Source organism: Lathamus discolor, chromosome 19 (genome assembly GCF_037157495.1).
Source record: "Lathamus discolor isolate bLatDis1 chromosome 19, bLatDis1.hap1, whole genome shotgun sequence".
Lineage (NCBI taxonomy): Eukaryota > Metazoa > Chordata > Aves > Psittaciformes > Psittacidae > Lathamus > Lathamus discolor.
This window is the reverse complement of record NC_088902.1, coordinates 1201472-1765984: the sequence shown is the minus strand read 5'-3', so window position 1 is coordinate 1765984 and position 564513 is coordinate 1201472. Positions and strand designations below refer to the sequence as shown.

The window sequence follows — 564513 nt, the reverse complement described above, 5'->3', positions numbered from 1 at the left end:
AGGTTGGACACAGGGGCTTGGAGCAAGCTGCTCCAGTGGAAGGGGTCCCTGCCCGTGGCAGGGGTTGGAGCTGGAGGAGCTTTAAGGTCCATTCCAACCCCAAGCAGTGTGTGACTCTGTGCTCCCTGTGCAGGATATGATCCTGTGTGTTCCTGGTGATTTCCTTAAACAGTGATTCTCAAAGTACAGCATTCTGAAAACTTCAGCACTTGCTTGAAAATCTGTCCCTGATTGTCACGAATGAGCAGTTGGACGCAGGGATCTGACCTTCTGTGGGTGTCTGAGTGGGTATGGGGGAGCTGGGTTTGCTCCCACTGACTGCATGCAAGGAAAGGTTGGAATGTGGCCCTTACAGGGGAATTCCCATCCTCACCCCCCTGAGACTGACTGTGTCGTGCATACGTTGGAGCCCAGACGGTGGCCATTAGGCTCTGAATGGAGCTGTGTGTGTATTTCTGTGCCTAGAGCGTTGCACAGGACTTGTACGCTCATGAATAACTAACTAATAAATAGCAGAGGCATATGGGAGAGCTGGAGCTTGATGTTGAAGGAAAAAAATTGAAATATCAGAAGATAAAGATGGCAATGGGCCCCCTGCAGGGAAGCCTCTTTGTCTAATGACCTTTCCAGGTTTATGATAGCAAATACAATACCCAAACCTCATAAATCATAGTTCAGGAAAACATCCGGAGGGCACGCTTTGACACTGTTTGCATATTCAAATGTTACCCCACTCCTGAAAGAAAGACAAAATGGGTTTTTTCTCTCAAAAATGTCAGCACAGGCTGGATTAGAAAAGATAATTCCGAAGTACTTCCAGAGAATAATTACCACTGTCACCTACTTGCAATGGAGTTAATGAATGGGAAGAGGGTTTTTTATTAGGGAAAAAATGACGATTATTAGAGTAATTAATCAGCTGCATGATGACAGCTTCCCTGAGAAAATAATCTCCAAAGGGCAAGTAGCTACAGTAGGGCATTTTGTTGATAAAGCACCAGAAGCACAAAACATTCTTCTACCATTAGATGTGAAAGTGCTTCTATGGGAGGAATTACATTATGTCCTGAGTACCTCTGGATCTGCTGCACTTTGTGAGCTGAAAGATTCATTATCTCATTGGTTAAATGTAAGAAAATTCCATAACCTTCTTGTCTCCCCAAAATAAATAACACTGCCTTTTTTTTCCACCTCCATTCTCTTATCAGTTGAAGCCTCAGCCCAGGAAAGCAATTAAGGATCTATTTATGGCTGCAGATCTGTGCCCCATAGTGCAAAGGGATTTCTCCACTCTGGGAAGTGAAGGTGTAAAGGGACAAACCTGTGGCCCCTCTGAGCTGGTGGGCCAAGGAAACAGAAACCAGCCATCGGCATAGGCAGGGCAGGAGCTTTCTGAGGACACAGATTTCCCAACGTTAGGAAGGCCAGAGCCCACTCTTCTTGGCTTCTCACTTTGAGACACGAAGGCAGAAAGCAGAAAATTAAAATGGAAAAAGTGGAGCAGAATTTGGCTAAACTGCTGCAGTTCAGCACAGGCACATTTTAGCCGCCAGCAGTTTGCATTCAGGCTTCAGTTACAGATGCTGAGCTCACATGCAGCAGCTTTAAGGTCCTGTCTCTCACAAGGACATGCACAGCAGTGACAGTGCCCAAAGCCATCCCCTCTCTCCTGTCCCCCCTCGCAGAAGTCTTGCCCTGGTGCCAGGAGCCAGAGGAGACTTTCTTTTCCTCCTCAGAGACAGATGGAAATAGAAAGGGGCCTCCAAGGCAGGAGGCCCATGCTCAGGACTCCTCATGCTTAGAGACTTTTCTTTGTACATCAGCATCTGAAGTAAATTCCCGGAGCAATGGTGCTGTGAGGGGTTTAGATGGGTACCTGCATTTCTGCGTGATAAGTGATGCTCTACCTCCTTTTCTATGGGCATAATTTCTGCAGGGCACAGTGTTAATGTCTAGGCATCTCATTTACCCCAGGTCACATCATGCCTTGAAGGATCAGCTTCTTCACCTAAGACTCTGCTGCTGGTTCTCCCGATCCCTGCTCTGTTAGATCCCCAGTCCCCCTCTTGGCTCCGCTGTGCTCCCTCCCCATTGCTTGCACCCATCAGTGCTCCCAGTCCCTGCAGGCAGCAAAGTTTGGAAGCCCCTAATGGAATCTGCACTTAGGTGGCTGAAGGTATTGCAAGGAACATGGTATGCAGTCAGTAGATAAAACTCAGTGCAGGGCTCACTTAAATTCCCCTTCACCCTGTGGCAACATCACTTCAGATTGTCAGGCTTCCCTGCTTGTTGGAGAAATAAGGATTTCTGAAGGACACGAAGCGGTGCCCTCTCTGCACAGGTACGTTGCACGTGCTGCCAGTGCAGTGCTGGGTTAGGTTTGACCTCTGCTGTTCTCCAGTCTCTCTTCTCTCCTAATAGATTTTAAGTGGTACCTTTTGGATGCAGTTGGCAGTGAAGTGAGGAAGAACACCCGCGACTCCGAGCGCGGCGATGCTGTTCAGGGGCTCTGTTTGCATCATGGATATTTCTTCTAACTAAAACAACTGTGTGTTCACAGCAGACTAACTACTGCAGAGGATAATGTATGAACAAATGCCAAAGGCAACAGCTCAGAGATATATTATTTACATATTTATTAGAAATTCAGTACTGCTTGTGAGAGCAAACCACTTCTGCCTTCAATTCCAGTAAGTAAACGACCCAATGGGCAAATAAAAGGGAAACATGCGCTGCCACAGTTTACACAAGCTAATACAGTAAAACAAAACATTCTGAACATGAAACTATTTTGCAAGATAGGATAAAACAAAATGCTACCTGTATTCTTCCTCTTGGTTAAGCACTTGGGAAATAATAATTGCAAAATGATTTAATTATAGGTGAGATCAGTTGACTCACAAGCTACCAGAAAGATAATGAATCCGTGTTTATCTAAACTACAGTGTGGTTCAGTTTAAGCTGCCCTGCAGCAATGAGCATCACTTCTGCTTTAACTGAACTTCTGCTGGCCTTTCCTTCACCCCTTTGGTTTTTTTTCCTTCTCTGGGTAGTTCAAGGGTGAAAAACTAACAATAGCTGCTAGCTGTGATCAGAGGAGGAGTCCTCTGACTGTGCGAGCAGCGACAAACCCGCGTGTGAGCCCTGCAGTAAGGCTGGGAAGGGAGGGTTTTATGCCCAGGTCTGTCATAGAATCTTGAAACCCCCCTCAAGAATCGTTTCCAAAGCAGTGAAGCTGCCTCTTGTGGCCTTTATTTCACAGCCCCTCTCAGTAGTTTTGACCTGTAGGTAGAGATTTTTTTTAATGTAGGTATAAATTTAGTGTAAAAAGAAATGGGAAATTTCATGGAAAATAGCCTCAAATTTTAGAATTTGAAAGCCTCAAGAAGGATTTTTAAGTTGTTAAAACTCCCTCTCTAAAATAAAAGCTGAGAAGCTGAAGTTACTCTGATTTCATCTTTTCCTGTAAGTGAGAAAAAGCCAATCCGTTGCCTCACCCTTAACCTGTTCAGGAAAGGGTTTGTATCTTGGATCTCTTGTTGAGAAAGAACATTTGATACTAACGGGATCCGGGACACAGTAAAAAGATGTGTAGGCTTTCAGTGTCATTTCCAAATGCTTGCTTGAAATAGTTCCAGGTAGATAGGGGTTATAAAATGATCAGGAAGAGGAACAAAGGTTTTGTAAAGGTTATAATAAATGTAAAAATGTTTGGAAGTGTTGGCAGTGCTAAACCCCATTATTTAAATTCATCAGATGTCACTTTGAAGGAAGCTTTCAGAAACAGGCTTTACATGTATTCTTTTCTAAGGGAAACTCATAAGTAATTGTCAAATAAAGAGCACCCCAGGCTGTAGCCCCTACTAAATGTCAACCCTTCCAGACTAATAATGCCCCGCGGCGTTTCAAAATGGAAAATGTAATGCAATAATAATATGGGACTCCCACCAGTATGGAAGCCCACAGCCCTGCTCCTGAAACGTGGCCGTGCAGCCAAGGACATCAGAGCTTCCAGGGAAAAAGCTCCCAGGCTTTTCTTCTGGCAGCTGGATTGGGGCAGAGAAGTCATTGAAGCTCATTTAAAAGAGGCACTCGGTGTCAGCAGAGGGTTCTGCTGGGACTGCAGCTAACAACCTTTCGGGTATTGGGAAAAATGATTAACAGATGTGTCTTCCCATTTCCCAATATATCTCTTTTGAATTGCAAAGTGGCCTCCTGCTTATTTTGAAGTACAATATGTCTAACCTTCTAGGCATAGCTTATTGCTAATTTCCTATGCCACTCTGAAGCTATGATTTATTTAACAAATTTCCACCCAGCAAATAAAACAACATTTGTTCTACCTGGGGGGGTAGTTTCCAAATATCACAGCACAGCCAGGCATGGCTGCAACAGTTGGCAAAAGAACAGTGGTCAAAATGATGAACAGTGTCTTATTTCAAGCAGGAAAAAGTAAAATCACCTCCTAGAATAAAGCACTGCATCTTCAGCTATGATTCTCCTGGGCAGATACAGCCATCCTGAAGCCATCACATTTTCAACTATATTAGTATCATTTACGTATATTGACTTAGAATATGATACCAGATGTTTTCTGTACCAAAATGCTCACAAGGAGTTAGCTGTGATGACAGCACTGAGAACAGGTTTGAGCTTCAAATTAGACAACCTCCTACCAGAACTGTACTTTCCCCACCTGACTTTGAAAAGTTCTGATTCTTTGGAAGGGTTATTTATTTACTCCCTCTCTCCAATGCAGAATACACATGCCCAGGTCCTTAGTTGTTTTGGACTTTCAGATTTTCCTCTTCTATACTGAATGCAGGGATGTCCATCGTCGCAGTGCTGGGACTGTGGCTGGACCCTCTGAGAGATGATGCTCTTTGTAATGGCAGGAGGTGTACGTAGTAGTGAGAGCGGTGGACTTCCTCCGTGGTGTTGTTATTACTACAGACAACTTAGTGAAATCTGCCATGTCATGGTTTGGTAATGAGAGATGTGAATTTATTGATTTGAGTGATATGACTGACTAACAAGTATAAATCAGGAACTAATTTAGACTCAGAGCCTGGCTTATATGAGTCAGTGTCAGGCAGCAGGTTGCCACCCAAGTGGTGCTTATCTCCACTATTTTACAGCTTTTTCCAAGCATGTTTAGAGTAGCAGCACACAGGGTGTGGGGCAGCCTGTGCAGCTCCAGACCCTCTTGTCTTCTCCCTTTGATAAGGAATAGAAATCTCCAGGGATGAAAGCAATGCAGAAGGGCAGAACATGACTTTCTTTTCCAGTTAAGTGCAATTGCTGCCTTTTGAGATGTCACAGTGGGTAATAAAATACATTCCCTATTTTCAGAGCTGAAGAAAGAAGCTTCCCCAAAATAAACAGAACTGAAAGGAATTTTCTTTGGGTTTTATTTACTTTGGATTATTAAAGTGACAAGTCTGTGCTCTCCATGCGGTGCAGGGGATTAGAAGGCTCCAAGGACGGCGCTCAGGCCCCAGTGGGTGCTTAACTTCCACAACAAACAAACACATTTCTCTCCCTCTGTATCTCTCGTGTTTGCTTTGCAGCAAGCAGACATGCCGGGCAGGCTGAAAGCGAGGAGTCATGGTAGTGATTTCTGAGTGACATCTGAAGAAGTGAAATACTGCTCCCTGCCCAGGGATTAAAAAGGAGCTGGGCAAGAAAATAGTCATTGCTCTTTACAGGATTGTGGGGGTTTTTTTTCTCTCTAAATAGTGTTTTAAATTTATAAAATATTCAGCTTAGGCAAATGTAATAGCCTTCACTAACTTGCAGGGGAAAGAGGCTGGTTGTTTACTCTCTCCTGTGTAAGTAACTGATACAAAAAGTAAGAAAACATATATCCTCCTCCTCTCTTCCTTCCATCCTCTTCGCAGGCAGCATAAAAGGCTTTTTAATAGGCTAGATTGAAGGAAGCTTGTGATGGGGGAACACGAGGCGTGCTTGAAATCCACCCCTTCAGTGGAGCTGCATCCGCATCTTAATGCCCTGGGCTGTCGCCTTGGTTGGACGCCCGCTGCTGACTTTGAGACCATGCTTGCTCCATCTTCCTTATGTGGCTGAAATGACTTTCCAGAGCTTCGTTTCTTTGCCCTTGCTTCATCATAAACTTTGTGCCTGATTTTGTGAAAAATGTAAGAGATGATGTGAGTCAGTTGTTCATGTCAGTGGGATGAGGCATTCGTTATTGTTTGATTGTGTGCAGAGAAGGATTACGCACCATATTTATAAGATGATGACAGTGTGATTAGTCAGCCTCAAGAGAATTAAATGCATGTTTCATGGGCTAAATCTTGTATCAGTTTTTACACAAAGTTTTCCTTGTATTGGGTCTTGGTGTGCAGGAGGGGTGCAGGGCAGAAGGGAGGTGCCAGAGGACATGGGTTTTGTCATCTTCCCATGGAGATGTCCTAGAAGAAGACAGTTCATGGCCTGCCATGCTTTGGGATCTAGACCTGTCTTTTGAAACCCACCCAGAGCTAAATAGCTGCTAAAAAGCTTCTTGATGTTGACATCTTTGTCTTGCTGTTGCTCTCTGCCTGCCTTAAACTTAAAGCAAACATCAGTGAGCTCTGCTCCCAGTGATTCCTTGAGAAGTAACTGGATTTTAAACCAAGTGATCCTGAACCATCAGCTCGGTGGCTGTTTGCAGAACTCTTGTCTGGTTTGTGACAGACACACAGTGACACACATCACAGCTTTCTGTTTATAAAATAGTCCGTAACGTTTGTGAAGAATTATTTGTTTTCCCAAGGACACCTTTCATTTCAGTCTCCAAGGGAGCTGGGAATAAACCGTTCCTTGCCATCAGCAGCTGACCTCTCTGCTTGTTTAAAAAGTGGGCGTCTTCCGAACAAAACCCCACCATTTGCTAAATGAAGCAAAACACCATAATAGGTTTAATGATGTAGCTTTATCTCCTAACAGTTGTTTTGAGATCACAACAAATCATTAAAATCATTAACTCTCCAAGCTAAATTAGATTACAGATCTTGGAGAATGTCTGGCCACTGCATTTGCAAAACAGAGCTTCTTCCTGCCTGTGCGAATCATTAATTCTGCTCAGATTCCTCTGCAAACAATGAACCGATTCAGCATATTCGAAGTCAGATTAAACAAAAAAAGCCATCATCTTTGCGCGTGTGCTTGTTTTGTTTCTCCTTCCAGACTATTTCCATCACCAGAAAATATTTCCCCGGTGTGGCCAGCAAAGGCTGTGTCTCTCTGTGGGGAACGTTGTCCCTGGTTCGGTGTCCAGTGCCACTCAGCTGCACGGATCTCTCTGAAAGCCAGGGAATTTGGTCCCAGAACTACACAGTGTAATTAAAGTACACTTAAAGCAACAACAGGCCTTGGATAGAAGCTTATTTATATTGCACCTATCAATGACAGTGTTGCTGTCATACAGCGTGGGTTTGAGTGGGAGATAAGTGGGCAGATATGGAGGGTTTGGCAGGTCCATGGCTGATGGCTCAGCACCATCCCTTCCTACAGGAAGCAAAAGAAACCCTGTTTTGGATGCTCTCCTGTCTTACAGGAATGTGAAGCTCCTTATAGTTTCCTTCTCCAGGACCTGTGCCCTTGCACTGCTGTTTGTAAAGGCTGCGTGTGCTCTGCCCTGGTGCTGTGGTGTTCCCAGGTTTGCTTATCTCTGCATCCAGCCATCACGGGAGCAGCATTCCTGGGATTTTCTTCTCGTGATTCATCTTTCTGTTTATTTAAGTTTTCTCTCTCCTCCCACTTCCACGATGGATTCAGCTGTAAAAGGCAATGTTTGCATTTCAGATGAAGGGATGGCTGGAAACTAGACACGTTTGTGCTACTGTGTTACTGCTCTTGGACAAGAAGCCAGGTGGTTGCTGCAAACATTAGGGCCCTGTCAGGCTCCATTCGTAGAGGGTATAATGAAAGGAGGCCTTAGCAGTGCCCAGAGTGGAGCAGGACGGAGGGTTTGGGACAAGGGGTAACGGGTTAAAACTTAAACAGGGGAAGTTTAGGTTGGATCTAAGGAGGAAATTCTTTCCTGTTAGGGTGCTGAGGCACTGGAATGGGTTGCCCAGGGAGGTTGTGAGTGCTCCATCCCTGGCAGTGTTCAAGGCCAGGTTGGACGAAGCCTTGTGTGGGATGGTTTAGTGTGAGGTGTCCCTGCCTGTGGCAGGGGGGTTGGAACTGGGTGATCTTGAGCTCCTTTCCAACCCAAACTGTTCTATGATGGTGGGAGCAGTGATGGCGTGAGCAGCAGCTGCAGGGGCACCACACTGAGAACCCCACCAGCTTGGCCACTTCAGCTCATCACCCAGCAGCCAAGTCGTGCTCAGAGCAAAACCTGGGGGCTCCAGAAAGTCGTAACAAAAAGCCTTTGGACTAGCTGAGAGGTTTGGAAAGGGATGAAATGGGAGTATAATTTTCCTCCATCTGCCTGCCCCACGAGGTGCTTGGCGGCTGCCGTGCCCGTCAGAACTGCGCGCTGGTTTCACGCCACCGCTCTCCCCACAGACCACGCATCCGTCGCCACCACCGCAGCCGTTGCTCTGGGTCCTTCGCCGGGCGCAGGGCTCGGCGGGGCCGCGGTGCTCCGGGGGCAGCGGTGAGGTGACGGGGAGGAGCGGGCCGTGCGCGCCCGGCGCCCGGCGCGGCTGCCCTGGGGGGATCTGTGCGTGCTCAGAGCGGCTCCCGCCAGCGCCAGGGACGTTGGTGCGAAAGGAGAGGGGCGGCTATGGGGGGTGAGGGGGGAGGTGGGGCGGTTGTGAGGCATGAGGGGACAGGAGAAGCGGCCATGAGAGGTGATGGGAGAGAAGGGGTGGCAATGAGGGAAGATCACGAGGGGAGAAGTGGGGTGGGCATGTGGAGAGATCATGAGGGGACAGGAGGGGCGGCCATGAGGGGAACTCGTGAGGGGACAAGATGGGTGGCCATGAGGGGTGATGGGAAATGATGTGGGGAGAGCACGGGTGGCCATGGGGGAAAATCATGAGGGGAGAGATGGGGCGGTTGTGAGGGGAGATCATGAGGTGAGAGCAGGGGCAGCCGTGGGACCTGAAGGGCGCCCATGAGAGGAGATCATGAGGAGAGATGAGCAGTGGCCATGGGCGGCAGTTACATAGTGTGGGACCACCATGAGGGGCAGATGAGGAGCGGCTGTGACTGAAGATCGTGAGAGGCAGCCATGAGGAGATCAGTTTGCCCTTAGTGACGTGGTTTAGTGGCGGGCTTGACGGTCCTGAGGTAACAGTTGGGCTCAATGGTCTTAAAGCTCTTTTCCAACCTAGATGATTGTATGGTTCCATCTGAATTTCAGAAGAGCCAAATGCTCTGGTGGTGCTTGTGCTGCTGTGATGGAACTGATGGCCCCTGACTACCATCCCCTGACCACAGGGGCTTCACTTTTGCCGTTGTGGAGCGTGTGCCTGCGTCTCCATTTGACCCATCTGAAGGGACAAGGAGCTTTGCTCACAGCATTGTTGTGCTGGAGATTACATGAGATCGTTGAAGAGCAGAGGACGAGGAGCTTCCCAGAGCCACCTCTTGGAGGTGGGCACCCTGAGGGGGAGTGCAGTCGCTGGTGTGTGAGGGAGCCGAGCTGCTGTTTAATCTGAGCAACCGCACTGTTTGTGACTGAGCTGACCGAGCTGTGCAGCTCCACTGCAGGAGGGTTTCTGTGTCTCTTTGTTTTGCATTGGAGCCAAATGCCAAAATACCAGGAGAAAGTTGCCTCCAGCATTTTTTCGGAGTTAGAGGGGGAGCATTCTAGCTCTTGACATCTTGGCAGGGGTTCTCATAGCCCATATGTCAGATTCAGAGAAACAGTTCACATTAATTTTAAATGGAAATCTTAGACCTTTGCTAGGCAACTACATCTCTCATTGCAATTCTACCCACAATTTACTCCAAATAGGCTTGACAATAGCACACTAAAATGCGAGTGCTTCAGAAAAACAGAATCACACCCATTTGAGCGAACAGCCATCCTCATTCTATTTGTCTTGTGGCAATTAAAATAAGCGTGAAATGTGCTTGGGCATGCTCTTGGTCTCATGCCCATTTTAAATATTAACTCCAAGTCTTTATTGCTATTATTTAGTAATAATGTTTATTATTGATAGGGCTGTAGTACCTGGGGGCCAATCTTTCATTATTCAGTATAAGCATACATCAGAAACCATTCTTTCCTCAAAGCATTGCTGATCTAATTGAAGGCTAACACAGGTTAATAGATGGCTTAAAAATGTTTATTTCATATATAAAATAGCCTAACACTGTGCTTCACTCCCTCCTGCTTTACATCTCTGTAAGAAAGCAGTAGCTCTCAGTTTCTCATTGAATGTGTCAGGCTCTTGCTTTTATTTCTTCTCTTGTCATGATTTCCATTTTGCTTGATAGGAAACCATGTTAGAAAAACCGAAGGGTAGGGGGCTTTGGAAAGCTCTGCTAACAGTGGTACATCTGGCTGCTGTGCCAGCTCCTGTTTTTCTCCTCCAGCATGTCTGAGGCACCTGCCAGTTGATCACCTTAATACGTAGTAACTCCTTTAAAATAAGGTGCTGGCTGCTCTGCTGCTTGCTTTCTGCTCAGACACTTCGCAAATCTGAAAGACTGTTACTGCACACAGCCAGCAGCTGACTAATTACAAGGCAAATATGTATGTTGCATTAAGTTGCCAAAGCACATGAAATTGTCTCCCCTAAGATTCAGCAAAATCTAAAGTTACTGTCTTTCCTTCTGTTACAGGTGCTGGTTTCTGTCATGAGATAGTAGCGGGGCAGTTCAGCTCGTATGTGCGAGTAAGTTAAAAGCATTTTACATCCTTTTACTGATGACATGTTTGCTTTCTGTGTTCAGACCCTTTTCTACCACCTGCCTATATTAAGCACATTGCACTGAGCTGATGATGTTCCTGTGTCACCTATATTTGCATGCCAGCAAAGCTCCCTTCCTGTAAGTCCTCACCCTCCTGTACATGTAGCAAGCACTGTTCCTTGTAGGAAGAACCAGGAAATCGGCCCTTTCATGGAAGCAGTCATTCTTTTTAATTGTGTTTGGCACCTGGTTACTGCAGCGATGGGTGGATTATAAATGCTTAGAAGATAATTAAATTTCACATTGAAAAGTATAGTTGGATGTAAAACCGCGATAGCAAGAGTAGTGTAAATGTGGAAATCAAAGTTTCCATATGTTCCTTTTTTCCACTATTGCCTCCACAAAACATAATGGCAGATCAGCATGTCACAACACAGAATCCAGCGTGTCTGTACCAGCGGGTACAGACCAGCAGTTTCCATTCACACAAGCCAGTGAGAAATACATTTTTCTCTCCTTGCTTCCTCCTGCCTTTGTGTGAGTTTGCACGTTCCCATCTCTCATCTGGTGCACGATGAGCAAAATCCTTCCTCCCTGCTCTGAGTTTCAGCCTGTTTGGGTGGAAGGATTTGGGGGAGCAGAGAAGTGGATTTTTGGTCTCACACCAGTGGTAGAAAATGGCTTATGTTTAAATTGTGCTTTAAAAGTTGTATGTGCTCTCATAGATATCTAAAGTGCCAATGGCTCTCTTGTCACATGTTCCCTGTCTTTGCTTCGAGTTGGCTTGTGCTCAGTAAAATAAAAAAGAATATGAAAATGGGGACAAAAACAGGAGGAAGATATGTGGAAGCCCAGCAGAAAGGAGGACAGGAGAGAGTGATGCTGAGAGCTCCTCAGAGGGACACGTGTAAAAGCAGTCGACAGAAATGCTTTCTTTTTAATACCAAAGTCATTAACGCTTTTAAAAAGTGGAAAGTAGTCATTATTTTAATACATGTGCACTTGCTGTGGACTCAGAGAGTCCTGCTAAATTTGGAGATGCAGCATGGCTATTCAGAGTAATTTAAACTTTTACAGGCTCTGTTTGAAATTCTGGGCTTTTTAAAGCATGTGGTAAAATTCCCTTTTGCTTCACTGAGGCCGGATATCACTGTGTCCTTTTATCCTTTTAGGACAATTTTAGCATAAAGGTTTGAGATAATTGTGAAATCATCCGCTGAGTTACTTTCTAGCATTTTTCCCTACAGCACAGCGTCCTGTAATGGGGTTGTGGTAGGGAACTTCTGTTTAAACAATGAAGACATTTTGCCACCCCTTGAGATGCATTTTTGCAATCCCAAGTATTTACTGCCAGTAATTTTAATCCATATTCATCCTGGTTCCCTAGGGATTTGCACTGATCTTGCAAAAATGTGGTGCACTTAACTGTTTTTAAATGACGTGACAAGAAAGAATCATAGGATCATGGAATGGTTTGGGTTGGAAGGGACCTTAAAGCTCATCCAGTCCCAACCACCAGCCACGGGCAGGGACACCTTCCACTAGAGCAGCTTGCTCCAAGCCCTATCCAACCTGGCCTTGAACACTGCCAGGGATGGGGCAGCCACAGCTTCTCTGGGCACCCTGTGCCAGCACCTCAGCACCGTCACAGGGAAGAACTTGTGCCTAAGAGCTCATCTCAATCTCCCCTCTGGCAGGCTCAAGCCATTCCCCTTGTCCTGTCCCTGCAGGCCCCTGTCCAAAGCCCCCCTTCCAGGTTTCCTGTAGCCCCTTTAGGCACTGGAGGTGCTCTAAGGTCTCCCCTTAAGGAGCCTTCTCCAGGCTGAACCAGCCCAGCTCTCTCAGCCTTGCTCCAGAGCAGAGGTGCTCCAGTCCGTGGAGCATTTCCGTGGCCTCCTTTGGACTTGGTCCAACAGCTCCACATTCTTATGTTTGAGGCCTGTCGTGGTTTAAACCAACCACAAAGCTCATTCACTCACTCCCCCTCTTTTTTTTTCTCCCTCTTTCTTTCCTTCCCCCCACCCCGACCCTCCCCAGTCCTGGGGAGGAGAATTGAAAGACTGTAAATCCCACAGGTTGAGATAAGAACAGCCCAGTAACTAAGGTATAACACAAATCACTACTGCTACCGCCAATTATAATAATGATAAGAGAAAATAACAAGAGAAGAGAATATGATACCACCACCAAACAAGGTCGACGCCCCCCGAAGAAAAACTGTGCCCTTCTGGGTAACTCCCAGTTACCTTCCTGGGTATGACGTACTGTGGTATGGAATACCTCTTTGGCTAGCTTGGGTCAGGTGTCCTGTCTCTGCTTCCTCCTGGCCTCCCCTCGTCGCCAGCAGAGCATGAGACTCACAGAGTCCTTGGCCAGAATAAACATTGCTTAGCAACGACTAAAAACAATTGGTGTTATCAGCTCTGTTCCCAGGCTGGAAGTCAAAACACAGAGTTTGCACCAGCTACTAAGAAGGAGAAAAATGGCTACTGGTAAACCCAGGACAGGCCTGAGAGCTAGATAGAGCAAATAAGGTCACTTAGTTTCTATTTCCATTTTCTTATTTTCACCAGCAAAATTTCCTCTCTACCCTTTGACTGTTCTAAGTAGTGTGGGTGGATGCTGCAGACTTACAGGGGCTTCGATTAGTACTCTACAACTGTGCAATCTGGTGTAGGGAAAAGTTGTCCTTTTGCCCCCAGCAAGTACTTGGACTCAGCAGCCTGAGCAGCAGAAACCCATCAGTGCATCTGTCAGGCTGACAAATGAAGTCTGCTTGTGATGGGGGCTGGTTATTGTAATAGATAGGAACGCCAGGTTATCTTTCTTAGCTACCTTGAATCATAAACTGGCATGAAATGAAGCTTACTGGAAAATGCAGATTTCCTGTCATTTGTGAAAATTAACTCCCCTAATTAACTTACACATATAAATGCACTTAGAATGAAGACATTAAGTTGATTATCTAGAAAATTGCTACCTTGGTAGACTCCCTAATGCCACCTCTAAGTATGCCAAGAATTAAATTGCTCTTGTGGCATTGTTATGTCACTGCAATTGAATGCTCACTGATGGAAGACACTGCTTCCCTTTTTTGGCTAAATTTAACCTTTAATTTCAGAGAGTGGCAGCATCTGAGCCCAACTCAGTTGCTCTAACCTTTCAGAGAAAGACTATCTCTTTGAAAATCTCTTCCCATGCTGCATTCTTTTTAAATTAAAAAACCCCAACAACTTAATACTGCCTCGTATTTTAGGTGTTTTGGAGATTAGATTTAGATTCTTGTCAAACACAGGCATGTTTGAGGTTATAACTTGGAGCAGCTCAGATGAGATATTTAAAACATGGACGACCAAGAGGATGTAAATATGCTGGAGACATTTCAAGCGTGAAGGTCTGGCTGTTGCTGCAGCCTGAGGAGCAGCTGCATCCCTCCAATGTGCATTCTTTGCTGGTGCTCTTGTATTAAAATGGAAACATTTTCAAAAAAGAAATGGACCATCTGTGCCAACAAGGTCCAAGCAGGAGCGCTTGGGAATAACACCTTCCAGAAGCAGTAATGTGCCATTTCTTGACATTGACAGTGCTCACAAGAAGCAGCGTAGGGCTGAGGTTACAGTTCTTAGCACCACTACAGAGCAAGGGCCGAACTTCTGCTGCCATTTATCAACAAATTGCAACCATACTTTGGCTTCAGTATGAAAATACTCATTTTTAGAGCAGTGACAGTAGAGAAATGATCGTAGTGACAGTTCCAAACTCATTCATAGACTTTCCTTGGTTTCAGATGGTTTTGACGGTTCATTCTGCATCTTGGGGGTAAGGCATATGTGTGTGCGCTGCAGAGAGTGAAACAGAACTCAGTCCTGATGGCATGGCACTACTCTTCCTAATTCCGGGACTGATGCTTTCCTGGAGTGCTTTGTCCATGCATGATTTCTGTGGCTGTGTCCTTTTCTTTGAAGAAAGAAAATCTTATGCTCTGTCTTTGGAAGGAAAAGAGAACCTTGTTGGAATGTTTTGAAGTGGTGTGCCATGTGAGATCATGTCAGCTGTAACACATTGTGATATCGAGGACCCTGAGACTGAGAACTTTCATAAATATATAACTTAGAATAGCCTGCTTTTTGATTTGGCTTCACAGTAAAGAAGCTACATGACACTGCCTGAACAATGGTGTTGAAAACCAAACACCCCTCATGCCTGAGAGAGTCATGATTTTCAGATTGGAATGAAATTATTGCAGTGTGGTATGTTGTTTATATGCTGTCAGCTTCAGATGGTACAAGCAAATACGTATATTTTATACAAATAGAACTTCATGAGAAGAAAAGCTTTATACCTTCATGGACCAAAGGAAAACCAGCAAAAAATTTACTCTCAAACCTCCTGGTCATGCTTTGCAAATGATACTGTGGCTCAAAGGCCAGAGCTGAACAGAACTAAATTAAAGAGAAAGCCAAATTTAGGCTTTAATTTACCCAAGCTTGATCTGTGATTATTGGAAAAGTGAGGAGAGAAGAAAGGGCTGTAGGAGAGGTCCAGTTCTGATCCTTTTAAAATGAAGACTTGATTAAGAGCACAATTTCTTTTGACTTTAATGAATACAGGGATTGCAAACTGTTTACAAAAGGGCTTTAACTTCATTTAGCTCCCACTTGAGAATGTCTGTCTGTCCCCATAAAAATAAAAGAATTCCAGATATATCTGATTTCTCAGCCAGAGCTGTCATCGCATAAAATGTCATCATGTGGCTCCAGTACAGAATAGATGAGGTCTCTTAATTTATTGGATACTCAAGCCTGTATTAATTGCTATCTGTTAAGAATTAACATATTTCAACCCATCCATTAACAAACTTCAAGATGTTTTATTATTATTATTATTTGGCAATTAGCTGCTGTAATTATCTTGCTAAACACTGTTTAAATGGGTTCACTGTATTCCAAGATTTGCTGCTTTTTGCATGTTCAGGAAGTCAAAATGAAGGATCCTTCACAAAACCTCTTCTTTCCTGTGGGTTGGCAGCTGTCCTGTGGTCAGAGGAGGGAAATTTCCTGTAGGTTGGTTTGTTCACTGGTACTGCAAGTAGCTGCCAATTGCAAACTGCTGGCATTTGCTGTTTGCTTTATTTTTCCCCCTTAAAAGGGAACCCAAACAGTTCCTGTGTGGTTTAGCATTACTGTTGATGCAAGATGCCTTTGTTTTAAACTCATTAAAAGAAGATCTGCTCTCAAAGAGTTCCTAATCTGTATAGACAAGACTGACAAAGAAAGTGTTACCTTCTTATGCCCCTCTTTGCACCAGGAAACAGAAAAATTAAGTGGCATGGGCGGGTTAGACCATGTGTGTGAAATCTCTGCAGGGAATGCTGGATGGGTGACTATGGAGAGGTATGTTAGGCCAGTGCCCTTCTTTGGGTCAATTTTCAGATGACCCTAAATGCAGCCAACAGAAACAAGTTCCTCTCCCAGCAGCAAACATCTGTGATCCACAGTCCCAGGCTCCAGACTCTCTTGCTAATTCTTCATATTCCTCAGCAGTTTATGCCTTCTCCCTATCACTTCTCTCTTCTCATGCTAGCAGAACATCTCTTCTTACATGTCCATAGCATCCAAAGCCAGGGATGCAGAGTGCTGTCCTGTAAACAAGCTAGAACTTAACATCTTAACCCTGTGTTTTATAATGCCAATACACCAAAAATGGATTTTCATTGCTTGAGAAGCGCAGCCCTAACAGTACTTCAGTGCTTTAATTTTAAACCCTTGTTTATTATTATTATTTTTTTGTTAATTTTCTCTTTTTTTGTCCTTGTGTGGAGTCTGAGCCATAATAAGTTGTTATTTGTCCGGGTATCAGAAGACTGGCTAAATACTGTCGGTTGCTTCAGGGCTGTGGAGTATTTCATCACAGACAGATAAGACCCAATGTCACAGTTCTTCAAATGTCAGAAAATTAATTATGGACTCTTTCCAGCCCCTTTACTTTCCTCCCCATTCAGCTTAATGTCATGTTTAGAGACTTAATGTAGAAAACTATCTCATTAGCTTCAAAGGACCAGTAAGAAAAATATTTCTCACTACACACCCAGGTCTCTACGTAGTTCACTGTTTGCCGAGTGTGAAATGGGCTGATACACAGAGAGAAAAGTCTCTTACTGCTTTCAGACCTAAACTTGTGTGTAATGTATTCCTTCAGTTCCCGTGAGATCAGACTGTGTCCTAGGCCCGCAATTCTTTTAAAGTATATTGGAAATACTCAATTTATAATTTGCTAGCCATAGTCATCAATAAAGCTGGCTCTGAAGGCTGCATCTGAGAAAACCATCCCTTATCTTCACTGTGCTTTGAAGGTGCTCTTGCTGCTTTCCAAAACCTGAGAAAAAGGAAGTCTGTGACCACTTTTAAAGTCTGTGACCACTTTTATATTAACATGTAGTTTTCCAAGAGATTTGCTTGTCGATTAGTCCGTACCCAGACTGAGTAGGAATTCCTTGTGAGAGGGGTAGGAAATCACATCCTTTTATCTCCTCAGCATGGTAAAGATATACCCTCACCTAAACACATGAATCTCCAGCTATTCCTCTGGATTTTTTTTTTTTTTGTTTTCTCTATTGGGTGAATTTCTGACTCGGTCTCGTCAGTACAGTTCCAAGTGCTGCAGCACATCTGCCTGCTCTCCATGTTTTCAATCCTCCCTGATACTCATTCTTTATCACTAAATATTCTGCTATCAAGACTACACGCACTTGATCTCACTCCAGGATTTAAGAGTGCTGGTACACAGAGTTCCTTTGTATGAGATGAGACACTTAACCTTTCCAAAGAGAAGAGCTGTTTTTAATCATTACTTCTGATTTGCACATACAGAGCATGAAGCCTAAAATCTATAAACATTTCAGGCTCTTTGTGGAGTGTCTTTTCCTCTCGAGCACTGCATTTACAGGCTATTTGTTTCCATTCAAAGTTTGAAACTGTGATTTTGCTGCAGCCCTTCGACAGCTGAACTGGAGCAGCAGAAGTGCTCAATCCATCATCAGAACTGTGAAACATGCCTCAAAATATATAAATAATGGCAAAACGGTTTTGTTTGGATAGGATGCATGGAGAAGGGGGGAGAGCAATTTGTTTAATGGATTTTATTGATTTAGAGATTAAAATACTCAGAGGGTTAGATACACCGAGACCCTGTTTTTCCACTGGAAAATCACAATCACTTACAGTGTCTTTGTGTAAATTCAGAAATTAAATGGAGCTAAATCTATGGCACTGTCAGCTGAAAATTGGTAGGTCCTTGGGGGATAGGTGGAGCATGGAGGGATTGTATCTTGTTGAGTAGTTTGTGAGCTCTGTTGGGTCTTACTGTCTTTTTGTTCCCTGTCATCTGTGCTCTGGGTGGGTTTTTAAAAAACAGATTTAGGTTGTTCAGCCTGGAGAAGAGAATCCTTCAGGGAGACCTTAGAGCAGCTCTCAGAGCCCAAAGGGGCTGCAAGAAACCTGAAGAGGGGCTTTTGATGAGGGCCTGGAGGGAGGGACAGCACAAGGGGGTGTGGCTTTAAACTGCCCGAGGGGAGACTGAGCTGAGCTCTTAGGCAGAAGCTCTTCCCTGTGAGGGTGCTGAGGCGCTGGCACAGGGTGCCCAGAGAAGCTGTGGCTGCCCCATCCCTGGCAGTGTTCAAGGCCAGGTTGGACACAGGGGCTTGGGGAATGCTGCTCTAGTGGGAGGTGTCCTGCCCATGGCAGCAGCTTGGAACTGGATGAGGTTTATGGTTCCCTCCAGCCCAAACCAGTCTGTGATTTTATGATTACCCAGTGCAGCATTAGTGTTTTGGTTACTCTGTCTTCTTAATAGCCTGTTTTTCATCCATGCTTAGGCCTCTGTGCTCAGCCTCTGGCTCGATCTCTCTTGGTTGTGGGGGGAGATGATGGCACAGGTGGGTTCAGTGGTGGGAGCCAGAGCTCCAAGGCTGCCAACCCAACCTGGCCTTTGGTGATGACATTGAGCAACACCTAAAGGGCCAGCTCAGGACAGAGCAGTATTTAATTTGCAGCAGTGGCTGGTGTATCCTGAGAATGCACTTTGCATTTAAATTGCCTGTTTGTGCCATGTGAGTGCTTGCATGTGCCAAGATGGAGCTGATGGACTTAACCAGTCAGTGCCTAAATACAAGATAAAACTCTGTTTCAATGCACACATAACAGCTCTCTGAAACAATTAAAGTATCATTCTAAGGCTTCTGTAAGTTGAAATCCCTTGTCCCAAACCTGCTCTACTCAGACTATAGAAAATACCTTATGATCCTGTTTTCCAAGAACTGGATCTCCTTTCAGTGTTTAATTTCTGAGAGCATGTGTGCCAGCATCTCCCTAAGTTGGAGATCAGATCTCCATCAGAACACAGCTCCCCCTTCAGATGCAGAGAGAAGTCTTGTTTATTTCAAAGGCAGGAACATCCAACTGTGAACAATCTTCTGAGTTAGTTTGGAAATCTGAGCCTAACTACAGGTATTGGGTATTTTGATGCAATTGCCTGAGCAATTCGTTCTTGTTTCAGATGAGGTGGTGGGAGGACTGAAAATTGCCCTCTACATGGGCCTCCAAATTTAGCTGTCACATCTAGTATTTGTGGATCAGACCCTTCTGTGCTTCTTTTTTTCTTCTGGAAAATTGGGATAATTATGCTAGTACTGTGACATTTATGGCTGAAAAGCAGCGCACATGTATAAAATGTGGAGAAGGGTTATTATGTATCTTATTTACACAGGAGAGGAGTCCCAAAAGAGAAGCAAAAACCACATGAATATGCGCCTGGATTTCTAATGAGCTGATTTCACTTATTGCATTCTAACTGAATATAAGTAACAAGATGAAATTCAGCAATAAGTTTGCTTTGCCTGAAAAAGTTAAGAATCCAAGGAACCAAAGCAATAGATTTATTTTCCTTTTTCAGAGCTCTTTGCACCAGTCGTCCCTTACTTCATGTGCGATCACACAGCCCCTTCCTCTGCCCTGCAGACAAAGTGATCCTGGAAGAGACAGTGTAGATAATAAATAAGAGGAAGAGCCGCATCTGTCTTCTTACTGATGTTGTATTCTCTGTGTGGTCAACAAAGGCTCCCACCATTTGTCCCACCTTCTTTGTTGTCTCCTTTTCAAATCGCATGTCCTCCTTCCCAGCCTCTGAGTCAGCATAGCTGCAAGGGTGATTAATCAGTTCTAGATTTTTTAAAGGAGAGGTGTCTTAGTATTTCAGTGGATCCCACCTCTGTTACACAAGAATATCCAAACTATTTTCAAGTAACTGAATGCTTGGAAAGTGCTAAAAAGCACTCCAGTGTCAGACAAGTTGCTTTCTACTTAGTCTTGCCCCTTTTTTGCTGGGATGGTCATGCATTTTTGTCATATGCAACTTCTTGCAAGGTGGGACTGTCTGGCAGTGTGGAGGACAACTTTATAGTTCATCTTCTGTAGGAGTAAAGTCTTACAGAAGTAAACCTGCATCTCCAAAGGGGTTGCATGCTCTTTTCTAAGTGGAGACACTTTAAGTTGATAAGAAAGATGAACTATAGATCTGCCTTTGCCATTGACTTAGACAAGTTGCATCCCCTCTGCCTATGTACTAAGCTGTGAAATTCAACTCTTTGGACTCCCAAAGTCTGAACTCTGTCATTGAGAACTCTTATCTGCCAGGTGAGAATTTGCCCCTAATCTTTTAGGGGAAGAACAAGGAAGAGGGTATCCGTGATTGCAGTTTGTCTTGTATCTCACTCAGGCATTGCTCAAACTGCAGCCACAGCTTATTTGCCTATATAAATATATAGGAACACAGCACAGGTCCTACAACTCAAGCTACCATCCCTGCAGTGTTCAAGGCCAAGTTGGACGGGGCTTGGAACAAGCTGGTTTAATGGAAGGTGTCCCTGCTAATGGCAGGGGGTTGGAACGGGATGAGCTTTAAGCTTCCTTCCAAAACAAACATTCTGTGATTCTATATAATGATCTGTAGTTATTCACTGCTCTGCAGTGCTCCTCCTGAAGCAAATCCATGTGATTTCAGTCTGATTGAGTCAATGAAAACACTCTTTTCATTGCCCTGCATCTCATGCAGCTCCATGCATGGTTGGGAGCTGAGAACAAAGCAAATCTCATCTATTGCTATACCAAAGTGGCAGAAAGAGACACTTGTGAGGAGGGAAATGATTTTTTAAAGTCCCAGGCAGCAGAGAGTGTGGCCTTGTCTCCAGTGCCATGTGCAAAGATTAAGCCTTGATAAGCTGTGGGACTTCCATTCTCCAAGCAGGTTCATAAATGGCAATGAATTCCAACTACTGTACTGCAACACCACATAAAGAGAGAAAGTGAAATATCTCAATACTGAAGACATAAATGACAGTCTCCTGTAACCTGATTAAGAAACAAGAGGTGCTTAATCCAGCTGCATCAGGTTATAAATAAGACTGGGACTGTGCCCCTGACAACCATTCAGGCATGAAGATGTTTCAGATCAAAACCTCTAGGTCTTCTGAGACGCATGTACTGAAACAATGATTACTGAATCCTCCAGATGTCTTTCTCCTACTTTTTAATGTACCTCCTCTACTTTTCATTCACTGAACTAGGCATGTACTTAAACAGCTAATTTACATAATGCATTAAACATTTAAGTTTTGCTCTAATGGTCTTTTGTTTTCCCAGCCAAAAACTGTTAAGAAATGATTGTTTTACCTCCACAGCAGTGAATACCAACTATCACTTCAAGTGATCTGTTGTGCACAACCTTGCAATTAGGTGAAAACTTGAACAATACATGTGAGAAAAAGAACTGGACCAGGCAGATTTAACATGTCTTATTTATACTTGACTAGAATAGCCAAAATCAGCGGAGTATCAATTTTGTTCAACAGATGTAAGCTAGAAGAACCTGCCTTGTTTCCATTCTTGTAGTTCGTTGTATTATGATCTACATTTTTGCATGTTATTAGTAATTCATAACCTGCTAGAGATGGGACAGTGAAACTGGCAGCACTGAGACTAAATTCCAGTTGCTCTGACAGGAGTCCAGTGCCTGCAAAGCTTTTCCCTGTTCATTTCCAAAATGAAAATCTATTTCCAAGGAAAACACCTTGAAACCAAAAATCATATCATAGACTGGTTTGGGTTGGAAGGGACCTTAAAGGTCATCCAGTTTCAACCCCCTGCCACAGGCAGGGACATCTGCTAGAGCAGGTTGCTCCAAGCCCCAGACAACCTGACTTTGAGCACTGCCAGGGATGAGGCAGCCATGGCTTCTCCAGGCACCCTGTGCCAACGCCTCAGCACCCTCACAGGAAAGAACTTCCGCATAAGTGCTCATCTCAATCTCCCGTCTGGCAGGTTAAAGCTATTCCCCTTGGCCTGTCCCTACAGGCCCTTGTCCAAAGCCTCCCTCCAGGTTTTCTGTAGCCCCTTTAGGCACTGGAGCTGCTCTAAGGTCTCCCCTTCAGGAGCCTTCTCTTCTCCAGGCTGCCCCAGCCCAGCTCTCTGAGCCTCGCTCCAGAGCAGAGCTGCTCCAGCCCTCTGATGTGGTAGCGGGTTTTTTTGCACTCTCTGTTCTCACACCAGCTCTGTTTTCCAGGTTGACACCCCTTGCTCCACAGCAGCCGATGCAGCAGCACCACTTCCTGCTCACCGTGGATGCCTGCAGACCTCAAGGAACAAAGGTATTTCCCGGGAGCTGGCAGGGTACAGATTTCCTTAATTAAAATGGAAAAAGCCATCATGAAAGTGGAGCAGAAGGTGTGAAGGAGGGTGGATGAATGGATAAATATGTCAGGACTCTCCTGAAGCAGTTATCCAGTTCTGAGCAGAAACTGCTGCTCAGTAGCTGGTGTTTGGGGCTGGCAAGTGAGGCTAATTCAGTGTAATGAGAGGTGAACGGTACTCAAGACGCTTCCACTGCCACTGGAGACCCCTTACAAACGATTTTGCTCTTTCAGTCATTAATTTTTTATGAAGTTTAATAGGCCTGCAGCCTAGAGACCTGCCTGGGTGTTGATTAGCTTCATATTTTCTCTCATTAATGTAGAATCTGATTAGCCCCTGTTACAAGCATTTCATCTGATTTGGCAAATGGCATTGTTCTGGTGTTAGGAACTACAAGTTTACTTCATTGGAGGAAATAAAGCCTTTGCCCACTTCGAGCTTGACATCTCCCACGTCCTCTTTAGATAGCACCTCTTGCCTGGGGGCTGTTGCTTGCTGTTAATCCCTCTAAATTGGAACCTTCTGGCCTGGTCTGCCGCAGGGGTATGAAGCCCAAACCCACCATTCATGCGCCCAAAATGTCTTTAAATCCCTTCAAAACTGCTAGTAAATGAAACTAAAAACAGTGTTGGTATAGACTAAATGTGGAAGGGCAGTTAAGGCTCACTGCGTAATAAGCTGGGACAACAGTTAAAGCAGCATTGCTCTTGGTGCGCTGTCTACAGCTTGGAGATTCGCTCACAATGTGAATAGTTTGCTGTGCAACAGAGTGTTTTTAAATCAAAGAGAAACTGAGCCAAAGCAGGAGGTTTGATGGGAAGTCTGGGCTAAGATCACACAGACAGGGCTTTGAACTTGGGGCTTGCCTGGAGGTGCTGTGATTGCTCTTCCAGTCACAGGGACAGGCACCTGAACCCAGCAGGTAGCTAAAGCTCCTTGTCTTCTTTTGTGGTGGCAGAGGGAGGTCTTGAGGTTAAAGGTAACCCTAAAGGGGGTGACAAGAAATCTGGAGAGGGACCTTTTACAAGGGCAGGTAGGGACAGGACAAGAGGGGATGGCTGTAAACTGACAGAGGAGAGATTCAGATGAGATCTTAGGCAGAATGGGTTGGAGCAACCTGGTCTAGTGGAAGGTGCCTCTGCCCATGGCGGGGGGTTGGAACTGAATGAGCTTTAAGTTCCCTTCCTGTCCAAACCAGTCCGTGATTCTCTGGTTCTCTGTAGCAAGCACAGCTTGTTGTGATCCTTTTATGAGTCATTGATGCTTCTAAAGCTGTTGGGAGAATGGCTTATAACCAGAACTCTTACAATCCCTTTTTCCGCCTTTGTGAGAGCAAAGGAGGACTATGGCAATTTCTATATAAATATGCAGGTGCACATGGCTTTTTTGCTCCAGCCCTGCTTTTGTTCTGCCTTTGTGAAAAGTAAAAAAAGTTCTATGAATGACCTGAGCAATTTCAGCTAATGGCAAGAGCTGAAAACCACCCATTGATAATCTCAGGTGAATAATATCTCAACAGACTAAAGGAGTCTTTTACCTGTCTGACGTTATTATAGATGTCGTTAGTTAACCAGGATAGTCAGGGGTTTCAGAACAAGCATTAAGTAAGATTGCTTGGGTCATTATTAATTATGCAGAGTCTCCATCTTCTCCTGTCAGAACACAGGAGTTAAATAAACACAAATGGATCAAACTGCTGTGCAATTGAAACTTTATGTTAATATAGCAAAATGCACGGCAGGAGGTGGCAGTTTCATTAATCTCTGGTGGATGGAAGTATGAGGGGACTTAAAGAAACGTTTGTTTCTTTTCACCAGGTAGTGAAATTGGAAGTGATATGTACACTTGTTTTAAAGGATGGTGCTTGGCTTGAAGAGTCTACACTCCAATTTGACAAATAATTTAAGAGAAATGACATGAGAGGGATAAGAGACCTTGTGTCACACTGCTGGGCAAGAGCGAGCAATCCACTTTCCATTGCTTTTGTTAAAAATTGGAGTTCAGACCTCATTTCACACAGGAATACAGATTTCTAGGAAATGAAAAGGCACTTGGTGAGAGGGACCCCCAAATTGCCCAGAGTTTAGTGGGAGAAAGTCACTCTGAGTGTAGTAGCCTTGTGTTCAAGTGTCTGCTCAGCCAGATTTAGAGCAAGGGTGTGTGCTTCAGGTTTTCTTATCCATCAAAGTGCCTTAAACACCAAATTGCTGACTCTTCGGAGAACGGCTGTTTCTGCCTGATGTGAAATTCTCTCCTGGTTATAGGATGGCAGAAAGTCAACAGTTTCCTGATGGCTAACTGTTCAGTGCATAGCACAAAAGGAACATAAATGAAGATAAATCAAGTCCAAGATAGCAGCAGTGGCTTTCCAAGCAGCTGCTCCCTGAACAGGCACATGAGAAACAAAGAGAAAGGACACTATTTCCTTACATCTATGAGCTGCTTTCTCTGCAGCCTTATATACGATGGTGAGCACTGTTCTACCCTATTTATCTACTTCAGCTTGTGGCAACACACACTTTGCCTCTGCTGCCAAGCAGGCTGGGTGTCAAATCAGTACAGATGTGCATAATTCAAGCTGGCACAGAAACTGATGGGTTTTGCATTGGACATGTTTATTTTCTTCTTGCAAGGCTTAAGCATGTCATTTGCTGTCACACATGCCCTTGTGAAATCTTGGCAAGAAATCAATTTGATTTTCAATGTCAAGCAGCTTTCTTTAATGTCTCTAGATAAGGTTTGTGTGTATTCTGTGCTGGAGGAGTTATGTATGTACCACCTGGGGTCAACAGCAGAAAGCTCTCTGTGAAATCCTCATGCACAAAATTTCAAACAAATCTCTGCAGAGATGTTGCTTCTTTTCCATCTCTTTCCCAAATGGACATTTTCACTCCCACCTCCCAAAATACATTAAAGGACTCAACAAAATACGTTAAGGACACTTCCATCCCTGGCAGTGTTCAAGGCCAGGTTGAAGTGACCACACCAAAAGAAATGCCCAAACAAAAGCAGATACAGAGAAATTGTGCAGTGTGAAGTCATCTGGCTGTCAATTGTAACTGTAGGAAAACTTGCAGAAGATCTCCCAAAACAAAAGACTTTCACATTCCAGTGTCATCACAGTAGCTGTGAATTTACAAATGCTATTCCCAGGATTCCTGTTGACATCCTGGTGTTTTCAGCTGCGTCTCTTCCGAGGACTTTAATCCCTGTTCAGCCCATGTTGTGTTGTGTGATCCTGCTAGATCTCACAAGCTGAGGAGTGCCAGGGGAGGTGACTATTTGCATTGAAGATCTCCGAGGTACTCTGTCATCGTTCTTACCATCTAGAAAATGAGTCCCCTCTGAGTTGGTGCTTTATTCTGTTCAAAGACATGCTCTGTGTTTTAATACAGACAAATTGCTGGGACGTGTATCCCATGACTTTATATAAGCAGCAGCTCATGGCTGTTCTGGAAGTCGGTTCTGTTGTCCTGAGTAGTCTCTAATAAGAGCAATTACATTTTATTTCCTTCGAAAATGTGCAGTAACTTGCCTCATGTGCTTGTGTCTTTCCACCTTATGTTGGTGCTAGGATTTTGCTTATTCTATTGCTTTCTCACTGGGGGGTGAAGTAATTCCTCTATGAATTTGTTATGCTTCAGGATTAATAGAGACTAACTGAATCCAGTGCAGAACAAATACAGAATTGTCTTTAGAAGAGTGTGAATCTGTTCCACCACATGATGTACCATTTTTTTCTCATTCTATTTCATTTTGCCCTTTCCTTCAACAAAGTAGTTCCAAGCTGTTGCTATTTATAAATTAACTGCACATATATTGGGTGTCAGACTGTAATGCTTGATAGAGGCTCCCCTGGGAGGCCCAGCACGGAGGTTACCCTTGTACATGGTCTCGCACCAGGAGAGGCTTGAGGCAGCACAGAAAAGCTGCCTGGGAAACTGTCTTAAGCATAAGCAGATGGCACCAAAATCTGATAGCACTTCCCGAGTGTGAAATTCATTAACTCCCCTCCCCACTCCCCGAATTAATATCTTTTAAGCCAAGTAGTATAGAATTTCTGGTCTAAGTTTTGTGTTTGAATAGTTTTGCTCTGGGGAGCTGCTTCTCAGCCTGAAAAGCAGCCTAATGAGTCTAATGACTGCAGAGACAACGTCTCCCTAAATAAGTTTTAAGCACTTGTAACTCTCACCAGCTCTTGCAGGGAAACCCCAGATCTACGGACTCACTAGGTCTTGGCAAGCAGCTGCAAACTAAGGGGGAGAAAAGACTTTGAAGTTCAAATGTGGTTCAGTTTTTCCCTAGGTCTGTCATTTCCGTATGTATTATAGGCAGTTCTGAATGTTTGTCTAAGTTACATCAGAGTATTTTATTCCTGATTGGTTTTGGTTTGACATGTGAGTGCATATGAAAGCTAATGCAATTTCTGTGTCCTAATCCTTTCATATCAAAGAGGTTTGAGGAGCCAGTGGCTCAGGATTGGGGCTTTGCTGGGTGTTCACAGGAGGAACTCAGGACAAGCACATAGCAGGTGGCTGTTGCATTTCCTGCCAAGTCATAGAATCACAGACTGGATTGGGTTGCAGGGACCTTAAAGCTCATCCTGTTCCAACCCCTGCCACAGGAACATCTTCCACTAGAGCAGCTTGCTCCAAGCCCCATCCCACCTGGCCTTGAACACTACCAGGGATGGGGCAGCCATAACTTCTCTGGGCACCCTGTGCCAGGGCATAACCACCTTTACAGGGAAGAGCTTCTTCCTGATGTCATCCCCCCTTTGTCCTATCCCTACCTGCCCTTGTAAAAAGGTCCCTTTCCAGGTCAGCAGCATCAGCCGTGCATGGCTCTGCGTGAGCAAATAAACTCCTCAACATCTGATGCCAATTCCCATTTGACAGGGCATGCTGCAGGAGCAAGGACACTTCTGTGCCAGCTCTGTGCTTTTGCTGTTTACTGCCTCCCTGCCAGTTCAGGTCCCCTGGACCAAGCCATGACGGGCAGGGTTAGAGCCAGGTTCTGACTGCAGGTTATCAAGCACCTCTGCTGTTCTCCAGAACCACCTGAGTGATTCCCACTGCTTGGTGCAAACCAGTTTGTATTACCCAGAAAATGCTTTTGTACTGTCTTGCTGATAGGAGATAGACAGGTTATCATAACCTTCATAAACGTGGAGTATTTTAAGCTAAGGGGAGCTGTTCAAGTAATATAAAAAAAAAAAAAAAGAGGCAACAAAATGTGATTTATAATACAGGAAGATTGTTGATGTATTCAACAGGAAAGCCAGCAAATTCATAGAATCATAGAATCATAGAACAGTTAGGGTTGGAAAGGACCTCAAGATCATCTAGTTCCAACCCCCCTGCCGCAGGCAGGGACACCTCACACTAAACCATCCCACCCAAGGCTTCATCCAACCTGGCCTTGAACACTGCCAGGGATGGAGCACTCACAACCCCCCTGGGCAACGCATTCCAGTGCCTCAGCACCCTAACAGGAAAGAATTTCCTCCTTAGATCCAATCTCAACTTCCCCTGTTTAAGTTTTAACCCGTTACCCCTTGTCCTGTCACTACAGTCCCTGACAAAGAGTCCCTCCCCAGCATCCCTATAGGCCCCCTTCAGGTACTGGAAGGCTGCTATGAGGTCTCCATGCAGCCTTCTGTTCTCCAGGCTGAACAGCCCCAACTTCCTCAGCCTGTCTTCATACGGGAGGTGCTCCAGCCCCTGCTCATCCTCGTGGCCTCCTCTGGACTTGTTCCAGCAGTTCCATGTCCTTTTTATGTTGAGGACACCAGAACTGCACACAATGCTCCAGGTGAGGTCTCACAAGAGCAGAGTAGAGGGGCAGGGTCACGTCTTTTGACCTGCTGGTCACGCTCCTTTGGATGCAGCCCAGGATACGGTTGGTTTCTGGGCTGCGAGCGCACACTGAAGCCGGCCCATGTTCATTTTCTCATCGACCAGCACCCCCAAGTCCTTCTCTTTAGGGTCGCTCTGAATCTCTTCTTTGCCCAATCTGTAGCCGTGCCTGGGATTGCTCCGACCCAGGTGTAGGACCTTGCACTTGTCGTGGTTGAACTTCATAAGGTTGGCATCAGCCCACCTCACAAGCGTGTCAAGGTCCCTCTGGATGGCATCCCTTCCCTCCAGCGGATCAACCGAGCCACACAGCTTGGTGTCATCGGCAAACTTGCTGAGGGCGCACTCAATCCCACTGTCCATGTCAGCGATGAAGATGTTAAACAAGACCGGTCCCAACACCGATCCCTGAGGAACACCACTCGTTACCGGTCTCCAGCTGGACATTGAGCCATTGACCACAACTCTTTGTGTGCAGCCATCCAGCCAGTTCTTTATCCACCAAGTGGTCCATCCATCAAATTGATCTCTCTCCAATTTAGAGAGAAGGATGTTGTGCGGGACAGTGTCAAACGCTTTGTCCAAGTCCAGGTAGATGACATCAACTGCTTTACCCTTGTCCATCAATTCTGTAGCCCCATCATAGAAGGCCACCAGATTGGTCAGGCAGGATTTCCCCTTAGTGAAGCCATGCTGGCTGTCACCAATCACCTTGTTGTTTTTCATGTAGCTTAGCTTCTTTCATCAGAAAAATAAGAACAGGAAAGTGGCTTTTGCTTGTTTCTGTTTCCCAGTGGGTAACCTCATTCTTGTTGAAGAATTCAAGGATTCTCTTTATTTCTACTTGTACTGCTCAAGTATTATAAATATCAACAGCAGCTGAAGAGGAATTACAGAATCCAAGAAAAACTTGCTCTAATAAGACACGACAAGCTTTCCTTCATGGTTATGACCAAATCCTAGAGATGTTTCTTTTGTCCCTTAGAGACAGATTTACTCATAGTCTGGGAAGATATGGGTAGCTAGAAAGCTTTGAGTAAAGATGTGTTAGATCAGTTTATTTCCCCATGGCACTGCCCTTGTTCCCCTTGAGCTCTAGCTGACATTAGCAGGTTTTTTGCAAGAATATGAATAGAATAAAATAATCAGGGTTTGCCTCCTGCTTTTTTATTCCATGCATTCAGACCCAAGTGAAAGTACACAGGAACAAATGAGATTCTCACTGCTGGCTTTAGTGGCTTTGGATCTTTCTTCATGTAGGAATTCCTGTATTCCTGACAGGTGCAGAAAAAGTACTGGAGCTTCTTGATTCTTGTTACAGCTAAACTTTGTGAGCAACTAAACTTTCAGATAATTAAATCTGTAATCCCCATCTTATATTGGGCTTTACAAGTCCTGTTTAACTGAGGTTGTGTGTCAGGTCACAGGTTTATGGTGAAGAGAAACTGCAGGGTGGGGGAACGTTTGTCCTCGTGTGCCACGGCTGTGCAGATCCTCGTTGTACCAATGCCATTCAATAATAACTGTAATGTGCAAGGCATCTGCTGGGGTTTCTGTGAGGGTGTACAGTTAATGAGTCTTGCATGGATTCAGTTGTTATTGAGCATTAATTACAGACAATTACACAAAGCCATTAAAAGGAGAAACAACAAATTGCAGAAGATCTTGGCTGTCAGTGTCCCATCAGCCATGGATTTGGCCTTTTCTGGACAGCCACATACTATCCTTACCTTTGCAGGGATCTGTGGGTGTTGGTGGCTCTCCTTTTGAATTAATAATACTTTCCAGTCTACAAAGATGCTTACCTGAAAAGGTTTGACTCAGCAGAATACTTGTCACCTCTCTTTATACAAGTGCTTCATTCATCTCCTGCCTAAACGCTTTGCTTCAGTTGCTGTGAAGAACCTAAAGTGTCTTCCTCGTCACAGGAGATACATCAAGCACCAGTAACTGAATTGCATGGGACAAAGCTATGCAGCAAACTGGCTTCGGAGGCAAAGCTGGGAAGGGAAACCAGTGGTGGTATCTCAGTCTTGCTAAATACTGGCAAAACTAGATGTCAAGTGTAGTCACAACATAAAAGCAGCAAATACTGTAGGCAAAAATAGAGCAGAATTAAGGGGGCTGTGCTAGGACATTGGTGCATGTCTTTACTGCTAAATACTCCATGTTGAGCATCTGGAGGCGAGCACCATGAGATGGCCTGGCCCTGGAGTGGACTCATCGATGCCCTGTGTCACCAATTCTGGTTGTACACTGAATTCTAGACTGGGAGAGTGCTGTCTTTCATCATGAGAGCAGAACCAGCATTCAGATTGTGACAAACCCTCTAACTCATTTTATTTTACAATTAATTTCCAGTCAGGGTGGTAATTTCTACTGCACTCTTAATGATCAGAAATATTTGGCAGATTAACATCGTTTAGCTTTCATCTTCTCAAGGGAGATAAGAGGAAGGATTAAAGGGAAGGAAATTCTTGCTAAATGCTGTTAAGACAGTGCGTACAGAGTCTAGAGACATGAAATCAAGTGAGTGAAAACAAAGGAAAAGTTCAGGAGCTCTTGCCACTGCCGGTGGGATTTACCCTTTATTTACTGCTGACAGTCCATCTGTCAGCTCCCAAGCAATACTGAAAGGAGACTACACCTGTCAACACGTCTGGGAGGCAGAGATGGAGCAGATGTTGGAATTTGCACCACTGAAGCTAAAATTTATCATATCTAGCATAAAGCCGCTAATGGAGGTGAAAATGGTCCCTCTTTAGTTCAGTGCTTGATCCTTTCCTTTTTTTCTCTCTTTTCTCTCTACTTCCCTGAGTGCATTTTCCCTGCCCAGCTTTGGCAGAAAGGAGTAAGTCACTGAAGAAATTTAATTTCACTAGTATTCAATCAAAGCAGAATAATGTGTTTAATATCTGTGCAGCATCAGGGAGGTGGAAGATTCATGCACTCAGAGGAGGCGAGGGAAAGAGATGCATTAATGGCAGTGCCTTGGTTCACTGCAGTATAAATTCACCCTCACACACATGAAATACATTAAGGAGAGCTACAATGCAAATCAACAGAGAGCAAGGAAGGCCCAAGTCAAAGGAAGAACAGTATCATGTGCTATTATGTTATTACCACTATATATTCTGATATGTGTTATTAATGACAAATAAATGCAAGCACTAAATAGGAGGGATTGGCTAATAACCTAGTTTTCCACTTAGCATATTCTATCTCCAGGGCACTTAACAGATATTAACAGGGTAATCCCCACAATTTCCTGAGGGGTGCCATGTATAAGTGCTGTTATTCCTGATCTGCTGCTGGGGAAACTGTGCTTGGTTTATGTGCCAGCCATGACATTAGGAGCCAGCCTACTTAGACCTACCTAGCCCATCAGGTTCCTCTCATCCCTCTCTCCCCAGACTGACTGCTGGGTTGGTATTTGTGCAGAGGAAGGATTGCAACAGAAGCTGTTAGAAGCCAAAACTGGGTGTGAAACTTCGTGCTCGCTGTACACATACACCACCATGATTGTTGTGACTCTCAAAGAGACGTGAGCAGAGCGTTTTAATGACAGATGTAAGTTGAATTTGCATGAACTCTTTGGGAATCCATAACATTTAAGAGCGGATGTCAATGGAATTGAGTGCAGCCATTGTGTAATAGCCCCTTACTGCTAGAAAAACTGCAAGCAAAGCCGAGGCATGTGGGTTTTGTTATAAAACAGAAGCTATTGATCCTGTAGCAGCATCTCGCTCCATAGGCACTATTCCTATTCCATCAAATGACTGATGTAGTTTTAATCACTTTGTCTGATAGCGTCTGGTGCAAGAAAAATGATATTCTTGATTTTACTCTTCCATATGGATTGCAGAGTCCTTACGGGCTTTCCAAGAGTCTCAGGCTAAACAACTGCCGAGTGGGAACCAGCTTATGTGTCACATGCTGTCTGCTGTTAAGTACAGGCACACACACATCACTCTCCTCCAGTTAAACTGAGTAGAAGGTATAAGGATATATAGCCATATTTAAAGTGGAATACTTCTGCTGTCACACAGAAATGTGTATTTATGCCTGAGTGTTCCTTTACTGGGGACATTCTCAAAAATCACTATGAATTTCAGCTTGTGGGCAAGTTACGTGCATTTAAAAGCTATCTATCACTGCAAACAGATTCAATAGTCATCATTGTAACTGCCTTTCACAAATTCCATTTTCACAACAGCAAATGATTTGTTCAATAGTAAAATTATTTTTATCAGTTGTAACCTGACATTTCAAGACAGTTACTGATTTGCCCTATCAATATGATCAGCAGCATTGAAGTTAACTGGGATTTACATTTCTAACTTAATTATGAGCTTACTCAATTTTATTCAAATCCTCAGTTAAGAAATAAATGACTTTGGATACCACCAAACAGCATCTCAGTGATGCTGCTGAGTTGTAGTCTGGTCCACAAGGAAGACTTGAGAAAACAAAGGGGTTGATGCTCCTGGGAGGTACCTGCTCTGGATGAGAGTAAATCACATGTGATGTGTCAGTTGCTTCGATACTTTTAAGGATTTTACCTCACATCTTTTCCCTCTGGGTCAGGGTGGGATCATTCCCTCTGGTGGCCTGTTCGTGACTTTAGTGAGTACAGTCTAAGCCAGGTCCTGATTGTGTGTGAATTCTTTTCACGTGTTTCACATCTTCTCTGTCCCACCTGCTGCAGCTCTGTCCTCCTCTACCATGTGGGAAAGCTACACTGACATGCCCCATTCATTTAAATCAAACTTCTTTTCTTCAGCAGTAACAGGATAATGGCCATTTTCTATTTCCCCCAAAGACAAGGAAGAGTATTAGACCTTTTTCCTAAGATAATCAGCAGTTATTACTTCATCACTGTTCTACCAGTAAAAATGATCTGATCCCTTGCCCTCATCACAGGTAGCTTCTGGTTCTGTTGGTTAGCCTTGTGCGTGGTACAGGAGATGAGCAGCCTTTTATCTGAGAATTCATTTGCACCATGAGCTGCAGAATTCTGTGATTCCTCCAGCTCTGGGACATCAGGTCAGAGCCCTCTGCTCCAGCAAACCCAGCTGTGTCACACAGCCCTTTTACATGGGAAAAGAGGTTGCTGGTATTACAGTGTCTATACGGTAATGGCTTAACCAAAAATAATGGGGTTTAGGGTAAGGGGGCATGGTTCTGGATGTGCTCAGTACTGGGGATGAAATAATGTCTAAAGAAAGCCAAAGGAAGAGCTTCTGATAATTTTAATAGATCTAGATATTAGGTAGAAGTTCTTCCCTGTGAGGGTGCTGAGGCGCTGGCACAGGGTGCCCAGAGAAGCTGTGGCTGCCCCATGTTCAAGGGGCACTGTGCTGCAGTGTTCAAGGCCAGGTTGGACAGGGCTTGGAGCAAGCTGCTCTAGTGGAAGGTGTCCCTGCCTGTGGCAGGGGTTAGGACTGGATGAGCTTTAAGGTCTCTTCCAACCCAAACCAGGCTGGGATTCTGTGATTCTGTGGCAGGCTTTTAATCTGTCATTAATTTCACACTTCAGCACATACGGATCTTTATGATCTGCACCCCCAAATCTCTAAGGAAAAGCCACAGCAGCATCATGCCACCCTGCAAAGCCCATCTGCCTTCCGGTTCTTGGGCCGTTGCTTTGTGCCAGGACTGGAATTCCTCCATGCTCAGTGCTCGTACATGAATGCCCATCACAGGGAGTTGTAGCGTGGCCTTTCTGCCGGTTTTGTTGGCTGCAGAACAAAAAACAGAAAGAAAGCAGAGCTCCAAATGTAGCACTTAACTAGTGCCATTCCCATTTGAGCACTGTGTGTGGATGGAAATGGTGTCATTTAACCATTTAAAAGGCAGTGTTGGTTCTTGGACTGTGCTGGGAAAAAGGAAGTGGGAATGATGATTGGAAAAGACAACCACAGCAAGTGAACTGTGACTGTAGCTTGCTTCTTGAATGGAAGTGTTTAGAAGGTGATGCTGGAACATGAAAATCAATTAACTCAAGGAGAAATCATGTTCTTCACCTCCTTCCATGTTTCCTGGCATCCTGGTAGGCTTAACATCTGGGTGTCCTCAAGACATTTGATGCATTTCATTCATCGTACATGACATTTGCATAATGTGAACATCATACTTTATGCAGATGCATCTTGAATATTTCACAAATTATGATTGCTATTTAAATTCCCCATAAATAAACCCCAGAGGGACTTGCCCACTTCTGTGTGTGTGAAAATGCAAGGTCCAAAGTGACTCGTTACTTGCACTGGCACACTATAAATTCCCTTCATATCACAAGAAAATACAGTGTCTTTCATTTTATTTTCCTTCTAAAGCCATTAAAATTCTATTAGCTGTTTGTGAATATTATTTCATGCCATCTGCATTTACTCCTAAGTTGTGATAGCGACAGCTGCAATAATTTGTATGCATTTTCTGTGTACAGTTAGTTATTGAGTAACAGAACCTTCCTCCTGCCTTGCTATAGAAGATAGAGCCAAATACAGAGATGGTTTGTTTGTAAATCCAAATCCCCAAAGTATTATTTTATTTATCAGGACAACAGAAGGGAAAATGGAGGCTGAGGCAAGGGAAAATGTTTAATGTTATGTGACAAAGAGTAGCATTTCTCTTTTCACTTATTCATTTGTCTCTCAGTCACAGTTTGGAGTTGAAATGAAAGTGGACAGTGTAAGAACAGACACGTTTTATTCTGTCATGTTTTCACTTGTGAAAGGCTGAAAGCTTCTATTGTGTAAAATAGATATATATTTAATTGACTACCATTTACATATTGTAGAGTTGCAGAGGAGGAACTTGGGCAACAAGATGCGATCCCCATGTCAGCATCTGCTGTGAAGTCACCTCAATTTCCATTAGCAGAGGATGTAGCCAGTAATCCTGAGCCAAATTAAATGTCTCAGGATTACAGAGCAATGAACTTGAAGAGCAACAGGTCAGCTGATAGAGCAGGGCCTCTGGTGTGGGTGGCTGAACAGCCAAATACTCTTTTACTTGATACTTCATGAGTATTCTTCATTGGTAGTTCCCCATTGTGCAGATGACAGTGTAAATCCATGCATCATTTTGGTCATACATGAGCAATGCTTTGGATCCTTCCTTAGGAATTGTGTGAAAAGTCATCCTAGCGTAAGTGTCTTCCAAGGACAGGTGTTTATGCCCAGGTCTGCTTGATTTTGTCAGCACAGAGGAAGAAGAATGCCAAAATATTTTTTCAGGTTGATGCATTGAGAAAAGTGTGTCCCTCTCTTTTATGCTCACATAAAGTTTGGCTTGAAAATACACAGGTGATAAATGCCTCAATATTTAACCATGATTTACCTGTAGTGAGAAAAGGAAAAATTATGCAAATAGGACCTGAATCAGAGCAATGAGCCCTTTATATTCTCCAGAAAATGTCAACATGTAATGTTTTATGAATTGCTCACTTTCCTTTGAAAATAAAACACTTCTCCTTTTAGATGTGCTAGATTATGCCTGAACATAAATTACAGAGGAATGGCAGCCAGATGAATATGGTCCCTGAATGGTATGAATTCAGAAAGAAATGTGATCTGTAGTTAGAAGAACCTCCTGGTTTTCTGACTCCCTCCAGATCCCAGTCCCTGACTCATCTCAGTCCTCCTTGGACAGGAGCTGTTCAGTCAGTGGCAAGCGTAGGACTAATGGAAGGAGAGAAAATAAAACTGCATGGATCTGTTTTCAAATGGTATTGCAGTCAAGAGAAAAGATCTGAAAACAGCAAAGTCCCCGGAATGAAAGTCCTATTTATTTGTGCATAGATAAAACCCATCTTTCCAAAGCTGAAAAACAATGTCATGCAGAATTTCCACTTCTCTCATCTCTAGTGTTTGTTCTGGTCCTCACGGTCCTCAGAAGGGGCTCAAACATCAGAGAAAACCAAATTTCAACACATCACTTAGAATAATCCTGAGTGAGTTATCAATTGAAACACCCAGTTCCTATTAGCACTTTTCATCAGCTCTTCTGGAAAGCTTTGATGGGGTTCTGGCCATTTTCACCAAGAAAAGCAAGTTTGTGTCACATACAGTGATTCACTGTTCCTCCTTCTGATAAACTGCTTGCTTCTTACATGGAGCATTAAGAATTCCTGTTTAAGGACAAGGGAAATGAAAGAAACCCCAGCAAAATCAGGACCTATCCTGCAAGAAGCTGCTCAGTCTCAGGCAGCTCAGTCTCCCTTTACACTACATTGTAAGATCTTTAAGGAAGACACAGAAATGAAGAACTCCAGGAGACAGCTTTCCCAAGCTATGGAGGCTGCCTGTAGACTGGGCAATAACCTCCAAAAGCAGCTCCCTTTTCTGTCATCCTTTTCTTAGGAAGAGCTATTGTAAGATGAGAATGGGGGGCAGTTTCATACCACTTCTCCATGATTCTCTCACTTGGCCAAAAGTTGCTCTTAGCCTTAACCCGTATTTAGAAGTTTGAAAGCCTCCTATTTGGCCTTCGCTATTACAGCTTTTAAAGGCTACTTAGAGATAAAAATCAATGGGAAATCAGCACAGCTGATGCTGAGTGACTCAAAAAATGAAGTTGTTGATTGCAACCCTGAGACCTCTGGTGCAAAAATAACTCTGTAGCTCCTTCAAGACGAGTCTTGGTAAATCAAGTGGCAAAGAGAGATTGAGACCACATAGCTGGAGTTATTAGTAAAAACACATTTTAATTTATTAGTGTAATGACATGGAAAGTCCTTTAAGGGAAAGAAAATACCTTCTGCAGGGTAGGTGCCTGCCTGCATACCATGCAGCTTGGCAAAATGAAATTATTCTCTAGAGCTGATAGCCCTCAGACAAGAAAAGAAATGTCTCTAAATCTTGGAAACTGCTGTTCTTCAGCTTTACGGGTTCATTAGTGGGGTGATGGGCCCTGGAAGAGAAATTGCCTTTTGTGTGATTGCCATTAGAAGGTTTGTTGACAATGAGCCTTCTGACCTCAGCAGGCAGTGAGGCATCACGCTGCACCCTGTGTGTACAGGGTAATTATGGCTCTGATACCTTTTGGTCTAAGCCAGAATAAGAAAAAGTAAGTCCATCTAGTAGCCTTGAAGGTCACCAGTTTTTGCTGCCTTTGTGAGATGTCTTAGAGAGATTTTGTCACTGAGATGAAACTTGAAAGATGATTCTGTTCCATCTGTAATAAGAATGAACATCACAGAGAGGCTGCTATTTTCCACTTTTGATTGCTCATATTAGGTGGGGTGAGCTCAGAGTCAAAGATCAGAGGCTGGAGAAGGGCTTCTGGCATGTGTGAGCAGGGGTAGGAGGGGGACACGAACTGAGGAGGAGCCTAAAACTGAAGAGGGATTTCTGCCCATTTTCCTGGGACATGGACAGCTCCCATTTTAACCATTTTCCCCTTTTGTCAGGAGAGGAGAACATGTTACTGGGAGGTTTGCACCATCCAGATGTGTCAATAAACCAGTCTTAAGAGCCAAAAGCTCTTATTCTGAGCTCTCAGAGCTATATGACTTGCTGCAATCTCTTCCTATTATATTGGCTTTCCTCCCTGCCACAAACTGTTTGGTTCACAGAACTAAAATTACTTGGAGATACTGCAGAGAAATGAGGGTCTAATGATCTTCAATTTATTCTTGGTCCCAGTGGCAGTTTAGCCTTTATGACACAGAATATTTTTAATTAGTTTTTGAGTTTCTTCTTTGGAAGACCACAGGCTCCAGATGGTGGGTGATCTCATCACCTCTCCCTCATAGGGGCTTTGGCCTCTTTTGCTTGCCTCCAGCTCTCCCGTGTTCCAGCGCAGGGTGAAACAGCAAATTGGGAGGAAGGGATTAATGAGAAATGAAAAGCATCCAGTGGCAGAAATGGTAACAGGCTCTAAGCTTTCCCAAAGGGCCTGGATTAGGAAGAGGGCACTGTTATCAAGGAAGAAGAACCCAAACCAAACAAAAAAAGCACCAACAAAACCCCAAAAGCCCTCATAAAAAATAGTTTCTCATCTACAGAAGAGGAGAAAGGCCGGGACTGAATTAATGTGGATCACACAAATACATCATTGCCCTGAGTAAGCACTGTCATCCACTCCTGTGAGCACCCTTTCCAAGGACAGATTCATGGTCCTCAGAGAAATTAGACTCAGTTGTGGATGGAATCTAATTTCATCCCTTGTCATTAATGACAGCTGCAGTCCAGATTTGCTGTCCTACACCCCCCCCCCCCCCCCAGCCTGTTGTTACAGGTGGGAGAACAATGCTGCTGAACAGCTGATCATTCTGGTGAATTCACTCTTGATTTTCCATGAAAAATCCATGCTGGGTCAGGCAGGTTTAGGTGTTACCCTTCTCATGTACCTGCCTGCCGAGGTGGCAGTATCTGCTCTGCAGTGCTCGACTTAACATGTGTCAGCATCAATAAGGAGATGATAACAATTATCAGTTAGTACCAGCTTGCACAGATACAATCGGAAGCGAGTTTGTCATTTCCTAACAAACTTGCCGAGATGTACACTAGTAAGAATATAGTGATGCTCCCATGGTAAAACAAGTATCATTATCTTCACTGTATCCTTTTTGCCTAGGGATAGTTTGTGTTCAAAAGTAAACCTCTCAGCAACAAAGACAAGGCCACAGTGCTTAGTTCTCAGAAACAATGGTTGGGTCATAGAATCATGGAATGGTTTGGGTCGGAAGGGACCTTAAAGCTTATCCAGTTCCAGCTCCCTGCCACGGGCAGGGACACGTTACACTAAAGCAGGTTGCTCCAAGCCCCATCCAGCCTGGCCTTGAACACTGCCAGGGGTGGGGCAGCCACAGCTTCTCTGGGCACCCTGTGCCAGGGCATAACCACCTTTACAAGGAGGAACTTGTGCCTAAGAGCTCATCTCAGTCTCCCCTCTGGCAGGTTAAAGCCATTCCCCTTGGCCTGTCCCTACAGGCCCTTGTTCAAAGCCCCTGTCCAGGTTTCTTGTAGCCCCTGTAGGCACTGTGAGCTGCTTTAGGGTCTCCCCAGGGACTTTATATAGTCAGAGTATTTATCTCCCTTAGAAACCTTCCTGCTGAAATACTTTGTCCATGTTGTCTCCTCCACATCACACCAGGCCGTGGGCTTCTCAGCATTGCAAACTAAACAAGCTCTGTCCTGGATCAGTATTTCAGTGTGAAACCAGCCAGGGAAAAGGAAGATATGAACAGTGTTCATGCTTCGGTAAATGGCCTTTTTCCACAGTCAGTAATGAGCCAGTATCTCAGCAGGACAGCATGTTATTTTTATCATGAAGGTCCCGTGCCCCTTTCCCTTAGATTATTGCTCTGATTCTTCAGTGCTAAAAGTCTCTCTCTGTGATTCAGCTATAGAAAGAGCTGGCAGTCGCAACAACCAAAGATCACCTATAACTGAAAGTACATTTTCAGTTAAACCTCAGATCCAATGTGCTAAGAGATCCTGAGAATCTAAACACTTATTTTGGTGCCAAAATGGAAACTGAGCTATTTAGAAGAGCTTATCTTTGAATTCTGAATGTTGAAAACTTGGCTTTCAGTATACCTCACATTCAGGCCTTTGGTATTTTGCTTCCACTGGAAACCAAATAAAGCACCAACACCTCCAGAAAGTCCCACGTTGCTTTAAGGCTGAAGCCTAATTTATAAATATTGATTGTGTGCTGGAGGCTCAATCTTGCAAGGTGCTGAGTACACACAGATCTTACCGATGCCCTTTGGACAGCCTCAGGGGAAAGACACTTGATAAATGCACACAATACACTTATTCTAGCAACTAGAAGTGCCAAGTATTGTTATTGTTATGGCCCTTCAAACACAAGTACAGATTTGTTTTGAAAGCACACATACAGTGGAAGCTGCAAGGTAGAGGTTTCGTACATTAATTATGCCTCAGCATGAGGGCTCTGACAGATTATGGGCAGACTAATTAAAAGTTTTTAATTAAAACACATGGTCCATGCAAAACTCAGACTGGACATGGAAGAGCTGGCTCTGAGAAGCTTGGAAATAGCTTCCTGAAGGTACCTAGAACTACACCAAGCCCAGTGTCTTCACTGTCTGCATCAGCAGACCATCAGATCAAGCTGACTGGCAGATCTTACACGTGTTAGCAGGATACTGAGTTCTCCCCCTCAGTCTCTACAGCAGAGATGATGCCTGCCCCCAGAAAGAAGTCGTCTTGTGATCTTGTTTGCTTCCATCTCAGAATCTGGATGGATTGAGCCCAGGGAGTGCTTAGGTCCTGCTCCTGCCACACTGAGCACTGGCTCTGCATGGAAGGGAGAAACGTGACGTGTCCCTAAAAGCCCACAAGGACAGTGACACCCTGAACCATAATGCTGTAGGTTTTTTTCTACAGAGATGTTATCTGAAAGGGTCTATTCATAATTCTGGAAAAGATTCTAAACTCAGAACTGGGAAACGCTTCACTTTTTGAAGCGAAGCTTCTGGTTTTCCCCTCTTCGTTCTGTACCAGAAAGCATAACATTTGGGTTGTAAAGACTTAAGTATCAATTTATGTTTTATCATGAAAATCTTGGCTTTCAGCTTCTTTCTATAGGTTCAACTAAATCTTTTCAACTGAGTTATGGTTTATATTTACATAAATTACCATATGAAACTTGTTAATATTTCCTGACTATCCTTTTTCCTTGCGCTATTAGACAGGGTTCTGCGCTTTTGTTTGGGCCTCAATGTCAGCAAATCAGAATTCATGACTCTGATCAGTTGGGAGCACTGCAAAGTAATTTATTCCCTGACATACAGTCTGGGTGTCAAATAATCCGTCCTGAGAAACGCTATCTGAAATCAGCAGAATTTTATCATGCAAATTACAGGAAGTGTTCTCGTTGGGAACAGCGGGAAGTTCCTGATTCACTCTCATTTACACATTGAATGAGCTCTCACTTGCTTCATGGAAGGCACTGTGCTGGGAACACCGGTCTCAGGTTTTTTATACAATCACTAAGAGCAGGAAAGGATAAGAAGAATTTCACCTATTGAGAACATTTCATTCTTGGATTTCATCTGTGGGATAATTCTTTGCTGGTATAGGTATTTTATCAATGAGTTAGGCAGCCAGTTCTGTACCTCTCCATTGAAGTCTGTCTTCACTGTGCATGCTTGATGGGCTGTGTACACATCACCTCTGGAGCCGGGAGGTTGGGGAAAGACAGAACAACGCCCTATCTGCAGGAGAGGTGCTGGGGACGCGGTCTGCGTGAGACACCAAGTCCTGCCACTGGCTCATGCAGAACGGAGGACCTCACACAGAAAGCAAGTGTTAAATGGTAAAGATACTATTTTTATCAACCCTGGTCCTTAAAATCAAAAGAGTTCCGTCTGCTCATGCCTTAGTTTGAGCTCCAGCCATGTTGCTGTCCTATCTCGTGGGCTCTGAGCATGGCACACAGCCACCCCCACTATTTCCCTTTGTCTCCACTCCTCCCTGTTACCTGTAGCCAGAGAACAGATTTCTAAAGGGAATATCCATACAAGCAAATGGAAGTGATGGAGCCCAGGCAGCCCTGAGCTGGCTCTCCAGGAGTCAGGACACACCACTGAAGATGGAGCAATGCTGCAGCTGAAGTTGCCTGTGCTTTGGCCTGGCATAAATCAGCTGTGCTCCCTGAAGAGTCTGCCTGTCCTTCCACAGCTCCGGAGGCAGCAGCCCGTGTCCTGTCTGCCCCATTCCTCATCCCGCCTTCCTGCTGCACTGCCACTTATTATGTGGTAACTAAAAATGGAGACCCAGAGACTTGAGTGTTATTGTGAGTCACTGGTTCAGCTGGGTCCTTTATTATTATTAATGATGAAATACTGAGGCTGGGCTGCTAATGAGTCTGAGCTCCCTCCTGTGTGTTTATTTTTCTTCCCCCTTCAAACTGTCATTTCAGAGTAAATTACTTTTCCCCGCATCTTTGTCAGGCAACACTGTACCAGTACATCCACCCCCAGCTCACCCTCTGCTCTAATTTCAGGCTTATTCAGTTTCTCTGAATGCAGTTTACTAAGCAAAGTACTACATATCCTCCCATCTGTCTTACTTAAGTGGCACGATGCGCCTCAACAGCAGATAGAGACATCATTTTTATTACGCTCAGTTCTGGTTCTTGTTTTTGCTCTGAATTATTTACTAAGCCATTACCAAGGTGGGGGGGGGGGGGGATCTATGGGGCTGGAGTCAAAAAAAGTAGCATTTTTAAAGTGTGTGGGGGGAGAAATAGCATATAATTTTTCAAGCATCACTCAAAAACTCTGCAGTGATTTTCTTGCCTTTGTTCATCTCGTGTTAAACATCGTTTGTGTCAGGTAAACAACCCACGTTAGATGGAATTTCACACCATTCAAAGCATCAGTGTCTCCAGCCTTAATGTGTATTATGTTCAAACATGCAACGTAATCCATCAAAAACCCCTGCAGACCTTGTGCTTTCTTCCAGATTTATCTGTTTGAAGCCTCCCTCTCTGTGTACACAAGTAGCCAACCTTCTGGCGGTGAGTTTTTTCCTTTATTTGGATGCAGCAGAGCAGATTCTCAGGCAGTTTGTGCTATCACAGCTCCTCTGGCTGCTTGCCCATGGATTTAGCCTGGCAGAGGGGACTTGCCTGTTGCTGGCTGGAGCCTGCAGTTGCAGGCTTAACTGGGGGTGGGTTGGGGTGTGTGTTACCTCAGGGTCTGTTCTAAACACAGCCTAACTGACCAAACCAGACTCAGCTCAGCTCTACTGTAGTGTTTTGCAGGGCAGGACAGCCAAGGCTGTCATTGCACTCCTACTAGTGGAAGGGGCTGTGGGGACAGGACAAGGGGGAATGGCTTTAATTGACAGAAGGGAGATAGAGATGAGACCTGGGGCAGAAGCTCTTCCCTGTGGGGGTGATGAGGCGCTGGATGAGCTTTAAGGTCCATTCCAACCCAGACCAGTCTGTAATTGTATGATTCTATTTTGCCAGGAGGAAAATACTCGTAAATGAAGCACAAGCTTTGCAGCAAGAGCAGGCAGCTCCTGGAGGAGCCTGACCTGGGGCCATCAGTGCTGCTGTTGTGCAGGTGTTGCCAGCTGTGACAAGGAGCAAACCAATGTGCGAAGGGAAAGCTTTTGTTTCATTTGCAGATGTTAATACAAGCAGATGGAGAAACAACAAGATCAAACCCACTCCAACAGGGAAGAAACTCTCTGTTTGATTTGAAACAGAAGAGCAGTTTTTCCTCTGAATAGAATAGAGAAATAAGTGGTGTTAGATTAACACAGATCTATTTACATTGAGTTAGAAAACATTACTTAACTATTAAGTTACAATTTAAAGAGTGGTGAAAAATATACCTGTCTTCACTGAGAAGGTTTTTGTTTCCAAGCAATCTCCAGTGAATTTGGAATCCCTTCACATACAGGGAGTCTTTCCCTGGTTTTGCTAGAAATCCCTATCCCTATTTCTGATAGAATTAGCTGGAAATATTGTGCCATGTTTAATTCTGTTTTCCCTTCAGACTTGTTTTTTGAACCCAGCCTTCCCATCTCCGTTCATTTTTAGCAGTGCACAGCTTCATCTGTCAGCACTGGGTGCTTACCATTGTAGTGTACAAACATGGCAATTTCTGCAAATCGGAAAGCAAAGCCATTAACATTTGAAGTGGAACGGAAATTTGGAGTTTTTGCTCATTAAAGGGTTTGGAAATGTAGGAAAAAACAACTTCTCTCTCCCTCAGTCCAAACCAAAGCTGCCAAATAATATCCTCTTATCAACAGCTATGGATGAATGGTGGCGTGTTTGCATGTTTGTGATAACGATAATGATCACTTTCTGTTTTATACACTGATCCTACGGACCAGGCTAATCTGCAGCGTCTTTTTCTAAGCACTTTGTGTAGAGGAAAGGATTCACAACCCAGTGAGAGGCACCGACCCTGCTGGAGGTTTTTGCATGATCAAGCACATCCTAATTGAGACACACTTCACTGGAAGATGTCCTAGAATTGCCCCTTGCAAAGAGTGTGCCTTATTACACGGCTCTCTCCACTCCTGTTTTGCAGAGGTGGATGCACATATGCTTAATTGGTCTCCAAATGTCAGGAGCAGTTTGCAGAAACCAGTTAGCCTTTCAGCAAAGCTGCAGCTTCCTGGGAAGGGAGAAAGAGTAGAAGGGATGTCGGGGGGAGGAAAGGCTTTGTTGGCCTTGCTGCTTGAGTGAAAGATCGTGCTTTGTGCTCAGAGGCCAGCTGTCTTCTCGCCTCCTTTCTCACAACTTTCTTCACACCTCTATGTGAGCTCTTGCCAGACTATCTCTGCAAGAGGGAGACGTGTTTGTCCTGGTGGTACATATGCTGCCGGCTCACGCGCATCCCTGGGAGCTGCCAGGCTGCACCGGCACAGGTTTGGGGCCTGGTTGGATGGGGCTTGGAGCAACCTCCTCTAGTGGAAGGTGTCCCTGCCCGCGGCAGGGGTTTGAAACCGGATGAGCTTTAAGCTCCCTTCCAACACAAACCATCCTGTGATTCTATCGGGATTCTGTGATGATTCTGTGATCCCCAGCTTGTACTGAGCCTGGTGCACAAGCCTGGCCTGCACACCCATTGGGAGTGCACAGGCTCACTGAACCTACGGATGGGACATGGAGTCCATTGTGGACCTGGGCAGGATCAATGGCTCTGCTCTGACACGCCAGTGTCAGAGCAGCAGATGTGCCCCATGTCAAACCAGTCTCAAGTCTGCATTTGAACTATCGATGATGATTTTTAATAACAAGTTAGACAAATATCTGTGAAGAATAGATTAGACCAGTCCTTGTCTGAGGGGGCAAAATATGGACCACGTTTTTAGTAACCCTAATTTCTACAAAACATTTCCTAATGAGGACTCCTGAAACAGGGCTTGTCCTCAGTGTGGCACAGGAGATGCTCCAGATGTGTCCTGAATCCATTGTACCTGCCCTTGATTAGGTCAGGGTAGATAATATGGGACTTGGGACCATGGTTTTAGCACATTTTAATTTCCAAGCTCAAAAACTTCAATTACATATTTTAATGTGTGTGATTTAGGAAAATATGGTCCATTCCATCTGCTTTGCATTAATTTGAATGACTGATTAAAAATACAGGTTGAAATATTACAGCTCCTAATAATTTCTCCACATGGCTGGCTCCTAATGGAGGGGGAGAAAATGAAGAATAAGGCTTTTCATCCATTTCCCCAGGCAAGCTTTGCCATAATCCTTTGATTTCTTTGAGAAATGTGTTTGTTTATAGGAATTTTATTTGTTTAGCAATTTCCTTCTTTTTTTTTTCTAAATCTTTGCAGTAATTATTTCATATTCTAAAAATATGTAAAGTAATTTCATTCTTTAGAAAAAAAAAATCTTTTCAGAGGTTTTAAAAGCTCTCCTTTTCCCAGTGAGTTTCAGCTACTTTCCAAGCACCTGAGCCTGGTATCCTCCTGAGCATTGGTACTTGTATTGCCCAGAAACCTCAGCTGACATTCAAGCCCCAGGATAACAGATCATTTTCTCTTATTGCGCCCAGTGCAATGTTTCTGCTTGACCTGCTTTTAGAGACCAGTTTGGCCACTGACTCCTTGGCCTCATCCTCTGAATTGAGACACTGATAATGGCAACGTCATTTGGAGTAGTGTCTGAATATCAGCTCTGGTTAACATCACAGGTTTAGCAGCAGATAAAGGGGTGACTCAGGTGAGAGTCTCTAATTGACTTGGTTTGTTTTTCAAATCTACAGGTGATTAAAATTCCTGTTAACAATTAATCATTATAATGTATGGAGCCTGCATGGGAATTGCTGTTGGGTCGTGCTCGCAGGTGTACTCCAGTCCCTGCAGTTGAGCTGTAAAGTCAGGGAGCTGGGGGCTTGTGGATGCTGTTGGTGGGGTGCTGTTTGTGTGAGTAGGTGATTTTCTGCTGAGTAGTGTAACTCAAGGAGAGGTTTCCTTGCAGAATAGATCCTGAAGTAATAGATCTGAAAAGTGGTGAGGAAGAGGTTGGTGACTGAGCAAGATGGCTTGAAATCTTGTGTTTTTTGCATATGTGTTAGCCAGCAATGATTCTTCTGGGATGGAGCTGCCAAGGACTGAACATGTATTCTGTGAGAAGAGCCTTCCATTCACTTCAACTGCATTACTGCAGGAGGTATGTAATTCTGCTTGTGTAATATTCTTTTTCTCTGTGTTGGAGAAAGTATTTGGGAAGTTCTATGGATTTTACCCTGGGCTAAAGTCAAATGTCTCTATGGAACATAATAATGTAGAATCTGAAACAAATTGGAGGGGTGTTGTGTCTCTAGGTGGCATAAAGTGGCTGCTCTGATGGATCACCCCATAAACTGCTTTGCCCTCATCAGAAGGTTCTCTGGGCTGTTGTAGCATTGCCTTAGGGAAGCATCCATTAATCTTGCTGAAACAGTGGAATTGTGTGGGTGACAAAGATGTTCAGAAATCATGATGCTGGATAAAAATGCAGTTGTCTTCCAGAACACATCATCAATTTGTCTTTGAGAGGTTAGCTATAAAGAGAGAACTAGAAAGAGGAAGGAGAAAAGAGCGTAACACCCAAAACCAGCTGGGTGAGTCCACCTGGAAATACAGATCTGGTCTCAGTAGGACCACCCAACCCTTTTTTTTTTTGGAGGTTAGAAAATATGTAGGGTCCATCCATTGTTACACTCCCAGTGCCAGAGTGAAGTGTGACTTTCTTTGTACTGGTACAGTTCCACAGGCCAATTTGACTCCTACAAAACCTAGTTGCCTCCTGAATTCTGTGTAGAAGTTGAAAGGGCAGAGGCAGCCTCTTGTCTCTTTTCTGCCACTGTTTTAGGAAATGTGTGCCTATGCAAATATTTCACAAGCAATTTGGGACCACTCAGGATGAATGATGCTTTGTAAAATATGATTATCTTTTGTAATACATCACCAACTCGTACTGCAGCATGATTTTTAACTTCCTCAGGTTCTATAGCGAAGAAAATAAGCAGAATACTGAGTAGGGGAGATAAGTTTCATTAACAGCAACACTGACATTGCATATATATCTTATAATTGCTATTCTAAAGGTGAAATCAATAGCTACACTTACCCAAGGACTGCAACATTGTTAAGAAATCCCACATACAAATTGTATTCAAGATGAATGTTTCTGCAGACTGGCAAGCTGCTGTTTGCATGAGTGAGCTGCCTGATCTGCTACGTATTACTCATAAATCTGGGAGGAAAAAAAGTTATGTTTAACTCCTTTCCTACGAAAACATGGGCATTAGATTAGTGAGAGAAGGCAAACATAACAGATGAAAGCTATTATTGCTGGCTTCAGTTCTGCTGATTTTATTCCTTGAATATTTCCAGTCTGCTAGCTTGGAGAATCCATCTATTTCTGACCTTAACCTTGCCACAGTATTTATTGTATTTGGGTAGGGAAAGGAAAAATGCATGAAACAAACAAGTCGGGGGTAGAAACAAGATATCTACATGCACATTCAGGAACCAGTGATCTCCTTCTCATTTTAGATGGCATATTCCAAATTTGTTAAGACACCAAAGCTCTGATGAGGTCAGTGTGAGCCTGTGACAAACGGCTCTGAGATGGTTTTGAATAAACCAGGATTTGTTGTTGCAATACCTGCACTGTGCCTGCAACCTAATAGGGAAATTCCTTGGAAGAAATGAAAACCTGTGACTCTGCAAAGTCTGATGGATGCAACCAGTGGACAAGACATCCTCAGTTCTGTTTCCTGAAAGAGGAATGGGCTTGTGGATGCAGAGTGAAGGCACGTTAAAAGAGCAGACCTGACTCATAGTGGCTGAGACATGGGGTAATACAGATATTCATCAAAGCTGTAGTCCTTGAACATCTATCACCCAGAACATAGTACGATCATTTAAAGTGTATGTGTAAAATGGGACTGAGTTACAATGGTGAGTGTAAATGCCAGCACAAGGTCAAGGCAATGCAAGTCTGTTGTGTCATTTGTTTTCAGGTGTGTTTAAAGTTGGGTAGCCATTTAGTCTCCCTCTAGAGAAAGCAGTGATGTGGTCTGTGATGTAAAAGGCTAAAAAAAAAAGCTGGCTTCTGTTTACATTCAGAGTCTGTAGAGGTAGTGCAGAAGCAGGTGGAGATCTGCTGACCCACCTGCATTAGAGGTAACCTCTTCTTGTCAAGCCCACACTGTTAATTGTCCGTCTGTGTATTTTTGTTGCTTAAAACCAACTATGTTGGCACTTGCATAAGTACTCTTACTGCAGTCAAAGACCTTGGGGCTTTTATTCCTATATATAATATTGCTGGTAAATGTCATCATTTCTTGCATTGTGCAAATGCTGCAGTATGTTATGTTCTGCTATTTCAAAAGCGAGGTTAGAATGACATGACAAATGGGATATGTTAAGTAACACTATTAAATGAAAACTAGAGTTACAATGGACAGGGAAACAACAACTGCAGATGAGGATGGAGAGGCAGAGAGGTGCTAGTAGTTGCATTTGCTTTCTGCAACAAGAATATTACATCTTCATTTTTTGCAATGAAGCCCTTGTGATAGGTCTGCGTGTCTCCATCTCGTGCTGTGATGCAGTGTGTTCCCTTAAGAAAAAGCAAATGAAGCTGCAGTTATTTTCTTGAAACACCCAGCTCAGGTCTCACAGCTTTAGTCTGCATTGGCACCAACTCTGGCTCCAGTGTCTAGTGATGGATGACTTCAGAACACCTTTTACTTGCTTCCTGCTTCTCTGAGAGCTGCTGGGTCAACTTAAGAGAAGAGTTCATAATGTTGACACCAAGTGAGGTTTGAGGTGGTCTGGACTTTTATGCCAGAGAGATGGCACTGGCCTGGATAGTGTTCATTTCTGAAGTGATATTTGCCTTTCCTGATAAGCAAAAAGGATTCTATCTTAGGGTGAAGTTGTGGTATCCAGGAACTCAAATTAGGCATCTCAATTAGTTGTTCAGGAAAAGAAAGTTCACATCTCTGCGGCCAGAATTCAGCCTAACCTCTTTGTGACTAAAGCTGTGTTTTCTGTGTCAGCAGTGAGCCTGATCAGAGCCTCACTGGAGGAGTATCTTGTATGCTCTGGCTGATGTTGAGAGCTTCTCATTACACTCAACCTGCCCATGGTTGAGTGATGTCCCAGAGTCATTTGTCACTTCCACTGAAAGGTTTAGGAGAAGATTTTTTTGAATGGAACTGAAATGTGAGATAAACCAACCCGGTTGCTGGAATTCCTTCATCTTTGGGGAAGGTAATCATGGAGGAGAAGATGGGGAGGTCTCAGAGGAGGCATAGGGCTTAGCAGACAGAATGTATTTGTACTGGAAAATGACAGCTGTTAATCTAAGAATTAAATCTGTGTTGGTGCTGGTGCTTCTATACACATTTCTCAGTGTCTTGAAAGGCTGATGATAGGGAAATACTGTCCATGGAGCTGTGGCTCCTTGTGTCTCAGTGTGCTATGAAGCTGATTTAGGCAGTCATTTAAGGCCCTTGCTCTCTTTCTTTAGCCACATCTGCCCAATTAAATTCCATGCGCTGACAGTGATGCTTTCAAAAGCTGCGAATCAATTCTTCAATCACTCCCCATTCTTAGCTGTGATTAAAAACATGTGTCCCCTAATTAAGCTAACGAGAAATTGTTAATTGGCACAAAACCCCCCTCGGAGTGTGCTCATTAATGTCACCATCACTTTGACAGGAGAAGGAATATAAATGAAGGGCAGGCAGTCTTAGCAGGATTTGGAATGGGACTTGTGGGTACAGGGTCTGTGTGCGGGGTGTCAGCTGTCACTCAAGGGCAGGAGGTGGTGGGACAGGGCAGCAGCAGCTAGACAGGGATGCTGAGGTGGTGGTCTCTGCTAGTGCTTTCTCTCACAACATTGTGCCTGATTTGAGTCATGAAAGGGGATGAAATAGTTAAGGATTGGCTTCCCATTATTCCCACTTCTACCTTTCTCTTTTCTGCTAATATTAGAAGCAATGCCTGCCAAGAGCAGCTCATGCTCAGAGAGGCACCCACTTGGCTTTTCCCGTGGAAAAGGTTAAGTTTTAGTTTCTCATCATTTGTGTTAGAGGCAGAGTACAAGATTTCTGTGGAGACCAAAGCACTGCATTGGTACCGGATCTGCGGACACCAGGGGATTCATATTCCCTCAGAAGCCTGCAGTTAGGGAGCTCACTGGAAGTTCAAGAGACTTTTTTCTTCATCGGTGGGCCTTGTCACCGGAGTCTGGAAACCCTGTGCAGATCTTTCTGACATAAAGGAAGCTTTTGAATATGGCAAGCTTAAAATAGTCAGCATCTCTCTGGCTTGGATTTTCAGAATCCTGTTAGAAATGTTGTGGATAGCAGCAAACCTGCTGTGAGGATGTGTGTGGCTTGAGCAAAGTGGAGAAGCAGGACTGCAAAGGGCTGCAAAGAGGTGAAAGCAAAGGCCAAAGAGCCACACATTGCCCCAGCTGCCTGGATCTGCTGCTTGTTGGTCAGTAAATTGCTCTGGTTTTAGTGCAGGAGTTGTAGGAATTGGCAGTGAGGAGTCAGCATTGACACCATATGAGGGCAGTGATAAATTCCCTCTTTGGGAAGGCAGGAAGATGCTGGCTTTGGTGGTGGTTTGTTGGGGGTGTTTTGTGTATGTGTTCATTATAGACTAAAGAGCAGCATGTGCATTATGGGAACAAGAAAGCACAAGATGGGAAAGGCATCAGAAATAAACATGTGGGCTGTGCCAGCAGAGAAACCCAGCCCCGAGTCAGAGCCTGTTCCTTCCTCTCACTTCTCATCTAAGCCAGGCTGTGGGATTAGTGCACAGCTGTCTGCATCTGCCTGGGTACACTTGGTTTATGATGATGCATTGCTTCAGGCGAGGTCTGAAGTCCCGTTTTCCTAATTCTCCTCAGATCCCAAAGGGACATTCAAAGAGTCAATGGCGATGTTTAGCTGCACAACTCAGCTCATCTCGGTGGCTGAAGGAATCTCAGTCCTGGCACAGCACTTGCTGCCATATGCAGCCGTGCCACTGATATTTTCCTTCATACTTTTTCTTCTCTGCATGTTCATTTGAGGTATTCCTGTTCCAAGCTCATGTTCTATCCAATATACTACCCAGGCTGTAGCGGCAGGAGTTGCCTGTGCTGTTTGAATGTTTGCTAATAATGCCTTTCCATCTGGATGCTCATCATATCCGCTAAGTGTATTTGTCATTTCTTCCATCCCATTTCCATTCTAACATAAATAACAGACATATTGGAACCCACACTGTCCTGCAAATTGGCAGTTGCTATTTTGACCACACTGACTTACTGAGATACAATAATGTATTCTCTTTTAAGGTCCTACCCTGCAATGGGTAAAGCCCAAACACCATGGCAAGTGTCTGTCAATGGTGGTGACATGTAAACACTTTACATCTTAGTCATGGGTCTGGTCTGTCAGTGGGGAGACGACACAAGGTGAAAGCACACTGCTTTTATCATTGCTTGTATCCTGGTGCTTCAGGTTGAAGCCTTGCTAAGAAAATCTATCACTTCTGTGTGATCGCCTATTTCTTTCCATGGCTTGATGCACAAACGTCAAAAGTAAAACCTTGCTGTACTCTGTTTTGAGGGATGTGAGGGACCATTTTGATTACTTCTGCATGGCTGAGCAGGGCCCAGATCCTTAGGTATGATTTGAGTAAACATACTCTTAGAGTTTGTGAGCTAACCCTATTTTTAGCACTTCTGCTCTCTCATTGTAAGTGTATGGAATCTTGCAAATATGGCGATATGAAAAATACTGTTATTCATGCATTTTTCTGTACATCTGATTCCCAGTGTCTGTACATGGGAGATGTATAGCCCTGGGAAAAAATCCATGGTTGGACTGTTAGAGATTATCAGAGCTCTATTGAGTCACTCGTGTGACATTGCTGTTCACCTGGTTTGCAAGCTCTTAGGGTCAGAACTGCAGCCTCACCTCCCAGTTTGTGTAGTTCATGTGGCTACTCCAGGTCATTCATAGTACAAGGGAAGCACTGGCAGAGGAGGTGGTATGAGGAGCGTTATCCCTCTTCATTGCAGTGAAGCGAGGAGGAAACTGGGCTATGGAACTGTCTCAGGTCTGAGCTTCACTGGATATTGATCTCTGCGGGGAATGGGAATTAATGTTTCAGATAGGTTTTCAATATATTACCTAAACTATAACTCTGGAAAGTGCTGATCTGAGAGACCACATCCTTGTTACACGCGCTGACTACACCCAGCTGGAAACATATCTCAAACCTTGCACAACTGACAGATTTGTCATCAGATCTAGTGTGTTCTGTCTAGGTTGATAAGGATGCCATTCGATGGATCACTCAAGGAGAGGTGTCTCAAAGAGACAGAGAAGAGCTCATATTTCTGCTCACTGAGGTGTTGCTGACACAATTTAGCATGTGGTATCCAGCTCATTTAGAATTCAGCGCCGACTTCATCCGCATCATAAAGTGAATCCTGTTTTACAATTCCCTTGAACATTCTCTAAATGATGGCATCTGAAAACAAGCAGCACAGTTTATATGCTGGAATTGTGCTTCTGAAATTAATTCTTATCAGTATAATCCAGGATCTCAGTCAGACACACTTGAACACAGTGACTGCAATGATTGAGAGCTGTAAATGAATCTTTTCTTTTATGAGGTTGCTGCTGCCTTGAGCCAAGACCCAGGTGTCTCTGCAGTTGAGGCCTGACCTACCACATCTCTGAAATCCCAAGACTACAGGATACAGGATGGATATAAACGCATGTAAGCATTATAAATAAAGTGGAAGGGAAGTTTGGATTGGGGGGAATGTGCATGTTTGTCCAGGGAGTATCTACTTGTAAAGAATCAAAGCTCGTCTTTGGAACAAATCAGTTCTACTGAAACAGGTCTATACTGGAATTCCTGCTTTAGAAAAGCTAAACCAAAGGTAGAAAAACTTATATTTTGCTGGGAACAGGAATTCTAAGTAGGCTTGTCCATGGCTCAGAGAATCTCTGTGTTGGGTGGTAGAAATTTTCTGTGTTTTATCTCTGATTGTTTTTCCTCCATGGTGAATTTTGTACCATTTCAGACCGCTCTCATGTGAAATGGGAGAACTGGGGTGTGTTACTGCCAAGATGTTTATGGCATAGGAAAAGGTATTCTGCCCAGTTCTTCTCAGGAGAGTTGTATCATGCATCATATGCTTTATCTTAGTGTTTCTTAGGGGATTTTTCTTACCAGTTGTTTGATTCTCCTATTGGGGATTTAACTTGCCCTGGCCCTTTGGAAGTCTGATTTCAGCTTTAGTGCCTGACTTGCCCTCCTAGTACTAATCTGTGCCTAATTATCTTCTACCTAATGCTGCCATTTCCCTGGCATGTGATCCTGGCCTAAAAAGCAGATTCCTCTGTGTGTGTGGAGATCTATGACATGTCCCATTTGTAAGTCAATTTAGAACTTCCCATATTTTAATAATTCAGAGCCAAAAGCGGTTTCAGTGTGACACAGTCTCGGTTGCAAGAACGCAAGCAGTTGGCCAGTGATTGCTCATCTGTGATTCAGTAAATGATGGATAACTGCAAGTTAATGGTGGGCCTCTGAACCAGGCATTTGTGAATGCAGCAAGTACATGTCTCCTTTAATGTATTCTTTATAAATTATTTGCTGGGACTTTCAGCTCTGCTATGCAGCAGCCAAGGAGGGATGTGAAAAGAAGTCCTTAAACAGAGAGAAATGAACCACAGAGATGCTGCAAGGGCTGGAACAGCTCTGCTCTGGAGCCAGGCTGAGAGAGCAGGGCTTGTTCAGCCTAGAGAAGAGAAGGCTCCTTAAGGGGAGACCTTAGAGCAGCTCCCAGTGCCTAAAGGCACAAGAAACCTCGAGAGGGGCTTTGGTCAAGGGCCTGTAGGGACAGGCCAAGGGGGATGGCTTGAACCTGCCCGAGGGGAGACTGAGCTGAGCTCTTAGGCAGAAGCTCTTCCCTGTGAGGGTGCTGAGGCGCTGGCACAGGGTGCCCAGAGAAGCTGTGGCTGCCCCATCCCTGGCAGTGCTCAAGGCCAGGTTGGACACAGGGGCTTGGAGCAAGCTGCTCCAGTGGAAGGTGTCCCTGCCTGTGGCAGGGAGCTGGAACTAGGTGAGTTTTAAGCCACAAAACCTTTCTGTTGCTCCACACCCCTCTCGAGTCTGTCTCACTGCTGACTCTAGATCTTTATTGGGTGCTCTCAAGTTGTCTTTGTGCAAGATGCTCCCTTTGATGGGGTGGGGATGATCCCATGGGACCTGGTCCCCACTGCTCAGTGCCATGTTTCTCTGCTCACAGCCCAAGCAGCTGGGAAACTGGTTCTGAAGTTTCAAAGAGAAAATGTTGGGATTTAGACTTCTGTGACCAATGGATTACATGTGATTATTCCAAAATCATATCTACATTTTCATCTTGCTTTGAAAACAAAACGAAAGAGGCAGCCCATTGAATAGTTATGAAGAGAGAAAAGTGTCACTCTTTAATGCAACTTTTTTGCATGTTGCTCTGTTCTTAGGAACTTAGGAAGTTGTGGTAGAAAGCCAGGAGGCTTTGATCAATGCAGTAAAAATCTCAGTGCTTAAAGTGTATCTGGATAAATAATAAATCATGTAATTGTGATTAGTTTTTGTATCACAAAGATAACTTTGGTACAAGCATGGAAATACTCTGAAGAGCAGAAAGTTCTGGGTGAGGGAGGGAATCATTACTCTTTGTATCTGGTACTAGCAATAAATGTGGCTGTGATGGGCAACTGATACTGCTAGGCCTAAAAAAGAAAAACCCGACCCAACCACAGAACTCAGTAACTGCCGTAACTGTATTCCACCTTCTAAAACACTGCTTGAAGGCCTTACCTTTGAGCTGTCTTAGGTCTTAAGGTCTTAGCTTGGCTGTCTCATAGCTGCGGGCCTTCCTGGGCAAGCTGGGACATGCTGCTCTCGGAACTGGGCAAAGGAATCCACAATAATGCTGCTGTTTATTATTAATTGTCGTTTTCCAAAAGGATGCAGGTTGTACATTACCATTTTCCATGCTTTTGATAGGAACTCAAGTCCTTCATTTGATCTTGCTGTTTTCCTCTTTGTTGTTTGCTACTCCAGTGCATTATCAGCAAAACCAGCTTATTTTTCATGAAGACTCAATACTTTGGTATGATTTGTTTGCAATCCACCTAAACCTTTCTGTTTGCCAAATACCCTATACTCTTAATCCAGGCATGAGCTGAGCATCCAAACGTGGGTTTTATGCAAAGTCTCTCTAATGCTAGGCAGCGGGCCTGTCCTGCAGGGATTCCTGTCTCTGTGCAGGCTGATTTTCATGCAAACTGAGTCTGTTGTGATTAAAGAAAAATAAAATTGGACATCACTTCTGTCCTCCCTCATCTGTACAGGCAAATTCCAGGCAACATTATCTTGCTGTTTCAAAAGATTTGAATGCTTGTTTCTTCTGTCTTGGTTCAAAACACTGAAATATAACAGGAAAAGCCCAATTCTGTTCAACTTCAGGGAGTTTTGTGGGGGAAAAAACCCCAAAAGCCTCAGCTGTCTTTTGAAAAAACCCTCCAGGCTTTTAGAAATACAGCCCAAGGGAGCTGGTAAAAGCAATCAGGTTGAAAAAGACCTTTAAGATCATCAAGTCCAGCTTTTATCCCAGCACGGCCAAGGCCACCATGAAACCATGTCATTAAGGGCCTTGTCTTCACTGCTGATTATCACTTAATATTGTGAGTGCCATTATCAGCATTAAACATTAAGGCTTTTGAATCTAATTCCACTTTTTCTTCTGAAATCCTCTTTTATCTCCATGCTTAACCCTTCTTGTGCACTTGCTTGGAACTTTCTCACTGTTATGCTGTTTTCTGTGAGTTCTAGGACACCTTCTCTTAGGTATCAGGAATATCTAGTATGTCATAATATCCCCTAATATAGAAATATCCTTATTTCCTAGCATCTCTTAGATTTTAGGAGGAAGCTCTTCCCTGTGAGGGTGCTGAGGCGCTGGCACAGGGTGCCCAGAGAAGCTGTGGCTGCCCCATGCCTGGCAGTGTTCAAGGCCAGGTTGGACACAGGGGCTTAGAGCAAGCTGCTCCAGTGGAAGGTGTCCCTGCCAGTGGCAGGGGGTTGGAACTGGATGAGCTTTAAGGTCCCTTCAACACAAACCAGTCTGGGATCCTGTGGTTTTCTCCAGGGTGCTGCCACCACTGGAATGCAGGTGCTGCTCAGTGAAACAAGCACTGCTGGTCTGAAGATCTCTCCCTATCTGGACTGGCTGAATATTCATTTAAAAAAGTGGATTTATTATTTTTCCTAAGGCTCGGTTGTCAGTACCTGCTGTGGCTGGTTAATGTCATAGCTGCTGGTCCTGGTCGTATAAATGGAAATGTTGAGCATATAGCAGCAGTCCAACCAACACTGTAGGCTGGTCTTAATTCATAAGCTGCCCTCATTTGTTCATACTGGGGATATAGGTTGACTTTTAAGAGTGTTACACATAGGAGAAATGAAGGAAAAATTAATCCCTCTAGCATGGAAAAAAAAGTGAATTGGTGCCTATTTGAAACACCTCATGTCTCATTTCTTTAACTTGTATTCTGGATAATGTGCTCAGAGGCTCTTCACACAAGGATCCCGGAGGTAAACAACCAGTACCTAATGTGATGATCAAAGTGCTTTAGTTAATTGTTTTTCATATTCAGTTTGCCAGTAGATACACACTGGAGAGTGTGTCCCTTCACTCAGGTGGCTTGGAAGAGAGCAAGCAGAGGGTGCATCAACCCACAAGTGGCACAACAGGCCCAGCTCAGGGGAAATGTTCCTGGGAGGAATTTCTAAGCGCAGATAGTGGATCTGTGGTTTTCAGCAAGGTAAATGAACAAATGTTGCCAATGTTCATGTATCACATACTGTCATTCTCTAATGACTTCGAACTTTCTGCGAACACTAGTGCATCTCCCTTTGTGTATTTACATACATATACACTCAGTCTTGAAATAAAATCTAATTTTGTAGATACTGGAGCTATCCATAAAGGTAGATGCATGTGCTAGGTTTTTTTTTTCTCTTTCCCTTTCATAGTCATAATGCGTTTTGTGATTTCTTTGCTTTACAGCATCCTTTAGAATGACACATTCTATCAATTCTCTGGGTAGTATTGATGTTTTGCCCTTTCAAACATGTCATTTGATTTTCTGATGTTCCTCTCATTTTCCATCCGTTTTCTTGTAGTGCTTTCATTTGGTGGCAGTTTCTCATTGGCTCCTCAAAGGTTTATTCCAGGAGTTGCCTTGAGCTTCTTTTCTTTTTTTTTTTCCTTTTGTTTTGAAGTGTTTGACATGCAACTCAATTCTTGCCAAGCACGAGTGGTGCCGGGCCTGTTCCCACTGCAGTCTGAGTGGAGGATTTCAGCATGCAGAGCATGTTTTCTTGCTCCAGGTTCACACTGGTTTCAATCAAAGAACAATTTTTAAAAGCAAATGAGAAGAAAAAAAGAAGCCCCATTGAGATGTTTGATATTGTGGCCATGGCTTGGAGACATTTCCCACAGAAATGGAATTCTAGGATACTGGAAAACTGTAAGGAAGCCTGTGATTCCCTACTCCTCTGGTTTTCCTGTTGTGGGGACGATATTTGTGCCATCCTGGTGCTGGGCTGGTGTTTGTATATTAGAGATGGGACTTCTGAAGTGTAAGTACTGAGCAGCTTCAGTCAGAAAATGAGCATGGTTCCATGTAAAGGCCATGTACTATGGAGTCAGGGATAAGCATGGACCTGTACCTGCCCCATTAATGACTGAGTGAAGGTTCTCTTCACACAAAACCAGACCGAGCATTTCCATATAATCGTAGAATCACAGAGTGCTTTGGGTTGGAAGGGACCTTAAAGACCATCCCATTCCTTGAGAAACAGTTTTCCAGCTGGCAAAAGTTTCAGCCAGAGACCTCAAACTTGCTCTGTTGCAAGGTCAGAAAAAGCCCATAAAAATTCTGAAATAAGTGGAAGATGCCTCCATGTGTGGAAATATCAGCATTTGGGTTCATCATGGCTGTCATATACCAGTGAATATAATAAATTTGAGCAGCATTTTCCTCTTGATCTTGTGAATGTAGCTTCCAACTGTTTGCTACTAAATAGCTCCTTTGGAATTAGATTCCAGCTTCTGTTCAGAGTGTCTGAATGTGAAAGCCTGTGTGGATGAGAGGCGTTCCAGTCTGACTTCAACAGCCTAAGCTGAGATTTCTCAGTAGTATAAGAAGATATTTAGATAAGTCCAAGATATAACCTCCATATTATCTCGAACAGTTTTTCCAGGTCTAGACCCATCAAGGATGACTTAAGGGATGAGTGATGTTCAGCTACATTAGCATAGCAGATGGAATATTATTCCAGCCTGGATGAGAGTCTACCTCCAGCCTCAGCAGATGTCAGTTTATATGAACGAGCAACAGCAACACACAATAGATTTTATTTTCCTTGTAACCTGTCTTCATTACAAAACATCTGCACACATTATATCCCATTCCAGATGTTTAAAATTAATGCTGTAGCAAACAGCTCACATTTTGCCTTTCACTGATAATTCTTTTTTCTTGTCAGCATAAAAATTAGGTCTGATAAAACTAAACCCCCTTCTGATGGTTTCAGTGGCATTGGGAGGAAGTCTATTACACTATCAATTCCAGTCCCATAGGGTGCTAAAAGGAGCAATAAGACAAGACAGCTTGTCACATATTTATGAGCTTATGAAGCTTTCGCTGTCCCTTCTGTTATCCCTTCCTTTGGCAGTGCAGGGAGACTCTGAACCTTGAATTAATGCAGAAAGGATGAAGATCTCCTTTCCGGTACATACGTCCTGGGTACTTGGCAGTTTGTAAATGTCACTATTGGAAATGGGGAAAAGAAGTTGTATAGTTGTAAGCTATCGAGGCTGTCATTGTCACAGGCTCCCTAGAAAATGTATTGAGCAGTAATGAATAACAGATAAAGGACATTAAGATTAAGGGAACGCGCATTTTATCTTCTCAAAAATCTTGGGATGCATTTCCGAAGGGTGCCTTGCAAAGTCTTTAGTACACACTAAGCAGTAAATCCAAAAGCTACAGAACTTCTAGTTGGCTAGAAAATAGCCTTTCATGTAAATATGCAGGCCCTGAGTAATGGCTGAGAAATTATTCAAAGAATAATTACAGCAATTGATCTTGAGATGTTTTGTGGCATCTTTCATTTTTCATTCTTCAAAGCTCTTTCTGTGGCACAGCATCTTATTGAAGCTGCTGAAAGCAAAGCAGCTTACTGGTCATTATTAAAGATGAAGAGTTCATTTAATTGTGAAGGGCATCTGGGGCAGGGGGAGGAACAAGCAGGTATATTCACATGGGTGTGTTCATACACACACATGCAGAGAGATTTATATATACAGACATTCCTGTATGTCTATAGGTGTATAAGGTGCATCTACAGCGTGTTTGAGATAGACAAAACTCCTATTGGTAAATGGTATTGAGCTGCTCAGGTGATCTTAGTGTATGAATTTAGTTCTGGTCCAGATAAATGTGGCTTTGCTTGACCCTAAGGGAGGAGATGCATCCCTTCCCCCAGGGGCTGCCTGGCAGAGCAGGCTTGTGTAGGCCAGCAAAAGAAATATATCTTTGTTTAATTTAGTGTGACTTGATTGTTGACTCAATTGCAGGTCAGCAGCGTACCCAGAATAGTCATATAAATCTTTTTCTCTGCCATGTGGGGGAGAAAACAGATGGACACTGGAGTATATTAATGTTCATTCTCCTTGGAAATCAATAGGAATCTATATTTTATAAATGGGTCTACTAAACACAAGAGAAAATTCATGAAGCAGAGGTAGAAAGAGGGAAAGAATGAAAAGGCAGCTAATTCCTTTCAAACAACTGATTATTATCAGCATCCTGGAGACATATGTCCATTGAAGGCCTGATAGAGCAGAAGGCAAAGCTGCTGCATTTACTTTCACTAGGCTGATTGCATTAGCTATGCAGACACATCAGGCCTCATCCTGTTATTCCTGGAGCACCCTCAGTTCTAAATGACACTTGTCACCTCTAGGTGCAAAGCTGCTGTTTCGTATTCAGCACCTACCAATAGCAATGGGAATCTTCTCTGACTTCAGTAAGAACTGGATCAGGTCTGTGATGTTAATTAAATGTAGCATAAACAGAGACACAGCAAAGGGAGCATGGGATAGGAAAGAACCAAAGCAAAGGAGAGGGAGGATGGTTTGCAGGTAGTCTTGATGGGAATGAGATTTAGTGGGAATAGGATTTGGGAGGCACAAATAAATGCTAGGGCTTAAGTGAAGCTCACAGGGAAGAGAGGAGGAAACTGCACGTATTCACAGAAGAAAAAGAATAATGATGAGAAAGAAGTAGAAGAATAAAAACTGAAAGGGAGGGAAATGCTAAGTTGAAACAAAAATCAAATCGGACAACAAATTGAGCTCAGAGAGAAGTGGAAACCCATCAGAAATAATGTTTACAAATGGAGCTGTTGCCCTGCCTGAAGTCAAGGATCTGTTTTACTTAGACTCAAGCACACTTTTCTACCTTCTTGAAGGGTTTGTCCTTTTCTCTGCTGTTGCAGCCTCTGTGGGTACTGGAGGACTCCCTCCTTTGTGTGGAGATCCCTTCAGAAAGCACTTGTGTGGAGCCTTGGTTTTTTTCCCCTCACTTCCCAAGGTGCACACTCAGCCAAATCTCTCCCTCCATCATTCATCCCCCATCCCATTTCTCAGGGAGGATAAAAAAAAATAAAATAGAAAGAATCATTGTGCATAAAACTGTAGCTCAATTTCCATAAGAAATAGAATTAGAGAACACTAGAAATGAGAAATATTAGCCTATAACACCACATGCTTCATCAAACCCCAGCCTTGCAACATGACAGCAGACATCAGTAATTGCCAAAGCACCAGCTTTATTTATAGATGTAGGGGAGAGAAATGCACTGCTACAAACTGCAAGTATGGATAAACTATCCAGCTCGTGGAGAGAGCCTCTGTCTTTCATTTTCAGTGGCAGAAGCTCCATAAGTTCATAGTCCTGTTGAGGCACCCAAGATTAGTAGAAAATAGTGCACTAACACTGTATGCAGATCTCATCTTCATGGTGCACTTTGCTACTGTTGAAGAGAAACAGTCCTTGGGTATCTGCATGGATCATGGAATGGTTTGGGTTGGAAGGGACCTTAACGTTCCTCCAGTTCCAGCCGCCTGCCATGGGTAGGGACACATTCCACTAGACCAGGTTGCTCCAAGCGCCATCCAGTCTGGTTATAGGTAGAGGCAATAGGAACAGAATCCAGGCCTTACTGGCTCTTCTTTTCGTATTTTTTGCTATTTAATGTTTCAGAAAGTCATTATGGGATTTTTTTGCTACTTGTTCTTATACCAAACCAGAGGAGTCTTCAATGTACTATGGAAAAGGTGGTTCTGGTGCAGGTGGATAGACGCTTCTTGTCTCCTGGTGCAGCTGGGTGACCCAGGACATTACAAAGACTGTAGTTGAATTAAATCACTTCGTTTCCATGAGGTGAGATCTGCCTGAGGCCTGAGCTGGTTTGGATTAAGATTTTAAGGGTCAAAGGAGTTGTATTGGGAACCCCATGTGCCGCTTTCGTGCTGCAGTCATGGCCAGGCAGGATCTTTTTCACCAGCTTTCTCAATGCAGCTCCATAAAATAAGACTCCACTCAATAGAACTATCACTTTAGAAAAGCTCATGTGTAAGTGTCAAGGCCTCTCTACAGGCTTGCTAAGACTCTGACAAGTTGCAGGCTAAGAACCTGTGCTCCTGGTGTCTAAATTGTTTGTCTGTGTGCAAACCCTGTAGTTCAGTCCTGCCTAAGCAGTCAGACGGATATGGGTAAGAACGCGAATGAGCTGCTGCTGTCTGTACCTAAAGAGTGACCTCATAGGCAGTGCAGTGCAGATATAGTGAGGTACCTTGGAGAACCTTGGTCTGCCATGTGCAGTGTGAGGTTTGGAGACATGAAACTAGATCTATTTTAAACTAAGGACAGGCAGGAACTCCTCAAGCTTTTCAGATGGTTTCTTGCATCTGGCAAGAGTCACTGGCTCTAAAACCCACTGTAAATCCACAATTTAACACAGCAATGGAAAACTCAGTTTGACCTTCTTAATGGCTACTGGGCTACAGATGTGTTTTGCCACCACAATGTAAATGATTTTATTTACAGCATGATAGGAACATTTGTTAAGCTGAATTCTGCAGTGTGTTTGTAATACTTGTGCTGTGGATTCCTAAAACAGTCTGTTACCACATGTATGATAATGGATAGGCTTAATCAGGGAGTGGAGTACATTTCCTCCCAGTGTAGCCTGTTAATAACCCCTGTTTAATTCCAAAGGCCAGGGTGGTCACAAATATGTGGAAAATCGACAGTACTCTCCTGCCTCTTCCACAGAGTTAGGAAGTTTGCTAAGATAAATGATCCCATTTTCTCCATGCATCAGTTTATTCATCTGTATAATGGCAGTATTAAATCCACTATAGAGGACAATGACAAAGATGAATAAGGCAAAATTCCTGCCTGTGCCTCAAAGGTGATAGAAGGGAGAAGCTGCTAATCCTTTGTGGAAATCCTGGGCAGCAGTGAGGAACAGGCATTCGTAGTGCCACAATACACCAACTTCTCCAGCTGGTGGAAAAGGAGCAGTAAAAGGGAGCCCAGTGCTGAGCTACTGGAGCACAGCAAAGTTTGGACACCTTGGTCTTTGTTAGAGGGTCTCATTGATAGGAACTGATTATCTCCGAGTTACCATTTACATCTCTGAAAGTGATCCAAGTCTTTAATCATTATCCTGAAATCACAGAGCAGCTCCAGACACACACCAGCCTCCTTGAAAGACTTGTCAAGCCAGAAACAGTAATTCACAAATTCACTAAAATTCCCTGCTCCAGCGAGCAGCGTGACAGCTCTGCCGACCGCAGGAACGTTTCTATTCAAACTGCTTTGGTGCTGAAGCTATAAATATCCCTGCAATATTTCCTGCTTCAGAACATAAAGACAGCTTTACAGTGCTGATAAAATAGAAATTACTTTCTCTCTGAGGTCTAGCTGGAATTTTAATGTCTGTTTTGCAATAAAGCAGCTCCTACACAATTCGATTTGAGGGAAAGAAAACAAACGGTCTAATTTAGTTACAGTAATGACTCCTCTTGCAGGGTTGGCCACAGCTGAATCTGGGGTTGCAGCACTGTTAGAGTTTGTAGTGGTGAGCACAGAGATGATTTTTATAGTAATATGCATTTTTTTCTTATGCTTTCAATACATATAGATAGCACTGCTTAATTACAGGTTTAGAAAAACAAGGACTGAGAAAGGAAAAGGTCATTAAAGTTTACAACCTCTAACAGTGTTTCTGTAAAAATGACTTGTCACAGCTGTAAAGCTGCTGACCAGAGATGACACAGAGTTAAAAAGGTTCTTCAATTGAAAAGCAAAATTGCAACTACTGGGCTCATCAACGTTGCCTTTAATTATTCCATAAATGTCACCCTGGCTCTTGTTAGCTCCTTCAAAGGAAAGGGAGAAAAAAACGAAGTCTCATTTTCTCCAGTATTCACCTTTGTGTTTGTAGGCTGCAGACAGCAGGGTGAGGAAGAGACCTGGAACAATGAGATGGGTAAGGAGTGAAAAATAATGATTTTTCATTTGCATCATGGCACAGGCAGATTCTCTTGAGCACAGGTGCTAAGAAATAATCTTAAACACTAAAGAGTGAGGCTTGATGATCTGGCACACTGTGGATGTTGCAGGGTGAGCCACAAAGCCCCAGGAACTCCCCAGGTTTGAACTGGATTAGCTTTAAGTTCCCTTCCAACCCAAACCAGTCTGTGTACCCGGGAGATGGCCTTGAGAAACCACTGCTGGTGCCTGGTACAGGACCAATCTGTCAACAGCTACTTCTGTGGTGGTCGCTGTGGGGTGTGAAGATTCATTTCCAGTTGTCCTATGTAGGCTGTCCATGAGGTGAGATCTGCCTGGTGGATGTTTCAAAAACCAGTGCCTTGAAGCATTCAGCCTTCTCCATAGCTGTCTGATAGGTGGGATCAGCTCACAGCTGGGGTCCTCCTCCTGCTCTCATCATCATCCTGGGGTTGCAAAGGGGTTTGAACTGTGAGGCTGAGGGTGTCTAAGTGTGGTGGATGTAAGATTGTGTCTTGACTTGAGCCCATCACCCAGCAGTGGCACTTCACAGATGTCTTTACCTCGCTATGCCTGGACACAACCCAAGTTGCATATATTGAGCTCTGTCTGTTTTTCACTTATATTGAGTGTAACTGGATGCTCTCACTGCAGGGACCCATCATGCAGAAGTCCCTTCCCACCCACTCCCTGCTTTGGCACAAATGATGCTGGAAAAGGTGCAGAGCAGTTGTAAGAAAGATGAAAATTTGGACGAAGCGGCAGAGGTGGGGCAGTGTGTCAAAGACAAGAAATACTGAGAAGAGAAGGTTTGTTTCTTCTTCCCTTCTCTGCTGGGTTTATTTGTTGACTGTTTAGACTGCAGGTTCTCTTTGCGTGCCTGTGAAATGCCTAGCATGCTTCCAGGGCTCCATAAATAAATAATAACTATTTAGAATCTTCTAAAAGATACATAAGTGTATTTCTTTTCATAAACATAAGCTAAAGTTACTGGAGAGCTCAATGTTTTTCTTTCACGGACAAACCAGCAGTAGGACCGTTGTGTGGGACTCCAGTGAAATGAATTGCAAGTGTTATACATTACTTCTTTCAAGGAATTAGAATCTATAGTGCTGCAGTGAATGCTGTTTTTTAGATATTTAAAATAAAAATAAATCCCTGTGTATTTTATCTCCTTTTGAAAGGAAATGTGTAACAATGGCTTTAGAGAGTGTTACATATATCAGGCAATCACTACAGGATTGCGTTTCTCATGCTTTTGTGGCAGGGAAAATAAGTCGGATGTTACAAAACCATCTTGAACTGAGTTCTGTTCCCAAAAGTCTCTACTGAAACTCAACACGTAATGGTTTGGAGGAAGAACGATGTAAATCGTGCACAATTCCAGGCAAAAGGCTTTTTTTGTGGAAGTGGACTTGCTGATTGCACTGCCTGATAGATAGAACGTAGGTAGGTGGGATTTGTTCTGGAATGCTTTAAACAAGCATTCTGCTTCTGAAAGAAGCATTTTTGTGTTGAAGGAATGTTGAGGAAAGTCTGGTGGAGATGTTCTTTTATAGAGGAAAAGCTTTTATTGTAGAATATTGATGAGTTTGTTAGATCTTTTTGGATTGGTCACCCTGCTTTGACTCTCATGGGCTGTAACCACTTCCTGTGGTCTCACCCATGTTCATTAAAACCGGATGTCTGTAAGGAGACTTAAATTTTCCTGGATGGGCATCATCCACTGGAAAGAGCTTAAAAAAATGTACGTAGAGAATGTTCCCAGTAAGAAGAATGACATAGAAATGTGTGATGGGAGAGGAGAAAGAAGGTTTTTGAAGCTTACCCCAAAATAATGCTGGAATCTGACCCCAGATTTGGGGTCCAAGCATGCCTAGAAGTTACAGTGAACCTGAAAAAAGGAGGACAAATACCATATACCTGTGTTTAAAATCCATTCTGGTCATACCCTGGCAAACAGATGTCTCATTCAGAAGCTGGACTTGCACGTTAGTTGAGGGTACTGTAGACTGCCCATGGAGAAGGACTGAATCCTGTTTTTTCTCCCAGTCCTACTCAATATGGATGTTCAAAGCTATCCAACCAGAATTGCATTTAGATTACATTACATTATACAGTAAGTGGCAAATCATCACTGCTGCCTTTGACATTCAGTGTAATAGCATTAACCATGATGAATTTCCTTTTACTATTCATGTGGCCTCCATACATTATTTCAGCTGGATTCCATTGTAACATAGCATTAATTAATGTCTGCTGCTTATCGAGTGTTACCCATTTCTACCTCCCATCCCACTCTTTAGTTCTTGAAGAATTGCACATAGAAATGCTGCACAGACTGTCACTGATGCCAGGCAAGCTTCAGAGGATGTAAAGTGTCAAGTTCCATATCTCATGCCAGTTGCCCCCCATGCACGAACTTATCTCATACAAATAGCTGCTTTTGAGGTTAACAATGAACTGATGTTTGCTACAGAGGCTGAGACTATTTTCAAGAGCAGTCACAAGCAGGAGAGTGACTCTGCAGGTGATACAGTGAGTTTCCTTATTAATTCCCTTTCTGTAACCTTCCAAGTGCATCTTTTGTGTTCCCCCCTTGGAGCTGCTGGATTACAGTGTATGGCTGAAATGAAACCCAAAGGCCAGCCCCAACAATCTCCCAGGCTTAGTTTTCAGGTGAGGGTACCCACACAGAAATACTGTAGGGGACCAGAAGGGCTTATGTGAGGTTCTGCAATGAGCAGGCACATCTCCCTGGTGAACTTGGAGGTGATTACCAAAGCACAAGCGATACATTCCCCCCCCCCCCCCCCCCCCGCAGTTTAAAGTAATGAAAATCAAAGGGCAGTTGATTGAAGTTCTACTTTCCCCTTGTAATGTCTGCACAAAGCCCTGTCCTCTTTGTAGTATGTTGAAGTTGGCTTCCTTTACTGTATTTAATTAGTTTGTGGTCCTTTGACCCATCCTACCACAAGATGTCATCCTTCTGACAGGTAGGGACACGGTTCTTGTCACCACGTCTGTCTTCTGCTCTGGGAATCCCAAATCAGGACTTGATGTTTCTGTCATGTTGTCCTGGCTTTGAAGGACCTCTACAGTCATTCTGGAGTGATTTATGGTGGCAGTTTTTCTCCAGAAAACAAGCCATTTCATCCCAATGACTGATTTCCTGCAAGGCTTGAGAACTCATGACACCCAAGGAGAGGGTTTTCTGTCCAGAGAAACGAACATCAGATTCCATACAGCAACCAGAGAGCAAGAGTTAAACCATGCAAATGACTCTAATAAGCATAATTTAAACCCATGGTTTTCTCTTTATGGCAGTTTCATATTCAATGTTTTATGTTCTAATTTTCCACCTTTTAGTCTTGCTTCTTTCTTTTTTGCTGCAAAGCCGTATCTCAAATGGGAGGGCAATTACTAGGCAAGCATGTAGTTCTTTAATTGAAACACTTATAGGTGTACACTTAAAAACTATAAAGACTTTTATGGAATAGCAATGCCTTAATAGGCTCTTGTGTATGTACATTGTAATCTAATTCTTTACTCTTTCAGCATTGCTAGGGGAAGCTCTTAATTTACGGTTACAATGAGCAATAAAGCAATAATAGTAATCTAAAGGTGCAATATCCCTTGTTTAGGGGGCATTTATGGTTATGTATTAAAACTATAAATATATCAAGATGCTGCAGAACTGATCTATATAAAATGAAAGATAAGATCTCTCCCCTTTAAAATGTGCTTATTTTTTTCCAGCAGAAAAGCAGCCAAATGCTTCTGGTTAATATCAAATCCCAGTGCTCAGTATGAATGGCAGCAGAGGCTACTTAACAGGGCCTGATGAGGATTTAACTGACCTCCTCCGATCTCTCCCAGTCTAATTTTACCATGTGTGCAAGGCTGGAAAGCAAGAGGAGTCTTACTTTAGTAATGAGCCTAATTCACAAGTGTTGATAGGTACCTAAATATCCTTCCAGAACTGGAATACCTCTAGCACATTCGTGACCGTTAACTGCTTGCTTTCTGTAATGATTCCTTTATTTTCCCTGTATCATGTCCAAAGTCGAAATCTGGTCTTCATTTGTTCTTATTTCTTTGGGATTAAAAGCCCTGTTGCTGCTGTGATTAAGTCAAGCCCATGCTCTATCCTGTGGATCTCAGCAGACTGCAGCCAAGTGGTTCTTACGCAGGAGGAAACAAGTTGTGGGATTCAGTTCAGTTGTTGCTGGAGAGCCTAGGGAAGCCCTGCAGTGAGTAAGTGGGAATCCCTGTGGTCAGTGTTAACTTGAATGATCGTTATAGGCGAGATGTTTTTCAGGTGAGTCCCATGCAGTTTATTTCCCTCATCCCATTGAAATCCTTGAGAACTGAGCATCGTACTCCCCTGCTGTTCTTTGTGTCTCCCTGACATGGGTCTGGGTATTGAACAGCTTACAAGCATCATCAGCTGTAGAGATTTTTTCCTGTGGGGATTTACCTGTACAGGTATTAAACCCCTGACCTGGTTTTGTGCTTTCCTGTGGTAGTGCTGAGAAGAGATGGGACGGCTCATGCACGTGCAGCCTCATGCAGGTGGCCTGCAGCAGGGCATCCCAGCATGGCAGTGTCTCTGGAGTTGGCTTGTTTCACCTGGAAGCCAGGAACATTTCCTAGGACACTGCTTGACAGACTCAGTAAAAACCACTTCTTTTTAAACAAGTCAGAATATGAAAGGGTGACAGGAAGGGATAATTACCTTGTCTGAGCCAGGTCTCTGGGTAGACACAGTGACATTTCAGAAATCCAAATGGCTTTGTTGTGTTATGATTGGGAAAAGAATGGAGGGCAGAGCCCCTGACATTACAGACGGCAAACAATTTCTCGGTGAAGGCAGCAGAGTCCCTCTCTCTGACAGACACAGAACCCTCCCCACTGCTTTGCTATGCGAGTCTCCATCGGGAGCAGGCGTGTCTGGTGGCTGTGCTGCTGCCTTCACCCTCAAATACCTTGCAATGGTTTAGGTTGGAAGGGACTTTTAAGCTCATCCAATTCCAGCCCCCTGCCATGGGCAGGGACACCTTCCAGTAGAGCACGTTGCTCCAAGGCCCATCCAAACTGGCCCTGAACGCTGCCAGGGATGGGGCAGCCACAGCTTCTCTGGGCACCCTGCGCCAGCGCCTCAGCACCCTCACAGGGAAGAATTTTTTCCTGATGTTTAGTAGTTGGTTCTGCTCTGAACATGCAGCTTGGTCACCTTGACAGGCAGGTCTGCAGCATGGTGGGTGGCTTGTTTTGAATAAGCATTTAGGAGTGCTGATGCTTATCTAAACCACAAAGCCCTGCTCTGCAGAGCTGGATGAAGGAGCAGCAGGGATGGATATTGCATGAAAATAGCATTAGGCAACAAAATGTTCTGGCTTCAGAGAAAAAGGGGAGAGGAGAACAGAGCAAATGCCACCAGCAGATGGACATTATAATGTTGTATGTCATTTGTTATGTGGCTAACATGAGTTTAACCTTTTTCAGCCCATTGAAAAGAGTCTGGTAACATTTCTCAAAGTGAATTATTTAGTTTCTCATCTGGAAGCTCAGTCTCAGCTTCTTCAGCAATTGACCTAATCTGTATTTTTAGATGTATGTGGGGTTTTCTTTTCCCAAAAGGGCATGGAGGGAGGATGTGTGTGCTTGTCCTTTGTTTCCACCGGCTTTAGATTGTTGACACTTGTGAGCCTATCTTTCAAACCTACATGACCTGGGAGAGATAGTAAAGTTACTTTGGTGAAAGCTTACATTTTGCTTTGGGGGTTGCATAGATATTCAGAGATTTACCAATGTTAACTGAGCATCTAATCAGGTACATGCTTGTCCAGAAGTGCTCAAGCTGAATTTATAAGCTGCAGTGCAAAGAGGTCCAAAGGAAATAATCCACTTTAACAAATACACAGATAATCTGCATCACTTTCTAGTAACTTCCCATCATGACAGTTGTTTTCCCATCTCACATGCTTTAATGACTATATCTGTGACCGTTTCAATTCCTCCTTGGAAAGGCTGGTGACAGAAAGGGCCTTATGCTACTTCCCAGACCATGCCTATCCAGACCCATCATTTTATCAGGAACCAGCTGCTTGGCACAAGCCTTGCCAACTCAGCAACTCTGTCTACTCTTCCCTTGAGGAAACCATTCACCTTATCACCAAAGAGAGACAGGGGAAAAAAATTCCATCTGTTCCAGCTCAGAGCTGGAAGCTTCATAATTGCAGAAGTACACAGCCTGCATATCAAATATTTTTGGTTTAGGAAGCACTTAGGGAGCATTCATTCTCCTTTTATTGTTGTTCTCTCGCTTGCAAGTGACTGTATTTCATCTCCTCTGGGATACAATGCAAGGATTTCTGAGCAAATTTGTGGTTTAATGATGCCAGGGGGTGTTTAGAACCACAAATGCATCCTGGAAAAGTGGAGTGCTGTCCTGTTGTGTGAAGTGTGGCAGAGGAGCACCGGGGACTGCAGTGCACTGGTGCCTGGCACCGCAGCAGTGATCTCTGTACCTCAACATTCATTTCTCTGGGACAGTTGAGGGGTGCAGAGTTAACCTGAGCTCATGTGTGTTTCAGACTAAGATCTGCTTAATAATGCATGTGGAAAGAAGTCTTGTCTTGGAAGCAAGTTTGTTTGTTAAATGTTGCGTTACAGAAAGAACCTAAAAGATAATATTATCAAATTATTCTTGTATTAAGCATCTCTTGATAGCAACACCTTTCCCAGGTTGTTCTGCATCTGTATCCTTTCCCAAATTTAAGATGGTCCTCCCTGAGAGCTCTGTTTGCTGCTGCCCCCTTGGTGCCTGCTCTGCAGGGTGGGTGCTGGCTCTGGCTCTGGGTGGGTAACACTGGCCCCATCATTGCCTGCTCACCTGGGAGGGCAAAACACTCCCCTATGGGCAACTCCGCCATGAGGCGTTCTTTTTCTTAGCACTATCCAACTCGGCTTTGAAAGCCCCAAGTGGGAATTGCACAGGGGCTTAGCTTTGTGCAGCCTTTCTTACGGTTTTGTGCTTGTTCAAAGCATAGATGCAATTTCTAAGGGTAACTGCTCAGGTTCAGTGTCATCTGTCTAGTTTCAAAACAAGATGCTCTCAGGTGATTAGGCCAAGACACTCATTAGTCTGAGCCATGGCAGGAGACCAATATATTCGTGAAGTGCCTTGAGGGTCTCCACCCTGTCTCTGAAACTTGGAGGATGCCTCGTCCCCAGGGACGGGCGCTTGCTTTGTCAGGAGGTGTGAGGCATATTCCATGGTTTGAGAAACGTGCCTCGCGGTGACAGGCTTCTGGAGATCAATCTGATTAGCTTATCAAAGGGAAGATTAGAAAGCAACCTGATGGTGCTGTTTAAATATGTTCACAGGGAGAAAGTACCAGGTACAAAGTATTCCTCAAGCTGGCGGAGAAGGGTATGACAGGAGCTGATGTCTGGCAGATTTAAAGAAATTATTCAAATGGTTAATCAAGGAACGGCAGCAGCCTTGTGCATGTTTTGGGGTGTCACAGTGAGGATAATTCCTCTTAAATATGGCTTACAAAGAATAAATTTTGCAGGAATCATTGCAAAAAGGCTTTGGGCCAAGTGCCTTTCGCCCCTCGGCTGCTGGCGTTGAGCTCTGCTGTATTCAGCCCTCAAATTGAATAGCGAGTGGCTCTGCGTTAGTTGTTTCTATTGCTGCCAAAAGGGAAAAAAAGTCCTAGAATAAACAGTGGGATGTTTGCAACCTTCTTACATTAGGCAGATTGAATAAACTGGCTCACAGTTGATTGTTTTTCTTCAGATCAGTCAGTGCCATTGCGTTTTTATTTATTTGATTTGATGTGTGTAGTTCTGGGGCTTTGTTTTGTCTGGGATTTTTTTTTTTTTGCAATCATGACTTGTGCTGAGAGAGAAAAGAATGCAAACAGCTTTACCTTTCCTAAACATCCCTGCAGAGTTTACAGAACGCTGGTTCTTGGGATAACAAAAATAACAGGATGAATAAGCGGTATGACTCAGGGAATACAAAGTCATTCATTATAAATAATGCTGAGCCTAATTCTCTTGTCTCTTAATGCCAAGTTAAATCGCGGCACCAGAAGCAGAAGTGCCTAGATGCAGTGCAGCTCCTGCTGGGACTGGGTACCTCCAGAGTCTGGGGGCTGCAATGAGGATCTGGGGACTTGGGGATTTAAGGATATGCACAGTAACCAGCCCTGTACAGTTCAGCACTTTCTAAGACTCCATCTTGTGCCCACTGGTGGCAAAAGCAAGCTTTTTCTGTTAACTTTAGCACTGCAGGATCTTTGGTTCCCCATCCAGGGATCCGGACTCAGTCAAACCTTGGATTTGCTAAAGAATACAAAAAGAGCAAAGCAAAATGCCTTGCAGCTTGCATGCAGGCTGCCTTTCTGAGTAAGTGTGCTGCAGCTGGGGTGTTGCTTGGACTCACATCTTTTTGTTCCTTTCCTCCCTCCCTTTCCACATTATTTGCTTTCAGCGTACACAAGAGGAGAACAGGGCAGGCAGCTCACAGCCATTGTAGAATACCCATGATGAGCCTGGTGCCATCTCAGTGACTTGTGTTCCCAAGGAACAGCTTCCTCCCAGTTTTCTTAGAAGACAGCATAGAATCATAGAATGGTTTGGGTTGGAAAGCACCTCAAGATCATCCAGTTCCAACCCCCCCACCATGGGCAGGGACACCTCACACTAAACCATCCCACCCACTTCATCCAACCTGGCCTTGAACACTGCCAGGGATGGAGCATTCACAACCCCCCTGGGCAGCCGATTCCAGTGCCTCACCACCCTCACAGGAAAGAATTTCCTCCTTAGATCCAATCTAAACTTCCCCTGTTTCAGTTTGAACCCGTTACCCCTTGTCCTGTCACTACAATCCCTGACGAAGAGTCCCTCCCCAGCATCCCTATAGGCCCCCTTCAGGTACTGGAAGGCTGCTATGAGGTCTCCACATAGCCTTCTGTTCTCCAGGCTGAACAGCCCCAACTTCCTCAGCCTGTCTTCATACGGGAGGTGCTCCAGCCCCTGATCATCCTCATGGCCCTCCTCTGGACTTGTTCCAGCAGTTCCATGTCCTTTTTATACGTTGGAGTTGTGTGGCATAGCTCAGAGGGAGGAATCGATAAAGAGGAGAAGCCTCTTTTGGTCATGCCTCACACATGCAAGCATGTTGTGTTTATTCCCTTTATGCAGGGGCCAAGACTACTCACTAGTTACGTATTCTCTGAACAGGTCAGTTGCCAAAGAAATTGATTTTGGGATATTCTTTACCAGAATATTACTTTAACTTCCTATCACCATTATTTGGCACATTTTGGTGTTTCAGTGAACATATGACACTGCATTAGCTAATGCAAACCCCTGTTTTCTTGAACGGGGTAAGTTATTTTTCCACTAGCTCCCGTAGATCCTATCTACATTGTAGCACACTGCTAAATATTTAAATGTATTGAGGTGAATGGTGGAGCCTGCTCCTCCTTTTTGTTCTTATGCAGGTGAGTTATGGCTATCTATGAATATAAAATGCTGCCACAACCATGGCAAAAAGGGAGACTGTTTCTGAACCTGCTGCCACAGTCTGGCCTTAAGTTCAGTCCATCTGAACCCTGTAATGTGTAATGAGCTGGTTTCCAACCCATGGCAAGTGGATAATCTGTTCCTCTCCAGAGTGTCTTTAAACATCACACTTTAATACCAGCATCTTCAAAGAATTTGACTTTCTTCTTTTTCCTGCCATAACACATTGTCTTAAAGCTGATCTCTTAATTGTATTGATTTTCTTTGTTGGGTTTTTTTTTAGTTCTCTGCGTCAAAGCACTTCTTTAATCAAAAGTAAATTATGTAAAGGCCATTAGGGTCAGCCCAGCAAGCAAAATGAAAACTGCAATACATCATTTATTTGTAAATGTCAGTGAAATCTGCAGATCGATATCCTAGAACCATGGAGTGGTTTGGATTGGAAGGGACCTTAAAGCTCATCCAGTTCCAACCCCCTGCCACAGGCAGGGACACCTCCCACTAGAGCAGCTTGCTCCAAGCCCCTTCCAACCTGTCCTTGGACACTGCCAGGGATGGGGCATCCCTGGAAGTCAAATCCTTTCTAATTGTGGAGGGTATTTTGTATTTTATATAAATCCTATGGCAGTAGCTGGGCACTGCGCTGGGAATCAGTGTCTATGCCCCATCCAGCCCTGGAGCTGAGCATGCCACATCCACCCCTTGGGAAAAGCCAAGTGCTCCGCTACGTATTGCGTTCTTTTCTTGGTGCTTTTCACGTATGTGCAAGTAGATGCCAAACGTTGAGTTTCCCAGAGTCCGGACCCTGGATACCAACAGCTTGTTCAGTGGGGCCTGCCAAGGCATGGGCTGGGAAGGGGCAAGTCATCTTTAGGGTTTTTAAGCTTCATCTAGTGGCAGAAAAACTTGGTGGTTTATGATGGTGCGAAACCTGGTAGGTCTGGAGCTGATCTCCCAGAGGCAAGCTCACTGCTCTGATGTCAACTGGAAACTTGACCTGAATTGCTCCTGAGTGCATCCGGACAGCAAGTAGAAAGCAGTCAGCCTTGGAAGGGTTAAACTTGATGTGCTGCTGTTCTGCCAGATAAAGAAGGAGGTGGTGTAATAAAGCGCTCAGGTTCTACTTGCCTTTGGGGGAATACTTGCTAGATGCTGGAGCAGAAGCTTTCTGTCGGTGTCAGAAGTATCTGTCCATCTTTTTATAGACTTATATTGGCCTGTACAGGTCATCTGGATGCCGCAAAAGGAAATGAAGGAGGATGTAAGAGCAGATAGGATCTGAGCTGCTGTCACTCTTAAATATTCTAAAGAAATGTTATGAAGGATGGGTTGAAAATTGAGATTTTGCTGGTGCTCTGTGGAAAATATGTTTATAAAGAATAACAGCGCTCTTCCCTGCTGAGGTGGTTGGCAGAGCCCTCCTGCCTGAACAGAAAGCCCATCTACACCAAGCTGCTGCATCCAGGGAGCAGGAAAATGGGCTGGATTCATTGTGAATACAATCTCATGAGTGCATTCCTGCTGCAGCCTGGCCACAGCCTTGCGCCTAGCCCCAGCTGTTGGGATGGGCAGTGGAGCAAAGGGACCTGCATGCATTTGGTTTTTGCACTGGACTGGGGCACATAACCTACCCTATATCCCACCTGAGACCTTGTGTGCTCTTGGCTGAGCCTCACCATTAACACAAGACCAATTGAGATACTACAGCCAGCGCATGTTTCCTTCTCTGTGTCCAGATGAAGGGTTTTTCTATAGCCCAGAGAGAGGGAGAGATTTCAGACGTCCCTGACTGTGTTCTCATAGTGCACCAAGGAAGGAGGGTACCAAGGAGGGTGTTAAGGCCTCTAAAATGTGGACCTCAAGGCACAAAGTGTCAGCAGGAAGAAATAGGCAGGGATGTTGCTGTGGTAAGACCAGAGGGTAATGCTGACTGCTTCAGTCATTCAGCAGGAGCTGCCAGTTATCCTGGTGCATGACATGGGATGAAAGGAGGAGTGGTCTCAGTGGGGTATGTAATAATGAGAGGCAGTGGTACGGTTTGGCAGCACAAAGTGGGGACAGGGCACTGCTGTTGGGTCTCAGGGGAGAGGTTATGGATGGGGGTAGTGCTGGTTCCACGTCCACCCATTCAGTAACTGTTGGTGCTGGTTAATGAAGGCAGACGCACAACGGCTGCTCTAATTACAATATGAAAATGGTGCAGAGCAGGAGGAGCCGGGGGGAGGTGCTGCTGCCGTGCCAGGCTGGCTCCTTCCTGCAGGGAGGACCCTCCATAGAGACAGCAGGGATGGGGAAACACGGGGGTGAAGTGCTGATGTCTGTGTCCAGGCTCTAATTTTTATGAGGGGCCTTTCCTGTGCTTGCACCCAGGCCTAAGCCTGGAGGTGTCCCATACGTCTTGAGAGCTTGTTGGCATGGAAAAGCCCAGTGTCAGGGTGGCACTGGCCAAAAAGCATGCGAGGTTGGTCAGAAACACAGCTTCCCACTGCAGGACCTTCTCTTCCAAGCACAAAATACTTCCATGAAACAGCTCTTGGGATTAGAGAGTACTGCCTCAAATCTTCACCATCAAATGCTTCTAGAAGTGGAGCCACTCAAGCCACGGGGGGGTCGAAGTGTTGACCAAATTACCTGTCAGAATGGGTGGAAAATGTTGCATGGGTATTTGGAGGGGGGAGAGCAGCTTTGCTTTACATGTAGGAAATCACAGTGGGTTTATTCTTTTACTCACCTTTGCAATCAACAGATTGAAATGAGTATGACAGCCAGGAACTGCAGCAGAAACCTTTGCAGTCCTGCTGTAAGAAGGTCTTGTTTCCAAAGAAAATTCTATTGCCTGGCTTTCTGAAATAGCAAAAGGAAAAGAGGGTTAAGAGCTATGAGACCGTGATGCCACTCAGGATAAAGCATCAAGAGCTTCTATGAAGTTATCATTAAAAAATAAAATAAAGATTTGAGAACAGCTTGGCCTGGAACAATATTTCAGGCATGGCTAGCTGTTAAAAATAAGCTAATTCTAAAGAGGCGCATTTAAATAAATATAATGCAAAGACATAATGGCACAGATAATAGTTTTCAATGGGGAATTCTAATGACTTTGAGGGCATTTTACAGGGCAATTAATACACATAAAAATGCTGCTCTATTCAACTGATGGAAAGGAAAATAAAGCAGGCAGAAAGAAAAAGGGAGATGGTTGTGACTGGTAAAAATAGGGTTTGATTTTCTTTTCAATAGGATCACTGCTTACAAACATAATAAAAGGAAAAATAAGCATGTCAGGTTCTATAATGTGGCTTGTAAAATCCCGAGTGATTAGTTTCTAAAGAGGGGCAATTAGGCTCCTTTTGCATACGCACGTGACTCCTGTGCAATGGGGCTTCCTCCGCTCCCTTCTCTCCCTCTTTAGCACCAGTCTAAAAATACATCTTCCCCATTGAACCTCCAGCATCATCCTGCTGGATTCAGAGAGGGGCACTGTGTACTCTCTGAAGGCCATGATGGGGGCTTCTTGCTATTGGAGGGGAGCAGAGACTGCCTCAGGCCGGGTCAGGATCAGACCCTGGGTTTTGAAGAAGGGTGTTTCACAGGGGCTGGGTGTTTGCTGGCAGATGGGAGCTGAGAGCTGCCAGGGAGAGGCTTTTCCTAAAAATGCCAGCTCCCTGTGAGGAAAGCAGCTTGGTGAAGTGCTCCTGGGGAACTCCCCTCCCTTTTCCATCTGTAATGTGAACTTTCACGTCACCATTGAGCACTTGGGTCCTCCTGTCCCGAGAGAGGGGGGGGAGGAGGACAGCAGTAAGTGCTGCTCCCAAATTTGTGTTTTCCCACATCTTCCAGCCCTGACTTTTCCGATGCTGCCCTATGCATGGGAGGAGGGAAGGGTGTCCCGGAGCATGGCAGCCCTGTGCCGCTGAGCCCCCTCTTCCCCTCCTGGTTATCCATCAGGAGCTGCTAACCTTGCAGGAGGGGTGGCTGTGGGACATGACAGCTTGCTCATGTCTGTCCTGGGGTGGACCAGAGGCTCACAGTGGTCCCTGTGGGCCCTGCAGTCCATAAAACTCACCCTGGTGCTCCCCTGCCATCTGCACCTTGGTGAGCTGCCCCTGTCCTTGAAAAAGAGCCTGTCCTGAGCTCGAGCTGTGATTTTTGGAATGTATAAATAAATATTACATATGCTGCCAGATGGTTCATTAGCCAGTTGTTATGGCAATCAGCATCCCAGCCAATTAACAGCCTTTCTCATGGCTTTAAAAATGTCAATGGTAGGAACGTTTAAATGCCCAAAGAACAAACAGATTTGCTGTTGCAATGCCCTGAAACAAAAGGGATTTTCTGCGAGTTTAGAGAGAAAGGAGGAGAAGAAATAAAGTCAGATTTTAAAATCCTTTGTGCTGAAGAAGTGAAAAGGTGCTGAGCCCTGTATCTTAAGGGGAGAGGTTGTTGGGCATCGGGTGTTCTGGGTGATCACTTGGGAACCTTGGGAGATACAGTTGGGGTGTGCCTGTGGGAGTGACATGGCAGGAATTGTTTTGGGAGAGTTCTGAGTTCAGCACCCATGGGCACTGGAATTCCTGAGTTTGTTTTCAGACTTGACTGGAATCATAGACTGTGGCAGCCCTGGAAGCTGCTGGCTACCTGTGCCTGCTGGGATGCTACAGCAGAGTTGAGCTCAGGTGCAAATTCAGGCCTCACAGGATGGTCTTTTAATTTGGCTCCGGGTGTCTGAGAGAGGTGGTGATAATACAGAGGAGTTTAAATTGCTCTTGTAGGCACAGCATGGTACTTTCTGACAGTGGAGGATGGGGCAGTCGGAGAGGGATGGAATGGAAGAAGTAAGTTACTCTTTGTGTTGTAACTCCTGGCACTTTCCTGGATTACATACAGTTCAAATAGCAAATAACCCTGGTTAGGCCTTAACAGATTCCTTCGAACAATGTTTTCTCTAGGTTGGTTGCACATCCATGTGCTGTCAGTGCTCTGCCTCTCCAGCCTGGGGCTCTGCAAGAATGAAGTGATTCCATGGGAAGGTGAGATCTTTTCCTCCCACGTTAGTGTTTGTAGCAGGATACTCCCTGGAGTGGGGATGGGGAGAAACCATTCCTTTCCCAAAGGCATCCTCTGCCTCTACCTTGCAAGCAGGTATCACAGAGTTGTCCATAGTCCCTGTGAATGAATTGATGAAGGTAAAGTTTGTCAAACCTCTTGTTCATAGGGGACCAGACAGGGCTTTTCCCCCCCTATGCCATATTATGGGGGCTTCTCCCTGCTTTGGAAGATAGCATGGAAAGGGAGCCTGGATTTGATGAGTCACAGGCTTAACGGGGTTGATTCTGACTTTCTAATCTATGCTGTCTTTTGCAGCCTTTCAGAGCAGGAAAAAATAACTCCCACAGACAATCAGAAGAGATTATTTTAATGAGAGCTCAAAAATGAGAAACAAATGGCTCAAATTGAGCCTTTAAACGTTTCTACATGTGTCTACAAGGAGCTGTGTGATGCTTGAATCAGCAGGTCTGCAGCAAGAGACGGCTCCTGTGAGGAGTTTAGGTTTCAAGCCTCTATTTTGTTTCCCAGTAGCTAAACTGAACATCCCAAGTGGAAGCTGCATGCTATCAGTAGCTCCATTTGCTGCTTGTAATTGTCTTTTATCTGCTGGAGTCGGCAGTGCCCAGCCTACATCTGTTCCTGATTCACTCAGTGTAAACGTCAGAGAGGGAAACAATCAGTTTTCCCATATGTGCCTGAACAGGCAGTAGGTGGGATGAAGCTAATGACCTTTCACAGCTCTTTCCTTTCTCTCTAGATTGTGTCCACCTTTTTGATGGCCACTGTTTGCTTATTAATTAGCTTTGATGGTTTTTCTCCCTATGAAGTAAATATAAAGTACATGTTCAGTTGCTCTAATCTAGATGAATATTTGACATGCTGAGAGACCTGGGCTTGTTCAGCCTGGAGAAGACTCTGAGGAGAACTTAGAGCAGCTCAAGTGCCTAAAGGGGCTGCAGGAAACCTGGAGAGGGGCTTGGGACAAGGGCCTGTAGGGACGGGTCAAGAGGAATGGCTTGAACCTGCCCGAGGGGAGACTGAGCTGAGCTCTTAGGCAGAAGCTCTTCCCTGTGAGGGTGCTGAGGCGCTGGCACAGGGTGCCCAGAGAAGCTGTGGCTGCCCCATCCCTGGCAGTGCTCAAGGCCAGGTTGGACACAGGGGCTTGGAGCAAGCTGCTCCAGTGGAAGGGGTCCCTGCCCATGGCAGGGGGTTGGAACTGGAGGAGCTTTAAGGTTCCTTCAACACAAACCAGGCTGGGATTCTATGATTAAGTCTGAACTGCAACAGACTTGCAAACAGAGATGGTTTCTTTGCTTCGGTAGGGAAAAGAACCCTTAACAGAGTCAGCACCCTCTGATTCTGTCCTACCTGTATACATCCCAAAAATGAACTCATCAGCTGAGGTAGAAGCTTCAGGAGTCATACTGGCATAACATTGTGTCTTTGTGTTATCCAGAGAACTCCCTATGACTGAATAAATATGTTTTCCCTTCCTTTTATTTCTTGCATCTCTTTCAGTCTGTGATGGCAGTTCCAAAAGCTTTAGAGCTGCTTCTAGATTGGTATAAAAATATCATGAATAATTGTTTAAACATCAGGAAGGTATTAGCTCAATTTTGCACTTCAATGCTACCAAGAGTGTCTAGGCCCATTGGGCATGAATTTAATTTTCTTACAGGCTGCAAAGGAAAAAAAAAATCAGCTTCTCTATCTTAGCATTAGCTGCCTCTCCCTGTGACAAGCCAAAGCATCACCTTCCAGGGCTCCAGGCTCCAAATAGCACTAAGATTTGAGGTCCTGAGCATATGGATGCCCTGAAGTCTCTGCCCAGGGCTGTCTCCCACCCTTGTTCGCCATGTTGGACATCAGCCCCCTGGTCCTGCCTGCAGCAGGAGCCCCAGGAAAAGCTTCAGTAAGAGAAACATGTGCATGCAGGCAGCAGGTTGGGGTGGGTGCTGACAGCAGTAATTCAGTGTGGTTACAGAGCAAAGGAATTTAGCCCATGCTAAATATCATCACACTGCCTATGGGAGAGGGAAAATCTCACCTCACTTCTTCAATACTAAAATATTAGGTCTAAATGCATAAAATCAGACTGTCAATTTTTAATAGTGCTTTAATGACACAGTTTGATGATATCTGTAATATAGACAAGAAATTATTTTAATGTGGCTTGTTTGGTAACTCATAGGTGGCTCAGAGACCTGGAAGTCTCAGCACGTGTACGAGTGATGTGGGACTCAGAAGGTGTCAGAACATCAGCTACTGTTTTTTTCCAAGGATAAGGGAATGTCAATAGTCCTTGTCACACAGGTGGGAAAAATTGCCTTTTAATGGTCAATCGGAATAACCAGTCTTTAAACTTTCATGAATATGATACATAGAATTTATAGCCTATGAATTATGCACATCCCTCCAATGGCTGGGAGGTGGGAAATGTTCCTGGTCATGCTGTACTGTTCGCCTCCACTCATGGCCCTTGTTTCTTTCTGATTCTTGTTCCAGCTCCTGTTTGTGATGCGGTACGTACACTGGTCACCTTTCACTGCCCTTGTGGCTGGCCAGGCTGTTTCAGGGACTTAGACCAGTCTTAGCTTCAATTCAGGACAGATCCTTGTTGGAGAGGGCCCCACCAGTGCTGGAGGCTCCTCAGACACCCCTTGCGTTTGATCTGTCTTCATGAAGATGTCTTTGTGTACCACTGGGGGCCTGTTGAAAGCACGAGCCCTTTAGGCTGCTGGTGACTGTGGTAACAGCAGTGTTTCTGTCAGTAAAGCCTGATGCATGCAGTAATAGTAATAAATACCTGCAACATTTTGCTTATTTTCTACATTTTACATGCTCTAAAAAGCATCCTTCCGTCAAAAAATATCTTTCTCTTTGTTTCTGCTCTGGGGAGACTGGTAAATGTCAGCTGGGAGGCAGACTGGGGGAGGACATACTGGTCATGGGAAACTGGAGTACTTGATAGACTTGATCCTGGAGGATGTGAGAGCTCTGCTGGGCAAGGTGGTCTGGATGCAGAGCCTCTGATTTGCAGCATAAAATCAGCAGGTGATGCACCAAGATGGGTTGGGACGGAACAATAGGAAATTCCATCTGTGCTGCTCTGACTGGCTGCACATCCCCATGACAGGGTTATGTACCAGCACCTCCTTGGCTGTTTAAGGTGAGAGAGCCAGGAAGGAGGAGGTTACTATTGCTTGCCCTATGGAAGGGATCCTGCAAGAAGCCCTGAAGGTAGAAAGTCCTTAAAGGCCCATAACTTTTGTCTTTTAAAAGTAGGACACTTTCTACACAGGTCTGTGTTATTCATAAAGCAACTCCCCAAACTATCATTTTATCTTCAAGCCAAATCATAATCCTCTTGCAGCTCCCTGGGGTTCTGCTGAAGGTATTTGATTTTTCCTGTGTCCCTTTCTTTGAAAACCCATTTCATTATCAGATGGTGTTAGGGGAACTGATGTGTAATGAGGAAGCTGGCACAAGTCCCAGAGCGATCAGAGGGGCTGAGACTCACTGAGGTTAAGCTACTGCTTAAAAAAAAAAAATGTAAGTAATTAAAATTAATTAAAAATAATTAAACAAACCTACAAGTGTGCTGCTTCACGTATTGCTGCCTTGCCTGCAGCCTGGGGTGAGCAGCTCCTGGCTTTGCTGGGTGAAGGTGGCTTTATCTGGGGAGCTTACGCTACTACGCAGGGATGGTTTGGCCAAACAGTAGATTGATGTGATGGTGGAGCTTTGGTTCTGTTTATGTGGTTCTGTTACATGGAATGAAGCTTTTATGCCTGATGCTGACCATGGACAGTGGTTTAGGCTTTGTGAACTTGAATTTGTAGCTGTAAAAGGCAGTTTGTCATTAGCTCTCACCTTTATGTGCAAATACAGTCCCTAAAGTGCAGAGCATTTGCTCTCACCAGTAACTGATGTTACTAGTGCTGCTACTTGCAGTACTGAAGTTGATGCTAACCTATGGGGTTGTTCACTTAGAGGTGGGATCTTATAACTGCCTGAAAAATTCTCTTATCCCATTTTACAGAAAGGATGAGTAAATTCCCTTTAAGGTCCCTTCCAACCCAAACCATTCTAGGAATCTATGATTCCAGATTCACTGCGAAAAGGGCTTCACAGCAACATTGTGAATGACCAGAAGGTGTTTCTTGCAAGAACCTCCAGCAAATTATCTCCTCTGGAGCCCTGCAGAAGCTGCAAAACCATTTGCATTTCAGAGGTCCTTGGTGAGAATAACTAATGCAATCCCCAGAAACGTTGTCACTTCTCTGCTGGCACGTGGGGGTGTGGAGAGCTGCTGCTGCTGTCACATTATTTGACAATTTGTGCACCAGGAGTGACCCGAAGTTGAAGCTGTCACGCATCATTATCATGCTTCAAGCTTGTTCCCTCACAGGCTCGGTTATCCCTGTCCTGCCCATCTCACAGAGCCAAGGCAGATGATTCAGCCCACTTTTGGCAGGGGAGAGGCCTTTTCCCGTTTCCATGGTGATCAAATTACCTCTTTCATTCCAGGTCAGGAGGTTAAAATCATTGATGAGGCCTCTCCAAGCAGTGGTTTGCACTGCATTGCTTGGCATTCCCTGCTCCCAGCAGGACGACTACCATTGAGGTACCCGGGAGAGCTGTTCATAGCAAAGCTAAATGGCTGCAAACGCAAGAGACCAGCATCATCCTCCCAGAGTTATCTGTAAGAACTGCTCAGCCCTCTTGGTAAGGGTGTAGCAATACAGGCCTTCCCCCATCAGTTGTCTGTGTGAGCACAAGGTGGGGTGCACAAGGAGAGCAGGAAATCCATGCATGGGACATCTCGTCTCATCTGCTGGTACCAGCTGCATTCAGAGTTGATGCTCCAGAGGAGTGTCCAGTATTATATCAACTCCATTTGTGTTATTTGCCTGGTCTGTCTCCTTCCCCTTTGAGTCTTAGGAACATGGATAAATGCTGTGAAAAAGCCTGTTGTAAATAATGGGAGTTTCTGCCTAGTCTAATCACTAAAATATTGTTTCTAGAAACACTCAGGGCTCACAAAGCTCCAGTGAAAGGGTTTTGGTGTTTGTATAAACCCTGCTTTTCAGGTGGCTGTAGCTTGGCTGCTTGGGGCACCCATCTGCTGTAGCATGGGTTACAGACAGTTGGGATGGAAATCAGGTTGGAGTGTTTCAGTTTTGCAGTTCTGGTTTTGCTGTTTCTTTAAAACACAAGTGGCTGTATATGGCTTTTGGGAGTTTTGTTTTTTCTTGCTAGTCTGTAGCTTAAGAAAGGAGGTACAGAGGGTCAATGGATGCATTTTTTGCAGTTCATCTATATCAATGTCTTCAATGTGGGCAAAATGGAACGCAGAAACAAATAACGTTTTGAGAGATTCGCACTATCTGCATTTAAAAGCGAAGCACCACACAGAAAGCACAATAACTCCATTTCAGAACTCACTCGCTATACAAAGCCAAACTGGGCGATGCTATGATAAATGATTTCCTCCTGCTGCCTGCATTTCTGACTCCTTATTTTCCTGGATTTCATATCTCGGCCTTTTCATATCACAGCAGACTGAGATTCTGTGCTTGTAGTGAGTCAGAGCAAATCCCATATTTGGTTCTCAAAATATTAGTTCAGTCCTTAAGCAATATTTGATTTATGGGATACTAAGAGAATATAAATAATTTGGTCTTGTTTTCACAGGATTAGTTGCCGGTTGCAAAGCAGAAATAAGGGATAAAAGGTCTGTGCTTGCTGTTGGGCATCAAAATCCTTTAATGATTTATTAATTTCAACATTTTTATTCCTCATACAGGCTGTTGTTCTATGTGTCTTTATTTCCTTATGCAGTCAAAGGTCAGTGTTTGAAAAACAGTGAGAAGGATGTTTAAAAGGGCCCAAGAAACCATCAGTGAGCTTTGGTCTTGGAAGTTGTTGGAAGCATTTGTGAGATCTCCAGCCTATAAATAAGCTCTTCTGCTTGTGTACCTGCTGCGAGGTTAAGGAGGTGACTTGAGTAGTTCCAAGTTCCTGCAGGCTGTGCTGGCCTTGCAGGACAATGAACCCTCTGTGTCTGTGCAAAAAGGACATGGTTTGAAGGCACCAGCAGCTTTATCTTCCCTAATATTTACTTCCTTTGAACTTGGACAAGAGCTCTAGACCCCACCTAGGGCTCTTTAGGAGTCATTTACCGGTTCTGCCTATCCCACTGCCTTTTTGTCCGTCCTTGTAAGGGGTTGCTCTGAATGGAGAACACAGTTTCTCTCCATCCATTCATGCTAGACTGTGCATCAGGCTTTTCCCCCAGTAGAGCAGGCTGCAGCATGAGCAGCTTTTCCTTCTAACTCATCTTATTGTCACTGCCCAGAGTGACTCTTTTTCCAGCCATTATTCTTGGCTGTTTCCTCTCCACTGCTTGAATTCACTGTTCCTTGTGGGCTGCATTGCATTGGGTTTCTCTCTGTCATAGCTCCATCACCTCCATAATGACAAGTGCCCCCCATCAGTTGCCACTGCAGGGATGAGGCTGTGCCATAGTTCGGGGTACTTGGGGTGCAGCAGGTAAATGCCAGGACTTGCCCAGCCTGCAATACCCTCAAGCAGGGAAGGAGAGCAGCTTGAAACAAGCTTCTTTTCTGAGCTGTTCTTGACAGGCTGTGTTTATACAGAGTCCTCAGCTTTAGCACCACTGAAACTGCTTCAGTGTTTCCATGATTCTTTGTTATTACAGCTTTAGAGTAAGTAATTACTTGAATCTCAGATTGTTATCCTCGGCTTGGCACAAGTTTAATAAGGTGCTGAGAGGGAGGCTCCCCCTTGTAGGTATGGGTAATAAGTCTGTCAGCAGGGGACAGAGTGGCCAATAAAGCCATCCTGGAGAGGTTATCAGGGCAGCGCACGTTTTCACCTTAACTAGACAGAGTGCATCTTGCAGGTCTGTAACCTTTTATATATGCAAGTGCTTTGGGGACTGAGGTGAGAGGCAGGAGAGGGAGCTCCCCTGCAGCAGTCCCAGCACCGTGAGTCTGTGGCCAGGCATATACATTTGAGCTGCATGGTTTGGGTGTATGTGCCCAGAAAGGGCCCTTTCAGATCTGAACTTCACTGTATATGAGACCTCTGTGAAGTGAAAGCTTCACTCAAAATGGGAACAACATTATAACCCAATCTCCCTGGTCCTCTTCTACTAAGCCCTTGAAGCCATATTAATCTACAGCTAAGACACCGCTGGGGTCTTAGTTCAGCTAGGAAAAGCTTCTTTGCTCCTAGTCAGGGATTTATAGCCCTTGGTTCTGGGGAATTGTGAAACACTCGTATTTGTGGGGGTGATGGCCTTGTCTCCTTGCAGCTACCAAGCCCCATGGCAGTGTCACTGATGTGTTATCAGCGTTTCTCCTCCATAGTATGTTACCTACCCACCTTGTTCTGAGCAAGATGCACATGGCTATGTGAGAGGATGGGGATTCAGCATCATTACTTTATCCAGATGTAATTCACTAAAAGTATCTTGGGTCAGGAGATCAGCTGAAAATCCGATTACCGTACAGTGAGCTTTGCATATAAGCGCGTGTAAAACTGGAGCTTGTGGCTAACTGCTTGCCTGGGCTGGGACTTAACCTTTAGACTTGTTGCTGCAAATGATGATGTGGGTCCTCTAAAAGGCAGTTGCAGGGGTATTCTGGACCTGAAATCAAGAGATGCCAGATGATTTCCTGCAAGGAAATGAGCAGTCACTGCTGTGAAAACTGTCCCTTGGCTTGCAGAGGTGCCAGGCTGGGAGCTGGTGACCCCAGGGCTCTCTCTGCTGTCTCTGAACTGTGCAGTCGCTCAATCAAAACAAAAATGAGCAAGTGGAATATGACTGACCATGTTATGTGTGGAGCAGAAACAACAGATAGGAAAATAGAGCATAGAATCCCAGACTGGTTTGGGTTGGAAGGGACATTAAAACTCATCCAGTTCCAACCCCCTGCCATGGGCAGGGACACCTTTCACTAGAGCAGCTTGCTCCAAGCCCTGTCCAGCTTGTCCTGGGTTAGTGGCCTAAAGTTATGAGACTACTGTGGATTTCTGTGTCTTTATTTCTCCTCTGGGTTAATGATGAAATTTCTCCCAGTGCATTTCCCAAAGCATCATCTTGAGTTGGCACTGCTGACTCAAGCATTGTGTGTGTTTTTGAAGGACACGTGCATATGTTAACACTCTCAAACAAATACACACAAAAACTCTTGCGCATTACTGAGTGCAGCAGATGTAACTGAGGAAAAAGAGCTCTTTACTGACGTGGAAATGCCTGTTTAAGCTATTAAAAAGAGCAATATTCAAATGAAAAAGCCTTCCTTTTTAATCATGGCAAAACTGTCCCTTGAAGTCAGTAGATTTAGAACAATTTTATAGCAGTGTTGTCTGGGAAAAAATGTCTTTGCCTATAAGAGTACAGGTTCTTTTAATGTGAGTTGTCATCTAAGTAATTCCATATCATCAAGCAAAAAAGATAATTTCTGAGGGGAAAAAAAATAGAGCAGCTTAAAGTCTCAGCTACAGTCACCCACAAAATTGCTCATGAATGTGCTATTAGTTTGAGCTGAAAGTTAATGGAGAAACTGGCTGGCCCCAGGGGACTAATAAATAGGATACTAAGTCTTTCTGCTCTAGGGCAGTGTTTCAAAATTGGTCCAAGTCCACAGTGATTTGAAAGAAGTTCCTGTTTGATGCTTATTTGTTGGTCTAAGTGAGATAATGGACTGCCGAGTTTCAGCCTGCTTCCCAGTGAAGACCAGATGCAGGAGTCTGATTTTTGTTACAGAAATGCCCAGAGACCACAAACTGTGTCTGGATTTGTAATACCTGTACATGGTTCAAATCTTTACCCTGGAGTGTGCACGAACTAAATACCCTAAACATGGTGCTGCACAGCAAGCAGTGGAGAGGCCCAGGCTGTGCTTCTACTGCTTACTGGAAGGGCTGTTCCATCTTCATCCCATCTTCATCCCTTTTGGCTGAAGCTTTGCCGTGTCAGTGGACTCATTTCCAAACCCTGCCTGGACCAAAGGCACAGTTGCCACGTTCCCACTGGTTCCTGCATGAATCGTTCATGTTCTCCATCTCCAAAAGGCAGATTGTGCTGTGAGGAGGAGAGTGTTCCAGGCAGTGTAAGAGCATTATTTTTAGATTGTCATGGATATAGCAAAACAATAGCAATGAAGCAGGCACTTGTCATCCCAATAATCTCATCACGTTGCAAATAACAAGTATAAATTGCTACTTATAAACTATTTCAGAAAAAGAAGAAAATGTTAAAGAGTTCTTATAAGCCACCCTCAGCTCTATGCTGGTATGAAATAGGTAGACAGAATTCTAGAATGGTTTGAGTTGGAAGGGTCCTTAAAGCTCCTCCAGTTCCAACCCCCAGCCACAGGCAGGGACCCCTTCCACTAGAGCAGGTTGCTCCAAGCCCCATCCCAACATCTTTCCAGTTGCTGTATGAAGTGGGCAGTTAAAGGACATGTGGTGTTGTTTCTGACCCAGGCCTTTTCCTCCCAAAGCCTCAGCCTGCAGGCAGCAGCAGGCATTGCTATGGGATGCTCAGCCATGTTCCTGCTACATTATTGTTTGGCAAATCCATATGCTCTAAATGCTGAACAGCTTTCTTCTCTTTCTTGTCTGCTTGTGACATATGCAAGACACAAAGTGCCTTACTGTGTGCTGAGGCTGTGGTTAGCTCCAAAGGATGTCACCATGGCTGGCCAAAGTACAGTGACAAAAGACAAACTTCATTTCTGATACCCATAACATCATGTTTGTGCTGGGTTTGCTCTCTCAGGACCAGTAAATAATATTGCAACAGATTTCTCTATTATTTACAGTGATGAAGCTTAATTGAGGTGGTGCTGAAATGCCACTACTCCTGAAGCTCTCTGGAAGCTGGAGTGGATGCTGATCGCCTCGCTCCAACATGAGGCAAGGGTGTGAGAAATGGCAAGGGGCAAAAATACCTGCAATCATCCTGCAAATTCACCCCCTGCTTCTAAAGAGGAAACTAGAAACTCCTCAAGAAGAGGCAGAGCTTGGTGGGTTTGGTGTCTGTGCTCTGCTCCTCCTCTCTGCAGTAATTTATCAATAATTCCATTGCTCAGAGGGCTTTTGAGTATTGGATGTGGAGCTTTAGCACGAGCAGGAAAAAAAAGGATTAGATTAGAGGATTAGACATTAGACGTTTATATGAATATGAATAGTCTTTGCAGCTACATCAGCTAGGAGAAAATTGCATGGAGCTGATAATTTTCATGCTTCAGGGCATAAGCTGATCATGAGAGCTGGTCACATTATTTGTTGTGAGTCATTTATTTGAGGAATTCAGCCCTTTTCTGTTTGGGTGAGGATCATGATTTTTATTAATACACTTCTTATTCAGGACTGCTTGACAGCACTTTGCATGGCTGGGACTGAGCTGTAAATGGTTTATCATGGATATTCAATCAGTCATTTCCTATCTAGGATTTATTCTCTGGGAGTGAAGGTGAGGAGAGAAACAAGACCATCCCGCGGGTAGCGCTGAGCTGTGAGATAGAGCTGAGTCTTCTCCCTGCTGCCTTACTGCTGCACAAGGCAACCTGTTTCTATCCATCAAGCATCTTTTCTTCTTGCAATTAATAGAAAGCTGGAAACCTGCTGCTGATTAGCATTAAGAAATTAGAAATACTGTTGTGATCTCAATAAATAGGTGCAGCCAAGCCAGAGTGAAGCCAGTAAATAAGCAAATGTTCATCACTTCTGGGGAAGTTCCAGGTTGAGAGTGGTTGGAGCATTTAAATAGCAGCATTTTCTTCTCATTCTTCTTGAAGGAACTTCTCTGGTAGGTGAACCCCAACCTGCTGGGAGCTGCATGGCTCCCGGCCTGGGGAAATCACCCTCTTGAGTGACAGGTCCCCAGATGGTGCCACTCGGTGCTGGAGCTGCTCCAAAGCTGCAGCTTTTGGAGCCCCCGGCACCGGATGCTGCCAGCTTTCAGAAGCACATGCATATGCATTTGCACTCCTCTTGTACCTTTCTCTGCCTTTCCATGAGATTATGCTCCTCTTGGCATGCTTTCTGACCTGCTGACATGGGAGGGATTAGAGTGAAATGGGGGGAAGATCAATACAAATTAAAAGCAAATTAAAAATGCACAAAGGGCCAAAGCACATCATTGAAAATCCATTATCTGATTTATAGTTTTGTGACCCATTTGCTGTATGACAGAAGTGATCACAAAGTCTGTTAGCTACTTTGGTCAGCTTGGAGAGGCTCAGACAGCCACAGAAAATCTCTTACTGAAAGTTGAATAAATCCCACATGGCCTATAACTCATGTGTTATCCCAGGGTGGTTCTTACACTTGTCCAGCAGTGGAGGGAAGGCTGTCACAGGGGAGTGTCAGTTAGCTCCTTGAGCCCATAATGGATGGCAAAGAAGGAGGAAAGAAAAGCTTTGAACCTGTCCTTGTACAGAATCTTTGTAGACACCAAGTTTTAGACAGTGGTGCTAACAGCAGTATTCCGGGCAAACTCCAGACACTCGTTAGCTGCTTAAACACCCTCCTGTTGTGTTCTGTGCAAGGACAGTAGGGATAAAGGCAAATCCAAGAGAAATGCTCAGCACCTCCTGCCCACCGGCACCACCTGCCTGAGCCTGAAAAGCCCATTGCCATGGTGGTGAAGTTATTCTCCCTGTGATTGATTTGCTGTGCAGGAGTGGGGAAGGGGAGGTGGGATTTAGTAACAAGAATGATTTATTCTGGTTTATGGTACCCGCTGGCCTGCAAACCTGCTCCTGTGTTGGGGTTTAGTTCCGTTTGACTATGTGCTAAGGATACCTGCTTTTCCTGGTGAGGACATGTCATCACTCTTGTACAAAATGCAGTGATGCTGGTCGTGGATGAGGCACAAATGCAAAAGGCATGTTGCCTGCAAGGGCTCCAGCACTGGGAGCAAAGAGCCAGGGGAGTTCTGGGGTGCAAGCCCCTGCGGACACTTGTACATGATGAGACTTCATGTAAGGTGGAGGCATCACCCGGAATCAGTCAGAGAGCGACAGGGAGGAAAAAAAGAGGAGAAGAAAACCCAATATTGGAGAAATCCACAGCAGCTGAGCAGGATTTGGGGTCTGGGATGAGCTGGGAGCATCGTGGCTGCAGGGGAGGTTCCCACATCTCTGGGACAGCTTCTGCAGCCTGCAGCTGACTCGGCAGTGCTGAGTTAATGGATTCAATGATTCTAAAGGTCTTTTCCAACCTAAAGGATTCTGTGATGTGGGGCATGTGAACACCTATGTACAGCTAAAAACTCCTCAGTGCACCTCTGCCTCATTCACATACTTCCTTGGTATGCTTCAGAAGCCCATGGGTGTTATTTTTCTTTTTGTCAAGCTGGTTCCACTTTAGCCCTTGATTAATAGCGCTGAAAAAAACCCCTCACACTGTGGTTGCAGGGAAGTTTGTGCAAGTGACAGTTTTCCCAACACGTCTGGGGAGATTCGCAAAACATTGTAGAGGAGAAACGTGCGTGTGTGACTTTGCAAGCAGACATGGTGTGCACGTCCCCTTTGTGAGGCCAGGCAGACACGCACCCAGGCACAACACGGCTTCTTGTCCTGGCAGCAGCTTGAAGGAAGGGCCCAGACACTATGAACTCACTTGGTTTACATGGGAATATCACGAGACATTCCCTGACCATTATAATGCTGTTATTAGTGATAATGTTGTCTTAGTGCAATGTCTTATCACTGTTTTAACAACCTGACATGTGAGTCACCTCATATTATCACTTCAATGAATACATTAAGCACTAAAGGCTTTTGAGAGCTGGATGCATCAGCAATGAGGGGGCAAACTTACACTGCTGCAGACTGAGGAGGGATTTTATCTTGTTTTGTTTAGAAACTGAGCAAGAAGCAGCCAGGCTTTGGGGCTGGTAGAGTTGGATGCAGGCAGAGAGCCATGGTTCTTGTGCAGGTGAAGCAGAGTGGCACCAGTTAACGTAAGGGGCACAGCCAGAGCGGTTCCTGGAGCACTTGGCATGTTGAGTGTCTGAGACAGAAACAGCAACTCAGATGCAGTGATTTTAGGTGTAAAGTAAGGCACATGGGAAATGGGGCCCTAATTGTGTGCAAGCAAATAGCAGCATGGACACTGATAAAATCCTTCCCTGTGAGGGTGCTGAGGCGCTGGCACAGGGTGTCCAGAGAAGCTGTGGCTGCCCCATCCCTGGCAGTGTTCAAGGTGGATGGGGCTTGGAGTAAGCTGCTCGAGTGGAAGGTGTCCCTGCCCATGGCAGGGCGTGGGGACTGGATGAGCTTTAAGGTCCCCTCCAACCCAAACCATTCTGTGATTCTACAGTTTAAGAATTATTGCTCAAAAATTACCTGTGAAGTGTTAGTGAGTAGAACTGTATGAATTATTGAGAAGGAAATAGAAACTGAAACAAACCAAAGAAACCTTATGCAGCTTGATAAATCTTTGGCATGCGCACAGCAACAGAACTTACCATTGTTGGGGTCTTCCTGCTGCAAAACAGCACCATGGAACTGGTGAAGGTACAAAGGGCAGTGCTAGGGATGTTGATGGACCGGATTCAGAGAAGACTGCAGGACCAGAACCCTTTCCTTGAGCAGAGGTGATGGATGAGAATTTTTAAACAGGGTGTCAGGAATGAGGATTCATTCATTCTCACATAGCAAATATTAGGAGACACCTGCCAAAATTATCTGTCAGTAGGTTTAACGCAGCAGAAGGAAGTAGTATCCATAATTAAGTTGTGGCACTCTGTGCCACCAGGTATCACAGATGCTAACGGGATAAATGGATTCAAAAAGGGATGAGGTAAATTCGTCGAGTCATTAATGAATACTTAGTTCTCAAATCCAGGTGGAAGTCCCTAAACAGTTGGAAACTGGGGGAATGTGCCAGGGATGGAGCATCTGCACAGAGTCAGAGTAGTTCTGATGGCTCCAGAATTTGACATCTTGGAGAGCAGCATGGGCCAGCCTGTATTTCCAGGGATAAACCCATTCCGATGGTATCACTGATGGAGAAGAAAGCCAGAGGAGACGAAAACAGGGTCCAAGAAACCTTAACATGGGGGAGCTCAGATGTGCTTGGCTGCCACGGCGCTGTGAACTCAATGGTTAACAAGAAGAAAAATGGTGTTTCCGCTGCTCCACAACCTGCGGCCGTCACATAAATTGAAACGGACAGAATTACCATTGGTACAAATTAAAAACAAATAAAAAGGGTACACAGAACTGATTCGCAGAGTTCAAACTCCATTACCAACTGATTTACTGTGCAGTGACCTGTGATTGTTTGAACTGAGGAAGTACTGCGCTCGGATCCTATCGGCCTCGTGGCTACGGCTCACACCAGTCAATAAGCTATTTAATTTAATGGGAAACGGTATTGATGGACTTGGAATGCAGCTCAAAAAAAAAAAAAAGAAAAAGGAGGGAGAAGAAAGATGCAGCTGCAAAGAGCAGATAAAGTCTTCAACTCGGGGGTTCACTCTTGGGGTGTTTTCCCTTTTGTTATCTCATTAATTAAAGTCTGGAGAAGTCTCAGCTGGATTTGGGAGTGTCAAAGCCTTGCAGGAAAGGTGCTGAAGGCATGATTGCTATGGGGACAGGGACAAGGGGAAGAGATAATGTGCAGTACAATGTAGTACCCTGACCTTTCTGAGTAGACAAATTCATGAAGAAACAAAGTTGTTCAAAAGGAAAATCTGTCAAACCAGTCAAAGGAGAGGAAGGTGCTGCTTGGGAGCCAAATGCCTTCAACAGACACTAGTTTTTTTGGTGTCTCTTAAGTGGCTTCTTGGTCTGAGGGTTCTGGTGGAGGGCCACTGTCACTGACTAGTGGCCTTGGCTACTTTGCATTTTTAGCAGTGTGTTCTCAAAAGACATGGGTTCCAGCATTTTCAGTGGCAAAACCTAGTGTGACTCTTGAGATCTGGCCATTGCTTGAGGGAAGAGCTCCAGGACAAGGGACTCAACAGGGCCACAGGGCATCATGGTCCTAGGCTCCATTCCTTGTTTTCCAAGACTGCTTCTGGTTACTCTCACATTTTGCTCCTGAAATGGGAATAACTCTGCATACAGGGCCTGCTGGCAGGTACTAAGCAACATGCAGCTGCAGGGTGTCCCAAGGAAAGGCTGCAATAATAAGGATTATTATTTTTATTACTCTTATTGCTATTATTATTATTACTCATTTAGCTCTTTAGAGTTGCTTTTCCTGAGCAGACACGTCTTCTCATTCCAACAGCTACTGTAATTTCTGTCAGTGAATGTGGGTGCACACATGCATGTTTGATCATGAATTAATCCTGTGGACCAAGGTGGTTTCTTTGTGTGGGTGCAGGAGCTCAGCAGGAGGAGCCCATCCTGGGGAGCAGGATGTGATTGAGCCTGTGCAATCCTGGAGGATGCAACCTATCAACCTGGTGACTCCCCTGCTGCAGTTTCTGTGGCAACACTCCAAGTTTCCGGGAGAAAAGTTGGATTTGCAATGTCACACTGCACATTCACACAGGCTCAGGCACGGGTATCTGTGGAGGCTTCCAATGAGGTGTCACAGCGGGGTCAGTCTGGTGCTGCTTTTGAGAAGGAGAATGTGACCATGGGTTGGGTTAGGGCTCAAGGAATGCCTGCAGGGCTTGCTTTGGCTGCTCCCTGTCTCCAAGTCTCCAGTATCTCTCAAGGCACTGAGATGGTCTGAAATTGGTTATTGAATAGATCCAAAGAGAGCAAAGTTTTCAGAAAGAGGAAGGTTACCAGAAAGAAATCAGAATGCTTGATCAAACTGTGATTTCATACTCAAATTGGCCAAGGAGCCTTTCCAATGGACAGCCCTCTTTTAGACTCCTACATCTCCCTAAACACAACGGCATGATTCAATTTCCAACTTCATTAAAGTTCACCGCCCCTTTGGAAATTAATTCACAGCTAACAAAGTGCTATGTCGATGCATAAACTTCACTTGATTGCTTCAAGTTTTCTGTAGTTAGTAGCCTGTAAAGAAAACACACATTTAAGGAAATTAGAGTAGCAAGATAAATGAGGTGGAACCATCAAGAAGAGCAGAAGCTGGAGATAATCCATGTTTTAAAGTATTGCAGTGGCTTTGCAGTGTTTGGAGGAGCAATATTATGTGTTTTTATGCTTTGAGCCCACAGCTTTTCTCTGCACTGGGACGTGAGCAACCTGAGTGGAAGAGCCACGCACTAGATATAATCTTCTATCAGAGTAAACCAAGTGGCTGCAGATGCGCTAATCCAAACTAATCCTGCTTTCTCTGGAATCACTCTTCAGTCCATAGCAAGGCTCTCCAGCACCTCTCACCCATAGCCACACGGATGTCACACCCCAGTAGGACAAACAGCAGCAAAAGTCAGGTCAGCTCGGTGCATCCTCCACATCATTCTGCGGACCAGGGGATGTTCTTGGCTTCAGCTAATGCAGCCCTTACGTTCCTGTCCTGCTGTCTTTAGCATAATGAGGATGTGTAGGCCACAAGGAAGATACTTTATAAAACAATTACATCAACAGTCTGGACCATATTGAGCATTTCCTCAAAGCAAACAAACAATTTGCAGATTGGACATGGCATGAATGCTAATCCCTGGAGATGGGAATTGGAGAGGGCTCTTCCCAGATGGCTTCTCTGCCACTGTGCTCGTTTGCTGTGTTTGTACATGTTCTCTTTGTGAAACAAAAAGAAGAGGAGGAGGAGGACTGGAGGCTGCGTTACTTTAACTCAGGGGAAGGTGATGAATGAGGGAGTTGTGCAGTTTGCTGTAAATAGCCTTGTTTTTGGAGAAGTTAGGTGTGCAGAAAGGCAGGCGTGGTGGTGCAGGGTGCCTGTGCCATGTTGCACGCTCAGAAAGGTGCTGGTATAAGAGGTGGAGGCCTCTTGATCCTCCTTCTCTAGTAGATGAATTCTGGAGAAGGACCATCAGAAACTACGCTTTCATGAGCCCAGGGTTTCTTACTCTGTACGGTGGCTAAGATTTCTTATGTGGGAAGCATTATTTTAAGCAAAAAAGGCAGATTGGGAATGCAGGCACAGAAAAGCATGTCAAATGAGAAAAACTTTGATCAAAATTCAAATCCAAGTCAGCCTCTAGCTATCTGCTGAACAGCATGCATCCTCCTGGATGGGTTTTTTTCCCCCTTTTTTAAGAACAGGAAGATGAAGAAAGCACTTGGTATGAGGGAGGTCAATAGACACACTGCATCTTAAATTCAGCTTAATCTCATTTTCTTTGGCCTCAGTGATTTGCTTCTCCAGGTTTGGTGGACCCTCAAGAAATGTTTTATCCTCTCCTTTCAGGTAATGTGGTGTTAAGAGGACTTTCGACCTTGTGGCCTAATTATGGAAGAATTCATTTCTGAGAGGGCTGCCTGGCCTGCTTTTATGCTGCTTCCCTTTTCTCTGCTCTCAAACCAGGCCCCTTGCAAGGCCTTCGTTATAAAAAGCTAAAATCACCCTTTAAGAGCTACTCCCTCTGGTGTTGTTTAATCCCAGGCATCCGCACTGCTGCTGCCAGGGGCTCAGCAGCGCCTGATGTCCCACAGGAGGTGAGCTGGGAATGGCTGCATCCACAGCATGCTTCTGGAATAAACCCACGTTGGAAATAACTCCAGAAGCTGCCTTGAATGTGCTGAAAACAAAGCAGTTCAACACAGACCATAGATTTCAAATGTAATCACCTTGATGGGGGAGATAAGCTTGTGTCTTACATTTTGACATTAAGTTACATTATGCTGTGACAATTATTCTATTTCAATGAAGGGGGGAAAAGAATGTTTAAAATATGCTAAAAAATCAGCCTGTTCTGACACCATCTACAGTTCTGCGGTATGTTAGAAACATATTGGTGTATAATCACAAGTGTGGCTGAATATATTTCATAAAAGCACGAAACCTAGCAAACTTTGTAAGACAGAGCAGTAAATATGTCCTCAGTACCACTCCTTATAATAGCAACAGCCTGTCTCTGGGAGAGCAACAGGAGCTGTACTCATCTTTATATTTCTTTCATTGCAAGAACAAGAGAGCATCCAGGGAAATTGTCAGACAGCAGATATAAAACAAGCAAGAAGAGGTCATTTGTCACTGGCACAGGGTGCCCAGAGAAGCTGTGGCTGCCCCATCCCTGGCAGTGTTCAAGGTGGATGGGGCTTGGAGCAAGCTGCTCTAGTGGAAGGGGTCCCTGTCTGTGGCAGGGATTGGAGCTGGATGAGCTTTAAGGTCCCCTCCAACCTAAACCACTCTGGGATTCTATGACAAAGAGCTTCTGTGCTGGGTCAGGTTATTGTAATAAAGACCCCAAAGCAGGAATTAGGCTGTATTTGAGTTTTGAGCTATTCCTTCAGCTGCTCAGTGCAGGAAGCAGTGAGGGGCTGTGGCCGGGGCTGCCTTGTGGTGCATGGCCCACCTGTGAGCTGGCACTGAACCATACTTGACATAGAGAGTACATAGGATTGTAACAGGGCACAGAGACTGTGTGGTGTAAGCTCTGCAAGCCCATTTGCTCAAAACATGCATTAAAATGACGTGTTGCAATTAATTTTAACGAAGCTTATGAGAATAGGCTTCAACGTTCATCTCAGACAGCCTGTCTCCAAAAAAAGTTCTTGCTGGCAAACTTGCTTATTTGAGACAAATGAAAAAAGGATGAAAGATGGGTGGAATTAGAAGTCACCCTTTTCTTTCTTTTTGAAAGAGAACGGCTGTGTGTTGGCAGTGATTTGGATTCTTCAACTTTAGTGAACTCCCAGAAATAAAACAAAATAAAAGGAAAACTTCTCCTGTCCTTAAAAAGCAGTAACTGATGAAATGTAAAGTTCTGCATAAAGATACTTTGTGCAGACTGGAAACAATTGCTAAAAAATTATCACAGATTTCACTTCTATTACATAGTTATTTTAGGAGGAAAACAAAAAGAAATAGGATTCCATGAAAAAGGAGAGGTCTTGGCTCAATTTCTCTCTTCAAAAACTTAATATCCTGTCCCAGGATTGGTAACAGGATTGGATGTGATTGTCCTTTCAATTTAATTTCTCCTGCAAATGGGGAAGGAAATGCTGCATCACAAACACAGAAACTCCCAAATCACTGACATTTCTCTTCAAATACCCCCAGAAATACTTTTGTCTGTAACAGTGTCATTCACCAAAGGCACATCCCTGGGATTTCCCAGAGAAGCTGGTGATTTGATTCCTTTTGCCCATTGGCAAATGAGGAGTTGAGGCTGTAAATGCTTTGCTCTAAGAACAGTGAATCAGTGTCAGGAGTGAAGCCTCAGACCTGAGCTCATGCTGTAACTGCAGGTTGCACTCCCACGTATAATATTGTCGAGGGCATAATTGAATTTGGCTTTTCCCTTGAGATCGTCTGCAGCCACAGATGTGCAGGAGAGCGATATGTCCCTTAAATAATCAGATTAAACAAGTCTTAATGCTTCATGGTAGCCCAAACGCTGCGTGGGACAGGGAGGATTTATTCTACCCTTTGCAGAGTGTGGTCTGAGTTGTCACATACAATAGAGGGATGTATGCGGGGGGCTTGTTTTTCTCTTTTAACACTGTGTATTCAACATTGTCGATAGCAAGATAGCACACTCCATCCGAAAGGGAACAGGCTGCTGCCTGATACAGTCTGGATACCAGCAAAGCCTTGTTGTGTGTTCAGATTAGGCCAGGTAGCCACTCAGGATACCTGTTTTTTTTCTTTATTGCCAGTGGGGAATGGAAAAGCGCAGGTAGATGTGTGTGTATACCCCTGGTGGGGTTTGCTGTTATCTTCTGCCCTCCCTCTTGTGATTTCCACAGCGTATAGAACAGGCGCTCCTCATGCTCAGGGATCTCATCGCCGCTGCAGCGTGCCCATGCACAACCCCAACCCTTCAGCACTTGCTCAGCTTCAGGGCAGCAGATATCTCTCTAATGATGCCAAAGACAGAATTCACACACTTTGAGGTAATGACGTGTATAAGTAGAGTACTGGAGAGGGGCTGTGTGCAGGACACAGGGACCAGAGACCCCTGATGCCAGCATCGATGCTGGCTTTTCCTGCGTGGTTCTAAAATGGCTGAAATCAAAACAGAAACAAGCTCCAGAGCAAGCTGCAGGAACTGCAGTTAACTCCTTTCCAAAGCCTTTCTATTAAAGGCTCATCAGCACAGCTGATAGAGAAACATTAAGAAGCACAGAGTGTCCAGAGGCTGCTGCCAATGAGAAATGTTCTCTCTGAAGTTGCGGTTTGAACATCAGGGACTCCTCCTGTGCTGCTCTTACTAACATCAGAACTCAAGGAGCCTTCTCCCGTCTCCAGGAAAACATCCAGCAAAGTACTGAGGCTGCAGACTCGCAGGCGAATCGATAGACTTTGGTTTTAGCAAAAATATGCTGTGATCAATATTTAAACAGGATCCAAATATACCTCTTTCTTTCCAGCTGCCTGCCAAAGATGTAACAGGGAGGAGGGGAGGGCAGCTCTTCTCCGAGTGTTATTAGTGATGATCTCCAGTCTGAATGGGCCTTTCCATGCCAGGGGCTGCTCAGCAGCAGGACCTTGGCACCATGAGCCTGTTCTGCTCGAGGCTGGAGCTGGGATCAAATTGATGCCTGAAAAACCCCTCTGTTGCAGGAGCATGGGAATCACGATGCGGCTCAGGGTAGTGGTGGGTGTCTCAGGCTCAGCAGCTGGTGGGGATCTGCTTCAAAGGTGAAGGCCAGTGGAAAGGATCTCCAGGAGAGATCTTCATTCCATCTGGAGGCCAGAAAATGCTGAGGGGAAACTTCCTTTTCCCCAGAAGATCCTAGGAGTGAGCATGTGCTTGATTGGAGTTCAGGGGCTGTGGAACAGCAGCCGTCAGACCCAGCTGTGGGTTATTTTATTCTCCCTGTGGGTACCAGCCAAGATGCTTACCAAAGATGTCACTTACTCCAATGTTTGATTTCTCCCTTTTGCTGGCTAAGGTCAAAAACAAACCAAAATACTTCCAGACAATGTGGGATTGTTTTTTATTCACTTATTTTTCTGCCACCTGGTTCTGGCAGGTTCAGCTTGTTTTTAACTTGGTGGGATATTGCTTCACTTCCCAGCTACCTTAAATCAGTTTCTCCGATTGTATCTTGGACAACTGAACAGAAACCTTAGGCTGGCAATTTCTTCTTGCTGACTTTGGTCATTTTTATCATGTTTCAGGCCTTTCTTTCTAAGGGGAAGTTCTGGCTGAATTGCTTTCAAAGCAATATTCATCCTTAACTTCATCATAAAGCATTAAGGAGAATTTAGGTAATCAAATCCAAATCCTCATCTCCTAAGAGATACATACAATCTATATTGTGTAATTACTTCTCTTTTCAGAGGGGCTGTCATCATTTGATTAGCTCAGATAAAGGCTGATCCTGTGATGCCAGCGGGTGAAGATGTCCTGCTCTGCACCATCCATCTTCAGGCACCCAACCAGTGCAAGGAGCAGGAGGGAAGGAGCACTTTGCCAGAAGGTACAACCTTATGTAATTGGATAATTCGATAGGGATGGGAAAAAAAGGGGTGAATATAAAGGGGAAAGATGTTGCACTAAAGCCCAATAGCTTGTCACAGAGCCTCCCAGGGGAAACAGAGACAGTTCTGTCAATCTTGAGTAATTTAATATGGGACTGATCAAAGCAGCAGATACTGAAGTGAGTGAACAATACTGTGTTTGCTAAGAAAGAACTGGTGACCCGTAGGTATTTCTCCAAGAGGAAGGGATGGGGCTGCACCACATGCTCTGCACCCAGCTCTGCTAAGGGCTTTGTGCACTGTCTTGGTCAAGTGCTCTGGGTCTGAACATTTGTCAGATAAGGACAGTAATACCTACAGCAAGGGTGGTGGTAATGAATGAATGTTTCATCTGTAGTGCTAAATAAATGTATAGTTTTATAACAGGTAAGATGGAAGTTTGATGTTAGCACTGCACCACAGGCTGTTTCAACCTCATATCCCTTCCTGGCTTATGAAGGCCAGTTAGCAGCGCTGCTAGGGCTTGAATTCTCAACCATTGGAGAGGTGGAGTAAATGTGGCTAAGTATTGGAATAAAACTTAATTGCATTATAACCTTGGAACAAGAAGAAAAGCATTCATTTGATTTAAGACACTGACACAGATGGTTATTTTTCATTATAATAATAATACAAATAATTCCCTTCCTCTACCCCACTTCTTTTATTTAGATTGGGAAGAAGCAGATTGGTCAAATTAAATCAGGGTAGCCTGAACATTTCATTACTATTTATTAAGATTTTAGGGCAAGAGACATTTAGAACAAAAGCTTGATTATGGGTTTAAACCTTCTTGCATAAAACCTGACCTTTTCCCATGGGGCTGCTCTCCAGTAGCTTCTGAACTCCTGATAGAGATCTACAGCTGCAACAGCGAAAGCTGGGTTTGGAGAGAAGGAACCCAGGCTGGGGCTTAACACGCCGATGGGAGCACACTCACTGCTGCAGCTTTGAAAGGACTTGTAGAGGTTTCCTTGAGTTTTATGGCTGGTGAAGGGGAAGACAATGGAAAAACTAGGCTGGGATAGGAATAAGTAGGCATGGGAATAATTTCCTGTGTCTGTCAGACAATTGTATGAGATTTTTAATAGCTTCTTTTAATAAACGATAGTGTGGAAGCTGCTCAGACAAGCTGCAGACCTGATACCATGCTGGGGAGAGCCACAAATGTGGCTTCTTGGTGTGACCATGTTGTCTTTATTATTATTGCTATCATGAGTAAGTAATGATAGTAAATAAAAGCAAGATGAGTGGAATGCAAATTAGAATCCTAGGATGGTTTGGGTCTTCATTAGAAAGAGCGATTAGTGCTGTGTCATCTGCATTTCCCCATGGTACAAGCAAAGTGAAACTCTTGACTTTAAAGTGCATATAGGTTGTTTATCTTGAACTTGTTCAGGCCTTTATTTTATGTCTCCAGGTTACTGGAGAACGGGGCAAGGAGGAGAGTTTGCCAGGCTGTGGGCATCTTAATGTCTTTGAATGCAGAATATAATGTTCTTATGCAGAAAATACTGAGGGATGAACTGGGAGAGGAAGTGATTAAATTCCTGCATATCTGCAAGTGAGAGGGATTCTTTGTGCCCATTTTCATTTCCAGGGCTTTTTGCTTGGCACAGCATCCTTGCTAGCCCTCCCTTGTGCCTATTTCTCCTGCAGATGGTAATGCCACAGGAGCCTTTCCCTCTGTTGTAAGAACCAGAAATGTGACTAGCCAATATGATACCATGAAATGAGCCCTCGCAGGTTATTCCTGACACTTCCTTGCCTTTCCTCACCCTGACTGTGACATTCGGTGTAGTTCGTATCACACGATTGATTTTATTTCTCTTTCACTTGGCCATCCTTGGGCTTCCAGTGCCTTCTATTTTTTCCTTTCCTCTATCAAAAAAGAAAGTGCAGTCTCAAAGGGGAAAGAAGATGGGTGGATAAACCCACTGCAGCTTACATTTCACTGCTTAAAGTAAAGCAGATATATAAGGGGAGGCAGTTATCTCCTGCGTGGATGTTGTCCTGAGACGGCTGCAGTTGTCTGTTTGACAATTGTAGCTGAGCTTGTCAGAGCACCGGGGGGGATGGTTTTTCCCTCTCCAATTTCCACGCTTAAATCCTTTCTTGCTTTGGTTGTGCCCACATGCAGTTGTACACCTGAATAGGTATGATACTTGCACTGAATCAATACTATGATTTATGCATGAAAGCCCAGAAACCCTGCAAAACAATTGCGCGAGTAATTTTTCATGAACCAGACTTAAAGCGCTTGCCAACAGGCTAAATTACCTTCTTGTTAAGTGTTGTATTTTGTTCTTCCCTCTTTCTTCTCCTCCGTGTATGCCTTAATATTGATAAGTGTTCTGTAGCATGAGAGAACATTTGCATTTTTTGCTAAACATCATGTGGTAGAATACATCAAAGGATCCTTTTGTTCTTTCCCGATTTGTATTCTCTCAGATTCAGGACTTGATTTCAGAGATAACTGCATGCGTTGTGGCTGGAGGTTCTGTACTCGAGCTTGTTAGTAAGGCTCAACCCTTAGTAGCCTCCAAGCAGTTCTCTTAAACACACAAAGTACCAAGGAAAGCCTTTCTCTGTGGTATTTGAGTAAGATGTTTGAGGTTCCCTTTGGATTCTATGCTGTACAGAGCTGACTCAGTGGCTTCCCTGCCTGTGGTTAGACTTCAAGTAGCTGCTGCAAATCAACTTAGTGATATTAGTAATTTCTCTCCTCCCTTGTGTGGCTGCTTACAGATCTCGACTGTTCTTTGGTTTTAAGAATTCAGTGCCTTTCAGTCCCACTGTCTTACCCATGATTTTGGTGCCTATCTTTGCTTGCCATTCTTGATTTTAGAGACAGAAAGCAGGAGTTCTGTGTGTGGATGCTCCATTGGATGTTAGACGTGCTGTGGCTGGGTTTCAGGTTCCGATCCTCTGGGGCTGCCTGGGGTTGCCCCACTTCATCTCAGGGGCTCCAACACCATCAGGAACACTGACATGGTGACATGGGGGCACAGGCACCCTCCCACTGATGGCAAGAGGCTGAGCCTGAGCGTGATGCTTCCTGTTGCTGATTCAGTGGTGACTTCTGCAGTGCAGGGGCTCCCGCGCTGTGCTCCTGAATGGGAGAGGGCTGGGAAATATGTAACAGGAAACATAATCCACCTTTTTTCTGCATTGTGCTTTGCAAAGCAGATGAAAGCAGGTTAAGATTAATGCTCTCCATATGAACTTCAGCCAAATGAGACAGTCGAATTCTTTGCCTGGTTGTCTCTGTCCAGCAGCTTTAATCGTAGAATCATGGAATGATTTGGGTTGGAAAGGACCTTAAGATCATCCAGTTCCAACCCCCTGCCACAGGCAGGAACACAGAATAAGACTTTAAGAATCTTGTCTGTCAGGAACAAATTGCCAACGCGACATCAAAGCTCCCCAGCTTAGTTAATGTTTATTTAAATGACCATTTTCTCCTGGCAGATAAAAGATTGAACTGTTATGTTGCCATTGCTGTGTTTTAAAGTCCTCAGATATGAAGGTGCCTGAAGCCAGCATTTGATTCTCATTATGTTATGACATTTTTTCCCCCTGCATAATTTGAATAACACTCTGTTTAACTCAGCAGCAGGAGGGATATGGGGGTTTCCTTTAGAAAGTGAAGCGAGTTCTATAAAACCCTCTAGTCTTCAACAAGACAAAAAACGAGATTCTGGTGTGGGGAGCAGAGTGCTCATTTTCCCTAAACACCTTTACCTGTTACTGGAAATTATCACCCAGGGTTTGTATTTACTGCAGTGATTAGTATAGCATAACCACTCAGACAGAGGCAAGTGCCCAGCACAAAAGGGGTTTGAATGGCATGCACACCTTTCCATTAGGGAAGAGATTGATAGCTACCTGCTCTCAGATTGCCACCTCTGAAGGGATCATTACCAGCAATTAGCCTTCCCTGCCTAGCACAGGCCACAGGGTTTCAGCTGGTTGTTTTTGATTCAAGCTTACATTTCACTGCTTAAAGTAAAGCAGATATTTAAGGGGAGGCAATCCCGTCCTGGCTTGATTTAAAGGCTTGAAGTAAATTCCTTTCAGGCATCCCTGTTCTGCGCTGCTCCTCATCCACTGACCTGCATTGAGAAGTATGCTGGGGCTCCCATTAGCTTCCATTAGCATTATTTTGCATCCGGCCTAAGCCAGCCCTGAATGTTGTGGGTTGAGTGTTCGGTAAACCCCAGCCTCCTCCTTCATCCCACATTTCAAAAGAGTGTCATCCTCACAAAGTTCAAATCTCATTGGGAGCCAGATGGATTTCATGTTCCTTAAGACAGCATCATCCTAAGAAACGGCGGTGTTCAAGGCCAAGTTGGATGGGGCTAGGATTAGCCTGCTCTAGTGGAAGGTGTCCCTGCCTGTGGCAGGAGTTGGAGCTGGATGAGCTTTAAGGTCCCTTCCAACCCAAACCACTCTGTGATTCTGTCATTACTTTTAAAATGAAATTTCTTGGGCACTATAGATTTTTTCTACCACCCTTCTCCTACCTTAACCATGAAGCATTCCTGCCTCCCTGATCATATGCAGGTTGAAACGAAAGTCAGATTTGATTCAAGTTGTCTTAAATCCTACTTTTTACTGCTCCTCTGGGTACGTTATTGAAACTCCAGACACTCTTCTCCATTTAAGGAGTTAATGAGAGTCATTTTAAACCCTTGTAATATATCTGCTATTCAGAAACATATTTCTAAGCTCTCTCAAACAGCTTTGCTCTGTAACACAATTTTAGGCAGCAGTTTAACGCACTGTTTTGCTAAATGACTGCAGTCCATATTCTGGCATCCTGTGTTCTGCTTTGCCTCTGTGTGAAAATGTGTACCTCAAAGTTCACGTGGTCCTTGAGAAGGTCCCTCCAGCCTTTGGCCACATCAGCGGTTGTTCGCTGGATCTGGTCGCCTTAAAACCAAGGTCAGTATACAGCGATTTATTTTGTGTAACCTCGTGTCTATCTGCTGCCTTGTGTTTTTTCCTGCCAAGGCCAAGTCTGTTCTGTTTTCTTCAGAACCCTGACACCCTTCACCACTAACGTTGATTCCAGATTAAGCCTGTTCCATATTTCATAACTCTCCCATTGCACTGCAGCCTTCCAGATGTTGCACCGGTTCCATGCTTGGCTGCAGGCGAGGAGCAGCTGGGCTAAGCTGCTGCTCCCATGGTGTTGTCCAGTTCCTTTCTTAATGTCAACATTATCCCAAAACCATGTAAGCGTATCGGTAGAAAAAACCCCCATCAAGTGTTACAGTAGTTTCTCGTTTGCTTTCACACCAAGCCTCGCCTCCAAAGTTGCACAGTACTCCCAGCAATCACAGAAGTCAGGGCAAGCTTTATTTAATTTAATTAATTAATCCATCACTATAAAAGTTTGAAGAGAAATGGAGGTATATATAAAAAAATATGGAAGCGAATAATTTATGAGTTATGGCATAAAACCAGCAGCAGTTCCTCTCCGAATACAATTTGCAGACAGGGTGTGGGGTAGCAGACACAAGAGCCCTAAAGCCATAAAATAAGGTTGCTCACTGGCAGAACCATGCTTCGCTCTGACAGCAGTTCACATTTTCTTTAGCACACAGAAATTAGTGTCACAGGGAGCTGCAGCCACCAAAAAGCTGGTCCAGAGCTGCCAGAGCATCCCTGCAGTGCAGAGTGGGCAGAGGCTGTCTCGGGGGCACGTGGTGAAAGAGCGATATGAAGTGATCACTCTGATGGGAGAGTTTTCTGTCCCTTCCACTGACACGTTGTGTTAGCTTAGGCAGTGGAATTATGTCTCTGTGTGTTTATGATTGTGACTTGCATGCCTGACCTCAGCTGGGCAAGTGTTGAGAGGAAATCAGCATTTTAAATCTTAAGTACAGGAGAAGCTTTCCAATGTTTAGTGATGGGGAGGTTGCAGTGCATATAGGCCGGGTCTCAAAAGGCTCAAATACTGCACCAGACACTCAGTTGTTTATCAGGACCCCATCTGAGCCTGACCATCAAGCTAAAATCTCACCTTCACCAGGGTTTTGATAAGATTTCCAGAACTTCCTCCTGGGGTCAGCCCCTACGTGTGCAGAAAGAGCCTTTCTCACCTTACTCGGGGTTTTCATTTCCATCTCATTCCATGAGCTCGGGAAGTGTTAGAAGCCGGACAGAGTGAGAATTATTTTTAGCCAAATTAAGCTGAGCCTTGCAGCAGTGCTGGGTTCAGAGCGTGGAGGTCCCTCATCTGTTTATGTGCCCTCCTAAGCCACTGGCTCAGAACAAAAGAGGTCAGGAGCCATCATTTCCTTGACCTCAGAATTGCTAAACTCTTCTCACTTCTGCCGCTCTCTTGCTGGCTCCAGAAAAAAATAGGAAGGTTTTGTACTAAATCCTTTGCAGGGCAAGAAAGAAATCTGTCCCCTGGGGAGAGCAGGCAGCAAAGGAGAAAATAAACTCTCAGATTAAATTTTAAAATCGCTTTATTAACACTTTTTTCTCTTTAAACCTTAGTTCCCCCGTGAACATCCACATTGTGAAACCTTCCTCTTCCTTAATAGCACTCTCATTTAAACCACGGTAAAAAGAGAAATGTTGAGGGAGGAATGAAAGTGTCTCTCATTCCCACTTAACCCCTTGCACAACTGCTATGGAAACGACAAACACCCGATTTTAGTGGTTGTTTTTCATCCTCATGGGCAGAGCTTCATTTGCAACTGCACATGCACTAAAATCACTGCGCTGCAGACACTGAAGAGAAACTTCTTTGCAAAGACACCAGCTTGGGCTCCCCGGGGGAACATGATGCTGAGCACAGTGAAACTCTGTCTGCTTGGCAGCCCCCCCAGCAGTAGCGACTGTCATGGGTGTGCCAGGCTGTCCTTGCAGCCTTTGGTAGCTTCCTGTGAAAGAGCAACAATGAACACAAAGGCATTCACAGGTACAGAGGAGCTAATTGCCTGTGGACCCATGTGAGTCCCAAGCTTTTAACCAGTGCAAATGAGCTCCCCGTTCTTTTCATCCTGGCAAGTCACTGGCAATAAATGCCTTCAGGTATTTACGTGGTGCTGATAGGTTGTTCTGGACTGGCTTTGCAGGCGGGGCAGACACGAGCAGATGGCAATTATCACAGCACAGAGCCCTTCCAATCGCCCTCTGCTCTGGGTACCCAAGCGGAAGCAAACCTCATCGTGTGATGTACAGTTCATCTCTGTTTGTAAGTGGACATTATAATTTTGTTTCTCTTCCTCTGTGCATGCACCCTGTAAGGAAAATCCACCTGTTCTTCCAGTGGCATTGGGGTGTCCACTTGGATTCATCCCCTTTTGCTGGGGAGAGCTTGAGCTCCGTTGGAGTCTGCTGGTGGGTGACAATCACATCCATCTTGGTGTCACTAAGGAATGCTGTTTGTTTGAGGTGAGAGGCATCCTTAGCTGTCCACAGCTATCAACAGCACTGATGGATGAATCCAACAGGCCTTGCTTGCAGTGTTGTCCAGTGGAACAGTTTTCTGAACACAATCACCTGACACTGGCCAATTCCTAAGCAACAGCTCTCTCCAGTCTTCAGAGCATCATGCAACGTGTATTTATTTATCCTTTCATTTCCATAGGCAGTGTGTACCCTACACACTTCATTGACAGTGATTAATGTCTTTCACAGTTTGATTCCACAGCAATTGCCTACGCCAAAAGGCTCAATGTATTTCCTTAAACAAATCAAGCTTAATAAATATTCATGTGCAGTGTCCTCGCTGTACATTAAGCCTAGATCTCTGTAGCTAATGATTTGAATGGCTGATAAAATTGTATTTAAATATTTTATGCAGAAAGAGAGCTGTCACTATGACAGCATGTACACAAGTCACTGAGTGCAGGTAAGCTCCAAATGGTCACGCATTGGCACTGAACTCACAAAATCCTCTCTTAACATCCCCAGCCCTCCCAGTGCTGTCCCTTCCTCCCTTCTTCTCTCCTTTCTCTCCATCAGTTGTTAAAGCTAGCAAAGAAACCTGCAGTGGAGTGAGAAGCTGACATGGCCACAGCTTTCTTAGGGCTCCTGCCCTCCTTTCCTGTCCCAGCCTCTCCTTTCAGCTCGTGGTGAGTCCTGGAATCAGTATTTTCTTATCAGAAGACTGGCATTAACATGGTGGAGGTTCTCTGTGACTTTGCCCTTTTTACCTTCCCTTCCATGATGTCTGGAAAACAACCGTTTGACAGGGCTGGGGGACTGGCTTGAATCACACTGACAGCTCTTCACTCACTGGCCAGAGCACCTTGCAGAGCTACTGCACGTGCAGTGGGGGTTTGTCCCTGGGCAGAGCTGGGGGGATGCTGAGTTGGTTTCCTTCCCAGTTACTTTAGGTTTTGAAGGTATCCTCTCCAGCAATGCACCAAGGCAATGCCCTGTGCCAGGGCCCTTAACTGGGGGATGCCTGGCCCAAACTGGGGATGTTGTAATGCAGTCTGCCTAGCCCTAAAGCAGATGTGTGGAGTACAGATCAAAGCAGTGCCATGTGCCAGGACTGGTCCTTGATCTACAGTCATGCTGCGCTTCTTTCTTACAGGTTTTCATGGCCAATGAATTTGCAATGAACCTGAGCAGAGGAGGAGAAACATTGGGTTTAATTCAGGATAGCCAAGTACCACTGTGGGAAGCACAGGCTACAATTGGCTGAGCTTTTCTCTGTGTTGGGAACCACCAGGCAGCTTTCAGTGTGAGCTTCAGGGAGATGCCAGCTGGGAGAGGTGAGGTAGGTGCATATTTCTTGGGATATATCACTTGGCAGGGAATTTCAAAGGCTTAAATCCTTCTTGGCTCTCAGAGTTACAGGCTTAGCTGCAGCTTTGTGACTACTCCTTGATATTGTAAAAACACACAACGAGCCTTTTAAATGAATCTAAGCACAGGCCACATCCATCAGTGTGTTGGAACAGGAAACGTATAGCAGTGTACTCATTGTTATCACTGAGATGTGCTTATCGAAGTAGCCCGCACTGTGCAATCCCTCCTTCCGTCCACCTTTAATTTCAGATCCATGTTGAGGATTTTCCCCTCTGCGATGTATTAATTTCAACTATTGACTCACTAGACTCTGTGATTGATAGAACTCAAACATTTTAGTCTTATTACATCCTCTATACTTTAATTAACTTCAGCACGTTCATCAACTTGAATGCTGAGATGTGGAGCAGCAAAGTAAATGAAAGGGAGATGGAAAAATAGCTCTGGATGTTATCTCCCCATGTGTAGAGCTCCTGCTCCCAAGCCACACACATTCAGAAGCTATGGTTTTGAACTGAAACCTGTGCGTGGGACATTTGATACCAGGTTGCTTCATTTAAATGGAGATGTTCAGACTGCACAGGAGTTTTATTAAGTTATGGGAAAGAATGACTGTTTAAAAGAGTGATGATTCAAAGAAAGGGTCCAAGCTGCAGGGATTTCAGTGCAGGGTTGTGTCTTCAGTGTGTAAACTCATTTGTACGCCTCATGTACTAAAATCTAGTATTGCTGAGCTCAACAACTAATGGGAAAAGCAGAATCAAGCTGATGTCCTCAGCAGCCAGTGTCTTACCTTTATAATCACCATCAAAATGAAATGCAGGTCACTCCTGCCTTGGAATAACATCTACTCAGGGGAAATAGGATTTAATATTCTGAGATTGCCTTGTGTCCTGGCAATCTTCCTCAATTCCATTATCATACCTTTGTGTATTCCTCCTAGCTGTATAAATATGCAATCAGCATTTAAAGTCTTGCTAAACTTTTAACTTTGATGATAAGGTTGTGATTCCGGTATCAAGATGAAGAGCTAAACACGTTGGGCTGGTACAGCAAATCCTTCCAGCAGGTGATTCATCTCTCTCTTTGGGGGATCCACTGGGTTCATTACTTTGCTGTACCTGGTTCGGTAGATGGCACATTTGATTAAATAAATTATGTATTTTCTAAATGAGTGGTTCATTTTTCTATTGGATAATTTACCCACTGCTGGGGAGCTGTGCTCACTTCATCATGCAGGGCATCTATTAGATTTTCAGTGATACACAAGTATGATACCTGCCTGAATGGCTCATATATCCATGATATTATCAAATTCTGCACTGAGAAGCACTTTATATGCAAAACGTGATGTGAAACATGTCCAATATGTTATGCAGATAGAACTGTACTTGCCTGAACTTGCAAAATGCGCAAACATGAAACTATTACTTGCAATTTCTTTCAATTTTAGCAGCCCTTGTATACATGCAGTACTTAGTAATGTCTTTACAGTACCCTCTGTTCCTCACGCACTGTGCACCAGGGAGATGCTTCACCCATTACTGAAACGCAACAGGGTGTGAGGCAGCAGATGATGGTGCACACACAGATCCTGCAGCCTCTGCAGGGGTGGGATGTGACAGCTGCTCCTACAAGGATCCCTTACCCAGCCCAGCAGTGCTGTTGCTGCCACACTTCCTTTCACAAAGCACATTCTTCATCCTGACACGTTGCACAGCTCCATAAAAACAAGTGAGTTGTGTGCAATCCAGTAGGGACTGGATCAGGCAGAAATTCATGGTGTGATGTTCCGTCGGACTCTTCCATTTGATTCCCAGACATAACTCTTCTTCCTCCAGATACGCCAACTCCTGATCCCAGCTGCTCATGGCATATCTTAACTCCGGCAGACATGCTGGTTGCTGGACTGCACCCACAGCCCTTCCTCCCCAGTGGCCAGGCATTTGGTAGGTACAGAACCCCCCCCAAAAGCAAAGTATAATGATAAAAAGGGGAAAATATTACAGAGGGGGCCAGAGGCAGAGTTCTGATTTCCTCCACTTGCCTGGCAGAGGCCAGTGTGTGTTTTGAATGAAGTTTACCATTCCCCAACCCATGGGACAGCTTCCCTGATGCCGCTGGATTCAGAGCCACCTAAAACTGTATCTGTCCTCCAAAATGGGACACAGTGCTCTTTGGTAGCACACAGCAATGCCAAACTCCAGTCAGGACAAGGGGTGAGCTATCCTCAGCCCTGTGGGTGTTTGAGATGGCAGTTGGATGGGCAGGGAGATTGCCTGCACTGGAATTTGGCCAGGACACGGGGATGAGCCAAAAAAGCATCTCTCTGGGACAACCGCTTCCAATTTGGTTTGCTCTGCTGTAGGCAGCTCTACCCAGCCCAGTAACAACATCTCTCCAACTTGCAGCTGTATAAATCATTCTGCCTTTAATTACTGCCATGTGGTATTACATACATACAGCATAGAGTAATCTCCAATAAATGGAACCTTGCCCTGAAATTAATACTTAATCTCCTGTTTTGCTGCTTTTTTTTTGCTTGCTGAATGCTGTGACCTTGTAGTTCATACTGTTCGTGGGGCTCTGCTCCATATTAGAAGCTGTTTGCAAGAGCAGAAATTGTGTGAGAAACCTGGAATTTTATAGCAGCAAGATTTAATTTAGATAGCAGGGGCTGATCATTGAGACGTCTTTTGTACCACACTAAACTTTCCACATTAACAACTAACAAGCAGGCAGCAGCCTTGGAGTAAAATGAACACATGGCACATCAGGAAGCTGCTCCAGCAGACACAGTGGCACCTGGATTGTGCTTCCCACCAGAGCCCCATGTATTCCTCACCCGAAGGGGACAGTTCCTATGGTCCCCATGGTCCTGGGAGACCCTCTGCCATGGGAAGTGGGGCTGCTGCCAGCACAGACAACACAGGACAGGGCCCAGGGCTCCATCCCACTGCTGCTGCCCAGTTTTCATGCAATTCCCACTGAGTCACTTAATCTCATGCCATCACCTTTAGCAAAGAGGGGAACCATCCTTCTCACTTCCGCAGCCTTTGACTGTCTGGCTTTTTTTAGCATGTTAATTTATGGGAACAAAGAGTGTCTTTCCCTATGTGTATTGAGAGCATCTGGCACCAATTATGAATCAGGCTTCTAAGAGCTTAAATACTATAAATGTGAACCAAAACTGCCAAAATCACTTGTTTTTTCTCTCTATGCAGCTGGGTGCATTTCTGCCATCTTGTTATCAGAAATGACCTTGGCTTTGACTTTGTGATTTACTTGCCATAAATTGAGTGGGTGCAAAAGTGAAGCTGACTCCTTTAATACTGCCATATGAAATGTTCAGCTCTGCTTAGAAAAGACTTGCCCACCCTTCTCCCACTCAATTTGCCTGGCAGCCTGAAGCTGCCAGTGTTCCAGACAGCTTTAACTTCAGACCTGTTGTAACTGTTCCCTGAGTTTAACCAAACTTCTTTTTCTTAATCTTGGTAATCAATAAAATGCAATTGATTTTTACAAGCATAAATCATAAGTGTCTCTTAGTTCTCAGAGAGTGCATTCAGTCTTGGTAATGAGACTGAGTGATCTACTCTTTGTTTTGCTATATGGGCTGTTTGTCATGTTGAAGAGGCTGCTGTGAGTGACTCCACTTTGAAGAGAGATTTATTTTTATTTTTATAAACCAATATTCCTTTTCTTGCAAAAAGATATCCCCTCCCCCCAGTCCTGGTGATATAATTTAATTTCCTGTTTAAGCACACAACTTTGGGGTACCTGTCCCTCCTCAGTGCAGTAGCACTGGCTGGGTCAGGGTTTCTCAGGGGCCCCCAACACAAGAGGGACATGGACCTGCTTGGGCACGTCCAAGGAGATGCTGCAAGGGCTGGAGCAGCTCTGCTCTGGAGCCAGGCTGAGAGAGCTGGGCTGGGGCAGCCTGGAGAAGAGAAGGCTCCTGAAGGGGAGACCTTAGAGCAGCTCCAGTACCTAAAGGGGCTGCAGGAAACCTGGAAGAGGGGCTTTGGGCAAGGGCCTGTAGGGACAGGCCAAGGGGAATGGCTTGAACCTGCCTGAGGGGAGACTGAGCTGAGCTCTTAGGCAGAAGCTCTTCCCTGTGAGGGTGCTGAGGCGCTGGCACAGGGTGCCCAGAGAAGCTGTGGCTGCCCCATCCCTGGCAGTGCTCAAGGCCAGGTTGGACACAGGGGCTTGGAGCAAGCTGCTCCAGTGGAAGGGGTCCCTGTCCATGGCAGGGGTTGGAGCTGGAGGAGCTTTAAGTTTTTACAGTTTATTTTGTGCAAATAAAACCCTGAGCCATGCTCTCAGATATAAACACCTGTGTTCTCCTTCCCAGCTGGCCAGAGATCTTCAGCCTTCACCTGGGAGCTGCCCATGGCAGGTAGAATTGAAGCTCAGCAGCTGCGCACAGGCAGAACCACGGATGGACAGCCTCCCCCCACGGCAAGGATTGCTGTTTGGAGGGGTGAGTGCCATCGACAGCTGCAGAGCTAGATGGGGATGGGAATTCAGGGATTTGGGGAGTGTGGGGTGAGGATGCAGGGGTGTGGGGCTGCTGTTTCCCAGTGCTGGAGCTGGTGGAGCCTCCAGAGAGGGTGTGTTTGCTGCTGGGCTGCAGGAAGCTGCTCCTCATTTACACCATGTTCAGTTGCTTTTACTGTTTGGCTTTACCCATGGAGAGCCCTGGGCTCAGCTGCGTTTTAAAGCTGCTGAGTGCCATCATTTCCTGGAGTACATGGGAGCCTTAAACTTCTAAAGCTGAAGTAGTGCATGTACCTCCCATTTCTGAGCTCTGCTCAGTGGAAAATTAGGTGGCTGCTCCTATTGCTCTATAAGCATCTAGTTTAGTGATCTGCTTTCTGTATGTTGTTGTCCTGCGGTAGGACTTTTGTCACAGTGAGAGCTGGAGAAACAGGCTCTTCTTTTGAAATTCATTTATGGAAAAAGTAATACCCACCTTGTCTGGGATCTTCTTGACAGTGACTTATAACTGATGCTTCAAAAACTATGCAAAAATCCCTGCAATGTCTCTAGCCTGTCAGCAATATATGCAAGAAAATTGCTTCCTGACCTCCATCATTTCATAACCTGAAGAATGAGTATCTACCAAACAACTGTATATGCTACAATTCCTGAAGCTGCTGATTCTCATCTTAATATTATGGACAGATTGGATGCCAAATAGTTATAGCTTAATTTAAATGTCCATTCTAATCTTTACTTTCTCCGTAGCTTTTATTGAAGTAACAATCTATTTGCAAAATGAAATGCTTAAAACAAAATATGAGGGTGTTTCTGTGGAGAAATGTAGAATTGTTTGCATTAGCTGGTCAGAAATTGGGAGCTGTTCTATTTGAGAAGTTAAAAGCTTTTCCTTCAGAACATAAATATAAAACCAGAGATCAGTTTGTCTTCATGTTTTGTTGATGGAAATTGATGGTCTTATGGCTTTGTGCTAATGAAGAGTGTGTTAGAGGTGTACATTTAATTTTAGCTGGCTGTTTTCTTGGGGTTTTATGGTTGTTTCCACCCCACACATCATATACAGAAACATCCCAGCTGCAGGTGCCAGGTTTGGGCAGTTGCTACCACTTTTTCTTCCACATTCCATTTACCCACCTTCCTGCCAGGTCTGTGCGGTTCATGGAGCCTGTTGGACCCTATTCCCATTGTTCCTGCTTCAGTAGCAAGGAATCTACAAATCAGTTCCTATGTCTGTTCTGATCAGTATTTATGTGCATTATTATTGTTTCCAGCATCTAGCAATAAGGACAAGAATCTTCAGCCAGTTCCCCCACAATCTCCCTTTTGGGTGGCATTTGAATTCACAGGCACCACCATATTTTGGGAAGGTTTACTTCCTATTAGGTAAGTATTGAGCAATCCATGGGACATCTGAATAAATCTGCCCAAAGGCCATCCATCTTTCCATTTTTCTAGTCAGGAATATTGTCATCTCCTTGGACAGATTATTAATGCTACACACAAGCATTGTAATAGAGATTGTGTTTTTTCATTCAGGGATTTTTGTCCTGATAAACAGACTGGCAGAGACAAGTTACCCCAGTCACTGCACGAATGCTTGCCTTTAAACTCAGCCAAATCCTTGAGAGCCCCTGGCCCTGAGCCAGGAGACCTCTGTCATCGCTCTTGGCTCCTCCTCTGCAATCCATCAGCAGTGACCCGTCACCCGGCAGCTACCAGAAGAAATCTGGCATCTGGTGCATGTTTTTATCCCAGCCTGGGTTCTGGTGTCTTTCCTTTATCTTCATGTCTGGCTCAAAGCTGCTGAAACAGAGAGATATCTTTCTGTTGAATTCAACAAGCTTTGGGTTATGCTTTTCTTCCCTTACACAGGTCGTCTTTCTGTTTATTTTTGATGTTCCTTTGTGTAAGGGAACAGAAATTAACCTTCTCTCTCTGTTTACTCTGTATCTTATCTATTCTACATGTTGTTTTTATGGATTATACATTTCTAGCTGTATATCTTAGAGATTCCTTGTCCTCAGCATTTCTCATATGATGAGATGGCTTGCAAGGGCTGTAATTTATGAGATGTGGAGCATTTCCCAGCTAGGTCAGCAGTTCAGTTAACCTGGTTCAGTGGTGAGGAAAAGTTATAAAAATCTGAGGTTTTGGGTTGACGTGAACCAGGGCTCTGAACTCCAAATAGCCACAGCGGGCTGTGATTTGAGTTGTAAAACAGAGGGGGTGTTATATAGTCTGTGAGCATCAGTGCCCATGAGCACAGAGTCCAGGACAGGACCTCCCCTCTGTCCAGAGGAGCTGTGGCTGCCCCATCCCTGGCAGAGTTCAAGGCCAAGTTCGACACAGGGGCTTGGAGCAAGCTGCTCCAGTGGAAGGGGTCCCTGCCCATGGCAGGGGCTGGAACTGGATGAGCTTTAAGCTCCCTTCCAACACAAACTAGGCTGGGATTCTGTGATTCTCCGCCCCTCCGCACTGGGCTCCCACATCTCTCCGAGCCCCAGGATATCTTGTGCAGTGCAGGGAGCAGTGGGCTGATTCTTTTTCAGCACCCTCAACAGCTGGGATAGAAGTAACGAAGAGAACATTTACACTCCAGCGGAGTATGGTGGCAGTCAGGGTGATCATGGATCCTTCAGTCACGCATGTGACCCAGAAGGCTGGGAGTAAAGCAGTTGTTTCTCATTCATCACAGGCAGAGCCAATCTTATCATCATGTAATTAGCACTTGCATCACCCAGTGTGGAGCAAGAGTGTGCACAGAGCTTGGGGCAGGGATGGGGTCCATCCAGCAGGACATCATTGCTCCCAGCTGCAGCCCTGTGCTCAAGTGGCCATCATCTGAAATGCACCCACCTCAGGGGCACAGCTCCTCCTTTACCATTCTGAGGCAGGAAAGCACCAGGCTTTTTAATGGTTCTGGAGCCTGACTGTACTCTTGCAGGAAGAAGGCTAAAAATAGACCATAAGGTGTGAGGAGAGGACAAAATGTGGGTGAAATGGTTAGGTCTGTAGTGGGTGACAAGTCAGGTAACTCACCCTGCCGCCACTGCCTTTCACCACTGCTGAAACCATCAGGAAACCCCAACTCTGTGGTGCTGTCATGCCTGCAGTAGGCTCCAGGTAAGAACGGAGCAGCTCTGGAGCCCATGTCCATGTGCACCGGCAGAGCTGGTGAGTACAAACAGGCTACCCAACTGAGTGTTCTGATGGGATATATAAGCTGCTGCTTTAAATTATTCATTTGTTTGCCATAGTGTGTTTGGTTTATATTTAGTTTGATGTGGTCTAGGGGTTGGAGTCATTTTCTAACTCACTGAATGATCTTTTTTTACTTGCTTAAGCACCTTCTGTGCCACATGAAAACAATTTTCAATCAAGAGTACAAAGCACCCACTTGCAGCCGATGGACTCTATTTCCTGTGAACATAATTTAGCAGCTTTGGCTATATTTCATTTAAATACATTTGCATGGTGAGGCCAAGGTAGTTTTTGACTTAGGGTGAACCAAGCTCCTTTCCATGCAAATACTTCCAGGAGGGAGTGACCCCTGCAGCATGCAGGTTAAATACACTTTTGCATAATGTGTGTGTGATGTGAAATGCTATTTCTGCCTCTCTTTTTCTTGCCTCAATTTTTTTTTTCTTAAGGAAAGTAATTAAAGGAAAGCATTTGAGTGTTGCGGAGGGGAATTCTGGTTTGGTTTTTGTTCATTTGGAGCTATGGAGCATGCCTGGGATTGCAGTGGGAATTGCCCTGCTGGCGGTGACAGCCGGTGTGCCTGGTCAGAGCCGCTTCCCTGGGTCAGCCTGGCAGAAGGAAATGCCATAATGCCTGTTTCCTCCCTGGATTCTCTTCCGCTGAGTGATTTATTAATTACAGTATGTCAGCTGGAGAATAAAACCTTGGCCTAGTTTTGTTTCGAGTGTCAGAGGATGAGAGCTTGCTTAGTAGCTGCAAGTGGAGGACGTAAAGACCTGGCTATAACGGGACAAATGAGGTTTTGGGGAGCAGTGTTCACTATCTCTCACATAAAGATTTCCATGCACCTTACGGAGGAGAGAAAGGACCATTTCACAGATGGGAAAATTGAGATACAAGGAAAAGCAGTGACTCAGTGAAGGTCATACACAAAGTGAGTCACTGTCTGTGATCCCCAGGGTATCTACTGGAATTTTGCTTCTCATGTTCATCTAGTTTTCCTTAACTTCAAGTAAATGGTGAAGGAGGATGACAGGTCCACAACCAGTGCTGTGCAGGAGGTTGGATGCAATAATTTCAGACTATTTTGGCTTCAAAAATCTACAAATTAATGAAATACCATCAAGGGTGAGATGAAGTTCAAGAGGTTCTTGATCAGCCCATCCTGTAATCAACTGACATTTAATTTCCAAAGTTGCATTTAGACACGTTCAGTGAAAATTGAATTTAAATGTGGTCAGAGAAATTCTTCAGGGCAGCAGTGGTTACACCCAGCCAGTGACATCAGAAGTGAGCAGTGGAATCAAACCAGTTTGTATTTATGGAGACCCCTGAGTGCCTGAAGCACTGGTTTACAATAAAACCACTACCAAAGCATGCGAGAGTGTACCTGCTCCTGGGATAATCAAAACTTGATCTTGGAGAGCCTGAGAGAAGAAGGGGATTTGGAAGGAAAAGCAGTTTGATCAGCAGTTACTTTTAGTAAGTAATCTGCTGAGCTCACTCGTGTCTGTGTTCCTCAGAAAAGCACTTAGAGGCAGTGGCTGTCTTTTAAACACGGCTTTGTGTGTTCAGCATCTTCTGCAAAAGAGGTTTGAGCTCTTGTCAGTAAACACTAAATAAATTATAACAGTAATTAAGAACCTGCCTTGTCCTTGCTCCACTCTTCCAGTGCTGAAAAAGGCTGTTTGTGGGCAGCAGAACTGTGGCTCTTGTGAGTTGGAGTATGGACCAGGTTCTGAACATGCTGATAGTGAAACCTCTGATCAGAAATACCCCAGCCCAGGTGGTTCTGTGAGTGCAGAGGAGGAAACGAATCCTTTCCTAATGCCTTTAATGCCAGCAGGATGGGTATCAGCTTCTGCTAGTTTTACCTGGTGAGAGAAACCCAAGCACCTGGAAACATCTTGGATGCAGCACTCAGCCTTTGGTGGGAATTTGAAGCTTTACCTACTAACCTGAAAATCCATTTTGCTTGCTATGAAAGCTTCAGGTTTCTGTTGTTTCTTCTAACATCACTCTGGATAATTCCTTCTAGCTGTCTTTATAAGCCTAAAAGGTATTCAGATTCACCAGAGTATTCATTGCTTAAAGGCAATTCCTTCTGCACTGGGAGAAGTAAATGGAGGCTTTCAGAAGCAGAAAATGAGCAGCCTGTGCTCTGAACTGGCGTTGCAAGTGCAGTTCCTCCTTGAAACCATGATGCGTTCCAGCCCTTTGGATTTCATAATCCATGGTCTTTCAGTGGGTCAACTGCATGACCCTTAAACTGGGGAGGGATCTAATACTCTGAGTTTAATCTGCCTAAAACTAGCCAGCTCTGAAATACTGAGTCAAAATTGAAATACAGCTAATCTAACACATAGTGATTTTTAGGTGTGTTTAAACTGAGCTTGTGTTGGAAGTGCAGGTTATCAAGAAATGTCTGGGGCAAAATTCACTTATTCTTTTGTTTGCTGGAAAATATGAGTGATAGGTCTGCTATAATATCAGTGCCATATTATTTCTGGTGGTTATATGTATATAATACGGTGGTATATATATAATCAGTGGTTATATACCCCAATTTGTCCCTTGTTCTAGTCTTACAATAAGGGACAAATGGGGAAATCATAGAATCCCAGCCTGGTTTGGGTTGGGAGGGACCTTAAAACTCATCCAGTTCCAACCCCTGCTGAGGGCCGGGACACCTTCCACTAGATCGTGTCTCCCAACTATAACCACTGATGCCTAATCAATAGCTGAGGATTTCCAAGTCTATGGGTAAAGTTTTGGGGAAGCTGCTTACTAAAAATCCAAGTGAAATTTGGTCTCTTAAGCTGCAGCTGTGAAAAATATATCCTTCCTGAAGCTGGGAGAGGCCCCATTTACCTCAAGTACTTGTAATGAGCTAAGCACTGAGATTTCCGATGTATCGCCTTTCTACAGCCCTAATCCCCCCATAAGGGACATCCTGTGTGGGCACAAGCTTAACGTGAGTCAAATACAAGGGAAGGAATTCCTGCCATCAGGAAACACTTCTGACAAGGGTTGCGTGATGTTTTTGGTTTTAGGCTTATTTGAGGTAAAATATTTGCGGTTGTCATGGGCAGTCTTCACAACAGCCAGGTCTGATAGCTCCAAAGGAGGTAGAGATAAATGACTTTAGCTCTGAAAATATGTGAAAAACCAGGGAATGCTGAATGTAGGCACAAACCTGAGCTCCAGCCCAACTAAAGGAAAGGCAAAGAACTGGCCTAAAGTTCATAGAAATCCCTGAAGTGTATTAAAATGCACAAGGATGTGCAGATTCACACCAGGAGGGATTTGATCCAGAGCATCCGTCTGACTGCTCCCCATACCCACCCCGCAATCCTGCCCAGATACAGTTTTATAAAGAACGCTTCTAATAAATTGGATTTCTGCATAGAAAGATAAAACCTTTGAGAATATTTTGCAGCATGTTCCTATGGAATGTAAAATCCCCTCAAATGGGAAACGGTGTAGCTATCATATTTAATTAATCTTCTTCCTCAAAGAGGTTCTTATCCTCCCACCTTTGTAATGCAGTTCAGGTCACTCCACTGGGATTTTCCCCCCATGTCTGGCATTAATGCCAACTCAATGCATCAGTTCAGATGAGGAGATGGAGGAGTTCAAACCAGAGGTGAACTGGGGTTATGCAATTTGGAAACGCAGGAGGTCTTTCGCTGAATGTAGATAGTGCCTCCTGCTTCAAAGCCAGGCAGGAGCCCCAGTCCACTCTTCCTGAAAAAGACCTTCCTTCATCATGCTAACCTTGTCAAAGCTCCCCCTGCTCCCCTGCAGGGCGTTTGTTTGTGATCTCCTGGATATGATACACGCAATACAGTGTACAAAAGCAGTGAAAATGATAAAATATTTTCTTGGCCTTATTTTATCTCTTTTCTCTCTTTTCTGTGCTCTGCATTTTCCTTCCTTTGGGACTCCCTCATCTTACCCCTGCATATCTCACATTATGCAGCACAGACAGATGTTTCCAATGGAGTGTGTTCACTCTATCGATGCATCCCTTTCTGAGGCATCACCCATTAAATAAGTGCATCCTAATACATGCTGCCTTGCCTAAACCTGAAATGCATTAGAGTGATGGGGATCAAATGCAAACTTTGGATTTGATTCAAATCTGCAATCCATGCTAAACTGACACTGTTCTAATCTCAGCTTTTAGTTAATGCATTGAGCAAGACAGAGTTCTGCTGTGGTGGCTGCTTTCATCTGTATAGCAGTGAGAACTTGCAGCACTCCAGGCACATCTCCTGACACTTAAGTTGTGTGCAGAAACCAAGGCTCTTCCTTATCTGTTCTGAGTTTTCCAGTCATTGGAAGAAGGTCTCAATTCAGTACTTTGCTAGTGCATATTCCAGTTCGCATAGCCGGTCTGATCCCTCCTTAGCCTGAAGCAGGGTTTATAGGTTACTATAGTTCGGCTCTTCCAAGCTCTCCCCTGCAGAAGCTGAAGATCATAAAACCATATTGAATCACAGACTTGCTTGGATTGGAAGGGACCTTAAAGCTCATCCAGTTCCAACCCCTGCCACGGGCAAGGATACCACCTTCCACTAGACCAGGTTGCTCCAAGCCACATCCAGCCTGGCCTTGAGATACCTATTGCCTTCTCCAGTAAGGGGCCCCCAAACCACTGTGTATAAGTCTTTAGTATTTATCATGTCCGTCTTGGTTCTCCAAAGCTCCAGGACTTCCAGAAGGCAGCAGGGGTGTGTTTGGGAGCTCCCCCTCTGTGGGTGCCACGGTTGGTTCATCCTCGCAGTGCCAGTGCTGATGTGACCGGGGCAGCACTTGCCATCCTGCAGCTTGCTCCCAAGAGCTCTTCTATTTCAGAAGCTGCCCTTGACAGATGCAAATCTAGATTTATTTGCTGAGCTTTCAATAAATTATCCTGGCATTGGCAAAGCAGCTGAACTGAGAACACTCGGGGAAATAAACAAATAGGCAATGCAGAATTTATGCCTCTACATAAACTGTCAAATCCCTGGATGATTTATGGCTGTCTGCATGTGGTTGTTAATTGTTAGCTGCTCTTAGACATTCCTTATGCTGATGGTGAAGCAGCAGAGCCCCTAAAGCAGGTTTGTACCTAATGATCAGTAGATTTTGCCAGCGTGAATGGGAAGTTTCTTTGGGATGGAGAAGTGAAAGCCAGCTGCAAACATGCAGTGAAGCCGCACATCATGACCTTACCTCCTCATGCTTCAGTTCCATGTAAGAGGAGGGCATTTCTGCTGTTCTCTGACTTAGTTCATCTTGTGGTCTTGACTTTAATGCATTCTTACCCCTTACCTCCCCTTCTCTTACATACCTGGGACAGGAGCGTGTGTACCCAAGACCTGCTGCAACACAAATATTAAGAGTTACCTTTAGAACAGCATGTGTGGAAACTGGGTAGCAATAGAGCAGTGATGTCCAAATGTGACCAAAGTTGTTTGGAAATAACTACTCATTTTCTTACTCTCTTTTGTGCAGTCGCTTGGCAAATGTTTAAGAGTCTGGCTCTTCCTGGCAGCGGTATTCATGCAGATCATCAACAAATCTGTTCCTAGGACACACAAAGGGTTAAAACCACAGACATCACCAGAAGCAGCTTTTTTTTCTGGGTGGGTGGGACAGGGAATGTTTAATTTAACAAACCTTCTGTATCCTAAAGATGACCGAGGCAGTGAAATTCCAGGAGGAACCCATGTGCTGCAGTAAGCAGGCATCTCATCCGTTTTGAAACTGGATTTTTATGTTTCCTTTCTGGAAATAAAGAATGCCCTTTCCCACCCTCAGTGCTGTCTCCTCCTGCAGAAACAAATGCCTCTTCAAAACCCTGGGAGCTTAGCAAACTAAGAAAATCAATGAGTTTCTTTTCCCCCACCAATATCTAAATAGACATTTTTATGTGGTTTTACATCACTAGCTGTTGAACAAAAGGTCACAACTCATTTGAAGTCAGGCTTTATAACCCAGATGGCTTTCAAATAGGAAAAAAAAAAACCCAACATTTCTTTGGCTTTGCTTTTATCAGAGAGAGAATAAAAAGATAAAAGAACCATACAAATGTGCATAAATAACACTGTGCTCCGGCATTGCAAGAGCTCTGTAGCAGAAGTCAAGCTGTTGACAAACACAGGGTACAACCAATGAACGGGTGTGACGTTTGGAAGCACAACCTTCCTGGTAGGCATTGGTCTATAAATCATGGGGATTTATGGACAAATAGTGAAAGAACAATAACCTCTCTCCCTTGGAATGTTCACCTCTTGGTTCGCATTGTAGCAGCGTGTTTCTGTCGGGAGCTGTTCTGTGGAAATGTATCCTGTCAAAAGCAATCTGCGACAAGTGCTCTCCAGATTTCAGCCAAAATTAAAGAGAATCAGGCTTATACTGTAGGAGGGAACAAAACTCAGTGCAGTTGAACTGCTTCTACTGCAGAGCAAACGCCTGCTATTAGAACTGCCCCAGCCAGAGTCCTGTGTTTGGGAATGAAACCTCTCATGTTATTCCTGGGTAAGTGATTGATCCTGGTTATGAGCTGGAAACCTCTCTGGAAGCCGTTACACTGGAGGGACTGATTTGTGCAAGTGGCTCTTTCCCCCGTTGCCACCTCAAGAAGTTCCCAGGCTTTTATACCTGGTACCAAGATTCAATATTCCTCTTCTGAAGCAAACCTAAGGTGCATCTCCAAAACAGTGTTTGGTGGTCAAACAAACAGCAAGGAGGGTGTTTGCTGATGTGTCTTCCTTTCAACGGAACAGGAAGAACTTGTGATTTGTGTTGAAGAGGGTTATCATAGAATCACAGATTGGTTTGGGTTGGAAGGGGCCTTAAAGCTCATCCAGTTCCAGCCCCCTGCTGGCAGTTTGTCCCTTCCAAGTGACAGTCAGACAGTAAAACCCCCTGGCTGGGCTCCTGCTGCCTGGAGTGGGATATTCATTCACCCCAAAGCAGAAACAGGCCTGGAGGGAGCCCTGAGAGAGCTGCCTGCTCATCCCAAGCAGGACCAAATCCCTGTAAACATTCCTGACTAATCTTTATCTAACCAATACTTACAGACCCCCAGGGATGGATATTTCAGAGGCTTCACAAACAGTCCCTTAATAACCTGCTATAAAGTGAAAAGCAAATTTAATGAGGATTCCAGCAGCTCCCAATTCAAACATCACTTCAGAAAGACAAAGAAGTTAAAGAATTGAGTCAATTTGTATCTTTTGGCAGGAAAGTGTAAATTACTAAAAGGCATATGGTAAAATACACTCTTAGTATGTAAGAAGGAAGGGAAACTGGTGCAGCAGCTGCATTTACCAACCGAAATGGGGAAAAATGAAAATGAAACTGTTGAAAAGTATCAAATCCAGCCAGTACCAGTGGTACTAAACTAAAGGAATAACCATCAAAGAGGCTACACAAAATAAACTATAGGATGTACTGGGATGGCACAGCCAGATCCGTGGGCCAAGTGGCATCCTCCTGTATGAGAAGGAGGAGGCCTCTGCAGCCATAGCAGAGCTACAGCTGCCATGCAAAGAGTTTCTTCCAAGAGAGAAAAATCAATGATTTTTTTCATTGCTTTTATTTAAATTAAAAAAATATCTACAATAAGTTATGACATTAAAGAGGTGACTGAAATAATTCTTTGGAAAAAAAATACCCATTTGAGACATCTTAATGTGGCCTAAATATAGTAGGCTCTGAGATGCACTGCTCCCTTACCAATAGAATCTGTGGTATCAGTCAGGCTCGTGATGGGCACGTGGCAGCTTTGGATGGGCTCCCTCCAAGATGATTGCTCTGTCTGCTGGAAAAAACGCAGTTTAATGTGACATCATCAATCTGAGAGCAAGAACGGGATAGATTTTCTGATTATGAGGGGAAGTGATGCATCAAGGGAGAGCAGAGCTTGGTCAGTGCTAATCATTTAAATTTAGGAAGACTGAGGACCATGACATTATTGGCTGGCAATAAAGAGCAGCTCTTTGATACCAGCCATTTGTATGTGTCCTTTCTTCTTCATGACTCTATTTATTATCCAAGCAATAGGAAAATAGGCTTGGGAAGCCTTTCGGTTCAGTCTTTTGGTCTTCAGTCCTGTCTAGCTGGTAACAGCACCATGATGTAACTCAGAAACTTGCCCAGGCCTGAATACAACATGCATTTTGCTCTTGAATCAATGTAAACTCACTGAAACCATGAGAGAAAGGGGAAAGTGTATCAGGTATAAAAGGAGATTTGGCACTAGATTTGCAGACCCCGTTACTGGTGTGTGGTTTAACTTCAGTGTGTTGTTATTCTCATAGAGACTCCAGGGCCAGTTTTGAGTCAGTTTCATCTGAATTGTGCGAAACAAGGGTTGCATCTTCTACAACAGTCATTTCATTGATTAGAAATGTGGTATTATTGACAGTGAAATGAAATAATGTGGAAATAGTCTGGTTTAAGCTTCAGCCAAGCTGGGAAGTAAAGGGAGGGACATCCATCATTACCCATAACAGCCTGGTTCACCTTTGTCTCCTTTTCTTCTTTGTACTATACTGGTTTTAAATATGGCTCACAGCCTGCAAGAGGGTTTTTGTGTTTCTACACCAGCTCTGTCCATGCAGGTGTCCTGAGTACTTCATGAGTAGCTGTGCCTAGGTAAGCTGCTGCTTTGCTTCTTGGAATTGCAAGACTTGGTTTCCCATGGCAGTAATCCCGTTATTAAATCACTGTTCGCCAGTTCAGAATGTCAGATCTTAGTGGAAGATGAGATTCTACTTTCATGAAGGAAAAAAAGAAGACAAGGTTGGACCTTTGAGAGTGATTTTTAATTATTTCCAGATCTTCTGGATCATTAGGAAGATGAAAGATGGCATCAGTTAAGATGCCGGGCACACTGATAGAGTGTAATTGATTTTTACATATATTTAACTGATGATTCATAAAATGTGATGTGGCTGAAGCAGCACAGCCTTAAGTGCAGCCTGAATATGAAAGGTCCAGGCTCATAATAGAGAGATTACTGGGTCTGCCACTCCTGAAGGTGAGGGCCTGAGGAAAGGATTCTTGACATTACCATCATTATCTGTATTTATTATTTGCAATATAAAGAGAGGCTGGATCCTGGTGCTGATTGTGCTGGGTGCTCGCAAGTAGAAGAGGAAAGGAAATACAGGAGTGCAGTTTTGCATCACTGACATCAGGATGCCTTCTGGCGTTGGGATTCTTGTCCTTGCTGCTTGCAGGGATGTGCTGGCCAGAATCCACTAGATCATTTCTTTCCTAACTTTCTATCCTTTACCTATAGGACGCTTGCCAACCCCACCATTCCTGGTATCTAACCTGTCAGCAGCCAAAACTGGGGGTGCTCCTAGAGTCTCCCCCACCCAAACGACCCTTTGGGGTGTCTGCAGCTCTGAGCAAGGGGCACCCACAGCCCCCTGCATCCCACAGAGCATCACTCCCAGGGTGCTGCTGCAGGCAGTAGTGGTGCAGAGGCATCAGTCCATTGGCTTTGCCATGAACGTCCCACACCCTCAGAGAGCCCATAGATCATGGGCAGGATGGCTCAGGGCAGAGCACAAGCTGAACCCACCTTAAGTAATCTGTATCACAGCTACTATTTGTCAGGCTGAGGACTCTGAGGATTAGATCTGACAGTCAGCCTAGAAAACCTGTGCAAACCTTCCTCATCTGCAAGATGTTGCAGGCTTTGATAGCTTCAATTTTTCATTTGGGGGATTTATATTGATTGCTTTAAGAATTACACACACACAAAGAGTACAGGAAAACCAGAGCAAACTTTTTCCCAAAGAGTTGTATCCCAAAGGACTGGGAAGGATTGATTTTTACACGTTCAGCTTTTAGGTTTATTCACAACTCAATCCAGACAATTTTCTTTCAAGGGAGTCCACTACAGTCCACTTAATTGTATTTTCTACCCAAGCAGTGGAAGAGATATGTTGGCTTTACTGTCCAGAGAAGACACAAATCTTTTCTTCCAGTTTTTTCCATGAGTTGATAGTATAGTGAGTGTATTTCTGACCCTAAAAGCAATAAAATAGCAAATTGTTGAGTCCAGCACCACAGGGAAAAGATTAATCCATGGAGGAATTTAAAGGCTTGGAAAGGAGTACCTGGCTGTGTTTCTAATTCTTTTATTGGATAGAAATTACTCTTAGTATAAGGTTCCAGTTTGGACAGGGCACTTTGCTGGCTCTGGTTCTGTGCTTCATGTAATAACTTGGAAAAATAATCCCAGTGTGGGCATTAAAAAAGCCCATTCTTTTATATATTTTCTTTGGCTCTGAGTTTTATAGTTGAATATATTGTACTTGACCAGCTTAGGTATTGCAGTGACATCTTGTAAATTGGGTTAGAAATACAGGTTTGTAATAACTTCTGTCCAAGTTTGCAGGTGTATTTAGGGCTCAGATGTTCTAGAATAATCAGTTAAACTATGCGGGTTTATTTGCAACCACACATCCCTTACCTTAGAAGGAAGACCATGAGATAGGTGTGAAAGTGCTGCTTGGTGGAATGGCAAGACAATTATCTGGGGAGATCTTGGAGCACCCTTCCAGTACCTGAAGGGATCAACAAGAAACCTGGAGAGGGGCTTTTGACACAGGGACAGGACAAGGGGGAATGGCTTTAACCTGCCAGAGGGGAGACTGAGATGAGCTCTTAGGCAGAAGTTCCTCCCTGTGAGGATGCTGAGGTCTTCCTAGCTAAGAAGTCTCATTTCATAATCCAGCTTCCCGAAAACACCCCCATGTACAGCCTGGTAAAGCCAAAAGTAAAGTTGCAGCCCACTTTGTTTCTTGCAGCAGAGGTTAAGCCCCTTGGGGAAGGAATGTGAGATGCCCTGAGCAAGCAGACGTTGACCCTTAAATGCAATGTTGCACGCATGAAGTTGTACTAACGGTTACTGCGAATAACTGTTTATTCCATTCCAGCAAAACAAGCAAATAAAGTGCCGATGGTGGTTAGAAACTTCATCCAGTGTAATATTCCTGTAATGGAATGCTTTTAGAGAGGAGCAATAAAAATAAATTGAAAACTGCTTTGCTGCTGGATACAGCTGGCATAAGCACCATCTGAGCAAACAGGATAACATGAAGCTTAACGCGGCATCTCTGGGTTTATTACTCAGAAGCGACAGGTCTTATAATAGTATAAATTAACTTTAAAAAGTGACTTTTTTAGAAGCCCTCTATGTTAATTCTGAGCTGTATAATTACAGGTCTTTTTATGATTTAGGTTAGAGACCAATTAGCTTGCTTCTGAGACTTCACAAAGACTGCTCTTCCCCTTCCAGGGTAGGTCTTGCTCTGCTCTGAATGTATACACATGAAGCAGTAAAGTGAAATTGTTCATAACCAAGGAAGAGGCTGTATCTGTTGGCTTGGCTTTGCTTTAAGTACATTTTCTGCTGTCGTAAGAAAGGCAAATTAGTGACAAGGCACTTGCTTCTGAAAACTGGAGTACATAAAATGGTTGTGTAGATCTTGGGAGTCATCAGTGGTTTTGCTGTCCCCCTCGGGCTGTCCCTGTGTCACTCCATCCTGTTCACAGGCTGATTGATTCTTTATCCCTCATGCAGCCTTATATGTCCTGTTCCCATCCCCATCTGGATACAAGCACCCATCCTGAGCCATCAGGACCTAACCAGAAACTTGCCTGTTCCCGACAGTGAAGGTCACTGAATGGATTGCCTCTGAAAGCTTGGAAGCAGGATGCTGTATAAAACCCACATACTGTCCTCTAGGAAAGAAATTCCGATTCATTCCCAGGTTCTGCGCATTAAAAAGTGTCTTGTAAGTGGTTCTGTAAGCAGTTGCTCAAATTCATGTATCTGCTTGCTCTTATTTTGCATCACTCAGCAACAGATCTGGATGTGGGTTGCAGAATGGTGTTACCCACCAGTTTCAGAGCCAGCTCAACTTACCTTTGTAAAGAATGACAGACATGGCTTACTGGAATGACTGTAGAAAGATAGAGAGGATTTCTAATTGCTAATCATATTACTTAATTTTTAAGCCAGGTCTTTAGCTGGTTTAAACAAGTGGTATTCTTTCCCTACTCACTTTTTTGCGTATCATGACTTGTAGCATAACATGGACCCGTCTTGGTGAATCCAGAATGGGATAGTGTATAGGAAGCGTATAGAAAGAGTAAGACCTCCCTGCTTGATGTTGCTGTTGCAAATAAGGTCTCTAGTCTTCAAATTTCTCTTTGGAAGGTCATAACTAGTAGTAGCTGTCAGATAGCCTGAGGCAACTGCAGCACTACCACCAGATTCTTGCCACTTCGTTTGCTAAGCAGCCACACTGCACCTTTATTTCCTTGCCTCATGCTTGATAGTACTTGATGATGATCTGAGTTTGTGTCATTCTTTGCATTCTAACTAAAGAAGACTTTTACATCTACATTAAGGGAGTTGCTCCATCACTGCAATGCAGGGTTCTCTGGGAAAGAATTCCCTGGCTGTTTAAAAGTACCTGCACACAACAGCTCAGGACATGAAGAGAAAAATCTGTTATTAATATATGACTAAGTAGCCCAAAGTTCCATAATGCCTTTCTCCTCCAGGTCACCAGTTCAAATCTAACACAAGCTGGAAGTTGAAGTTATTACAATTTGATGGCTTTTTGTTAGTCTGTGTAAAATTACAACTGCACATCTTGAACATTAACAGACTTTCTCCAGGACCTGTCTTAATGCCGTATGCTTGGCAGAACTCTCAGGCATGCAGAATGATGACCCTTTGGTGGTGAGCAAACACTTCACCCTTTGCTGGTGTTGCAGAACTGATATCGATTGTTTGCTGTTTCCAGAGGTGTGATGCTGATCTCTTTTTTGATGTCTCCTCCATAACTTATACAGTTTCTAAATATGAGCAGGCTATTCTGGATATAGTGACACAACATTTTATAGGGAAATGCAAGCTTACTCTGCTCTCCTTCCAGCGTTTTGATGTCAAGGCTGTATTGTCACATCTAACCTAAACTAATAACTCTGCTGAGTCTTAAGGCTCAGTGACGTGCTGATACACAGCTTCTAGTCATCTTGAAATGCAGATGGCTTTTGTCTGTCTAACTATTAGTCCTATCATAGTGGGAACATTTCCTTCTAACAGGACACCAGTGCTCATTCAAACCAGGTCCACCATGGGGGTGCTTCTCAGGAAACCAAATTCCTTCTCCCCATGAGCTCCTGGAGCCGGCAGCAGAACAAAGGCAGCATCACATCTTTGTGATGAGAATGGTCATGGGCCTTGTGCAGCTGCAGGCTGGCAGCAGGCAAGCACAGAGCCTGCCCCTTCCCTTTATTGCTTTTAATCGGGCGTGCAATGCTGGAGATTGGGTCTTTAATATGTGACAAACATCTGATCTGTCCCCCATTCCTCAGGCCTGTCTCGTTGCCTTTCTTGTTACAGTAGGATGATTACAGAGCACTTTGTCAATAATCCAGCAAACCTATCATACAGTCGATCAATGAGAGCTGGTTCTGTCCAAACTTGCCTTAGCTCTGTGTCTGAAGAGTGCCAACGGGAGGGATATTGCTTTGTCGCTTATCAGGAAGCATTGCCCTTACAGATATTCCTTTCTGTCTCTTTTGTCTCTATAAAACCTGTTGTTGCTAATGAGCATTTAGGAGCTCTGCATAAAAGGAAGTCCCCCAAATGCACTCCTGCTGTCATCCATTAAGTCGTATGTGATTTGGGCACTGGTACACAGGAGCTCCAGACAGGACCGTGTCCCATCATACAGCACAGGCTCAGCAAGAGCCTCTCCCCACAGAGTGAAGGTATCTGGGGCATGAATGGGCTGGGGGAGAAGATCCTTGTCTGTATCTTGTAGTAAGGAGGTAGGAGAAGCTGGATCAAGTGGGTGGCCCAAGATCCCTGATCCCTGGGAGCAGTACTGGGCAGTCACTGACCTTTAGACTGCACCATTCTTATGGATTCCTATGAGGAAGGATAGGAAGCTGTGGAATGGGTCCCCTCCTAAGAATCCTGCCATGGAATTTTCCTGCTTTGTCAGAAGCACTTGCCTGAAGCAGCTGAACTGGGAACGGAATTGTCTAAAAGTGAAATAACGAGACACTTCCAGAAGATAATTCAGTCCCGTCTGCCATGGGACATTTCTGGAAGTCCCGATCTTCCGGAAATGCCTATCTGCTGCCTGCTACCAGCTATTAGCCATGGGATTTCTAACCTGGAAACCTCAGTTAAGTGCTTGAAGTGAGGCAGAGCGACTCCAAGCCCTTATGTTCCCATTTTTTAATCCTTTTATGAATCTGTGATCTTGGTGGCAGGGAGTGAAGGCTCAGGGAAGCAAAGTTACAGCATTTCTGTTCACTGATAACACTGTGCCACTGTGTCCTCAGTGACTGTGCCTGTGACCTGTACTCACCCAGCGCCTCCGTGCTGCAGCCTTCCTATCTGCAGATCAGGAGGTGAAAGCTCTGATAGTATCTCCAGTGTGTGTGCTTGCTGGTTCACTAAATAGACATTTTAAAGAAAAGCATGGGTGAAAATTATAGAGAGAAAGTACTGTATTAGCTGGTAATCTGCAGAGGCTGTTGCAAAAGCTTTGTCTGACAAGGCTGTAAGAACTAAGTGGATGTTTCCCTAACCCAGAGGGCAGGAAGGAATTGGGTCCCAGTTGGTTATCTGACCAATTCTTGCTCTGGGTTTGCTGCTGAGGTTTTTTTCCATTGTTAATTGTATGAAGAAGGTGCCCAAAGGCTTGGCTGGTCATGCAAGTCCCTTTCTGCCTGTGACTCCTTTGTCCTCGCTGCCTTCCCCAATGGTGGTGGCAGGCAGTGACCTGCTGTGCCTGCTCTGCTTTCCTGTTCTGTGCATGCCAAAGTTTTGCTCCTAAGAAACCGAGCTGGCGGGTCTAAAGGTTTCCAGTGTAGAGTCAGTGGTGTCACTGCTGCTTTGGGGTCCAGAGAGAACTTGACTAAAGGAAGATATGCTGAATTTGATATCCAAGGATGCTGCCCAAGGACAAAGCAGTTTGACCTAAATTCTTCCACATAATGGCAGGGCTTGCAGTAATGAATTCTGTCTTATCTGTGTGGTGGGGTTATGATTTGCAGACGTCAAAATCTGTAATTCAGTGAATGCTGCTCTAAACTTGGGAGGGCGGCTAAATAAATAAATAACATTTGTCAATGCAGAATAATGTGCTTGCGCATGGTTAACAATAGCCAGGCGACTGTAGAGTACAGCAAAGAATAATGTCAGGTTTTGGAATCAGATAAATTGCAAATAACAATGCAGAAAGCAACTGAACCTTGAGGAATATCAGCAGCTGGGACAGATGAGGTGGCTGCAAAAAGCCGTTGCTTGGAAGAAAGAAATAGAGACCGGTAAGACATGGGGGAAAAAATACATGGGGAGGGAAGAGCAGGCCATAAAGCTGTGATCAAGTGCAGGAGACTTGATAAAAGGCCATAAAGCTGTGATCAAGTGCAGGAGACATGATAAAAGGCCATGGACATCCCTGGAAAAATATTAAGAAGCAGTAAAATGCAGCATCAATGGAGATAAGATGATAATTTGTTATTCTCAGCAGAGCTGTTTGTGCACCAGGGCTTTATCTAGACTCAAAAGCTCAGCTCAGTTCTACCTTGTGCTTTGTGCAGTGATTTACACCTTTGGAAACCAGGAGGAATACCCTCCAACCAGCAAGTAAGAGTGTATGCTTATGTGTGCGTAAGTTTTGGGAGGAGGATTGGTCAGGGAGGAGTTGTGCATTTGTGACTTCAGTGCAAATGAGAATCAGACCCCAGGAAAAATGGCTCTGCAGCTCAAGTGGAGATGTGAGAACCAAATGCCCTGTAATAGGTGGTCAAACATGGTAGCTTAAGACCTTAGAGAAGCCTTCTAGTAGTTATAGTGGCTGACAAGGGAGAGGGGCTCTGGACAAGGGAGGATGGCTTTAACCTGCCAGAGGGGAGATTGAGATGAGCTCTTAGGCAGAAGCAAGTGGGTGCAAATGGATGTGTGCCACAGGGCAGAGCCACCTCCTGGAGTGTAGGAGCCAGCCTGAGTTGAAGTAACATGGACTGGAGAGTCTGGGGCTGGAAGGGAAGGAAGCTCATGGAGCTACAGCTCAACTCCGTCTCTGCATCCTCTAAATGGCACAGGCATTGTTCAGCACTTTTAAAGATGCTGATAACAACAATACAGATCCCTGGTACTTATTAAGCTGATGGCTTTTAAACATTAAATCTCAGCTATAATTAAATCAACTGAAATTGTAGGTTTAAAAAAAAAAAGAAAAACAACCACCAAACCCCAGAACAATTGTAAGCACTCCCCAGTACCATTTAAAAGGTGACAGAACTGCCTGCAGGCCTAAATCAGCACTGCTGCAGATTGCAGCCAGGAATCATTGCTAGCTAATGACTGAGGCTGTAGTCTGGGAACTAGAGAGGAGAGGGGGAAGAGGGACAAGCTTTGTGGCTGGGGAGCATTTTGTGGTGGTGTTGCTGTTTTGTCTGGTGTAGCTATCCCCTGTGGAAGAAAGGCAGTGTCTCTTCGGAGCTTTAAGTACCTCCAAGACTTAAAGCTCCTCTCTGTCTCACAGGCAGCCTTTGGGAGGGGCTGAGAGAGCATGGAAACGGAGAGAAGCAAAGAACTGGGGTTTGGCCCAGCTGAACTGGAGTCTTGATGGGGTTTGGAGCGAGTGGGGCCGGGGTCTCTGGCTCCTTTGCGCACTGGCAGTGTCACACTGCCTTTCCGTGCATGCTCTGCCACAGAATGGGGCTGCTGCTGGATGTGGTCCTGGTAACAGCAGCGTGGGAAGGGATTTCCCACTCATCCCAGCGTGGTGAGGTTGCCCAAGTGTGGATTTCCAGAGGAGCTGGGGAAGGGAAGGCAGTGCTGAAGCCTTTGCTGGCCTTAATCTGAATGTAGCCAAGTGTCAGGCTCCTGAGCAGGCAGGCTGGGAACTCTCATGAGCACAAAAATCCATTTTTAAAGAGAAGAGCTGAAGGAAATGACAAAGTAAGTTACAGAGACTCTAACCCAGCTTGCTGTTCTGTGTTTAAATCCAGTGTTACAGCCTCGGGCATCCTGGAATAATTACTTTTGATGAGTGGCTATGATGTGCTCCGTTCAGGTCTAGGTGATGCTACACAAGGCACATCACAGCTTTTCAAGTTCTGTAATTCCAGTGGGGGCTGTGTCGTACCTGGAGAGGAGGAACCACCACTGATGGACTTTGGGAGGACAAACCCCTGAGCCCCCACCTCCTTGTCTCCCTGTGCTGTGTCTCTTCTCCCCATGTGAATGTTTACAGCGTGTCCTTTGGCAGACAGGCTGCTGCCCTTCACACTGGCAGCTCAACACAAGGCCTGAGGCAGTCAGACGGTCCCTCAGCCAGCCACAGGCCCCTTTGCTGCAAATTACCATACATGGGGATAAAACCCCAACAGTTTTCATCACTCCTGTGTAAAGAGCTTAGTGCTGATTGAGCTGGTTTCCACTCCAGCAGCAGCATTTACCTGCAAGGGGGAACAACTCTGGGGCAGGCCAAATAAGAATGTATTTCTTACAAGCAAAATTAAGATTTGGGATCAACGGGCCAGAGAAACACCCTCCTGTACAGGTTAGTCCTCATCCCAACAAACCCAGAGTGTCTCTGGTTCCTGTTTACATCCTTCCCTTGTCATTTGGGATTTGAGCCTGATAAAGTCCAGGATTCCCTTGGCTATGGGTGCTGGTGGTGCGGCTGCCCACAAGCTGCTGCCCTGTGAACAGGCAGAGGCTCAGGCTGAGCATCTCCCTAAACCTGAGTATCCATGGGGAAGGCACATGCACTGGGATATATGTGCTGCATCAGCCTCGTGCTTGTACCTCTTCACAGGGGTGAATTTAATCCTTGCAGCTTGCTTGGGTAGGTGAGAATAAAAGTGAATGTGAGTGTCAGGATCTGCTCTTCAGAGGTTCTGAGCTACAGCACATACTTTTGTCGGATCACCTTCACCAGCATCACCTCTGCAGAAATGGCTTCTGAAAGACATGTAACATTTCTGTTCTGGCTTTGAAGATCTGACTAAACTGTGTTCTGTTTTGAAGGAATTGAGAATATCCTCGTTAATTTAATAGCTGCCTTCCTCGGGTTGCAGGATTCATCCCTGTTAGGCACGTCATTCAGAAATTACGCATTGTGGGTGTAAAAACTGCTTCCAAGGCATCTGGTTTTGTGCTAATATCTCTAAGTGGCAAGTCTTCGATTTCCTTCATCCTTCGTTACTGGCTAGCCCCGAAAAACAATCCTTTCTTAATCAGGGCTTGTTTCTCCTGTTCATCACAATATATGAAGCAACAAGAAGGCATTTTCTTAAGTTGAGCTAACCGTCCGCTGCTGGCAGCCTAAAAGAACAGGTTGAATGTTCAAGTCATAGAGTTTTACATCAAATCTATCACTTTGACAAAGGGCATGGTTTTCCTTTATTCCCATACTCGGAATCTCTTTCCCAGGAACTGTGTTTGGACCAGTGAAAATGAATGTATATTTATTTCCCAGTGTGTGTTTGACAACACAGGCAAGAAGAGGATGGCTGTGTGATGGGAAAAGGGACAGGGAACACAAATTCCTGTCTCATGAAGTGACCTCAGGTGTCCAGACTCCACAGGCTTTCTCTTTTCCTGTTGGGCTTTCTCAGATTAACCTCTCTGCTCTCCTTCTGCTGAATAGGTTATTGCTGCTGGTGGAAAGCGGAGGGAGAAAATCCTCTCTTGAGGTAGTAGGTGAAAATGCACTGAAGTCGATAAATGTGACCCAAGAAATGCAAAGGGAAATATCTTGTTTTTCCTCTTTTGGAACAAGTTGCTTTTGTTCTTCAGGTCTGGGTGTCTTTGCGTTTCCATGTTGTAAGTACGCATAACCTGGCACTTCATTTGGCATGAGGAGGGCTGCAGCAAACATCTCTGCTGTCCTATCGCTGCTCTGAAATGGCTCATTTTGACTTTCTTCTCTGTAACCTGTGTCCTTACATCGGGATTTTATGCACTGATGAAAAGAATAATAGGTAAAAATAAGATTATTACATCTCTTCCCCACCCGTTGGTGGATTCTTCTGTGCTCCTCACTGGTTAATGCTGTAAAGTTTCTTTCCAGTGGTTGTAGGATTGCCTTTTATCTGCTTTTCCCTGGGGCTGTCCCTGTAACATCAAAAGTGCCAAATCTATTTTTATGAAATTGCCCTGTAAAAAAACCCCGCACAACAAAAACCACAACCAAAACCCCATAAACTTAAAAGACCAACAAGAAAAAAAGGTGATGAATTAGATCCTAAAGCACCAGAACAGCTCCTCAGGCTCCTTTCTGCTAGAATGGAGCTTCATTTCAGAATGTTTTGTTCCTTTGTCCCCTGATTTTCCATGGTCTGTTTTACTATCGCTTTTGTTACAGCATTCATCTAACACCATGTCAAGTGTGAGGCTCTTGAAGTGCACTTTGCAGAGGAGGTGGTGAGGAATTAGATATCTCTAGCCGTCCAGTGGATAGATGCATGTGAGAGTTTGGAGCCAGCCCTCCGTGGTCTCACTTAGCTTTGCTAACTGAAGTTGAAGAGTTGAAGTTGGCCAGTGCCCTCTTGCAGCCCTGGCGCCGGACCAGAAGTTGGGTGCTAGATGCAGCAACCCTGCTTTGGGGTTTCATCACCACCCAGTGCTGGGAAAGAAATCTGTGCTCTTGAGTTCTCTTGAGTTTCCCATAGTACCCAAAGCTTTACCCTGCATCCCCAGACAATAAGCTTTGTTCAGTTACAAATGAAAGCAAATATCATTTTAAAACAACTGGAGTAAAATAACCTGGTGGGTTCTTTAGAAATGGAAAAAGGGATGCTGGTGTTTGAAGCTGTATACAGATGCGGTCACTAAGCTGTCTGGTTTTATGTCACCTGTGGGATCATCAGCAGAAAGGCAAAGCTTTGGAACAAAGTTTTCAGGCCCTGATCAAATGGTTTAATCCCCTCCTCAAATCTGAGGGGTTTTAGATCTTCCCTGTGAGGGTGCTGAGGCGCTGGCGCAGGGTGCCCAGAGAAGCTGTGGCTGCCCCATCCCTGGCAGTGCTCAAGGCCAGGTTGGACACAGGGGCTTGGAGCAAGCTGCTCCAGTGGAAGGTGTCCCGGCCCATGGCAGGGGTTGGAGCTGGATGAGCTTTAAGCTCCCTTTGACCTAAACCAGTCTGGGATTCTGTGATACTCTTTCACCCGCCATCGTGGCATCTTAAATAGTACTCACACCCAAGAGATGCAGCTGCAATTCATCCAGGCTTCTGAGCAGGTTAGGTGCCAGGGGATGTAATAAATGCTACAAAGGAATGTGTGAATATTGAGAGTGGTTTTGCACTGCTCAGTTTTCTTTTGGACTGCACAGTTTATCTACTGCAGGTTTAAAGAGAAAATGAAAATCATCAAAACTTTTCACTTGCAGAAGGTAATAGTGTATGTGGTTTTCCATTTATCCACGTTTAGGAGGTGTTAAATGTACTGGAACACAGCAATAACAGCAGGCTGCAGCTGTATCCCAGCTTGGACTCGTTAAGGCAGTAGGTGCTAAAACTGGGTCTCCAGCTCTTTCCTGTGGGTCCTGCCCCGAGGGTGGTTTTGTCCAGGCAAAAGGCTACACTTTAGTTCTAAACTAATGCTCCTTGCTAGAGGTATCCAGCATGGAATGACTCCAAACCACAAAGCGGTTTCAGCCTTCCTGTGCTCTGATGCTGCCAAGTCCTGCTCGCTTTGGACCACCTTACTGTGAGCAAGGAGCATCTCTGTGGGGTTTCAAAGGGGCATTCAGAGCCTTGATTGGATCTTTGAGGCAGGTTATTAATTTTAGATGCATTAAACTTGGCACTGGCAACCCTATTGTACATCCCTGTTTGACATCCTTCTGCTGCCTTGGCTCTAGAAGAGCATTAGGGTATTTTTTTAACAAAATTATATATGCCAAAGGCTCAAGTCCTGAAGTTGTGTGGGACTGATTTGTAGCTTTGCTTGGCAATCCTGAAGCTGTTCAGTGTTACCTATCAGCTCTGTTTATGCGTTCTAAAACAGAAAGGGTGACAGTTTGCTAATCCAGTGTGCAGCTTGGTGAAAACTTTAAGCTTTCCTTGGAAACAGCAGCTTTTTGTTACACTTGGAGCTCCCAAGCTTCCAATCCCTGAAATTAGGATGGTTTCTTTTGAAAGCCGAGGAGCTTTAAATTCCACGTGTGCCTTACTCCTGGCTTTCCTTCCTCCTCGCTGCAGCACGTGACTGCAGCAGAGGTGACTTTGAGAGAGGCTTGCTGGGATGGAGAAGCACACAGGTTTTCCTCTCAGCAGGATGAAATCACTGCTTGCTCTCTGTATCAGCTAGCCCCTACGTAGGGCTCTCCAGCCTGGATGTCAGGATGTCAGGAACAGGGGAAGCAAAGGAAACAGGCTGCAGCACAGAGTTAGTTAGAGCTGAAAGCTGATGTTGACATTTGGCCTTGTTTAGGAGCTTCAGAGGAGGGATTCTGAAAAGAGATGGGGAAAGACACCTTCAGTTGTTTTTCAAGTAGGATAAAACCATCTTAAAGACACCATTAAGAGAAGAGCTGTTGAGGATAAAGGCCAATAAGGATGTGGCTGAATCTTTATTCAGCTAGAGAACTACTGAGCCAAAAGAACCAACAAAGTTGGGGTTGTATTTGAACTTTTCTGTTTCATCTGAAAGGGCTGGATTTGTGTTGGGTTTGGCTCCCATGTCACTGCTTTGGGAAAGAGGGAAGATTTGTTGTCACAGGGAGTAACCCAGCTGCTGAGAGAGAAATCGGAGTGTATATCAGCATGTCCATTTAATCAGATAATCAAATCCTGGCATCTACAACCCTCTTAACAATGGACACAAAAGTTCAGCCAGGCATATTAACCCCTTGATTAATAATCCTGACACTTAACTACTCTGCTGTTACCCATTAAGCTTCTGCCGACATTGATGGAGTACCAGGGCACGGAGTATGTGGTATGTACAGTGGAACTGGGTAGTGGTGGTAGGCAGCAGATGTGCTTTCTGGGGTGTTCACCTCTTTCAGCAGTGTCTCTGAAAGTCAGTTGTGTTCTGTGGTGGTTCTTCAGGGTCTGTTGCCTGACTCACATAGGTACAAACTGCCAGACAGTGGTTGCACCTACACTGGCTCCTCAATGCCCTTGCAGACAGCAGCAGAGTCTGCTCCATCCCCATATTATTGATGATCTGGACTCTCTGAGGGTGAAAGGAGAAGGTGCTCTGCCACCCGGATAAAATCTCTGCAGGGGGAATGGCGGAGGGCTGCGTGTTCAGAAGAGGTCACTGTGACAAGTGGAACCCTTGTGTCACCAGAGGGACACCAAAGAAATGAAATGGCCCATCCTAAAAATTTATGTCCTAGGCAGAAATACAATATACAAATTCCAGATGAACTGAAGCATGAGCAATGCATGTGGTGCATGACCCTTAATTGCTTTTGAATTTTCAGATGCTCTAGAGTGTAACGTGGTACCCTGAATGTGGCAAAAATCTGGTGTTTCATCTTGCAAATGATCCAAAACGTAGCCCGCCGCATTCTTTTGCATTCTTAGCAGATTGTACCATGTTCTTCTTTGAAAGAAGTAAAATCAAGTTGAGCCAAAGCTTAGAATTCAGCTGGCTAGTACTCAGCTGAAAACCTTGGGTGAGAGTCATAAGTAGAATAGGAATATTGGAATTTTGACTGAAGCACAGAAATGTGCAGGAGGGCTGGAAGAGCCCTGCAGGAGTCTGCTCGGGAGCACTGAATCATAGAATCCTGGCATGGTTTGGGTTGGAAGGGACCTTAAAACTCATCCAGTTCCAACCCCCTGCCATGGGCAGGAACACCTTCCGCTAGAGCAGGTTGCTCCGAGCTCAGTCTCTCAGTAGTATCTCAGAGCTGATAGCACCAAAAGCAGTAAGGTTGCTCATGAGTAAATTTTTACTTAACAGAGGAGGATGCTGTCAGTTAATATTTGGTATCATATGCTTGATAGAAGTGGGATTTAAGCAGCACTTAGACCCTGTGCAGTATCTTTTAGATAAGTCTTTTCCACTTCACATTCTATGATAGGTATATATTTTTCCTGAAACTATTATGCCGTTACTTTTCCAGACAAAGTACTGGAAGGTGTGGAGAGTGGTGGCTGGTGGGCAGAGCCGTATCCCTATCAGAGAGCAGGGAACATCAGTTCCTAATGCAGGACAAGGAAAACGCATTGCATGCTGGAATGAGGGTATGTTCCTCTGCTCTTAGGGGAATTGGCAGACATGGCTTCCCAGAAGAACGCTGAAATGCGAATGCAAATTCCTACCAAAACTGCATTTTCATGCTGTATCTTTCATCTTCTATAGAACTGTGTGTCTGACCCCTCTAAGAAACTGATGTTCTCTCTCATACACTAATAGCAGAGAAAGTCAAGGGAACAATAAAGGAAATCCTTTGTTGTCTCTAAGAAAAGCAGTTGAAAGCCTGAGAGAGTCACCAGTGCCCCTGTTCTCTAGGGCTTAAAACCAGTTTCTTGGCTCAGAAAAGTACCCAAAAACAATGTGTTTCCTCAGCCTGAATGCCCTCCCTCCACGTTAGGTAGGACCATAAATGCATTGACCTGATCACTGTGCTGGCTTTGGGCTTGGCCACAATGTCTAATTCACTAAATAACCTTGAGCATAAAAATGAGATTCTGCTCCAGAAAACTCTTTAATCTCCTTGTTTTTATGGCTCAGCAAAAGGTGTCAGAAGTTTGACACTCCGGATAACTGAGCTCCTGCATTTAGAGTGCAGCCTCCGAAGAGTGGCAACTTTGCTTTGAAATAGTCTTTCTAAACTTTGGTTGACAATTAGCATTTCAAACGGTTGCAAGTATGTAGCTGCCATCTCCTAATACACAGCTTGAATCAAATGCAATAATAGCACAGCACTAAAAACAACCATAAATTCCACCTGCTTTGGAAGTCTTCCTGCTAACTCTCGGATAGATGAAGGTCTTGAGCCATGTACCATTGGCCATCCTCAGCGTGGGGTGAGAAGAAGGAGACATTCACCTACCTGTGCAGACCAGCTCTCACTGCCTGGAACTGTTTTCCACCCTAGATAAGTGTTACAAGACACAGATTTATTTGCATGAGAAAAACATTAAGAAGTTTCCCACCACAAGATGACTTTGGTTACTTCTAGGTGTAGATGGTAAAACTCTGATGCTCTGTCTTGGAGAGCAGTAGTCTCCCTCCTGTGCATGCGTTGCAGGCCCTTGCTGAATTAGCTCAGGAGGGAGCTGATGGACAGGGCTGTCAGTAAAACACATCACTTCCGCAACTGTGGGCCCACCAAAGTCAGGGACGATGTCTGGTTTGGTCATGTTGAAAAGAGAGCTAAGTCATTGCCATGGATTTTATCAGCCATCTCTGACACTGTCAAGGGGATACTTAAGAGGCAATCCGACCAATGGGAATTCTTCATGTGCAGAGGAGAACAAGAGGCTAACATGGCCAACAAGATCCACTCAGTCCCACTTCCATGCTAGCCAGAGACTTAGGGGTTTCTCTTCAAGTGTGCTCACAAGCTAATCAATAAAACAGAGACAGAAGTGGCACCCGGATGCTGCTGTGCCTGTGCATCACCGGGATGGGATCCTGCTCTCCAGGATTGCGTAATGCTAGGCAGGAATGCTCTTATGAGGGGCACTTTTTCCCTCTCCTTTAAATGAATGCGAACAACAGGGGTTTCTTTACAGCTCATTCTCTAATAACTCAGGTTAGTCATAATGGAATCTGTTCTTAGGGTAGAATTAATATGAGATAGTAATGGTGATGAGGTAATTAGCAGCTACCAGGAGTATTTAACCTTCCTGGTGACAGCGTGTCTGACATCACCTGAGCTCGTGCAGGCTCTGTGAAAAGAATTAACAATTTTAAATTACTCCATTTAAGTTATTAATTACGAAATAGGAATGGGCTCAGGAAGAAGGGCAGCAGTGCCCTGCATCCTGGTGGGTTTTCCACCTCTGCATATCTTAAATCTATGTATTTTCTGTTTTCCATTTCATTATTAAATTGGAATAGGATGGCACGTATTGAAGGACATCTGCTCTGGTAACCATTGGCTACTCACTTTTGTTATCCCACCTCCCGTGAACCATCGGGATGACAAAATTCCTTTTCCACTCTTTTTACCTGGAAATTCAGTTCATACTGAAATGTTACAATGGCCAAATATTTTGATCATTTTTTTTCTTAGTGCCAACATTTTCCTTGGACCAGGATTCATTCTCCCTGGTAATGTTTTTAACCTCTTCAACACATGTCACTGCAAGAGGTTATTGAGCTGCAGCGATACCTGAATTGATTTCTTTGCGTTGTAATGTACCGTCTCCTGGAGCGTACACCTCAGCAGGATGCAGGAATGATGCAGCCATTCTCCTTCTCTTGAGAAACACGACAAACCAGAGCTCCCCCCCTGCAGCACTGCTGATGGAGAGAGGGAAAGAAGTGAATCTTACTGAGATGTTTCATAAGTAACTTGTCAGTGATATGGAACTGTTGGAGCAAGTCCTGATGAGGCTGGGAGGATGATGAGGGGCTGGAGCACCTCTCACATGAAGACAGGCTGAGAACATTGAGGCTGTTCAGCCTGGAGAAGAGAAGCTGAGTGGAGACCTCAGAGTAGCTTCCAGTGTCTGAAGGGGGCCTATGAGGATGCTGGAGAGGGGCTCTTCATCAGCGACTGTAGAAAAAGGACAAGGGGTGATGGGTTCAAACTGAAACAGGGGAGATTTAGGTTGGATATAAGGAAGAAATTCTTCCCTGTGAGGGTGCTGAGGCGGTGGCACAGGGTGCCCAGAGAAGCTGTGGCTGCCCCATCCCTGGTAGGGTTCAAGGCCAGGTGGGACAGGGCTTGGAGCAACCTGCTCTAGTGGAAGGTGTTCCAAAGGAAGTTTGCAAACATTTGCTTCCATAAGGCATTCTTATGGCTTGGGAGTTTGCTTTCATAAATTTTCCATCTAGTCATTTCATGGGTTGTGAACGTGCATGTGTGAGTGCATGAATCTGCCTGTGCACACCCACCCGTACCCACAGGGTTCTGTCTATCCCACCCAGGCTGACCCACTCTCCTTAATGCACTTGTAGAGCTCTTCTCCAAGTTCCTCACGCTGCATTACAGTTTCTCATCATTAGCAGCCAGTAATGTATTAACGCATTCCTCAGTGGGAAGTGTGCTTCTCACTATTACCTTGGACACTCATTTAGTTGAATTTGATAGTGACAACACATTGACATTGGTAAGGTTAATGACCCAATACTTTATTTCATTGAACAAGTTGAACAACATTTAGTACATTGTTCCACAATGTCCTAGAGAGCTGTCAGTGCTATTACTTTTATGGTACTATGGCATTTTTGCCCTTTAAGTAATTGGCACCGTGAAAATATTCTCTAGATCTTGTCACAATTGATTAGTATTGCATTGAATTATAAAAAAATTACTTTTATTTTCCTTTTGCAATCCCTTTTTGTGGAAGGAAGGCAAAAATTGATCCCTATGGATTAGAAAGGCTGACAGCCTAAAAGTAGAGCGGAGAGACAAAGTCCTAAGTGCTGCTTTGGCTTCCTGGGTCTGTAGCCTCACAAAGCTGTGCCCCTCACCTATCCTGACTTGCTGTGCTCATCCCCTCTGGATTTCACAGGAGATTGTTCTAGCTCTGCTTTTTTCTGGCCAAGGCAAATAAGGCACGGCCATTCTCAGTGAGTTCTGCTTTTCCCTGTGGCCTGGCATGGCTGCAGGGATGTTCACGGCTTCACCACATCTCACATTGCATCTGCAGGGGAGCAGCATTAATGGTGCTGCTGGTGGAAGGCTGGTCCCTGCAGCAAACTCTGAAGCACACTAGCATCCCCCAGGCTCCTCTGTAATGTTGTCTTTCACAGGACATGATTGTGCTCATACTTTTTAGAGGGAGGAGAAAACAAATATGGACTTAAATGGACTGGGTGATAGATTACAGTGTGGCTGACTTCTGTTTGAATCCACTGCTAGACATGGTGATGTGATCCCCTTGCACTGTATGTGCCAGGAGTCTTCATGGCTCAAAAGCAGAGAATACTGCATCTTCCGAAGAGGCTGGAGGATGAAAGGAAAGATGTGTAGGATGAATTCCCTGTTGACAGCCAGGTCTGAAATCACAGCTTCTAGAAAGAGAATTTGGTGGCAGTGGCCCAGAAGCCAACCAGTGTTTTCAGCAAGGGACTTGAAGGTGCAAAGTAGAACATAATTTTTGTGTTTGTATCAGCAACAACAAAAAAAATCTTGACTTTGGATTCATGTTGTCCTTCTGTCACCTTCCCCTCGCTTTTAAATTACCCTTGATTGTACAACATCTGCTCCCTTCATGCATGCATATGGCTGTCTCCTTAAATCTGCATTTCTGTGGAGGGGCTGCATACAAATACCCAGCTGAAAGTTTTCTTTCAAAGATCTGACTAACCAGCTTGCTCTGGAAAAGCAAACTTGGCATCAAGATAACTGTAAAAAGCTGACAGCGGGGGAAGGTGATACCTGTGCAGGGGAATGGTAATGACAAGTGTCAGACAGGGACGCTGGCGACGACCGAAGATGAAGCAATCGAAGGATCAAAACTGGCAACGACCAAAGATGAAGCAATCGAAGGATCAAACCCCGCATCTTCAGAGAGGAAGTTGTGTTTCATTCTTGTATTCAAAACAGAAAATCCTCACAGATGTGAATCCTGGAACATGAGAGGAATGTCAGTTTTTTAGGTATATGAGAAAAACTCCTACAATTGGCATTCTCGGAACGTCTCCTCACCAGACATTTGCTACCCAAAATAATTCCCAAAGACTTGCAATAGAGCTCTGGCTTGCAAGTGTATAGGATGGCAAGATAAAGGTTTATCTGCTGTAGGTTCTACCTGGTAAAAAGTTATCCCTCTTTTGATTTTGAATCTTAAAAAATAACCATATAAAAGTACAGAACTGTCCTCTGATCATCTCTGTCTGCTTACAATATGTTATGTAGCTTGTTCTTCTGGTTTTATGGGATATGTTAGCTGGCTTTTAGTTTTCTGGTAGAGGAAATACATCCATATGTGGATGGTAGAAGAAGGCTGAATTCCAAGGCCTTGGGCAACCTGGTCTAGTGGAAGGTGTCCCTGCCTGTGGCAGATGGTTGGGACTACATGATCTTAAGGTCCCTTCCAGCCCAAAGCATTCCATGATTCTATGACTTGCAGTATGCCTGTAGGCTACTTAATTAAATTCTCAGTGCCTTGACGTCTACTTGACAAGTAGTTCTGTTATCTCATGTTCAAGTTCTTACTTTAAGCAGTCACTGTGGCATCTGGCTGAGCTCTATCCCTTCTTCTCTGCTATGTGAGATTGGAACTGGCCAAGGGAGCTTCCAGGGTCCCCTGGGAAGAGTACAGGCAATACCTCTGTGACTGAAGATGCTCACCTGAGGATGGTCGTGTCCACACAGGCAGCACCACTGTAGGACAGTGACATCCAGCATCTCAAGATGAGGCAGAAGCATTTCCCTAACACTGCAAGGGAAAGGTCTCATTTGATGAACAAGTATATTTGGGTTTTTTTTCTGCTAACCTTCTTCTCTTCTGCCTTCCCTCCCTGCTGCCCACCCCCTAACCCTTTTACCTCCCTTCCCCAGCTGAGCCTTTCTGGAATATACGCTATATTTGTCTCCTGCTTCCCTGAACACCCATTATTATGTAGAATAATAATGCAGGAGCTCTGCTCGGCACCTCTGCTCAGTGGCTCCAAGTGGGTTGAATTGTAGCCAGCGGCAGGGGGTGATAAATGTAGCGTAAGATGCCTTTTCCACAGCAAACTGCAAATTGCCTCAGCAGCACAGCCCACAAAAGGTTCCTGCAGAGCAAATTTATCTCCCATTGTCGACCCAAGGAGGAAAGTGGAGAGGACCAAGCATCCTATTTTTAAAAAGTCACATTTGATCTTGTTCAGACTCAGAGTCCAGAGTATTTTAAAGGACTTTTCATGGAAACTGCAGACTTGAGAATGCAGCACAGATAAAGGGATTTATTTTTAACTGCAGCCTGGGTTCATGACCATGTAAGCATTTCAATTTTAAGCCACTCAGTTTGAATATTCACCAAAGTGAATGTTATGTCACCTAATAACTCATGGGTGGGAGGAGGGATGGTGGCTGGTGAAGGGAAGAATAAGACTGTTAGAGAGAAATTGCCCTCTAAAGATTACCCTGCACTTCCTAAGCAAAGGAGAAGGGGAGGATCGATACCAGGGGGGTTTATCTGCCCACTCCAGAGTTCACACTGTGCCTCCTCCCATATGGTTCACTCCTCAGACAGCAGCATGATGGACAGTCCTGAGGAGTGTGTGGTGATGGATATATAGTTGGAAACCCCCAGTGATGGATGACAGAGAAAGGGAGAGGGGGATGTTCGGTGATTGATCAATAGTGGCACAACCGCAGTATCCACAGTTAATGGTATGAGGTGTCTCTGATGTATAACTCTAAATACCTCTGTATTTGATACTCACTTGCCATCTTCCTGCTCTACTGTCCTCTAAATGTCAGTTAATGAATTAAATACTGATAACTGGTATTAGTTTGCTGAGCTTGGCTGTGGCCAGGGAGGAGGAGCCCTCCCCACCATTCCTGAGCATCCGCTGCTGCAGAGCTGGACTTGGGATGCGGTCCGGATGGTCCTCCACTCATCCGCACTGGGTGGTGGGATTTATGAGTGTGTTTCCAGGAGTAAATGCCTGAGTGCCTTTAATTGTATCCTTCATTAACATCCTAGAGTTATTGTTTGTATTACAGTTCTTGTTAGGATCCACCTCTGAGATCGAAGCTCCAGGCAAACAGAGAGCAGAGCAGCTCGCGAGCGTCCACAACTGGGTGACAAGGGTGGGAGGAGAAAACAAGGTGCTGGGAAGCAGGGAGAATGGCCTGGGCATAGCTGATGGGTGGAAGGAATAAACAAAACTTCAAGCCCAGTATCCACACGCTGCTGTGTGCCTTCCTTGTGTGCTAAATCCCATGGAAATGCATTTTGCTTGTGTTCACTTGGCTTCAAAATCAGGTTAACGGCTTCAAAATCTGATATATGCTTGCTGTGTGCTCTTCCAAAGCACATTAGTAAGTGCAAAGGAATTATTGTGGAATGAGGAGTGTGTAAATGGGAGTAGATTAGCTCTCTTTGCCTCAGCGTTCCTATTTGTGATATATTGCTAAGTAAATACTTTAATGCTGGTGTGAAGTCAGGCTTAATTTATTAATGTCATGCCTAATTAACCTGTCAAGATCCTTCCTCAGAAAGAGGATTATTAGGAACAATAATGTTACTATTCCACTGGTGTTGCTTTTAGCTGAACTCACATGAAGAGGTGATCAGAACCTGGGAGTCAAGAAGCGATGAACAGCACCAAGGGCAGCCTGACCTGTGTCCGGGTGCTAACAGCAGATTCCACGAGGCTCGTGCTCTGTCCTGCAGGCACATGGACAAAGGAATTGGTAAGAAAACATCTAAACCAGCTTGCATTATATATATATTCATTTTCCTTTAGCTTAGTTGAAAACAGATCAACCTATTTGCAATTCCAAGTTGAATTTGAGGGACTAGAATCTATTTTTGCCATGTTAACATAATGAAAACTAAATGTAAGTTTGCGGTTATTTTCCGAATGGCCTTTAAGCTTCAGGTTTATTTATACACTGTTTCCTAAGGACAGAAAAATATTCTCCCTTTGTCTTCATCTAAGATATCTTCACATCTTTTCCCATGCAAATAATTCATGTCACTGAGAAAAAAGTTGTCTGTGAATCACTGATGAGTCTTTGATGCTTAACGTGCTGTCCAGCGTATGCATAAAGTTCTCTTGGAATGGAGTTTAACAAGAGAATCTGATTTTCTTCCTCACATCTTTAAAGTTTCCCATTCAGATTTCTCTCTAACAAGCAAATGAATGTTCCAGCATCATTATGGTTTCTGTTGTAAAAATGGCAGCTTCCTCCATCCTGTGTTTTCACACAACAAGGAGCCCAGCAGCTGAGCCATGCTGTGATTGCTTCCAATATGGCCTGTAGCATGGTTTGAAACAGGAGTCTGGCAGGACTCTCAGGGAGGCAACTTCCCCGTGCTCAGGGAAAACATGGCAGAACCATTTGTTTAGGAGCAGGGTTCCTTTCTGAAAGTGTTTTCAATAGAAAGTTGTTGAGTCAGCTTTTATGTGCATTTGGTCAACGTTTCAGTGTGAAATCTTAGTGCACAGGGGTGTTCTTATATAGGCAGGCTAGAGAGCTGGGCTGGGTCAGACTGGAGAAGAGAAGGCTCTGGGTAGACCTTAGAGCAGCTCCAGTGCCTAAAGGGGCTGCAGGAAAGCTGGAGAGGGGCTTGGGACAAGGGCCTGTAGGGACAGGCCAAGGGGAATGGCTTGAACCTGCCCAAGGGGAGACTGAGATGAGCTCTTAGGCAGAAGCTCTTCCCTGTGAGGGTGCTGAGGCGCTGGCACAGGGTGCCCAGAGAAGCTGTGGCTGCCCCATCCCTGGCAGTGCTCAAGGCCAGGTTGGACACAGGGGCTTGGAGCAAGCTGCTCCAGTGGAAGGGGTCCCTGCCCGGGGCAGGGGTTGGAGCTGGGTGAACTTTAGGGTATCTTCTAACCCAGACAAGTCTGGAGTTGTGTGGTTCTCTTAGGAGCAGCCCAGAGCCACTGCTGCCCAGTGCTTGCTAAGGCTTCAAACCTGGCTCTTGCTGTGTGTTTGCAGAATGATTAAAATCGTGCTCCAATACAAATAATAATAAAATATACAATGCATCTCAAAGTGCCTGGGAGAGAGTGAATAATTAGCCATAGAATAGAATATGTAAACAGAAACTGCCTTAAAACCAGATGAAAATACATCGGGAACAAGCTACTGTTACATTTTCCACCCCCATCTGAATATGTCTGGGGATGCTTAAACTCTCCTCTGGAGGAAAAAACCTCTTCTCATTTCTCCTTTATTAATATGCTACTGTAGCAGTTTTGAGAAATTAAAAATAATTGATACATTTGAGAAGGCACAAGCAGTAACTATTTCATATTTTTAAAAGCTTTGCAAAATATCCAGGAAAAAGTGCTGTGCATGCATAATGCCAGAGCTAAAATCTGCTCAGAGTGATGCAGTCAAGCCCTCTTTTATGGGAATAACCGTACATGTGGTGTAGATGGAGGGTTTCTGCTGTAGCTGGGAAGAACCTGGGTGATCCCCGGGTTTAAGTACTTGAGCTCTTTTAGCTGGGCTGGGAAAGGTTTTCCCTTCAATCAGCAAAGGTGCTTGAGGGAGAGCTCCTGGTGTAGCACCCATTCTGCTGAACACATCCATGCTGCTGGCCTAACAGGCCCTCGTTCTGTAACAACAAATGCCTTAATTACAAGTGATTTGGTCGAAGTCTTGCTAGCTCTGCGTGCATTAAGTGGAACAGATTAAACCTGAGACGAGGCATTGTTGGGGGATTCTCTGGCAGCAGTTTTGTACCACGTTTTTTGATGCATATCTAACACATCAGTGCTCTCAGCTGTTTACAGTATCTGCATTAGGAGCAATCACACAGAGTGGACCTCCAAAGGAGGCTGGTTTTGTTAGGTAAAAGGGAATGAAGCACAGAAAATAGTATTAAAGATGAACAAACGCTTCCATTATTTCAGCAAATTAAATGCACTTTTCCAAGTGAAGAAGGCAAAAGTCAGTCATTATCTGTCTGTGATACAGCGCAGCAGATAATAAAGAGGGGTTTATGATCTCTGAAAGCAAATTAGAGGATATTTAAACAACACGTCTTTCTATGAAGCAGTGATAATTACAAAATCAGGTCAAAATACAGAACAATCTAACCCTGCCCCAAGCTAATGTTACTTGAATAAGCTGAAATCTCCTGTATTCTCTCGCAGAAGAAGGATTCATTTGGGATGCAGCTGTTCTCATTATTGTTTATCATCTGGACTCATAAACCCTTGTTAGTGTGTGTTGATACTTGTCATATCCAAAGCTCAGCATTGCTTTGTGCCTTGCTGATCAGCTGAGCAGGAGCAAGGCACAGCTTCTCCCCCCTGCCACCTTCACCTCCCGCACCATTTTGGGGTAGGGAACTATGATTCTGTGAGTCTGCGAAACTGGTCTTGCTCTGGCTTATGCAGCTACACGATTCCCACTACCAGTATCTATGCAGTCCTGAAGTTTAGGAGTCAAACAAATGCTTATTCAAATCCAGAGATGAATTAGCGTGATCTTCAGTGAACTTTGCATCCAACTGTTTGGTGCACTGGTGCGTCCATGTTGCTTTCCTTTTCCTTATTTAGGCATTTCCAATAGTACCTTTTCTTTAACGCACAGTTTAGGCTGGGCTTTGGAAAGAGTGTTTTGATAACTTGCTTTAACTCCTAGGACTCCAGGACGGATCATCCCAGGAGCTGCTGAGGATGTTGTGCAGCCTGGACCCAAACCTGCTCCCTCTGAAGCCAGTGGGATTTTTAACCCAGTGCTGGTAAGAATGTCAACGCAGAGCACATTCCGTGCTCATGAGTGACAGATGATACTGCATGGTTTTGACAGACAGAGAAATTAGGTTCTAAATCCTTTAGCTATCTTTTGCAAAGTTACCCATAGTCCATCTTGTAGTGATTTTAATGACTTCTCTGGGATGGGGACAGCTGCCAGCCTAGCAGGGGCACCATGTGTTGATGGTCACGTTGAACGTTGCGGGAAACATGTGTAATGATCAGCCCTGAAACCAGGACACCTTGTTAATAGAAGCCATAATATCAGACTAAAACAAGTGTTTTGGATTCAGGCCACCTCTTTGCTATCTCCCTGGCATATGAACTCTGAATTATCAAGCATCCAGCAAAATGCTCAGTTTCCTGCTGGTTTAGCCCGAAACAGAATTTTGCTGATAAAACCAGAGGATGAGCTGATTCCCCAGACCTTCCCCTTGTCTAATCCTCTGTGACCCACAGGATGAAAACTGAACTGATTAAAGCACTAGAAAACATACTGTGGGAATCCTGTTGGCGTTCACCCCTGAGGGAAGACTAGAACGGCCTAAAAGGTCTTTTCCCTGCTCTAATTTGGGTGATCTTTATGATTCACTTTGCTCTGCTGGGGGAATACAAAGGAAGAGGCAGAGCACCTGGACAAATTGTTGCTGGCCCTGGATACTAATAGAAAGAAAGATGTCAGAGTAGATGACAATGAGGTCGCGTGTGCCAAAGGAGGGCAGCTGATGAGATCACAGCACAGCCACCAGCTCTGCCTGGCCTCTCATTAGCAGCCAGAGAAGAGCGCGGCTGATGGGAGAGGCCAGGGGTAGCACCAGCAAACAGATCCACTGGCAGAGGAGAAAATCCCCCTCTCCCTCCCCAGGGAGCTGCTGCGCTGCTTTTCCTTCTTGCTGTGAAATGGGGAAATTGCCAACCCTCTCTCAGTCCAGGTTTGTGTGTTGTATCCCTTCCCAGAGAGTTCTCCCAGACATCTGTAAGGACTGGATATTAGGAACAATTCCTTCCCCAAAGGGTGCTCAGGCATTGGAACAGGCTGCCCAGGGCAGTGCTGGAGTCGCGGTCCCTGGTGGTGTTCACACACCATGTAGAAGAGGCCCGCGGTGACATGGGTTAGTGGTGGCCTCGGCAGTGCTGGGCAATGGTTGGACTTGATCACCTTAAAGGTCTTTTCCAACCTGGTTAAATCTATGATCCAAAACAAAAATACCTGTCCTGGGGAATGACGGGCATCCTTTCTGTCTCAGAGGCACCTTGGGCTGTGCCTCCCTTGGAAGAATACTTCAGCAGCAAATGCAGTTTAATGAATTGAACAAAATGAAGCACACTCCTCCTCATGGTTAAGATATTAATGTAGCAGTATCCTTGGAGGAACTACAGAGCAGTTTCTAAACAAGCAACCTTTCTGCTCAGCTTTGCTCCAGGCATCTCGGGATATGTCTGCAAACATTAAATTTCAGCCCTCTGCTGTCTGACAGTTTGGGACTGGAAACCGGTCCCGAGCAGACTCAGCAGCAGATCAGATGGGTGATAACTGTGTAATTTATGGAAGCCTTTGCCTGTGTTACAGAGAAAATAATTGCAGCAGCAGGCATAAAATAATGAGCTGTGGTTGTGCTGCATATTGTTTTCTCTTACTTTTATGGCACCTGACATCCAGTGCATGTGCTGGACAGCACAACATTATGGAGAGAGTCATTCCTATAGACTGGATGTGGGACATTCCGATTAGAGTTGAGCCGAGCTCGGAATTGGAAGTGTAATCCTCCGGCACATCACACTGACAGAGCAATTCCAAGGAAGCAGGGATTTAACTGACGTGTTGCCTGGCCAAGCTGGTCCTGAAACCAAACAGAAGCCCAGAAGTTCAGAGGGTTTGCCGAGATTGGGAATCTTTCCTAGGACAGGCAGTGGCCAGAGGCCTGGAGATGCATTGGGAGCACATTACTTGGGTATTAGAGTCACTCAGGATCATCTAAAGAACAGCATTAAAAACCATGGGAGTGTGAAGGCTGCACCCATGGTGCATGCTGTAGTAGTGTCAAGCAAATATAAGTGCTGTCAGGAACACGGGAAATGAATTCTTCCTTAGGACAAGGGGGTTTCCTTGCACGGAGTTTTCTGCTGCCCTTTTATCAGCTCTAGCCAGCTTGAGGAATCCAGCAAGAAACTGTATCTGCCTGGAAAATTCCTGAACACCTTGGTAGCTTTTAATTGAACGGCTTCTTTTCTAGGTCACAGCACAGCCATAGCAGGTACCGTTTTCTCCATTAAACAGTGTCACTTATTGTGATTAATTTTGTAGGTCTCATCAGGGTACTTATTTCATAGAATCCCAGACTGGTTTGGGTCGAAGGGACCTAAAAGCTCATCCAGTTCCAACCCCCTGCCCCAGGCAGGGACACCTTCCACTAGAGCAGCTTGCTTCTCTAAGCCATTTCCAACCTGGCCTTGAACACTGCCAGGGATGGGGCAGCCACAGCTTTTCTGGGCAATGTCCGAGAGTCTACAGCCTGGGCCCTGGTCATGTACTGCTGAAAGAGCAGCTTCAGTGTTGGAGGTATCAAGGAAGGGCCATACACTGACCCCTGGCAGAACTCAATCCCCAGCAGTCCATCCCTGAGATGAAAAAGAGCATCCAAAGTCACAGGGCTTTGCTACAACCTCCTGTTTCCTTCTGTGTCTCTTCAAGTTAATTAGTTATGCTCTTCTTCTACTTAATTAGCTCAAAGAAAAACAGCTCTTTGTACTTAGCCTTATAAATTACAGTCTTTTTCTGTCTGATATGTTATAAGGGGTGACACTTTCAGCATTTTCTTAGCAGGGTCACGTTTACAATTCTTAAAGGTTTGGAAGGAGTCTCACTTAGCCATGCTGTGGAGCATGGATGCTCGGAAAGGCGGTTCAAAGGTACCATGATTTCCTTTAAAAAATTATCAGAGGAACTGGGAGAAAAAACTTGTGAGGATCAAAGCAAATGAACTCCATTAAAAAAGACTAAGTAATGACAAAAAGTTACTGAAATAGCAAACCTGCATGAAAGTGGCAAAAAGAACTTCAGATGTTCATAAGGTACCACCTGAAAAACACGGGTGACTATTCAATCAGGAGGATGATAGTAGGTTGCTGCAGTCAGTTTTAAGGTTGCAAGAACATTGGAAAACCTCAGACTCATCTATTTAAAATCAAAAAGATTCCTGGCCTTTACCACCATGCTGGGGCCATGTAAGCCATAAGCTCTATGCATGGAATCTCCTCAGCATGGGGATGCACAACTCGCCCAAAGGAAGGTACAAACAGCAGCCCCATGTCAGCCAGCACATGATGCATTGTCCCCGTTTAACAGATTAAAATGCTGATGGCACCCATGACATAAGCTGCACTGGAACCAGAGCCTGGTGAGCTAAAACCTGCATGCCCAGCAGGAGGGGATGGGGGCACTGGAGGTGCTGGAACATCTCCTCGGGAGAGTTTTTGAGAGAAAAAAGTAATTAATTCATAGTGACTGCAAGAATAAATACACAGAGAAAGGAATTCGATGATTTTGGACAGAATACAACAATACGTTACCAGTATTAGTATTTGGAGGAGATGTCAGGAAGAGATCAATTGCACTGAAGACAAGAGTTTTAATTCCAGATTTACACCAGGGTAAGGCAGACTAAAACCAGCCCTGTGAGTGCATTACTGACTCAGTAGTCATCCATCTGCTTCCTGCAGTAAAGGCTGTGTGAACTGGGGTCTGCTGGGGCTGTTCCCTCCCCATGCAATACATCTCTGCTGCATGCAGAGCTGGGCTGTGCTTGCACTGTTTATACATCTGTCTTTCCACTCCAAATAGACCCGGTCCTGTGCATACACAAGACATATACTGTGAAAATACTCCCTTAACAATGTGTCATTGAGGCAGGGAGAGGATAAACACCAACACAGCTCTTGGCAAACTTGACATCAAAGTTCACGGGTGGGTTTTTTTTCCACCACTCCAGCCAGAAGTGATGTTAAGCAAGAGAGCTCCTGGAGCTGTGTTTATTGTTACAGAAAAGAGTTCATGTGCTTTATCATCTGTTTGGAACTTTTGAGCTCTTTCTAGGGCTGACGTTGATTTCCTCAATGGCATTCAGAGTGCATTTCTCAAGTACACCTTATCATAGAATCACAAACTGGTCTGGGATGGAAGGAACCTTAAAGCTCCTCCAGTTCCAAGCCCCGGCCATGGGCAGGGGCACCTGCCACTGGGGCAGCTTGCTCCAAGCCCCTGTGTCCAACCTGGCCTTGAGCACTGCCAGGGATGGGGCAGCCACAGCTTCTCTGCGCACCCTGTGCCAGCACCTCAGCACCCTCACAGGGAAGAGCTTCTGCCTAAGAGCTCATCTCAGTCTCCCCTCGGGCAGGTTCAAGCCATTCCCCTTGGCCTGTCCCTACAGGCCCTTGTCCAAATCCCCTCTCCAGGTTTCCTGCGGCCCCTTTAGGCACTGGAGCTGCTCTCAGGTCTCCCCTTCAGGAGCCTTCTCTTCTCCAGTCTGACCCAACACAGCTCTCTCAGCCTGTCCCCAGAGCAGAGGGGCTCCAGCCCTTGGAGCATCTTTGGGGCTTCCTCTGGACTTGCTTGATCAGGTCCACATCCTTGTTTTGGGGGCTCCAGAATATCCTTCTTGAAGGTTAACATGTAATATGAAGCTGGGGCTTGTGCTTTCAGTCCTTAGACCCAAGCCACAGAGCTCCCGGGGATGGAGTTGAGAGCAGAGCCATACATCAGGCTCTCTCCAGTGCTTCACCTTCCACTGGTGTTAACTGAAAAGGGGAAGAATCTGCCCAAGAGGGGGATAGCAGAGTTATGATGTGTCTTATTGATTTATCTACACAACACTAGGGAAAGAATACAGAAAGAGAGTTTGGATAATACAAAGATAGACATTTTCAGTACTGACTTGGGGTCACAGGAATTCTATAATCAGATCTCTAACTCACCCACCTCACTTAGATTTTGCAGCACTGGATAATATATGACATCAGTCAGAAACCTCAGTGGCAAGCAGGACAGTGTTTTGAAAGCTGTGTCCTTGCAATATTGTCCCTATCAGAAAAGTACGTTTATCTCCCTCTGGGCTCTGTGCTGCGTCCCCAATTGTTAGGAGAAGGAAAAAAAGCACAGCCAGATCGAGAAAAGCTGAAGTTTGCCATGAAAACTTCACCGAGCAACTCATCTCACCTTGATGTCTTCTGCAGGTACAGCTACATAATTCTAAGTGTCCGTGGTTAGTGCTCAGCTGCAGGACCAACATCTAGTTAGAGATTAGCTCAGAGAGAGGAGGAAAAACAATTCCAAAGCAGTCAAGATCTTAATCCCAGCAGTGAAAAGCTGGAAGAAGTTTCCAGCCAACCACATAGCTACAAAGTGTTAGTAGTGAGCATGGCTCTGATTTCACTTGTGGTAAAGCCTGCAGCCAACTGCTGGAGCCGAGGCATTAATCATGGAATCAACCAAGTTGGAAAAGATCTTTAAGATCATGAAATCCAACCATTATGATAGAGTAAGGGCTCTGTGGTTTACACGTGACCTGCTCATCCAACCCTTCCCAGCTTTCAGCACTCAGCTCCAGCCAAATTCTTAGCTTATGGAAAGAAAATGTTGGAAACCCCCCTAATTTTCCTGAAAGTGTGTCTGAAAGTTTAATTAAAGAAGCCCAAACTTTTCCTTGCCCATCTTGGATGGAGAACCCGATTGAGCATTGATCCCTGGCAGGGATTTGATCATTGTTTGGCAGCAGTTCCATGAGTGGTTTGTAGGTTGTATCCTGTCCATTAATTGTTTTGCAGGTTCTGCCACAGACATGGCTTTGACCTCCAGCTCTCACCCCAGGACACACCGTCTGCTGAGGGGTTTGAGGTGGTTCTCCCAGCCAGGATGAAGCAGCTCGTCCCAGTGCTTGGAGCAGGGCAGGACTCGCCCTCAGGGACACAGACTTTGTGCAGGTCCTTTAACACCAAAATTCTGGAATTAGGTAAAAACTCTCACCCTGGGATTTTTGGATACGAGCCTAAACTCCAAACCTCACATGGTTGCATTGTGCCTAATTACAGCCTGTCTAAAATGTTAATGGATCCCAGCAATGCAATATTCATACTAGAGGATTATTATATTGCACATACTTTGCAGTTAATGTAGTTGGGCAAAAAGGCCCAATAATAGGAAACCAGCCTGCTGTTGGGTTGAGTTTTCTTGGCTTATTGATTGAGTTTTTAAGTTTAATGCGAGGAGACGGTTTTATAGTACAAAGTGTATTTTAAGCATCTATTTATTAAAGCTGAATTGTGCTAGAACTCCTGTTCAAAAGTACACCTGACAGCTAAATGAATAGCAAATTATTTCCCGGCGTCTGTGCTATTGTCTGGTGTTTCTGTGCAGCTAGTTCCTGCATGTACCGCAGGTTAAAAGAATCCTCAACCTTCTATTTAATACAACAAACTTTGTCAGATGTTGTTATTATTTTTGCTGGATGTCATAGTCGAGTGTAATGTATGCATAAAAAACCTCCCTGACTCCTTGAGCAGTCTAAATCAGGTGGAAACAGGCTGCAGGAGTGAGGAGAAATGGAGCATGGGGGCTTTTATTTAATCTAGTTCAAACAGGCTGTAATTAGAGGCATTAAAATGCTGGTGAATCCAGTGAAACATTATTCGCCATCACTAAGGATTCTGGCTATTTCCTCTACAGAGTGGGGAGCAGGAGTTGGATGGCAGCGTGATGGGAGGATGCTCTGGGCAGAGCAGGGGCTTGGAATGCTGCACATTGTCCATGAAATGACAGATACCTTTGCCATGGTGTTAACAGCCTGAGCACCCCACAGAGAATTCTAGAATCTCAGGGACCTCAAAAATCATCTGATTCAACCTTTGGAGGCACAGCATCACCTAAAAGATGTCCAGCACCCTGTTCAACACTGGAGAATCCACCACTTCCCTGAAGGGAGACGGAGAAGAGATAGCACCCTAAGCTTTGCAAGGAAAGAGTTAAACGAGTTAAGGAGAGGTCCCCAGTTGTGTGTCCTTAGCAGTAATGAGCCCAGCTGGAACGAATCACCAGGTCCTTTACCACTTGGAGAGGTCCAGCAGGTGCCCAGGATTGGCAGTGGGCCTGGCTTTAAAGGCTTGTTGATAGCTGCAGCTCTAGTTTGAGGGTCTTCCTGCTTTGGAGTTTCTTGTTGGGATGATGTTCTTGGAAGAAGAAATACAGATTCACTTGAGGCTTATTCAGGAGCAGCTTGTAGTAGTGTTTTTCCTTTGGCCAAGAAAGGTAAGAGAAATACCAGTATGGAAAAAATAGATATATATATATATGCTGTGTATCAGGGCATGGGGGCAGGAGTTCATTGCGTGAGATACAGAAGTGCAATAAATCATTGCTATGTGTAGCCTAGAGTTGATTAAATCAGACGTTGGGTCCCTTGTTGAACCTGGAAAGTTGTGAGGTGACTTTGTGAGTTAATTGCTGTGGCTGTTGCTGGAGGGCTGGGAAGAAATGGGATTGAGGTTGCTGGTAAGGAGTCTGTGCTGATGGCTTTACCTTTTGTGCTGCTCTGCTCTAATAACAAATGCTTATGCTTTCTTATTGTTGGGGTTTGGTGGAGTTTGGGGTTCTTCTGTTGAGTTCCTTAGCTTGAATTACCCTGTTCTCTGTGAAACAGAGATTCAGAGGGGAGGTTTAAGGGGAGATTTATATTAGGTATATGGTTAAGATGGAAGGTGTTCAGAAGCAGCTGAACAGGGAATAGGAAAGGGCCTGGGAGTTCGATGCACGGTGGGTGGGTAAGCTGGTCATGAAGTTTGACCTGATTTATTTAATTTTCTGGGAATAATAATAATTCTTTCCTGAAGTGACAGTCTGCATGTCAAAGTTTCAGCTCAATTTGAAATAGCTGAATGATGGATTCCAAGGGGAAAATAATGCTGGTTGTGTGGTGTACGTGCTGACAGTTTCTAACCAAGGTGTTGCTCGCCACCTTAACGTGCCACAGAAGAAATTACAGGTTGGCAAAGAGAGCTGTATTTCACGTGATTATGGATTGCTTGTGTTACTATCCATTAGGAAATAAAAAGGAGAGAAGGCATTGGGTGGGGGGGGGGAGTGTTAGTTTTTTAAGTCTTGCACTGAAAGTGTTTCAGTCTGGAGTAACTGAGTTACTTGCAAAAACAGTGGTTTTAATGATGGTCTGGCCCCTAAGGGGGTAAAACATCTGCCCTGGCAGAATCCTGCAATCTAACCTTATAGTAGAGCTGCTTGGAAAATCACGTTTTCCCTGAATCTATAGCATTTTTAAGAAATAAATTAATTCTGCTCTAGTTTTCCTTGTGATAGGACCTTTAAAATCAGATGCACTGATTCACTCGCTATTCACTCTCCTTTGTGTCCTGGTGTAATTTATCATACGTGAGCAAAATGTCCTGTGTAAATCACAGCTGAATATCTGAAGAAGCTCGCTAAAAATTATGGGGACCATCAAAGTTTGTTTCACTGATAAAATGTCTGAGAGCTGTTTCTGATAGTACACTGGGTATCTTTTATTAAAGATTTAATTTCAGGAGCTTCATGTGTGATTGGATTTTGAAAGTCTCAGTAGGTAGCTTATGAGAAAAAGAACAATTGATGAAAATAGGTTGCTAAGATAACTGTCTGCAGCCTCTAATCTGTATGCTTGGTTGTCCCAGGACAGCAATCCCCACAGCCCTCCAGAGGCCTCTGATTTTATGCTATGCAGCAATAACATGGTCCATATACTGTGCAAAGGCTGCCTGTAACTTCTAGTCCCAGGTCTTGAAAACATTTATGTACATTATTTAACTCCACCTCTTAAAACGGGGCCCATTGGCAAGCCCCATAGGTAGATGAGCATGTTAAAGCTGTGTTTGGATGTATCAGTGCTGTGAGCTACGGGTCTGTAGCAGGGTGTCTCTGCCCAATGTCGTCGAGTGCTTGCAGCAGCAGCATCTGTGCAAAGAACAAGCCCAGGCACCAGCCTGGGACCACATCTGGCAGGAGCTTTCTCACCTTCTTGACAGTATTATGAGGCCTGAATTCAAAGCAGGGGCTCTTAGTTGGCACCAGGTTTAGTTTATTTGTTTAGGATGCTCAGTTTTGTGGTGTTCTTTGCATTTGTTTTCTTTTTAAGAGCTAAATAAAATTTGCCGAGTCCATATTCCACTCTCTGTTGATGCAAGTGTAAATCAGGAAACTAGCCTGCCCTACTGCATAAAAGGCTCAATACTCTTCTCTACAACTGCCCATTAAGCTTCACAAATGGATAAATAAGGAACTGAGATGTGTCATTTATTCATAGCACTTGGAAGGCGGGGAGGAATGCCATAAATCCATGGGCACCTTGGGCTTCACATCTGTCACTAAGCAACCTGGAGCATCACGGCTGGCGGTGGTGCTGAGCACACATCCCCTCGCCTTTCCCCCAGGCCTTTGTCTTCAGACCACGGGAGACTCACACTTTGCTGCCCACCACCAAGCCAGTGCCCCTGCCTGGACCCCAGGAGCTCAAGGGATGGTGGCTTTTTAGCTCTGCTCATTCTCACCTCTCGTTTTCTGCCATCTCACCTGCCCAGACCCTCTGCCTCCTGATTTCTTTCCATCTCACTGCTCTGAACTCTATAGACCTGGTTTCTTACTGTGCCAATACAGTTTGCAGGTAAGAAAAGCACCATAAATGTCACATAACCGTCTTGCCAAAAGAAGCAGGAAATAAGTTATTTAGCTGTCCCTGCACACATGTGTGCTGTGTGTGTGGAAGGGAGGGCTTTTGCAGATGCACTAGGAATAATAATTAAACTCACAGCTCATTAAAATGGAGTTACAGGAATGCTTCTGGCCTTCAGGATTATCTGACCATCCTCACATAGCATTAGGTGAAGCTGAAGGCTTGGGGAGAGAAGGGCATCGTCTGCAGTAACAGCAACATACCTCCCTGTCTCCGTATAATAGAAAGCTGGTGATTTGAAGGGGCTGATAGATGAGATGGGAGCACCTTGTTTGCACTGCAGCAGAGCCCAGTAGTGAAGGGACAAAGGCAAAGGTGTATTTCTCAAAGAAAATGATGCAAATGAGGCAAGAATCCCTCCAGTTAGTGAAGTTATTCCAGCAAGTGGCTATATAAATGTCTTTATATTGTTATTTCTGATATTAGTTTGTTGTTCCTCCATGAAAGCTGATTTATTTGAAATGTTATTACTTGAAACACCCTAATCTTTTTGTAATAATTCATATACTGGAGATTACAGTTTTGGAAGGCAGCCCAGCTCTGGCTGGAATCCTATTTATGGATTAAAGGATTTGAACAGCATTGCAAGCTAGATCTCCGAATAGCAGGATAATGTAAACCTGGTTCCATATAAAATGCTTTACCTCTGCAATAGTAACCCCATTAAAGGCAGATTGTTGGAGGACGTTGGACAAGAGGACTTTCATTACAGTGAAGCAGGATATCTTGCACCCCTGAAGAGCAAGGATTTTCGGGGCTGAGTCTTCCCCTGGTTAAGATGCTCTCAGCTGCATTTTGTCTCTCCTTTCTTGTGGAAGCCATCATGCCAACTAATTCTAGAGGGGTTATGGTAGGTTTGAACAGACCTTCTGATGCAAGAACCATTGTTTCTGGTGAGAACTGAGCCACCACAAACGAGGTGCCCCAGCAAAGAGCAACTCCTACCCCATAATGGGAGGGAGGCAGCTGGGAGCTGTGATGCCATGCGAACGGCAGCACAAGCGCCCACCCCAGGACTCATTAGTGTTATTGAAGGGACAGTCCCACCCCAGGAAACTGGGAGCTTTTGGAAGTGTTGTTATTAATTTACTATTTAATGTAATAGCATGTGGGGAACCCAGTCACAGGCTGGAGCACTGTTGAGGCAAGATTTGAAGCAGAGCACTGAAGTGGCTATCGGGGTACTTACAGGCTGCTTTTACCATAATCTATGTGCAATAGAACCTGGCACTCTGGGCCAAGTGGAACAGAAGGTGGGAGAGGGAGGCCAAGCTGTGTTAGATGCAGTTGGGAGGGATGAGGTAGCAGAGAGATGCATGGAAAGGGGTGATGCAAGAAAAACCTGCTGGTGTTCAGAAGGTGGAAATGTGCTTAATGCAATAATTAGGCCAGAAGATGATGAAAACCTGGAGAAGGCTGAACCCCAGGGAAGCCTGAATGATAGACATACTGTGCAAAAAGTCCTTCAAGATTTATTGGTGCTGTGGATGTAATGTCCTGGAGAGACTTCTGAGTTTAAGCTGATGCTCAGCTTTTCTTTATTGTATGTTCCCTGTAGAAGTGGAGGAAGGCATTTGGAAAGAGTGCCTAGGAGAAGATTAAGATCTTGCTTTTTCCATATGGGTGCAGTGCTAACACTGAGGAGGAGGTGGGGAGGAAGACTGCTGTGATCAGCTGCACAGCATTGCAGGGGGGATTAGAGCAGAAATACATGATGAGGATCACCTGCTCCAGGAGATGAGGCTTTCCTTTGGTGCAAATGCTGCTCTGCAAACACAGGTTGTAATAAACAGCTATAAATGAGGTGCTCAACACATGTGTGTGCAGGTATTGCTTGTATCCACCCACCCAAGTGTGGTCTGAAAGCAGCAGTTCTGTGGCACTGGGAATGGTTACAGCACTGCCCTGGGCAAAAATCATTCCACTGCTCCAGATCTCCACTTCCTTGTCTATGGAACAGGGTAATACTGTGTGCATCCCAGAGGATTTGAGCATTACTTGTTATTTCTATAGGGATTTGAAGGTTAATAGCTTTACACAAGCCTAATTAATTGCTAGTATTTAGTTTAATATTCTCTCAGGGTACTTTGTCCATACAAAGCTTGTTCTACCATCCTCCACGTAAGAACATCTTGAAGCAGCACAGTGCGGCTGTGGTATAGGAGTGTATCCAAAAATGAGAGGCTATGCAATAGGATGTACAGGTATGTCGGAATTTATAGTGATCTAATACATTGCTCGCTATATTGTGCGCTGCTTTTCAGACAACAGTAGCTGGTCACTATTCGGAATGTTCTGATACAGACAGTGGTAGAGCAGCTCTTCAGTGGAGACGAGGTCAGATGGGACTACAAAATAAATAAGGATAATAAACACTTCCTTCTATGATGTAGGTTGTCTTAACTCTCTTTGTATTTGTTGACTTGTGGTAAGTGAAGATAGGGTTTGGACTGATAAGCTCAAGTGTTAACTCTCATTTTGGCAAGAGTCAGATTTCATGTCTCTTTAGGCTGTTTTCAGAGAGCCCAAACACTTTTTGCAAGAAAACTCTTGTGTTAATGCTTCTGAAATAATTCATGGAGGCTTTTGATGTGGTCGTGTTCTGGCTGACAGCCCTGGTGTTTAATGGAGTCTGAGACCGGGCTTTGATGGACATTAGTACAAGTTTGAATGCTTTCCCATGTAAACAGAAGCAGCGTGATTCCTGCTGCAAATGGCTTCATTTAGGCCTGGGTAGGAAAAGCTGTAGTTTGCTAACCCTGCTTTCCTGGTGCTTCTTGTTCTCTGTGAATTGTGGCACCAAGTGATGCAGGAGCATCCTGAAACTGGGGCACACTCGCTGTGCCTACAGGGGGTTTTCACTAATACCACCAGTGGTGGAAAGCAGACCCAGCTTCTCTGCACACCCTGTGCCAGGACCTCAGCGCCCTCACAGGGGAGAGCTTCTGCCGAAGATCCTGCATTGTTCCCTCTGGGAAGGTTCTGGTCTTGCAGGGCAGTGCTGAGGCAGGAGCTCTGCTGCAGAGCCTTGCTTGCCAAAGAGGAGATCAAAGCTGTTCTCTGCAGTGTCTGGACAGGAACCGTGGCCTGATCCCGATTAAATAGAATGTGCTGTTAATAACAAACAAAGCAAGAAGATAAGAACTTCGCTGTTAGTGCTTAAAGCTCACTGTAACAAATGAAAACTGCTGTAATGTCACTTGAGGGGGGACATGTGGTGTGCCTGAGAAGAAAGATGGATCGCATACATTGTGTGCCTGACAGTAAAACTAATAGCTATTGGATGGGGTGTTAAGTATATCATAAAATCAGTGTTAGCCACATTCAAGAAGATGCATTCAGACTGTTTCTGCTGCCCGTACTGAGCGTGTGACAGTAGCCAAGGGAGCTGGGGACCACAGATGTCAACAGGGGTGAGGGAGGGCGCGGATGGGCTTGCTCCCCAAGGGCTCGCCTGCAGCACCCTGGGTGTATGGACACAGCACTCTCCAGAGGGCTGCCAGAGCAAGCCTTTGTTCCCCAGAGGTGCTGGATGCCCAGCCAGCACCCTCTGAATGCAGTTCCTCCATGCAGTGGCAGCAGGGGTACCTATGGTAAGGTGCCTGATGTGAAGCAGGACGTACACAGTACATAAGACAGGAGCTTCCAGTAGCTGCTGTATGAAGTGATTCTGGGAAGAGGTGATTAAGGCAGGAACAGTTAACTGAGGGTTATCTGCTGCTGGGTAAGCAGGAGCAGGGGGGAAGGAGCAGTGCTATGAACAGGGATTTCCTCAGCCATTCCCAGCCCTTCTGGGAAACTCGAAGGGCTCCAGCTTTGATTTCCTTCATTAGTTATTTCTGTGCCATCTCCTCTGAGCCTGGCTGCACGCTGTGGTCATGAGCATGGGGGAAGTTGGGGCAGCCCTGGCTGTGGAGGCCTGGAGCATGAAGTGTGGTGATCCCCTGGTTTGCTCCTCCTGGCCCATGTGTGTATTGTCTATACATCAAGAATTGAATATCCCCACCCTTCACAAGGGCAAAGAATACTGGTGTAAGAGAAGGCAAATCACTGGGGACAGACGTGGGCTTGGGTTGCTTGTGCAAAAACTTCCTGTTGGCTTTGCAATTAGCCAGGAATCCAAAGTCCTGTTTTCTCCTGTGTGTGGAAGGCTGATGTAATGTTTAGCTGCAATCCTCCGGGAGGAAGCATGGAGCTCCTGGAAGGTCACATAGCTGGATCTGTGCTCTGTGCATCTGTTCCTTGCCTCTCAGGGCAGTGGTGTTGCCAAGCGGCCAAGCTGTGTGCTGGGCAATGCAGCTGGGGATTTATCTCGGGGCTCATTTGGCAAAAAGATCTTTGGTGTGTGGGGTGACCCAAAGTCTCTTCCTAAGGCCAAAACCTATTCATTTGGTGTCTCGGGGATCTGTTGAAGGTCCATCTGCAGCACTCGGATGCTTCATGAGATCATTGCTGTAAGAGATGAGAGGGATTTGAAAATGCAGGGAGATGAGGAATGCTGTTTTTTCCCCAAATGTCACTTGAACATCAGCTAAAGTTGATAGAAGTTGCTGAAACCCTGACTGCAGGTCTCCTCATTAATAATGTACCAAAAACCCCAGTCCTTCCCTCTTTCAGGAAGACCAACTGCTGCTCTCCCTTACTCAGCATCCCCCTGAAAAGCGCAGGGTCTGCTCATGCGGCTGAGACAACCTTTTGCTGCTGAATTGAGTTCACCGAGTGGCCCAGGGAGGTGATAACAAAAGCCACAAGGGCTTCCAGTGGCACAATTTCCTGCAAATAATGGGCCTCAGCATTTCAGTTCTTGACTCCGTTTCTCTCCTTCAACTCCATGGCTGCCAGCAGGTCAGAGTGAGCAGAGCATGCTCCTTTGCTGTGATCTGGGGAAAGGAAAGGTGGCTTCTGCTTCCCTTGCAGCAGCTTGCTGGAGGAGTTCAGGTTTGTGGTGGGCAGTTACAGGCTGTACCAACACAGCGCTGCCAAGCCCAGCTCAGACGTGGTGTTGTCTTCTCAGGTCCCTGGGCACGGAGCTGGGCTCTGGCCAACCTTCCTTTGGGGACAGGCTGCTCCTGCTGGGACTGTGGGGACTACAGAAAGGCAAACGCATCCAAGCAGAGCCTGGTGTCTGAGTTCATTGTGCTGGGAGTCAGTGTGGGTGCTGTGCTTGATTCCATGCTGTAAGGAAATGCAAATACTAATTAATCCAATGTATCAGCAGCAAACTGCTGTGAAAGAAGCTGGGAACACATTGTCCATTCCTAGCCTGCAGCAGAACCTGTTTGTGCTGGTGCAGCCTCCCTGGCATTGCTGGAGCTCATCCTGCTCCATCCTAACACAAGAAAGACATGATTACCTGAAGCTTAACTCTATGATTTAACTCTTATATAAAAGTCTACCTGGCTCTATAAATTTTTTATGACAAATTAATTAAAAGCCCTGTTATGGAAGCTTTAGAAAAGAAGAAATAAATATTTCATATTTCTTTAAATATTCATATGCTGCATGTTTTTTAATCTTGAATAAATATTTGGGGATAATCAGTTGGGTTTTTTGTTGTGCTAAAAGTTTGCATTGTAAATGCAACCATGATTGATTAAAAGAAGAAACAGGCAATCTATTAATTCCATAATTACACATATGCTGCTCAGGACCTGGAAGAAATACCTGTATCTGTTTTTCATAACCAGGAGAGTTATCAAGATAATTTGCTTATTGAAAGCTTCAGTGAATGTAATTATGGCAAGATCTCTACCTTCATATCAGTGTAAGTACAGCTTTTGGGGGTTTTCCATAAATCCTCTTTTCAAATAGACAACATGAGAAGTAAGGAGTGATCCCTCACATTGCATTGGGAATACTTGCAAGATCTGGATGTAGTACTGATAAACTCTCAAGCTTCGTTTTGTTTAGATCATAGAATCCCAGCCTGGTTTGGGTTGGAAGAGGCCTTAAAGCCCATCCAGTTCCAACCCCTGCCACAGGCAGGGACCCCTTCCACTGGAGCAGCTTGCTCCAAGCCCCTGTGTCCAACCTGGCCTTGAGCACTGCCAGGGATGGGGCAGCCACAGCTTCTCTGGGCACCCTGTGCCAGCGCCTCAGCACCCTCACAGGGAACAGCTTCTGCCTAAGAGCTCAGCTCAGTCTCCCCTCGGGCAGGTTCAAGCCATTCCCCTTGGCCTGTCCCTACAGGCCCTTGTCCCAAGCCCCTCTCCAGGTTTCCTGCAGCCCCTTTAGGCACTGGAGCTGCTCTCAGGTCTCCCCTTCAGGAGCCTTCTCCAGGCTGGACCAGCCCAGCTCTCTGAGTCCGTTGTTTCAACTGAAATGCTGAACTTAATTTTCAAGTCCAAGGCTGGGTCACTGCAGGTATTTACATCTGCTTAAACATGGCACAAAGAAGGGTTCACTGAGCTCCTGTGCAATGCTTGTAGCCTTGCACTGCTCCGCTTTCAGTGCAGCCGTTTAGTTTTTGCCGTTGTCATGGAAAGGAGTAGCAGTAACTAACTCACTCATTTCCTAACCCTGTTCTCGGAGTTTGTAAAGACTATTTCTAATGCTTCTTGGACTTCTGCATTCTCTGAATGAATCACAGCAGCGCAAATGGTACTCGATGCGTGTTGTTCTTAATGAGCTGAGATGGAAGCAGCAGTGCTGCTGACCCTGCCGTCTGTGGCCTGATTTATAAGCTGCTTCAGACTCTTGACACTGAAGCTTAAGGAACCCTTAAGTCCCTTTTTCCTCTGCAAGACAAATAAAAGGCTGTTATTGCAAATTAGAATGTGAGCCAGAGCTGCTAAAGACACCAAAACCGAAGTGAACAAAGGGCAACTGAAAGGATTGTTTGGAGGGGTTTGTTGCTATTCTCAGAAGAAGGATTATCGTTGATTTTTAGGGTAAGTTCATCCTGGAGGCTGTTGCATTGCTTTAGCAAGGTGGAGCTGTTTAACATTTCAGGCTTATCCGCCAAAAACTAGTAATAGGAAGTTGTATGGAGAGGAATGTGCTGACAGCAGTGATGTTTGGATAGTAATTCATGTGTTGGAGGTGATGCTCTGGAAAGCTGCCTGGCTGGGTAATGCAGATTGGAGATGCTCTGGTGCTGATGGCTGTACAACTGATTGGCATTTCTGCTCCATCATGAGATCAGGCTGCAGATGAAATGGAGATGGCTGCAGAGGGCAGGGCTCGGAGGCAGCAGTGTGAGAGGAGACCTCTCGGTGGTTGGCCTGGTGTGATGGCAGCATCTCTTCCCTGTGTTTGCTTTCAGAAGGCAGCTTGGCCATGGTTTGGGCTGAGGGACGAGGTGATGTTCTCCAGCAGCAGTAGGGGTTATGGATTGTCCCAGCACCACTCGGTTGTTGGTGTTATCTAGACCTTGTTCTCCAAACCTGTTCCACTGGGTCTTTCTGTGGTAGAGCACATAATTGTTCGGAGTAAAATGGTGCTCCTGGACCTGTTGATCCCTTTTCTTCTGTTTGTGGTGGGGCTCCAAGTGACGTTACACTTCCTGATTCTGCGCATAGACCTTGTCCAAGATGCCCTTGGGTGGCCACGCTCTGTTTTAGGCACAGGTTGTGTTACAGCTCATCCAGCGGCACAAAAAATGCAGAAACTGCTCCCTTCTCCCACCACTGCAGCCTGTTTGTGTGCTTCTCCCCAGGCCTTAACACAGGGATTTCCTTTTGTCGTGAGTTTGGGTTGTTCTGAACGCTATCGAGGGGACCTAACACAAGAGACAAGATCTGTTGGTGATACTGTATTTAAAATTACTCTCTCATGGATTCTTTTCTTTAGAAATGGTTGAAATGACGGATAACTGTTGTCTTTTAGCTCTGTGAGCAGCACAAACTCCCCGTCAGTGTGTGTACAGCCAACTTAAATGCAAATTCCACACCGCCGGCAACTTTATTACACATGAAAACCAGGTTTCACTGAGCTCATAAGTTATCAGAGGGAGAACAATAGTCTATTACCAGTGCTGTGCAGAAACACAAGAGGAGGCAGCACTTGTCCTTGAGAGACCTGGCCGCCAGCCATGCTGCAAACCAGGCTCTTGGGTACCTACTGGCATTGTGTGGAGCTTCTTCATTAATAATTAAAACCCAAGCAATACCTGAGGAATAAGTAAGTGTCTATTGACACAAGTGCCGTGCTCTGCATCACTGCTTGTTGGCATTGTCACTGTTTAACCCCAGCCAGCTGCTGAGAAAGGGGCTGCTGGTTGTACCCTCTCCTGCATGAGCCACTGGATCCGCATGGGTTTAACAGTGAGGATGTGCTGCTTTAAGGGAGACCCTCCTGCAGCTTCTTCAGTGCTTTAAACCCAGGGTTATTGAATTCCATCCTTGCAGTCAGGCACCTTCCTGAGCCATTAGCAGGTCTGTGTTACAGCGGTCTTACTGACTTCATCAGGTTTGAGCTGAGATCATTCTCCAAGGGCAGTATCTTTAGGTGTGAATATCCCAGTTTGGTGTTAGAACCTCAGGGTCTACAAATCATCTGGGGATTAATGTTTTATTCCTTGCCACTCTTTGGAAAATGGTTGGGATCAGTTACAGCTGTGAATGTCTAATTACCCCTCCAGATGGCTTCTCCAGAGTCCCAGTCACTAGATTCTAGCATTTGGTTGTGTCCAGGAATTACAGGCACAAAAAGCAAATGGCCCTTTGAAGCCTGACTGAAAACTTGACTTAAGCCCCCGGAAATAATAAAAGGAAAGTAAAGAACCCAGTAAAGCTGCAGAAAAAGGATTAAGAGGGGAGAAAAGCCAATGGGGACAAGTAATTCTGGCTCTGTGTGACGGGGTGATATAATGTTTATGCTGTCACTGGAGCCAGGGACTGCTTCCAGGTCTATACACATCTACTTTTTCGATCTGCAGCCACTCGCCTCTATTTTTGTGCTATACTGGCATCATTTAAAGAGACGCTAAAGTTTAAGAGCAAAGATATATATTTTTTATCTATTTCCCAGAAGTATTTTGTGTGTCATAAAGAGCCTGAATATGTTCTGCTGCCTCTGAAGTCTTCACCGAGAAACCAGGCCAGCTCAAAACCAGCAGCAACAGCAAATCTGCCTTTGGTTTGGCTTTTTACAGACAATTTATTCCATTTGTCTGGTGGTGTCCCATAGGAGGGAGCCACTGGTGTAACCATCACTGCTCCTCATGAGCATCTCTGCCTCCAGTCCTCTCCTGTTGGAAGAGGACCATGTGTCCCAGAGGTTGCTGGTGTTGGTGGCAGCCAGCGCCCCTGCCTGGCTCTCCTTACACCAATCTGAATGCATTCCAATGTCAGATTGTATTAAAAGGGTTATAAATTCTTCTGGTAGGAGCCTGCATTTTAGGATTGATGAGTGTGATCAGCAAACTATTCAAATAAGTATGCTTATTATTAAAACCCTGCCAGCAACAGGATGACATGCAGAGAAACTAATGCAAAATAATTTCTCTTTCATTTCTGAGCCTTACCCTGGTTTTAATGCAGGCTTAAGAACATTCATTTTTAATTGTTTCTTTGGGTAGATCGCCTGCTTTTGTATTTGTGCGTCTCCACAAACTGGGATTTGTATGGGAAGTGGCCATACATGTACACATTGCACTAGCCAAAGGCATTTGAAAAGCTGCCAGGGCTAAGACTGGAAGGTTAACATGGAAAAAATGGAGCAGCTTTCCCATTACTAATATCTACATTTTTATGAGCTGCTTTGTAATATAATTCCCACCTACTGGGACAATTCCTGAGCTGTTTGTTCAATATTTATCTGGTTCTGAGTCAGACAAAACTCCCAGATCTCCAGGCGACATAAAATTACCACGGATGCTGTAACTCTGCAGCTGGGGACTGGGCTCTGCTGAGGCCAGGATAATCATGGAGATTTCACCTTATCTGTGCCACAGTTACTTGACACCAGTTGTACTACATGTGTGTCCTGATGTTAGAATAGGATTTAGCTCCTGCTTTTGTAAAGCCAACAAATAACTGACTGATGTGCTGAGCAAAGCATGGCGCAGCCCTCTTGGGTCAGGCTGGTCTGCAGGAGCAAAGCTGGAGTCTGAACACATGTGAACAGCAAGGAAAGGTTCAAATTGCTCGATTAAATGGAGTGCATGCATCTTGTGAACGTGTTTGGTGTGCAAGCAAAGTAAATGCACCCCCACTAGTATAAATGGGTCTGGGATGGAGACTGCTGTAGAGAAAAAGCCCCAGTAGACACATTAGCTTTCAGAACAAGTCTCTCTATGTATTTCTGGTACATGCTGAGTGTCCTTCAGTTTTGTTTCAACCTTTCAAGTTTATAGGCTCGCATTTCCTAAATGGCTTAAGGTGTTTTTTGTCTAATTGCCGTAACAGAAAACCCTCTGACCAGCAGCAATTAGCCAGGTACCAAACCAGGAGTCCCGAGTGCCCCATGCCAAACCCAGGGTTTCACTGCACGCTGGAGGATTTTGGTCTGGTTTTCAGCACAGAAACCCTAAGAACCATACAACAGAGGCCACTGCTTTCCCTGTGTAGGTAATTTTTGATGTGGTAATAATCTGTTTCCTAAAACTAGAGAATGGAGAACTGGGGAATAAAATGTACTATAATGTGTGAGCAAAGCTCCTTGGAGCATCCCAAGGAAGCTCTGGGTCTCACCCCACACAGCTGCATGTGGCTCCTGCCAGTGCACAAACCCAGGTGCTGTCTGATTGCTGCTTTAATTCAAGGGAGTTTTAAAGTGTGACATTTGAGAGGATGAAACCCTGTGGCACGGGTTAAGAGCCGTTGTTGCTGGAAGGATGATCCCTCAAACGCATTCTGAATGCGCCTTCCGTAAAATGATGGGTGGTTTTAATGAAACTCTCCCATTTATCCGCCAAACTCCTGCGGATCAAGACCTATGAATTATTAGTGTAATGAGATTAGGTATACATTTATGCTACATGGTCTTAAATTGTTTTAAATTCTAAAGATGAGATAGGGTCAAGCACGAAAGGGCAGTGAGGCAGAGCGCCGGTGGCTGACCGTGTGAGTGACTCGTCTTCCTATTAACATTGTCACATCACTGTTGGGTGCCTTTCCCACTTCCCTTTCTCCCTGGGAGTTGGCTGGGAAGCTTCATCTCCAGAATTGGCAAGGAGGAAAAAAACCTGTGTTTGTGTGGCTTCGGACTGTAGGAGGGAGATGGTGATAGGGAGAAATAAAAAGGATAGGGAAAAAGGTAAAATGAGGGGATGGAGTGGAGGAGGTGGTGGTGTTGCAGCTACAGAGTGAGCACAAGCACTTTGGGTATTTCCTCTTGTAAAGCCTGTTGTAACTTTGGAATATGGGCAGGCACATGTGTATCCCCACCACCCCTCCCACTCTTCTGGTTTGCTTCCTGGAGAAGCGGAGATGAACCCCCCTGAGGAGAGCTCAACACAAGAGCCATGAAAGCATCCATTTTTCTCTCATTACACACAGCCGTTTGTGCCGTGTGGTTCCCCTGGGGTTGTCCTCTGCAGGGACACGGGTGAGACGTTCCACAGCCGGCAGCTGGCTCCAAAACTGCTTTGCCAAAGAGAAGTAAACATGGAAAAAGGAAAAAATCAGTTATTTTAAAAGGAACAGAACATCCTGAGATGCTGGGGTTTGATCCTGTGAGATCAGTTCCCAGCAAAGCTGATGTGCTGAGCCCTACTTGTGCCCATCATTTGGTTGCAGACCAGTTCTGTCCAGGAATGGCACTGCTGGCTCTGGGGCACCCTGGGTCTACTTGATAACTGGGGTGGGAAGGGTGGTTGTGATGGGGAAATGATGAGAAGGGTGATGCTTCCCCATCAGTGACAAACTAGAGAGCGTGAGATGGCTTTGGGAACTCCTGGTTTCATGCCTGTTTATTGCGGGGCTCTGTGAAGGCGTTTGTGTTGTAATTGTACCCTTCCCAGTGATGGAAGCCTAAGGCTGGACAGCTTTCCAGTTTCTCCAGATCCCTGGGCTTCTCCTTGCAGACTTGTCTGTATGTGCAGACCCCCATGGTGATGGCTTGAGCAGTGGTTTGGGGGGGGGGAATGACAAGAGATATGCCAGTTCCAACAAACAGTTTGGGAACTAGAGGTGGTTTTCCTAAACACCTTTTATTAAAGCCAAATTGGGTCCTATTGTCCCTGCCTGTGGCAGGAGGTTGGAACTAAATGATCTTTAAGGTCCCTTCCTACCTAAAACCAGTCTGTGATTCTGTATTCAAAAGCAGGGAAAATAATAGCAGCATAGACTCTGAGGTGGTTGCTGTAACCCTTTGTATAAGGGGTAGCTGCAACAGGCTCCTACTGCTGCTGTTTTACCTACCTAACATTAACAACGTTTGTGATGCTGTTGTTTACTTGCTGTACAGTGGTGATTTCCCATCCTATTGCTTTGGTTTAGGTGAGTTGGGGAGAAAGTGGGAGAACTTTGTGTGCTTCCGTTTTCTTGTCCTCGGTTCTCTGAAGTTACTCACCTTGAGTGTGTGTACTTCTTCAGTTTCCGATTAAATATACATACTGTGGCATTCTTGGAGGGATGGGTAAGGGAGTGACAAGGAGGAAAAGCATTTTAAGATGAATTATAGATCAAGATTTCGATAAAAACAATGATGGCCATATGCTGTCTGGTTGCACAGGGCTGGATCTTGCTGTAGCCCTTGCAGGGTTAATGAAGACAACCTCTTGTCTGACAGCGAGTCCATTCACTGCCTGGCAAATCTGCATTGCCCAAGAGTCCACATCCTAAATCAGGGCAAGCGCAAAGAAAAATGGAAATGGCTTAAAATATAACAGCCTCTAGGATATTTTGGTAAATGATCATGATGTAAAACTGCATGGAGATGGATTGGTGATGGAATAGACAGTTATAAAGTTAAAGAAATGATGTCTCTGAAACTAATTCTAAATTAATGACACCTTGTAGATCTTTACTGCCTTCTGTCTGAGGAACTCAAGTTGACATATACCGACATTTATTAATTGGAATTCATTTTACAAGAGTACAAGCAGAGGATGAGAGTGGAGAAGTCGCTCTCAGCCCATCATAAGTCAGATGTCAGGGACGGAGGCAGCGATAAAACCCAAGAATGTGGATTCCCAGCTGTGCTTGGAGCCTGTGGTGATGCTGACCAGAAAGGCAGGAGAAATAAATTCTGCACAAAGGTGGAAACAACACTTAGGAATAGATTTATTTTCCTCAGAGTTGAAGTCATTGGGGCTCTTTGTGAGGGCTGAAGGAGGTAACAAATTTGTGCCACAAAGAGAAGCCCAATGTGAAACCCCCTCGGGGTGTAACCCTGTTGCTGAATTAATTGCAGGATGATGAGCTCTGTAGATACATGCTCTGCTCATTTATCTCGAGTTATCTCATATAGGCTATACCTGGTGGGTAACAGCCTTTAATCTTCCCTTTCTTCGAGCTTATTTGTACCTGTTTATGGGTTTAATTAAAACCCAAACATTTTAAAGTGATGAAGATGAGAAAAGATGTGTGAGAGCAGAGGAAGGCAGCAATAGGGAGGAAGGCTCTGCCCAGCTCCTGCCTGTGTTTCATTTAGCTTTGAGGAGCCATCAGGTAAAATTAATGTTTAATGACATAGACTGTACAGACTAATTCCTGTACTGGGACTGGACTCGATTCTTTCCTGATCGAAGTTAACAGGAAAGCATTTAAACTGAGGTTCCTGAGCTGAAAAGGTAGAATGTAAATCTAAACTTGCTACTGTTAAACAAGTCAGAAACAAGGTCATTTTTTCTTCCTGATGAAATGGTTTGTCTGCCAGAAGATGTCCTCTGGATTGACACACTACCCACAACTAAGTGTCTGCATGAAATTAATGAAATAGGGGGAAAATAATGTAATAGGACCCAAAACTGTAATTGTCTTCTGCGTTCTCTTGGGTATCAACTCTTACTGGTAAGGTTTTGTTCCAATCAAATGCTGTCTTGATGGAGAAACAGCTTTCCAGGGTGGAAAGTGAAAAACCTGTAAGAGCTGCAAGACTCATAGAAGCACGCTGTAAGTTCTTTAACCCCTTGCATCAAATCCCCCTTTTCCCTGCCAGCAGCAGCAGCAGCACATGCTGCAGCCTGGCCTGAGCATCCCTGGAGTGAAAATGTTTGGCTGCTCCTGGGTTTGCTCCTACAGGAACAGATCCTCTTTTGGCATAAATACTCCTGACTTTAGCTGGATTACCCACAGCCAGCGAGGGTCTCGTGGTTAATATTGCAGTGAGACCAATGTGTGTGTGATACCAGGTACCAGAGGCATTTGCAGAGGTTGGGTATATCGTAACCATGACCCACGGTGCGGCTGGTACACCAGCCTAGGGCAGGACCATGTGGCTGCAGCTTGCCAAGCTGCACTGCCAGTCGCCCCCACTATAATCCTCTGTTTGGGTGGTGAGTGTCTGTCTTTTGATACGATGTGATGCCAGCAAGGCAGGCGATGCTTGGGCTGAGCAATAATTTATACAGAACCAGAGCCAAAAAGATAAAGCCTTCTACCGGTGTTATCTTTGCTTTGCCATAGAGGATCACTGCCCTGGTGGAGAATAGTTCTCTGTCAGCTGCTGAAGTCCCAAGGAAATTCAGCTAAATAATGTAAATGGTGATGATCACCATTTTAACCATTTAAGTGCTCATTTCATTCTTCTTGGTGGGGGGGGTTGGAACTGGATGAGCTTTAAGGTCCCTTCCAACCCAAACTATTTGATTCTATGAAGAATATGATTTAGCATAAACCAAAATCTCTCTTATCCACCTGCTTTGTTCCCATGGGATAAAGCCTTGCCATACATTGATGGTATGGCAAGGACCGAACAGCAGCCTTGATTTTAAAATAAAAAGGAAAAAAAAATGGAATAGCCTTTAATATAGATTAACCAGATTCCATCCTTTTCTGCAGTAATGACTGATCTCAGTTACCCACTGACTCCTGATGTCTTTCCTGGCAAACTGGGGCAGCATTCAGCCAGGTGCCAAACTTCACTATTAAAATGCAACAGAATGAAACTGAAATATTAGTTTCCCTGTGCACATCCAGCCCCAGCCTGCCTTTGAAGAAAGTGAGCTGTATAAAAAATGGATGAAAAGGATCCTTGGAAAATTACAGCGTTTGCCTACAGCACAGTCTGATATTAGGGGACAGATCCACAAACGTATTCAGATACTTGAAAGGATTGGGTTTCCCACCCCCCTGTGTAAACCCAAGGAAACTTGATGTGCCCACCTAAAGAAGGCAAAAATGACCAGTCTCTGTTATTCCAGCCCCTTGGTTTTTGCCTTGGAATGAGCCTGAAGATCAGATCGGAGCCCGTTTTCACGTGTAACTGAATTGTGACTTCGCTCCAGCAGCAGATGGAGAGTCCTTGGGCTTCTGGAGCCTGGCTCCGGGGATGTGAATGCTGTGGGATTGGGTGACCTGCTGCTCTGTGTGGTGGGGGAGCCAGGCTGAGGAGGTTCTGAGCATCACACAGAGCCAGCAGGATTTCTGTTAACAGATACACTTCTTGGCTTAAAAATCCATCTTGTCAGATGCTCTCACCCAGTCAAGCGTTTGCATGTGTTTATCTTTGTGGCTTCATTGTGTGATGAGCTGGGAGCCCAAACCGGGGAGTATTTGTGGGCTTTTGGATTTTTCCCCTACTGCTCTGTAAATCGCCAGATGTGCTTTAATCTGCAGGTTGGTGTCACTTTAGCATAGAGAAATGGGTCGAAAGGGTAAAAGCACTGGGAGAGGGAAATCATAGAATCACAGAATGGTTTGGGTTGGCAGGGACCTTAAAGCTCCTCCAGCCCCACTCCTGCCCCGGGCAGGGACCCCTTCCACTGGAGCAGCTTGCTCCAAGCCCCTGTGTCCAACCTGGCCTTGAGCACTGCCAGGGATGGGGCAGCCACAGCTTCTCTGGGCACCCTGTGCCAGCGCCTCAGCACCCTCACAGAGAAGAGCTTCTGCCTAAGAGCTCAGCTCAGTCTCCCCTCGGGCAGGTTCAAGCCATTCCCCTTGGCCTGTCCCTACAGGCCCTTGTCCCAAGCCCGTCCCTTGGTTTCTTGTAGCCCCTTTAGGCACTGGAAGCAGCCTTCTGCTTCGCATGGTTTCGGGTACTGGCAGGCAGGAGCTCCCGCACCGGGTTGTACAAATCACTGCAAGGAGGCAGAGCAGCCAGCATCTGTCGCTGCAGTCGGTGTGGAGGATTGCTCGGTTCTTTGGGCCAAGGTTGCCTCCTGTGCTGGTTGTGTTAAACAGCACTTCTTCCTGACAAATATGAGAGCTGGAGCCTTTATTGTAGGCTGTAGCCAGAGTGTCTGGGCTGCGGGATGGGAGTGCTGCGAGTGGCACCTTGCTTTGCAGCCAGCTTTGCTGCGGTGGGCTGGAAGCCAGGTCCTGGGAAGATCCCAGACCCCTTTTTTGGAAGCCTGAGCAGAGCCAGCCCTTGCAGCTTGTTTTTCAAAGGATGAAGCTTTGCTTCTGCTATGTGCTGCTATGAGAACTCGTAGAAAAATAGTCTGTCCCTCTTCAGAGAGGAGCTACACGAGGGTCACTCACCTCATGAGGTTTAAAAGGGGATTCAGTTATCTATCCTTCTCTGACCTTAACATCTGAAGCAGCAGAGAATGCCTCCATTTGGGCGTGTGGGAATAAAACTGCATCAGTCTTCCTCCTGCAAGGTCCTCTGCCTTGCCCTTTGTATTGTCTGAGATCTTGTTCAAATCCTGGCTCTTTCACATATGATCAGCTTCTGCTGTGCTGGAGTCGGGCAGAAGTAAAAACAAACAGACCTCCATTCCCTGATACAACAGCCGTGCTGGTTGATACACAGTCCTCTAACCTCTTCCTGCAGAGGCTTTGAGCCCTTCCTCTCCCACTGCCACCCCCTTTAGCAGTGAGTCCCCAGCCCCTGCCATGGGGATGCTCCTCCATCACCTGCTTCCTCCTTCTGACTAGTTGGAAATTCATGGAGTAAAATCTCTGTGTGATCTTAAAAACTTCACGAGGAGTCTGGCTAACAGGTCATGAGCAGGAAATGCTGTGCTCAGGGTCTGATTTAATGCATAATATCTCATGTTGATGAGTCTGTTGTACGCGTGCTCCCCTCATACACCTCCCATACTAAGTCCATAGTAAGTCTTTAGCTTAATTTTACACACCTGGGGTAATATAAAGCTCCTGTGGCATGCTGGGAGGTTTGCTTACAGGCTCAGACTACTCTTAGAGATGATTGATGGTGTTCACGTAGCAGCACCCAGCTAACCTTTCCTGCCTGCTCTCAAAAGCAGGCAGTATTTTCTAGGCTGCTTTCCATTTTCCATATTAGCATACAGAAAGAGAGGGATCATGCTTAAATGAGTTTGTTTAGCTCTTTGTAACAGTTCTGAGCATCTCTCAAAAATCACCCCACCGCTATCTGCTCAGCGATTTGTTTTCAGGCTTTGATTTAAAGATCTCCCCATTTGGTAGGGGTCAGATTAGGTTGCTAGTGGTGTGTGTGTGTGTGTGTGCATAGCTTGCCATTTCCATCTTGGGAAGACACACACACGCACTGGGGACCCCGTTAGCTGGGAATTTGAACAGAAATGAGCTTTGCAGTGTCCAGGTCTTGTGCATGGTGATTTCTTTCCTAAAACACACCTTGGGTTCTGCCCCACTTGGGAGTGGTTTTACATGGTCTGAGATCCCTGAGGAGGTTCAGGCACCTTGCAGATGGGAAAATGGAGGGTTCTCCTTTGCTAACTCAGAATGGGGGCTGCAGAGACTCTGCAGACATTTAAATCTTAGGCAGAAGCTCTTCCCTGTGAGGGTGCTGAGGCGCTGGCACAGGGTGCCCAGAGAAGCTGTGGCTGCCCCATCCCTGGCAGTGCTCAAGGCCAGGTTGGGCACAGGGGCTTGGAGCAAGCTGCTCCAGTGGAAGGGGTCCCTGCCCATGGCAGGGGTTGGAGCTGGATGAGCTCTAAGCTCCCTTCCAACCCAAACCAGTCTGGGATTCAGTAATTTCATCCTTCCGCAGATTTAATGGATAAAAGGTGAATGCTGACAAACATCAGAAACTTGCTGTGTGCATTGCTGATATGACGGTTCATCCCTATAATCCTGTACAATGATTACTCCATCCATTCCATCATCCTGATGACTTCTCATCCAGTTTGTTCCTTTTCCAGCTCAGCATTTCTCGCTGCATATTCCTGCTGCAGCCATTCATATCTAAGAAATATAGTCAATGACTTGATTTCAATGCTGTAGGTGCTCCCTGTAGAAATCCCCTGCTCAGTCAATTAGTAGGACTGAATTTCCTATTACTTAACACCTATACTCCTAGAAAGCACAAGATTCCGGCATCTCCATCTGTATTTGCTGGGATTATTGCTCAAAGGTGGCTTACCTGCTAAGCCACTGCTGCAAAAGCTCTATTAACTGCTTTACTGGTTGTACGTGGGAGCTGGAAGGATTTCGGGACCACAGGTTGAATAAAGAAACCTGACACGGTTCTTGGAGCAATTAAACTTTGTAAAGTAAACTCTGTATTTCATTAAGGAAATGGATCTGTCAGCACTGGGAATACCATGGATGAATATTTCTTTGTAATGGAGAAGGGAGCGTGTTGACAGGATGAGTTATTAGACATATTTACAAACAGCTGTTAAAAAGCTGATGTCTTGGCTGTACCTTTTCCCTTTTTATGCAGGGTTTATACTGTTTGCACATTGAAAAGCCAGCTTCGATTGGCTTTCTTGCAAAGAGAGGTGAGCTCGATCGGTGTATTCGTGTTCCCCAAGACTGCGGTCACACCTGGGGGAGCAGTCTGTGTGTCTGCAGTTTGTTCATGGACTGAACCCAAGGACGGACAGCCAATACACAGCCTACACAGTGTTGAATTACAGCTATTGGGTATGCTTGATGCTGGGATGCTTGATGCTTGATGTCTTTCCCCAGTCACACCGATTTCTCATGGAATTCTGCACTTGGGCTGTCCGAGGAGGAGCTGAGGTCATTAGTGGGAGCTTGACACCAAGGGAGAGGGTTTGGATCTCAGTGACGTTGTAAAGAATCTCACATGGTTAAGTGGCTGATGCACCGCGCTTAAAGAGACAGATAGGCAAAGAAGGATTAAGACCAAGATATTGCCACTTGAGGTATTGTGAATGCTACTTCTAAACATGTCAGCTTGGAAGTTACAGGAAACGTGAATCCCGTGGCATTAGATCGCAAGTACAGAATATGCAATGAGATTATTGCCAAGACTTTCAGATTTTCCTCCTGTCTGCATCCCTCCTGCTGTCACTTCCCTGCCTCAATCTTTGTGCTTCTCTGTCAATGAAATAGCTACAGCAGCTCTCAGCTGGAGAGGCGCAACCAGGCCTTCTTTCTGCACCCAAAACACTTTGGGACTGTGGCATACATGGCACTACAGCGGGGAAGGCTTGACCTGAAAACAGCTGCGTCTGCTTCCCGCAGTGAGATTCCCCTGTATCCCCAGCCAGCCTCTAGCAGATCCTCTTTTTTTTTTTTCCTGTCTTTGACTAGACGCCATGTGGAAAGTTCCTTGTGTTGTTTCCATCTGACTGCAGCAGCATCTGCTGCTGATGATAATGCTGATAAAGAATTGGGAGAGGATCAGCCTTGGCCTGTACGCTGCCCCCTCAACGGCATCAGGCAATGGGTCCTGGCTGGTGGCAGTGCACTGGACCCACCTTGGGGTGCATCAGCCTCTCCGCTTTGACCCGAATTGCAATGCCCTCAGCCACGTGCTCAAGCCCATCTCTACTCAAAAAGGGGTGTAGCGTCTGCTGGAGATAACTGAACGTGCTTAAACATGAGCGCACACTTTAGCGTGCTTTCTCTTTAGGGATCTACCCCTGTTGTCCATCTAAATCTCTCCAAGTGATTTTCATCATCTCTGCTCCAAAGCCAGTTTCTCCAAGGGAGAGACTGTGGAGCTGGGGTTGGGTGGAGAAATGGAACGCTTGGGACTTTAGAGCTGCAGAGAACCACTTGGAACAAGCTTAATGTTTTAATGATTTATTTGTTGAGGTCAGTTTCTGTATTGTCTGAATCTGGGCTTCCCGTTTCCTTCCCTTGGCTCCAGCAGTTACCACTTTGCCATATAGGATTGACAGAAGAATATTGTTCCTGTAGCATGAGAGATGATAATGTAATAGAAGCTGTGCAAATTCTCTGTATTTATAGCCATAGTTTTGACACATGTATTTAAACAAATAGGCCTGGTCTAAAGCCAGCTCTGTTTTCCGGTGTCGTGATTCTCTTTGAGTATTTTGGGTCGCTTGAAGCTAAACCCATGAAACCAATACAGTGTTTTTTTAAAGAAGCCTTTAAAGTTAAGTAAAGAAATTGAAGTATATACTTACACAGATGTTAGATTTGGCATAGCATCCATATCTAATACACCTAGTTTCAAAGGAGGTCTACGAGTGCTCTCTCTAGGGTGTGAAGGTTGATGAGAAACCTATTTGTAAGGAAAATCAGCTTTGGAAATGGTTAAGAGCAAACTGCTGCTCTTTTCCAAGTCTCTACCAAGTGCTTCATTTGGTCCATAGGTTCATCAGATCATTGCTTCCAATAATATAATTTTGCTTATTTATTTCATATATGGTCAATATGATACGTAATAGAGAAACACGGAAGTGCCAACCAGATTGTTTCTGGCTGTACCAGAGTGGCGAGGGGGCACGCTCCAGCTTACACTATGTGCCTTGTGAAGCAGAAAAGCAATTCAGTCAGACTAAAGGCTACAGATGAGGCTGTATGTTCTCTGCAATAAATGCAAATGATTTGAATTCATTTCACTGGTAAGAGAAAAAGAAAGGGAAAAAATTAAAGCTAAAAGATATTGCAGATCAAGGAATTCAACTTTAAACAGACACAAAATTAACATGAAAGAAAACATGGCAATAAGAGAGGAGAAAAATAGATTTCACTAAAATAATCATCCTTAATGAAGAGCCCGAGATCTGTTTCTGAAGTACCTCTCTGTTTTAGTGGTTTTCCCCCCCTTTATTTCTTTTAGAGCATGTACAATAGCATTATGGCCTAGCTGCAATCAGTCTGCTGCGAACAGCTTGTATATATTTAGATGTTCACTGGCCCATGAGAGCAAATCGTCCTCCCTTACTGTCAAAGACTTTCTTTTCCAGTTCCTTTATTCGGTAACAAATGGTTCCTGTTTCCTTTGTTCCTCAGTGTTCAGCGCGTTCGGTTTTCCTGGCTGTGGTCTCGTATTTCTGTTTAGATTTGTTTAGCTATTTTTGTTTAGATATGTTTCTTTGTTTGCCAAGGGATGCTGGTGTCTCTTCTGCTATTCACTAAGAAATACCTTGTAATGAAATACAGCCCAGAGCTTACCAATGCAGAGTATAGACCCAGCTGGGATTCTGCCATGAAACATTGACTGCAGCATGCTGGGGTAATTCCTTCTAAAGCCTCGTTAATAGAAAGTAAATTCTTACTGTTCATGGCAAGTGCCATTAGCGCTAAGTGGGCAGCCAGTATCTCCCACATTGGAGTCCAATGCCATAGAAGAAATAACTGATAGAATAAGATACAGGAGAAGGCTCTGAGAAGACCTTAGAGCAGCTCCCAGTGCCTAAGGGGCTACAAGAAAGATGGAGAAGGGCTTGGACAAGGGCCTTGTAGGGACAGGCCAAGGGGAATGGCTTGAACCTGCCCGAGGGGAGGCTGAGATGAGCTCTTAGGCAGAAGCTCTTCCCTGTGAGGGTGCTGAGGCGCTGGCACAGGGTGCCCAGAGAAGCTGTGGCTGCCCCATCCCTGGCAGTGCTCAAGGCCAGGTTGGACACAGGGGCTTGGAGCAAGCTGCTCCAGTGGAAGGGGTCCCTGCCCGGTGCAGGGGTTGGAGCTGGAGGAGCTTTAAGGTCCCTTTCAGCTCAAGCCATTCTAGGATTCTATGATGCGGATTTATGGATGGTTTGCTCAAGTCTCTTCTTACTTAGTTTGAATTACTTCTAGGCTGAGGAGTTCTGTGAAGGAGTTCCGTTGTTCTCTGCATCCTTAGAGGCAAGAGTGGGAAGGCGCTCGCCATCATGGGAATCCTGCCAAGGGGTACAAGGTCTCCTGGCCCACCACCTGGATGGGCAGGCCCAAAGTATGGGCTCTGCTTGCATGGGAATTACCCCATCTGACAGGGAAATGAGCTCTAGGCTTGGTTTTGAGTGATCGTGAGTAACTTGAAGTGATTTGAGGCCTGAAGATGCCACAGGAGATGGAGCCCGAGGATGCTGCGGCGCCAGTGGTGCTGAGGAATTCGGAGATGTCGCTCAGATATTGACAAATCTGTGTATTTGGTTACCCCCTCCCCTTTCCCCTCTCCCCAAGCTAAACCTCTGGCCCAGGCAACGTCAGAAATCACAGAGCAGAAAAAATATAAGCATTTGTAATTAGAAACAGCGTTTTTCTTTTGTCTGGGCTGGGTATATTTAACTGGTCCAGTTCTGCTGCCAATACATATTTGCCAAGGAAAACTTTCTCATTTAAAACTTCCACTTATCCAAATAAAGAGAGAGTTGCTGGAAGTAGGTCTTGGCACAGTTTTGCAGCGATTTGAGTTGGGAAAAATACCACACTTGGGCTCCTTTTTTCCCTTTGATCTAGTCAGTTCCTATCAATTTGAAATTGTGAGTTGCTTTGCTTAAATAGATGACCAGCGGGTGCACAGCTTGCAGCCCACATGGCACTGTTCTTGGTATCAGTCATGGCATAAGAGTAACACAGGGGCTTGGGCAGGGGGGTTGTTCTTCTTTTATTCCCCAGTACATCATCACAGATCCCAAGCAGCAAAGGCATGCTGCCCACCATGCTGGCACAGGGGAGGTGCCATTGCCACTGCTTCGAGTGGCCTTTTGGGAGGAAAAAATGGTGGTTTGGGTCCTTTTTTAGTGCGAAGGGAACTTCTGAAAACCGACCCAGCTTGTGAAGACACCAGCAGCTCAACAGAGGCAGCCTGGAAGAGCTCTCAGGGCTCTTGCTGGAGGGAATCCCGTGTTTTCTTTGGTGTAAGCTGAAGAGGGCTTCCTGGGGTTGCCCCCATCAGGAGGCAGGCCTGTCTGCATTGGAGCAGAGCGTGGTTTCATCCCCTTCTCCCAGTGCTGAGTGCTCGGGCTCTGAAAGGCTTCATCTGAACCCCGGCAGCTCCCTTTAATTAACGCAATGCAAATGGGCTGCAAGGGAGAAGGTGCCAGTGAAAGCAAAAGAAGCTCATGAAAGGGAGTGCAGACAAGGAAAGGAAAAATTATTCATGTAGCCCAAAAGTTTACTTCTAAGAGGTCTTTTTTTTTGTTCAATTTCATATATTTTCCTTGATCATTTGAGAGAAAAGATCCGTCCATAGACAGATCTCCAAAGAGATGATTATTTTTTTCAGCATTGCCATTGCTTTAATCCATGGTCTGTTCAGACAGGGAATGTTTAATTGGTGCACTGGTGAAATAAAATGTTGAAGTGGATTGAATGGCAGACTTTTTCCCTCTGTTGTGACATTAATCCCTCAATATTCCAGGGCCCCTTGCTGGGTATTGAGGCAAAGAAAAGAACCAGAGGAGGTCCTTCTCTATACATCTGCCTGTGATGTGAAAACTCCCTGGATACACTTATCATACATGATCCAATACATCAATTAAACCGAAGACCTTTCTGCAATAATCACACGTGAAATAAATCATGCTGTCTGATACGTCTTTTGTGAGTGAGGGCAGCCTTCTCTGCAGAGGTGGTGTGCTGGGGGAAGGCAGGAGAGGGAAGCCCTGGTGCCTGCTCTCCGGCAGAACATCTCCCTGGAGGTATGAAGCTGTGATTTCCTCACCCAGGCGCTGCATGGTGCACGTGGGCACATGTGCGCCGAGAGAGCGAGAAGGAGATTCTGGAGAAGATGATGAGATGGAAAGGTGTCCTGCTGAAATGGGCCACCTTTATTGCCTTAATTAGGTAAATTAAGAGGTTGGTGCTCTTGAAGTTGTCTTTTGTTGTTGGTTTTCCCCTTTGGTGGTCTGTATTGATTGTGATTGGAGCAAGATGGACATAAGAGTGTTTAAAAGGAACGTGTGTGTAGATTGTGATTGGAGCAAGATGGACATAAGAGTGTTTAAAAGGAACGTGTGTGTAGATTGTGATTGGAGCAAGATGGACATAAGAGTGTTTAAAAGGAACGTGTGTGTACCTGTTCTGCCTTTCTCTGGCTTGGGCTGAACTCCCTGCAGAGGAGTTTCTATAAAGTTCTGGGTTTGCATTTGAGTGTGGCCATCTCCCTCCCTCTCCTGAAAAAACTCCTAAGAAGCACTGCAAAGGCTATGGAACGATAAGCAGGCTTCAAGCTCCACATTCCTCACTCACAAACTACAGCATTTGCAGCAGCAGATTAACACTCACAGATCCACGAATCAAAGGATTTCCAGTTCCACCCCCATCCCACCCGTTATGCAGGGGAAAATCTCCGTCTCCTCAGACAAGTGGGGGAAAAGAGATGAAAATAGGGCTTAAAATAATGTAGGTTTGCATTTAAGTTGGTTTGGCATTGTCAGTAATACACATCGCCTTCAGGAAAATCACAAAGATTACTGGAGAATAAAAGGCAGAGCCACAGCATGTTTGACAGTAGGCTCCATGGTTTATGTTCATTAGGACGGGAAGCCTGAAATACTCATTTCTTTATGATGAAGGAACTAAAGATTTCCAATGCACATGCTGCCGTGAGCATGCTTCGGAGATTTATTGCTAAAGCAGCATGTTAATCACAGCGACCACCTTTTAGGCTTCACAGGGAGAGTAACTAAGTTGTGGAGATGCTTCTCCCCCCCAAAGCACCCCTTCCCTGTACTGGGGAGGTGGGAACCCTGCAGACAAACTTCAGCAGGTCCTGAGGGAATTCAGATGTAGCTATTTAGAGCCAAAATCTTGGAAAACCTGCACTTTTTAAGGATTTCTGCGCATCTCCTAGCCATGGGTGCTGGGAATGTTGAAAGTAGCCCCAAGGGCTCAGTATCAATGGTCTGGGATGGAGATGGTGAGCAACAGGACCGTGTTGGTCACCGACATCTTGGAATAACACTGGTGGTGCCTGTGTGTACCTGGGATTCAGGGTGTAAGGACCTTTTCCCCTGATCTTAGAACAAACCCAGACAGGAAATCATCAGACGCTGCCTCAGGCACAGTGGGTTTGTTTGTAACTGTGTCATTAGTGAATAATTAATAAGGCAGATGAACCAGTGACAATAAAACCCGGGGTCTCTCGCGCTGCATCTGCTTCAGCCACTGAACACAAGCAAGTTGGAGACAGACCAGGCTGGTGCTGGTGAGCAGCTCTGAAGTGATCCCACAAGCAGGGAATTGTCACTTCCTTGCTGCAGAACGTGCCTCTGATCGATGGCAAAGCGTGTCAGAACAGGATTTGGCCCTTAGGAAATCATTAAGCTGTAAATTCTCGACGTGACAGGCTGGCGTAGTGCTGGTCTTCTGTTTCATGTCAAAGGCTGTGCAGAGTCTCCTTCGTTAGAGGGTCGATAATTGGCTCAATGGGCTGTAATCGCTCACCCCGTGCAGCCATGGTCTGGAGGTGGAGGTGCAGCCTGGCCTCACACAGCCCTGCCACGCTCCAGCAAAGCACATCCCAGCCTCGAGCATCGCTTGGCAGCTGGAGGGGCCACATCTGGATCATGGGTCAGCAGCTGGGGCAGGTATCGATCCTACAAGTGATGGATGGATGCCCAGTCCCGTGGCCTGTCTCAGGAGAAGGTTCTTGCTCCCTGTTCCTGGGTATCCAGTGGCTTTTCCGGCTCCGTTTATCCGTGTGATGGCGAGGGGCTTGCGCATCACTTTGGCGATGCTTTTGAAAGCCGTTGTGTTGCGGAGCGAGACCAGAGTGCCACAAAGAGCTGACAACCTCTTCAGACAACCCTGGTTTGAACAATTTGCTTAGCTAATGACTGCGATAGAAAACCTCTCCCTGTTTCTAGCAGTACATTCAAAGGGAGATGTGGAACGCAGGGATGCAGCGGGATGTTTCTCTTTAAAGAGAGATGGGAGTTGCGTTGTGCCTAGACCCTGGGTGGTCACGCTGTGGAGCCAAAGGAAGGGGTAGGAAAAAGCAATCCACTTGCCTTCTGCCTGTGGGCCAGTGTGAGCAATGTTTTCATGTTGCGATCTGTTGGGTTTGGCTAAATCACTATTGCTAGTATCTTCGCAGGGTTACTTTTGTGCTCTCCCCTGTATGATCTCCTTGATTTCAGCTGAGGCAGTTCTTAGCTGTAGGAAGACAATTAAAAATGGCATATTGTCTGCGCCTTCAATTTCTGGCACAACCTCAGCACAAACACTGTCGGCAGTTGCGGTTTTGACAGTAACAAGATGCTCTGGAACTCGGGATTCGGGGACTTTCTGTTCTCCTGCCCTTGCCCTTAGTGAAAACAGAGTTTGTTCTAGAAAGAAGAAATGGTTGTGAGTTAACTTCAGCTCAGTTCAAACCAGGGGATCCAGAGGCAGGAACCGAAGCTCGCATTCATGGGAAGATCTATGGGGGGGAAAGGAAAAGGTGCGTTAGGGAAAGGAAAATCCTTCTCATTTTTGAAGCGGGTGTTATAAACAGCAGCAAGAAGAAGCAAATGACTTGACAAGGTTCTTCTAAAGAGGAAGAATAGCAGAAAGTGCTGGGTGAATTCCCATTGATCTTTCACTCAGCTTCCCATATCCATGTGGGTTTGACTATTTGATATTTCCTTTCACTGTCATAGGTAATAACTGAGTGGAAACAATCATTTCTAAATAACTGCCTGTGATTCTTCTATTGTAGTGATTAGTGCTGAATAATTATTAGCTCTGCTGCATATTGCATGGATAGATATGATGCGAGGAACTAGAAGCTGTCAGCCGCTGGCACCTGCGCTCTAGAGATGCTGAGCGGTCCCTATGGATGGTGCCTATAGATGGAGCTCTTCCCCTCGCTCAGCTCAGCTGCTGCTCTGAGCCAGTCCTACCGGGCGATCAGAGGCCAGGGATGGGCTTTCCTAAACTCAGTGGCTTGTCCTAAATGGGCACAGAGAAAAAAACCCAGGATATTTTCCCACTTTAGAAAGCAGGGAAGAGCAGAGTCTGTTGTATCACCCTGGGAATGGCAAATGCAGAGCAAGTACTGATGTTAGGTCTTGCTGCATCTGTGGGCACCAAGAGAAGTGCCAGAGGCAATGTATGAAGCCGGGTTGTCCAGGACTTTGAGCGAATATGAAGCGCTGATGCTGGGAGGATAGAAAGGCTCGTTGCTTCTTATGGCTCAGACAGATTCATGACCCCTGCGCTCTGAAGCAAGGACGTTTATCAAAGATGAGGACAGAGAGAAATTGTGCATACACAGGCTAGAAACAGAGAGCGATCTTTCACCGGTGCTTTGCTTCACCAGCTGCTTAAAGACTGCTTTGTCATCTGCAGTCCAGATCCTGCCCTGCAGAACAGGAGTGCTCGGCAAAGAGTCCCGTGGCAGAGGAAATGGGGGTGAGAAGTTGAACGCCGAGAGTTTGAAGAGGCTTTAGAGCCCATCTTCCCTGCTTGGCCAGCCGGTGCTGAGCTCCTGGTTTGCTTCATGGTGAAGCCCAGAGCTCTCTGGGAGATAGGATGAGGGCAGTGCCAAGGGTCTGTTCGGCAAAGCTGTGGGTGTGTGTTGGTGACCCCATTGCCAAAGAACCCAGGTAGATGCTAGTTGTGCATCCCAGCGCCCTTCCTGCCCTGGCTTGGATACATACAGGGACTGTCAGACATGGACTGGTATTTGCACTCCTGGTTTAGTTTGTGGTTTTGTGCATAAATATGCATGTGTGCAGAGGTTGCGTGGAGCTTTGTGGGCATAGGATTGCGCTTACGTGTACGGGCATGTCTGTGCATTTGTCACTATGTGTATTTGATTGAACTAGTGGCAGGTTTGTCCTTCTGTTACGGCTCCAGACTTCGATTCCAGGATTATGCCCATCACCCTTTCCAGGAAAAGGTGACGGCAAATATCCACAGAAGGGGGGAGATTTAGATTGAGTATTAGGAAAAATGTATCTCCTTGGGAGGGTGCTGAGGCGCTGGCACAGGGTGCCCAGAGAAGCTGTGGCTGCCCCATCCCTGGCAGTGCTCAAGGCCAGGTTGGACACAGGGGCTTGGAGCAAGCTGCTCCAGTGGAAGGGGTCCCTGCCCGTGGCAGGGGTTGGGGCTGGATGGGCTTTGAGGTCCTTTCAGCCCAAACCAGTCTGGGACTGTGCGATTTCTCCCGGAGCTGTTTCAGCACGGAGCTTGCTGATATTTAAAGCATGGAGACAGCTCCTCAGCCCAGCAGCGCATCCATCACCTGTGCAAACCCAGATGAATCTCCACCTGTTCTGTTTCACTCCCCACATGCTGGAGCAGCCCTTTGCTCTCGTACCCTGTGCATGAGCTACTCCACAAGTCTCAGGGCTGCTCCCCAGCTGAGCAATCCTGTAATGAGCTTGTGCTGGACTCTCCATACAGGAATGTAATTGACCATTAATTAACAGAAGGCAGGATGCAAGAGGAGAGAAATGGTTGTTGGGATGCTCTGACTGCCTCATACGGACTTTGCAGAAGGAGAAACAGCATTAGTGGGATGTGCATTTTACCAAGGATGGTATTTGTAATCACTGTGAATGCTCGGCACAGTAAGTGTATTAGAGACAGCAAAAGAGAAAAGCTTGCTAAGGAGCCAGTGCTGCCATCCACTGAGTGTCTTCTGTTTTCCTTGCCTGAGCTGAACAGCTGCAACCTGTGTGTCTTCCCGGGATGTCAGAATCCCCGCTCTGGAGCTTCCAGAGAAGCTGAGGGGACGCTTTCCATGGGAGTGACTTGACTGGGATGCGGAGGGAGCTTTGCCTGTGCTCCGCAGATGGTTGCGCAGGCACTATTGGGAAAGAAACCCTTTCCTGAAGGACCATGAATGTGGTGAGGATGGGGAGGGAGACACGGGCACTGGTCTCCCTGGAGAGGGGGCAGCACAGGCACTGGTTTACAGCCCTCCTGAAGGGGAAAAGCACAAGATCCAGAGCACGGTGGGGTGCAGAGGCATTCCCTGCCCGACCCCACACAAGAGGCTTCTGAACCCTGTACCCAAGGCAGGCAGCAAACCCAACAGCAGCTGTGTCTTCCCCTCTGCAGGCCTGCTCTTGGGTCAGTTTAGTCAGTTGGGTTTATTGTGGCAGAGGCCCAGGATTCTGGCTGTAATTTTCCCTCTCAAATATTGCAATGTGGAGTAAAAAAATCCTTGATGACAGGAGATGAAGACAGCCATCCATCATGTTATCGATTCCCTCCGCCAGTTGGGCTCCTCAGAATTGCTCCTGTGCTGCAGTGTTGGGGCACGTTTAGCTGGACCGTGGTGCTGCTGGGGTTTTGGGGCCACACTGTCCTAGCGGATCTGGTTCTGCCTCCCTGTTCTCTGGCATTCCCAGGCCCTGGCAGGTAACCAGTGTGGCTCTGGGGTGGGCACCCTGATAGCTTCCAGGTATTTTTCCAACACTTGAGCGAGGCCAGGTAGGGGCTCTGTGCTGAGCTGCTCCATCCCAAGGAGGGATCCTCTGGATCTCAGCAGCGGGTGGTCACTGGGCTCCTTGTCCCAGCTGCCTGTGGCCACTGTGGTTGGTCTTGCACAGCTTTTGGCAAGCCAGGAGGTGTGAGCGTTGGTGGCTTCAGAGACCGCAGCGCACACACAACTTTTGCTCTGCTGTAGGCGATGTGACTTTGGTACAAAGCTGAGCTGTCAACTCGAATGGCGTTGACATAAATGGGGAAACTGAGGCACGGAGCGCTTAGGGGCCAGTGTCCGCACCAGAGCCTGCGGGGAAGGGATGTGCGGGGGGTGGGGGGAAGGAAGAGCTCCATTCCCCTCCCTCCCAGCGCTGATGAGAGGCTGCAACCCACCAAGTGCGGGAGCCTTTCGGAGGGCGCAGGTGCGGGAGCCGGTGACTCGCTCAGCGCGGCCGGGGGTGCGCAGCCGTCGAGGTGAGTGCGGCAGCCGCGCTCCCCGCTCGGCTCCGGGGCTTTGTTCCGTTGCGGTGCCGCGGCTTCCCGGTGCTTCCCCGCCGCCGAGGCTGCGGAAGGGTTAAACGTGGATCGGGGGCGGTGCGGCGGCGGCGGGAGCGCGGCGGGGAGCGGGGAGCGCGCCCGGGCTCGGCGGCGGGCGGATGCCGGCGCGGCGGAGGGGAGCCGGGGCTCGCCGCCGTGCTCGGGCAGGGGCTGCGGGGGCATGAGCGGGCGGCGGAGCTGAGCCGAGCCGAGCCGAGCCGGGCCGGGGGAGGCTGAGCGGCTGCGGGAAGGCGGCGGAGTAGCGGGCACCCGGCCCTGGATTTCCATGGTGTCGGGAGCCGGGTGGATTACCCCGCCGTGAGCCGGCACCCCGAGGAGGCGGGCGGCACCGGAGCTGCGAGGGCTGGTGAGTGAGTGGCCGGGGCTACGGAGCGTCCCCGGGGCTGCGGCTCCCTGGGGCATCCCCGCTGCCCGGTCCGGCAGGGAGGAGGAGGTCGGGGCTCGTTCTTCTCTCCCCAGCCCTGAAGCGACCGCGGGCTCTTCCCCGGGACTGCCCGAAGAGGGAGGTACCGGAGGCTGCAGCCCGCGGGCGGTGCGCGGCGGCACCGGCCCTGCCGCGGTACCGGGCGAGCCCGGGGAGGTTCTGCCGAGGGGAGGCTGGAAAAACGCCTCTGAGCTCCCCGCTCCCGGTCACCAGCCCCCCCCCCTCTTCCCCCGGTTCCGTTTTGCGCCCAGGCACAGGCTGTAGCGGGGATGGATGCGCTCGTTAATTCCGTTGTCATTCGTTACCGCTCAGTCACGGTCTGGAGCAGTCAATGCACCAGAATCAACTCATTTCCATAAAAAGTTACTGTTGACAAGGAGGGGCTGAAAACACCCGGAATGTTGGGGAATAAAATCCCCGTTAACACTTCCCTAAATCCTCGCAAGACCCTTTCTGAAAGGGGATGTGGGGAGGGAAGGGAATGCCCCTTCGGGGGAATCCTTACTTCAGTGTGATGGTGAGTTTCCCCAGCCCTGGAGCTGGTGGATGCTGTCGAGAGCTGAAGCTGCTCTGTGCGAGCACTGGAGGGGCCACACTGTGACCTCCGGTTGTGACCTCCGTGGATGTCCCCTCCTGTTGTGACCTCCGTGGCATTACGGGCTTTATCTCCCTTTAAGCTGTGGCCAACGCTTTCACCTTCCCGTAGGTGAAGTGAATGATGCTCAATTAATCTGTGCTCTGAGGGGTATCAGAAAGTCAATAGGTTAATATTAAATGAGGTGAATAGTAAGTGGTAGAGAAAAAAGGCTCTGTATATCGGTGACCGGCAGTTCAGGGGACTGGCTTGGCGGTGAAAGAATGCGAAGTTTGCCGAGTACCATGATGAGAAAACCTGCTGCTGACAGGGTTTCCCTGTTGTTTGCTGAGCACTTGATGCTTTGCTGGTGGCTTGAATGTGTTTAATAGATCGCAGCTGACTCGGGAGATGGTCTTGTCCCTCATTCTTTGGATGGCTTCATTGATACGGTGTCTAAAAGTTAAATCAAATGACCTACTTTAGAGCTGAAAGACAGATGCCTTGGAAGAAATCTGTGCTGTCTTCAGAGCAGCTGTTCAGCTTCTTTCCTTTAGCACAGAAGTGTCGGATCCTTTAAAACATGATGGGTTTTTGGTCTTTATTGCTGTCCTTTTGCCATTTGTTGTCACTTTGAGGATGCTCAAAGCTTAAAGTGATATTTTGGGGTGGTGCAGGGAACCGGTTAAAATAGCTTTGATTTAAAAAACTTGGCGCAGGTGATGACTAACGGGAACATACAACTGTTGTGAAATGGCTTATCTAGCAAACCAGTCATCTTCAACTCTTCTAACCATAGCCACAGTGCTTGTTGCAAGAAGATAAAATAACCCCATTTACTCTTCATTGACTTTATGGTGGTGTTTGATGTAATTAACTGTGGAGTTCCCCCCAGCTTATAACAAGTTTGTGTGGTGGAAACAGGTAACAGATGCTACATAAGATCTACACACCATCCACCAAGATGATAGAAACGGTGCTTCCCTATGCTCGTGCCACGCTGGGTCTTGGTCTTGGTGCTAACCCTGAGCTTCCTCTCCCTCTGAGCACAAGGGAACTTGAGCTGGATGCGAAAGGGAACACACGGATCCCGGCTGACTGCGCCTGCTTGGAGAAGAGGGGTCTGCTGCTGCCCTGTGCTCTTTAGCTCTCTTCAGCAAATTGCATTAGTATGTGACAAATTGGCTTGCAAAGCAGCTAAATGGAAATGACATTTGGAGCCGTTTGCTGGGCAGGCCGTGTGGTGTCTGGGGGAAACCTGTGATTTGTAGCATCTTCCCGAGATCTCCCCTTTAACTACCTCTGCAGGGCTTTCCAGAACTTACTCCAGGAACTCCTATTGCAGCTAAATGTGGGAGTCTCGAGCATGTCTTGGAATAGTTGCCCAAGAGCTAGGGCGAGATGTGGGTGCAGACTGTCTCATGGCGTAGGCAGCTCGTGTGAAGAACTGGAGTAGGAAAGGAAGCAAAAGGTAATATTCATGGGGCAGGAAGGCTTAAGGGGAGCTTATATGAAGACTTGAATTAGGAAAGAGAGCAAAAGCTAATACTTACAGGGCAAGAAGACTTAAGGTAAGAGCTTATATGAAGACCCGAAGTAGGAAAGAGAGCAAAAGCGAATATTCACGGGGCAAGAAGGCTTAAAGGGGAAGGCTGTGCTTGCCATTGGGCGCTAACCCAGCGCATCCCTGTGGGAGCTGCATCTTTGAAGCAGCTTTTGTTCAGCCGTGGTTGTTTCGGTGGCTCTCGGCGGAGCGGGCTGCGGGGTACCACACCAGGAACGTGTACACCTGCCTCCCTCACCCCTCTCCTCGGAGCAGCCACGCGTCTGTTTGAACACAGCAATGATCAAGCTGGTTTAATTGGCCCCTCTGCAGTTTGAACAATAAATATGCAACGTGGGGAGAGTGCCCCCCTCTCCTGCCCGGCGCTGAGGCTGTCATTTCTGACGGGGGAAGCGTGTGCGCTCTCCGCTCGCCTCGTCCCTGCACGCTCGGGCACCGCGCTCGCTCCCGCTCCGGCGTGCGAAAACTGCATCCCCCATCTGCGTTTGGCATCCTTAAAAAGGGAGGGGGTGAAGCAGTGCTGAACCTGAGCACGCAGTGCTCCTGAGACAGGCCCCTTCACATTTCTAAACACTCTTGATTATTCAGCTAATCTTTATTTCATGGGCCTGTTACAAGAAACACAAACGGGGGAGAAAGTAGAAGGCGGTGACACATTTAAAATACACAAGAAAAGTGCTGGCAGGAATATAATCGTTCTTATTCCAGCGATATGAAATATTTATGGGCCTAAGTTGTGGCAAGATTCTCTGCTCCCCCCCCCCTTTTCTCCTCCCACCTAACTCCAAGATGTTTATCCCAGTAAAATCGAAGCTGGGGGGCACCGGCTGTGCTGTGGCAGAGCCCCGGCCCCATGCACAGCCGGACCCAGTGTTGGTCTGTCCCTCCCTGGGCAGAGGAGCACAGAGCTGTGGCCAAGCTGCCCATCTCGCAGGGGGAGCAGAGCCTTGTGTTACAGTCTGTTAACTCAAAATAATCCAGAAGCATCCCCTCGGAGAGCCTGTGAAAAGCCCCCTTTGAGGTGCCCGTGTTTGGTAGGAGCCTGCGGCTCCCCCAGGGCATTCTGCTATTAATTCATTAGATCTGAGGGATTTTTTCCCTCTCTTCCCCCTCCCCTCTTTCTCTTCTCCCCCCCTTCCTCTCCCTGGCAATTCAAACAGTGATGAATGGACAAAAATCCCTCAAGGGAAACATTTTTTCACTTAGTTACAAAGATTTCATGGCTAATTAGAGTAAATGTGGTTTTTAGAGTGTTAATCTCTTAACCAGCTTGGCTAGGAGGCCACCGCCACAACAGCAAAGGGGAGGGCAAGGGGGAACCAAGGGGGAAAAGGTGCCACTGAGTTCTTCCTGGGGCTGAGCCACAAGCGCCGATGGCTGGATCTCATGTGTCTTGATCACCGAGAGCATCCCATGTGTGACCTCCTCAGCTCCGCTAATCGGGTGCCCACCTTCCTTCCCAGGGCACGGCTTGGCTGGGTGAGGCGTGAAGGTGGTTTGGTCTGGGGAGGCCACGGGCTCTTTTGTCTGCAGAAGTGGTGCAGAGAGAGCCTCTGGGATGAAAACCAAGCAGGAACTAAAGCAGAATTGAGGGCAGTGTTGCTGTCCTTGGGCAGCGGCGGCAGCTGCCCGGGGCTTGTGTTCATGTTCTTTCCTGCAGTGAAAGTACAAACATCTACTGGGTGGTTTAGTGATGGAGATGGGCTACGAGCGCGTCTGGTGGGTGCTTCTGGCTGTGTCCCCATGTGCCACCGCAACCAGAGTGGCCACGCCGCCTCCGGCCTGTGCTCTGCAGCGAGCACCCAGGCTTGCTGGTGCGGCCCAGGTCTGGGTGGCACCTCATGGCCAAAGGCAGATGTTTTGCTGATGGAAGTCATCCTCTCTTTGCTGCCGTGAAGGGGATTTACCCTTGATGTCTGCTGTCGTCTTCCTCTCTGCGCTGCCTCCCGGCATCTGCCTTTTCCAGCCTGGTTTTGACTTCATTCCGACCGGCCCTGGCCAAACGGGATGAGGAATTCATGAGCTGTAGCCCACCACCCAGCCTGGGCAGCGGGGCTGGCCGGTGGCTGATGCGGAGCTCCGGAGGAGATGGGAGTGGGATGTGGGCTTGAAATTCCTCCTTATCCCACTAGAGGGGATCCTCCGGATCAGTCTGGCGGAGCCCAACTGGAAACGAACGTAAACCCGGCAACTCTCAAAGCTGCCCTGAGAGGATGCAGCCTCTGGCTGCTGTGTGAGCCCCTCGGGGGGGCTTAGGGTCTGACCCCTGCTTTTGCATTTAGGGGTGGGGGCAGGAGGCTTTTGGTGCTTTTTGGACATTCCTGCTCCTTATCCAGGGAACTGTGGCTCCTGTGCCCACTGTGCCCTGAGCACAAGCACTGGGAGCTGCTCAGACTGGGGTGAGGCTCTAGTAGGACTTAACCAGAAAGCACAAGTTGACCAAACACACAAGCGCAGCACACGTCAGTGATGTCCCTGATCTGCTGCACGTTACCTGCTGGGGTTTGGCTCCCAGTTGTGATCCCTCTGTGTGTTTCAGAGGGGCTGAGTGATGCTGTCAGCCTCAGGCTGGATACGGGGCTGCGAGGTAGGGGGCTGCCAGGGACAGGGTGCTGGGAAAGAGGTGCCCTCCTCTCCGTTATCGGGTAGAGCCCATCTCATGTTTCTCACTGTAATCGCTGCTTCTGTTTGGGTGAATTCCAGCTGGGAGGTGGTGATGGGGAGGGGGGCAATGAAAAGCAAGATAAATGTATCGTATTATGAAAATTTAATCCTGCTTTGCCTGGGCTAAAATTGCGTTGAGAGCAGGAGATAAAAGGCATCAGAGTCACGTTATGAAAAAGTCCAGATCAGCTCCAAAGACAGAGTGATAGTGAGAGTGGGAGAGCCCTGCCAAGCCAGGGCCTCTGCTGTGCCAGGGCAGCAGCAAGTGCTGGACAGGGGACCAGCCCTGGCTCCGTGCTGGGAGGCACGCTCGAACCCATCTCTCCCCTTGGCAGAGGAGCTGGTGCTTCCAAGAAACAGAGGTCCCCTGGGGACGTTTTGGGAGCGAGCTGATGCATTTCCCTGCTGGCTCCGTGCACTGTGTGCCTTGCCTCCCGGGAGTTCCATAAATACCGTGGTGCGGAGGGATGGCCCCGTGGTGTGATGGGCTCCTGTCTGGAGGAGGATGTCCTGAAGTGCAGGAGACCTGGCTCCTGCCTACCCCAGCCATTCCCTCTGCCTCTCCAGTGGGGTGGTTGACAGCAATAGAGGGAAGAGCCCAGAGCCCATCCCCAGGCGTGTTCACGGCTCTCCGGAGCCGTCCATGTGTTGTGCTTGGTGTGGCAGCAGCTTCCCCGGCAGGATCGTCCCTCGCAGCCCTTTTCCTGCTCCAACACCACTTCCCCGCTTCGTAAAAGTGAAAGGTGCCGGCTGAGTAAATATTACCCTGACCTCTCACCTCGCCTCCTCCCGCTGCCGCCGCTCCTCTCGCAGGGCCCATTAACGGAGCCGCCGGCTGACCCGGGGCTGCGCTGCCCAGGACGGGGCTCGGGGCACGGCGGGGGCTCGGCACTGGAGCACGGGAGCCGGGCGGGCAGGGCAGTCTCCTTCCTGGCTGCTGCCGAGGCTGAGCCTCCTCCCGAGCGTGGTAAGTGGCTGTCGGAGCAGCGCGGGCTCTCCCGGTGGGTGCTGCTGGTTTGTAACGCCATAGCTGCGCTCGCAGTCCCGCGGGCGCTGGTGCTGCTGGGAGCAAAGGGAGGTGCTGGTTTAGGGTGCTGAAGCCTCTACGGGAACAATTACACCAGCCCGAATCGTTGCGAGCGGGAGGCTGTTCGGAGGAGTGGGAATAGGCAGAAGGAGCTGAGCACGGACCCAGACTCTGCTTCTCTGTGATGACTTGGAAGTGCTGAACAAGTGGCTTCCACCTTCCCTGACCTCAACTCAAGCACGGGGGTACCAGGATGTGGGGGATAGGAAGCCCTTGGGGTGCACGGGGGAATCTTACTCCATTTTCCCATTGAAGGGATGGTTGGGGGCAGTCCATGGAGAGGCCATTCCCTGCCTTACAGCAGGGAATGTTGAAGGAAACAGCTTAGTTTGCTTCCAGCTCCTGGCTGGCTCTTAACAGCAGTTTAAAACCAGGCAGTTTAGTTCCTGCAGCAGCTCGGTGTCAGGCTCTGGAGCCCCCTTTCCCTGTCCCATCTCTCGGGAAGCCGCGCGGCACTGGGGAAAACAGGAAACCTCTTGGGCAGCGCTGGGCTGCTGCTCGCTGCTCTGCCGCCCGTGACGCGCGCCGGGAAGGAAGCGCATCCACCGCGGCTGGGCCAGGAGCTGCCGTCAGACCCTGACTCAGCGTGGAATAAGTTCCTCGTGTTATTTCCAGGCTCGGGGAGCTTGGGGACCAACGCCTCCCGCAGAGATTGATGTCTGCTGTTTCCTCCCTGGCAGTTCCATGGCATCGGTAAGAGTGAGCTCGAAGCGGTCCCTCGTGCGCGGCGTGGAGGAAGCTGGGCACCCAGCAAGCCAAGGGCACTGTAGGTGTAGAGGAGTTGTCCTTGGTTTCCACTTCGGTTTGGTAACCTGGGAGTGAGCTTCCAAAAAGGGAGTTTGAGCTTTGAGGTTTTGAGATGAATTATACCCAAAGCAAGGCTTGGAGTTCTTTTTCTTTGCTTCCCAGTTGCTGGCGCTCTCAGAGTTTGTCTTGTCAAGGTTTTCTTTATAGCCCAAAGGGGCTGGTTTCACCTCCAGGAGCGGGAAGCTGAGGTTCTGGGCACTGGCTGTTGGAAAGGCAGGTGCTGGAATGAATGGCTGTGCAGGGTTGAAACCTGTCATAGCGCTGAAATGGGCGATTTCCCACTGTTCGGAGGCTACTGCAAAGGCAGCAGTGAGTGTGGCAGACCCCAGCGGGCTGGTGGCTTGCCCAGGTAGCCAAATCGGAGGGATTCACGTGTAGCCAGTTCATGTGAAGAGCTTTGTTCCCCGTGGCTGGACAGATTTATTGATGTCAGAGCAGAGCAATGGTAAGTTGGCTGCTTAACAGGGATGTTACAGTTCAACTCCATAAAACACACAGGCTGTCTCCTTTACTCATTCATTTGCCAAGTCCCCCAAAAGTGGCAGTGACAGGAGCGGAGGATGGAGCACTGCCCTCATGGTCATATTTCCTGCCTGTGCTGGTTTATGTCACAGCCTGTGATGTTATTTAAACAAAAAAAGCCTGTGAATTTCCTTTTGATTTTTAATGGAAGTGCGAAGAGGAGGGGTGGGGAGGAAGCAGGAGCATGCCTGAGGTTTCCGAACCGCCTGAATTATTCTTATGCTAAAGATATGTCATCTCATGGGTTTTAAATCTCCACTGAAGCTAAACCAGGGGAGCTCCTGCCCTTGGGGTGTCGAGAGGGGCTGAGCAGGGATGGGGTGCTGCTGCTCTGACTGTGGTATAGGAGCACACTTTGATCCTGGCAGCAAACCCCGACTTGGAGTAAGCTGTTGCTGGTTCTGTGTGATGCGAGGGATGCTGTGTGTGATTCTGCGTACTCTGAGCATCCTGGTTATCCCAGGCTTTGATGAGGAGTGACTGTGTGGATGTAATGGACACCTCCTTTATCAAAATCCACGTGGGCACAAGAGAGCGCTGGTTTATCAATGTACCTGTTCCACTGCTGGCACCTCAGCGTGTCTTCTGCTGTTTTCCTTTTATTAAGTGTCAGTGCTGAAGGTAGGGCACAAGTGAAAACAAGGATGCCTAAATCTCTTCTTTCATTCAGCCACTGACTCTGGGAGATGTAGGGCAGCCAGAAAGGCAGGACTGCCTGGAGAGGGCTGGTTTTTCTTCAGGGTTCTTCAAAATCACGTTGCTGTGTATTGAGTGCTTCCCAAAGATGCTGCTTATGGACTTGGGGGGGTGGAATGAGCTTTTCCCAGTTTGCCAACTGGGAGCAAGAGCTTCTCAAAGTCTACCCCGGATTGAGAAACGTTTCTGTGTTTGCCCTAAAGCTTCTAAAACTTGTGACCTTTGGTGTCTGCCCCTCTGTGTTTCCAAATCAATGTAACATGACGGAGGCATCATCCGTTGTGCTGTAGAAGCTGGAAGGGCCGGATGAAAAACGTCCACAGTAAGTAATGTGTTTGGCTGAGAGATGATGCAGCAGCAAAAGGTTCGCTGCAGGCTGGTTTTCCCCCAAGTTGTGAGGTTCTCTCTGCTGCTCGCAAGGAGTTAATCGCAGCAGCAGTGATGAGCCCTTCTCTCATCAGCGGGCTGTGGTGTCTTTGGCTCCAATGGCAGACGAGGAGCTTTATGGAGCAGGAATTGTGTTAAAAGCCCGTTTGGTGGTAACAAGTTTCAACTGCCTTTAAAATCTCATAGCAACCAAGGAGCACGGGCAAGCACGCCAGGGTTCACTGGAAGAAAGAGGCAGGAGCCCCTTTGCTTGTCCGCTGGGATATAATAAGGTGCTGGTACAAGTGCTTGTGCAACTTGGCTTTTCAAGGCATAAATTGTGTGACGGGGCAAATCTGTTCCATCGGTTCCACCAAATAAATTCTGTGACAGGGAAATGGCCACAACTTGGGAAGTGCTAGAACAGATTCTCGGGGAGAAACCAAAGCCAGAGGCTCTCTGAAGGACTTCCAAGGATGTTGTTTAACTTGCTCTGAAAAACAAGCCCAGGATACTGGGCCACCGGGAGATGCCACCTCGGGAGTGATGGGTTGGGTGGGATTGGACGGACTCTGCAGGTGGAGTTTGTCTCTTTGCAGTGTGAGTTCAGCACAATGGGGTTTTTTTAACCCTTCCTTTCCTTGCAGGCTTGTCCAAAATGTAGGTCCCATTCTTGATGTCAGTAAAGGTCCATTCTCCTTGGGTGTGAGTCCTGCTGGCACAGCGCTTTGGGCAGCTCACCTTCCCCACCAGCCCTGCTTTCGCACTGTCCTCTCCATGAGCTGCAAAGGCCCATTGAAAACCAAACCAGTTTGGCTTAATTTCCTTCTCCTTCCAAGACTGAAAGAAAGGGTTTTACCACAAACAGTGTAAATTTTAACGTGAGATAAAGCAAAATACTGACTCATTCGTTCGTCCCCGACAATTCCTGTTACGTTCTCTGCGAGTTTCCATTATCAACATGACACTCTGCCAGACTATCTGCTTTAGCCATCTTGTTACTGAAGAGGATATATTATTAATTTTCTTGTCATTTAGTTTTTCTCATACACGTGGTGTCATTTGGTTGAGAGTGTTGTGAATCTTAATGTAAGTCGGTTGGGCTTTGCTCCTGCCATCTAAAAAGACAATGGAAGCAGCGCCGAAACGATCCTGGGAAATGCAGTGCTTTGCTGCAGAGCTGCATGGGAACTCAAATTTGGGAGCTGCTTTGGACAAAGCATCTCAACCCCGTTGTGTCAGTGGAAGTTCAGCTGTAGCTCCTCTCCCTCCTAGAGCCTCCGTATGTTTTAGGGAATGAAGGGGATTTCAATACCAGTTCTTCAGCCGTCAGCCCCTCAGTGATGACTCTGGTTGGGGTGACGAGGAGGTGCTGGTCCATGGCTTGTGCAGTGCCCCAGTGCTGCTCCGGGTGGCAGGAGCAGCAGCAGGGATGGGACCCGGGCCAGGGTGATCTGGCTTCCACGGAGGAGTGTTGAATTAAAGAGTGTGTGAGGAGCTCTCCAAGCAGGCAGGCTTGCTGCATTCCTGTGAAATATGGCCTCACAAGGCCTTGAAGGATTTATTGTTTTCCAGGCACTGCTGGATCCAGTCCGATAGCCTGGATATAGGAAGGAAATGACTCAGTTGCTCTACAGACAAGTGCAGCTTTGAAATTCAAAGAGGCAGGAGACAGCTGAGAGGCTCCAACTCATTCCCATCGGGAGCCAGGTCCCTGTGTGTCTGTTAGTCCTTGTGCACAGCACTTGGGGTTTGCAGCGGGTGGGAGGGAGGAGGCTCTGCTGGGTCACACCATGACCCAGCCGATGCCTCCAAACCCTGCGGTGTGAGGAGAGCGGGTGATGGCGAGTGCAGCCAGGGGCCAGAGGAGGGGTGATGGCCACCGGCACCGGGGCCGTCTATGGTGCTGGGAGCAGCTGCTGTGACCATTGCCAATCGATTGCCGCGCCGGGGGCACAGAGCAGGGCTTCAGGAGCCTGCGTTCTCCGAGGCGTGTTTCCCACACAGATGCGCAGTGACCTTTGAACGCGTGGGGTTTGGGTGCTGCAGCTCTCCTGTCTCCTTTTATAGAGCCCCAGCCTGGTTTGGGTTGAAGGGACCTTAAAGCTCCTCCAGCTCCAACCCCTGCGCTGGGCAGGGACCCCTTCCACTGGAGCAGCTTGCTCCAAGCCCCTGTGTCCAACCTGGCCTTGAGCACTGCCAGGGATGGGGCAGCCACAGCTTCTCTGGGCACCCTGTGCCAGCGCCTCAGCACCCTCACAGGGAAGAGCTTCTGCCTAAGAACTCAGCTCAGTCTCCCCTCGGGCAGGTTCAAGCCATTCCCCTTGGCCTGTCCCTACAGGCCCTTGTCCCAAGCCCCTCTCCAGGTTCCCTGCAGCCCCTTTAGGCACTGGAGCTGCTCTCAGGTCTCCCCTTCAGGAGCCTTCTCTTCTCCAGGCTGCCCCAGCCCAGCTCTCTCAGCCTGGCTCCAGAGCGGAGCTGCTCCAGCCCTCAGGCCATCTTCATGGCCTCCTCTGGAATCACTCAAGCAGGTCCATGTCTTTCCTGGCCTGGGGGTCCCAGAGCTGCAGTTGCCTCTCACCCATGTTGTCTGGAGCTGGCCCTGGTGTTTGTCCTCTGGTCTGTGCTACACAGGGATTTGTGTAGCTCATGGTTCTGCAAGACAAGCTCAGGCTTCTGGGACCTCTCACCCATCAAGGTGTCCAGTCCCTCCTTAGCCTCATGCTGTAACTTCTGGTTGATGTCAGATGTGGACGTAAGCAGATGCTTTCTCCAGTCGATGATGAGCTTGGCTGGAAAGAGGAGTTTGTAAATGACAGGAAGATCCTTAGCAGCGAAATGAGAGTTAGTGTTCGAAATAAAGAAAACAAGACAGCTTGTTTCATCTAAACAGAAGGGTTATTAAACAGGCTTGAATTAATCAGTGATCTGCCAGAGCTCTGAAATTGAAAAGCAGGGCAGAGGAGCATGGAGCAGACGAGTGGGAAGAGAAGTCACTTTCTTGAGTAGACACTGATGTCTGAACGCTGTAGGAGAGGAGATGATGTTCAGCTGGTGGTGGGGATGTCTCCAGGCCCTTGGCTGGACCTGCTGGCACTGGGAGCCCTTTGGGCAGGTATGCACGGGACTCACTGGGATCCTGCAGCAAGCAGTCACTGTGTGGCTGTGAGCTCTGCAGTGGTCGCTGCTTGTCACGCTCGGTGGAGCGGACTGCGCGAGGAATGGAGATGCTTTACATTTCCCAGGGCTCAGGCACTTGGAAACACGTTCAAAAACTGCATCAAACACCCCAGTGATGCACTTAAAAGGGCAGGCGACCCTGTGTAAAGAGGCTTCGAGAGGTAAAGGCACTTCTTTCGTGTGGCCGATAATGCTGGTGTTGGTTGCAGTTCATAGCACATGCTTCCACTAAGACAGGCCTGACGAGGGCTGGTTAATGGTCCCTGAAGGGTTCTTCAGTGCTGTGTGGCTCTCTCCTACATCAACCTGTCTGCTTCAGTTTTGTTGCTAATTTAAGGGCTTTTGCAGTTGTGTTCTGCCTTTCTGAGTCCTTGCAATCCTGCAGTGGCACTGTGGTGGATGGTAATTTCTTCCACTTCTGCAATGGGAATGCCAGCATCATCCCTGGCAGCTGAAATCTGGAGAGAAGCAGTGAGCCAGCGGTGGTGGTCACACAGCAGGGATGAACCTCTCCCTTTGTGTGTTCCTTTGCTTTTCATCCTGATGGCTCCTGCCCTGGTTTGATGCTGTTACCACCCCTACCCTCACAGTGTGATGGGAAAGGTGCAGTGATGGACAGCACGATGCCCTGCAGTTCTGTAGGCTTGACGTGGTGGTTGAGGCTCATAATCCCACTCTGGAGCAGCACAGAGCATCGTAACCGGTAAACACAGGCAGTGGCCTGCTCTTCAGCATCCCAGCGCTGCGGGCTGAGTGAAATCTATAGCTGCACAGTCGGGGATTCAGCGTCTCAGAACCTCATTTTAACAAACGTACAATTTCCTGGTTTACTTGGGTAACAGCACTGTGGCTACTGTGTAAATACATCTGGCTGCCGTAGGGAGCGGCGGGGATAACGAACGCCCCTCGCTGCACAGGCCTGGCACAGCCAAAGGATTTCTGTTTCAGGATTTCTGCTTAATGGAGTGGCTGGGGACCCATTTAATTTGAAGCTGGGGTTCTTCACTTGCCTGTGGTGCACTTGGAGTGAGGCCAGAAGGAGCTGCTGCTTATTTCACTCCTCCAGTTCGGTGGCCGTGCTGTGATCCTCCCTCGTGCTGCACTGTAATATTCTCTTGTAATAAAGCGCAGATGGATGTCACCCAGGGAGAGGCTGGGCTGAGGCTGGGGAGATAAAACTCCTGCCTTTGCCACGGGGACCTTTTGACCAGCCTTGGGCAAATCACTTAATCGTTTAATCTGCTTGCGCCTGAGGTCACCATCCATTAAATTGTGTTTTGTTGGGAATCAAGTTCATGAATAATCAAAGGATGCTCAGGTGCACCAGGGAAGAGGGGCGGATAAACCTCAGTCCATCAGGACTTGGGTAAGAAATCAGTAAAAAGCACTTCTGAAGGGACATGCTGACCTAGATTGCCTGGAGGGGTTGTGCACTCTGGTCCTAGGGGTCCTTAAAGATAGTTTAGAGGAGAAACCTATTGAATGAAGATTATAGCTGGTCCTTCCAGCAAGGGACTGGATTAGAGAATCGCAGCTTCCTGCCCGTAAACTTCTGTGACTGAACGTTATCCAAAGCCAGTGACCTGTCTGCAGAGGTTTGCCTGAAAGTGAGACTTCTCCTGACTTGACCAAGCCACCTATTACACTTAAGCAGTGTTACGTTTTCCCTTGGTGTCATACTTCATCCAGGAAAATCGGGGTCTGCTCTGCTCCGTACTGCGGTCATGGCACTGTCCCCAGCCTTGGGCCCGTCCTCGGGGACTGCACGGTGAATAAAGTCCTCTTTTCCCAGCACCTCTCTCAGTGCAAGGTAATTTATAAGCTATTTGGCAGCAGTGTACTTGAAGCTCAATAGCTGCCAGCTGTGGTTTCTCAGATTGCAGGTGTCAAGTAGCAGCACAGGGGAAGAAAAAGGGGTCTAATTTCTGCCACCTAGGTGTCCTGGGTTCATTAGGAACTCTTTCTTTTGGGGTTGGTGGGTTCAATGTCTCCAGCTGCAGTACACAGCTGGATGTGAGCCACGGCTGCGGTCCTGCTTTAGGTTTGCCAGAGGAGCCAGTGATGACTTCGTCAGTGTTAAAGAAATGCCTCCTTGCTCTGTTTCAGCATCCTTGGCAGTTGCAGGTAGCTGTGGCTATGCCTGCTCGTCACCACTGTCATAGAATCACAGAATCAACCAGGTTCGTCTGGGGCAAAGCCAGGAGCAAGGTCAGGTCAGAGCGCTGCACCGTGCTCTCCAAAACGCAGTTGCAAAGATGGGGCTTGCAGCAGGGATTTCCTGTTTCTCTTTACCCCGGACCTGTTGGGATGTGTGTGCTCGAGAGGGAGGAGAGGTGGCTTATCCAGTATGCATTGTGTAACCAGTATCTGAAGTCTGGGCAAATTTTGTGCATAATTCAGGCAATCGTGTTTGTTATCAGGGAAATGCCTTTTCATGGCTGGGTTTTGTTCTTCCCCTCCTCTTCCTTGTCCCAGGCCTGGAGGAAGTAATAATCACAATGCTGTATTTTGCCCTCTTAACTCTTTCTCAGAAAGCTGACGAGGTTGTGAAATACCATCCCTGTGAATAAACAGCTCTGGGGAAGCGGGTTCCTGCCCGCGGCTGCCAGCACAGCCCTGCGGAGCCAGGGACAGAATCTCTCTCCAGATTAAGCAGCAGTCATGGGCCCGTTGTCCCACTCCCTGCAAGCTCAGTTGTTGCTCAGGAGGCTTCATTCTGTGAGGCAGATCCCCAAACCCATGTGGCCTTAGGACAAAAGAAGCCCAGTGGATATTATTGTCTTCTCTGCCCTCACCGTATCTCATGGTTGGTGACTCTGGTGGCCTCTGAGCTGGGAACAACGCAGGGACATCGCAGGAAAAGCACGTGGCACTGGGGTGCTGGGAGGGCAGAAGTGAAGATGCTCGGGTCAGTGCAGATGCATTTGCTGCGTCTCGGAGGTGCTGGGGCTGCAGGAAGTGCCACTTCCAAATGGGATGGAGTGTCCCAGGAGGGCAGAGGTGATGGATGAGGGATGTGAGGCTGTGTATAAATCACTGCTCACGAGACCAACTGTACCCCAAAAGAAAGGACCCCAGGGCAAGAAGCAAATGCAACTGCCACATGGGTGGCAATAATTGTCCCTTTGAACCATCGTCTTCCACAGGAGAGTCTCTTTTTGGTTTTGCTTTAATTTTCCTTCATTTGTGTGTGTGTGTATGTGCATAAAATGCCATTAATGACAAACCATGGTGCCTGGTTGTGAGTGACAGCTGAAATAAGAGAAATGACTAATCGGGCCTCCTGAAGCCCTGTCGCATGGAGATTAAATGAGCCTTTTTTTCATCCCCCCTCAATGAGAATCATGGGCATTTGAATAATAATATTATAGCCTCCATTAGGATGACAGTGGGGGAAAAAAATCAGCTCAGACCTGTGATTATTCCTTCAATCTAATAATTATTTAAATACCAGATAACTCCTTTCAGTTTAATTGAGGCCTTTCAGCTGCTTGGGTTTATATTGTGTCCCTGAATTTACTCTCTCTTTCACCTTGCGTTACTAATAGCTTTAGATTGCTTTGAAGGCCATATTTTAAACTGGCTTCCAAAAAAAAAAAAAAAAGAGGAAAAATTAATGGTCAAATAGTATTAAGGATCAGAGTTAAAATTGCCTAGTGTTTAACTCCCCAGCTGCACCCAGCTATCCCCAAACTCCTCTGCAGGGCACACAGTGGGTTTATGCTGATGGTTGATGTCTGTCATAGAATGAATCAAATGGTTTGGGTTGGAAGGGAGCTTAAAGCTCATCTAAGTTCCAACCCCTGCCCCGGGCAGGGACCCCTTCCACTGGAGCAGCTTGCTCCAAGCCCCTGTGTCCAACCTGGCCTTGAGCACTGCCAGGGATGGGGCAGCCACAGCTTCTCTGGGCACCCTGGGCCAGCGCCTCAGCACCCTCACAGGGAAGAGCTTCTGCCTAAGAGCTCAGCTCAGTCTCCCCTCGGGCAGGTTCAAGCCCTCAACCTGCTGCTCGTGCTGCTTAATCCGCATTCTTCACCCACATATTGCCCCAGCTCTGGGCTAGCGGGGACCTGGTAGGAGCAGCTCCTGCAGCGGGTGACATGGAGCCAGGGATGGATCATTTCCCCCTGGCTTGTTCATGTAGGATGTCAGCTCATGGCCATGCTCTGTCGTCTTCAGATGATGTTTGAAAGTGCAGATTCCTCTTCCTGGATGATCTCTCTTGCCTTTGGCAGTGACAGTTCACAAACACTCTGCAAAACCTTCTCTGTGAGGCACTGCATAGGAGCGGGGCTTCGCTGACAGCTCTGCTGCACAGCAGCCCCAGCCTGGCTCCGGCTTTTATACTGTTCCTGAATGAAAATGTTGCTGGGAGGGATATAAAACTGCTGTGGCCTACATGAAGAGCTTCTGTTGGCCCATATGTATATCACCTTTAATTATTTAAATGTATTAATTTCTAGCTTGCCCTGTTCTTTTCTCACTTTGTAATGGAACAACATTTTAAATATTGGAAAGCTGCCGAGCAGGAAAACTGGTGTGTGTGGAGCTGTACAGCAGAGCCTCCCTGTTCCCTGCGGAATCGCTTTCGCTTTCTGGGCTTCTCTGGAATCGGAGCCCTCTGCCCCAGAACCATCTCTTCTTAAGGAACGAGAAACGGTGGGATGCTCTCTTTTGGGACTGCTGTTATGAGGGATGCTTTGGCCTTGGAGGAGAGCCTGTTTGTGCTGCCCATGGCAGAGCCTGTCTTCTCTGTACCCTGTGCTGCTGCAGGCATCACCTCCATGCCCTCCCCAAGGCCAGGGCAGTTGGGTTTCATGTCTGAGCTTTGGGAACAACGGCGCTTGAGGTTTCTTATGTGTTGATGTGGAGGTGCTCTGCCATGACCTTGTGCGTTGATCTGAAGGTGAGACCAATTCAGATGTTCCATAGGACTCCTGTATCAGCAGCTCTAGTGCCAGCTTCCTGGGCCCCTCTTGAGCTCTCCCATGGTGCAGGGTTCCCTGTGTGGTACAAGATGTGGTACATCTCCCTGCCAGTGAGACGTGTGGCTCGTGCTGCCTTGCCGTGTTACCCAAGATGAAAGCTGCTGTCTGTGATCGGGTTGGTGGTGCCCACCATGGGTCACCAGCAGCCCTCGTGTGGGTGAGCCTTCCTCTGAGCACATCCTCAAGAACCATTTGATTTGTGTTCTGTAGGAAGATTCTGGACTCAGAGAATAATCTTGGGGTGTTCACTTGGGAATTCAATGGGAAGAGCTGGGGAGGTCACCCCGGCACGTTGGGGTCTGCAGCACAGGCAGCTGCTTTTGGCCACAACCATCCAAACAAGAAGAAGAATGCAGCAGGGTCTCTGTCCTCGCTGGCAGAAACTGCCTCAGCCCAAGGCAGAAATTAAGAGACTGGCAATAAGAAGCAATCAGCTGGGGAAATGTATCTACGAGCAGAATGAGAAACCCATTACCGCTCTCTTTCTCCTGTCTTGTCAGTGACACGGCGACGTGCAGCCCAGGGACAGAGCTCCTTTGTCACCTCTCAGAAACACCCGTCTCTGCTTCCCGGCGGTAACAAGCCTGAAGAGCGGCTGTTGGGTGACACTTGCTGATGAGCTCGGTGCAGGTTTGCAGTACTGCGGTTTGAAATACCAGAACGGAGATCGCCGTCAATTAAAGCAGGGGCTGCCCTGAGGACAGCAGAGCCTGGGCTGTGCTGGGGAGCAGCCTCCTGCATCTGCACGCAGGGCAGGGGAGGAGAGTCCAGGCGCATCAGCAGGGAGGGCAAATATCTCCCTGGTGTGTGCACTTGGGGTTTGTGTGGCCGTGGTGGGAGGTGATGGGGCTTTGATGCAGAGAACGCAGGTGAAATGGTGGCTCATCCTCAGCCTCTGTGGTGCTGTAAGGTGGTGGAGAGCACCATTCCCTGCAGCAGGCTGAAATGGTTCCTGGATCCAGGCTGGAGCAAGGAATGCGTCGTTTGAAACAAAGGAGAACTTGTGATGATTTTTTGAGTCCGTACACTCAAATGCATCTTTGGTGATGTGCAAGGCTGAAGTCAAGCTAAGGGTTCAAGACATGTCAGGTCTGGAGGTGATAACGAGGACGAGACGCAATTCAGCGTCTTGTCTGTGATGACACGGGAGGTGCAGAGCCCCAGTGCAGGGATGCTCTTGGGGACCTTATGTGGTGCCTGCCTCAAGGTGTTGTTCCATTGGCTCCTCTGAGCAGCTCTGCTGGGTCCTTGCTGCCTGGCAGAGTGCTTGACCGGCTTCAGTTCCAGCTGCCTTGTAGGAGCCTGAGGTGGAAAGCTCTGATGTGAACACGTCTCACTCAGCTGGAGCGTCTCTGAGGCGCGCACCCGCTTCCTAAGGAAATTCCAGCCTGGTGATTGATTCCTGACTCAGGCTGAGAGCACCCGTGTGAGCCGGGAGGATGGGACCCAGGCTCAGTGGGGCTCCAGCTGTCGCTGGGGTCTGAATGAGGTCTAGATGCTGTGGGAGCACCCACAAATACAACAGCTAAACCTGCCTGTGTTTTGTGCCTTATTTCCATGTAGATTTTGGCAAGAGGTCTCCACCTCGAGTCTTACATTGCCTTATCCTTATGGGTGAGGGCACATCACTCCAAGTATACTCCTGTTACCCACAGAGCTATCTCAAACAGCGTATGGACAATTTGGGTGATGTTGGGTCTTTTGGACCCCATGTCTAAGGAGTTGCTTTGTGTAGGTTTCGTTAGAGCAGGAAACGTGTCCAAGCCGCCCAGATGGGCAGCCAGGCTTTCCCTGCACACCATGCTGTTGGCAGTGTTGGGTTCCTGATCCAACCACATGCCTCCACCCCAATGGGAGCTGCTTTTCATCAGCAAAGTACCTCATGAAGCCTGAAAAGCACCTTCAGAGCTGCATCTGGCTCTGCGAAGGGGAGATGCTGGCAGCTTTGGTGCGTATGTGCTCAGCGAACTTGCCTGCGTGAGACTTCTTCATCAGGTTTCTGAATTAAATCATAGAGGATGCAAAGGTAGAAAACACCTCTTATTTCCTCCGCTGCTTCCAACAACATACCCTGCAGGAGACATCCTTTTAGCCAAGATTGCAGATTGATGGTTGGGTGTGAGAGCTGCAGGCTTTGTCTTGGGCTGAAGCTGATTATCCCCTCCCATGACTGAGCAGAGTACATTATAAACAGCTAAACCACACAACAAATTAATGGGCAGAGGCTGAACCAAGTGGCAAAGCATCAAGCCTGAGCTGTTTACCAGTAACTTAGGAGACCTGCTTAATTTTTTGTTGGGCTTAGAGACATCCTCACTTTATCTCAAGGACTGTGTAATTAGAAAGTCTCCTTTGACTTTTATCTGCAGGGCACACTGGATCTAATCCTCTGCTGTCTGTGTTTCTTTTCTTTCCTCAGAACCATGTGAGGGACATTGCTGGGGCACAGGACACACGCAGGGAACACGAAGTTTGCCTTTCCCAGGATGGATCAGAGGAAGAACTGGCCTCGGGTACTGGACTCTGATGGCTGGTCGGTGGCTTTGTTCTGTCTCTTCCTGGCATCTCTGTCCCGAAACGTGTCCAGCAATGCCTTGTTCAGCACTTTCCACTCTGAGAACCGGGACTGGACGTTCAACCACCTAACAGTCCACCAGGGCACTGGAGCAGTCTACGTTGGAGCTATCAACAGGGTTTACAAGCTTTCCGGTAACCTGACCATTTTAGTAGCTCATAAAACTGGTCCTGAGGAGGACAATAAATCCTGCTACCCACCCCTCATCGTCCAGCCATGCAGCGAGATCCTCACCCTCACCAACAACGTCAACAAGCTGCTCATCATTGACTACTCTGAGAACCGGCTGCTGGCTTGCGGCAGCCTCTACCAGGGGGTCTGCAAGCTGCTGCGCCTGGATGACCTCTTCATCTTGGTGGAACCCTCACACAAGAAGGAGCACTACCTCTCCAGCGTCAACAAGACAGGCACCATGTATGGTGTGATTGTGCGCTCGGAGGGTGAAGATGGGAAGCTCTTCATTGGCACGGCAGTGGATGGGAAGCAGGATTATTTCCCCACCCTCTCCAGCCGCAAACTTCCCCGGGACCCGGAGTCATCGGCAATGTTGGATTATGAGCTCCACAGTGACTTTGTCTCATCCCTGATCAAAATCCCTTCAGATACCTTGGCCCTTGTTTCGCACTTTGACATCTTCTACATCTATGGTTTTGCCAGTGGCAACTTTGTCTATTTTCTGACTGTCCAACCCGAGACCCCAGAGGGTGTCTCCATCAACTCTGCCAGCGACCTCTTTTACACATCTCGCATTGTCCGTCTCTGCAAAGACGACCCCAAGTTCCACTCCTATGTCTCTCTGCCCTTTGGCTGCACCAAGGGAGACATGGAGTACCGCCTCCTGCAAGCGGCATACCTCTCCAAGCCAGGGGATGTGCTGGCCAGGTCCCTCAACATCACGGCACAGGAGGATGTCCTCTTTGCTATTTTCTCCAAGGGCCAGAAGCAGTACCACCAGCCGCCCGACGACTCTGCGCTCTGCGTCTTCCCCATCCGCACCATCAACGCTCAGATCAAGGACCGCCTCCAGTCCTGCTACCAAGGGGAAGGCAACCTGGAGCTCAACTGGCTGCTGGGGAAGGATGTCCAGTGCACTAAAGCGGTAAGGGTGCTCTGGCTGTTGGCTGTGGTAGCCTTTGAGAACTGGTGTCAGTGGCCCTATGGAACATGAGCTTGCGGAACAGGATCACATGTAGGGACAGGACAAGGGGAAGTGGCTTTAAACTGACAGAGGGGAGGTTGAGGTGAGATCTTTGGAAGAAGCTCTTCCCTGTGAGCAGCCTGGTCTAGTGAAAGGGTCCCTGCCTGGAGGAGGGGTTTGGAACTGGATGTGCTTTAAGGTCCCTTCCAACCCAGACCATTCTGTGATTCTATGCCTCAGTTTCCCTTAACATAGAACAGACACAGTCCATGTTCTTATCGGAGAGTTATTGATGACAACGAAAAGAAGGGGTAGCACTAAGGCAGATGAATACAGGTGTGCAGCTTGCTGGAAGTGTTTGCTGTTCCCAACCCAGGGCTCTGGAAGCAAGAGGAAAGCTCTTGCCTGTCCCTGAGCAGGAGGGTGGTATCAGTAACCTAACGATAAATACAAATGGCAGCGACATCTTTTCTGTTTCTATTCAGCTGACTTCTTTAATCTTTATTCACTTGTAGATCGTTCCTGGGATGACTTGGGAATCCCTGGGGCCTTCTTTTGCCAAACGTAGTAAGCTTGGCTGCTGAGAAGAGATAAACATGGGTTAAATGAAATGAAAGAAGGAAGGTGAAGATTATCTTGAGTGCTGACTTGCACGGGGGAGAGTCATCCCGTCAGTTGCAACTAGATGTGCCTGAGCATTTGGCAGTTAATGTCCCCTGTGGAACATAGGTGGGCTGCAGTCAGTGTGATGGCAAGCGGCCACCCATGTCACCACCCTGCTGCCAGTGCCATGGAGGAATTCACTCGAGCAATCCCAGCTGATGTGGCTTAATAATACTTAGCTGTCAGCAGAATGACTTTTCCCTCACGTGTAGCAAGTGGTGTTCCAGGGAGAAGCCAGCATCCATATTCCCTGTGTCATAGAAGGGAAACTGAGGCACAGAGAGGTGGTTTGTAGGAGAGTGCACAGCGGGGCGGTGGAAGGAGCAGGAGTGCCTCTTCCCACTTAGTACTTGGGTGGTTGCTGGAGCCCGTTCCCCGGATGGTTCTCTACCTTTCCAGGGCAGGCAGGTTGGCACTCCCCACAGCCCCATGGTCCCATGGGGAAGGTTTATCTCTGTCCTGGAGCTGAGCCTTTTGTGCCAGAGAGAGTGGAAGTGTCTGTGGGACTCGGGGCTCCTCCACAGCCCTGTCCAGATGCATTTTGGAGCAGCTCCAGAGCGCCTTGGCCTTGGCCATTGGGGAAGGTAGCTGAAGCTGGCAGGGTCCCTGGGCAGGGGGTGGCATGTTGGTGGCTCCCACCCTGCTGTCAGTACCACTGACTCCCCTCTGCATGTGTGGGGCTGCCCTGTGCTCTGCGTTTCACTCACGGCCATCCCAAACCTTGTCTCTCCAGCCAGTCCCCATCGATGACAACTTCTGCGGGCTCGACATCAACCAGCCCCTGGGAGGCTCCACACCCGTGGATGGAGTCACGCTCTTCACTTCCAGCCGGGACCGGATGACTTCTGTTGCTTCCTATGTCTACAATGGCTACAGCGTGGTGTTCGTGGGGACTAAGACTGGCAAGCTGAAGAAGGTAAGCTTATTTCCATGACTTTGGAGGGCCAGGGGCCAGTTTTCATCTTTCTTAGGAGACTGATGTGTGTAATTGCTGCTGTGGCCTACAGATGTTTCCCAGTGTGAAACTGGGAGGCAGTCAGGAGCAAAAATCACAGGGTTTGGGTCACAGAGAGCCTTGCATTGGTGAAGCGAAGCTCAGTGAACTGTGGTGTGTGTCTGTGGGGCTATTGCAGAAATGATCAGGGCAATAATGGGCCAGTCTGATTAAAGTGAGGAGCTGGTTTGTAATTTCTGAGTGAAGCTCGGCAAGCTGTGTCCAAGGTCTCAGATCTTTCCTTCTTTTTGACACACTGATGGCAATCTTACAGTAGTTCCGAGCTGTTCCCCAGCAATCCTTGTGTAGAAGACCCTGGTGGTGACAGGATGTTTGGCCATGGAGAGATAGGAATGAGTTAACTTGGCTGCTTTTGGAAACCAAGCCTCAGGGCAAAGTCCTACTGCTTCTCTCTGCCTCTTACCTCCTACTCTTCCTTTGACAGTTGGATGATTGATCAGTCTTGGAAGATAACATTCCTCACCCTCTGCATCACAAAGCCGGGGTTAGTTGCCCAGGGCAAAGAGATGCTCCTGCTGGTTTCCTCCCCCAGCACAGGGGATGGGGGGGAACTGGTGAGTTTTAGGATTCTGAAATCCAGCTGGGATTGCCTCCTCTTGGAGTCCTCCAAACAGCTCTGCAGTGTGTACAGCGCAAAGGCTGGTCAGGCTCAGTCATGCATCTCCTGTGTGCTCCTCACCAGTCCTCCATCAGGAGTTCCATGTTTTAAATGAGGGTGGAATAGTGTTGGGGAGTGCAAGCAGAGGTGTGTAAGGCTGTCTGTGGGAGCTGCATCTCAGCAGTGGATGCAGAAGTCAGCTCCAGCAAAACCAGCCTTAGAGGTGTTGCTCTGGAAAGCTGAGGTCCTTCACATTACCCTGAAATAGAAATGACACCATTAAGTGAACCTGCTAAATGCAGACCCTGCTGCTTTGTACCAGGGAAAGAGTTAACAAATGTAATCCACAGCAGGCTGTTAATTTTTTGTGTCCTTAAGCAGCAGGGAATTTCTTCCTCATCTATCCAGGAAGATACAAGGACAGGCAGATACTACACTTGAATGTCTGCATCATTTTAATTACATCAGTTCATTAATATTCATCCAGCACTTTACAAGTGCTGAGCAGTAGTAAATGAGGTGCCTCCCTGGTGCCTCTCGAGTGTCAGTGGGACAATTTTGAACATGGGGGAGAGTGGGCTTGTAAAGCAGAGCCCCTCTCTCCTCCCTGCTTGTGTCCCCTGCTGTCACACATGGGAGCACTGGGATGCTTCTAGCTAAATGGATGGAAGAGGCATCCTTAGCATATTGCAAATGCATATTCAAGCCAGCTTCAAGCCAGACTTGCAGACAAGTGCTTGTGTTTGCAGCATTTTGGGGGGCATTGTGTAGGTACCTCATTTAGAGGCAGTTAAAGCAAACAGCCTGTGCCTCACACCAGCTATTTACTGTCTTGTGCCATGAATTATGTAGGGTTACAGCAGAAAGGTTTAATTCCTTGTGCTCTTCTGCATGAAGCACCTACCTTTTTGATGCAAAGTTAATCTGTTTGTGCCCATCCACCTCACTGTCCAGAGTTAGGGCTGCTGGGATCCTTTACCTATTTGAGACAGTGGTAACCAGGCACTAAGAAAACTGGTTCGTCTCTCAGCAGATTCATTCCAGGAGTTCACTACAGGCAGCCTTTCATGGTGTCTGCAAAAATCAGTTGTCTGCAGCCGATAAGGCCCATGCCTTGCGTTATTGTTGGCTGAAGTGCCATCCTCCAGTGCATGGGACTGAGGATGATGATGTTCTGTAATCTCGTGGTCCTGTCCTTGCCTTTATTAAATCTTTCCTTATCTGACACATGGGATTATCTTTTACGTGGCCTAAGAGAGACCACAGGAAGCAGCTTTGCATTGAACTATGGAGCACTTGGGACTCTCTCTGCAGACCCAGTGGGAAGTTAGCAGGTTTTCTCCAGTTCTTGTGCATGTTCCAAGACCAGACATGTCTTGAAGTCAGGAGTACTCAGGACTGTAAATGTTTCCATCTCTCTTTTTCCCCATATGTGAAGGGAGGATGGTAAAAATGTAGGTACCTCTAAGTGCCAGAGATTTACAGATAGGTTCCTTATCTCCTGCAGCTCACCACCTTGCTTGTCTACCTGCACAATTAATGTCTGAAAGCACCCTCACACCTATTCCCTCTCCCACAGCTGTTGATTTACTTTGGAAACAAGCTGGTGGCTCAGGCTGGGGTTTTAAAGAAGATGCTTTTGCGTAGCTGGAGGAAAGGAGTCAAGGAGCCAGCTCTGAAACCTTTCAAATTTGTGCTTCCCCAGTGAGAATTCATTACTAAAGCTCTGTTACCTCACTGATGTCCTCTTTCCCATTAGATCTTCACCTGACTGCCTCCTGCACGCTCGCTGGGAGAGCGGCTGCTGCTTCTTCAGCCTCTCAAGCAGCTGAGTGTTGAATGTCCCCCGTCCTCTGCCTGCCCAGACATCCCTTTCCGTACAGAGTTGTTTAGCTCTACCCCTTCCTTTTGTGGCTGCCCCATCCCTGGCAGTGTTCAAGGCCAGGTTGGGCACAGGGGCTTGGAGCAAGCTGCTCCAGTGGAAGGGGTCCCTGCCCGTGGCAGGGGTTGGGGCTCAATGAGCTTTACGGTCCTTTCCAACCGAAACCAGTCTGGGGTTCCTCTGTTTCCTGTGTGCATTTGAAGTCCCTTTCTGCTCCTTCCAGCTGCCAGCTCTGGCTCACGGGTAAAGGAATAAGTTCTCTGTTTGCTTGGGAGCAGTGTAGAGCCCTGTGGCACGGCTGGCAGCTTTCCCATGCTGAGCTCACCACTTGAGAGCCCCACAGGGCCCGGGTGATGTGGGCAGCCCAGGCAGGGCATCCATGGAGTCCATGCAGCCTGGCAGTGAGTTCAGTGTGCCGGAGGGGTGTTGATCTAGAGCTGCTGCCAGGTCAATAAGAGCAGATAGCTGACAATGAACTTGGCATCTTTCCTATGGGGAACCTGAGTGTTTGGTCCAGCTCTCCTTCCAGAGCACCTCAGCTTCATGGCTGGGGGAGAAAGGGAAAAGGGGATCACGTTAGAGTTGTAATCATTCCGAACTGTGGATTCCTGCAATAAACCAATTTTCATAGAGCGAAATTAGAAGAGACATTTATGCAACAGTTAACAGCAACTAACTGCTGGGGGGGGGGGATGTGTCGGCTTGCTTGTTCTGTTTATGGGCTTCATACAATTCCAGCAATATTGATGTGTGATGCCTTTGATTTTGACACTAATCATTGCTATGAATTAAATTTGCAGCCATATAATTAGGACTGCTATTAATAGGGCCTCAAGCTAAGTACTGCTGTGCTAGTTGTCTTTTTTCCTGATGGAAAACGGCATCCACGGAACTCAGCTAATGTGGTTTGCCTGGTAGATGCTGAGACTGATGTGAAAATTATACTTGCTATACTTAGAGGAGCTTCTCTGAAAGGCAGATGCATGGGCAGGGGCTGACTTGGAGGTTTCCCAAGATCCATATTGGAGTTGCCCTTGAACTTTTGCTGCTCTTAAGATATATAGACTTAAGTGGGAGAGAGACAGATTGCAGGAAGAAAAGAGTAACCCTCAGTTGGAAGGGCTGCTGTTGCAAGCCTTGTTTCCATTTCACCTTCCCTTCCTTGTGCAAATCTTCCCATTTATTTCCCCAAGCCAGTGCTGTTTCAAGTCTCTCTGTCCCTGTGCATGCCTGGTTTCATCTCATCAGGCTGAGCACATTGGCTGGGATAGCAGCATGGCTCACCACTAAAAATCAATCTTGTATTTCATCCCAAGAGGTCTGCTTCTTATTAGATCTAATAAATCAGTGAAGTGCCCTTCATTCAGCTTGTCAATGGAGGACGTTGTTTGTGATCAAGAATAAATAAATGTCTCTTCTATGTCTGACAGTGCATCGTCTATGTATTATTCTACCACCGTACTGTTCATGGCTGCTGTAGGAAAAATGCAGTTCCTGCAGTGGGAGCCTGTGGCCTTGCTATCCTGTGCTTGTGTTCACATGAGCTGGGTATGCTCCCGGATGTCTCCCAGGGATAATCAGTAATGGTGACGTTGTTCCTGGCTTTTCCCCAGAGCTGACTTGTTCCAGTGGCAGTAAGGTCTGGAGAGGGGCTTGGGACAAGGGCCTGTAGGGACAGGCCAAGGGGAATGGCTTGAACCTGCCCAAGGGGAGACTGAGATGAGCTCTTAGGCAGAAGCTCTTCCCTGTGAGGGTGCTGAGGCGCTGGCACAGGGTGCCCAGAGCAGCTGTGGCTGCCCCATCCCTGGCAGTGCTCAAGGCCAGGTTGGACACGGGCTTGGGGAAAGCTGCTCCAGTGGTTGGTGGTCTCTGCACCCAGGGGTTGCTCCTCCAAAGGAAGATGCTCTGCACTGTCTGTCTTCAGTGTAAACTTTGGTGCTACAGGCAGGAACCCAGGTTTGGTTATTTCAGATGCCCTGAGGTGAAGGATAGTGTGTGCATCTCAATTCGCACTGGATCCTCCTAAATAAATGGGTGTCAGGCATTGTTCTGAACTTCTGTAACACCCTGTCCCAAAGGCAGCTGCTCTGTATGTGGTTTGAATCAATTCTGGCATGCAAGGTCACCCATGGAGAGCTCCTTGGGGTCTGTGTTGGAGGAGAAGTGCTGCAGAAGAACATGAAGTGCTGCAGAAGAACATGAAGTGCTGTAACTGCTTTTCATGATTGGAAAGGCATGTTTACCTGTTGAGTTCTGGAGTGGGTGGTGTGTAATGTCTGACCTTGCTTTCAGTGAACGCAACCGCTGCTTTTTCCAGGGACGGTGATAACTGATGGGATGACGCACTCAGGGGAAAGGCGAACTTGAAGCGTGTTGTTCCATCTTGGTATGTGGTAGTTTTTATTCAGCTTGGCTGATTTAATTTCTTCCATTAGTGGGAATAAAATAGGTCTTTCACAATGAAATCTGTGTCTGAACCTGTCCTTATCTGACTTCATTCTGGGGATGGTTATCTCACCCTTTTAATTTATCCTTAATTATCACCCCCACGCACATTCCGTAGCACTTTAGGAGAAAATCAGTTGCATCAGTGTGTAGAGAAGCCAAAAAGGCAGTTCTTGAACAGATGAAAATGAACCATTTGCAGACACGCTGCAAAGGAGGTGCCTAGTTTTAGCTATAGGTTGTAAGGTCAGGTGCTTTGCTGGTTTGATGATCAATCCATCACCCCTCGGAGCACGGACCTCTGTGTCCCAGCAGAGGTGTGAGATGGCAGATGAGTCTCCTTTGACTGAAGAGGCTGTTTAATTGAAAGGTCTGAGAAACAAGTCTGTTTCTTGCCCTAGGATGTGAAATAAAGAGGTATTTATTTGGTACTCTGCTGCTGGTGATTTACTCTGGTGTGGTTGAAAAGCTGGGGTTTTCTCCCTCAACAAGGGTTTTCCAGCCTCAGACAGTAATTCTTCTTTGCTTCTATCTGTGTAAAGAGGTGCTGTCAAACTGTGACCCCAGAAACGTGTCCCTAAAATGTCCAATTGTTCCTGACATTTGTTGGAATCTTATTAATTGGAATTTGAAAGGGAATATGAAAAGTGATTGAAGCCAAGGGAGCTGCCAAGTTCCTCTAGACTCTGGTTTCAAGCAGTTCAGGAATGTCCCTGCCACCTTTTAAAGGCAGGGAAAATTGGCCTCCTCTTCTCCCACCCTTACTTCTCTAGTTCTGTTATCTATTGCCTGGCAGAGCAAGTGAAATAAGACAAAAAGAAGAGTTGGCATGTATGGTTATAGCTGCTGGAGAGCTGAGGGGCAGCTGCTCAGGAAAGGCTGTGGATGGGAATCAAGGCAGGTGGGCTCAGAGTCTGCTTTCATCTCTTTCTTGGCTTGTGAGATGGCAGCGACTCTGGTTCCTGCCCAGGTTCAGGCACCTTGAAAAAACAGCTTGAAATGTTTGAGTGCAACTGTTCTGTTTTGCCCATTTCTACCTCAAGTGGAGCCATCAAAGGCTGCAAGTGGCTGGACAGCCTTAGGCATGGAAACCAGCCAGCTCCAGAGATCAGAGAACAGTTTGGGTTGGAAGGGGGGACCTTTGAAGGACATCTAGTCCAACCCCTGCAATGCGCAGGGACATCTTCAACTACATCAGGTTGCTCAAAGCTCCATCCAACCGGACTTTGAGTGTTTCCAGGCATGAGATGCCCACCACCTTTTTGGGCACCCTGTGCCAGCGCCTCACCACCCTCACAGAGAAGATTTGCTTCCTAATATGTTATCTAAATCTAACCTCTTTTACTTTAAAACCATGACCCCTTGTCCTATCCCTACAGTCCCTGCGGCTTCATGTGCTGCTGGGCTTTCCCTGGGGCATCTGTTTCCTGCTCCTGCATCACTCTTAGCACTGACAAAGTCTTGGGAGGTTTGACATGAAGTTTCTCTTAATGCCTCCCTTTAGGTGCACGCAGCCTTAAATAGGAAACGCATTTCATGTCTCACCTTTCCCGGTGCTCTCGGGTTTTCAGACAGGCAGGAATAAAGCTGCGAGCTGCACTCGTGAGGGTAAAGGGAGTTTTGGGGTGCACCAGTCCATGTACTTTGGAGCTAATTACCAAAGTAGCTCTTGGGAAATAGCTCCTAAAAAGGCTGTTTTCCCCTCTTGTACATATAAGGTTTTTTTTCTTTAATATATTTAGAAGATAATTAAGCCCCACACCTTGTGTGTGAAGAGGTTTTTATCTCCTTTATGAGCATGAAGTGAGGCAGAAGTTATTCCTCCTCCGTTTCACGCTAGAAGCAGAGCAACATTTCAGGCTGGTTCAGGAATGCATTTCTTCTTGAAGTAATCTCAGTGAAAAAGGCCAGGAAATACCAAACTGTTTTGTGAGTTCGTGTTGGTCTTTCTGACTGTCCCCTGCTTCCCTCCGAGTTTAAATGTGAAGAAGTTGCTGTGTTCTGGATGTTGTTGGGGTTTGGGGGTAGGGCAGTGTTAGACTCCTGCCTTTCTATTCATGTCAAAAAGTTCATGCTTTCTTTACTATATATATATTTTTCTGAAGGCTTTTAAAATCCTCAGAGGTCAAACTAACAGGGGTTTTGGTCCATTTGTAAGATCTTAAATCCCCGGGTGGCAAGAAATACTGTGAGAAGACCATGCTATGTTGCTTCTATAAATGCCTCCTTGAGGCAAAAGAAAAACAAAATGTGGAAAACATAAATGTGCTGGGAGAGATGGGGGAATCTGCAGGAAGAGTCCCACGTGCTGGCACAGCCCCTGAGCTGCAAGAGGTTGGGATTTGGGGACAATTAGGGGGTGAAATGCCATTCGCGAGCAGTGGTTTGTGATCGGACTTGCTGGTAGGCTTTCCCTTACGCATCTGACTGATGCTGCCTTTAATATTCGCTCAATCCCACAATCGAGTTTACTACCCATTGTTGTTACGGTTGCTTTTTGCTGCTGGCCAGGGCAATGACAGTGTTAGCAGGGCTGTAAAATACTGCCTGGTTTGTGAAGGCAAATCCATCTCTTGAACGTCTGCCTGATATTTATGGATGTGCCAGACAGGCGTGGATTGGATGCGGCCAGTCTCTATATTAGCATTAGTCCATTATGCCTGTTATGATACATGGTCTTCCCACCTCCCCCTGCTTTTTATTACCCTCTTTCCATTACTGCCGAGATGCATGGACAGGCAGATGCCCACGTTTCTCATGCCTTCAGGGAGCTCTTTGCAGTCAGCCCAGCCTGAGCAATAAAGGAGGGAGATAAACTCCTGCCCAGCGTCAGAGCTCAGCACCCGGATGGATTTTGCACTGGAGATGTTCTGGTGTCTGTGATAGGGCCCTAGGCTTTTCTGGCTGCGGCTTGGATAAAAACAACAACCAAACAGTAAGTCTGAATGTGACTGCTGCTTATTGCCGGCAATAGTAGCAACTCCTGGCCTGCACACACGCTGTCCGAGGGTCTGATGGATTCAGTCTTTCCATGTGATTAGGTTGTGGTTTTGGAGGTTTTTTCCCCCACTGTCACCTTAACTACAGCTTGGAAGATTATGGTCATTCATTAGATCTGTCTCAAAGAAATCTCAGATGATGCTAATTGGGGAAGGAAGGAACCGCATCAGTGTGTTGGTACTGCAAGCTTCTGTTGTTCTTCTCATGTTAGCCACTAGTTCTGTTGAGCTGACATTGTGTTACTCAAGCTTTCAATTTTCTGCTCTGTAACTTGAATTTGCACATTGTGATTTATACCCCTGTACATGGCCACATTCCACCTGGGGCTGGGTGAGCCCTGAGGATGCTGAAAGGGATCTGCATTCTGGTCACAGAGGTCTGGCCTGGAACCGAGGTGATGTGGCGATGATTCCCATCTGTCAGGCAATTCTCCCTCCTGGGCAGGTTTCCCTGTGCATTCATTCCCTGTCTATAAAATGACAACCTTTTCCCAGTGCCATGCTCCAGGGTTTGCTGCCAGCCTCGAGGTGCTGCTGCCCTGCAAATGCCATGCAAGCCCACCAAAAGGGGTGATGGCCGGTGGGGCTGAAGCTGCCCAGTGCAGGACCAAAAGCCATCAGCTCCATGGGCTTTGCATGTTGCTCCTGGCCAGCACTGGGCTGAGGCAAGTGCTACCACCCACCACCAGTCAATACCAGAACCAGGAGAGGATGGCAGAGAGATAATTGGCTGAGTGAGGGTTTAATATTCCTTTGACATGGATGCAAACAGGAGAGCACAGGCAGCAGCATGGGCAGGCCTGGGGTAATTAGTGAGTGGCTTCAGCACCATTTGTCCTATCCTTCCCTGCCTGCTTCTCAGCTGGGGACCCTGCCACCTTTCCTGGTTGTTCCTTCTCGCTCGGTTACATGTCTTTGCATCAAAGATATACATGTAGATGAAAGTGATGTGCATTTAAAATGAATGTATACATCATACAGCCTGGCTTTTATACAGCATGGGTTTTTTTTTTTGTGGTAAGCTGCTAAATTATTTATTGTGTGCTGGGCTTTAATCTCATAAACCTGCCTGCAGGCCTTACGAGAACCAGCCTGAGCATCCTCTAAAGCCTGCGAGTCAGGCAGCACAAAGAGCTGCTGTGACTGTAGGTGGTAATTGTTTGTCTTCCCTCGGCCTCCTCCTCCCCCTCATCAGCTCATTAAAAGCATTGGGGCCTGTTAAGTTTGGTCATCGCCACTAACTTGGAGCGTGATTTGCATTTGCTGCTTGGAGAGGATGCCAATCTCGAGATCCCCCTTAGATGGCAAGAACAAGAGCTGGTCCCTTGAGCTGCTCAAAGCCCGGAAAAAAGGGTGAGGAAGAGACACAGAGGGAAAACAAGGTCTTTCAAATGAACACGGCTCTGCCTCCAGCGGGGAGCTCTTACCTTCCCGAGCGGCTGGGAGCGTTCCCAGCCTGCAGCCTCCCAGCTCTGAGCTAACATTTGGCTGACTAATGCAATGTTTGCTTTTCCTACTCATCCTGCAGCCAGTGGCTTATTAGTGGAAAACCAGAGCATCCTTTTGCCTGCTTTCAGTTCCTTCTTTCTTTGATGCTTTTTGCCTGATGCTCTTAAAGCTTCCCACTCTGGGAGACGCTGTACCACGAATGCAAGTGAGCATGCAGAAGTGAAGGGGCTCTCCTGGTGCTTAAACGAGTGAATGGCAGAGTTGGAATAAACCCAGTGTCCCCTCCTCCCACCTTCTCCTTTCTTTTGGCTCTCAGACCAATCCCACCTCTTGAGTCTATTTGGGCTAAATTATTCTGCAGAGCTTTGAAGCAAAAGGGCAGCAGGGGGACCCTCTCTGGTTTTCTTTTCATGCTTTCTTTGTGCAGAGGTTTTCACACTGGGAACTTGGGCTTTTTCTTGGGAAATAAATAATTGGAATAATCTGGGAGAGGGACAGGTTGAGGGAGAGGTACAGTGGAAGAGAGACTGAGAGGCTTGAAAGACCGTGGGCTGCTTTATGCCTCCTCTTTTCCCACCAGGAAAGGGGATAGCATTCCTTTCTGACTTTTCAGGGAGTTCATCCCTAAATTACTTCGTGTAACCCACATGTTGTCTTCCATTTCCTTGCTGATTGTTAAAACTCTGTATGTGGGATGCTGCTGCGTGGGGAAGGGATGAAGGTCCTGAGCTCCTTTTCTCACTCCAGGAAGCTGTTTAGGAGCACGACTAGGGATGCACCAGCTGTAAACGCCAAAGACTTAACTTTGCGTTTCATTTCAGCAGCTTGGACTGGATTTAACCCTCCCTGCAAGAGTGAAGCATTGACCCTGTGAGAAACAGTGAGGCTTTAATGATTACAGCACAGAGAGGGGGGTGTCCACCTAACCGGTAAAAGCAAAGTATTTGATTGCGCTCTCAGCTACCATTACCAAACCCTCTGGGTACAGGGAAACGCTGTTGCTACTGGTGGGGTTTGACTGGGGTTAGGTTGATCCCAGCAGCTTTGGAGCCGGGATTGCCATGGAAATGCCGCAGCAACGGCTGCGGAAGCTGTGTGCAGATCCAGGGCAAACAGCACAAGATGCCAGTGATGGGGTGCAAGGAGAGGGGCTCAGTATTTGCTTGAGAAACAAACCAGTTTTTCAAGTGTGCTGGGGATGTTCAGAAACCTGGGATCAGAGGCACCCGGCAGCCCGGCTTCCCTGGGATCAATGCGTTATTCCTCGAGGAGCATTAAAGACCAGCCAATGCCTTCTGGAAAACGTTGATAAAGTTCTCTTTTTAGAATCATTTCTGCTTCTCTAGCACAAACGTGCCAATACTTGTTTGTCTGTGTTGCTTTCTTCCTTCCCTCCTTTATTATTAGGGGCATTTACATGAAAACAGCAGTTTTTTGCTCTCACAGCACATTCCCCAATTGCAGCTGCGCTTCCTCAGCTGGAGATCTCTACCTTCCCTGGGAATGGGGCTGCCCTTTCTCCTGGGCATGATTGCATCTGCACTTGCTCGGGGACACACACATGGTGATGGCTCATCTCCAAGGATGCTCCGGGAGCGATGTGGCAGTGCCGTGCTCATCCCTTGCTCTCTGCTGTCTTGTGATCTGGGTGGGATTCTCAGTGCATTCATTTCCTCCTGTGGATAGGAGTGGTTTGTGCTTTTTCAGCTGAAAGAGGCCAATGTGAAATCCCTGAGCAGGAAGGAATCCTCTCAGGGTTTCCCAGAGCGACTGGCTCTGGCTGTGGAGCTTCAGGCAGCAGGAGAAGCAGTGTGGAAAAGGAGAGCTAATGGGGATGTCTGGCAGTTAGTGAATATAAGTGATAATGTAGGCTAAAGGAAAAACCCAGAAGCTGATGTTTGGGGCAGAAGTGATGACATAAGCAACGTGGGATGATTTATTCACCCCAGACCCAGCTTGCAACCTTTAGCAGGCACCTGGAGGGGAACCTGAAGGACCTTTGCTTTCTCCGGGTGCCTCGCTCTGCTCTGCAGATGGAAGATGGGAACTCCAGATGTGTTGAGCAAATCTTTAATTTCCTCTCAGTCTTGTTTCTGCTGTAGCTTTGCTTTTGGGGGGGGGGGGGGGTAGCAGTTAGGTTTGGTTTTGCTGGTGTCTTGATAAGCTTGAGATAACCCAAAAGAGGAGGGAAGCCCCCAGGAGAGCAGGGGCAGGGTTGTGTGCATCTGCCCAGGGATAGGAGCACCCTCCGTCCCCACCAGCCCCCACCACACTGTCCCAATGGGTCCAAGCCACCCCTGTCCCTGGCAGGAGCTTTGTGGTGGCTGATTCCTGGAAGCTGATGGTTGGAGAGGTGACATTCCTCCCCTCTCTGCATCTCTCACCCCTGACCCCGCTACATTTCTTGCTCCTAACCCCTGAATTTCAAACCTGACCTTTTGTGTCATGGGGGAGGGAGGGCAGGCAGGAGGGCAAGGAAAGGGCAAGATGGGGGAGAGAAAAGCAGCTGGGTGATGACTGGGAGGCGTATGGATGCTGGGGGATGCTGGTCTGAACTGGGTGCTACTGCTCTATCACACAGCATCTGCCTGGAATATTTGCTGGTGCAGTGAGTTCTCTGCAGTGGAAAACGCTATGAACGGCTGAGCTCTTGTACTGCTTTGTGCTTCGCCTTCCTGCCCTGCAGGAAAGTGCCAAACCCCCCTCTCCCCCCTGCCATGTGCTGCTGATGGTGTGGGGTGATGGCTTAATGGCACGAGGCAGGGAGGGCTGTGTGTGATGCTCGTGGCATTTGGGTTTAAATGTGCAAGTTCATGGCAGCTCCTGTTCTGTGGCTTCTCAGGCAGCAAGTGGGTAGGGATGTGGGGTATTGCTCAGCCTGGGTGGGCTGTGGCATTTCTGCATCAAACCCAGACAAACGCAATAGGTACCAGTATCCCATCTGAGCTTGCTTCTGCTCCTTCCCTGCTCTGATGCAGTTGGTTGTTCTCACCCTTTTAGAACAACAAAACCAAACTGTGCTTTGTCACCTGCAGTAAAACAGCAGAAGACCCAGGCTCAAGGGAGCACATTTACATTTCCAGAGGCACAAGTAGGGCTTAGTTGTCTTCCTGGGACCTTCACCCACACCCTTTGGTCTGGGGTTCTACTTCAGCGCATCCCTTGGCCTTCAGCCCTGTGTGTGTTATGGGATGCCCTGCCAGTTCATGGCTTCTACCCTCTGACATATTGCTGGGGGGGGGGGGGGATTAAAGAGCCCTGCTCTTGTGCAGGGGTAAACCGGTGCTGCAAAGTGGCCCCATCACTCTCTGTCTCCTCCCAAGCACGTTGTGTGTTCTCCGAGCCCCTGGGAAGGCCCTGTCGATAAGGTGCTGCATCTTGTCTTAGCAGAGACAAGTTCTCTGGAATGGATGTGGAGGCTGGGAGTGCTCAATATCCTCCCTGACAGGTAGAGTCTCATTTAATAGGATCCTGCCATATTCATTACCCTGGCAGAGCGGCCAGAGGCGCAGGTGCAGTCGTAGCCCCGCTTCCCCCCTGCTGCCCCTGCCGGCACAAAGGCTCTGTGTGAATAAGTATGCAGTAAATGTCTCCCTCTCACAGATTTATTCCTTCATTAGGTATTTAAATACATTCTGCTGTATAGGATGCTTCTGTGAGCCTACTGCCTTTTCTCTTGGTGGAAGAAATGTGTGGTGGCTGCAAAGCAGGCACCCTGCGGAGGGATGCGATGGGATAGGTGTTGATGGGCTGCAGGTTCTTGCACATCCATCCTGACACAGACCCACTGTCCCTGGGGTCACGTTGACCTGTGCATGCACCAGCGTGGCCAGAAACCAGCTCTTCGGCCACTTCAGACCAGCCTAGGGACCCAGACCTGCTGGTCATCGCACCAGGGTTAGGACCAGATGGCTCTTCCTTGCCTTCCCCTTTGACATTGATGCCTAAGTTGGACCATCCTGGTGCGTAGGGATGTTAAAGCGAATGTAAATGGGTAAGGTAAATGTGTGACGTTTTAGGGAGCTGCAGTACAATAAATGCTCTCCAAGTGTACAGTCATCCGAGCGCACGGCTCAGGGAAGAACAGAGGAACTAAATTTAGCAGAGGAGCCCCAGGCCAGGAGCCACCTGGGGCTTTGTTTGGTTTCACTCTCAGCTTTCATCTCTTTCATTTATAATTTGTGGCCGATTGATCCTTATTTTTTTTAACATTTCTTTTTCCTTCCCCGTGACAATGAGGAGCTTTTGCTGGCTCATGGATCAGAGGAGAGTTTGCATTGGAAGGGACCTTCAAAGGTCATTCAGCAGTGATGTGGCTGAGTCTAATCCTTGCGAGCCAGAGGGTGGCATTGCCTTCCCTCTGCCTTTCCTGCCCCAGTTCTGCCTGATTCCTCCCTCTCAACATCATCTGCCACCCAGAAGGAGATGCGGGGGGCAAGCCTTGGGGGTCTTGGGTGCGTGTCCCACGGATGGACCCCAGGCTTGCCCACCCCATCTCCTCCTCTTAGCCCTGCCTTAGCTGTGTTTTTGTGCTTAGTGCTGCTCCATCCCCATCTGGAACAGGTCCTTCCCTCGTGGCTTGGACCTCCATGCTCTGGAGGACCCTCACGTGGTGATTTAAGACAGTGTCACCTCGTTGTCTGCTTTGCTTCAAACCTCCACTACTGATTTAAATTGATGTAACAGGCTTTGTCCTGGGCTGCTGTAACAGATATATATCCCTCCTGCTAATGCCTCTGGGCTCGGAGCCGGGGATTGGAGCTTCTTGAAGCACATCAGCACAATTTGCTCATTTGTTAAAGTCCTGCTCCTCAGACCCACCAGCTTGTAAGGTCTAATGGCTCACTTAGTGGCAGAATATCATGATTGGGCCTATGTTTTCAAAGCTGCCTTTCATTTGGGGTGCTGAAGTAGTCGGATAACTGGCAGGTGTTGGACAAGCAGAAGAAGTGGTGTTTTAGGCGATCTGAACACCTAAAATGTAGGGGAAGCTGTGGGTGAGTGAAGCTCTGAAGTGTGAAAGGCTTCAAATACAAATGCACCTTACTTATCTGGGTCCAGATAACACTGTCAGCCAGCATCTGCTGGTGGGGGAACATGATGCTGCATACAGCCGTGTTGTTTGGAGGTGCTCTTAGGCTTCCTGTGTCACCTGTATCCTCCCTGCCCTTTGGGTTTGGGTTCTGCACAGCCTTTCTACCCAGGCAGTTCCCTGCACCCTTCTCCTGGAGAATGCTCTGTTGTAGGGCAGAAGACTTGAGTCTCTGGCTTGTTTTGTTCCTGGCTTTGCTCACATCCCAGCTCTGTGCCAGCTCTGCTGCTGATGGAAGCAATGTGCCCGCCGTTGTCTAGAAAATAAACAGAATCTCATTCAGCGCTGGTCAGCAAGGCGAGCGTTTGGGTGAATTCCAGTGCAGCGGGAGCTGGGAGGGATTGGGATCGATGGTACAAGGTTTGACAGTGCCTCACCAGACCTGAGCAAAGCACCCCCCACCCTCTTCATTATATAGTTTATTCTTCTAATGAGTGTTACTTCCACTGGACTGACCCTCCCTGATTCCCTTTGGTGTGAGGTGCCCTGACCTTTGTCGCATGGAATCGCTGTTATTGCTTTCCTGCCTTCCCCAGGGCTTTGTCCCGGCCCCAGCTTTTCAATGCCTTCAGCTGGGGATAAATTCACAACCAGGAGATGGATAAAGCCTGTCCCTGAGCTTGTCTCAGCTGCTGCATGGAGCAGGACAGCACAAGGCTTAGCCTAAAACATGCTTGAAGGTGGAAAGCAGAGCGTGGAGTGGTGTGGTGGCTCCCATTCCTGGGGGATAAAGGGAGCAGCCAGGCCCCGGGGTGCTGCATCACCCTGGGAACAGGGAATGGGAGATGTTCAGTGCTTTGTTCATCACTAAAGGTTGGAAACTCGGGTGAGAGGAGGAGCGAGAAGCAGCAGCCTTGGGCGCTGCCCAGGAAGGGATTCCAGAGCTGGAATTGAAGGAGGGGACAATGTCAGTGTGAGTGAGTCTGATCCATGAGTTTCATTGTAACTCAGATTTCAGTCCACATCTTTGGTCAGTGTGGATCAGGATTTCTTTTCCCCTCTGGGAATGGCTTGGTAAATGAAATATTCATCTTAAACAAGGGTGTATTTTAAAAGTCCAGAAAATCCAGTTCCTTCCCCTGAACCATTGTTCTTTCCTGCTGTGTCTCTGGCTAAATTAAGACTTTCTTAGAAATGCACAGGTTAAAAGTTTAAAAGCTTAAGGTTTCATTCATAATTCACATATCAATGAGGCTTTGATTCCTCCCGGGGAAGAAGCCGCCTCTATCTGCAGTGCATGTTGATGGGGTTACCCTGCGCCAGAGCTGAGGACCTCGCTGCCTTGCCTCTCCTTTCTAAGCACAGTGGAGGATGGCTCCCAGGGGCTGCTGCTGGGGAAAGCAAAACCTCTCCCTTTAGGGTCATTGCTTTGAATCTGACCCAGGTCAGGAGTTGCCAAAAGTCGTTAATGTTTAATGGCTGCTCAGTGCCCTGTGAAAAATGAGCTACTGGGTCCTGGTGCTCTTCCCAACGCGAGCAGACATCCATATCCCAAAACCCTGCTGTCACCGCTGTCTCTGGTGGCCTTGAGTAGGTGAGTGAAGGACCAGCTGGCCCCTGTTCTCAAGGATTACCCCTTGGCCATACTCTAGGCTTGTGCAGCTTTTCCTAGCAGCACATCCCAGACTGTTTCAGGAGAGGTGGAGCCTTGCTGTCCCCAAGAGGGACAAAGGGCTGAGCGTGCAGGGCTGGAGGTCACGGTGTATCAGTGCAGAATGGATGCTGTCTGCATGGTGCTTACCCTTCCAGGATGGAAGAGTAAGGGAGGAATAAAACCATACTAGGATAATGCCACTTTGCTGATGTTACCCTCTTTTAATAGTGGCTACATGGTGAAAGGTGCCTTTAGAGCAAGCTGGAAGGCAGATCAGATGGCAGTTTTAGGGGCTGTTAAAAGGAGCAGAGATCGTAGAATCATAGCAGGGTTTGGGTTGAAGGGACCTTAAAGCTTATCCAGTTCCAAGTGTCCACAGGTAAGGACACCTTCCACTAGACCAGGTTGCTCCAAGCAAGGAAGCAATCCTGCAGTTCCCACTGGAGACCTTCCTCCCTACCAAACCAACCTGCCCGTGTCTGAGCTCCAACCTGTTACTTCACTGTCTTTAGGAGAGGAAGAGGAGGGAGGGAGCGGGTCCTGCACACACAGCTGGGAAGACCTGCCTTCCCCGGCTGGGCTGCTCCTTCCCATGCCTCCCCTTGGCACCCTGCCCTTCCTCCCCTTGCCCAGATGGTCCCTGTGTCTCCTTGTCAGGCATCCAGAATATTTCCCAATGTGCTCTTCCCATCCTTTTCCAGCAGACTCCTTGCCTGGCTGTAGCCTTTCAGCCTTAATCTCCTCTTTGTGCCTCTGAGACACCTCTGCAGGGCTTGGCTGGTGCACAGGCTTCTGCTCTTTTGCTTTTTGGGGGCAATGCCCCCATCCTCCCCCTGTGCCCCGCACATACATTGCTGACAGTTTTAGAGGGATTAGAAGTGGAGAAGCCTGGCGATTTGGCTTGAAACTTCTCCCTTTTGAGAATCTTTTGCCTTTATTATCCAGCAGATAAATCTGCTTTCAGCTGCCTTTCAGTGCTGGGAATGGGAATAGCATGCAGCAGCCTGCTGGGTTAATCCCACCCTCCCAAGGTGTGGTGCCTCTTCCATAACATCCAGGACCATGCTGCTTGGGGGTGCAGAGATGAGCTGGGGGCCGGTGCTCTCTGCCTTTAGCTCCTTGGTTCTTCGTCTTCAAAACACAATTAATTTCAGATATGAATCTCAGGATTTAGAGGGATTTTTTCCCCTTTTCTTCCCCCCCCCCCCCCCCCCAAACTTTCCCAAAGTATCTGTTGGCAGCAGCCGCTCTGCAGCAGCAGGGCCAGGAGGGCTCTTGGCAGCCAGCTCAGTGCAGAGGATTGGGTTGCAGGAGCAGAAATCCCTCCACACTGTGCTCTTGGTTTTATTCTGCCATGTGGCATCTGGCCTCGGAGCACTGCCTGGCCCTGCCCTGAGCAGAGATGATGCCTGTCGCTGCCTGTGGCCTCCTCTGCTCCATGCTCTCGGTGTAGAAAAGCACTGGAAATCCTGGGTTTGGGGATGGTTTTTGTTGGTTTGATTCTTATTTTCCTTAAACCTTGAGATCTTTGTTAAAACAAGCAGCTGAAGGATGCACTAAGGCAGCTGCTGCTCTTAGTACTGAGTCATCATCATCTTAGCAGCAGCATGGGGAAGGCACAGTTGCTTGGCAGATTTGGGCAGGAGGTTTGGGCAGGTTCAGAGCTTGGCCATGGGTCAGATCTTCCCCTGCCTCATTCCACAGCACTGCAGTGGTGAGGGATCAGGGGCTCAGCATGTGTGAGTACTCACAAAGCTGTCTATGGGAGCTGGCCGTGAAGACGGCAACAGGCATGGCCGTGGGACCAGAGATGGGGTAACACAAGCAGGTTTTGGGGTTTTCCCTAGCGTTACATTTGATGGCTGATCTGTCCTCCTGAGAATCCCCCAGTGACTTATTCTCACATCTTTTTCTCTTCCCTATGGACTGCATCTGTCTCTCCACTTACCCAAAGCTCACCTAATATTCGAATCTGTACGTAGGCCTATGGCATTAACTTGGTGGTGCAGCATAATGCATTGGTACGTACAGTTCTGTGTTAATAACACAGGTACTGGGGCAGTGAAAGAGAAAACACTGAATTTCTTCCTAAAGAGGCAGGAAACGGGCAAGCAAAAGCCACCCCAGGACCATGGGAAGGGCACGTGTGCCTTGCTGCTGGAGGGCTCTGAGCTCTTTTCTGCCTGGGGAGGTAAAGGGGGTAGTTTCCAAAGTCCTCCTGTAGAAAATGCTGCCTCGGGGCTGCATTGCTCTGCCTTTCCATGTGTTTTTCCTCCTGTGGTGCTCCCTCCTGGCACTGCATGGCATGGGCTTGCCGGTGGGATTGCCTGGCTCCTGATTGCCTTGAGCAGCCATGGTCCCAGCTGGAGTGGTGGAGATTAGAGCCGAGCCCGTCTGGGCTGGCAGATGCTGTGTTAGCTGATCTTGTGGCTTTAGTGCTCTGCTGTGAACCTTCGCAGCCATTCCTTCAGATTTATCCAGGGGTCAGGTTGATAATGAAGGGATTAATTTAATTCCCCCCGCCTTCACCCCAAGCTTCTCGTGCAGCTGGTGTGTGCCTGTTCATCTGTTAGTGTTTTTATTGGCATCGTTCAGTCCTAGCTTGTGTTGGAGCTCATGAAATCGTGTTGGGTTGTGGTTCTCCCAGCAGACCAGCACCTCCCACTGCCACTGCCCGGCCCTGGCAGCCGGGATGGGAAGGGAAAAACCCATTTGCAAATCCTAATAATAATTAAAGCCATTGTGACTTGGATGTTATGGATCAGTTCACCCTGTGCTGCCTGGCAATGTCATAGATCACAGAATTCCAGGTTGAAAGGATCCTCAAGGCCACCATCCCTGTAAGTGTTCACACACCGTGTAGATGAGCCCCTCAGTGCCATGGGTTAGTGGTGGCCTTGGCAGAGCTGGGGAACTGTTGGACTCAATGATCTTGAAGGTCTTTTCCAACCTGGTTGAGTCTATGATTCTATAGGGCCAAGCTGCTGGGTCTCAGTGTGAGACTCAAGCCCAAGCTGGTGACCAGGGGGGCTGGTGGCCAGTGTCCCATGAGCTCAAGGTGGGTTCTCCTGGGTCTTTTCCCTTGCCCTTGGGAGGGAGGACACATTCCTACGCTGATGCTGGGGGCAGCAGTGTGTGTGTCTGCTTTGAAGGAGAAGGGTGGCTGGTAACTGAGAAGCACATTAGTATTGCTGGCTGCAGCTTTCCTGCCTCCGAGGAGCTCTTGTCGGTGGGTGGCTGTGGGCTTTTTTTTGTTGTTCTCTTTATTTAATTCTATCCCAAACCTGTTTCAGATTAAAACCAAGCGCTGCTGCTTATCCATTTGTCAGTCAGACCTAATCTCTAAAAATAATCTCTTGCCAACCCTCCCTCTCCCCCAGGATGGGCAGTAATTGTTTCAAGACGTGTCAGCCTTTTGTTTCAAGTTAGTTCTTTTTCTCGAGGCTCACATAGGAAGAAAAGGCTGTGTTTTGTCCCTTTAAGGGAAAGAAGTACTGGACAGTATTCACTGCAGGTTGCCTTGGGCAGGGAGAGAAGATAAGGCAATGTTCTTGCTGTTAAAGAGATGGGTTGACTCTGACCACTGTCAGAGCAGCAGCATCTTCAAGTCCACAATGGTCTGGAGCCAGTTGCTTCATGGGCAAAGGCTTTGTATCGCCATCCATGGTGCTGTGCAGCTCCCGCATCCCTCTGGCACTGGTGGCTGCTGCTGCAGGGATGTTGCTGCAGATTCCCACAGAACGGTGCCTTCTCCAGGACCTTTCTCGGCTGTCTTCCCTGCAGGACTCCAGATGGCTCTTTTCACTTTTCACACACAGAAAAGCTGGAGGTGACTGCATCTCTGCATGGAAAGGCTGGCAAACCTCTGCTCGCATCAGGCAGGACCAAGGAACTTTGGGGGATTATGGATGTCTTATGGATGATGTGGAGAGCAGCTTTACCCTCAAGCTGCACAGCAAGCTGTGAGTTGGGGTTCATGTCAGATAACAGCAACAAGTCATTTCAGGCCAGTTTTCAGTGTTCAAGTAATACAAACCCAGGTTGTTTGTACCTGGGAGCGATGTTAAAGATGACTTTGTGGCAAAGATGACTGGTTTAAATCACAGAATACAGAATGGTTTAGAAGGGACCTTAAGATCATACAATTCCAACTGCCTGCCACAGGCAGGGACACCTTCCACTAGAGCAGGTTGCTTCAAGCCCCGTCCATCCTGGCCTTGAACACTGCCAGGGATGGGGCAGGCTCTGTCCTGTGAAGGATGTGCAGGATGGGTGCCAGCCACAGCTGCCCTCATCCTATGGATCCTCCTGATGCTGCCCAGGGGAACGGTGAAACACATGAGGCAAGGCAGCATCTGCCCCTCCGGGAGCACTTTGGGCTCATGACACCTTTCACCTCCCCTTTGCCCCCACTTCTCCCCATGTAATCAGTGTGCCTTTGCAGAACAGGGCATGTTACCCCCCGCTGATGAAGTAATTGAAAAAGTCACAGAGATGTAAATAATTGAGGCTCATTGGGGAGCATGGGGAGCATCCTCCCGAGCATCTTGTTGGAGCAGGTTAGTGCCAGCTGATTGATAGGCATAATCAATGTCCCTAACTCAGGGACATTCAAGTGACAAAGCTGCTGTCACTGGGTCAAGACAAGTCTGTAGACAAAGGCTGCATGGGGTTGTCTGCAATGAGACTGTGAGATAGTCTTGTGTAGGCATTAAAGTATTTCAGGTTGCTGTGGAAGAAGGAGGTGCTCTCACTGCTCTGCTCCTTTTCCCACCCAGATGTGGGACATCTCCTCTCTCAGCTGGCTGCTTTTCACTGTTGCTATGTAGCTTAAAATGGTGCACTTGGGGGTTTTTGGAGGATGGCAGTGTTCTGGGTAGTGAGAGCAGAATGGAGTTGTATTGGTTCACTGCAGTGGAAGTGAAGGCTTTGTCTGGATGTAAACTGTCAAGCCTGCACTGGACATGGGCTGCCTGCAGGTCCTGCTCCTCTGACCCTGGTGCCGCCACCTTGGCATTGCCTCCCATATCACTCCTGTAACACAAGCAATACGGATCATGAACCCCAAGCAAGAGACAGAGCTGAAACCACGCAATAAACAAAGCATCTGCCTTCCGTGCCGTGTGCAGGAGATGGGCTCCATGGATGCATCCTGGATCAATTATGAAGGCTTTGCCCCTTCCCTGTGTAAAACATCCAGAGCAAATGGAGAGTGACAGAAAAAGGGTCACTGGTCTGGGTCACCACTGAGGTGATGGAGGAGATAATCAGACCCTTTTCCTTCCAGTTCAGTGGCTGCCAAAACCGCCAGAGCACCGTATCAAAGTGCAGAGCTTAGTGATGCGAAAGCACTCAGCCACAATGGTAGCCATGGCAGTGATGGGAGACCCCAGCTTCCATATCCCGGGGTGCCCTGAAGAGCCCAGCCCTTGCTTTGCGCAGCACCGTGGAGTGATGAGGACTGGGGTTTGCATGTTGGAGCGTGTAACACGCTCATTGCTCCGTATCACCTGCGAGGTGGCAAACTTCTCCTCCTCGGATGCTATTGTAGAGTGGTGTGCAGTCCCTGGGGGATTCAGGCATGTCGAAGCCCAGCTTGTATTAGCATCCCTGTTCATAAAACTAAATAGCATCTATGCTCCAGGTGGGCCTGAGCAACACCAGAAGACAGCGTTACTTAAGCTCTATGTTAGACACTGCTAACGCTGCTCCGAGGGGTTTTCTCTCAAGCAGTCTCGCAAGGAACACATTGGTAGTTTGTTGCTGGTTAGTTCAAATCTTCCTCCCCAGATAAGGCTTTGCTGGTGATAGCATCTTCAAAACGGCTCCCGCAGGGGATGTTTTGACAGAAAGCTTGATAAAATATAATACAGTTGATATCATCCCGTTTGCGATTTATGAGGAATTTTGTAACCCAGGGGGATTAATTCTATATCATGTAACGGCACATAGTATGGATTCGCTCCTCTTGCTTGCTGATCCTTTGCATACGTAATGAGCAAACCTTCTGATGGAATTTGCTCGTATCCGGGAAATTTTGTCGCTGGTTTGAGCCTATCAGGTTCCCGTCTCCAGTATCTTTCCCTCTCTTTGTCCCCAGATGATCTCAAGGGGCCACACTCATCCCATCTTGCTCAACAGCACAAAACGAAACGCTTTCTGTATAACCTGCAATTAGTTTTGACAACTCGGCGGCTCTTTGCAATGGGGAAACCACAAAACCCCCTCCTTGTCTCCCCAGTTTAGCACCAGATCTCTGCTGCTTCACGTCTTCCATTGTCAGTTCCAGGCCTGCGGAGGGGGCGTGAGTGAGGGCAGGGTGCTGATTTGGGAGTTTTGCCATATGTGCCAGTTTAGCCCTGAAAATCAATGGGATTTGTGTGGTTTTGGAAACCTATCTCTGCTCACCGAGCACATGTGCAAATGATCAACAACCCGAGGCAGGAGATTTGTTCCTTGCTACCTCTTTCTGTCAGCTTTTCTGTGCCTTCTGTTGCCCTTCCGCACAATCTGTAAGCCCTCCTCTTTTGCATGATCATCTCCATTTGCATTTCCAGCAGATCCACTGACATTTGGCTGGACTCTGGGTGAAACACTCCTTGAAATCAGCCTGCATGTTGAGGTTGTTCTGGGAAGATAAGGAGGAAAGGGGGGGGGGGGGCTAGGGGAAATTATGCATGTGAAACCGCACTGTGAAACTCACACCAACAGGCAGACCCTAGGCCAGTCATATTTCTCTGGGATTTGTTTTGGAAGCAGAATGCCTTTTACCATGGGCAATACACACTGGTCTCTCTCACCCCACTGGCTTTCAATCTCAGCACAAGCCCGTCTGAGGAAGCCAAAGGATAAATTGTCTGCTCGCTTCCTCTAAAGTTGCTCTGTAGTGCTGGCAATAGGATACTGAAGAGGAATTTTAATTTCATGCTGGGTAAGAAGAGTGCATGCAACAGTAGCAGCCGTATGGATTTTCATATGAATAGACGTACAGTATTCATAACAGGGTAGCAGTGTTGTCCCGCAGGTTTTCATTCTTCTTGTGTCTTCGCTGTTTTCACATTTCCTTTGCTGTCCACCCATTCTTGCACTTGCTGAAATGGAAAGTATGTCCTTGCCAGATGGATGTACAAAGTGACGAGCCTGTTTCTCAGTTATAGCGCAATTGGCTTCAGAGACCTTTTGTTGCTTTAATTTCTGCGCAATCCAAGTGCGAGTCTGTTTTGCCTGAGAGGGAACATTTTTTAGCCTTGTGCCTCTCTTGCTCAGCTTTGCGGGTATCTAAGCGAGAGCAGTTTTCAGACAGTGGAGCCCATTAATGCTGCTCTGTCTCAAGGACCCTTTAAAATAACGTGACTTAAATGGCTTGCTTGGTAGGGGAAGGCAGGTCGTGTGAATGGCCGATTTGCCAGCAGAGGATGCACATGGATGGGGTGGGTACGGCTGATGCATTTCAGCCCCTTCTGCTTCTCAGTGCTGGTGAACTCTTCAGTTTCACCCAAGGTACGAAGCCGTCTCAGTGGTTTATAGTCTTACCTGCTTTGCACTTTTTTGGGGGTGTTTTATTGTATTTTCCTATTTTGAACGTATTTGTTAGGGAAGGAGCCTGACGTGATTTTTGTGGAGGTTGCTGATCTAATACGTTCTCCACAGCCATAAAATGTGCTTTAAATAAACTTCTCCTGCTAACATCTGTGAGGTGCTTTGCTTTGCCAGTTCCCATGCTAAACTGGTCGTTAATGCATCTGCACATCCCTGCATGTCTGTCAAACCCAATCAGTTTTGCCAGTTAGGACAGGTGAATAAATCTGCCTGCCTGCAGACACTGCTCTTCCTAATGTCCTTACGTGGTAGGAAAAGGCATGAATTGGAGAAATCCTTCTCCCAGCTGCTCAAGAGGTGTGTACGTGCAACAAGAGATGAGTGGAGGAATATAAGGGTGCAGAACTAACTTGGATGCTGAGGTTAGCAAATGTGGCTGGAGGAAGAGTTTGCAAATGATTCTTGCTCCCATCCTCATCTTGTCTCTTTGACAGCTGCTGGCAGCTTGCTAAGCTGAAGCCCAGCAGCGCTGGAGCTGGCTCCTTGCATTTCTTGCCAGCCAGTGTGAAAGATGGATGGAGAAACCCGGCAGCATCACCAGATGGACTTTGCTTTGCCATCATTTACAATCCTGATGGGTTTGTCAGGGCAGAGCCTCTGCTCCAGTCCCACAATGTCCCTTACTTTGCCCCCACAAGGTGAGGTGGGAGATGTTCCTGCAGATGAGGGGAGATGGCAGCTCTGCTTAGCCTCGCACCTCCGGTCTAACCTAGGTGACGGATGCGCCCTAGGAGAAATGCTACACGCTTGAGGCATTTAGATTTAATGACTTCTTTCATGGCTGTAGATGGATACAGCTGGGAAACACATTAAAGAGTTCAGCAGCAAAGCAGACACATAATTAATAAAATACAGATTTTCATTTGAAATCATGGCCCGAAATAGCTCACTAATGGAGGGAGAGCTGGCTGCTGAGCAGAGGTGCCCAGTTTGCCTGCTGGCACGCTCGGTGTGGGTGTCCCTTCAGACACAGGCATAGGGCTGAGCTTCCGCACTGCCCCGGCACCCAGCAAAGGGGGAGCAGCCCAGCAGAGCCAGGATGGAGCAGGGGCACTGCCAAGTCTGAGCTCTAAAGAGCAAGTGTCAGCCCTGTCAGTGCCTAGCTCAGTCTGGCAAACCCCATCAGCCTGTTCTTCCTGTCAAACATGGTGAGCTCTGCTGAGACTTGATGGCTTCTTCTCCAAGGAATGTCCAAAAGATGCTCTCGTGATCTGAGAAGTGAGAGGCAGGAGCTGGCAGTGCTACAGGAGGCATCACTGCTTCCTGGTCAAGGAAGGTCCAGGAAGGACAGGGGGAATGGCTTTAACCTTCCAGAGGGTAGATTGAGGTGAGATCTTAGGCTGAAGTTCTTCTCTGTGAGGGTGGTTGGAACTGGGTGAGCTTTCAGGTCCCTTCCAACCCAAACCATTCTGTGATTCTATGATTCTCCAGCAGCCTGGCTTAGAGAGGATGTGAAGAAGATGTTTCAAGTGCAGGTTAAGAGGGAAGCTAAAGCATCCCGAGAGAATATCCCTCTAGCACTTGTTAGGGGCTTTGGGATCCTCTGAGAAATCAAAGCATGCAGGTAGCCTTCAGGTGTGGGAGCAGAGAACCACAGCGCTGTTAGTGAGACCATAGAGCATCCTTCCCAGCTCTTCCATGATGACAAAAGTGAAGGCGAGTGTGTTCTGTCTTACAGAGCCTGAGACTCTAATGACTATACAAGTTCTTCAGAAGGAGAAAAGGGACAGTCTGGGGAAAAGGACCTTCTGGGCTGGCTCGTTCCCAAAGATCTAGGAGCATACAAAGCTGCTCGTGTTGCTTGCTTGCTAATTGGAGTTGGCTGTAACTGATTGAGAAAGTGATGGCCTTAGGGAGCCGAGATTGTTGTTTGTATTTGTCTGGGATTAAATACAGATGGAATTAAAAAGAAAACTAAAACTTGACTCAAGAAGGAAGCTTTGATGGAAATGAATTCATGCTGGTAGAAGAGAGTGAGTAGATGCTGCGGTCGCCTGCTCTGCGTTTCGGTAGCATTCCCATAGAAGCACCCAGGGAAACAATAAAAGGGTAGAGACAGAAATAGAAAGCAAAAAGTGGACGCTGATGAAAGAAGTCATATTAATAATGAAAAGTGGAGGGTTTGAAGCTGCTTTAGAATAAGTTTTCAAGACATAAGGCCTCTTGGGAGCAGGCTCTTTGGCGGCTGGCTCAGCCTTAGTTAAGTCCCAAATCTCAGGACTCCAGATATGGGGAACAGGACCTGATGCCCAGCCAGGCTTTGTGCTCTGCCTCCCTAGGAACTGCAGGAATAGGCAGAGAAATTCCTGCTGTGCTGAAATTGCCAGGCCGCAGGACTCCAACACCAGCAAAATGCAATTCTCATGGTTTTAGGTCACTGAAAGATTGCTTTGCAGCCGAGTGCAAACCATGACATAACTAAGAAATCATGACACTGACAAAATACGAGCCCTGAAATCATTAGCAGATTGCATTATGCAGATGTACGGATATGGAGGGGGCACTGTGTTAGTTCCTGTGCAATGGGAAGAGAAAGGCAAGAAGTAGCTCGGCCCCTTTGATAATAAGCTGTGGCATCATGCTGTAGCTGCGAAGAGGCTGATGAAGTTGCCAGCATTCAGTCACTGGGGAAATCTGTCCTGGAAGGTAGCTTTCCGTATCATTTCTGTCCCTTGGGGGTTTTGGCTCAGTTTATAGCTCTTACTCTAAAAGCTTCAGATATGTTTGATGCCTGGTCTCTTTTCAGTGAGAGCAAGTCACATAACTTACCTCATTAGAAACTTCAGCATCTGGAGGTAGGAGGGATGGAAGCTGATAGCTTCATGACCCCATTTTGTCTTTCAAGTCACTTAAAAGCTGTCTGTAGGTGAAGTTGAGCAGATCCCTTTCCTTCCAACGTGTCTTCCTGTCCCCTTCACCACCGCCTGATGCTTCTTTCTGACTAGCTGCAGATCTCCTGCCATTGCTCAGTAACATCAATGCAAAGACTCCCGAGACCGCAGGGTCTGTCTGGAGCCACTTCCACCATCCTCTGGTGAAACAGTGGCTGAGAAGATACCCAGCTCACTGGGATGTAGCTTTATTGCCTGTGAGCTGGTAGCAGAAGATGTTGGGGTGGCTGTTGCATATACCCAACCTGGGACCGTGTTCCCATTTGTATGGGAGGTGCAGTGGTGAAAGTGAGCACAAAAAGCAGCCAGCCTGCAGCTCCTCTCGTCAGCCAGCAGCTCTCCACAGACATTGAAGGTGCCGTGATTTGGGAGTGCATGGGAGGTGGAAAGAATTTGCGTTGCATCTAAGGCAAAGAGACCACAGACCAGTCAGCACACGGACTCATGTGGTGTTGGTGTTTGATAATGAGGGTTTGGGCAAGAATTTCCCCAAAGCTGACTAAAAGCTGGAATTACAATGAGACAGAGAAATGAAATACACCCGCGTCACTGTGACTGCTGACAACCTCAGTGTGCAGACGTGATGTGCCGTCTGGAATGCATTAGCCAAAGCATCCCCATCCGCGTGTTTGTCTTGAAGAGTGCTCATAAGGGAAGGGGCGAGCACATTGCTGGTCCCAGTGGTAGTAAATGCAGCTCTTGAAGTGGCTGTAGGTTCCCTCCTCCTGAGCCAGAGCAAAGAGTTTCTAGTGTTGCTTTGTGAGATGTGATCACCAGGCACCCACAAGACCCTGGCTGGAGGTTCCCTGGGTGGCTTTGAAGCAGAAAGTCCTTTGCTTGGCTTCAAGTGCTGTTCCTGTGTAAAGGGAGCGATGGCAAAGCACCAAACTGTGCCATATCATCACCGCTCACTTAAATCCGTATTGATGTGTTGCCATCCAACCAGGAGGCTCTGTTTGCAGTCGATAGTTCATCTACAGTGCCTTCCATGGAGAATAATGTGTGTTTGAAGGGAAGGGGTGGGGAGAGGAACTGGCGTTCCAATGCAATGCAAGCAAGCATCTGGGCTTGCTCTCCTTAGGGGCTTCTCTTTAAAAGGAGCTTTGAGTTGATAAATTCTCACTCGGTTTTGTATAAAGAAACCTCTCTGGCTTTGATACAAAGGAGCAGCTTGCTCTGCTCGCTGCTGCTTTGTTTACAGACCATCCCTGTGATGAGGAGGGGAGAGGAGCAGTGCTGGGGAGACCAGAGCCTGGAGCCCAAACATGGGCAGCGGCAGCAGAACCCCCTGCCTTTCATCAGCCCGTGGCCTCTGTCACTGTGAAGAGTTATAGCTGCAAAAACATAGATGGGTGGCTCTCGCCTGCCAGAGCGTATAAACAAGTGTTCTGTAGGAAGTCAGCCTGCAAAGCTGAAGCTGGGAAATGGTTTTCAGCTTTTTTCCTTCAAGAAGGTGTTTTGTGGTCTCCCAGGCACAGAAATTTGGCCTCCAGAACCAGCAGAACAGAGATTAATGCCTTTGTCCAAAGCAAACCCACAAACCCTTTGTATCAGAGCCTAGGATGATGATTAAAACCCTCCTTAGAGAGACCTCAACAGACACCTCCTAGAATAATACTCCTTTCAAATGATGTATTTTAGGAGACTGTCTAATAAGAAGTCTGAAGATGAAAGGTGTAACTAGTTGAGAACTGGAGTAGTCTATAATTTCTATCACAGATGAGTGTTAGACAAGAGAAATATTTAACAGTGGCTTAAGTAATTCAAAGCCTTTGCTTTTTGCTAGGGGGTGGATGAAATGGTTAAGCGAAGGCATCTTATAGCTGTGCTTTCTTGGTTTCCCTGCCTCCTTGTTGGCACATTACAGCCATGTTCTCTATTCCTCTCCCATCTGCTTCCACTTCCCAAATTTCTAACACTTTAATCTTAAAACTTTGCCTTTGTGTATATGGATGGAGAAGCAAAATACCACTGTAGATCGTAAAGGCTCAGTGCTTGGGATGAATTTTGACCTACAGCATAAAACTCCTTGTTTCTGCAGTAGTGTTGTTTTTGCCTCCAGCTCCAGCGGCTTGTGGTGGTGGTACTGAGCATCACTCACGAGGAGATTGTTTCTCCATCTCTGTGACCACCAGATCCTGAGTTTAGGCACTTAGAGGTGATACAGTCTTAATGACTTCGTGGCCATCACTTCAGGATGCAGATATGGTGGGGGGACCACTCTGAAAGCAGCAGCTAGTGTTGTTCCTTGGGAACTGGTTGGTTTGTTTCGTGACCATCAGGGATGTAACGGGCTTGGTGGAACAGCAGTTTCAGGGCTATCAGGCCTATTGCAGTCATGAAGCCACTTAGTGCTGTTTAGGAAAGCAAGCCTTAAGGACAGCAGAGGGGAAGTTGTTTCAGTGTTCAATTACTGAACCACACACACGGTATTTGCCTAACCAGCTAGACCTGAATTGCTGTTCAAACACTGCTTTTCTGCCTGACGTTGGCAATCAGGGAGCTAATTACACTGGATTAGGGGTTTTCTCTTAATTACATGAAAAATTTAGCGCGGCTGATGTTCATGAGGCTGCAGGGGATTAAGGCGGAAGCCATGTGTTTATCTACAGGTCAATTATGGAAGCAAAAGCAGTAATGTGGTGGAGCTTTGTCTCTCCCATCCATGGCCCCCAGCTTGAACCTATCTCATGCTGTTGATTTTGGGCCATGGGCATGATAAGGGATTAGCTGTGCTGGCTGGTGTGTGAGCAGAAGCAGGGACCCGGGGGAAGAGCTGCCTCAGTCCTTCTGGTGTGGTGTTTCACAGCTCCAGGGCAGATCTGCTTCACCTCATCGTGTGGAGGAAACTACAAGCAAAACCTTTCAGTGTGAAATGAGATGCAGGCTGGTTGGGTCCTGCTGGACCAAGGCTTTCAGAGCCGCTCTGCAGAGCAGTGTGCTGCTTGTACGCACCAAAACCATCCTCTTCAGTGCCAGCCCTGGAGCTGTGTCCCCTCTATTCCTTCATCCCCCCAGTTTGGAGACATCTAATGCTAATGCTTTGCCTGGGTCAACCCATGTTGTTACCATAGTGCTGTAGCTGTGTTTGCATGCCAATGGTGTCCATGTCCTCTAAGGAAGAGCTGTGGCATCAGTTTAAATGCTCCTTGTGCCTGGGTGCTGCTGCCAGAACTGGGCTGGGGCTTTGTGCTCCAGGGCTGCGTTACTGCATGCTTGCAGCTTGGGTTGGAGCTTCAAGTACTGAACGCAGTCCCTGAGTACTGATTGCAGCACCATCCTGCTTGCTTCAGAGATTCCAGGCAAAGCACCAAGCTCCTTCAGGTTCCCCTCCTTCCCCAGCTGAATGTGAGCTGTGAATGTGGACATTTGAGGACCTGGGAGTTGATCCATCCATCACCTTCTTCCCTTGTCTTCCTCTCTTTGGTGCCCAGCAGGGTGCTTCATGCTGTCCCAGGCTTGTGGTGTGTGCCTGGTGGCTGAACCAAGTCTCCTGAGATGGAGATGGATGTGTGCATTGAGGTCAGCAGTCTCTGCTCTTTTCAAGGCAGTGTTTCAGCAACATTACATGTGTTGTATATACAGATTATTCAGAGCCAGTTCCTCTGCTTATTTGCTGATTAATTCTGCAATGCCGGAAGGGGCATATGCTGAAGGCTTAGTGAGGTACAGTGGAGAGGTGGAAGACATTTTGGGTTGGTTTTTTATCCTTGATCTGCTCTAGAATAGCATTTGGGAAACAGCTCAAAGGGCAAAAGTGGTCCTTGGCGTGTGCTGAGGAGCATGAGCCACCTCAAGCTTCTGTCTGTTGGAGACGGGGAGATCTGGGCGTGTATGAGCAGGTAGGGAAGCATAAGGAGCAGTTCAGCTCCCATGGATTTATACTTGTTTCAGTCCTCTCAGGAGGCTTTAGTGCTTCCATCACAGGGCCCTGTGTAAGCAAATGTCCTCGAGCCAGGTGCAGCAGTTTGTTCTGTTTCTTGGTTCTGCGTCTTGCCTTCCCTGATGAAACCACGCTTGGTGCAGCACCTGTGTGCCCAGCGCTGGACAAAACCCCGGCACAGAGCAGGTATCCCCTGGAAGGGAGTGGAACAGCGATGAGCCAGGCTGCCGTGGTGCATTGGGAAGGGGAGAGCGCCAGGCTCTGCGAGGGAGGGCAGTGCCAGGTTGGCTGTGGCTCTGCCTGTCCTTAAGTGACCCTGCTTCCCAGGCTGTTGCTTTAGTGAAATTCAGCCTCTGTACAAGCAGCGTGGTCAGGCACTGGCTGCTGAGAGGTTTTTGTCTCTTGTGCTCTGCCTCTTAACTAGAAAATACCCGTTTCCTATCTGCACCTCTGCCCGCTGGGCATCCACTGCGGTTCTGACCCAGGCGGGTGCGATGTTCCCCGCAGCCTGGGCCAGAGCAGCAGTGGAGGGAGAGCCTCATTTCCTGGGATTTAAGGGAAGCTCTGTAATTTCCTCACATCCTCTGCCCGAGCAAGGTTAGATCTGAGCGGTACCACATGACTGGTTCTGCATGCACGAGTGAAACCAAAAAATACCCACGGTCTCCTCGTTCATCTCGTTGCTCCTGTCTGACCTAAAGCTTTGCAAAACTCCCCGGCAGGATTTCTTCACGAGTTTGTAAAACCAAAAGATAACAAAATGTAGATTCTTGTATTTCCTTCTGGGCTTTGGCCTTTAGTGCCTCGCAGTTCGGCTTGTGTTGCAGCATTCCCGGGAGGCGCCGGGCAGGAAGTCGGAGTCATTTGAAACATATTGCTTACATGATGTTTTTGAAAAGGAAAGAGAGGAATATTTCCTGAGGAACATTCCGGCTCCCACCTGAGCAGCTGGAAGCCGTGGCTTGGGAGAAACGGGCTTTTCATGTGACAGTTCTTGACAGTCGTTTAGGTTTTTCCTCCTTGGGGAGATTCGCGCCTCGCTGCTGCTCATTTAGAGGCAACTCGACATTAGACAATCTTGTCTAAGTGGCTTTTTATTCCATTTTACATGGCCACTCAAGGTCAACAAACCAAACTAAGCAAGACCAATCCTTTCAGCTGTGAAATGTACTGCTGAAGGAGGATGATCGGAGGGAGAAAGCCTGACACCGAGCTGTGGGGGATTATTCAGTTGGAAGGGCACAGGTGAGGTGTGGATGGATAACACGGATACACAGCTATTTTGGGGACTTTGGTGAAGAGCTGCAAAGGGGATGTGACGAGCAATTCTGAGCAGATACCCAGTAACTCTGTTGGCAGAAATAATACCAGCTCTGTGCTTCCTCTCGTGTTTTGTGTCAGTCACAGAACACTTAAGCTTAACTCTGTCCAGTTTCCTCCACTGTGGCTATTGCTCAGTCCCCAAACTCATGGAATCCCAGACTGGTTTGGGTGGGAAGGGAGCTTAAAGTTCATCCAGTTCCATGGGCAGGGACCAGGTTGCTCCAAGCCCCTGCGTCCAACCTGGCCTTGAGCACTACCAGGGATGGGGCAGCCACAGCTTCTCTGGGCACCCTGTGCCAGCGCCTCAGCACCCTCACAGGGAAGAACTTGTGTCTTAGAGCTCATCTCCTGCAAGCAGCAAACAGTGAGGTGTGCCTCTCTTCTGTCCTTGCTCACGAGTCTCTTCAGCTGTGGGCTCAGGACAAAGAGGAGAAGCCAGGATATGACCCATGATTTTATAATACCCATAGGGCTGAAGGGTAGAATGGGATCAGCCTGTCCTGCTCTGCACAACCAGGGTTCCTCTTGCACCCAGCTAACCCAGCTGTGCAGCCCTGCCAAAGACTACTAGTACCACATAGAATAGGATGCTTTAGGGGCAAGAAGCCCCTCTGCCTGTTCCTGGGGCTCTTTGCTCGCCTTTCATTTACTTCACAGCTGTAAGGGAAGGAGGTGCTTTCAAGCTGCACAAAGCAGGAGAAGCAGGGATAAGGAAAGAATGGCAGAGGCTGAAGGAGCACATTGCAGAAAGGTTAGTGTGCAGTGCCTTGTAATACAGCAACACCCACCTCGTTCCTTTCTCTGGGAGGCTGATACTTGGTGTCTTTGATGATTTTCTTGCTCAGTGCCAAAATGTAAAGCCTGCAAGTAGCAGAGTGCTGCTATCTTAATGATTCCCATTGCCCAGAGAGGTACCGAGCCATCCCTTTAAAAAATAATACAGGAATGTAGAGGGAGAAGGCCGCTTATTGCTGAACAAAAGGGAAGTCATTGCACACTGTGGCTCTTTATTAGGGGACAAATTAGAAGTGGATAGGTTTTGTACCATGCTGCAGGCATGCCCCGAGCTGTCCTCCTTCTGAGGAGTAAATCCGTGGGACACTCTGGAGTGTTTCCACCTTTAATGGGTTGTACTTTGATGCTGATGGAAGGTGCAAGGCCGATAGCTCTGAACCCCCAGCAAGTCTCTTTGCAACACATGCTCCAAGCAAAGAACACTGCTCCTTTGCAGGGTTCCCTGCCTAGCAGCCTGATCCCTGGAGCCCTCTGAGTTAATAGTCTCTACCCCCTGCTTTTGAATTGGGCTGTCTCCTACACTGGCTTTCCTAATAGGAGTGAAGGCAATACTCTGGGCACTTCATTCCAGCATTTTATCCATCTCCCTGCTACTCTCAAGTCTGGTCTGTGATATGCACATGGTCAGGTTGCTTTGCACCAGCGCACTGGGGCATGCTAAGCCTTCTCATGGGCTCAGGGATGGGAAAGAGCTTCCCTCCTGATGGGAATCCACCTGAGTGCCGGCACTCAAGGCAAGGGCAACTCTGCTGTTGGAAAGCATCATCCAAAGCAGTCCGACCCAGCCAGCCTACCCAAATCTGATTCTAATGAATCCATCCCCGGAAGAATACTACTTAATTAATTAGCAGCTCATTTGCATGAGGTGTCACATTATTAAAGTGCTGCTGCTGCAAGTGGGGCTGTGACAAGGTGCGAGCTGACAGCTTTTCAAAGAAGAAGTCTTATAAACGAATGATCTCGCGAACTCGCAGCTTTGTTCTAAGCGAGCCTCTCATGCAGTAATAAATTAAAGACATGGGAGCTGCTGATTAGTCTCTGCATGGTGCCCCTGTACCATCCTCCCTGGTTTATCTTGGAGAATCAGCTCTCCAGAAGGGTAGAGGGAGCAGAAGGATGGAAAGAGGAAATAAAGGCTTAGGAAGGAGAGAACAGCTTCAGTGGCAGTCCTCTCATACAGGTTTGTACTGGTACGTGTTGGCATGTCTGAGCTACAGCAATGGGCTGCTTTCACCTCCAGAAGCCAGCAGGGAGGCAGCAAGGGAGTCTTCTCGCAGGCTTCTCTTTCCATCTGTGAATGGGAAGGACTGTGTTTGTGGAAGCTCTTCTCCCTGCAACAGATCCAAGTGCTCCCCAGGATGTACCCCAAAGCAGCATCTTGAACACTGCTATCACAGCTGGTTGCTGTTAGCCAGGGGACACGGGAGGTTGTTGGAACAGCTCAGATCTTCTATAGAATCACAGAGCAGTTTGGTTTGGAAGGCACTTTGAAGCTCATCCAGTTCCAAGTGTCCACGGGCAGAGACACCTTCTACTAGACCAGGTTGCTCCAAGCCCTGTCCAGCCTGGCCTTGAGCACTGCCAGGGATGGGGCATTTGGTGCAATAGGCTGTTGACTGTGGCTTGAGCTTTAGCACAGAAGGAAGTGGTTAAGTGAAGCGAGAGTTAATTCGGGTTCTCTTGTTTGCTGGATTGGCATTTTTGTGCTTAGCAGCATATGTGGGTGCCAGTGTTGCAGCCTACGACCCCCCTCCCTGCCTGAGACCCTGGCGAGCTTCTCTGTGCTTTTCCCCAGTGAGCCCAGTGCTTCCTTTGGGGAGATGCAGATTCCCAGGTGGTGACTTTGAACACTTAGATAACATTTCCCAAGCAGAAGAGATGGGAAACACATGTGGGTGTGAAAGGCACATACACAGAGACATTTTTGACATGAGTATTGAGTTCACAGAAATCTCAGATCTATAAATAATTTGGGTCATGAAGCTTGATTGGAATAAACTCAGGCTTGAACCCACGTTACCTCCTGCTTCCCTCTCCTCTGCCCCCTTTTGAAGGTATAAACTCAGGCATGCAGCCACACAAGCAGGAGGTGTTTGCACATCCTGGAGAAGAGGGATCATCCGAGTGCATGGTACCAGCAATTTAATCTATTGGGAAAGGTGAGATCCAAGTGAGATGGGAACAGCGATCTGTCCCCTTGCACCTGGAGCTTTGCTGCGAGTTGAGGGAAGGGATGGAGGAGGAAAATGTCTCCAAATGATTAGGACTCAGAAAACATGAGCAGAGAAAGCAGTCTTGGCTCTGCGTTGCCTCGATGCTCTGTCTGCATTGTGCTCAGCAGCAGGAGGGAGAAGCTGGGATGCGGTTGGTTTGCTCCAATGGGGCTTTCATATCTCTTTGAAGTTCAAAAGGAAGAGTAAATGTGAACAGCAGGACTTTGCACAGCAGGGTTGCCTCGGTGGTCCTTGCTGGAGAGGAGGGGGGAGCTATGGGGATCGTTCAGGTACTTGCAAGTGACTTATCTACTGCTCAGTGTTACCTCTTTAATGGAGCCTTTGAGCAGCTTCCAGTGGCAGCGTGAGATGAGAGGAGATGCTGATGTGATGCTACCGGATTGCTTGTCACCGGTCCCCCTGGTTTGTTCCCTTCCCGTCGCTCTAATGGCAGCCTGCCCTGCTCTAGGCCCCCTCTCTGGCACTTCATAGACAAAAGTGTCTGATGGCTGCCTGTGGAAATTCATGGAATGATCATGGTTCAAGTAGGCAGTGCTTGAGAAAAACCCTCTTGGTTGCAGCACAGCTCCAATGCCTTAGAGCTCACTGCGACCAGCCCTTCAAGCTGAGTTTTCTCCCCCACTGACCTGAGTTTTGTAAGGGCAGCCCCAGATGTGATTAGTGAGTGTATTTAATGTTTAATTAGATGGCATAATCCTGGAAAGGATGGATTTTCTCCTCCCTCAGAGACCAGATCATTTGGTCTTGGGGAGCTGTTTTGCTCCAAGCCACTCAGCCTGATAGCATCATGACTTTGTGGAGTGAACCCATCTATCAAGGCTTCTCCCTGCTATCTTTGGGGTAAAAATCAAGGTGATGCCCTCCGTGACAGACAGATTTTATCCTAATTTGGGAAAAAAATGCATAAAGAAAATGTGAAAGGAGAGAAGGAGACTGGGATATGAGGGAGCCTCCAGGTAATGAAGTTAATTGGATATGCTGATTTGAATTGAATGTGCATGTAAGGGTTGTCATTAGCTTCCTCACGGACATACCTATGATTTAAAGGAAACATACTTAATGGGATTACTGTTTCACTTAAATTTCAAGGGGGTGACTTCTCATGCAGAGAGCAGTGAGCTAAATCCCATTCGTCGTCTTCCTGCCTGCGGAAGGTGTGTGCAGGGAAAGCCAGATCTTCAACCTGGGTTCCTCTTCCTGCAGATGAACACAGGGTGAGGAATCCTATTCAGAGGTTCAGGCAGATCCCCTGAGTCTGCATTAGGAGATTCAGATCCCAGGGACCGGGTGTCGATCCTCAGCAAACTACATGGCTTCCTTGCGGTCTGTTCATGACCTGCAAACGGCTCTGCTGCACCTCCCCAGCTGATGTTGAGGGGGTCTAAGGGGTACTTTACTCCCAAAAGAATTCCATAGAGGGTCTGAAGGGCTCTGGGAAACCTCTTTGTAAAGATTTGTCATTTCTGTTCTGGATTCTTCTAGAGATTGCTGTGCCTTTTCCTCCCTGGGTGTCAGAGGCAGAGAATGTAGACCCATCAGCAGCATTGGTAACCCTGTAAAATGATACTGCAAGAAAGAATGTTCGAGAGGATGACAGCAAGAGTGGCACCCTCATCGTGTGCATCTCACCCTTTTTAGGCTGCTGTGAATGTAGAATAGCCTGGTTTTAATCGAACCGGATTAGAAAAAGTAACTCCTTCTTGCAAACAGTATTTGGAGGAGGCACACACACAAAATCTGGACTCGTATGGATTTATCTTGTCCTGTCTTTAGCATTGCTGAGTATCTTGCATGTGGAAACTTCCTCTATTAGCAGGTCTAGGTAGGAAAGACCCCACAGAGCCATGGACAGCCGGAGGTAGGGGAAGGCTATTTACACTGTACTGTGCTCCAGCCTCATTCAGAACCCTGCTGCCAGTAGCAGTTTTCCTACTAGATTTCCAGTGCTGAAGCAAGAAATCCATGCTGCAGCTTTATGGGAAGCTTCAATGGGAAATGGCCAAGAGCTGCAGGTGGCAATGGCAAAAAGGTGGCAAATCTGCAGAGATGCACCTTGGCAGTGAAGGCTGCTCTGTGTTGTCTTTGATTTCTGTTTCAGGCAGTAGATGCAGTAACGCTCCAGTGCACATTCCCAAAGCTGATAGAGTTCTGTTTTACACAAAGGCCAGGTTGGACGAAGCCTTGGGTGGGATGGTTTAGTGTGAGGTGTCCCTGCCCATGGCAGGGGGGTTGGAACTGGGTGATCTTGAGGTCCTTTCCAACCCTGACTATTCTATGATTCTATTCACCCTGAGGGGCTGGAAATCCTAGCATGAAAGGAGCAGTCCTACGGCTCTAGGCTTGACTGGGCTTTTCGCTTTGCCACCGTCAGGTACAAAGACAAACATGCTCAGCCAGCACATTGCACCTCCTGACCTAGAGCATCATGTCAGGGTCCCATCCGTTGCCTCCATGGGAGGCAGCCCTCAGCAAGGTGCTTAGGGATCCATCTCCCATCATGTACCTGCGTACACTGGGAGGAGCTGCAGCTCTTGAGGAGTTAATGGGTGGCCTTGCATCTAGGATCTGGGATGGGGAATCAGTCCCTTCATGCATGGGCTTATTCAGCTGTTCTTCTGGCAGCAGTCATTTCATCATGAATCAGACTCATTGAAACACTCAGAATGAAAACAGGTAATTTAATCATGGGAAGTTCCTACAAAGAGATTCAGTGCCTTCTAATGGGAGCCTGCTGGGGGAATCCAGACGTATCTTACCTCTGGCATAGGCTGGGCAAAATGCCTAACAAACTTTAGTACAATAGGTGTGTTGGAGCTTCCTTTCATGTTGGATCCTTGAATGGCTTATACATGGGTGCTGCATTGCAATGTAGACGTGACACAATGTGGTATTTTGCTAATCTCTTAACATAATGCAGAGCTGGTGACTGCAGTCTGTACTGTGGGGGAATTAGACACATAAATCTGCATGGTGCCTTTGCAGGGAAGCTGCAGCTCCCTGCCTTGAGCAGCGTTCTGCTCCATCACGTGGAGCAGGGATGTTGGATGTTTCACTGCTCAGGGATGCTGTTTGGATCTCAGATGCTGTCATTAACACTTTCTGAGCCATATTTGTAAACGTCTATCAAGAGTGATTGAGGAAAGTGCTGTGTTCTTCACTATGAAGGTGCTGAGGCGCTTGCACAGGGTGCCCAGAGAAGCTGTGGCTGCCCCATCCCTGGCAGTGCTCAAGGCCAGGTTGGACACAGGGGCTTGGAGCAAGCTGCTCTAATGGAAGGTGTCCTTGCTCATGGCGGAGGGTTGGAAGTAAATTAGCTTTAAGGTTCCTTCCAGCAGAAATCAGTCTGTGAGCCTTCCCAAATGACTTCTCCAGCTCCCAAGTGTGTGAGTCTGTGATCTGTCCTCCAGGTCTCGGCTGTCTCTCAGGTGGCTGAGCATGTCTCTGATCCTGGATACCTCTGGTTTCCATTGCACGCATGTGCTTCTCCCCATACCCACCTGCTCCCTGTTTCACTGTGCTCTCACTCATTCCCAACTGCCCTGCTTCCCTCTGTGTCTTTCTCCTAAACCCTTCCCATGCCCTTTGATCATGTTGTCAGAAAAGAAAAACCAGTAGTGTTAGTGGATGTAAAGAACCACAACCACCAGCAGCCCAGCACCATCCTGCACTTCTGGTCTCTTGCATTGCTGGTGCCTGGAGCCTGACCTCAGGGTTGAACCAGACCTGCAGGGTTGGGACTGTGCCCCTGTTCTGCTGCCGAGCCAGTAGATGTTTGGCACTGATAGGGCACCTGCAAGTTAGGCAGGGGAATTATTTCTCTCCCCAAACATCAACAAGAAGCTTCCTGCTGTGGAGATGATCCTTTTTCTTCTTCCGCATTCACAGGAATCATCCTTCTTCCCTGACATCATCATTTGTTGTCATGGAAACCAAACCCTCAGGAAGAGAGGCAGTGGAGCATCCTGGTGTCTGTAGGTGCATCTCGGGCACCATGCGCTGGGTACCCATGTGGGTACAACACATACCATGGTCCCCCCATGGGAAAGGAGAGCAGCAGGTTCTGCTCTCTTCTTGTCCTGCAGTCTCAGAAGCATGGAGCAATCTCATGTTGACAGGCTCAGTGAGAGACCCCAAGCTGCTCCCCCTGCCTATAGAGGAGGCAGGAGCGTGCAGGCAGCACCCAGCACCTTGTGCAGGGCTCCAGCTGTGCCCCAGGACACCCATACCAGGCACAGCTCCAGGCTGGAGGGAAGCATCATAGACGTAGTGCTGTCTCCAGCACAGACCCACAATTCCCAGTTGGAATTGGCCTGCACAAGGCTTGTCCAGTGGTATCTCTCTTTATTAGCCCTGTCTGACCTCATTACTAGAAAGAAGCTCAATTTAACGAGCTGCTGGTGCCCCAAGGGAACTCTGAAAAACAGTTGTTTCTCACAAAGGCTGCTGATCCTTCATGTGCGGCGTTTCCATTCCCGTTTGCCCATTAATCAGGTGCTTGTGTGGAAGCGACTGTGTGTCACTGACAGCCCAGTGCCCTGGCTATTAATTCCCCAGGGGATTTTGCAGGCTTGTCCCTATGTCCATTGCATGAGCTGGCATGGAGACGGCAGTGGTGCATGCATGAGCAGTGGATCCGGTGGCAGCGGTTTGCATCGCAATGTGATGTGATGCAAGGCACTGATCTCATCCTGGTGTCAGCCTACCTCTAGTTCTCAGTGTTTCATGAAAGCATTGAAAATATACTAATTTGAACAGTGCAACTAAAGCAGGATTTGACCTTGTGCCTTTTTCTTTGGGATTTTCCTTTCTGAAAGTTCAGGGCTTGTGAGCCAGGCTTGGGCTGCCTGCTCAATCCTGCCAGAGGCAGCCTGCATCTGCCTGTGGGTGTTAAATCAGATTCACACCTGATGTTCTTGTATGTCACTCAGAACTCAGAGGGCAAGGAGAAAAAGAAATCCAGAATGTACATGTTTGTGTACGCAATATGTCTTTACATGGCAGGAGGCATCAGGGCTCTTTCCAAGAGGAGAATTTATTTGGAGGAGGGTGCAGGGGAGCCTCTCTTCTCTATGAGTGTGAAGATATCCTTGTATTTCCAGCTGGGATGGCACATTTCTCAGATAAATCTTAAGATACTGAACAGCCTGCTTCTTACCTCCTGGGCACATGAAGCAGGAAAATAGATGTCCCTCTCTGCTGCGCCGTTCTGCCTCTTCTGAAGGCTCAGGCTTGTCCAAGCTGGTTCTTGGTGCCTCTTCCTCTGTACCACAGCCAAATAGCGAGTAATCGAGCAGCAAAAGGGGACAAGGCAACACAGCTCAGCATGAGGCTGCAGCAGATGGCATAGAATCCTAGAATGGTTTGGGTTAAGGGACCTTAAAGCTCTTCCAGTTCCAGCCCCCTGCCATGGACAGGGACACCTTCCACTAGAGCAGGTTGCCCAGCCTCGGCTCACCCGTCTGCTCTCACCTCCGTGCCTGACGGCTGCCTCTGTTTGCAGCTCTGTAGACACCGTGTTGCAATCAAATGGTTATGCAGATATGCAAATCCTGGTGGGAAAGACAATGTAAATGGTTTGTTTATCCTCCTCCCTTCCCCTTTGCACAGCCCCCAAGGCCATAAATCATTAACTTTAGGAAGAGATGGCGTATCCTCAACAGCAGCCGCTCCTGTCAGGGATGGGATTTGTCCCAGCTTGGGCAGGCTTTCCTGCAGGAGCAGGGAGTTGTCATTCGGTTGGGTGGATGGCTACTGGGAGCCCAGGCTGGGCTGGTTTCACCCTGCTGAATCCTGCAAATATGAAAGTAATGGGACGGCAGCAGCATCTCTCAAGTTTAAGGCAGAGATGGTGTTGTAGGAGGCTTCTGTGGCAACAAGAGGTGATGGAGATTGAGGTGATGGAGGTAGAGCCTCATTCTTTGTGAATTTACCAACTCTAGTGGAGAAGGAGCCTTTGCTTTACCTGAGCCCGTACGTTGCTTGCCAGCTCTTTGCTGTGTGTCCAGGTTGCGTGCTGAGATTTTGTATTAGATGCCTTTTCCTACCTCATCCTCCTCCCTTCCAAAGTAACATCAGAGTTTGGCTGCTATGAAATCACCTGTAATCTCTTTGTGCTTCTTCCAGATCCGAGCAGATGGTCCTCCCCATGGTGGAATTCAGTATGAGATGGTGACAGTTTTCAAGGACGGGAGCCCTGTCCTTCGAGACATGGCCTTCTCCATCGATCAGAAGTATCTGTACGTCATGTCAGAGCGACAGGTAAGGTGTCTGCTTCCATACCTCCGTGTTTGAGGGTTCCTTCTGTAAGGAGTGTGTTGTTGGAGCACAGGGAGCTGAGGTTGTGTGTTGAGCCCTGTGGTGCTGGGATCAGTATATGTGGATGTAACACCAACAGAAGCTCGGTTTTATTTGCCTCTGACCAGAGATTGCCATCAGCTTGCAGAGGAGGGAGTTGTACCCATGTATTCTTGTCTGCAGGTGATGGAAACAGAGCTGAGCTGCTGTGGTTTGAGGCTCTGAACCATCCCTGTCTAGATAACGAGATCCTGAGCCTCAGGCATTACGGATTCACTCCCTGCAGCGAGGCTGGCAGGCTGTGGGTTTGTATTGCTTTGTCAGAGCATCCTTTATGATGGCTCTATCTATTTCTTTATTTGCCAGTGTATTTTAAGTGGCTGTGTGTGATGCTTGTGCACAGAGCTGGGACCAAGCATGGTGTGGGCATGAGCTCTGCAAGCAATGCTAACACTGAGTAAGTGCTGCGCTATCCATTACCCTGTTGGTTCTGATGGTGCCCAACCTGGACCAAAAAAAGCGCAACCCAAATGAGTATGATGGGAATTAATGGCCAATGGTCCACAAGCACCTGCTGGGGAGCCAGCATGATGTAAATAACCGGGGACCTTCAGTTCTTCTCTGAGACAAGAAAACACATGATGTGCCCACCATTAAGCCAGACCTCTGGGTTCACTGAGCGTTGAGCATTTTACTGGCTATTACTCACGACTGTGTAATTCAGATTAATCGAGCTGGTGCCTTGTGGGTGGTGGAGTCAGGAGAAGGGTTGCATCTGAAGGTTGCTATTAAATTGTTCTGTGTTGAGTTAACCCTCTGGTCACTAACAGCTTTCCACATCTGCTGGTAAGCAACTATCTGTCCTCCCTCCCACCTGCTCCCAGAGGGATGCGATGGAGAGGTGTCAGTGGGAAGTGCATAAAGATCTGCTGATGGAGACAGAGAGTAAACAGCTATCGTAACAGCTCGTTTTGCATTAGGGAGCTTACAGCTCCTCCCAAAGCCAGCACAGCTGTTTTGATAACCTGCAGCAAAACAAAAAGGTTGGGAAATACTGAAGTTGGTTATGAAGGGGTTTAAAGCCAAGGAATAAATTCTTTAGAAGGGTGCAAAGTCTTCTACCTGCTGAAGGACTTAAACTGAATGAATCCCTCTGGCCAAAGAAGGCATTTGATGCTTTTCAGAGCAACTCAGTGATAGACACTTGCAAACAGCCACAAGTTAAGGATCCCATTCCAGTTTGGACTTGGATTAGATGGTAATAATGAGGATCTATGCAAACTTCTGAAGTGAAATTAGAATGTTAATGCTGTGGTCATCTTCTCCAGGAGCCATGTGCTCCTTCGTGCTCTCACCGGGGACGAAAGCATCCAGGGTGTATCTTGAACAGCTGAGGAACTGTTTTCATTCGGAGGAAAAATCCAGTGGGAATGCCTCCAACTCCTCTTTTATGAGGCACGAGCATCTTCATATTCATCAAAGTGCTAATTTGCTTAATTGTGAAACAAAAAGCAAAGGGAAGGGAATGGAATTAGCAAATAATAGAATATTCCTGGAACGTTAATTCAATTTCCAGCTATGGCTCTGGCAAAGCACTCGCCTTGGGGGAGATTCCAGGAGCATGGGGACAGCATCCCTCATTCCTTGCGGGAATTGCTATGGTATTTGCCTTTTGCCCTTGCAGAGGTGCGTGCTTTGGGTTCAGAAGTCCCGGCATGCCATTACGTATGGATTTCATCAGCTCCTGTGACCCCACTGCCCTAATCCTGGCAATGTGATAGTTCAGCAAAGTGAAGGGTAGAATATATTTTCCCTGCAGTGCTATATAAAGGAGCCTGATGATTGAAACGGGGTCAGAGCTGAGAGAAGGAGAAAGGTCCACCAGCTTCAGAGGGCTGGTGGGAAAGGATGGGAAGTGCCCTTCAGAAGTACTGGGAATCTGCAGTAAAAATGTGTTCTGAAGCCTTGAAATCTGGAGCAAAATGCAGTTCTGCCACAGTAAAATGACACAGAGAGCAGCTGTGCTAAACATTGAGGTGTTTCTATGGTGGGATTCAGCTAAGGAATGCGTGCTCCCAGTGCTGATGGGGAGCAGGTCTTTTGGTGTTAGGTACAGACCCATGATGAGATGCGATGCTCTGTGCTGTTTACGCTGAATAAACTGGGATGTGTGGATGCTTCCCACAAAGAGTAGAAGCAACGTTTTGGTCTGAAGCCCATCTCCCTTCTGTGCTAGCAGCAGCCAGGATCAGCTTTATGCTGAAATGCATTTAGGAAAGGAGTCACTTCATCCTAAAATCTGGAGTTGTGGTTGTAGGCGAGTCCTTCCCCCCCTCCCCCTGGCTCCCATCCCAGCCCTGTCTGTGCCTCGCTCCAGTTTATCCGCAGTCCTTTTGAGCTCTCCATGAGCCTTTCATGTTTCATTGCCAGCTTCTTCCAAAGCAGAATATCTGACATTTGATTTCACTCCCACAAAGCACAGAAGCAACAGTTGCACAGCCCAGTCCGGGGGAGAGGAGGATAAAGAAACTTTGCTTCCAGCCACTTATTCCGAGTTCTTTAACCACATGATTTAAGAGGCTTATTAGGAGCTTTACAGGCTCTTCCTGCTGCACCTGGTTTCAGATAGCTCTTAGAGCAAAAGAGGAACGATTCTCCCAGCAATAGGTCAAGGATAAATGACTTCAAAACTGACAAAAGGGAGACTGAGCTGAGCTCTTAGGCAGAAGCTCTTCCCTGTGAGGGTGCTGAGGCGCTGGCACAGGGTGCCCAGAGAAGCTGTGGCTGCCCCATCCCTGGCAGTGCTCAAGGCCAGGTTGCACACAGGGGCTTGGAGCAAGCTGCTCCAGTGGAAGGGGTCCCTGCCTGTGGCAGGGGCTGGAGCTGGAGGAGCTTTAAGGTCCCTCCCAACCCAAACCCAGTCGTGTGCTTCTATGATTTTATGATTCTGACCCTATTTGAAGCAGAAATTCATTCTTCAGCATTGCTCTACCAAGCCAGCGCTGCTTCTGCCCACGAGCTGAGCAAGGCTTGGATAGCACCTTGGATGCAGCTGAGATGGAGACGTGTTGCCTTAGCTGAGCTACATTGGGTGCAAAACCAGTGACAAATATCCTGCTGCCACCAACCCCCCCCCCTCCCAGACTAAAAATCATCCCATCCTAATGCTGTACATATCATGGAGCACACACCAAGCCCCCCATGCAGAAAACCTTCTCTAATGTCTTGCTTTCAGAGAGAAAGACTGCAAGGCGAAAAAGTGGCTTTATGATTCAGTCCTGAAGCATCAATTGTCTGTGTGTCAGGGAGGTGGCAGCGTTTTTAATGTACGAAAGCTCAGTGCATTTCAATTAAATCAGCCTTGTAAGATGAGAGCAGTTTTAACGCCGCCAAAGCTACAGCCTCTTTCCAGGCACGGTGTCTGCTCCCTGTGCAAGTTCAAGCTGTTGCAGCGCTGGTTTTGCGTGCAGCAGGTTTGACTTCGCTCCCACGTACACCTTCAGCCGTCGCGAGCTAACCCTGTGAGAGGTGGTGGGCATACTTCAGCGCAGAGATTTATATAATCTCCTCCTCATCATCTTGGCATCAGCAGAATTGGGGCCAAAGATTTTTGCAGCTCTTGATAGAAGAACAAATTTTGTTATTTTTAATGTGGGAGCAAGTGGAGGCTCCATCAAACACATGGCAGGGCAGGGATTGCCGTCTCCAGAAGATTTCACCACCTAATCAAGGGCTCTGTGAGTGAGATTTTAAACCAGCGTGATCAAAATACTTGTAGGAGGGCTTGTTAGAAGGAATCCTGTGCTAGCGATGAGAAACATGGCCCAAGAGAATCACAGAATCGCAGACTGGTTTGGGTTGGAAGGGACCTTAAAGCTCCTCCGGCTCCAACCCCTGCCACGGGCAGGGACCCCTTCCACTGGAGCAGCTTGCTCCAAGCCCCTGTGTCCAACCTGGCCTTGAGCACTGCCAGGGATGGGGCAGCCACAGCTTCTCTGGGCACCCTGTGCCAGCGCCTCAGCACCCTCACAGGGAAGAGCTTCTGCCTAAGAGCTCAGCTCAGTCTCCCCTCGGGCAGGTTCAAGCCATTCCCCTTGGCCTGTCCCTACAGGCCCTTGTCCAAAGCCCCTCTCCAAAGGTCTCTTCCCTTCCCAAATGCAGAGCTGTCAGCCCTGATGCAGGGGTGTCTTGCACCTGCAGATTGTGAGTACCGGAGGCAGTGATGGGGACAGGGTGCAGTATGTGCAGAGGAGGCACTCCCCTCCTCTCGCTGCCTCTTGCAGACACACTGTACTAAGACATGTTTTTCCATCTTGATTTTCCAACACCTCTTTCAGCTAATCACCCACCACTTGGTTGTGCTAATCACGTACAGTATTTGATGAAGGGCTGAGGTCATGCGCTGCGGGTCTGCTCCCTGATGGGTGAAGCAGCACCTTCCTAACGAGATACCTGGCCAGCATGTTGCAAATGCAACGTTCATCCTCCATAAGCAGCCTCCAAAATCCCTGTGCATTTCATTGCCTCCAAAATGTTGCTGCTCTCAGCTCGTCCATAGTTACTTCGTGGTTTATTCTGCCACAGGGAAATGATTTCAGTCTGGTTTTATACAGTATGTAGCAGCAGCATCCTGCTCTGTAACTGGGAACCTCACCATTCCCCTGCTAGGAATAATGACACATAATCACCCAGTGAAATGCACATAACATCAATTAGCACAGCAGAGCTTAGGAGGCCATAGACCTCTGTAGCTTGAGATGTACTGAGGATCCTTTGCACCTCGAGCAAGTACCACACGCTCCATGGTCAATCTGCCTGCATCTGTGTCACCGAGCCATGCGTGATGGTGATCCCCTCCATGCCCGTTGCAGGTACCATTGCTTTAGGGGGATGCAGGGAGGGTTTAGAGGGTGCAGGCTTTTTGTTAGTTTTAAGCAAGCACCCACTAGAGCACCTGAGGGATTTCTCGTGGCCAATGGGACATTTTTATACCTGGTTGATGTCGTTCATAGGCCTTTATGCAGAGTGGTGTGAGCAGAGCTGCGCCTGGTAGGAGGCAGCGAAGATGAATGCTGGTCCCTAAAGATTCCTCTCACACCGTGGTGAGAAGGGCAGCAGCAGGGTGGAGGTTATTTCGATTGAAGAGGTGGAAGTGGCTGTATAATATGCTTGGAGCCGCTTTACCCTTGCCTTGTCTTTTCACCAGTGAGGACCAGTGCTCTAGCATCATTACTGTGGGGCTTGGAGCAACCTGCTCTAGTGGCAGGGGGTTGGAACTGGATGAACTTTGAGGTTCCTTCCAACCCAAACCCTGCTATGATCTACCTGGCTACCAGCATGTTGCACGAAGGGCAGAGGCAGCTCACTCAGACCTGTTGCTTTTCCCCTCTGAGTGCAGTCCCCCCCTCACTCTCCCACATACATCATTGTGGCTTTAGGTAAAGAAGCTGTCTTTTCATCTGCTCTGTTAGCTGTGAAATATTTGCTTTGCAAATGCCCCGGTGTCAGGAGCTGCAGATCTGCAGGAGCCCCCGAGGATAATTTGTTGTGTGTCTCTACGTCCTGTAACCCTGAGATGTTTAAGTCCTGTGAAAACTGCTTTGCTTTGGACTGATTGAGAGGGATGCAGGCGGGAACTGCCCAGATGATTTAGAAGAGGCTGAAATTGGGGTGAGGGCTGAGAAAACCAAGGAAGTCCATCAGTTCTGGAGTAGCGAGGCTGTAAATACTGGTGGTGTCCTGAAAAGAACTGAGAAAACACAATAAAAAATGCAAGAGATGCGAAGAAAAGGGTCTGGAGTCATCAGGAGGGAAAAAATGAACTGATTAATTTATTACCTACGTTATCTGCTAGTTGAACAGCCAGTTAGCTGGATATAATGTTAGCAAAGGCTGAACCACTGCCACAGGGACAGTAGCTCAGCTAATCCTCCTTCCTATGACCCTCCACTGGGTCATCCTGTGCCAGCACCCGTGTGGGTCAGGAGAGCTCATCACCCCGTGCATGGCTTGACCCCCAGTGTTTGCAGCCTGGCTGGGACCTCCTGCTGCTCCAGCACGTTGAGGTGTCTAAACACACTTATCCCACTTGTTTTCCTCCACAATCACTGTCAGAGAGGCGTGAAATAGCCATAAGCTGGGGCAAAGAGGGAGCAGAGCAGTGGGATGAATGAGGGAGAGAAGGATGGGGAGAGAATGCTCCTGGAGCAGTGGGGTCCTTACTGCAGAAGGAGCTGCTGGCCTGGAGGAAGGGCTGTGGGTTTATGCTGTCTTCTTCCATCACCCCCTGCTCATGCTGCACTCTCCTAAAATTTATGACTTGATGCACATTTTGTCCACTTTTCTCCTACGGTCAATTAAGAATAATGGAGAAATTCAGCTAAAAACCTGTCTGCGATCATTAACGGTATCTCCCGAAAAGAAGGATATGTTAATAAACGTCAGTTGACCAAACACACCCCAGCGTGCAGAGCTGCGGCAGTGCTGGGGCGGTGTCCAGGCTGGTTCTAGCGTCTTCCTGCAGCCCTTGCTGTGATTTAGGCACAGACACAGAACTCAGAGGTGCGGAGTTAAGTGCAGGAGTCTTTGAGGTGATGAACGCTTGCAAAGTAATGTCCCGGAAGAAGTGGGAATGTTAAAACTCAACACTGGGGACAGTGACTCATTTTGCTAAATGAGTTATATTTTAGACATTGCTCATATGGGTTTTTTTCCTTCCAAGTGCTTGCCAGGGTTGCTTTCAGGCTTTGTTTTGCTTTGCTTTGCTTTTTCTTTGTATTAGGGTTTTTTTTTTCCCCCTGCCAGTTTCAGCTGCAGGATTCCCATGTGTTTGCATCAGCATTTGCTTCCCTTTCCAATTCCTCCGCTTCCACAGACCTAACGTTTAATTTTTCAGCAAGCCACCACAGTCCTGAAATATTCCCAGAATTTCCCTGGTGTGCACGGACACACACACACATCTCGGCACACCAGTGCACGGGGTGTTTGTATTCCCAAGAGAGGATATTACTTGGAGGAGAAATCTGGACTGTCCCACTCAGTGCTCAGCTTGGAACTAGGTGATCATTAAGGTCCTTTCCAACCCTAAGGACTCCATGCGTCTGTGAAATCCAAAAGCAGACCTCAGATTCCTCTTTGTCTCTACCGGAGCTTTTAAACTCACTTTCTTGCCCCCTTTCTCAGGCTGCTGCAATAGTTTGTCTTCTCAGCAAATGAGTTTGGCGGCTATTCAGCCGGTGAGGAGGGGAATTGTTCGCACCGGGCGCTGACGGAAAAGGAACATAACTCACAATATGGTGAGGGGAGCTCTGCAATTGCACAAATTATTCTATTTTATACTTTAATTAGTTTGAATTAGCAATGGGAATAGATGCATAAAATGATCCAGTGAAGGGTGAAATGGAAAAAGGGATGCGGTACGGAGTGCTGCTTTATTATGATGCGGTTTGCAGGAAGGAAGGTGCAGATGATGTGCAGGCACTTGCCCTGCTGAATCTTCTCTTGGTGAGCTCAGACCTGAGGGCTCTGCAGGGAAGGAAGGCAGGTCGTCTCATGCAGCGATGTCCTTGGACATAGGCCGAGGTCTGGAAGGCTCGGGACAACGTGGCACCTTTCCTGGTGGCTGTGAGTGGGACTGGGAGCAGTGGGGAACCCCTCCAGCAGCCTTCACTCTCTGCTTGGCTCCTGGCTCTTCCCCAAGCCTCAGCATCAGCGTCAGACTGAACTCTGTGGCTCAAAGGGGCAGAAGGATTTAAGAGAGTTCAGGTCCACCCTGAGTTTCAACCTCTGAGCATCCTTTGCCAAGTTCTATTTTCCCCTTCAACGTTCTGAAAACTTCTGCAAAATCAGAGGCTCTCAGTGTATTTTTTGGTTGTTGTTTCATTCGAGTTGAGGAAATACAACTGCAGAGATTCCTGTGATCATTTGGAAAGGAGCAGGGCTAAAAAATGCAGTCAAAGTCCCAGTCCAAACCTCTGAAAGCCCTCGGGACCCTTAGGCCAGAGCCACTGGCACAGCTTTAATGCAAACAACTATTGAGGTTTCAAACCAAATTCCCACTAATCTGTTTGAAAAGTTCAGAAATGTTCAGGGAAAAAGTTCCTGCAGATTCCAGATAGGTTGAAAATGATGGATGGGCCCCAGGATAATTGGCTGCAATGGTTCCAGTTAAGGCTGGCTGCAAAGCAGGAAAACAACTGTGGGCTTTGCTCTTGTTTTCTCTCCTCCTTCCCTGGCATACCATTTCCCCCGTTAAAACTTCATGTTCTAGAGCATGCCAGGCTGTGGATATGGAGGAATCCCAAGGGATTCTCTGGGAAGCCTGAGACATTTCTGGAGAGCGATTCAGCATCCAAGATGAAAATCCTGAGCACCAAACCCAGTAAGATCCTGGCCAGAGTTGTCCATACCCCTCCATCCTGGGGGTCCCTCCGTCCCCATCCCTTTGCCATCCTCAGGAGCCACTCGAGAGCTCTGGCATTCCTGGCTGATGCTAGTGAGGAAAAGGAGCTCCATTAATAATCCTGTATTTATTTTAGCAGCACACAGGAATGTGCCCAGCAGACTAAACACTGCAGCCTCCCCCTGCACCGCGGGGCTGGGGGCTCTGTGCCAGCCCTGCCTGTGCCCAGAGCTCTGCTCAGGACCATCCCCTGCCAAGTGTGCCAGCGGCCAGCCCCTAAGGAGCACAGAGCTGGGGAGGAAAATAACAGGGAAGGTGCTGAAGGTTTCTCTATGAGTGAAAAAGAAATCGTTTTTCTTGTAATCAAGCCTAGAAAGTGCTCCTTGCACCAGGCAATGGTTGTTTTCCCTCTTTCTTTTTCCTATGCGTTTACCTGCCTGCTCAGTTATCACAGCTGCCTCATTTTCCCTGGCTTCTTTGCAGCAAACACCACCAGGCTGTGAAGGTTGTGCTATCAGCTAACAGATTTATCCTCCCCAAAGCCTGTGAGAGGGAGCACCAATATCACTTTTTAGATGAGAAATTGAAGCGTAGAAATGCTACGTGACCTATCCTAAGTCACCCAGGAAATTTATGGCAGAGGAAGAGATTGAACTGAAACCTCCCAAATCCGTAGTCCCAGAAGGAAGGGCCATGCTTCATTTCATCATTGTTCGGTTTGGTTCTCCATCATCGCACTGGAGTGAATATAGGAAGAGAAGGCACTGGTCAGGGTTTACAGTGACAAATAGTTTCTAAAGTCTTCATCAATGTAAGCAGCACCTCCCCAGCTGCAGCTGGTCACAGGGACTCTTCGAAGTGTACCTTTAAAAGAATAACCCTTCATTAACCTTTTACAAGGGCCTGCAGGGACAGGCCAAGGGGAATGGCTTGAACCTGCCCGAGGGGAGACTGAGCTGAGCTCTTAGGCAGAAGCTCTTCCCTGTGAGGGTGCTGAGGCGCTGGCACAGGGTGCCCAGAGAAGCTGTGGCTGCCCCATCCCTGGCAGTGCTCAAGGCCAGGTTGGACACAGGGGCTTGGAGCAAGCTGCTCCAGTGGAAGGGGTCCCTGCCTGTGGCAGGGGGCTGGGGCTGGATGAGCTTTAAGGTCCCTTCAACCCAAACTATTGCATGATTCTATGATAAATGGGATTTCAGTGCACAAAATCACTTTGAAAGCATTTAACTGTCATCAGTAAATCCCCAAGCCCCTCTTGCAATGTGGGGGGGATGCTCCTTGAGGTGGAGGCAGCAGCCGAGTCCTCAGGAGCTTGGGGAGCATGTTCCTCTCCCAGCAAAGCAGCTGGAAGTGGCCATAGCCAGCAGCATGTTTCCAGGCTTGACTGAGCAGTAGGGTGATCTGTTGTTGCAGCCTTCGAGTCTGAAATGAGATTCTGTGAGTGTTGCTGCTGCCTGGGAATATTAACAGGTTCCAGGGTTTTATTCTTCCCAGACTGGGATTTTGTTTTCCCCCAAATCTCACTGAACTCTGGCAGGGACAAAACGCTGCTTCTGATGGCAAAAAACTGAAGCTCAGGTGGGACTTTGCCATTTCTGTGTTGAAATGCCCATGTCATATTAGAGCATCTCCATAGCTCTGTGCTTCCCAAGTACGTACCCAATAGCATCATGGATTTCCACTGCTCCTTGGCTGTGCAGGCAGAGTATTTTGTGAGTAGGGCCTCAGTCAGGTTTCTGCTGAGTTTGCAAGGGCTGAACAGAGAGGCAGGGCCATTCTAACCCAGCCTTCCCAGCATGACTGCTCCCCTTTCCTTCTTAGAGAAAACTTGGGGTTATTTTAGCCTAAGAGGTGGCAGGAAAACGTTCTGCTTCAGATGGTGTTCCCCTTCCAGTCTGCTGATTACAGCCCAGCGGGCTGCTCAGTTGCAAAGGAGTTGGCACGGGCATTTTGGAGCGTGCTGGAAGCTGGCATGTACAATACTGCTTTACCCAGCCTTATGGAGCAAAACAGTGTTTCAAATGTGTATTACTCAAGTCAGTGGAGGAAGAAGAAGGTTTTAGGGCAGTAGAGGAAGTCCAGTGTGTTCACGTAGCACCGGGTTCTGATGGCGATAGGAGTATTGTCAGTGATAAGCACTACTCTGAAGTCATGCCATGAAAACCAATGACACGTTGCCTCCTCCTCTCCCTGGCTCCACTTCAGAGTGTGTCTCTCCAGTTTTCCTTGCAACACATATTTATCTGCTCCATGCCCTTATGGTTGTTTAATTAGTATTCATGTTTCCTTTCAAATAGAAACTGAGTTGAGTGCTCAGAGCTCAGAGTCACTTGCATTGCATGGGCGGGATGGTGCCTGCTGCTCTCCCACTCGTAGTATTGAAAGACCTGGAGGAGACTGAATTAGGTTGTCAAGACGTCAGAGATGCTTTCAGATAACTGAATAAAAAGACCTGTTTGGAATCCCAGTAGATAAATAAGAGGATTTGAGTAGTACAGGGGCCCACACACAAAACCCAAGCATGGAGGGGCTCTTAGCAGCTGGGATGATGGGAGTCAAAATGTCAAGGCCAGGTTGGACGGGGTTTGGAGCAAGCTGCTCTAGTGGAAGGTATCCCAGCCCATGGCAGGGGGTTGGGACTGGATGAGCTTTAAGGTCCCTTCCAACCCAACGGTTTATGTCCCTTCAGCCCAAACCAGTCTGTGGTTCTCTTGCTGGTGTCTGCAGCTGTGAACGGAGTCTCCCCTGTTAGACCCAGCTGCACGGGGGATGCAGTAAACACGTGAGCATCTTCCATCTGATCTGCCACAGGAAGGATGTATTTAGCACTACGGTTCATGAATGATATTTTCATTGTCTCCTAACAAGCCACAGTTGTTGCAGGCTTTTTCCCATCCCTTGAAGAAGTGACTCACAGGCAGGCAACTGTCAGTGTCTTGGGTGCTATTAATATCTCCATAAGAACATGATGATAAGTATTTTCTTTTATTTGGGGAGGAATCAGAGGGGAGGATGAGTGTTGAAAAATAACTCTTCCTTGTGTGGCTGAGCCTTTGTGTGAGTGAGCCGGCAGTCCTGCCCACAGAAGGAATCTGCTTAAAATCCTTCCATCCCAAAAGAGCTGACCACACTAGAGCAGCATTAGTGAAGAAGCTGTGCCAGAAGCAGCATTGCTGTGGCTGCCGAGAGGACTGTGCAAACTCCAGTTGTTAGGCAAAGACAGGCTGGATTTTTCCATTTTAGGGTTTGCTTTCAGTGAGCATGGTCCAGGCTGGTGCCCTCGGTTTTGTGGGAGGTGGCAGGGGGTTGGAACTAGGTGGTCTTAAGGTCCTTTCCAAACCAAAGCATTCTGTGGTTCTGACCCAGCTCATTCTCTATTGTCTCATCCAAGCAGGATGCTGAAGGGAGTGTTGCACTTGTAGGAGAAGCATCCCTGTAAGGCAGCAGCAGGTTATTGAGGGGTCTGGGTTTAGGCTTTGTATAGGTGCAGAATTGCTGCAGCAGAGGATGCGGAAAACTATATCCCATCCAATGAAGGACCTTGATCCTTCAAAGTGTGGAAGGGGATGGCTGGCTTAGGGCTCTCCCTGGCCTTTCAGGGGTGCAGGGGGGCTTGGGACCACAGTCCCATCTGCAGAGAGACCCCCTGAAACACCTCCCTGTGCAGGGATGGGGCTGCATTACCACAGGAGGAGAGCTGCTCACCCCAGCTGGGTGGTGAAAGGAGAGGTGAGAATGTCAGTTAGATCCCAGCTGGCAATTTCCTATCCTTTTCTAATGGACATAACTATAAATTTTCCTGGCTTGGGTCAGTTGAAATTGGAGGCTTAATGCTATAGAAGGGCAGGTTTTTATTTTACTTTTGTGCTCTGTTTAATCACATTGATGGCAGCAGCGTAACGGTCTTGAATTATGGGTGACCAGAGAAAAAGAAGGCATCTCCTTAGCTCCCTGTTGTTATTGTCTTTGGGTGCAGAGCAAAATGTGTAGGCTTCAGGCTAGATTGTGTAAATCTCGTTAGAAAGCCATTCCCAGCTAATGAAACCCTGGGAGAGAGGGATTTGGCTTCCCAGCTTTCAGCCTCGTAGCAAAGGCTGGAATAAATCCATCTTGGGTTATGTGTAGGCTGTTTTCTCCCCTCTCCCCCATTGCGAGTGTGTATTTATTGGTGGAGTGATGCTGTCGCTGTTGTTTGAGATCAGCTGCGGGTCAGCAATTTGTTGCTTCTGCACCTGAATGGTTTCAATGGCAATTATCTTCTCTTCAAAGAAATCTCACCTGGTCTCTAATCCTCCTATGGAAACGGGGAGCAGACATGTAAATAGGCTTGGCTCCCCCACTGCGAACCCGCTCTGCAGCCTGCTTGGCAGTATGTAGTAATTCAAGGGGCCAGAGCTGTTAAGGAAAGCTGTTGAAACGAAGTATCTGAGATAAATGCATCTCATCTTTCCCTGTTTGTGTAGGCTGAGAATGTGCCTGCCAGAGCCATAGATCCCACTTGGGGTCATGTTTGTTTGGCTGTGACTCTGTTGCTCTAAGCATGGGTTTACCAGCTCCTGCTGGGTGAAATACGATTGGCTTTGTCCTCCCCTGCTTGATGGCCATTGCGGTGTTTGCCGGAGTTTGGCGTGCATCTGCTGTGTTACTGGGTTTGTGAAGGCAAAGGTGAGGTGGACATTTCATAACACAGGCTCTGCGTTCAGCTCCAGGACATGCTGCTCCTCTGGAGGTCATGGGGGTGATTTGGAGACCCTGCCATGCAGGGCCTGCTGCTGTCCATGTACCTTCAGAGATCTCTAACTGCTCATGTTCAAGCCCATCCTTGTGCTGTGCCTTCCCTTCCCACTGCAGCATCTCACTGCAGACGCTGAAGCAGGAGTGTTTATTGCTCTGCTCTCTGCTTTTTCTTGTTTCATCTGCTCTTGCTCACCCACCTTGCCTAATGCACATAGACACAGGGGAGCTTTTTCCCCTGTTTCTAGACCTTACTCAGGGTTTGCTCTATGTTCTCCAAGCATCTCTTGGGTTTTGCTGCAAGGGAGCAAAGCCAGCAGGGCTGGGAGCTGGTGCCCAGCAATGGATGGGGACAGCCCAGCGCAGAGCACGACACCTCAGGCATTGGGGCAGCACAAAGGGAAGTGCTGGGGGACTCCCTTGCCATGGGCACAAGGGCTGCCCAACAAGTTGGTGGAGTGTTTCAGGCCATCAGCATTTAGTGGCTATGTCCTTTAGTGAAACAAACTTCCTGTGTTTGAAAACAACCTGGGACATTCACTGGTGGAAGCAAATCAGTGGAAGTGGGACGCATACAGCCTTCAGTGGGGACTGTCTGCAAAGGCTGAGATGGAAATCCGGTAGTACAGAGGCATCCAGGCCCTTCTGGGACAGCACAGGCTGCTGGAAAGATTTGCATTGTTTTGCATTCGCTTTATCTCCTGTCTGTCCCAAAGAATAGAGGGTGTCCTCTGCCTATAATGAAGTCTCTGAAGGTTTGAATACTTTTTTCCTACTCTAACGGCAATCTTTTTTAATGCTTTGCAGCCTCACGTTGTGGAACTGAATGCATTTTATTTAGAAAATAGTATTTCCTGCCACTTCGTATTTTCAATTTTTCTTCAATTAGACTTTGAAGGCTTGATGTCTTTGTCATTTTGATGTGCGCAGAAGATGGCAACATCCATCCCTTGCAGCGTTTGAGGCCAAGCTGGACAAAGTCTTGGGTGCCATGGTTTAGTGTGTGGGGTCCCTGCTCGTGGCAGGGGGGGCAGAACTGGATGATCCTAAGGTCCTTTCCAACCCAAACCATACTATGATTCTATGATCAGAGCAGCCAACAGGGCTTGAGCTGAACCTCGCTCTGTGCCATCACTTCACCACCTCCTTGCCACATGGGGTTTGCTTTGCTGACTCACGCAGCCTGTGCTCTCATGCCCCTGTCCTCCGCTGGGTGTGTATATGGGCAGAGGTGCATCCCTCAAGGCCTCTGCCTTTTCCCTGCCTGCAGCCCCAGCCATCTCTTGTCCTTTCACAGCCTGGGAATCCGGACAGAGGAGCAGTGATGCTCCTGTTTGTCTAAATTTGCTCTTCTTCTCTCTTGAGAGAGCAAGTCTGGCACCTTATCATAGGGCAAGATGTCCAAGGTTACCAGGAGCAGGGTCAGCCCAGAAGGGTGTCTGGTACTTTTTATATGCTCATCCCTATGGGAGAGGTAAAACGCCTTGTTCAGAGTAGAAAATTGGAACAAACCACATGTATTGTCTTGGGGCTTCAATGCAAACAGTGTCTTGAACTCCAGCCCATCCTGGTCCATGGTGCTCTGGGTGGAGGGCATGCCGCTGGTACTTGCTGTGCTGTGAGCAACGATGACACCTTAGAACCACAGAATCATGGAACAAACCTCGTGTTTTGGCAGCTTTGATGTAGCCCCTGAAGCTTTGCTGTGTAGTCTCCTAAGATGTTCTTTTTGGTGACCACCCCCTCCCCATCCTGCCTGTGTGTGATAGCAGGGCTGGTGTGCTACAACTGCCACGGGACAGTGGTTTTCTTCTTTAGGGGAAAGGGCTTAAAGCTCTTTCTTTTCGAATTAGAGAGTTTGGGATATACTTAGGAGGGTTCATTTCTCACACTGGTGGTCAGGTTCCTAAATTATTTTTGACAGCCGTATGTAATGATATACAAATGGGAAAGTGATGGAGTAGCAGAAAATTGACTGGCAAGGACAGCGTAATGTAGTTAGAGAGCAATACTTACTAAAAAGCCGTGGAGATTATGGCAGTGTTCTTGGAGCACACGAGTAGCAGGTCCATGGTCAGGCTGTGAAAGCAGTAATGATATGACTCTGTGACCTTTATAGCTACTTGGGGCATTCAAATGCTTTGGTTTTTCAAGGCTCTATAAAATCACACAAGCCGGTCATGCCTGTGAGTTTTCTCCTAGGTTTCTGTAGTATTTAAAACGTTTGAAGAACCCTGAAATGGTTCAGAGGATGGGGAACTGCGGGCTGCTCGTGTGCAGGGTCTGGGATGGCTGCACTGAATGAATCTCCCCCAGCACTGCCCCAAAGCTCACTGTAGGGACAGGCCAAGGGGAATGGCTTGAACCTGCCCGAGGGGAGGCTGAGCTGAGCTCTTAGGCAGAAGCTCTTCCCTGTGAGGGTGCTGAGGCGCTGGCACAGGGTGCCCAGAGAAGCTGTGGCTGCCCCATCCCTGGCAGTGCTCAAGGCCAGGTTGGACACAGGGGCTTGGAGCAAGCTGCTCCAGTGGAAGGGGTCCCTGTCCGTGGCAGGGGTTGGAGCTGGAGGAGCTTTAAGGTCCCTTCCAACCCCAAACCATTTGGATACTCTATGAAAGCAGGCAGAGAGGTGGGTGGGCATCGTAGGAGCTGGAAACTCATTTTCTGCTCAGCCCATTCCCTGGGCAGAGCTGCTGTTCAATAATCATGTCAGTCACACGCGAGGAGCAGGGGGCAGAGCCGAGGTTGGGCCATTGAAATGATCCTCGCGTGTGCCAAGAAAACAAACAGAAAGGACCAGTCAAAGCTTTTCAGTGTCATTGACACCCTCGGACGTGCCAGCGCCGCGAACAAAGCCCGCGTTGTGGCGGAGCACAGCCCGCGGGTCTGTTCGCAGCGGGCAGATGCGGCGCTGCCCACCCTGCTGTGCCGCGGCCAGTTGGCCACGTGAAGCCCCTTTCAAGGTGGGTGGTGAGACACGTCCCCCATGCAGCCCGGGGCTTCCTTCTGAGCAGGGAGGGTAAACAAAACGTGGCCTCCGTGTCCCCGTGCGTGCCAGGGGTGGCAAGTGGCCAGGGGATGGGGAGATGCTGTAGGGCAGAGGGAGCTCCAGCTCTGCCTCCGTGGTGGGCAGAAGACAGGAGGTGGCATCAGGACACTGGTCCCCAAGCATTTTGGGGCGAGTTTGCTGCAGAGCTTCTCCGTGCTGCTAGAAAGTGATGTGCGGAGACCTTCATCTTAACAGGCTTTGTAGGAAGGGCAGCAGCTTCCTTGAGGCAGCCAGGGAATGGCCACAGTTCTCAAGGCAAGGCTGCAGCCCTCGTGCTGTGCCCCATTCCACTGCTCTCATCCTTAAACTCAGGATAATGTTTCATCTGCTTCTGGGAGCAGCTGTGCTCTATTGTTTTGTGTGTACACATGCTGCCCATTCCAGAAGGGCTACGACTTCTCTTAAAGCCCCTGGGCATGCCAGCAATGTAGCGAAACACACTGCCGTTCAGGACGCAATGTGCTGGTGACCATCAGGTGCAGCTCAGGTCCCTGGTTTTGATTTGCTCCATCGTGGTACATGCAGCAATGGAGCAAGGTAAGGGTTAAGCACAAGGCCCCTCTGGAGAAAGGGAAATAACCAGTGTGGCAGGGAGCGAGTGGTGAGGTCCATCGCTGGGCTCCAGCTGCCTCCCATACATATGCTGCTCATTTTTCATACTGAACACAGCTGCCGCCAGCATCCCTTCCCTACCCCTGTTCCTGCCAGTTTTATGAGGAAAGAATAAAGAGGGGAAACACATAACTGCAGAGGTTCATTTGCCAATTGTCAGCCTGCCGGTGCATCAGGAATAGAGTCATTGCTCTGCCTCCTCCACCACGCCGGGGCTGCGCAGGCATCTTTTCATTAGCAGCATTATTTATTCATGGCCCCCCCAAGCTGCTCTCCTTTTTGGAGGAAGGGATCTGCTGATGCTCCTGTTTCTCCCAGGGTGGCTTTGGCTGTGATTAGCCCGCTGCATGTGCGGGTGGGATGGGAGAAGCTGCCTTTCCCAGAGACATGAGCCTCTACCCGGTGGTGAAGCCATTCCCATTGCCGGTGGGCTGTGATCGATCGCATCAGCAAGGGCCGGCTCGAGTGATGGGATCTGGCTGCTTGCTGGCTGCCCCTTTTCCTTGAGCCTTGGTAATTAGAAGCTCTCAGTAAGAGGTCACACATGGAGTGGGCCTATTAACCCTGTCCCTTGCCAGCTACCCTGCAGAGAAATGCCCTTGGAGCAGCAGCTCTGGTGCAGGCTTCCAGCAGGATCTTTTTCTCCCTTTTCCAGGTGGGGATTCGCCTCCCATGAGAGGTTTGCAGATGAAAACCTAATGCTAGGAGCATTGGCAGCCTCATCTTTTTCATGTGGTAGTAAGAACCACTGTGGTGGCTTCCTGTGCCCCAGACCCTGCTAGAGCAGGAGACAGCAGGACACATAGCCACTAGTCCTTCTGGTGGGTATTAGGAGCAATTCCTGCCCCAAAGGGTGCTCAGGCATTGGAACAGTCTGCCCAGTGCTGGAGTCAGCATCCCTGCAAGTGTTCACACACCGTGTAGACGAGGCCCTCGGTGCCATGGGTTAGTGGTGGCCTTGGTAGTGTTGGGAATGGTTGGACTGGATGAGCTTAAAGGGCTTTTCCAACCTGGTTGTTTCTGTGATTCTCCTGGCGCATCCTCACTGGGATTTTTGGCAATCCTCCAGAGGCAATGAGTTGCCCCTTTTGAGAGCTGGGAGGGATTTCCCCCTCATCTGCAGCCTCACTAGAATCTAAAGGCCACTGATTGTCATGCTAGCCCGTTCATTCTGTGGGTTCAGAGCCCTTCCTGCCCTATAGCTCTCTCTGAGCCGATCTGTAGGTAGACTCGGCAGCAGGCTGCAGGATCCCCCTCGCAGTCTGTTGGGTCTGGTGCTGTACTGACGCCGGGGATATTTATGGAAATCTATGCAGACGTTCCTCAGGCTCTGATGAAGCAGAAATAGTTCCATGGCATTATTTGCCCCAAATGCCACCGTTTTGAGGTGCTGGATCCGAACAGTGAGAAGCTGATGTCAAAGTGACTGTTTACAACAGGAGCTGATATGGCTTCTGGGGACAAGTGACTTAGCATTGCAGCGCTGGGAGCGTTAATGCAGCAATTCTGAGGTTTATGTATAAGCTCTGAGCTTAGATCACCTCTGCCTTTCAGAAAAGCAGCGCCAGAGCCCCCGTGCTGCATTTTGATTCCCCTTCTCCCATACGGCAGAACAGCAGCCCAAGGAAAAGCAGGTAAAGATGAAAGCTGAACTCTTTGCCCAACCTTCTCTGGCTACAGAATCCATTCCAGCTTTTTTATTTCAGATAATGGGAGGCCCTGGGTTCGTTTTCCCAGTTTCCCAGGGGCTCTTCCAAGCCACAGGCAGTGGTGTTTGCTCTGCGGTGTGCAAAGGGCAGGGAAGCGGGTGTTGAAAGTGCTGACTTGCTGGTGGCACTGAAAATGAAGTCATGTCCCAGAGGGGAATGTTGTGGGGAAGGTTTGATGGGTGAAAACCACCGTGTTGTGACTTGTGCCCCAGCGAAACCCCTAATTGTGTGTTTAAAGTAAACCCCAGGCTGGGGCTGTTTCTTTTGCCTCTGTCTTGGCAAGTTGCCTTTGGCTTCGTGGGCTCCTATCACTCATCTTGTGGTTAGCTGGTCAGGAGTCACCCTAGTAGTTAGGAAAGGAATGTTAAAGGCCTGTTGTGTAAACCAACCGCAGGCTGAACAGACTTTGTTTTCAATGTAAATCTGCTGCAGGGAATGATTTAACCTTCATTTATTCCTTTTTTTTTTTTCTTTAATGATTTCATTAAATAAGATTTATACAGGTACAGTATTGGAAAGGTCATCCAGCCCCCGAGCTGTGGGAAGAGCTCTGTGCATTCCTCCCTTTTCACTCTCCTGCTTCACCGCTTGTTTCAGGGTGGGAAAGCACAAAGACTGGGGTTTGTTGCCTTTCTGGAGAGTTAATTTATATCTGCATGGTACACACAGCCCTCAGCCCTCCTGCCCCCCATTCCCACACTGAATGAATCCTCCATGCTCAGTTCTGGATCTGGTAGCGATCGGCTCCGTGATTTTTCTGCAGGTTGCTCCTCTGGTACCTCTGAAATGAGATATTTGATGGTTTTCCTTGGTTTCTGATAGAAATGAGGGTTTGGATGGGTTTGGGGGGGTTTTCTTTGCAAAGATATTTAAGATCCCATAGCAGCAAAGCATCAGTGATTTGGCACACCAACATTGGTGTGCTTACAGTTGAGCTCTGGTTACCCTGTCAGCTAGGCTGGCCATCCAGCCCAGAGCACAGCATCTACTGAGAGGTGTCCTTAGTCACATAGAGAAGACTTCATCCAGGCATGAAGGTTCACAAGCCAAGGCAGCAGAGCTGGGAAGGATGTTTTGCAGCTTTCCTAGCAGCAACCTGTTCTCCAGGGCTTTCCTGAACCCAGAGAACAGATGGCTGGGCTGGAGGCTGGGATGCAAGGACAAGGCATTCTTGTTGACATTACCTTTACCAGAGTGCCTTTCATCATTAGCATGTAAATGCCACCAAGCACCCAGGAATTATCCACCTATGATCTCTTCATTAGAAGAGGCCTCTGATCAGGTTAATCTCACTTTCCCCATGTGGAAAGGAGGATGCTGAGCAGCTGTATCCAGCGGCAAGTGAAGGTGGAGAGAGACGGAAGGATGCTGCGACATTGGGGTTTAAGTGAATCGGTGGTGATTGCTTTGGCTCTTGCGCAGAAATTCAAGGGCTGAAGTAGTTGATGGGAGTAATTGGGACTAATGGGACTGGTCCTCTGGAGCAGGTGCCCTGGAATCCATGTGCAGTGGATGCTGGCTAGCGCAGGTCTCCTGCAGAGAGCAGGGAAGTGGTAGAAGCTTCCAGCATTATTTCATCCTCTCAATGGCCTGCTCTCCTCTCTTGGGAGGCAGAAGCCAAAGCAAGCATGGAGGAGGGTGGAGGAAATGTGTTTTAACAGTAAATATGGCCTTGTTATTTATCAATGCAGAGTAATTGAAGTAATGTCACGTCATTTTTAAACGCAGTGCCTAGGGATCTAAGCTATCTGTCTAATATTAATGGGTAATATTTGGTTGCCTCATTCATTCATTACTGTTTTCATTAAGACTCTAATCCCATTTAGGAGTCTGTTTGTCATTTTAAACTCCCCTGTTTTATCTTAGCCTGCCACAATCCTTTTTAACAACTTAACTGAATTCATGAGTTCTAGGCTAGCAGCTTGGGGGAAGGGGGCTCTGCTGTCTGGCATGTGGTTTTTATGGGGAGAGAGGAAAAACAGACGGCTGAAGGCAATTGCAAGCAGCAGGCACTGAGCTTTCCTGTGATACACACCACTGAGATTTAGGTCTTTCGTAACAGATCTGGATGTCTGTGTTTCAGAGCATGGAGCTCCCGTCTCTGACACGGAGAGTGCATTGACACCTCCTTTGAAGCTTCCATCATTTCTAAACCCGTATTAAGAAGCTGCTTGGAGCAGGGCTGTTGTTTCTAAATGCTTCTTCCAAGGTATCCCCACTTTCACTTGTTAGGTGCTTCTTAACACCAAGGCTGGGAAGTGCTGACGAGGGCTACAGGGATGTACATTGCAATGTTGACCCCCCCAGAACATCTGTGCTGGGGCAAACTGAACAGCACGGTCTTTGATTTCAAGGTGGAGCAAGCTGCATCCATGCATCTGGTACCCATCACTGTGGTGCTTGTATCAGTGCCGCAGACGAAGTAAGCACCAAGTTAGAGCTCCATCCAGAACCTCTTGCCATTGCCTGATGCTGGGGCTCCATCCCCTGGCCTAGCTCTTCCTCCTAGGGCTGGGAAGCGCTGGGGAAGCCTTGTCTGGGTCCCAGTGGTGCTGCCAGGCTTCACCTGTAGTGAATGGGCATCAGAGCCGGGCATCCCGGGTATCCCAGCACTGTGAGGCGTCCAAGTCTAATTAGAGTCCCTGGGAATCAAACCATTGTGTTGCTAATGACTCTCTGGCAATGCTCTGACTAAAACAGTAATTTTAATAAGCACAGCCCAATTGTAAGTGTTGGTTGAACACCTAATTACACTGCTTAGAACTCCAGAATTCTGCCGAATTCTATTTTTTGCCACTTCCTTTGCAAAACAGAGGGGGAAAGAAGCAGGCACTTGGTAATTATTCACCTTAATTAATTTTTCGAAGCTTCTCTTAAAACTTTTAAATGGCTGCAGGGAGGGTGCAGTGGGTTACATGGCAGCAAGGCAAAGCACTGAACGCAGAGGCCGGGAACTGATGCGAGATGAAAGTTTACTGCGTTGGACTGATCCCCACCTGAGCCCAGGAATTTTGGAAAGCTGCTCCTGTTTTATCCGTAGTAATTAGTTCCCCTGAGGCCTGGACTAATCAGTGCTGCAAAGGGCACTGCTTGTTGGCTGGGGGGGGCGTGCTGTGGCAGGGTGCTGTTGGTTAGAAGATGATGCCAACGCAGCAAGAAGCCACTTCTGATGGCAGAAGTGATGTTGCCCTGCAGGGATGATGGGATGTGCCGCGCAGCCACTGCGGATGCATCAGCTCCTCATCCTGACATGCGGAGCAAGCCCAAGGAGCTGCTGTGGAGCATGTCCAGGCAGCACGCCTGGAAAGAGCCTCATCTCCAGAAACTCATTTAAACATTTATTTTGCAGTCAAGAGCAAAACTGCAGCTCCCCTGAGGCACGGTGGTTTTCCAGGGAAGGAAACGCGTGGATGTGTTGCAGCATAACCTCGTTTTCCTGATGGAGACCTTTAGCATCTCATTCCTCATTATTAGCGCGTGCGCACATTTATCACGTTACCCCTTTTCCTTGTCAAGTAGAGTTTGTGCGAGTCAGTTCTGCAGCAGAACAGAGCAGTTTAGCGTCCCAGGTGAGCCAGATAGTGTGCTGAGGATCCCATTTGCACCATGCAGGGCAGGAGCAGTGTGGGATGCAGCACTGCAGGGGAGCTGGAGTGAGCATGTGGCTGCACCTCTGTGGTCAGGTTTGACCTAATTATTCAATCCATAGGTTTTGCTGCATTTGCTGATTCCAGAAGCGTGTATAAATCCTTCAGCCAGGGCTTTGATTTCTACACTGGAGGTGAAAGAATCACTTCCTGATCTTGTATGTGCACAAGGTTTTCCTGCTGGCCTGCTCACCGATAGAGGCGGCCGTGCGTTCCCAGCCCTTTGCTTCCCATATGCAGATGGTCCATGGAAAGCAGGAGGGAGAATCAGTGCTGCTAAGGCACTCTGGGATGCAAGGAGGATGTCCCTGCCCATGGCAGGCGGTTGGAACTGGGTGAGCTTTAAGATCCCTTCCAACCCAAACTATTTCATGAGTCTATGACTTGATGCTAGACTGCGATATCCAGTCCAGGAGGCAACATTATTGCTGGCAAGGGCAGAGGAGGAGCTGCGGGGTTGAACAGACCAAGCATTCAGTGAACAGTCCATGTTTGAGATGAAAACCATTTCTCCTCCTTCAGGTTTACAAGACACTGTGCTGCTCTGGGAGTGGGGGTGCGATCTCTGCCTGGCACTTTGTTATTCCACCAGATCTCGCTCAGATGTTCCATACTGATGCAATGATTAACTTGAGTCCTGGTAAACCATGGGAAAGCGTTTACCTGTAGGAGCCTGTGTGCCAGAACAGGAGTCTGCTCCAAGGCCAAGTCATGCTGGGTTGGATGGAAGAAGCTCTGGCTTGAGGATGATTTTACAGCTTGCTCAAACCTCACTTTGGGGCATTTGCTGCTTTTTCACTCCTTCCTTGCTTCCCAGAGGAACCTGCCTTTCCTTTCATCACCTCCCTCAGGAGCCTACGTGGAGACAAGGAGAAGGTGTGGTGACACGAGGAAAGCTATCGGGTCTCCTGTGCTCCAACACACCTTGTCCTCGTAAGATGCTGATGAGGTTCTTATAGCGGTAAAGGCGAACTCATTGGAAAGGTTGCTTGGATCAGAGTTGAAGGGACTTTCTCCGCATGCATCCGCAGCGCTGTAATTAAATAATCCCTTTGTAGTCATGGAAACATTGTCTCGGAGCCCTCTCCCACTCGCTGCTTTGCTGCCAAAAGTTCCAGGCGTTGATGTGGTTCTGACAGCCCCTCGGCAGCTCTCCTAATCCTTCCTCTGCTGAGCAGCATGGGAGAGGAGAGCTGGGGCCTGTCACAACTCCCCCTCACCCACTGCTATGGGTGCACACCTTCATATTCCAGGGATCCATGGCTGGAGCAGGTATTCCTGCCTTCGGGGGCTTGATGGTGCTTTGGGGATGCTCCTCAACACCCCCCATCCCTTTGCCTTCTTCCCCTGCATCCTGGCTTCTGCCCTACACAATGCAGTGGCTGCATCCCATGGGGTTCCATGCTTGCTGCAGGCATCAGTCTTAGCATGTCCAAGATCTGCTCCGGTCAAGAATAAATCTTTTCCGAGTAGGATTTCTCATACATTATGGGGATGTTGGACCCCCAGGTCTTGCTCAGGAGAGCAACAAGTGCTCCACAGCCCTGCACGCTGGATTTCTTCTTGGCAGCAGCAGTACCACAGGAGGACTTCATGCCCCATCCCTGGCAGTGTTCAGGGTCAGGTTGGACGGGGCTTGGAGCAACCTGCCCTAGTGGAAGGTGTCCCTAGGAAGGAACTAGATGAGCTTTAAGGCTTCTTCCAACCCAGACTATTCCATGATTCTATGACTTGATGCTAGACTTGAACAGTTGTGCATGGAGACGCAGGGAGGAGAAACAGTGGGAAGAAGACTGTCAGAAGCTTCTGAGGAAGTTTGACTTTTATTTTCCCCAGCTCCGTTACCCTGACACGTTAACGGCTGGAACTGATGAGTCCTCCTTGCTCCTTCCCACACGTCTCCATGTCTCCCACAGCAGCAAAACCTGGTGGTTTTCTCATGAATGAAGAATAAAATCTCATTGGGAAGTTCATCAACTTTGGGCTCATTGAGTGATAGCTTTAATTACACTGCACTACTTGGCATCTCTACTGCACTCCCCAAAGTCATTAAAAATAGATTTTCTGGTCGAACTCCAGCCCCCTGAGGGGTCTGTGGGCAGTGGGCCGTGGCCATGGGGCTGCCCTAGGGCTGTATGCAGCCATGGAGGTCAGAGCCCTGTACTGGTAGCGAGCATGAACAATGGAAACTTTGGCTTCGTGTGTGTATTTTAGATGTTTATTTATTTGGACCTGGATTCTTGCACTTTCAGTTCCTCTGGGGCTGGCAAAGTATGGATTCGTGTGGTTTGGAGAGCGTGTATTGATTTTTTTGGGTCTGTTTTTTGCTGATGTTATGGGTCAGGCAGTCGAGGAAAGCAGCACCGAGACTTCATCACCTGGTTATTGAGAAGCAGGTTTGTGTCGGCATGGATAGAAGGAAGAGGTAGCAATCAGGCTGCAGGGAGGAGGGTTCTGTCCTCAGGAGTAAGGAAATTCCCCTCGAGTGTTGGTTTCTTGGCTCTTGTCCTTCAAGCAGATGCTCCTCAGCTCTGCCGAATTGCTTTATCACTTTGCATTTGCTGTGACCACGGTGATGTGGAGCTCCTGTCATTCTTATCCCCAAAATGACCTGCTGCCTGCTTCAGCAGGGGTGTTGTGGCTTTGCAGGCATCTCCAGGCTCTGCAGGGAGAGGAGGTGCAGGGTCTGAAGCTGCATTTGGAACATTCCTCCGTGGCTCTGTGTGGCTTCAGGACCTCTCACATCACGTTTCTGGTTGCTGGAGCAGAAATCTCAGACATCCAAAACCATCATTCACTTTCAGAAGCTCAAGCATGACTGTGAGGTCTGCACGTACTCATAGGATGCAAGGATGGGAGCTGGGGTCAGGAGCTCTGCTATGGGTACCACAGGAGATTGTGGATGAGTCCATCAGTGCAGGCAACAGGGCTTTGGGGTGGGGAATATGCTCCTGAAGTGGTGATAGACCTTCTCAGGTGTTTGCTGTGAGTGCCAGAAGCATTCCCCTGGCCTACCTCTCCAATGTACACTAAGAAAAGACTTCGCATTTAAAAACCAAACCCTGAAACCCAAAGCCCTTTCCCAATAAACTGTCCTGCTGCACACAGGGCTGCCCCTGGGGCTGGCAAGGAGGAGACAGCAAACAGACCGGGCTGTGACAGATGGGAGTCACATTGGTTATGCATAGCTGCGAGGTGCTGGTGCCTGCTGGGACCAGGATGCTGCGATGAGGATGCCAGCAGTGCTTGTGGGCATCAGAGTGGGGCCGGGCAGGACCCAGGGTGACCGTGATTTGGGGTTATTGAGCGGGTACTTGGTGACTGCACCCACTCCATTCCTGCTCTTAGCCTTTGAGAGCTGTGGGTGCATGGAGCCAACACTGCAGAGCTCATGGGCAAGATTGGATGGGGCTTGGAGCAAGCTGCTCTAGTGGAAGGTGTCCCTGCCCATGGCAGGGGTTGGAACTGGATGAGCTTGAAGGTCCCTTCCAACCCAAACCATTCCATGATTCTATGCAGGCAACCGTGCTTATGGCAGCAGCCATACCAGAAACTATCAGCAATCCCTCTGCTGTCCTGTCTTTCCTTCTGGTTTTCCCTTCAGTGCTTTTTTGTCTCATTATGTTACAATTTGCTGCTCCTTTGCCTTTCCTGTCTTGTCTTCTCCTTGATGGCAGCCTGTGGCTGAAGGGAGCATGGGGGGAAGCTCTTGGACTTGGGAGTCTGTGTCCTCCACCCTGATCCATGTTGTTTTTCCTTCCACCTACGGGCATTGATGTTCCTTGTCACACACACAAATGCTTTGGTCTCATAATGATGGTTAAGCTGGCAGAGAACAGCTTAAAAATATGTAAAGCTTTCCAGCCTGCCATCAGGAAGAATAAGCACATCTGAGCTTTACTTCTTTACTGTCTCTGAAGGAAATAGAGCTTTCAGTCTTCTGTGTTTGTGATAGGTATGGGATAAGATACGGATATATCCTACTCTTAATGGGATTTGTCTTGTTCTCCTGTTAAAATGGAACATGTTTGTTAGAGGGTTGGACTGTTTTCAGTGGATCCATGTGGATCATGGATGGGAAGGGTGGTTGATGATGTGTTGGTACTACGGAACAGGGCACATACTGCAACCCCCCGAATCTTTTTCATGCATGCAGATACTTCCGTGCCTTCTGTTCATCGTGGTTTTGAACTTCTTCATTTAAATGTTGATCTGGGTATTGGAGCAATGCGGGGTTTCGAGCATTAATTTTCATGAAGGGTGAATTTCAAAGTCATAGGCATAAGTATTAGAGAAAAGCAGATGGTTTATTCTCCTCCAAAGTCTTAGACCTTCCTCCAGCCAGGACCACGGGAGTTACCTAAGGAGCCAGGGCTACAGCACTGCTGACCAAGAGGGGATGCTGTGAGTGTTCTTGGTCAGAGCAGGTCCCCCAGCTGAGGTGACGCCTTTGCCCTGGTTGCATCAGGCATCGACTCTTGCAAAGAGCTGCAGGGGTGAAGTTCTTTGCCTTGCATTTTGCAGGCATCACAAAGAAAGGATTAAATGGTCCCTTTTGGGTTAGAAACTGCGATTCCAGGCATTGTTCAAAATGTCTGTGTCATTTTCAGAGAGTTACCATGTGCAGAAGCCACAGCTTCTGTGCAGGAAGAGAACCCAAATGCCTAACATAAAATCATCCGTAATGAACTGTTATTCATATAATTCAAATTCTCTGTTATTTATAGAGTGCTGCGAGAGCATCCAGCTCCTCACAAACATGAAACAAGTCCCTGAGCTGCATATAAATCACAGGGACAGATCCTGTCAAGTCTCACATGATGGGGAGGAGGTGGGGGATCAGCAATGCCCAATGATTTCAAGGGGTGTCCTCAGCTCTGGGGTGAACGAGAGTCACCCCACCAAGACAGCTCAACATGCTGGGCAGATTCCAGAGGAAACCCGATGACTTCCCTTGATGCATCCTGTGGTGCCCAGCATCTCCCGTGGCTGAGAGCCACCACAGCCTCCATGGGTGCTCGTTTGGTTTGGGAGACACCCCAGGGAGGCTGATCCTGCTGCCAGGCTATGGGTTTGCTCCCACCATGTCTGTGAAGTGCTTTGAGGTCTTTAGCCACGGCTTCTCTGTGCTCCAGGGCTGCTTTTCTCTTAGCATCCCTGAACTGAGCCCTGTGCTTGTCCACAGACTTCATCTCGGCACCAGACCACCCCAGCCCTGCGCATCCACGCGCGATTCGTGTTTTAGGAGAAGCTGTCGAGTAGGAAACAAGAAGAATAGCAGCCTTATTGGTGTCATCTTCAGAGAGGAACTGGGTTCTCACTGTGTCAACAGCACTTGGCATGAAAGTGGCCGTTGTTTGGCGAGACACTGCTCCTTTCACCCCGCGCGCCCCAGCTGCTGGGAGCCGGGTGCTGTTTTGACGGACAGAGCGAGTGCAGTGCCCACAGTTGGTTTAGTTTCCAGCCAGTTGCAGTTGCTCCCGAGGCCTGAGGGGAGCAATAATTATTTACACTATTGGATAATAGGGATGTAAATGGATTGAGGTGGGAATGGGTTAACGCAGGAGTGCAGCGTCAGAACAGGAGGTGCAATTATACTGCGCCCACTGGAAGTGGCAAGGGATGGGTTGGAAAGGTTAAAGTGGCATTTCTTCATTGGAGTCAAGCAACGACCCATAGTTAAAGCTTGGTGTCATTGTGGAGCCTTTGGGGTTTTCTGTGTTGATAACTGGGTCAGGACCATGCTACACCTCAGCATCACACAGGGATGTTGTGGGGGGGGATATGTGATTATGTGCAAGAGGGTATTTGAAGCAGTGACCTGGGCTGGTGTTCCCTCATGGGCTTCCCTCTTTCTTCTGCTCTGGAATCTCTTGCCTGGGAGAGATAAGCAACCTGGAGGGAGTTTTGCCAGGGGATGTGTGTGTGTGTGTTCCAAACAAGCATAAGTCCATGCTGGTGCTAGAAGGGCTCAGGGTCGCCAAGGAGGAGCAAGTCGTGAGCTGAATAAGCTTCCAACTTGCAATATCCCAAGGGATTTTGTTCCCTGGCAGCTTTCCTCCCTGAGGCAGCTTCCCCGCGGCACGTGTGAGACAGCAGACTGTAAATCAGGGAGGAGAGGACGCAGCTTCCATTATGGGAGCATCGCTGGGCAGGGAGGTCGGGAGGGTTCCTGGTGAGCTGGCGCCAGGGGGGAGCTGGGGCTCTGTGATTCACAGCACCCAAGGGATGCGGTGACTTCATGGCTCCAACCCCAGTGTTTCCTGCTCTTGGCTGAAGTCCGCATGGATGTTGGAACAACTTGGTTGAAGTTTGTGAATCACTGTTGTGTTACTCAGAGAATCACAGAATGGTTTGGGATGGAAGGGGCCTTAAAGCTCACCTAGTTCCTTCCTAGGGACACCTTCCAGTAGACCAGGTTGCTCAAAGCCCCGTCCAACCTGGTCTGTAAAGCCAAAAGAAGGAGAAGGAGCCCTGAGCTGTGTGTTTGCTTCCTTTGCAGGTGTCCCGGGTGCCTGTGGAGTCCTGTGAGCAGTACACGACCTGTGGGGAATGCCTGAGCTCCGGAGACCCGCACTGCGGCTGGTGCACGCTGCACCACATGTAAGTCCAGCCTTGTCCAGTTCATTTGAGCTGCTGGTGGTGATGGGAAAAGCAGCTTTCAAAGCCACCAGGCACCTCCCACTCAGTGTTAGGTTGAAGTTCCTTAAATCCATTGTTCCCTTCCCTGGACATTCCCTGTGTTGCAGCGTGAATGCCACTGAATGCCCCGAGCTGCTGTGAAAGAGGTAAAGGAAACCAAATTCCTGCTTCAGGAGTGGCAAGGGTGCTGTAGATGCAATGGGAAAGCAGAGTCTAAGCTGGTGGGAGTGAAGAGCTTGTGTTTTGCACATTTCTCTTGCCCAAGCAAGTCCCTCTCAGTGAAGAGGGAATTAGTAAAGGCGATAGCAGGCTTGAGTATATGAGTAGGACTGTGGTTTGGGAGAGGTTGCTGCACTGGAGCAGAGCAGAGCACCCAAGTCCTATTAAGTATATCAGGAAGAGGTAGTTCTGTTGTGCTAGGGTCAGGGGGTCCCTGCTCCAGCTGTTCCCAATGGGGCAGAGGTGGCAGCCAGGGCTGGGAGCCGGCAGCCCCTCCCACACATCAACAGGCACAAAGGGCTAAGGGTTGGTTTGGTGGTTTTTATTTCAGGGGAGCTCCAGGAAATGCTCTCTGCATTCAGGAGGTGTCCGTGTCCTTCCTTTCCCTCCCCTGCCATAATACCCATCACTTCCTAAGGCGGAAGGGGGACCAGCGGGCAGAGGGGGATTGAGAGAGGAAGGGAAAGCCTCGAGGAGAGGAATAGAAATCCCTCCGGCCGCATGCCAGCTTGCAGAGCAGCCCCGTTAAATGCATGGAAATCGGTGGAGGCAGAGTTCAGGGCCCCCACAGCAGCACTTGGCCACTTGCCTGAGGAGCAGGTGCTGGAGGGGGGAGCAGGGAATGACAGGCTCCTCCGCAAATCCGGCCTGGATCTGGGACCTGTGGGCTTTGGGTTGCAAACTGGCTCCCTGTGGCTTTGCTTGGTTTGCAAAGAGTCGTGGCCGTGCTCGGGGAGATGCAGGAGAGCCCTGGCAGCGTTATTCCTTAGCTTTTCCCCTTTCGACGAGCCTGTCCAGCCCCACAGCAAAGCCACCATGTCTGTAGTCATGTCCGAAAGCTTCACTGTCACAGCGGCTTTGTCAGAAGGAAGAGGTTTCCTGTCCTGCTGGTTCTCCCATCCCTTCGGCCCTTCCCTCGGGGGAGCCATCCCTGTGCCTTTCCAGCAGCTGGGACAGTTGTGCGGTAGGAGGGGATGGCTGCATTGGTACCTGTGGGTGTTTGGAGTTGTGCCTCAGCCTCCCGCAGCAGCTCCTCTGCAAGGATCACTGAGTGCTTGCCTAATGCTAATGAACTGAATCTCCATAAACCACCTGGGAAGCAGGTAAAGGTTGTTATCTTCATTTTGCAGAGAGAAAACCCTCAATGTCAAGAGGAGAGAAAAGCGTCATTTCCTCTGCCCTTTTGGCCATGACATTTCAGCACTAACCTATTCCCAACAAGGGTTTCTTCCCTGATGGTATTTCTCAACCCTCCCTTCAAGCATCTGCACTTCCCTGGCCTGCTTGGAGCAAGGATCATCTTTTAGCTTTTGTCTTAAGCTGTAAATAATTGAGTTTCTCTTGCTGTTCCTGAAGCCTCTGTCATAGTTTGTTTGGAGGCCCCAGGCACTGGAGTGTTTGTATTGAATTTGTCATCTCTCTTCTCTAATTCTTCCATGTCCCTGCTGCCAGATGGACCAGCTGCTCAGTGGAAGGGTTGTGGGTCAGGGGGTGTGATGCTCGTGCTGTGGTTTCTGACGGCTGGTAAAAGGGTGAGGGGCAGAACGGGAGATGATTTTGTCCTTATAAGAGCAAGAGGGTGCCTGGTAAACACCAGCACATGTGAGCATGGTAAAACCAGCGCTGTGACAGCTGGGGACTGAAATCCAGATGTTTCTTCCCGCTGCTTGTTGTGGGGTTTTGCTACTTGGGCTGGGGGTACCCAAGATGCCAAAGCTTGGGGCATCCATCCAAGAGCTGCAACCTGCTGAGGAGCAGAGCAGGGCAGGATAGCCCATGAGGCAGCTCCTCTTGGGCACTTGGCATCCACATTTGCACTTGCAAGAGGCTTAGCTGAGAGCATGGATGTGCAGGTACTGAGCTAGCAGGGGGCCAGGAAAGAAATGAGAGTTTTCAGTGATGTCTTGGATGTCTGAACACAGATGGATGTGAGATGGATGGCCAGACCGCTGCCCCATTCCATTAGGAAGTGTGTCCTGCCTTCCACACCACCAGCCAGAAAGGAATGATAACGGAAAAGTCAAAGGGTCTGAGTTGTCCTGGTATTAGCTTTCATTATCCGATATTACATGAAGCTTTGTTAGTGTGCTCTTTGTGTAGTATTGTTTCTTAGAGGCCTGAGTCAGGGCTTGAGGCTCTGGTGCACAGAGGGGTGCTTGCACATACATGTGCACGCTTAGAATTCGAGGGTGTTTCTGAGTGGGCTATCTGGGTGCAGGACATTTGAGAAGATGCTAAAATGTTAGAATCATAGAATCAAACAGGTCGGAAAAGGCCTTGAAGATCATAATACGCAACCTTTACCCCAGGGCTGCCAAGGCCACCACTAACCCATGCCACTAAGCAGGCACGGAAAGGTGCTTGTCCTCCTGCAGAGCTGCAGTGCCGATGCTGAGCAACCCAATGTCCCAGCCCAGTGCCTCCCAGCCGGAGGCTTGCTGCCATCCCAGTTCCTCCTCTGCATGCTCTGCTTCTCCTACCAACAGCGCTCTTTGGGAGCAAGCAGAGGCCTCAGGAAGACTGTTGAAGAGTCGCTTCAGCCCAGTGGGATTTGGAACCTGCAGGACTTCCACGGGCTGCTCTCTGCAAGTGTGTTATTGTCTACAGACCCATTTATCTCTGTTAGGGCTGTTGCCATAAATAGTATGATAAAAAAGAGCCATTCCAGCAAGTCAGTGAGATAAAGGCTCCAGTCAAGAGCTCACTTAAAAGCTATCTTACAGATTCCTTTAAACCTCAATAATTCTCCCTTTGGCAGCCTTCATATTTAGCTCCATTATGCTCCAAAAAGAAAAGGTACAAGGCGAGAGGGTGGGAACAGCAGGGATCACACGGGTGCTTTGGAATGGGAAAGTGTAAGGTCCACTTTCCGTAATCAAAATCAAAAAGCCTCTTGGGGAAGGTGACGGTCCAGTGTTCCAGAGTGGGAAGCCCTGGTTTTGCCAAGCACTTGTCAGCTGGCCAAAGCTAGATGTGCCTGGCACACTCAGCCTCTGTGTAGACACAGCATGTTCCTGGTGATGTGTGTGTCTGGGAACAACCAAGCTGCTCACCAGGGATCCAGGAAAACCAGGAGTCTGACAGCAGCACCTCCTTCATTCAAGTAACACATACACAGTATGTCAGAAGGGAACTTGCTGGTGGCCTGCGTGGCTGGTGACAGCATCTTGGTCCTCTGAGCTTTGTGCCACCATTCGGAATAGGATCCAAGATGAGCAAGGACTGAAAAGTGATGAAGTGTGCTGAAAGCTTACTGAGGCCATTCATACCAAAAGGCCAATATGTCATCTGTGCCCAGGGAGGGTGGTGGGATAAAAGGATTTTCCCGAAATGACATAAAACAGAAAATCATGGAGGGATGCCAGCGCTGCGCTGCAGCCTCTGTTACCTGCTTTGAAACACTGATTCTTCCATGGTTTTCTGGTGGTGGCTCCTCTATCTGCTTGAAGCAGCTTAATTTCACTCCATTCTAAGGACACCTGCTATAAAAAAAAGGGATATTGAGCCATCCTGGAGCACACCTCATGCTGGGGCAGTCCTGGTCACTTTGCCATGCTCAGAAGCTTGCATTCCTCATGGAAGAGAGCTGGGAAGGCGTGAAACCCAGCCAAAGCCCAGCCAGCAGCTGCCAGAAGGTCGCACTCCCAGCCCTGCCACACTCCTCAGCTCCAGAAGGTGATTAGTGAATGATGTGGTTTTGTTTTAATTGGAATGGGGGCATCATCTTGTTACTGCCTTTTATTGCTTTATGGTCTATTTTCTGTGTAGGTGATGAATTTATGGCTTGCAGGGGCAGTCAGCAGTAGCAGGATGCCTGGCTCACCCTGCACCACTGACACATGGGATTCAGCAGCTCTGGCTTGCATTCCAGTGCTGGCAGGACTGGGAATAGCTCATGAGATCCCTGTGGTCTCTCTTTCCTCTGATCACAGTCTGTTTTCCAGCACCCTTTGGTCCTAACCTGATAACCTGGTCCCGGTGCAGAACAACACCCCGGTCGTGCTGATACCCCCCCTTCCCCTGGCTCTGCCCTCCCTTTGGGCTCATCTCAGCTGTAGCACCTCGTGCTGTTTGACCTCTTCCAGTGCTCTGATGTGTGCTCCTGTGTGGCAGGTGCTCCCCGAGGGATAGCTGCGAGCGAGCAGACGAGCCGTACCGATTTGCAGGCAGCATCAGCCAGTGCATGACCGTCACCGTGCAGCCCAGCAGCATCTCCGTCTCGGAGCACAGCCTCCCGGTAGGTGCTGCTGGCCAGGGGTAGACTTGTTGGGGAGAGCAGTCCATTCTCCAACCTTTTCTCCCTTCCCATTGGCACAAATGTTTTCTCATGAAGTCAGGCTCGCAGAGGGGCTGTGGGGGGAGAAAGGGGTCACCCGAGCCAGGGAAGAAACAAATTCCCCTTCCCCTTAGGCCTCAGCTCACATTTCTCTTGGTCTGGTTTCATGAGCTGTTGAAAGGAAAGGCTTTGTTTCCCCAAAAGCTCATCTGTGAGCTGTGCTCAGGCCTGGCTCAATGAAGCATCCCAGCTGTTGCTCTCAGAGCCTCCCAGCGCCCCATGGCAGCTGGTCCTGCTGCAGCCCCTGCCTGCTCCCCGCAGGCACTCGGTGATGGATGGTGCGGGGCTCTGGGAGGCCACTCAGCCTTTCACACACTGGTTTTCCATGGCCACTGTCCCCATTCATGATGGGGTCAGTGGGGACTTGCCTCTGATGGCCACACGTGCCTCAGGCAGGGCTGGATCTCCTGTGCGTGCAGAAGGCTGTGGGGCAGTCACTGCTCTCTTATGCATGAGAGGGCAACGTGCTGCTGCCACTGTCACAGGTTGCTGACATGGGTGTGAGGGTGGCGATGTTTCTGTAGAGCAACCAGGGGGACAGAAGTCTGCGTTTGCCACCTCTCCTGAACTGCAGAACCCCCAGGCTCAGCAAGGTGGGTTCGTATCAGTAAAGAACCTTCATCCTTGGCTGGCTTCCACCTCTGCTTCCCACAAAGGGCAGCTGGCCAGCTCCTGTGGGTGGATGGGTCGTGTAGGGGGATCAGTACTGAATGGGAGAGCGGCAGATGCTGAAAATCCAAAGGCAACTGGGGCAGCTCTGCCTGCTAACAGGTTCCTGGCTGTGTTTTGTCTCCCTTCTCCCTGCCTGCAGCTCAGCCTGCTCGTGAGTGATGCTCCGGACCTGTCAGCTGGGGTCACCTGCCTCTTTGGAAACCTGACAGAGGTGGAAGGGCAGGTTTCGGGCAGCCGAGTGGTGTGTGTTTCACCAGCAGCTAAAGATGTTCCTGCCATACCTGTGGATCAAGGTAAGCCACTGACTTCTGGACGGTAACACAACGGCTGTGCCACAGCCTTGCCTCTCGGGGTGGATCTGGAATACGGGAGCCCTCCCCGGGCCTGGCTCAGCACCCACGAGTAGGTGGATGCAGTTTCTATTTTTCAGTCCTGATCTTTGGGTTGTTTCTTCATTAATGTCACTGCTGTCAGATTCTCTCTTCCCATAACCAAAATGCTACTTGCTTAAAACTCATTTTCTCCTTGGCATCCTTCCAGGTGTCAACTGTATTTCCCTGCTGGTATCTTTGTGTTTCTAAGGCGTTATATGGAGCCGGAGACTTGGTGAACACTGGGGCTGAGAGCTGCCATGGTAGTAGTGCTAGTGTAGACTTAACAACAGCTCCAGAAGAGCAGTCTGCTCTTAATTAACTCAGTGCTAAGAGCTTCACTAACGCCCTCATTTCCAGCATGGTCTCTTAGTGAAGTCTTGGGCTGCTTCTCAGTGGTTTTTTACTGGAGACAGAATCCTTTAGGGAACAGGCTGAGATTCCAAAATCATTTTGACCGTGACCCAATGCAGTGCTTAGACCCTGTCTCTCCAATGTATTTTGCCATCAAGCCTGATTGAGTTTGGAGGCATGGCTGGAGGCAGACAGCCAGGCACCCTGGGGTGCTCGAGGGCAGGATCTGAGGGGGATGCTGAGCCCCCAGCCTGGGGAACTGCTGCAGACTCCCCATGGGGGGAGCGGGGAGATGAAAGCAACCTGACTTGCACCTTCTACCCCAGGAGGGGATGGCTGAGCACGCTGGCAGGCGGGGAGTGGGTGCCTCTGTGTCTGCTGTTGCTTCCCTCCTTACTGCTGGCAGGGACTGATGGGCTCTGGTTTGCATCCCCAGACTGGTTCGGCGTGGTGCTGCAGCTGAAGTCGCGGGAGACCGGGAGGATGTTTGTCAGCACGGAGTTCAAGTTCTACAACTGCAGTGCCCACCAGCTGTGAGTGCTCCCTTCGCATCCCTGAGCAGAGCCAAACACCCTCTGAATCAGAACCCCAGACTGGTTTGAGTTGAAGGGACCTTAAAGCTCCTCCAGCTCCAGCCCCTGCCCCGGGCAGGGACCCCTTCCACTGGAGCAGCTTGCTCCAAGCCCCTGTGTCCAAGCTGGCCTTGAGCACTGCCAGGGATGGGGCAGCCACAGCTTCTCTGGGCACCCTGTGCCAGCGCCTCAGCACCCTCCCAGGGAAGAGCTTCTGCCTAAGAGCTCATCTCAGTCTGTGAAATGGATGCTGGGCTTTGGGATCAGCTGGCAGGGTTATTGGCTCTACTCGGTTCATCCAGCAGACCCGTACATTAGAAGGGGAGCCCACCTCTGAACTTCTCTGGGTGCTTGTGTAGCTTTCTGTGCCTTGGGAGATGCAGGTGGAGCGAGCCTGAATAAACCTTAACCTGCTGGTGCCCCCAAGCTGCGCGATCCTGCAACTGTGAACTCGGATGCAGCTTTGCAGGCAGCTGGTGGAGGCAGAGCAGAGGGTGCTCAGGTGGGCTGCAGGCAGCCAGAGGAGGCAGAGTCCTTCCACACTGCGCTGCCCGGGAGAGCAGGGTGCTGGCTGCTTCGAGGATGCTCCAAAACACCAGCATTGGGCTGCTCCATGTGGGGCTCAGTGCTACTGAGCATCGTGGCAATGTATCCGCCATGGACACATCTGCTGGAGGGCAGCATTCAGCTGCCTGGCCTTAAGAACAGCTTAAAAACCTGAAGTATTGAGGGGAGGTACTAGGATGAAAGGAGCCCTGTGAGTCCTTCGGTCCGCACATGGTGCCTCTCCATGTACCCATTACCCCAATGATTCTGTTGTGCTCCCTCTTGTGCACAGCTCTGTCCTTATGTCCTTGTCCCTCAGCTGGGCTCTCCAGCACCAACCTCTCCTGGCTCTGGTCACTTGCAGTCCCTCCAACAGTTCCTCTGCATCCTGGTGGGTTTGAATTTGTATGAGGGATGGCATCACGGAGACCCCTGTTTTCACTTAGAGTTTGAATCAAGAAAGGCAATTTATCTTCCCTGGCCTGTCATTTGGCTTCATCTGACCATGCCTTTCCACCAGCTTGTATTTGGAGATAAAGTGCTAACGGGGTGGTAAATCTTGCAGCACTTAGATCATACCAGACTCGTTATCAGGGAGTTCAACAAGGGCACGAGCCAGCCTGGCAGGAATAAATCACAGCATGCAAAAAGGAGGAAGGAAAACAGGTCTCAGCCAGTGGAGAAGAGAGACCTATTGATCCTGAGACTTCATTGCAATGAGAGCCATGGGCCTGTGTGATCAGAGAGGTCCTCCTCCACTGGCACCACTTGGGAAAGCTGGAGGCCAGGGTGGGGCAGGAGGCAGAAGTGCTATGGACTGAAATGGGTCAAACAAATGAGTAATTAAAGAAGCTTGCAGCACTGGATAGCCTTCCCCAGATTTGCATGTGCATGATTAGAATAAGCTTCCTTAGCTATTAAGGTCACTAGGAATGCCTCAGAAGGAAAACACAATTGAGGTATTAAAACTCAAACGTGTCCTTGTGGCAGCAGCCTGCGAGAGGCATTGCCCAGCTGGCAACAGAGCCTCTGCCCTGAGCCCTCCTTTCCTCAAGTTCCAGAGTTTTCTGCCTAAAGCCGTGCTCCTGCTTCCTTGCTGATGCTCATGCCTGCACTGATGCTGGGATCGCTCCAGTGCATCCCTGCCCACTCCAGGCAGCACCACCATCTCTGGAGCTGCAGGTTACACCATGGAGCTGAATACCGTAGGCACAGCTTATGCTTATCCCAGCAGACTGTCACCAGAACACTGCCACATGGCACGGAGGGTTGGCCTCGGAGACGGAGGAGGGGGTCACTGCAGATAGCAGCAGCTCTCATGGAGCGCGTGTCTAAGGGGCAGCCAGTTAGTGTGGAGTGAGCCCCCCCCAGGCAGTTCGCTGGCAGCTGGGGCCACCCCGTGTCTGCAAAGGGTCTGCGTTCTTTCAGAAGCATTTCATAAGCAGCGAATTTCTTCCAACCTGAATCAAAAGTGTTCTATGAAGAGCACTTGCTGGACTCGCTGTGCTCCAAGGCCAAGCAGAAGTGTTGCTGTTGACTTGAAGCATTCCTGACTTGTAAAGCAACCGATCCCCTTTTTCCCAGCCTCGCCTCGTTTTCCACTTTCTAGAAACAAAAAACCCCCGAGTCTGGTGCCTGTGCAATATTGTGCTTTATTTTACACCAATGCAATGACGTGTAACAAATCCCAGCCTCTGTTTTATTAGTGAATGAAAGGGGGGGTTGCTTAAAGACTGTCTCTTGAGCATGTTGAGCATGTGTTCCCTGCAAAGGAATTGCTTTCCCATGAAGGAGCCTGAGCCTGGGCTCCTGGCTAGGCCTGTCTCTTACCCTATAGCCCCCCCCAGGTGATAACCTCCTTTAAAACTCCTCTTTCTCCCCCCAGGTGCCTGTCTTGTGTGAACAGTGATTTCCGCTGCCACTGGTGCAAATACCGGAACCTCTGCACCCACGACCCCACCACGTGCTCCTTTCAGGAGGGCCGGATCAATGTCTCTGAGGTACTGGACCAGGGGTTTAGCTCTTTCTTCTGTGCTTTTCTACGGTGCAGGTGGCATAACCAATGTAAAGTGAAGTTCTTTGACTTGCAATGGGTCAGGGCACCTCTCTTGGCTGGCATTGAAAGTGCAGATGTGACTTTCAAGGAGCATGGGAAGAAATGATCAGCCAAGCTAAAGTGATGCGTCTTGGAACTCCTGATGGCAAGCAACAAGTCAGATGCAGAGCTCTTGGTGGGACCCGTTCAGTGGGTTGTGTTGGCAGGTCTGATATTTATGGCAGGAGCCTGACTGTGAACTGATCAAGAAGGGAATTACAGACGTGAACAGCCCCAGAGTCTGGAAAAGAGAATTGATGCAGGTTCCAGCGCGCTGCACCACGAGCCATTTCTCTTAACAGTTAATAAAAGGCGTGGGGCTCAAGTCCAAAAATGCTTTTAATGGTTGGAAGGAGGTATAGCCCAGTAACAGCTCTGCCAGGTCTCCTGCATGTCCCGAGGCAGAGGGATCCATGGATGAAAGGAGTTCCTGATCAATTCCTGATCAAAGATTACCACTAACCCCTTGGTCTGAGGTTTCTGCACCCGTTGTCTTGTCCAATTCCCACAGCACTGCCTGCTTCAGGCTCACTAGATACAGAGCAGGTACAGCCTCTGATGCTGGTAGGGTGCTGGTCTTCATCCTTACTGCCCCTCCGCTAGCTTTGTAGTACCTGGAATGGGTGCAGGTCCTAAAGCACCAAGGAGATAAAAAAGGGTTTCAAAACTGCTTTGAAAATCTTGTGTTTTGGAAAGTGGGAAAGGCAGGAGTGAGGTCATGCGTGAGTCTTAGAAGAAAGGACGGTTAGGGTTAGCCAGCATCTGGACAAACCCTTATCAGTGAGTAACAGACACAGAGGAAAACAGAAGAGATTGGGCAGTGGAGCAGCACACTGAGCTGTTAAAAAGAAGTGACTTTTAGCTGCTGCTGCACCAATCGTAAACTTGAAACTTAACTTGGGGTCTTTGTGGTTAAAATGCTGCCAGAAGGCACATGGGTACAAGGCAATAAACTGCATGTGCACAGACCTCAGTGAGAACCAAGGGATGGACAGCGTAACAGGGAGCCTTGTTGATGGCAAGGGACAAGAAGGGTGCTCCAGCAGCAGCCTCAAAGAGTTGTCCAATGCAGCAAAGGGGATGGATACCCAAGGGGAAGCATCCCTCCCGGGGACAAACCAAAAGCTTTCTCAGTGCAGTTCAGAGTCAAGCAACTTCCTTTCAGCATAACAGGAGAAAGCAAAACCCTTTGCTTCTCCTTGAGTGATGTGCGGGTTTTTCTCCCTCAAAGCATCACTGTCTTCCCAGGCTTTACAGCTGTAGTTCCTAGTTCTCTAGGTCTTCAACCCCATGATCTCAGAAGTGTTTGAGAAGTCTCTGGTAAAGCAGGACAATCCCATTAGCTCAGTTTTCCTCCTGGGAGCGCACAGGACTTGCCTGAGATCACACAGAGGAAGCGAGTGGAGGAGTTGGTGTCTCTGCCAGTTCCTGCTGGGATCACAGGACTGTTGCATCTCCAAAGAACTTCCTTTGTCATCTTCATCTTGTAGAGGTTGTTTCTTACCAGGGGATGTTATGTGCTATCTCATGTGCTATCACACCTTCCCAGTGATAACTTTTGATAAGGGCTGATGATTAATGATACAGATGCTCCACTGTTCATCGTGACTTCTCCAGACCTCTGAACACCCAGGCAAAACCAGCCACCAAAAGCCAATTTCCTTGCTTATTTAAAGCACGCGCAATGCAGTGCTAATGCCTTTATTACAGGCCTTTCACTCTGGATAGCACAGGACATGAAATAAATGCTTCCTAAAGAGTTTCCTCTCCAAAAACAATTCAGATCACCATGGTTTCACTGTGGCATGGCTGGATGTATCAGCAAAAGATTTGTGCTTACCGGCATCGCTCCCTTCGTAGCAGAAGGTTGGGTTTGGAGCCAGAGCACGGTGATAACCATGGCAGTGCCTCCACCGTGGAGCAAGCAGCACCAGCATGTGCTGCCCTACTTTCAGTCCCATGTGCCTCCCTCATGTAAGATTTACACGTTCACACGGGGGTGGAAGTTTTCTTGTGCCTTTAATTTAACAGAAAATATCTTGAATATTCCCTCTTCCTCCTGGCCCATCAGAATTCGTGTCCCAGTGGGATTCGATGCGTAACAAACTCCCTTTGAAGCTCCTATCTTGAGGAGGGAAAATTGCTCAAAGCCTCAGCTGCTTTACAAGGTGATAAGGGAAAGCAAGCCCTTCTTCACGAGCTGTACACTTGCTCCTTGCCATCTTCTGGTGATACTGACCGAGGTAAAGCATAGCATCACAGATTGGATTTGGAGTCACATGTAGATAAATACAGAACCCGTCAGAGCCTTTAAAGCAGAGATGGCTTCAGAGCAGAGCTGGTTCTTAAGTCCTCCAGCTGTGGAAAGTTTGACGTGGGGCAAACCCAGCTCTTTTGAGGCCTCTGTTTTCAGGTGGTCAGTTAATAATTAGATAAGCAACTCAGTCTTGCCTTAGCCTGAGGCTTCATTTCTCCACAAGGATGCCTGCTTGGACATTACTGTGCAAAGAGCAGTGGGACGGCAAAGGGGCTGGCTTGCACCCACAAAAGCAGAGTTTCTTTAAGAAGAGGTCTGTGGGTATGTAGCACTGACTGTTTCACCTCGCAAAGCTTTGGATCAGGCCTGTGATAGTGATGTTTTAATGTGTCTGAGGTGGCTGGGTTAATGTGTGTGAGGCTATAAAATGTCTCTTTTAAAATGTATGAAAGAGGAATGTAGATACATAGACATCCTTACAGCCCATCCTAGTGGAGGCCAGAACCATGTACATCCTCTTAGTTACCCCAGATGTGGGATCCTGTCCCTCTTTCATGTCCACTGAGTGCAGATTCCTTTAAATTCTCAATCCTTTTAGAGCAACATCTTTGCCTCTGGCTGTGCCCTTAGATGCCAAGAGCTGCTTGATGTGCCTTGAAGGAAATAAACCAAAATCAAACCTTTATGTCTGTTTTTCTAATCCACATTGTTGAATATCTGAATGGGAACTGTGGTATTTAGGAGATAACTCGGAGCCACATCCAAGTCCACCAGTCAGCAGTTGACTTTGCTGGGTCACGTCTAACTTCTGGAGGGATGTGATTGTCTGACTAAGTACCATATAGTACCGATAGTATGCCACTAGTAACACAAACATCACACTACTTCATCCATTAATGGGTTACAACACATGTATGTACAACCCATATGTGTAACACATAGCAGCCTTCCAGTATCTGAAGGGGGCCTATAGGGATGCTGGGGAGGGACTCTTCGTCAGGGACTGTAGTGACAGGACAAGGGGTAATGGGTTAAAACTTAAACAGGGGAAGTTTAGATTGGATCTAAGGAGGAAATTCTTTCCTGTGAGGGTGCTGAGGCACTGGAATGGGTTGCCCAGGGAGGTTGTGAGTGCTCCATCCCTGGCAGTGTTCAAGGCCAGCTTGGATGAAGCCTTGGGTGGGATGGTTTAGTGTGAGGTGTCCCTGCCCATGGCAGGGGGGTTGGAACTGGGTGATCTTGAGCTCCTTTCCAACCCAAACCATTCCATGATTCTATGTACAGCAGAGAGCTCAGGACAGAAGGGTACTGAGTAGGAGTTGCCTTTCTTTTCGTGTCTGGTTTCTAAGGAGCAAGGTCTGTTCTCCTTTCCAGTAGCATAAATGAAGAATAATGTATTTCCCTGAATGACAGGGTCTGTAATTTACATCATTGGGAGCACAACTGGGAGCCAGAGGTTCACATTCATGTGCCAGATTCATTTATGTTTATAACTTTCAAGTATGTGTGGCAAGTTAACGTACATGGAGAGCTGGGTTTTTGAAGATGAAAAGTATGAAAACAGTGTATTTTCTTCCATTTGGGTTAAACCCCATTTCTAGGCATTTTTTATTCAAATAAGAACCATATTTGACCTACTAAAACTGCTCTGTTTTAAACACAAATGCTAACCATGGGTGCTGTGTCCTACTCCAGAGCCGTGCGTATTGAGGGGGGCTTGAAGATATTTATAGGCCTTGGAATCTTTGAGGCTAAAAAGTGTTGAAGAAGCATAAAATGCCTTTGTAAATGGTGCGCAGTGATACTTCACAGGCAGAGTCTGTGCCACTCCTGCGTCAGACTCTTGTCTTTCTCCAGCAGATTTGTGTTTATTCTGGTGCACAGAAGTCAAGCAGGATAATGAGAGGATTCAGGATGTGTTTGTTTAGCAAGAGGAGGCGGTAATGGCCTTTCTAACTCACTGCAGGCTTTGCTTCTCATGAATTAAAAAACAAAGTAAACTGATTAGGGAACAAATTGCATATTCTGGCTGCAGCATCCCTCTTTTTCTGTATTTTCTGGATGCTCAGCTCTTCCTGGTGCAGGGAAGTGCAGAATCGAGCTCTACAAACAGGAGCTGCCTCCCTGGTGCTTCCCAGCACCATGCACTCCGTGTATGCCTCTTCTTCACCGGAATCCCAGTGTAAGATTTTTTTCTCCCACTGAAAACCAAAGGGAAAAGTGTCTGTTATGTCCCGCTCACCTCTGATGATGGCAGAGCAATTTTTGCTACCAGCGTTTTCAGCTCTAGAGAGCACATTTCCAATGTAAGTCCTCTCCCGTGTCTCTAAAGAAAGAAGCATTTCTTTAGCAGTCGGCTCACGAATGGCAGTGGCCAGGAAGGATAATGGTCCATAACATACTCATTATTTTCAGGACTGTGCACTGAGGTTCTCCCACTAGTGGTGAGACTGAAGGGTTTTTGTTTCCAATCGTGATGTGATAAAAGATTCTGGGGCTCCAGGTTGTCTTCACGCCTTTTCTCCCAAAGATGGGCTTTGCACAGCGCTGGGGACCAATCTGCCTCCTGTTGGTCCTGGATATGACTTTGAGGTTAAATGCAAAACCTTAAATGCAGCCGGATCTCAAGCCAGAAGGAGGTGCAGGTGTGTGGTGCATCCTAGAATGTGCATGCAAAGTCCGCTCACAATGGATGGAAGCCTCCGTGTATCCTAGGAGTTTGCTGGTGGCGGTGCAAAGGCTGAGCTGGGGGTTAGATCCATGATAACCAGGGTCTGCAGGACCCTCTGAGCCAAGCAGCACAGCGCCATTCCCTTCCAGCCTGTAAACCTCCTCCAGTGCAAAAAAGGGTTTTTTTTCCCCTTCGCAGCATAGCTGCTTTCTGGACATTGGAGTTTAAACTTGCTCTTGGCCGTTAATCCGTGAAAGGCCCTGTTAGGAATAAAATGAAAAATATAGAAGGCAAAGTGCCACTAAAAGGGTTTATGAGGCAGCGGTTCCAGCTACTGCCTTCTCCAAACTGGAGTAGCATCTGGTTCTCATTTAGTACTTGCCTGAGCCAGCAGTGAAACAACATCCCATCGGCCTGGCTGGGAGCTGGAAAGGGAACGTGGCTTGGCGGGTGTCACGGCCATTAGTGGGCAGTGGGGGTTTTCTCCCTGGATAGGCAGCCCTGGTGGGAGCCTGGGGAGGGCTCTCTTTGTGTTGCCATCTGGGTGACTGACTTGAATGGCTTGGCAGGGTGGCAAAGGGCTTGGGATGCCAGTGTGGGATTTGGGAGAGGGAAGGGAGATGTCAGTCCATTTTTATACTTCAGTTTGGGATTAATCCGTCAGTGTCAGATGCTTACAGGTACTTAGGTACCTACTTCCGTTAGATCAAAGCAAATGAGAGCTAAGCAGTATGTAAATACTTCTGATGGTCAGAGCCTTTGTTCTCTGTGTGCTGCAGTTCTGGGTATGTAAATTGAGAAAAACCTGTATCTCCTGGTGTGTTATGAAGAGATAATGTTGAGGATATTGAGATCTCATGGCAGGAATATTGTACCGTTATCAGGCACTGACGGGTCTTGCTTTGCTGTTCATCCCAGCTGTGGCTGCCCCATCCCTGGCAGTGCTCAAGGCCAGGTTGGACACAGGGGCTTGGAGCAAGCTGCTCCAGTGGAAGGGGACCCTGCTCATGGCAGGGGGTTGGAACTGGATGAGTTTTAAGGTCCCTTCCAATGCAAACCAGTGTGTGGTTCTATGACCCAGTTCATGCTCATGGGGACCTGGAGATCTGCTCATCTGTGGAATGATGATTGCAGGGAGGGTGTCCTTCCGTTTTGCAGACAGCATCTTGCATAGCAAACTCTCCTGCAATATTAAAACTTGTTATTAATTTACAGTTGCATGATTTTGGACAGACAGTGGCAGAAGTGAAGCAAATCACTTCTGTGTACTTAATGTTTTAATTGCTGTGCTTATCTTCAGAATACGTAGTTTTGGAGGCAGCATCATTTTGCTCCTTTCTTTGCTCCTTTCTTGCAATCACACAGCTGTTTGAAATATTTTCACATGGTTTTCAATGGAACACTTAAAGGCTGCTTCCAGTTTCGTGGTATTTTGTGTACCCAAAAACCAGGCTGTTTTCAGGGACTGGGGAACTATCCTTACACATTCCTTAACTGCATTGAGTTCTGAACTCCTGAGCTTTAACTTGTTCGGAGAATGATCATCAAGGATGAAGTCCCATTCTCTAAGTAAAGTGAAATGAAATACCTTTGTACTGTTTCGTCTTAGCCCCACTGCCTCCCTTTTCCTCCTCCAGGATCCTGCTGAGCAGCCTCTGCCTGCTCCTGGAGCTCAACATCCCTCCCTTTTCCTAGTTGTCTCCTGAAATGCTTTTGCTCTGGCCTGGCAGGGTGATGGATGGTTCTGTGAGGCTCTGGCTGTAATATACCTCTCAGTTTGCATTTGACTTGGAAAAATGCATTCTTGGAGCAGCTCCTGATTGCATCCTGGAGGTGCAGAAAGACTTTGATCTGCAGCAGGAGCTGGTGTGTGCTGGTTTGAGTCATTGAGCTTGGCTGGGACATCCCCTTCCTCCTGCCCATGGGGCGGTGCAGGCCAGCAGTCTGGGTTTGCTCTTGTTAATGTATACAGCTTGGGGTGCCTGTGTCCCAAGAGTTGGAGGCTTAAGGCTTAGAATCACAGGCTGGTTAGGGTTAAACTGGTTTGGACCTTAAAGCCCATGCAGTTCCAGCTGTGAGCTGCAGGCAGGAGCATCGCAGTGAGCTGGTGGGATGTTTCAGAGGTGTCGGAACATGGCAGGGGATGAGAGCAGATAGAGCAGAAATTAACATCACCTCAGAAATTAATGGCACACTTGGCGGCATTTTACTCAGATAACACAGAGGAGAACAGTACCTGGTAGCGAGAGGGAAGCACATCCCATGCTGCACATAGCCAAGGGGTGTAAGGATGAAATGGGATTAGAAGCAGCCCAGGGGCCGAGAGCAGCCCACTGCCCTCCTGGAGCAGTGGGGCTCAGGCAGAGCTGGAGCAGCTGATAACGCATGGCCACTGCTGCAGGAGGGCAGAGTGAGAGCTTGTGTCTCTGCAGATAAAACCCACGGCAAGCTCAGAGCAGGGGGAGCGCCTTCCATTGATTCCCTGAATAGCAGCGTTCCTTCTGTGGTGAGAAAATCAGTGTCAGCCTCAACACAGGGAGACTGTGATGGGGGACTCACCATCAGGGAGTGTAGTGATAGGACAAGGGGCAATGAGTTCAAACTGAAACAGTGGAGGTTTAGGTTGGATGTAAGAAAGATGGTCTTCCTGTGAGGGTGCTGAGGCGCTGGCACAGGGTGCCCAGAGAAGCTGTGGCTGCCCCATCCCTGGCAGTGCTCAAGGCCAGGTTGGACACAGGGGCTAGGAGCAAGCTGCTCCAGTGGAAAGGGTCCCTGCCCGTGGCAGGGGTTGGAGCTGGATGGGCTTTAAAGTCCTTTCAACCCAAACCAGGCTGGGATTCTGTGATTTCTGCACCTAACCTGCAGCTGCATCAGTGGACTGAGAAGTGGTTGGTGCTGTGCACTGAGGATGTGCTGGGACATCAGCCCTGCCCGTCAGAGCAGGGACCAAGACCTGTCTGGAACTGCAGGTCACCATTACTGCTCTAACCTCTCCTTCTCTTTCATTGCCCCACCAGGACTGTCCCCAGCTCTTCCCCACAGAGGAGATCCTGATCCCAGTGGGAGAGGTGAAACCCATCACGCTGAAGGCAAGAAACCTGCCGCAGCCCCAGTCTGGCCAGCGCGGGTACGAGTGTGTCCTCAGCATCCAAGGTGTGATCCACCGCGTGCCTGCCCTGCGCTTCAACAGCTCCAGTGTCCAGTGCCAGAACAGCTCGGTGAGGGAGCAGCAGGGTGCCCAAACTGGGTGTCAGATGCGAAGGGGATGGGCTCAGCCATGGGGAGAGTGGAAGATCTGGAGTTAAACTAATCCTGGAGTTAAACTAATCCTGAATTCCTGACGGGAGCCTGCCGTGGCCATGTGAGGTGTTTCATTATAGCACCAGCTGGGAGAAGATCCTTTATCTGGCAGTTCCCTGTCTGACTGAGGGGGGTCAGCAAAGAGGAGGAGGAGGGAATGCAACCAAAGGTGTTAAGGCAGGCTAATTCACATGGGGGAGATAAGGCGAATCACAGACCCCTTATCGGGGAGCTGTCCAATTCCAGGGCACAGCAGCTGCACGAATGCAGTAATGCTGAAAAGCAGCATGGTGCAGGGAAGGAGGGGAAAGGGAAACTGCTGGGGGGGAAAGCACAGTGCAGCAGAGAGAGGGAAATCATCTGAATGATGCTGCTGGGGAAGCAGGCAGGGGAGGGTGGCTCTCCTCCATAGCTTGGGGCTTAGCCAAGCCAGTGGACCTGGTGCATTTTAACCCAGAACACCCAAAGTCACCATGGCAGGTACTCAGGGATGCCAAAACGTGAATGGCAAATGCAGCCCATGTTTGGACCCATGTGGCACACTCCAGCTGGAGGGCAGGGAGAGAAGAATGCGGTCCTTCCCCTCCTTTCCATGCATTTGATGATGTCCGTGGGCAAAGAGGGCACGTTCCGTTTGGTTTAGGCAGCAGAACGGGCCCACTTGAATATTCAGCGCAGATGGTCTTAAATTGTTAATGAAGTTTTGAATTTTTAACAATTTCACTGGATATTTATATATCAGTGGCCATCTTTGGGCCTTGCAGGTTGGTGGATAATAAATGTATTAATACTATAGAGTACTTTCCCTATCCAAAGAGATTTAGGAACATTAGAGAAGCACTTTTATTCCTGTTAGGCTTAATAGGAAGTGGTAGGTAGAGTATGTAAGGGCCATTCTGTACTCACAGCTTACCACTTGTGCGGAAGATCTAGTTTCACACCAACTCATCGAAACTCAGGCCAGGTGAATCAGTACAACCGAATGTAAAAGTTAAAGCTGTACAACTACTGCATGGGGGACAGTCAAAGCAATCTGCTTTGGTTTTGTCACCGTTCCCTCATTCCAAAGAGGTGGGAATGTTCACTCCCCTTTTTAAGTCTCTTTAGCAGCTCTTGGTTTGCTGAAAGAGAATAACAGGAAAAGGCCTCACTGGTGCTCACTGTGAGAACGGGAATTTCGGAATCCCCTGGGAATTCACCTAAAGCATCCAGATTCCCTCAGCCACAGCCCCCAGGATGTCCATGCGAAGGTGAATAATTCAATCCGGTGCTATCCGAGACTAGGCTGAAGCAGAGCCTGGGGAAGGAGCTCTCTGCACCGTCTGTTTTTTCTCGGCTGTTTCATCAGGCAGAACCTTGCAGTGTGATCTTGAAGCTCCCAGTCACGCTAGGGTGCGTGGTGACTGTGCGAGAAGATAGCCCAAAGGCAGCAGTTCTTCCATTGCGATTAACTGGAGGGGCCGTATTGATAAGCTGGAGACTGAGTGACAAGAGCAACCACTATGCGTGGAATAATTAATCTATTACCTCTCACAAGGACTAGATCTGATTTAATTATCTCTTCCTGGTGAGGAGGAGGAAGTCAAAGCAGAACCCTGGAGATGAAGTGTAGAAGTGTGGTGGTTCAGCGGGTTTTGGGCAGAGAATAACGGTTTCTTTAAAAAAGAATTCTTTTCCTCTTAGTGCCTCTGGTGCATTCTCCAACCATTTCATTCTCGATCTTCTCCTTCAGTATCTCTATGATGGGATGGACATCAGCAACTTAGCAGTGGACTTTGCTGTGGTTTGGAATGGGAACTTCGTTATCGACAACCCAGAGAATCTGAAAGGTAATGTCTGCTTGAGTTGGCTTTCAAGACATGGGAAGGAGGGTGGTGATGGGGCTGGAGTGTGGCTGCTGGGGCAGAGCAGCGTTAGCTGCCGTCAGAGGCACTGTGGTCCTGGTGGATCTTGCTGTGGATATGAGCAAACTCACTTTGTTCCACTGATAGCGGTGCTAAGTGCCACTGATACAGCCTTGGCTGTGGGAACCACATGTGCAAGTCCAGTCTGCAGCTTGTTAAGTCAAAGGATATTAGATACTAGGTTTAGATATTAGGAAAGCATTCTTCCTGCTGGGAATATGGTGAGACAATGGAAGAGGTTGCTCAGAGAAGCTGTGGCTGCCCCATCCCTGGCAGTGCTCAAGGCCAGGCTGGACTTGGAGCAGCCTGCTCTAGTGGAAGGTGTCCCTGGAAGGTTGGAACCAGGTGGTCTTTAAGATCCCTTCCAACCCAAACCATTCCCCGATTCTATGAAAACTCAACAAACGCCTTTGCTTGTGAAGTGCAAGAGCAGCCGCAGTCCCTGTGACTCTTTCAGTTCTTGACTTTGCACTCAGTGCCCGTCCCCTCTTCCCCGCAGTGCACCTCTACAAGTGCGCAGCCCAGCGCGAGAGCTGCGGGCTCTGCCTCAAAGCCGACCCCAAGTTCGAGTGTGGCTGGTGCAGCGGCGAGGCCAAGTGCACGCTGCGGCCGCACTGCAACACGCCCTCCGCACAGCCCTGGCTCGACTGGTCCAGCAGGAATGTCAAGTGCTCCAACCCTCGCATCACTGAGGTAAGAGCATCTCCGGTCCTTCTCCAGTCCAAGGCCGGGTTGGAGCAAGCTGCTCTAGTGGAAGGTGTCCCTGCCCATGGCAGGGGATTGGAAGTGGATGAGCTTTAAGGTCCCTTCAACCCAAACCATTCCATGATTCAGTTCGCTCCAGGCAGAATGGATTAGTGTCTGTCTCCTCCTTGTCTGAAAATCCACCTTTGTCCATCCGGTGCTGAAGAACAAGGAATAAAACACTCCGCTGCTTCCCATGAAATTAATGTGCGGATCCAGGCACGTGGCCGGGATGCTCAGCCCACTGCCCCACAGGCAGCTGTCACTCGCCAGTGATGCTACCAGCATCGGGGTGACCGCTACGGACTGTTGCAAGAATGCTAATTAAACTAGGGAGCTAATTAGTCTATAGCTGATGCTTCTGCTGTTTCTGTTCAGACCACTGAGGGATGCAGAATGTCTCCGAGGAGCATTTTTACCAGTAAAACTCTACTCGGTCTGTTAACGTTGCCATTAGGAGTGACACTCAGGTGGGGATGAAAGAAGACTTTGGTTTCTCACTTAATTAACTCCTGAAATGGCTCCCTTGCCCTGAGTGTGTGGCCAAAAGTGCAGAAGGTGTTGGATCCAGGTAACCTGTTGCCCTGGTGCTTGTGGCGGGGTAGCACACAAGTTTCTGCCAGCTGAGTAAGGACCCCAGTACAAACGGATGTTGCCTTCTAACTCGGATCAGTTTCTACACCAGCTTAGCTGAAGTGACTCAGTCTCACATCCCCTGGGAGGAAGGCATCATCCTGCTTTTAATGGAGAAGGGGAGGAAAACACAGAGGCTGGTGGGGCTGTATCGGGGCTGGGGATGGAGGATGTGGCTGTGGAGGGTCCATCCATCCTCAGGGACATTAGCAAGGTTTTGGTATTTCTTTCCTGGACCTTCTCCCCAGCCACACTGTGTGTTTAATGGGCAGGTATTTCTCTTGTACTGCATTTTGTGTACTGCAGAGTGGAGTTTGTGAGGCTGCAGAGGAGCAGAGGTGGCTCTGACCATGCAGAGACATGAAAGCATTAAGTAAGGTTGAGACTCTCTCCTTTGGTGGGTTGGTTTGTTTGGCAAGTCATAGCTGTCTTTACAGAGAGATAAAATGAGCCTTAAGGCTTGCCTTGATATTCACCTTGTCCTGCCAGTAGTCAGAAACCAAAGGTTTCTTATCTGAGTGCTATTCTTCTTACACAAGGTTGTGGTACATGATGAAAGCAAAAGGGCCTCTGCCTGAGATTTCCTTCACCATAACCCATTCAGACAGTTACAGTGACAAAGTCTTAGAAGTCATTTATTCACCCCTCCTAAGCTAAGCAGAGAAGGGGAAAAGCACTGCTTCAGCCACCCAGTGACTTGCATCGAAGCTCTGCCAGGTTGGCTGCAGGCATGGCGCTGCCACCAAGCGTTTTATCACCATCCAGCTTGAAAACAACACTTTTGGTCTCTGTCCAAGGAGAAAAGAGCAAAGCTTTGCTGCTACAGATTGCTTGTCTCCATCACCAGGTCTGCGTGTCAGCCTTCAAAGTGGGAAGCGCAGGGTGCCTTGCCAGGGGATGTTCTGAGTCTCAGGAGATTGCTCCGAATGGATTCAGAGATGTGGGAATCAAGTAGGAAATCTGTGCTTTCCTTGGCAGGTTGGCTACTGATCCCCAGAGAGGGTCAGCAATAGAAAACACAGGTTTCAGGGGGATGTACCGTCCCATGGCCTCTGCTGACTGGCAGCGTTCTGAGCTGTGTGATTTAAACACAGTGTTTGGCGTTCTTCCTTGAACTCCATCTCCCTCCCTTCTCCTTATGAATTTACAGCTTTGTTTTTACTTATTCTTCATGAAAAGTCAAGTTTTCAGTTTTCACTGTTGTAGAAAAGAAGGGGGAAAGGAGCAGAGGGAAGTAGTGGCCTTTTTTGTGTGCTTTGCGATCCACTGATGGGAAGGGCACCGAGAGGGCTGAAAACTCTTACTCGTAAACCCAGACCTTTCAGCAGCACAGGTTAACTTCTCTCAGCCCTCTTCCCCTGGGATTATCTTGGCGACCATGAGACCTTTACAGCCTTCATTGCAGTTGGGTCCTTTTTGCTGCCATCTGAGTTGTTTCAGTCTTCTGGGTACCAGCTTGCCATGTCCAGTGCCTTTGGGGGATGCATAACTGGTAAGAAGACATTCCGTTTGAATAGCCATATGAGCAAATGAGCAGCAGGATCTGTTCAGTCCTGTTTCTGAGTGAGAGGCCCAGCCATCACCCACAGTGTAAAACTTCCACATGGTCTGTGGTCTGAGCAACAAGTAAATAACCCCCCGTTTTCTTGTGAACAAGAGGCACTCTGATCTCCTCCTTATTTATTTGCAGGCCTCATTAATATAACATCAGTGCAACAAACAGCTGAAGGGGGGGCAGTGTCAGGCTGAATAATGGCGTTGCTCTGCTGAGATAACAATTAGGTTCTGAATGTGCTATCAGCTAAAGCAGAGACAAGAAGGGATCATGCCGGGATGACAGTGCTTGTGTGCTGGTTCCCTGCTGGGCTCATCAGCTGGGCTCCAGCTAGCTTAGAGCAGGATGAAAAAAGACAAAGAGAAGGAAGGTAGATGACGTTTTGGGAGGGGGCAGGGGTTATGCTGTTTATTCTGCAAGCCATGTGCTTGCTTTGCCCCCTAACAGATGCCAAGGGGTTATTGTGCAGAATGGTCTCAGGCTCGTGGCTTGCCTTAAGCTCCGGAAGGAAAACCCCATCCGATTCACAGCCAGCCGTAGGTCTCCCTGTGTTGTGCACAGACTTCTCCTGGAGGCTAAATACTGTTTTATGTCAGAAATGCTGAACCATGATGCTGAGAACGTTTATCCTGTATTGTTATAGCAGTGTCTTCTGCAGGGTGGGGAGGGAAGTGTGCTAGCACTGTGTTGGGGCTCCTGGATCCCTGCGATGGCTTGGGTTCCAACCCCAGGGATCCTTAGGGATCCCTACCTTGGTTTCAAGAAAGAAGCAGCAACACCAGAAATGCAGTGGTGCATCTGCATCCCTTAGGTGGTGTGAGGGCAGAGTGTGAGGGTAACCAAGCTCCTACCACCAGCCACTTCACCTCTGTATTTGGATCCATTCTGTGGATAACACAGTTCTGCGCACTTGCAGAAACCCTGGTCCTGAGCAGCAGGACCGTGCTTTGTTAGGGGTGGTGGATTGCTTATTTGCTTCGTGCTAGGCGAGGCTGATGCTCAGCTCAGACATCAGCAGAACCAGTGTCCCTGCCTCCCGCACCCCATCCGCATCTCAGTGACAAAACTGCTGCAGTTTAACAACCAACCTAAAGACCTCAGCAGAGGTGCAGACCCCTGAGCAGTAGGTGCATAACTGCTGGTGGTGGCCTTGGTTTTAACTTAGGTGCTCTTTGCAGCTTCTCGTGACCCTCCCCAGAGCTCCGAGTGAAAGCCCCTCTGCTGAGGTCTGGTGCTTGAAACTTGGGAATATCGCTTCCTAATCCTGTCTCGGGTTAGGAATGTGGAACGTGATCACAGCCGGCCCTGCAGCTCTCAGGACAGCCAGGCTGGGGTTAGGGCAGCCCTGGGCTGGGATTGCTGGAGATGCCTTGGCCACCGCATGAGGAGGTGAGCCAGGGATGCTGCTTGGAGGGGTCACCAGCGCTTGATGTGATGGGACCTTTAAGACTTATCTTCTCTCTGTGATTTTGACTGAATCTCTCCAGCTGTAATTAATCGAATGCATCTGTTCTAACCCTGGGGCTGCTTTGTGGCACAGTTACTTCAAAACTGTTCAATTAGTGGCCACTAAAATCTAGGTCGAGTGGAGGGAGCTCCGTATTGGGGATTTTCCAGGTCAGGACATCTTGAAAATACAGCATCAGCTCTGCTTTGTGTGGGGAGGCTCCGCTGGCTGTGGGGAGGTCAGGAAACGGTAAACCAGGACTTCTTCTGAGCAGCGATGAGACCACAAGTGCCAAGTGCTCCAGCAAATGCATTTTAACATACTCTAGGGCTGCAAGGGACAGTTGTAACTGTCAAGTACGTGAAGTGCCGAGCCCAGGTAATTCCCATTACCAGTGCAGGCCTTCGGGACTTGGTGTAATGCAATCCAATGTGATTTTGTAGTGTCTTTTAAGGGCACGTAGAGCTTCACAGAGCTAAATGGTACAAAACCTGTGACGTGGTGTGAGTTACAGAAAGCAGCAGCATGACAGTGTATGGTGAATAAATCAGAAGCCTCAGTCGTGTGGTCGAGGGCAGAGGGGGGGGTAGAGGTTGGAGTCTCCACAGAGGAAGGAGGCGGGGGGTTGATGTTTGGTGTATGGAGCAGGCTGAACCCCAGCATGTGTGGCCAAATCCCATTCAGGAAGAGGTTCTGAAGAGCTCAAGTCGTTTGCCAAAGACAGGGCCGGAACAAACAAGCCTGAATAAGATTTCTCCATTAAATTAATTGCATTATTGTGGATTAGGTTTGTTTATGGGTAACAGCTGTAGCATGGGGAATATTTGTAACTCACCCAAGAGGAACGATGGACCGGTGGCAGATGAAGGACAACTATCTGACAGTCTTGGGTCCAAATTCTGTGGCGATGCATTATTGTCATTTATCCTCCTAATTGAAGAGGATAGTGTCCTTAATGAAAGTCTATGGGAGCAGAGATGATTATGGCTGAGGCAGGCTATAAACAGGCAGCTTTAAAGCACACACCTCGCACTTTAACATTTCTAAGTCATTTGAGGTGCCAACTTCCTAATAAAATGTGACATTAACGTCCAGGGAGCAGCCAAGGCAGGAGTTACAGATCTCCAAAGCAGCAGGCTACTTCTGAAGGGTCATTTACCATATTCTGGATATATAAAAGAAGTCAGTCGCATCCTTCTGCAAGGCTTTCGGGGGGGATAGCATTGCCCATGCCTCTCGGCCAGCTCAGGGACCATGATATCCTCCTTTGGAGCATGGCACAGGTGGATTTCAGCATCATTGGGCTTCTCAAAGACATCCAGAGGAGCCATGAGAAGGTGGCAGTGGCCTGGGTTTGGCAGCAGGAGGAGGTGGAGGTCGCAGCACTCAGCATCCCTGAGCAGCCGGTGGAGCAGATGTCTGGACACCAGCTCAGTATCCCTGTGTTTCGTTTGCCTCTAGATCCTGACGGTCTCGGGCCCCCCCGAAGGAGGGACGAGGGTGACCATCCGTGGTGTGAACCTGGGCCTGGACTTCTCGGAGATCGCCCGCGGGGTGCAGGTGGCCGGGGTGCAGTGCACGCCGCTGCCCGAGCACTACATCGTCGCCGAACAGTGAGTGCCTTCATAGACCTCAACTGTCCGCCCTGTGGGTCCCCAGGGCTGGCCAGCCCACACAAAGCCTCCTCCCTGACCCCCAGCAAACCCACCCTCACAGGGAGGAATCTCTTCCTTACATCTAAATCTTCCCTGTTTAAGTTTGAATCCATCACCCCTTGTCCTGTCACTACAATCCCTGTTGAAGAGTCCCTCCCCAGCATCCCTGCAGGCCCCCTTCAGATACTGGAAGCTGCTCTGAGATACCCACTCAGCATCTCTTCTCCAGGCTGAATAACCTGAAGGGGATGAGGTGCTTGGATGCTCTCTGGGGGTGTCCAGCAGCCGTTTAAGTTTTCATTAAGTGTTTTGTTTCCTTCCACACCAGCATTCCTGCTTTGCTAAGCAACTTTCCTGATGAGCACCTTGCTGTTGATGCTGAGCTCTCTGCCCCTTCTGCTCCCCATTGTATTTGAAATGCAGGCGATGCTGCTGCCTGCACGCAGCCATTTGTTAGGCGGGTGAGGTGGTGACAGCCGCTTAATCCGAATGGGCCTCCACTGGACTCAGTTCATTTATTTCACTAAGGAAAACATCAACCAAAAATAAGAGAGCAGGCACAGTAAGAGAGGATGGGCGAGCAAACCTCCCAAAGTGACACGTGCTCCTGGGGCTGTTGCCAGGGGGTTGCTCAGGTGTAGCCAAAATGCTCAGGGGTGTGTTGAAGGTCATCTGGGCAGAGTAGGAGGGGAGCAATACATGATGTCTTATAGAATGGTTTGGGTTGGAAGGGACCTCAAAGCTCCTCCAGCTCCAACCCCTTCCATGGGCAGGGACCCCTTCCACTGGAGCAGCTTGCTCCAAGCCCCTGTGTCCAACCTGGCCTTGAGCACTGCCAGGGATGGGGCAGCCACAGCTTCTCTGGGCACCCTGTGCCAGCGCCTCAGCACCCTCACAGGGAAGAGCTTCTGCCTAAGAGCTCAGCTCAGTCTCCCCTCTGGCAGGTTCAAGCCATTCCCCTTGGCCTGTCTCTACCTGCCCTCTGAACATCTCCATGGCCTCCTCTGGACTTGCTCCAGCAGCTCCACTATGAAGGGCACTCTGGGCATGCAGAGCATCACTGATGTTATTGCAGGAACAGCTCCAACCACTGCACCAGCAGTGCTGTCACTGCTAGCGGTTTGGGCTGTTCTGCTGAGCAGTGTTTTGTTTTATTTTTCAAATAAAGGATGGAAGATTATGAAATTATCCTCCTTTGATGGTATGAAACCCTGATTTTATAATCATGACTCTAATTATGGCTCTTGAGCTTTCGAAGTTTGTTAACATCATTAAAACATTTACCCTGGGCAGATAACAGCAAGCATTAGCAGGAGAGCTGTCTTTTAAAGATGAAAACAGATAAAAGGACCCTCTTAAGGGTTCTGTGGGCAGACTGAATTCCAAGACTGTAATGACTCGCCATATGCTCCAGCCACGCAATCTATCAGCCAGCAATTAGGTTAATGTTGGTGAAAGGGCCACTTAGCCCAGCAATCAGCACCCTACAGCTCTGCCGAATGCATCATTTTGTAACAAGGTACCTGCTGGGAATTTGGCTTTTATCAGGAATTGGGATCAGGTGTATCAGGTCGCTCATGCCCCACCTCGTGCCCCATTATGATGGCTGGTGCTGTACAGCAGCTGCTTTACTGGCAAATCATAGAATCATAGACTAGTTTGGGTTGGAAGGACCTTAAAGCTCACGCAGCTCCAACCCCTGCCACGGGCAGGGACCCCTTCCACTGGAGCAGCTTGCTCCAAGCCCCTGTGTCCAACCTGGCCTTGAGCACTGCCAGGGATGAGGCAGCCACAGCTTCTCTGGGCACCCTGTGCCAGCGCCTCAGCACCCTCAGTGAAGAACTTCCTAAGATCTAATCTAAATCTCCCCTCTTTCAGTTGAATATTATATATTCAGTAGATATATAGTATTCACTGTTTTCCCCTTGGTGTATCCTTGCTTCTTGTGGGAGAAAACCTCCAGTCTCCTCTCCTGCCTGTGGGGTGCCAGGAATCACTTCATCTTCCTTTGCCTATGGGCTGGCAGGACCAGAGATGATTGCTCTCAAATGCCAGCCCTCCATCCTAGCCCACCGCCTGGCAGCACAGCAACCCTGCCAGTCTGCAGGAGGAGAAGCAGTGAAATAGCAGAGAGGTGCACAGGCAATGTCTGGCTCAAAGGCAGAGAGAGGAGCACGTGGCAGATGAAGGCATGCAGCTGAGACGCTTCAGTTCCTGTTCTCCAAAGGCAGCATCTCTCTAGGCAACTCGTTTTGATATGCAGCAATAAGGACGTTCACATTAGAGCTCTTGACTACATGTGTGTATTTCGTTAGGCCTCCTGGCATCACCTGTGCACACTCATCCGCAGGTTGTTTTTCTTCCTTTATTTCATGTTATTTGTAGTTAATTCAGTGCTGCTGAAAGCAGCTGACACCCTGCATCCACAAATTGGAGCCTTTTATGTGTTGGCACATCACTGGCAGAGGAGTGAGCAGTTTCCCTGCTGCTCTGCAGAGGTGCCTTTAGCCTCATGTGGGAAATGATGCTCTGGCTCATCCTCTGACCCCACTGTCAGGGCCAGACACCAAGTGTCTCATCCCTGCGTTCCTGGGCCCCAGTTTCCAATGCCCAACGGGATTCTCTTGGATTTGTCTTCCCACTGTTGCCGCAGGAGCAGCATCCATCCCCTTTAGGTACAGCCATGAGTCCCACCAGCTGCCATCCCTTTGCAAACCTCTCTCAAACCTGCCAGCGTAACAGGCATTCGCTTAGTCTCATCTCCAGTCAGTGTTACACATCCCTGGGTTAGGTACCATACCCACAGGGCCATGAGTTGTTTCCTCTGTTGTTAACCCAGCAGCTCTCCCTGTCCTTAAGTGCCTACAGGGCTGAACTGGACCACGGGAGGAGCGGATCAGTGTCTCCCCTGCAAATGCTGCTCTCCATGGCTGTCTCTATCATTCCCAAGCAGGTTTCTCCTTTTTTGATTAACTGGGAGACTGCAGCGTGAGCTGTTCCCTTAATGAACTCATCTGTTACTCTGAGGACTTCGCACTCACTTTGCTGCTGGCTAATATATTGCCATTAGAGCTCTGCTTTGCTCTGGAGTTTACAGCTTGTAATAATTATGTCTAATTTTGATTTTTTTTTTCCCCTTTAAATTATAACATGGGGTAAAAATAGACTCAGTAATTAACTTCCTCCAAAGAGGTAGATACCAAAGTTAAGGAAGAGGGGGAAGAAAGGGGAAGGAAAAAGAAAGCCAGCCCTGCATGGGCACCATTGGCACCTCCTGCCAAAGAGTCCCTGTGGCCTTTCTGCTTCCAGGATCGTCTGTGAAATGGGGCAGGCTCTTCCAGGGATCAGCTCCGGCCCAGTGCTCCTGTGCATCGGAGAGTGCAAACCGGAGTTCACAGCCAAGTCCACGCAGCAGTACATGTTTGTGGTGAGTGTCCTCTGAGGGTGGGGGGGTGAGGGCAGCACGTGTGTCCCATGGAAACAGCTGGGTCAAATGGGTAGGGTTCGACACCAGAAGGCAGGCCCAGAATTGCCATCTTCCCCATGGCATTGCACAGTTTTTGGTAGCCCAGCCTGTAAATGTCTACAGAATACACGGGATTTAGGTTGGAACCTAAACCCAGGGCTCCCACTGGCTTTGGTCTCAGCTTTGCACCACCAAAGTACTGACAAGCTTCCCTACATTTCCGGGCTCACTCTTTGCAAGTGCACTGGTGTACTCCCAGCAGGAGCCTTACACAGATCATAGAATCCCAGCCTGATTTGGGTTGAAGGGACCTTAAAGCTCCTCCAGCTCCAACCCCTGCCACAGACAGGGACCCCTTCCACTGGAGCAGCTTGCTCCAAGCCCCTGTGTCCAACCTGGCCTTGAGCACTGCCAGGGATGGGGCAGCCACAGCTTCTCTGGGCACCCTGTGCCAGCGCCTCAGCACCCTCACAGGGAAGAGCTTCTGCCTTAGATCAACCTAAATCTCCCCTTTTTCAGCTTAAAGCCGTAACTTTGTTCTGTACCTGGGGATTTTCTGTGCATGAGGAATTGTCAAGGAATTGAAGGCAGCACTAGAAACCTTCCTGTTTGTAATGAAGGGATGTTGTTAGCTTGGTGCGTAGTTAATGGGAGTAAATCCAGGGTGCTGCTTCTTGCTGGTTTTGAAGACATTTCTCTACAGACCTGTGTGTACATACAGGCACCAATATGCCTTTTTGCATGAGCCTAGAAACAAACAGGACAGCGAGCACCAGAGACCATCCTCTGCAGCTCGGGTACTGCTACAGACTTAACTCTGAAAACAAATTGTATCTGAGTTAGTTTCTATGTCTATAGATTTAATTCTTTAAATATATTAAATATATTATTATGTATTTATATATTATTACATATATTATATATATTTATATATTATTATATATTATTTATTATATATTTATTATATTATTATATTATTTCTTTAAATATATTAAATATATTATTTAATATATTGGATGGAAGGGTAATTTTGCACCCAACTACTACGGGCTTTTTGGTTTTCCCCCCTCCAAGGATGCTGGTTCAGTGTAAGCTTTGTCCCTGCTTCTTGGCTTGGTGGCTTCCACTGCTTGAGTGGGTCATTTGTTTCCCTTGTTCAATTAGCAGCCTTTTGATTCATAAACTTAAAAGGCACAGCTGAGCTTTCGCGTATCTCCAGTTTTGCCTAAACAGGGCGCTTCAGCCCGCCGCATTGATTTTGTGCTCAGTGGAATCTGTATGCGGGGAAATGCCAGCGCTTCCCAATCGTCCACAATTTGTAAAGTAATTGAGAGATAAATCAGGCTAACCCCCGCCACCCCCTATTAGTGTTGTATCCCACACCCTCCCCTGGGGTTTCAGTTATTCCACACCATAGCAGGGGTGCAAAATACCACCACATTTTGCTCGAGTATGCCAGAAGCTCTGATCATCACAGGGCACTGCCAGTATAGTCCCCAGTTCCCCCCCTATCAAAAGGGAGGCTCCCATGTGACACCAGGAAGAATCTCTCTTGCTTTGTGTTAAATAATAACCAGGAGCCAGGGGAAGGTAATAGTGGAGATGAATCTTGCAGGAACCCAGTAACATATGCTGAGCATCATCATCCTTTGCATTATTGCTTCTGATTTCCAGCACTTACCTTGATTAGATCGTTTCTTTTTCTCAGGCACCTAAAACTTCCAGCACATCACTGCCTTTTGTTAGTTGGCCTCTATTTTTCTCTTTAGCACTGCCACAGATTCCATTACAGCTGCTTTATGCCGTTAAAGTCAGTAGTAAAATTGATTGGTACCTTAAAGCAGAGCTCTGTTCTGACCCCGTGAGGGTTTATACCTTCATGAGCTCATCTGGAGCCTGACACTGTGCAGGAGCAATGCTGTCACCTGAATTACACCCGTTTTATCTGGGGAGGTGGGACCTTGGAGCTGTCTTGGTCTGTAAATCTGTCATAATTATCCCCAAATGAAGAGCTGAAGATGGAAAATCTTTATTAAGCTCTCAGGCCCTCATCCGATGCCAGCTGCACCCCAGCCTTGGGATGCGGCTGAAGGCGGAGGGGGGCTGCGGTGGGCTCCCTGTCCGCAGTGTCACAGCATTGCAGCTTGCTCCTAACTCACTTTAGGGCGCAGTTGCCAGGGTTGGGCTGCAGGCTGAAGGAGGTTTTTGATGCGGAATTGTACATGGAACATCCGTTAAATGCGGGTGGTGGTTGCATTTTGGAATTGCTCCTCTCGGCTGTATGAAATGGGCCCCAGCCTGCCCAGTGTAACCATTGCTATCCCCATTCCTATAGTCTGCTATTGCCATTAGCTGGGGTAACCATCAAATATCCTCAGCTGGAAGGGGACCTACAAGGATCATTGAGTCCACTTTGACCCCAGCTAGAATAAGAACTGGGAGCTGCCAATGAGCAGCTGTAAGATGAATCTTTGCCTCCTGCACCATTATCCCACAGTAACTCACAACAGGGTGAATTGTGTGTTTTATTCTCTGGTCTATTGAGGAGTCAGGGTCAAACAGGCCTGAGCCGCTTTGGCAGATGCTGTGGCACCCACAAAACACATGTTGCCTTGTGAAAACAGTAAAGAGAACAGGACAAACTCTGGGAGCTGCCAAGCAGGTGGTGCCAGGGGAGCAGAGCTGGGAGGCTGCCAGAGATGAGAGTCATAAGGAGGGGAATGCGGAAGCATTAGGCAAACAGTTTGGTAATATCCACTGATTGAAAACAAACAGAAAGGTACCTGCTCTCTGCAAACTCTATTAAGGGGGATAAAAGCTCACCCGGCACAAGGTAGGATGAAGACATTGCTGCAATAACATCACCAGGGAAATGTCGAGTGGGATTTGTTTGCTAAGGATATCTGTCCATCAGCAATGGGAAACAGGCTCTGCCCCTACAATACCACCACGGGGGGTTCGTGTTAAGCTGGAGCTGCCTTTTGTTAAAGGCCTGCAGTGTTGGCCATGACCCTGGTGGGGTTTTTTTTGATGCTTTACCACATTGGCAAACTTGAAATATTTAGGTTCAGATTTCCAGCATGGCAGTTTGCCAGGCTTGGGATACATAGAGCTTTTGAAACTGCAGTGCAAACAGCTTACCTTTGTGTAAAGACTGAGTTGAAGGTAAATACCTAATTTTGCCAAGGCTAAATTTACACTCAGTTTGCTGAACCACATTTTATCTTTCAGAGCTGTGTTCAAAAATATAGCAGGAGATTTGTCACATGTCCAGGACGCATCTTCTCTTTTGCTTTTCCATTCTAAAAACGATACCTGCACTCAGCCAGAGCATAAAGATGCTCCTGAGGATGTTTCTTTGTCTGGCACGGTCCCTGGGCTCACAGCATCTCCCTTCCGAGCACTGAGTTTGTCCTTTGGTTTCTCCAGACTCCAGCAGTGAGTTTCCTGAATCCAAGTCGTGGTCCAGAGTCGGGAGGGACAATGGTGACCATCTCCGGGCACTACCTGGGAGCCGGCAGCCGCGTGTCGGTGCTCCTGGGAAACCAGACCTGCGAATTCTACGGGTAAGGGGTTGAGCCGTGTCATGGAATTCTGTGTCATGGAATCCCAGACTGGTTTGGGTTGGAAGGGACCCTAAAGCTCATCCAGTACCAACCCCCTGCCACGGGCAGGGACCCCTTCCACTGGAGCAGCTTGCTGTCCCTGTCCAACCCAGCCCTGAACACTGCCAGGGATGGGGCACAGCATCCTGGTTATCAGGGCTACAGCACAGTGTATCTCTCCTGTAGCTGAACATGCAGCCATGGCAAAAACCTCATCTGGGAACCCCTGAAGGCTCCCATTTCCACTTTTATTACCTGAAACCATCTTCTGCTATACCGTGACTGAGGCTTGCTTGGCAAGGGAGGGATTGTGTGAGTATTGGTGCTGTCCATTATTTCATTTTCCTGCTGTTACAACGTTAACTGGTCCAAACATCTTCAGCGAACATCACTGCGATTGGAAAATGTTTATAATGGTCATCAGGACCTGCCCTGAGCCTGGTTAATCTGAAGAACATGCAGCAGTTATAAGAAACAACTGGTTTCTCTTTTCACAGTTCAACAACTTGCACTGCTTTTATTGCAGCCGCTGCTGCACATCCCTCAACCTCCCGGAAATGATCAGAACAAGGGGTGGGCTTCGGTGTGGCAGAGCAAAGCAAGGATCTGCACACAGCTTCTTGCTGAGAAACTTGCACAGCCAGCCATCTCCTCAGGGATTTCTATGGCAAATTTGCTTTTTAGCCAGCAGTGTAAATACAGAGTTGACATTTGCAGGGTTTAATGGGTTTTATCGGGGCTTAGTTAAAAAAAAGATACACGCAGCGCACATCCGTGTGCATCACACATCTATGCAGCGTACATCTGTGTGCATACACGTCTATGCCCTGTACCAACCCAAAGGTGACAGGGTGCATTTCAGAGTGTGGGGAACCTAAGCAAAGTGGTGTGATGTGCAAAGGGACTGTCAGATCAGGCTTCCCAGAAGGAACTGAGAAGTTTCTAGGAAAGAAAAGACCCCTGAAGGTGAATATCTTATCTGAAAGACTGATAGGTTCACTATGGGAGCTGTGGATGTTGAGATCATAGAATCACAGAATGGTTTTGGTTGGAAAGGACATTAAGATCATCCAGTTCCAACCCCCTGCCACTGGCAGGGATGCTTCCACTAGATGAGGTCACTCAAGGCCCCATCCAGTGTAGCCTCAAACACTGCCAGGGATGTGGGAGCATGTTGGGATATTGGTGCTTATTCTGCGTCCATCCTAGAGTGGTGCTTCAGGGCATCCCAAGGTCTTCAAGTGCAGACCAATTCACTGTAACCAATGCACCAACACTTCTTCCCTCATCCAAAGCAAAGGTGCCAGATTGCAGCCTCAGATGCACGCGGGTAACGGCGTTCCCACCGGCAGAAGCAGCCTTGGAAGCTGGCCTGCAAAGCAGCATCAGCCCTGGGATATAATCCCTTCAATATATGATTATATTCAGGCAACCTGCAGATAGTGACCTGCAGAACCTGGAAGAACTGTGAATACCCTGTATGGTCTAATTACAGCAGGCAAGCAGAAACTTAAACAAAGCCAGGGCAGTGTATGAATGGCACCATCCTCCATGTGGGGTCATGCTGTGCACTTTGTTTTGCTTGGACTGTTTGGAGGCAATGAACTTCAACTGGACTCCAGGGTGTGGGGGAGCCTGATTAGATGAAGCAGCTTCTAATGAGATTCACTCTAATTACAGCTTCCCCCATTCTCCCCTCTCTACTCAGAGGAGTGGGTAGATTCACCATGACGACATGCTAATAGCACGGAAAGCTAATTAACTGATCACAGGGAGCTGAGAGCAGCCCTGCCAGCAGTGAGGCGTCACTCTGGATCTTGTGCCAGAGCTAAGCAGGCACGGTAGAGTGTGGCAGGGCTGGGCAGAAAGCAGGCAGCAGAGCAGGCAGCTCTTCAGCATCCACAGAAACACAGAGAGAAACAGCAAGGAGGGTGGAGAAATGCGCTCCTCAGACAAGGATGCCATTGTGGTTAAGTGAAACCTAGGTGGAAAGTGAGAATGAGACCGGGGGGAGGAGGAGGAGGAGGAGAGCAGGAAGGGGTAGACAACTGCAGCAACAGAAATAGTCCAGTCCAATCTGTTTGAGATATTTTAGGAAGCTGTTTCTGTTCCCCGGGTTATGGTGGATGGGTGTGCAAAGGTGTCCACTGGGAATGCTGCGGTACCTGCTGTTGGATACCCCTTGGAATGCCCAGTGCCGAGTGATGTGCCTGTACTCCTGAGGGAGTGTCTGAGGGACCTTGAAAGGGGCCCACAGAGCATCCCCTTGCCCAGGTACAGACACCAGAGCCTTGCTGGAAGCAGAGCAAGGGCACGGCTGCACTTGAGCCTCCAATATTCATGCTTCATGAGCTGTGCAGCCTCCGAGAGTGATGATGGGGAAGAGTGGACATTCAGTAGTGCCGGGTTTTGGTTTGAGTGCTGTGCTGCAGACCTGCCTGCCCTCTCCCCTGTGGGAAGCAAAAACTACATGGGCCACAGAAGCAGCATGGCTTTTTGGCAAGCCAGGGGCAGGTTTGGGCAGGCAGGACAAACCCGCAGGTGGCCCTGCAGGACACTGGCCTTCAAGGGATGTTGCTCCAGCGGTTTTATATGAGCAATGTCCAGGCTGACCACGGAGCTGTGCAGGTCCTTGCAGCTCTGTCCCAGCAGCGGGAGCATCACCACTTGGATCTCATTCCCCTTCTCCATCCACCCATCCATCCACCCATCCACCCACCAGTGCCTCTGTGCTTTGACAGCCCCTCTCTTCCCTGCTGCCTCAACCTTCTCCGGGGCTTCACTGGAAGCAGATGGTCTGTTGTGTCTGGCCAGCCAGTGCCAAGGCCGAGGTCACCCCTGCTCTGATGGGGACACAAAGGCGGAAGGCAGCGGTGACGGTGGCACTGCCCTTCCCAGGGGGCTTCCTGCGCTCCATTATGCTGCTCACAAGAGCCCGTGTGTGCAGTGGGGTGGGAGGGGAAGAATTTGGCTTTTGAGTGAGCTTATGCATCCCATTTCAAAAGCAGCCATCTGTTTTCACACGCCCAGCAGAAGGCAGCGGGTTCACAGAGGGATGCAGGAGGCTGCAGTTTGGCACAAAGAGTAATTTCAGCGAGCCTGCGCTTCTCTTTTGGTGGGCAGACAGAGTCCCCTTCCATGCCAGTGAACCTCTCCTGCCCATCTCAGGAGCTCAACCCCTTTCAGGTATCAGAGTGGCTGATGGCTCAGCCTTTTAGTGAGCTGCAGGTCAGCACTAGGACCAAGGGGTTTCTACCCTTATGCTGTGACTGCCCATTAAAGCTTCCCTGGCTTCTCTCTTGTACAGGCGATCCATGAACGAGATTGTCTGCGTGTCAGCTCCATCAGCCCATGGCCTGGGGGCTGTTCATGTCTCTGTCAGCGTGGACCGGGCTCAGCTGGAGAGGACGCTGCTGTTTGAGTACATTGACGATCCAAAGGTGCAGCACATTGAACCTGAGTGGAGCATTGCCAGGTAACAAAAGGCTCTGACATAATTTCCTTGACAAGCAGAAGGGTAAACCAGCATGCCTGGCCTGGGTTTTCTCTCCCAACCTGTGATCTGGGAGGTCAAAAGGGGGTCAGTTTGGAAATGCACATCCCATCCAGCATCCTGGATTCGTCAGGGCTGTGCATCTGCAGCATTTGCAGTTACCAAAAATCAGGTCCAGAGTTACTATCAAGTAGCTGTGATTACCAAGGCAATTACAGCAGCAGCAGTCTGCCCTGAGATTCTGGGAGCACGAATAAAGCCAAGATCACTTCCATCTGCTGAAGAAGTGCACAATTGCTCATTAAAGGCTCCTTCTCATAGTCCTGCAATAAAACAAAATGAGCAAGCACCAAGAAAGGAAAAAGCTGATGCTAATCAAAACGTAGTGTTTATCCCAGATTCACTGCTTGGTACAGAGTGACCGGCGCTGTCACTTCACTGTGGCATCATCACTGCTAAAAACCCTATGCCCGCCTCATCCCCTGGGGTTACTTTAATGGTTGTGCTCACACAGGCTGAAACACAGCAATTCATTTCAAATTCCAATTGCTTTTTAAAATTGCCCCTGAATGAAGGGAGCAGCTCACAGCAGGCTCTGAGGTGTTTGCTTTGAGCCCCAGTTCAAGATAACGTCTGGTCTGGGGTGAGATGGGTGTCGTGGGCTGGTTCAGGAAGCCAGAAGTGAAAGACTTTACACAGAGGCACTGGCTGTAGGAGAACTGGGGTTCTCTAGCCTGGGGAGTTGTGTTCTAGCTGGCCCGCATGGCATCGGGTGCTCTTCATCCCTCCCCTCCTCCGTGTGACAACTTGCTGCATCTGCAATCCAGATGCAAGTGCATGTCAGCTCCTCCACTGCACATACCGTTCACTGTGTTCCTTAAAAACATCGCTATGTAAATCATTAACCACTGTGATTAATTTATTGTCTTACATATTTAGTCTCAGCTCAGTTGATTTCTTTGGTCCCATTTCTCATCCTGCTGCCTTGCAGTGCTGTTAGGTGGGAGAAAGCTGCGAGTATAAAATCTTGCTGACTTTGGACCCCCCTCCCCAGTGACTCAGGGAGTGGGAATTAATCCCTGCTGTCTCCTGGTGCCTGAAGTGTCTGCAGAAAACATCTTTCTGAGATCAACAAGCATCCTTATTGTCAAGCAGAGCCTCTCTCCACAGCATTAATCAGGTGTCTCCTGGTTCTCCACAGCGGACACACGCCTCTGACTGTTACCGGCTCCAACCTGGATGTGATCCAGGAGCCAAGGATCCGTGTCAAGTACAATGGGAAGGAGTTTGTCAATGTAAGTAGCTGCTGTCAGCATGGTGCCTGGGAGCATCCCTTGCATGGGTTCCCCCCACCTGGGTGCACACATGCACTGGTTACTCGTGAGGCTTGCCATGGCAAAAGCTGCTTTGGGGTTGTTTCCCTATATTTACCCAAACTGGGAAGAGGGATTCTTACACACACAAATTACTTCTTCAGCAGCACAGTCACTGCCAAGGAGTTTCCAAAGCTGGAAATGGAAGCCTCCATTCTGGGTCATCTCAATCACGTCAAATTCTGCCTTGGGTCAGATAAAGTTTCCCTCTGAAATTCCCCCTTTTGTCCGAGGCCCTGAAACCTTTCCTCTCCCCTGCATTTTTTGATTTCCAGTCCCTAGCTCAGGTCTACAGGCACATTATGATGGGAAGCCCAAGTGTGGCTGCCTCCATCATTCCCAGCTGCTCCACACTTCCCATTTTAGTCCTGCTCTTTCTGTAAAAGCCCAGAGTAGGCGCTGAGACCTGCCAGCTCTGAGGCTGCTATGTTTAACTAGTCTCTCCCTAGCTGCCTCTCTATAAATAAACCTCCTACTGCCACAGCTCTGGGCCCAGCAAACCTGCACCAGCCCAGGAAGGGGAGAGGGAACCACTTCTGAATGAGAACCTTCCAGGCTGCTTTCGCAGCTCAGTCACTGCAGTAAGGCCAGATGCTGCTTCCCTGTATCCACCTCACCATGTGAAGGATGCTGGACATGGGGCTCTGGGTATTTTGGTGAAGCTGAGTTATTTTTAAGGCTCTTTTCCTTCCTCCCTTTTATCACTCTAATATTCCCAAAGCAAGGAGTCAGTATAGCAGAGTGTGGGCTTGATCTGGAATGCCACCTCCTTCCCCAGTCTGTATCATTTCAGTCCAAGGGTAAGAAACTGAAATGAATCCCTGGCTAAGTGGGAACTAAGCAACGTCTTTTTATGCTACAAATACCGATTGTACCTCCAGGACCTGCAGAAAGTATTCTGACCAACTGCAATACCCTGTTTCTATGCAGTGATCTTTCTCAGTGAACCTGTATTATCTTGGAAAGGGCAAATCACTTAGCGGTCTTTTCCTATTCCCTTTCTCCCTTCCCCTCTGAAGACCTTTTTCATCAGAGCTCTTTTTAAGGAGACATCTAATTTTGTTGCTAGCACTTGCAGTTACAGTGCTGCAAAAATAATCCTGAAGACACAAAACGGAGTGAAATTACATTTTCCACTTATGGAGGGAGGCCAAACGGTTGGGCTCTTGCTGCTTTATAAGGCATGAGCCTCATAAATCAGCCAGTTCCCTGCTTCCAGGCCTGGAGAAGCTGTGGGTGTCCTCAGCCTGGCAGGAGATGACCTTCGTGTTACCTCCAGCCCACAAGTGCCAGACAATCATTCCTTTCCCTTGTAGGGAATCACCTCTAATCACCAGTTTGTAGCCGGAAGCAGGTATTTGCTGTGGGTCTGTTTCTCTGGGATTTCCAGGGAGTATTTAAGGAATCAGAACATGGTTGTGCAGGTCAAGGTAAAGTTTTCCCTGCCATCTTTCAATGCATCACCTTCCTCCCAGGTCTGCAAGGTGGTGAACGCTACAGCGCTGTCCTGCCTGGCTCCCCCCCTCACCTCCGAGTATCGGCCCGGCCTGGATGCTGTGGAGCGGCCAGATGAGTTTGGGTTTATCTTTAACAATGTGCAGTCCCTCCTGGTCTACAACGACACCAAGTTCATCTACTACCCCAACCCAACGTTTGAACTGCTGAGCCCAACCGGGGTGCTGGAGCAGAAGCCAGGGTCACCCATCATCATGAAGGTAAGGAGACCTTTACTCAACCCATGGGAAGAAACAAAAAAAAACAATCCCAGAGAGATTTTTATTCCCTCTTTGGAGAATGGGATACACCGGATGGAGTCCTATCACTTGCACAAGGAATGGGAATGAGGCAGAAATAAGAGAAATGCATCTTTGTACAGTCTTCTCTCCCCTTGTCCCTAGGGCAGAAACCTGTGCCCACCCGCTCCTGGAGGAGCAAAGCTCAACTACACCGTGCTCATCGGAGAGACACCCTGTGCTGTCACTGTCTCTGAGACCCAGCTGCTGTGTGAGCCACCCAATCTCACCGGACAGCACAAAGTGATGGTGAGGGACCAAATGCTCCTTTCAGCATCCTTTCCTTCCCTCTTTCCTATCCTTTTTCCCCCTTCTCTAGCTCCCTGATGCACTTGGATATTGAGTGCAGTTTCTTGTCCAAGGTTTGGTAGGATTTTAGATCTTTATGGCTGTCTAATTGGAAGTGTAAAATACTGATGTGGATTAGCATGGACAAACTTCTTCCCTCCCTGAGGGAACCTACTGCCAAAGCCTTCTAGAAGGAACAAATCTTTCTGGCGATGCCTTCAGCACCAGTTATCATCCTTTCTGTGGTGCTGCATAGCCTTCCTTCAGTAAGTGAGATCACTGGCATTAAACTGAAAGAGGGCAGATTTACATCAGACGAGGAGTATATTCTTAACTATGAGGTGGTGAGGCACTGGCACAGGTTGCCCCATCCCTGGCAGTGTTCGGGGCCAGGTTGGATGGGGTTTGGAGCAAGCTGCTCTAGTGAAAGGGGTTCCTGCCCATGGCAGGGGGTTGGAACTGGAGGAGCTTTAAGGTCCTTTCCAACACAAACCATTCATGATTCTATGATTTTCAGTGGGTTGTGTTCTCCCTCCTGTTGGGCTTTTTGACAATCCTTCTAGCCAGACCTGATCTGCAAAGTGGATGGGAAGGTTTTCCTTTTCCTAAAGCAGAAGCAGCTAGGAATATCTGAACGCTGGAGTGGTTGAATCAATGGCCTCCTGCGGGATAACAGTCAGTGTCTTCCTCAGCTTTGGTTTTGGGCATTGCTGCTTCCTCTGATCCGCTCGCAGCTGCAGAAGTGCTTGAGTGGAGCCCAAACGAGATTGTAATTGTGATTTATTTCCCTTTAAGTTCAGCATCCAAAACATATTCACATTATCACAGTGTGATGCACAGAAGCGCAACCTGGCTGAGAGCTGCTTACATCTGTGGCCGGGGCACATCCAAGAAAAGCCTGTCCTGGCATTAACCTCTAGCGTGCTTGCTCTTTAGCTTTCACATCTCTCCCCTTCTCTGTTCTCTCTTTCCAGTCGCTCTGGTTTCTTGTCAGTGAAATTATCACTAGGTTGCTTATGTCCATGCTTTACAAAAGGGAATTGAAAGCTTATAAAATGAAAGTCAAATGGAGCCATCAGATAGTAAGAACAAAGCCCAGATAGTGAAGGGCTGGCACATTTATCATGACTTGAAGCCTCCCTGTGTTCGCATAAGCTACACCCTCTGTTTGAAGGCAACTGGAGTTGCTATATTCTTGGCTGAAACACGACTCTGTTCAGTGCTCCTGTAGGGATCTGCACAGGCCATGCAGTATGTAATGGGGCTTTGGGACTGGCTGACACCCTTAGCTAAAGCTGCTGGTTACCTCTGTTGTGCTGTGTAGGTGCGTGTTGGTGGTATCATCTTCTCCCCCGGCTCGGTGAGCATCATCTCAGACAGCCTCCTGACCCTGCCAGCCATCGTCAGCATCGCGGCTGGAGGCAGCCTGCTCCTCATCATCGTCATCATCGTCCTCATTGCCTACAAGCGCAAGTCCCGAGAGAACGACCTGACCCTGAAGAGGCTGCAGATGCAGATGGACAACCTGGAGTCCCGAGTGGCCCTGGAGTGCAAGGAAGGTCAGTACAGACCAGGCACACTCGGTGTGCTGCAGCTCCATGCCGTGCTCCCCAGCTCGCCCCAGCAGAGCCCCCCCCATCACCCCATGTTTGTGGTGAGGAATGGAGTTCATGCCCCGCCACGTTTGCCCACCAGACAAGCTGCAGCAGGGTGGGCAGCCACAAGTGTGTCAGCAGCAGACACAGCTCTGCTGCCTAATGTGCAGAGAATAGGATTAGAGCTTGATCCTGCTTAAGTGACATGCCTGGATGGTGCTGGAGGGATGGTGCGAGCCCCAGGGTGTCCAACACAATATGCGCCCTTGTCTAATGGCCTTTTAGTACAGGGCTTTTAAACAGGCACAGAGATACGGAAGAGAAGATGTTAGGACCCCCAAGAAACAGTGTGTATCCCAAATGGAAGGCAGGAGGATGGGAAAGCTGGTTCAGTCCCTCCTCCAGTCTCTAAGATGTGAGCCCAGAGCAGTGTGAGTAGGTTTAAGGGACAGGAAGAAGCTCCTCAGCATTGACTTCTGGGGAATCTTGTGTGTTATTTGGACTAGATTTCAACACAGACAAGTCTTGCCCCTTCAGTGAGGCAGCTGCACCCGGCTGCCCTGCATCAGAGTGAAGGTGGAGGTGTGCAGACATCTCTGTAGCTGGTAGGTGAGAGAAGAAACATTCTGCTGTAGTTCTCTATGTCCTTCCAGCTGGAAGGGAGCTTAGTGAATTAAAGAAAAATAAATCAAAAGCTGCAAATTCCATAGTGTGACCCGTTTCTAGAGAGCATCACACGATTTGTTCAGCTAGTTTTAAAAGGATAGCCTTGGAAGCACAGGACAGAAAATGAGATGTATTCAGGAGAGAGCACCGCTTGGGCATGGGCACAGCCTAGCTGGGGTACAGAGACCTCACTGAGCCAGCGTTTCATACTTTGGAGGATGAACGCAAGGCCATACATACAGCTGTATAACACGGTGAAGTTATGTAGCAAGTGGAAGAGTAAGTCCCTTCCTGACCCCTGCAGCAAGCGGTTTCTGCTTGGATTTGATCTGCATCAGCTTTGATTATTTTGGCAACTGTTGACAGAGGAGGAAAGGAAGAAGAAAGGAAAATACGGGAGGCACCAAGTTAGGAAAATAGATCCTCATTGCTATCTGCAGCCTTTAAAGGTGCTGTAGGTCTGTGTACACAAGTGTGAACTGCATACAAATTAACAGGCATCTTTTGTTCTCGGCACCTGCTCTGTGCAGTGTGTGCTCTCTTGCTTGCAGCAGAACCTCTGAGGGAGAGGGTTTGTCTGAGCTACATAGCAGGGTCTCCTCCACATTGCTTTTCTGAGCTGGCCTACTCAAGGCAAGCAGACGGGCAGCCCACCCCCCCCCCCCCCCCCCCCCCAAAGCCTGGGCTCCTTGAGCTCACGTGTGCTTCTCTCTTGTTCCATTCTCCCTCAACAGCTTTTGCAGAGCTGCAGACGGATATCAATGAACTGACCAGTGACCTGGATCGCTCTGGGATCCCATACCTTGACTACCGGACCTATGCCATGAGGGTCCTTTTCCCTGGCATCGAGGACCATCCTGTCCTGCGGGAGCTGGAGGTAATGTACAGCCTGTGCTCAGGCCCTTCAAAGTTTCCCTGAGCTGGTGTGAAACCCAGAGGCCTTTATGCCTTCCACACCTAATCTTACGAGAGGCCTTGGGATCAGCAGGATGAGCCCCCAGTTCATTTTAGCTAGGAAGCTGGTCATTCTCTCATTGCTTGATTCCTTTAGATTTCTTCCCTCTGGTGTTGCTTTAGTTTCATTTTATGGGGTTTTATATTGCTACAGGCCAGCAACAAAGCATACCAGATAAGTTACTGGTGTCCTTTTAATCTCCTCCCTACTCACTGTACGGTGCAGGGAAGGCTTTGAGCCTGGAAGCATCCTGCTTGCAGCATCCTGCTGCTGCTATTCCGTGGCGTGTCCACCGGAGGGCAAACGCCGTGGCTCGGCATGGCTAGCCTGCCTGTGAGCACCTCAAGGTTTTGTCCACCACTATGTCTAAATATACATGAAAGATTTTCACTGGGGATACAGCAAAATGGGTGATGTGCAAGGGTCCATCGGATCCCCCTGCAGATGAGCCATGCTCACCTGTGAGAGCACCTAAATAAATGATGGTGCTTCAAGAAACGTTCTCTGCCACTGAGAGAATGTGGGGTTTCCATCCTCCAACTCAGGATGCACAGAGGTACCAGCTCTGCACTCCCTCTTGGAGTACTGCTCCAGTATTCTGAAAGTCCTAAGTCCTCTTGCCTTCACACAGCCCAGGGGATGGCTCAAATCTTCAGCCAGAACTGTAAGAGGAAGAAGCAATGCATGCTTGTGCTCCGTATGGCTGCACTGCTTTACCAGGCAAGCACTACTTAGCATTAATGCATCAAATCTGTTTCATCTCCAGTGGGCACCAGCAGTTGCCCTGGTGTTGGTAAAACTCGCCTGGGCTTTAAACCAACCTCTCACAGCCCATTCCCTGCTATTTCCAGTCCCACGCACTATGTTCACTGTTCAAAGTGCCAAATAAGCCAAACAAATATGAAAGCTTTTTGTTTTACTCATGAAAAACAGAATTGCAGAAGTGATGTACTGCCAATTACACAGTTGCTTAATTATGTAGTGTTAGTAAAACCAATACATAAGTCTCCAAGATGTTTGGTAAGGAGTTGCCTGATGTAGTTCCATCATTTTCACTTGTAATGAATTACTTCAATCCGCAACTGGCTGAAAACCTCAATTTTTTACACTTGTCCCATAATAAAACAATAGTCTAAATTAGTATTTAATTTACTTACAAGAGTGTCACTTTTTGTGCAGAACAAGCAGAACTGTATGTTGTTTATAGGGCCATTAGCCTCAGAGTAGCAGCTTTATGACTCCCAGTGCAGTTCTGAACAATGATCGTAGAATGGTTAGGGTTGGAAAAGACCTTAGGATCATCTAATTCCAACCCTTCTGCTATGGGCAGGGCCACCATACACTAAACCATGTCACCCAAGACTCCATCCAACCTAGACTTGAACAGTGCCAGGGATGGAGCATTCACAACATGATGAAGGTGAGCTATGCAGAAGTGTTAGGAGGGGACAGAAAAGGTGACCAGGACTCGCCAGAGACCATGTCCAGGGATGCTGAGACCCTGCGAGATAAGGTGCTGGCTTGTGCACCCAGGGTTAAGCCATTCACCCCACCCCTAGTGATGCTCCCCTGTCCTGCCAAGCCTTGGCTGATGGGTGTTCTCGCCTCCACCACAGGTCCAAGGGAACGGGCAGCAGAGCGTGGAGAAGGCCTTGAAGCTCTTTGCACAGCTGATTAACAACAAGGTCTTCCTGCTGACCTTCATCCGAACGCTGGAGCTGCAGCGCAGCTTCTCCATGCGTGATCGTGGCAATGTGGCCTCACTCATCATGACAGGGCTGCAGGGCAAGCTGGAGTATGCCACAGATGTGCTGAAGCAGCTGCTCTCTGACCTCATTGAGAAGAACCTGGAGAACAAGAACCACCCCAAACTGCTTCTGCGCAGGTAGGGCAAGTGATGGGTCTGAGGGCAGGTCACTGTGCTTTCCACAAGCTTGCATGGACGCACTGCTGGTGGCACCTGGGGGCTCTGCAGGACCAGGGTGCTGGCTGCAGGAGGAAAACACTGTTCATCCATGTTGGATTTTGGCTAACCCACCTATTTCCTTGCCTGTCTCCATGACACAAGGTTAACTTGAATTAGCGTTTTCACAGATGGCTGAACAGGGTTTTGAATTGGATCATACGATTATAAAAGGGTTTGGGTTGGAAGGGACCTTAAAGCTCACCCAGTTCCAACACCCTGTCATGGGCAGGGACACCTTCCACTAGAACAGGTTGCTCAAAGCAATTCAGCTTATTTCTCAGATGTCTGTATAATACTTGCGGACCATGTCTCATTAGAGATATTAAGATGGTGAGCAGAGCATTAAAGAGCTAGTGAAGAGGGGTACTTCCTGGATGGACAGTGCTGTGCATTGCCCCTACAGCTGTAAGGGAAAGGCAGGCTTCATCTCTCTTATGTGCTGCTGGGGCAAGGTGCGGTGTGACAGCCTCTGCCCCAGGGATCTCTGGCAGGGCAGCTGCGACTTTCCCCTCGTCTGCTGCCAGGGAGGCGAGGGTTCTGCTGTGCTCCCCCTGAGGCTTCGCTGCCACAGGCGACTCAAGCGTTGCAGGTGGCGTTGCAACCTTGGCCATGGGCAGGCTTTTGGTCATGTCCTTCTGTTCCACCTGCCTCTTCTTCTGGGCCATGGCCACAGGTGGGAGCAGAGGCTTCCTCTCTTTGAATGTGGCTGTGCCCTGCAGAGCTGCCTTGAATCCTCTGCTGCTCTGCGGGGCAGGTGCCTGGCTCTGTCCCTGTGCTGCGGCCTCCTGCTTGCCGAAGCCCTGGGAAGCTCGCGCTGGTGCCGCTGGAGGCAGAGGTGCCCGTTTCTCCCTAGTAGCTCTGGGCAGGCAGCTCCCCTTTGGCTGCTCCTCCAGCTCCAACCCCTGCCACGGGCAGGGACCCCTTCCACTGGAGCAGCTTGCTCCAAGCCCCTGTGTCCAACCTGGCCTTGAGCACTGCCAGGGATGGGGCAGCCACAGCTTCCCTGGGCACCCTGTGCCAGCACCTCAGCACCCTCACAGGGAACAGCTTCTGCCTACTGTCTGATTTTAATCTCCCTCCAAAGCCCTCTGTGTGGAGTAAACCGAGATAACAGCCGAGATCTGTACATAAGCACCAGCTTTAATGAATGCTGTTCGGTAAATGGACCCTCTCGCAGCTGTGCTGCACCTGAGCTCCGCGGCTTCCTGAGACGGCCGGGAAGGAGAAGGGGGGGCTGGGTCCTGGGTTAGGGCCATTCGTGAGGGAGAAACAGAGAGCTAAAGACAGGGAGGGGGTAGGGAGGCAGAAAGTGAGAGATCAGCACTCTGCCAATGGGGGCGTTCGTTGTAGAGGGAGTGCCGCTGGGGCTCACAGACGCCCCTGCTGATTGGCCCCGGTTCCCGGACTTCTGGAAGCTTCTCTCGGCGCAGCTGCAGGATTGGCTGACGCAGCCGCCAGTCACGAGAAGCTGCTCCAGGCCCCTCCTCGTGCCTAACCGCTGCAGCTTCTGGAACCTTCTGTCGGTGCAGTCTCTGCTTCCACAGCCGCAGGCGCGGGGCAGGGAAGGCGCCAGGCAAATGGGGCTGAGGAGGGGACCAAGGCCGCTCTCGTGCTGATGCTGCACTGCAGCTTCCCGGGCACAGGCTTTAGAGGTGGTTTCCAGCGAGGGCAGGTTGTGCTGGACTTGCTACAGTTGCACTGTGGAGCTTTATGTGCCAGCCGCACACAGGGTGGCCATGAATACAAGGTGGTTGCCCAAACCCAAAGCCAGAGCTGTGTCTGCACTCCTGCACAAGTGCATCCGCAGCCTTAGAGCCACCTCCCTGTCCTTCCTCTGCTGCAGCGCAGGGACACGAGGGCATGGCTCGGGGCAGCTGCAAGGCCGCCTGCGCTCAAGCAGCCGGAAGCTGCAGGGTGGGGATGGGGGGAACGAGCAGGGTCCGCCATGTGCTGCCCATTTACAGTTCTGCTTCTGGAAACACGGCCAGTTTCTCAGTGCGTTGCTCCAGTGCTTGCGCATGTAAGAGGAGGAGGAGGATCACTATGTCTTGGCCTTTAGTTATGGTCATAGCAACAACAAGCCTTTCTCCTTATTCCTCCCAGCCCTTCTACAACCCTCTCATTCACGTTAGGGGGCTGCAACACGCACTTGGCTTCAATAGCCAGCTGTCGTGTGAGCCGCCGCATCACACACAGCTTCATGCCGTCGGGACGCGCTTTTCCTGCATGGGCAGCACGTGCTGCCAAGAGCCAGCAGGTCTGCAAGCCCGCCAGCTGGGAAGTGCCTCAAGGAAAGAGGTCGCTCCCCACACTTCTCCACTGCTGACACGAGGGAAAAGCAGTAGCAGGCAGGGGCGAGCAGTGCGGGGAAAGGGATGTGCTTTATTGGCCCGAGACGGTGTCCGCAGTGAGCGCAGGCTGCAGCACGATGTCGTCAGCGCAGCTCTCTCGGGCCTGGCGCCGGCAGTGGGGCACTACTCCTCATCTTCTGGGTTCATGGAGGAGAAGCTGAAAATGTTGCCCAGAGAATTCTGTGCTCTCCTGAAGCGGGACTGTCGTTGTTCCATGAATGAGACCTGCAGACCTTTGTCTACAAGTATGCACTACCTTGGGGCAGGAGCCTGTGATGCTGCCTGCTCTGTGTCATAAGACGCAGAGCCAGGGGAAGCAGGTGCCAGCGCCTCCTCTTGTGCCACGGCAGCGAGAGGTGTGCGGTGCTGCTCTTGCTCAGCAGCTCCAGGCAGGGTGGGAGCTGCTGGCTCGGTGTCTGTGGGTCCAGTTGGGGCAGGAGACACGCTCTGTAGCTCTTCAACAGCCTCTCGTGCTGCCTCTCGTGCTGCAGCTGTGCACACACAGCTGGGGCTGCTGGATCCCTCCTGGGGACCCGCGTGGGGAGCCTGGGAGAGCTCTGGCACCCAAGGGTTGACGTAAATGTCCAATCTGGTGACAGCTTCGCCTTGGGACAGGTCTTTGTCCCTATCGTAGCCTGACCTGGCCTTCACCTCCTCCTTTAGTTCCCTGGCCAAGGTTGCTGGCTCCTCCTGTAAACACAGAGCAGAACATCAGAGCTAAGAGCTCTCCCCAGCCGTGTCTCTGGCGGGGCTGCAGGTGGATGTGTGGGTGCTGTGCTGTGGGCTGCCTCGTCCCCTGTGGCCCTGTGACCAGCACCAGGGCTGGCGGTGCATTAGCCCGCCCTTGGGCTCCGAGGCTGCTGCTGGTGGCTGCTCCCTGGGAGGGAGGTCCCTCACGGGCTGCTCTCCTTCAGTGCCTTTGCTCGAGAGGAGTGTGCGGGACAGGGAAGCAAGAGCACAGGCAGGGCAAGGAGGGAACGTCAGCGCGATGGCACAGGGGGCACCAGCAATGTCCCTGCCAAACACCCCCGGGGATCTGGGCCTGCCTCCAGCACCTCGGGATCCCCGGTGCCAGGCACAGGCGTGTGGCTTACCCGGCAGTCAGAGTCATGAGTTAAGGCAGAAGCTGCTGCTTCTCCTTCATCATTGTTCCCCTTCAGGGGATCCACTTGGGAGGGCTGGAGTTGCTCCAGGACCAAGGCTTTGACCCAGATGTTGCACTTGGTGGCATCCTGCAGCTGGGCCAGCTCTCTGTCCTCTTCCCTTCCTTGGTGCTCCTCTTCCTGGACCTTTGCAGTCCTCATTTCCTCCTGTAGTCGCACAAGCGGGATGAGGGGATGAGTGCGCTGCAGCTCAGCAGCGGAGCAGCTGGACGCAGGCAGGAGGAGGCTCATCCCCCTGTGCTGCCCCATCCTCTCCTTGGCACTCACGTGTGTGTGCTGGAGCTGGCGCTCCTCAGGGCCCTCCAGCTGCCCATGCGGGCTGGCTCTCCTCTCCTCTGTCCCCGGGAGCACCAGGAATCTCTCTCCCACACGCAGCCCCGGGAAGGCACCTGCACCGTGCAGCTCGGTATCAGTGGTGCCGCCCGCCCGCGCCTCGGTCACTGGGTGCTGAGCATCCCGAGGCAAGGGAGAAGCGGCGGCATCTCCTTCATTCTGTGCTGCTGGGGCAAGGTGCGGTGTGACAGCCTCTGCCCCAGGGATCTCTGGCAGGGCAGCTGCGACTTTCTGCTCGTCTGCTGCCAGGGAGGCGAGGGTTCTGCTGTGCTCCCCCCGAGACTTTGCTGCCACAGGCGACTCAAGCGTTACAGGTGGCTTTGCCACCTTGGCCGCAGGCAGGCTTTTGACTGCCGCCTTCTGTTCCACCTGCCTCTTCTTCTGGGCCACGGCCACAGGTGGGAGCAGAGGCTTCCTCTCTTTGAATGTGGCTGTGCCCTGCAGAGCTGCCTTGAATCCTCTGCTGCTCTGCGGGGCAGGTGCCTGGCTCTGTCCCTGTGCTGCGGCCTCCTGCTTGCCGGAGCCCTGGGAAGCTCGCGCTGGTGCCGCTGGAGGCAGAGGTGCCCGTTTCTCCCTAGTAGCTCTGGGCAGGCAGCTCCCCTTTGGCTGCTCCTCCAGCTCCAACCCCTGCCACGGGCAGGGACCCCTTCCACTGGAGCAGCTTGCTCCAAGCCCCTGTGTCCAACCTGGCCTTGAGCACTGCCAGGGATGGGGCAGCCACAGCTTCTCTGGGCACCCTGTGCCAGCGCCTCAGCACCCTCACAGGGAAGAGCTTCTGCCTACTGTCTGATTTTAATCTCCCTCCAAAGCCCTCTGTGTGGAGTAAACCGAGATAACAGCCCAGGTCCGTACATAAGCACCAGCTTTAATGAATGCTGTTCGGTAAATGGACCCTCTCGCAGCTGTGCTGCACCTGAGCTCCGCGGCTTCCTGAGACGGCCGGGAAGGAGAAGGGGGGGCTGGGTCCTGGGTTAGGGCCATTCGTGAGGGAGAAACAGAGAGCTAAAGACAGGGAGGGGGTAGGGAGGCAGAAAGTGAGAGATCAGCACTCTGCCAATGGGGGCGTTCGTTGTAGAGGGAGTGCCGCTGGGCTCACAGACGCCCCTGCTGATTGGCCCCGGTTCCCGGACTTCTGGAAGCTTCTCTCGGCGCAGCTGCAGGATTGGCTGACGCAGCCGCCAGTCACGAGAAGCTGCTCCAGGCCCCTCCTCGTGCCTAACCGCTGCAGCTTCTGGAACCTTCTGTCGGTGCAGTCTCTGCTTCCACAGCCGCAGGCGCGGGGCAGGGAAGGCGCCAGGCAAATGGGGCTGAGGAGGGGACCAAGGCCGCTCTCGTGCTGATGCTGCACTGCAGCTTCCCGGGCACAGGCTTTAGAGGTGGTTTCCAGCGAGGGCAGGTTGTGCTGGACTTGCTACAGTTGCACTGTGGAGCTTTATGTGCCAGCCGCACACAGGGTGGCCATGAATACAAGGTGGTTGCCCAAACCCAAAGCCAGAGCTGTGTCTGCACTCCTGCACAAGTGCATCCGCAGCCTTAGAGCCACCTCCCTGTCCTTCCTCTGCTGCAGCGCAGGGACACGAGGGCATGGCTCGGGGCAGCTGCAAGGCCGCCTGCGCTCAAGCAGCCGGAAGCTGCAGGGTGGGGATGGGGGGAAGGAGCAGGGTCCGCCATGTGCTGCCCATTTACAGTTCTGCTTCTGGAAACACGGCCAGTTTCTCAGTGCGTTGCTCCAGTGCTTGCGCATGTAAGAGGAGGAGGAGGATCACTATGTCTTGGCCTTTAGTTATGGTCATAGCAACAACAAGCCTTTCTCCTTATTCCTCCCAGCCCTTCTACAACCCTCTCATTCACGTTAGGGGGCTGCAACACGCACTTGGCTTCAATAGCCAGCTGTCGTGTGAGCCGCCGCGTCACACACAGCTTCATGCCGTCGGGACGCGCTTTTCCTGCATGGGCAGCACGTGCTGCCAAGAGCCAGCAGGTCTGCAAGCCCGCCAGCTGGGAAGTGCCTCAAGGAAAGAGGTCGCTCCCCGCGCTTCTCCGCTGCTGACACGAGGGAAAAGCAGTAGCAGGCAGGGGCGAGCAGTGCGGGGAAAGGGATGTGCTTTATTGGCCCGAGACGGTGTCCGCAGCGAGCGCAGGCTGCAGCACGATGTCCTGAGCGCGGCTCTGTCGGGCCTGGCGCCGGCAGCGGGGCACTACTCCTGCTCTTGTGCGTTCATGCAGGAGAAGCTGAAAGTCTTGCGCAGAGACTGCAGTGCCCTCCTGAAGCGGGATGATCGTCGCTTTTGGAGCGTTCCTGCGTCCGGGTGGGTGGCAGTGCCTGCGGGGGAAGGAGAGCTGTAGGCACGGGGCTGGATGGCACTGGGCAAGCTCCTGCTGCCAGCCAGCACCGAGGGCTTTCGCCGGGGGCTTTCCAGTGAAGGCTTTTGGCCCTCGCCCAGGGAGAGGAGGCCGGGGCACGGCTGAAGTCATGCACATGCTGCTGCCGGCCTGGCCTGGCTGCCACTCAACACAGGGACGTACCTGGCTCGTTCTCAGTGTCCTGAACTGCTGCAGGTGACACTGGCACTTCCTCCTCTCGTGCTGCCCGTGAGGCAGGGGCACTGCTGGCCTCTCCTTGACTTTTTGCAGATGCTCTCCTCAGTACTCTGGGCACGAAAGAGACCTGCAGAGTTCTGTCTCTAAGTGTGAGCCGCCTTGGGGCAGGTGCCTGTGCTGCTGCCTGCTCTGCGACACAGGATGCCGAGGCGGGGGAAGCTGGTGCCGGTGCCTCCTCGTCCTCTTGTGCCACGGCAGCGAGAGGTGTGCGGTGCTGCTCTTGCTCAGCAGCTGCAGGCAGGGAGGGAGCTGCTGGCTCGGTGTCTGTGGGTCTGGCCGGGGCAGGAGACAGGCTCTGCAGGTCTCCAGCTGCCTCTTGTGCTGCCTCTCGTGCTGCAGCTGTGCCCACGCTGCTGGGGCTGCTGGATCCCTCCTGGGGACCCGCGTGGGGGGCCTGGGAGAGCTCTGGCACCAAGGGGTTGACGTAGATGTCCGTTATGGTGACGGCTTCCCCTTGGGACAGCTCTTTGTCCCTGTCGCATTCGGAGTCGTCCTTCACCTCCTTGACCAAGACTCTGATCCATATGTTGCAGTTGGTGACGTGCTGCAACTGGGACAGCTCTTGGTCGCTGTCCTTTTCCCTTTCGTGGTCGTTCTCCTCATCCTGCTCCTTCTCAGTCGGCAGGTCCTCCTGCAATCACACAACCGGGATGCAGGGGATGAGTGTGCTGCAGCTCGGCAGTGCAGTGGCTGGCCCCGCGCAGGGGCAGGCTCATCCCCCTGTGCTGTCCCATCCCGTCACTGGCGCTCACCTGTCTGTGTTGGAGCATCCCTGTGTGTCTCGGGGAGGAACATTGCCCCTCGCTGTCTTGCAGCTGGAGCTCCCTCTCCTCAGGGCCTCCCCGCTGCCCATGCAGGCTGGCTGTCCTCTGCCTGTCGAGCCTGTGCCTGCTGCTGGCAGTGCTGCTCCTCTTCTGCGCCTCCAGGACCTCTGTCCAGGCGATGAGCAGGAATCTCTCTGCCGCAAGCAGCCTCGGGCCGGCACCTGCCTCCTGCACCTCGAGACCTGTGGTGCCGGGCACGTGCGCCTCAGTCACTGGGGGCTGAGAGTCCTGAACGGAGGGATAAGCAGCTGCATGTCCTTCTATGTCTGCTCGTGGGGCAAGGTGGGGTGTCACAGCCTCTGCCGCCTGGACCTCTGTCCATGAAAATGTCGCTTCACCCTTGTCAGCTGCTGGGGAGACAGCAGCATGGGTGGCCTCTTCTTGCTGTTCTCCCAACACGGGTGACACCATGTCTTGTGCTCGTGCTGCTGCTGCAACGGGAGGGGCTGTGCTGGGCTGTCCCCGAGGGTCTGCGGCCACACGAGACCCAGAGTCCTCAAGTGCTGTGGGACTGATTGTTGCCACCAGCCCATGCAAACGCTGGGTCCTGTCCCGGTGTCCCAAATGCTGCTGTTCGGTTCCCTGCACCGCAGCCACAGACTGGACCACAGGCTCCCACTTTGTGGGTGTGGATATCACCTGCAGAGCTGTGTCTCTAAGTGTGAGCCGCCTTGGGGCAGGTGCCTGTGCTGCTGCCTGCTCTGCGACGCAGGATGCCGAGGCGGGGGAAGCTGGTGCCGGTGCCTCCTCGTCCTCTTGTGCCACGGCAGCGAGAGGTGTGCGGTGCTGCTCTTGCTCAGCAGCTGCAGGCAGGGTGGGAGCTGCTGGCTCGGTGTCTGTGGGTCTGGCCGGGGCAGGAGACAGGCTCTGCAGGTCTCCAGCTGCCTCTTGTGCTGCCTCTCGTGCTGCAGCTGTGCCCACGCTGCTGGGGCTGCTGGATCCCTCCTGGGGACCCGCGTGGGGGGCCTGGGAGAGCTCTGGCACCAAGGGGTTGACGCAGATGTCCGGTATGGTGACGGCTTCCCCTTGGGACAGCTCTTTGTCCCTGTCACTTTCTGAGTCGGCTTTCACCTCCTCCTTCAGTTCCTTGGCCAAGGTTGCTGGCGGCTCCTGTGAACACAGAGCAGACCAGAGCTAAGAGCTCTCCCCAGCCGTGTCTCTGGCGGGGCTGCAGGTGGATGTGTGGGTGCTGTGCTGTGGGCTGCCTCGTCCCCTGTGGCCCTGTGACCAGCACCAGGGCTGGCGGTGCATTAGCCCGCCCTTGGGCTCCGAGGCTGCTGCTGGTGGCTGCTCCCTGCGAGGGAGGTCCCTCACGGGCTGCTCTCCTCCAGTGCCTTTGCTTGAGAGGAGTGTGCGGGGCAGGGAAGCAAGAGCACAGGCAGGGCAAGGAGGGAACGTCAGCGCGATGGCACAGGGGGCACCAGCAATGTCCCTGCCAAACACCCCCGGGGATCTGGGCCTGCCTCCAGCACCTCGGGGTCCGCGGTGCCAGCCTAACACGTGTCACTTACCTGGCACTCAGAGTCGTGAGTCAAGGCAGAAGCTGCTGCTTCTCCGTCGTCGTTCCCCTTCAGGGGATCCACTTGGGAGGGCTGGAAGAGCTCCAGGATCAAGGCTTTGATCCAAATGTTGCAGTTGGTGGCATCCTGCAGCTGGGCCAGCTCTCTGTCCTCTTCCCTTCCTTGGTCCTCCTCTTCCTGCTCCTTCCCAGTGCTCAGTTCCTCCTGTAGTCGCACAAGCGGGATGAGGGGATGAGTGCGCTGCAGCTCAGCAGCGGAGCAGCTGGACGCAGGCAGGAGGAGGCTCATCCCCCTGTGCTGCCCCATCCTCTCCTTGGCACTCACGTGTGTGTGCTGGAGCTGGCGCTCCTCAGGGCCATCCAGCTGCCCATGCGGGCTGGCTCTCCTCTCCTCTGTCCCCGGGAGCACCAGGAATCTCTCTCCCACACGCAGCCCCGGGAAGGCACCTGCACTGTGCAGCTCGGTATCAGTGGTGCCGCCCGCCCGCGCCTCGGTCACTGGGTGCTGAGCATCCCGAGGCAAGGGAGAAGCGGCGGCATCTCCTTCTTTCTGTGCTGCTGGGGCAAGGTGCGGTGTGACAGCCTCTGCCCCAGGGATCTCTGGCAGGGCAGCTGCGACTTTCCCCTCGTCTGCTGCCAGGGAGGCGAGGGTTCTGCTGTGCTCCCCCTGAGGCTTCGCTGCCACAGGCGACTCAAGCGTTGCAGGTGGCGTTGCAACCTTGGCCATGGGCAGGCTTTTGGTCATGTCCTTCTGTTCCACCTGCCTCTTCTTCTGGGCCACGGCCACAGGTGGGAGCAGAGGCTTCCTCTCTTTGAATGTGGCTGTGCCCTGCAGAGCTGCCTTGAATCCTCTGCTGCTCTGCGGGGCAGGTGCCTGGCTCTGTCCCTGTGCTGCGGCCTCCTGCTTGCCGGAGCCCTGGGAAGCTCGCGCTGGTGCCGCTGGAGGCAGAGGTGCCCGTTCCTCCTTAGCAGCTCTGGGCAGGCAGCTCCCCTTTGGCTGCTCCCGAGGGTTGGTGTTGTTGGGCAGCGGGGGCAGACGCTGTGGAAGCACCTTGTGGGGTAGCCCCAGCGACCTGGTGTTGAGGCTGCCCTTGCTGCCCGTCGCCGGCATCGCTGGCAGGCGCTCGGCCACTCTCCCAGCGTTCCTCTGTGTGGGCTGAGTGGCAGGGGCCTTGCTGCTCTTGGCTGCCTGGACAGTGGCTGTCCTTGTGCTTGCCCCTGCAGCCCTGCTGCGTGGTGGCTCCTGCTGTGCCGCTGGCTGCTGGCGGAGTTCCTGGCTCCTCGCCACAGCTGGCAGCCTGCAGGAGCTGCTCATACGTCTCTGTAAAGGAGGCGATGGCCGGGGTGTCATTGCCACCACTGGTGGCAGGCGAAGCGCCTGCTCCTGCGTTGTGCCGCTGGTGCGGGGCAGCACCACTCGGTGCCCCGGGCTGCCCGTCTGCAAGAGAAGCCGAGCAGAGGCTGTGGGATGGTGTCCCTTGCGCCTGCCTCCCAGCTCATGCCGTTGGGCTCCCCTGCCAGCCCCAGCGCAGGGCTCAGCCCCGCAGCCCGCTGGTGCCTGCTCCCCGGTCCGGCAGAGGAGAGGGCTGGCCCCCCGCGGCCCGCGGCCACTGCCCAGAGCACCCCCGGCGTGCCCGGGCAGCCTGACGGGCACGGCACGGGGGGCTCAGCTTGCTCCCTCCTGCACCTCCCGCACGCCTGGCCGCAGCTCCCATGCTCGGGAGGACATTCGGCCCCATCTCCCTCGCTCTCCCTACCTGTGCCTGCTGGTTGATGACAGGGCGAAACCCCTGCGCGTACGGCACCCGTGGCACGGTGATCCCATGGCGGGACGAGGCCTGGCTCGGGCTGCCCTGCGGCTCTTGCTCGGGCTGCCTGCGGGCCACCTGCGGGCAGGAGGAGGAGGAGGAAGAGGCGTGTGATGAATGCGGCTGCATTTGCACAGCTGCCCCCGCAGTGCCGGCAAGCCTGGCCCCGGCACCCAGCCGGTTCCATACGGCCCTGTCCCGTCACCGGCCTCTCCCTCCTGCCCCGGCCCTCACCTGGCGCATCCTCTGTGCGCTCGCCCTGCCCTCAGCGGGCTGGGAACGGGCGTTCGCCTCTTTACCCGCGGGCATCTCCACGTCCTGGGACGCTGAACTCCCGTAGGCTTCTATGGAATTTGCTGCCTCCTGAGGGAGGCTGCTCCTCTGGCCTGGGGTACTCCAGGGCTCTCGCTCCTTATGTACCCCGCGGCCAGCACGGGGTTTCCTCCGTCACAATGGCCTCTGGGCACAAGGAGTCCCCCTACGTCACAAAGCCTCCGAGGTCACCATGGAGATGCCCACACCCATGACGGGTGCCAGTCAGTCCCACAGCGTCTCCACAGCGACCACCGAGGCTTTGTGGTGGCGGCGGCATTGTGCCCATGGCCACTGGGCACACCAGGGCTGCTGCGGGCACTCAGAGAGTCAACCAGGGTGACTCTAAGGCGATCAAGTGCAACCGCTCGCCAGCACTGCCAAGGCCGCCACCAACCCATGGCACTGAGGGCCTCGTCCTCACGGTGTATGAACGCTTCCCGGGAATGTGACTCCACCGCTGCCTTGGGCTGCCTGCTCCAATGCCGGAGCACCCTCTGGGAAAGCAATTGTTCCTAAACTCAGTCTGGTGCAGTTTGAGGCTGTTTCCTCTTATCCTATCTCTTGTTCTTTGTGAGAGGAGAGCAGGCAGCTCCTGGCTCCATCCTCCTGTCAGGCAGTTGTAGGGAGCCATCAGGTCCCCCCTGAGCCTTCTCTTCTCCAGACTGGACCCCCCAGGTCCCTCAGCCCTTCCCCATCACCCTTGTGCTCCAGGCGCTGCACCAGCTCCAGTGCCCTTCTCTGGCCCCGCTCCAGCACCTCAATGTCTCTCTTGTAGCAGGAGCAGAGATCTGAGCACAGAATTTGAGGGGTGGCCACACCAGTGCCCAGCAGAGGGCTGTCCCCTGTCACGGCCCTGGTTCTGCTGGCCACACTAACGCTGATACAGGCCAGGATGTTGCCAGGTTCAGGCCCCTGCACTTTGCCTCATACCATTGGCCACAGTCCATAGATCCAGCTGGTCCAGGTCCCTCTGCAGAGCTTTCTGCCCTAGAGCAGATGAGCACTCCCACCCAACTGGATGTCATCTGTACAGTGCTTGGGGTCCTTGCCTCCCATCCTGTTAGGATGGTGAGTAGAGCATTCCAGGCGTAGTGAAGAGTGCTTTTTGGATGGACAATGCTATGCATTGCCCCTGGAGCCATCAGGGAAAGGCAGGCTGCCCAGCAAGGCTTGGTCCCGCTCCTGATAGCAGCCCATCGTTCTGTCACTTTCACCTTCACATACCTGAGCTACCTCACACATGTTTATGGGCTTTATCCTTGCAGCAGCTCCAAGCCTTTCTCCTTATTCCTCCCAGCCCTTCTACAACCCTCTCATTCACGTTAGGGGGCTGCAACACGCACTTGGCTTCAATAGCCAGCTGTCGTGTGAGCCGCCGCATCACACACAGCTTCATGCCGTCGGGACGCGCTTTTCCTGCATGGGCAGCACGTGCTGCCAAGAGCCAGCAGGTCTGCAAGCCCGCCAGCTGGGAAGTGCCTCAAGGAAAGAGGTCGCTCCCCGCGCTTCTCCGCTGCTGACACGAGGGAAAAGCAGTAGCAGGCAGGGGCGAGCAGTGCGGGGAAAGGGATGTGCTTTATTGGCCCGAGACGGTGTCCGCAGCGAGCGCAGGCTGCAGCACGATGTCCTGAGCGCGGCTCTGTCGGGCCTGGCGCCGGCAGCGGGGCACTACTCCTGCTCTTGTGCGTTCATGCAGGAGAAGCTGAAAGTCTTGCGCAGAGACTGCAGTGCCCTCCTGAAGCGGGATGATCGTCGCTTTTGGAGCGTTCCTGCGTCCGGGTGGGTGGCAGTGCCTGCGGGGGAAGGAGAGCTGTAGGCACGGGGCTGGATGGCACTGGGCAAGCTCCTGCTGCCAGCCAGCACCGAGGGCTTTCGCCGGGGGCTTTCCAGTGAAGGCTTTTGGCCCTCGCCCAGGGAGAGGAGGCCGGGGCACGGCTGAAGTCATGCACATGCTGCTGCCGGCCTGGCCTGGCTGCCACTCAACACAGGGACGTACCTGGCTCGTCCTCAGTGTCCTGAACTGCTGCAGGTGACACTGGCACTTCCTCCTCTCGTGCTGCCCGTGAGGCAGGGGCACTGCTGGCCTCTCCTTGACTTTTTGCAGATGCTCTCCTCAGTACTCTGGGCACGAAAGAGACCTGCAGAGTTCTGTCTCTAAGTGTGAGCCGCCTTGGGGCAGGTGCCTGTGCTGCTGCCTGCTCTGCGATGCAGGATGCCGAGGCGGGGGAAGCTGGTGCCGGTGCCTCCTCGTCCTCTTGTGCCACGGCAGCGAGAGGTGTGCGGTGCTGCTCTTGCTCAGCAGCTGCAGGCAGGGTGGGAGCTGCTGGCTCGGTGTCTGTGGGTCTGGCCGGGGCAGGAGACAGGCTCTGCAGGTCTCCAGCTGCCTCTTGTGCTGCCTCTCGTGCTGCAGCTGTGCCCACGCTGCTGGGGCTGCTGGATCCCTCCTGGGGCCCCGCGTGGGGGGCCTGGGAGAGCTCTGGCACCAAGGGGTTGATGTAGATGTCCGTTATGGTGACGGCTTCCCCTTGGGACAGCTCTTTGTCCCTGTCGCATTCGGAGTCGTCCTTCACCTCCTTGACCAAGACTCTGATCCATATGTTGCAGTTGGTGACGTGCTGCAACTGGGACAGCTCTTGGTCGCTGTCCTCTTCCCTTTCGTGGTCGTTCTCCTCATCCTGCTCCTTCTCAGTCGGCAGGTCCTCCTGCAATCACACAACCGGGATGCAGGGGATGAGTGTGCTGCAGCTCGGCAGCGCAGTGGCTGGCCCCGCGCAGGGGCAGGCTCATCCCCCTGTGCTGTCCCATCCCGTCACTGGCGCTCACCTGTCTGTGTTGGAGCATCCCTGTGTGTCTCGGGGAGGAACATTGCCCCTCGCTGTCTTGCAGCTGGAGCTCCCTCTCCTCAGGGCCTCCCCGCTGCCCATGCAGGCTGGCTGTCCTCTGCCTGTCGAGCCTGTGCCTGCTGCTGGCAGTGCTGCTCCTCTTCTGCGCCTCCAGGACCTCTGTCCAGGCGATGAGCAGGAATCTCTCTGCCGCAAGCAGCCTCGGGCCGGCACCTGCCTCCTGCACCTCGAGACCTGTGGTGCCGGGCACGTGCGCCTCAGTCACTGGGGGCTGAGAGTCCTGAACGGAGGGATAAGCAGCTGCATGTCCTTCTATGTCTGCTCGTGGGGCAAGGTGGGGTGTCACAGCCTCTGCCGCCTGGACCTCTGTCCATGAAAATGTCGCTTCACCCTTGTCAGCTGCTGGGGAGACAGCAGCATGGGTGGCCTCTTCTTGCTGTTCTCCCAACACGGGTGACACCATGTCTTGTGCTGCTGCTGCAACGGGAGGGGCTGTGCTGGGCTGTCCCCGAGGGTCTGCGGCCACACGAGACCCAGAGTCCTCAAGTGCTGTGGGACTGATTGTTGCCACCAGCCCATGCAAACGCTGGGTCCTGTCCCGGTGTCCCAAATGCTGCTGTTCGGTTCCCTGCACCGCAGCCACAGACTGGACCACAGGCTCCCACTTTGTGGGTGTGGATATCACCTGCAGAGCTGTGTCTCTAAGTGTGAGCCGCCTTGGGGCAGGTGCCTGTGCTGCTGCCTGCTCTGCGACGCAGGATGCCGAGGCGGGGGAAGCTGGTGCCGGTGCCTCCTCGTCCTCTTGTGCCACGGCAGCGAGAGGTGTGCGGTGCTGCTCTTGCTCAGCAGCTGCAGGCAGGGTGGGAGCTGCTGGCTCGGTGTCTGTGGGTCTGGCCGGGGCAGGAGACAGGCTCTGCAGGTCTCCAGCTGCCTCTTGTGCTGCCTCTCGTGCTGCAGCTGTGCCCACGCTGCTGGGGCTGCTGGATCCCTCCTGGGGACCCGCGTGGGGGGCCTGGGAGAGCTCTGGCACCAAGGGGTTGACGCAGATGTCCGGTATGGTGACGGCTTCCCCTTGGGACAGCTCTTTGTCCCTGTCACTTTCTGAGTCGGCTTTCACCTCCTCCTTCAGTTCCTTGGCCAAGGTTGCTGGCGGCTCCTGTGAACACAGAGCAGACCAGAGCTAAGGGCTCTCCCCAGCCGTGTCTCTGGCGGGGCTGCAGGTGGATGTGTGGGTGCTGTGCTGTGGGCTGCCTCGTCCCCTGTGGCCCTGTGACCAGCACCAGGGCTGGCGGTGCATTAGCCCGCCCTTGGGCTCCGAGGCTGCTGCTGGTGGCTGCTCCCTGCGAGGGAGGTCCCTCACGGGCTGCTCTCCTTCAGTGCCTTTGCTCGAGAGGAGTGTGCGGGACAGGGAAGCAAGAGCACAGGCAGGGCAAGGAGGGAACGTCAGCGCGATGGCACAGGGGGCACCAGCAATGTCCTTGCCAAACACCCCCGGGGATCTGGGCCTGCCTCCAGCACCTCGGGGTCCGCGGTGCCAGCCTAACACGTGTCACTTACCTGGCACTCAGAGTCGTGAGTCAAGGCAGAAGCTGCTGCTTCTCCGTCGTCGTTCCCCTTCAGGGGATCCACTTGGGAGGGCTGGAAGAGCTCCAGGATCAAGGCTTTGATCCAAATGTTGCAGTTGGTGGCATCCTGCAGCTGGGCCAGCTCTCTGTCCTCTTCCCTTCCTTGGTCCTCCTCTTCCTGCTCCTTCCCAGTGCTCAGTTCCTCCTGTAGTCGCACAAGCGGGATGAGGGGATGAGTGCGCTGCAGCTCAGCAGCGGAGCAGCTGGACGCAGGCAGGAGGAGGCTCATCCCCCTGTGCTGCCCCATCCTCTCCTTGGCACTCACGTGTGTGTGCTGGAGCTGGCGCTCCTCAGGGCCATCCAGCTGCCCATGCGGGCTGGCTCTCCTCTCCTCTGTCCCCGGGAGCACCAGGAATCTCTCTCCCACACGCAGCCCCGGGAAGGCACCTGCACCGTGCAGCTCGGTATCAGTGGTGCCGCCCGCCCGCGCCTCGGTCACTGGGTGCTGAGCATCCCGAGGCAAGGGAGAAGCGGCGGCATCTCCTTCTTTCTGTGCTGCTGGGGCAAGGTGCGGTGTGACAGCCTCTGCCCCAGGGATCTCTGGCAGGGCAGCTGCGACTTTCCCCTCGTCTGCTGCCAGGGAGGCGAGGGTTCTGCTGTGCTCCCCCTGAGGCTTCGCTGCCACAGGCGACTCAAGCGTTGCAGGTGGCGTTGCAACCTTGGCCATGGGCAGGCTTTTGGTCATGTCCTTCTGTTCCACCTGCCTCTTCTTCTGGGCCACGGCCACAGGTGGGAGCAGAGGCTTCCTCTCTTTGAATGTGGCTGTGCCCTGCAGAGCTGCCTTGAATCCTCTGCTGCTCTGCGGGGCAGGTGCCTGGCTCTGTCCCTGTGCTGCGGCCTCCTGCTTGCCGGAGCCCTGGGAAGCTCGCGCTGGTGCCGCTGGAGGCAGAGGTGCCCGTTCCTCCTTAGCAGCTCTGGGCAGGCAGCTCCCCTTTGGCTGCTCCCGAGGGTTGGTGTTGTTGGGCAGCGGGGGCAGACGCTGTGGAAGCACCTTGTGGGGTAGCCCCAGCGACCTGGTGTTGAGGCTGCCCTTGCTGCCCGTCGCCGGCATCGCTGGCAGGCGCTCGGCCACTCTCCCAGCGTTCCTCTGTGTGGGCTGAGTGGCAGGGGCCTTGCTGCTCTTGGCTGCCTGGACAGTGGCTGTCCTTGTGCTTGCCCCTGCAGCCCTGCTGCGTGGTGGCTCCTGCTGTGCCGCTGGCTGCTGGCGGAGTTCCTGGCTCCTCGCCACAGCTGGCAGCCTGCAGGAGCTGCTCATACGTCTCTGTAAAGGAGGCGATGGCCGGGGTGTCATTGCCACCACTGGTGGCAGGCGAAGCGTCTGCTCCTGCGTTGTGCCGCTGGTGCGGGGCAGCACCACTCGGTGCCCCGGGCTGCCCGTCTGCAAGAGAAGCCGAGCAGAGGCTGTGGGATGGTGTCCCTTGCGCCTGCCTCCCAGCTCATGCCGTTGGGCTCCCCTGCCAGCCCCAGCGCAGGGCTCAGCCCCGCAGCCCGCTGGTGCCTGCTCCCTGGTCCGGCAGAGGAGAGGGCTGGCCCCCCGCGGCCCGCGGCCACTGCCCAGAGCACCCCCGGCGTGCCCGGGCAGCCTGACGGGCACGGCACGGGGGGCTCAGCTTGCTCCCTCCTGCACCTCCCGCACGCCTGGCCGCAGCTCCCATGCTCGGGAGGACATTCGGCCCCATCTCCCTCGCTCTCCCTACCTGTGCCTGCTGGTTGATGACAGGGCGAAACCCCTGCGCGTACGGCACCCGTGGCACGGTGATCCCATGGCGGGACGAGGCCTGGCTCGGGCTGCCCTGCGGCTCTTGCTCGGGCTGCCTGCGGGCCACCTGCGGGCAGGAGGAGGAGGAGGAAGAGGCGTGTGATGAATGCGGCTGCATTTGCACAGCTGCCCCCGCAGTGCCGGCAAGCCCGGCCCCGGCACCCAGCCGGTTCCATACGGCCCTGTCCCGTCACCGGCCTCTCCCTCCTGCCCCGGCCCTCACCTGGCGCATCCTCTGTGCGCTCACCCTGCCCTCAGCGGGCTGGGAACGGGCGTTCGCCTCTTTACCCGCGGGCATCTCCACGTCCTGGGACGCTGAACTCCCGTAGGCTTCTATGGAATTTGCTGCCTCCTGAGGGAGGCTGCTCCTCTGGCCTGGGGTACTCCAGGGCTCTCGCTCCTTATGTACCCCGCGGCCAGCACGGGGTTTCCTCCGTCACAATGGCCTCTGGGCACAAGGAGTCCCCCTACGTCACAAAGCCTCCGAGGTCACCATGGAGATGCCCACACCCATGACGGGTGCCAGTCAGTCCCACAGCGTCTCCACAGCGACCACCGAGGCTTTGTGGTGGCGGCGGCATTGTGCCCATGGCCACTGGGCACACCAGGGCTGCTGCGGGCACTCAGAGAGTCAACCAGGGTGACTCTAAGGCGATCAAGTGCAACCGCTCGCCAGCACTGCCAAGGCCGCCACCAACCCATGGCACTGAGGGCCTCGTCCTCACGGTGTATGAACGCTTCCCGGGAATGTGACTCCACCGCTGCCTTGGGCTGCCTGCTCCAATGCCGGAGCACCCTCTGGGAAAGCAATTGTTCCTAAACTCAGTCTGGTGCAGTTTGAGGCTGTTTCCTCTTATCCTATCTCTTGTTCTTTGTGAGAGGAGAGCAGGCAGCTCCTGGCTCCATCCTCCTGTCAGGCAGTTGTAGGGAGCCATCAGGTCCCCCCTGAGCCTTCTCTTCTCCAGACTGGACCCCCCAGGTCCCTCAGCCCTTCCCCATCACCCTTGTGCTCCAGGCGCTGCACCAGCTCCAGTGCCCTTCTCTGGCCCCGCTCCAGCACCTCAATGTCTCTCTTGTAGCGGGAGCAGAGATCTGAGCACAGAATTTGAGGGGTGGCCACACCAGTGCCCAGCAGAGGGCTGTCCCCTGTCACGGCCCTGGTTCTGCTGGCCACACTAACGCTGATACAGGCCAGGATGTTGCCAGGTTCAGGCCCCTGCACTTTGCCTCATACCATTGGCCACAGTCCATAGATCCAGCTGGTCCAGGTCCCTCTGCAGAGCTTTCTGCCCTAGAGCAGATGAGCACTCCCACCCAACTGGATGTCATCTGTACAGTGCTTGGGGTCCTTGCCTCCCATCCTGTTAGGATGGTGAGTAGAGCATTCCAGGCGTAGTGAAGAGTGCTTTTTGGATGGACAATGCTATGCATTGCCCCTGGAGCCATCAGGGAAAGGCAGGCTGCCCAGCAAGGCTTGGTCCCGCTCCTGATAGCAGCCCATCGTTCTGTCACTTTCACCTTCACATACCTGAGCTACCTCACACATGTTTATGGGCTTTATCCTTGCAGCAGCTCCAAGCCTTTCTCCTTATTCCTCCCAGCCCTTCTACAACCCTCTCATTCACGTTAGGGGGCTGCAACACGCACTTGGCTTCAATAGCCAGCTGTCGTGTGAGCCGCCGCATCACACACAGCTTCATGCCGTCGGGACGCGCTTTTCCTGCATGGGCAGCACGTGCTGCCAAGAGCCAGCAGGTCTGCAAGCCCGCCAGCTGGGAAGTGCCTCAAGGAAAGAGGTCGCTCCCCGCGCTTCTCCGCTGCTGACACGAGGGAAAAGCAGTAGCAGGCAGGGGCGAGCAGTGCGGGGAAAGGGATGTGCTTTATTGGCCCGAGACGGTGTCCGCAGCGAGCGCAGGCTGCAGCACGATGTCCTGAGCGCGGCTCTGTCGGGCCTGGCGCCGGCAGCGGGGCACTACTCCTGCTCTTGTGCGTTCATGCAGGAGAAGCTGAAAGTCTTGCGCAGAGACTGCAGTGCCCTCCTGAAGCGGGATGATCGTCGCTTTTGGAGCGTTCCTGCGTCCGGGTGGGTGGCAGTGCCTGCGGGGGAAGGAGAGCTGTAGGCACGGGGCTGGATGGCACTGGGCAAGCTCCTGCTGCCAGCCAGCACCGAGGGCTTTCGCCGGGGGCTTTCCAGTGAAGGCTTTTGGCCCTCGCCCAGGGAGAGGAGGCCGGGGCACGGCTGAAGTCATGCACATGCTGCTGCCGGGCTGGCCTGGCTGCCACTCAACACAGGGACGTACCTGGCTCGTTCTCAGTGTCCTGAACTGCTGCAGGTGACACTGGCACTTCCTCCTCTCGTGCTGCCCGTGAGGCAGGGGCACTGCTGGCCTCTCCTTGACTTTTTGCAGATGCTCTCCTCAGTACTCTGGGCACGAAAGAGACCTGCAGAGTTCTGTCTCTAAGTGTGAGCCGCCTTGGGGCAGGTGCCTGTGCTGCTGCCTGCTCTGCGACACAGGATGCAGAGGCGGGGGAAGCTGGTGCCGGTGCCTCCTCGTCCTCTTGTGCCACGGCAGCGAGAGGTGTGCGGTGCTGCTCTTGCTCAGCAGCTGCAGGCAGGGTGGGAGCTGCTGGCTCGGTGTCTGTGGGTCTGGCCGGGGCAGGAGACAGGCTCTGCAGGTCTCCAGCTGCCTCTTGTGCTGCCTCTCGTGCTGCAGCTGTGCCCACGCTGCTGGGGCTGCTGGATCCCTCCTGGGGCCCCGCGTGGGGGGCCTGGGAGAGCTCTGGCACCAAGGGGTTGATGTAGATGTCCGTTATGGTGACGGCTTCCCCTTGGGACAGCTCTTTGTCCCTGTCGCATTCGGAGTCGTCCTTCACCTCCTTGACCAAGACTCTGATCCATATGTTGCAGTTGGTGACGTGCTGCAACTGGGACAGCTCTTGGTCGCTGTCCTCTTCCCTTTCGTGGTCGTTCTCCTCATCCTGCTCCTTCTCAGTCGGCAGGTCCTCCTGCAATCACACAACCGGGATGCAGGGGATGAGTGTGCTGCAGCTCGGCAGCGCAGTGGCTGGCCCCGTGCAGGGGCAGGCTCATCCCCCTGTGCTGTCCCATCCCGTCACTGGCGCTCACCTGTCTGTGTTGGAGCATCCCTGTGTGTCTCGGGGAGGAACATTGCCCCTCGCTGTCTTGCAGCTGGAGCTCCCTCTCCTCAGGGCCTCCCCGCTGCCCATGCAGGCTGGCCGTCCTCTGCCTGTCGAGCCTGTGCCTGCTGCTGGCAGTGCTGCTCCTCTTCTGCGCCTCCAGGACCTCTGTCCAGGCGATGAGCAGGAATCTCTCTGCCGCAAGCAGCCTCGGGCCGGCACCTGCCTCCTGCACCTCGAGACCTGTGGTGCCGGGCACGTGCGCCTCAGTCACTGGGGGCTGAGAGTCCTGAACGGAGGGATAAGCAGCTGCATGTCCTTCTATGTCTGCTCGTGGGGCAAGGTGGGGTGTCACAGCCTCTGCCGCCTGGACCTCTGTCCATGAAAATGTCGCTTCACCCTTGTCAGCTGCTGGGGAGACAGCAGCATGGGTGGCCTCTTCTTGCTGTTCTCCCAACACGGGTGACACCATGTCTTGTGCTGCTGCTGCAACGGGAGGGGCTGTGCTGGGCTGTCCCCGAGGGTCTGCGGCCACACGAGACCCAGAGTCCTCAAGTGCTGTGGGACTGATTGTTGCCACCAGCCCATGCAAACGCTGGGTCCTGTCCCGGTGTCCCAAATGCTGCTGTTCGGTTCCCTGCACCGCAGCCACAGACTGGACCACAGGCTCCCACTTTGTGGGTGTGGATATCACCTGCAGAGCTGTGTCTCTAAGTGTGAGCCGCCTTGGGGCAGGTGCCTGTGCTGCTGCCTGCTCTGCGACGCAGGATGCCGAGGCGGGGGAAGCTGGTGCCGGTGCCTCCTCGTCCTCTTGTGCCACGGCAGCGAGAGGTGTGCGGTGCTGCTCTTGCTCAGCAGCTGCAGGCAGGGAGGGAGCTGCTGGCTCGGTGTCTGTGGGTCTGGCCGGGGCAGGAGACAGGCTCTGCAGGTCTCCAGCTGCCTCTTGTGCTGCCTCTCGTGCTGCAGCTGTGCCCACGCTGCTGGGGCTGCTGGATCCCTCCTGGGGACCCGCGTGGGGGGCCTGGGAGAGCTCTGGCACCAAGGGGTTGACGCAGATGTCCGGTATGGTGACGGCTTCCCCTTGGGACAGCTCTTTGTCCCTGTCGCATTCGGAGTCGGCTTTCACCTCCTCCTTCAGTTCCTTGGCCAAGGTTGCTGGCGGCTCCTGTGAACACAGAGCAGACCAGAGCTAAGGGCTCTCCCCAGCCGTGTCTCTGGCGGGGCTGCAGGTGGATGTGTGGGTGCTGTGCTGTGGGCTGCCTCGTCCCCTGTGGCCCTGTGACCAGCACCAGGGCTGGCGGTGCATTAGCCCGCCCTTGGGCTCCGAGGCTGCTGCTGGTGGCTGCTCCCTGCGAGGGAGGTCCCTCACGGGCTGCTCTCCTCCAGTGCCTTTGCTCGAGAGGAGTGTGCGGGACAGGGAAGCAAGAGCACAGGCAGGGCAAGGAGGGAACGTCAGCGCGATGGCACAGGGGGCACCAGCAATGTCCCTGCCAAACACCCCCGGGGATCTGGGCCTGCCTCCAGCACCTCGGGGTCCGCGGTGCCAGCCTAACACGTGTCACTTACCTGGCACTCAGAGTCGTGAGTCAAGGCAGAAGCTGCTGCTTCTCCGTCGTCGTTCCCCTTCAGGGGATCCACTTGGGAGGGCTGGAAGAGCTCCAGGATCAAGGCTTTGATCCAAATGTTGCAGTTGGTGGCATCCTGCAGCTGGGCCAGCTCTCTGTCCTCTTCCCTTCCTTGGTCCTCCTCTTCCTGCTCCTTCCCAGTGCTCAGTTCCTCCTGTAGTCGCACAAGCGGGATGAGGGGATGAGTGCGCTGCAGCTCAGCAGCGGAGCAGCTGGACGCAGGCAGGAGGAGGCTCATCCCCCTGTGCTGCCCCATCCTCTCCTTGGCACTCACGTGTGTGTGCTGGAGCTGGCGCTCCTCAGGGCCATCCAGCTGCCCATGCGGGCTGGCTCTCCTCTCCTCTGTCCCCGGGAGCACCAGGAATCTCTCTCCCACACGCAGCCCCGGGAAGGCACCTGCACCGTGCAGCTCGGTATCAGTGGTGCCGCCCGCCCGCGCCTCGGTCACTGGGTGCTGAGCATCCCGAGGCAAGGGAGAAGCGGCGGCATCTCCTTCTTTCTGTGCTGCTGGGGCAAGGTGCGGTGTGACAGCCTCTGCCCCAGGGATCTCTGGCAGGGCAGCTGCGACTTTCCCCTCGTCTGCTGCCAGGGAGGCGAGGGTTCTGCTGTGCTCCCCCTGAGGCTTCGCTGCCACAGGCGACTCAAGCGTTGCAGGTGGCGTTGCAACCTTGGCCATGGGCAGGCTTTTGGTCATGTCCTTCTGTTCCACCTGCCTCTTCTTCTGGGCCACGGCCACAGGTGGGAGCAGAGGCTTCCTCTCTTTGAATGTGGCTGTGCCCTGCAGAGCTGCCTTGAATCCTCTGCTGCTCTGCGGGGCAGGTGCCTGGCTCTGTCCCTGTGCTGCGGCCTCCTGCTTGCCGGAGCCCTGGGAAGCTCGCGCTGGTGCCGCTGGAGGCAGAGGTGCCCGTTCCTCCTTAGCAGCTCTGGGCAGGCAGCTCCCCTTTGGCTGCTCCCGAGGGTTGGTGTTGTTGGGCAGCGGGGGCAGACGCTGTGGAAGCACCTTGTGGGGTAGCCCCAGCGACCTGGTGTTGAGGCTGCCCTTGCTGCCCGTCGCCGGCATCGCTGGCAGGCGCTCGGCCACTCTCCCAGCGTTCCTCTGTGTGGGCTGAGTGGCAGGGGCCTTGCTGCTCTTGGCTGCCTGGACAGTGGCTGTCCTTGTGCTTGCCCCTGCAGCCCTGCTGCGTGGTGGCTCCTGCTGTGCCGCTGGCTGCTGGCGGAGTTCCTGGCTCCTCGCCACAGCTGGCAGCCTGCAGGAGCTGCTCATACGTCTCTGTAAAGGAGGCGATGGCCGGGGTGTCATTGCCACCACTGGTGGCAGGCGAAGCGTCTGCTCCTGCGTTGTGCCGCTGGTGCGGGGCAGCACCACTCGGTGCCCCGGGCTGCCCGTCTGCAAGAGAAGCCGAGCAGAGGCTGTGGGATGGTGTCCCTTGCGCCTGCCTCCCAGCTCATGCCGTTGGGCTCCCCTGCCAGCCCCAGCGCAGGGCTCAGCCCCGCAGCCCGCTGGTGCCTGCTCCCTGGTCCGGCAGAGGAGAGGGCTGGCCCCCCGCGGCCCGCGGCCACTGCCCAGAGCACCCCCGGCGTGCCCGGGCAGCCTGACGGGCACGGCACGGGGGGCTCAGCTTGCTCCCTCCTGCACCTCCCGCACGCCTGGCCGCAGCTCCCATGCTCGGGAGGACATTCGGCCCCATCTCCCTCGCTCTCCCTACCTGTGCCTGCTGGTTGATGACAGGGCGAAACCCCTGCGCGTACGGCACCCGTGGCACGGTGATCCCATGGCGGGACGAGGCCTGGCTCGGGCTGCCCTGCGGCTCTTGCTCGGGCTGCCTGCGGGCCACCTGCGGGCAGGAGGAGGAGGAGGAAGAGGCGTGTGATGAATGCGGCTGCATTTGCACAGCTGCCCCCGCAGTGCCGGCAAGCCCGGCCCCGGCACCCAGCCGGTTCCATACGGCCCTGTCCCGTCACCGGCCTCTCCCTCCTGCCCCGGCCCTCACCTGGCGCATCCTCTGTGCGCTCGCCCTGCCCTCAGCGGGCTGGGAACGGGCGTTCGCCTCTTTACCCGCGGGCATCTCCACGTCCTGGGACGCTGAACTCCCGTAGGCTTCTATGGAATTTGCTGCCTCCTGAGGGAGGCTGCTCCTCTGGCCTGGGGTACTCCAGGGCTCTCGCTCCTTATGTACCCCGCGGCCAGCACGGGGTTTCCTCCGTCACAATGGCCTCTGGGCACAAGGAGTCCCCCTACGTCACAAAGCCTCCGAGGTCACCATGGAGATGCCCACACCCATGACGGGTGCCAGTCAGTCCCACAGCGTCTCCACAGCGACCACCGAGGCTTTGTGGTGGCGGCGGCATTGTGCCCATGGCCACTGGGCACACCAGGGCTGCTGCGGGCACTCAGAGAGTCAACCAGGGTGACTCTAAGGCGATCAAGTGCAACCGCTCGCCAGCACTGCCAAGGCCGCCACCAACCCATGGCACTGAGGGCCTCGTCCTCACGGTGTATGAACGCTTCCCGGGAATGTGACTCCACCGCTGCCTTGGGCTGCCTGCTCCAATGCCGGAGCACCCTCTGGGAAAGCAATTGTTCCTAAACTCAGTCTGGTGCAGTTTGAGGCTGTTTCCTCTTATCCTATCTCTTGTTCTTTGTGAGAGGAGAGCAGGCAGCTCCTGGCTCCATCCTCCTGTCAGGCAGTTGTAGGGAGCCATCAGGTCCCCCCTGAGCCTTCTGTTCTCCAGACTGGACCCCCCAGGTCCCTCAGCCCTTCCCCATCACCCTTGTGCTCCAGGCGCTGCACCAGCTCCAGTGCCCTTCTCTGGCCCCGCTCCAGCACCTCAATGTCTCTCTTGTAGCGGGAGCAGAGATCTGAGCACAGAATTTGAGGGGTGGCCACACCAGTGCCCAGCAGAGGGCTGTCCCCTGTCACGGCCCTGGTTCTGCTGGCCACACTAACGCTGATACAGGCCAGGATGTTGCCAGGTTCAGGCCCCTGCACTTTGCCTCATACCATTGGCCACAGTCCATAGATCCAGCTGGTCCAGGTCCCTCTGCAGAGCTTTCTGCCCTAGAGCAGATGAGCACTCCCACCCAACTGGATGTCATCTGTACAGTGCTTGGGGTCCTTGCCTCCCATCCTGTTAGGATGGTGAGTAGAGCATTCCAGGCGTAGTGAAGAGTGCTTTTTGGATGGACAATGCTATGCATTGCCCCTGGAGCCATCAGGGAAAGGCAGGCTGCCCAGCAAGGCTTGGTCCCGCTCCTGATAGCAGCCCATCGTTCTGTCACTTTCACCTTCACATACCTGAGCTACCTCACACATGTTTATGGGCTTTATCCTTGCAGCAGCTCCAAGCCTTTCTCCTTATTCCTCCCAGCCCTTCTACAACCCTCTCATTCACGTTAGGGGGCTGCAACACGCACTTGGCTTCAATAGCCAGCTGTCGTGTGAGCCGCCGCATCACACACAGCTTCATGCCGTCGGGACGCGCTTTTCCTGCATGGGCAGCACGTGCTGCCAAGAGCCAGCAGGTCTGCAAGCCCGCCAGCTGGGAAGTGCCTCAAGGAAAGAGGTCGCTCCCCGCGCTTCTCCGCTGCTGACACGAGGGAAAAGCAGTAGCAGGCAGGGGCGAGCAGTGCGGGGAAAGGGATGTGCTTTATTGGCCCGAGACGGTGTCCGCAGCGAGCGCAGGCTGCAGCACGATGTCCTGAGCGCGGCTCTGTCGGGCCTGGCGCCGGCAGCGGGGCACTACTCCTGCTCTTGTGCGTTCATGCAGGAGAAGCTGAAAGTCTTGCGCAGAGACTGCAGTGCCCTCCTGAAGCGGGATGATCGTCGCTTTTGGAGCGTTCCTGCGTCCGGGTGGGTGGCAGTGCCTGCAGGGGAAGGAGAGCTGTAGGCACGGGGCTGGATGGCACTGGGCAAGCTCCTGCTGCCAGCCAGCACCGAGGGCTTTCGCCGGGGGCTTTCCAGTGAAGGCTTTTGGCCCTCGCCCAGGGAGAGGAGGCCGGGGCACGGCTGAAGTCATGCACATGCTGCTGCCGGGCTGGCCTGGCTGCCACTCAACACAGGGACGTACCTGGCTCGTTCTCAGTGTCCTGAACTGCTGCAGGTGACACTGGCACTTCCTCCTCTCGTGCTGCCCGTGAGGCAGGGGCACTGCTGGCCTCTCCTTGACTTTTTGCAGATGCTCTCCTCAGTACTCTGGGCACGAAAGAGACCTGCAGAGTTCTGTCTCTAAGTGTGAGCCGCCTTGGGGCAGGTGCCTGTGCTGCTGCCTGCTCTGCGACACAGGATGCAGAGGCGGGGGAAGCTGGTGCCGGTGCCTCCTCGTCCTCTTGTGCCACGGCAGCGAGAGGTGTGCGGTGCTGCTCTTGCTCAGCAGCTGCAGGCAGGGTGGGAGCTGCTGGCTCGGTGTCTGTGGGTCTGGCCGGGGCAGGAGACAGGCTCTGCAGGTCTCCAGCTGCCTCTTGTGCTGCCTCTCGTGCTGCAGCTGTGCCCACGCTGCTGGGGCTGCTGGATCCCTCCTGGGGCCCCGCGTGGGGGGCCTGGGAGAGCTCTGGCACCAAGGGGTTGATGTAGATGTCCGTTATGGTGACGGCTTCCCCTTGGGACAGCTCTTTGTCCCTGTCGCATTCGGAGTCGTCCTTCACCTCCTTGACCAAGACTCTGATCCATATGTTGCAGTTGGTGACGTGCTGCAACTGGGACAGCTCTTGGTCGCTGTCCTCTTCCCTTTCGTGGTCGTTCTCCTCATCCTGCTCCTTCTCAGTCGGCAGGTCCTCCTGCAATCACACAACCGGGATGCAGGGGATGAGTGTGCTGCAGCTCGGCAGCGCAGTGGCTGGCCCCGCGCAGGGGCAGGCTCATCCCCCTGTGCTGTCCCATCCCGTCACTGGCGCTCACCTGTCTGTGTTGGAGCATCCCTGTGTGTCTCGGGGAGGAACATTGCCCCTCGCTGTCTTGCAGCTGGAGCTCCCTCTCCTCAGGGCCTCCCCGCTGCCCATGCAGGCTGGCCGTCCTCTGCCTGTCGAGCCTGTGCCTGCTGCTGGCAGTGCTGCTCCTCTTCTGCGCCTCCAGGACCTCTGTCCAGGCGATGAGCAGGAATCTCTCTGCCGCAAGCAGCCTCGGGCCGGCACCTGCCTCCTGCACCTCGAGACCTGTGGTGCCGGGCACGTGCGCCTCAGTCACTGGGGGCTGAGAGTCCTGAACGGAGGGATAAGCAGCTGCATGTCCTTCTATGTCTGCTCGTGGGGCAAGGTGGGGTGTCACAGCCTCTGCCGCCTGGACCTCTGTCCATGAAAATGTCGCTTCACCCTTGTCAGCTGCTGGGGAGACAGCAGCATGGGTGGCCTCTTCTTGCTGTTCTCCCAACACGGGTGACACCATGTCTTGTGCTGCTGCTGCAACGGGAGGGGCTGTGCTGGGCTGTCCCCGAGGGTCTGCGGCCACACGAGACCCAGAGTCCTCAAGTGCTGTGGGACTGATTGTTGCCACCAGCCCATGCAAACGCTGGGTCCTGTCCCGGTGTCCCAAATGCTGCTGTTCGGTTCCCTGCACCGCAGCCACAGACTGGACCACAGGCTCCCACTTTGTGGGTGTGGATATCACCTGCAGAGCTGTGTCTCTAAGTGTGAGCCGCCTTGGGGCAGGTGCCTGTGCTGCTGCCTGCTCTGCGACGCAGGATGCCGAGGCGGGGGAAGCTGGTGCCGGTGCCTCCTCGTCCTCTTGTGCCACGGCAGCGAGAGGTGTGCGGTGCTGCTCTTGCTCAGCAGCTGCAGGCAGGGTGGGAGCTGCTGGCTCGGTGTCTGTGGGTCTGGCCGGGGCAGGAGACAGGCTCTGCAGGTCTCCAGCTGCCTCTTGTGCTGCCTCTCGTGCTGCAGCTGTGCCCACGCTGCTGGGGCTGCTGGATCCCTCCTGGGGACCCGCGTGGGGGGCCTGGGAGAGCTCTGGCACCAAGGGGTTGACGCAGATGTCCGGTATGGTGACGGCTTCCCCTTGGGACAGCTCTTTGTCCCTGTCGCATTCGGAGTCGGCTTTCACCTCCTCCTTCAGTTCCTTGGCCAAGGTTGCTGGCGGCTCCTGTGAACACAGAGCAGACCAGAGCTAAGAGCTCTCCCCAGCCGTGTCTCTGGCGGGGCTGCAGGTGGATGTGTGGGTGCTGTGCTGTGGGCTGCCTCGTCCCCTGTGGCCCTGTGACCAGCACCAGGGCTGGCGGTGCATTAGCCCGCCCTTGGGCTCCGAGGCTGCTGCTGGTGGCTGCTCCCTGCGAGGGAGGTCCCTCACGGGCTGCTCTCCTCCAGTGCCTTTGCTCGAGAGGAGTGTGCGGGACAGGGAAGCAAGAGCACAGGCAGGGCAAGGAGGGAACGTCAGCGCGATGGCACAGGGGGCACCAGCAATGTCCCTGCCAAACACCCCCGGGGATCTGGGCCTGCCTCCAGCACCTCGGGGTCCGCGGTGCCAGCCTAACACGTGTCACTTACCTGGCACTCAGAGTCGTGAGTCAAGGCAGAAGCTGCTGCTTCTCCGTCGTCGTTCCCCTTCAGGGGATCCACTTGGGAGGGCTGGAAGAGCTCCAGGATCAAGGCTTTGATCCAAATGTTGCAGTTGGTGGCATCCTGCAGCTGGGCCAGCTCTCTGTCCTCTTCCCTTCCTTGGTCCTCCTCTTCCTGCTCCTTCCCAGTGCTCAGTTCCTCCTGTAGTCGCACAAGCGGGATGAGGGGATGAGTGCGCTGCAGCTCAGCAGCGGAGCAGCTGGACGCAGGCAGGAGGAGGCTCATCCCCCTGTGCTGCCCCATCCTCTCCTTGGCACTCACGTGTGTGTGCTGGAGCTGGCGCTCCTCAGGGCCATCCAGCTGCCCATGCGGGCTGGCTCTCCTCTCCTCTGTCCCCGGGAGCACCAGGAATCTCTCTCCCACACGCAGCCCCGGGAAGGCACCTGCACCGTGCAGCTCGGTATCAGTGGTGCCGCCCGCCCGCGCCTCGGTCACTGGGTGCTGAGCATCCCGAGGCAAGGGAGAAGCGGCGGCATCTCCTTCTTTCTGTGCTGCTGGGGCAAGGTGCGGTGTGACAGCCTCTGCCCCAGGGATCTCTGGCAGGGCAGCTGCGACTTTCCCCTCGTCTGCTGCCAGGGAGGCGAGGGTTCTGCTGTGCTCCCCCTGAGGCTTCGCTGCCACAGGCGACTCAAGCGTTGCAGGTGGCGTTGCAACCTTGGCCATGGGCAGGCTTTTGGTCATGTCCTTCTGTTCCACCTGCCTCTTCTTCTGGGCCACGGCCACAGGTGGGAGCAGAGGCTTCCTCTCTTTGAATGTGGCTGTGCCCTGCAGAGCTGCCTTGAATCCTCTGCTGCTCTGCGGGGCAGGTGCCTGGCTCTGTCCCTGTGCTGCGGCCTCCTGCTTGCCGGAGCCCTGGGAAGCTCGCGCTGGTGCCGCTGGAGGCAGAGGTGCCCGTTCCTCCTTAGCAGCTCTGGGCAGGCAGCTCCCCTTTGGCTGCTCCCGAGGGTTGGTGTTGTTGGGCAGCGGGGGCAGACGCTGTGGAAGCACCTTGTGGGGTAGCCCCAGCGACCTGGTGTTGAGGCTGCCCTTGCTGCCCGTCGCCGGCATCGCTGGCAGGCGCTCGGCCACTCTCCCAGCGTTCCTCTGTGTGGGCTGAGTGGCAGGGGCCTTGCTGCTCTTGGCTGCCTGGACAGTGGCTGTCCTTGTGCTTGCCCCTGCAGCCCTGCTGCGTGGTGGCTCCTGCTGTGCCGCTGGCTGCTGGCGGAGTTCCTGGCTCCTCGCCACAGCTGGCAGCCTGCAGGAGCTGCTCATACGTCTCTGTAAAGGAGGCGATGGCCGGGGTGTCATTGCCACCACTGGTGGCAGGCGAAGCGTCTGCTCCTGCGTTGTGCCGCTGGTGCGGGGCAGCACCACTCGGTGCCCCGGGCTGCCCGTCTGCAAGAGAAGCCGAGCAGAGGCTGTGGGATGGTGTCCCTTGCGCCTGCCTCCCAGCTCATGCCGTTGGGCTCCCCTGCCAGCCCCAGCGCAGGGCTCAGCCCCGCAGCCCGCTGGCGCCTGCTCCCTGGTCCGGCAGAGGAGAGGGCTGGCCCCCCGCGGCCCGCGGCCACTGCCCAGAGCACCCCCGGCGTGCCCGGGCAGCCTGACGGGCACGGCACGGGGGGCTCAGCTTGCTCCCTCCTGCACCTCCCGCACGCCTGGCCGCAGCTCCCATGCTCGGGAGGACATTCGGCCCCATCTCCCTCGCTCTCCCTACCTGTGCCTGCTGGTTGATGACAGGGCGAAACCCCTGCGCGTACGGCACCCGTGGCACGGTGATCCCATGGCGGGACGAGGCCTGGCTCGGGCTGCCCTGCGGCTCTTGCTCGGGCTGCCTGCGGGCCACCTGCGGGCAGGAGGAGGAGGAGGAAGAGGCGTGTGATGAATGCGGCTGCATTTGCACAGCTGCCCCCGCAGTGCCGGCAAGCCCGGCCCCGGCACCCAGCCGGTTCCATACGGCCCTGTCCCGTCACCGGCCTCTCCCTCCTGCCCCGGCCCTCACCTGGCGCATCCTCTGTGCGCTCGCCCTGCCCTCAGCGGGCTGGGAACGGGCGTTCGCCTCTTTACCCGCGGGCATCTCCACGTCCTGGGACGCTGAACTCCCGTAGGCTTCTATGGAATTTGCTGCCTCCTGAGGGAGGCTGCTCCTCTGGCCTGGGGTACTCCAGGGCTCTCGCTCCTTATGTACCCCGCGGCCAGCACGGGGTTTCCTCCGTCACAATGGCCTCTGGGCACAAGGAGTCCCCCTACGTCACAAAGCCTCCGAGGTCACCATGGAGATGCCCACACCCATGACGGGTGCCAGTCAGTCCCACAGCGTCTCCACAGCGACCACCGAGGCTTTGTGGTGGCGGCGGCATTGTGCCCATGGCCACTGGGCACACCAGGGCTGCTGCGGGCACTCAGAGAGTCAACCAGGGTGACTCTAAGGCGATCAAGTGCAACCGCTCGCCAGCACTGCCAAGGCCGCCACCAACCCATGGCACTGAGGGCTTCCTCTACACACTGTTTGTCAATATGCTCTGGCCCATTTCATAGGTGGAGATGGGCCAGGGGAAGTACCTGCTGCAGACATGTTTGCAGGGAGCGTACAGAACTCCTGGTGCGTGCAGCAATGATGAACGTTTGAAGCAGCCAGTGCAGGACAGTGATGATTAGTGCAATTGTTGGCCATTCCCAGGACCACTGCACTACAAATAGCTTACATTGTCAGTCTGTGCTGAGATGGTATTGATGTTTGGTGCTTGAAGAAATGGAGAAATGGGATTTGACAGAGATGCTCCGTGGTGTTTCTTTTTGCTGTTCCATTCAGCTGATCTTGTATTTCTGATAAAGGAATCAAAGGGAACTGCTGGGCATGAGAGTGTCCGATACCATTTTTCTGCACAACATGCCCTAACTGTCCTGTCACTCCACATTCCAGTTATTTTTACCGTGTCAGTGGCAAGCCATGAGCAGCCCACAGGGATAGGACACAGCATTACTTCACTGTGGGGCTCATAGGGGGGAGGCTTGCCAATTCTTAATTTAATATTTTATTAATAAAGTAGTTTATTAAATTAATATTCACTCGCAAGTCCTGAATAGATTCTTTTCTGACGTTTTCACCTCTTCTCTGGTTTGTATCATTGACTGTGTTTTCCCTGGCTCACATCCTAGTGCTTCTCCTCCTTAATTGGATGACTGAAATATTTCCAGCAGGAGAACAATGTGTATGTCTATTTGTAGCATGCATTTTTAGGCAGTTAATCAATTCTGGCTGAAATTCTTTAGGGATCTGCAGACATTTTCACAAATTCCTGGCAGATGTTGCCATCAGAAGAGATGATGGATAATGCGACCCCAGGTCTCTTTACCAACTGGTGTCAGTTTTTGTATGCTGGAATCCATGGCTCCTGTTTATTCTTGATCTGCCTGACTTTGGGATCAAACCCTGTTGCTTCTGTAGTGTGTGCTTTTCATTAAATGTCAGTTTTCAAGCATGTGGGATGCTGTATAAATACATACCAAGAGGCAGTCCCTAACTCAGGGCAGCAGAGCGAATGGGGAAGACGGGTCTGGAACAGGATATGACTTGCTCCAGGTGAAGGTATGGGCAAAAGCAGAGGCTTGGGGCATTGCCACACCCATGGGACAGCTCCTGAGCAGGGTTGGTGGCACATGGTCAAAAAAGCAGTGTTGTCAACCAAGAGGATGAAGGTGGAGCCCAGAACCAGCCGGATCATCAGAGGAAAGGGTGCTGCAGAGGGCAAGGGGTTGGATGCATCCCTTTTCCCTGGCTGAAATTTGCACCACATCCTGGTATCAAATGTGGCATGAAGGCCAGGGTGCCCAGGGTCATGTTCCCTTTTGACTCTGATGCAGCAGAGCAGCTCCCCATGCACGGCCTCACGTGCAGGCTGGCAGCCCTGCCTACCTGCCTGCCTGTCTGCCTGCTTGCTTGCCTGCTTGCCTGCTTTCCTGCTTGCTTGCCTGCTTTCCTGCCTGCCACCACGGGCATGAGCTGCCTGGATGGGGCTCAGGTGCAGACTGGGAGACACTGCCACCAGCTCATCCGTCCTGTCCCAGGGAAAAGTGGATTGAAGTGCTTTAAGCAAAGTCTCCAGGTCCTGCAGAGCCAGAATTAAAAACTGTCATTAGAAGCCATTGTATTTAAATTAAAGATAATCTTGGGTACAATGTGGGGAGAGGACACTGGGTGGAACTGGGGAGAAAGCTGCAATTTCCCTGCCATTGTCACTCGCTGTCCCTGATTGCCAGGAACTGCTGCAAATCCCAGTGATTTACTGAACTAGGCTGTAATTTGCACCACGTGCAAGGAGCAGTGTGTCACCAGGCTCCCTGTCACCAGCCCCATCAGGGCTGTGATGGGCTGTCAGCTGGGCAAGCTGCTGTCAGCTTAGTGTGGGGACAGCTCTTGCCGCATCCTGCCCTGGTCCAGAGCATCACAAGAGCAGTGCCAGGGTGTAGCCAGGGAGATCTGGGGCCTCTGATGCATGGTTTGGTTTAGCATGTAATGTGTGTGTCCTCCTGGCTTCCCTAGGACTGAGTCGGTGGCTGAGAAGATGCTGACTAACTGGTTTGCCTTCCTCCTCCACAAGTTTCTCAAGGTAAGGAGGGATGGAGCTGAGACTGCTGCTGCTACTGCTTTGCTGTCTCCCCCAGGGTGAATCTGGGCTTGAAACTCTTCAGTCAGGCTCCAAGTCAAATGAGGGGAGACAGGGGAGGTGGAAATTTGCTCTGGGGACACCTACACCCAGGGATGCTGTTACATGGGCCGAGTCAAGCTGCCACAGCCTCTGTGCTCAGCATTCTTCAGTGTGGTGTCATTCCCATGTAATGGAGTTTCTGTTGCACCTCTTTAGTACTTGGGAGAAATTCTCACTCTCACCTCCATGCCTGGGCTTCCATATTTCTTAACTTTATTTGTGGTTTGGAAGCCCCACAGAATGTGCTTCATGGGAGTGAACGAGGAGCTCAGGCTCTCAAATTGCTGGTTTTTTACAGCCATATAGATTCTATAGAGTTTTGCCAAGCCAAAGACAACATACATACCCATCGAGCAATGGAGCTTGTGGTTTTGGCTGTCTTCCCCAGGAGCTGCTGGAGGCTGAGCCTGGGTTGCACATGTGCTAAAGGTTGAGTCAATGAGACTATGAATCGTGCAAAACCTGCTGTGCAGGTCAGGAGCCCTGAAGGAGATGCACCTTCACCTCTGTGTTAGTTTTGCTGTCTGTCTCATTGTGTAGGAATGTGCTGGGGAACCGCTCTTCATGCTCTACTGTGCCATCAAGCAACAGATGGAGAAAGGCCCAATTGATGCCATCACAGGAGAAGCTCGTTACTCCCTTAGTGAGGACAAGCTGATTCGGCAGCAAATTGAGTACAAGACTCTGGTGAGTGATCACTGTAGGAGTTGCTATTGAATTGCTTCTCTCTGCTTGGACATGAGCTGTTCTGACCTTTAGGTCGGTAATTAAGACACCACCATGAAGCTTAAATGTTACCGTGCTATTAAGTCTCACACCCAACTCAGGTGCATCCTTAATTTGCAGGTACAAATAGCCTGAGAGAAGGTTTTGGAAGGTAAGGTTTGAGTGGAGTATTTTATCTTCCTGTACACTGACCTCCCTCTGGCAGGTAAAAATGGACATTCAGGACTCTTATCTCAGTAGTCCAAGATACACTAGATGCAATTATGGATGCAGTGGGTTTTTTATGAGAACAGGCTGTTCTGACACATGTGGTTATAGTTCTCCTGGATGCTTGTCTGAAGCCTATGATGTGGTTCTCTTTCCCTTCCAGATCCTAAACTGTGTGAACCCAGATAATGAGAACAGTCCAGAGATCCCTGTGAAGGTGCTGAACTGTGATACCATCACTCAAGTCAAAGAGAAGATCCTTGATGCAGTATACAAAAATGTCCCATACTCTCAGAGGCCAAGAGCTGTTGATATGGACTTGGGTAAGAGCTTCCTTGCCTCATAGAAGGGGAAGATCAGAGAGGTTGATCAGTGATTCTGGGTGGGTTTTGCAGGGCTTGAAAACCAGAGCTCAGACTGCACAACACCATTTATGTTTCAGCCCAATGAAAGCATGGGCTGTGCTCCTGACAGATAGGTTTTGAGCTCTGTGGGAGCTCCATTGACCACAGAGCAAATGATTCCTGAAGCTTCCTTCACTCTGCTGAGAATTTAGCTTTATCTTGGTGTCTCTTCCTGGGAAATGGGCTTTTCTAAAGGCTTATCTGTCCAGTAGTTACTATCCAGAAGTAGATAGAGCCTTTTAGTGTCTTTTCTTTCTCTGACCATATGTCTGCCTGGTTTTTGCTTCTCCTGCAGAGTGGCGGCAGGGCCGGATAGCTCGTGTGGTCCTGCAAGATGAAGACATCACCACCAAGATCGAAGGAGACTGGAAACGCTTGAACACCTTGATGCATTATCAGGTAAGAGAGCAGCCCCTCCAGACAGCTCCCAGAACCTGTTAGGAGAGAAGAAAAGAAAAGCAGAGATTCAGTTCCCAGGTATCTTGTCTACCAAGACAGATGAGGAAGTCCCATTTGTATGATAAACCAGAAGGGTTCAATGTGCTCACACATTAGATGGGAAAGCAACCTTGACATGGATCTTAGAGAAACTAGCAGGGTTGAAAATTAGCTAAATTAAACCCATCAGCTGTGCTAGTGAGACACAGAGAGCAGTGGTGACGGCTGAGCTGCTGCTGCTGGAAATGCAGGGCCAGGGGAAGGGTGGTCTGCGTGGCTCACGTCTTCACATGGCGTTCTGAGGCAAGGAAGGAAGAGGAATCTCTGCCTTCCTCCAAAGCTTTGCAAACACAACACGAGCTGATGCAAAGCACAGGCTGCAGCAGCAGCTCGTCTCTCATACTTGTGAGCTTCCTACATGTTGGCTCTTGAGCATCATGGAAGGAGTGAAGAAGGAAAGGCTGCATGCCTGAGCCTGGGCTGCCCTGGGTAGGTGTGCGTCTGTTGGAAAGGGCTTCTAATAAGCTGGGGAAGATGGAAAGAGAGGTAATGATGGAGCTGGGGAGGCTTTGGTTAAAAAGAATCAAAGCCTGTCTGCAGTAGAGGATAACTGCATTAATTGGCACCTGTAACCTACTACTGTCCATCACTACCTGCACAGTAGTGTTTAGTATTTAATCTGGCATCTTTCCCTGTTTATACACTGTCTCGAGTCCATCAGCGTGACTCATGCTGTGTAAGTTGAATGTGAGCCAGTATTGACAGAAGCCATATCATCAAGGAGCGAGGCACAGAGAGTGGCATAAATATGCAAAGTACATCTAAAAAAGCACCTCGAGGGTTGACTTTTCCAAGCTGCCCAAAGGATTTAAACACAGATTACCATAAAATGTCACAGGAGCTGTGCAGGTTAATTCCATTGTTTCTAAAATCTGTTTTACCTGACAGTTACAAGGGATTAACCAATATGCAGGGAAGCAGCAAGACTTGATTATGCCTTGATCTTCAAAAGTCATCTTAAGGAAGACACATGTGAAAGCCATGTTTGTCTGATGTGTGTTGGATGCTAAGGGAGGGAGTCCTTTTACTTTAGTGCCTGTGGGGAAATCCAAGCCACAAATGTACCCTTAAAAGAAACAAAATCCTTGCAGCACTCAAGATGCTGCAGCTATTCCTGCCATTTGAGTGTCACTTTTGCTCTGGAACAAAGCAGAAGTTTGCTGCCAAGCATCTGAATAGGTACCAACTGCTCATGTCCTCTCCTCACTCTGGCCCCAGCTCTACACAGCCCAGCAGAGCTGGTTCATGCGTTAAAAAGAAGCCAAGTTCTCTGCACCGCAACAGAAATCTTGTCGAGGCAGAGCTTTTGCCAAAGCCAAACACCAATATTTGATTTTTTTTCTGATACTCCTACCAGGCTTTTTTTTTTTTTCTGTTTGAGTAATAGATGTTTTTATTAGGTATCAAAAATACAGATGCTCCAGGACTATAGACTAAAACAAATATGTGGGCAAAGGCATAGCTTAGAAAAGGGTTGAAAATCATGTGAGTATCAAAGGATGCTGTCTCACTGCTTAATAGGAGTCTTACATATAAAGCAGGTATGGTTCAAGTCATTGCCTAATGCCTAATACCTAAAGGTAAAGCTTTCATCATCTTTTATTCAGAGCTGTATTGTCTGTATTCAGATCTGAAGGCAAAGTGGTTTCTGGATTTGCGCGCAGTAACTGGAGGTGAAAGCAGCCTCCTCCTGCTCACCGTGCTGTGGGCAGGGTGCTGAGGCTCTGCAGAGGGCAGTTATTTAACTACAAGAGGATTTTGACACCGTTACATTGGGTTTCTGTATGTTTAGGATGACAAATCCAATATACATCTGCATCAACTGATAAAATCTGTTTTTCATGGGAAGCCTTCACATGCAAAAAATGGATTGGATTTAGAGAAAAAGATTCATCTTTCTGTAACATTTTTGAACCACCTTATAGAATTACAGAGAGAACTGTATCCCTGCTGCTTATTTGTTCCATTATAAAAATAGATGTGTTAAGTTAAATAGGTGTAATTCTTTGTTAGATTCTCCAGAGCTATGTTGTAAGGAATTGTATTCCATTTGTGTAGCATCCTTCTGGTTTCATGCCTATTAAAACTCCATGGGAGAGTCTCACCCCGTGTGGCTTTACTCAAGAAAAATGAAACACTGGATTTAATATCGGATGATTTACAGTGGCTCACGCAGGGTTAACTCCGAGGCAGCAGAGCATGAATACCTGTCAGCCACTGCGCGCCAGGAAAGGCTGAGAGACTAGAAAACTGCTTTAAATGAGAAATTAGAAGCAGAGAGGGAAGATTTGTGTGGGAAATGAGACCTGGGAGCCGAGGGTGGTGTGGATGTGGAGCTGGCATCCTCACTGCATCCTCACTACCCCACGCAAGCGCAGTGTTCTCATTTGGGCTTCTGCACCATTGCTCTCCCTGCTTTGGGGTTTGGGTTTCTTGTCTTTAAGGTGTTTTGTGCAGCACGTTTCCAGCTTGGAGAAGAATTGGAATATTTATAAAGTTGTAAAAGAGCCAGGCAGCTCTTTATAAACCCAGGCGTCCCTGGGGTTTTATGGGAATGTGGCAACAGCAGAGCAAGATGGGAAGCGAATGTGTGTAACATCTGATGCTGATTTGCACGCTGGTGGGTTTTAGCTGACAAGAGCCATTCGACCCAAAATTTAGAGAGTGAGAGTGTTCTGTGTGTGTGTAATTCGTAATGCTGCTTCTCTCCCAGTTAATCACAGCTCTGGTGGAAACAGATCCCAGCACAGTGGCCAGGGAGCTATTGCCTCTGTGGGAGCATGCTGGGCTGCTGACGCGCTTGAGTTTCTCCCTAGTGAAATGGGACTCAAGCGGCAGCTAGTAGCAGCCTAAGAAAATAGTATCACCCCTGGTTGTTTCTGCCGTTGACTTAATCAGTGGGATGAAGTGAGGCAGGAGCAGAAGAGGAAATAACAGAGGTGTTTGAAGTGTTTTGCTTAAAAATACCTGACTTTTGTACTGGGAAACACAAGGGAATATTATTTCCACTATCACTAGCAATAATAATAACTCACATTTACATGGAACCTTTCATCTGAATGGAACCCGGAGCATTGAAGGTGGTGAAAATTGTTGTGTGCAGGTCACCTTGCTGCAGCAGATGTACAAACATCCTTGTGCTGAGAGAGCAGGATGATGCTGAGCCAGCAAAATCCAGATGCTGCCATGGATCTTCCCCATGTGTAGGGACAAGGCTCCTGGCAAATAATGGAGGATTTAGCCCCAGAAGCATTTCTCCAGCATAAAGAGGCATTTCTTTTGTGCAGCTTCTCTAAATGATGCATTGGCTGGGCCCCAGTGGGTCCGTCACCTGTAAGATCATAGAATCACAGAATGGTTTGTGTTGGAGGGGACCTTAAAGCTCCTCCAGCTCCAGTCCCTGCCATGGGCAGGGACCCCTTCCACTGGAGCAGCTTGCTCCAAGCCCCTGTGTCCAACCTGGCCTTGAGCACTGCCAGGGATGGGGCAGCCACAGCATCCCTGGGCACCCTGTGCCAGCGTCTCAGCACCCTCACAGGGAAGAGCTTCTGCCTGAGAGCTCAGCTCAGTCTCCCCTCTTGTCAAGTTAAAGCTGTTCCCCCTCGTGACTTGTGGTGCCTCTGCTCTCTGCTCCCTTGTGCTGCACCACAAGCCACAAGTTCAATATTAAAAGACACTTAGGCCCATTCCCTTGAAACCTGCAGATCCTTAATTAAGGGAAATGAGTTAAAAAACTTCCAGTGACTACTAGATTTATAGGGAGGATAAAATTAAACATGGCTACTAAAATCTGCTATAACAAAATCTTGTTAGCACTAATGTTCATTTATAGTTTGACTTCCCAGCATTTAATTCCTTCTCTGGTGCAGTAGAGGGACTGAATTTAATACCCTGAAAGATGGCTTTATGATTTGCTCAGCTGTAAATCAAACTTTTAAAGTTTGTAAAAATTGCTAAAATAAAAAATGTTTTAATAGGAATGTTTTATGGGCCATAACGTTATTACAGCCCTTTTATTCCCTCTGCATTGTTACTTTAATTGGATCACAACAATTCTTGAGATGCTCATTTTTATTGGATAAAACATAATCTTAAATCAGAACGACGAAAAACATCTTCAGTACATCTTTTGATTTATCACTCCTTTCCTTCAGTCCCTTGCTGCAGAGCTGCTGCTGACCCAGCACAGAGCCCAAGCTGGGTCTTGGAGACTCACCATGACCTGGCCGTGTGCACTGACGGCCTGGAAACCACCTGTGTCCTGAGCTGCATCCCCAGCAGCGTGAGCAGCAGGTTCAGCCTGGAGAAGGCTCCAGGGAGACCTTAGAGCAGCTCCAGTGCTTAAAGGGGCTACAAGAAACCTGGAGAGGGGCTTGGGACAAGGGCCTGTAGGGACAGGCCAAGGGGAATGGCTTGAACCTGCCCGAGGGGAGACTGAGATGAGCTCTTAGGCAGAAGCTCTTCCCTGTGAGGGTGCTGAGGCGCTGGCACAGGGTGCCCAGAGAAGCTGTGGCTGCCCCATCCCTGGCAGTGTTCAAGGCCAGGTTGGACACAGGGGCTTGGAGCAAGCTGCTCCAGTGGAAGGGGTCCCTGCCCGTGGCAGCGGTTGGAGCTGAGTGGGCTTTAAGGTCCCTTCCAACATAAGCCAACAGATGGCTTCATGATGCTATAACTTTCATGCCTGTGTTTGCAGTATGAGCAGCTGGTGTTTGCAGTGGATCTCACTGATCTTTCTTTGCCTCTCCAGGTATCTGACCGCTCAGTTGTGGCTCTTGTTCCCAAGCAGACCTCCTCCTACAATATTCCTGCCTCTGCCAGTATATCCCGGACATCTATTAGTAGATACGGTAAGAAGCAGAGTTCCGGGCTGGGAAACAATGGCTCATGTATAGCGACTGAGCATTGCTCCTGCTGCACTGCACATCTTTGAGCCAGACTGGAGCTTGCAGCTTTACTTGAAAATGTATCTTGATGGTGCTGGTAATGAAGCTGCCTTTAATGCATGGGGGCAACACTTTAAGGGAATTAGATTGAGAAAGAGCAGCAGCTTCCCCCAGAGAACCGCACCACGTCAGCCAGGATGAATGCACATTCTGGTGCCGAACAGCCAAATGTCCTTGGCTGCTGTGTTTTTGCAAAGGCTTTTCCATCTCTGAGCAGAACAGCAAAAAAAGACCAGAGAACTGAGAGGAGGGAAAAAGAAATGCCAAGCATGTGAGCAGCTGTTGGAAATGTGGGGCTTGGAAAAGCCCAGGGAAAGGCTTTTGGCTCAGATGGGCTGCATGCTGCAGGAAAGCAGCTTTGTGTCCCTTGCGTGCAAGCAGGGCTACATGAGAGAAAAGCCTGATTCCTTCATCTATTGCTCTCTAAGTGGAGGATCCTGAATTCTTAACTAATGGGTCAAAGATGGGAAATGGCAATGTTCAGGGATGTGCACACCTGGGAATTCATTATTTGCATAATAGCAGGGCTCAGCTCTTCACAGAGGGTCCCTGAAGACACTGCAGCCTTTGTAAATGAGCCTGTGAGGGGCCAGGTGTGCATTTATAGCACTAAACCCACAATAATAGTAATCATAGACTTCCATAAAAGGCAGCAGTGGCAAAATCTCCAGTGTGCTGATCTTTCATTATCTCTCATTTTACAGAGTGTTTCACAGACGAGAGGTCCCCTGACAAACCCCATCTCCTCTTCTTGTTTATAGCTCCCAAAATAATGTTATTGAAGGCTTCTGAGGAGCCATTCACAGGAGAATCTTAGAAAAAAGCCAGGAGAAAAGGCATTTCTCCCTGAGAGATGTTGTCCACCCATGTGGCCAGCACTCCCCATGCTTCAGGTGATGGAAAAGTCAAGGCTGGGTCACACAACCCGAGTCCTCAGTGCTCAGTTGTCTATGTCAGACGGAAAAGCTTTTGCAAGCTACCAGTATGAACTATCATTGCTCATGTGTAAGATTAATACTTCTAATTGTGCCGACAGAATTTCAATGAGATACTTATTTACTTCCCCCATTATATATCAGCACAGAGCTATGTTTAAAAATAGAATTCCTAGATGCTTCCTTAGCTGTCGCCCTGTCTGTCTCCTTAATTATATCAGTTGGAGTACTCATTTATCTAAGCCTTAATCAGGGATGAAAATCTAGCTACTTTCATAATGACTTCTGTATTTCCCTCGGCTGATTTATGATTGATCCCCTTACTCTTGATGAGGAGGGTGAGCAAGGAGTTGGAGGCTAAACTTGAGCAAATGCACAAGGTTCCCAGGGAACAAAGAAATGTAGGGAGAGAAAAAATCCCAGCAGCACACGTTTGTGCCCCTCAGCCCTGGGTCTTGCCTTGAAGACACTGTGGATGGGAGCCAGGGAGGCACATTCTTTGGGAAGTTAAATAGATTTCACATCCCTCCATGGTTTCTGAGCAATTAAGGGAAAAGTCCTTTGTCTGTTCCCCTTTGAGCTCCCTTTCCCTGCAGGAGGAGGGCAGAGGCAGGGACCACAGGGAGGCTGGATGCTCAGCTGGGATGTAGGACTGGCCTCAGGCTCTGCCATTGGTGCTCAGCTGGAGCCCTTGTTGCTCTAATAAAAGCCTCAACACCAGGAACAGAGTTTCTTTTGCTCTTTGTGCTGGTTATGCTGGGCAGCTTGTTATTATAGATGTCAGGACTCCGGTGCTTCAGGAGCTGGTGCCCAGGATTGATAGGTGAGAGCAAGTTACAGCTTGTGGAGGAATCTTGTATGGATCTGGATTACGGAGTTTACATATGTAAAGGATGTGAATTAAGCAGGAAAGTCCCATGTCTGAGTATGAAAACAGAAAGGCTGGAATCCGAGGGACTGTATTCAGTGGTTCATGTTCTGAGATCTGGAGGATCTCTGCTGTGGAGCCAGGCTGAGAGAGCTGGGCTTGCTCAGCCTGGAGAAGGCTCTGGGGAGACCTTAGAGCAGCTCCAGTGCCTAAAGGGGCTGCAGGAAACCTGGAGAGGGGCTTGGGACAAGGGCCTGTAGGGACAGGCCAAGGGAAATAGCTTTAACCTGCCCGAGGGGAGACTGAGATGAGCTCTTAGGCAGAAGCTCTTCCCTGTGAGGGTGCTGAGGCGCTGGCACAGGGTGCCCAGAGGAGCTGTGGCTGCCCCATCCCTGGCAGTGCTCAAGGCCAGGTTGGACACGGGCTTGGAGCAAGCTGCTCCAGTGGAAGGGGTCCCTGCCTGTGGTAGGGGGTTGGAGCTGCATGAGCTTCAAGGTCTTTTCCAACCCAAGCCATTCTTTGCTAGGACCAACATGTATCTTTGGCAAACACCATATTTTCTTGGTGCCTGAGTGGAATTACACTTCATTACCCCATACAAAAGCCAGTGCAGGTGATTCTGGCATTAGTGAGCATAGTGGCATCATTGAGAAGAGACAGGGGAATGAAGAAGGGGTTTGCTTTTAGCGTGACTGACTTCTCCTCCCATTGTTCAGACTCCACCTTCCGCTACACTGGCAGCCCCGACAGCCTGCGCTCCCGGGCCCCCATGATCACCCCCGACCTGGAGAGCGGGGTCAAGGTCTGGCACTTGGTCAAAAACCACGACCACGGAGACCAGAAGGAAGGGGACCGGGGCAGTAAGATGGTGTCTGAGATCTACCTGACCAGGCTTTTAGCTACAAAGGTAACTTCATGCACCAGATCCCTTGAGAAGTATATAGGGAGATTCATCTATACACACTCGCCTGTGTGGCCCCTAATGATGCTTGGGGGTGGCTCTTCATGTCGGGCTTTCCCGGGCCCCTGGGTTGGTTGGCCACAGGTTGGAGCATTCCCCCGGCGTTGGTAAAGACCCTGACCTTACTTACACCTTGAGGTCCATGGTGGCACTTTATGGGGCTGCACAGAGCTAATAACACCATCTGGCATCCCCCTTGCTACCACCACTGCCCATCCCTCCTGTCACCTCTTCCTTTGCTGCTCCCATTAGGGTACGCTGCAGAAGTTTGTGGATGACTTGTTCGAGACGCTGTTCAGCACCGTGCACCGTGGCAGCGCGCTCCCACTCGCCATCAAGTACATGTTCGATTTCCTGGATGAGCAGGCAGATAAGCACGGCATCCATGACACAGACGTGAGGCACACGTGGAAGAGCAATTGGTAAGGATGGAGGAAGAGGGTGGAGGGGAGCACGGTTATTTGTGTGCTAAACAGATAGGGAAGAGCTTCGCGAAGGCTGAGGACAACCAAGTACTGTATCTCCAAAGCATGGGATGTACCATGAAGTCATGCTGATGCTTTTCAACAAGCACCACTGCTGGCCCAACGCCCCATGGGGATGTGGCCATGGGGTTTGCCCCTGGATCGTGCTGCTCCATGTGCACACATGAGCTGAAATCCTGGTGCAGTGTTGAACCGCAAACTCGGGTGTCTCTGGGTCCTCTGCCCAGTTTTGTGCTGAGCACTGTCCTCAGGTTGTAGATCCACAAGCATGGACTTAGGATATCACTGGGTTTGCAAACTCTGCAGTGGGAAGCAGGGCTCCATGCCTGCACCATCCTGCCTACACCACCCTGCCTGCACCACCATGCATACCAACACAGGCTGCTCAGTGCCTGCTGCATCTTCCCCATCACTTTGGGCAGCAGCTGGAGGATTTGGGCAGCAAAAGGAGGTGGCAAAGGGGGAAAGAGCCAGCACAGACTGCAGCCAGGTTCAGCCTCCTCCAAACAATAAGAGCTCTCACGTCTCCCTGCTGCTGTTATTTTAGGATTAAAAGCTCTGTGGGTTAGATATTTAACATAGGTTAGGAAAAAAAAAAAAGGCACCACAAATGGTTGCTCCCTGAAGACTTTGTATTTTCCAACCCAAGTCCCTTGTGGTTTAAAAGGCCTCTAATCATTGTGGCTGCAAGAGCTGGGTTCCCCACTAAGGCTGCAGGAGGCTAAAAACTGTTTATTGATAGTCTAAAAGAAGGAGTTATTAGGATAAAAACTCTTTGAGTCACCAAGAAAAGATGAGACTTCATAAAGCAATAAAAAAGCAAGTGTCAACCAGCAGAGTTTGCTCTGCCAGAGCCATCAGACCACAGAGCCCTCGTCCTTCCTTCTGCACCCGGGGCATGGGAGGCTCAGGAGAAGGGCAGAAATTTGGTCTCTGAATGAACAGCTCTGCTGAGCACTTTGCTTGGCTGCACCATTCCCAAATGGGGAGATGGGTGGGGGCATTGTGCCACTGGAGCAGGTTGAAGCAAATAGCTTGGAAGAGAGCTGGGGGTCAGTAGAGCTGTGCTGCTGGGGATGTGGTTGAGCTGCTTGCTTGCAGTGCAGCAAGGGTTAAGTCTTCCGTGCAGCTAGCTGGATAGATGGAGAGAGCCGAGACTTGAAAGGTAATAGAAAGCAGCAGCTGTTTTTTTGATCCTGCTATACAGGCAAAGAAAAAAAGGAATAATAATTCCCCTTTGATTGCAAAGGCCTCGGGATTTGGGGACAAAGCCTCTGATGCCTGCTGCACCGCTTGCAGATGATGGACTGTGGAGTAGCTGGGCAGCAGCTCAGCCCTGCCATAGGCTCCTGCTATAATGAACTCAGTTTAATGAGCTTCTGGTGGAACTGCTCAGGCGTAACATGACCCATCACAGGCAGTCTGGGCGGCAGTGGGCTAACTGGTGTTGGATGGGCCTGGCCCAGCTCCTGTCCAGATTACTGTTGTTTACCACCATTCATATTCTGCATGGGAACACAAACTGCAGCACGTGTCCTTTCCTAGTCTTTGTTTTAACATTTAATTTGGTTTCTTGACAGCCTGCCTCTCCGATTCTGGGTGAACGTCATCAAAAACCCCCAGTTTGTGTTTGATATCCACAAAGGCAGCATCACAGATGCCTGCCTCTCTGTTGTGGCTCAGACCTTCATGGATTCCTGCTCCACCTCAGAGCACCGCCTGGGCAAGGATTCCCCTTCCAACAAGCTGCTTTATGCCAAGGACATCCCCAGCTACAAGAGCTGGGTGGAGAGGTGAGCAGCAGAACGTGGGGAGAAGCAGCTTTGCTCTTGGTAGGCGATGATGCACAGGGTGGCTCTTGCAGTGAGCTGGAGGCACAGCCCGGCTGAGCATCACTGCTCTTGTTTTCAGCTTCATAGAACAAAGTCATAGAAAGGTTTGGGTTGGAAGGGACCTTGAAACTCATCCAGTTCCAACCCCCTGCCACTGGCACAGACACCTTCCACTAGAACAGGTTGCTCCAAGCCCTGTCCAGCTTGGCCTTGAACACTGCCAGGGATGGGGCAGCCACAGCTTCTCTGGGCACCCTGTGCAGTACCTCAGCATCCTCACAGGGAAGAACTTTTGCCTAAGAGCTCATCTCAATCTTCCTTCTGTCAGGTTAAAGCCATTCCCCTTGTTGTGTCCCTACCTGCCCTTGTTAAAAGCCCCTCTCCAGCTTTCTTGTCAGCCCCTTCAGGCACTGGAACCTCTTACGGAACAGGATCATGTTTTGCTAGATGTAAGCATAAAGCAAAACGATGTCCTTCTCCCTGCAGGCTTAGTTTCAATCCCAAGGAGAAGAGGGACAGTTTGTGTTTCCCATGGCCTCCCACAGCCTTTCCTTCCCACAGGTATTACGCAGACATTGCCAAGCTCCCTGCCATCAGTGACCAGGACATGAACGCCTACCTCGCCGAGCAGTCGCGCCTGCACTCTGTCGAGTTCAACATGCTGAGTGCGCTCAACGAGATCTACTCCTACGTCAGCAAGTACAGTGAGGAGGTGGGTGTCCCCTGGGGTAGGCACAGGGGTGATGCTGCCCTGTGGTGCACACACAGCATGGGAGAGGAGCTGTGTTTCTGTGCGGTACTGGGATGTGCAACAATCCCCCTTGCGCCTTCGTCTTTGTCCTTGATGCAGCACAGCTGTAGCTTGCACCACTGCTGCCCTGCTCTGTGCATGCACGTAGAGATTCTGGTCCTGGCCGTGCCTGTAGCATGCTTTCCATAAAGCCTGAGAGATAAAATACTGTGGGAGCAACTGGATTCCTCAGCCTTGGCATACACCCAGTGCAGCCCACTCTTAAATGCAGTGGAAAATCGTCATGACCCAGTGAAGCTCCTCAAAAACATCCGCATCTTTTGGGAACAGCATGGTACAAATCCCATGTTGTAGTGATGCAGACTCCTGTTTGCAAAGAATTGCTGGCAGTGTGAGCTCCTTTAATGAATGCATCACTTGAAACCAAGTTCTCACCATCTGTTCCACCCCTTCATTTCAGCATAAGACGAACCGATTTTGCCATTATGCCCATTAAAAGGAAGGGGTTTGTCATTTAATTGCATGGATGCATTTGTAGTACAGTGCCACTCAATGAAGGTTTAAAAATCTCATTACTTTCCTGCTAAATGAGACAAGAAATGTAGAGTCCAAGGTACAAGAGTGGGAATGATGGTGGTGCATGATAACATGCTTTTCTTGCACCGAGAAGTCCACAAATGGGTGGCACAGCTGCGGTGAAGCGCTCAGCACAGTGCTTTGCTGCTTGTTACTTAAGTTTCACACATCCCCATTTTAAGTTGCTCACATCTTGCTGCCCACCCACCTCCACCTCCCCCTCTCACACACTGATTCTTTCTCTTGTGTTTTTTCCTCTTCCTTTTTCTGTACCAGCTCATTGGGGCTCTGGAGCAGGATGAACAGGCACGTAGGCAGCGTCTGGCATACAAAGTAGAGCAACTCATAGGTGCCATGTCTATTGAGAGCTGAAGAAGGGTTGCGGTGCTCACTGGCAGCAAAGGGCAGAGGATTGCACAGACTCTTGGGAATTCAGAGGGAGAGCAAGCAAGGAAGGCACTGAACACATATAAATACCAGGGCTCTTCTGGAGGGAGCAGAGATAGGCCCAAGGACTGACTGTGTTCCAAATCATACAGGATCCGGTCTGAAAAGGCAAGAAGAGAAAAAAGACAAAGCATCTCAATCCAAGTCAAATCAAGATGCATCTTTTTTTCAAGCATACGTGGAAAGAAGGAACCTGGAAAGTCTGGATGTCTCCATGACTGCTGCTTTGCATGAAAATTGTTTGATGTATATTAGAAAATAAACTTTATTTAAAGGGGTTTTTTTTAAAAAAAAAAAAAGGAAAGAAAAAGAGAGAAAAAAAAAAGAAAAGAAATAGAGCAAAAATCACAGAGGCCACAGGGAAAATCCTGGCAACAAGGAACAAGGTTCAGCTCTGGCTCCTGTCCTCGAGAGACTCCTGAGGCCGTGGCTCAGGCATCCTGCGAATGGACTCTTATGCCAATTGGGAAGTCTGGAGAACCAAAATGTTCTTCTTTTTTGGGATCTTATCAAGAAATATGAGCACAAGTTTGCACCACACCTTTTTACATGAGTAAAACAGCGGCTGAGCCAGAAAACAGTTCAGTGGCTGAGTAACTTAGAGGCTCTAAAAGGAACTTTACCTGAATTGCGAAACCATCGAATCATCCAATCTGTCTTGAAATCCAGCTTTATGTATTTATATAGTGTCAATATATATATATTTTTTAAATCCCACTTTCTGTTGAATGAGGAAAGACCTGATTTTAAATGCTTTCCCCTTCTCCCCCTATCTCACCTTGCTGTCTGCCAGTGCCTCCATGGTGAGCCAGCAGCACCCTTGGTGATGGCATGGCCATGGCCATACCCACTTGGCACACTACTGGTCCAGTTGGAGCAGAAGGGGCTGGCTGCCCTCTCCCTGTTGGGCAGGGCTCCTGGCTTGGGTTTTGGGGGGTTTCTGGCAGCACCTCTGATTTCTTGCAGTAAAAACCAACAAACCCCCCATGTTTACAGTGAGTGATACTTGAAAAGACTCGGTGTAGTGAAATGAGATGTTTCTTGCTTTTCTGTTTGACTTGCAGAATTGATGAGCACAGCTTTGAGGTTCTCAGCCAACCAACATTAGCAGTGTTGCCCAGGGTCAGGCCCAGAATGTGTGTTTCCACTGGGAAAGAGATCTTTGCTCTAGGCAAGGGAAAACCTTAACCAGCACTCCACGGCCAGCTAGCGCTGCCGTCTTGTCTCTGTCTCGGCATGTCGTTGTTCTATTCAGTTCCTTGCTGGCCCCATTGGCACGTGTTCTTGTGGCCAGTGACAGGCAAGTGTTTGTGAGTGTTATTTCTTTCCAAGACACCAAAGCTTATGTGTGTCCATTTGTAGAGTGCCAGGAGGGGAAGGAACACTGTAAATATTTCTCTGTCTAATAAATACTGATCTTTGTGCAAGCTGCAGTAGGGAGGACAGGGTGATGAGGGCTCATGGAAATACAAGTATTGACAGCATCAGCTTGGCAGTGGCAGCAAGATAGCTTCAGGCAAGATCGCTCAGTCCTGTCCAGGCAGCGCTGTGCCAAACTGGGACCTTACTTTGCAGCCAGTGTGTGTCAAAGGAAAATCCATTCTCCTATCCCCCTCCTCCAGCAGAGAAGCCCAGGAGAGTCACCACAGGCTCCCCTTCCACCAGGCTCTTGGTCTCAAGATGCAGTCCTAAGGGGAGCCGGCATCAAGGGAGGGGAAAAGCATGTAGAGAAGTACTCAGGAAGCTACTTGCTTTAATTACAGTTCACTAAAAGCCATGCCAAGTCCACTTTCTTTGGGTAATCTACTGTGAGTTTTTCTGGGCCCTGCTAATACTCTGGAAGAGAATACTAATGCTAATGATCAACCTTGTGCAATAAGTTCTTGACATTTACAACAGCCTGAGCTTTGTAACTGGAAGGCTTGGATTTAGTGAGGCACAGAGAGAGCTGGCAGGAGGGACTGAGCAGCAGAGCAGGATTCCTACTGCCTGTTATCAGAGTTCCCTTCCCAGGTATCCTTCTCTGCACACTGAATCTGATTACAAAGAAACAAAATGTGCAGGTTTTCTTCTTTTTTCACTGGTTTCTGTTGCTGCTGTTCGCAGTGATCCAGCACACAGCTTAGGAGGGATTTCCAGATCTCTATTCTTCACTGTGGTCATTGTTTTGGGTATTTGTATTCAGCTCATTCACCGTATTTTTGTGGTACTCCGAAACCCAAAGAAAGCTCTTCCCAGTGGTTTCCAAACACTTCCCACACTTCTGAATACTGGTCTGAATAGTTACCTCTGCATGATTCACAAAATACAAGTACTGCCCAAAGCAAAGACCTGGCTTCTCATCACTTGGCTGCTGGTGAACATGGACCAGCTCAACAGCCCAAGTCATGGTCCTCTTTTCTTCACATCTATTTCAGAGGTTTTTGAGTAGCTGCTTTTCAGCTGACTTTCCTCCTCCTCCTTTATACTTTCAGGCCAGGAGCACCCCATGACCAACCACTTTGTCATTCCCTCTCCTCCAGGATTTTCTCAGTGAGGTCCTTGACCATCCCCTGGCTTCTCAGGCATGGGGTTTGTTGGGCAGTCTGAGGGTGTGTGCTGCAGCGATGCTGGTGACCAGTCTGTTCTCCACATGCATTTTGGCTGCCTGTTCCCCCATGAGCAGGCAGCAGGAGAGGTGGCACACGGAAGGTCTCCCTGCTCAAGATGCTCATGTGTGGGGTGATGGGCTGCAGGCCCTGCTTGGACAGTTTGCTGCTTAGCAGTCTCTCCCATCCCACTGAATGGAGCCTGGAAGAGGCCCCATAAACTGGGATTATCCTGAAAGGTAAAGAGGGAGGGAGGGTCAGGGAGAGGAATGGGGAAGAAAAACCATTTCAGAGCCCAGAGGGATTGGTTCGTGAGCAAGGCTTCAAAGGATCCAAGGTGTCCAAACACGGGGTCTGTATTCCATGAATACAGGAGAGTGCTAAGAGGGGAAACTGAGGCTATCTTGTGTGCTGTGGGAGGAATTTGAGCAGAGGAGGAGAGGGAATGCAGCAGAAGCACTTTACAAACCAGGAAGCTACTACACTTTTGACTGGAGGGAAGCAGTAGCAACATCTCTGCTTCCATCATCTGGAAGGGCATTAGGAGGATGGCGTGGGGACTGGTGCAGCGGGCGGTGCCGACTGGAAGTGGTGGCCTATAAATAATCTGCCAAGTATTTACTTGTGGTGGTTGACATTAATTATGGATCTTTACAGGCAATTCTATGGAAGGAAGCAACATATCCCCTTGGGGCAAAGCACTTGTAATCCATTGCCCTGTTTGCATCCGACTTTTCCGTTGCTCCTTTGGGAAGAGGAAGCTTCAGATCAAAATGGCATTTTCTTTGCACTTGCAGCAAAAACTGGACTCGAGTTTCGGTCAGGAGGGGGCAGTGACGTTGCCTTAGATGAAACCATTTCACATCCCTCTCATTGCCTCCTGCAAGCCCCGTTGGTGTTTTGATTCTCCAGTTCACTTTGGTTCAGGTATTCCAACATCAAAGTGGGAGACGTCATTTTCCGGAATCTCTCTGCCTGGTGTCCCTGCTTGAATAATTCCATTTAATCTTCTGCTCATGAGCTATCAAAGCACCCACTCCAAGGGGGAGCAAGGTGCTAATCAAACTCTTCTCCACCTTGAAAGCCTTTATTAAAAACCCATATACAAGAGTCTAACTTACAGGCAAGCTTGCCTCTGCATGAAGCCCGCTGTGGAGCACCGCAATGCTGCAGCCCACCAGAGTGCAGACGATGTGGACGTGAAGTGGTCCACTTGCCATAAAGGATGAATTTATGTTTAAAAGAGAGGCAGGAGAGATCAGCACAACCAAAGTGCTGCAGCCCCTGTGTGATGCAGCATGGACCAGTCTGCAGCTGTGTGAAGATCCATAGCAGGAACCAGTGCTGAGAAGCCAAAGCACTGCCATGGCCTCACTGCTGGTGGGCAGCATCCCTGGCAGCAGAGGAGGCTGGATGCGGTCGTGCTGGATGGTGATGCCTTCCCACAGGGTCTCAGTGTTGCAACACAGTGGGGATGATGAGTGCAGCCACCCGATGTGGTGGCAACAGAGACCTTCATCACAGCAGTGCCTTCAACACACTGTCTTAAAATCCTGGCGGCCCATCCCCACGTGAATTCTCTCTCCTTCCTTCAGCTGTACTTCACCCAAAAATGTCACAATGTAGGAAGCAATTTGGGTGGGCACGTGGAGGACAAAAGCTCTTAAAGGTGTTGCATTCCTGCACACTGCTGGTTCAGAGCACCTCGGTGCAAGCTGTTCAAGTCTGCATGGGAAGGGTCAGAGCACTTCCCTCCTCTGGTGGGCATGACCTACAGAGAAGGTTTCCATAAGTCCCAAGCAGCCAGAGGGGATGAGGAGCACCGGCCTGCCCGCAGCCCTCACCCTGTCCGCAGCAGGTTGGCAAAGGGCAGCTCCTGACATGGTCCCTATGATGCTCCTGTGCCTCGAGCTGGTTCCATGGCAGCAGCCCAACCATGTTCTTGCCTGTCACTGGCTTTTCTCCATTCCATTTCCAGTGCTGTCAGAGCTTACCTGGCCCTGGGACTCAACTCAGCAAACTAAATGAAACTAAACCAGACTTGAATGAGCTGGGACATCAGGGGAAGCTCAAGTGTGACTGTGCCATGGAGAGAAGAAAAAATGTTCAGAGGTGGATAAAGAACTGGCATCAAAGATGCATTAAAATGCCACAAAGCTTCAGCCATCCGATTGCAGAATTGCATTTGTACCATAAACCACAAGCCAGTAACACAGGGAGCTGTGACACTGTAAATAGTTGTGTGCTAGGTAGAGCCAGGTGAGCAGTCCTGTGTGGTTAGTGAATGTGTCTTCAGTGAAAGCATTACCCCAGCCTTCACCCAAGGCCACTTGGACCAGTGGGTCTAAAGAAGGTGCCATTCCGGATCTGCTGAGCTGAGCAGCCCTGAATGTGCCATTGAAACTGAGGTTGATCGGATCAGTTTTGAAGGGCGAGAGGGTGGGAATCTTCAAATTGACTTTTGCCTCCTCTAAGGCTTTGTGCAAAGCCTCTCTTCACCCCAGCCTCAGGCGGTGGTGCTGTTCTGGGCAAGCCATGGCAATGGAGGCATCCCAGCTCCATGGGGTACCTGCTGCTTTTCTGCCTCCTTGTGGAACCCTCTGGGTCTTCTGTACCCCAAGGAGCTTCAGTGGGTGCTGGGGGCTGAGCCTTGGGTGTGAGGTGGGGAGGAGACAGCAGCATGGGACAGCAGAGGCCGACTGCTTCCTTGTGCAAAAGCAGCTCCTTGCCTGTGCCAGTGTTGCTGCTGTGGTTGCACCAGGAGCAGCTCAAACGCAGCTGAAGGTGTTTTGGCCGTGCTGTGAGCACGGAGGTGTCTGTGTGCTTGTTCTTTCAGATCCCTGTTTGCCCCCCGTGTTGCCCATTCCTCCCCTTTCTTTGTGCAAGTGGAATAGAACACAGAAAACAGACGTTCCTGCAGCGCGTAAGGACGTGTTCAAAAGACCTGCAAGGTCCATCCAATTGCATGGACAATATCCCAGACTCTCTGGGCCTCCTGAGGCTGCCAAATCAAAGCTAAGACCTCCAGTATGGCCTTTCCTTTGAGATTTTTAATACCTCTACTTAGAATAAGCTTGGAAGTTTATGCAACAGCGTCTCCATCAAATGTTCCCATCTCATGGACTGGGCAGCAGAGGTGCAGCTGCCTTTGGAAAGTAAATGAAGTGGTTTTGACCGCGTTATTTCAGAGCTTCAGAAGTAAAACGTCCTTCTCATTGGTGAGTGCTGCTGTGTTAATGGCACCTTGAGGGCCATTATAAGTGGGAAGCAGCAAGAAGGGAATGTACAGGTACTAAAACTTCTGGAGTTGTCCCAGACTGTCACGGCATGCAGGGATATCAGCCCTGGAACAGCTTCTGATTTCTTCTGCTTCCTCCTTACAATGATCACACGCCAGTCTTAGGGAATGTGTGTCTTGGCAGGAATAATGGATTGGTTTGTATCCGTACCCATTCCACCGTACCGTTCTCTGGCTCCTCCCTCCCCCGTTATACTTGACACACTGGAGTTCTGTATGATATATTATTTTTTAAGATGATTGTCTGGGGTTGGTTTGGTTCTTTTTTTTTTTTTTTTTTTTTTTTTTTTGTTGTTGTTTTTACAAGTGTTGTGGAGAAAAAAAAAAAACAAAAAAAAACCCGGACCTGTAAGAAAGTTGAAGTATTTAAAAATGTTCCAAGGAAAAAGGGGGTTTTGTTATGATTCTAATATATTATTGTGTACCTATTGTAAATACGAAACACTCCTATTTTGCAAGCCAAGGACTCACTTTGTACTGTTGTTATATATAAATAAAGTTTACTGGTTAAAAAAGCCCTCCTGAGGAGCTCCCTGTTTTCCGCCGTGCGCTGTGCGGTATGCGTCCTGTCGGCTGAGTGCTGTTCCGGGATCACGCCAGCAATAGTGGAAACCTGGAAATAAGCCCCGGCCAGCAAAGCCGGGGCGGGGGGCACATGGAGGCTGGGATCACCGCTGGCCTCCAGCCTTTGAGACAGCTTCTGCCTTTGCAGCGTGGGGTTGGTTTCCTGTAGTGAATGAGGAGCAAAGTGCAGTAGATGCGCGGAGGCTCCGAGGACCATATGGGCTGCGGGAAGTACTGGAAGCATCGGCTCTAGGTAAGGAAGGAGCAGGCAAACGCTGTTTGAAAAGCAAAAGCCTGGATGAGTTCTTCCTATTTCCCCCTCCTCGAAATTATCAGTGCTTCAGGTAAAATGCATTTGCTTCCATTTCCTCCGTTCAAGCTAACGTTTGAGTGAGCGCTGAGAGGCATCTGCTGAGTAGCAGGAATCAGCAAGTGACTCCTTCAGCAGCTGCCTGTCAACTTTAATGACCAATATGGTTGCAATTACAGCAATGAACTTTCTCTAACGGCCCAAAATTACTCTGGATGATGATAAGTGACAGAGAAATGGAGCCCCTTAAGGAAGCATTAAAGAAGAAACACGGGGATCTGGAACAAGAGGTCTTAGAGCTTCTTGTGAAGGATCTTGGGGGTTGGGTTCTTTTTTTCCCTTTCTAAATGAGGTACTAAAAGGGATAAATCTAACCCAGAAGGGGCAGGCATGGCACAGTGTGGATCACAGCAGGGAGTTCAGTGCTGCCCCAAGATGTAGTTTCTGTACAGCCATTCGACATTGACTTCACTTGGTTTAGTGTAGAGCTAATAGGGTGAGGGGAAGCTACTCCTATTTGAAGCTAATGCAAATATATCATGTCAGTGAGGCAGTCTGCTCCTCAGGCAGGTCATTTTATCTTATTTTCCTCAAATTGAGAGCAGAGCTTGACGTGAACCTTAGGAAGGCGCTTGGGCCACATCCTGCCATCTCCCACTTTAAACCAGTAGCTTTTAACCTCAGCAGATTGATCCCGTGGGCTTTCTTAGCTCTGTTACTGGGAGTCCCATAACCATCCCAGTGCTGCACTTGGGGGGGGGTGGGGGGTAGGGGGGTTTGTCAAACATTATTGAATAGAACCATAGAATCACACTGGTTTGGGTTGAAGGGACCTTAAAGCTCCTCCAGCTCCAACCCCTGCCACGGGCAGGGACCCCTTCCACTGGAGCAGCTTGCTCCAAGCCCCTGTGTCCAACCTGGCCTTGAGCACTGCCAGGGATGGGGCAGCCACAGCTTCTCTGGGCACCCTGTGCCAGCGCCTCAGCACCCTCACAGGGAAGAGCTTCTTCATGTCTAATCTAAACCTCCCTCATGACTGTACGTGAATGATTTGGGAATGAAAGAGGAGGTGATTGTTTTCCACTTGTGCCTTTGGGTTAGTCTGTATTTATACCAAGAATAAAACAGGAACTGAACTGAGATCCCCAGACCTTTCCTAAGAGCTGGAGGAGAGGGATACGCTGTGCTAGAGGGGACCTCTAGAGGTGCCGCTCTCTCTGCTGACTTGCTCACTGCAGTAGAGACACCGGAGACAGGCAGCAAGAAGGGTGGCGGCAGGAAGCGTTTCCACTCCATGTGTGACCTCTGAGAGGTTATTGACTGCTTCAGCTCAGCAAAGGCAAAAGACATTTCAACGTGGATCAACAGCATTGACCACAGGGTCATTTGAATTCATCTGCACCTTGTTAATACATCTGATATAATCAGTATACTCAATTAAAATTACATTTCGATCTGGCATACACTTCACAGGGCTTTCTCAGCACTGACAAGGTCAAGTGATGCTTAATAAAGATTACACAAAACACAGATGGCTTAGATCACTCTGACTTTTCCCAGGTCCAATGCAGAAGGCTGAAGAGCCGCAGCCATGCTTTGGAAGGCACCTCTGTAAGAGCAGGTTTGGACCTTACCTGGGAAGGTTGTGGGTCCACCAGCTTTTATTTCACCTTCTGACCAGGTGGGATCACCCTGTGCTATATCACCATCACTCTGTAAATAGTGGAAAGGATTCTGACCATCCTGGTGTTGGCTTTTCAAGCCTGGTTATCAGGGCAAGCTAACGGAGGTGACGCTTTCAATTACCAAGTACAATTGTGGAGTTCATTTTAACCTGTTTAAATTCCAGCACCTTTTCTGTGAATGCTTAGCTAGAGGGTGACATATAATGGTATATAATCAGACAGTTATCTTAGACTGGCAATAATAACCACAAAACCCTCTTGCTTTTTATTCCACTAAGCATGTGTGGTCTTGTTACATCTAAGTGGCGAACTCGTTTGCAATAGACGTTTAGCTTAGTGTTGAGGGATGCTTCATTGCTTCAAATGGAGTGTATCACTAATAACCATGGTAAAATCGCACCTCCCTAAGTCAGAACTGCTCAGGACTGCTCACCATCCCTGCTACAGGGCATGTCTCTCCAGGTGCCAGGTCAACCTGGAACATGCAAAGTATTGATGTTGCTAGTGGGGGACTAGAGATCCGACAGCAACAAGATGAAATAGAGCATGTTTCTGTAGAGCTCTTCCAGAAGAGGCCTCTTGTATCTGCTCCAGTGTATAGATAGGTTTGTGCAGGCAAGTGTGTTTAAAATAATGTGGAAGTGTTATAACACGATATAAATGAGATGTACAGCCTAATACAACATGAACGTGTCTATATCTGCATCAAGACTATACCGCGGGGTTCATGTTCAACTTACAATTACAACTCTTGATGCCAAAGCAAAGGATTTGGTTTTAGTTCAAACTAATACCTGTGAAAAGGGAAACTGCTCAGGCTTTATTGTTGCTTCATAATTAACTGCAGTGGAGGAATCTTATTACAACTGTTCAGTGCTGCCCTTTGGCAAAATGTCTAAGAACAGGGAGGGAGGATGGCCAGGCTGAGGCAACTCAGGTAAAGATTAACTGCATGCTAGTATTTGACAATCAAGAGTGCCTCTGCCAGCTCATCTGGGTATTAATGAATGGGGCTGGTCTCACTTTGGATTCCTGGAGGTTTATGACAGTCATTTTGCCCTTATTGCTCCTGGAAATAGGCTTGTCCGTGGCTTAAGCAACAGCAACAACGTTTGCGGGGGTCATAAATAGGTCCCGCTCATCCAGACTTGAAGGCAAAGTTCGGAGCTCTGTAACTGGGTCCACATGGCCGTGCCATGTGTCCTTCCTCGGTGCTTCGGGCTTGCCTCACAGCAGCTCTGTTTCAGATTTCCCCCACTGACAAATAGAACAGAGCTACTTCCGACCCCTTGCAGCTATTTCCCATCTCTTGGAGCTACTTCTCGTCCCTTATGCAGTTGTTGGGAGATTTGATTCTAAGAGCCTCAGAAAGGCATTGCAGAAGCACCAGGACTGGAACATTCATTAGCCAAGTCCCTGCTGGGTGGCTCTGGACACACATCATAACCCTTGTGCTACAGTGGCAGAGGGTGGCCTGGGAGCAACCGCGATACAGAGCAGGGATGCATGGAGCTGGCTCTGCACAGCCGGCATCATCATTCTGCTCCAGCTCTGCGGCCGCCAGGAGAGGAGGAAGCATTTTCTCCTTTGTTAGCACTCAATTAGGCTGAGCTTTGAGGAGAAGATAGAAATGCTTCAAAGAGCTCTTTTTGCCGTGTTCAGCTTCCACAAAGGGAAATGTTGGAATGATCTGGGGCGGGGGGGGGGAGGAGGAGAGTTTCTCTTGCACAAGTTTTTCAAGCATCCTTTTGACATCCATGTGATTACTGCAGCAGGAACCTGGAATCTCTCTGAGCTCGCCACAAAGGCAGTGCCTGAGGCTGTACGGGACTTTAGAGACTAGGTCACAGACCTCGTGCATATTTTATATGTGCTCAAATAGCGTCTTAGCCTTTGACAAGCACAGGTCAGAGTGGCAGCGCCCTGCCTGGGAGGGAAGTGGCTCAGGGCTGCTCGCACAGTACAGATACACCAAACAAATAGATCAAGCACCAGAAATACTCAAATCTGCTTTGGGAGAGAAGTCAAAGAATTGCTCCGTGCATGGCCCAGCCTTTCTGCTTGTACAAGAACAAACAGGTCCGGTACTTCCAGAAGGTTTCAGGAAGCTACAATAAAGGGGCTTTTGACAAGGCCAGGCCAAGGGGAATGGCTTGAACCTGCCCGAGGGGAGGCTGAGCTGAGCTCTTAGGCAGAAGCTCTTCCCTGTGAGGGTGCTGAGGCGCTGGCACAGGGTGCCCAGAGAAGCTGTGGCTGCCCCATCCCTGGCAGTGCTCAAGGCCAGGTTGGACACAGGGGCTTGGAGCAAGCTGCTCCAGTGGAAGGGGTCCCTGCCTGTGACAGGGGCTGGAACTGGATGAGCTTTAAGGTCCCTTCCAACCCAAACCAGGCTGGGGCTCTATGATTTATAAGCTCTGCTGGCTGAGAGACTGGCAGCAAAATAATAGCCCTGGCCAGCAGCTCCCCATCGTGCTGGTGGGCAGGATTCACCTCCCCTGCTACAGACAAGAGAATAGAGATCAGTGCTTCTCGGAGATAAATCCCCCCCAGCTGAGCAGAATCGCCCTGCGGAGATGCTGTAATTCTCTGCCTGGCTCACGAGAGCCGTATCCCTCCTGTTGGAGCAGGAGCTGGAGCACCAGGGCACTGCTGGCGCTGGGCTGGAGGCGACACTTCCCCAGTGGTCTCAGCACTGGACTCACTGCAGGTCTCAAACAAGCCCCTCGTTTACACACACCCTAATAAACTGCCTGCCTTCTGCTGCGGGGCTGTGCAGTGCTGAGCTCTGCAGGGAGCCCTTCCCAAGGCTTCACCTCTGCAACAAGGCGGCATCTCCTTCTCCATCTGCAGAGGAGCAGCGAGAAGCTAAAAGCCCAATGCACGGGTGGGAGGATTAGCAGGTTGGTAATGGATATGGGTGGAGTAATAATCTGTGGAGTGATTAATATGGATATGGCTTTTGGGTTAATAAGGATGCAGCAGAGCTGTCTGCACAGGTAAGGTGTTTGCACACACCAGTTAGAACGCAGTGACCGTTACTTTAATGCTGTGATTAAATCCACATTTAAGACACCTCATTAAATTAGAGTGTAAAAGTGAATTCTTATGACCCACAGCAAGAAATATATTCAGGTCTGGTGGGTGAAGAATGCAGGAAGATCGCTGGAGCACCTTTGGGAATGTATTAGAGCTGCTGTGGCCAGCCCAGCCTGGCACATAACCTGTACCCAGGCATTTCATTGCTGTCTCCTTGTCTCCCGTGCCTTTGGAGCTGTCACCCTCCAGCACAGCTCCTGCCTGCGGTCACACAGACACGAGTCGCTTCTCTGTGGCTCTGTCACCTCCAGTGAACCCAGTTCAGCTTGAGCTTGAGCATCTACCTACAGCACACCCCAGGCATGGGCTTCCTGCAGTGTTCTGAGCCCTAGAAACGAGGGCATCCTCCTCGCTTCAAACAGGGGTTAAACATCCAGCTGGATCCCTGACCTGTCTGCAAAGCACTGACCTGGAAGAGAAGGAGACTTTCAACTGCCTTATTACCTACCCTGCAGCTCCAAGCTACAGATCACGTCCCCCTCAATTGCCTTTCATTGCTCCCAGGATGAAAGCAGGCTTTTGGCAGAGGGGATTTGAGAAGGAGGGGCTGCAAATCCCCTCCTGCCTTTGATGCCCTCAGCTCTCCCACCCTGTGAGGCGTGGAGGGGACCCGTGTCCTCCTCGCTCACACACGTGCCCTCTGCCTGTTTGTAAACCCATCTTGTCCGTAACGTGGTTGGCCTGGCAAACCCTGAGCACGTTTGTGCAGGTTCCCATTTACGTGCAGCAGAGTTTGAGTTCCTTCTCGCCACGTGCTCCATGGATAAACCAGCTGAAACACTGCAGGCGGCTGAGATGGGGAGGGGGATGCAGGAGAGCACCCGTTTCCCCTGATGGCAGAGTCTGTGGTGGCTGCTCCATGGGGGAGGGTTATGGGGGGGTTTACTCTTCACTTCTCTCTGCTTTAACTCAGTGGCTTCCCGTTTACCCAGCCTGAGCCAAGGTGCTTGAGCATTAATTGCTTCTTGCTGCTGAGCGAGGCTCATTAAGCAGCAGCTTTGGGGTGCAAGTGGCAGCTCACTGAGGCCGTAATGAGTAGGACAAGAGGTCCCGGACTGAAACTTCTCCTCCAGCATCTGTTATCACAATTACAGCCCCCAAAACACAGCAACAGCCACCGAGTGCGCACAATAGAGCCTTATTAAAACAAACGGCTCTCGCCAACGCTCCCCATTTAGGGAGCTCAGCACCCTGCAGCTGGGTTAATTATCACCCTTTCGAGAGCACAGCCTCCCCAAACCCCGGGGTACCGGAGCCTCGGGAGGAGCTTGGCCGGGGTCCCCCCCGGGGGCAGCGGGCAGGGTAATTGACTTCTATAGTGATTAATACGCTACAATTTGTGCATATGGTGTAATTGGGGGGGGTATTTTGTGTGCGCAGTTGGTGGGAGCCGAGCTGGCTTGACCCGGGTGAGGAAGAGGAGGGCCTCGGTATCGGGTGTTGTTAAAGCGAGGTAATGCGGGGATGCCGGAGGCAGCAAAGCGGGAGGGGTGCGGGTGTTAGGAGTGCAGAGGGGACAGGCGCGGGGCTGGGGGGCAGAGCGGGGTCTGGGATGCGGAGCCGGGGGGGATGCTCGGCATCCCGGCGGTCCGGTCGCCATCTAGCGGTGTTCCAGCTCTTTTCCTGGATGCGCAGCTCCCGGAGCTGCTCCCGTTGCGCTCCGTGGGGCTTCCGGGCTGGAAGCGAGGTGATGGCGAGGCTTTGGGTCACCGGTGCCTGGGCACAGGGTCAGTACTGGGTGGGGAGCGAGCTCGGACCTGTATAAGTAAAGGGCTTTTCTGTACCTGGTCCAGGTTTTCGCTGTTGATGCCCTGACTGTGTTTCTGACCCTGTGCGCACCCACAAGGAAATCCAGCCCTTCCTCTCCAGGTAAGGACGTTCTCTCCACTTAAAAGGTGTCAGTGATGAGCTCAAGAACAAGGGTCTGCCCTGCCCTGGGGGGTTGGAACTTTAAGGGCTTTAAGGTCCCTTCCAACCCAAACCAGTCTGGGATTCTGTGTCTTAGCAAGGCAGCTGTGATCTCGTATGCTGAGCTGGACCTGTGTAGCAGGGCAAAGGGTAAACCAAATATCCAAATCTGTATGTGGAGGCTATGGATTGGAAATGGCCTGGCTTTAAAAGCATATCAAAACCCTGTCTGGAGCACCAAACCGGGGCTGGGACACAGCACTGTGCTTTCCTGCTTCTGAGCTTTAAGGTTATAGCCTTAAAAAGTGTAAAAAGAATCATATCAGAATCCCAGAGACTGGTTCGAATTGGAAGGGACCTCAAAGCTCCTCCAGCTCCAACCCCTGCCCCGGGCAGGGACCCCTTCCACTGGAGCAGCTTGCTCCAAGCCCCTGTGTCCAACCTGGCCTTGAGCACTGCCAGGGATGGGGCAGCCCCAGCTTCTCGTGGCAGCCCCTCGGTGCCCGGTTTAAAGGACCTGCAGCGTGGTCCTTACCCCAAAATGCTCTAAAGGCTTTAGATCAGTCCTTTTGTTGTCCCAAAAGTGGGATCGTTGCCCAGCGTGCACAACACCAGCGTTCACTCTTTAAAGCTATTTTGCTTGGCTGAAGCTCCCTAAACCTGTACACCTTAGCTTCGTGTACATCAGGTTATGTCAATTCAGAGAGCAAAGCAGTTACTTTGCATTGGTCTGAAGCTACCAAATACATGATTAATCAGTACTCTGAAACGGCTTGAATTCCCTGAAGGGAATGTGCTGTATAAATACACAAGAATCCCATTTCCAGCCCTGCTCCGTGGTGTGGTCAGTGGAGGCTCTGCAGGACACAGACATCAGAATAAATGTGACCCTCTTAAAGACAGCTGATGGTACAAAGGTCAAACAAAAAGTGATTGACGAGGAGAAAAGTACATGTTAATATTTCTCCAAGAGGAAAAGGATTACATATAATGGGTGTAATATTCAAGAAGAGCTCGCACATCCTGTGAGCGATGCCAGCATTTTAAAGGCACTTAAGCCTTAAATTTCCCCTTGATAAAAGTCATGGCACGTCACTCTTATCCAGTGATATGGTTTATGGCAGAGTGTCATGCAAACACATCCGAAGGAGGGAAGGAATGCCAGCACGAACAGCAGCGCTGCAGTGCCCAGGGCTTGCAGCTCTGTGGGTGATGGCCCTTGCTGTCGGTTCCTCCTGAAGGTGTGCTGGGTGGAAGGGTTGTGCCTGCTGTTGGTTGTTCTCCTGACCCCCCCCCAATTCCCTTCTCTGCTCCTCCTTAGGCAGTGAGCAGCTGGTTTTGATCATTAGCAGCAGCATCACACCCGCAGCTTGGCCAGGTCCAAGGGTGGGATCCTTGGGAAGGGTGGGACCCCTCTGAGCTTGCCTTTTGTCCAAGCTCAGGATTTTTGTGTCGAAGCCTTGTGTTGCGAAACGGGGAAATAAGAACTGCTACAAACGCAGTGCTTTAGGCACAGGGCGAAGCCACGTGATGGAGCACCAAGCAGATGCTGTAGTTGAGCAGGGTTGGAGCATCAGAAACCCCCTGATTGATCGGTCTCTAAACTGGGTGCATAAAAACATACCAGGGTGATAATCAAAGTGCTAAACTTTATGCTTCTCTATCACCGTGAAATAATTGTTCTGCCTGAGCATCATTATCCTGCCACTTCTCTGCTCCTGTGTCACTTACTGAAAATAAAGGCTCACTTCTTCCCTTATAATGAGCTACAGCTTCAATAATTCACAGGGAATTTTACTGGGCTTTATTTTTTAATCTTCATCCCAGGGTTATAAAATACCTGCCACTTTTCTAAGGGTTAGTGAAGTATCAGCAGAAGGAGAAGGCAAGGACGGATTCGCTGCAGTTCATTTAGTGGGATTTTCCTATGCTCTATTGGAACTAATGCGTTACTGTTGTCGTTGTTATTAGCACTACTGTATTTTCCCCAGTAGCTGGGAGGACAGCATGGACCTGGCTGGGGATGGAGTTTGGGCCATACAGATACCATTCAAGCTGTTGCTTTAGAGACAACGCTTTCTAGTCCTGGTTGCTTTGTTTGCTCTGGAGAAGTTTCTGAACAAGTGTAACCCTTGAACAATTATTCTAGGCTGAAAGGTTTGGTCTCTCTTCTCCTTCTATTGTTTCTTACTGATTTGGATGTATGATACTTCCATACGTGCTCTGTACATACAAATTTAATTCTCCATATACAAAGTTCTGCCTGCCTTCAGGGAAAGGATATGGGATTTTTGTGTCATTAATCTGGTAGCATCTTGAGTGATAGTGCTATTTCTAAAAGCTTTCTTCATATATATGGAACGACTATTTGACAGAGCAGCGTTCAATATTGCTGGAATAATGATTTTGCTCGTTTAATACATCAGTTTAAGCTGTTACCGTGGGTTCTTTGAAATGCTAGATAATTACATAAATAATTATGAAACATTCTGTCAGTGCATCTTAGTGCAAAGTGTTGCTGCTGATCTTTTACAGACATAGAACTAAATATTGCAGTTGTGAAAGGAAGAGGGAGCCCATGGCACCGTGCTGAGCAGGTTGTTTGCCCTGTGCTCGTGTCTGAATACCAGGCAATTGAAGCATCGGTTCGAGAAGTAGACTGTCACCCCTTCTCTTGCTTCCCTTCTTTCTCTTTTTGGTTTCTTACTTGCTGCTGCTTGTGTGGTACAGAGCTGGAGGAGGCTCCTTCCCCTGCATGTTGCTGACTGCTCTTTTTAGCTGGGATTCTTGGGCATCAGACTGAGGAGTTAATCTGGACGATCAGGCAGTTTTCCCTGAAGTTGGCCATTAGGACGGTGATTTGGAGCAGCCTACAGAAACCTTCGCTGCAGTGCAGACATCTCTGCTAGGGATGGCAGGAAGCCCGGTGGTTCTGCAGCCTCCTCATGTCCTGATGGCAGAGCGCATCCTTAAACCCACGGGATCATCTCCTGCTAAATGACTGAAATTACTCCAGTTAGAATGAGTTCGCTTAACTGTGTCTCATCTCTGGTGTGCTCCAAGGGAGGGTGCTAACCTCTAACCAGGTATCTCATGACCAATGAAGCTGCACTTGGCTCTTCCCTCTCCTGGCCTGCAGCTGCTGCTGCTGCCTGGCAGGTTTCAAGCAGGGCCTGGGAATGCAGCAGCTCTATTGATCTTTATTCTTCCGGAGGTTTATTAACACATTACTAATTAGCACACGAGGCCAAGGGGAGGTTTGTTAGCACTTTCAGCTGCTAACAAACTTGTCAGCGCTCTCCTCTGCCTGTGCTGGCACCCAAGGAAGGGATTTTTCCTGCTTTCTAAGACACAAACCAGAAACCTGGGTGAATACTGGTGTGAGCGCTCAGCCAGCCTGAGAAGGTAGGTTGTCTTAATGTGGGGATGGAGGGGGGAGGATGTGCCACGGCCCCCTCTGTGCTGTTGCCAGCCAAGGAGAAAGAGCACAGGAGAAAGTCTACTGGGTGCTAGAGCTGCAGCCCAGGATGCCTCAAGTCAGCATTTTCGTAAGATATATCATTATTATGAGCATTATTATTATATAATACATACAATAATGTAAAATCCTTTATAATACATGATTATTATAATAATAGTATTTAGAAGAAAATTTCATAGGAATAAATCAGTGCTTTTGAGTCGGAGCATCCCCAGACATTTGCTTGGGGAGCATTTGAGAGAAGATTGAGGTTTTGGCTGAAATCAGCTTTCCTTTGTTTGAACCTCTTTGCTGTGGGGAGAGCCAGGAGCACCCCCCCCCGCCCCTCCCCGAGCACTGAGACCCCCAGCCAGTGCTGACCCCCTCCGTGTTTTGGGAGGGAGCATCTGGTGCTGTCGGCTGAGCAGTCCATCACGGCTCGGCCCTGCTGTCACCGGGAGACACGGTGGAACGAAAACAAAAGACGTGACAAATTTGTCCTTTTCTCTTTTATAATTAACCAAAATAGCTGGTTGTGTAGCAAAGCGTGGCTCCTCATTAACAGGCAGGCGAGGGGCTATTTTTAAAACCCGGACCCCCAGTAATTATAGTTGCAGCAGAGAATGGTATTTCAGTCAAATGCGACAGACAGTGAGCCAAGCTCCCATGTGAGGCAATTAATATTTCACACCTGCCAAGCAAATCAGCGGTGGGGAGAGGAGGGGATGGCACTGGGAAGGGGATGCTGCACGTGGGGGGGCTGCTGCTTACAACAGAGAACACCAGAAATCCTTCACTTGGCTCTACGATGGCCGGGGAAGTAGCACATGCTGCTCCTGGGACAGCAAAGGGGAGCTGTGGCTGCCCCATCCCTGGCAGTGCTCAAGGCCAGGTTGGACACAGGGGCTTGGAGCAAGCTGCCCCAGTGGAAGGGGTCCCTGTTGTGTCCAGTTGGAGCTGGATGAGCTTTAAGGTCCCTTCCAGCACAAACCAGGCCGGGGTTCTAGGAGCTGGCCAAAGTGCCCATCAGCAAAAGCTTGTTAGGGAGGTCTGCAGGAGAGGGAAATGAAACACTGCTAATAAATTGGTCCATTTGGGAAGCAGATCTCAGCATCAGGGCAGCCAGCCCTCCCTTTCCATCCTAAAGCTATTTTCCTTCTCCTGATCCCAGTGAGGCCCCAGGCAGCTGAAGGAAGCCATTGCCTTGTGCGCTGCACACATCTTCCAGTGCCTCTGGGCTCTGCCAGTAGCTCCACGTGCTCGTAATGGATGTAACTGCACCTCTCCTGTGAGTTGTACATATTAGCGTGTTCATTTTCCCTGTTACGGAGACAAAAGCGTGTATTTTCCTTCCCACTGTTTTTGCCGTTCAGGATTAATCTGCCCATTAATGGATAATCTGTCAGTGTTTAGATGCATTGAAGTTGGGAGGAGATTTATGGGCTCACGGTACCATCTGCTTTATTAGAATGCTTTGAAAACCGACGCTCAATTTGTTCTGCGGGGTTTGACAACGGCTTCTTCTCCAGATTCCAAAATAATTCAGAGCACCAAAAACCAGAGCGAATGGTGACCAGGCGGATGGGGGGCAGGCAGCTCCCACCCTGCCCTCCGGGTAGGGAGGACTGAGTAACCTCGGTGAAGCAGCCCCATCTGCGGAGGTTTTCTGCTCTGCTTGTTCCTGTGTATCATAATGAAATGCCACCAGAAGCATGGCTGGAGACCACTGAGCCTGGGGAATGGCAGAGCCACAACGTGTCTCGTAGGCCTGGAGAGTAATTAGAAAGCTTTTGTGTTTAAATAAGAAGCAGGGAGGTGGGGGTGTGGGTTCCACAGTTGGCTCTGAAACACAGAGCAAGGCACTGGGGAAGGCACCGTGAAACTCTCCCTTCCACATTATGGATGAAGCTCGCTCAGACAGAGGGCTCTGACCTCCTGCCACCATCCTAATGAGAAAAGATGATGGTAAAACTCCAGGGGGGTGGAAAAATGCAAACAAATCTTTCTTCCATAAAAACAAGCCAAGAAACCTGTAACAATTAATCTGAAGCCATCTAGGAGCGGTCCCAGGATAGGGCTTGTCTCTCCGAAGCGCTCTCTGAAGCACTTCTAATAAGTAATGGAGCCTCAGCTTCCACGTATCGATCGTGTGCCCTGTGTCACAGGAGTGCTTTAGCTAAATGATGCGGCATCACTTCTCATTGCCGATGCTCTCCCTGCCATTACAAATGGTGCTGAGAGAAGCTGCATCCCAAAGGGTTGGAGGAAAAGTTCTTGGAGGTGGAAAAGCCAGTCTGTGTAGTGTTCCTCATCCAGACTTTCAACGCGAATTCCCTCAGTCCTCCGACTGCCCCAGCCAAAGTCATGTTTAGAAAGCTTAGGGACGTTATCGCTCCCTACAAGTGCCTGCCAGGAGGATGGAGCCAGGAGGGGCTGGGCTCTGCTCCCAAGGAACAAGGGATGGGATGAGAGGAACCGGCCTCAAGGTGCCCCAGGGCAGGTTTAGATGGAGCTGAGGAACAATTCCTGCCCCAGAGGGTGCTCAGGCATTGGAACAGGCTGCCCAGGGCAGGGCTGCAGGCACCGGCCCTGCAAGGGTTCACACACCATGGAGACGAGGCCTCAGTGCCATGGGGCAGTGGTGGCCTTGGCAGTGCTGGGGAACAGTTGGGCTTCATAATCTTAAACAGGTCTTTTCCAGTCTGGCTGTCTCTATTGACTGTCCTCTCCACAATCCCCACTGCGGCATCTCCCTCAGCTCCACTCTGCAGCATCCCCCAGATTTTCCCCTTAGTCCCCCCTTAACAGCTTCCTGGGTTCTGTCTGTATCCAATGAAGGTGCTCTTTGTTCATCATCACTGCTTGAGATCCTGTCAGAAAAGAGTTTCTGAAGGCACAGAGCAGAAACATTCCCCTCTCGGAGAGCTCTGCTCATCACAGGTCCGCTGGCAGAGGCTGTTCTGCGCTGTGTCAGGACCTCCAGCAGCAGTAATCCCAGTGCGGTACCACAGGGGGAAAGCACATTTGATGGAGCTGAGAGGAAGAATATCGGAAAGCAAAATGTAATGGGAGAAAGCACAGAGTTTAGGAACAGTGGGCAAAGGGGAGAGGTGAAGGGATGGCCGTGACTCGGGGATGCAGCAAGCACCAGGTCACAGTGGAAATACCAAACTTTGGATTCCCTGTGTGTGCAATCGCTTCCATTCCCAAACCAGCAATGGAAGGCTTTGCCCACAGCCCTGTGGCTGCATGGCTGCGCCTATGGAGCAGTTCTGGGACCATCCCCGCTGCATCCCAGACCCTGCTGTGCCCGAGGAGGTGCCGCCCTGAGCACGGAGCCTCGAAATCTTCCCACAGACCTGGGTTAAAACGGAGTCATTAACTCTGTCCTGTGGGATGCCATTTAGCTTGGGCACTTCTAATGCATCTTTCATCATCTCATAAATACATGTATTTTTTTTTACCCCTACATCATCATAGCACTGAGAATACAGGTTTGGGGTTGTGTCCACAAATGGGATGTCTTTTCTATGCTTTTCTTTAGTGGGACCCTATCAGTGGCATTATATGAGATAGATACACTGTAATTTGGTGAAATAGCGGTGTAATTTTACATGCTAATGCTGTAGAATGTTTATGTTTTACTGCCAGTGTCCTGTAACACCCACCTCCTCCACAGCTCCTGCGATGCCCCTCGCTCCCTTTCCCAGGAGGTTTAACTGCGTAGCGTCTGATTGCCTATGCGCTTTGATTTTTCAGTGATACTGGAAGCTTTTTGTTCTATTATTCACTGTAGGTCTGTGTTGTCTGAGCTTATTATGTGCCATCAGAAGGTACTTGGAGCCTGCAGCCTCGCCAGCCACTCCTATTGTACAAACACATCAATAAATAAGAGGTGTCTGAATTTAGCTGTGTGCTCGTAGCCGTGCGCAGAGCCCTGTCGTTCCTTCAGGTCCTCTAGCGCTGCGCTTGAAATAGTTTTGCCGTTGCATCCTTCTCTTCAGGAGACACCCAACAAAGTGGCTCTTTGTTTCCTGTTTAATTTTATTTACCGCTCAAAGACCAAAGACTTTAAAAAGTCAAAACCAAAAGGCTATGTTGGAGGTGGGCTGCTGGTTCCCAGTGCAGTGGTGTCAGTGGCGGCAGGAGGTGGTAATGAGTGAGGATGCTCCTATCTCTGTATAACAAACCCTCCTTTGAAAACCAAAGACGCTTGTACCTCTGGGACCTCATTTCCCAGGTAGAAACAAGCAGGTCTTTATTATCAGCAATTGCCAGGGTGGAGATGAGAGCCCTTCCCAGGTGCTTCTAAAGGTGCCCTTTTATCACTGCCATTGAGGAGGTTTTTACATCTCATCCCATGCTTCAGCAGCACCTGGCACTGAGCTGATACTTACTCAGAGTAAAAGCCATTCCTTTATTTCCTCATTACAGTTTGGGGTTTCTCCATGAGAAATACTGCCCTGGGCTCACTTTGCATAGCTTACAGCCGAAGAGGTGGTTCTCCCTGGGAATAAATCAGAGAATCCCAGACTGGTTTGGGTTGGAAGGGACCTTAAAGCTCATCCAGTTCCAGCCCCTGCCACAGGCAGGGACCCCTTCCACTGGAGCAGCTTGCTCCAACTCAAACCATTCTGTGATTCTGTGATGCTGTAATTTCATCACATTTAAACCAAACAGTATTGAAAATAGTATTTAGTTGGAATTAAAGTTGCAATTAAGCATCTCGGGTACCGTGTACCCACAAGACGGACTTGCTGCAGTCCCAGCAATGGGGGAAAAGCCCATACCATGAATCCAGCTTGCACGTTCAGATGGCATCCAGAGAAATAAATTGCAATGATTAGTCTGCAGGTCTGGATGGAGAAGCTAATCTTTGTCCTAAATTACTAGACTTATGCTTTAATGATTTTTATTGGTGTTTCGTGGTGCTGCTGTTTATTATAGTTAAGTACTTTGGATGGGGCAGCAATGAAAAGCAGTCAGTGAAATCAGCCAGGTTAATGAGAGTCTGGTCCAGCCCGAAAGTAGTGATGGATAGAAGCAGAAACACCATCAGTACATCTCTGTCCTCTCCTGTTCCGTTTCTTATATTGCTGCAGTTACTTGGCATTCTTTGTATCTTCAAACAAATGGGAATATTTTGAGGAGAAAACCCCCAAACTCTGATCTTTGGGGGTATCTCATCCCTTCAGCACACCAGCAGTGACCACCTGAAACCCCCGTTCAACTGGACCTAGCGCAGACAGAAGCGATGTGGCCGTGTCCCATCAAGGTGTGTCATTGACTTGATGGCTCTTTCCAAGACATCATCATGACCTTGGCAATGGTTCTCTCTTCCAACCCAAACCAGGCTGTGAATCTGTCTCCTGGCTCTGCCCATCCTGCACCCGAGTTTGTTCCTTTGCGTTTAGGCTCCTGTTCCTGCAACTTAGAAACATCACTTAGTTTTGTAGTTTCCTGGTTTGCTGATTCCTGCCTCGTTTTTCAAGGCAATTCCTTCTGACTCCTTCAACCTCCGGTACTGCTGTGGAAAATATGCATCTGGGGAACAGTTCCATGGAAAAATGCTTAAGTGACTTGATTTACATTGTAGCCTGCCCCTTAAAACTATATTAAAGACCTAGCAATATCCTACAAAGCGCTGAACAGACAGAAGGTAGTAAATGAGCATAGCCTTGATTAGATTTGAACCACCAATCCTGAAGTTAAAGTTTAAGGCATAAAACTGTTCAGCAATGCACCCACCATATGGTTTGCTTCAGTGTAGTCACGTGTGCTTTGTCTTTGCTTTCTTCTTGAATATATTGATTGTAGAGGAATAATCATACTAAGCAATTTGTTTTAATACACCACTTCTATTAAGGGTATGTTACAGTTGCAGCAACCATGCATCTTTTCTTGGTGCTTTTTTAAGAGTTCCAAAAGCTTTTTAAAAGAAAATAGATGATCTATGGCTCAAAAGTCTCATATTCACAGGGTTTTTTTCAGCTCGCTCTGAGGAATGACTCTGCTGAGTGCAAATGAATAAGCAGTAGCTTTGCAAGGGGGTAATAAATACGAAGGCATGCATTAAATGGAGTTGCAAGGATTATGAAGAAGCCAGCCTTTGCCCAAGCTAAAATAGTGTATGTATTGTATGGACTGGAGACCTTAGAGCAGCTCCAGTGCCTAAAGGGGCTGCAGGAAACCTGGAGAGGGGCTTGGGACAAGGGCCTGTAGGGACAGGCCAAGGGGGATGGCTTGAACCTGCCCGAGGGGAGACTGAGCTGAGCTCTTAGGCAGAAGCTCTTCCCTGTGAGGGTGCTGAGGCGCTGGCACAGGGTGCCCAGAGAAGCTGTGGCTGCCCCATCCCTGGCAGTGCTCAAGGCCAGGTTGGACACAGGGGCTTGGAGCAAGCTGCTCCAGTGGAAGGGGTCCCTGCCCGTGGCAGGGGTTGGAGCTGGAGGAGCTTTGAGATCCCTTCCATCCCAAACCAGTCTGGGATTCTGTGATGTATTTGGTCTTTAATTCTGAGAACTAAATTTCAATACAAGTCAGAGAAAGGCTACAAGCCCCTAGATAAATAGTGGTCTGGAAAGGCAGCTTGCTTTCATGAATGAAGGTTATTCAAGGCTCTGTGCACTCTGGAAGTAAATGGAAGAGCCCAGACATGCTGTGTACTTCCTGCTGAAGCATTTACTGTTGTAGGTAAAGGTGAGCATCCTGTGGTGGTGGAGGGCACAAGCAGGGATGGCTCTTTGGGGGTGAGGGGTTCTTCCTTGGCTGGCAGAAGCGGATGGCTTTGGAAGGTTCTGATGTAGAAATGGAGGTAATTATCTCTCCAGCACAGTCCTCACACAAAGGATGCCTTGACAGGACTCTCAGGATGTCGTTTCTGAAACAGTAATAGAGGAAACATTTCCTGCCCCAAGAGCTACAATATAAATATAATAATGTGCAAAATCAAACACAATAAAACAAATAGATGACAAGTTCTTCAGGAAACCATGATAAGGATGATACTATTAGGGAAGCTTTGGAGTTCTTTGCTATTTCTTAGATGAATCACAATCAGTTCATTCCATCTGCTCAGAGTAGAGAGCTTGCGTCCTGTGTTAGCAGTGGGCATGAGTTCCCCTTGCTCAATCCTGGTCAGGATCTGGTCCCATTCCTGCTGTTAATACAAAGGAGATGTGGTCCCAACAGCATCTTAGAGACTTCTGTGGGGAAGATTAAGTTCAATTTAGATTAGGTATTAGGAAGCAAGCTCTTCCCTGTGAGGGTGCTGAGGCGCTGGCACAGGGTGCCCAGAGAAGCTGTGGCTGCCCCATCCCTGGCAGTGCTCAAGGCCAGGTTGGACACAGGGGCTTGGAGCAAGCTGCCCCAGTGGAAGGGGTCCCTGCCCGTGGCAGGGGTTGGGGCTGGATGGGCTTAAAGGTCCCTTCCAACCCAGCCCGTTCTATTAGAATCCTGTTTTGTACAAAGCCCTGATTAAAATAAAAGCTATCACAAATAACCCAGGCATCACTCAAATGCTGTTTCATTGCAGCTTCTTACTCTGCTGTGGTTTTCCGGCCCCATCCAGGCATAGGGATGCTCACCTTGCTCCTGAAGCTGGATCTCCCGCAGCAGTTCTTTGGAGGCCTGAGATGGTTGTTAAGTTCCAGAAAGCATTGCTCTGGCTGGGAAGTGGTGTGGTTTGGTTGCTATGGTTGAGGATTGAGACTCAAAACTTTCGGCTTTTGGGGTTTAGTTGTGGTGTGGCGTTGCTCCAAGTGCTTTCACATGCTTCTGTTCCATTAATCCTCACTTTCGATTTAAGTGGGAAAGTTTTAAAGTGTTTTGAGTCTCTTGAACGGCAATGGATGGGCAAGTGTTATGTTTGATTTATGGGATGGCATTTTGTAGAGAAATAGTCCTCTAACATTGCACATCCTCTGGGTCAGCAGTGCTGGGGTCTTGGGAAGATGGTAGGAATCTAATTATTCCAAAATAGTAACTTTTAAGAGGTGAGGAAATGACTACACCAAAACTATTGTATGCCATCTGCCTGCTAAAATACTTATAGAAAACATGTTTCCTGGCATATAACTTCCCAGCCATATGTCTATTGCATCATTCACAATTAAGTTAAATCACCCTTAAATACTTGGCCACAATCCCAGTCTATGTGAACAAACCTTCATCACCGTACTGTTTGAAACGTGAACTCTTGATCCTGTAAATGTTGAGTTGGAATGGGCTCAGGAGTTGCTAACCTCATACAGCTGACACAGGCTGAGATATTGCAAGTACGTGATTCTTATTTTGGTGTTGAAGTTTTCCAGCAGAAGGATTTGTTAGGGGCCTGAAAGGAGGAAATCATTCACATCACTTTAAACAGAGGTTTAAGTGGGGAGTCCTATCAGTGAGAAACGGTGTTGTCTTCTGCTCACTGAATAAACAGGAGGAAATACCTGAAGAGCCTGGTTCCAGCTGGATATATGGAATACGCTTGGAGGTGTCTACACAGATACACACACCCCCAACCGAAGAGCTTGCCCACTTCCCAGCATCTCTGAAACACGGACATCGGGTCACAGAGGCTTGTGGTTAGTCTGGGTCCAAAGCACAAGCTGAATAAATGAGTGATTCTGGGTTCTTTTGGCTCTTCATTTGAGGATATGTCAGATTTAGCTGCTGTGCCATGCTTAGCTGAGTCACTGTCCGCAGACGAGTTCTAAGGCATGAGCTGACATACTCAGCGCACCCAGTAGGCATGAGTATCAATGAAACCCTACATCTTTGACACTAAGAATGTCATTTCAGCACAGCCTGACTTCCAGTGGAAACCAGACCCGGGTGCTTGCCATGCTTGGTGTGTGACAGACCCGGCCACCGCCTATTTTTAGTCCAGCTCTCTATTTTTAGTCTGGTTTTGAAAGGTGAAATACAACCGGCAGCCAAACCCGGATGAGCCTCTTGGTTTCTTTCACTCAGGAGCCCGGAGCAGCACTGGAAGAGAATGGCAGGAAGGCTGCAGGGCAGAGGGGAGAGCCCCTGGTGCAGGCAGGGCAGGAATTGCAGGCAGGGTAGGCAGGGGACTGGCCACCAGTGGGGAGCCACCATGGGGCTGGTTTCCTGCAGCCCCCATGCAAACAAGAGGCTCAGCACCAGCTGGCTTGGTTTATTTTTTCCCCTATAATTCACTTATATTTAGTGCTGAAATGCCATTTCTAAGCATTTCTGCCTTCGCTGGACAAGAGTGGTCCTGAGCCTTGTCCTGCCAGAGGCAGCTCCACAGCTTTTCTTGATGCTTTTCAGTGTGATGGGATATTCGTTCTCACCAGATGGTCTTCATCTGATGTGGCTGATACTTTGCAATTTCAACTCTTTTATTTTTAGTCGCATTATCCAACCCAAATCCTCACTTTAATAGGAATAAAATTAATAATAATCTGTTATTTAAATAGGACTTTTGTCTCTCTCTGCTTTTCTCATTTCATCCTTGGCATATATTTTCTAAGCTGATACACATGCATACCTGTGTTATGTACTGAGTCATGCGCTTCCCAATGTGTGTGAGTGTTTGAGACAGGGAAAAAGCATGCTGGTGGGAGCTGCTGGAGACAGCCGGCCTGTGTCCACGCTCAGCTTTTACACCATGGTGTAGACCATATTTTACTGGGGCATTTTGGACTTTAACAGAGCTGTATAGCTCTGTCGTACAGTAATAGATTACTGCACGTAATAGAAGTCTTTATATAGATGCTGGAGCACATTTCTTAGCTACAGATGTTTCCTTCCAAGAGATGTTTCCTGCCATAGAATCACAGAATACTCCGAGTTGGAAGGGACCTTTAAGCATCATCTCCTCCAACCCCTGTCCCATGCTAAAACCAAAAGCTACTGGCATTTTGTCATACCAAGAAATGTGTATATTCGAAATGCTATTGGGGGATTTCTTTGTGCATAACATGACCCTGTCTTTTATTCCTTTTCTGTCTGCACAAATGTACTAGGGGCAGCCACAAACAGATAATACATTAAGCAAGCTCTTAATTGTCTTTCCTTCCATAGCTGTTTTCCTGGCCACCTCATTTTTGGATTTCCTGTGGCTCCTTTAGTGACTGCACCATTTAGCTGCAAAAGGAAAGGAAGAATCAGGCTTAAGTAGTTTGGTTTCCCAAGCGATCGTACCTTTTCTTTATTATTCCCAAAGGCCAAAATTGTTAAAGTATGATTAAGACAGTTCTGGTATCTTTGGTGTCTCCAGACATAAAACTTAAGAAATAGAAACCACAAGTATTTTTAAATTTAAAAAAACCGATTTATATATATATATATGTGTATATGTACTTAATCAGTGCTTTTGGAGATCCTCATGTCTCTTTCAGGCTGGGCTAGGGTTTATTGACTCAGCTCCATTTGCTACCTGCTGCAGAGCATCCCTCACCCTTCTAAGTCCAGTGCTGGTCCCACACGTGTCTGCACTGCAGCCCTGTAGAGAGCCAGGAGCAACCATTCCCACTTGGTAAAGTTCAGCCTGACAGCAAGACGCAAGTCAGTATTTCTGCACTGTTGGTAATGCCTCTATAATGTGTTATTAGTGGAAAGGAGGTCTAGGATGTTACTAGTCTTGAGTTCCTCTTCTGCTCCAGGTCTTTTGCCTGTGGGTTTTTCTTTCCCTCCGCCCTTCTCTAAACCATTTCATTCTCTGTTTGACCACAGTCAGTTTAGTGACGCTAATGGAGCTCCTTCTCTTCAGGTCAGTGACGATTTCACATCCTTGAGCTCCTTGCTTAACTCACTGAGAAAATCCGTGATTCCGAAGTCAGTTTTCCGAGTTCCCCCCTTGCCGCTGGCTCCGTGCACGGGGCTGGACCGTGGGGTTCTCCGCTTTCCTGCTCTCATCAGATGGCGTTTACTTTGCTTTGAGGGGAGTTCAGGAGCAGGCTCCGCTCTAATCCTTCCCTCCAGCTGGAGCACGCCGCATCCCTGCCTTCCCTCTGGCAGCAAAGTAAGCGGCTCTCAGGAAAGAGTTAAGCCCAGCGAGGCTCTGGGATCCTTTGCTGGGGAGAGGGTTGCGCTTTTGTTTGGTTTGAAGCGCTGGCAGGGAAGTGGGGAGGAGAAAATTACCTAAGAGATAGTGAGGTTGCCATGAACTGCATAAAACTGTGAGAGGAGAAACTCCACCTCAGTCTTGAGCCACAAGCACAACCCCTGAAGAGAAACCCACCCCACAAGTGAGTGATCTCAAAGGCTTGAACTAAACCCAAGCAGCTCCATGAGCTCAGAGCTGCTGCAGGACTGAAAGCGCAAGAGCTGTCCCCGCCAGATCCAGTCGTGGTGGGAGCTGCGAGCAGGAATGCTGCTCTTGGGAAGTTTAAACAGCATGAAGTGGAGGCAGCTCTGCTGGATTGCGTTCTGTGTTGTGGAGTTGTGTGGTGAGTATTGACCGCAGCGACTAAACCAGGGTTACAAGCAGGGTTGCAGTATTGCAGCCTGAGACTACTGCGTGGGGCGACTTCTTTGTAACTTACGGAACAAGGAGGGGGATGCGTTTTAATGGGTGTTCAGTGGTGACTGCAGTTTCCCGCTGCAGTGATGCTCTACATCAGGCATCCCAGCCAACACATTCCAAGTGATACGCTGCAAGCAGAAAACGCTGCTGGGTTGAGAAAGAGGCGAATCAGGGTGGAAGAGCTCCCTGTAATATTACAGATAACAGGAGGGGATGCTGATGCAGCACGCCGAGCGGTGGAGTGCAGCCACAGTTCAAGTCGTTTCTCAGTCTGTGTCAGTGTAAATTAGCCTTACTTTTGTTTTGTGCTGGGAGCTAAACATTGTCTGAAAATCAAATCAATCTACATAAATATTAATATCTCCTATTCCAGCTCTTCAAATATTCATCATATGAAACAGTGAGTAACGATACAGAGATTTTCTCGAGCTAGTGCTTTTTAAAGGGTTATATTTTAGGGAAATACTATCATTTTGGTCCCAAACCCAACAACCGTGAAGTAATAAAAAGGGACTTAAAAATGTGAAGCAGCACTCTGTGCCAGGACCCCAGGTGTCTCCTGAAATGTGTTTTTCCTTATTGACAAGGAATAAGTAGTGAAAGAATTCGCTGTATTTTGTTCTCCTGTTTCACAGTGCTCCTTTCTTGTTCCCTTTGCTGCCAAGGTCTATTGCTCATCAGAGCCATTGGGTCTGACCCTCCAGTCCCTGTTAATTTTATAGGAAGGAAAAAAACCCATTTTATTGAAGAGAAATAGAACTGAGGACTGGCTGAAGGGTGTAAGGCACAAGCGTTCACCTGAAATGCAGAACCCGAGTTCTTTGTAGTACAAAGCACAAGTGATAAAAAGCTGTGCCTGTGTAAAGGCAAAGGTATTGGGCGAGAGCGGGTTTAAGGCTGCAAAATGTCATTGCTGGTGCTGGCACAGCCAATGCTCCACAGGTTATTACAGAGCTGTATTAGCACCGGCTGGGAGCGGAGCAGGTTTGGTTCTGTGCAGAAGTAGGGAGCTCACCCCCAGGCTCTGCTCTTCACCTCTTTGGGGCATCCCAGGGACCGAAGCGGAGGTTTGGGTTGGGCAGCTCCCGATGGAAATCCCAGGTCTGAGGGTTTGAGTCTGGACTGGCTCCTGCAGAGCCAGCTCCTGAAACTCTCTTGGTGACAACCACGTGTTTCAAGGGGACGCAGTTCTTCCTGTGAGGGTGCTGAGGCGCTGGCACAGGGTGCCCAGAGAAGCTGTGGCTGCCCCATCCCTGGCAGTGCTCAAGGCCAGGTTGGACACAGGGGCTTGGAGCAAGCTGCTCCAGTGGAAGGGGTCCCTGCCCGTGGCAGGGGTTGGAGCTGGAGGAGCTCTAAGGTCCCTTCCAGGCACTCTGGGATTCTATAATATTTGTACCTAATCCAAACAATAATTTTTTTGGTCTTTTCTCTTTTTTAATGACACAATTTTAACCCATCTCTGCCAAAGTTGGCTTTTTAAAAGAATCTCTTTTCTTGTCCTTTTAATACATTCTTTCTTCCCTTCATCCCTTTTGCAAGACCTAGAAATGTTGTAAGAGTGAGGGAAGGGAAAAGGAGCGCTCAGACTCGCAGACACTGGAGGGATGGGACTGCTCGTGGTCCCCAGGAGGGCTCCCAAGCACCCAGTGCCAAGGAAGCCCCTTGGTGCAGCAGGTCGGGGGGCTCCCCGCAGCCCCCTGCCCCTGCGTGACACCGGCCCCACACCCATATCCTGCCTGGGAGAAGGAAAACGGGGAGGGAAGGGATTTTTATCAGATATTTCCAGAGGGAAGAGGGCTCCACCCGCTTGAATTCCTGCCACATGGCTGAGAGCAGTAGGACTGGGGAGGTGTGAGTAATGCTGCTGGAGCTGCTGCAGGGAGCATGGGATGGCTGTGGCCATCCAAACGTTCCTCATCCTCTTCTTGCATAGGCAGTGTGGGGCCAGATCACCTGTGCTGCAGCTCTTGTAGCTTCTAGAGCGCTGGCTGAGCTTGGGGAAAGGCTTTGTTAGACACAGCAAAGAATTCAAGGGACTATCCTGGTTCTGGGCCAGGGCACTGGAACAGGCACCCAGTTACCAGAGGGTTTGCCAAGAGGGTTTTGTGTCAGCCAGGATCAGCATAGGAACTGGAATTACTGTTTGGGAAGCCCCTCTGGGTTGCACCTTCCACCTCGCTGGGAGGGATGTGCAGGGGAGAATCATAGGATCATGGAATGGTTTGTGTTGGAAGGGACCTTAAAGCTCCTCCAGCTCCAACCCCTGCCATGGGCAGGGACCCCTTCCACTGGAGCAGCTTGCTCCAAGCCCCTGTGTCCAACCTGGCCTTGAGCACTGCCAGGGATGGGGCAGCCACAGCTTCTCTGGGCACCCTGTGCCAGCGCCTCAGCACCCTCACAGGGAAGAGCTTCTGCCTAAGAGCTCAGCTCAGTCTCCCCTCGGGCAGGTTCAAGCCATTCCCCTTGGCCTGTCCCTACAGGCCCTTGTCCCAAGCCCCTCTCCAGCTTTCCTGCAGCCCCTTTAGGCACTGGAGCTGCTCTCAGGTCTCCAGTCCGTACAATACATACACTATTTTAACTTGGGCAAAGGCTGGCCTCTTCATAATCCTTGCAACTCCATTTAGTGCATGCCTTCGTATTTATTACCCCCTTGCAAAGCTACTGCTTATTCATTGCTTGTCCAAAGCCCCTCTCCAGGTTGAGAAACCCCCGTGGTGGATTTGCTGCAGAGTAGGGCACAAATGATGTAAATGTCTCTCCTGTTTGCCGAGCCTTTGCCATGGCAGAGTTTTGCCTTCTCTGGTCCAGGTTTAGTGCTCAGGGATGAGTGTTGGATCAAGTCAACTACTTTAACATTGATGTTGTTGCTGAGATACTTCCTAAGCCCCGCTATTAAAATCTCTTTAAAAATCAGAGGCATTTTGCTTCCTAGCCACGAAATGGTGTTTAGGCTTTTTAAATGGGTAAATACGATAGCGAAGCACAGTTTGCTTTCACATGCTTTTGCTCCTGCATGTGCCAGCACTCCCAGGTGAAGATTTCTCTGAGGTTAATAAATGGTTTGGCTTAAATTCTCAAACCCTTCATACTAACAAATGGACCGAGTTTAGCAAGGCCAGTAAAAATGTGTGGTGCAATAAATGACCCGCTTCAGCTGAGCGCCGTGCGGATTATCCAGCCCACATCTGGATCAGTTTTTATCTCCCGAGTCCAGAGGTTTCAAACAATTTAGCCATGTTTTCTATAAAAAGGGCCTGTGTATGCTACAGGAAAGGGGAGGAAAAGCAATACAGTGGGACAGGTCTCACAACCGACACTGAGCAATAACCCAGGCTTCATTTTATGATGTTCAGCGGTGAAAAGACTTTGCTTAGAAATACCTCTGGTGCTTTATAAACATCTGGAACAGTTCACAGGTTCTTGGGTGGCTGCAGCACTTGGGGAGGTCAAGGCCAGGGGCTACACGGTTCTGGTGATGGCAAGTTCCCTGCGCATGTCCACGCGGACACAAAGCTGCGAGCGAAGCGCGGATTTAACTTGTGCTGCTCCTTGTGCTGGGCACGCAGTCGCGCCTCCTGCTGTGGGTTTGTTCAGAGGCATCAGAAATGTGGGGATTTAAGCAGCTGGAACTGAAATGTCTCAGAGAGAAGAAACTTCTGGCTTCAATAGGAGCCAGAACCTCAATCCCAGCTCCAGGCACCTGCGCGGAGCCCTCGACAGAGCCCCTCCAGCTCCCCGGTGCTCCCGCGCCCAGAGCAGCTGCAGCCTGCACGGACCTGGGATGGGATGAGATGAGACGGGATGGGATGGGATGGGATGAGACGGGACAGGACAGGACAGGATGAGATGGGATGGAGCAGGATAGGACAGGATGGGGCGAGACAGGATGGAACGCGATGGGATGGGATGGAACGGGACAGGACGGGATGGGATGGGATGGTACGGGATGGGGTGAGATGGATGGGATGGTACAGGACATATGGGATGGGATCGGATGGGGTGAGGCAGAATAGGACAGAATAGCACAGAATGAGATGGATGGGATGGGATGTGCCATGCTCACAGGGCCAGGCTGGTGTGTGCTCCCCCTCAGCACCCACTGGCTGCAGGAAGAGCCAAGCAGCTCTGCCCCCTGCCTCCCATGGCCAAAATGGACCTCAGGGATCTCGGTCTTTGCTTTTCCTAAACCATCCAAGTTCTCTGGACCTGCTAAAGCAGATGCTGACATCCCGCACGGAAGAATTCCTGCCAGGACAATCCTACAGTGTGCAACACATGAGTGCATGTGTAACAGGCAGGGGATGCTGCCCCGGTGCCAGCGCCGGGTGGCTGATCAGGACCTGTCAGTGCTGCTCCATCTCGAAGGCTGGTTTGGAAAGATTAAGTAACTTTTCTTGGAGCTCAGGCTCCCCTGGGCAGACAGACAAACGAAACAACGTGTTTTGTGAGGTTTTCTCGAGTGTCTGGGTAAGAATCTTAAACAGCAAAAGCCCTGGAGTAGAGGCTGAAGGTGTTCGACAAAAGGGGAGATGGATCTTACAAACAGCAAAGGTTAAGGAATGGGAAGCGATGAGTTTCCACTGACTCGTGTAGTTCGTTTCAGAAGGAAAAGCTGGAAGTGTCATCTTGGTAACATACCGGGAAGCAGTATATAATCTGTAAGTTAGAGCAGCAAACCATTCTCCAAACATTCTGTTTTACCTCCAAAGATGTTTTCGCTCATGAGTCAGTGCTGATCCCAAGCCAAAGGGAATGTTTCTATTTACTTTGAGATTGTGCCTGCAACTGCAGATCCAGCTTATTTTTCCTGAGGCGTATAAATGATCTCTTCCAAGAGAGTCTTTCCTCCAAGGATTATAAAGCCAAACTTACTATGAAATCCAGCTTTGTGCAGAGCTTTAGGCATCCCTCAGTAAGGCTGAGGATGGGGAGGGATGAAGGCAGAAATGAGCCGGTCCTCCTCCAGCGCTGCCCCAAGAGCCCTCTGCACCTCAGGATGCTCGGGGGCAGGCAGGGGCTCAGTGCTGGGGGGGGGGACACCAGCCCCTAACACCTTCCTCTGCCCGCAGGTAATGCTTGTGGAGACTCAACAGACAGCCCCACACCGGCGGCCACAGCATCGCAAGGCACCAGCAGCGCAGCAGCCACTGGAACTGCCCCTGCAGCCACCAGCAGCGCCGAGCTCACACCACAGACGTCTGGTAATTACCACCCTCGTTCCCTGCAGTGATTCCTGGGGGCATTTGCGTTGGTAACCAGGGTTATGGAGTGCATGGGTTTGCCCTAAGGAACCGTGGAGTTGGTGCAGGGGTTGTGGTCTCAGAAAAGAGCCTGATAGCCTGGGCAACAGCGTTAATCCTGGCCCCAAAAATCCCACCAGGGACAACCCAGCACTGCTGCCATCAGGATGGGTGGATTGGACCCATTCTGTTCAAAACAGCCAAGAGATGAGGGGACAAAATGCTCATGAATATTTTATCTCAATATACCTGTTATTATCAGCAAATGGCACCTGTAAGAGCTCTGCCAGCCTTTCCAATACAAGGCCAGGGTTAGGATCTGAAGGGTTTTGGAGCAGGGATGCTTGCAGAGATGTGTGGTGCCCTTCTCTCACGCTCTTTGAAGTCACTACATCTTTCTGACAACTCTGGGTCAAGGAGGAGATGAGGGTGATGCAGGGCAGGGCAGGCCGTGGCATCCTTGCTGTGTTGTAGCGCATGCCCAGGAAATGAGCCCGTTCTAAACAGATTATGAAGTGCTTGTAACAATTAGGTAACTGAAGCAAGTCTAATGCACTTTTCTTACACAGCCAATAACACGTTCTGGTATTGTTGGCTATGACAAATCAATATTGTACTTGAGTCATCGCAATGCCACGCACTGATTTTAGAGGACTTAAGCTTTCTCCTGTCTCCTTTTCACTGCATTTCTTCACAACTGAAGCTGCTGCCAGGTCGCCGGCAGCCAGCCCCACACCCCAGGGACCCAGCAGTGAGCAGCCGAGCCCCCGGCCCAGCCGAGCCCCCCCACAGGAACTGGGCACTCCCTCGGACCCAAACCACACCAGCAAAGGGGTCCCCACATCTGAGAGCCCAGCAACGCATCCCAGCACCATGGCAGAAACCCCAGGGTCTGTGCAGGCTCCGATGAGCTCTCCTGCTACCACCTCGGGGCATCCTCCTGTCCCGCCTGCCACCACGCCACTGCACACAGCCAGGGACAGCCTGAAGGTGAGGATCATAGAATAGAATCATAGAATAGTTCAGGTTGGAAAGGACCTCAAGGTCACCCAGTTCCAACCCCCCTGCCATGGGCAGGGACACCTCACACTAAACCATCCCACACAAGGCTTCATCCAACCTGGCCTTGAACACTGCCAGGGATGGAGCACTCACAACCTCCCTGGGCAACCCATTCCAGTGCCTCAGCACCCTCACAGGAAAGAATTTCCTCCTTAGATCCAATCTAAGATGGGGCTGTGGGACCATGAGGAGGCTGGAGCTGCCTCACAACAGGTCACTGATGCCACCGCTGTGTTCTTGCCCTTCCAGCCCATCACGTGCCACAATGTCAAAGAAGTGAGTGACACTGGAGCCATCTGCTTGCAGCTCAACGAGACCAACACTTGCGTGAGTTGCAGCCCTGCCTGGACACCCATCTCCAAAGGGGGGGGGGACTGCAAGCAAACGCTCTCAGGCTTGCAGTGATGGGGTCACCCACCATAGCTGGGGGGCTGGTTTGGGGTGCGGAGCTCACACTGTTATCCCTAGGGCAGAGCATCTGAGCTGTGGGGGTGATCCCAGCAGTCCCAGGAGGATCCCAAAGGGATGATCCCAGCAGTCCCAGGGTAAACACATCCTCCTGGTTGCATAAAACCTCCTTTTCAATGATTAAGCTCTGGGGTCAGTTTAGCTTTTTAAGTACCTCCCACCATGTTGAACGGGAAATTGCCTTTGTTCTTCTCCTTCCTCTTCCCTGTTGGGAATGCGAGGGCCTTTTTTTGTCTTGCCAACTGCCCTAGGAAAGGAATCAGGGCATCTGAAGGAGCACGCGCGGCTGATCAGTGGCTCCATCTGCACAGAGTCCTAAGGGAATTCCAGGTTTTCTGGTGCCCTTGGCTTTGCGCACTAAAAATGAAGCAGTTATGAAAGCAGGAGAGGGTCTGGCTGTGATCCTGGTGTGGGTGGGAGGCCAGAAACCTTCCACACTGGAAGCACAGAGAGGTGCTGGATCTTGTGGCACAGCAGACGTGGCAATGCCCTGGGCTAAAATGACACTGATCAATCTTAGTGCCGCTTAGCCGCACTGCCATCACTTAGGGGGAGCGAGTTCTTGCCTGGCTTTGCCCTGCAAATGGCATTTAGACTTGCTCCTGTTTACAGGGGCTGTATTTTAGCAGGAATCCACCCGGAAACTCCTCCGGGAGCAAGTGGTTCTGGTCACGGATGCCATCTAGTGGGAAAGGACACTTGGGCACAGGGTCAGCATCCCTTACCCACGCGTTGCATTGCCTGCGCACAGATGGATGCACCTATAGCACGCAGGGTACCCTATGGAGTCGTGTCTAATTGCGCACACTTCGCTCCATAGGAAGCGGCCCCACTGCCAGGCATGTTTTTATGGGAGCTTCCACCCCGTGCCTCCACCTCATGGAATGGGAAAATCCAGCTCAGGCTCAGCAGGCACTGAACCAGGGAACCCGATAAGAGCGTCTGTGAGGGGAGCAGATAGGAGGGACCGTGTCTCACTTTCCTGCTTGGCCTTCCCCAAAGCAAATGAGCAATGAGCTGGCACCCAGCACTGCTAATTGCAAGGGGAAATTCTGACACTCCGATGAGTTCTTTCCACAGCAGAGAAAGGAAAATACACACTTGGGTCTCTTGTTCCATCTTGGCCTTTCTCACCCCAAGCCAAGCTCGATAGAAACAGCTGAAAATGATTTGTTTGTTATTCTCCCATGGATAAGTGCCTGCATTTCTCTACGCTAAGAGGATGAGGTGATCCCGGCACAAGGCTGAAGCAGTTCGAAGGCAGAAAGAGGAAAGCACTGAGCCTGGTGGCAGGCGCAGGGATCTGATGGGAGCCGGTCTCTGTCTTGAGGGAGGGGAACGGCCACAGCTCAGGTGATGCTCCCAGGTAGGAGGATGCTAGGGAAGCTTTCAAGGTCTTTTAGCAGCTGTGGGCTCTGTCTGCAAGCTGTGGCTGAAAATAGCCCCCAGGAGAAAGCCTATCCTGTCTGCTGCAGAAACTGGCCTGCAGAAGAGGAAGGCTGCAGCTCCTCACTCCTCTTCCTCTTCCACCCAAGAGTTGGTCCGGGTCTAAAATGTGAGGAATTGGTATTATTTTTGCCTAGCCTTTGATCAGCAACCTAGCAAAAACATTGAAGACATTTCCTAAACAGGAAGGCTCAATGCTTCTTTGTTATTTCCCTCCTTTCCCAGCCCCTGCCTGGGACTCTGAAACAATAGGGCTCTTCAGGCGGCTATTTGAGTCCAGAAAGTGGAGAGACTTGCCATGCAATTCATATCCTAAATATAGCTTCTCTGACATGCCATTTGCAAGAGTTGCTATTGATATCTTCATTTAATTCATTTTCATTAAGAAACAAGAAATTAGCATCTCCATCTCCTAGGGATTGGCACTGGGGCTCAAAGCAGTGGGGAAGTGGGGAGGTGAAGGCCTGACCCCCAGCCCAGCGCTGATTGTCACTTCTGGTTGCCTCTTGCTCAGCTTTGCACAGCACAGAGAAGCCACCAAAACACCAAGGGTGGACGCGCAACGCCCGCAGAGCGCCAGCAGAGCCGTGACGGTTGGTTGGGGTGGTTCAGTTCCTGGTTTTCTTGCATCTCTTGCAGAAACACTTCCTAGAGATGAAGGGATCGGACTTGTGGAGTGCAATATGTGAGGAGGGCACCCACCGTGTCCCTTCCCCCTGCCAGATCAAGCTCGCTCAGTCTGAGGTGGATCATGACTGTATGCTCCTCATCCTCGTCGGCGAGAGAGGTCAGTTGGGCTGACGCCTTTGGCTGGCACTGATGATGGGCAGCGGGAGAGGCTGTGGGGCACAACCTGGACGGAGGCTTCTCTTTGCAGCTGCTCTTTCTTCTGGGGTCTTCTGGATACAAAGAGCTTTGGTGTTGCCCCAAGAGCAGCTCCTCTGTGTTCAGCCATGGGCAGGCTCCCCAGTGCTGACTGCAGCTGCAGCATGACCCCCTATGTAATGTGCCTCTCCTGTTCTAAACCTTGCAGATCCTGCTACGGATATGCTCCAGGAGTCCCACTGGGAAAAGGTAAATTCCTTAAGCAAATTCAGCTGGGGAAAAAAGGGTGGCCCAAGGAGCTGGAGAAAGGAGGTTTTAGATGGTCAGTGAAGACCTGAACCTGCCTCCATCTCGGAGGTGCTTGTTGAGTGTTGGCACACGAGATGGTTAGATCCCAACAATAACTGAGGATGTAATCGGCACTTCGCTGCTTCAAAGCAGTGCTCTGGCATTAATCAGTTCCTCCTCTCAGCACTCCAGTGCGGCTGCCATTGGCTCGGAAAGCTGAGCTCCAGGTGCCTGCATAAACAGCAGCCAACAGAGCTGCAACAGCAGAGCACAGCAGAAGTGTTTGCGCTGGGAGTGTTTGTCCCTGGCAGTGCTGAAGGCCAGGTTGGACGGGGCCTGGAGCAACCTGCTCCAGTGGAAGGGGTCCCTGCCCGTGGCAGGAGCTGGAACTGGAGGAGCTTTAAGCTCCCTTCCAAGCCAAACCACTCTGTGATGTGATGCTTTCAGCAGCAGATGCATGCTCTAATTCTGCGGACCTGAACACTGTGGTCCAAGGGAGAACACTGGGCAGCAAAGCCCAGCTTTGTTTACAAGATGTTTAACAAGGAGGTGAAGGGCAGCATTGTTTGAAGCCTGGTGCCTGTTCCGCACATGTTTCCTGTTTGTCGGACTCCCGGCTCTCTTTGGTGTTTTATGTTTTCCAGTTTGGAATAAAATCCCTCAAACGGGGGAGCGTGAGGAACCACCAGGACTTTTCTCAGAAGACCCTGATTGCCTTGGTCACGTCTGGACTCATGCTGGCCTTCCTGGGCTTGGCTGGATACTTCCTGATGAAGCGGCGGAGCTGGAGCCCGGCAGGAGAGAGGCTGGTCAGTGCTTATAGATGGCAGAGCAGCAGGTAGAGACGAGCCATGGGGTGCCCGGGTGGGAGAGGAAGGGGCTCAGCACCCACAACCTGCATGCGTGTCCCCAGGTCCTTCCTGGGCAGGGCACAGACCAGACAGGGAAACCTCTCTTGCCTTCAAACCTTAGCTGGTTGCTCCTGTGGGGAAACAGCCCCTTTCTCCCTCATACTTCTAGGTCTAACACTTATTTTTGCTCAGCAGTAAGAACTCATCCAGCAAGACCCCTCCAGAGACACCAAAACCTCATGAATTTGTCATTAAAAGTGACGCATTTTAACTTGCCATTCGCTGCGTTTGAGTTATCTCTCTTGTACCAATGCTGTAATAAAGGCTGTTTCTCCCTCTCACTTAACAAGCAACGGTAATAAAATACATCAAGAAAGAAAGAGGCAGATATTTCCTATTCCTATTTTCCCCCTTCCAGGCAGGCTGACTGCTGAGGACTCTTCCCTACCGCTGGCTTTTGGGGTGTGATCCCTTTGTAAAGTGAGGCTGGGACACGCTCTCCCCTCATCGCTGCCTGTGGGCATGGGGAGAGTTGTGTCCCGGGAAGCCATTAGGTGATTTCATTGCCAAAAAGGATGCCCTCAGAACACGCAGATGGGAAGTCAAGTGCATGTGTCAGAGGCAGGGATGGTGCAGCTTGGGCTCTCAAGCGTGGATACCATCTCCTGGATGCTGGCAGCAAGTGACAGGCAATGTAAATCTATGGCTGCCCATGGAAATGCACAGGAGAGTCAGACCGGTTTCTAGGTGGGATGTGTCCAGCACACCTATCTCATTGCCGTGGACAAGGGTGTCACCAAAGGGGCTGAGCAGAAAGAGAAACTCTGCAGCCTGTACAGGTGGATGCCACCGAGCAAACAAGGAACAGGGCTGCCTGCTACTAGCCAGGGACCACTAGTGCCCATTGCATTGCTATCAGGCCTGCCACGGTCCAACACGTGGGAGATACCATGGTAGGGATGGAGGATATTGCTCTGCATCCTCCAGAGGCATCTGCTCCTCACAGCAGCAGCAGTAGCCAGCCCCACAGCACACCTCTGCATTTGCTGGAGCACAGCCCTGCACTTCTGCTGGCACGTGGCTACGAGCTATAGATGGATTTACAGGCTGAGAGAAAGGACAGGGAAAGATAAAGAGGCCGTTTCCATAGCTTTTATTCCATGGTGCTTCTTATTTAGCTGAAGTGGAAAGCAGAGGTGGTCTGTCATGGAATAATAGAAGGGCTTGGATTGCAAACCCAAGGCAGGGTCAGCTCCAAGACCTGGTTACAAGAAAAAACCCAAAGCTGACAGCTTCTCTTTTCAGGTCCAGGAGAAAAAGAAATGCAGCTCCTGGCTGTTTCTCTTGCTTCATCTTGCCACAGTTCAGGCCCTCTGTTCCCCTCCTTGTCAGCCGGAGCAGGTTCCCATGCCTGCAGTTGTTTGTACCTCCTGTCCAGGAAGCGCAGGCAGCCAAGCCGCTGCCTGCAATCAAAGCCGGTCGCTGTCAGCCCTTTCGCTCCCTTAACTCTTTGTTCTTTATGTACCTGTTTAGGCTGAAGACCCGTATTACACGGAAAACGGTAGCCAGGGAAACACAATGTTGATGATCCCTCCCCAAGAGCAACCGGAGCTGCAGGAGAAGCCAAACCTCAACGGCGGCACTCAGGAGAATGGGACCGGCCAAGCATCCTCCAAGAACGGCCGCTCGGGCCGGCAGCAGAGCCCCGCCGACACCGAAATGTGAAGCAGGCTGCAGGCGCATCCATCCTCAGCGTGAAGCAAGAGGGGAGCAGAGGAGTTTTCTATGGACAGTTAGGGAATTGCAGACCTTTTATTGCAACTATTCTTATTCCTGTGAAGAACTTCCAAATCAGCCTAAAGCACATGAAGCGCCAAAGACCTGCTGCTCTGCCTCCTCCTCCTCCTTCTCCCACTGACCACACAAGACACTTCTTTGCAGCTCTTTGTCTGCTTTTGGTGTTAGGATAACATGAGAAATGCAAGTGCCCTTCGTCCTGGAAGCTTTTAAGCAGAGGCAGACTCAAGGTCCGGAAGCTTCAAGCCGGACTTGAAACAGCCAAAAGTTTTGGTGGCAGCGTGCTAGGCTGATGAACATTGGGATTTCAGTGACAAAAGCCTTCCAGGTTTCAGATGATTTCGGTTATCAGAGTTGTTTTTAATCTCGTCTTTATGTGTAAGTGCAGGATTTCTTCTTTTCTTTTAAGAACATGAGGCATTTAATCCCCCTTCTTGTGCTTTAGGTCTCCTTTAGTATTTCCTACTCCAGCAGAATTTGCTGAAGCTCTGTGTAAAACGTTCCACATGGATTTGAAGGCTGAAATGTGAATGGACCTCAACTTTCTTCTTTTTCAACCTTACCAGTAGTTGCTATAAAGATCTCCCCCAGTCTCTTCATGTCAGGGATTGGAGATAGCAGAGCCAGCGAGCAGTGAGATGGTGAATACCTGATGGGGCTGTAGGTGGCTCTGCGGATGCCTGGGGTTGGATGTCCCACCACCCTCCCTCCCGACACAGGGGGGCTTTGGGAATAAATGATGCCAAAGGGCTCCCAGTGGGATGAGCGCTACACCCAGCCCTGGCTCTGCTCTGGGTGTTTCTCCCATCAGCAGCAGGTACACGGACAAAAAGAGGTGGGTTTTCTCCTTCAGTAAGTGATGACCGACGGCACAACCCCAACAGCAGGAGCAGCTCCTCCCCAGCTCTGCACTGCCCAAGCGGCACCACTGAGGTTGAGCTCTGTGCAGCTCAGTGAGAGCCAAGGACCAGGGGCAGGTTTGTGCTCAGCCCAAGCAAATGGAGCTCATTTTTAGGGAGCCAAAGCTGGTGTGGCACCAGCCTGGTCTTGATGGTGCAAACCATGAGAGGCTGCAGCTCAGCAGATGCTGGGCAGACCCTGCTGGCACCTCCACATCCGAAATAAGGACTAAAGCAGCCCTTGAAGCTGATCTACGCCCTCACTAGTGACGTTACCACAACCTTTTCTCAGTGCTCAGCACCTGAGGGGAAGGCTTTGGTTTTGGTACAGGGCTTAAAGGGATGACAGCAACATCCATCATTACCTGGGGCTGTTTTCAAGGGTGCAAGAGTCATTTAAACAGGGTTTAGAGGAGTTCAGGTTTTGTCTTGGTGTGAATTGATCCTCCCAAATCTCACTGTAAATAAATCCCAGATGAAAAATAAAAAGTTGACTATTAAAAAGCAGTTTCTCCATTGTGTCCTTGGAACAACAGCGTGTTTATCCCACTGGGATGCGTGGCTCAGGCTGTGCCAGCGCGATGAGAGGCCAACGCCTCGCACAGAGCCTGTTTCCCAGCAGCAATACTATGACTAAAGGCTGTGGCTTGCCCTGTGCGCATTTTCCTTGCCTTTCAACAACATGTTTGCAGGGTAAGTGACGTACAGCAAACTATAAAACCTTGTTTGTTGGATCTTCTGGTGTTCGATATGCCCAGATAATTCCTGGTGCAGTTTTAGGGAGTGATCCGCAAGGCTGGGGTCTGACATGACGGTGCAAGGGGTGCGTGCGTATGAAGATCATAGAATCATAGAACCCTCGAATGGTTTGGGTTGGAAGGGACCTTTAAGCCCATCCAGCTCCAACCCCTGCCCCGGGCAGGGACCCCTTCCACTGGAGCAGCTTGCTCCAAGCCCCTGTGTCCAACCTGGCCTTGAGCACTGCCAGGGATGGGGCAGCCACAGCTTCTCTGGGCACCCTGGGCCAGCGCCTCAGCACCACTGCCTGTTTTGCGGTACTCTGGGGTGATGTGACCTCCAACAGATGCAGGGAAATGCAATTCCTTTCCTTCTTTCTCTCAGGAGAGCCCTGGAGCAGCATTCCCAAGGGCTGGATGGGGTCGGACGGTGCGCGGGGATTGGCTTTTCTTTCTTGGCAGCTGTTTATCTACTCGGCACTACTCACTGCATCAACAGTGGGAGATCTAATCAAACGTCAGGTGCGTTTTTCACAGCTCAGGGTATGTCCTACAGCCAAGAGCAGACAATAAAGTTACAGTCAAGTGCTTTGGCAAGACAAAAGGTTTCTCTAAAGCATCCAGATTGAGGGAAATGCCTTGAGTGGAGGTGGCCGAGCAGGGACGGAGCCGGGCCAGCGGAAAAGGCTGCGCTTCCAGTTCAGGAAGTGTTTGCCTTTGTGTAAACATAGGCAGGCTCAGCAAAAAGGGGTATTATTATTCCTTCCTTATCAACCCCCTTGCATTCCTTCCTTGCGGCCCCACCGTCTGCCAGGCAGCCTCCCCCCTCTCCATTCCATGCTTGTAGCTGCTTTTGGGGGGCTAAATCCATCGCAGCTTCCAACAGCAACCTGCTTTCCCATACCCCCGCTGCCAGGCTGATGCAACTGCTCTTTGCCTGGTTCATGATCTCAGGTCTGCTTGTATAGAGTGTATATGCAGTTTAGGTGGCGGGATCCTTACATCAGTGCGAAATGCTCGGCATGAAAGCATCCTCTGGGGAAGAATGGTGGCAAATACATATGCAAAGACATATACAAATATGATACGTATACAAATACAGTACATACACATATACATACACATCATATACATACACATATACATAAACGCCATATGCATACACATATACATAAATGTCATATACATACACATATGCAAATACAATACATATACAAATGCATATACATATACAAATACTATACATATTCATATACCTATACAAATGCATACATAAATACAATACATATACATATACTAATACAAATACTATACCTATACAAATACAATATATATACATATGCATATCTAAATACAGTACATATACAACTACATATACAATACTATACATATACCTATACAAGTAAATATACAAATACAATACATATACATATGCATATACAAATACATATGCAAATACAATACATATACATATGCATATACAAATACAAATACTAATACAAATACTATACATATACATATACAAATTCATATACAAATACTATACAGATACATATACAAACTAATATAAATCATATAAATAACAGAAATAGAAATGGAAATAGAAATAATAGAAGTAATAGAAATAGTGGACATAATACAAATAACAGAAATAGAAACGTGATATGGCCAGTAAGTGCTCCGTTTCCCAGCCTGACAAAGAAGCAGGAGCTCTGACCCCCATCCAGGCAGCCCCAAATCCTTCTGCAGGTTGAAATCAAACCTTTTTCAGCAATAGAGCAATACCTTCCTAGCTGAACTGCCCTAAAACGCTACTGTGAGTGGAGGCTGGCTTGTTCTGTGCAGGGCTGAAACCAATCGAAATCATCAGCGCAAACAAGTTTTAATTAAGCTTTATTAACAACGATGTCCCTCAGTGGCTCCTCCATCCCTTTCACAATAAAACAGCTCTCACAGGTGAGAAATCTGCCCTGCAGCAGTCAAACCCTTCCCAGCAAACCAGCACGTCCCAGGGCACAGAAATACAGCTCCTTCCTCAGTTTTCTGGTTGTTCATTTCCTTTGCACTGATTTCTTGCTGGGAGGAGCTGCCCCAATGCCCAGCATCCCTCAGCAGCAGGATGGGTCTCGCACAGGCAGCAAGATGCCCATCTGAGGGTACCAGTGCCTTGGGGAACCCTCGGAAGGAGATGAGCTCTTCTGGAGCTCTCCGCCACAGTTGTTAACAGAGCTGTTAGACAGAACTGTTAGAGGCTACAGCACTCTTTAATTACACCAGGTAGTTCTCTTGAATTATATATACATATACATATACATATACATATACATATACATATACATATACATACATATATGTACATATACGTACATACACAGTTCTCTTGAATTACCTTACGGGTAAAGGTTTACCTCTTACAGGCTGAGTGGGACCCGGTGCCCAGTGAACCCAACCACCCACTGCATGGAAACAGAGCAAGCCTCATGCTTAAATGCACCAAGGTGCCTGTACGGCTTTGAAACAGCAGCAGGAATAGTGCAGGGTATATTTCATATACCAATGCTGCTATCTGCTGGCTGTGCATCGCTAGAACATTTAGTACTTTGCTCTATTGGGCAGCTGGTGCTTGGGTAACAGTTCCCTGCGGTAGAGTCCTGCTCCAGCACAACCCCTGCTGCAGCCCGGAGAGGATGAAAGATGGAGAGGGGCTTTGGACAAGGGCCTGTAGGGACAGGACAAGGGGAATGGCTTGGACCTGCCAGAGGGGAGACTGAGATGAGCTCTTAGGCAGAAGCTCTTCCCAAAGCATTGCGGGATTCTATGGTTGTGACAGTAAGGGAGCAGTAACACAGCGCGGGCTCTGCGGCTCGTTTTTGAGGAACAGGGAACATCTGAAATGAAATTTCTAAGCTGAACTTCCCATCGATCCACTTCCCATCTGCTTGTTCGACGCCTGATCCTGCAAAATCCATGTGGGAGTTCCATGGTATTTGCTGCACCATCTGCCGCGAGGCCAAGCAGGCTTTTCCATCCAAGCACAGGGTACCCGTGTGACACCTCAGGTGCCTGATGGAGGAGAAGCTGGTGGAGCAGCAGTGGTGCGGCCAGGGCACATCCCTGTGACCACAGCCTGGGAACATGGCTTCAATTCCTGTGTTGTTCCAGTTTGGAAGCAGCCAAAAGCTCCGTCACCATAAGATGGCCCCAAAGAGGCCTTGGTAAAGGGTGATGTTCATGCTCATTCCCTCTTCAATCCTTTTCTAACCGTAGAACCGGCATCACATAAAGCCCATGTACATAATCTGTGTTGATTCTGATTTGCTTCTGAGGTAAAGGGAACTGCATCTGTGCAGGGCTTTTCCATCGCCCAAAAAAGAGATGGTATTTACAAGTATTTGCATTACAAGCACTTCACAGGTGTTTCATTCAGAGTCTTTAATCGTAGCCTTCAGAGCCATTTAATTTGCTGGTGTTTTGATTTGTAGTAACAGACGTAAATGAGATTATCTATCCCCTGGGATAAACTGTCAAAGGCAAGTGCTGAGGAACTGGGCTCTAAAACCATTTTAATGCGCTGGGGTTGCAGACCCTGAGATGGAGCCAGAGATCAGTGCGAGCCAGGGCTTGGGTCTCAAACACGATGGGCAGTGTGAGAAGCGCCTTTGGGTGGGCTCACCCCAATGGGCATGAGGGAGGAGGAAACATCTTCAGAGCATGCAAAGAAAGCGTGCTCAGTGCCATGAGGCTTCATGGGTTGCTTTAATAACCATAAAAATACCAGGTGAGACAAGAAGAGGTGAATAGAAGAATATAATATAGTATAACATAGTGTAGCATAATATAGTATAATATAATTAATATACTATAATAAATATAATATGATGTGCTTTCTTGGAGGAGGGTTGGTTTGGGGGTACAGCTGTGGAGTCTGATGTGGGAATTGCATTGGATGCCGATTTTCCTATTGACACTTGTTCACGTTCCTCTTCTGGAGGAAAAAAACCAGAGTTTTGAACAGTTTTTCTGCTGGTTTCTAAGGGCAGGTTGTTTCGTTGGGGGAAGCAGAGTTTAGCTCCAGCTTCTCACTTGAACTGCAGGAAAAAAGGCCTGAAAACAGTTCTAGAATCATTGAACCCCAGCCTGGTGTGGATTGAAGGGACCTTAAAGCTCCTCCAGCTCCAACCCCTGCCACGGGCAGGGACCCCTTCCACTGGAGCAGCTTGCTCCAAGCCCCTGTGTCCAACCTGGCCTTGAGCACTGCCAGGGATGGGGCAGCCACAGCTTCTCTGGGCACCCTGTGCCAGCGCCTCAGCACCCTCACAGGGAACAGCTTCTGCCTAAGAGCTCAGCTCAGCCTCCCCTCGGGCAGGTTCAAGCCATTCCCCTTGGCCTGTCCCTACAGGCCCTTGTCCCAAGCCCCTCTCCAGGTTTCCTGCAGCCCCTTTAGGCACTGGAGCTGCTCTCAGGTCTCCCCTGAGCCTTCTCCGGGCATTGTGCCTTGCAGAAGCCACAGACGATGTCCCCAGGGCCTGTAAGTAGGAAATCTATTTCCAATTACATACGTTTTTATTCCCATAAATTAACCAATCCTCTTCCCACCCTTGCCTCTTTATTTGCTATTTCTGATTCTTGTGATTCCCCCTCCCCATATTTTTCATCTTGATGTTTGCATCATCCTCCTTTCCTTATCTTCCGCCTGCCCCACAGGCTTAGTGCTGCTTTGGCAACACGCTAACATGTTTAGGAACGATAAGACATCTAATTAATAGTTTAATTAGCAGTACAAGGTCTTAATAGCTTATTAAAGCAAAGACATTCAAAGAATTCTTCCTCTTCCCTTGCGCTGGTACAATATAATTTACCAGCAAATGATAAACCAGGTGTGGGCAGTGCTGAGGCTTTTAGCAGGGGTTTGGTGCTGGAATGGAGGGAGCTGCCTTCCCTTCTCCTGCATAGAAACAAGTCCTGCGGGGAGCTAAACTTGCTCTTTAAGAGCTGAAATGTCAGGTCGTGCTCAGAGCCGGGGAAGCTCGGCCCCTGCGGGCTCCCATCCACCCGCTCCCTGTGCACTAATGGCTGCTAAACCTGATTATTTTTAGATGAAGGTATCCGTGGCTGAGAGCCTCCAGAGGGGCAAGGACCACCTGGAGATCCCTCCTGCTCTTCCCAGTGAGGAACTCAGCGTTAAACCCCCCTTTGGAGACAGCAGAGGGAAGCCAAGCGGGGTTCCCCAGGCCGCCGTGTTTTCCCTCTGACCCACACAAAGATCTCTTTCTATATTTATCACTGTGTCCATGGGGCAGAGCCCACTGCAACCAGGGCAGGGGAGCTGGGGAACACCACAGGGATGAGGCGATCATTGAGGAAAGGGCAGGAGGCAGCGAGGGGGCAAGTGGAGCTCTCACCAGCCTCCCGGCTCCATCCACATTATCCCTCCCCAGAGGCTGGCTGCAGCGGGAATGCTGCACGGAGATGGCAGCGCCCCAAGTCCTGGCCATGTCCAGGGAGGTTTTGCTTGGCTCTGGATGGAGGCACCGCTGGGGAATTTCCACTGGGCTGCGGACGGAGCTGGCGGGTCAGGAAGGTGAAGCTGCCTTTGGCTGCAGCGGGGCATGCAGGCACAGCGCCCCATGCAGCCGAGCATCCCCCCAGCTCCCAGAGCTCTCGTGTCCCCCAGTTCATACCTGCAGAGCCAGGGCTCCTGCCCACTTGGACCAGGCAGCCTTTGCAGTGGGTGTCCATGGGACCAGAGCCATCTGGTGCCCCATGATCCCAGTAACACTGGTGCAGGGGGCACAAAACCCCTCTGGTTTGTGCTCCATGAACCCCCACACCGAGGATGCAGGCCAGTATAACCCATCTCCTTCATGGGTGCTGGCCCATGCTAGCCCTGTGCTTTGCAGGGAGGAAGCCCTATACAGGGAGTATGCACCTGGAATCACACAGGGAAATGATGCAGTTACAAGCCTGGCAAATTGAGAAAATGCAAGACTATGCAATGTTCCTACTGTCAGCAAATTGCTTAATCTGTGCTGAGCCGAGTTCCCCATCCGTTAAATGGGGAATGATTATCCCCCTGCTTCCTAGGAGGGAGCGAGGAATCCACCCACCGATGCTTGCCGAGGTGCTGGGAGAGAGATGCGCAGGGACACACGTAGTGGCTGGAGCTGGGAAACCCAACCTTCCGCCCTGGAAGGAACAAGTCGCATTTTAAAACCAACCTTGACAAATTACTTTCTCGCTTTGCTACTTTTTTCCCTTTTACTGAGGAAAATCCCGAAATGGATGTATCCGGTCCGAGCAGGCCTGTGAAAGGCTTCCCGGGATGCGAACATTCCAGGAGCACTGGGGAAAAAGGAGGAAAACGCGGCTCTGGGGCGGGAGGGCAGCGGACACACGGTGCCTCCTGGGAGTTGTAGTCCGCTCGGGTTGACCTGGCCTCCGCCGGAGCCGCTGCGCAGCACGCAGGTACCGGGGCGGGCATCCCTCCTGCGTCCCCCGCTCATCCCACACGCATCCTATGCGCATCCCGTGCATCGCCCCACGCACGGCCGGGTCCTATCCCTGGCACCCTGGGCTAGGGGAAAGTGAGGGGAAAGTGAAGGTCTCTGCATGGCCCCGGACTCCCCGGCTCCCCCCCCCCCCCCCCCCCGCCCGGGATGGAGAGTCTTGGAAAGAGCAGTAATAAGGGTAATAAGGATGATAACAATGATAATAACGGTAATAATGATGATATTCTTCCCTGTGAGGGTTGTGAGGCGCTGGCACAGGTTACCCAACCCAAAACATGCCAGGATTCTATGATTCTGTGAAAATAATGATCAGAACAGGACAACAACAATATTAATTATCAATAATATAACAAAATTGATTAATATTAATACTGTGACAACGACAGAATAAAATTAATCGAGATAATAAGAATTAGAAGAAGCAGAAGCAGCAGCAGCTGATCCTGTTACACTTCAACAAGGGGGCCCACACAGATAAATCTCACCCATGCTCACTCCTATCCTACAGGATAAGGTGGAATGGCTGTCCTAGACCAAACGGGAGCACTCGGGGGAACGTAAGGGCTGTCTCGCTATTTAACACCAGCCCACAGGGGCTGCAAGCGGCTGCTTCACAGCTTCCTCTTTCCCCGGCTTTTCTATTGAGAGCCAATAGCTGCAGGCAGCATCGTAACTGCCTTGCGATGGGTTGTTACGGTCTGGCTCCTGCTTTTCCCCCCTCTCGCAGAATATACGATGCCACTTCTGTTTGGGGACTGTTTTAATAGCGAGGTGGCGGAGACAAAATTGACTCAATAAACTTGCTTTTCCCCTTGTGCAGCTTTAACTTAGATAAACGGGCTTTAAAGTCCCGCTTTAGCGTGGGATAGGGCTGTTTACCCTTCATCATTGTTAGTTAATTGCTGTTTGGTTAAATATTTAGTTTGGATTAAGCTCCTTTATGTTCTTTTCTTGAAAACTAATAAATAAAGGTGTGTTTAGTACTGTGGTAAAAGGCTTTGTAAGAGGCTTCTCAAAGATACTCCGCAGCAGGGAAGCTCCAGGAAGTTATTCTCTATATATTGCATTTAAATTCTCTGACTTGGCATTTGCTGTGTTGTTATTTGTAATTAGACAAGCAACAGCAGCAAGGGGAGTCCACTGGTTTCTCTTCTACTGCAGGCTTTGAGTCTACGTTAGCCAGGTCATTCCTTATCCTGAAAAGTAAAAAAGAAACACAGTTTGCATCGTTTAAATCCACAAAATCCAACTCAGGGCTTGCAAATTGCCTTTGTGCAGTGCAGGAGGACAGTGCAGAGGAAGGATGGGTTTGAGTGAGTCCAGAGGAGGCCATGGAGATGCTGCAAGGGCTGGAGCGGCTCTGCTCTGGAGCCAGGCTGAGAGAGCTGGGCTGGGTCAGCCTGGAGAAGAGAAGGCTCCTGAAGGGGAGACCTGAGAGCAGCTCCAGTGCCTCTCCCGGCACGTTGTATCCCATTCTCCATGACACACTGTCCTCCCGTTGCCAAGGAGCTGATCATATTGCTGGGAGCCAGGACTCTGCTGAACTGCTCCACCATTCCCACTCTTCCTTTGCCTCCTCCCTACCTCCCACTCAGCCCCGATGGAATTACATTAGGAGGGATGATTCTGCAACCACCACCTCACTATTGGGGCTGGGTTTTGGCAGTTTCAGGCAACAGGGATGTGCACGTGGCCAACCCCAGCAGTGGGACTGTCAGCCCGGCTGTGACATGCAGGGTGTTACTACCACAGGGTGACTGGCACCTCTGCAGATAACTCAGGTTGCCAAGGTTACAGATGGAAATAGGGCTACGGGTTAACTTGGGTCAGTGTTGCATCAAGCACAACACCCTGCGTGGCTCTGTGCCCCCCTGGGACAGTGAACGCTGGAACAAGGAATTCCCGAGTCACCTCCCAGCTCTGGGCCTGTCAGTTAAACTTCCTGGAACTTCCCAAACCTTGGGGTGGAACAGCCTCCTGCGAGCCCCGGGCAGAAGGAGCTGTCTCAGCCCTGTAACCTGTTGTTTATTACTTACTGGTGCTCCCCAAATATTAAAGTCTTCCGTAAGCTCTGGTTTTTCTGGGCTTTCACATTCTGAATCATAGAATCATGGAAAGGTTTGGGTTGGAAAAGCTTGTTAGATATTTAAATATTAAATATTTAGATTATAGACATTAGGCAGAAGCTCTTCCCTGTGAGGGTGCTGAGGCGCTGGCACAGGGTGCCCAGAGAAGCTGTGGCTGCCCCATCCCTGGCAGCGCTCAAGGCCAGGTTGGACACAGGGGCTTGGAGCAAGCTGCTCCAGTGGAAGGGGTCCCTGCCCGTGGCAGGGGTTGGAGCTGGAGGAGCTTTAAGGTCCCTTCCAGCCCAAACCAGTCTGGGATTCTATGATTCTATATTAGAAGCTGGCATAGACTTAAACCCAGTCTGTGCCATCCCCTCATTGCTAGTCCTTGCAGCAGAATGGGAGCTGATCCTCAGCTCTCCCCCTGAAAGGACGGAACGATGCCGTCATGTACGGGCTGGAGCTGCTGGAGCTGGTCTCTGGGTTAGGTTTGGGGTTTTTTTGCAAAGGAAAAGAGTTGGCAGGCACACGAGCAAAGCTGAAAGTACTTTCATCTGGTTTGGTTTGTAATGTTTTATGTTTTGTTTTCTACTTTACGAATTACCCAAAGGAACCGCTCAGAACAAAGGTCTCCCATTCGGGAAAGGGGAAAGAAAATCTACAGGGGGACTAATGTGATTCCGTAGAATTAGCCAAGAAAAACCCCAAAAGAACTGAACAAATGAGAGTATCTATTTTATCTTGGGGAAAAAGAAATAGTTCACCCTCTCACTGAGGTTTGTTTGCAAAAGGATTCCAGGCTGGGCAGAGAAATCAACTCGTGCATCAAAACGTGTTTTGAGATTAGTTTTGATTTATTGAATGGCTTTTAGAACTTACCCGTGGTTTTCAATGACTTCTGGCTCTGTAAGTACAAAATACCTGTCTCACCCTTTAACCTGTTGTGTACCCGTGATTTATGAAAGGCTGCAGGAGAGAACTGACCCAGAAGGTTTAAAAAGGCAGTTTGTGAGGAAAAACCGGCTGGCAAAGGAACCTCTCCTCGCTCCTGCTTTTTTACCAGGTTCATTTTAAAGAGAATAGCTTATAATTACATGTATTTAGAAGCATCTCGAAGGCTCACTGAGACCCAGAGGCCACTCAAGAGCTGGACAAGCAAAATCAGTTTAGCCCTGGCCAAAATCATTCGCAATCCCATTGTCCAGGCTGAGCCAAGAAGCAGAGATAAACCTTGGCCAGCACCAAACCTGGCACGCACAGCGATTGCCACCAGCGACAGCGTTGGTTCGACCAGCAGAGCCGCTTTGAAGATGATCATTTTGCAGTAACAAAAGGATGTTTTCAGCTAAGAACAAACACTTTGCGGTGTTAGGTTTGGGCGGTCTCAGCAGCGGTGCTGGTGCAGGCAAGCGTGGTGCTGGTGCTTAGCATGTCTGGCAGCTCCCAGGCACCCGTGGGTGCTGTGCTGGGGGCGGGAGCGGGGCCCCAAGTGCTTCAGATGAATCACAGCAGATTTCCCAATCTCACTGTGCTGGAAGAGCCGTCACTGCAGGCAGCGGCTGGCAGACACAGGCACTGGGTGAGATGTGGCCTCATACCCAGCCATGCTCCCAAGCCCAAGCCTCTCTGCCCAGCTGCATCACCCTCCTGTAGGTGCATCCCTAATGGTGGGCAAAAGGAGGAGCTGTGCTCTTCCATGCAGCCTGCTGGCAGCACAGCAGTGCCAAGAACACTGCTTAAGAATGTCTAAACAAATTTTTCCCTGTTTATTCATTTCCCAATTGGAAAATACTGCTTTGTCATACTAAGGTTGGCGGAATTCTTCATAGAATCCTGGAATGGTTTATTGGCATGGTCGTATTACTGTTTTGATCTTATTATCATAATTATTGTTATAGATAGAATAATAGAATTCTAGAATGGTTTATTGCCATATTATTGTAATTATTATTGTGGCTGCTTTCATATTAGCATTATTAAAATCATTATTATAGATAGTGTAATGGAATCACAGCATGGTTTGGGCTAGAAGGGAGCTTAAGGCTCCTCCAGTTCCAACTCCCTGCCACAGGCAGGGACACCTGCCCCTAGAGCAGGTTGCTCCAAGCCCCATCCAACCTGGCCTTGAACACTGACAGGGATGGGAGATTTTAATGGGAGATTTCCACCTATCCAGGATTTAACCCCAGGGAGCTGGGAGGTGAAATCAGGATCACTGTGCTGCCCATCACCGTGCCACCCCGTGTCCAAAACCTCTCCATCACACCATGCAACCTTTCATTCTCCTCCCCCGGTACTTGTAGGAGCATTGATCCTCAGGTAAATCCAAGGTATTGAAGGAGTGTTTAATGGATTTTTCCTTTGTTTTCCCAGCCAGGTCTTTCAGTTGCTGGCTGTTTTTCCCAGGAGCAGCGATGAGTGCAGGGCTTGAGCAGAGGGGCCTCATGGTTACCTACTGATTACTGCTATAGAAATGAAAAGTTAAAACTCCAGGCTTCTGATAAAACAAAGCTACATTCTAGCTGCAGCTAAAGACTTGAATTGGTAATTAATATCCATCCTTTAGGGTGGGGAAATAGTTGCTTTCCATCCTTTCATAGGCTTTTCTGGGAGAAATAAACTACTGTAGTTTGGAAAGCAGAGGTTTAAATCCGTTTATTTCATACTAAACACGTTGTAGTTCTGCTTATGAGACAGCAAGTCAGCTCTCTGTGTGCATGTTGTCCAGGAGGAAATAAAACCAACGGGGATTTATGGCAGTTCCCTCGGGATGTGCTTGTGCGGGACCAGGCTCCTCCGGGGCTGCCAGTAGGAAAGCATTGCTGGTGAAGTCTTTAAATCTTTACTTACTGGAGCATACGTTACCTGAATCCCTGTTTGCCAGTGGTTCTGAGAGCAGACTCCCAGGGCCGGGTGCTGCGTTAAGCCTGTGCTGGAGCTGGGAAGCTGAAGGCCAGCGAGGCGGGATGCTGCCGTCACTCCCGTCACTCCCATCGCTCCCATCGGAGGACTGCGTGTTCCTGGGGTTACACAAGAACGGGCAGCGTGTGCCCCCGGCCCCTCGCTGTCGCGGTGGGCACCAATCCCCATCCACATCCAGTCTCCATTCACAGCCTCTGCGTCCCCACGTGAAACGGGAAACCTTGGAAAAGCAGAAGTGTGGCTCGAATTAGGATTAAGCTATTTTTAGCAGCTGCCTTGTGCCCTGTCCATGCTCCAGCTGGGATGTTTAATTCTATCTGGGACGACTCCTTCTGCAGTTGCACCAGGATTGATACAAGGATTTCCTTTTAAACCTTGAATCTGTTGTATTTTTGGCTTAGTAATGTGTTTTTTACAAAACCCCCTTTTCTCCCCCCACATCTACAATTGCTGGAAAATCCAGCAGTAAAATAATACAAATGTTGCTGTATAATAAAAGGAGTTGTAGAACTTTTACTATCATTATTATTCATTTTACTGTGTAGTTGGGAAACGTAGTCATGGATCAGGAATGTGTTTTACACTGGGCTGCACAAACAGCATGGAAGGAAAATTGCCTCTCTTGAGTAAAATCACGTAGTGATACCCATTATAGCTAACCAGCAACAGGACAAGGTGTTAAAGACACCTCTGAGCACCTCATCATTTACCCAGCCCGTATTTAAATACCTGCTGCTCCTATGTTTAACCTTTGAGAACGTATTTGTAAAGGGAACTTCAAGGAAGACCAGCAGTTAGAAAAACACCATGAAACACACTTGGATAGAGATCAATGGATTCCTCCGTCCCGCTGCACTCCCCACACCGGGTAATGTTTGGCCTTTGCAAATATCCAGCCCCACATGAGATGGGCTGGGCACTGGGCAGGGGAAGGAGCCCTGGGCATGGGGATGGTACCTGTGTGGGCATGAGCTCCATGTGAAGTTGCTCTCTAATGGCAGGGTGATCCAACCACATTGGGACCGGGAAGATGCTCTCCATCGGAAAAACCAGGCTCCGCAGAAAAGTGCCGTTCTCCCCCCATGAAAATACAGCAGTCAGCCCAAGGGCATGTTCTGTGCTATGTGTGTAAGGGCAGGGTGTATTTTACTCCACACTCCACCTGTCCCCCCGTGTATTTCAGTGACTCATGAAGCTCTGAAGGGCTATTTCCGTGCTCCCACTGCAATCCCAGCACCTCCGGCTGCGCTGTCAGCACACCTCAGCTGCACACAGCACCCCCGCCGGCTCTATTCTTAGCAGCTAATAGCTGAAATAATTACTTTTGTCTCAGTGCTGTTGATTCCTTAGATTTGGAACTGAGCAAAACCTGCAGCTCTGGGAGCCCGGCTGCCCCATTCCTTCTTCCTCCACCGGACAGCGTTTCGGGCACCACACGGACCAGGAATGCTGCGAGACTGTGGGCAGAGCTGTGTTGGAGGATGCTAAATACCGTGAACCCAGCTTCTACCCAGGGCATTAGCTCTGCTTTGAAGCAGCTTGGATGTTAATGTGGTGCCACCTCTTTGAAAGCGATCTTTGCTTTTCCAGCTGGGATTTTCTTAGACTTCACAGGGTAAATTCCAGGAAGCCAGGTTTTCAAAGGGAGGGGAAGGCTTTCACCTGCAGCTTCCACTCCAGCACCTGCTTTGTTGTGTGGGCTTGCTTTGCACAAAGAATGCAAACATGACTACCCGATGCCAGCACATCCCTAACAGTTCCCAGGAAGGAATCCACACCTCCAGCTTTGCCACCTTTTGATCTCAACTCCAGATGTTCCATCCAATTCATAGAATCCCAGACTGGTTTGGGTTGGAAGGCACTGGATGAGCTTTAAGCTCATCCAGTTCCAACCCTGGCAGATGGGGCTGTTTCTGCTGGTATTCCTTGAATGGAGCTGGCTGGGAATTCTGTGATAGATTTCTGTTGGAAACCATCATTTTGCTGAGGTCGTGTTTTGTGAGGGAGCTCTGACAACTTTCACATTCAGAAAAAGAGTTATCCCACATCAGCAGTTGGAAAACATTCTATTTTGCATTTTAAAGCCACTGTCAGGACTATTGGTTGGTAAACTGAAAAACACTCTGCTAAGGGACATTAACTTCTACATTCCCCTGTCCACCTCTGCCCCATTCTTTCCTCCTTCCATGCATCACAGAGACAATGTCCCAAGACATCACTTACGTGGCTGCTGAGGTCGAGGGATTATAGATTTGCAGCTGCATGGACTTGCTAAGTTGGGCAGGAATTTGTTTGGCACAGTCGAGGCCTTTGCATTATTTGATCTCAGCCTTTTAGTTAAACAGGAACATGCCCTGATTTTAACAATCGCAGTTTCCTGCAGTCGGAGGAAGGAGTGGCCGATGGCATTTAAACCGAAAGCTGAGCCAAGGCTGCACCAGCAGGAAGTGCAGGCAGCAGCACCAGGGTTTCCTTCGTCATTAAAAGGATCAAGGACCTTCCTCAGAGATTATTTTATCACCCACAATACCAATAATTACGTACATGAGGGTTAGACTGCTGCAATGCCAGACTACATGTTATTGCTATTAAGGTCATTGTAGCAGAAAACAGCACAGACAAGCACACATCTCTTCTGCTCCCTGATGCAGTGCTCCCTGATCCTTCCATGATGCCCACGGAAACTGTCAATTGACAGCAGATGTGGTAGCAACGGCTCAGGGTTCAATCACAGAGTCATGGAATGGGTTGGGAGGGGCCTTAATGCTTATCCAATTCCAATTCCACCCTCCTGCTGTGGGCAGGGACCCCTTCCACTGGAGCAGCTTGCTCCAAGCCCCTGTGTCCAACCTGGCCTTGAGCACTGCCAGGGATGGGGCAGCCACAGCTTCTCTGGGCACCCTGTGCCAGCGCCTCAGCACCCTCACAGGGAAGAGCTTCTGCCTAAGAGCTCATCTCAGTCTCCTCTCTGGCAGGTTCAAGCCATTCCCCTTGGCCTGTCCCTACAGGCCCTTCTCATGACATCGTTACGCTGTCCAGCACTATCCAAACTTTTTTCTTTCAGTTAGCACTGCAAGCACTGTTTCAGTCAGCTACCAAGTTACTCCTCACTCTGGACTGGGTACTTTCACTCGTGAGAGTGATTTTCCCTGTCCCCGACCACAGCCAGAGATTATTTCCAGTTACCAAGCTTGCTTCCCAGCCTGGGACTTTGCTTCCGTATGGTCAGTTCTTAGAAAACCGAAGTTCTGCCTCCTGCTTTTAGACAGAGTTGTTTGATTGGGGTCAAACACAAACCAGTAACAAAACATGAGCATGGGCCCCATTTCAAACAGAAAACAGGCCTAGATTTCTACCATAGAATCCCAGCTCACAGAAAATGCCAAATCCTGACTAACAGTGTGAGAAGATGCCTTTATTTTTTGGTGCCTCATTCAGTCCTGAGTGCTGAAGCTTCCCATTGTGCCAGGCTTTCCCAGTTATGCACTCAAGCGTTCCCCATCGCAGTGCAGCTTTGAGACTTCTTGTAAGCCCAAGTGCCACCATAAAGTAAATACTTACATGCAGGTAAAGGTCGAAATGTTCCATGGCTGGTGATCTGCAAATGCAAGTACACCATAGAATAAATGCTGCCTTTCTCCTGAAAGCAATGAAAATGGCATAACATGAAATAAATCACAGCTCCATTTTACTTTCTTAATATACCAGAAGATTGACAAATCACTGCGAGTTAAAAGCACCAGTCAGCTGTCCCATTTCTGAGCCTCCAAGCCTTTGATCTTGCTTCAGTGCTCTATACAATCACATTCAGAGCTTCACGGGGTCTCGTGGGTCCAGTGAGATGGCCTCTGCCTGGCCTGCACCGCACTGGCAAGTTGTAAATCATCTGGATGACAATGAGAAAAACAGGGAACAGGGGAAATCTGCACTGCTCCTGCATGTTGGAGCTTCTGAGAGAACTCAGGAGTAACAGAAACCAGCACAGGCAGCTGAACATCACAGAAAACACTGCCCTACTTTAGTGAGTATCGCTGCTGGGTGACTCATTTAAGTAGCCGTAGAGCTCTTACAGTTCTACGTTCGTTAACTGAAGTAGTTAATGCAGCTTTGGCCACAGAGAATATGTGTAAGGCTTGAAGTCCCGTGGGTTTGATTGCATAAGAAACCTCGTACTGTGGCATTTAGTTGATCAAGCACTACTTCTTGTGGTCACATGGGCGTTTGATTTCCCCTTGCATCAGCTACAACAGATCTTTTCCATCTTTTGAACCGGTGCCTGCCTGTTCAATTCACAAGGGTCATCCCCTCCTTCCCACACAGGGAGCCTGTGCTGCTTGCCCAGGTCCTGAGCTCATAGGATCTTTTTGATTGTAGAATCCTATGTGAAAAAGCAGGAGCTTGCAAGTCTTCTCATTTGTGTCTGTGTGTAACAGGTGTCATTTTCAGTGTAGTACAGAAAAATCCCAAAATAGTTCCGGCTCTTCAGATGCTGCAAAGAGAAAAAATAGTGGTTACTTCAGCTTTGGTTGTAGTGAAAAACCCAGAGCTCACAGCCAGCTCTGAAGTCCAGAGTTAAAATGGCAGATGTAGTAGTGATCTGTCTCTTGATTCTGTTTTTCAAATGGGCTGCTGGCTCCCTCACTCACTCTTTTGTATATCCAGACCGACGCACGAACTCCCTCAGACGGTGCTGGCTTTCCATTAGCTTCCCTTTGATTCCTGATGCTGTAGCTACCACTGATCCTCCTCCACATTTCCCGGTTTTGAGGCTACAAGACAGCAGAGCTCTGCTTCCCCTGCCTGGTGCTGTGGCTGACTGAAGGCACCGGAGTTAATCTGGGGGATGGTCTTGGGGCGCAGAGGCAAGGAGAGAGTGTGCCGGGTGAAGCCTGCTGTGCTGAATACAAACCGCTTGTGGACTTTGACAGAGATTATTGGATTCTGGTGACTCCAGGAACACAGTTATGAGTTCCCCTGCCTACACTGAGCATTTTGAATCTGTGTGTGTGATAACACTTATTAATACTGTTCAGATTAGAAGGAGCCTATAGCTTTCTAGCACTTTGACTACCTTATCTTATAGAATCCTTCTGCCCAGATGCAGAACCACATTCAGCTCAACGTCCTGCACCCAGCATAGTAGGGTCTTGTGCGTACAGCAGCAGCTTCCTGCTTTTATGCCCAAAAGACCTGTGTTCATTCACAGGAGCAGTTCCTTTTCAGGTGCCTTGTGCTTCAGGGTACGTGCCTGCTGAGGATTTGCAAGACGCAGGCCTAAGATCTTTTCTTTTAGGAAGTCCAGTATCAGTTCCTGTCACCGAAACAGTTAATCAAAAAGCACCAACTCTCCCCTGGAACGTGTGTGTGCGAGCGCGCGTGTGTGTGTTTTTGTTTTTTAGAGCCAAGAAGATTTGCTTTGGTTTTTTTAAAGCAGAAACCACCACAAAGTTGGCTGTGGTTTCAGCTGCGCTCGTTCGAGATTTGTACTTGCTGACTACCAATCCTAAAAGAGTTAACCTAGTAAGGATGACTCAGAAGCAGAGAAGGAGATGCGAGGCTCTGAGCCTCGGAGGAAGCAGAGAAACAGAGGTGAGGAACATAATAATTACCAAAAAAAGGTGCAGAGTCCAGGAGCGACGCTCCCCTCGGTTTGCCTGGCCCTGGCACCGCTGGCACGGGCTCCCTGGAAAGCTGCAGTTCCGCTCTTATAACACAGGGAGCAGGCTGGAGAATTTAGAGCTGCGTCACAGAGCTCAGCGAGAGAGTGAGAGAGCAAGCTCCGTCGATAGGTCTTACCAGCAACAGCCCTGCTGCAGCAAGAGGGGAGAGAGGCAGCAAGAGAGGCAGAGAGGGCTCCAAAAAGAGAAGTAACGCTAACACCAGGGACTGGGCTCCTGCCACCATCCAGTGTCCTTTAAAGATCGCATTCGGGCTCGCTTGGCGTAGGAGGCTTCGCCCATTGACGATGCTGGAGACCCGGCGCGCTTAATCCCACGGGGAGGGAGAGTGGGCAGACACCAAAAGGGTTAACGGAAAGGAAATTTCTGGAACCTTCTATTCTGCGGCGCTACACAGCGAGCGGAGGGCTGAGGACTGCGCAGATGGTGCACGGGCAGAGCTCTTCGGTCCGGTTCGCCTTTCTCACGTACGTACCCTTTGATCAGGATGGGGCTTGAGCTGCATCTACGTATTTTAATTATTTGCAGGGCGCCCCTTTCCCCCGGCGCCCCCGAGTTCAGCTCCCAGAGTGCCTTTCTTATTATTTTGGCTGGGTATGATTGCTCTGTTCTGCGTCAGAGCTGTTTTCTCAATGGAACGACGGCACAGGTTGTACTAATGTCACTCTTGCCAGCATTGCTGTACTGCAGAGGAGGGTAGTAGTGGTGGGGGAGAGATGACAACTTTGCAAAGACTGCTGTTTTCATGTTTTGCTTGGGCTTTTTATCTCTTCCCCCCCCCCGCACCCCCCCCCCCCAGCAGCTCTGTAAAGGCTGGCACGTTGGCAGGGCTTTGGCGGAGGGGTTAACAGGCGCTCTGCGTTTCAGAGCTCGGAGGTTTGTCACTGCGTAGTTTGCAAAGTGGTAAACGGTGACGCAGTGATCATTGCAGGGCATGTCGTCCAGTTTTTAAAAGCACTGGGGAACAGGTAGACAGTGCCTTCCAGACGCTTCCACACCAGCTGAAAGGGGTTAAAGATGAGTCGAGACGGGAAGCTAGCGTTTAGGGATTAAATGTCATCATTTTGGCGTTGGAAAGTTGTTTACCTTGCTCTCTCCGTGTCTCCATGTTGGCAGCCTTCCAGCTCACATGTGATAGTCTTCCCTGTACTGCTGCATCATTAACTAAGTGGCAGAGCTGGCTCCCCATTGGCCGGGGAGGGCTCTCAGCCCAAAGGCACCATCCGATTGGTGGAGGAGGTGATGGCAGGTGAAAAGCTCTCTTTGATTGGTTGAGAACTGGGTGTCAAATCTCAACGTTGATTTCACTTGCTTCAAAGTGCCGGCAGCTCCCTGCCCGCTCCTGCCGGGGTCCTGGGTGTCCCACAGGCAGGGGCAGCAGGCAGGACAGCAGCAGTTACCTCCTCCGTGCAGTGGGTGCTGGTCCTTGCTCCCATGGGTGTCTCTTTTGCGGGTGCCGGTGAGGTTTCATTTTGCCGTGCAGTTGCGATGATGACGTGTCAGAGCTGCAAACCACGGGGAAGGGGAAAGTCCTGGGGTTTGGGGCTTTTCTCAGTGCTTGCTTGCTTTCTTCTCCCTTTTAAGGTGGTTTAGTGTGAGTAGGACTGTAAACTGCTCAGGGCAGGGATTGCACCTGGAAATTATGTCGTGGGAAAAAGCAAAGCGAAGAAGACTCTTGCCCAAACTCAGCTTTTGTTTGCCCAAGTGTGAGTTTGCCACAGGCTTGGTAACATCAGGGAGAGCTGAAGACAGTCTTGAGTGATGGGTCTGTAAAGGTTTGCCAAAGAAATAATAAGGTTAGAAAGCAGGAACTGAAGGATCGGGAATGATTGGGTAAGGATGGATGGGAGATGTGGGCAGAGAGCGGCTCCAGAGAGAGGATAAGGAAATGAAGGGGAGAACATTCTTCTCTCTTAACCGTTTACTATACTATTTTTTCACCTCTCTTCTTAAAGTGACCAACAATGAAGATGGCAACTCTGCCTGGAAGTGCTGAGGACACAACCAGCTTTGAGCTTGGTCCTTCTGGCCGAGGAAGCCTCCTGATTATGCAGTGGAGTGGTAACTTTGCTTTCTCATGTGGCAGGGAACATTTTTCCATAGCCTTTCATCATACTGAGGCTTAAACAAGTTTAAAGATAGGGTAGCATAAGCATTTAATCTGTATTACTCACTCGCTGACCTCTCAAGCGTCAGGTCCGGTTGTTTAGCAACAACTGCTGGGCTCAGAACCGGCTCAAACATGCTGCGTCCGCCGTCTCCATTACTTCAGCGTAGCCTGTCCTCTGAGTGAGAGGGAGAGAGAGAAGGGCTGTATTTACACACATACACCCACCCTGACCAAATTTTGGTTACAAAAGCCATAAAGGCCATAGGCGCTGCGGTTTTATCCCCGGCTCCGCTCTTTTGCGCAGTGCCATAGAGGGGAGGACGCCATTCCCAACAGCAATGCGGAGCTAAGAGCAGGGAGGGAAAGAGAAAACAGACAGTAGGTGCCACTCCCCACTTTTTCCCCTCCTCGTTCCCATCTCCACCTTTCTTGCCTCCCTCTTTTTGTGCCAGATTCCATAGGGAATTTCAGACTCTTACTGCAGTCGTCACAACCCCTCCTGACTCACTGAGCCTTCGCTGGCTTTAGCTGGCTCCCTTGGAGCATCCTTGCCTCCTGCAGCGCCAGTTCCGCAGAGCAGGGGAACAACAGGAATAGCAGCAACAATGGTGGTCCCTGCAGCAAGACAGACAAGCATAAATACACACAAAGATAGGAACAGGGCAGTCATAGAGGTAAATCTGTACAGCCAGGAGATGGACTAAGAAACAGCGCTCTGTGGCATAGAGGATAGGTGGGTTGAGTCTGTCTCTGTACAGACAATCCTTTGCATAGTTCCCCATCACACTTGTGGGGTGAAGGACCCAGCTGATTTGCAAAGCTGTTGTCTCTTCCAACCTGGCATTCTTATGACATTTCCCAGTCCTTTGAACCGAGGTGAAACTGGCAGCCAGTACACTTGCTTGGGCATATACGTACTTTTAGAGTATCTGTGTGCACCTTTGGGATGCATTTGGTTTGATTTCTTTTGCTACCATCTTTCTGCCACAGCGCTAGTTTAATTGCGTCTAACTGCAGGGAGGGTAAGGAGACAGAGATAAAAGAGGAGTTATTTCAATGTTAAACTTCAGCTGTAAATCTCATTACTCAGGAATTGAGGTTACTGTCAGCAGGTAAATCTGTGAGACTGGCAAGAAACAAGGCTAAGAAGGGGACATGGCATATTTCTGTAGGGCAGTAGCGATTTTGTGCATGGGGATGGTGGTGTTGCTGTACGTGGCTAACTGCTCCATAATGGTTTTCTGCGTATTCATGCAAAAGGACTTGGGCAAGCTGTGATTTCTTCCTCCCTCTGACACTTGTGTGTGTGTGACATTGTGTAAGCTGATTCATTTCTTCTAGAGTTTGGTTTCCTTCCTTTGCAAAGGGGTTTATTCTACCTCTCTGCCTTAGTGCGGCATAATGACGCAGTGTTTAACGCGCTGGGGCTGTTGGCAAAATACGTGCAATTTTCGTGGGCATTTTGATTGTTGAAGGACTGCAAAATTTGGTAAAGGAAGTTACGGATTGCAAATGCTCATGACATAAATTTAAACGCATTACCATCTTCTTCTTCGCTGCTGTCGAGGGAAGGCTCTCTGAATGACGCGACAGCCATGATCTCCTGCTGCACTTGTTTTGCCGATGGTCATGTTACATCTGTGACGCAGCCCGATTTTGCTGTTGGCTCCTGTCTGTGCTTTATGGAGTTGAGCTGAGGAAGGCACAAGCTTGAATACGGTTAGAAACATTCATTTAATATGGATGGTAAAGTTCACAACCATACCTGAAGTGGCAGGGATATTGGCATCCTCCTATCTCCCCACCCGCAGATGGTGAAGGGATCTGGATGAACACAACAGCACCTCTGGCCATTTTGTTGCTCGCAGGGTAGGCTCTGAGCCTGCAGCACTGCTGCTGCTGCTGCTGTTAATTTCCATGTTACACAAATACAGCACTGGGCTCTGTGTCAGGAGCTTTACTGATGCTGTAAGAAGCTTCGAGTCTACAAGTAAATGTTTTGCTTGTCTTATTTGGGAATATTCATTAAAATATCCAAATGCCAAGTGTTCTACCCTCACTCCTCTTACAATTCACTTCCAGACCTAGCCAGAAAATTCACTGCTGCTGGGTATTTTTTCTAAAGCAGTGTTTTCTTACTGTTTAATATGGGTGTGGCTGGGGGGGAAGACAAGATTTCAGTCGGTTAAGTATCTGTATCGCTGATGCTAATGGACAGAGATGTAGGCAAAAAGCTACGAGTTGCCCATATTCTCTATATATCCGTATATAGATAATCCCAGGGCTACGTTGTGAAAATGCCCGTGTAATGGAACAAGAAGGGAGGACTCTCTTCTGTTCCACTCACCCCAAAGTTTTGGTGCAGAGCAGTAGAAAAAGCCAACATAAGAATGTCACAAAATGGTTTCAGCGGCATTTAGAGATGCCAGTGTCGTTTATACTGGCACGGCTCCGAGAGAGGTACCATGAGCTGCCTGCTGCAAGGTCATTCCCCGGACTCAGTGTCAGCAACCAGTTAGTTCAGGAACTCTCAATCCACATTTCTTGCAACTGTGGCCGTGCTTGAGTCCTGAACCTGGACGTGAGGCTTGAAAATTAACGTTACTGCAGTTGTGAGCCACTGGGTCCAAAACTGTAGATCCCCAAACTCCTGTGTCTCTGAGGTGTTTTAAAATCGCCATCTTTAATTTGTTTCTTGTGCTAACTACAAACACTTTGCACCAGTTCCCTCACCTGCTTTTCCTCCAAGACTTCCTTTGGACTGCTGGGAATCAGCAGTGGTGTTGTAGTTAAGGACTAGGCGTCAACCTATACCATGTTCCAGAAAAAAATAAGTGTCTGCCTGTATCTGGAGTTCTGTTCCTGCGGTTGTTACCAGGTAGATTCAGCCAGCGGCTCCAAGTTCACCAGTGGCTCTTAAGCTGGTATCGTCTCTCATGTGCTTGCAGTTCCAAGTACCTCAGCTCAACAGCAGCCTTGTTCCCTCCCAGGTTTCCACACTTCTCTGGTGTTCCTGTTTGTCCCTGTCACTAGTATTTGCAGTTGCCTCAGGGCAACATCAGCTGTGGATATATTTGGGCTGGCTATCGTCTTCTCAGCTTCACAGGCAGCAGCAGAGTGGTTAATGCCTCAAGGATCTCGAGCAAATTAAGTTATTTTTTCCCCCATCCTGCCCTGACCACGTTTAAAGTCAGCCTTAGCTTTCAGTAGCATTATTCTCTACTTTTCAAAGGGAAAGAACCTGGCTGCTAATCCTGATGCCAGTGACGACTCTTCGCCTACAGGGAGGCATATGTGAGAGCTTGTCTGCTAAAAACTGAGCCAACACAGTGTGATTCAGACCTTAAGCTTTCCAAGGAAGAGAGCTATTTCTGAGTTAAGCACATCTCTTCAGCTCCCCACACAAACACTCTTTATCCAGTGCAAATGGTGCATAGTAGGTGTCCAACAGCAGCCACTGGTATTTGGATATACAGCTTAAATGCTTCTTAAACATTGGTGATGGCTCTCAAACATACAGCAAAGTTTCAGTGACGGGATGATGGAAATCCTGTGAACAGGTACAAACCAGCAGCTCACATGCTCAGGGGAGTCACCTGTAAGTTTGGCCCCTGGTTTTCTCCAGCATTTTTGCCAGGTCCTTCTACTGCAGATAGCGTGAAGCTATAGCAGGGTACTGAAGGCACGTTTTCGAATGTCCAGTTTAAAGGCAAGGTTATACTTCAGTGAACGTCTGGCACAGAAACTGTGCTCTTCACTGGCACAGGACTTTCTTATGTCTCTTGAACAACACAAAGAAAACCACAGCTTCCCCTGACATTACCTAAAGTCGCTTTTGGGGAACACCACGTTCCTGAGCTGATTATACAAATCACAACAATAATCTCCCTGGGCCTGCTTTTAAGACCTGTATTGACTGATACTTTATATTCTAAGGCGATGCTTAGGTACAGAAGTTAAGAACAGAAAATTGCTTTCCTGGTTTCAGCTACTTTGGTGGATGTTTTTCTTTTTAGTGCAGTTAGTTCTGGAATGTGCTGTTCAGTCACGCTGTGCATGGCTAAATTAGATGAGCTCTCATTGCTGCACCTTCCTGCTACTCTTCCATGACCTAGGTCATGAAAATGCCATGCTTTTCTTCGCCTCTGTAGGTTTGCCCAGTTTCACCTTGTGAAATCTGAAATCCTTCAGAGGATTCAGCGCTTCTGTAGTTCCTGTGCCCTCCAAATAGGCTGTGGTTTTAGTTAGGAACTCTCAGAGTTTAACCCCAGCTGGCAACTAATGCTACGCGCTTGGTTCCCCCCCTGCTCCCTGGGTAGGATGGGAAGGAGAATCAAAAGAGGTAAAACCCACAGGTTGAGATAAGAACAGTTAAATAATTGAAATAAAGTAAAATAAATAAATAAATAAATAAATAAATAAAAATTGTAACGAAAGAGAGAGGAGTAAAACCCCCCAAAACCAAGGGGTGCACAGTGCACTTGCACACCAATGCCCATCCTATCCGGAACCAGCAGCTCCCAACCAACTCCCTCTATTTTCTATACTGAGCATGAGGTTATATGGTATGGAATATCCCTGTGGCTAGTCCAGGTCAGCCATCCTGCCTGTGAACCCGGCCAGTTTCTTATGCCCCTCCTTGCTGGCAGAGCATGGGAAACTGGAAAGTCCTTGACTTAGGGTAAGCACTACTTAGCAACAACTACAACATCAGAGCGTTATCAATGTTATTCTCAGACTAAAGCCAAACCACAGCACTGTACCAGCTACTAGGGAGAAAATTAACTCTATCCCAGCTGAAACCAGGACAAACACAAAGGTGGAAGAAAACTGGATGACTCCAAGCAGACCAATTCAAATCAGCAGAAGGGAATCACAAGATTAGAAACTGTAGCCCTAATGTCCAACACTCCTAGAATTGTCACCATGCTAAAATCACTCTCTTCAGATCAGAATAGAATCACAGACTGGTTTGGGTTGGAAGGGACCATAAAACTTATCTAGTTCCAAGCCCCTACCACAGGCAGGGACAAGGGACACCTTCCTCTAGACCAAGTTGCTCAAATCACCCACTGTGCCTGGGTCAGTGCTGGCATTCAAGTATCTTCCCCTCAGAATGACATGTTCTATATCCAAACCACCAATACCCATGTGCTGACTCCCACCTTGTCGCTCAGCATTGTGCAGGAGAATCCTGGCTGGCACCAAACCCATTCTGGGAACAAGCACTGTCAAAACTGACTCAAAGCAGCAAGAGTTAACCACACATTGGCATGCCTTCAGGGAGGCCATCATGCAAAGAGAAGAGGCTGAGATGCACCTCTAAGACCTCATCACAAGCCCGATTTCAGCCTTTGCAAGTGCTACCTATCACCTGCACAGCCCTAAATGGGCTGGAAAAGCTGCTTCATTAAATAAAGAAGCAAAAAAAACCCCTCACCCCCAAAACCCTGAACATTTGGACTGTTTAAAAAAGGAAGGGTTAGACTGATAGGCAGCTCGCTGACAGCTCAGCACAGTTAGACAAATGCTCTGACAGATTACCCTTAATAGGAATCCAAATTAGTGACTTGAATATCAAGCTGGCCTGAGTGTCCCATCACTCAAACAGAGCTAAATGGGCCAATAAGCTCCACAGGCTCTTATCCACAGTATGCCACAGGCCAGCATCAAGTCTGCCTTTGCGTTTGGGGGCAGACAACACAGGGGTTGCAGACACAGCGTACCTGGCTTTTAACTTTACTATTTTTACTGCAATTGTAAAGCTACAATAGTAGGACTAAAGGAATAGGCTACATTCAGCTCTGGAGTTTGTATTCTGGTCCTACTCAAAGAAAAAAATCCATTATGCTTCAAACTCCCAAGAGAACTACATGCTTTTGCTGTCCATAATAATAGCAGCATCCCTAGAGCCATTTTCTAGTCACAAGTATCAGCCTCACCAAGCAACGCAGCATCCACTCTACCTTTACTCAGCCTGGGTCAGTGCTACTGCTAACACAGAAAGCATTACACCCTCCTTACTGGCTCAGACTGCAAGTTAGGGCACATTTGTCCATACCTGACCTACGCACCACCACACAGTAACAGAACTGCATAACAAACAGATGCAGTTACATGCTCCCCTGGGCTGAGGAAGCTTTTTTTGAAACCTTAGAAGTTCACTCATTTCAATTCACCTTACAGGTCACCACTTGCACTGTCACACCCCTCTGTCCTGCACCTGGCCTTGCTCTGACTCATCCCTCGACTGAGGATGATGCATCAAGCTCCAATTCTCTGTATGTACAATGGGAACACTTTCTCTAGGAGTGATCAGAGTGTGATGAACCATGAGTTTCACTCTATGATTTGCACACAGTGTTATACAGAGATCTGTTTTGCTGTAGGTTGTAAAAAATCAGCTCTGTGACATCAGGCTTGCCTTGCTCCTGCAGACTAGATTAAAGGTCTTGAGTTAGGGAGGAAGATCCCTTTTATGGGGGAGGCTGGTATTTCTTCCCTTTCTGCCTTTGTCTCGTGTAGAATGTATAAAGCAGTGTGGAGTCCATGAAAGACTTTGAGATGTTCCTCTGAAAGAAGCTACAGAACAGTACTGCTACTAAAATGTGTTTCAAAAAGGAGCAAGAAAACAGAATCATAATATTGTACTTTTCCTACTGTTATGTATTGAAAACTCCAGAACCCACTGACAAAGCCAGCTATAGCTGATAGTACTTGCTTGTCTCCACACATATGTGTGTGTCCATATGTACACCCTGAACACACACCCAGCAAATGTCTTAGATGAGCACTAGTTTATTTTTCTGCATGGGTGGTATTAACAGTTGAGTGCTGTGTATCACAGGGTCTTGAACTACTTTCTTTTCCTCCTTCCCTTTGCATGCTGCCTGCCCAAGCGTGCTGCTAGGTTTGGAAAGAACAGCCTACACTGGCAGAGATGTATCCCTCATAAAAAGTGTACCTGCAGTTTGGCAGAAAGGGCTGACATCTTCTGGCTGCTTGCAGTGAAGGGGGAGCTTGTCAAGACTATAGGACAAGCTTCAGGTGGCCTAGAGGAAGGGCAGCAGCACTGTAATTATGCTGCAGTGAAACAGGGTTTTATCAAACTCTAACAAATAAGCACTGGTCTTCGACTGCTGCATGGGATTTCTGGAAAGGTTAGTCTCCTTTGGAGAGGGGAAGGTATGCATGGGTGTTCAGACCCAGTTCAGGCTGCTGACAGAAGGGAGACTGAGATGAGCTCTTAGGCAGAAGCTCTTCCCTGTGAGGGTGCTGAGGTGCTGGCACAGGGTGCCCAGAGAAGCTGTGGCTGCCCCATCCCTGGCAGTGTTCAAAGCCAGGTTGGACACAGGGGCTTGGAGCAAGCTGCTCTAGTGGAAGGTGTCCTTGCCCTGGCAGGGGGTTGGAATTGGATGAGGTTTAAGCTCCCTTCCAAACCATTCCATGATTCTATACCTCTAAGAGAAGCTCTCACTTTGAGCAGCACAAACATAACTGACATTTCCACCAACTGTTTTCTAAAACCCTAATATAAAGATTTCTTTTTACTGTTAAGCCACATGCTTACTACCAAGACAAGAAAAAACCAAAGCAACCCCCACTTGCAGCCTGTTTCTGAAAGATGCTGCTGTGGTACTTTATCTGTGCTGCAACCAAGCTCTTGTCAGCAGTAACTCTCAGTCCAGCTTTTCACTGGTACGTGTTAACACTGATATTACAGGGTGCCTCATAAATAACTGTGCCAGCAAGACAGACACTGGGGAGGGAACCTGCTTTCCACTTGTCTTTCACCCTGTTGCCCCAGATAATGGATTTAGAAACTACAGTAAATATGCAGACTGTAATCTAGTACAGTTCTTTCCCCTTCCTCCACCCCACTTTCTTGGAAGGACATGCTCTTTTTCTCTGAGCTTTCTTTCCTCTGCTGCCTGTGGGTGTGCATTAGGATGTAGGCACTGAAGCAGATTCTTGGATCTGGTTATAAAACTAATGCAAAGAGCTGCCAAAAACCCAGGGCATCAATAAGTGAAACTCCCAGCTCCAGTTCTGCTGCACTTCATTCCATTTTACATCAGCAAAGGTGAGACATGGTGGCCAGGGTTTGGTAGATCCTGAGTTATGCATGTGTGGAGTCATACGCAGATGTAAGACACCCCATCTATTCCCACTGTACAATGCAGGGTGACTAGCACGGCTGTGCTGCACTAGAGCACTGTTCAGCCCTACTCCCATTCCAGTAACCATCAGCCACTCGCTTTCACACTCTCCTACTTCCTCAACAACTTTTGCTGAACCATTTACAGTTCGATTTGCAAATGCTCCTTTTTTAGGTTTTGTTCTGACCCACACTTGGAGTAGTTTCCATGCAATTTATTTTCGTTATCCCTATATGAATTCCAAACTTGTCTCACTAAACTCCACAACTCCTTGCTTATTACAAGCATGCTAATTGCAGGCTGCATGATAGAGCTGACAGAGGCAGTTCTATCACGATAGTCACATTTCCTTCCCTTGTCCCAAAGCACCTCATCTGTCCTGTCGTCTCTGCTGATGCTGAGCTCAGGAAGCGATGGAAAGCCACAACACTTTCTCCCTTGGACAGAATGAGGTTTATAGCCTGGTTCCATTGGCAGTGGCATGAAGAAAGCGTTCCTGTACAACACAAACTCACCACCCAGCACTATCCTACTGCACTTCAAAAGCCTTTTTCGGTGCTTGCTGGTCAAGAGCTTCAGCATATTCCACCTGGCTGTGAAAGGAAATGAGTTACTGCCAGAGCGGTGGGTTTCTTCATCACATATTTTCCTCCTACACCAGGCTCAACTATTCATAAGATGCTAAAAAAATCTGTGCCAATAAAGTAACTAACCCAAAGTTCACTGTCTTCCTTTCTAATCAAATTCAATAAATGAATTTTTCTTTAGGTACGGTGGAGATGAAGGATTTTCTCTCTCAGTCTGCAGCCAAGCACCAGATGTGTCTTCCTCTGGAAGCTGGTTTCACATGGTGGCTTAGATTTTCCCACTTTGTATCTAGCACCATTTGAAATCAGTGTTCTAGGAGCAAGAATTACAGCGTGGGAAGAGAGCAAGCAGCTGCTGAATGCACCAATGGCCTCTACTCCTTAAACCAGCACTTTTCCCACTGGCTATTTTTTTGCCAGCCATCCACTTTGTAACATCATCTGACTTCTAGACATTCATACAAGCACTGTATGCACCCTCTCAAGCTAGGGCCACCACAGAACAACTGCCTTCCAATGTATTTCTACTTAATAAACAATGGATATGAGTTCAAGTTGTCCAGAGTAAAGTGATCCAAAAGTTGCATCAAAACCAATGTAGTACTTCTTACACCTCCACAGGCAGAGTGTGTTTCCTTTATTATACAGTCACTAGGATCCTAACATTTACTTAAAGCAAATGTATTTCCACTGTGCCTGGGGACTCTGTGGCCATAGAATTTATCATTCCATAACTCCCAGAGACTTGCAAACACAGAACAACCTGATGTCAGCAGTTAAACACAAAAGTGCCTTCAGCAATCATGCTGCTGTCACACTGGTACCCACAGAATCTACTCAAAAGCTTATTACTGGTAACTTGTAATAATGTTTCTGTAGTCTTCTATCCCCTTGCATTCAAACCACTAAAACGAAGCTAAACTATTTCTTGCTCAACTTCATCATTATCAAACATTCTACACAGAACAGACGATCGCTGTGTGGACGAAGCATTTGATCAGAGCACTGAATAGTCAACTTTAAAGAACATGTAGCTGTCATCTACAAGAGGATCCTTCTCTGAGCCAGGAAAATGTCTCTTACACAGGCTGACCGATTTCTCTTGGTGTTCAGAGTCTCAGTTTTTGTCTAGCACCATTTGAAATCGGTTATGATGTAGGGGGAAAAGCAACAGTAATGGAAAACTTCATTCCCCCGCCCCCCAAAGTCCTTAGAAACAAACACCACCAAAGGCACAGACTTCACAAACATGGTATGCTTTTCTGTTCTCCGACCTGAAGTTACACCTGACCATCCTGCTCAGAAGGAGGACAGTCAGCATCACGTTCAACTAGGAGGGATGCTTCAAGAGAAAGCGAAGCATCTGTTCAAACACCTCACTCAGATTCTTCAACTCAAGCAAGCCAGGGTCCATGTGTCAGCAGAGCCTCCTAACCTTGACCGGTTATATTCCATGTGCTATTTGTTTGCCTTAACCTGTTATTTACTCAGATTTTTTTTTTTCCTTTGAAATAAAATTGTGTCCTACTTGGTATCAGGCACTGTCTCAGGCAGACAGATGACATGTTCCCTGCAGGACAATACCTGATTGCTGCAAGTCTCTTCATTTCAGTCCCAAGCTCCATTTTCACCCCCCATGAACTCAGAAGTGAGCATTTACACTGAAGCGTACCACTGAGAACCCCACCAGCCACTGACACTATACACTACGCAACATTCAAGTAGGAAAAACTGTGTTTGGTTACTCCCACAGCGAGACCATCACTTGCTTTACCAGTAGATGGCAATAAGAGATTTTTACTACATGCGGCCCTTTCAAAGTTCATGTGTTCATGACTCTTTAATTATCAGCTCCAGATTCTAAAGTGAAGAAATTCACCTGGGACTGAGTTTTCGAGAAATGGTGCTGAATTAATGGCAATGAGGACAAATTCAATTGTAAGTGTTTAAGTCGAGATTGCCTGTCCTGTCAGTGCTCACCACAATCCCCAAACTTTGTAGATTGTAAACCTGTGTAATCTACAGATAGCAATTCTCAGTCCACACCAACCCCTTTTGGCTATCACAACCTCAACTGAAAATAATCTGATTCTATGATTCTATATTAGTTATTTTTCTATTGCATCCTCTCAAAGGCTTTATCTTCTAAGGCAGCTCACTCCACATTTTTCTTTGAAAAGAAAATTAAGCATATTCTGAATGTAAAACTCAAAACTAATCACATTCTACTTAACATCTGACACACTGGACAACAGTGCCAGAACACTGAGCTTTGCTCTCAGTATTGTACCACAACAGCCATCTGATAATCTGTCTCATCTCCATCAAGCTTTTACCACATTTTTCCAGGAGTGAACACTGGTTTGGGTAGGATCTGGGATATTCCCTTCCCTTCCGAAAGAAAACCAGAAGTCTGCTCAGCAAATCAAACCACATTCTCTACACTGCCAAACTGCAAACTTCCATCTCAACAGTTGTCACCTAACACAAGTTGGGTACATGAAAAAAATCAGCTGAAGAAGAATGGGAAAGTAGCTGCTTGGCACAAAGAATGAAAGACAAACACTTACTGCTAAATAATTTAACAATTTTATTTGGAATAGTCTTTACATCTGGAAAAAAAAGTGTAAAAAGTAAGGCCATTTGGTACAGTTGTTTTACTTGAGCATTAAGTGCATTTCAGCATACTTTAAAACATCCAGGATGCCATACATAAAGCTACTCGTGACCAGCACACACTCCATTCCCAGTATATACCCCAGAGTTTACAAGCCATTGTCAAACTAGGTATCAGCTAGGCCATGAACAGCAGCAAGTCATTCTGTGTAGCCAAAACCTCTTTTTAGTAACCAGAGTCTATTATGAACTCGAACAATACAGCTGTTGGGATTGTCCCAAAAAACCCTAGAAAGCCCTAAATAGTTCTATGTTATTCCAACAATCTGCTCACAACAGTGGGGAGCAGTGCCAGTCTACCACAGACAAACATGAGGAGTTTAAAGGCTGCCTTTAAACTACATCTGAAGTGAGAGAATTTGGGTTTTCTGGGAAAACTGGTTCTTGGAAGCTGTCTGTATGCTGTTAGCAAACTCCAAGATTCACAAAGCCAAACCCTGTCCTAAGGAACCTTTTGGTTTTAATAAGGAATTAGGAGGAGCAAGGATGTGATGCATTTAAAGTTAAGAGCTATCAATGCACATCTGATTCTCCACTCACGGCAAACACTGTGCTGTGAGCTCCTGGAGTCACAGTCTTGACTCAAACACTTCATGAAGCAAGCAGCTACCTAAAGAGAGACCTCATCTACCACCACAGCCAGCATACCCATTCCTTCATTCCTGCAACTCATCTGGCTTGGTATTCCTTTAACACGGAAAGAGAAGGGAGTCTGACAGGGAAAGGCTTCTGTTTCTGAAGAGATATTTAATGCTAAATCTAGCATTACAGAGCTAAATTTAGCACCATAGTCTGTACACAGATTGGGAACATGGAATACATTATTTCAAGTGAAAAAAGCAAGGAAGCTAGATCCACAGAGTGCCCTATCCTGGAAAGCAAATGTGATCTTCAAAACTGCCATCAAGGCTCAATAAAAATCAAGCATCCCAAGGACCTTACTGTGCACTCCCAACAGGACATGGCTACCACTGATTTCTGAGCAGTTCCTTCAATTAAGCACCTCCTGTCAACAGGCCAAGAATTCAAAAGCAGGGGATACCTTTTGCTATAGAAACCTTCAGTTTTCCATTCCAACTAATCTACTATAGTCTTTCTGGGACTCTATCAGAGCCAGAAACATATATGGCTTCTTTCCTTCTTAAAGGCAACAGAAAAGCTATAAAACTCTGATTTAAAGGCACACTTTAATTAATTAGATATACAGAAACCAACTTTAGCAAACAAAGAGGTAGCATATAGAAGAGCTAAACTGTGATAGTTCAAAAAGGTGTAACCTTAAATGGCACCGACTGCTTCAGGGAAATAAGAATAAAACATTTCAGAACACAAGAGAACATAATCTTTTAGAGCACCTCAAACAGTCGGACTGAATGAGAAGCACATTCAGATTTTAGTGAGCAGAACTGGATAGTCTTCTGTAAGAAAAGAGGTAGCACTGAAGGCAGCAGGAGCTGGTACTGGGACAGGGATACATCCAGTGCTCCCACAGACACAAACACTTTTGCATGCCACATATATGGGCCTTCAAGATCATTTCACATATACAGAAAAGACAGTATGAGTGGCCCATAAAGAAAAGCAGGTATCTCTCTCTCTCTATATATATATGTATATTTGTTTTACCCTATTAATGATCTACAACAGTTAACCAGTAGTCTAAGACACGATACAAGATGTTAATCTACAGGAACTTTAAGCAAGTGCAATAATTTTCCATTCCTGATTGAGACATTCCACTGCAAATTCCCTCCCACCCCAAAAAAGGTCATTCATGCTTTACAGATCTTATATTCGGCAGTACATGGAGTGCTGTCACGTTTCCTACAAACAGAAAAACAAGTCATATCAGAGGGTTTACATTCAAATAGTTTTTACATTCATTCTGAAAGCACATCCTTAGTTTTATCATCAAATCAACAGGTAGTCATGAAACTAAATCATTAGTTGCCCTCCTACTAAGCAACCGCTAGACTGAGAAGATTTTTACTCCATTTCGTCCACTAGACTGTCCAGAGCGACCCACAGAGTAGAAGAGCATTTGATCCAAAGGGATCATTTCAAGTGATGAACAGACCATGCGTGAGCATTATCAACAACTGACACAACAGTTACAGGATTCCTAACTGATTCATGATTCCTAATATCAAAAGCATCCCTTACAATTCATTTTAAATACAGTATGTTATTTAGTACATACGTTTAAAACCAGAAGCTGTGGATTAGGTTATGAGAATTTGGATCCTGTAGTCTGCTCACAGCAAGTTTACAAATAGTTAAACACCTGAGGATTGAAATTTGTCATTACACCCATATATGTGTTTAAGTTCTTGAATAAGTCCTGTTTTGCTTTACAGAAAGAAATCACATTCCAAATCTCTGCACTACTACTCAAAGTCACTAAGGAGTTCTAGATACCATAACGCAAACTCAGGGGTTAATAGTGGAAACCTCTTACTTCAGAGGTAAAGATGATATTAGTTAATCCTTACATCAGTTTGTAAGAAATCCCAAGCTTAATTTTCATATATGCAACCCCGAACTTGTGAAAACTAGTGAAAGTCCCTTGTTCTTTGGAAGTAAATAAAATCAAGACCTTTGCACTAAAGTAGGGGACATCAGTGTTTCAACCATCACCTCCTCAGAATTTGTGCAATGCAGAAAAGCAAAACAAATGAAGATACCAATTAACAAAAGGACTTGTAGTGCAAACTGTTAAGGGAGAATGACAAAATACTGACAAGGATCAATCAAATGAAGCCATCTTGCCTTCAACTTGTTCTGTTGTAACAAGGTTTGAAGAGTCAGGTGTTTGGAAGAGCTGATTTGACCCTACACAAGGGCAGGAGTAATCATAACTATCATCAAGTACATCTGACTACTGGACTAAGCACTAAAAGATAGGAGAGGAAATCAGTTTTAAACAAGCAAATTGATTTTGATCCCTTTTAAGGCTACAGAAGTCCGAATTTAAGAAAGAAATCATCTTTTCATAAAAGGTTTAGAAAGACCACCTCATTTGCACCTTCTTATACCCTTCTAGAAAGCTCTCAGTAATCCTGAGACACACATCATCTGGTTTTCTCTGAATGGATGCACACTACCCACTATAATTCTAGCATCCCTGTAATGCAGCAAAGGTGGCTTCTGCCTCCAACAGTCTTTTAATGACAGGGTTTTACACTTTGAGCCTGTAAAAGTAACCCACTACTGGAATCCACTTCATATCACTGAAACAGCTGCAAATATTCTGAGTATATGCATAGTTTCTATCCGACACAAAAATTTTTTCTTCTTTAAAGACAGCCCAAACCTCAGATCTGCAGTCACTGGAAGCTCTCATTTACCACACTGAATGCCAGTTCTTTCTGCAATATATCCTATTCTCCTAAAATGAAGGGTTAGCATAGTCTTTCCTCTAGGAAACTGAGCTATATTCCACACTTCTCCTGAAATTCTAAGTAAACCATAATAACATAGACACTTAAGCTTCATTACAAAAGTCCAAATGAAGTGGAAAGTGTATATATACCTTCTTAAGATTCACTTAATTCATTTGTGCAGTTTCTTCCATCTCAGCTGGCTTTTAAAATACATGTTTCCTTGCAACTCTCATCAACTGTGTATGAGCTGAACAGCAGAAGGGGAAAAACTGAATGTCCTATAAAACTGGCAGATTAAATACACAAGAAAGAGAGGGCAAGAAAAGATTTGGGCTGGCGTTTGAAGACAACAACCCAGAAAGTATGAGGTACTGAAGCACAACAGTTCAAAGGCTCAGCTATATCGGAACACAGAAAACTGAATAGGAGGAACTAGGCCTTCACAAAAGCAGATTAGATGACAGCTTTCAGACAGAAAGAGGTTTAACAGATGTTCACAGCGAGGAAGCTTAAGGAGAGCACTGGGCACAGTAAGACTTTTCAAGCTGTAAAATTTTCAGGAATAGACCGTTCTTTAACTTTTGATGATGTTGCTTCAGATCCCTCCTTTCTACACCCCAAGAAGTCTCTCCAGAGATGAAGGTAGAAAGTGCTGCCCTAATAAATTAACTCCCATGTACTCTTATTTAGGCCACACAAAGTGCAGACTGTCCAAATTACGGGTGAAAAGCAATTGCTCAAAAGCACTAAATTACTTCACAGCACACAGGTACACAGCCACTCTGGCCCTTGTAATGATCCCGTACTGTCTATGTAAAAGATACTTAGGCTAAAAGCTCACTGGATACAAGCTAGCTCCAGAATTCTCCCAAGAAGTACTCTACGTACCTCATTACAAATAGGAACTGCAGGAATATTTCCTCTGGTTTACTTTATGTAAAGGATCCCTTCCTTTGCTTAATGTACCCCAGATAAATTCCAACAGATTTTGTTGCAAGGTAAGCATCTTGTCAAAGCTGACATATCAAAACATTCTATGTGTACCCCCCAACTCACTCTGAATTTTCAATGTATAGCTTGTTACAAATGACTTTTCTAACAAAACAGGCTTTTTTCAAGAAGATAAAATAAGACATTACTGCAAGAAGCAATGCACGAAGAGGCTGCTGCCACCCCTCCAGGAAAAAGCATACACAACCATCAGTTGTTTGGAAGATAAAGTTCAAAAGGCACTATATGTCTCATTAAAAACAGAGGAACAGTACTTCCGCATCTAATATTTTACAGTTGACTTTGCAAGTCTTTGACATAGGGACAGCAATCATTGCTGCTGCAGGAGGAAAAACTGAAGTGGATCCACACATTGAACGTTCTAGTAGCAAGCAAGACTGTTTGCTTGTTCAAACGTTGTAAGAGCTCTGGTTTAGGCCAAATTTCTTTCACATTTTCTATGTAATTAAGCCCATCTTATTTTATTCAAGGTGCCTCTGGTCCAAAACACAAAATATAATGGTTCTCCAGTTACCCTTCACTACCACTGGGATATATTACACAGAAGAGAGGAAGCTCCTTAGTTCATTTCCAAAGCTTCCAGTTCATGTAAGCCACTCTGGCTCTTAAAGCCTGTGTGACCCAGTGATACCAAACGGTATCCAAGCAGTAAAATAACACAAGCCCACAGAAGCCAATACTACCACTGGTTTTAAGAGGTCAACTGATACATTTTAAAGCAGATACAAACAGTACTTTCCTCAGAAAGTGTACCTATGCCAAACAACAAGCTTAAGAACACGGGGGGGTTCCTTCTCTGAAATTAGTGCGAGTGTTAATTAGCAGCTTATCTGCATAGCAGATACAAAAATGAAGTCAAATACATTGTTAGGCATTTTAGCTTCCCATCAGTTGCAGTGGTAAGCTTACATATAGTCATCAGGCGTTTGAAAAAGAAAGAGTAGATAAAGCTCAAGAAACACACACATTAGCTTTTGTTCATTTAGAAATATGCAATAATAATGATGATAAAATAGGCTTACTCACCCATTTTGTGCAAAGAACTTCTTATAGACCCAGAAGGCTGCCAGGAACACAACGACTGCCACAATCACTTTAGGAAGAATTAAAGAGAAAAGCCTTAGAGCAATAAAGATCCTTTCTAGCTCACAAAAAAAGCCTCAAAAAGTTCTTCATACACAGTCCTAAACAACCCCTCCCTCCCAAAAGCACCCTCAAATTTGCATGGCCGATTTTACAAATGCTTTATGCATTTGACTTTAAGACAGTTCAGCTCAAGAACAGGGACCACCAAGACGGCAAAACCCCACCAAGCTTAGTAACACTAAAACAGGTACTATGTCCTAACATTACTTTTTACACCAACTATGTAAGAAAATGTCAGGCTTACAAAACTGGGTCACAAATGCAAGGACAGAAGATGGACTAAGCACTTCTGTTCCCTGGCACAGTTATTTATTCATGCTGCCAGTAAACCTAAGCTCTGAAAAGTTTATGGAAGTCACTAAGTTGTGAAAGGCTGTCTTTGAAATCTGTTGCCCCTTCATATATGATGTTGTATCACTGCAGTCACAGTGATACCACAATGACCACAATGTCAATTCCAAGTAAAAAGTACAACCCACAGTGTATCTTGTTCAGGTTTTATAAGATACTTACCACAAATGATGGCTGTAATATAGGCACCTAAAAACAGAGTGAATCAGTATCACAAGAGGAACACATGTGCTTCTTAGTCAAACATTACTATACAAATATTCACAAAGTCACTTCAAAAAGATCAAGCACTTCTGTCAACACAATCCTGCTGCAAGGATTGTGTTGACAGTCTGTATGATAATATTAACTGAAAATATTCCTATTTTTAAATGGGTTTTATAACAACCTATTTTCCTTATGTCAAAATAAAAGAAAGTTTGCATTAAATGATTTCTCCCATATACAAAAGAATGTCCCCATGAAGTAAAGCTTCTGTTACACGTATTTTTATTCTAGTGCAGTGCAAATTCTTGCAGTTCATACTTACTTAACTGGCACGTTGGCACTGCAGGAGCCCAGCGATTTTCTCCAATATACTGAATTCGAGCTTCCCCATGTAACGTGTAGCCTGTGTAACATTCAATCGTAATCATATCCCCCACGGAATATGAAGGTTTTTGTCCATCAATTACTTTACCATAATTTATATGTGGAGTCACATCAGAACTTATAGGCCCACCTGGAAAGACAGGGAGAGGAGGGGAAAGAGGAAATAAAAGTTCAAGAGCAGAGCTGGTACATGAAGCAGATTCAAGTTGCAGTCAAAAAGCTGCTACATTTGCATAAATATCAGAAGCTCAGTCAAGCCTTAAGACATCTTACATGCAAAGGCCTCCTGTTTCCTACAGGTTGCAGCTACTTCTGCTGCTGGGCATGCTTCAGCCACAGGGAAGAGAAATACATGTCTGAGCTTCATTAGGACAAACAGTTGCATGACAGTAATGACAAGCCCTGTCTACACATGCTATTGATTTTACGAATTGAGTCTTACTAACATGCACAGTCTTGTAAAGAACTCCATGTATTCTGTCCTTGGCAAGTTACTGTCATCTCTTCAGCGCCATGAGGGAAAGTACAATGATCACTGCACTTAATCTGAACAGACTCTCCTGCTTCATACACCGATTTTGCTGGAATCACTACTCCATGTGTTATCGCCGGGGCACCACACACACTTCTAGTAACTGAGACATGGATTTAAAAGTAAGTTGAGTGATAATAAACTTGAAATCATTCATAATTCATTCACTCCACAAATACATTTTGCCTTTGTATGAGAAAAACAGATCAGCAGATCTCAATAGTATAATTTTATAATTCTAAGCATAAATGTTTCCTTTTGAAGACTTAAACATCACTGTAGGTGTAGATAGCATGATCTTATGATGTGGCAGCTACTAAAATTCGTATTTGATTGTTAATTATCTTTGTAAGCTCTAGAATCATTGCCAGGTGCCTTATCAGACTCATTCATTATGGAACACCCAAACATACTATTTGCAGAAGTGCTTCTCATACCTAGGAGCTCATTATGCACGTGAAAAATTCTCTTACTGTACTATACAACATTCCCTTTCCCTCTAGCACAAAAAGACAGGAGAAAGGTTATAGAAAGACCTCTGCAATATTCCCAAGATTAGAGAACACAGACACAATGATTCTGATTACTTTAGAAGGACACTATACATTTCCTCACAGTGCATACTCCTAGGTCTTTCTATCACAATTCAGAAACATATTTTTTTCTCTCCTATATTTACACAGGAAATCACTGGAACAAACACCATGAGGCTATTGCAATGCAGCAGCATCACAGCATGTTCACAGCACAACTTCTACACATGCTAAACTCGAATCTCACTCATCTGAATACTCTTCACTCAAACACCTAAAACGCTTGCCCGCAGATGAGGCACCATGTCAACTTCCTTTAGCTTGACTCCAACTAAAGTCTTATGATTTTATATTTTAGTTAAGACAGACTTAAAACATTCTCAACATACAAGAGAAGTTGGATTCTTATTTAAAGGCTTACTTTTCTTACAAGTTGGTTTTGGAGGAGACCAGGTGTTATTTTCTCCACAGGTAATTACCTCTGATCCAGTCATGACATAGCCTGGATCACACTCAAACATGACAGAGTCCCTGTAGGTATAGGAAGGCCCAAATCCACTTGTTTTTTTTCCATTCTCAACTTTCGGGTTTTCGCATTTGACCACTGAAAGAAGTAAAAGAAAAACAGCTCTGAAACATTTGTTAACAGTGTCTAAGCAACAGATAAAGCTTCCTTCTACTAGTTGTGAGCATCCTTATCTAATTCCTTAAAGTTCTCTGGAGAGGCTTTGTAAGACAGTTACTCTCTTGAAGATGAGGAAGATCCTTGTTTTAAGCTGAGACACTGTAACTGGACACAGACAAACAGAAATTGCAATAATAGGTACCAACACATTCCACTTCCAAAAGACATGCTCCTTGTAATAATCTAGCTTCCACATACTTGCTTTTAACACAATTTTTCTTCAGCTACCCAGGCTTTATGGTCCATCCATTCCCTCACTTTGTCCTTGCCACTTCTGCCAACAGCATGCTTATAAAGTTTTAACTTGAAGTTAGTCATACTCAGTATCATAATCAATCAACATCAATAGTACAGTTACTCTGATTTCCATTGGAACTGTATCATACAGTACCAGAGATCTGTTTCTTCTTTTCCACAGTAAGCCTGTTATATCCTCCCCCGCTAAAGAAGGGACAGTATTGAAGTTTTAGAGTCACATAAAAGCTATAATCCTAGAATGGCTTGGGTTGGAAGGGACCTTAAAGCTCATCCAGTTCCAAACCCCCTGCCATGGGCAGGGACACCTTCCACTAGAGCAGCTTGCTCCAAGCCCCTGTGTCCAACCTGGCCTTGAGCACTGCCAGGGATGGGGCACCCACAGCTTCTCTGGGCACCCTGTACCAGCGCCTCAGTACCCTCACAGGGAAGAACTTCTGCCTAAGAGCCCATCTTAACCTACCCTATAATAAAGAAGTATATTAAAATAAAAATGTCAACAACCTTTACATTGTGGAGGTTCTTCGCTCCAAACACCATTTAAGTCTGCATCATATGTGCAGAAAATAGTAGCCGAGCCAATCATCGAGAAGGGATCTGCGCCTTTTGGTGCCTCGTCACATGTATAGGTTACTGCGGTCTGATAAACATAGTTGGCTGCTTCAGTGTGGTGCCCATTTGCTATACTTGGAGGAGGTTTGCAAGGAATTCCTAGAAATAAACGACACAAAGTATCCAACAGAATCTCATTGTTACCTTGTTCATCTCAGAAATAGCCTAGATTTTCACATTATATCATTTAAAATCTGATAGGTAGCTATTGTTAAGACAAGCTACAGTTATAACTGAGAGTCACTGATGGTCATTTGGTATTATAGGGAGTCTCAATTTCAAGAAGAGGTTGACCTTAAACTAATAGAAGCTAATTACCACACTGGTGGTCATTTGGTATTATAGGGGGTCTCCATTTCGAGAAGAGGTTGACCTTAAACTAATAGGAGCTAATTACCACAGTCACTGATATTTTTCAGTGGTCATTCCTCAGGCACACACCATAGAGTTCCAAAATACTAAAAACCAAAATCAGTCCTATTTTACCATCATTTCTTATACTGAAAAGTTTATGGCACAGCTGTTTTTAAGTGAACTACCACCATGTGAATATGAACTTCAGCACACTAGTAATTTACTTACTTTCACAAAGGGGAAGATCTCTATCCCAGTCAACACCTTCATTTTTAATTACACAGGTAATTTCACTAGTTCCTCGTAATCGGAATCTAGACAGGTAAAAATTTTTGAAGAGGTGAAACTTAAGAAATCTCTCATTTCTCCAACAAGCACCTAGAAACTCCTTCTCTGTCATTCTGTTCTGTGATAAGGGGCACATAACACACCAAGTTGCTGTTGTAATGAGAAAGATATTTGATTGTTTTCTTGTTAACAGTCTCAACTTTGAAAACAAAAAGAGAAGCAAATGACACTCCACTAAAGGAAGTGATGAAAATCGCACCACTTTTAGATGCGTACCATCCAACACTAATGCCCTAAAGAAATAAGCTGTTAAAAGGAAAGGGAGGGAAAAAACTTGAAGGAGGTGAGTGCTTTTAACTTATTTAACTATACACAGACAAGTAGGCCATTATTCAATATAATAATGAAGAGCAATGTATGTGTATTTATGCCCTCTGCCACAGAAGCATTAAAAGAAGACATTAGAGGTAATACCCTAGTCTTCATTCTTCAGAATCGGACTAAAAAGCTTAAGCCTTAGTTGATGCCAACAAGTAAAACCAGGGAATCAAATCAAGTTTAGCTGTAGTTGCATTTACTCCAGGTAAAATTCAGGAGACATTTCAAGTCAGAATTGGAATAGAGCCTGCATAAGAAAATCTGGGGTTGGTTCAAATCTCATCTAAACAAGAAATAAAAGAAAAAGGACTCATTAACTCTATCAAAATACTTACCCTGCTCTACAAGAAAAAGTAGCTTTTGAACCAAATGTAAGATCTGTCACATTAACAAAGCCATCTCCCAGTTCGCCTGGATGCCTACATTTTCTCTCTAGGGAAATGAGAAAAAGAAATCAATCTACATCTCTGTAGTTATATACAAAGGCTAAGTCTCTGGCATATACTGCTCTTTCTGTCATTAGTATTTTTCATGCTTTGTTTAAAATACTACAGAATCCTAATCCTTACTAGAAAAACAACTCTAATTCTTAAATACCAAAGGGAATCAGCTTCCGAGCTCATGCACACATTACCTGTACAGAACTTCTCTGTGGGTGACCACTGTAAGTCTTCACCACATGTCCGAGTTAATGATTTTCCAGCAATTCTCACATACCCCGGCCGGCAGATGTACGACACCGTGCTTCCAACGGGAAAACTGCTCATTGTGCTGAATGTCTCTTCAAGTTCTGCATACTGCAGCCTGTCTGGAGGCTCACACGTGTCTGTCAGAGCAAGAGAAAAGGGAAAGCAACGTACAGTCTTGTCAACAACAAGAGATACAAGTTGAGGCTTAATGGCTAATTTAGTTAGGTTTAAGGACTCATCGGTTAAAAGGTGACATTCTTAAGAGCCAGAGCTGTCTATATATTTAACTAGGTTTTAACTTTTTAATGTATATTTTACTTGCATCCAATGACCAACGCTACACTAGTACAGGTTACTCACTCCTTTGTTTTCTCAAGTTCTTCAGCATTCCACCCAGACAATGCATTTCCTTCCAGTTTGTATGTTTTCCTCTAATTCTTGAAGTTAAACACATGACTTAACTCCCTGTATACCCATCTGCAGCAAAAAAAAGCCTATTTATTTAGCTGCAGGGAAAACAAAGGAACCAACCACACTCACGTAGCTCATTTCCTTTCTTAAGGCAAAAGCCCAGCAGGTGATGGAATGGAGTTTAAGACAAACGGAGACACACAGACCTACAGACCCAGGGACATATGGAGGTGCTGTTGATGAAGGTGTAAAACTCCCCCATGCCAAAAGACACAGAAAAACACACTCAGGACCTTGAAATCCACATACAAATGCCAGATCCACCCAGTCACACACACACACAGAGACCTCCCTGAAGATACCCATCCTTCAATCCCTTCATGTCTGTGTTTACAGATTTCCCTCCGGTTTACACCTCAGCCTCAGGGTCACAACCAGCACCCGTTCCCCCCGAAGCCTGGCCATGCAGCACAACCTTTCTCTCACCTTTTCGCCCCAAAGCCCAGCCAAGCCGCCCGGGAAGCTCGCTGCTTCCGCCGCCCCCAAGCCCATTTCCTTCTTCAACCCCACCTTCCCCCTGAGGGCCCCGGGAGGGCCCCTCTCAGCGCGGCGGCCCAGGGGAGAAAAGAACAAGCTCTGCCCCCCCCCAAACACTCCCCCGCCATGGCGGGCAGCGAGCGCCCGTTCCTCACCCTGAGCCCGCGTTCCGCCGAGCCACGACAGCGCCAGCACAAGCCCCAACACGAGCCCCGGGGCCCGAGCGGGCGGGCGGAGCTGCAGCCCCATGGTCGCGGCGGCCTCAACTACCACGGCCGCTCGGCGCCTCTCAGCCGGGCGACGCCGGAGACGCAGCGCGGGGCTGAGGCGCATGCGCGGTGCTGCCCACCCCGCCTCTTCCCTCAGGGGCAGGCGCCGCTATGGTGGAGCCGCTCCGCCCCGGAGGCGGTTGCATGGCGGCGGTTCCCCTTGAGATAAACCGGGTGTGGGCTTCGGCCCACCGCGCCCTTTCCTAGGCAAGGGCCCGCGTCCTGCGCTGAAGGGGAAGAGCAAAGCGCGGTTAGCGGGTGCGGCTCCACCACCAGCAAAGGGTCATTAACCGACCCCGGGCAGGGCAGCGCTTCTGAGGAGCAAACTGCGTGGTATGATAGTAAAAACACTTAAAACTCGGTAGAGAAGAACCTAAAGCAAGTGTTGTCCCAAGCTCAGCTTTTATTAGGTTAAGCATTCATAGAGGAACGCTGCTAGGAAGCGCTCCTAAAAGATGCGGAGCAGCACCTGGTGATGCTGCACGTGTGAGTACAGTCGCTGTTAAGACTAGTTGTGGTTAAACTCTTGCTTTCCACACAGGAATGCGTTCATGGATGTTGCTTATCGCAGGGTTTGCATATAGAGAAAGGAAAGGTTCCTCCTCGGCTGGCAGCAGTGTAGAGAACTCCTTTGGAAACAGCCCCTGTACCACAGGCAACCTGAACTTGGTTAGATCCTTGCAGCAGAAGGAGCGTTAATGCTCTTTCTATAGTAAAGTGCCTTTTTTTTGGCCACAGAATTCCATTTTCAACATAAGCAATGCTTCCATGCAACCTGCAGCTGCTCTCTGGATGGAGAACCAGTCCCGTGCTGGGTTGGCGGCATCACGGGTGCCCAGCCTAGGGAAAAGATGACATTGTGGAGTTAAAATTAGGCTTTTCCTGGTATAGAGATTGCGTCGCAACTCAGGGAGGGAGGAGAGAAGTTCTGGGAAATGCATTGTTTCAAAGGAGGGATTATTGAAAGCAGCCTTAAAACAATACAGTGAAACAGTGGATGTGTTCTGGTACCATTTGGTAGTCAGAGCTGGTTATGGTCAGAGTGCTCCTAACACTGAAAATTCATCACTATCTGCAATAAATTCAGCATAACGAGTAAATGAAAATGGCATTGCAATAAGTGCAAAAGCAAGCAAATAACCCCAAAGGGCTGGTTCACTGTCCTTTTTCTTAAGGCAATTTTTTTAGAGAGCAAGCTCTCCTATAATCCATACAAAACCAAAGCAGGTTTGTGGCAGAGGCAAGGCATAGTGTGGAAGTCTGACCTGTGAACACCATCTGTTCAGGTGGTGCAAAAGCAAACAAACACATTGAGAGTGGTTTCAGAAAGAAAAACAGGATGTTTAAAACAAAGCCTAGTCCATTTAAAACAGTCTCTTTTTATTCAGCAACAGAAAGCACCTTACCATATGATTGAGAGAAAATAGTTTTCAGCTTGAAGGACTATATTGGAACGACTGAAGTTCCTGCTATAACTGACATTTTCTGTTGAGGAATAGAAATCCATACCTTCTATTGAAGACACGAACATTTTGGTTCAGTTATCTCGTTCAGAGGGGGTTGGTAACTGTGGTTTTCATATGTATCATAATAGCTAAGTGGAAAAAACACCAACAGAGAACAGTGAACTGCATTGGTTTGTAAAAGAACACCCGGGTTGGTTTCCTCTAATGAAATAAAACAACATAACCACACCATTGATTCCAGGTTGCTGTGCCTTGTACAGTTTGCAAGGAGGAGGTGAGGATGCAAAAGCCCCTGGCACACTCAGGTAAGTACTTGGAGAGTATAAAGCATATACAACTTGGACTTGGCAACAAAGGATCATCCAGGAGACCGACAAATGGGCATCCAGGAGACTACCTTACCCTTCCTTCTGCTTGGAAATAATTTTCCAGACAACGCCTGCCCCCAGGAGAAGCAGGACTCCTGCAGCTACGACTCCTGAAAGAGAAGAGCATGTATTATTCTCACTGTATGTTTTAAAGTATATCAGCACAAAAGATATAACGAGGCATATCTTTAAAGCAAGCAGAAGGAAATGGTGCCACCAAAGCCACTGCATAAAGCTAAGGCCTGGCCACAGAAATGTTTCTAAGCTGCTTACCTACACCTACGGAACCAGACTTGTGTGATGCTGAAGGGAAGAGAAGAAATAAAATCAGCAAAGTATTCTAACAAAATATGGTGCTTCTCATCAGTATTTGATCACTTTTTCAATAAGTGTTTTACTTCTAAGGCCTACAGTAGAGAATTTCTTAAAAACCACACTATCGTACCCTCTTTTTTTTAAATACAGAAATCCATTTACATGTTTAAAATTCATCTGTGTGTTTCTATTTGGTCGTTGCTTCGTTCACATGTCACTCACTCAGTTTACAGGCGGGTATAGGAGGGTCCCAGCTGAAGTCTTCTTGGCACTGAATCTGACTGATGCCTTCCAAGGTGTAACCATCATCACATTCAAGAGTGATGTTAGTCCCAGAGCGATAAGTGTTTCCTCGAATGGCTTTCTTAACACCTTGAACTTCTGGGAATACACATCTGATCTCTGCAATTAGAAGTAACGAAAAAGGGAACATAAAATACAAGAAATACAAGTGTGGGTTATTTAGGACTTTGTTAGTGAATTCTCTTTGAATGTAACCAGGATTTCATTCTCATTCCACAGGGTAACTCCTGTCTTTGTGGCTGCAGAAGTATGTTCACTCCCTCACATGAATGCTTGTGCAGATCAGCTACTCCACACTGATAATGGCAGAAAACCCTGTGTAGCAGGGGTACCTCGGGAGAAGCGTGTCAGAGAAAGAGATTTTTCTGATACTGGGCTACCAAAACACTGGGAGAAGAAAGGTTTAGTAGAGAAGAATTCTGTGGGAACTTCAGAACCAACTGCCTATAACCCACTTCTAGTCAGTAGAAGCCCCTTGCACTTCAAAGATGTCACCAGATATATTATCAATAATTACTTTATTAATTAGTCCAGCCATCTAACCTCCTTATACCACTGATTTCCATGAAGTGAGTTGCTTTGATTTAAGCCCCAAATCACCTTTGACAGCTCAGGCCCAAGAATTCTGGAGGAGATGGTTCTCAGTGGAGACCAAAGGGTTAACATCACCATGTAACTTTGTCCTTTGTTTTATGTCCTTTCTTTAATATTTATTTTTACTAACACACGTAACAGTTTCTAAAGAGACTTCAAACCCATGAGAATGCGGAGAGATGGGGGGAATTTTTCTGTGAGTGCTTCCTGTAAAGAGCTTCTGACTTATTTACATAAGTGTGTGGTATGTTATTTCCTCTCATTGTTACCCAAGCAGCTCCACCAAGGAAGTGCCCGGTGTGGGTAACGAATTTATTCCAGTGAATGCCCAGGTTTCTGTACAGGAACACCCACACTAGGAATTTTGTGACACTCATGAAGTTGCCTTTAACCAGGTTTGCCTGGTGACTGACCTTCACAGTGAGCTACACAGAAGGCACAGAGAGGCATTTTCCAAGAAGGGAGTAGTCAGGCTCATGTGTAATCTCTAAACTGTCCGTCAGAGAACTTGTGTGATATAACAATCACTTCCTCTGCTTTGATAACTGGGGAGTGAGCAACACAAAAAGGGAAGGAAAGGGAGGGGAAAAGTCTACTCTTCTACTAAAAATAAAAGGCTTTTAGTAGGGGACAGTTGGTACATGACTCATTTGTAGTACCAAGAGCAGAGAGAGAAAAACATGCAAGAATTAAAGCTGCCTGTCAGAATTGCCTCTATCTTACTCCTGTCCTTCTGTTAGTATGAGGTTCCCATCCTGCTTCTTTACAACATCATACTCTTTCCAGGGATAACAAAGAGTGGTTAAATTCATAATTAACAGATCAACACTGCCTAGCTATGATATAAAAAGTGGTTCCCAAGCAAAATTAGGGGATGGAATTCAGTGTTAGCTGTAGGTTTTGCTGCTCAGATTTTGGCCTGTGTAGCTCTCTGAAGATTTAAAGCGAATGATTTAGTGTGAATGCATGTATCTGCATGGCTGCATGTCTCCTCAGGCCAGTTCTGGTTCTGCCACCATAAGCTAATTAAGCACAAGCACACCTTTGCACTGAGGAGGAGGCTGGCTCCAGGTTCCTTTCACCGTGCAGTTAATGAAAGCATTCCCAATGAGTGAATAACCAGGACTGCAGCTGTAGGATACAGACGCTCCATAGGAAAAAGTGTCAGAGATGTTGCCTTTGAGCTTCCCATTGGTGATGTTTGGAGGACGGAGACACTTCACAACTGGAAAGTCAGGGAGAGATAGGCGACATGTTGACATAAAGACCCTTATGGACTGTCAGAGGGTAGCTAAGGCACTGTAACCTTTGCAGCCTTGATCCCATTTAATTTCTTCATCTAAGCTCCACAACTGATTTGGTAACGCTATAACTCCACTAGGCTTTGGAAATGGTTATAAACTTGATCTTGTCCTTACCACACATTCAGTAGTAAGGGACCCTTATTTAGTCCTTGTACAAATCTTTCCCTAAGGCAAGTCATGTTAAATTTCCTTTCTTCTTAGCTCCCTACAACAAAACCACACCTTGACAGAGCGGAGGATGGTGGCTCCAGGCTCCAGACTGTGTGCAGTACATGGATGCTGACCCGATGAGAGAGAAGCCAGCCTCACAGATGTAGCTTACAGATGTTCCAGGAGTGAATAATGTCCTTGCTGGGCCACTGAGAGACCCATGGGCAATATCTGCAGGCTTGGAGCAGGACCGTGCTAAGAAGAGAGACGCGCAGATCAAAACAGAGCTCATAGAGGCAAGAGAGGAAACTTTTGAGCATCTGTGATGTCTCCAGGCCTATGGAGGGACTCTGGTCTTGTTTCAGCCAGTCCTTAGACAAACACCACTACATGCATTGAGAAGAGCCAGTGAAAAGAGCACACACACACCTTTACACCGAGGAGGGGGATGGCTCCAGACTCCAGATGTTGTACAATGAACAGATTTATTCCCAATGAGGGAGAAGCCCCGTTTGCAGCGATAGCGTACAAGTGTTCCTACATGAAAAGTGTCTAAGAAATGTCCACTGTGTTCCCCGTTCACAATGCTTGGAGGAGGCTGACACTTCACTTCTGAAAGAAGAGAGGATAGGAATGTGATGTTCAATTGTAAAAAAGGTGGTAATGTATTCCCCTGCAAAGAAAAGCAGGACAGGTTGGGAGGAGGAGTTGGTGTTCAGTAAATCTTGCCTTTTCTTGTGATATACCTACCTGGCTTTGTGGTGGTGTGAGGATGACGATAGTGTTCTGCCACTCCATCTAGATGCAGCATTAAGAGTTTAAAATACACATTTGGTTGAGCAAATACAATGCAGAAATTGACCTTAATTTTCCATCATCCTGCCTTTAGAGCAAAAATTGCACTCCTGTCTGATAGTGTTCTGCCATGAAGCTACCAAATGTTTCACTTTCAGGAAATAAAGAGGTAGGTTATGGATTGCAACAAGCAGGCTGAGAAAAGAGCATATCATGTTTATACTTATGGCATTACCAAACACCTGGCTCATCTCCTGTGTGAGAAGAGAGGCATAAATAAAAGGAACAATTTCTGGTTTCTTCTTAAAGTAGTTGGAGCAAACAGGAAAAATTAAGTCAATGTTGGCTTCTATGAGTGGGTAGGAGCAGTGGGGAGAAATCTGCAGTGCTGGTGGGTCAGGGTGCTGATACTTACCCTGCTCACAGACTGGCACTGGTGGATCCCATGTTTTATCAGCTTGGCACTGGGCTGTGTGATTGCCTCGCAAGGTGAAACCTTCATGGCACTTAAAGCTAACGGTGTCTTTGTACGTGTAGTGATACTTCAGAACAGATACTCTCCCATTCTGGATATTTGGGGCTGGACATACCACCTCTGAAAAATAAATGGGTTATCTCAAAGAGGAAGCCATGTGTATGCTGTAACTGATGAATACATAAAGTCCATCCTTAACATGCCACTGCTCAGAGGAGTTTTATGGGTAGTACTTGGAAACTCACAGAACAATCATTTCAAGAACTGAGGGCTTTTTTGTACCTTTAGGTACCCTGGGGTTACCACATAATCATAGAATCCCAGACTGGTTTGGGTTGGAAGGGGTCTTGAAGCTCATCCAGTTCCAACTTAGATCCAACTTAGATCTCATCTAAATCTACCCTATAAATCTACATTATTGTATATATAAAAATAGTTTCGTGCCTATAAATAGAATAATGCAAATAAATATGTTAATTGGTGTAGAAATCCATAAGTACTGTTAGTCATTCTGAAGACTACTTTACTATCCCAAGCTCATGCCTTCTAAAGCAATTCCATCTGAAGGAAAGACTAACTACAGTGATCAATCCTGCAAAGCAGCTTTGTGGTTTGGATAACAGTGCAGTATTTGGAAGATCACAGTTCAATTTGACTCAATATCCCATCCTTGTCCTGCAAGACACATTTCTTCCTTAATGTATTATGTTTCTGAAACAAAAGGGACAAATCCCTGTGAGCTTCTCTTGACTCTTCTACCTAAGTCTACATAAATAAGCAAAAGAATCCTAGAGGAATATTCTGCTTGAAAATCTTATTCCTCAAGTTCCTATTTATTTTAAGGAAATGCCACTTTTTAATTTTAAGGGCTTAATTTGTCCCAAATTCTGGGCCAGGTCTAGGGGTGACCTACTTTGACAAATGGGAAGAAGACCACTCCATGCGACATCAGGTCCAAAAACCCCGCATCGCCTGTGGGACTGTCCAACCAGTCGGTGCCTGGAGTTGCAGAGAAGGAAACACCAGTTGATCCTGTGATCTCTGACACTACCCCCAGAGGTTTCCTTCTGTGGCCTCCTGAATTCTGGCTGGTCATCAAGGTGCTGTCTGTTGGTTTGACACATGGATATGAAGGAACCAAGTTCTTTCTTCCTAGATCCAAGAGGAACAGCAATGATCCCAAACTACTCTGGGTTGGGTTGGTCAGGTGCTAAGTCAGGACACAGACCGAAGTGATTGCCAAACCGCTGGAGCCTCCTTGCAGCACTCTCAGCTCTTACTGAGTGGCCATCTGAGAAGCAGACTGCAACTGAGGTTTGCAAAGGAAGCTGTTGAGCACAAGCAGGGGAAAACAAGAGACACTTCTCCCTTTCCTGAGCAGGTAACTGGAACCAAAGTAACTGGTATAACTGGAACCAAAATACAGATTCTGCTTTGCTGTGGGAGAACGGCTATGCAGAGGAGTGGGTTCAGACACTTCACTGTAAGTTGTCCAACACCAAGCTCAGAAACAGTTAGCAAAGGCAGTGTAGGACTCACCCTTCTTTACATGTGTAGCTCACGGTTGACCCAAAAAGGAGATCAGTCAGAACAACAACTCTGCCATTCTTTGGTGTTTCTGGGTATTTACATTGCTTCCCTGAGAAAGAACAAGGCTGAGTTTAAACTCCTCCTGTGCAGTTTTGTAAGGCGCTATGAGAAGGTACCTTAAGGATCTGTCCACATTCAGACACCAGTAAAGACATGATATTGAAAAGGCCAAGACCTGCCCAAACTATGTGACTAGTAAAGCCATGTAAGAACCATTCTTTAAAGAATTGCTGTACGAAACCCGCAAATGCACTGGAGACAGTTGTCAACAACCAACACCAAACATTGAGCTATTCACTTTTACAGAACTCTAGCGCTTCAGACCACGTGTAGTTTTGGAGGCATGTCAGAGTTGGGGATACTCCGGGGTGCTTCATGTATCCCAGTGGGCAGCGGTATCGCACAGTGTCTCCAACAGGGAACTCCGTCAGGTTCCTGTATTCCTCAGTGAGCTCAGCAAAGGTTAAGTTTGGAGGTGGGCCACAGCCATCTGTCAGGAAGGAAAACACAGGGAGAAATAGGGATAGCAACTACATAAATGGTATGAAGATGTACAGTGAGCATATACATCTATAGATAAATGTTTACAGGCGAAACAAAGTGGGAGGACTGATGAATTCAAGGGAAAGGACAAATCCTACAGGCTTTCAATGGAGGAAATTCCCAGACTATCCATAACTCCCATCTTGGGGTGTACCTGCACACTGAGGGAGAGGAAGGCTCCAGTTTCCTGAGTCAGTGCAGTGAATCGATGCCTCTCCCAGGAGGCTGTAGCCAGGGTCACAGCTATAATTTACAACCATCCCAGCAGTGAAAACTTTCAAGTCGTGGCTGCTGTGATTTCCATTCTCAATATTTGGAGGTGAAGGACATTGCAGCACTGAAGAAAGAGAGCAAAACAAAATTAGCAAAGGGGATGGACAGGGTGACAGGCAGGAAGATGCAAGCACAAAGTTAAAGAGAGCCCAGCTCCTGCATGTGCTGGGAGCACACTTAAACCCAAGGGTGTTGCTGGATGTCCAGTTCTAGCCCTTCCCATGACAACTCTGTAGGCTGGTGGGTTTGCCAGCTCTGGGGTCAGCCAGGCATGGGATGGATGCTCAGCAGGGCAGGGCATGGATGCTCAGCTGGGCACAGGGTGGGTGCTTAGCAGGGCAGAGGATGGATCCTGAGCCAGCCCTGAATGCACAGGATGCCACAGCAGCAGCCAGCCCTACCTGCGCAGCGTGGGTATGGGAGGCTCCAGTTCCCTGAGGCTGTGCACAAGACAGAGGGGTCTCCGAGGAGGGAGAAGCCAGGTTGGCAGCTGTAGCTTACGGACATGCCAGTGGTGAAGTTTGCCTCGAGCTCTGCACTGTGCGTGGCGTGGGCAATGGTGGGAGGTGGAGGACAAGGCAGCACTAACAGGGCAGGAGCAGAGAACAGCATTTTAGTGCTTTTGCCCCATGGAGGAGCACGGGTTATACACCAAAAGACTGTCACACCTCATGTTTTGTGGGTGAGGCAGAGAGCAATGCCTCATCCAGCACAGCGACGGCCCTAAGCATCGTTCTTCTAAGCCCCCAAGTGGTGGCACTCACCTGGCTTGCAGGTAGGGACAGCAGGCACCCAGCGGCCATCAGGCTGGCACTTGGCTGCATGGCTGCCCCACAGCACATAGCCCGGGTGACACTGGAAGGTGACGTTGGCCCCAGGGTGGTAGGCAGTGCTCTGTCCTTCAGCCACTTCTCCATCCTGGATGCTGGGGCTTGTGCAGGTGATCACTGGAAGTGCAAAGCAGCAGAGAATGAGCTGGGGAAGGGCTTGCCAGCACTGGGGATTCCTTCTTTGCTTGTGCAATGTCAAAATTCAAGGAAGGCCGTGCAGCCACGATGGTCTGTTTCCCTTTTCACTGAGGGTAACAGGATTTATAGCTCACCTTCACACCGTGGGTAAGGGATGCTCCAGGTTCCAGACGTCAAACAAGAAACTGTTGTTTTCCCAGTAAGGACATACCCCGTGTCACAGTAGTACTTCACAGATACTCCTGGGACAAACACCTTCACATCCTTGCTGTCATGATGGCCATTTTTGATATTTGGAGGGGAAGGACACTGTAGCACTACAGGGAGGGGGAAAAAGAGCTGGTACCACAAGCACCCGTTGTAGGGTAAGGCAGCTTTTTAGTTTCTTTCTTCCCATTAACTTTTCCCAACTAGGTTGGTCTGTCACTGAATTATGTTTCCATCCTACCCTCCCTAACCTTCCACCCTTCAGGTTTTTCAAGCTTAATCACATCAAGAATGATAATTTCTCACTATTTGGGCACTTAAAATGGTTAGTTGCAATCTGTGGCCCTAACAGCTTGCTCTGGCCTTTCTGTGGTTGTAACCTAGATCAGCCTGGCTAACTCTCTCTTTGTTGATTCACTTAAATAGATGAAAGCCCTACATAACAAGGGCCTGAATCATAGAATCATTTAGGTGGGAAAAGACCTTTAAGATAATCAATTCCAACCATTAACCTGGCACTGTCAAGTCCACCACTAAACCATGTTCTTAAGCACCGTATCTATATGTCTTTTCAATACCCATCACCTCATTTATGCTTACTCTTTTCACAGGTGGGGACAGGAGGGTCCCACTTGCCCCCAAACTGGCACTGAGACTCTTGAGAGCCCTTCAAGGCATAACCAAAATCACATTCGAAGACAACAGTATCCATGAGTTTGTACATCGTCTCCAGCCCAGTTGATCTTCCATTCTTGATCTCCGGTCTTTTGCAGCCAGTTGCTGGAAATGAAGAGCACAAGGCACTGCTGGGGACATGAAGCCCATCCTGGGTGTGGAGGGACAGTGACCAGGGGCGGTACCTGCTGCTGAACCTTGCCATCACTGTCATGGGCATGCCAATATTATTGACTCTTATTCTTACACAAAATACCATTATTCAGCTGCTCCTGAGGGTCTGTCCTTACTGAGGGACAGAAAGGGAAATCCAAGCCACTTCCAACCTGCCTTGAGCACTGCCAGGGATGGGGCAGCCGCAGCTTCTCTGGGCACCCTGTGCCAGTGCCTCAGCATCCTCACAGGGAAGAGCTTCTGCCTAAGACCTAATAAAAGAAGCCAACACTAACACACCTTCACACCGAGGCAGGGGCCGGCTCCACGTTCCCCCAGCAGTACAGCTAATGGAGGCATTCCCAATGAGGGAGTAGCCATCCCTGCAGGTGTAGTTCACAGCTGAGCCTGGAAGGTGGGTGTCCAAGGACTGGCTGCCGTGCTGCCCATTGGCGATGCTTGGAGGGGAAGGACACTTCACCTCTGCAAAAGAGGCAAAGCAGATGAGAAACGTGGACAGGGCACGAAAAATTAAAAATCCAACCTTCCAAACCCAAAAGGAGGAGGACGATGAATTCCATTAATTCCTTTGAATATCTGCCATGTCAGCTCACACCAAACCTCGCCGGTGGGGTCAGACCCCGCACACCCAGAGCCCTACCTCCACACCGTGGCGGTGGCCCGCTCCACTCGCCATGCTCCCCATCTGCCGTGGTGCAGATGATGGAGGGCTCTCCAGCCAGTGGGTGGTCGGGGTCACAGGTGTAGGTGACCACATCTGCATAGGAGAAGGTGTCCCTGCTGTGCCCGCTGTGTGTCCCATGGGAGATGTTCGGAGGTGGGCCGCAAGCGATACCTGGAGGCACATAAGGTGAATTTCAAAACCTCATTTGCAGGACACACACATACTTCCCAAGAAGGGAACTGATGGGGATGAACCCATGTCCGTGGTGATGCTCTCTGGATACAATGACCCAAATTATCCAGAGGCAAACCCTTCATGGAAAAAAAAAATCACACGTGAAAAAGAAAACCTTTGCTCTCACACAAGTCACCCCCTTACTGCCTGTGTCTGGAGGTGGTGGGACATTTCTTACCTCCCTTTCCATATCCACTGGGGACACTTGCAGAGAGAGACTGGCCACACCATTCCTACACATGACCGTTGAGAAATACTTATCCAGTAACATGGAGTTTAGTTAACAGTTTTACCAGTTCGGACCAGGATAACTAGAAAACTTTTGGAAGTATTTTCAGAAGCAACCAGAACAAAACAAAAAGCAAAATGAAGGATTTTACACATACAATGAGTGGAGAAATATTTTGCAATGAAATCTTTGTCTTGAAAGATGTGCAACTTGCAAAACATCTCCAAGGACCTTTTGTTGTGGCCTACTTACGCTGGCAGACAGGAGCTTCTCCGCTCCACGAGACACGTGTGCCAGAGACCTCGCATGTTCTCTGAGAGCCTCCAACCAACTTGTACCTGGAGTCACACAGAAGGGTTTAAGGGTTAAGAGACTTGAACTTCCTTTACGACCCTTATAAGTGGCAGCCGATACTTCTGACTTGGGAATGAGGTTCCTCCATGTGGAGCTGAAAATCTGCTTCACTTTCATTTGGCAGATGGATTCCACCAGTCTCAAGACTCACCCTTTGTCACAAGAGTAATTGACTTTGGATCCCAAGAGGAGGTCTGTCAGGACAATAGCTCGGCCATTCTCTGGATCCCCTGGGTTAGCACATTGTTTTCCTAGGAGGGAATGCCAGCCACCATTAATCATAGAATCACAGACTGGTTTGGGTTGGAAGGGACGTTAAAGTTGATCCAGTTCCAACCCCCTGCCACGGGCAGCTTGCTCCAAGCCCCATCCAGCCTGGCTTTGAGCACTTCCAGGGATGGGGCAGCCACAGCTTCTCTGGGCACCCTGTGCCAGCACCTCAGCACTCCCGTAGTAAAGAATTAGAAATGTGTCCTGCAGTACAAGAGTGGGATATTGAGTCAAATTAAACCGTTATCCAAACCACAAAGCTGTTTTGCAGGATTGATCACTGTAATTAGTCTTTCCTTCAGATGAAATTGCTTTAGAAGGCATGAGCTTGGAATAGTAAAGTAGTCATGAGAATGACTAACACAGAGAGCAGGCTGCATAAAGAAACCTGGAAAGCTAGGAAAAGATGAAAATCCAACACTTCAGGTTTTTCAACCCTTCCAGGACATACTTTTGCAGAACTCCAGTGCCACAGACCACGTCCTGTTCTCGAGGCATGTGATGGCTGGTGACATCCCGATGTGCTGGGTGTACCCAGGCCGGCACACGTATTCCACCGTCCTCCCCACGGGAAAGTTGGTCTGGTTTCTGTACAGCTCCTTCAGCTCAGCAAATGCCAGCCTGGTCGGTGCATTGCAGCCAGCTACCAAGAAAGATAAGCCAGCTTACTGTTAGAGGAGTCAAGGAAAAGCAGAGCTGGGAGAAGTGGGGGTCAGGTTAATGTTCATAGCACTGTTGGAACATTTGCCCTGCTCGCAGACTGGCACGGGTGGCTCCCAGATGCGATTTAGTTGGCATTGTACCACTTTGTGGCCATGTATAACATAGCCTGGCTCACACTCAAAGGCAATGGTGTCCTTGTGTATGTAGACAGTCCTAGGAGACACTATTCTCCCATTCTGGACCCATGGGACAGGACATCTTGCCTCTGGTCTTCAACATGGGCATTTATGCAGTGTGTGGCTGCAAAGCCTCTGGGTGTTACAATCCCCTTTAAGACACAAGTCTGAAACCAATTTCCCCATAGATGATGTAGGTGCTGCCCACATCGAGTGATACTGAACGCTGAGGTGAGACCCAAGCTGAACTGTGATGCTGGAGGCAGCGGAGTGCTCCTTCAGCCTCCCCTCCTCTGCCTGGCCTCAGCTGCAAAGCAGCCCTTGAAGCTTGTGCCCTGGCAGGCACATACTGCAGTTGTCTGGGGGTGCCCTTCTCTTTCTGAATATGAAGCAGTAGGGACAGAAGGATTTCACCTGAGTACCTGCACGTGCACACTCAACCCTACCTCCGCACGACGGCGGGGGCCCGCTCCACACGCCGTTCTGCCCATCCAGGGTAGTGCAGTAGATGGAAGGCTCGCCATGGAGCGGATATCCAGGGTTGCACGTGTATGTTACAGCGGTGCCAAAGAGGAATTCATCCAGCAGCTTGCCTGTGTGCTTCCCATTGGGAATGTCTGGAGGTGGCTCACAAGGGATACCTGCAGAGGGGCAGAACAAGGCTTCTAAACTCGAAGTACTTGAAATCCGTCAGTCTCTGGGGCATAAACACTTGGCCTAGAGATAAAGTGCAATGAAGTGACCTTGTGGAGGAGGCCAACTGGATTCCATCTCCCTGGCCAGCAAATTCTATGACAGAAAGTAGACCAGCAAGATAAAGCTTTCTGGAGGAAACACCTACATGCTTTATCGTTTGTACTGTTTAAGAAATAAAGGAAAAACAAATACTTTCTATTCCTCTCTTGTGCTGCTGAAAACGCTCCAGCTTTTTATAATCCATTAAGCTTTGAGATCTTGTACCTGTTCCCAGAACATTTTCTTACAACATCAAAACATTCTGATGTTTTTCATGCCCACAGAGCATAGAAGTTCCCCGTGAAAGCTTTGACTGGGAAGATTTATCATCTGTATGGGAGAATATGAGCTGAATCCATGCAGACCCCTGGAACTGAAAGCTACTTACGCTGACAAACGGGAACGTCACCGCTCCATGCAACACGTCCACCAGAAACCTCACATCGTCTGCTGGCTTGCCCAATTAACCTGTGCCTGGTGTTCAAAGGATTAAACATTCATCCCAAGTCATTGCAGTCTGAGTTGCTCCCTCCTCGCAATCACCTTGTCCAAAGCCCGTCTCCAGCCTTGTCAGCCCCCTTTAGGCATTGGCAGACAGTTATAAGGCCTCCCCGGAGCCTTCTCCAGGCTGAACAAGCCCAGCCCTCTCAGCCTGTCTTCATGTACACATAAGGTAGTGAACACCTTATGTGGTTTATAGGTACAGGACTCGATACAGCAGCTTCTGATAGAATCCGTTTATAGGGAGTGAATGAACAGGAGGAAAAGAGGGAGACTTGCCTCGTACCTCTCTCCTTGCTGTGTTAAGCAGGAGCCAAACCCAGGACTTACCCTTTTTCACAGCTGTAGCGCACTGTTGACCCAAACAGGAGATCTGTCAGGAAACTGATTTTCCCATTCACAGGTTCACCAGGATGAGTGCATTTTTTCCCTGGGGAAGAAAAAACCTCATTGTAGACTTCTGTCTGTCTATGCCATGGAGCGGCAGATGCAACTCTCGCTCCAGTAACCCATTCACATTTAGTTACCCCCAAAACGGGTTTCGAATAGCATGGAGTTACATGGCTTTACTAGTCACATACTCTTGGAAGACCAGAACAACAGGAAGGTTTATGCAGCATGGACAGAACCTAGCACCTATTCCTTCTGGAACAACAGACACCGAATCAAGGAGCTATTCACTTTTACAGAACTCTAGTGCTTCTGACCACACTCCGGTCTCAAGGCATGTAATAGTAGGTGACATTCCTGGGTGTTTTGCATATCCAGGGTGGCACGTGTATTGCACAGTCTTCCCCACAGAAAAATCAATCTCATTTTTATGCTCCTCCTTTAGCTCAGCAAAGTGTAACCTTGTAGGAGGCCCACAGCCGCCTATTGAGAAAGAAAACAGACATGAGAATCAGGCAGGACGAGCACAGAAAGAACACTGTTCTGAGGAAAGCTCTTTGGTTTGCCTTGCAGAATGGATTATTTGCATTAATATAACCATTACTAAACAAACACAACATAATTTCCCAAAGGATTCCAGAGGATCAGATTCTTCTTATCCGGGTATAGATAAATCTTCCACTCACACGTTTAACCACCCTTTTTTAAGAGGTTTAGGGGATGTAAAATAGCAGCGTACCCTTAGGCAACTGTGTCACGATTTACCTGGAATTCCAGGCCTCTTTGAGAGCCCCTGGTCATGGTAAAGTCTTCTACAGATGGGAACAGGGGGGTGCCAGCTGCCATCCTCCTGGCAGATGACTTTAGCACTGCCTTGCAGGCTGTAACCATCGTGACACTGAAATGTCACCGCTTGCCCGGGTGCGGAGAGAAGTCCTTGGCCATCCACTTGCTTCCCGTTCCGTATATAGGGATGTACGCAGACAGCAGCTGGAAGTGGTGATGTGCAGAAGTGATGCGCAAGACGAGTTGGAACAAAAGAAAGAAAGAACCCACGGGCTGTTAACATTGTAATGACAAAATCAGCGTCACCTCTATAAACCTCCCAACCCCACCTCCGCAATAGAAAGGCTGGAGATTAGTTTATACCGTGCACCACTTTCTATGGGATTAACCTTCTCTGAGAGACTGGTTGCGATGGTCAGGGTCTGCTGTCCCCCCTCATCCAAGGAGACAGACCATAAACCCACCTTCACAGCGAGGGCCGGGCTGGCTCCAGTTCCCTGATGCTTTGCAGAACACAAAGGCGTTTCCAACCAGGTAGTAGCCGGGGTCACACGTGTACATTACAGACGTTCCCATGGTGAAAAGTGATTTGCCTTGGCTGTTGGGGTTTCCATGTGGGATCTCTGGAGGCATGGGGCATGGCTGGACTGCAACAGGGAGGCAGAAAGCCTTAACTCAGTGAGAGAGCAGCGTGCAAGGGAAGGGAGTCACTGCAGTGATGGGTTAAAGCACATCGCAGAACGGCTCTGCCTGCACACACTGCTCCTGCCTGCAAGGAGCATCTACAGGCAGAGCCACCAGCAGGCACCCACACTCACCCCTCTCGCAGAGGAGCACCGGGGGATCCCAGGTGCCCCCGGGCTGGCACTGAGCCTCGTGGCTGTCCTCTGCAGCGTAACCAGCATCGCAGTCAAAACGCAGCGTCTCCCCAGCTCTGTAGGTGCTCTGCAGCTCATAGACCTTCCCGTTCTGCACCTCGGGCACCTCACAGCCAATTGCTGTGGGGAACATGGACAGCAGCCTTCAAACCTCAATGCATGGGCCAGATCCTGCACGCACAGCCCGCTCCCTTCTCACCACTGCTGCAAGCCTGCACTGTTCCTACAACCAGAGCAGCCAGCATCCTTTCCTCCAGCCCCACACCTCGCAGTGCATCCTCCACCCACCTTCACAGCGGGGCAGGGGCCAGCTCCACGTCCCAGCCTCTGTGCAGTTGATGGACACATTCCCGACGGGAGCGTAGCCATCCTGGCAGCTGTAGTGCACGGTCAGTCCGCGGGGAAACCTGTCCAAGGACTGTCCACTGTGCAGCCCATTGGCGATGTTTGGTGGCCGAGGACACGTCACCTCTGGAGAGGGAGGGGAAAGCCTATGAGGGTTGTCTGGGAGAGGTGACACCAGAGAAACAGCACAACTCAAACCTCCTGCACGTCAGGCATGGGGAAGGGCAGAGGGCTCACACGCCAGCTCTGTCTGACAGACCAGTTGTGGGTGCCCTGTCTCTCCTCTGGCTTTTCTGGAGAAGGAATGTTGAATGGGTTCATAAACATCCGTCTCCTCTCCCCCAAAGGCTGTGTCACATCCCATCCCCGTGCCTGGTCCCCAGCATCGTCACCAGCTCTGCCTGGGTGTGCTGCAGCCAGAGCACAGGGAGGAGGGTGCTGGCCTAGAGACCCTTTTGTACTTGGTCTCATATTAAGGGATGCACCAGTTCCTGGACATACACTGAGGAGTCCCCACAAGTCACCCCAAGCATGAGAGGTGCAGCACATGCAGCCACAGAGATACCGAGCTCGGGATTCACGGATGTAAGCGTGTTCTTTGCATATAATTCAACTGCAGACTTTGTTAAAGGGGAATTTAATCCCCCACTGAAGGTCTCAGGGGCAATGGTCAGGGCCTACCCTGTGCTCACAGCCACACTCTTAAGCGTCTTGTCGAGGGGGACAGACCATAAACCCACCTTCACAGCGAGGGCCGGGCTGGCTCCAGTTCCCTGATGCTTTGCAGAACACAAAGGCGTTTCCAACCAGGTGGTAGCCGGGGTCACACGTGTACGTTACAGACGTTCCCATGGTGAAAAGTGATTTGCCTTGGCTGTTGTGGTTTCCATGTGGGATCTCTGGAGGCATGGGGCATGGCTGGACTGCAACAGGGAGGCAGAAAGCCTTAACTCAGTGAGAGAGCAGCGTGCAAGGGAAGGGAGTCACTGCAGTGATGGGTTAAAGCACATCGCAGAACGGCTCTGCCTGCACACACTGCTCCTGCCTGCAAGGAGCATCTACAGGCAGGGCCACCAGCAGGCACCCACACTCACCCCTCTCGCAGAGGAGCACCGGGGGATCCCAGGTGCCCCCAGGCTGGCACAGGGCCTCGTGGCTGTCCTCTGCAGCGTAACCAGCATCACAGTCAAAACGCAGCGTCTCCCCAGCTCTGTAGGTGCTCTGCAGCTCATAGACCTTCCCGTTCTGCACCTCGGGCACCTCACAGCCAATTGCTGTGGGGAACATGGACAGCAGCCTTCAAACCTCAATGCATGGGCCAGATCCTGCACGCACAGCCCGCTCCCTTCTCACCACTGCTGCAAGCCTGCACTGTTCCTACAACCAGAACAGCCAGCATCCTTTCCTCCAGCCCCACACCTCGCAGTGCATCCTCCACCCACCTTCACAGCGGGGCAGGGGCCAGCTCCACGTCCCAGCCTCTGTGCAGTTGATGGACACATTCCCGACGGGAGCGTAGCCATCCTGGCAGCTGTAGTGCACGGTCAGTCCGCGGGGAAACCTGTCCAAGGACTGTCCACTGTGCAGCCCATTGGCGATGTTTGGTGGCCGAGGACACGTCACCTCTGGAGAGGGAAAAGAAATTGCCCTGTGGGGCAGCTCTTTGCCTCTCTGTGTGCTACTAAGAAGGTTTGGGTGATAACTGGAATTCTTCTTTGCCATCCCCGTGTCCCTCCCCATCTCCTTTGCTCTGAGCTGTTTCTGCCTCTCCAGAGCCCACCTGCAGCACTTTGGTTTGAGCAGACAAGTGAGGAGAACGGATACATCCCAGCTTTGCTTTCCCACTGCATTCGAGAGGACACAAGAGGGAACTTTAAGAGGGAACTTTCCCCACGGCTCCGCCGCATTGGCACACTTGCCTTTTTTGCACAGCGGCAGAGGTGGGCTCCATCTGGAGTCAGCTCTGCAGATGCTGGTGCTCGAGCCATGCAGGGTGTACCCGGTGTTGCACATGAAGCTCACGGTGTCCCCCGTCCTGTAGAAATACCAGGCAAGGGGTATTCTCCTCCCATGCTGGATGTGTGGGAATGGGCACTGGGCACCTGGAAAAGGGAGAGAAATCAGATGTCTTTTACCTGCACAGCCCTTCAGCTGTTCCTGCCTGCGCTGGTTGCTGTGCTGGTGGTGTCCACGCAGTTTGGTGATCCCTTAGCAATGGGATGTGGTGGAGGCTGCTGCTGGGGCTGCAGGAGCTCTCCATGCACTGCTAGAGAACCACAGTGCTTCCTCTGTTCACAAAAGCCAGATGTCCAGCATTTCACATCAATCACCTGGTGAGGCCAAGAGCCTTTCATGGCCTTTCTGTGTGCTTCTAGCCCATGAGCTGGGGAGCACATCCCCTGGGTCTGATCTGACCAGAAAACATTGGCAGGATGATCAAGGAGCAACCTATCTGCAGTGGAGAGCTCTGCGCTGCTGGGGGCATGCAGCCATGCGAGAGTCAGGCAGGGGATGCACAGTCCCTCACTGTGATGATGCAGGGACAGACCCAACCAGTGAGGGCAAAGCCTCAAGAGGCGCAGACCCGCCAGTCCCCCTTACCTCGAGCCCCAGGCGCAGTGGCCAAGAGCAGAGCAGAGATGCCCAGGAGGTGGAAAGCGAAGGCAAGCACCATGCTGCAGTCCCTGGCGCAGACTGCGGCTCTCAGGGGGCCGCAGGAAGATATGAGCACCCCAGTTCCCTGCTCATGCGGAAGGAGCCACAGCTGTGGGGCTTCCCAGGGATGCAGGACAGGAACCAGCGGGCTTCTGGGCATCACCGCTGGGGAGGCTGCAGGTCCCACAAGCTGCTTCTGCTGCTGTTTAGGGCCAGGGAGGATGGGCCCCTGGGACACGCGGACACCTGTGACAGAGGGTGGGTGCAGCACAGAGGTGCTGTTAGCTGCACTGCGCCTGCAGCGCATCCTCAGGTAGGGGAAGTGGGGCAGAGCCTGGGTCATGTCCCCAGGTGGTGACTGCAGCCCGTCCCATGACCCAGCTGAATGGGCAGTTTGTCTGCCCCAGGATGGGAAGGACAGAGCGTGACATTGCCACCTGCTGCCCGCATGGGACGGGGTCCCATGCTCACGCACCACCCTGCAGGAATGGACCCGATCCTCCTGGCCTGACCTGGCTGCTCTAGGACTCATCCTAGTCTCATCAGCATCATCTCATGCTGCTGCATGGAAGAATAAAAACCCATAGACAGGACTTTCTGATATAGAAGCAGTTGCAGCAACCTCCATCTCCCCACCTGGTACAGCAGAGGATGCTCGCTAAGCCTAATGAAGCAGTGAGACACACATTACTCCAGTCTTTTTATCCCTTTTATTGCCAGGGAGCTTCCTGTATTTACATAGCCAACATTTATACTCAGATTCTAAAGTAAAATTATGTACAACTCAATTATAAATACAGTAGATAAGCTCTCTTCAACAGTAAATGGTGGTGATGAGACCCATAAGCTGTGTCACAGCATTCACAGTTCCTTCCATGTGGTTACAGGGAGATCATTTCAAGCTGATCCCCAAATCAGGTATTAAATCATTTGGAAAAACCACTTGGGACTATATGCAGGAGGAACAATTGTGTTGGGATTAGAGTACCAAAACAGAACCCAACGCTAAGCTATGAGGCTTTACATTGTGTTTTGTTCACCTCATCACTCACACAGCTTATGGGAAGAGACATAAATAAGCAGGAATCTGCTTGTTCTGCAAGACTGGCTTCTGAAAACAGGATCTCGGCGAGAGCTGACCAGGACAGTGCTGTGCTGGGAAGGGAGAACTTTGTGGGTCTATTTAGAACAAGACAAATGTGTTGCTGGAAACAGCCACTTGAGTTCTTTCCCCCTCTCTTTTGATGTTAACAAATTAACAGGAAATCAAGGGTGAAAATGCAGAAGCAAAAAAAGATGCAGTAGACACATTTCAAACACTTCCCGTTCCCAACCGCGCATCACGAGCAGCTCAGACGGGTTATTTACCTTCTGCATCAGACAAAACCCCAAACCTCAGTCTTGCTTTACCAGCAGCTGAAAGTCCTGGCATCTCCAGCTGGATTCAAGTTTAACAGGTTTAAATTGATCACAGTTTTCTTTCCCTAATAAACAGCATTCCCAGGAAACCTTCAAACCTTTATCTCAAGTTTACATGATGCTACGTACCTCTTTAGCTTACTAAGAGATCATTTGGCAGGGCTAAGTTAAAACTAGGCAAGGACAGCAGCACCACACAGTGGGCTTTCATCAACAAAGTAAATCCAGGGCAGTTTTGCACATCTTTGGTTTAGGCAAGGTGAGTTGGGCCCCGTTATCCAAGTTGTCCTCATGGCACTGCCAAAGCCTGGCTCACGTTAGGGATGGGACAGCTTCCACACTCACCTCCATCCACCTTTGCGAACCATCCTCAACACAACGATCAACTAAGGTCAGATAAAACAGGATGAAAACAGAGCACACAAAAGACATGGGGTCTGTGTCCTGCCGGAGTAAATTAAGGCTTTGGCTTGATGTGCCTCTGCGCCTACCTGGGGTACAGCATCACAGCAGTCCCGAGGCACCCTGGGGCTGAGCCAGCATTGTTGGGGTGCACAGCACCGCCTGAAAAAGCCTTTTGAGTGCAAATTCAGCATTGATTCAGTGCAAACTCAGCAGCAGACCCCATCAGCCGCCCCAGGCAGGTGATGTGCGAGAAGTGAACAGATTCACGTGCAGCAGTTTCCTGATGTTGGGCAGCATCTGCCAAGACACCTGCAAGTTCCACATTCAGCACAGATACCTCAAGCCCATGGATGAGCTCTGCTGCCCCTGAGCATCCCCTCTCTGTGTCCTTCGTGGGGCTTTCAGCCCACTTAACGCTTCAGGAAAGCATGAAGCCATTGCAGAGGCAGGGTGTTTGTGCAAGGTACTTGCAGAAGAGCCTCAGTGTGATACAAAGACAGTGCCAGGGCAGAGCTATTCAGCTGTAGTTTAAAGCTAACTCGAGCAAACAGTGAGAACAGTAGCTCTTTGTAATAAGGCATTTAAATTGTTTTCTCTCCAGTTAAGTTACTGATCGGTAAGAATTGCTATTTCACAACAGTTCAGACTCACCTTGAACTGCTGCTTATGTATGAGCATTTTCAATGCCTTCAGTACTCACAGACTGAAGCATCCTCTTTGTATCAAACCCTTTTTTTGAGATACATCACTCAAGTGAACACATTCACAGTTAATCCTCTTGGCAGCACTCTCCACCTCGGAACACCCCAAATCCTGACCAGGACCAGGCACAAAGTGACCTTCATGGGGCTGAGAAACTGAACATGTGGCAGTACCCTAAGTGAAGGGTTTTCTTGAGCCTACTCTATTGCAGCATGAAGGTCTTTGGTATCGCTGCAGCTTCACACAGGGATACTGCACTTGATTCCTGACTGGCATTCCCAGCCTCCCAGCCCGGCACAGAAGTTGCTTTGCCCTTCAAGGTCTGTGGGCTGCTTCTTCAAGACCAGTTTCACAGGAGGGACAAGGGGAGCACTGGGATCAGCGTGATCAGGTCCAACACAGCTTTAGGTGCCTCCTGCTGTGCCTGCTCCCTAATCTAGATGTCCATAATGAGCATTGCCAGCAGGAGGGGGAAGATTCCTACAAGAGACAGATAGGAAGCTTCAGTTTCATTATACATTCAGCTCTCTTTTCTCTCTGTACCCTTTTGCCTCCCCTTCCCGTTTTCACAGCATGATCTTAAAGCAACAATATAAATATGACAACAGACAAAGAGAAGGCTTTTAAGTCTATTCCAAACAGAACACCCAGGAGACAACAACATAAAGATGGGCAGGAGCACAGTACAGGGGTGCAGGAATGTGCATGACTTACCAGCAACGATCATGCTCGCTCTACCTGGAAGGGAAGCAAACCAAAACGTGAAACTCAGCACGCAGTCAGCACAGTAACACATCAAGCTACACAGGAGGCTCAAATCCGAGCCAATGCACATGGAAGACAATTCAAGCAGCACGTGGAATGGGACCCCAAACGTCCCCATGGATGTTCACCTGTTAAACCCCAGATGTATTTACCAGGACACATTTCCAATATGCGAGTCTGTGCCACAATCTGGGTTCTTTTGGCACTAGATTTTAACTGAAGCTTTCAGGAAGAACCAAAGACTTACTACTTGGTAGAATGATTTGAGGATTCAGAGAGGAAGGAGAAAAAATAGAAGACAAAGAGGCAACGAGACAGACATGGAGATTGTCACCTCTGCATTCAGGAGCCAGCTTGTTCCAGCCTCCCCAAGATTTATCTCCTGCAATGCACTGAAGAAAGGCTGCTCCAGCAAGGGTGAAGCCCTCCTTGCACTTATAAGCTACAACGGTGCCATGAGAAAAGTCCATTCCCTTTGTGCCATTGTGCATCCCATTCTCAACCCTGGGGGGCTCTTCACAGACAGCACTGGGGAGCAGTCCTGCAGGAGGAACACCAGCAAGAGTTGGGCTTGTTCAGCCTGGAGAAGAGCAGATGGCTGCCCCATCCCTGGCAGTGCTCAAGGCCAGGTTGGACAGGGCTTGGAGCAAGCTGCTCTAGCGGAAGGTGTCCCTGCCCGTGGCAGGCGGTTGGAAAAGGATGAGCTTCAGGGTCCCTTCCAAACCAAACCACTCTGGGATTCTATGACTCTTAAGTGTGTTGGAGCACTTCTCCTAACTGCAACGGTTAAGAGGTGCATGGGGGGAGGAGGTACAGCCAAAAGCAGAGACTGAAAATACTTTGGCTTTCTTGCTTGGTACTGCACGTTAGACTCAAATCAACCTTCTCATGTTTGGCAGCTCATTGGGCAAGTACAGAGCAGGAGAGGGATGAGAAACAAAGTCAAAAGGATGAGGAGAGAAAGAAAGCATTCACCTTTGCATTCAGGGGCTGGACCACTCCACTGTCCCTTCAGGTCTTCATCCACTGTACAGTGAATTGTGGCATCTCCAATAAGAGCAAACCCTTCATTACAGGTGTAGGTTACAGCCATGCCAAAGGTGAAGTCTCTGCTCCCATTGTTGAGCTGCCCATTCTTGACAGGCGGAGGCAGTAAACAGGGAATAACTGCATGGAAAAGCAACAACATTTCCATCAAATATGAAACTGAGGTCTAGCTACTAAACCCAAGGCCTTACTGCACAAATTACTATTGAAATCCTCAGTTTTACAGTGGATTAAATTAAGAAGCATCAGTAAGAGCAGCTCAAGCCCAGCATCAAGGCAGCTACACCAGTGCAGTTCCAACTACTCTCTTAATGGCTCTGTGAAGGGTTTTCCCCTCTTACTTTCACAGTATGGAGGTGTTGTATCCCAGTCGACTCCTTTTCCCGATACCACACATTTGGCATAAGGTGACTTCTTTAATTTATACCTAAAGAAAGAGAAGTTTAGTACTTTCCAGACAACAGCCCAGAAAGGGTCTTCCCCTGCTCTCCACCACTGCATGCAGGCAAGTTCTTAACCAGAGGTTGTCCTTGCTAAGAAATAGGATCTGGCCATCTCAAAGCCACTCAATAAGGGCACGAGTAAGAGATGAACTGAAGCAGTTCAGGGCTTTACCAAGCACACGCCTGTTATCAGATGCTCAACTCACTGAAGACATTAATATATGGTTTGTACTGGGGACTAGCACTGGGAAACCAGGGAGGGGAGAGGGTGGATATTACTGCCTGTGCTCCCTGACTTCTGGCCCCCCAGCTGGTCCCCTTTAAGCAGTGATGCACTCACCCTGGATGACAGGCGAATGTCACCACTGTCTCAAACAGGAAGTTGTCTGCAATGACATTCCCGTTCTCTATCGTGAGAGGAGCACACTGCTGTCCTAGAGAAAAAGAAAACGGCACGGGAGTGACTTCAAACCCAAGACAGGCATGACCCAGATTTCAGAACAGCATCTCAAGCTTGTACACATCACCCACACTGTCGAAAGGAGAGGAAGAGAGATACTCACGTATGCAGAAGTCCACATCTGCAGACCAAGTTCCATCGTGCACACAAGTGACAACAGAGGACTTCCCACTTGCTGCAGTATACCCTGGCTTGCACTGATACTTCAGCTCAGTTCCAGCAACAGAGCCCTCAGCCACAGCGCTTGTTAACTCAGCAAAAGGGAAGTGTGGAGCAGGACCACAGTGGACTAACAAGTGGAGACAAAAACAAGGTTACTTACAGAAGAGTATCCAAAGGGTCTGCAACGACAGCAGTGAACTGCATGTTTGGAGCACACAGCATCTTAAATTGTTTAAATCTCAGTGGCTGGGGTACAGTTTGCACCCAACCTGTTAGCAAACAGCAGCATACATCACAGTTTGCTTAACTGGATGCAAGTTAAGATGAAGATGGGGAGCAGCTCTGCCTCCGAGATGCTCCTTTACTGACCACCAGCCCAGCCTGCAGCACTGTGATTCAGCTGAGCTTGGAAGCCAAACACCCTCTCCCCAAGGTCTGGAAGTGGTGAAAAGAATCCGTAAGGTGTAGAAGGAGATTTTGTTCAGCCGGGAGAAAAGAAGGCTTTAGAGCAGCTCCCAGTGCTTAGGACCCAAGCCTGCATGCTTTGCAAGCGCATGGCTACAAGTGCACAAGGGTCAGAAGCTCTTAGACCTAGTTCATTGCAATTGCTCTAGGAAATAAATTTGCTTGGACTCACATGGGTCACACGTTGGCAGAGATGGCTTCCACGTACTGTCTGCTTCACACGTAACTACACTGCTACCATTCAAGAAGTGACCAGCATTGCACTCAAAGGTCACTGTATCTTTATACGAGTGCCTAGTGCCGAAGCCAGATAACCTTCTCCCATTTTTCACTTTTGGATTTTCACATCTGACCACTGAAAGTGAAGGGAATACAACAAGAGTATGTGTTAGAAGTAAAAGCCCTGCAGTGACACCAGGGATACTGTGCAAGCAGCTTCCTAAGAGCACTGCCGTCCCTTCACTTTGAGAGAGGCAGGTCCCCAGCAGGGCGCGAGTACTCCATGAACAGAGATGCCATTTAGGGACTGCACACACAAGAGCTTTGTTTCTCCTTCGCAGGAAGCCCTGGCCATGGGCAGGGAGAGGGAGGTTGCCTGTGGGCTGAAGCATCCATTAAACCAAGCTCTGCCTCTAATCACTGTATTAAACTTCCTGGGAATCCTTTTAGACTCAAATCAACCTCATATCTGGCAGCTCATTGGGCAAGTACAGAGCAGGAGAGGGATGAGAAACAAAGTCAAAAGGATGAGGAGAGAAAGAAAGCATTCACCTTTGCATTCAGGGGCTGGACCACTCCATTGTCCCTCCTGGTTTTCATCCACTGTACAGTGAATTGTGGCATCTCCAATAAGAGCAAACCCTTCATTACAGGTGTAGGTTACGGCCATGCCAAAAGTGAAGTCTCTGTTCCCATTGTTGAGCTGCCCATTCGTGATAGGAGGAGGTGGTAAACAGGGAATAACTGCATGGAAAAGAAAGAACAGGGTCAGAACAGCAGCAAACTACCTGCAGCTGCTGGTCCCTGTATTTGATTTGCATTCCCAGCTCCACTAAGTGTGCTTGTTTGGGGGAGAGATAAGGAGTCAGTCTCATTAAAGGCTAATGGAATTTGCATTAGGAGCCAAGAAGAAACCATCCCTTGCCATTCCCAAACTACCAGTTATATTGTAATAACTTCCAGGAAGAGATGTACGTAAAACATTGAAGATCTGCTTACTGGCACAGTATGGAATCTTATCCCAAGTAACTTCACTGCCTTTAAGGATACATTGTGCAGACGGTGCCCCAAATAATCGGTACCTAAGAAAAGAAAAGGTTGAGTCTCTTTGGAAAAAGTGGGAAAAACTTGGGAAATCCAGAAAGTTACAGTTTTAATGGGTTTGTCTGAAGGAGCGGAACCCTCAGGAACAGGCCCCAGCTATTAAAAGGCTCTGAGTCCCTCACGGGTGCTGTCTCTAAGCATCCTCTTCCCAGGAGCCCAAGCCAACACTTACCCAGTGTTACAAGTGTAGGTTACTGTGGCCCCGAATAGGAGATTTGTTGTGTACTCAGAGTTCCCATTCATGATGTCTGATGGTCCACAAGACTTCCCTGGAAGGGCAAGCGGTCAGCATTACCTTTATTATTACATATATAATAACAAAGGTATATATCACACATATATTATATATATGATAATGAAACAGGTGACAGTGCTGTTCACACACAAATAGGAAATAAAAGCAGAGATAAAGCTAAGGGCAAATAAAAACCCAAGACACATAGTGAGAAAGGAAACTGGTAAGAGCCCAGTGGTCTTAGGGCAGAGGTCTTGCTCCAAAGGGAAGGAGAAGGGGATAGGTACTGACCCCAGGGCTAGTAAAGACACATTACCAGGGGGGCAGCAGACTCCCACGACCTTTTCCACGCCATCCCTTGTTTCTGTGCAAATCTACTATGGCTTTTCCGCTATAACATCGGGTGGTAAAGTCATTAGGAAGGGCAGAGATCATCTCCTAGAGATTAAAGTTTCTAAGGATGTGGGCACTTGTTCTCAACTGCCCTAAAACCGGTAACCCAGAGCATCCTTCACAACTGCCTGGGATGCAGCAGAGATCCCCCCCCGGTCCCAGGAGCCCGCGAGGGGGGAACCCACCGATGCAGAAGTCGGGGTCCGCTGTCCAGCTGGAATTGGAGACACAGGTGACTACCGGGGACTTGTCCCTGGCCATCGTGTACCCCGGGCGGCATCTGTATTTCAGCTCGGTCCCCACGGTGTAGGGCTCCTGCGGGACCGCTGCGGGCTCCGCAAAGACAAACCGCGGCGGCTGCGGGCAGTCCCCTGCGGGCAGAGGGGATGATGGAGGGGGGGTTCTCGCCTCAGCCCTTCCCCGCACACTCACGGCCCCATCCCCACGCCTCCCAGGCCCCCTTCTGACGGTCCTGGTTCCCCGTGTCCCAGCTCACCGCAGGCGCCGGGCAGCACCAGCAGCACCGCGCAGAGCCAGCGCAGCTCCATAGCCGGGAGCCAGCAGCCCTCCGCTGCGCACCGGAACGGCCCTTTCCGGGCCGGGGGGGGCCCGGCCAAACCCGGATCTCGTCACGGCTGTAGCACAATTAGCAGAGAAGGTTCCGGCTGTGGAGGGAGCGGGGCTTTGGCTCTGCTGAGCCCCGCGGGGTGATGGTTCCTACGCGCGGCCGCTTTCTCCCGTCTTGGTGTGAAATGACCCCGCTTAACACCCGAGAAGCGACAAGGCGCTGGGGCTCAACTCTTCCTCCCGACTCCCCCCGGTGCTGAAGGAGGGTTGTTCTAACCTTGGAGCTCGTTAACCCAGCCCACATCCTGCCCATCCCACGACCTGCCTTAAGTGATGCCGAAAGGGCACGGGAGCGTCTGCGCTGGGAGGTGCTCAGCTCGGGAGCAGATCGAGGCCACCCCCGGTCCTCCCTTCGGGAGCACTTGTCGGCCACCACGTGTTGCACCGTGCCCACATCTCGTCCTTGCACCTCTCCCTCAACCAGCTGAGGCTTAGGGAGCGCTGGAGGCACCCAGTTGGAAGGGATGGTCGAAAACGGATGTCCTTAGTGACATCGGTTAGTGGTGGACTTGGCAGTCCTGGGGTAACAATTGGACTTGATCATCTTAAAGGCTTTTTCGAGCCTGGCTGATTCTGTGATTCCATTCCTCTCCTCCTCAAAGCAGTATCAGATTTGCAGCCACCAGCACAAGCCCATGGAAGTGTGCTGCATCCTGGTTTGATGTCAACCACAACTGCAGGATCAGTAAGTGCACTTTTCAGTCCTACCCATAGCAGTGTCTTTTGCGGGAACACCAATAAATTCAGTCTCTTGGCAAGCACCAACAAAGCAGGAGGGTGATTTTTACAGCTTCTGTACCATCACTATTAGTTTTGTCCCCAAAAGGAGTACAAGGAGTACGAACCAACAGGGAGCAGACACTTTAACCCTTGAGCCCCTCGCTGCAGCTGCAGCCTGGTGTTTTGGGTTTGGGAATACTTGAGGTTGGACAAGGGAAGGATGCACCTGGAGACGAGCACTCCCCTCCCCTGCCATTGCCCAATACAGAAACGGGCTCCGCTCCAGCAGCAATGCCTGATTCCTAGGAAAGGCCGGGCACCGGGACAGCACTGCAGCACAACAGCAGCAAGTACCTGATTCCATCTGGCAAAGAAGGAGGCTGCAAAAGCCTTCAAAGCGCTCTATGAGAAGGTTTGATTAGTCAATATGGAAAAACCCCAACTCCCAGGATATTGCTTCTTTTATATTAGGTATAAAACGTTATAGATCTTCCTTTATTTACAGAACAGGTTTACTGTAAATACAGCCATCTCACACTCGCATCTGCACTCTAGTGAAGAAAACTCAGTTAAAAAGTAGTTAAAAAATACAACTAAATCTTGCAAGATTGTGTAATGAGGGTGTTTGCTATGAAAATATTTTCCTAGTGGAATGAAACTGGATTTTTCAAGCCTTACTTTAAAAGCTGTAAAAATAGGGTTTGTTTTTTTTTTTTCATCCTAAAGCAAACAAAAAAGTACTTAATAAACCAGCGTGGCACTGGATTTGCCAGGAATTTTGATTTTCCTGCTTTTCCACAAAGGAATTCTTCATGGTGAAGTCACACACTTGACTTCAGGTCACCTTTATTGCACGTAGAACTTCATCCCGACAGCGTCAGGAGTTACTGTAGTGACTGTCCCCTCCCTCCAACCAGCTCCAACCACCAGCAATTAGCCTGCAATAAGGAAGTGAGTGGTTAATCTGGGTTAGTCGGTGCGGCAGGGATGAGGCTTTGGGAGGAGCACCCAGTTTGTGGCACCTCATCGCCCTGCTGCGGTGACCCATTGTGGGTGCCCCTGTGCCTGTCCCTACCATAGAGCGCCTGGCATAGGTGCACATGGGTGGGTGCTGCGCAGACGGGGCAGCCGTGGCAGCCGGGGGTGCCGGGGGTGATGAGGTGAACCAGGGTCCCCTCTCTGGCCAGGGGACACACGGAGCAGCTCCAAGTGTTGCTGTGCACAAGGGAGAGGTGCAGCCGGTCAGTGCAGGGCAGGCAGATGGGACCTTGGGGGCTGTGGAGAGAGCATAGGGTGAGCTCTGATGGGTTCATATAGAATCCCAGACTGGTTTGGGTTGGAGAGGACATTAAGATCATCCAGTTCCAACCCCCTGCTGTGGGCAGGGACACCTTCCACTAAAGCACGTGTCAGAAACCACTCCTTGCCAAGCCATACCGCACCAGCCCCTGGTTCATTACCAGTTTCGAAGCTTGGATCAGATGATCCTTGAGGCCCCTTCCAACCTGGTTCTGATGACCTCAAGGATCATCACCTTTGAACCTGGTTTGAATCAGAACCTGGTTCTACGATTTTGTGGAACTAACCATGGCTAGAGGTGTGAAAAGCACTTGCAGGTGAGTGAACAGAGGGCCCATGGTCTCTTACAGCCCTTGGGCTCTTTGCTGCTCCATCGTAGGCCATGGGTGACATGAGGCTGAGCCCCGCGGGGACAGCTGAGGAGCACAGGCTGATTGAGAGACACCCATGGAAACCACACGAGCATTGTCCAAGTAAACCTCACCCCAGCTTCACCTCACTCTGCTGTGCAAGCAGGCACCACACTTTTGTCCTTGTACAGAGCAAGCGGAACCAACATTTAAACACCTCCATTGGAAACTAAATGGTCATTTCTTCCTTTTAAGTGGTTAACTCTCAGTTTTGAGCGCGCTGGGGGCATACCGTGGTGCCCACCATAGAGGAGGTGCCCACACTGGCCGTACCACCCTCAACCCTCAAACCATACTCACCCCTCACTCCACACTCACCTCTCATCCTGCTGCTGGGGCTGCTCCCTGGGCACCACGGGGCTGTTATCACAGTGACCCATGTGAGCGCGCATCCAGCTTTCACAGATAGGACAGACGTGGTGGCCGCTGTGGAGAAGCACCATTGAGGATGTGCATTGAGTCTCTTCATGGAGACCCAAAAATCCCTGTGAAGTCTGGCACCTCCAGCTCCCCTGGTACTGAGGAACCACCCAGGATTCCGGATCCAGGGGGAATACCTGGGATCAGCTCCACCACAAACCTCCCGGCTTTGATAAAACCTGGGTTTCTTTGTCTCTTCTGACACACCCGGCTTCATCAGAGAGCTGGAGCAGCTCTGCTCTGGAGCCAGGCTGAGAGAGCTGGGCTGGGGCAGCCTGGAGAAGAGAAGGCTCCTGAAGGGGAGACCTGAGAGCAGCTCCAGTGCCTAAAGGGGCTGCAGGGAACCTGGAGAGGGGCTTGGGACAAGGGCCTGTAGGGACAGGCCAAGGGGAATGGCTTGAACCTGCCCGAGGGGAGACTGAGCTGAGCTCTTAGGCAGAAGCTCTTCCCTGTGAGGGTGCTGAGGCGCTGGCACAGGGTGCCCAGAGAAGCTGTGGCTGCCCCATCCCTGGCAGTGCTCAAGGCCAGGTTGGACACAGGGGCTTGGAGCAAGCTGCTCCAGTGGAAGGTGTATTTTCAAGTGGAAAACAAACCTTTCATGGTCCGTGGGCTGCTCTGCATTGCTCTGCTCTGGAACAGCTCCTCCTGACCCATCACCCCTCCACTCATCCACAGCTTCGGCAGGAGAGCTGAACACAGAGAAAGGGAAGAAAACCTGAATCCACCTGAGCTTGTGGCTTTCCAAGAATGACAACTGCCCTGCAGAACTGCGCTGAAAGGAACCAAAAGAATTCAAACTGCAAAACCTGCCCTGTCATAGAATGGTCTTTGTCGGAAGGGACTTTAAAGCTCATCCAGTTCCAACCCCCTGCCGCAGGCAGGGACACCTTCCACTACACCATGTAGTGACTGTTACAAGCTCTCCCCTGAGCCTCCTCTCTCTAACCAGTGTCAATGCTTTCTCCCCCCAGGAAGCGCCCTTTCCCTCTGGTTTGCTTCACACAGACCCACGGTACCTCGTGCCTGCTGGCCTCTGGCTCTCCCCATCGCCGATGCTGGTGACCGAGTACGTCCGCGGTGCCGCGGGCTGGGTGCTCAGCCAGTGCTGGCAGGCGGCACAGCCGCGGCGTTCAGGCCCGCTGTGGGGGGACAGGGCAGCGTGGAGCCGCTCCTCGCACGTGGGGCACACGTGGCAACTCGTTGTGTGGCTGCAGCGGGGGAAGACAAGGGGGGAATCCCTCCTGAGGAGCCCTTGAGGCAACACCAAACCCTTTGTGAACCCCTCTTTGGCAGCACCGCGTTCATTGCGTCACAGAATCCCAGCCTGCTTTGGGTTGGAAGGGACCTTAAAGCTCATCCAGTTCCAACCCCCTGCTCTTGAGCACTGCCAGGGGCTGTAGCACTGTGGTCAGGCACGGCAGACCAGAAATAACACTGGTGGGAGCAGTGGGAATAGTCCGAAGAGCAGCGCAAGCTTTTGGACAGAGGAACAAGCAAACCTACCAAAAATAGGAATGCCACGGCACAGGCTGCTTCCCATCAGCCTTTATCTCTGGGTGCATCCCTGGATCCCTTCTGTTCATCTCCTGCTTTTGTAAATGCATATTGAAAGAGCTGAAGAGACAGAAAGGAGAAATGCACATGGAAGGACCGTGCTAACCATGCGCACATTTACTGAAGGCAATGGCCATCACTCAGAGTTCAAGGAAATACCCTTAGGGAAAGCTGGGATTTATATGGGGCAGCTTAGGCTCACTTACTGGGTTTTATTGTCTTTCCGTCTCTTGATGATCCCGATGAGAATTCCAAGGACTAATGCGGGGACTAATAAATAAAGAAGGAAACCAGAAGAAAACAATACAGAACAAATGCCCCAAGAAACCGGTGTGAAATTTCAGTGAGATCCCACAGTTTGGTAAAAGACTGGCAGCAAAATTCCCTGAGATTCCATGCCCAGAGGCCGCCCCTCAGCCAGGATAGCACCAAAGCCCTCCTGTGCCTGAACAGAAACCACAGCTCCATGCGGTGCCATGCTGAGCTTGTGGAGGCTGTGATCCGTTTATAAACCACCTCCTAATTCCGTCCTATTTTAAACATGCTCACCACTTTTAGCACTTGATCTCTTTTGCAACAAGGATGCTCCAAGCTCCTCTAATCTCTTCTCTTTCAATGTCTGCCAAGGCTTTCTAAAGCAGCTTTATCCGTTCAAGAGTGACAGGAGGTACAGGTTTTGGTTTGTGTCTCACACTGGCTTCTTTGGCTCCTTTCATGTCATCCTCAATTGATGCAGTGTTTTATACCAAGACATAATCGAGCCGATGCTGCTGCATTAGATGATCTTAAGGTCCTTTCCAACCGTAACTATTCTATGATTCTATTACCTAATGGCAAACCGCTGCCCCCCCCCAATCCTGACCAGAGTCTCTCAGCGCTAAGGAAATGAATAACCAAAACCACTGACTCCAAGGATTGAACAGCAAATAACAGCTTTGGGTTAGAGAAGTGTATTTTCAGTTTTAAAGTACTTACCAATGCAACTGGGGATGAGGACACTTGCTAGAATAAAAACCAGTGACACTGACGTTAATAAAATGAAGCCAACAACGCAGCTAACTAAACAGGGGGGGGCTGAATTCTTGCTCATAGAATGATGTTATTCAAACCCAGAAAACCACAGCACTGCTGAGATGACAAAATGCTCTATGCCAATCTGTCATTAACTACACCCATCATTATGCTCCTCTTGAGTCCCTCACCCCACTGCCGGAGCTGAGGCCCATAGCCCCAGGCTACCTCCACCCTCATCAACATCCAGATACAGCCAAGATAACATCAGTGGGTTCTACTGAAATGTTCGGCTGCATGGAGGGAGATCCAAGCATCCAAATCCAACCCCGCATCACATCAGCCAAGGGGTCACGCAGTTGGGATCAGAGAGAGAAGGGGAGCGGAGCAGGGAATAAGCCTGTGCAACCCCTTTAGAAACTGGAAGATGGACACACCAAAGCAACAAAGGCAGCAACAACAGTGTGTGGGGTTACAGGGACCTGATGTGGGTGCAGTTAGTGCAATTAAAAGGTCTCTGAGGCAGAGAGCCTCTCCTGGTCTCTTACCTAGCCAGCGGGGATTCTCGGCTATCTTTTCTTCCGAGGGTTTGGTTTGGTTTGCTGCTGCCGTAGTGCTAACTGGAGAGAGAAACAAATGAAGGAAAACCAGCCAAAATTGTGTTTTATATAATCCTCCGTTTGTATGTGATATAGAGAATACTTCAGATGTGTCCCATATAGAATTTATTATGGGCAGGTGACTTGTGTATCTGTGGCTATGACAGCAAAGGCTGTACAAGAGTCACCTGGGACCTCTTGGTGACAACACAGCTGCAGGATAGAGGGAATCCGCTGCCCTGTTTGGCTTTACAGCCCGGTTAACTGCACAGCAAGACCAGGATGATTATCCAGCCGTGCTTACCCCTGCATTCCGGAGGAGGCCTGCTCCAGACACCATTGACCCCGTTCTCTGTTGTACAATGAAGGGTCTCATTCCCCACAAGCTGAAGGCCAGGGTCACACGTGTACATCACGACTGAGCCGTATGTGAACTCCTCTGTCCCGCTGCTGTTATGCTTCCCATTGGGAATAGCTGGAGGCGGAGGACAAGAAATAGCTGGGGGGAAAAGAAAACAGTGACCATGGGACGCTTTTCTCCACAACGTGAAGAGGGAAAAACCCAAGGGCTGCTTGCACATGGGCTGCGATGGAGGGGAGCAGGAGCACTGTTCCCTCTCTCAGCACACACTTTCCAGCCGCTCCTGACCTGCTGTCCTGTGCACACCAGGCAGCACAGCCTGCAGGGACACCAGCCCTTCTGGGTTCCTCCTTTGTATCTTTCACATGCAAAAGGGAAGAGTGATGATAGAATCATAGAGTCCCCGTCTGGCTCGGGTTGGAAGTGACCTTAAAGCTCATCCAGTTCCAAGCCCCGGCCATGGGCAGGGAAACTTTCCCCTAGAGCAGCATCAAGGCTGGTCCCTGCTGTCACCACACCAGAGATACTGACCTGACCTCACGCGGTAAAATCAACACATGGTTCAGTATTTCAAGTGCTGGCGAGCTTCACTTACCCTGGCAAGCTGGAATTTGGCTCCAGGCAACATCCCCTTCCCTTATGGAACACCGGATGAGAGGCGACTCTCCCTTTAACGTGTACCTGCAACAGGCACATCCCCAATTCAGCTTGTTGGCAGCACCCAAGAATGTGTTGTGTCTCCCCCAGAGGTGCTTAGGACTCAGTAGGCAGAGCCCCCTTAGGAGCTCAATAGGCAGAGCCCCGTGTCCCAGCACATACACAGGGTGGTGGGAATGGAGGGTCCTCACACTTACCCATGGTTACAAATGACATCTGCTCTTGCCCCCAGCAGATGATCATTGGCAATGACTTTGCCGTGTTCTGGGTTTGCTGGAATACCACAAGATTTCCCTAAAAAAGAGTGAGATTATCCCAATGCCATCCCCAAACAGAGTCCATCACCCAGTGGGCAATAGCCAGTTCACGCACAGAGCTGAGGGGTTTGGTTATTCCGAGTCTGTGCACAACAAGGGTGCTAGGTGCTATCCCACAGAGCTAGCACCCCACCCCATACATAAGTCACCTATTCATACACTTCAGCTCAGGTTAGTGGCTTCCACAGCCCTCCATGACTGGTCAGTTGACTGACATATAGTTACACCATTGATTCCTTACTACACGTGCTCAGGGAAGGGCCTTTTAACCTGGGCAGGGATCTTTTGACCTATAGGCATGATTTTTAGTATTATACTGAGGCTATAATGAGGATAGTTCCCCTAAAGGACACCCTAATCCCATTATGCTGACACATCAGAGTCATATCTTGACGATGTCCATGTGTCTTCAAGATGTACCCGGCTTCAAGGATAGTTTTTCCTGATTGGAGGTTCCTTAGGCTTGTTTCTTAATCTGCCTACACAAAGCCTCCTCCCTGGTTACCAGTTCTCTTTGTTAGGCAGTGTTGTTTCCAGGTTACCCTGACCTTTTGGGAAGCTCTCGTATCTCTTCAGGCTTTTCCACAGTAAAGTGTCAACTTTATGTGTCTACATAAGTCCCAATTTTTTAACTATATAATATATATAATATATATTTAACTATATAATATATATAATATATATATATTTGACTAATATAATGCTTAAGAAACTGCAAGGATGGGGGAAAACCCACAGACATCACAGTATGGCAATGTCAAACCAGGCATCTGGTGGTGTTTTCGTGCCAAACATCATCAAAAAGAAGCAGTCCTAAAACACAAATCAGACGTAGCACTTGGAACGCAGCACTGCGAATGCAGCTGGGGAAGGATGCTGAAGCAGACGGAATGACACAGGGACACTCACTCTGGCACAGCTGAGGAACCTCTGACCATGTTAAGTCATCAAGACACATGCTGGTGGGGAGCTGGTCTGTGGTGTTCCTGTAGCCTGGGCGGCAACCGTACTTCACTGTGGTACCAACACCATAGAAATTCCGGGTTTCATCTTGTTGTGATACTTTAGCAAAAAGCACCCGGGGTGGGCTGGGGCAGCTGCCTGGGAATGACAACGACACCCTGAGCGTGCGGTTAGAAAGCAAAGATAACAGTGTTCTGCGTTCATAGAACCACGCAGTGCTTCAGGTTGGAAGGGACCCTAAAGCTCATCCAATTCCAACCCCTGCCACGGGCAGGGACCCCTTCCACTGGAGCAGCTTGCTCCAAGCCCCTGTGTCCAACCTGGCCTTGAGCACTGCCAGGGATGGGGCAGCCACGGCTTCTCTGGGCAACCGGTTACTGGGCAACCTCCTTTGCCAGCTTCACCATTGAAGCATTTAAGGAGGGAAGAGCAGCCAGTTCTTCCCACCGGTGCCAAACCTTCCCCTGAGCTAACCCTTGTGACAGCAGTGCCAGCCTCTCCCCTCGTCCCTCTGCTACCACAAGCCGACAACCTGCTTTCATTGCCGCATGAGCACCAGCACATGGCTCCAGCAACCTAAGCAGGGTTGGCAGAAAGGGTCAGCAAGAGGTTCTCTGCTGAGCAACTTCATTGTGCATCACTTTGGGTGAGGAAACCCTTGAGGCTGCGGTTGCTAAAGCAGCGAATGCTTTCACAAGCAGTGGATGTTTTCACAAGCAGAGTTCCCCTCTAAGCAACTCTTTCCATAGAAAGTGAAATACTTACGCCCACAGAACTCCGGGAGGTTGGACCACTGGGAGGTGGCAAGGCACTGTGTGGTACCTGAAAGCAAGGGGAGCTTCGTGTAACCCGCACGGCATCTGTACGTTACCATGGAGCCAACGCTGAAGCTTTCCCGGTGTTGAAGGTCCTCCGGGGGCTCCGCATTGCTTATGGTTGGCAGTGGCCCACAGTCACCTGGAGTAAAATAAACCTGGATTTAGTGGGGTGCCCGCTGCCGGTGTGAGTACCCGGGGCAGGGCACAGCATGGGTGTGGGACATGCAGAGTCTGCAGGACAGCGCAGCACATGCACCCCTGACATGCACCCGCAGGAGAGCAGAGCACGCGTGGAGCACACGGAGCACACAGGCACACGGACAACAGGACACACAGACCCAAATGAAACGCACGCAGCCACGACACGCATCCACAACATGCACCTACAGTAGCCCAGCACACATGGAGCACATAGAACACATACGTGCATAGGGCACATCTGCACAGAGCAGGCACTGCACGGAGCGCACACACGCGTGGAGCGCACACACGTAGGGGGGCACACGCACCCACATGGAGCACACAAACCCCGCAGCACAGCGCGTGTGGAGCACACGGAGCTCAGAGACACGCGGAGCCTTCACGGGGCACACGCACCTAACACCACCGCTCACCCTCCGCCAGCCCCCGTCCCCGTGCGCTCACCCCACGCCGCGGGCAGCAGCGGCAGCAGCGGCAGCAGCAGCGCGGGCAGGAGCGGCCGGCGGCGGCCGGAGCCCATCACCGCCGCGGCGCGCCGGGACCAGGACCCGAGCGGAGCGGAGCAGCGGGTGCGCAGCCGGGAGCGGCCCCAGCAGGGCGGGGAGCGGGGCCCCTCCCGGAGCAGCTGAGAGGAAGGGAGGGAAGGGACGGGAAAGGAGATGCTGCAGCCGCCAAAGGCAGGGCAGCGCAGCTCGCTGTGGTACCGCCGGGCAGCCCCGCTCCTGCACACGCTGCCAGTGAAAGACAAGCAGGTGACGCCCCGTGGGGCACAAGGTAAGGAGCAAAGGGATCTGAGCGTACCTGGGATGCAGCTGGGCACCCGTGGGTACCATCTGCCGCTGGCCAGGCACCGCACGGTGCTGGTGGCACCCAGGGGCACGTAGCCGGGGTCGCACGTGAGCGTGGCTGTGCTGCCCGAGGTGAAGTTCTGTGCAGGTTCCAGCTGTCCATGGGTGATATCGGGGATGGGGCACGGAGCCTCTGTGGGTCACCAGCTCCCAAACATCACCTGCTTGTCCCTAGGAAGAGGTTTCCTGGAAGAGAGGTTTTTCTGCAGGCAGAGAGAGGAGAAGGGAACTTCCCTCCAGTCCAAGGGATGCGCAGGGGACCAGAGGGCTGTAAACCAGCTCCGCTTGGAAGCTGCTGATTGAGCTGCTTCTCTAACACCCATGCACAGAGCAAGGCAGCGTTTCCACTGTCACTCTCCCAGTTAGACACGCAGCTCCTCACATGGGAGGAGAGGCTCAGGGATGTCCTCAGGCCCAGCCGGGCATAGGAGCAGTTTGTTCAGCTCCATGCCTGCTTTGGGAAGCTGCTTTGGGCTCCCTGCCTGCCACAGGGATTGTGGGAAGAGCCAAAGGAAAGGTTGTGGCTGTGTTTGCTGCCCTGTCCCGCTCTGATGAGCAGCGCTGCTGCTGAGGGGCTGTGTCCCCCCACCCCGAGGAAAGGGCAGCCAGCAGCAGCCCATCTGCCTCCCTCTGCCTTTGTTATCCAGGAAACGCTGATGTTTCCACTGAAAAGCTCCATCATTTTATTTTAGTTTACTTCCCCCACTTGGTTTCCCTTTCCAATGCAATTTAAGCTCCAAGCATACGTAACAAAAGCACCTGCAGCGAGGCCAAGAGATGTTTGCACAAGAGAGGAGTCAAGCAGCCTGGATAACATACTCCTTTCAAACACTTCCTTGTGACCACGCTGACAGATCACATGGAGATGTGTTGGCCACATATATTTACAGGTCACGGGTCACCGAGCTGGGATGGTGGCTGCGTAACACAACAGGAGGTTGCTAAGAGGAAAAAGAAGGTGTTGAATGCAGGGGAATTCTCTTGTAAGAGCTGTCAGCAATGACCTCAGCAAGGGAGGGCAAGATGTGCACAAGTATTTGGCAAAGAGCTCTTGGAACACTTGAGTTTCAGGGAGTGGCTGGGTTCTTCTGTACTCAGAAGAACCAACCGCTCGAGGCTCAACCCAGTGGACTCCCCTCAACAGAGCTCAGATGAACCCCTTGAACCAGGCTGTTTTCCTACCTGAGGCCATGCAGGAGCATCTCTACCTTCCCAAACCATCAGGCTCAGCCCAGCCCATCCTCCTGCCCCCGTTTACTGCCCCATTTTGACCCAGTAACGGCCCGAGCACTGAAACCTCCTGCTCTGGAGCTGCCCCAGCAGCTGAGCCCTGCGATAGCGGCTCTGCCCTGCTCAGCTGGAGCCAGCAAGGGCCACTGGCTTTATCTTGCGCTGACATCCCTTCCCCGTGCTGCAGAAATCAGGCCAAGCAGATGGCGATGGCAGAAGCGACAGCACAGAGGGGAGCCTGACCCGTGCTGCTCTGTGTGTGCTCACACCGCGAGGCCTGGCCCTGGAACAACACGAGCTTTCCAGCAGACCAGGGCTGAGCTGATGGAGTTGCTCTTGGCTTTCCACAGACCTCGGCTCCTTTCCGTCCTTGGGCAGGGCAGCAGCCCACAGCTCCCAGAGCCTTCCTGGGGATGTCCCTGGGTCTACCCGGGCTGAGCTGGGGAGCCACAGCTCAGGACCAGGACACTGAGCAGGATTAAGGCAGGTATGCCTTGCTGGTAACATCACTTCCCAGAAACACTCACATTCCCAAACATTCCTGCACGGATTTTCTTTCTTTTTATAAAGAAAGCAAGTTAAATTTGCATAGGAGGCCATTTAGAAAAGAAACGAGAGTGCTGATAAAGAACCCCAAATCCGAACATTGCCAACACGTATCTAAAAGCTGATACCTTCCTGAGAACAGCATTAACCATGGAAACGGGAGAGCAGGCAGCTGAATTCACAGGCTATCCTTTATAAGCAACTACCATTTATTACTAAATGCAAGTAAAATCCCATTAAGCCTTTGGGAGCTTTAATGGTCAGCAAAGACAATAACCGGCCAGCAGCATGAACCTGCCATTTCCAGGTTCTCCCTCGCAGTGTGACAACACAGGAGGGTGTATTTAGCAGCTCCTTCTCTGTGTCTGCGAGGAGTCCATGTGCTCACAGCCTGCAGTGTTGCAGAGGGGCCTTCATCCCTCGGGTAAGCAGAACTGGCTTCTTTTTGGCTGGTAGATACCCAGTGGCTGTTATCGTTCATGTCTGAACAGAGACAGAAACTGCAGAGCACTTGGGTCTGCTACAGAAAACACTTTAGCTAAAGAAAGCGCTTGAAGTACGGAAGGTACAAAGATCAGCATTCGATTTAGCATGTAAAATACTATGGTTCCCTAACAGAAATGAGCTCCTGACTTCGCAGGAGGCGGAAGTCAGTACTTGGCTTTCAGCACAACCCTGCCCGGGTGTATCTGCAACTGGAGCGTGCTACAGCCAGAAATTCCTGGGCAGTGGAGGGAGCAGCTCCTCTTGGCTGATTGCTGCGGGTCTTTTACAGCCTGTCCTGGGCACCGGTATTTGTGGTGCTGCCTGCGGGCAAGCAGATCTGCAGGTGTGGAAACACTGGGTTGCACTGGTTGAGATATAACCGGGCTCCAGCAGAACCTCTGCAGAAGGCTGAGGGATTCCTGAGAATCTGCAGCTTCCCAGCCTGAAGGAAAGGCTGCTAAGATCCATAGGGAATCCTGACCGGATTCAGGACGTTGCTGGAAATTGCTGAAAGAGAGAAAAACTCAGCTGGGAGAAGCAACGATGGGAATTGGCAAACTCTTGTGTAAGTGATTTTCAATCAATTTCTTGGAACATTAAAACCCAACCATCGTTTTCAAAGGTACCTCCCAGTGGGTGTTTTGTCTTGATCGTTATCACTTCCAGTTACATGCTTGTAGTCCCGTTCCCAGCACTCACCCTTTTTATGGGTACAAGAATCCTTTGCACCGGATAGGAAATCTGTTGTAGCAACACTTCTGCCACTTCCAGCTTCTCCGGGCTGCCCACGACCTCACTGGTGTGGAACAAGGTCTGTGTTAGTACATTGCCTCTTGCTGCTGAACAAGAAGTCCCAACACTCCTAAGGCTACATGGGCCAAAGTTACCTCTTGCTTTTCAATATGGCAAAAATTGAGTTAAATCAGATCTGTGATGAGGGCAAGGAAAAACCTGATAAAATACATTTTATACAAAGCGAAGCTTTTGTGAGAGGAGGTCGATGCAGTCAAATCTCATAGAAGGCAAGAACACAACAAAAAAGAAATCACTTACTTCCACAAAATGATGCAAGTTTAGACCACTTTAAGATCTCGAAGCAGCCAGCTTGGGGGAGGATGCCAGAGATCCCCATGTACTTCGGAGGACACACGGATCCTTGGCTGGTCCAAGGAGAACGGTAGGTTTTGGTTTTGTACAAAGGAACAACGAATCTGAACGGCGAGGTAGCACAGCTCCTGGATACTGAAGAGGAACATGGGGGGAAATGGCAATTCCAGGTATAGGAGTAACCAGGGAGTTTCACTGATGAGTTCCCCTAACTCCAGTGATCCTACAGGGGCTGACCTGGTGTCTTGGAGAAAGAAGAAGAATGGGAGTAAGAGATGGTATTTTGGAGTGACTTTTTATAAAGGCTGAGTTTCATTTCCCATCTCGAAGCCTTCTTCTTAGCTGGGTGGATGCCTTTTTGTTGGGAACCTGAAAGAATGAAAACCATGGCGTGAAATGGCTTAAATGTGATAAAGGAGCAAATTCAGCTGGGAAACGTGGGTTCAATGTAAGATCCTTCCAACTCACTTTGGGGAGGAGGACTCCTTTCCATTTGTTTTACTCCAAGTTTGACAGGTAGCTTTTTCTCTAGGGTATAAAGAGTAAGCATCGCTTAGCACCGCACCGTTCTTACACTGACCATTCCTTACTCACTTCAGCACCGCTTTTTTTCCTCTTTCAAAGTGCAGTATGACTTACGCCTGGCATACCCTGTACTACGCAATCGCAGTATTTTAAGCTGGTGCATCCTAAATACTGAATTCACAATAAATACTAAACTCAGATGAAACCACCTTTGCATGCAGGCACAGCTCTGCTCCAGACTCCCCTTGTTTTGTCCATACTGGTACAACGGATGCTCCCATTCCCAATGAGCTGGAAGCCAGAGTCACAGCTGTAAGTCACGGTGGAGTTATAAGCAAAGGTTTTTACACCTTCGCCATCATGTTTTCCATTGCTAATGTGAGGAGGTGAAGAGCAGGTAATTACTGCAGGGAAAAAGGTCAACATGAGCATTGCTAAAAGCTTCAGTAATAACGAAAATGCAAAAGGTTTCTTGAGTCCATCTAAAACTCAAAGGCAATAAACTTCAGACAGAGAGGTGAAAGCTAGCACTGAGATCTGTCTTGATTCTCTTTCTTTTTGCTCTTTCTGTTGCCACATCTTTCTCCTTCTCCATTCCCAGGGTCACGAAACACCAACAGGCCAGTTGCCGTGCCCTGGCTGGTGATCCCTGCAAGCCTCATCCCATCAGCTTCACTGCAGCCTTAAGTCATGAGGAAACAGGATGAACTTGTGGCAACCAAACTGCTGAATCAATGGGGGTTTCTCAGCTGTGGTGGTGGAGCTGCCACATAGCATAACAAAAGCGATGTATGAAGACAGGCTTAGACTGGACATTAGGGTCTACCGGAGCAAAGTCAGAAATAAGGGTGGATTAATCTTACATTCACAAGTTGGAAGTGTACTCCACGCAACATCATTTCCTTTAAGCTGACACTGGATGAAATGACTCCCATTTAATCTGTACCTAAGTGAAAATACACAAGAAAAGAAGCATTTGTGTAACTATTCAGAAACAGAGAATACAGTTTTTTCCCCTGCTACCTGCCTGCTCGGGAATGGAGAAAAGGCAAGTTTAAAGCAGATGTGCACACTGATACACACACTGATAACAGGAGAGCTCCTTCACCTTGCTCTCTGCCAGGATTCTTATTAATCTGGTTTTTAGGTGATTGTCTGCTTTGAGAGTGAGCATCTTCCATTGCAAGGATGGGAGCTAGAATGGTTTGGGCTCGAAGGGACCATAAAGCTCATCCACTTCCAACCCCTGCCCCGGGCAGGGACCGCTTCCACTGGAGCAGCTTGCTCCAAGCCCCTGTGTCCAACCTGGCCTTGAGCACTGCCAGGGATGGGGGATGTGAGTGGCAGGCAGCGCTGAGGTTAGCCATGGATGCCCACATGGGCTCGGGTTTGCTGAATCAGGAGCTATTTCCACCCCCGTCTGCTTCCTGGCGGAGAACAGCGCTGGGAATGAGGCCGCTGGCATCCAGTGCCTTTCCCACACCACTGCCACCCACCGGGATGGGGTGAGGTGAGGAGCTCCCTCCTGAGCTCACAAAGCATCTCTAAAGGCTGGGACTCAGCCCCGGCTGCTGCCCACGCCGCAGCAGTGCTGCAGCACCCGGTGTGCTGGACCTGCTGACAGCCCAGCTGTGGCAGTGGAGGGCAGACTCCCCGCAGTCTGCAGTGCTGCCTCCTCCCTGGCACATTGCTTTTGGTCGTAAAGGTGTAGCTGTTGTGCTAAAGGCTTGCCAGGAAAGCCAACAACAGCATTGAATATTCAACAGCAGGGACCAGTGAGGGGCAGCGAGAGTCTCTGTGTCATTTGGCATGGATTGGCTTCCTGGGAGCTCAATACGTCTTGCTCTGACAGCACCAACACCTTTCCCAACCTCTCATTTACATCCTTCTGCTCAAAAAACCCAAAATCACCATTTGGGCAGGATCCATAGTATCTGATCTTGCTTGTATGGATAACGTTATTCCTCCACCCTGGTGTGGTACTTCCAAAGATCAGCTGAACTGCAGAAGGGTGGGACATGCTGTCATTTCCCCAGCATCCGTCCTAAGGGAATATCTGGAGGAAAAACCCCTGTGTTATATTTGAGGCAGCTGTAAAGACTGGCAGAACGAGCCAGATGATACCAGCTAATTCCTGCTAGGGAGGGAGGAACACAAGTCAGGGATGCAGGAGCTTACTTTTGCATGTCAGTCTTTTGCGAGTGGCCCTGATTGAAAGCAGGCAGAAAGCGTGAGTCAGCTCAGTGAGTGATGGAAAGAGTGCTTCACTGCAGTCTTCCGGACATCACTGACCTTTAAACATTCCAACATAACCCCTTTTATTCCATATATCTCAAATATGCTGAGCTGAAATGTTCAAGGCCAGGCTGGATGGGGCTTGAAGCAAGCTGCTTTAGTGGAAGGTGTCCCTGCCTATGGCAGGGGGTTGGAACTGGATGAGCTTTGAGGTGCCTCCAACCCAAACCAGGCTGGGACTCTATGAAATATTTGAAGTAACTTATTTTGATGGGCGTAGTTATAAAATGCATGTACTGCCAGCCGTGTTGGGGTTGATGCACAGGGGCAGTTCAATTTCCTCTGCATGCTACTCGATAGAAAAGGCAGCCACAGATTCAAACCCAGTCCCTTCCCTTCAGCCTTGTCTTATTCCTTCCCAGCCCAAAGATGTGATTCAAATGGGAAAAGCAGCCCCATGCTTTACACTCTGAGCAGCACCACAGGAGCGATATGCAGTGAAACAGCATCCCAGCATCCCTGCACTGGACCAGAGCTTGTATTCCAGCAGCAGTGTGCTGGAACTTAGGACATTGCCCCGGGACTCACCCATCTTCACAGAACACGTTCACTCTGGCACCGAACTGCAGGTCTGTCGCTGTGACCATCCTGCCCCCGGGCAGTGCTCCTGGGTCCCCGCAGGATTTCCCTGCCGGAGAATGAGGCTTGATGTTAGCAGAGCGCACAATGACGGGTAATTCGGAGTAAGGAACAGACTTAGGGGGTTATACCCAAAGGTACCAGAGTGTTTCACTTCACAAGCATCTTGCAGGAGGGCAGAGCAGACTGTTTGTGGAGGTATTCCCATCTCCATAGATGAGCAGTAAGCTGCTCAGCTGTGAAAAAGGTATCGCTGCCAGACCACCAGTCTTAATATTACATGGATTTCATCAAGAAACACGTTTTGTCTTCATTTTGAAGTGCAGCACAACTGCAATTTGGCACCTGTCCTGTGCATAAACCCCAGCCGGGTACAACCATAAGGTGCGGAGCAGAGATACTCACTCCTGCACAGCTCAGCAGCTTCTGACCACTCCAGGTTTTCAAGGCAAGTGCTGGTGGGGGAGCTTTCCGAGGTGTTCTCATAGCCGGGGCGGCAGACGTAGCTCACGTTGCTCCCAACAGGAAAGAAGTTAATCCTCTCATCCGCCTCGGAGAGGGCAGCAAACCTCAGCCTTGTCGGGGCAGCGCAGCTCCCTGGCAGTCAAGAGAACCTGACCTGAAAGAGCTGCCCTTGGGGAAGCATGCAAGATAAACCCCGGCATTGCAGAACTGCTCTTGCTATGGTGCCTTTGGAAAGCTCCTCATGTTTAGCACAAGTTATATCTGGTTTCTCACCAGGCTGCTATTCCACTGAATGCCCTTTGGCAAAACAAGGATGGAGATGCGATAACGGCGCAGGCAAAGCTGTTAGTAGGAAATAAGGAGTCATAGCCTCTGCAGCCTCTGACCCCCAGGGTTTGGGAGGTGCAGGAGCATCCTGGGCTCCAGCCACCATCCAACTGATCCTATCACCGACCAGCGTGGATCCTGCACCCGTCAGCAAGCAGCAGCCATGGGAAATGGGTCTGTACCTTGCCAGGGGTGGTGATGCCATTGCAGAGCAGCCACTGTAAGGGGCAGAAGCGTGAAGCCAAGCAAGAGGCTCTTTGGAACTGGGTCTCAGAGAAAGGAGGTATTTACGGCCGCAGGGCTCGGGCAGCGTGGACCAGCGTGCGCCAGGCAGGCACTTCACCGTGTCTGATCTCCCAGGGATTTTGATGGTGCCTTCGATGCATGTGTACATCACGCTGGATCCAATAGGAAAGCTGATGGTGTGCTTATCAATGGATGGGCTGGAGTAGGTCATGGAAGGTGGGGGCCCACAGTCACCTGCGGTAGGAGAAGACCACTTTGGGTGAGGCCTCCATTCCCTGGCCCCTTCCCCAGCCCCACTGAGCACCCCAGCTCCTGGGCTGGCCCAGGCGTCTTCTGCAGGCAAAAGCACCAGGCAGGACTGCATCCATGAGAGCATCAAGCAATGGGTCCCTCCAGGCTTGGGGATGGTGGTAGCATCACCTACCCCATTCCAGAGCAGCAAGGTGGGATCCGGACAGGTCTCACTGGTCCTCCCCATGCATCCCATGCTCCTGTACTCACCACGAGCCACAGGCATGTCCAGGAGCCCCAGCAAGGGCAGGAGCAGCATGGAGTATCCAGATGCCCATGCACCAGCAGGTGCCCTCCAGGCTGGGGTGCCTGGGTGCTTCCCCCATCCTGGTTCTCCAGGCTTCATTGCAGTGATTTCTGCGCTCCTCTGTCAAGCACTGTTAGCTCCAAGGGGCTGTTTCTGAAGCTGGGAGGAGATGCAGCCCAGCAGACCCAGCCAAGCCTCTGCAACAGTGCAAACCTTTCCAGAACACCCAGCGAGCTAAACTCTGAGTCAGAGACATAGAGAGCAGCCAAGGGTGGGGGACAACTGTCATCCACGGCTCGGGTAATGCCTCTGGTCCTCCTGCCTCACCATAAGGGATGGGGGGATAACTCAACCCTTTCATTTGACTTGAGACTGGCTGTAAGCACTAGTTCTTACCAAACCCAAATGCTACCAGAGCAGAAAAGCCCCTCACCCAGCCCCAGGCTGTACCCAGGGTGGGTAAATGCCCCCTGGTTATTTGCTGGCAGGTGATGCAAGCAGGGGCTTCCCTAAGCAGAGTTAAGGAAACCAAAAAATAGAAGCATTTTCCTTTTTGCTTGCTAATTTCTTTCTTGATTGCCTGACTCATTTATAAGCAGGAATGGGTGGGAGTGAATACATCTGCATACTGACTAACATGCTGAAGTATCCCTGACATCAGTCAGGACTACTGAAACACACTCTTAGATACACATGGGATGTAACACCCAGTTCTTACTCATGCTGACGGGTTTTGAGCCTTGCACAGGGAGATAAGACTCTTGCTGTTTGCACTCTCAGGTGAGCTCAGTGAAGAGGGGAGCGAGGTGTCACAGGTGAGGGTATAGCCCAGCTCTCCCTGGGGCACAGGGAATACTGGGATGGGTCTGAGAGTGCCTCTCATTGCAGAGGATGCTGTGGGGATAATGCACAGCTTGCATTATCAAAGCATCTTTCTGCGTGAAGATGGGAGATGCCATCTCTTCCCTGCGTGTTGTGGTTTGGCTCTAGTAACATTTAAAGCAGCTCTAATAAAGCATGCATCTGGCAGTGATATCCCACTGTAAACCACTTGGGCAGGAGATGAATTATAGTCTTGACCAGAAGAGCCCTCGGACCATGCTGGAGATCAGCCAGGCAGATCACAAGACACCATGGTGACACCTCCAGCTTTATTGCAACCCGCAGGGAAGGAGTAGTTGCTCCATCACAGGGCCACACGAACTGTAAATCATCATTTATTGAGTAATGAGAGCAAGCTTTGGGTTCCGATTCTCTGCACATCAAGTTACAATATCTGTTCTCAGCATTTGCTTGCCAGAAATAAGGATGTTGAACACGACGCCAACAGAGGTATCTGAGTCCAGTGCTGGATCAGAAACCTCTTGCTCTTAAATCCAAGGATACGCAAGCAGAAGCCTTTACAAAAGCACTTCCGTGTAGTCACCCCTAACTAGATGAATAGAAATCATGATCTAGATTAACAGGAAATCACGTAGTCTAACACTCACTTCATTGCTATTTCTAGATAGCAGGAGTATGCTGGTGCTATGAGAGGCTGAGCTCAGCACAGGCAGAGGGTGAGGCGTATGTGCACAAACACCTTCAAAGAGGACCACTCGTCTCAGATGGAAGTTTACTTCGGTGGACTTCAGTCCCCCTGCTCTTGACTTAGCAGTGACTCAGAGCTCCATTTACTTTCTTACTACACTGCCTAATATAAAACATGACACAGCGCACTTGTTACATAGCAAAACAGACTTGTCAGATTGAAGGAAAAGAGCAAAAAACCCTCTGGGCTCTAGCGTCTAGCGCAGCAAAAGCAACCTCCCCTGCACTGCTTATTACTTGTCTGGCTATAGGCACGCAAGCACAAACAAACCATAAAGCCACTGATAATCTTCTTATAGGTACCGTGGCTAAACAAACTGCGTGTTCACCAAACCAAAGGGGATCCTTACAGTGCCTTTTCGGACTCACTTGTTCAGGTTTTGCAGTTCCACATTTAGTTTTTTAACCTCCAGCAACAGCTTTTGTATTTCCAGCAGAGTTTTCACTTCTGCTATAGGCACACCGCATTCGAAGGCTGCTTTAATGTAATGAACCTCTTCGCATGCATCAGCATCACCATCCTTCTTCTGTTAGAAAGTAAAGCAGAACAAACAAAACCCAGGAAAAAAGGATGTAAAACTGCACTGCAGCAGATGGGAGCCACCCGCTCCTCAGCTTGAGGCTGAACTGTCCCACTTGCCTCAACGCAGACCCCATTCCTCACTGGTACCATCAAGCAAAAGCTTTAAAGAAGCTCAAGCAGTTCTTTTTCATATTAGGTATCAAGCAATAACCATCCAGACCATGGTACTTACACACTTGGGCAATGGTGTCCAGTTGCCATCAGGCAAGCATGTGGCTGTCGAAGACATGGCTGAAAGGTGGTATCCCTGGAAGCATTCAAATGTAGCAGTCTCATTTGTTTGGTACCACATTTTACCATCCAAAGTGCTATTCAGCCTTCCATTGGCCACGTGTGGTTGTGGACACAGAACTGAAAGGAAAACCCACAGCAGAAGGCAGCTCAGCAAGGGGCTTGTCGTTACGTAGATAGAAAAAGACCCCACAAAGTTTGTGATGCTTGGGGCAGACCAAGTGGACTTGGATCTGTGGAGTCATAGAGACCAAATGTTAAAGCCGAGTTACTTCCCCAGGCTCTTCACGAGAGGAGGGGAACAATCAGAGCACATTGGTTGTTTTCTGTCTCAATTTGGCCATCCCTATGCAAGAGTCTGCAGACATCTCTCAGTACGAATGCGCACTGAAGAGAAAGTCAACAACGACGGTGGCTCCTGACCTGCCTTAGAGCATCCTTTGTACCTGACCATCCAGAAGAAATCAACCTGGTAAGCAGCAGCTTTGGGAAGTTTGCTTCTTCTGCAGAGGGGAAGGCACTAGGGAAACCCCGAGGATAGACACAGGTACATGATGCTGCACTCCAAGCTCTCTGCACCCTGCTGGTACCCACCGGGCTGGCAGGAGGGCAGAGGAGGGTGCCAGGTGCTGTCAGCCAGGCACCGGCTCTCAGCATCGCCACGCAGCACGAAGCCTTCGTCACAGGAGAAGCGCACGACTGCTCCATAGGGAAACGTGAATCTCTGTGGAGTCATCCTGCCCCTCTCGACCATGGGCCTGGGGCACCGGACCACTGCAGGAAGAGAGCAGAGCGGTGGGTTTGGCTCTGCCCTTCCCCAGGGACCAGGTCAGGTGGGGCAGAGCCGCAATTCCTGATGCTCTCTGCATCAGTTTTATCCTCAGAGCCACAATTCCTGGCCATCTGATGGCCGTCAAAGTAGAACAACCAGTGTCTCCTATTTCCATATGGATCATCGCCAGTCCAGAGCTGTCAAGCCTCTGAATAAGCCTACAAAAAAAGCAGGATCTCCCAGCAGCCCTGCTCACTTTTAACCCCATTGAGTGCTAATATTGCCCCCAGGTCCTGGCTTCAGTTTGGTCCCATACAAGAAAAACGACTCACCCCTGCACTCCGGGGCAGGTTTGCTCCATGCCAAGCTCACCCCATCATCAGAGGTGCAGTAGATGGAGTCGTCCCCAATGAGGGACATACCCTCCACACATCTGTACTTCACTTCTGAGCCGTAGAGGAACAGCTCCGTTTTCAAGCTGGTGATCTGCCCATTGGTGAGTTTTGGAGGGGGACCACAGACTGGGGGAGAAGAGAGAAAGGGAAGATGAAGATTTCCTTCATTGAGCAGGGAAATAACAGGAGAAGCCAGTTCTCGATGTTTATACTTAGGGTTGCTCTCCTCAAAGTCCTCCTTGCTTCTTGTCAGCACTGGCTCCACCAGTGTTCCCAGACTGGCGCAGCTAGCCACCCCAACCCAGCACGGCACGTGTCCCCCCCTTCAGCCAACCTTCCCTTACCCCTCCTCTTTTCCATGAGGAACGATTCTGCTCATAAACAGGGTCAGGGAACCGGGAGTATCATAAACCTCTAGAGCCCCCCCTGAGAAGTGGCTGCAAGTCCCAGTCTCAACACACTCAATCAGTTCCGGTTTTGACAGAAGATGAAAACACTAAAGCCATTTAATGATGTGACCTGGACCCCTTCTCCAAGAAGCGATGCTCAGATGGTTTCTTCACTGCTGCCCCTCCCCTCGCAGAGATGCAGTTGCTGACACCCGCTGTTGGTGCTCACCTTTGTCGCAATATGGCACAGGGGGTCTCCAAGTCCCATCAGACCAGCACTGGATCCTCTGGCTGCCCCTCAGCACGTAGCCAGGCTCGCACTGAAGTTCCACCTGCTGCCCAAGGGTGTATTCATCTTTCCTGGGACTCATTTCCCTCCCGTGTTGGATATTCGGGCTGGGACACTGCACCTCTGAGGAACACCAGCATCAGAAAGAGTTTCCATGGATTGGGTCAGGAGGGAAGAGCAGGAGACATTCACAGGGAGGTGTTTTCCCATAGCAGTGGCTTGCCGACCTAAAGAACTTGCCAGGCAGCCTGTTAATGCTGACAGACGTTTCTAACCAGACCTGGCATGCTCGGGGATGGCAATTATGTGATAACAACCATTCCTCTTGGAAGGCAGAATGATCCAAGCCCTGTAATTAGCTATAAATTGTGCTGAAGGGATGATACATTACGAGCTGCATCACTGTTTGAACAGCTAAATTATCAGTGGGAGTTGCAGCTATTTCTTCTCAGCCATGCTACCCATAGAACAGCAAGCTGATCAGCAGTGAGAGCCAAAGATCTGCTCAATAAAGCCCTTATGGCACGGCAGCACTAGTGGGTGTTTTGGAAATGATGTTATGACCGCACGATTACAATGATGCAAAGGCAATGGTGCACTTACCCTGACAAAGCTTTGGGATCGTGGTCCATGTGAGATTTTGAAGACAAGTGGTTACTGGAGATACTCCAGGGAGCAAAGTATATCCGTGTCTGCAGAAGTAGGTCACGGTTGTTCCGACTGGAAACTCGCGCTGAGGGTTTCGATCCGTGTGGTCAATGACAGGAGGGTAGGAACAGTGACCTGGTGCCAGAGTAAGGGACAACATTGACCCTCAAAGCTGGGGATGAGGCTGAGCCCTGCCTGGAGGAACCCAGTCTGTCCCTTGGGCACTGATGGAACACAGAAAGAAGCCAAGGGATAGCAGCAGCCATGAGCATCGCTGTGGGGTAGAGTGCCTGAACTGAAAAGCATAACACGGTGATGACAAATTCACCAAAGGATGAGACTCTGATGAAGGTCTTTATTCTCATACGCTTTTGTATCTCATCGGGTGACCCTGCAGCAGGCAGAACAGCCCTGCCGTGTCAGCCAGGGCGATGGAAGAGCAGAGAGGAACCCTGCCATCAAAGGCAGGGCAGCGCAGCTCGCTGTGGTACCACCGTGCAGCCCCGCTCCTGCACACGCTGCCAGTGAAAGACAAGCAGGTGACGGCCCGTGGGGCACAAGGTAAGGAGCAAAGGGATCTGAGCGTACCTGGGATGCAGCTGGGCACCCGTGGGTACCATCTGCCGCTGGCCAGGCACCGCACGGTGCTGGTGGCACCCAGGGGCACGTAGCCAGGGTCGCACGTGAGCGTGGCTGTGCTGCCCGAGGTGAAGTTCTGTGCAGGTTCCAGCTGTCCATGGGTGATATCGGGGATGGGGCACGGAGCCTCTGTGGGTCACAGAATCACAGCAGTTTGGGTTGAAGGAAACTTAAATCTCATCCAGCTCCAACCCCTGCCACGGGCAGGGACCCCTTCCACTGGAGCAGCTTGCTCCAAGCCCCTGTGTCCAACCTGGCCTTGAGCACTGCCAGGGATGGGGCAGCCACAGCTTCTCTGGGCACCCTGTGCCAGTGCCTCAAGCACCCTCACAAGGCAAGTTTCTGCCTAAGAGCTCATCAGAGTGTTCTTACTAAATACAGCTGCAGCGACCAACTGTCAGTGCACCTTCATCTGGTGAGTAAAAGACAAATCAGTTTAACAAATGCAGTGACTGAGGCTGATGTTAGGGGCTCCTAAGTGTGCTTAAGCAGCCATCACCCATAGGACTTTAAACCTGCTTTTTTATCATTGTACACCATCAAATGCTATTCCTACCCTTTCCTGACAGCACTTGTTCTAACAGCTACAACTCACCTGCATGCTGGCATGGGTGACTTCAGAGCCCTGGCAGCCCGCTTCCAGCATCACATCTGCACTGGTCCATGGCAGGACTGCTGATGCTGCCTTTGGTACCAATACCCACAGAAAGAGCATGTCTCTACTCATGAGTGCCTTCCCCAGGCCCCAGCATCGGTATCAGCACACCATTGGCAACGTTTGGGTTTGGAAAATGGACTGAGAAGCATCATGAAGTAGAAAGAGATAATAATATCTAACAATAAATAGGGTGTAAAGGTGGTGCTGGCAGGAGGGGGCTCTGCAGGGAGGCACTGGGGTGGGCTGTGCCTCCTAGCAAGTGTCTCAAATGGCCTATTTTTAAAGGAACGGTCGACTTCGAGACAGAAACAGGGTTATTCCTCTTCCTAGAGACATTAGTCAGCAAACACCCACTTCTCCTGTGGGTAGCGTGACAATCCACCAGCTACCTTCTGTGCGTCTGTCGGGTGCCTCAGGGCATAAGCATCAACCTGGGTACCAACCTGCTACCACTCAGACTGCCAAATACAACCTTTGTCATTAAAAACTAAGAAGTATTACCTGTCTAACTGACTCTCCCCATCTTACCCCCACCTTTGCCTTGAGCTCCAGGCTGGAAGGGCATCTCCGACCCTGGGAACTACTTCTCACCTACTGCAGGGATGCTCAAGGCAAAGGGTGATACACTCCCTGCTACGCAAGGTCTGAACTCCAGACCAGAAGGGGCTCTGCAGTGGAGAGACCTGGCCCTGGACCGCCCGAGGGATGAGCCTGTGGCCTCCAAGCCAGCCGTACCCAAACACCAGTCCCAGGAAGATTCGTACCCCAGTTTAAGGCTTTTGAAGAGCATTGGGAATTTGCGGTGGTGGGTCTAGAGGAGCAGCTAAAGGGGAGAAAAGGGCAATTAGCAGCAATCACTGACCTCAGATCAGCCTTACAAGAACATCAGGCACAGGCAGAGCGTAGCAGCGACTCCAGCCAGAGGAAGGGCTCCTGCTGCGTTTTACCAGCCCACTCACTCCATAGCTGATCCGTAAGCAAAGCTGAGCCCCAGAAGCAAAGCAAAGAGGAGGAACACTCACTGAGACTCCCAGCCGGCTGCAGCACAAGCCCCACCACTGCCAGGAGATGCCCCAGCCAGCAGACGAGCGGCATGGTGAGACCCTTCCCAGCCGATAGCTGCAGTGCACTGGGGAAGGGGAAGTGGCTGGGGGAAGTTGGGGACAGGCCAGAGGAGCTGACACCGCCACCCCCCAGCCCTTCTGACCTGCCCCAGGCGAGGGCTGCCCTCCCGGAGCTCGCCAGCAAGGATGTGCCACCAACAGGGATGCTGCTGCTTCTGCTCTCCCCCGTCCCTGGCAGTGCTCAAGGCCAGGTTGGACACAGGGGCTTGGAGCAAGCTGCTCCAGTGGAAGGGGTCCCTGCCCGTGGCAGGGGTTGGAACTGGATGAGCTTTAAGGTCCAATCTACCACAAACCATTCCATGGTTCTTCCAAGGTGGGGACAGTGGGAATAAAGCTATTTTACACCTAGAACAGCTTTGCAGCGTTCTGGCTTCCTTCTGGTGCTCTGAGGGCAATGCTGCATGCTCGCTTTGCCTCTTTATCCTGGTGGTAGGCAGGCGTGGGGAAGGCAGCCCTCTCTATGCCTAGTCAAGCAGTGATTACTGAAGCACCTCTTTCCTTTCCTACAAATAAGACAATTATTAAAAGCCAGACACCGCTGTCATTGCAATTGCAGTTTTATTCCGATCGCGTGCCGAAGGAGCACTGCTCGGATCACAAGATGCCTGCTTACAGAGCGCTTCCCCTTTACTGGAGGTTGCAGAAAAGATTCAGCCATTTCTTTCTTCATGCTTTGCTTTCCCCCAGCTGCTCTTGGAGCACACCCAGGGATGCAGCGAGCGGCACCGCTGTGGCCTCGGATCCGTCTGTCCTGCTTGGGAAGCAAGCCTGGCATTTTTCTTGGATTTGAGGAGTCCTCTGTTGGGCCTGCGCTGAAGGTCATGGCTAATTGTTCACAATAATGAATGCAGCATATATGAATGGAGGAGCAATGGGCTCGACTGGGATGCAGGGGGTTGTGAGGCGAGTGCGAGTTGGTGGCTCTGACCATGTCCATGTCTCTACAGCATCTCCTTGGCTCCCACAGGGATTTACTTTTCCTTCAGCTCCTTTCTAACTGAGCCCTTGTCAGTATAGCAAACGTAACTAAACACATAAAGTGATGCAGAAGCCTAACAGAGTGATCTCTAACAGAATGAGCCAGAAGTGGGCACTTTCTGACTCCCCGTATGGCCAAAGAATCCTTGACTGATTACTTGAGTATTAGCACAAATCACAAAGTCATAAAGAAACCCTCAGTGAGAATGATTGTTCCTCATGCTAATAGAACATTTCTTGATACCAGTGATGACAGTCAGCCGTACGCTGTGGTTCCTAGCTCCTTTTCAAGCTTCTGGATCTCCAGGTACAGTTTCTGGACTTCCAGCAGAGTTTTCAGTTCTGCCAGAGGAACTCCACACTGGAAAGCTTCCCTGTTTCGAAGGATCTTCTCACATGTCTCACGCTTTTTCTTTAGAAGAACCAAAAGAAAGACAAGGTGTGAGATGGCTGCAGGGACCCAGGGCTGAGCATCCCCCTCCTACCGCAGCCCCAAACCAGCCACATTCGTGAACTTGGACCAGTGCTAAATGGGGCAAGACACAGACAAAGCCTGGGCAGATGGGCAGGAGCTTGAGCAACCTGCTCCATGGAAGGTGTCCCTGCCCATGGCAGGGGCTGGAACTGGATGAGCTTTAAGGTTCCTTCCAACACAAACCAGTCTGGGATGATACTTACACAGGTGGGTGGTGGTACCCAAGTGCCATTAGATGAGCAGGTAGTTTCTGAACCTGAGGTTTGACGGCCATCACGCTTGCAGAAGTAGACCAGAGTTTCATTCACATTATACCACAGCTTCAGTGTGTAAATCACGAGGTCCTCCTGTCTCGAGGGCTGAAAACACTGAACTGAAAGGAAAATGCACGCCAAAAGAAGAGATGTAGTGGGAGGAGATGGAGGAGGAAACAGCCGGCAAATTCCAGCTGCTGCTGGTGATTCAAAGGAGCAGCACCCCTGGTCTGTGCAAATGGGGCTGGTACCCACCGGGCTGGCAGGAGGGCAGAGGAGGGTGCCAGGTGCTGTCAGCCAGGCACCGGCTCTCAGCATCGCCACGCAGAGCAAAGCCTTCGTCACAGGAGAAGCGCACGACTGCTCCATAGGGAAACGTGAATCTCTGTGGAGTCATCCTGCCCCTCTCGACCATGGGCCTGGGGCACCGGACCACTGCAGGAAGAGAGCAGAGCGGTGGGTTTGGCTCTGCCCTTCCCCAGGGACAGCGGGGACCCAGGTCAGGTGGGGCAGAGCCGCAATTCCTGATGCTCTCTGCATCAGTTTTATCCTCAAACACCAGGACTGACCCTCAGCTGCCTGCAGCACCTCATCAGTCCCTGGTGTTACTGCGGTGCCAAGACCTTTGCACAGGAGCCAGAGGAGCTGCACAGTCATTAAGGTGCACTTGGTTTGTTGCTCCTGGACCAGGGCAGGTCCTGGCTTCAGCGTGATCCCATATAGGAGAAGCATCTTACCCTTGCACTCCGGGGCAGGTCCGCTCCACACCAGGTTCGTCCCATCATCAGAGGTGCAGTAGATGGTGGCATCCCCGATGAGGGACAGACCCTCTGCGCAGCTGTACGTCACCTCAGTGCCATAGGAAAACTGCTCCTTTCCCAAGCCGGAGTGCCGCCCGTTGGAGATTTGTGGAGGGGGGCCACAGACTGTGGCATAAAGGGAACGGATAAGAAAAGAAACACACAAACAACCCTTACCCTCAGGTGAGAATCAAAATCGCTCCTGGGAAATCAGTGCAAGAGTTAACTTAGTGTTTGGAGTGTGGCAAATCCACATGGGTCACATCATCCACAGCAAGAGGACACCTCAAGTGCTTTCAGCCCATGATCATTGCTCCCCAGAAGCAGATGCAGCAGGCAGGCCACCTACTGATGCTGTTTCTCAGTACTGATGCACAAGATTGCTTGTCTGCTCTGCATTACACATACCTTTATCACAAAAGGGTAACGGGGGAGCCCAGGTTGCATCAGCCTGGCACTCGGTCATGTCCTGGCCCCTGAGCACATAGCCTGTTTCACACTCCAGCCTCAGCCGGGTCCCAACTGTGTAGTCTTTTTTGTTTTGATAAACCTCTTTTCCATGGGCAGTATCTGGCCTTGGGCAACGAGGTTCTAGAAACATCAGAAAATAAAGGATGTCATCAACCTCTTTCCTCCTGAGCTTTCAGGCTCAGGCTGCTTCCAGCAGCTCGCTGATATTGCTCCTGTGCCCCATCACCAGGTGAAGAGTCTCAGCAGTAGCAGTTAGTTGTGCTGCTGCTTTTTCTTCTGAGAGGGAAAACATACAGAGAGCATCCGCTGCTCTCCAGCCTCGTGGCAGCTGACCAGCCCAGCTGCTGTCCAGAGCACAAACCACATCCCCTTCCAGCCGGATAAATGTCTCCTGCGCTTCTTGGGAACCTCCGAAGCACCTAAACATGACCAAACCCCAGCCCTTTGCATCCCAAATCCCCAGACTTTGCCAAACCCCCATACTTTCTCCATGGCAATCCCCAGGCAATCCATGTGGATCTTCTGCTGCCGACTTCTTCCTAGTTAACACAGGAGAACTGGATATGGGGATACCTGGCAGTGGAGCAAAATCCACTACCATCACCTAAGGCTGCATGTGGATTTCTCTGTGAATATCAGCAGACAACTACAGCTGCACAGAGTGACCCAAACCTGCGCAGTCAGAAACAAGCAGTCGCCAAGTCAATATGTTCCTCCAGCTTTTACCCACCTGGAAAGCACTCTGGTACTGCTGGAGTCCATGTACCATCACTTGTACACCGAAGCATAATGTTATGGCTATGACCTTTGAAAGCATAGCCATCGTTGCACGTAACTTCCAGTACGTCTCCATACACATAATCTTCTTGACCTTCCTGTACACCCAAGGGCTTTCCATTCCTGATGACTGGATCTGGGCAACGAATTCCTGCGGAATGCCAAACATCAAGTGTGAAACCGTGGCACAGCCGTCTGGCTGACAGCACATTCAGAAGGATGAGCCTTTTGTAAGACACATCACAACACTACATCTGCCCCAACAGCATCCCTGGGCAATCCTGGGATGTTTGCAAGGGAGTCTAGTGGATGGAGCGCACCTCAATGACCATTTCCCACAGGTTCCAGGGACTAGAAAGCATAGCTGGTAAATAAAGCAAAGAAACCTGTAGGTGGGGAGTAAATCAAAGGAGTTCAAAAGTCACAGCACAGACCATGCTGGGCACCCAGAGCATCTCTCTCTCTCTCCCTGTGTTCTGCTTTGCACAACAGCAGAGCACAGTTTACACAGTCAGTATCACACACATCACAAGGGTAAGTAAACCAAAGGAACATCCACTTACTTTCACAAGGATAGGGGATTTTAGTCCATGTAAAATCTGGCAGACACGTAATGTGCCATGTGTCTTCCCCAGGGCTGAACTGGTGGCCCTCCCAGCACTCATAGGTAATGACAGTGCCCAAAGGAAACAGATTGCCAGCAAGTTTTGCTTTAGCAGCATTGTGCACATCTGGAGGGTCACCACAGCTACCTAGGAATGAAATAGCAATTTAGGGACATTGCCAGGATTAAATCAGTGAGGTCAGTGATGGTAGGTAACATACGAGAAAATGTGGGTAAAGGTATGGGCTCACATTATTCCTTCTGAGATGCACTTTATCCCTTTGGAAAGGGGCTTGGGACAAGGGCCTGTAGGGACAAGCCAAGGGGAATGGCTTGAACCTGCCCGAGGGGAGACTGAGCTGAGCTCTTAGGCAGAAGCTCTTCCCTGTGAGGGTGCTGAGGCGCTGGCACAGGGTGCCCAGAGAAGCTGTGGCTGCCCCATCCCTGGCAGTGCTCAAGGCCAGGTTGGACACGGGGGCTTGGAGCAAGCTGCTCCAGTGGAAGGGGTCCCTGCCCGTGGCAGGGGTTGTTGCAGGAGGAGCTTTGAGGTCCTGTTTAACGTTTTGAACCATTACCCCTTCTGCTATCGCTACAGTCCCTGATGAAGAGGATGTCACTGAAGGGAAGGTGCTGGATGAGGAGGAGCAGGGCTTGGTCCACCACACTTACTGAGCAGGCAGTGTGGCGGCGGCGGGTCCCAGAGCCCGTTGTCCCTGCAGGTGGATGCGTCGCTGCCGTTCAGGGTGTAGCGGAAGTTGCAGTCGAACACAACAGTGTCCCCATACGTGTACTCAGCCCGGTACCCGCTCAGCAGCCGCCCATTCTCCACGCTTGGCTGCTCACAGTTCACCACTGCATCAGGGAAAAGCCACCACACAGCAGTTATGGTCCAGAGAGGAGATGAAGGGGTTAAAAACACTCTCATAGCTTAATGTGGGTTCACCAAAACCGCTGAAAACGGCCATGAGAAGGCAGGTGGATGTAGCACAGCAGGTTCCTGCTTTCTGTTTTACACAGGCCAGTGGGTGAGATGCATTGTCTGGTCTTCAAAGGCTAATAAAAATCCCATTCCCACATCCCTGCTCATGCGCACTCGTAGTCCCTGTGATGGGACACCCTCATTGCTGCTGCTGCTACCACCAAACTCAGAGGGTCATATCCGTAAGAGATGATTCCATTAAGGAGAGGGACAGCTCCAAGGAAGAAAACAGCTCTATCAGACAGGGCAGGAGGCTGTGGGAAGTAGCTATGGATGGCTGCAGTGCCCCAGTGTGTTTGCAAGCACACGCTCCCCTCACCTTTGCACTTCGGGGCTGGCTTGCTCCACACACCATTGACGTTATCTGTGGTTGTACAGAAAATAGAGGCATCTCCCACCAGCGAGAAAGGTTTCTCTCCCCTTTTGACAGTGTTGCACATGTAAGTGACGGACGCTCCATATTCAAAGAGCTCTTTGCCTGCTCCGCTGTGCTCTCCGTTAGCTATCTCCGGAGGGGGTGAACATGGGATTGCTGGGGAATGGAAAGGGGAATGGTAGAGGGAGGGAAGAAGAAAAGAGAACAACGTCTGTCTAGATCCAAAGGTCTGGTAAAAGAAAGCTGAAACATGAAGCACCAAAAAGGTCAGAAATTCAGGGCAAGTCTCAAGGAGCTGCCTGCCAGCCCATGGAGCTCTGCCCAGGGCACTGGGTGGTTTTGGGGTACACCGGTCCTATGTGCAGCTCCCTCACAGGCAATGAATAAATAATTCTACAGGATGATACAGGAATTAAAATACAACTAAAACCCCATTTCCAGACTCCACCGTGCTTGGAACTGCTGAAACCCTCAGCAGAGCAACGTAACCGCATCTTTATCCATCGCCAGTAACATCTGTGCACTTGATCAATTCAGGAGCTCTACTTACCCTCACAGATGGGAATATCCCTGTCCCACATAACAACCCCATTTTTAACCACGCACCAAATTTCAGGACTTCCAACCAGTCGGTACCTGTGTGAAACAGGGGAGACAAACTCCAGTTTTGATGTGTTACCTATAACATCCCCATCTTATTGGTTTGGCTTCCTATCGTAATTAGAACTGATCAGGAAGGGTTTAGAAAGGGCCAGGAAGCTGAATCTGAGTTAAGGGAGAACTGCCTCAAAGCAGGAGATTAAGAAAACTCAGCCTTAAAGCTTTCAAAGGAAAGCTTAAAAGATACTTCAGACAGTCTGCAATTCCCTGCACTCGTGAGGCTTCTGATAGCACAGGCTTTAATCCAGGGGGAAAAGGCTTCAGGAAAATCACTGTGGAAGAAGAGGACCTGTGGCCGGAGTGCTCCTGGCTTACCCAGTGTTGCAGGTGAAGTTCACTGCTGAACCAAAACTGAACTTCTCCGACAGGACGAGTCTGCCGTTGGCCGGCTCTCCGGGGTAGATGCACTGCTTTGCTGGGGGACAACAGGATGGGGTTTGTTCTTACGTCAGTTTTTGGAAGAATCAGGAAAATGCAGCAGGAAAGCCAAAGCCTCCTTCAGTACTGAGCAAGGGGATGGACCAGAAGCCTCCAGATTTCCCCTCCAACCCTACATCACTCCATGAATCATGACGCTGTTGAAGAGTTGCATTCCGACCTGCAGCCAGCCTCTGCAGCTAAAGAGGGGCTTTGCGGTGGCCTCGGCAAGTGTTTCTTCACAGCTAAAGGATTCTCCTGCTGCAGGCTTGAAATCCTTATTACAAAGGGCCTGAGCAGAGCACCTTTTGGGTCAGCAATCAGAGCCAGCCTCACAGCAGAGGTCAGCTCATGCCATCATTGCCAGTGCCCAGTGGAACAACCGGTGATTCCCTCCAGATCACTCACTTCCCACCATCCCATGGGGGCAGTTTGGGTACTACTCCAACAAAGTGAGCTGATGGCATTGATGAATAAGAAACTAAATCAAAAGTCAGCCCAACATATACTCACGTATGCAGATCTCCTCTGGTCCATACCACCTATTGCCCCTTCCACAAGTAAGGAAGTCTCTGACATTAACATCTCTCATGTAACCCGGACGACAGACGTATTGCACCACCGAATTATAGGCAAATGTGGTAATGCCTTTGTATCGCTCTTTGAGTTCTGCAGATGGGAATCGCGGCGGAGCATCGCAGGCACCTACCAAGAGAAACTCCATCAGAAAGATGCTGGGAGGAAAAGCAACAAGAGTTCAGGGTTGATTTACTCTGAAAGCCCAGGTGAGGACACTTGGGTGGTCTTAAAACTCCTTAAAGCTAGAAACAAAGGGGAGCAGCACAGTGTGTGACTGGGGATGGCTGAGGCTGGCATGGACGGGGAGGAGCATCACCGCACAGCATCCTGTTTGCTCCTCATACCTCATGCAGCACTTTCAAAGGCTGGTCACAAAGTCCAGATAAACCCTTTCCTCTCCCCAGTTCGTATAAATCAGTGCACCTCTTTCAGCTGGAATAATCTCATGTCTGTTTTACACAGAAAGGCAAAAAAGGCAAAGGAAGAAGGATTCTGATCACAAAAAGATTTACAGTGTTCTCAAAGTGCAAAGGCAACAAGGAAAGGAGAAGGAACCCCAGGAGAAGGTTTTCCTTCGAGGGATGTCGGTTTATCCTGTCGGAGTCATTCACTTACTATCAACAGCCACAACAAGAGCAGTGGTGAGGAATAACCCCAGGACAGCGGCGCGATCCCTCTGCCTCCCCAGCTCCAAAGCTGGCATCTTTCTTTATTCCTGTCTGGAGATCCCACAGAAGTTACCACATCCTTTACTCCAAGCCTGTAAAACAGCAGGGGGGTAGTTACACTCAGGATAGCCATAGCTTACACAGACAGCTCTCATTTCTCCATCCATTTCCCAGCAGCTGTAGCTGGGAGCCAGGAGCTATTGGAATCCTCCGCTGGCAAATGGGACCGAGACCCAGCCCAGAGGAGCTGGGTCCAGCAGATCTGACCCAACGGCATGAAAACAGAATGCAATCAGGACAACTGACTGCCTCACTTACTTGCATTTTTGAGAAAGCAGCTTGTGATTAAACCTTTAAAACAAAGAAAGATAAAGACTCAAACTGGAACCTAAACACGTCGTAGCTTGTCAGGTTCAACTCAAAAGCACTACATTGCCAACACAGCCTTCATCCCAGCCAAGCAGCCAAACGAACATCTGCCGGGCCATGAGTTCATCTACGCCTTCTGGGAAAAGTCCCCTGAAACTTAGGGGCAGAACATTTATATTTAGTAATACATCTCTTGGAAGCAAATTCACAGTGGGATGAAATCCTGCTGGAGTCCTCAGTACGGCCCCTAACAGTAAAGTACACACAGAGAGAGAAGTATCTAACCAAGAAGATAAATCGGTTTAGTGCGAACGACATTAACTAGAGCAAAGCTACGCAACAGACAAGCCCTTCAGGAGACCAAAGTGCTTTACAGAATGGAGTTTAAGTGCTGTTTGGAGTAACCTGGTACCCCTGGAGATCAGCAAGAACCCTCACTGTTATCCAGGATGAGCCTCAACCCTCCCAACACCACGTATGCCCTAAGCACCTACCTTCCCTCCTGGAAACAAAGTCTTTCCTGATGCTTTCTGCCCTAAACTTAACACCACTCTTGGCTGCTTCATTCCTTTGGCTTTCCTTCAATCCTTGGTTTCGTTCAGTTTAATTTACTGATCCTTCTGCCCCCTACTTTGATAAGAAGGCTCCAATCCAGTTCAAGAGCAACATCACTTAGAGCTGCATGCCTTGAAGTTGTCTTACCTGGAGGTTTGGCGACAAGAGATGGAGAGACGCAGCGTGTTCAGCTCTTGCAAGGCAAAGTGATGACTGTCCTTGTCCAGTCCCCCTGTCACTGCAGGGCTGGAGGAGGAGTTATGATAAGCCTACACGCTTCACACAGGAAAGTTTGAGTTCTGCAGAGACCAGACTTGTGCCATTGACCCATAAATCATTAACTCCTCCTCTGAGCAAGAAGGAAGTAGTTTGTTCAACCCACGAAGCAAAACAGCAGAAAACTGAATGCAGCCCGGGTAGATGTTGAAATTGTTTGTTTTCTGTGTGGAGCTGCCAACTCCTTGTTGGGATGATCCCTGCTGAGCAGGATGCTGCCCATTCCATTGTGCAGCAACAGCACCCGGTCAGTGCTGGTCCCCAAGTGATGCCCAGGGACATCCTCAAGAGACTGCTTCACCCTGGGGCACTGTCAACCACGAGCTGATCCCTCCTGACCACAAAAGCCTATGGCCAATGCTCAAAATAGAGTTTCCTCAACCAACTCCACCTACCTCCATTGAAGGAGCTGAAGCTCAGCAGCACATCAGGTCTCAGGCAGCACCAATGTGGCGCTCAGCATCCATGTCCACAATGGGAACGCAGTTGCCCTTTGTCTCACTGAAAGCCCTTCCCCAATCCAGCTGTCCTCAATGGGTCATCTTCCACTTACAAGAGCTTTTGAAGGAACTGAACCCTTTGCTCCTTTTGTACTTCAGCTTCATCCATGCTTGAATGACCACCAAGAACCTGGTGATGGACTTTTCACCCCAGGCTGTGCTCCTCACAGGTATTAGTTTGTTCTGCCAAAACCAAGGCCTTTTTTGCCAGGAAAATGCACCCCATCATCCCTACATTGAGAGGGATACATCCCCTTCCTGGAGCTCACCTCAGCTCAGGCCAGAAATGCAATGAAACAGATGAGTTTTTACTCTATAAAACACAGCAAAAAGGCTCCTTGCCCTCGCCCCACAAGCAAGGGCTTGCTCACAACAGGCCCCCCCGGTACTTCCGAGCAGGCACTTGACCTCCACTAAATATTGACAAGAATCCAGTTAATCACAAACACAAACAGCCTGTCAGGATTTGGTTTCTCCGTATGGGTCAGAACAAGCCAATTCATGTGTTGGAAAAGCGGCAGCAGGCACCCAGGAGGTTTGTTAGTACCTGCACAAGGAGCATTAGCCAAGATACAGCCATCTCCTGCTCTGACAGCCACTAAACACTCCTAAGACCTCCTCCATCCACAGCTTGCAATGGGATAAGCAAGATAAAAGGGGTTTTCCTTGACCACATCCAAGGTGACATCTCTTCAGGCTGCAGCTGGCGAGTCCCTTTGGGAACAGCTGGTTTCCAGCTGCTGGAAATCAGCGTCATCAGTTGCTCCTTTGTTTTTCATCTAGAAAGAGTTCAAGGCCAGGTTGGACACAGGGGCTTGGAGCAAGCTGCTCCAGTGGAAGGGGTCCCTGCCCATGGCAGGGGTTGGAGCTGGAGGAGCTTAAAGGTCCCTTCCAACCCAAACCATTCCATGATTCTATGAAAGCCAGCCCACAACAGAGCTAATAAGAATGGAGAATAACAGAGAGAACTAGATCTGTATTATTTTAAAATCTCTTTATTGTAAATAAATGCTGACGGGATATTTATGCTCAAGTGCACAGAGCTCACAACAAACAGCACAAGTTTATATACACTGCATTTCTTTTAAACCGAAAAGAAAATCATCACATTAAGAAGCAGTAGTGCAGCCAAATTGCAAGTAGACATGTAACATCGATCTTGCCAAACACAGAGATGCGTTTGCAAACAGTGTTCAGGGACAGAGCAGCAGCAGGAGAGGCAGAGGTGGCACCAGCAGCACCCTTTGAAGGAGGACAGGGTGAGGGCTGGGGAGGTACCCATGGAGCTGGTGGTTCCTGGCAGCACTGACAGCAATGCTGCTGCTCCCAAAGCTTCCCCATCACCCGCTGCCAAGCTACCAGCAACGGGATGACTCACAGTGGTGGCAGCTCTAATGGTGCTGCCAGTGTATGCAAACTCCAGCTACCTGGGCTGGTTTGAAGCCTTTTTCCTCACCTAGATTTTCCCCATCACTGGTGGCAGAGATGGAACAGATTTTACCTGAGATCATTTCTGTCTAAAATAACCCGTAATGCTGACGGAGCAGCCATTGGGCCCCTGGACCGCAGCTCAGGGGAGCTGCCACCACCACCGCTGCTGCTAGAAACAGACAGAAAGTGAGGGAAATACAGAAAACTCCTAAGTCATGAAGCGATGCTCCTGAAGGAACCAAGCCCCCTTCCACACCTCCCACCTCCTCACCCCTACCTGCCCAGCCCAACACACCAGCACCAGTACAACCGAGAGCACAAGCAGCTGCCGAGCCTCAGTTCAGCCCATTGTGCAATCGCTGTTTATCCTGGGGTGTTTGCACGCACGGTGCCAAGGAAATCAGGTGATTTCAAGGAAAAACCTGGCACAGGGGCCTGTATGGGGCTGGGGAGATGTGGGGGGTCACTAGCATCGTCCCAGCCCCACTGCCCCCAAAGGCTCAGCAGGACCTGGGATCATGTCAGGTATAATTCACCCACATGGCAACAATGATGATCATGAATCTGCTGCTGCTCTGCTCTGGACACCTGTATTTAGGCCTTTTGAAAGTTAAAACGCAGGAGGAAAAGGCTGTTATTAGGCTTTGATTAAAGCAACAAGGCACAAACACTGCCGCCTGCAGAGGTGGCTGAGAGGCTCCATCCCACGACCCAGAAGCCTACAACCAAAGCAAGGACCCGCAACAGGAATAAGGTACCCACAGTCAGTGATAAAGACCCAGAGACCTGACTTTTAGCAGTGATTAATGAAAACATTAATTACAACCAACATCATAGCAGCTGCCTTCATGAATCCTGGCAGGTAAAAATATATTTTGTCTCCTTACAGCCATTAACTACTCAATGACACAAAGAGAATTAACTCCTTCACAAGTTATCACTGCATACTGTGCATAAGCATCCTACAGTACATTGCTGCTGCATTTTACTCACAGAGCAGGAGATGGCTGGACAGGAGTAGCCAGCCCAATGTGGTTTGTGCGTTTAGAGCATCACTGGAGTGTGACAGCGAGTACCACCATGTAATAGGATAGAAATCTCTTCCTGCAAGGTTTTTTGGCTCATTTCTAAGCACTGTGACATTTAAAACCAAAGAACAGACTCTGCTCCTGCACAGCAAACCTGTGCCCCCGTGAGAACAGCTGAAGGAACAAAACCATTACAACTCAGTTTCTCACCCACTCAATTTCGTTCCTCTGTGGCACAATTGCTTTAGATTAACACATGCTTCTGCTCCTCAGAAATCCTAAGGGGTGAGGATTAATGCCTGGGCCTTTGCCATGCCCCTTCCTATCTCAGCTTTATCAACTTACAAGTCTGGAGTGTTTAAAACAACCCAGATTTGAGCTCAAAATCCCCAGGTAAAGCTCAGGCTTCGGGGCTGCTGAGCTCCTCTGCAGTGCTTCCCAGGCACAGATCCCTGCTCTGGGTAATGGCCAACACCTATTTCCACATTTAAAACAAGCAACCTGGGTCCCAGAAGTTCCTCATATGGAGTCAACTTGAAACTTGGAGTCAACTTGAAACAGCAGGTCCAGAAGAGCCTCCTGCTTCATACCTAAATGCCCCTTTCTTCAAGAAGGGTAGGACTGGGATAAAATGGAGTTTGGCATAACACAAGTGATAGGACAAGAAAGAATGGTTTTAAACTGTCAGAGGGGAGATTTAGGTTGATCTAAGGCAGAAGCTCTTCCCTGTGAGGGTGCTGAGGCGCTGGCACAGGGTGCCCAGAGAAGCTGTGGCTGCCCCATCCCTGGCAGTGCTCAAGGCCAGCTTGGACACAGGGGCTTGGAGCAAGCTGCTCCAGTGGAAGGGGTCCCTGCCCGTGGCAGGGGTTGGAGCTGGAGGAGCTTTAAGGTCCTTTCCAACCCAAACCAGGCTGGGATTCTATGATTCTAAGTCAAAATTTGTGGCAGAAAACTCAATTTGGGGTTTTGGTGGGGATTTCAGTAACACATGAGCTGCGCCACAAGGCGGCTTCCCCATCTATGCACTGAACACTAAAGCAGCTTAAACTCTATTAAAAGCAGCATTATACATCAGTATCATTCACAGCTTTTTCACAGGCAAGTTTAAAAACCTTGTTGGTGGGCTTAAGTTCTGGTACATTAAAAAGACAACTGGTAAAAGATCTTGTGCTTCTAGCAAGCCCTGCACACATGGCCCTGAGAGCCAAGTGATGCTCCCATTTTCTGTTCTCACAGAAAAAAGTGTCCATAGAACACAGGAAAAATGAGAGGAGGAAGCTTACATCTGCGTGCAAAGCTAAAGCAGGACTTGAGCTCAGCTTCGACAGCATTACGCTCCTTCCAGAGAGTGACAGGAGGTTTTATTCCCTTCTGCCCCTCGCAGGATTTGCTGACCTAGCAAGCACCGTGTGTTTTACATGATGAGCAAAAGCCTTCCCAGAGCAAAGGAACCAGCTCAGCTCTGCGGATTTAAATCGGGAGTCGTGAAAACAAAGCTGAGCAATGCCTGGAGCTCTGGGGATGGTTAAACGCCACCATTACTGCATTTGACATTAGAAATGGTAACAGCCAAACAAGAACTTGGGGATTTGGTCTGAGAACACCAAAGAAAAGCTGCTTCGGTGAGTAGGAGTATGACTGTTTTGTCCTGCATACCCTGCAGTTAATTTCACTACCTAACCAGGAGGACAAACATGGGACCCCAGGAAGCCCAGGGATAAGTTAGCTCACATTCTTCTCCAATCTCATGGACAGACATTGCAGCATTCAGAAAGGAAAGACAGAGAGGCTCTAAAAACGCATTTCAGAGGAGAGGGTGGGCCGAAGCGGCAGCAGCTCACTGTGCTCCAGGGATGCTCAAGTCCAGCTGCAGGGCTCTTCCCAGACGAAAGCCAAACCTCTACACCGTTAAACCGGCCATCCTCTACAAATGAGAGAGAAACAGGACAGGTTAGACCAAGGCAAAGTCAGGAGATGTAAAGCAGGGACAGCAGAGCTCAGCTTGGTGCTGGGGATGGACAGAGATACTTCGCAGTGGATCCACTGGCTCCATATAATCACTCCGCATCATTCTGGCATCCATATTATCATTCTGTATGACTGAGACCATCCGAGGATTTTCTTCTTTACTTCTACCCCAGCAAATAACGAGTTGCTTCACACTTTGCATCATCCTTTAACCTCTTGCAAAGCTCTGTGAGAAGGGTTTCCCACCCTGGGACCATGCAAGCTCAGCTTTTCTGAAGGCAATAATGAAGCAGGCTGGTTACTGAGGGTTACTCACTTTTATTTCTCTTCTCCATAGGAAAATACACTTCCAGAACAAAGAAACATTATAGGAATCATGTCACATATTAACCACAATAAATACTTCTAGCTTTGATAAAACTCCTGCCTCAGTGAGGGCCCGACAGACACCAGGAACACACTGGGGTCAGTACAAGCGAATTCTATTCTATACAAATCACACAAGTTAAAACCCATTAACGAGGATTTCCTACAGCTGCCGTTCATGCAATGTCTCAGAGCACAGAAAAGGCTCCTTTTGTGCCATGCCCAGCGCCTGTCCTGCTCAGCTGCAGCACTCACACTGCAAACCAACATGTGAATCAATAGGTGTAAGTTGTCTTTGTTACCACACCAGCACTGGTTTGCCATTAAAAGAACCAATGGCACAGCTCTGGAGCCAGTTTGCTGACAACCAATGCTTGAAACCCAACAGTCAGGACATCCAGACCCTGCATACGTTCTATTTGCAATTGAAAACCAAAGCAAAGTAAAATGAAAACAGTTTTCCCAACAAGGACACTTCACAAGTAACCATCGTCTGGGCTAATCCATAAGAACTGCTCACATGCTACCTTAAGCAAAACAGCAGTACTAGGATGGAAGGAAGTTTGTACCAGAATCGAGGAAGCTGGACCAAGTTACTATCATTTATCTGCATCCCCTCCTAGGAAATCTGTGTTATCTGTTTAAACATAGGGGGTAAGAAGCACTCAAAGTACATACATTCATTTTCTAACCACACAGCCCAGAGCAAAGGCAAATCCAAATGGGCAAGGCTTTGATTTTTAGCCTAAGGATAATATTGCTCTGATTGGATTCTAAACTAATATTAGTATAGGAATAATTTCTCAGATTTAGCACAAGCTCCCAGCTCAGGTTCTTTCTCCTTTTCCCCCCCATCATCAAGGCCTCTGAAACACAGGGAGACAGGCAGCTTTAGGAGAAACAGGCTCTTCTGGCATCACTACTGGCTGGACCATTCCCAAGTCACCATCCCAGCCGGGGAGATGCTCTGCAGCAGGATCTGAGCCTGATGCTTTGTGCGCTTCCACAGCTTTGGCAGGTCAGTAAGAACACTCTGCAGCATTATTCAAACTGCTATCCCAAACTAGCAAATAGGAGATAGAGGCATGTCACTTTGGGATCAATCTCATACCTTCACGTCCCATGACACTGAGGTGATAGAGAAAGAACAGCTGCATTGACAGAATGGTTGGAAGAGCTTCACTCAAGGACAAAGTGCAACTGAAGTAGAAAACTGCACATCCAAATGGCCAAATACATTCAAGGGGGAGTTTCTCAGGCCTGGAGGAACATTACCTGAGCAGAGGTAGGAGCTGCACCTCCCTTCCCTGAAAGGGATGAGCCGCATCCTATGGCAGCAAGGGGACCGCCCTGCCACAGGGGAAATGGGAGCTCGCCACCCAGACCTGAATCCTCTTTCAACACTTCACATCTGGAAACTGAACCAGCTCCTGCTTTACTTGCTTCGCACGTAACCCAGCTCCCTGACACCAGAGCACCAGGAGCGAGAGGATTTGCCCAAAGGCAAAGGCAAGGATGGAGGAGAGCCTTGCTGAGAGCAAGAACAGGTCAGCAACAACCCCAGCAGCCCATGCACAGCAACACGAACCCTCCAAGGACACAGCTTGTGCCATCTCCGAGCCCACCCTTAGGCACCACCACCCTTGGGTGCTCCCCAGCACAGCCTGCTGCTCCCAGAGAGGGACATCACTGTTATCCCAAAGATGACGGATGCAGACAGATACTGTGGGTCACCCCAGTGCATGGGGATGAGCATGGCTCAGCACAGAGGATGCACTGCGAGTGCTGCCAAGAGCCATCCCACAGCCCCATGCAGGGACCTGCTGTGCAATAATGCAGCCAGGTCCCCAGACAGAGCAGCTAAATGGCAAAACCACCCTTCACAAGACAAAACCCATCAGCATTGTGTGTACTGCAGGAGGAGAAACACCCGAGAAGCCAAGCGCAGGGTTGCAGCAGGGTCTGCCCCAGGCACCAGCAGAGCAGGGCTGGTGGGAGCACAGCGAAGCGAGGGCATCTCCAGCCTTTCTGCATGGGGCAGCAGCCGTGGTCCCATCCGAGCCCCTTACTCGGAGGTTGAGGGGGAAGCCAAGGGTTCATGGGTGATGCTGGCTGAAGGCTCCCTAAAGAGAGGGGGACAAACAAGCACATGTTCTCCCCTTAGGGTGGGAGAGTCCCACTCCCTTTGTCCCCAGTCAAGGGGCCTCAAAAGGGACGTGGTGGTGAGGACTCAGTGACAACAGGCACCCACACAGGAAGGTTTATCCACCCAGCTACTTGCCAAGCACACGCTAAACCCCCCCAGCTCCCTCAAGCCATGGGGAACTGGGGCTGAGCAGCACCACTCCCATCCAGGCTACAAAATCCAACAACTCCTGCAAAATCCCTGCCATCCATGCATCACCAGATGGAAAGGAGACGTTATGTGGGAGCCAGCATTGCTCAGGACGGGCTACATGGCTCAGCCTGGCAGTGCCAGTACAGCCATTCCACATCCTGGTCCAGGGATGAAGCAAGCTCAGGGTGGAAGGCACTTTTATGGGCAGCCAGTAGAAGCATATTCACCAGTAAAACCAGTTGGAACCCCCGGATTAGTGGGCTCAACCTGGTAACATACTTCTCCGCCACTGAGGTCCCCGTTAATGACAGGTCCTTAATGACACAGGAAAAGACTTCCTTCTGCTCCATGCATCTGTCTTTCCCCAGAGTAGATTCCATGCAATATTAATCGAGAGAAGTCCTACTTACTAAACCAAAAGAGAGTACATACAAGCTGCTTTCAGTGGTACTCACAGGCAAGCAATTCCCCCTTGAGGCTGCAAAGGAAAAAAGAAACAGCACAGGATAGCTCATAGTGCATTTTAAAGGAGATCTTGAAATAAAAGGAAAAGCAGCAAAGCAAATGAGGAAAGAAGTGAAGCAACCCCAAAGATGCCATGTTAGAGAGCTGGGGGGAGGCTTGTATCACAGAGGAGCTGATACAAGGCATGGACAGTGCTGCAGTCCCTGGCCACCTCCTCCCTCTACTGCTGCTTATCCCAAGGGCTCCATTCAGGCAAAAGGTTCTGGGACAGGACAATTCCCTATCACACACCCAGCCCAGAACCTAGCACTTACTAAATGCTCCTTCATCACTACACGGATGAGGGGTACCACTGCAAACTGCGGCAGGGATCCCTGTCCTGGGGCACCCACCTCTGGCCATCAAGGTCCTCTCCAGCTGAGACATCACCCAGAATTGCTGTGGCTCAAATCCACCTCAATGCAAAGCCCTGGCTGGTTCAGCCCACCAGAGCCCTGGGATTTTGGGGATGCCTGAGCCTCATGCTCTAAACTGAGTATGGAAACACCAGCAATGTTCACCCGTGCTGCATCACCCCTTCCTTTACTCTCTGGCCACTCACTCTGAGGGAAGGGGGGGAAGCTGGGCTCACTAATAGCTGGGGAAACATTAACCTCTAAAGTATCCAAGATTAAACAGCTCTGGTAATGGCTGTCTCTGCACATTACAACACACACATGATGTGCACATTACTCTGCACATTACAACATAGGTTCTTTCCCACCCTAACTTCTATGACCCTGTAGGACCCAGCCAAGACCTCCTCAAAGTCCCCTCCAAGCCTCTTTGCCTGCGCTCTCCCAGGCACACACCTCAATTTAACCTCATTTAACACCTCATTTAACAGCAAAACAAGTTTAACTGAGCAAAGAAACAAATGGGGCTTTTAATCCAACAAGATGAGGGCCTTGGTGCCTTTTTAAGGCAGATGAAACAACAAGCACCCAAAGCTGCTTTACTCTGGGCACCCAAAGAGCCCAAACTTTGTTCAACAAGCTGCTGACATTGGGATCTGCAGAAAAACAGGCAGTGACAAAGTCACGATGCAAGTATTTCCTACCAGGGACTGGAGCAACATTTGGCTGCAGCATCTAATTTAGACAAAGAAGACATTTGTAACTCCTTCCAATTGGGTTTTTGCCAGAAAGCATCACCCAGAATCAACCACCCTGCCAAAACCCTACTGCACTGATGTAAACTCACCTGCACAAAGCCTGGTGATCATAGAATGGCTTGGGTTGGAAGGGACCGCAAAGCGCATCCAGTTCCAACCCCCTGCCATGGGCAGGGACACCTTCCACTAAATCAGGTTGTTCCAAGGCCCAACCAACCTGGTTCTGAAAGCCTTTGGCACCACTCTTCTAGTTTAATGGGGTGACTTTTGGGTTTATGAGTGTCTAATCCAGGAGGATTCTTACACGGAAACCAAGACCCTGGGAATGGGCTGCATTCCAGACAGAACCACTGACAGCTGCGGGTGATGGTGGGGAAGGGAAACACAGAGAAGGTACCACCTGGACCTCAACTTGCAGCTGCTGCTGGTCGGCCCCATCTCGAGCTTCCAAGGATGGGAAAGGCCCCACGAGGTCGAGAGGTTTGCTCCCAACGCTGTAATGGCGCGGGCGCTTTACCGTGTCCGCGCTGGCCCGCGGCGTAAAGCTGTTCCTTCTCATCCTGACAGGGCTTTGGCCGGCAGGAAGCTTGTTCTGATCCCGGGTGGAGGGAATCACAAGGAATGAAAAGGGGAACCACAGTTTACAAAGGCATCCACAGCGGCACACACCTCCCCGTGCCTTCCCCTGCACAGCACCAGCAGCGGGAAGCACCCCGCTCTCTTGGCTGATCTGCCTCGGAGGCCACTGAAAAGTCTATTTCTGAGCAGTTTCAATTCCCTTTGGGTTTTTTTGCTTAGCATTGCTCAGGGAGGGGTTTTTTGGTTCATTTGGGGGTTTATTTTCCTTTCCTCCCCACAATTAATTTAGGGGGGAAAAAGCACGATTAGACATAGAAAAACTTTCCGTTCTTAGTGTTTCTTCTCCCCCAAAGCAGCCACATTGCCCGAGTAAAGCCAAGAACAACAGACACAGCCTCCCACTCCTCCAGGTAAGCAATGATTTCAACACAGGCACCACACAGAAGTTGCAAAGTGATAAATGACTGACTGGAAACCACCAGCATGGGACCGGGCACAAAAACCTTGCTGAGTATCCTCAGTTTAGCGTTTTGCAATCGGCTGGATTTAGCTCCACAAACCCTCCAGCCACAGATGCAGGTTCCTAGGCTCTCCACTCCTCATTTATGGTCCCTTGGCATAGGGGGTTTTATATTGGGACACAAAAAACAACCATATCCCAGGCAATCAACCAATAGCTCTTTATACAGCACAACAAGAGGCAGCTAAAAAGCCTAAACATACCAAAAGAACTTTAGATGTGATGCATTTTGATTTCCTGTGAGCTAGCACAGCAGAGAGCTGGTTCATGCTCTTTAACTGGGGGAGCTAACTACAGGCAATCACTACGCACCATTCCCTGATGGATCAATCCCTTTGCAAAGCTGCATTTACAAAAGCAAGCACCTACAGTAACAGCAGCTTCCACAGGCTCAGCACATAATTACGCGGTGCATCTGCAAGGTGGATGGCTGAGTGGTTATTGAAGTAAAGGGAGACAGGAGTTCAGAAATAAAGCCAAAGCCTGAAGTGTTTCCACCGCTGCTCTAAGAGGATTCATGGTGCAAGGGAAATAAACTGGGCCCATCTCCTTCTGCCTCCAATACATACAAAGTTTAGGAACACCGCAGTCTTGCTTTGCCCCAGGTACTTGTCTCTGCTGATTTCTTGTGTGTTTTACAAGGGAAAACCCCCCTGTTCCTGCCCCTCAAGGGCTGTGAGAGCCACCAAGAGCCACCCCTAGAACCCAGCCTTACCCCAATAGCAGCTTTACAAAGAGAAAAGCTCATCAAGACAGTGAAGGAAAAATAAATCACTTCCAAGCATTCTGGCAACTCCTTTTGAGGTTATCACCATTAACAGAAACAAGCAACGAACTCCATTAACTAAGAAGACCAGGAACTCCGATAGCTCGGAAAGCATCTCTCCCTGGCCTGGGAAACAAACTAATTCCACCCCCTATTATCTCTGCTTTTGGGGGGATTCTTTCTGAAGCAAGCCTGTGTGCTCACTGACAGCAATCAGCCACTTCCAGCAGGTACTGAGGAGTGTTTCAGTGTCCTTACTTTTGGAATGGGATAAAGCCCGAGCTGTGCAGCAAGAACTTACTGAGTTCAGACAGGGTTTGTCACGGTGGGTGTTCACTGCTTCCACGTTCAGGGTGATTGTCTCCACTTTACAGCCTTTACCACAAGAGAAGTTAATATGAGGAAGGGTAACTCAAGAAATAAACATCTTTTATTTTCATATTGGAAACAGCACGGAAAGTGAGCAGCAATAAATGGGTTCCAGTTTCTAAGACAGCTCAAACAAGTAGGATTTTACACTTGAGCTGCATTCTGGCTTTGACCTTCACTGTTCAGCCCTGTTATGGGGATTACAGGTCCATCCAAAAAAAGCCATTTTTAACTGACTGCACCCCAAACTGGAGGCACAAACAGCCTCACCAATGGCTGAAATCCAGAGATAATTATCCCTTGTTTAGGAGATGGAAACACCCTGGCACCCACATATCTCCTCTCCCACTGCTCCCTCCAAACCCTCCCACAATCCAGAACCTTTATATGTATTAAATACACTACCAGAAGCTTCTACAGCTCAGCTGGCTGCTGCCAGACATGCACACAAACCTGGCCATCAGATTCCCTGCCTATGGCAGGCAGTTGGAAGTAGATGATCTTAAGGTCCTTCCCAACTCAACCCACCCTATGATTCACACACACATACACACCAGGGGAAGAAAAGACATTATTTACCATATGCCACAGGTGTGAGCTTCAGAATGGTATGGAGAGGGCATCGCAGGTAGGGCAGCTCATCTAGGACAGAAGCAGGCATTATGGGGTATTATGGGGTGCTGCCCACACCAGCCACCCCACTCTGCCCAGGCTTTGGGTGGGAACATTCCACATAGCAATACTGGATGCAGCAGTGGGATGGGACCAAACCCACCATTCCCAACACATGGGGCCAATCAGAGGAAGCCTCTCCAGCTGCACACAGGTAGGAAAGCACCATACCAGCAGCTGCCACGGACCCATAAGAGTTCTACTTAGGGTCAGTAAACTTGACTAAAGGCTTTACTAAACTCCAGTGCCACTCATTGGAGCATCATAAAGGAGCCTGCACTGGAACTAGCTTCCAAGTGAGTATGCCACACAAAGGACCAGCATCAATCAGCAACGCAGCACAACTGCCAACCCTTTGGGCTCCCCATGCACCACAAAACTTCCCCTTTACATTAAAATAAAGTCCCCTATAGAACACAGAAGTGCTGCTGGTGAAACAGCAGCTAAGCAGAGAGAGCCAGCAGCATGCTCTTCTGCACTTCACACAGGGAGAGCTTCTTGCTCCCTGCCCCACCGAACTGCAATGGTTAAAGGCTGTGAGCAATGTTTGCTTTGCTTTTTTAAGCACCTCTTGCCTTGGGAGAAATCAAAACAGCAATTACAAGCCACCCTCCCCGACGCCCTGCAAAGGAAGCAGCAGAGAAGCCAGCCCCTTCCACCACTCGCTTATTTTTGTACCTGCACTCTTGTCAAGAAAATAAGCCAACAGGCACCTCATAACCGCCTGGTGGGAGATGACGAGGACGTTGCCTTGTCTTTCCAGCTCCATAATTACCGGCTCCAGGCGCTGGACCAAGTCCTGGTAGGACTGGAAAACAAAATGGGAATTTTTTCAAGGCGCGCCGTAAACAGCGGTTTAAAGCAGCAGCAGCAATTTTAGCACCGCTTCACCTTCCGGAAATCATCAATTTCAGAATCAAAACGCAGGCGTTTAGGGATGATCTGGTGAACACAGGGGGAGAAAACGGCAAACAGCAAAAGGTGAAACGTAAGGTCAGCAAACCGCAGATTACAGGAGGGTTTGGATTACTGGGAACTCTTCGGGAGTGCAATAAGAAAAACATGAAATAGTCAATTATGCACTGAAGGCTGTGAAGTAAACCCGGGAACGGCTCCACACCACACCCACATTCCTCTTTCCGTTTTTCATGGTGAAAATTCAGGCTTTGGCCACATGCGTGGGATGCAGAAGCCCCTCAATGTCCAAGGGGGGCATCGAGGGACTCGACAAGTGGCCCAATTCATTGGCTGAGAGGCATCATCTGCACACCATGATAAAGGAAATCGATGAACCTTCTCTCTAAAAGAGAATTAGGGATCCTGAGGTTTTCAATTTCTCACACAAATATTGGCAGAGAAAGGAAAAATCAGGTCAAGTCTTTCAATTCTACACGTATCTCTTTGGTTTACATATACTGTATCACTGTTATTCTCTAAGGGTCTTCACCTCGCCTCCAGGATAGCGATAAAGGTATTTCTCCTGATCTCTCAATGCAAACTCATCTGGATACTTGACTTCAATTTCTCCATAGGTCATTTCTTCACATACCCCCTGAGGAAAGAACAACTTGTTACAACCCACCCCATTTCAACAGAGGAGATGCAACAAAGAGAAAAGAAAAGGCAACTGGCTGAGATGAACAATTCCTTTATGTGATGAAAATGATAGACAGTGTATCTACCATGGCCACACCAATGGGCTTCCAATACCTAAAGGAGCCGACAAAAAAATCTGGAGAGGGGCTCTGGACAAGGGCCTGTAGGGACAGGCCAAGGGGAATGGCTTGAACCTGCCCGAGGGGAGACTGAGATGAGCTCTTAGGCAGAAGCTCTTCCCTGTGAGGGTGCTGAGGCGCTGGCACAGGGTGCCCAGAGAAGCTGTGGCTGCCCCATCCCTGGCAGTGCTCAAGGCCAGGTTGGACACAGGGGCTTGGAGCAAGCTGCTCCAGGGGAAGGGGTCCCTGCCCGTGGCAGGGGCTGGGACTGGATGAGCTTTACGGTCCCTTCCAACCCAAACTACTCTGTGCTCCTAAGATCTATGATGGCTGGAGTACATTATACATGGACATGGTTAGAGATGAACAAGAAATGGCCATTTTATCATTGTAAATTTGGTTTTAAGCATTATTTTCCACCCAGGAAAGCTTAAAGCTTTGATCAGGACTTCACTCACAGCATCGATCTCGTTGAGAATCTTCCACTGCTCGTACATGACCCCCAGGGACTCGGCCGTCTGGATCGTCCTTTTCAGCTGGCTCGTCCACACCTTCAGGTCAACGATTTCCTGCTCTTCAATGAACTTCTTCAGCGCCTGAGCAAACTGGAGAAAAAGCCAGGGGAGGTTAGGAGGGAGCAGGAGCTGCTGCCACTCTTCAGAGCATCATTTCAAGGGCCGTGGCTGTTGCAGCAAGATCCATCTGCGGGGCTGCCCCTCGCAGGAGTCGGATGCAGAGCCCGGCTCTGGTCACACAACACGTACGGCAACCCAGGTGCTGCCAAACACTTACCTGCTTGCCACGAGGTGACAGACCAGAATCCCCACCAATCTTGCCAACAAGATTATATTCACTCTCACCATGTCGGCAAAGGTAGATGGTACGCGGCTGGACATGAATGTTCATTAGGTAATAGACGATTTTACTCTGGATGTAATCTTGGACTCTGTTTACTAGGAACCGCTGTCCCACATTGATCACTTTAATGAAGGAAAGATCTCTGGAGTCAACATAAGATAAGAACACCCACACGACTGGTTTTAAATATGAAGCACGGGCATCTGCGGGTGTAATCTAGCTATAAATCCTCTAGTAAAGGCATCAGCACTACCACTGGGTCGCTCCAGCAGACAGAAGAGACACTGAACTGCTTACACAAGGAGCTGCATTACACTGCAGTACACTAGAGAAAAACCCTTTCAAATCACCTGGGAATCACCTTCACACAGGCACTTTTGGAGAGCAGAGGCTCCAGCAGACACATTATAGCATCCGGAGCCAGAGAACAGCAGCAACAAAGCGAAGCAGCTCATGTGTGCAGGGATAAATGCACCCCAGGGCTTTGCTTACTTGTCATAGGCATCAGGATCCAGAGGCTGGTAAGTGACCTTGTAGCACTCTATCCTCTTCAGGAAATCATCCATCACGTTCTCCCTGTTTCTCTCTGGGTAGTCAGGGCTGGAAACCTTCACCTCCTGATAACAGACAGCACCGCTTTGTGAGAGTTAAGTAAACTCACCCGGGGAACAAAGGCAAAGCTGAATAACATTATTCTTCCCCTTGGAAACAAACAGGCATTGTTTAACCCTGCCCTGTGGAAAAAACCTGCTCCTGGAGAGGAAACAAAGGGCAACTCTGAAGGCGCTGTGGTGCTTGGCCCTCTGACAGACGCAGCTGCCTTGCTGCTCGCCTCCCCTCGACAAGAAAGCACACTTCAAGGTCAAACATTTCTCAGCTCCGTTTGATTTCCACCTTCTCACAGAGCCTAACTGCATCTTTAGCTTTTCTAAAGCTGCAAACCTTACAGCTGCTTATTTAGGTGAAACGTAAGAGCAAGGCATTTGCAGACATGGCTGTAAGCTACTGTGGCTCATGACCTTGTACTGAGCACCCTCAGAAGGCACAGGCAGCCAAGCTTGGTAAATGCAGCACGCACCAGGATATTGGCAGCAATGACTTCTGGATCGTCACAGACGGACTCCACAAAAAACACCTACAAAGAAGGCAAAGAAGCATATTTCAGAGAGTCAAGAACTCTACCCTGGATCAAAACTCAAGCGCTCCTGCCCCAGGGAGCAGTAATGCCCCTCGGTGCAGCAACTACAAATTGAACACAGCAGCACCACTACCTTGAAAGCATTTTCTTTAGCAAAACTTAGTATCAGGTCCCGTCTTTCTCGAGTGGTGTTGGTCGCATCAAACACCTACCAGAAAATGAGTAAGCAACAATGAGCGACTTCATCTAAGGCTTTTAAACCAGCCCCAAAACACTGTGGGTAACAATCGGGTCCCCAAATAACCTGGGCAGCTTTAAGCTAACGGGTTAAAACTTAAAACAGGGGAAGTTTAGATTGGATATAACGAGTAAATTCTTCCCTGTTAGGGTGGTGAGGCACTGGAATCGGTTGCCCAGGGAGGTTGTGAGTGCTCCATCCCTGGCGGTGTTCAAGGCCAGGTTGGATGAAGCCTTGTGTGGGATGGTTTGGAGTGAGGGGACCCTGCCCATGGCAGGGGGGTTGGAACTGGATGATCTTGAGGTCCCTTCCAACCCGAACTATTCTATGATTCTAAGCTACCCAAACATTAACTCATATTCAGTGCAGCAAAGCCTTACAGCTATTTGCCCACACTCCTCCAAGAGATATGCCTTCACGTCTTGTAGAGCCACCAAGGCACATCGCCTGCAAGAGAGAAAGAAGTACTCTTAGAGCTGATGGAAAGCATTCAAACAGCAAAGCTGTCTGAATACCTTCTCCCTCTGCCCATGGAGCACCCACCCCTGTGTCCCTAAGAACCCCAGTGATCATAAGGCACCTCTGCCTAAAACCTGCTTGTGGCAGGGTCCCTGCATGCGCTGTGCTGCCTCATCCCCTGGTTTCAATCAGAGCTAATTTGTGCTCCTGAAATAAAGAGCCTGCCAAGACCTGAGACTAACCAGACCACCACGGAACACTTCTGCCCCTTGATGCCAACTTACTTGCGGATTTCCATGGCTTCCTTGTTGTCGTGCCTGAAGAAGTCATAGGACTTGTAAGACTTCACCGCTTCCCGGCGATACACTCCTAAGTTAAACACTTCACACACAAAAAGACAAGCACGTGAGACTGACAGCACTGCACAGGCAGATCTCACGGTGCTTTCTGCGCAGGGCAGAACCAGCCCCACACAAGGGCAGTCCCAGCACACACCTTTGGTGGGCACCCCGATCCAGTTGAGGTAGCGGGTGAGCTTCTTGGACACGTAGGTCTTGCCGCGTGCGGGCAGGCCGATCATCACGATCAGCGTTGGGGAGTTGGTCATGTAGGAAGCCCATGCTGCAAACCCAAAACCAACCCAGGAGCATCAGCAGCATCGCAGAGTATTTGAGAGCAAGAACCAAGCCCCAACCCAAAGCCATGCAGAGCTGCCCGGCTTGTGCCAGTATTTAAAAGGAAACTACAAAGCCAACAAGGGTCCCTGGCATAAGAAGGACACGGAGCTGTTGTCAGGCTTTAACCTGCCCGAGGGGAGACTGAGCTGAGCTCTTAGGCAGAAGCTCTTCCCTGTGAGGGTGCTGAGGCGCTGGCATAGGGTGCCCAGAGAAGCTGTGGCTGCCCCATCCCTGGCAGTGCTCAAGGCCAGGTTGGACACAGGGGCTTGGAGCAAGCTGCTCCAGTGGAAAGTGCCCATGCCCGTGCAGAGGGTTGGAACTGGATGAGCTTTAAGCTCCCTTCCAACACAAACCATTCCATGATTCCAGGGAGATGGAGACTCTTCTTTTGCAAAGAATCACACAGGAAAAACAAGGGGTAGCGAGTACAAGTTACCCATGGGGCAAGAGGAAAACTTTGCCCAGCAAGAAAAATATAATCTCCCCAGGAAAGCGTTGGGCATTAAGATTTGGCTGGACAGGGTGCTGGGACATTCAGACTAGGTCACGCTTTGCCTAAAAAGATTGGACCAGATGATCAGAACGCCCTTCCCACCCCGGGGTTCTTCCATTCTCCGGTCTCCCCGATGCTCAGACCCCACCGCGCATCTGCTAACGGGCTCCCTGGTGCCCTCACCGCTCATTAACCACTCTGCGGTCTCCCGGGTGTCAGGTAATGAGCCGCATTAGCCCCGGCGCAGCCGCTGAACTAATGGGACTAATACCAACCTTTAGCTTTAAAGCTATTTACCGACCGGGCAGGAGCCGCCAAGGGCGAGCGCTGCTTTAAGTAAAACACTCACGTTCTGGCAGAAAACAGCCCGAGCCCAGGAGCCGGGAGCGGAGCAGCGCAAGGAGGCAGGGAAAGGAGGACGGGGATAAGCGGCGCCCAGCACCCTCGGGAGGGCACAGGCAGGGCACCGGGCACCGGCTGCGCGCCCGCGGACGGGGGGGAAAGGCGGGTTGAGGAAAACGCGCGCAGTTTTAAGCGCTATCCTTGAATCAAACACAGGGCTTCGAGCCCTGCCCAGCGGCAGCGCGCAGGCCCCGCTCCGGGCCGCGGTTACTCACAGCACTGCTTCTCTCCGCCGCGCAGAGCCCCGGGCCTGCCCCGCGGGCCGCCGCCGTGCCGCGCCGCCGACATGGCTCCGCGCCGGCGCGCCACAAATGCAAATCGTATGCAAATGTCTCCGTCACAAGGGCGGGCGCTCCCCGCTACGCCACCACCCAGCTCCCCCCCGAGCCGCCCACCGCCGCTCCGGTTGGATGCGGCCCAGCCAATGACGGTGCGCGGCGGGAGGTCTCGCGAGAGCGGGCAGGACGGAAGCCGGTCGGGGAGGAGGAGGAGGAGGAAAAGGAGGAAGAGGAGGAAGAGGAGGCGCGGGGCGGCCCCGCCGAGGATGCTCCGGCTGCGGTGCAAGGCCCGGAGCGGCTCGCACCCGCTGCCCGGGCTCACGGCGCACTCCCGGCTCCGCGACATGCAGGCCGCGCTGGCCGCCCTCACCGGCGTTCCCGTGTCGGCGCAGCGGCTGCTGCTCGGTTTCCCCCCGCGGAGCCTGGACCTCAGTGACGGCGAGCGGCGGCTGGGCGAGCTCGGGATCCACTCGGGTGAGGGCCGGAAGCCAGCGCTTTATGGGGTGTAATTAGCTTAATTAAAAGAGGCTGCGGCCCAGCACGCCCCTCATCAGCCGGCTGTCGGGCCGGTTCCTCCCCCGGCGGGAGCTGTCAGCACCCGGCTCGAGGTGCTTCCTGCTCGCCGGCAGCGCCCGTCGTGGCTTTACCTGCGTGCCGAGGGTCCGGAGGCAAAGCGCGGCGCTGGCAGGGCTGGGGCCCGGTGGGTGAGTACTGCGGAGCCTCCGCCGTGTGCTTGATCCAGAAGCTGCGGTGTCCCCGGCTGGGCTGGCAGAGGCGGTTTCCCGTCAGGATACGGTGCTGTGGGGTAAATGAGCACAGCTGCAATTACAACAGTGCAGCCGCGTTGCTTTGGTTTAGGACCAGCAGTGCCCTTAAATCCCGTCTGCATGTAGAAGTGTTCAAGGCCAGGTTGGACACAGGGGCTTGGAGCAAGCTGCTCCAGTGGAAGGGGTCCCTGCCTGTGGCAGGGGTTGGAACTGGGTGAGCTTTAAGGTCCCTTCCAACACAAACTGTTCTGTGGTGCTGTGATTTCCCTCAATTCTCCCTCCTCCTGTGTTTGACAGGCGATACACTGATCGTTGAAGAGGACACGTCCAAAGCCAAGACTGACTCGCCCGTGGTTGCTAAAAGAACGATGTCTAACTCGGTCAGGGAAGCCGTGCCTGTGCTCGCCAGGAGGGTTGTGCCAGCAGATAACTCCTGTCTCTTCACCAGTGTGTACTATGTGGTAGAAGGAGGCGTCTACGATCCAGGCTGTGCTCCAGAGATGCGCAGCCTCATAGCCCAGATAGTAGCAAGCGATCCGGAATCATACTGTGAGGCAGTTCTAGGGAAAACCAACAGGGAGTATTGCGACTGGATCAGGAGAGAAGAGACGTGGGGAGGAGCCATCGAAGTGTCCATTTTATCCAAGTTTTACCAGTGTGAAATCTGTGTGGTGGACACACAGACAGTCAGGATCGACCGCTTTGGGGAAGATGCTGGTTACACTAAGCGGGTCCTTTTAATTTATGATGGGATTCATTATGATCCACTTGAGCGTAAAATCCCAGACTCGGACATTCCTCCCCAGACCATTTTCTCCACAAGTGATGATATTGTCCTTGCGCAAGCTTTGGAGTTGGCAGATGAAGCCAGGCGGAAGAGGCAGTTCACGGATGTGAATCACTTCACGCTGCGGTGCATGGTGTGCCAGAAGGGACTCACGGGACAAGTGGAAGCCAGAGAACACGCCAAGGAGACCGGACACACCAACTTTGGGGAAGTGTGACATCTGCATGAGGATGGTTACATCGACTACCTCATCGGTCCAGGATAAAATTCTGGATTCCCAGATAAGCTGTATGTAATCCTACAATTCCGTTCACAGAGCTTGAAAAGCAAATTAACTTAATGATGGCCAGGATGCACAGGTTTGTTATGGCTAGGGATTTATCCCAAAGGATTTGAAGTAGGTTTCTTCTCGCATGCTAATTTATAGTGCTTTGGCAGGTGGTATACACTGGCAGCTAGAACTTGATTCCTGAAATAGTCTTTGTGTGTGTGAACTGAGCAGACGTATTAAATCAGGCTCATTCAACACTAGCATAAAATCTAGCCTTTAAATTGCTGACTTAATCTCTCTGTATCATGTTTTTTCAGGGTAATTAAATTAAGGGTTTGGGAAACACGCAGATCAGCATTATTTATGCTGAGGATTAGACTCTGCACATGCAAGCAGTTCTCGCAGGGAAAACTGCTCATTTGGTGCACACTTAGGAATGGAAAGAGTATCTCCAAAGCTGCCCTATACTATGTTAACCATCAGAAGTAGACTGTATTGTGTGTGTGAAGTCATGGCTTTAGAGAAAGAAATGGCCTCTAAGCTTTAAGGTAGCCTTCTTTAAATTAATAAGTAGATGGTTAGGTGTTGAATAAACTTACTAATCCTCTGTAGGTAGTTTTTAGTTGCTTGAAAAATAACTATCAACCCCCTGGTGTTTACACTGCATCAGAACATAGGCATGTTTCTTGAAATAGTTTGGACTCTTATTCACGATAGTATCTGAAATCCTGGCAAGAGGGAAATAGAGTAGTTAGGGAAGTGACTCAGTTTGTTACATCCATTGAAGCAGACTTGGGTATAGCTCATGGCCACAGTGTTACTCAGCTGTACCAGATTCCAGACACTGTAAACGAGCACTTTAAGGTGTAGTTCTCACTCCTTCCTGCTAAAAAGTTTTGCCTCTTTTAGAAGGACAGAGAACCCAGAAGGGAGGCTTGAAGTTTCTTCATCTGCATTCTGCCTTAACGTGTTTGATTTGTCACCGATGACTGTTCAGTGGCAAGACTTTAATCCTGATAATGAAGGGTGCAGTTTAACTTCCAGAACAAAATAAGCTATGGAAACTGCCCTACTTCTCAGACTGTTCACAATCAGGGAAGTTGAAATTGGTTGAATTTATCGTGCCTCACAGCGGTTGTAAGTGCTGTTGAGGTCTTTTAAAAGGTGCTGTAAAGGTGCATATTACTGAAGGGGATTTTGGTTTTTCCTTGAAATGCCTACAACGCATACTTGTTTTAATGAATTTTAAAATATCCTTAACCTGCTCTTCTGTTGCTGTTTTGAGTTACCTTCCTTGCACGTTTACAAATGGGGAGCAAGAACCTGCATCTTCAGACTGAGGCAGAAATAAATACACTTTCCAAAGTGGAACTTAAGATCGAGTTTTACCTAAGCTGGTGCAGCAAAACCGCGTTTATAGAAGGCACGTTTCACTGAAGTTCTCAGCAGAGGCTCCCAGTTGGACCTTGAAATACAGGAGGGTCCTGTCAAAGAAGGAACATAATTACAGAAGTGCTTTGCTGAATTGAGGCGTGAATAATTTATGTATAAAGGACAGAATCACTATGGACCAGGTTTCTTTTTAATTCAGTATTAAAATACATGTTAGCACTGTTGGGAGTTTCCTATAGAAAGCCCCTTAGCTTCCAGTGTTAAACTTCACTTGGCTTTTAGTCTATCATAGGAAAAAACAAAACCAAACCCCCAACATTAAAACCAGTTCTCTAGAAGCTGATGCTTACAAACCTAAGGAAATACCTGACAGTTCAAAGGAACTTGAAGATTACACTGTGTTATAACTACTTGAGATGAAATACTGTCTAGGAATGAGACCAAGAGGCTGTCAGTCCTCAGTTGTATTCTCTGCTTTCACATGGAAGCAGAGAGACGCCTTGGACAAGGAGCTGAGCCTCACCATTGCCATCTGTAAAATAGACATAAAACCTACCTCAGAGAGGTGTTCCCGGTGACTGGCTTGGGTGGCTTTGAACCAGAAGTGGAAGATACATATTTATTGCCTGCCATGTTTGCAAATGCATATTAGCTTTGGGGAGCAACACTTAGATTTAGCTTTGTGTCCTGGATGGATTTCTGCAAGCATGGAAAAGGATTTTTCTTTGGGGTATTTCTCAGTTGCAGTATTGTGAAGATCAGGGTTATTTAATCCGGAGCGTTGAGCTTTGCTATGTCCTGTTTGCGTTGGAAATCTGCTCCCAGAGACTCAGTTCCACTCGAGGGAGATATGTCAGTATCACTGCTTGGATGTTTTCTTTTGTTGCCTAGAAAATAAAATCTCTTTGGTTTAAAAAACGTCCACTGACACTGCTGGGATTCATCTTTGTAAGAGCTGATGCTGTTAGACACTGAGAGATGGATTTCAGACAACAAGGATCTATGGTGCTGCCTGCGAGTCAGAAAACTTTATGTGATTCTCAAACTCTCCCAAAGTATCTGCGTTATCTGAGATACAGGTACATTTGAAGTACAGCTCCCTCTGTTTCAAGTATTGGGAATGTTAGTTTTGGGGTGGTTTTGGTATCATTTTTACCAGCATTTGCCTGCCCTCAACAGTACAGTTACAGAAGCACCACAAAAGTGGCCCACTGATAGGATGAACTTCAGCACACCACTGACACATTTACACTGATCTGTTGCTAATTGTACAGCAGAACCTTAGCTACACCTATTTTACCCTAGAGGTGGGATGTGGGCTTGAGTCCTGGCTGGGAGCAGCATCACCCATACCCAAAGCCTGCAAAACGTGGGCTTATGTCCTTACCGCCATTCCCAATCCCATACAAGTTTAAAATGAGCATTAAATTCCTTGTTGAATACTTCAACGCGGGGCTGTCCTGGGTTTACCAGGAGCCGTTTTGCTCCTTCTTAGTAACTGGTGCAGTAACTAAATGAGCCCTGGAAATGGGAAGGTTTGTTTTGGGGGTGTGCTTACTAAAAGGTGGATTGTTGGTATTGTTTTACCAAGTTCTAGAACATCACTGAAATAAAGAATCCTGGTTTCCTGGTGCCAGTCTGGCTGTTTTACCAGCACTAAATTCCTTCTTTAATTAAAGAAGAGCCCGACACACTCTAATCATGTGGCCTTTCACAAACATGTATTGTACCAAGAGATACGCATCAACTCGTGGTTGTAACAGCACTTGAAAAGCTTGTCTGAGTTTACGTGCTGAGCAGATGCTGAGCAAGGGCTTTCACTGGTGGAGGCAGCATGTTCCCACTGCAGTAAAGCAAATGGGAGCAAATGCTTCTAACAGCTTTCATTCCCATTGTAACTCTGTGGTACAGCGTTCCGGTACGTGTGTCATCTGTGCAACCACTTGGTGTAACAGCTTGCCTTAAACACGTGCTCTGGATTGCAAAAGTTGTGTTGCACCAATAAACGTGACTGATGCATGTATACGTCCTCAGTGCAGTCTCTGCCTCACTTCTGGAGTTTCAGGTTCGGGCTCAGTTCACCAGGGTGGTTTTGAGGTCTTCACCCCTTTGCAGTGCAGCCTGGGTTGGGTTGGAAGGGACCTCAAAGATCACCCAGCTCCAACCCCAGCCACAGGCAGGGACCCCTTCCACTGGAGCAGCTTGCTCCAAGCCCCTGTGTCCAACCTGGCCTTGAGCACTGCCAGGGATGGGGCAGCCACAGCTTCTCTGGGCACCCTGTGCCAGCGCCTCAGCACCCTCACAGGGAAGAGCTTGTGCCTAAGAGCTCATCTCAGTCTCCCCTGGGGCAGATTAAAGCCAAATCATTTAGTAGCCAGACTTCAGGAACATTTGGGTTCAGTAGCATGCTTACCCACTTCATGGATGCGATTGCCTAGGGAGTAAATCAGCAGTTTTCTGAAGGACAAACTGAATTCCTCAGTTCTGGATGATTTCATGTAAAAAGAGCAATTGCCAGGGAAAGGGCTGAGAAAAGGAACATCTTAGAGCAGAATATCTTAAACCTGCAGCTTTTCATGGGCACAGTCACAGCAGAGGCCAGTGAGCCAGTTTGGGAACAGTATCTGCTGTACTCATCCCTTTTCTAGAGACATGTTCAGGAGTATAATAGTGCTACAACCCTGATCCACCCTGGGGCCACAAAGCCACCATCGAACCACACCAGCAATACAGAGCACAGGTTCATTTATATATATAAATATATATATTCATTTATATATTTATATATATATATATTTCACTAAAGCAGCCTTATCTCTTTGCTCTTCTTGAAGCAGGAGAATGAAGCTGACTGCCTTAACCATCAAAACCCATATGTTAGAGAAACCAGACCAAGACACAGCCACCTCTGGCAGATCTCGCTGCTTGCAGCACTGGAGGGCACCTCTGGCTCCAGCCCCACACAAACCCTGCCGTGGGAGAGCCCTGGCAGGGAACCTCTTTAATAAGAGGAACAAAGCATCTGCAGCTTGCTGGTTTCCAAATGACAACTCTTTATCCTACAAACTACACGTCTGCCTGTGTCTAAAATCATCCGATGCATGCAGCTGTAAAACTGGCGTCAGGTTTTGCTCTGCTCTGGACCAGGAAGAATAAAATGACTGCAAGTTGTTTCACCTCAAGCATTCTGAGCACCAAAATGCTTTCTGGAACACAAGAATGCAATGGGGAAGTGAACAAAATTAGCTTGGCCAAGAGTGCAGTGTCTGTCTTCTTTTAATTAAAGCTTTGGGGAGAATTTTAGGGAGCTTTATTATGCCTTGAGAGCTGACTCCTCATTTCTGCTGCTAAGTTAATGTTGACCAAGCTGTGAAAACAGATCACCTCAGTTCTCTACCTCTTTTCTGTAAAATAGGGATAACAAACAGGGCTCCTTGCTCACTTCACAGCTATATTAAGACTTAATTATTTCTTTAAGCTGCTATGTGAAACCAGGTATTAACTGCCTAGTCTTTTCCATAACTGATTGTTAGCATCCATCCTGTCCATACAATTTGGTATAAGGAAAGTGTCCAACAGTCCTACAGAGTCAGATAAACCTCTTTATGTTAACAGGTATGTTATCAGTGATGCGTTTCCAGCAGGGGCAGGACTGAACCACTTGTGCTCTGGTGTTTATGAACAGGGTGAGGCACAACGGGTCTGTTGACATGCCAAAGTCCCTTCACTGTATTGCGAAGTTTTCTCTGCATTGTTTGACTGCTCACATAGACTTCATGCCGTATATCTGAAATCACACTTTATTTGGGGTTGTAGCTATTTATATCATCGGAGGAAGAGGAATGTGGAAAAAGAACAGGTTCTTTTTGGGCAGCTGATTCAGAGAAGCTCAAGACTTCCTTTAATGGATCATGACACCTTCCTGACCTACACAAAGCCCTGCAGGCAGAAAGCTCTGCCTGGTTTACTGCACAGATTTAAGACCTTGTGCTATCAGCACAGTGCTCTCGGGACTCACTTGCCTTTGCTCATTCACGCTGTTGTTTGCATGCACAGTAAGAAAACACCTCAGGGCCTGATTTACTCCCTCCCTTAAAGCTCAGAACTAAGCAGAACTTAACAAAACCAGGGTGACTCTACCTCTGTTTAACCTCTTTCACCACCCAGCACCACACCAGGCAACACTTCCAGAAGCTCTTGCACTAAACTTAGCTCGACGCTGCAATCACTGCCACCACGCACAGGCAGTGCTGGGGCTGCTACTGCTGCTCCAAATCCATCACGTTCACATCATTCCTTCCCTCTGCTGCAGGCTGGCATGGGCATCAGGGCTGGCTGGAGCTCCTGAGGCCTCTGGCTCCTTGGTTTGCTCCTGAGCACACATGTTCCCTTTCGTAACAGCACACAACTGGGGCTCAGCAGTGCCGGTGGGAACCTCTGTGCTTCCTGGCTCTTCTGCTTTCTACCATGGCTTTAATTAGCTCTATTTCCACTTCCCTGTTCTGTGCAGCGGGGAACACATTGCAACACAGCCTTTTTCTAAGAATAAAACCACCAAAATGCCGACATAAAAGTTAAAACCAAATTATTGAGGCATGAAAACTGCAATGAATTCGGTGGCTGTCACCGTTTGGATATTCATAGTTATTCACCTTGCAAAGCACATACAAGTCTATGCTGCGTGTGCTTGTGGGAGCAGTGGCCTAAACACTTTGTCAGAGAGAAAAGCTGTGATTTCAATAGGAGAGCCCCAAATCAAGGTAACAACAAGCTCCTGCAGTTCTTCAGGTGCTTCTGCAGCACCACCCAGGTCCTGGGGTTCAGCATCACTCAGCGCTGCACTGGGTGCTGCAGGTGGAATAACTGGGCACAAGAGGAACATGTTTCCCAATGGGAACAATCAATCACTGGAAAATCTCCCCAGGGAAGTGGTGGGTTCCAAAACACTGGACACTGTTTGCTAGGATTCAGCTGGAGAAGGTGCTGGGACGTCTAATCTAGGTCATGCTTTGCCTAGAAAGGATGGAGCAGATGATCCTCAAGGTCCCTTCCAACCTGATATTCCAGGATTCCTCTGGAGAGAGGCAGAGGAGGTGGGAATGAACACACAGAGGGGGCTCAGTGCCTGCAGGGAAGGGTACCAGGATGGGTGAAGGGGAGCTGCAAGCTCAGTACGTGAAGAATAAGCCTCAGAACTGCGAGGACCTGGGCACCTCCTCCTCTAGCACATAAATAAAGCTTAGTGGTGATGCTTTCTGCCTTTAGAACCTCCTCACAGCATCCAGCAGCGCGTGGTGAACTTTTGGTCTCTGGGAAAGCTTTGCTGGTAGACGAGTACGTACCTGTTCTAGCGAGAGGCTGTGGCTTTAGAGCCGAGAAGGAACCGGCTCCTACCCTGAGCTGAGGGATCTCCTGCACAAAACCACCCCAGAGAACAAACCAGTTGTGGGGTAACGCGGTGAGCAGCGCACAGAGCAAACGCCCAGCGCAGGGTTTAATTACTACGTACAAAGGTGCTTGGGTCGGGGCTGCTCTGGGCTGCTCCGGGTGTCAGCGAGCAGCTATGCGGCAGAACAGGATGTCGGATTAAGGAGACTCCAGCGAAACCCGTGCTGAGGACATCAGAGGGCAGCAGCCGGAGCTGGGAAGTGAGTGAGAGCTGGGTGGTACCGAGCAGAGCTGCCCACAGCCTCCCGGGTGCTGCCTGCGCTGCTGCCTCAGAGCACGGCACGCAGCGACCTGGCTGCTTTGGGGCCGGACATGGAGGGGGTTTAGGGGCTCAGCTGCCTGGAGCAATAGGAAGAGGTGCTCTGCATGGGTGCAAGATGGACTTCTCTTGCCCCAGTGCAGCAGGCTGCAAGTGAAGGGCTGGGGGCTCTCACCCGTGAGCACGTACCTGCTGAGCGCCGGCACAGCCTTATCTCCACGCAGGAGGGTTAATGTGTAACCCGGCTCTGTTTGGTTAACCCAGGAAAGCAAAGAAGTGCTGGGATAGGCACGGTCAGGACAAGGATTTGGGCAGCGCGGAGCGACGGACGTGCTGGTAAAACAAGAGCAACGTTAATGATCTCTGTTCTTTCTTGTCCTTCACTTTCTGTCCTTTTCCTGCTCAATGGGCTGCGGGAGAGTGCCTCTGCCCCAGGGGAGCGCAGGGCTGTGGGTGTCGGTGGGGTTATGTACGTGGGAAGGTGAAAGCGTGGTGGGGCTGCCACCAGTGAAGATGGGCAAGGTGGTTTGAAGGTGGTGGCAGGGGGAAAGCTGGGGGAGACCCAGCCCTGCCAGCGGAGGGGCTGGGAGAGTGTGCTCAGGACAGCAAAGAGCTCAGGCAACTGCTACCTGCACTTGATTTACTTGTTTAAACAGATCTGCCATCACCTCCTTCCTCCCTGAGGTGGGATCCATCCTGCTGCCAAGCAGGAGCAGCCAGAATGGTACCTGCACAGGACGAAGCCCTTTGCTGTAAGGGTTAGGGCTTGCTCTAGACAGCAAAAAACCCCCGCTTCCTTAATACGGCTGGAGAGCTGTGGTAGAGGACTTGTAGTAGCCCTGGCTGTAAAAGAAAGTAGCCTCTTCATATAAAGCAATTAGCATTAATTGCTACCCAGCACCTCTTTGATGTCTGAGGGCTCAGGGAGCTTTGTAAAGGACAGTTATGGCAGCTCTCCCTGTTAAAGTATAGCTTCTCCTAACAGCATTTTCAGTGGCAGGAGATAGAGACCTGATAGGAAAACAGCTTCTCAAGTGCCGTGTATTCTAATGTAAATGCTCATGGCTTTAGTTGCTGTTATTCAGCAAAAGGAACTGTAAAATCCTTCTGGATCGTAAAACCTGGGATTTTACAGCACTGTTCCCGAGCTGGATGAACGCATTAGAGCCATAATCGCATCAGAGAACTGGTGGGCAGGAAAACGAGCTGCTTTCTGCATGGATCCTCCCCAACACGGGCCGAGCGCCAGCCTGAACTTTGCCTCCCCATGGAGGGGAGGGTGCCAAAACCTTGGCAGCTGCTTTAGGCTTCTGCAAACACTGTTTGGACAAGAGCAAACTGCTTCTGCCAATGGATACGCGGTGATGGGCACCCTTGGGACACCAGGACATCCCCATGGCCTGGCGGGACCGCTGATCAGAGCAGGGCCAGGCTTCGTCTGTGCTCTTGAATGGGTGCAGCAGGGAAGTGGGAGGCAATGAGGAGCATTGCAATGAGGCAGCAGGAGCCTCTTGCTGCTTAGAAGCAGATTCACATTTCACATTGGAAATGTTCTGGGTCATGGTAAATCCACATGGCTTGTGAAAGCCTAAACCCCCCCAAACTCACCTTGTGTCCCTGCTTCCTCACAGCTAAACGCTCTGGCGATGAAGTTATCTGAATTCAATGGAATCCAGAGTGTTGCTGTCGAAAGCTACCCACTTACTGCGATGTCATTTAAGCAGTAAATAATGCCTAAGCTGAGACTGAAGTAGTGGACGGATTAGATCTGTCAGGGGGTGCCTGTTGAAATCTGATTTTTGTGGTGTATCCCAATTACAAAGGAATTCTTTCAGGCTCTAGCCCTCTGAACAAGCAGCCACTTCGGCTCACTTATCACTCCATCTAATTCCCTGCTCCAAGACAAAAAGCAGCAGTATGTTCCTGTGCCATGGCCAGGTCACGGCACAAAGAGTTCCTCTGTCCCTCAACAAGCAAATCCCCTCGCATGGGTCCCTGCGTGCTCTTGGGGGGGGTATTTTGCTGTTCTCAGCCTCCACAGCACAGTCCTCTCCCAAACACCCGATAGGTGGTGTTGGTCCATTTCAGAAGCTCGCTGCTTTACATCCATAAGTAAGGGTGCCTTTTGTCGGGCACTCAGCATCTCCCCGCAGGCCATGCACCCTGCAAGCACAAAACTGTCCCCTCTGCCTCCAGAACCATGCCCCAGGCAGATCTCGCTGCCAGCAATCCCAATGGCAGGTTGTTTGTCAGCAATTACTACCCTATTTGGGTCCCACTAGTTTGGAGGTACAGGCTGAATCCAGAAGGGTGGCAGCAGTTCATTGCCATGAGCAAAGGGGGATGCTGGAGACAAGGCACTGCCCTGCTCCCCGCAAGCTATGCCAGGCCCGTGCCCAAACACACCCAGGCGTGCCCCAAAGGAATGGGGGCAGCTCCCCATGGCCACCACACCCCTGCAGCCCCAGAGGAAGGGTGGCAGGAGGAAGCTGTTTGCCAAGAGGAAGCTCCCAGCAGAACAAGGCTGCAGCTGAACAGCAGCATTTCGGGTCAGCGTGGTCTGAAGTCTGGGGGGAAGAGATCCTATGAGTTGGAGCTGGGCTGGGGCTTGCATTGGGATGGGATCACTGATCCCATCACCGAGGCTGAGCTGGGCTTACAGCTTTTTCCTTCACTCAGGAACTGCTTTATCCACATCTCCAAGATAGCCACCAGCATGGGATGGCTGTGGATAAACAGTCCAGAGCTTACAGCTTCAGCAGCACCACAGCCTGCCTGCTTGTGTTGTCCTGGGGTACGGGACCTTGCAGGTTAATGCCTCTCTTCTGCTTCAGCCAGGACATTGCCCCCCGGGCAGCCTGGGATATGCCTAGGAAGGAGCTGGGAATGGCTGGCTGCAACTCCGGCAGCTGCGACAGCATGGTCAGCACGGCCTCCAACCACTCACAGCATGTAAGTATCCCTGTTGTGCCCAGCCTGGGCATGGCTCCAACCCCTGCCATGGGCAGGGACCCCTTCCACTGGAGCAGCTTGCTCCAAGCCCCTGTGTCCAACCTGGCCTTGAGCACTGCCAGGGATGGGGCAGCCACAGCTTCTCTGGGCACCCCGTTCCTGTTCTCTGCTCAGGGCTGCTCTCCATGAGTGCTCTGGAAGCACTCGGGTACCCTGGGGCAGCGCCACGCTGAGGGCAGCACAAAGACCAAGTGAATTCCTGCTCCAAAGCACTCCCAGATTTCCAGTCCTGCCCCGTGTATGGCAGCAACCGGGAGCCTTCACTGCTGCAAGGCCTCCTCTGGGGAATGGTACCCGGAGCCCTGATGCTCCCTTGTTGTCTGAAGATGCCGATGCAGATAGTGCCGGCACAGGATGAGCTCCCCAGGGAGGGATTAGACCAGTTGGGTAACTGGGTCAGACTGGCACCAGCAAGGGTGACTTCACCTGGACAAGACAGCAAGCAGTACCCCTGGCTGACAGGAGATTAATTCCTTAGTTAAGGAAGAGATGAGTTTGGGCCATGGGTGTAGATGTGTCATTTTTCACCATCTGCCCATTAAGGCTTGTTTGTCTCCCAACACCGATTCCAAGATTGATGGACTAATTACATCCTGTCTGACTTGGAGCATAATTGATACGTGCAAGTGCAACGCTCGGTCCTGAACAGGTTTTCTATTTGATAGATTGCAAACCAGAACCAAACCCTCTGGGATGTATTAGGGATGGAAAAACTGGTTGCAATATTGCCTGGTCAAAGATTTGGATAGGTGTCTGCCTGCAAAACAGCCACACCTGGGACAATTTCTCCTCCCTGCTTGTTGATTTGATGCACACCCCATCCTTTCCTGCCCCTCTTTTTTCATGATATATTGCTTCTATCACTTGTAACTTGGTGCTTCCACAGCAATCACATCTCATGATACTTGAAATGCAACAAAAAGTAAAGATCTTGCTGGGAGAACAAGGAGAGGGACCACCACCCGCAGATAAGTCTTGGGTATTTATGATGTTCAGGCAAGCTTCTGAGATAAATCACTGCTCATCAGCACAGGCACCTATAGACCACCCATGGTACCCATCTGCTTATATCCCAAGGTAAACTAAAGGACCAAAAGGTAAAGACCAAGTTTCCAAGTTAAGAATAACCTGTCTCCTGATGCTCATTTCAACACAAAAATGGCTTTAAGTATATACTTTAGGGTTTTTTTAGAGCAATTTGTCTAGTTTTCTGTGGCTGTAAATACCGATTTCTGAACAGCCCCTGGCCAAGAGCTGTCACACATCTCCTAACTTCTTTCTCCTCCCTCTGCTGCCTTTTTTCCCCTCTTTTTCAGAGTGATAACAGTTATGACTACTTATCTGTAGAAGAGAAAGAATGTCTGATGTTCTTAGAAGAAACTATTGGCTCCCTGGATGCAGAAGCAGACAGTGGGGTCTCTACCAATGAGACCGACTACATGGAGCCCTGCAAGCTGCCTGGGACCCGGCCGAAGAGAGGCTCCATCCCCCGGGGTAAGCTGGAAACCCATGGTCCAGGCCTGGTTTGCAAAGGCAAGTGCTCTGCCATGGCTGTTGTGGCTTGGGAGGCAGGAAGGAGTGTGTTTTGCAGACGAGAAGGTGTCCATGTGGTGCATGACTTCATCTCTCTCTTTGCCTAGACCTGGAAAACGGGGCTCCCCCCCCGCAGCACGCAGCTGAACAGAAGAGTGGTAAAAACCCCTCTGCCTTCCCAAGGTCAGCTCCAGCAGTGGTTCCGAGCTCAGGCTATTCCAGTCTTCCGAGGATCACCACTGTAGCAAATGGAGCCTCTGACAGCAAAGCGACAGTGCACACAGTGGAGGACCCAGTGCCGGGAGAGAAATCCTCGCAGGAGATGGCCAAGGAGGACAGGCTTGCCCAACCCAGCATAAGGAGCCAGATGAAATCCCTGGAATCTTTGCTTATCCAACCTCCAGATCCCTTCCAGGATGAGCTGGTGAGCCATGAGTGGTCACGCAGCAATCGCTCAGATGACAAGAGGGAAACAGCCAAGGAGACCAAGACTTGGATGTCCTGGGGCCAGCCAGAGAAATCCACATTGGAAGAGGCCCCTCAGGACCCTGATACCAAGCGCGGGCCTCCCACAGCCCCCAAACCACGGAAACTGCCACCAAATATTATCCTAAAAACCAGCAAAAACAGCCCCGTGGCGCTCACCTCAGAGCCCAGCCACAGGGTGAAAGCATCACCTCCATCGCTGGCCAGCGACGCCGCTGCCGAAAAGGTGAACTCAGGGCACCTCGACCCCAAGGAGAGGGAGAAAGCCCGGCGGGAGGCATTGGAGAAGCTTGGACTGTCGCAGGACAGGAGGGAGCCCAGCGCCCACCTTCAACCTACAGCACACCCCCAGCCGAAGGAGGTGCCGTTCGCCACCCCTGCGGAGCCCGAAGCCCGCGATGGGGCAGTGGAGAGGTCGGTGCCGGGTGGCCGGCAGATGACCTTCAAATCCAACACCTTGGAGCGCTCCGGGGTAGGGCTGAGCAGCTCCATGGCCAGCGCCAAGGAGCAGAGCGTCAAGACCAGCAGCTCCTTGGGCAAGATGTCCTTCATCGAGCGGCTCGCCCCCAGCTTCCTCAGGAGCAGCCGCCCCAGGCCGGTGTCCTTTGGGATGGGGAAGGACTTTGCTGGTCTGAAAGAGCCGGGGCAGGCGGAGCAGGAGAAGAGCAGCAAGCGGCGATCGCACCCGCTGCAGAGCTTCCCCAGGCCACCCCGCTCCTCCGTCAGCGTCAAGATTTCCCCCAAGGGTGCCACGGATGAGAACCGGCGAGAGGCGCTGAAGAAGCTTGGGCTGCTGAAGGAATAGCTCCATGGGCAGTGGGGCTGCTGGGTAAGCGGCTTTCCCCCCATATCCAAGGGCTTTCACTGCCTGTCCTCAGGCAGCACAACCATAACCATCTTCTGCTGCGATCTCTCGCCTCAGCATCTTGGGAGAGGTACCACGAGAGGTATTTGGAGCATCACCAAACGAAGTACCACCACGTGTACATAGCGTTTTGTATATAGCAAATGTATAGGAGCTATTTATGTAAAGCATCGCTCAGCATGTGGACGGGGCATATTCCCTACAAAGTCTTCAATGCACTTGGGGATTCACTGAAACAGGGAAGCCATGGAACTGGGGGTTTGGCTGATTTTAAAAGGCATTACCTGTGGATAAAGCCTCTCTGGGAAGAAGTGCAGGACTCTGCTGCTCCTTTAGGATTTTATGGTCTTTTATTAACTTTATCAAAGCCTTTGAGGCCTGAGCACCCACCTGCCCTATACGAGTGCCTCCCAAAAGCCACCACTGCCATGTACAGAACCAGACCCTTTGGAGGGGATACAGTGATGTTCCCCATGAACAAGTGCTCCTCAGGGCCTGGCTGGCTTCACAACCACTGCGAGGCTACGCTCACATCCATCCCTGACAACCTGGATACAGCCCCTAGACACAAACATCCATCTTCATTGTGAAGTGACAATTAAGAAGCAACAGGTTGTGTGGGTGGCAGACCCAGGAGTGCTGCCCCAAAGGAGAGATACGAGGCTGAAACAGGACCATTTCAGCCCCTTTCAGACCCTTCTCACACCTTTCAGACCCAGCTGATGCTGTCAGTGTTTATGCTGCACACCTTTCATGACAAAGGTGGTTTATTCCTGTAATAAACTTGTATATGATCCAAAAATGGCTTTGTAATACAGAGTGATGTTGCAGTCAAAGCTCTGGTAAAGCTAAGCAATGAGTTTAAACCTTCAGTTTGTCTTGACTTGAGGAGTGGGGGTGACCCAGGCAGCTGGGCATTGCAAATGATGAGTCTCAACCAGATACTTGGGCCTCTTGCAACCCAGGACCCACACGAGATGGGGTTTTGTGCAAGTGCGTCCAGTGCAGTAAGTAAATACAAGGTCTCCTACAGCACTAAATCATTTCCATCACTGACCCGCAGTGCAAGCGGCTTTCCAAGAGAGTGTTGTGAATACTAAACAGGCTCCTACCGACAAAACCCAGAGCCAGGCTTCTGATTCCTCTCCAAACAGGCATCAGGAGCTTTGGTTCGCATGGAAAGCAGGGGAGGGCATCCTTCTGCAAAAGCTGCATCATTTCACACAATAAAGGTGCGCACAAGCGGAGGGCATAGCACTGACCCATGTAAAGAATCCAAGGAATGTGAGAGAATGATGTCTGATCAGCTACACTTCATGGAAGCAGGGAAATGCTAGTTTGTAGTTCAGCAATTAAGTGAACTAGTTCTGGGCTGGCCAGCAGCAACACAAACCTGTGCATCAGGGAGGAGACGAGAGGCTGCATGGGTTAAGGTCTGACCAGAACCTCAGCAGGTTGCTCAGCAAGCACCATGTTGCATGTACATTGGCTCCAAAAGGGGGAAGGAGCCTTGTTATGGAAGGTTATTAAGTCATCCAGCCTGAGCCCAGCACCTTATTTCAAGCCTGGAGCTGGGTCAGTAGTGGCCAGGCAGGACCAGCAAGCTGCTGCATAGATGCACACCATAGGAGATAACTGCAGCCCAGGCCTGGCTGGTTGTGGGGATGGCTCTAACCCCAGCATGGCTGAAGATGCAGCTCTGCCACATGCCTGGAGCATCACCAGTGGTTTAACGGGTTTGGGGGGGGTCAGGCAGGGTTAAGGTACCCTTACACAGGGTGTAACCTGTGACCTCTAGGCTAACGCATGGACAAAGACATGGGGGCTGCTCTGTGCCTACAAACTGGATGCTCACACCACCACCGTCCTGTCCCCTTCCTCCTTAGCTGCCTGCTTGTGCCTGAAGCAGGAGGCACCATGAGCAGCTTGGGTTTAGGAAGCTGATTCCTGACACTCCAAGAAGCTCCATGGTGCTGAGAGGTGGCCGCAAGAGCAGGATCCATCCACCAGCAGCAGGGCTCCTCTCCAGGTGGCACGGAGCAGAGTCATGTGTAAACTCTTGCATAAGGTCCCAGGCCGGGAGTCACACAGCCCGAGGGGATAACAGCTCCGTTTCCAATAGCTGCAAACGTATCTAGCCTGTAAAATGCCCTATTCTGCTTGCAGGATTGAGCAGGGCTTGCCCATGGTGAGTGATTCAACCCAGAGGGGCCAGCAGCAGAAGCAGCACTTCCCATGGAAAGGCACAGATCTGGAGTTCATTCCCCAAGGAATGACCCTGATCTCTTGTGGCTGTTGTTTTAGTTTATTCTGTTCCGTTTTCACCCTACCTGAGCCGTGTGCACTGCTTGTGTTCATGAGCATCACTCCACCCCATCACAGCTGAATAAGCAATCTTTGGAAGTGAGGTTTCTGCAAGGAGGTCTACCCAAACCTCAGCTTTCCTGCTTGACACGCATGTTACACTGTAGTACCCCCTGGTTCTAAATAAAGGATTGGAAGAGAACCCTTTCTTTCCAAAACCAGGTGTTTTTAAGGGAAGTACAGGTTCTGTTTCAGGCCAAAAATGCTTTCAAAGATACCTTAATGCTCTCCTCCTTTCTCATCAGGTAAACGAGGTAAGATTAAGACTGCAGTAGTCATGCATCTACATTATGCAAGGGATGTGCACTAAGAGCATTCAGCAGCATAATGCTGGAATCAGCAGTGGATAAAAAGGGATGGTCAGAGGAGAGGAGTGTGTGGATGAAAACGCACTATTAAACCATGGAAGCACAGGATTCAGAGAGCTGACCCCTTCACCCACAGCTTAATCTTGCACCTCCCTCTCTGCTTTCATTTATGGTGTGCTCTCACTGCCTTTAAAGTCAAAGATTTGCACTTGAAAGTCCACAGCCTGAGCTGGGTGGAACCTCTCCTGCTGCCTGCCTGCACATGGGGCAGGTTGAAGCCTGCCCATCCCACAGGCAGCACCAGTTGTCCCTGCTTTGATCGCAGGGGAAGCAGCATCACTCACAGCAGCATCTATCACCCAGGTAATTGCTCCCCAGCCCTGGCCTGCTGGAACACTCCCTCTGCGCCAGGCAGCAAGGACCACACTCTGCTAATGCAACATAACCCATAATTCATCGACTGAAAGGAAGAGATTTACCTGTGCTCCAAACCAAGGGGCATCTCTCATCAGCAGTCTCCGGCATTGAGCTGCTCCTCAGCCAGGTGCCCCTGGGTTCATCACAATGATCTGATGTCAGAGCAATCACAGCAACCCCAGTTTGCTGACTGGCAGGACTCAGAGCAGGGAATGAGCCTCTCTTATAAGGGGAAAAAGGTGGTGGGTGGTCAGATGAGCTACTGACCATCTCAGCTGTGCTCCCCCAGCACCAAGAGGCAAAGGAAAGGCTGCTCCTGGCTATTAATGCCAATTAACAGCATTTGGGGGTATCTGGGAAGCAGACATGAGAAAAGCAAGAGTAGAAAGCAAATGCATCTCCAGGCTCAGCCAGATTCCAGCTGAGTTCTCTTGTCTGGGTACCTCCGAAAGCAGCCTTCGCACTACTTAATTCTGTGCATGATCTGTTTGGTTTGTGCCCAGGAGGCAAAATCTCAGCAGACCCCAGCCAAAAACCAGCTGTGAAGAGAGATTGTAATACAGCAGCAGTAACCTGGGGAGTTGGTAGATGCACCCTCAGTGCCTTAATGCAGGTCGTACACACTGTGTTTAGGTGGTGCGACGATGCTAGAAAAGACCCAAAGGAAACACTCAGCTTTGCATCTTGCATGGAGCATTCATCTGCTTCCTAACTATCAGTCCCATAGTGGCTCAGACGTATCATTTCCATGTCTACATGAGCCTGTCAAGAGCTACTATCCCAATTAAAAGCATTCTTGTGCACATCTGTCATTACAAAGGTCAAATTCGGGAGAAGGGGGTCGTTAAATCCCGGCGGTATCAAAGGACATCAGCTCTGCTGGGAAGTCTCCAGGAGAAATGGGCTGTCTTAATAGCAGGCTTTGTCACCGTGCACTGAGGGTGTCAGCAGGGAGCCTTGGGGCTGGTGTCCCATGGGAGGTCGGGAAGATGGGTTGGTTACTGCTGGAGAGCATCAGACCTGGGCTGGGAGACCCATGGACCCACTGGAGTCTCTCCCACTCTGTGGGAGGAGACTGTAGATGTCCAACAGTCTTTAACCATGTTCCAATGGGGTTTAGGCAGTAACCTGCAGCTGAGCCTCTGCCTTTTCCCTGCTCACATGAAGAGAAGGACCCCCTCCAACTCCAACTACTGCAGAAGGAGGGATACATTACCCCTATTTCAAGGAGTCTCGCTTCTTAACCTCACCAGGATAACCCCCATGCTTTGCCTGTTTCTCTTCCATTCAGTGCTTTGTGGGGGTTATTATAGGAACGCATGGCAAACGGAGGGGGTGTGGGGAGTGCTCCTGTGCAGTGGCACTTGGTATTCCTGTTGCCCCATCCAGCACAAATGGCCACACAAGGAGGAAGGCAATGGGTCTGACCTCGGGGTGAGCCACACGCTGTGTTTAATCCAAGAGGCTGCTGCTTCAGCAGCGATGCCGTACTCCCTGTAGGCATGTCGAAACCCTGCGAGCCTCTTGGTGGTTGTGATAAAGCAGGGCTTTGTGCAGCCAGGTGTGGTGGAAGTGCTGCCGGGGTTCTCAAGCGTCGGAGCAGCATTCCCTGAAAACCAGCGTCCTCCTGGCTCCCCCAAGCCAAGGGCTGGCTGATGTGCAGCACCCATCCTGCTCAAACGTGACTGTGCAATCGGTGTCCTTTGGATCCACACAGGCTGGGTGATGCCCGTCCATGCCCAGGACAGCCTAGTGCAGGATGTGACCCAATATACTCGGACTTTCTCTCCACTACCCCGAACGTTGCCACTGCGACTCCAGTGTGTGGTGCTTAGCACTGGGGAAATAATGACCTGCAGATACAGCAAAGACCAAACCACGATCAAGTTTCCTGGTTTGGGTCTGGTTTGCTTTACTTGCCAGCGATCCCGATTTACTGGATACCTTAGAACCAAACTAGATCCAATGTTCCTCATTCCTGCTCTTCAAATCCACGCTCTTGGTCAGACAGGGGCGCGAGCATGCTCCTGCTTCCCGAGAGCTCGGCTGTTCCTGCTTTCCAAATACCCTTTAAGTCGTGCTAGAGCCAGAAAGGCTCATTGTTGCTCCTTGCGCAGGGGTTTATGTGCACTGATAATGTATTTGCCTTGTTCCAGGCACCCTGCCCTAGCTCGAGTTTAATCATTAACTCCTGCGGGCACTGCAGAGCAAGCAGGGCTTGTCAGGCTTTATTAACAACCGACTGCAGACAAGCTGTGCTGAGATGCTGACAGCAGCCTTGACAAGTGTGCATGGGTAAAACATGTGTGTCCAGAGCCATGGTGCACACCACACTGATGAGATTCACTGCCCTGCATGTGTTTGCTATAGGAAGGCAAAGAAATTCCCTCAGGGAGCATAGCCTAGCAGAAAAAAGGCTCTAATTTGTTTGAAACTGTCCTTTAGGAGAAGGTGCAAGGCAGTGGTGCTCTCCAGGAGGGTCCTTTCCACATGCAGCCAGCACTGTTTCCCTATGGAGCCATCCTCTTTGCTGCTGCTGCTCCCATTATCATCCCAGGAAATGATGCTGAGATAACAGCCCACATTGCTCCCAGTGCTGCTGCCCCCACTGAATTCACTTGCTTTTCTCATTTAAAGGATGTGGGGTCCCCATTTATCCTGGGGTGAGCTTGGAACACCTGGGACCTTGTACAGAGACCCAGAGGTGCATTCCTGCCCCGGATGGGTGAGGAACCAGTGGTGCTGTGGGTGAGGTTGCTTCTTACAACCCCTTAGGACCATCTCTGTCAAAGGCAATCTGCCTCCACCCCAAACATCTTGACACCCCATTGCTCTCCGGAGCAGCTCTGGATGTAGAACCCGGCCCCACTGGCTCCCCCCAGGAGACCTGTCTGGCAGCCATCCCGCTGCCTTTCGTCTCTCCCTGCTCATCCCCTCCTAAAGCCTGGTGCTGCCTGGCCTGGGTTACCTGTTTCTCCCAGTTCTCCTGCGATTCTGTTCCTTTCTGTCTGCACATGGGCGATGGCATTTGCTCCGTGTCGTGGCAATCCCAGCAATCCCAGTCTAGAGAAGAGAAGGCTCCTGAAGGGGGGACCTGAGAGCAGCTCCAGTGCCTAAAGGGGCTGCAGGAAACCTGGAGAGGGGCTTGGGACAAGGGCCTGCAGGGCCAGGCCAAGGGGAATGGCTTGAACCTGCCTGAGGGGAGATTTAGAGCCATTTTCCGGCTGGGTGTCCCCCACTAATGGACCATAACCCCCTTATGCCAACAGCAGACCCGTGCCTCCTGCTCCGGGTGACCGGTTGTGACACTGACACAGGGTGGCAGTGTGTGCCCAGGGAGCAGCTCCCACTGGGTGCCTTTGGAGAGGCGACACCGCAGATGGGGACCAGGGGTGTTGGCAGCCCGGGACACTGACGCTTGGGGTGCAGCAGGGACAAACACAGCCCTTACCCGCAATAATAAGTGATGCACAGGGATGGTCTGTCATGGTTTGAAGCCAGGCTAAGCACTGCACAGCCTCTCTCCTCCCCTCTGGTGGGATGGGGAGAGAATCAGAAGGGTTAAAATGCGAGAACTCAGGGGTTGAGGTAAAGCAGTTTAATTGGGAAAGCAAAAGCCATGCAGGCAAGCAAAGCACAGCAAGGAATTCATTCACCACGTCCCATCGCAGGCAGGCTCAGCCATCTCCAGGGCAGCAGGGCTCCAGCATGCATAACTGTGGCTTGGGAAGGCAAACACCATCACTCCAAACGTCCCCCTCTTCCTTCTCCTTCCCCCAGCTCTATACGCCGAGCATGACACCATATGGTCTGAAATATCCCTTGTTTCAGTTGGAATCAGCTGTCCCAGCTATGTCCCCTTTCAGTTCCTTGTGCCCCCCCATCCCAACCTGCTTTGCTGGTGGGGTGATTCAAGGAGCAGAGAAGCCCTTGCTTTGTGTAAGCTCAGCTCAGTGATAAGGAACGCATCCCTGTGTGATCAACACCGCCCTAAGCACAGACCCAAAACACAGCCCCTGTGAAGAGAATTAACCCTAGCGCAGCCACAACCAGCACACGCAGTCCTTCCCCTGTGTGCCCATGCCCAGGGGCTGAGACCCACAGAGACAGGGTACCCAGCCTATACCCAGAGGAGGGGACTTCGCCCTTCCTAGTACTAAGGTCATAATAGTTCAGGCAAACAGAAGAGAAAGCAGGAGATGCACTAGTTAACCCGGTAGCACAGTTAGAATGAATTATTAACGTTGTGGAGGCAGAGAGGCTTTGCCTTACAGGAAGCAATAAAACACTTATGAGGACAACCTCTGAGCGCACAGGACACTTCCCAAACCCGGGGCACAAACTTGTTCCCTGACCCTCTGGTGCGTCTCCAGAGCTGAAGGTCCCCGCAGTGCTTGGTTTGCCCACCCTTACTCGGTCCTCAGCTCACCCTTGCAGCCTCCTCACTGCCTTGTGGAAGCGGCATCAGCTCAGCTTCTCCTTTGGGCCCTCGAATGACGCAGACCTGCAGAGGCATCTCTGAGCACCAAAGGAAGGAGCTGCACCGCAAAGCATCAGCTCACCCTTCAGCACCACCCAGCCAGGTCTCACCAGGGAGGGGGTATGTCAGGGGGGTCAGACTGAACGTTGCAGCTGCATTTGCAGCATGGAGAAGCGACACTGAGAAGCCTCAGGGGATTCCCACATCAGCTTTATGTATCGCGTGTTATTGCTAATACAAGGGCAATCCTATTGCTTTGCTGCTGGAGGGATAATAAATGTCCTCAGATTAATTCTGCTGAAGCCTAATCAATATTGGGGAGTTTATTGCATGGGTTTGGTACTAAACAACAATTACTGCAATATAAGCAATAATATAAGTAATCATATCACGATAAAGAAAGCAAAACTGCTTAACAGGGATTTATCCTCATCCAGGGAGATTCCAAAGTGCTTCAATGACTGATTTATACAGAACATAACCTGACTTCAAAGGATGCCTGCTCCAAAGGAGGGGAAGAACAGGACCTCCGGACCCAGCCAGCGCACCACTGGCTCAAAACAGAGTCACTGCTGCCAGCGCTCCTGTGAGCACTGAAGCGCAGGCACGCTGCAGCGGTCTGCTACAGTCGTGCTAGTGGGAGAAAATGATGAAGCGCTAAGAGAAAACCCCTTCCTGGGAATTACAACAGGAACGTGTGCAAGCATTTCTCACTGCACAGCTGCGCTGGTTTGTGCTTCTCTGGAAGCGGTCAGCGCCCTGAGCTCCCCACTGCCAGCTCCTGTCCACTTCTAGACCTCGCAGGGGGATACTGGAGGAGAACATTGCAGCAAGAGTCACAAGATCACAGAATCCCAGTCTGGTTTGGAATGGAAGGGACCTTAAAGCTCACCCAGTTCCAACCCAAACCATTCCATGATCCTATGATATTTCACTATCAGTCATAGCTAAAGATAAACCACAAAGCCCACAAATCCAGTTCAGAATCCTGAGCATGCAGCCAGGAGCTCTCATCTGCCCCCAGCCAAAGAACCACCATCGTCTCCATCCCCAGACTCCCTCCAGCTGTACCTCCCTGCTTTGCAGCCAGAAAGAGGAAGGCAGAGCACATCAGCAATCACAAACCATGCTCTTGAATAAAGGATCAGATTTTGCACTGTTCCTGAAAGAGCAATCTGCCTGATAGCACTTTTATAGAGCTCATTTTGCCTTTGAAGGGGCTAATTCAGCTGGCAGCAGAAAGCCCACACAATAGAGCAGAGGCTGCTGTAGAAATTGCTTCCTCATAAGCCAAACTCCAGATCAAATGGTTTCGTCTCGACTTTGTTGACTGCTCGCCTCTGATTCAGCCAGAGTTTATAACTCCTTTATACTCCGTGGGGTAAAGACAACAGCCTGCATTAAGGTACTTCAGCCACCCCATAGCTGAATCCAAATCCAATCTAATTGCAGTGTTTCATCTTTCCAGCTCATCAGGCAAATCACTTCTGCTCCCAGCTGTGTTACCAGTTCTCCTTTTACTGATTTTCCTCACTATTGTTATTCTTACCCTGACCAAAGTGAAGCTTCAAAAAGAGAGGGGTAAGTTTGGCCAGGCAACACCTCTGGGGTTGGGGTTGTTGTTTTGCAGTGGGTTTCATTACGATTTCCAAGAGCTGAAGTCTGACCCATTGAAGGTTTCCAGCTCTGCAGACACACATCCATCCTGTGGATCTATCCACACCCACCGGTGCAGCCTGAAAGCACAGTCCTACAGAGGGTGATTTTTAATGTTTAAGCACATGAAGGAAATGGAAATCCTAAACCTGAAAGCAAGGTTGGGGGTTTGTGGATAGAAGATTCATAGCTCTGTGAGTGCTCGGAAATCCTGAAGTATAAAGGGCAGGGACAGTGTGGCATGAGCAGGTACACGTTGGGCTGCTTCTCATGGCCACCTCCAGCCTGCTCAGTGCAAAGATGACAAAGACTTGTCCAGAAACTGCTTGCCCATAGCTGATGCTCAAGCACACATGTATCTCCCTTGTTCTATACCACATCATATCCCTAGGGATAAAGTAAGGGACAAAACCCGTCGACAACAACAGTGGTGAGTGGAAAGACATTTTTCACAAGAATGAAACTGGGGAACAACGGGCCCGATCCAGTGCCTGACATGCTGGTGTGTTTAAACAGGCAGTAGAGGGGTGTTCCCTCTGTTGCATGCGCGTTTTAAGGAGAAGAAAGCAGTGCCTATTCAGGCTGATCTGACCCCTGTTACAGAGCAAATGATAGAGAAAATCCCGAATCCAGATGTGCCCAGATGCAGGATAGACTCCTGCAAACATAGGTGAGTGTCTTCTGGAACTGGCAATTCCATCTCCCTTGATAGAACAGGATAACAACTGATTTTAAGCAGAGGATTTGCAGCTTAGTATGTAAAATACCTCCACAGGACAGACGCCAAGTTTGTAGCCCAGGAATTACAATCCCAGAGTCCATGACTTATGTTCTGATGCCAAATTATTGCCTTTATTAATTCCCAAAAGCCATAGACTTCAAAAGACTTGGATTGAATCCTATATGAGGCTTATAAATTTATTATAGGGTTGATGATAGCTCTTGCTTACGCATAGTGAAGTTATCGCTCTTCCTGCTGGCTTGTTTCAGTAACTGCTCACCACCATCTGCAATATCACCTGGTAGCCATTCTTGTTCACTGTGTTGCAATCCTAGTCTTTTCTGTCCCACTGGCGCAGGATAGTCTATGCTATCCTT

At 49.0% G+C, this 564513-nt stretch overlaps 12 protein-coding genes and 2 long non-coding RNA genes across 49 annotated transcripts; 6 read left to right on the top strand and 8 right to left on the bottom strand.

Annotated features, from left to right (window-relative positions):
- The first annotated feature begins 46223 nt into the window (after nt 1-46223).
- Nucleotides 46224-81428, top strand: LOC136023662 (uncharacterized). 3 transcript variants are annotated; one of them, XR_010616655.1, is made up of 6 exons: nt 46224-46311; nt 46464-46558; nt 53069-53175; nt 78608-78688; nt 80899-81020; nt 81213-81428. It is a non-coding gene; the product is annotated as an uncharacterized LOC136023662 (long non-coding RNA). The 3 variants fall into 3 exon arrangements; XR_010616656.1 differs by lacking the exons at nt 78608-78688; nt 80899-81020; nt 81213-81428 and adding exons at nt 64045-64089; nt 64767-65062; XR_010616657.1 differs by lacking the exons at nt 78608-78688; nt 80899-81020; nt 81213-81428 and adding an exon at nt 57114-57258.
- Nucleotides 81429-116393: 34965 nt separating this feature from the next.
- On the top strand, nt 116394-374326 carry PLXNA2 (plexin A2). Of its 12 annotated transcripts, none has more exons than XM_065698048.1 (36): nt 116394-116696; nt 147192-147336; nt 150247-150346; nt 156180-156364; nt 157078-157656; nt 209480-210734; nt 212170-212352; nt 253359-253493; nt 282178-282278; nt 286650-286773; nt 287684-287837; nt 288706-288802; nt 291273-291387; nt 299428-299628; nt 301443-301539; nt 302114-302307; nt 307455-307606; nt 310958-311075; nt 314544-314680; nt 318027-318194; nt 319414-319507; nt 321061-321300; nt 321484-321627; nt 322991-323225; nt 324662-324804; nt 326499-326767; nt 359816-359882; nt 360522-360668; nt 361078-361237; nt 361614-361717; nt 366564-366663; nt 369279-369469; nt 369776-369945; nt 371589-371801; nt 372402-372552; nt 373444-374326. In XM_065698048.1, exons 6-36 carry the CDS (start codon nt 209547-209549, stop codon nt 373537-373539), a joined length of 5688 nt encoding a protein of 1895 aa, XP_065554120.1. In that variant the 5' UTR covers nt 116394-116696; nt 147192-147336; nt 150247-150346; nt 156180-156364; nt 157078-157656; nt 209480-209546; the 3' UTR covers nt 373540-374326. The 12 variants fall into 12 exon arrangements, with proteins under 12 accessions (XP_065554120.1, XP_065554119.1, XP_065554122.1 ...); XM_065698047.1 differs by having other exon boundaries at nt 116394-116747; XM_065698049.1 differs by having other exon boundaries at nt 116480-116543.
- Nucleotides 374327-401431: 27105 nt separating this feature from the next.
- CD34 (CD34 molecule) lies at nt 401432-413958 on the top strand. 3 transcript variants are annotated; one of them, XM_065698470.1, is made up of 8 exons: nt 401432-401931; nt 407078-407209; nt 407952-408238; nt 408560-408637; nt 410864-411011; nt 411258-411298; nt 411982-412146; nt 412381-412568. In XM_065698470.1, exons 1-8 carry the CDS (start codon nt 401853-401855, stop codon nt 412384-412386), a joined length of 936 nt encoding a protein of 311 aa, XP_065554542.1. In that variant the 5' UTR covers nt 401432-401852; the 3' UTR covers nt 412387-412568. The 3 variants fall into 3 exon arrangements, with proteins under 3 accessions (XP_065554542.1, XP_065554543.1, XP_065554541.1); XM_065698471.1 differs by having other exon boundaries at nt 401433-401931; nt 412384-412568; XM_065698469.1 differs by lacking the exon at nt 412381-412568 and adding an exon at nt 413722-413958 and having other exon boundaries at nt 401434-401931.
- A 16554-nt stretch (nt 413959-430512) lies between these two features.
- On the bottom strand, nt 430513-458444 carry CD46 (CD46 molecule). 12 transcript variants are annotated; one of them, XR_010616692.1, is made up of 15 exons: nt 458240-458443; nt 457082-457273; nt 456783-456879; nt 456010-456095; nt 455320-455526; nt 454297-454479; nt 453257-453445; nt 452749-452940; nt 452382-452408; nt 451749-451815; nt 436449-436599; nt 435415-435521; nt 434971-435081; nt 430824-434563; nt 430513-430716 (listed from the first exon to the last, which is right to left on the bottom strand). XR_010616692.1 is itself a non-coding variant. In XM_065698596.1 (12 exons), the coding sequence occupies exons 1-11, from the start codon at nt 458415-458417 to the stop codon at nt 449904-449906; spliced, it is 1473 nt and encodes a 490-aa protein (XP_065554668.1). In that variant the 5' UTR covers nt 458418-458443; the 3' UTR covers nt 446219-448152; nt 449861-449903. The 12 variants fall into 12 exon arrangements, 3 of the variants coding, with proteins under 3 accessions (XP_065554668.1, XP_065554671.1, XP_065554669.1); XR_010616690.1 differs by having other exon boundaries at nt 430513-431607; nt 431765-434563; XR_010616689.1 differs by having other exon boundaries at nt 430513-431607; nt 432728-434563.
- LOC136023768 (uncharacterized) lies at nt 432661-444200 on the top strand. Its single transcript, XR_010616696.1, has 4 exons — nt 432661-433263; nt 434752-434857; nt 441093-441187; nt 443432-444200. It is a non-coding gene; the product is annotated as an uncharacterized LOC136023768 (long non-coding RNA).
- A 292-nt stretch (nt 458445-458736) lies between the features above and the next one.
- On the bottom strand, nt 458737-477459 carry LOC136023759 (complement receptor type 2-like). 3 transcript variants are annotated; one of them, XM_065698586.1, is made up of 36 exons: nt 477380-477459; nt 476698-476880; nt 476221-476403; nt 475873-476052; nt 475519-475701; nt 474722-474904; nt 474374-474553; nt 474020-474202; nt 473535-473759; nt 473061-473252; nt 472710-472809; nt 472267-472352; nt 471590-471784; nt 470756-470947; nt 470186-470285; nt 469933-470018; nt 469194-469388; nt 468833-469015; nt 468305-468484; nt 467632-467814; nt 467294-467476; nt 466931-467113; nt 466411-466593; nt 466012-466203; nt 465663-465762; nt 465037-465122; nt 464064-464243; nt 463604-463651; nt 463283-463465; nt 462926-463108; nt 462442-462624; nt 460725-460904; nt 460461-460490; nt 460222-460297; nt 459863-459947; nt 458737-459193 (listed from the first exon to the last, which is right to left on the bottom strand). In XM_065698586.1, exons 1-35 carry the CDS (start codon nt 477450-477452, stop codon nt 459866-459868), a joined length of 5337 nt encoding a protein of 1778 aa, XP_065554658.1. In that variant the 5' UTR covers nt 477453-477459; the 3' UTR covers nt 458737-459193; nt 459863-459865. The 3 variants fall into 3 exon arrangements, with proteins under 3 accessions (XP_065554658.1, XP_065554657.1, XP_065554659.1); XM_065698585.1 differs by having other exon boundaries at nt 458737-459947; XM_065698587.1 differs by lacking the exon at nt 466931-467113 and having other exon boundaries at nt 458737-459947.
- Nucleotides 477460-478124: 665 nt separating this feature from the next.
- On the bottom strand, nt 478125-495788 carry LOC136023821 (complement component receptor 1-like protein). Its single transcript, XM_065698733.1, has 16 exons — nt 495654-495788; nt 494956-495147; nt 494137-494328; nt 485749-485883; nt 485438-485623; nt 484797-484893; nt 484520-484602; nt 484073-484264; nt 483474-483656; nt 482778-482963; nt 482555-482648; nt 482113-482198; nt 481700-481891; nt 481059-481265; nt 480674-480697; nt 478125-480439 (listed from the first exon to the last, which is right to left on the bottom strand). Exons 1-16 carry the CDS (start codon nt 495727-495729, stop codon nt 480396-480398), a joined length of 2169 nt encoding a protein of 722 aa, XP_065554805.1. The 5' UTR covers nt 495730-495788; the 3' UTR covers nt 478125-480395.
- Nucleotides 487074-493195, bottom strand: LOC136023765 (uncharacterized). Its single transcript, XM_065698601.1, has 12 exons — nt 493108-493195; nt 492849-492934; nt 492542-492611; nt 492197-492391; nt 491842-491913; nt 491258-491284; nt 490489-490552; nt 490232-490342; nt 489745-489936; nt 489322-489417; nt 488627-488734; nt 487074-487874 (listed from the first exon to the last, which is right to left on the bottom strand). The coding sequence occupies exons 2-12, from the start codon at nt 492879-492881 to the stop codon at nt 487559-487561; spliced, it is 1284 nt and encodes a 427-aa protein (XP_065554673.1). The 5' UTR covers nt 492882-492934; nt 493108-493195; the 3' UTR covers nt 487074-487558.
- A 2296-nt stretch (nt 495789-498084) lies between the features above and the next one.
- On the bottom strand, nt 498085-504137 carry LOC136023766 (complement decay-accelerating factor-like). The gene is made up of 10 exons (XM_065698602.1): nt 503909-504137; nt 503231-503422; nt 502775-502874; nt 500815-500897; nt 500161-500355; nt 499895-499954; nt 499664-499795; nt 499373-499561; nt 499019-499115; nt 498085-498826 (listed from the first exon to the last, which is right to left on the bottom strand). Exons 1-9 carry the CDS (start codon nt 504072-504074, stop codon nt 499024-499026), a joined length of 1209 nt encoding a protein of 402 aa, XP_065554674.1. The 5' UTR covers nt 504075-504137; the 3' UTR covers nt 498085-498826; nt 499019-499023.
- A 1465-nt stretch (nt 504138-505602) lies between these two features.
- LOC136023764 (C4b-binding protein alpha chain-like) lies at nt 505603-511768 on the bottom strand. The gene is made up of 8 exons (XM_065698600.1): nt 511618-511768; nt 509887-510066; nt 509254-509433; nt 508591-508773; nt 507910-508098; nt 507400-507579; nt 506747-506925; nt 505603-506518 (listed from the first exon to the last, which is right to left on the bottom strand). Exons 1-8 carry the CDS (start codon nt 511688-511690, stop codon nt 506357-506359), a joined length of 1326 nt encoding a protein of 441 aa, XP_065554672.1. The 5' UTR covers nt 511691-511768; the 3' UTR covers nt 505603-506356.
- A 490-nt stretch (nt 511769-512258) lies between these two features.
- On the bottom strand, nt 512259-521368 carry LOC136023760 (C4b-binding protein alpha chain-like). Of its 2 annotated transcripts, XM_065698590.1 has the most exons (15): nt 521353-521368; nt 520829-520927; nt 519705-519849; nt 519024-519215; nt 518409-518508; nt 517984-518069; nt 517377-517589; nt 516748-516930; nt 516038-516226; nt 515428-515625; nt 514635-514817; nt 514164-514352; nt 513682-513861; nt 513376-513545; nt 512259-513109 (listed from the first exon to the last, which is right to left on the bottom strand). In XM_065698590.1, exons 3-15 carry the CDS (start codon nt 519790-519792, stop codon nt 512954-512956), a joined length of 2127 nt encoding a protein of 708 aa, XP_065554662.1. In that variant the 5' UTR covers nt 519793-519849; nt 520829-520927; nt 521353-521368; the 3' UTR covers nt 512259-512953. The 2 variants fall into 2 exon arrangements, with proteins under 2 accessions (XP_065554662.1, XP_065554661.1); XM_065698589.1 differs by lacking the exon at nt 521353-521368 and having other exon boundaries at nt 520829-520982.
- A 1068-nt stretch (nt 521369-522436) lies between these two features.
- On the bottom strand, nt 522437-539837 carry PFKFB2 (6-phosphofructo-2-kinase/fructose-2,6-biphosphatase 2). Of its 6 annotated transcripts, none has more exons than XM_065698592.1 (16): nt 539308-539430; nt 538016-538141; nt 537805-537901; nt 537442-537508; nt 536957-537031; nt 536764-536820; nt 536178-536302; nt 535620-535827; nt 535286-535432; nt 534560-534664; nt 533791-533920; nt 533020-533082; nt 532373-532446; nt 530607-530798; nt 529044-529066; nt 526183-528373 (listed from the first exon to the last, which is right to left on the bottom strand). In XM_065698592.1, exons 1-16 carry the CDS (start codon nt 539378-539380, stop codon nt 528316-528318), a joined length of 1620 nt encoding a protein of 539 aa, XP_065554664.1. In that variant the 5' UTR covers nt 539381-539430; the 3' UTR covers nt 526183-528315. The 6 variants fall into 6 exon arrangements, 5 of the variants coding, with proteins under 5 accessions (XP_065554666.1, XP_065554664.1, XP_065554665.1 ...); XM_065698593.1 differs by having other exon boundaries at nt 530613-530798; XR_010616686.1 differs by having other exon boundaries at nt 528320-528373; nt 529044-530798.
- On the top strand, nt 539587-544610 carry YOD1 (YOD1 deubiquitinase). The gene is made up of 2 exons (XM_065698603.1): nt 539587-539844; nt 540435-544610. Exons 1-2 carry the CDS (start codon nt 539637-539639, stop codon nt 541139-541141), a joined length of 915 nt encoding a protein of 304 aa, XP_065554675.1. The 5' UTR covers nt 539587-539636; the 3' UTR covers nt 541142-544610.
- A 3210-nt stretch (nt 544611-547820) lies between these two features.
- Nucleotides 547821-554992, top strand: C19H1orf116 (chromosome 19 C1orf116 homolog). 2 transcript variants are annotated; one of them, XM_065698416.1, is made up of 5 exons: nt 547821-547921; nt 548559-548630; nt 551129-551246; nt 552623-552800; nt 552947-554992. In XM_065698416.1, exons 1-5 carry the CDS (start codon nt 547836-547838, stop codon nt 554128-554130), a joined length of 1638 nt encoding a protein of 545 aa, XP_065554488.1. In that variant the 5' UTR covers nt 547821-547835; the 3' UTR covers nt 554131-554992. The 2 variants fall into 2 exon arrangements, with proteins under 2 accessions (XP_065554488.1, XP_065554489.1); XM_065698417.1 differs by having other exon boundaries at nt 547863-548235.
- The last annotated feature ends 9521 nt before the right edge of the window (nt 554993-564513 follow it).

What these genes read in the sequence shown, in the direction of transcription:
- PLXNA2 (XM_065698048.1), top strand. Translation starts at nt 209,547, where the DNA reads ATGGATCAGAGGAAGAACTGGCCTCGGGTACTGGACTCTGATGGCTGG. An exon ending in CTGTCCTGCGGGAGCTGGAG is followed by an intron (nt 324,805 to 326,498) that starts GTAATGTACAGC and finishes CCTCCACCACAG; the next exon opens with GTCCAAGGGAACGGGCAGCA. An exon ending in AAATTGAGTACAAGACTCTG is followed by an intron (nt 360,669 to 361,077) that starts GTGAGTGATCAC and finishes TTTCCCTTCCAG; the next exon opens with ATCCTAAACTGTGTGAACCC.
- CD34 (XM_065698469.1), top strand. Translation starts at nt 401,853, where the DNA reads ATGCTGCTCTTGGGAAGTTTAAACAGCATGAAGTGGAGGCAGCTCTGC. An exon ending in CAGCCAGGGACAGCCTGAAG is followed by an intron (nt 408,239 to 408,559) that starts GTGAGGATCATA and finishes TTGCCCTTCCAG; the next exon opens with CCCATCACGTGCCACAATGT. An exon ending in TCAACGAGACCAACACTTGC is followed by an intron (nt 408,638 to 410,863) that starts GTGAGTTGCAGC and finishes CATCTCTTGCAG; the next exon opens with AAACACTTCCTAGAGATGAA.
- CD46 (XM_065698596.1), bottom strand. Translation starts at nt 458,417, where the DNA reads ATGCGCCTCAGCCCCGCGCTGCGTCTCCGGCGTCGCCCGGCTGAGAGG. An exon ending in CGGCGGAACGCGGGCTCAGG is followed by an intron (nt 457,274 to 458,239) that starts GTGAGGAACGGG and finishes TTGCTCTGACAG; the next exon opens with ACACGTGTGAGCCTCCAGAC. An exon ending in TTCTTTACAAGACTGTGCAT is followed by an intron (nt 452,941 to 453,256) that starts GTTAGTAAGACT and finishes CTGTCTTTCCAG; the next exon opens with GTGGGCCTATAAGTTCTGAT.
- LOC136023759 (XM_065698585.1), bottom strand. Translation starts at nt 477,452, where the DNA reads ATGGTGCTTGCCTTCGCTTTCCACCTCCTGGGCATCTCTGCTCTGCTC. An exon ending in GGTGCTCCTCTGCGAGAGGG is followed by an intron (nt 475,702 to 475,872) that starts GTGAGTGTGGGT and finishes TCCCTGTTGCAG; the next exon opens with TCCAGCCATGCCCCATGCCT. An exon ending in GCCTCCTCCTCAGTGCAAAG is followed by an intron (nt 460,905 to 462,441) that starts GTGTGCTTGTGC and finishes TTCTAATTGCAG; the next exon opens with AGATCAGATGTGTATTCCCA.
- LOC136023765 (XM_065698601.1), bottom strand. Translation starts at nt 492,881, where the DNA reads ATGTTGCCTGGAGCCAAATTCCAGCTTGCCAGG. An exon ending in CGAGAATCCCCGCTGGCTAG is followed by an intron (nt 491,285 to 491,841) that starts GTAAGAGACCAG and finishes TTTTTATTCTAG; the next exon opens with CAAGTGTCCTCATCCCCAGT. An exon ending in CAGCCCACGGACCATGAAAG is followed by an intron (nt 488,735 to 489,321) that starts GTTTGTTTTCCA and finishes GCTTCTCCACAG; the next exon opens with CGGCCACCACGTCTGTCCTA.
- LOC136023821 (XM_065698733.1), bottom strand. Translation starts at nt 495,729, where the DNA reads ATGGGCTCCGGCCGCCGCCGGCCGCTCCTGCCCGCGCTGCTGCTGCCG. An exon ending in GGTGCTGCCCGGCGCCTGCG is followed by an intron (nt 485,624 to 485,748) that starts GTGAGCTGGGAC and finishes CTCTGCCCGCAG; the next exon opens with GGGACTGCCCGCAGCCGCCG. An exon ending in ACCTACACTTGTAACACTGG is followed by an intron (nt 484,603 to 484,796) that starts GTAAGTGTTGGC and finishes TTCTTTTCTTAG; the next exon opens with GTACCGATTATTTGGGGCAC.
- LOC136023766 (XM_065698602.1), bottom strand. Translation starts at nt 504,074, where the DNA reads ATGACCTACTCCAGCCCATCCATTGATAAGCACACCATCAGCTTTCCT. An exon ending in GCTGCCCGAGCCCTGCGGCC is followed by an intron (nt 503,423 to 503,908) that starts GTAAATACCTCC and finishes CTTGACTGCCAG; the next exon opens with GGAGCTGCGCTGCCCCGACA. An exon ending in AGCTGCTGAGCTGTGCAGGA is followed by an intron (nt 502,875 to 503,230) that starts GTGAGTATCTCT and finishes ATTCTCCGGCAG; the next exon opens with GGAAATCCTGCGGGGACCCA.
- LOC136023764 (XM_065698600.1), bottom strand. Translation starts at nt 511,690, where the DNA reads ATGCCGCTCGTCTGCTGGCTGGGGCATCTCCTGGCAGTGGTGGGGCTT. An exon ending in ACCTGCCCCGGAGTGCAGGG is followed by an intron (nt 507,580 to 507,909) that starts GTGAGTCGTTTT and finishes CTCTTCCTGCAG; the next exon opens with TGGTCCGGTGCCCCAGGCCC. An exon ending in TCTGCCCTCCTGCCAGCCCG is followed by an intron (nt 506,926 to 507,399) that starts GTGGGTACCAGC and finishes TTTTCCTTTCAG; the next exon opens with TTCTGTGTCCACAACCACAC.
- LOC136023760 (XM_065698590.1), bottom strand. Translation starts at nt 519,792, where the DNA reads ATGCCAGCTTTGGAGCTGGGGAGGCAGAGGGATCGCGCCGCTGTCCTG. An exon ending in GTTACCCTTTTGTGATAAAG is followed by an intron (nt 514,353 to 514,634) that starts GTATGTGTAATG and finishes TTTATGCCACAG; the next exon opens with TCTGTGGCCCCCCTCCACAA. An exon ending in GGGTACCACCACCCACCTGT is followed by an intron (nt 513,110 to 513,375) that starts GTAAGTATCATC and finishes GTTCTTCTAAAG; the next exon opens with AAAAAGCGTGAGACATGTGA.
- PFKFB2 (XM_065698591.1), bottom strand. Translation starts at nt 539,380, where the DNA reads ATGTCGGCGGCGCGGCACGGCGGCGGCCCGCGGGGCAGGCCCGGGGCT. An exon ending in GATCGGGGTGCCCACCAAAG is followed by an intron (nt 537,902 to 538,015) that starts GTGTGTGCTGGG and finishes TTGTGTGTGAAG; the next exon opens with TGTTTAACTTAGGAGTGTAT. An exon ending in TTCTCAACGAGATCGATGCT is followed by an intron (nt 534,665 to 535,285) that starts GTGAGTGAAGTC and finishes TTCTTTCCTCAG; the next exon opens with GGGGTATGTGAAGAAATGAC.
- YOD1 (XM_065698603.1), top strand. Translation starts at nt 539,637, where the DNA reads ATGCTCCGGCTGCGGTGCAAGGCCCGGAGCGGCTCGCACCCGCTGCCC. An exon ending in CGAGCTCGGGATCCACTCGG is followed by an intron (nt 539,845 to 540,434) that starts GTGAGGGCCGGA and finishes TGTGTTTGACAG; the next exon opens with GCGATACACTGATCGTTGAA.
- C19H1orf116 (XM_065698416.1), top strand. Translation starts at nt 547,836, where the DNA reads ATGCTTTCTGCCTTTAGAACCTCCTCACAGCATCCAGCAGCGCGTGGT. An exon ending in GCGGAGCGACGGACGTGCTG is followed by an intron (nt 548,631 to 551,128) that starts GTAAAACAAGAG and finishes CTTCTGCTTCAG; the next exon opens with CCAGGACATTGCCCCCCGGG. An exon ending in GAGAGGCTCCATCCCCCGGG is followed by an intron (nt 552,801 to 552,946) that starts GTAAGCTGGAAA and finishes CTCTTTGCCTAG; the next exon opens with ACCTGGAAAACGGGGCTCCC.